The sequence below is a fragment of the Hesperophylax consimilis genome, chromosome 11 (assembly GCF_061612785.1).
Source record: "Hesperophylax consimilis isolate HC1 chromosome 11, BYU_Hcon_1.0, whole genome shotgun sequence".
Taxonomy (NCBI): Eukaryota; Metazoa; Arthropoda; class Insecta; order Trichoptera; family Limnephilidae; genus Hesperophylax; species Hesperophylax consimilis.
Window position 1 is genome coordinate 20,244,181 of NC_142846.1, and position 576,716 is coordinate 20,820,896.

Sequence of the window (576,716 nt, forward strand, 5' to 3'; positions counted from 1 at the left end):
ACCTCAATAAGCGACTCCGGGGAAAACCATTCAATGTTAGCAAGGTAGTTTTAACCCAACTGTACCCTGCAGGAAATCGAATCGCACAAGCAAAGAAGAATGACATAATGTCACTATTAAAGTATGTTCCACCGATTCATCACCCATTTTTTGAAGCATTGCGTACAAAAGAAGAATCAGGAAATGCAAGTGATGAAGATGTTGATGGCCTAGAACTTGCTTCAGACGACGAGTTTTTCGAAGAATGAACTTAGTTCACTTAATGTATGCAATGGAAGAGATTAGTCACATAATATAACCAGCCAGAGTGCACTAACTTTGAACTAACTTACCGAAGTATTCAACCAGAGTGAACTAACTTTTTTAAATGATTTTTAATTGATATGTTAAATATGCTGGAATAATAAATATATGTTCAAAACTCAATCTAAGCCTTTATCTTAAATTTAGGTCACAATTTAGTTCCATAGTGATGGTGGTATTTACACAGCATTACCAAACGCAAAACCATCGTTTTCTCAAATGTAAGTTTTTTGACTTAGTTCTATATGGTTTAAGACGATCCATGTTATATTGCAACGAATTTAACGGTGGATAAACATTTAAAATAAAATACGCACAGTATTAAGGTAAGTTGACCCCATATACGCACCGCACCAAAACACCTGGACAACTTACAATCCATACATTTTCTATGAAAATAGAGGCTTTAGGAACACACTTGTCACACGCACTCCTATGCTCCCCACGCAACGCCGATCTGGGTCAGCCAGATTAGCATTGGTTAAAGGTGTAGGAGATGACCGTCACACCTCCCAACGCGTGTGACTAGTGTGTTTTTAGATCTTGCATATGTAACGCGTCAGTTGATTGTATTGCAGTTGATTTGAAATTTGCTTGTGCATTTACGAAAATTAAATTTAAAAAGAAGTTGTCAAATTTCACTTTCAGAATCACAAGACTTGACAAAGCTGAACAGTGTAAGTGCGTCTTCAAAGGGAAACACATAATCTAAAAAATAAATATCAAATCAACTAATGCCATGTACATAAGAACTAGAAACACACCTGTCACACATATTGGAAGGCGTTTCCTTACATAATTTGTGTTGCGTAAGTAGGATAAGTGTGCATGTCGGCCTAGGAATGTAGCACCTCATGCGTTACATACTTGGGCCCAGTGTGTCCTTACCTTTATGTAATACACAAGGTTTTAGTATAGATAAGCCTTTAAGGCAAACAAATAAATACACATACATTGGATTTGTTAGAATCACCTACGAGTAAATAAATACTTATCACATCCATTGCTGCGTGCTCCAACGGAGAAAAATTCAAAATTGCCATGGACAAATATTTAACACTGCATTGGTAGAACCCTAATATAAATAAGATTAACAATCATTACTTTAAACAAAACACAGCCCTGTAGTTGCTAAACGACTGAAGTAATACCATCGGGAAAGAATACATAGATTGGCCTAGCCTGTTTAAGAGTCCTGCTGTCACAATAGTTTTGATCCCAGAGAAAAAATACCATTCTATAAATATTGTATATGTGGTGAAATAGGCAAAATAAACAGAAAAAATCGCACTTTACGGGTTTAAGAGCCTCAACTTTTGGACTCAGAGCCAATACTCTTACCGCTCTCGTAGCAGTTAATCTAATATTTATTTTGCAATTTCCCTTACAACAGAATTTGCCAAATGCATTTCTTACAAAACAATTTTCAGTCAACAGAAAAAAGCACATATTTTTGCACAGAAAAAATTAACCATGCAAATGAATTTCAATTACTATTTGTTACAAATCAAACGTGCATCATCCAGTAAAGTCAGCACTCTTAACTGACACATCGTGGGGGAAATCGAATAATATACAGACCCTACTACACTGACTGTTTTCAGTATCAAAGGCCAAACTATGTACTCAACACCAACGATTAATATGACAATATATTATTACACTCAGGAAGCTTCTTCCCTTAACCATAACATTACCTAATGAGGGGGAATTTCACCACCTCTGAGTAAACTTGAGTACGTACTCGTCAAGTAGCTTTAATCTTAGGATTAACAATCCTGCAAAATCCGATGTTTACTTGAAGAGTAGTGTTACTCAACGGTGGAGAAACATATAATTTGCAGCTTACTCAGAAGTGGTGAAATGCTTCCTTAAGATTAAGATAGCCTTAGTTAATTAATTATAGTCCTTTTGGTGGTCCGCTGGCGGCGTCCTTTTGCTGGGAGTCTCCCGCGGGCTTGGCAGGCACCTCCGGTGGATCCATCTTGGGTAGAATGGCCTCCTTCTGCTTCTCGATGGCTTCCTGAATGGCCTTGTGCTTTTCCGCCTCCTTCAAAAGATTTTCATTGGCCTAAAAATTTGTTCAACATTTCTAACTCATGTGCTTGTCGGATCGATCATTATTACCATAGATAATAGAAACAGACTGTCGTTGAGCTACTCGCAGTAGCGGAGTCAATGGAAGTTATTTAGGTGAGTAAGTACTAAGTAAAGATGTTGGCGACACTTTTATGTGGGCGGTTTAATACTAATAATGGTCCGACTCCCTTGTTTCTATTACCTGTGATTATTATAGACGTGTAGGTTATTGATTTTTTTTAAATGGTTTAATATTCAAAGAGCACAAGGAATTTGGAGGGAGTTGAATGAATTCATGAATTAGGAATCCTTTAGACATTCAAAATGGGTCTAGTTTCGAGGTTGCAAGATTCCCAGATGTGTTTAAATGAGGGAAATAAATAAAAAAAAAATGTATAAAAGAATACATTTTCAATAATTTATATATGTAGTGTCAATAATTTTAAAACACCATAATATGTATTTGGAAAACAATGCAAGTACGAAGGTTGATGTTATAGCTCAGTGATTAGAGCAGAATCACGGATAATTGAAGATCCAAAATTCAAGTGGCAGTTGCAGTAATAATCATTTTTCTCGCATGTTTTTCTACTTTCTACAATTAGATAACTCGTCGAAACGTCGGATAAAAACAAAAACATTGGGTCGGGGCCACAACATTTTTTGTTTTCCATCGGCCACGGAAAACAAAAATATTATGGCCTGCCCCCTATGTTTCATGTTTGCACAAACATTTGGTTATTGTGGTAATACATATTGTCGTTGGAGACCCGCCTTTAAACGAACCGTCAAATTCATTTGAAGAAATTTGATTGTGAAGAACAAATTTCAAAGATGAAGTGGTAGCTTCGTGTCGCCATAGAATGAAATTTTTTAGTACCACTTTAATTATACATAATTATAATTTTTTAGTACTGTTTGAATAAATTTCTAGAATAGTATGCCAAGCTGTAAGTGGCATTATTGGGAGGGGATTAATTTAGTATTAAAGTTTAATTAAAACATGATTTTTTTTTGTATATAAACCTCAACTTTGGACCAGAAAGCAAACTTAAACTTATCTTTATGAAATAATAATGTTCAGATCAATCACACATCGCTAATACTCTCAGTCTTATTGGCGGATTAACTCGTCATTCATCTTTTGAATAAAATTATGTCAACTTTTAAATAGTGGGAATTGGAATGAAAAATCTGCTAACTAACCATCAGGCCTTTTCACCGCAGGGGTAAGCAGAGAGGGAAAACCGCCACACACAGATTGTCTCATACTAATTCTTTTATTATTCAGGCTCCTTACATGACTCAACTCAAGTATTTATTCACATGACTGTGCGATGTCCTCCTCAGGAGTCTCATCTTCTACCATTTACTTTTGCATCATATATTCCTTACACACCTTTCTGCATTCATTTGCTCCACAAGTCCAAACAACCTAAGCGTTCCTTTCTTAATCCCGTTTACTACATTACTTAGCATTCTTTCCGAATCTCTACATTTGTAACACAGTCAAACACGGCAATTCACTGCCAATTATTACTCATTTCTACAGCATTCAGTCTACATCAGGTTGGTACCAGCACTCCATTGTGGACTGCTAGCAGTGATTCCATTCTTACCAAAATATTTGTAACAATCTAGCACCTATTTATTTTTTTGACGAACTACCGATTTTTGTCTCCAATCTACCGAATTTTTCAACTCACATCTATCAATTTTCATTTTCACAGCATGGCAACTGCTAACCTCGCTTCTTTGGAGAAAAATCTGCAATATTACAGAAGCACCAACCTTATTTATTAGCGCACTCGATGCATCTCCTGAACTATCCGTAACCTCCTTCTGCTTCTTGGACTCCTTGGCTATCTTCTCTTGCTCCATGTTCTTCTGCAGGGCCTTCTGTATTTTGTTCTCTACATCAATGACCTCTTCCTTGTCCAGCAGCTCTATGAGCTCACCAACTTGCTCTTGGGACAGGTTCACATTCTCTGTTCCAATTGCTTCGATAATCTGAAAAAGATGAAAGGTGGTAATAGTTAGACATCGGATTATATGGATTTACATATTTAAACCTTTTTGGTCGTTAGTGCAAATTTTATTCTATTTTTCATTGTGAATGTATATTCAGCCATTTTATTCTTCAAAATATAAGCTCTTCAAATTAGCAATGGTTGACATTCTAGCTTTTCTGTGTTCTGTCTGAAACATAACCTGTTTAAAACCTGTTAATAAAGAAAATTAAAAAAAAAAGAAAAGATTTTTACTACAGATGGCAGTGTTTTTGAGCATTGTTAATGCATATTTAAATATTGATTTTGCTATTTTGATAATGCTTATATTCCAATGTCTAACAATAAATCATATTCAATACAAAACATCACACACACAACAGTAAACTAAACCAGTCACGAATTATTTCTGTCCACAAAATATTTAAAATAAAAAACACACTATTCCTGTGCCATTGTGTTCCAGTGTAAAAGTTGTGAATCTGCTCATTTCTCTTGCTCTGCTCTTTGTGTCCTCAACAATAAAATATAAGCCCGAAGTTTTAATAACAAATAATAATAACTTTACTTAAATTCAATATTTAATATTATTGTTACACCAAAGGCAGGTGACCAGCATTTCCGCACTACTGATACCTACTCATTACTACTTGTAAGTGAACTAATCAGGGGAGTTCAACCTACTATTAATTTTTATTTACCTAAATCCGAACTTATCATGGATGCGCAGACATACATATCCCTTGCACAAGATGCCATCAATGCACTAACTAATATTGTGATGGATTCCAATAACAAATTTACAAAGGAGCATATTGCCAAAATTATACCCAAAACTAATAATATCCTAGGGTCCATAGGCCCAATGGCTGCAAGAATGGCTACCCTAGAAGGCGAATTATCAGTGTACAAAAATATTCCTCCTGCTGTAACCACTACTAATTTGCAAACAAATAACATCTTTGATATTATTGCTGAGATGAATGATCAAAATTTAAGGGAAAAAAATATTATGATATGTAACTTCCCTAAAAGCGAAGCAATAACCCAGACTGATATTATGAAAGACGACACTACCAACATAAAAAAAATCATTTTCGACCTGGACAACTCTATCAATTCTCTTGACCTGAAAGTTTACAGAATCGGGAAAAGGGATACTAATAAACCGAGGGGTGTAAAAGTCGAGTTCCCTGAGTCTAAATGGCCGAAAATCCTACTCGGCAAAAAACACTCGCTGAAGAATAACATCTGCATGTACCCTGACCAATCAGTTGCTCAAAGGAACTATCTAAATAATTTACGAATCGAACTAAAAAATAGGCAATCATTGGGTGAGCAAGACATTACAATCAAGTACATCAATAATCACATCCAAAAAACTTACCCACAAACTAATAATATATTATCAAAATGAAAGAGGACTGAGAACGAAACTTCAAGAACTAAAATGTACATTACCAACGATGAATTACGAAATTTATGCCCTTACTGAAACATGGCTAAATGCTGGCATAAACGATCAAGAACTGGGGTTTTTAGATCATTTCATTTACAGAAACGACAGATATCAAAGTTCCAGCAATAAAACAAGAGGTGGCGGCGTACTATTGTCAGTATCAATAAAATGAATTCGAAGTATCAACAAAATGAATTTGAAGAAACTGAAATGCCTTCACAAACATCTTGAACAAGTGTTTGTAATGGTTTCCTTAAAAAATGAAAAACTTATAATCGGTTGCACATATATACCACCATCCTCTGGCCTGCAAACATATAAGGAGCACCACCTTGAAATTGAAAATATGCGAAGAAAATTTCCTGATGCTACATTTATTCTGATGGGTGACTACAACCTCCCAAATATTGTATGGGACATTGAGAACATCGCGTCCTCGAGTCCGGACAACATCAATCATGCCTCCCATGAAAATATAGAAATGTCGAACTTTTTAAATCTGCATCAGAAAAACCATGTATACAACATCAATTCTCGTCTTCTCGATCTTGTCTTTACAAATTCTTCTAGTGTTAATGTGTATGCCTCTGATGAAATGATTCTTCCATTCGATAAATACCACCCCCCTCTAATAATCAATTACCTCAATACTTATGTTAAGATAATTGACCCCACGATTGTCAAGCGTAATTTTGAAAAAGCAGATTACCCAAAGATTATAGAATTTTTATCTACTTATAATTGGGCTTATGATCTCACTTGTAAAAGTTCAAGTTTAAATGAGGCCTTAGAATACTTTTACAATGTAATTTATCAAGCAATCGATAGATTTGTACCCCTACAAAAATATTACACTTCTAAATTCCCTAAATGGTTCGATTCTGAACTAATTAATCTAACGTACGATAAAAAAATTGCCCACAAACGTTATAAAATAAATAGAACGCTAGATAATTATATCGCATTCTCCATTCTGCGTAAAGATTGTACTAGGAAATCGAAAGTATGTTTAAAAAAATACACCAACAATGTTGAAAATTCTATTTTAACAAATATTAATAAATTTTGGAATTACGCTAAAGGCCCGAACAAACCGCCGCGATCAAAGCGCGTCCCCGATCCCGTGCACGGTGGCGATCAGATGTCGTGTATGAACTTGTAGCAACGTGTTCACATCGAAGCGTTCTCTGATTGGCCGCGGCGTCCTGTGCAGCGTCTGGACGCGCGATCGCTCGCGTCCGCGATCAGTTGCTGCTTGCAGGATCTGCACGCTGCACGCAACGTAATTATCTCTGAGTTTGTGGTATTTCTCATGAAATACAAACACCGTCGGATACAAATACAGAGAGAATGATCAACGAAATTAGCAAGCATCGTTTACTTTATGACACTTCACATCCAGAATATAAAAATAATAGAAAGAAGTATCAAGTTTGGAAAGAGATAGGAGAATTATTGGGATTAAGTGGAAACTGAGATTTCTCTTAAAATACCGTAAAATGTATGGTCCCTTGGTAATTTTAATAACATAGAATATGCAAGGAATTGTTTTCTGTAAAAAATACCCTTAAAATGTTGATATTTTTATAAAATAGATAATTCGAAATATTGTACAAAATATTTGAAAATTGCCCATATATTAAGTATAAATAAATATAATATTCTGACACAATCATACCGTGCATTACTATCTTCATCATCTGCAATAGCCGCTAGAAGTAATAATTCTTCTTCAGATTCGTCTCCAAACATGATTATGATTATTTAAATGATTCCCGCTCCGAGCTATACCTGCCACACAACCGACACGAACGTACGAGTGCCACGGACGCCAGCTGATCGCTAGTTGATCGCTAGTTTGGTGTGAACGGTTCTGCACGCACACATGACGCTCACCGTGCACGCCATCGCGGACGCAAAATGATCGCGGCGGTTTGGTCTTGCCTTAACTCCTTTCGGAAAAATAACTCTAACTTTCCCGGTACAATGTTTTACAGGAAAAAAGTGGGTCATGACAAAAACGATATTGTAAATTTATTTGCAGATTTCTTCAAGAGTGTATATATGTTGAAGACAATGACAACATATTATCTGATAAACCCCAATTTACCGAAAGCTCACTCAACTTGCATAACATCCATGTGGTAGTAAATGATGTTGTGACTTTTATCAAACAGCTGGAAACCAGGTCGAATTCGGGGCCAGATATGATTCCTCCAATATTACTTAAAAACTGTATTCATGTTCTAGCTCTTCCTATTACTATAATTTTCAATTTATCCTTATCTAGAGGTTGTTTTTCTGAAATTTGGAAAAGTAGCTTTATAACACCTATTTTTAAAAAAGGAGATAAATGTCAAATTGAAAATTATAGACCCATATGTATTATGTCATCACTACCTAAACTTTTAGAAAAAATCATATTAAGTAAAATCATGCATCAAATTAAACCAATTATATCAACATTTCAACATGGTTTTATGCCAGACAGATCTACGTCATCTAACTTATTGCTTTACGAAAGTTTTATTTCTAATGCACTGTCCAAGGGTCTTCATGTTGATACAATTTATACTGACTTTAGCAAAGCCTTTGATACTGTTTCTCATCGCATTTTAATGGAAAAATTAGAACACTTGGGAATAAGCGGCAACTTTCTCGAATGGCTTAGAAGTTACTTATCATACAGAAAATTATCTGTAAAAATTACCTCCACAACTTCTTACACTTTTTTGCCTTAAGTGGGGTCCCCCAAGGTTCCCACTTAGGACCAATTCTTTTCCTACTATTTATTAACCCAATAGGCGCCCAAGCAATATACTCTGTCAACTACGACACGCCAAGCTATTTCAGTCTTTTTTAAGTTCTCAATTAAATTAATCTTCTGATCTGACGGCCGGCATAGTCCAGTGGTAACGCATTGGACTGCCATTCCGAAGGTCGCGGGTTCGAACCCGGCGTGCGCAAATAAATTTTATTTGATTAATTTGTGTTATTTCACAATTAATTAATTAAAATAATATATAGTATATTTGCGGCACGTTCCAGAGTGGAAGATACTACCAGTATCGCCCTGGTGTAAGACCACCATTCAGAATTGAAACGTTGCTCCAAATGGCTTTAGCCGTGTTTAGTGACTAGATCTGAATAGCCAGGTACTTCCCCACCTTCCTCTTTCCCTTCACCACTTACCTTCAGCCTCACAACATCCCCCAATTGGGGATGCCATAGTCTCACTGGCTCCAGACGGGAGCAGTTGGGACTCTTGTGAGGTATTCACTATAAAAAAAAAAAAAAAAATAAAAAAAAATCTTTATGGCATTCCCATTGCCATTGAGGGCTTTGTTTATACTAGATGCTCATTACTGATATCTTTGGTACATACTTGATAAGATATTTGAATCCTCGAGTGTGTCCCGTAATGTATTTTCGACATAAATATGTAATAAACACCGACAGAATAATTGAGTGCGGTGAACCGGCCATAGTGCTGACTCACTAACACAAATAAACAAAGAGATATAAGATAAACACTCACATGTCATTATGGATTGTATCGAGTCGGCAACGATTCTCCAACTTTTTTCACATTTTATATTTGATATTACTACTACTACTTGCACTAAATTGTACTACATTTTATTTACACAATGTTTTAAAGATTTAAAATTAATATTCTTTTTTCTCGTGGAATATTGTTGAGCATGGCCAAACACATAACGGTACGTTACATTCGCCACACATGTACTTCGTCGCTTTTCTTGTTTTTGGTCTAAGTTTAGTGTTAGAGCAAACATAACAGTTTTTATAAGGTTTTTGGGTTTTTTCCTTTGCGGGTATAGGTATCGGCATGTTTTACTAGCATTTTGGCAGATAACCGTAATGGCACATCTTGTGACGTACATGGACCAACTTCAGGGTGCGATGTAGTATGATATTTTTCTAATAATTGTCTTATCACATATAATTGGAAATCAGGAAAAGTAATGTTTTTGGAAGTAACGGTTTTGTGCATAATGTACGAATTCAGTAAAAATAAATCGATTAAATGAGGCCCCTAGAAACAAAGACGGAAGTGTCCACTTTGTTAAATTGTTGGAAATCTAAAAAAAACGTTTAATCAGTCCGTTATTCATCAATATGCAAGGAAATTTTAATAAAATGATAGTAAACCGGTTTAAGAATACTATTTTAAATCATCTATGTATCTAAATGGCCCAGTTTCTTTAAAAAATGAATTTTTTTGATGGACATTCCGTTTTTGTTTCAATCATTTTGACCATCTTGCTTGGACACTTGCTGTTTTGTTTGACAAACAGTTGGAAACTGCCGGTTTTGATGTAAATGACAATTTCAACAGACAGATGTTGCAGTCAATGTAAGAAAACTATATTTTTAGGAAGATTTTTTTTATTGAAAAAGTTGCAGTTGAGTTCCTCTTGAAGATATTATTGAAAGTTGATAGGTCACTTCTATCTTAGAAATTTTCATAAATTCTGGATAACAGAAAATAGATTTAAAAAAAGGTAAAATAGATTTAATAAAAGGTAAAAATAGATTTAAAGAAAAGTTAACTAAATTATAAAATAATACAAAAATTAACTAAATCATTAATAAGTCTGACACGATTTCTGCCGATTCCTCATTACATTCTATGTGAACATAATCATCTTCTTCTTCTTGTTTTTCTTTCTTTCTAAAAATGTCATATTTTGACATTTGCCTACAACATGATGGCGGTTTACTTTTTTTTCTTGGCGATGTTTGCCTTCCATTTAGGCGGTTGTTTGACACGTTTTCTCACTGATTCCGGTGGCAATATATCGGGGAAAGTTTCCATTCTTGGAATATTTGACGTCCACTAACAATAAATGGTTATTTCCACAAAAAATAACAACTTTTCACTACACGATTCACTGACGCTTCCGCACGAGTTTGTATGAATTCAAGTACGGCCGCCATTATGAATAAAGGATCCTGATTGGCTATTTGAAAAACTGCCGCTTTTGTTTCGGAAGGAGGTGGACACTGCCGTATTTGTTACAACAACAAAACTTTAAAGCCAAAATACTATGGTTTAATAACAATTATATTAAAAACAGATATATTCTCGAGATAGAATGAACTTTTCTCTATAAAACTGCATATTCAACTCATTTTTGACGTTTGGTGGACACTTCCGTCTTTGTTTCTAGGGGCCTCAAATGAAAGAAAACTTTTTTGTACCACTTAATTGATTTTCTAAGTGAATTTACACTAGTTATCATCATATCCGCTTTATCTACTAAGCCCATGTTTTTATAATAATCGTGAATACAATTTGGCTTCGAAACTACTTCTCCAGTTCTAAAATTTATTTTCCCAGTAGGAGAAACTTTATCATCATGAAGCGTCGTTAACATGTGAATTTCTCTTTTGTCGTGCCATTTTAATGCCATCAGTGAATCGGAATACTGAGAAGTAATTTCCCCTTTCTTCAATTTATTGAATTTTGGCATGTTTTTACGGTTTTTTCGCACTGTTCCACATGCGTTAGTTTGGTGGTCATGCAAAAATTTTAATAATATTGGACTAGTGTACCAATTATCTACATATAATTTGTGGCCTTTACCGAGGTAGTCATTTAACATAGTGGTGACAACAGCTCCTGAAGCCCCAAGAAATTGATTTGTCAGTGACATCCGTCCCATCTCCACAATAAATAATTATATCTAAAATATAACCTGTCTTCGAGTCGCACAAAATAAACATTTTTATTCCAAAACGATGGCGTTTGGATGGAATATATTGTTTAAACTTAAGACGTCCTTTGAACTCTATAATACTCTCGTCAATTCAAAGATTTTCGTATGGCATCATTGTTTCTTTGAACATTTTTCGAGTGTGATTGACCAGAAGTTTAATTTTATTTAATTTGTCACCAGCAATTTGAGAATCAGGGTCTGACATATGCAGCATACTCAGCAATATCTGGTAACGATTTCTTGCCATCTTCTTGCCAAATATATTACTTGTCAGAAGGGGATCTTTCGACCAGTGCTCTTCTATCGTGTGGTGCTTATTTCTGGTCATTAGCATTGTCACTGCAATAAATATGTAGAGTTCATTAACTGATGTATCTTTCCACCTGCGAAGCCGTGAATGTTCAGAAATAACTTTATTTCTAATAGTCGCTTGATAATATTTGTTTGTCTCCTTGACAATATCGGCCATTATATTTGTATTTAGAAAGTGTTCAAAAAAATTTATTTCCGGGGAATTTTCTGATAATAATGGGGTCGCGATTATTCCAGATGGAAAATCATTAAATTGATGGATGATTGGTTTAAAATTTCCGGAATTCACAGTCCAATTTCCTGACGAAGTTCTTTGGGTAACTTCAGTCTCCATAGGCTCATCTTCATTGTCACTAAGTTGCGTTATAATATCTGAATCATCATCACTTTCCTCAATTTCAGAGTCAATATCGAGGACGAATTCTCTTATCTCTTCTTCATTGAGATCGCGTCTTGACATATTTAGGGATATTAAAAATAAAGTTTCAAAAATGATTGTATAAAAGTACACACGAAAAGAAATATCGAACTAAATTTAAAAAAAAATACGCAAACTAAATTCTCAATTCGGGAATAAAAACTCAAGTCCACATTTCCGCCGAATATTAAAAAAACTTTTAGAACCACACCACAGAGAACGTAATAATAACCACGTGACATCCACACACACGACGCTGCGATGGCGGGAGAATCAAACGACTGCATCAAGAAATCTGTTGACCTTTTTTGGATGCTGCTTTTCGTAGTATAAAAAATTAAAATTATCATATTTTACCAGAGATGTCGCAAAGAAACAGTTCATAATATTTTACAAAATAATATTTAGCCCCATCTACCGTTAGAACTTAGAAATATCATCTTCGAAACATTCATACTGGCGATTTACGTGATACGGCGTAAATGGCAGTTGTGGCACGGATCGTTCGTACGCCGATACGCGTAAATGGCAGCGATTGGGTTAATGACATTTCACTAATTTTCGATAATATTCACTTTCTTCTATTCGCCGACGATCTAAAGATGTTTAAATCGATCGGTAATTCTTCTGATTGTTTAACTCTACAAATGAACTTAAATAAACTTTATGAATGGTGCATCGTAAACAAATTACATCTTAATATCAACAAATGCCAAACGATCAGTTTCCATAGATCTAAAACACCTTTATTATTTGACTACTCAATTAACAATGCCAATCTAAAAAGAGTCTTTGAATTCAATGACCTTGGAGTTATCTTTGACTCCAAATTACGCTTCTTGAATCACATTAATAGCATTACCAGTAAGGGATTACAAATGCTTGGATTTATTCTCAGAATCGCTAGACTTTAATAACATAAAAACTATAAAATTACTATACACGTCTCTGGTTAGAAGTCAGGTTGAATACAATTCAACCAATTGGTGTCCTCATTTCAACTCTCATTGTTTACAAATTGAAAAAATTCAAAATAAATTTTTACGTTTTATTAATTTCAAAATTGGTATTCCTATTATTGAAATCAATTATGTCAATTTACGCAGTAAACTTAAGGTTAAACGCAATGCTCGTTGTATTCTACGTGTTCACAGATGGCGTTAATTAATTAATTTTGTTTAAATACGCTTTTGCAAGGTATTGCTTTACAATATTAAGACAAATCATTTGTTTGCGCCCGTATATACGCAATATGAATATGAATCAATAGTTTTGTTCGTTTAAAGACTTAATTCTTTCGAGAAAGGCACACAAATACAATATTTTACCGATGATTCAATCCAATATTGTATTTGTATGCCTTTCTCGATAGAGTTGAGTTTTTATATGGACAAAACTATTTATTCATATTCATTTTGCGTATATGAGGGCGCAAACAAATAATTTGTCTTAATACTGTAAAGCAATTCCTTGCAAAAGCGTATTTAAACAAAATTAATTAATTAACGCCATCTGTGAACACGTAGAATACAACGAGCGTTGCGTTTAACCTTAACTTATCGAAATTATCTGAAAGGCGAAAAATATTTGATCTCCTTTTATTATATAAAATTGTTCATTCAAGGTTGGACTGCCCTGACACTATAAATTTGCTATCTTTACATATATCTCCAAAATATACTAGACGGAATATTTTATTCTACAACAATAACTTCGCTACGAATTCTGTGTTAGAAAGAATACATAGGTTGGGCAATGAACTAAGTGATGTCGCTGACATATTTAATTTAAACTTCAATACATTTAAAGCCAAATTAGTCCACCACTTTTTAAATGTAAATAATGTATGAGAAATCAAAATATTTTATTTCGATTTTCTATTGTTTGTTTTATACTGTTGTTAAAAATTAAATTTGTAATTGTTATGTACTTAAAAGCCCAATAGGGCGTCAATAAATAAATAATAATTTATCAACATTATATGTATAACATTGTTCAGAGATTCAATCACCTCAAGGATCGAATAAGGTAGCCTTTTAAAAAAAAAGTGTATTTTTGTTTGACTCTTAGGACATTCTTCCACAGGAATGTGCAAGTACCCGATACCTGACGATTCAAGTATCTTGGTAACTATCGCAGTACATCCGCGCGGAGGCACACAATGCCAACATTTTGTAAACTCGTTGCCGACGCCAGTCTCCCGTGACCAGGAGGGCGGGATTGTTCTAACTCGTGTTGTCGAGACTTTAAACAGTGCGTCATTTGTAGACATTTTGTAGCAATTCATGCGCTTTAGATCAATGCTAGGAATAAAACAGTTAACTAAGAATGGTACAACTGTTTGGTTGTGAGAAAGGTTATGAAAGCATTCTAGTTTTGCAGTTTGGAGAATTGAATAATGATTTGTGATGATGCGGGTGTCATGATTTCATGATATGGTAATTCCAAGAATATGGATCCAGCGGTAAAGCTAACACAATTATTATACGTAACACTTCAAGGGCACTTTACAAAGATTACAAAGAATTTATAGAAATTTAACAGATAGTACTAATCTCTCTAATAATTAACTTTTAATTCCTACTAGAAATCTATAAAAACTACTAAAAAGATAATCTCTAGAAGTGTGAACTATACTGATTTGAAAGCATTGACTTGAATACAAAGGCAAATTTATACTAATTGAACTAAAAATACAGCAGTTTCTAGATGCAAAGCGAAATATCGATTAGAAAAGAATATATGATGCGAAAGATGAAATATCAAACTGGTATTATTATTAGTGTCTGTCGTTTCTGTATGCGACGGCCCACTGGCGGGCGAGCATCTTACAAAAATCCATGTGAATAATTGTATTTATTGAAATAATAAGTGATTTTTGAGCACATATGAATGGAAAGAAATTCCATCATGTTTGGTTTTTGCACGAGAATGATTCTCCTCACAAAAGCACAGGAAAGAATTTTTTCTCACGAAAAAGAGCCTAGAGCGACGTGTTTGCGGCAGCTTGTCTGCCGAACTTATGTGCGACACTAAACGCAGTGACACTGGACCTACTTCAGTGAAACCACGAGCATTGATTCAGTAATCTATCTTCTCTTTCAATTCATCTTAGTTTGAAAGAATACTAATGTCGCCAATGCATTTATGACCTTCCAACTCTTAGGCCCCAAAAATGCCAATAAAATTGATCTATTTAAGAAATAATTTGAGTATTCCAGCAATTTTAATTTGACCGACTTTAACCACTCGGGAACATTAGAACGTCAAAAGACGTAAATATGATAATAGCGGTCAAGACGTATATTAGTACGTCTTTTCACGTAAACGCGCGAGATTTTACAAAAATCGATTTATTTCCATCACTAGTATACGGATTGCCATGATTTAAAAAACAGAGTATCGATAATGAATAACGCTACGCGTCTGCATTCAAGAATATCTATGGAATGTAGAGGTGAATTATCTGAGTCGATTGAATCTGTCATCTTGTTCGTTCATAATTTATTGCGTTTTTAAATAATTTATTAAAAATATTTTAGTTTGGACGGTTAATATTTTGAGGTGACTAATAGTTTTTAATTATATTTCTTCAATATATAAAGTGTTATTTCTTTATGATACTCAGAAAAAAGTACATTTTTCACAGCTTTGAAATAATGGTCAGCGATTTTTACATATTTTTGACGTTTTCAGAAAATGTATATTTAGACACGCAAATATTTACGTATAACAAAACAATACGATAGTGAATTTCATAATCTTTCCAAAACATTTTTTAGAATGAGGCTACGTTTCCCAAAACGTGAGTTATGAAGCTTTTAACAAAACTCCTGAATAACACAAAAATTTTCGCGTTTTGACAGTTCGCAAAGGAACACAAAGTAAATAAAAGTCCTTTTCTGAGAGGTTAAAGTTAAAATAGACAATTCACGCCATGATATTATCTGAAACTGATAAAAATGTCTGGGGTTTAATCAAATTGATCACATGATTAACAACCCACGTCTTATTTCATGTTAGGAAACAATCCTAAACCCGCGATGGAGTGCTGGGACCAACCCCAATTTTTGGCAGTGAGGCATGAAACTAACAGAGGAAGTATGAAATTAATACCCAACCACGGTTTCTCTTGCGCGTCTTGAGGGACAATAAAGTCAGGTGTTTGACTTTGTTAGTGTAGAGCGAGACAGTTATATACAGTAGAACCCCGTTAATTCGAACCCCGATAATTCGAAAAAACGCGTAATTCGAAATTTTCGCAAAAAAAATTTCCGCTGAAAAATTTTTTCATACAAAATTTTTTTAAATTCGAAATTCGTTAATTCGTAATTCGAAATTTATTTTTGTCCGCGCACGAAAATTTGTTCGTGTAATTCGAAAAAATTTGATTTTTGCGAAAATAAATCATAATATTTCGTAAATCTGAATCTAAAAGTCAGCCGTGGCGGTAAAACGCCGAAAAATGTATTTTTACGTGGTTATACATCGTCCTAATTAGTATTATTATTTTGTAAATCTGAATCGATTTACACTGGAATGTCATATTTTTTCAAATTTATTTCGAATATCCGAGTTTAAAGGGCCGAGAAAATACATTTTACGCGGATATATGTAGTAGTTTTACGAGTTTACGCCAAATATCTGCATTTAAAGGGTCGGCCGCGACGAAACTCGGCCGCGTAATTTCGATTTACGCGTAAATATATCGTATTTTTACTAACTTTACTTCGAATATCCGCGTTGAAAAAATACGGCGCGACGGAAATCGGCCGAAAATTTTCGATCCATGCCGAAATATTTGAAATAAATTCAAATTCAGATATTTGAAATAAAGGGCCGGCCGCGACTGAAAATTACCGCGAAATCTTGATTTACGCGGAAATATATCGTATTTTTACGAATATCTCAATTTAAAGGGTAGGCCGCGACCAAAATCGGCAGCGAAATCTCGATTTACGCGTAAATATATAGCATTTTTATGAATTTATTTCGAATATCTGAATTTGAAGAGCCGGCCGCGACGGAATACGGCCGCGAATCCTCGTTTTACGCGGAAATATATCGTATTTTTACGAATTCAAATTTAGATATTTGAAATAAAGGGCCGGCCGCGACAGAAAATTACCGCGAAATCTCGATTTACGCGGAAATATATCGTATTTTTACGAATATCTCAATTTAAAGGGTAGGCCGCGACCGAAATCGGCAGCGAAATCTCGATTTACGCGTAAATATATAGCATTTTTACGAATTTATTGCGAATATCAGAATTTACAGGGCCGGCCGCTACGGTAATCGACCGCGAAAATAAAGAAATAATTGGTATTAATACGAATTTACAACTAAAATACCACACGGATTTGAAGAGGCGGCCGAGAAAATCGTATTTCGGCGTTTTTTTTTTTTTTTGTTTTTCATAAAATTTCGAATTACGTGGGAATTCGTTAATTCGAAATTTGATTTTTGATGTCCGCTGGATTTCGAATTAACGAGGTTCTACTGTAATACTAGTGTAAAAGCCCATGCATTAGCTTCATCTCTCTCTCTCACATCCCAGCTCGCAACTAGTTAACACAGATCAGTAATTTAATTATATTAATAATCCTGAAGAATTACAGTGGCATTGTCATATGTTTTTATTTACATACTTTTACAATTAACCAAAGTTAACCCTTTGAACGCGTTAATTTGCTCCGTTTTATCCATACCCGTACGCGGTACATATTTTCAAATACCTATGCACGCAATTAAATGTCAAATTATAGCATTCTGGCATGATTTATTGGACTATATAGACAGAACAGATTATTCTCCACAGAATGAAAACAAATCCACGTGTGTCAACACTCTTAGATGTTTATAAAAACAAAAACATAAAATTTCATACAAAGACGTACCATATCTTTTGAATGTGGTCCCGCCATTCACTCGGCTTGTGTGTACTTAGGCCACTGCATTGATAGACACAAGTGGGACACCATGATCACTTATCATTTTTAGTTATGAAAAGTTGTGAATGACATACTAGTACTAACGCCATCCGTTGACAAAAATGTAAACTAAAGGACTAAAAGGCGCGAAGAGGCGCACTTGACTATCGATCTTTTTTTATGAAATACAATTTTATTTTTGAGAAATTCTTGTAGATGTCAGCATCGTGATAGTTCTACGAATGTCCAAGTGAGCAAGAAATACATTTATGACGAAAGAGCGCTGGAATATCGGCCGTCAAAGTTTCCGTATCAACAGTTGATACGGCCGCGTGCAAAGAGTTAAGTACCTGAAGGTCCACAGTACGCATTGCTTAATTACTTGCGTAATTCAGGGTATTACTGTACTCACTTTAATATTATGTTAAAAATAATCAACATAACAAAACAAGATTAATTAAAGACAAAAAATATTTTTTCCTTTCAAAATAATTGAAAACAACATGCTTCGTGATAACTGATAACAATGAAAGACACACAAATAGATAGATACAATCTAAACACTATTTTCAATAGAGACAATATAGTGTTTAGTGACCAGATCCGAATGGTCAGTTACTTCCCAACCTTCCTCTTCCCCATCTAATTTCCCTCCACACTCCCTTCATTCCCTCGCTTGAGGGTGCTGCATTCCCACAGGCTCCGAGCAGTTGAAACTCTCGTACTGTATTCAAAAAAACAATAAAAAATATTTTGTAATGCCTGCTTGTGTTAAAGACAGTATATTATATTCATACCTTTAAGACATCATCAACCTTGAGTTGGCCATCAAAATCGTCATCCAATCTGCCAAGGATGTGTTGAATTTGGTCCATTTTCGAGTCGTTGGGTACGTTTCGTATCTTCTTTATCGCAGTCATCAACTCCTCGATGTGCACCAGTTCATCTTCACTGGCTTTGGCCTTTTCTGGTGCCAATTCTTCCATCTGCTTTACTTTCTCCTTCTCCAGGTTTGTGAGAACTGTGTCCAATTTGCCGATCATAGAATTGACTTTGTTGTACAACCTACAAATTAAAAGTCATAAAAGTTATTTTCATTATCTTGTTCATTTGTCGCAACAAAAACTCTTTGGCTGGCACTGTTTTATTTTTTATGTTACACCTCACAAGAGCACCCCTGTCTGGCGACATAGTTCCCCAGTAAAAACAGGGGAAGTATGGCGGCGTGTTGTAATGCGGGTTAAAGTAGGAGCCGTAGAAAGGATTTATCAATGTGGGTCTTGAAGAGGCCCGGAACACGTATCACTGTGTATGGTTGGTTCCAGCACTGTTGTCGAGATCTAAAAAGAAACACTTTTTTTCAGATTTCTCATCCAAAAATTTTAACTTCTCTACATAGAAGGCGGTCTGTGGCAGAACGAAGCCTTATATTATAAAATGCATTCAAAATGGTTGAGTTAAATTCTAACTAGTTTCTAATCTTAATATATAAAAAATTCAAAGTTTGTTGTTATTAATGCCAGGTGTTTAGAGATGTTTAAATGGTAGAAGAGGTCGGGATTCCCGAAAAATACTTAACTCAATATCTCTGCACCGTAATGAGATAGAGAGTGGAATTAAAGTCAATGTAATGTAGTTTTTTAACAGTAATATTGTGGTATACAGTAGTGAATGCGGAAGAAGTCGGATACGCTTGAGAAAGACATTAGCAATAGTGAAGCATTGCGGGGTTCACTAGAAGGAGGAAATACAGATGCCGGGAGCTCGTTCCACATATGAGCCGATTACACTAAAACGAGTCGAAGAAACAACACGTTCTTATGAAGCCTATACACGGTGTCCGGAAACTCGTAGTACAAGCGGGAAACTGGAGAATCTACACCACATGGGGAACCCAAAAAAACATAAAGTTTTTTGATTTGAGCATTTTCAAAAAAAAAAAAAAACCAAAAAAAATATTTTTCGGCTATTTTAGGGTTAAAGTTTTTTCTGGTGTTTAGGGTTGAATAACAGATGTTTTAACCCTGCAGAGCAGAAATATTTTATGATTACACCGGGTTAAGTGAAGGGTGATTTCAAAATAATGCTTCAAATCCGAGTTTCTTCATTTGTTTTACTTTCAAATAGTTTTAATTAGTTGGGTACTTTGATCTTCAGTAATAATTTATAAGAATTTGATTAAAAAAAAAAAAAATAAATTAAAAAAAAATCAACTTCAAACTCGATTTACTCGATAACGAAAGCTCAAATAAAAAAAAATATACTACAAAATCGACTCCAAATGTGATGTAGATTCACCAGTTTCCCGCTAGTACTACGAGTTTCCGGACACCCTGTATAACTATGAATGGGTGTTCTACTTGTATCCGTCGAGTTTTTAGCATGTGTACCAGTGCACTGAGGATCAATGCAGCTAGCTCCTTAGAGCAGGCTCTATTAAAATATCTGTAGAAGAGACTCAGCATGCCTACATTGCGTCTGTGCGTTAGAGATGGCAATCGGTCTGTTAACAATGGGTTGTCAATCATACATACCGCCCTCCTTTGCACAGAATCAAGTAGGTTTATATAATATTTTGGGGCTCCAGCCCAGAGGTGGCTCCCAAATTCAATTGTACTTGTGCATGATTAGCAGCTGGTCACTATTGGAGAATCTGCTAGACCATAAAATTTTCCGAGCTTTACTTTCTGGAATGTCAACAATAGTTTTTCCACCTTGCTATGACATTTTCATTACAAGCTTTGAAATAATGTATTTATGTAATTAAAAATGTGATAGAAAAAGAAAAGGTGAAGCCCGGAAGTAAAACGAGTTATTTTATTGAAAAGATTACATGTTTTAAAATAAAAGGCAAATGACATCTTAGAATAAACCAGAAAATAATCTTTACTGATTAACCTTTGAAAATGTTTATGTACTTGTTCAGCCTTCATTATCAGTTAAACTTGATAATGATGCAAGAATTTTATGTCATAATATTTATTTATAAATATTTTTATTAACTATTAATTATTACATAAACACAAGAATATTTTACAGTTTCCATTGATAAAAAAGGGCTAGAAAATATAACTGTACATTTAATAACCCAACATATATGGTTGAGTTCAACAGCTCGGCTGTGGAACAATTTGCCTCTGTGTTTCCACCCTCTTACAACATGGGTTGTGGGAGGGAGGTGCACATGCTCACTCCGTTCTCTTCTCAAAAAGACCCTACAGACAGCATTCGAAAAGAAGACCTCGAAGGAAATCATTTTTCTCAGGGTCTCCCGTGCGAAGAACGATTTACAGAAATCTGAATCTAATCAGTGTATAATTCAGATCTATATATTTATAATATCTGATATTGTTGTAATAGCAAATAAATATTTGACTACGAATAACCTCGATGACCCCAGTGGAACAATGAAAATATTTGTAAGTTATACCTTCTAGCTCCCGTGGTTTCCTTAAGTTTCAATTGGTCAGCCTTACTCATTTCCTTCATTTCCTGAACATCTTCCTGGTAGTCGGCCATCTCTTCTTTCAGATCAGCAATTTCTTCCTTCTCAAGGAGAAGTTTCTTCTTGTTCTTACCTAAAATGAATATCAAATTTTATTTCGACATTGCTTATTTTGAATAGAAGAAAGCCGACTGAAGAGGCTTCTATTTAATAAACCTGCAGGACAAAGGAGTGTTGGGACACCTGTACTTGGGCGGCATGATGGTGTGGAGGTCATTAAATCATTTATTTTTATCATAGTCTCCATAAAACAGTTGTACATCAATATATTACAGAGACAAACTAGCGCCAAAACACTCCAAGTGTTGTAGTCAAAGATGAAAGTATAAATTCAATATATTATTTCTAAATTATTGTATTTTCAAACAAATCATTAAATCAACATTTAAACATACTTCTTAATCTAAATAAACCTAAAGTGAGTCCTATTCAGTTTTTCACAATTTATATATAATTGAAAATGTAACTGATTTTATAGATCTAAAGCAAGTAACTGGGTTGGCAAATGCGTCAGCTCAATTCATCGGTTTCCCACCCAGGCATCGTGGATTCAATTCCTCTGCTAGCGAAGTCCTCCATCACTGCATAAGCAAAATTTTCTAAATAAATTGATGGTAGTAGTAGGAATTAAAGTAAGTTAAAAAAGTACAGTAGTCAATGCAGAGTGTAATGCAAAAAAAATGTTAAATTAACTTCAGGTTTAAAAAATAAAGCACATTTTATACTCACCATTTTCATGACTACATGTTCACTTGTATATATTTGTGCAACTTGTTTGACAATGCAGATGGTTATGACAACATTCTCAAAGGGTAAACTTGTTAAAGGGTTTGTGACATTAGCAATAATGTTGTAATGTTATTATCATATTTTTATATTAATTTCATCCCAATTTACATAAGGTTACAAAAACTACCAGGCAAGTGTCAAAAAAATATTCATTTAATTGCCACCTATGACAACCATAGGAGTTGTGATTTTATCTTTCCGTTCCTCCAGTCTCTCAGTTCCTTCAGAAAGGAATCTGAAAAACTCCAGTGAATCCAAGTAGATGGAACTCTTGTACAATAACACATAAAAATAAAAACTCAACAAATACTACAAATTAAAAAAAAAAACTGGTACAATGGTAGACCAAACCAAAGTACAGTGGTAGACCAGAAGTTATTCTTTCAAGGAAAAATGGTCAACTAATTAAAAATAACAAACCTAGTTTATCCAAAGCATCTTCGATAATTTCGATGTCCTTGACTGATATTCCTTCTTCCTTTTTAATCTCCTTCTTGGGCTTGTCAGCATCTGCAGAAATGACAGGTGCCTTGTCGACCATTTCTGGAGTAGAGTCGGCGCTAACAATGGGAGCCTTGTCCTGGGCAGCCTCTTCTTGCTGAAGGCGAATAGTCTCCTCGCGTTGTTCTTGCCGTTCCTCCTGGATCTTACGCTCTTCTTCTTTGATGGCTTCGATTTTAGCCTGAAAAGTTTCAGGAACATTGTTGGATTATCTAGTTTCATAGTGCTTTTAAAAGGGCGCCGAGTCCCATTTTAAAGTTTGATCCAATGCTCTGGATGATCCCATATATCAAGTAAAGGGATATATTCTTTCGTGTGGTTTGTGTAGAGAAAAAGCAATATTTTCAGATTGAAAAACTATTTTTTTTATTTAAAAATTTTAAACCCATTAGGCAGGAAGCGAAGTTCAAAGGTTAGAAGATATAAAAAGGTTAAATAGCTCCCCAGGCCTCTGCCGTATTTTGACAGTAGGTCGAAGTATTTCCACTTGGAATATTTCTGAATGTATCCGAAAACTAAAAACTGCTTTTAAAAGGTGATAAAATACGCTTTAAAATTGAGTTTTTATGTATTAAAATATAATTTTTGATATATTAATCTATAATTTTTTATATATCAAAAATTTTTGTACATCAAAAATTAACAATTTTAATGTAAACATAAGAACAAATTTGAACAAAAAAATATATTTTGTTATTTGTTTTTGTAACATTATTGTCTCCTCACCAGGGGGGTTATAACTAAGTTCGAAAATTATAACGTCATGATTGTGACGTCATATGATTGCCTAACTATATCCACCAATGAATAACTCATTTTTCATGGGTGTATAGTATAATAAGTAGGCTCCGAATGAGAATTATACTGTCTATATATTGGCATATCTATGGTTTTTTAGGACTAATTTGTTTCATACAAAAAGCCCGAGGATATCGATCTAGCGAGTGGTTTATTTATGCACTTCACTTTTTTGTCAAAAATTAAAAAATAATTAATAAAAAAATCACAATGTTTCGTAATTTTTTTTCAAATTGCGTTCAGAACCTAGGGTTTCATAAAGGTCCACATTTTAATTCTTCTGTGGTTAACTTCTAGATTTTAATATAAAGCATGGTGTTTTCTCTTTCTAATGCCGTTAGATCACATTTCCTACCATGACGGTAAGAGAGATACGAGATTTCTATGAGATCATATGAGATGTTCCCAGAAGCAAACAAATTATTATCGAAGAAAGCAAACACTTTGTGGCTTGACATTATACAAAATGAAACAAACACTTAGTTTTATACCACTTTAATTTCGAGTTACTAGTTACGAGTAGTTACGAGTCGACTAATATAACTCGAAATTAAAGTGGTTTAAAACTAAGTGTTTGTTTCATTTTGAAAACAAATTATTCTGAAGGGTTTTTGATTACACAAATAAAATTTTGTCTGAGAAAAGATCATTTAGGTTTCAGTGTTATTTAAAAAAATGACATAGGTTTGAAAAACAAATTGTCAATAGAATATTTTAAAAAACTAACCTTATTATCGACAGTTCCTTCCTTCTCAGAGATGGCAGCTTTCTGTGACACAATAATGTTTTCGGGAAGAATAGAAATACTGGCTTTCAGTTTGTCGGATGTGGGCACATTCTCGGGGATCATGAGGGCACTAGACAGAAGCAGGAGGGAAGGGGGCACCTTCTCATTCAGAGACAAGTGAAGCCAGGTCTCCAACTGAGAGCGCAGTCGATCTTCTGGCATACCGTATGCCCTCATTCCTCTGGCCCTGCACGCCTGCTGCAGCTCAGAAAGAGACAGGCTTGGAACTCCTTCCTTGGCTATCATCTTGTCATCTGCTGCCAGACTTCTCAGCTTCATCCGCAAGTTAAACCTCAAGATGTTACTAGTTCCAATTGTATTCACTTCCAGTACTCGACACAATGCTACAAGCTGGGGTCTGTTCAGAGAATCCAAAGTTATCTCATCTTCAAACAGTTTACCGAAACGTAAGATATCTTCGTTACTTGGCTGCTCTCCAGTAGATCTAATCTTGATGAAAAATTCGGAGAACTCTTTGGCCAACTCAGATGAGTGATTTTTTGATTGTGGAGCCATCTGATCCAGAGTTTTTTGCAAGAATTTAGCCATTTCTAACTTGACCTTTAAACTTTGCCTCATTTTATCTTCCTTTTCTGTGTTCGTTTCGAATGTTGATGGCAACATACCAGGGAAGAACTTAACAAACACTGGTAACAGGAATTCCATAAAAGGAACAATTATAAATACTGAAAAAGGAATTAATCTAAATACATCGCCTGTGGTTCGAACCAAAAGTTTGTGTTCTCGTCTGGTAAGTGTCTTTCCATTCAAAATTCTACCTAGGAGTTTCCTCGAAACATTTATATCAATAAATAATAATCGGAAACCATGATAGTAGTGTAGAAGTTCATCAACAATCTTTTGTTTCAGGGTTTTCTTGACAGGTACCTTCTTTACGCCTGTCTCTTCTTCTATTGCATCAGTTTCTTTTTTCTTTTTCAAAGTTTGTACGGTTTCTTCCACTTTAGAAGATGGTTTAAGTGGTTCACTTTCGAAATAAACATTGCTGACAGAAAAATGTCTAGTGAAAACAAGTCCACCGTTGGGAGGTGTCAGCGCCTTCCAGTTATTGTCAACAATAGAATGATCTAAACTAGCATATCTTGAAGATATTCTCCCCAAAGATGCTGGATAAATGTTCGATTTGGAGACTAGGCAAGGCAATGCATGTCCCTGGAGTTTCCACTGATTACAGTAGCAGGAATCTGTGATATAATAAATAAACCCATCAATTCACAAAAAAATTATATTATAGTATTACGGTAAGTGACATCACAAACCAAACTATTATTAATGCTTATATTTCCCAATTTTCGATTATATAAACAAAGAGAACACTGATGAAAGCATGTTGAAATGTCAAAATATTTTTGAAAATGAGAATTCATGATTACTCACAATTGGTCTTCAGGAGGCAATTAGTCTTCTGAACGATCAAATTTTGGGTTGTGAATAGACGATACATTTTGTAAACAATTGTCGGCAAAACATAAATGACACAGAATCACGAACTCGCAAAATCGTAACCTCAAGTAATATTTTCCCAAATTTTATCTATGTCACAAAATGTGAAGTTGATGAAGTAAACCGATGATACCATACCTTATAATGATTGTACAATGTTATGTTAAAATATTAGTTCTTACCTACCAGATTTAAAAAAATATATAGGTCCAGATCAGTCCGGTAGTGATGGGCAGGATCGAAACATTAACATTATCGAAATATAAAAAGAATCGAATGATAAATCGATTTAATCGCTCGGGGTTTCATGAGGGGGGGATCCAATAACAATTTGAAAAATCTATTTTTCGTTTTATTACGTATTCCATTCCTTGTCTCATCAAATACTCAACAATACAAAAAAATCATAAGCCTATAACTGCATTAACAACCCAAAAATAACATAGTAATATTTCATTGTGCACCACTTTGCATACAAATCAGTTCAAAAGTAGTCATACAAGATGGCTGTCAGGTAATTTCTCCTCACCTTAGATTTGGCTTCAATGCCATTGATACAAATCGCATTAATGCTCTTTCCAGGGATTTTAGGTCCGAGTAGACAAGGTATGGTACATTGGTTTGGGAAAGTTTTGATAGGTAAGTACTGCATTTGCAAAAAATGGGCAAAAGTAGTGTTTTCATACTAGCTATGATGTTTATTGTTTAATTGCAGATATCAACACAGTAATATTATAATGATAATGGCTACGAATTTGAATGCGTTTCATAAGACGTTGTATTTATAGTATTTTATTTTTATTTTTTATTATATTAATATAGATTATATGGGTTACATTAATACATACATATTTTGCAAAATATAATATTGAGGTTCATAATTGGTCATGTATACCTTATCAGAAAAGAGGAGCTCTTGTGCCTGATAAGGGAGCCACGATTCTTACTTAGATTCAATGTTATAATATTATGTTATGTGTATTTTTTTTTTAATATAAGTTTTTTTGGAAAAAAAGTTTGATTTTATTTATTTGTTCTTGTTGGTTCGTAATACAGCGCAATTCGGAAGGGAGATTATTGTAGTTTTTTATGGCTTGGTAAATATAGTGGTTTTGCATTTGAGTTGTCTTATAGATTGGCGTAATAAATTGATTTCCATTTCTCAGGAGTTTGTAAAATTTTTGATATTCTGTGTTATTATTTTCTTTACACATTTTTATAATGGAAGTTTGCTTAAATATATCATCAATATTTGGTACTGGAAACAATTTAAAAAGCAATTTTGTTGGGAAAGTAGAGTTATTTTTAAGTATTACCTTTATAATATTTTTTTGCGAGACTTTTACTGAGTGTAGGTTGTTTTTATAAGATCCTCCCCAACCTATGATTCCGTAAATAAGCAGGGAGTGGACAAGAGCATAATATACATTTTTTAGTATTTTCACATTTAAAATATTTCTTAACCTAACAAAATATTAAAATATTTCTTATATATATATATATATAAGAAATATTTGTTTTTTTTGTTTCTTTATAAAGCCATTATTTGTGTCTTATGGACACAACAAGCCCATGTGTTATCCACGGTTTGATTTTACGAAATTTTGCTGTATTTCCTTTTGAAATAATTTTTTTTGAATCATTTATAAAGTTTGTTAATCTATTTTCAAATATTTTACAGCACTCGTTGACGTTATCACTTCGGAGAATATCTAACCATAATTCAGATGACAATTTATTTTTCAAAGATTCGATATTAACAACAGATATTTCTCTCTTATTATTAGCAGTTTGTCCGCAATGTTGGTTTATCGCCTGAGGTATTATTGAATTGTAATGTAGCAAAGTCATGTAATGGTCGGTAATTGAGGTTTTTATAATTCCCGAGTTTAAATTATTTATATCCTTGATATTCTGGAGGAGGCCCACCACTTCCCCGCCCTGTTTTAGGTACTGATGGTACCCCTTCAGAGCTCTCGCAAGGACGCTAATTTTTTTTGATATAGCGAGTCTACATTTAAAATTTCAAAACAAGACCTCCAAAATGTCCATGCATACAATGTTATTCGCAGTATGCAAGTGCTGCGTATTAGTAACTTGTTAGTAAGATCTATTCTATTTTGTTAGTTTAAAAAAATCATATGTACAAAGTATCAACAAATCAAATAATAATTCACAGCCACCTGCAACATTGGTAAAGTGTGCGCCTCTTTGTGTGGTGGGGGGTGTCGTCGCCCGCTCACAGGCAGACCTAGGGAGAGAAAACAGGTCATTGGATAGGTTTCACGGGGACCAGGTTCCGCGCCCTTGAGCCAGGAAACCGGTTGTGCCTCGACGAAAAGTGTGAGTTGGGGTTGGGAAAAATCCCGAAGACCATGAGGAGAAAGCGTCGGAGTACCTGGAAGCAGGGCGGAAGGTCACCAATCGACGTTCAGCCCATCCTCAGTCCAGTTCCTGTCCCCAGGGAGGCGCAGCGAGCAGACGACGACACTAGTCCCTCATCGTGATTTGGTCATCCAAGATGTGTATACACGGACGAGGTCTTATGCCACCCCAGAGTTGGGGTAAACCGGGACAGAACAAAAAGAAAACAGTTCAGTACTGCTACTAGCAAGCACGTCACTCTGTGAAACATAGAAACAGAAAAAAAGAAAAGAAAGAAAATTGCAAAGAAATTTATAATAATCCGGTTTTGTACATGTCGACCTAGAAGAGAGATGGATCAATAAAGCATAAGAACAATAACTATATACATGAGAAAATTTACAACATCCAATAAAATACTACGCAAATATATACAGGAAGATTGAAACAATAACTATATACATGAAAAAGAAAGAGAAAAAAAAATTACAGCCAGCGACATATAAAATGAGGTAATCTCGTCGTCCGTTAAGGCCAGGAGCAACACCTGGCATTATAAAGCTATTGAGTTTAATCTAATTCTCGACTCTAAGATCAGACCATCTCTCAACCGAGATCTTTGTGTACTTCCTCAGACACTCGAAATTCACCTTATTCGAAACGAGATCCGAATTACAAACCGGTCTCGTTGGTACATTTAAACCAGCCAATAATTCATCTCTTGCATCCGTCATTATCTCACAGTGCCACAGAATGTGCTCGGCTGTTTGGTCAGAATTGCCACAAGCGCAGTTTGGATGTGGTGACAAGGAGAGTCTATGTAATCTCCCTCTGAACTCTCCGTGTCCTGAGAGTAGTTGTGTCATATGGTGATCCAAATTGATGTGAGCCCCTTCCATCCTGATCTTAACTGATGGGAAGAAGGAGAAAGTCCATCTTCCCATATTCGATCTATCCACCGAGTTTGCCACTCCTTGAGTGATAACTCACGCATTTGTTTAAGTAGATCAGGTAGAGTCCCGGCTCTACCCGGCGTAAGAGTTATACCAAGATGGGTGGCAGGAAGTCCCCTGGTCATCTTCTTTTTAGTTAAAACCTCCCTGATCTCTAGATCGATTGGTAATATGCCGGCCAAAACAGGCAAAGCGTCCGAAGCTACGGTTCTATAAGCGCCGGAGAGCGCCAACAAGGGGGTTCGCTGACCCCTCTTGAGTGCCGAGAGTATGAGTGAATTCCCCAGACGGTGCTCCCACACAGAGGCAGCATATGAGACTTGAGCCACCTATACTCCCTTGTAAAGTAGTCGCAGCGCAGGGGAACGCAAACCCCACTCGACTGTTGAGATTCTTCTCAACTTCAAGAAAAAGGCCTGGGCCTTGTTGGAGACCTCTTTAACATGTGTTAAAAAACTGGACGATCGATCCAGCGTTACACCAAGATATTTAACGGATTCACCAAATCGAATGGTGGAGACTCCCATTTTGATGGATGGGTTTCTTGCTCTACTGAGGTAACCCTTCATTAAGAGTCCCACGGTCTTTTGGGGGGCGAAGTTCATCTTATTTCTCTCTCCCCAGCTGAGTGTTACTCGTAAACCTTCTTCAGCCTTCCCTTCCACTTTCCTTCTGCTGTCCCCCGAGACCAAATACAATTTGTCATCAGCGTAGTCCACCGATGTGCATCCTTCAGGCAAGGGAAACCTGGAGGAATCATCAAAGTTAATGTTCCAATATTTAGGTGCCAAAATGGAGCCTTGTGGGCATCCCTTGTCCACCTTACGGACTATTTTTTGATCTCAAAAAGTGATTTCAATTGTCCTTTCATTTAGATAGTCACAGTTAATTTTGAAAAGATTAGCTGGACATCCTCTATTTTTAACTTTGGTGAGCAACATCGGCCACCACGCATGATCGAAGGTACCAGTGATATCTAAAAAGATTCCAATGACATACCTCTTGGGACAGACCTTCACCCACTCAAGCGCATATATGATGGCGTGCTCCGTAGATTTCCCAGGGACGAAGCCAAATCGCCGCTCAGACGCCGGAGATAGAGTTTGCTGCAGTCTATTACTAATCAAAGCCTCTAAAATTTTGCTTAAAACAGGTAACAATGTTATTGGACGAAAAGCCTTTACATCCGTCTTTGGTTTGTCGTTTCCCTTTGGGATTATCTTGAGCACGCCTCTCTTCCATTCTGTGGGGAAAATTCCTCTACGCAAGCATGTCTCCATAACCTGGAACAACTCTTCCTTGGCATGGATCCAGACATTCTTCGCTATTATTCCATTAAGCCGATCGTGCCCTGGTGCCTTCTTTGGACCTAAACCCTTAATTATAACATCAATTTCAGCTTTGGTTACAGTTAATATGCTATCCTCCTGGGCAAGGATTCTAGGTGGGAGCCGTGACAGAGCTCTTATCTGTTTATGGTGGTCGTTTTCCCCGGTGACTGAATCTAGCGGAACTAATTTACCCAGAAAAGTGTTAAGAGTGGTAGTCACATCAGTACTCTCAGAGTTCCCATTGAGATTATCCGATATAATACTAGCCAAATACCGGTCAGATCCTTTCCCCGTTTTTTCAATAGCGCTGTGGATTTCCCACGGGTTGGAGTTACCCACTTGGTTTACCCAATTATGCCATGCAGTTCGTTTTGCTGAGAGGATTCACATTTTCACAAATATTCTTGATATTTGTGAAAATGTGATCAATGCATGATGGACGTTGCCCATTGACGTTTCTGGTGTAAGAGTTTATACACGACACATAATTCAATTCCGCCATCATATTTAAGTAATTATCTTTATCGTTCGATGTATAATCGTGCGATATATTTAAATTAATGTCACCTAAAACTATTGTATTCGCGTTTCTGTAGTTTAATAACACATGTCTTAATTCTTCTATAAACAAACAGACAGTAGACGAGTGCGTTCTGTATAGAGAGATAATATCAATTTTTTATCAACACTTCATTTGTACATGTAAGCAGTTTGTTCCATTCACATTAATTTCTTCCTCGCACAATATGTCACAATTATTTTGTACGAACATAACGATTCCACTGTTTTTGTTAATTCGGTTTGTAGTAGATACATAGGTATATCCCGGTATATAGTACGCCACTTCGCCACTTGAATGTGTTTCCGTTAACACAATGCAAGCGGGCTTCCTGAGATCATTATTTACTGTTGTCAAAAATTCATCCATGTTTCGTTCCAAACTTCTTATATTCATGTGTAGAATTAAAGGACTGAGATTGAGGTCGTTTTGGTGGGTACGATATTCTTGATAGCTGTTATATGTTTTTTCGTCAGTATTTTTTTCGTCTAGTGCGTTATATAAAAAATTTGTCATTTTTCTTCGAAGTCTATTCTGTCTCTTGCTACTTTGAGCATTTTATTTTTGTAGGGACATAAGTTGCTGAAAGCTGTGTGGTCTGTTTTATTTTTCTCGCCATATTTCTTATTTTGCGATGTGCAATTTGCACAAACCGGTGTTTTTTCTCTTTCAGGGCATTTAGCAAAAGTATGATCACCCGTGCAATGCGGGCACACCGATGGATTCATTCGATTTAGGCATCTGGAGGCTGTGTGCATGAATTTGCAGCAGTGGTAGCACTGGGTTAAAGGATCACAATCCACTATGTTAACCCTTTGGTACTGAATATTTATCTTTTCTAATGATAGCAAATTTTTTCGTGTTGTACCGCTGGTTTCCACGATATAGTTCGAGAATTTGTTTTTTTCTTCATCTTCTTGATCCCGAGTACCACGTTGGTATTTCTTAGAATGTTTGTATTTTATTTCAGTAATCAAATTTATTTTATTTTCTTCGTTTTTCGTTACAATGTCTTGAATCCCTTCGTTTTGTGTGAGTATCCCATTTACTATTTCCTCTTCCGTCAAGATCGATTTGAGTCCTTTCAAAATTAATTTGGGTTTTGTCTTTTTTATTTCATTTATTTCTAGGTTATAATTGAGTTTTTTAATTTCCTCCGTAAGAGTGTTGGTATATTCTTTTTTTGGGCAGGATATGATTACTTGCTCTTTATTTGTTTTTCTTAATCCATTTATTCCAATTTTAAGTTGGTCTAGTTTGATGTCTTTCTGTATCTTATCACATATTTCTGCAGCTTTTGTTGTTTTTTTAGTTGATGATATTATTATAGAGAACCTCTCTTCTTTTGAAATTTCTTTTTTATTTGCTGCTAGAACTTGCGCGTAAGATGGTATTTTATTGTTTTTTTCTACGACTTTTTATATTTTCTTCGTAAGTTCTTCGTGATTTTCAATAATTTTTTTTTGTAGTTTGATTATTTCTTTTTGGTGTTTAATTTTTTCAGTTTTAAAAAGCTCTTCTTATATATAAACATTTTGTTCTAGGTTCGTTTTTGCTTTCGAATCTTTGACTGTTGTAATTTTTTTGTATTTCAGTTTTTATATTATCAATGGCCGTGTCCATAATGTGTTAAATCGCTGCGCTTGGTGCAAATCGCTCGGCGCTCGGCACTCGGCAGCACTTGCAATTTTTGCGACAGTACTTTACTTCGCTGCGCGTGACCGTTCACGTTGATTATAGAACTAATACGTATAGTATATTTATTAAAATTGAATAAATAATACAAATAAGTTTCGTACCTGCTGCCAATTATAAGTAAATACTATGCTTGAATATTCTTACTAAGCGTTTGGAATCTCCCCACATTTCATATTATTCCGTGAATTAATTCTTCAACAGAATACCGAATAAAATATTATATTTATAAATCCCCCCCACGACAAAAATCTGCCACTGACCGCAGTTACTGCTCCTGCTGAACTCCGAGCAATTAAATCGATTAAAATATTTAGATCACGTAAATGTTTCGATCCTGCCTACCGCAACATCGAATCGAAATTCTAAATTTAAACATAAAGTTTACCGTGACTATCGTGAGTGGTTTCTTTATGTTTATGACTATATCCAACTATATCTATGCAAAGAACTGTCACTGCATGTCAGTGTCACGACGTCACGACTGTCACCACTGTCACCACGATTGAAAAAAATAATAATATGGTTTGAAAATATTTATAGAATTTAGAACGTAATGTGAACATCTACGCCAAGCTCGTGGTTTCCTGGAGAAATCTAGGGCATGCATTGTAGTTTGCCCCATAAGCCAAATTATTAATTTTATTAATAGAAATACTGTAATTATCAACTCTGCCAAATTAATTCCGAGTATTTTTCAGGTTTTCCTGTTTATAATGAGTAGTGAATTCTATTTTCGTCCATGACCGAGATACAAAACAGGGTAATTATTTACCTACGACTACCGTTTGAGAAAATATTCCGTACATGTTAGGTTAGGTTGGATTAGGTAGAATTAAATCACAAACCAGTCTATACAAACCTAGCGTAGCCCACAAACTACTTGAAAACTGGGATATAACTCTAAAGGGGACGCGAGCAGGCGTTATTAAAGGGGCAATTTTTTGTAGTAGTAAAAACGGTAGTCGTAGGTAAATATTTACCCAAAACAGTTTGCAATGCTTTTGTGCATGTTTACTTAAACCCCCGACTTAAATTAGAATTTTTTTTATTTATACATATATTATACTTTATACCTTCAGTACAAACATTGCACGAGTAAGTAATAAAAAACAAAAAAGCCGTATACTATTGACAAGCATACGATTTTTACAACTTCCAATGAATCGAAGTCTTCGATAGATCTCCGCCTGATAGATGTCACATTGTTTAGAGAGCCTTTCGACTCGCGGAACTCACATCACGTATCACCGCCCGATAGGCGGGATACGGCCTTAGAGGCGTTCAGGCCTAATCCTGTGGATGGTAGCATCGCACCACCGGCCGGTCGACCGAGTGCGTGAACCAAATCTCCAAAACTGCCGTTCCTCTCGTACTGAGCAGTATTACTATCGCAATGATCGGTCATCAGTAGGCTAAAACTAACCTGTCTCACGACGGTCTAATTTAAGCGGAATTCAACAAGTTTACTCTATTACAATACAATTTTTCACTTTGTAACTTAACCTCACTTCTAAGGGATTGTATTGGTTGACTTTGATGTTTTGAAATAGTAAAGATTAAGATTTGCATGATTTTGAAAGTAGTTCAGGGAATGGCACCTGTCTACATTTTGGAACTTATCTAATTAAAAACTTGCTTTTATGTCTGCAAATCTTGATGCTAAACCGGAAATGGAACTGTCGAGTAGTTAAATTTTTATTATTGTAATTGAATTTATTCATGATTCAATTGCTAGTAAAATTTCAGAATCGCTGGACACGCTTAATAGGAATACGAAAATATTTTTAAAAAAATGTCAAAACACATGAAATTTTGACAATTAGACTGATAAAAAAGTGGAAGTTTGCATCTTTTACCATCTCCTCTGACATAAATAGTTTTCTTTTGTAATAATTAAGTTTAATGGTAGTGTTATTTCAAAACAATATTCATATTGTGTGTCCAACTACTCCTAAAGATTACCCAATTGCAAAACCACGCTTCTCTTTTTAGCAATGACTATTAGAATAAAGCGCGCTTGAGGGGAAATGTCACAAATTCGCGATATTAATTAATTTATTGGACAATTTGTATAGCGCCGCTTTTCTGAGACCTCAGGGGCGCTTGATATATATAAATGTATTATAAAAAAATATTAATATATGTATATATGAAACCACGGACGTATATAAGGGGGGGGTCTTGGGGGTCCGGACCCCCCCCATTGCACCGCGCCGATTGTAGAATACGATAGTTTCTTAAGTCCGCCACAGTGCGGGGAGCGGGGGAATGGGCAGTGCCCCCGCCGCGGCGCGCCGCCGCCGCCCGCGTTTCGGCCGCGCGCACCTTACCAAGCTAGAATCTAGTTTAGTCTATTTTGTCTCTTCGCGTTGCGCAGTTGTCAGTTGTTTTAATACAGAAAGAAGTGTCGCATTTAAAAAGTATGAAACGATCAAATCAGGTATCTCTTTTGAGTTTTTTTTCTAAGAAAGAGAGACCAAATCCCAATGAACTTTTATCAAAAGACAATGTGGAATCCTGTCATATTGAAGAAGTAGGAATAAATAGAGCGGGGCCATCCACAGATACTGATGACGATGAAGTGAAGAAAGGTAAGTCTCTTGTTTATTTTATTAGGAAGGAACCCAGTTACTAGAATTTTAAAAACTTTTATCCTGCTCTTATTTTTATTCCCAGAGAATTTCTGTAAGCAAATGTTTTGCCGTGAGCATAAAATATTTGACAAATGGTAATTTCAGTGTATATGCGACGTGTACCTAAGTGTTATAAAATCATTTCGCCTTTTAACAGAAAGAAATACAATTATATTTAACTAACAACTAACTGGTGCCCGCGACATTGTTCGCGTAGACTTAATTTTTAGTTGAAAATTCTTATTCTTAACATAACTTTTTAGTTTATGAACCGATTGGAATGAAACATAGACTAAAATGTTAAACAAAACCGCATACAAATCAATTAAGCCGTTTCTGAGATTAGCGTGGTCAAACGCACAGACAAACAGACAAAAATTTTAATAACTATTTTATTGACCTCAGTAACATAATTATAGTGCGTATGAATTGTTTTTTTTTTTGTAAATATTTATGTACTTACAGAAACGGAACGCTTACGATTTAATTATAGTATGGATTAGAGTATTAGAGTCACAAATTATTATTATTATTCTTACAATTAAATATGACCAAAAAGCTGTTTGAAGATGGGTATGTGCTGTTGTTTTGTTTTAGTCAAATATGTCTTTGTTACAGCCAGGATGGATTTGTGTTCGGCTACGTCCGCAGCCGCAGCCAGGACGGGTTATGATATTGCGCTCTACGTATTTCATCCTCCAAGCAATGACGAGGAAAAGCTGAGAGCATTAAAAGAGCTTTGGACCCCTCCGGATACATTTAAATTTCCAGTCACTATCACTGGTAAAAAGAAACTTTCTTTTCAACGCCATTGGACTACCAGGTACTCATGGCTTGTATATTCAAACGTCATGCAGGGAGCACTTTGCAAAGTATGTGTTTTATTTGGAAAAAAGCATGGCGGTCGTGGTCAGCAAGAACTTGGAGCCTTGGTTAGTAAGCCATTTACTTACTGGAAGAAAGCTTTAGAGAGCTTTGATCACCATGCAGATACTAAGTATCATAAATTTGCTGTTGATCAGGCAGCAAATTTTGCAAGGATCATGGAAGGAAAAACGTTTGATGTTATAGAGTGCATGAATGCAGAAAACAGTAAAATTGCCGAAGAGAACAGAAAAAGATTGAAAGCCATTGTTGAAACAATTATTCTTTGTGGAAGGCAAGAAATAGCACTAAGAGGAAGTCGTGATTTTGGAGAAATTGGGATAAATGAACCCGAACATAATGATGGTAGTTTTAGAGCACCTCTTCGTTTTCGTGCGCGATCTGGCGATGAAGCACTTAAAAATCATTTACTAACACAAAACATTCACAGTAGAGCCATGTATACGTCACCAGGAATTCAAAATCAAGTGATTGAACTATGTGGTAGTGCTATTCAAGCGCAAGTACTTAATAGGGTCAAAGAGGCTGGTTTTTTTACTGTACTTGCTGATGAAACACAAGACATATCACGGCGAGAACAATTAGCGTTATGTTTACGATACGTACACTGCTCATCTGGGAAATCGGTTATACGGGAAGATTTTTTAGAATTCATCCACGTAGAAGATGTTTCAGCTCAAGCTTTGGCAACGACTATTATATCACATCTCTTATCATATAATTTGGATATGGATAAATGGATTGGTCAAGGCTATGATGGCGCTGCAGTGATGAGCGGCCGGTTACGGGGCGTAAGAACAATAATCGCAGAACAATACCCGAGAGCGCAATTCGTACACTGTGTTGCTCATGTTCTCAACTTAGTTTTAGCGCATTCATGTGAGATACCAATAATACGTAACTGTATCGGAACCATTAAGAGCGTAATAAACTTTTTTCGCCTATCACCGCTTCGCGACGGACTTTTGAAGAAAATTGCGGATCAAATTAATTCATCTCATTCAACGCTTATCTCTCTTTGTGAGACACGATGGACCGAGAAACACGTGGCTGTCGAAAGATTTGCAGAAATGGTTCCCGTTATATGCGAAACACTTGGGGCACTTCAAGATGCTGCTAGTAGCGACGTCGCTACTCAAGCATACCATCTTCAAATCGCTATGGATAACAGCCAGTTTATTGTTTCTTTAGTTATACTGAGAAAAGTTTTTTCATATACAGCAAACCTTAACAAAGCAATGCAGAAAGTCAATGTCGATTTGACCAACATTTGCGAATATACAAAAAATGTAAAAACGACTTTACTAAATGTTCGGAACGAAAGTCAGTTCGCAATTCTTTTTGAGCAAGCACAGCAGATGAGTTCAAGCGATATAGTAATGCCAAGAATAACTGGAAGGCAAACCCTGCGCAATAATATTGCAGCAGAAACTGCCGAAATATACTACCGACGAAATGTGTTTTACCCTTTCATTGATCATGTTATTACAGAACTCGACGCTCGTTTTAAACCACATGAATCGACGATCGAAGGAATTCAAATGCTGCTACCTGAAAAAACCAGTAATGACTCCAGGATAAAAGAAAATCTTAACAAGATTACACAAACATTTCTGAGTGGGGAAAATAAAGGCACAATATTTCTGAGTGAATATGAGATATGGCACAATCACTGGAAATCTGTAGCACAAAAACCTGCAACTGTGATCGACACCATCGATAACTGCGATGATCAGTTTTTCCCTTTAATAAAAAAGCTTCTAATTATTTTAGCCACACTCCCAGTGTCCACTGCAACCCCTGAAAGATCTTTCTCTACATTAAAGAGGTTAAAAACTTACCTAAGAAATAAAATGGGCGACGAAAGACTTACTGGTCTGGCTTTAATGAGCGTACACCGAGATCTGGCGGTGCAATTTGATTCCGAAGAAATTATTAATCAGTTAGCAATTAAACGTAAAAGACTAAATGTATTACTTTAAAGTAGTGTCCGACCGAACTTTCGGTTTCGGTTTCGGCCTAGTTTCGGCCAAAAAACGAGTTTCGGCTTAGTTTCGGTTTCGGCCGCCATCCAGCCGAAACTACGGCCGAAACCGAAACTGAATTCGGGAGATTTCGTCCTGCGGTCGGACATGTTCGGTGCACTGAACTGCGAGCCACGAAAACACTTTTTATTTTCATTATATTCAAATAAGTATTATTGCATTAAACATATTTTGTCATTGTAGGTAGGATGGTACTTTTTAATTTTAATTATATTGTAGTTCATTAAAAAGAGTGCCATACAAAATGACCAGAGTTTAGAGGAAATTATTTTGTTCTTAAAATGAAAGAGTATTTTTTGTTTAGTGTAGGTAGGTACCTAAAGAAATTAGTGCACCTAAAAAAGTAATTTTGTTTTCTACCTTTTATTTTATGTTATTCGTTAATAATGTTCACACAGGTAATACCGAGATACTGTTTATTTTTTTATATTATTTACGAAGAATTTATAACTTATTTAAAAAAGCACAACCATTTATTTGAAATAAGGAATGATAATTTTTAATTAATAGTAGTTGTAAAACAATGAATCTCGTGTCAGTTTTTTTTGTTTGAGAGAAAACTACATTTATTTTCATGTATAACTTGAATTTACAATATTTTGTTAGTGTTACTGTAGGTAGGTAGGTAATTTTTAATTTTAATTATATTGTAGTTCATTAAAAAGAGTGTCATAATAATACGACCAAAGTTTAAAAGAAATTATTTTGTTCTTAAGATGAAAGCTCTTCATTTAGCTTGAGAGAAAACGCTTATTTTTTTCATGCATTAAGTATTATTTGCATTAAAAATATTTTGTTATTGTAGGTAGGATGATACTTTTTGATTTTAATTTTATAATTGTAGTTCATTAAAAAGAGTGCCTTACAATATGACCAAAGTTTAGAATAAATTATTTGGTTATGTGATTAAATAAAAGGTGTTTCAATTATAAAACAAATTATTTGTTCTTAAGATGAAAGAGTATTTTTGTTTAGTGTACCTTAACAAATTAGGTATAAAAAAAAGTTATTTTGTTTTCCACCTTTTATTTTATGTTATTTCTTTTTTTATGTTATAAACGAAGCGATTTTATTTAAATAAGGAGCGATAATTATGTTATGTTTATTTTTAGTTCAAATATCAGAGACTGAATGATTTATATACATAATATTTAAAAATAAAGGCTGATTGATTAAGACTGACTATTTTTTTCACGAAAACATGACCTTATATATTTTTTTTTAATTTGCGGACCCCCCCCTTATCAAAGCTATATATACGTCCGTGTATGAAACCTGCTTTCCAACTAAATCACGCACACAAAAGATGACAACGGGCCTGAGGGAAATTATTTTCCTCAGGGCCTCCTTCCTGTGTGGAGTTAATATTAATAAAAAATCATGTATTTGAAATATGTAGATGTTATATGAGAGGTGGGTGTAGGTACCGCCACCCCGGAAGCCATTTATTGGATAACCAAAATCTCTGCCATTTGTCACCCTGTTTGGTGACTTAGCAGGAGTGCCTGGGTTCATGGGGGTGAGGTTTGTCTAGATCTTTGCGGTAGATGCATCTCACCACCTACTGTGTGGCAGGCCGGACCGGGAGATATAGGCAGATTCCTACCTAACCCTCCTACCTTTTTCCTTCCCGGAACTTTCTCCCCTTCCCATCCTTAAAAAGACAGTTCACACAGCATCCCCAAAGATGATATAGGCCCTGAGGGAAATTATTTTCTTCAGAGCCTCCTGTGACCAGCTAATTTAAAAAAAAACTAATGACAACAGAATAAACTTTTATTAAATTACATAATATATTTAAGGGTGGTAATAAATTAAATAAACACCGTTACATCAACTTAGTTGTATTTTTTTTTATAAAATAGATACATACATACATCTTAAAACATAGTTCAAACACACATTTACATTGATTTAACAATAAAATTTCATTTTAATCCTTGCAGTACAATAATATTTATGGTCTAAATATTGGAATAGAATATTATTTTCAGTAAACAAATTGAAATCAATCGCACAGTCATAATTATTTACATAACATTGTATGCAATAATATTACATAGTAAATTTTATTTAAAATACTAAATCAACACATACTGAATAAATATTGATTTTGGACGTTGAATTAGTATTGTATTGCAAGGAGTTAGTAATAACTAACAATAAGCATTTATCAGTTATCAATTAGGGTAATATTATACTCAAAAACGTAAGGGGTGAAATCAGAGAGAATATCAAAGCATACTCAAGTTAAATATTATGCTGCAATCAGGGTGTAACGCTGGGAAGATAGTTGCTTATAATAATCGTTGGAAACATGGGAAATATCACTGAAACTTTTATTTGGTATGTAATTAATCATTCAAATTCAATCATTTTAAAACATGCACTCAATCATCCAGATAATTAAAAAAGGGTTTAAAAAATCACATTCCACCTGGAGTTCCCCATAATATTGCGGAGCGATCGTTTCTCTTAACCCATCCCATCCAAAGTTGAATGAATTTTGTTGATATAGTAAAAGTTACATAAATTTTTGTTTTTGTATTTATTTTTGAACATAAGTTCTCTTTATTAATTTGTAAAAATTAATTTAAAAAAAGATCGCAATGCATACTATTATTTACGTAAAAATAAATATTTTGATGAGCGGCATAAATTATGGAGGCTCGGAGGGAATGGATTAACATTATTTTTGACCTATTAGTAACATTAGTTACTACCTTCTGTTTTAACCAGACAATGCTCATCTTTTCTCAAAAAGCACCCTTTACGACCGCATTCGCGACTTGTTTGTGGAGAAAAAAGTAATGGTGGTATTATTTAAATAAATATTAATTGGAATTTTTTTTTTAAAATGTTGATCGATTTGCAAATAGTGTTAAAAGTAATTGCAGAGAACTTTCGTTTGGGGGAAGTGTATTGCCCCTCTCCGGTGCGGAAAGGTTAGTCCCAAAAAGCTTACCGCTACTCAATTTAGAAATCGTTGGTACATATATTTAGCATGCGGCAGAACGACATATGCATACAGCAGAACGACATATGCATACAGCAGACCGACATGTGCATACAGCAGAACGACATATGCATACAGCAGAACGACATATGCATACAGCAGACCGACATATGCATACAGCAGACCGACATATGCATACAGCAGAACGACATATGCATACAGCAGAACGACATATGCATACAGCAGACCGAAATTTGCATGGTTGTGGCAAGTCCATCCCCATTGCTTAGATTTATTTACTAAAACAAGGGCAGATAAAAGAATCAATGCTCTAAGAGCGTGAGCACACAGAGAGCGGTCAGGAGTTCCGAGTTCCGCGTTCGGCGTTCATTAGAATGTACTGATACTATAACAACAACGCACACAGCGGGCAGTCAGACCGCGGCGGTCAAAACGGAACGCCGCGTTCTAAGAGTTCTTTTGCCGCCGAGGCAGAGAACGCCAGAACTCTGCGATGTTTGAGGTTACAAACACAGAAAAGTTAATTGAATTGGTTAGGGAAAGGAGTTTGTTATACGATTTAAGTGATGTAAATTATAAAAAACGCGAAAAAAAAGTCGAAGCTTGGTTTGAAATTGCTACTAGTAAATTTAAATTTTAAGTAAATTTTATTATTAGTAAATTCGCCTTGTTCTTCTCGCGTTGTGTTGATTGGGTGCACCCAATACTTTCTTTTCTTTTTAGAAGCTGTTAAGCTCCACAAGAGCAATATATTTTCACGGATGATGAACTTTCTAGTGACATGTTGCATATGCAAAGACCCAAACGAAACTAGAACGCGAGAATTTGAACGCCGCTTGTGTGTGTTGGAACTCTTGAGCGGTCAACGGTCACTAGAACGCAGAACTCTGACCGCTCTCTGTGTGCTCACGCCCTTAAGGCATTTTAATAAAGTATTACAAACTTAATTAACATATTTACAATACATATACCGATTTTTATTTCCCGATGGATAAGCCATTTTTGAAGTGTCACATGGTCACACCCTTTAAAATAAACATAAATAGTTTTGATTGGATAAATAAGTGGGTTAATTGAGCACACCCCTTTAATTTTTGAGTAAAATGGTGTCAATTTTATTTTTATGTTCATGTCTTTAAAAACAATGTATGATTTTTGATATGTGGTATTTTTTCTACTATAGTTGATAAAATGAATAGACAGAGCCATTCAAAGAAGGGAATATAGATTATTATGATCAGTAGGTAAAATCTGTCTAATGTTGTATTTCATGAAAAAAATAAGTGAAACAACTTAGGTATTTATATATGAGCAGAAATTAGATTTTTAAACGTGATTGGAATAAAATAATTTAAGTAATATTATTTTGAAGCGCAGTTATTAAATGAGAATTTACAATTATTTTTCTACCCACACCAAAAATCATTAACATATTATATTATAATGAACCAAAATATAAAATTCCTGGAATGGTATTCTTTTTAAATTAGTAATTACACACATTGATACAACACCCATTTAGTAGTCACTCTTCGTACTGCAATGTTCTTATTTTACACTAAAAAGGGAATCTCATAACAACAGGAATTACAACAGTTAACACATATATTTTTCCAATAATTTCTGCATTTCGTACATTAAACTGTAGTGCAATATTATTAATTATTTAAAATAATTTTTTTGTAAAAAAACACACAAAGCCATAAACGGTCAAGCTTCGACAAAACTTATTTATTAACACCACAAAAAGGTTAAAATGCTTACAATGGTTTATTTTCAATCTAGGTTTAAAATAAGGTCTGAAATATGTAAGAAACATTACGTAAGTACTGAATTATGATTTCTAATTACATACTTTATTGTAAATCACAATTGTCCGAGGACATGGGCATCAATAACTTTATATTTAAGCTCTTTTTAAGTGAGTTTTCTTAAAAAAATGAATCATATTTTAAAGTCATTGATAGAGCGAAAATATGTGGAGGGCGATGTTTTATTTTCACTATTGTTTAAAACTTTTGTGAAAGTTTGCGACATGTTCTTATATAAAGAGTGTTTTTAAAAGCCCTATAGAACTAGAAATTTACTTTTATCATATGAATGAATCAAATAAAACAAAATATATTAAAAAGATTAAAACATGGCTTTATTAACATTTGGAAATGATTTCTGACATAAAAGTTGCATCTAAGCAATAAATGCCAGTTATAAAACTCGCAATAGTCTTGTTTCTTTTATGATGCTTTATTTTTAATTGAGTTCTGGTACGAACAATAATAATTGTTGTTCATTGTTGCTTATTTTATAATTCGTTTATGATTTTACAGTTTAACCATTATTTAATTTATGAAGTTCTTTTTTACTCAACATATAAATAATAAAATACTATGTAAATAATGATGTGATTGGTAAAACTCACATTAATCGATTTAAAATTGGATCTTTGGTGAAAATATAAGTTTTTGCGAGAAGAAACTTAAAGATTTGAAGAGAAGTTGAGGAAAGAAAATAATCTATAATTTTGAAGATCATAAGACATCATTTACTTAATCTACTCATTGGGATTCTTTAATACTATTTTGAGTAAACCAAAATATATTTATTTTATTCTATGAATAAATTAAAATTATTGTTTATAAATATATTATATACACATAGTGAACAACAAAGTGTAACGTAAGATCCGCTCATTATTTGAGGGGTTATATAGATTTCCATTTAGATAACATTTGTAAAGAAAAATACAAATAGCAATCTCTAATACATTGATAATATTATTATAATCGTTACATATTTTTGAATTGGGTATGTTTTCAGGGAGAAAATATTTTATTTGAAAACTGTTTTATGAAGGTATACATAACAATCATGCAATATTATTTATCTATACACTGAAAATACAAGACATTTTGCCTTTATAATTTATTTTGGCATTGAAACTATTTAATATGCACCATATTTTTTCATACAATCTCATAAGATATTTAAATATTGAATACTTTGATGCCACACATAATGGAAGTAAAATATGACATGTATTACAGATTACAGATAGTCCTAAGGAACCGCAGAAGGAACATAATGGTTAGGAAGTTTAAGTGTGAAGACATGACTCTAGGATAATTGTCACAGGCGACAGAATTATTTGTAATACTAAGGATCTTGCATGGGTTGGTTGCGTTAAACTTAAGTTTTTTATAGGGCATAGTGAATTTACATAAACCTACACATTTAAGAGTATAGAAGCACTAGAATCTAGAAAGTATGATGAAGACTAAAATTAAAGAGAAAAACAGTTTTTAAGCTACACACCAATTGAATATTTTAACCATTCATGTCTATAAAGGGAAAATAAAGAAAGACAGCCACAATGGTAAGAGTTAGACTCCAGAGGGTTAGTAGAGAAACAGTAAATCAATATGTGACAATAGTTGAAAAGAAATTCAGTATTTGGCAGATTGGTAAAAAATAATTTGATAAAAATTACAAAAACAAGTTCATAATCGGATGTTTCGTATTTGTAATAAAAAACTTGAATACAACAGTCACAAATTTGACTTAGTCAATCCTCGTTTTCATCTGTGTACTTCACTCTAAACTCTATCAAACTCCAGCCCTTCAACAACATACATCCCTTTAACATGTCAATAATTAAACAATCTCGGTATAAAAAGTTTTATTTACAATTCATCATCTTTAACTTGGGAGAATGCATTCATTCATCCATGATAAATATGTAAGGCTACCGCTGAGAGCTCCTTTGTAACCTCTCCCTCTTTCTCATAAACGACCAGGTAATGGGACATACCTACGATCCGATTTCATCCGTCCTAGCCGAAGGAAACATTTCAGAAGACTCTGCCATCTGACCATCCTTTCCTTAAGCCACGCCCATTATCTGATCCTTTTTGGTAAGTCTCCTCAAGTTAAGATGAATAAAATTTGATCATTTGTATGACGAAGCTCTCAGCGACAGGACACTTTTTTTTTTTTTTTCTTGTTTTCTTTTTTTTTGGGTATGGATCCCGGCTTGGATGACGCTGTCACAACGATCTCAGATTAATATTTCCGTATTGGAATGGACGTGAGAAGTGGATGCAGGTTCCTTATCTGCCGGCGCTATCATCCCTCAGGACCAGGGAGGCAGGGGGCGCACGCCGACAGGGGAGCGTCAGAAGGAGCTGTCGAACACCGTCATGGATCTGGAGATATCCTCGTCATTGTTACAACAATCCAGGAACTCTTCTAACGTCACCACGCCATCTTTGTTGACATCCATTTTCTATACAACAATAACATTAAAAGTGTGATTATAATTCTTTTGACCGAGCGGATGGATTGGATGAAAAATCTAAGAAAAGGACTCGCAGTGAAATTCTAAGGTAAGGTAAGGAACTGATTCCTCTGAAATATTATATCAGCCACTGTAGACGGTCATCTCTACTGAAATCAAGGGTTTTAATTTCTCATATTTAGGGGGTGCAAAGCGATAATGGATTCTGGTGATACCACAAAAGCTTTTATTTATATAAATATAATACAATATTTGAAAGAATCTCTCAATTAGATGTGGCCAGCTTTCTGAAAACAGGAGGAATTCAAATATTGTCAGGTCATTCGTAACTCAGGAATATTAGTCTTTCTATAAAAGTAAAACTAAATTACCTGGAATATCCTCTCCACCTTTTCCTTGACCGTATCATCATCGACAGAGGGTTCAGCCAGTTTTCCCATCAGATCGTAAATAGCTGACACTATATCGGTCATTTCTTCTCTAGTTATGTAGCCATCTCCGTTTATATCATACAGCGAGAATGTCCAACGTAGTTTCTCTTCCAAGGATCCCCGAGAAAGGATTGATAGGCCGGATACGAATTCCTGTAACAGTTCAGAAAGTGAAACTTTAACCCTCACTCAAGAATAACATTTGGCTGTCATCAGTTGTTTTGTTTTGCTCTATCTAAAATTAATTTTTTACCATCATTTTTGTTTTCTGGCAAAAAAAAAGTGTATTGTGTTGTGCCTTGAGGTTTCTTCTCCCTCCTGATCTTCCAGGAGTCACTTTTCGCTGCTGATTTCCAGATATTTATAACCTTTTTTTACTTCTGTCATTTTCCATACTATTATTGTAGTTGTTTACTGTTGAGAATAATGGAGGAAGATTTCCCTCCTGGACCCCCTACAAAGCCCCCAGATCCCTCTCCAGACCCCCCAGACGGGGAAAATGGAGAAATTTCTGACAGTGATTCTGTCATTTTGACTTCTACCAAAAAAGGGAAATTTACTCCTTCTTCCCCAATAAAACTTGACTCTCCTTCGACTTCACAATCCCCACCAGCACTTTCTCAACTTCCTCCAACAAACTTTTATTCTCCTCATTCCCGTGGCCCATTCATAGTATACGCCCAAAAAACTGAGCAAGGAAAAACCATCCACCCTCTTGAATTTGGCAAATTCCTATCAAATAGCAAGAACTTTTCAATCAAGCCTGGAGGTGTAAAAGCCGAGGGTCGCTTCCGAATCTCCGTCGAATTCCTCTCAGGGTCAGCTGCCAACAGTTTCATCAAAAATATCTTCATTTCATCTAATTCAAAGTTCAAGGCATATATCCCTACTTTCAATGTCACTCGCATGGGCCTGGTCAGAGGTATCTCGACCGATCTGTCCATCGAAGAAATTCTGTCTTCACTTTCAACCCCCCAACACATTGGCAATCCCATAAAAGCCAGGAGGCTAAATTACAAGGACTCCTCTGAGGGTATAATTTCCTGGAAGCCCTCCCAATCTGTAGTTATCACCTTTGAAGGTCAATCTCTTCCCTCCCATATATATTTATTCTTCAACTCATTACCAGTTGAAATGTATACTTATCCCACCACTCAATGTTTCAATTGCTGCCGTTTTGGTCATACCAAAGCTGCATGCAGATCTCAACCCAGATGTTTTAAATGTGGAGAAAACCACGCAGCTGACCAATGTCCTTCTTCCTCCTCACCCAAATGTTTTAACTGCTCAGGCTCACATACAGCTATCAACACTTCTTGCCCAGAACAATCTCGCCAAAAAAATATAAAAATTTCTATGGCCTCTCAGAACTTGTCTTTTCTGCAGGCTTCTAAACTATTCCCGCCTGTCAAAAAATCATTTGCTGAGGCTTTATCCAGCAACTCCTCATCCAACCCTCTTCCCTCTTCTACAACAACTTCTTCTCGTTCAACTAAATTCACATACAAAAACGATATCTCTAAACCGGCTCCTGGATACGATCAGCAACAACACAACTCACTGCTCTTAAATCCCAATGGTTCACCTCTTTCAAATGCCACAAATGGGTGTGCAAATAATTATAATCCGTCCTCAATGAACTCTCTAAAACTTTCTGAAAAACTCTCCCAAGACAATTCTTCATTTATCCAAACTCTCATTATGCTTCTAATTGACCTTATTTCTTCTCAAACTAATCTACCGTCCAACGCTGCTACTATTATTTCCACATTAAAATCATTTATTCAAAATGACTCTTCAAGATTTCAAAATACTTCAGTGGAATAGCCGAAGTGCTATTTCTAACAAATCTGATCTCCTTAACCTATTAAATTCCAACTTTATTTCTTTGGCTGCTATCTCGGAGACTTGGTTTACTCCATCCACCCACTTTAATGTGGGAGGGTATTCCTGTCTCCGCGACGACCGCCCGGAAGGTTCGGGCGGCGGTGCTGCCCTTTTTATTAAGAAATCCATATCATTTTCCCCAATAAATAATATCAAACCCCCCAATGCTGACTTCCAAATGGTTGCAGCTAAAATAAAGGACACATCCTTTATTTCAGTCTATCTTCCCCCAACAGCCCACTTCAATAAACAAATTTGGTTGCAAATTGTAAGTCAACTAAGCCCTCCTTTCTTTATATTAGGCGATTTTAATGCCCATTCCCCCGTCTGGGGTTCTGCTTTCTCCGACCGAGATGGTCGAAGTGTGATGGATTTCCTAGATCAATCCAACCTTTTCCTTTTGAATGACGGATCTCCTACTAGGATCTCTCGCCCCAGCACAAACCCCAGTGCAGTGGATCTCTCGATATGTTCTACTAGTCTGGGTTCTCTCTCCTCTTGGGTGGTGTCCCCCGACCCTTGCTCCAGTGATCATTTCCCGATCACCATTACTTATCAAACTTCTTTCCAATCGGACAAATCTCATATTTCGACAAAGATTAAAACTAAACACACCAAATGGGATGAATTTAACTCTCATATGGACAAGTTCCTACTAAATTTACCCGACACCAATACATTTTCCGTCAAAGATGACTATAATAACTTCAAATCAATGCTCATAACTGCAATAAATAAATCAAATCCTCCCCCTAAAACTAAATCTCTTTTAAAAAAACTCCCTCCAACTCCCTGGTGGGATGAGGAATGTTCCAAAGTAGTAAGAATTCGGAAAGCTAAATCTCTTTCCTATCGTTACAATATGACTATGGAGAACTATCTTATATACAAAAACGCTGAATCCAATGCCAAAAGGGTATTGAGGTCAAAAAAAAGATCTGGGTGGTACAACTTCTGCAGTTCAGTATCTCCGAACACTCCAATTTCGGAAGTTTGGTCTATGATCCGAAGATTTCGATCCTCCTTCAGTTCACCATCTCCTCGAGCGTCTCATTCTAAATGGATAGATGAATTCTTGGACAAAATTGCCCCCCCTTCTGTACCTAACTTAGATGAAATAACGCCTATCTATAATACTCCTATGTCTAACCATTGGCTAGACTCTCCATTCACCTTAATTGAGCTAAAAAATTGTTTATCAATAGTCAAGGACTCATCTCCAGGCAGAGATGGTATACCTTACAGCATAATCAAAAATAGTAATGATAATGTTCTAAACCACTTCTTAAGCATCTTAAACAAAATCTTCCAGACTGGTATAATGCCTGATGACTGGAGTTGTCAAATAATCATCCCTATTTTAAAAACAAACAAATCACCAAATTCTGGATCCAACTACAGGCCGATCGCTCTTTCATCCACCCTCAGTAAACTTTATGAAAAATTAATTAAAAACCGATTAGAATTTTTTGTCGAGAGTAAACAGCTTCTCTCTCCATCTCAATTTGGATTTAGGAAAAAAAAATCCACTCAAGATAACCTTGCCATCATCAGCACTGATATTAATTTATCAATTTCTAAACAGGAAGTTTGTCTTGCCGTCTTTATAGATATAGAAGGCGCCTTTGACAATGTTTCCATCCCAATCCTGAAAAAAAAACTTCTAGGCCTTGGCCTTCCCCCCATGTTTGTCCAATCTATTATTAATCTATTTCTAGATAGAAAAATTTTCATTGAACTTCCAGATATTTCTCCTCAAAGTAGGTCTGTTTGGAAGGGTTTACCACAAGGCGATGTATTGTCCCCCTTACTGTATAATATATACACATATGATATGCATGTCACTATTCCCCCACAAGTAAAAGTTATTGAGTTCGCAGATGACATAGCTTTCTTCTTATCATCCAAAATCATCCCTCTCGCCGTCAAATATCTTAATGAAGCCATGAATGCCCTTTGCACATGGCTCACCTTAAATGGTTTTGAACTTTCAATCCAAAAGACTCAGTGTGTCACCTTCTCAAACCGCCATAAAAATCCCCCCGTTCAAATTTTATTTAAAAATTCTCCAATCCCCAACGCTTCTGAAGTAAAATTTTTGGGAGTAACATTTGATAGGAAACTTAAATGGTCTTCCCATATTAATAATTTAGTTACTAAATGCGAAAAAAATTTAAATATCATCAGATCCTTATCTGGCGTTTGGTGGGGAGCTCACCCTACTTGCATTAAGTTGCTTTACAACGCACTTATTCGAAGCCATCTCGATTATGCCTGCCCACTTTTTAGTACTGCCTCAAAAAATGTACTTGATAAATTAGACAAAATTCAATCTAAATCTTTGCGAATTATAACTGGAGCGATGCAATCGTCACCCATCAATTCCCTTCAAGTAGAATGTTCTGATCCTCCTCTTTATTTAAGGCGTCAACTCTTTGCTGACAAATTTGTTCTTAAATGTTTAAATTCTAAATGTCATCAGGTTATCCCCAGCGTCTCGTTGTTCATTGACTCAACCCATTCATCTACAATCAGAGCTTCAACTAAACCTATTCCTGACATCTGTAAAAATTTTAAGTCTCTCTCAGAGCTTCACATCATCCAAAATGATCTACTTCCCTTATACAAATTAAAATATAGTCACGTCACCCTATCCCCAACAATATTAGAAGGGATCGGAATCCTTAAAAGTCATTCCAATCTCCCGGCCCGAACTGTCAATAATATTTTCAATGACATTATTTCATCTAAATGGCCCAACTTTTCTCTTTTATTTACTGATGGATCCAAATCTCCCGACTCTCCTAACTGTGGTATAGGTATTAACGTTTACCACAATAATTCTAATGACAGAATATTTCATTCAATTTCAAATCAATTTTCAATATTTTCAGCCGAGTGCATTGCAATAATAGAATCTCTCAAATATATAATCAAAAATAATTTCGAACATTCCCTCGTTCTCTCTGACTCTCTCAGTTCCCTCCAAAAACTTAAATCCAGTCCTCTTCTTCATCCTGATGATCACTTTGTATGCCTTATTCGAGAGATGATAGCCTCCATTCAAAGCTCTGGTAAAACTGTAACTCTGATTTGGATTCCTGGACATGTTGGTATCATGGGTAATGATATTGCGGATGCCTTGGCAAAACAAGGAGCGTCCAACCCTGTTGTTACCCTCGTAAACCACATTCCCCTATCTGACATTTTTTCCATCATCAAAGATAGATCCCGCAATGTTTGGGCAGAGTATTGGCACATTGCTAGTCAATCCAAGGGAGCCTGCTATGCCTCAATACAAAGAACTATTCCATCAAAACCGTGGTTTCAGCAATTCCCTCATTTTTCCAAAAAAGAAATTTCTTCACTCATTCGAATGAGGATCGGACATTGTTCCGTTCCTTCCCATCTTTTTAAAATTCACGTTGTTGACTCCCCAGATTGTACATTCTGTGGTCTAGAAGTGGGAACTTTAGATCACATATTTTTTGGTTGTCCCTCTCTAAACAAATATCCTCTCTTCTATCAAGCCTTATCTAAAATTGCCTCCCCTCCATTCAACATCTCATCTCTTCTAAGTCTGAACTCGACTCCAATTTTCATTATAATTTTGAAATTTGCCCATTTAAATAAAATTAATATTTAAATTCACCTTTCATTTCTCAATAATTTTAAATGATGGCCAAGAACACCCTTGAAGGGTGAAAGCCAGAAATAATGTTAATAATAATAATAACCCTCACTCAAGTGCCGCCATAGAGATGGCATCATAAATAAACCGCTCACGGCGGCATGCTTGGTTTGCTGTATTACTCGAGTGCCGCCGCTATGGCAGCAAGAAAATGAAGTCTTATTCCTGAATATTTTTAATATATATTTTTTTTTACTTTTCAATATAATTTAACCAAAATCATATTAGTACTACTAAATAGTAATAAGTTACGGAAATTGATCGAGAAACGAGTGATAAGTGATTAAAATCCATTATATCGTTCAGTATCAGAGTGATTCTGCATGTAAATATATATTATATATCTGTGATAGAATTACTTGTGTGTAAAGTCATATATACTGCTGAATGGTATGCTATGTATTCACGCACATTCTTATGCATAAATTCAATTGAGTAAGACAACGTGTGCACCATCACGCTTGAATCGTTTTTGACAGCTGCAGCGCAAAATGAACGAAACGAAAAAGATTCAAGTTTTGTAATTCTACATTCGGCATTTTGCTACCGTGACAAGTTGGTGCATGTAGACGCGTTTCGTTAATTTCATTTGTCATATTGATTCCGCTGTCATTAGTTGGTTGTCCTCTGTTACTGCAAGCAAATTATTGGTCGATCAATTAGTTAGGAGATTATCGAGGAGGTGCTCGATTTGGACGCGCTCCGCTACTCTCTCTACAGAAGACCGACTTATAAATAAATTGCACATTCTACGTTCTGGAAGTAAGAAGGATTGTGCAGTATGTTCTAATAGAAAAATTCAGTATGGAAGAAAAGAAACAATTGTATTGCGAAACCTGCAAAGGTAAACCTGGACTTCACATTGGGGATTGTTATGTAAATTATCCTTTCCCGTAATTCGTGGTACGGTTCGCAAATGTATACGTACCATTACATACCTGTTTTACTAAAAACAATTTTTTTTTTATTTTATAAATTTTTGTAATTCAAATCATATGATTTATTTATATTAAAAATGCTGCGATTTGGCGGTATGCACATACCAAAAATCTTTCGAGTGCGAAGGGTTAATAATGCATGTACATCTCTAAGGGTCTTGGCTTTGCTAGTACAGCCATTTAAAAATTCACAAGAATTAAAAAAAAAATTAAATAGGGCATTGACAGGCTTTACTTTTACTGTTAAAGGCTGACAGATAGAATGGCGTGATAAACTGATAAACACTTATACATTATGTATATATTCATGTATTCCTAATTATGCTGTAGGTACATAATGTTTAGGTGTATTGTTAGTACATAATAAGCTTTAATATTTAGGTGTATTGTTAGCTTTTATATTTATTTGAACATTTTACTAATCTATTGGTTATTTCGCCTTTATTTATTAGTGGTATATTAAGTGGCGCCAAAAGCGCCCATTGGATAATTTTTTTTATTCATTAGTAGCTGACGTGTACCCGGCGTTGCTAGACTTTTCTCTACTTTCAATAAATATATAATATCCATGTATTATATATATATATAAACCTTCCGGCAGAAATTCTCTAAATGATAGTGAAAACCCTATCAAACTCCGTTGCATAGTTAAACATAGAAAAACTAAGTGCACAAACAGACAGATGCGGATAGTGACTTTGTTTTATACTACTTAGAGAAGCAATGGCATATCAGTTTGGTAATCCGACATTGATAAATTTTGTTTGTGGTATTTTTACCCTTGGCACATAGTATTAAAGGATAAATTTATTAAATAAGTAAGTAACAATCAATGGCGGCTGGTGACTTTTGGGTGAACTAGAGTGCTAATATTACAAAAAATAGCATTACAGATGTTGTTGCAGCTGAATACGTATTCTTTTTTATTTCGAAAATTGGTCTGTGTGCGACGCACGGCAAAAATGAAATTTCATGAAAATCTACATACAAAAAATTGAATTTTTGAAAAAATTAATAAATCCTGTTGGACTAAACTACATCATTAATGTAGGATTTTTCAAACTTTGGCACTCTATCACTCTCAAAAGTTACGAGCCGCCACTGGCCACAATACTATCCCTAATAAATTCTGAAAACACATGTAATAAATTGAATTATGTAATGTTCAATGGACATCAATCTTTATCTTTATCTCATGTTATTATAATGCACAAATGATCTGATTTTTATTAATATTGTTACACAATTTACTATCTTCTTTAAGATTTAACAAAATAAAATATATAGTCGTTAAGTTTTTTACGAAAATTTACGGAAAATTTCAAAGAGCGAGTGAAAGTTTATAAAATTACCTCGAAGCTTAGTAAGCCACTGTTGTCTTGGTCCAAAGTATTGAAGACATAATGAGCATACTGGCTGGTGTTGGCTGAAAAGAAGAAAAATATAAATTTAGTCAGATGTTATGAATACCAAATAAAGTATTGAAAGTGGCATCATTTTCATCACAATATAATATATATTATTGCAATCAAAGCGAATATCGTATGAGGGTCATACGTTTTGATTACATATAATCGTAATTTTTCACAAGTGTTCCTTGTGTTTAACAAGCAAAGCTCGTCACAGAAGAGAGATATAATATATGGGCATGGCCTATCTCCAGAGATGTGCAAAATGGGTACCCAAAACCATTTGAAATGCAAAATGGAAATGGGTCAAAACTTTTCCATTTGAAAATGCAAAATGGTTTTTAGAAAAGCATTTCAAATGCAAAATGCAAATTACCTATTTTCAAAATGCAAAATGGTTTCTCAGGTCAAACAATTAAAATAATTATAGAATTTTTAAACAATTTTGTTATTTAATAATGGACAATTAACATAGATTAACTTCATGGCCCCATGTTCAGTATTTGAAACCACAAAAATTTTGCGCGGGACTAATGTTGCTAACGTAAAAACATAGAAACTGCTATCTAACATTTAATATTACAGCTTCATGTTCAGTATTTTTTGTAATGGTATCACTTAATTGCCAGGGCTCCTACCAGGGAGCAACTTGACAAATGTAAATTATCTCTCATAGCGAGGTTGAGCACCGACTGATATTTGGGGCTTATGAAAAAAAGATGAGTGGAGATAGTAGGAAGAATGTTGCAAAAAAGCATTTAAAATGGAAAATGCATTGAGAAAACCATTTAAAATGCAAAATGGTTTTTAGAAAAGCATTTAAAATGCAAAATACCCATTTTGCATTTCCATTTGAAATGGATTTATTTGAAATAAAGCACATCTCTGCCTATCTCACAATATCGCTCGCCATACAATCCCATACGGTCAGTACAGACAGGTAATATAATGTATCTGTGATGACCGTATTTCGTTGTCAAACTATCGCTTCTGTAGAATTTTTTACGTTCAGCTTCCAACTTTTTCTATACAAAGAGTAAATTTTACTGCCATCTAGTGTCGGTTTTCTTGCATACTTTTACAAATTATTTAAAATATTGTATTCTTTATTTTACATAAATCAAAAAAAAAAAAAAATAGGTAATCTAACATATTATTATGTTTATTACTTCACTGCTCTTTTGCTCATACATGATACAAACCTAATAGCCTTTTTAATAAGTAAATTTTTGTATTTTCTCCGATTGGCTTTTCAGTTAGCAGCACATAAAGTTCAATTTTGAAAAATTGAACTGAAAGTATTATTTAATATATACTGCCATGAATGCTGATTTTTTGTACCTACCTTCCCAATAGATTGATGATTGCAGAATATTTATATATTTTATTGTTAGATCAGATTTCAAACTAGATAAACGGCACGTAATCTACTGCAGGTGGCTCAGGGCTGGCCAGCGCTAGTAAAAACCTCAAGGGCATTGTGTTAGGTATTATCAGTGCCTTGGCTCCTAAGTAAGCAATGCCCGGAGCGGTTGCTCCAATTGCGTCTGTATAGGACTGGCCGTGAGGCAACAGAAAATGGTATTATATAAAAAAAAACAATTTTTAGAAGACACAATCATTTATTTTGCTAATTTCAGAATGAACATTTTTCATACGTACAGTATAGAATAATAGTGTTATAGCCCCCACGGTTGTGTAGCACAAAGTTGAAAGAATATTTCTAAGGATGTACAAATGAATTACATCCTGGTGTATGATTAAGTCATATAATTCCATAAAAATACACAGCGATATTTACCACAACACAATAAAGAGCAGTGTGTACTCGCCTCAATCAAAAACAACGTTTGCATTTATTTTTCACGCTGATTTTGAAAGAAACAAAATTGGCCTTTGAAAGTTCGATCAAAATGTATATCACACCATAGAATAGACATTTATTTGCAAAACGATCCATTTAAATTGAATGCTTTCTGTGCATTTTTACCATGAGTAAGTGGCATTGAGCATGTAAGTTGAACAGTATGACCGAAGCGCCTTTAATAATGTTATTGAAAACTGTACAGGTGTTGTCAGTCCAAGAAGAGTAGGTTTGTGTGTGCAGGTACTTCCTTATAATAAAAGGGATAAAATAAAAATAAAATTTAAATCTTATATTTATTCTTACAGATACAATAAATTTATAGTTCAAAATTAAACCACATTTTTCACATCAGAAAAAAGTCCACATTGTCGCTGGAACAAAATTCCCATCTCTCTAGATGAAGAAATCCATTAAACATACCAAAATTATATGAAAAAAATGATTAGGGGACAGAAATTTAAATTTTTCATCAGAACCACATTCTAATTGAATTAGTCCAGCACACTGAGAAATTATAAGTAAGATTACATTTAACGTCGTAACTAAGGTTCAATGTACGGAATGTGGTTCAAATTACATTTTTAGCTAACGATTTAAATAAAATCATGTTCATTCAAAATATTATTGGAAAGGTAAATTTATCCATCCTCAATCAGTTAACACCTTACTGATATTATTTATCTGGGAATGATATTTACATTAAAATAAAAGATGAAGAACAATTATTATCCAAACGCTACTGATAAATTATTAGAATTTAGGGGTGGTGAAGTCAGTTGCCTCCTGTCTGTTGCTGGTAAACTTCTATGGTGTCGGCTTCCTCCATCTCTAGGGAGGTTGGAGTGTCGTTCTCGTTGATGGGCTGGCCGTCGAATCGAAATCTCACCACTTGCATGGAGAGTCCCTGGAACAATTCAACAAATTTATAAATATGACAAATCATACCAAAAGATTGCTTAATAATGTACTTGTAACTATTCAAATTAGTAATAAAAGATTGCTGAAATAAGTTTCTTGAAATGCAATTTGTGCATTCTTTTTGTACAGGAAAATTAATAGAACAAAAGAAATTTACTAAATGTTAATAAAATGCAATTGCTGTTGGCAATTCAACTAGCTAATATTAAATGAATACTACAGACAATTGTTTGAAAACAGCATTTCTAAACAAATATAGCCATATAAGCAATAATATTATTCCTTGAAATGTGACGAGTCATCATAACCTCAAAAAGGTACGAGTGACTCATGTTCTAGAACAAACTAATATGCAGAACATGAAGTGATACAGAATTTTTTTCAAGTGTTTGATTACAGTGAAAAGAAAAAAACTTAAATATATTATTAATAAATTTACAAGCTCAGAGCCGAAAATATCAAAATTAACCTGTTCGACGTGCCTGAAAAGCTTTTTCATTTCCATATTCTAACTGTGAGGGCCAATGATCAATATTTGATAGAAATGATAATGCACAAACAATGAACTAGGCTAACTTGGTTGTTGACACAAAAGGAAGTATTTATACCGAAGGTTGCAACCTAGGGAGAATGACTCCCAATTATCTAAGTTTTCTTGTAACTGCTTTGTTGACGTAATAATACACTACATAAAATAACAGGAAAGGCTTGCCTACTACTGACATAGATGAGATGTAGATATTCGTCGCTGGTGGGTTCTGCATCTTCCAATAAGGCATTAATGCATATTGAATCTCTGAACTGAGACAGGGAAATGATAATCGTATGAATTGATTTAGTAATCATTTAAGGATAATAAATACAGATGTTGCTTCAATATGTAAGCTAACTAAGTAACTGTATCAAGAAAATGTAAATTTTTCTTGTAAATGATATTATACAGGGTGTATCGGCACTAACCCGACAAACTTTAACCAGCTATTCCTTAGCACATTTGGAGTAAAAAATGTTATGGGCACTTTGCTGTCCGGTAGCATTTTTTTTTCAATTAAAAACAAAAAAAATTAAAATTTCCACACTACATCACTGTCATTGGCATTGCGTTTCGTGTTAAACAGCTGTTATAAGCAAGTGTGTCAAAAAGCGTCTTCGCTCTTTCGCACACACTAAATAATAATAGTTAAAAATGAGACGAATGGTGCCGTGCTATTTCGTTGTGACTGTAAACGTGCGCCAATATAGGTACACACGTGCATTATTCAACGGAATTCGAATAAAATATTTGCCAGATGGGTTTTCAAACTTTATCAAAGGATAAAACAGTGGTGACATGTGGTGAAAATATGAATAATAAATTTTTTATTAAAAAAAAACGTTACCGGACAGCAAAGTGCACATAAGATTTTTTACTCCAAATATGCTAAGGAATAGCTGGTTAAAGTTTGTCGGGTACGTGCCGATACACCCTGTATATCGGGATATGATGATGAATGATTTAGAATTGGATAGTAAAATGTATAATTACCGCTCGGTCACAATACGCATTCATCAGCTTCCGGAGGGGTGTATGTTTTTTGATCTTGAATTGGACTATGGCATTGTCTTGACCAAGTACTTTGAGATTGATGTGCTCACTTTCTCCCTGGAAAAAATAAGGTAAACATGGTTATTAATTAACACAAGAAGCACAATTTAACGTCACAAACCTTCATTGTAACATCTACCGGTAGAAAGCTGAGATTACATAGATGAACGGTCAATTGTCTCGGAGAAAATTAGCAATATTTACGAAATACTTGACAAAGTATTTAGACATTTTGTGATGCACAACGGATTTTAGGAGTTACACGATGGAGAACGGTACTCAGCCTATTGTTATGATGCCACATCTTGACGAAGTCCGGAGGACATGGATCGCAGTTGAATACAATCAGAACTATTTAGTAACAATATTTGAGAAAATTACGGTAATTTATAATGTTTTATAGTCTAACAATCATTATACTTTTGCTGTAGGATGAATACGTTCTTCACAAATGCGCATTTTCTAGGACAACGCTATTATACAGCAAACGGTTGGGAGTTAGCCGGCGACGCCGCATTGAAAAAGTGATTTTGCTTACCTTTTTCTCGTCAGACATGGTGATAGGAGGTTTTGTAGATATTTGTAACACAATTAGCGCAGTTTAAACTGCTGGATAGTTGGCACAACACGTAAATCCAATTGACAGAACAGCGTACGGGGCGGCGTGCTAATGGCTTCTCTCCCGTTTTGGCGGCTTGAAACGGAAACAGTTATGCCAACCACCGTTGGGTAAGCACTGCGAGAACTTAACAAAGAAAAATTGCGCGCGCAACAAAGGTTCCTAACCGAATTTTGCATTATAAATTGAAAAAAAGCTGTATTTTTGCTACCTTTATCCTCAACGGGTAAAAATATTTAGATAATATTATTCTTACACCCAACAGTCCCGTTCACATTGTGTTACAAATCGCCAATTAGACAAAAAAACATAATTTTCAGTACTGTCATAGACAACTAAAACAAAATTTCAGTGTGTGGAGCGTTTTACCGTCCTCGAGCAGAGCGGTTCAGACGTTTCGATTTTAGATGATCAACTTTTATTGAACGACAAGATTTCTAACTAAAAACTTGATCAACTTTGTTGAAAGAAGATTCATAATTGTCAATATGCTTTTAAGTGTCGAGTTGATCAACTAAAATTGAAACGTCAGAACCCGCTAGCAGGGATCGAAAATTGAACAAGTTATGTACTATCATAGACATAAAATATTAGTTCTTGGCGTGGAGCGATTTATGTGCTCGGCACCGAAAACTGATATAAAAATATCTTCTAAAATACTAGAGCGCCTTATTATAGACATTTCATTATCATATATTTCTAATCAGTGCTTTTTTTCCATTTAACGCGGTGGAACGGCGTTCCGGCACCTTTTTTCACGGTTTTATTTCAAAATCAATTAAACGAAAAAATATTTGCGCTTAAGTAATTACAATAATAATTCGTTAAAATGATAAAATAAGGTACAGGTGGAAGCCATTTTGAATGTTGGCGTGTTAGTGTTAGTGAAGTAACCGTATAGGTTAAATAGCAAACCTGCGTATGTAACTTGCTTCAAACGTATGTCTTTGAGTATTATGATTTTGACAGTTTGACGTTTATCGCATGGCGGCATCTGCGTATATTGTTATTTACGTTTGTTTAGTCAGTTTGTGTTACGATTACGTGTTGTGCAACTATTTTATATATTATTTAGTGCAACCCCTATAGTTTAAATATGAAAAATATTTCCTGTTACTTCTCAAAAGCTTAAAACAGTAACAGAAACGATGACAGAAGATATGGATATATCGGTAGGTACATGTAGATGTCCCTGAATCATCTCGAGCTGATCTCGGGGATCAAGGTCGAACTCAAAACGATTGGCCATACTGCTGGTCATTAGATCAAAAAAACGATTTTTGCTCAAAAAACGAATGGTTGAACGTACACAAAATGAAACTTGGCTGCACAATTTGCAGAAACGTTGGAACTCTTGGAACTGAAACAAAAAAAGAATGGGCCAATAATGAAATTACGTATTCTGGGAAAGAGAGGAAGCTACAATTGGGGTCACTTCGAAAAAAATTTTTGGATCACAGAGGATCTATTGAACACAAAGCAGCGTTAAAAATCATTTCTGAAGCCAAAAATAAGCGGATTGAAAATACTTTTTTAAAATATTTATCTCGCGAAAAAGTAATAACAGCAAACATTTTTCGAACTGCATATAAAGTAGCTAAGGAAAATCAATCATTCAATATGTTTGAAAGTGAAATTAATCTCCAAGAACTAAATGGGATCGAAATGGGTCAAATTCTCCATTCCACTAACGCATATATTAACATTGTAAATCTTATATGTGATGAAATGAGAAAAAATGTTTTCAAAGAAATTGTTCAATCAAAAAATATAATTTCTTTGATAATTGATGAGTCTACCACCATAAGCCAAAAAACTACCCTCATTGTGTATGTTCGATGCTATGTCGAAAGTGTTGGAATGAATTCACCAATTAATTTGTTTTTGGATTTGATTGAACTTAAAGACGTAACGGCAAAAGGAATATTTGAATCATTACTCCAATCTCTTGATTTATATGGGATGACAGAAGAATATTTAAAAAAAATATTTAGTTTCGGTTGCATGCGACGGCACTGCTGTGATGTTAGGTTCTAAAAATGGAGTGAAAAAATTGCTGACAGAAAATTTTTCTTCAATTATAGTTTGGCATTGTGCTAATCACAGATTAGAATTATCAGTAAGTGATGTTGTAAAGAAAATTTTAGGGATCAATAGATTCAAATCATTTATTGATAAACTTTATGTTTTATACCATGTGTCGCCGAAAAATAATAGAGAGTTGCATTTATGTGCAGAATCACTAGGCGTTGAGGTACTGAAAATCGTTTGAAGTACCCGATGGGTGGCATCTAGTTTTCGTTCAGTTTCGGCTGTGTGGAATAATTATGAATCCCTTGTGCGTCATTTTGAAGAAGCGATGAATGACCCTACAAGAGATAAAAATGACAAGTGTACTTACAGTGGCTTAAAGAACAAAATAACATCAACAGCATTTTTATTGGATTTCATTGATGTGCGACGCTCTCCAAGAATTGTCGTAACTTAGTTTGGACCTACAAAATTGCAATGTGAACCTTTACATTGCAAATCGAAAAATAAATGAACTCGTTCAAGTTTTTGAAGAAAGAAAACAGAATTTCGGACCCTATTTTAAATGTGCTGCAGCTGCTATAAGCAATCTCCATTTTCGTGGAGTTTTACTTCACGAAAAAGTTTCTAAAAATGATCCTCCTATTGATCCGAAAATATTTTATTCCACGTTGAAAACGTCAATTGAAAAAAGGCTGCTAGATAATAAAGATGTCGAGTTTGCACTTTGGGCTCGCGTACTTGACCAAAAATATTGGCCTGAAGACATTGATAATCGGTTGACATTTGGAGAGATGGAAATTAGAAACATTTCGATCAGGCTAAAACTAGATGAACGAGAAATGATTCGTGGATTTCGCGAATACATTCTCGAAAAGACATATTCTGAAAAACTCTTGCGTTTGGTATATGCTCTGAATTCTATTCCCATTTCTTCAAGTGAATGTGAACGGGGGTTTTCGCAAATTTATCTTATTATTACCCCAACAAGAGCTTCGAAAACAGTTTCGGCACTATTGTTCATCAAACTCGTGGGACCACCCTTGACACTTTTCGATCCTTCAAAATATGTTGATAGGTGGTTACTTAAAGGAAGACATTCGGTCTTAGACTCTAACACTAAGGACGGGTTGTTTCGGAGAATTTGAACAATTCATCAAATTTCAACGTTCATTTTCGGGTTCTGTGAAAGTCCTATTCAAGTTCTGTTACTATATCATTGTAGGCCAGTTGCTCGACAAAACTGAAATAAAAACAGAACTTGAAAAAATCTTTCAATGAACGTTGAAATTTGATGAATAGTTCTAATTCTCCGAAACAACCCGTCCTAAGAAAAGGAATCGAGATGATGTATCAGACGAGAATTGGAAAAAACTTTGGAAATCACTCTAAAATTTTATTCAAGTTCATAAATAAATACATTACATATGTATTTACAATTATATTTTAAATTTAGTCTTATTTGTAAAATATATTTCAAATATAATGTATGTATTTTATTGTTTCTGTAGCTTAGTCTTGACTAAAATAAAAAAAAAAAATCGTAAAAATCAACCTTTTTTTTGTTTGCTTCGTGGCATAGCTCCTTTAAATTTCATTTAAGTGACATTTGAATATAATTTTATTTAGTAAAAAGCTTGACATGAAGTGAGTTCCAGCACCTTTTTTTTTTTTAAAAAAGCCCTGTTTCTAATTATAAATTTCGATACCATTGATAAATAATTTTCATAAATGTTCGATCAATGTTTTGATACGATTATCCATTTTCGAATCCGATTTCAATTGTACACAAAGTCAATAAGTGCAGTGGGGGCATCATTGTCGTTATTTCCCCTTTTTGACGATCTGTACGATGGGCATGATTTGTATATAATTTTGAATAATGTGGCACCTCAAACATCGTCTGGTTATACTATTAAAACGCGTTATGTCTTCTCTGGTCCTCACCTGATTGAGCAACTTCCCGGCATTGTTGTATTTCCCCATGGTTATTCGCGAGTACCTGCCTACCCACCTAGTTACCTACTTATTAATTTATCGACTACACTGACATCTATCTAAGTGCAAACCCAAGATTCGTAGAAAATTTATTTAACAAGGTTGGCTTATGGGTTGGCTCATACGGGCACTTAACGGAAAAAAACGCATCGCCGCAAGCTGGTGATGTAGATCGCAGTCCAGTTGGAGTGCGAAAGGAACGATTCTTTCACACAAATGCAAAGGTCCATATGTATTTTAACAGTAACAATATGGTGTACAGTAGTGAAAGGTAGAAAAAATCGGGGACGCCTGAGGAAGACGTGGCGCGATCAAGGGAAACGAATACTTATGTATGGTAACAAATATATATATATATATATATATATATAACAAATAGAGTAAAGACGCTATTTACCGGGTAGTTGCCCAATTCCGGGTACCCCTTTATGTCGAAACTGGTGCCAACTACGCGAACTAATCGACCGGTAAAACAGAGATCTTACCATCCGCCATCATAAGGCGAAGATCGACAGCCGTCACTCGCACGTTCATTTAAGTGGCAGGCATCAAAATCTGATAAATAGTTGGTAAAGGTTACGATTCCGCTTCACGGTAAATATGGAATGTTTACTTTGAATTAATACTTGAATTTAGTTATATTATTACTAAAAGTTACTATAAATGTTGGGGAACCTTTAATAACGCCTGCTCGCGTCCCCTTTAGAGTTATATCCCAGTTTTCAAGTAGTTTGTGGGCTACGCTAGGTTTGTATAGACTGGTTTGTGATTTAATTCTAATACGATATTATGAATATAATCCAACTCTTGATATGAACATAGTCGCCGTCGGCTGCGACTATAACGGCGCCGCATACTAATTGACATATCGCGTAAGTGACTTAATAAACGAAATTAAAATTAAAAGTGCGTATTTTTCCGTCTCCCCCGACATAATAAAACATGTTTTGAATTAATAAAGCTAAATCCATTTATTTGAAAGTGAAATATTGCGTATTAAGAGTGAAGCGGAATAAGAGAAAAATAATAAATAGTTTATCAAGGCAGTTTTAACACGGCATATTTTGATAACAAGGGTAAGTGTTTTTAAGAGTTATTATTATTTTTCTTTTAACCTATGTAGTTAAGTTCACACGACATTCATTCTTTGGACATTTCATCGCTCTGTTACGTTTCTGTCATCATCTACTTATATTACTTATGTAAAATTAGGTGTATGTAATGACCGAAGAGAAGGGTGTAAAGAGGATGTATGACGTGGAAGGGAATGGTAGACGGGGAGGCCCGAGGAAGAGTGTGAAATTCTGTGCGATCCAAGTGAAATAAATACTTAAAAAAAACCTTTTCGATTCTTAACAATAATGTGTACCTGTTATGTATTTCCACCAGATACACTAGAATTCAAAACCTAAAAGCTTTACTCCAAGCCGTTCACAACCCCGAGCAACGACGGGTAGGTACTTAAATTTAACTGGGTATTTCCACGCACTTAAATAGGTTTATATATACTACTACATACTTTGAATACATCACGATAACATACGTTTAACGACTGTTGAATTTGGCGGCCACCTCTGGTGTGGAGCCCCAATTTACTCGAAAAAAACTATTGACGAACCGACGGCTTATTTGACAGATTCCCCTGTTTTAACAAACGGTTAGCATTATTTATAGCAAAGCCGTCAGGTGGGAATTCTGTACTTACTTGTTCTACCGGTATTTAAATGGAAGATGCTCCGAGGAACTAGTATCATTTATACCTTCGGCACCGGTGCATGGTCGGGAAACACGACTAATGCGCGCCCATTATTTATACATGGTTGACATTATTTATCTCATGAGAACTGGTCGTTTATAAGACTCGTTTTTAGTTCAATAGTCTTTTCAAGACCCATTTTCATTTTCAAAAAGTTTCGCCGCACAGCATCCCCAAAGATGACATAGGCCCTGAGAAATTTATTTTCCTCGGGGCCTCCTTTGTGGAGTTTATGTTAAAAAATACTTGTGTCTTTATCCATATTAAAATTAGGCTTATTTCGGTAAAATTATTTTATATTATAGAAAAATGGTATTATTCCATTTAACTGTGATGTAAAGAGTTTGGGCTATTTCGGTTTGGGGAGGGGAAGGAAATGGGGAAGATTAAGGTGGAAAAGTTCCTGACCATTTACATATGGTCACCAAATATGGCTAAAGTCATTTCAAGCAATGATTTGAATGATAGTCTTTCACGACTTTCACTAAGGCGATGCTGAGCTGATGCTGATCTCCCACCATGTGCGAGTCTTTGTATAAATACAATTATTCTCAACACTTTCCAACACATAACGCTGTTTACTAAATGAGACTTTCAATTTGAAAATATGAATGTCTTCAAAGGCAATATAAACAAGGCGCCAATAAATAACCACGATTCTACATCATCAAAGCATAAGTAGCTGTGCATATTCCTGGGATTTTCCCTTTTATTCCGAACATTAGTTTTAATATAATAAGTAGCATAATATTTATTTATTTAAACGCCATAAAATGGCCTGAACATTAGACAGAGCATTGGTGCGATTTTGTATGAATGGCTTTGAAGCTAAATCTAGGTTGAGGGGAAATTGCCTGCCAGCCATCTTGTATAACACACTTTTGAAATGATCAGTTTGCAAAGTAGCGCATAATGAACTATTATAATTTTATTTTTGTATTGTTAATGTAGTTGCAACGCCTTATGATTTTTTAAAGTATTTGATGAGACAAGTAATGGGAAGAGCATTAAAAAAATTAAGTAGGTTGTGGCATTTTTCAAACATCTTCCTTCTCACCCCGCGGCTTCAAATTGTTCTCAAATAGTTCCGTACAGGGCTCTTTAGGTCATGTCTTTTAGGAATGGTTATCGACGGCTTCAAATTTAATTATCTCCGAGAATTAGCGGATAGGTAATTGCCCAACAGGCAATATTTTACTTACATTTTTGTGGTTCCCAAAAAACAAAAATAAATACAAAAAAACAATGTTTTAATCTCTTGGGCAATTTTGGTAGATATTCTTCACAGAAAACAAACAGCCGTGTATTTTTTAAAGAAATAATCGTATATTCCAGCCTGTTATAGTCTCATAAAAGAAATGCTCTTTGATTTTGTATTACGGTGAGAAATATGATTTAAACAGTATTATAAAGAGAGAATACCGCGCTCAGTTAGCATTAAAAAAAATAGCAAAAATACACCCAAATTTTTTAAAATAATTAGAATAGAAAAAAGTATCTAAAGTGATGATACATTTTTTAATACCTTTGTCTAATATTTTTTTGTTTCGTGTAAATTGGTAATTACAGTTTAAATGGTAAAAACCACCGGTAACCGACTTTAAAAACTTTATCTTTATTTACGTTCAACATTTTAATATTTTTTATTGCATACATCAATTTGTCATACTAAAATCTGAAAGTTTATTTTGAAATACATTGAAAACAGTGAATTTTTGCACAGTGAAACAAGACATAAAATGTATTTGTAAGTATTTTCCGCGCAATCTGCTTTCTGACAGTTCTCATAATATAAAAACGTCGGATCATCAACAAAGGTCGTGCAATAGTTAGTCAACTCACCAAAATTAAAATTAAAATGATATATTCCCATTATCATTAACAATAACAAAACGAATAGCAACCTGATTTAATTCTGTCAAATAATTTTGCTTCCAACTTATCAAAAAAATATGTATCTTGGAAAATATACCTATTGTTAAAATAATTTATTTTTTTTAAACTAGCCTGAATCGACAAAAAATATCCATAGTAAGACAGGCACAGTAAAAAATATGTGTAAATATGTGTGTAGATAGATATACATAATAATAATGAAGATGATAATTCATCAGGTTTGTATGATTTTTTAATTCATACAAGGGTAGCCGGAAAACCCCCATGGTGTGGTCATACTATTTATGTATAAGTGAACAATAAATTTTGGTATCGCTTACTGCTGAGCAGAGATGTGCTTTATTTCAAATAAATCCATTTAAAATGGAAATGCAAAATGCAAAATAGGTATTTTCCATTTTGCATTTTAAATGCTTTTCTAAAAACCATTTGCATTTTGCATTTTAAATGCTTTTCTCAATGCATTTTCCATTTTAAATGCCTTTTTCCAACATTCTTCCTACTATCTCCACTCATCTTTTTTTCATAAGCCCCAAATATCAGTCGGTCCTCAACCTCGCCATGAGAAATAATTTACATTTGTCAAGTTGCTCCTTGGTAGGGGCCCTGGCAATTGAGTGATACTGATTCAAATACTGAACATGGGGCCATGACGCTGTAATATTAAATATTAGATAGCAGTTTCTATGTTTTTAAGTTGGCAACATTAGTCCCGCGCAAATTTTTTGTGGTTTCATAATCTGTAGTCGTGGTGTTTTTGGATTTACCATCATGTAATATGTTTGTTCTACATTGATGTCCATTATTAAATGACATAATTGTTTAAAAATTTTATAATTATTTTAATTGTTTGACCTGAAAAACCATTTTGCATTTTCAATGCATTTTGAAAATAGGTATTTTGCATTTGAAATGCTTTTCTAAAAACTATTTTGCATTTTGCATTTTCAAATGCAATAGTTTTGAACCATTTCCATTTTGCATTTCAAATGGTTTTGGGTACCCATTTTGCACATCTCTGCTGCTGAGTATATGTAATATGAGTATATGTTTTGCATTAACTTCATAAATAAAGTCATCAAATTATAAACGTAATAATAACTCTTTTAAAATGATCTTTTAGACTTGTTCGTTTCTTTTTGTTTCGTGCTCTGTGTCCCTAGAGAAGCTTGTACAATGTACATGAAAGGAGAATCAGAAAACTCAAAGCCAGGTGTATGAAAATAGCAATAACCACAACTAACCCCTAGTGCCCCATTGTGTCTTAGGTCATTAGAGTTGTGGAAGTATTTAAATTTCACTCCAAGTGTCTCACCGCACTGCGGAACACTGCTTCTTTCGTTGTCTATGGTGGGAGTGGACCTACAAAACCGACATTATTATTCAGCCTCTTAGGATTAAAAGTAACAAAAAAATTAAAGTATTTGTCTACTTTCACTCTTGACTACTTACTTTATTTAGATTTTATACATATGTATCACTTTTCAAAAATGTGTTGACCGCTCATCTTGAAAACAGCTACCACCGAGTCACTTGGATCATCAAGGCCGAGGCGCTCAGATGAAGCCGAATCATACAAGGTACTTAACCGCTCGAGTGGAGCACGCTTGCTACCGAGCCACCTCGGTCGTCTAGCCTGAGGAGCATATTTTAAACCATATCCTAGGGAATTTACCACTCGAGTTTAGCAGACTTGCCTAAGAACCATTTCGGTCTTGCAAAAGAGGTCTCAGGGATTTCGCCCAGGTCGAGGCGCACAGTTTGAGCAGCAGTGGGATGGTCAGATGCTCTGTAGGGAACCCGCTTGCACAGCGCGGGTGTAAACTGTGCGCCCTAAAGTTACAGAACTTAATATCTCGCATAAATGGACCCAGGGACTTTCGAGTTTAGCAGACCTGCTAAACTCGTGTGATTCACTTCACTTCACGATTGTCTGTGGTTGTTGTACGAGTATGTATATTAAGAATGTGTCTGATGAATTTGAATTCGAGCAATGTATGAAAACTTCAACATTTTTTTTAAATTACAGAGGGCGGCACTTCCGTTTACAATAATATAAAAATGTGCAGAGTAAAACATAAAAATACTATCAGATAATATATTATTGAAATAATAATAAATACCTATGATTTTAGACGCAGGGTTTCTCGAACACCAAATCACGAGAATAGCGACGGGTTTTAATGGCAGTATCCAGTACCTATCCCCAAAGCGTTAGAGATAATGACTTGAAAATATGAATGTTTCAGTGAGATCGAGAGGCCTCGCGGATCTCGTCGCCGGCAAATAATGGCGCGGCGAATTTAACGCTCCACCCAAAACTTTAGCGAAACTTGGAAATGAAGGCGATTATTCCAATCAAACTCGAATTACCCATTGATTCATCATCTCATTCATTCGCACAAATGCCGATATCTGGATGAAATATTATATAGATTTATAGATATCTATTGAAGGTAAGCAGGTACCCACTTGGTTATCTACCTAATAAGTTTCCTTCAGAAGGAGAGTTGGTACTTGCCTAGTCGCCACTTGTACCACCAGGGGTGTGCCTTGAAAAACTTGTAACTAATAATGTCAAATATTTTTATAAGCAATAATTGTTCGCCTGAAACACTCATCCACATTGAAAAATCTCCTGATAAAAAATACATGACGCCAACGGGACTCGAACCCGTGTCCATTCGATTTCCGGTCGAAAGCTCTGACCACTGAGCTATGGAGGCTTATCTCTTACCCGCGAAATTATTCAATATATGCTAGTGTTTCATTCAACAATTACTGCTTGTTACATTTTTTTCACCTGAGAACAACCAAATTTATTTAAAAAAAAAAAAAAACCGATTTTATGTCCGGGTTAAATTTTCCCCATAGGAAAAACTAAACCCTTCCACACGCTTTTCCACAAATGATCATCTAGTCAATCAACATTATGCAAGTGCATTATATAAGCAAAATAAATACAAAACAATACAAGAACAACACGTCAACCCACCAGAGATCAAATGGGAAAATAATTCACCGACTCCAGATATTTTCATATCAGAGGGTTCGGCTCTGTAGAACTACTAACAGGGCCTATAAATCCTACTGATCCCTCAACATAAATATTTAAAAAATCTTTCGTTATCCTACATGTATTCAAAATGATCGACTTTTGCATCTTTATAAATAAATTTTTTGATAGATCTAATACGCCTAAATTTTTAATGAGAGAGCTAGGTATAATGCCAGTAGCCGATATAACGAATGGTAATCGTTTTATAGTCTGAGAATGCCAAATTCTTTTAATCTCATTTTTAATAAATCATTATTATTAATATATAGTGTTACTTATAGTATTTCGAATGCCTGTTCGTTTTTCCAACTTCATGTATTTTAATTTAACGTAATATCGTATACCTTCGATGATTTTTACCCACTCTAGTAAATTTCATATAACCTACAAAAATTATATAAATTTCAATTATTGTTAAGTACTAGCTGAAGTTTTCGGCGTTGCCCGGGCTGAGTAATATGTTAAACTTAAAGGAATTTTCCTCTTATTTTGAACGTCTAGTGTGCAAAATTTCATCCGGAAGTATCAAAATTCTGCTAAGGGAAGGGAAAAAGAGATGGCGGTGGTTTTCGGTGTCCCATGCAGACAGTCACCTTCCTCTGGTTTTGAAGGTCAAGTGTGAAAAATTTAGATGAATAGAGGAATTAAAAAGAATAAAAATTTAGATTTGTATAATGTCAAAATCTATTTTTTACACCCATATAGATAGATAGAAGAAGAAAATATTTTTCTCAAAAATATTTACGGTAGGTTCAAGAATTCGAAAGAAATTAACTTTTAGCATAGATATTTCTTCATTTAATTGAAAGTAAGAAACGGAGAAGAAAACTGCATTATTCCTCAAATTGAATTGTAATAGCGTCGCCATTTGCGAGGAAAATAGAAAATAAATTGAAGGCAGAATGCTGGCGCCCTCTAATGGCGGGAAAGTAAATACAAGCCATTTCTTCTGGAGAACGTGTTTTGAATCACCTTTAAAACAAAAATATTTTTTAATAAACAAGTCAACAATAAAATATGGCGCCGAATCAAAATATTTTTTTCTCACGGGAAACCTTGTAGGTGTTATAAAACGCTTTCGATGAAATCACAGACTTTGTATACGCTATGTAGGTGTTTAAATACTAGAACATCCAATTCCACTTAGTTCACCGAATTTAATGATACAGTCAATACAAACTAATTTATTAGATTTTTATACACGTAGTGTCACTAAACAAATTATTTAATTATTGTGCTATGACACCACGTTTCCACTTGCATTTAAACAAGTACCCACTGCACATGTACGAAGACGGAATATCTATGTGTGCGCGTGCCTTACCCATGCGTATATGGTCGCAATATCTTGTGTCACGATAATGCAGACTTGAGAGCCGTGTTTGCTTTGGTAGTAGAAAATACTTAATAATATGTGTTCACAAAGCAAAGGCAGGTCGTGGTGATCGACAGCCATATAACATATTCAAAATCAGAAAAGTACAGTACTTACTGTCGTATTCAAATGGAAACGTAGTGGGCACGTATACACTGCATATGCGTACTTTCCACCAACGTGTCTACTGAAAGTTCGAAGTACAAAATCAATTCAGATTCAATGTGAAGCAGTATTCTCAGAAAACAGAAAACATCTCTTTAAAGCCACATTAAATTCTTTTCATTATTCACGAGCATGAAATTAAAGCGATACATTTCAATACAATATCTGACTTTATGACTCTTCTGAAAACAGCATAAAATTGACAACCGTTGTGAGATCATAAAGATAGGTTTTCTATCATTCTTGGTACAAATATTTTAATACTGTTGTACTCGTAAAGTTAGTTCCTTTCTTTTTCAAAATATCAAAATTCGTTTCAGTAGCTTCGAGTTGGTTGTCTTTTTAAGGCTAATCAAACCAAAGCTTGTTCAAAGTAGTGAATATTATAAATGTTAACTGTAAAACTAAGGATAATAAACAAACGGAAGTGGGGGCTTGTACAAAGGAATGGAAACTATGGAAAACAACAAGTGCTATATCAACAAACAGAAGCAGAATAATTTCAGATTCGATAAACAACAACAAAACAGGGCAATTCAAACTAGTCGCAGACTTAAATAACACTTTTATTTATGTTTCAAAACTGATCACAATATCCAGACAAAGTCAAAACAAAATGAAGTAATGAAGGTTTTTTCAATTTAAAGCCTTCGTGCTATCGTGCCAGTGGCGAATCATGAGCTCTTTTACAATATTAAAGATTTTCAAGAATACAATAATAGAAACAACTATTGTTCAATATTAAGTTTGCATTTTCTAAATGTAATAAATATTATTTTAACAATTATTTTATAAGCAATAATTATTAGCCTGAAACACTCATCCACATTGAAAAATCTCCTGATAAAAGATACAAGTCCCGTTGGCGTCATGTATCTTTTATCATGAGATTTTTCAATGTGGATGAGTGTTTCAGGCTAATAATTATTGCTTATAAAATAATTGTTACCCTTTGTGCTATGCATAAAAAATCTTGTCTTAAACATTAGTTTACCAAAAAAATAATAATTAATATTTGACAAGTTCTAGTATCTTCACCAAAAAATGTAGATAATTTGTCTCGACGCCATTTAGTGAGAGAGTTAGCACTTACAATGCCTTTCTCATATAAAATAAAGTTATATAAAGAACACAATTTTAAACTTTTTTCCACTTGTTTTTATTTGACCGTGACCGGTTTTTCAATGTGGATGAGTGTTTCAGGCTAATAATTATTGCTTATAAAATAATTGTTACCCTTTGTGCTATGCATAAAAAATCTTGTCTTAAACATTAGTTTACCAAAAAAATAATAATAAATATTGTTTTCGTTGGAAAAATACAAAAAGTCTAACTTTGTTTTGAAAAAAGTCATTGTAAAAACGTAACTGTTGCGTTGAAAAGCATATAAAGCAAAATATGAGGTATATCCTCTCAAAATATAAAGGTTCTCAGAAATCCGAATTAGAAACAGAAACAAAGGTTTCAATTGAGTCTTCGTTGTCAGGACTGTATTTATCGCCTTTTGAACAATTATACCCGGTTAATGTTCAAAGAGTGGTTAAAGTAAAATCAATTTACAATTCCTCTAAAGTCTTCATTGCGCCTTAAAAAGTTGATTACAGAAGTGATTATCCACGATCTCATAAAATTAATGAGGTTAAACGCTGGTTCCGCCGTCATTGCTTACCTCATTTGAAAATTGTATCGGTAGCGAAAAACGTTAAACTGGGTTATGTGTTTTCGAATCGAACGTGTGCAAAAGCCTACAAAAGTATACGACTTTTAAAAGCAATAAATACTACGATAAAACAATGAATTACTTTACTGTAGCCGCCTCATTTCACAGGCAGGAGAGTAATATTATGGGTTTTCATTTACGGATGTCAGTAAACCCTACATTTCTGGAATTCCTCTTTCTTAGTTTATGACCTTCAGAATCTTCGTCAAACATGGGATATCGTTTCCGGAGTTCGTTATATCCTGGATATAAACTACGCTGCCTGTCATAACGCTCCGGTAACGGTTAACCTACGCAAAGTAATGAAACCTTCTGTTTATTTTTTGAGCCAGTAATTGAGGGAGGTTCTATGTGGAGTAGGAATTTGAAAATAGAATGAAGATTATTGCACACACATCAGTTCGGCATCGGATTGGCACCATCTCGCCTCATTTCACTAGCTTGTCCGAGGCGAGGCGATGCCGTAACGATGCTGATTAGTGTACGCTGCAGTATGGAGTTTCATACAAAGAATTCTGAACGGCTCGAGCTGAGGCGATGCTGATCTGGTGCCGGGATGATAGAAAGTCAATAATTGTACTAAATCAAATAGCAGACGTTCCTAGTACACATTCATTGATTCCAACTTGTGCACGCTGGGATTTGAGCCCGCGACCTCCAGATTATTAAGCATATAAAATAATTACAGAATTTAACCTATGATTATATATTTATAAGTAATATTACGTTTTTTAGGATTTCGAAACGACTTGATTTATTTTTTATTTAATTAATCTATTTCTGTTACTTTTTTTTGCTATTTGTTTTTGGGGTGTTATGCCGTGTTGCGCAAACTCCTTCTTTAGCCAACATCTGGACATGAATTGAGGTAACACATCTGCCCTGATGATGGACACTGCAATGCTGTCCGAAACGTTGGCTAAAGAAGGAGTTAGGGCAACTCGGCATAACACCCCAAAAATACTTTTAGCCGTGAAAATCTTAAATCATATCTGTTACTTTTAGTCACGGGAAAGGGTAAAGAGTAAAGATACTATTGAGGGAATCTGTTGTACCGTATTCGTTATTTATTTTAGTCAGGCCTATAACTAACTAAGATTTAGAGGAAAAGTGAGGGTGGACATAATAAATAGTCAGGGGACTGCAAATGAGAAAGAAACCTGTAACATATTTTCATATAATTTTGTACAATCTGTCATAGTCGATCTTTGCTATCCTCTACTAATTATTAATATTACATATATTTCGTTACTAAACTCACTAAGCCCACCAAAATGTATCGCATTTCCAAGATAAAGCTTTTATAGTTTATTTTTATAGGAAAACTCGTAAATTTTGTTCGAGTGTCCGTCGTTACTGGGGATAAAAGCTAAGGATATACATACAAGGAAATGACATAATAAATTATCCCAGAGTTCTGTCGATGATAGATTGCCGAGACTGAGCCATAATTTATTGAATTTATCCATCTTTATTCGATAAGATATAGATATAAGATACACATATTATGTTAGAAATTTATTATCAGACATTCTAAGGTTGCCAAAACGTATTAGAGAGTGTTCTGGTAAGACAATTTGGCTAGTCCTGATTAATTAACTTCAAGACGGTACCAGTCTAATAAAGCATGACGGCTTGTATTAAAGAGGGTACGGAAAATCAAGAACATTTTGGTTGATCACGAAGTATTTCCGCAAAAGTATCCGAAGTTCCTATTACCTACCTCTCACATTTCCAAAGGATTTTATACATTTGTACCTACATCTATAAAAAAATAAAAAATACTAGGACCATGTGTTTGTCACTACTGTTGAATTATATTGTAATAATTTAAAAAAAATTACAGATTTTAACAGATTTCACTCTCTAAAATTTTGTGGTAGAACTCTGCTTTACCTAATTTGAATCATCATTACTGGACTTTTCTGCTGAACTTGCACCGCTCATTTTAATTAGATTTGTAATAATATAATCAACACCAAAATTATTCAAACTAATACAGGGTGTTAGGGACTTAATTGTCTTACTATAAACAGTGATTCCTGACATTATTTGAAGTAAAATATGCAACAGAATTTTTTTTATGTTTTTTGTTGTTCAATGAAAATTTCAATTACAATTGACGAAATGTGTAAGAATTTTAAAAATTATCTTTTTGAAAAAAAATTGAAAATCTTTGAATAAAGAAATCATAAAAGTCACCGGTGACCAAAATTTATTTAACATTTTTTACCCCCAATAATGTCAGGAATCACTGGTTGAAGTCAAGAACGTCCATTAACACCCTGTATATAATATATACATTGGTATACATTACCTAAAGAATAAATATTTACACTATTTCATCCATTTGTTTAAAGTTGTAATTTAAAAATTTTGACCTTCTTAACCTTTTACATTTAAGACTTTACTGTAATATTGGGATGGCGAAATAATAGGCAATAAACACGATGTATCATCTCGGGTGACAGGTGATGACGAAGCGAGACTGGACAAACTTGAACGCTCTTATATACTTTCATTATTGTCCCTTAAGGAAGGCGATACATTACGCTACACGCATCATGGCTTGGCCTATTTCAGCATATCGCTCGCCATACAGTAACCTTGGGAATGTATGCCGAGCGATATGCTGAAATAGGCCAAGCCGCGAAAATATAACGTGCTTATAGCATGGTCTGTCACAGGTTTAATGATGCCTCTCATACAAGATACAACTAGTCATCCCCACGTTCGTTACAGTAGGCACTGAATATATTTAATTTTGAATGACGAAGGTAGCTGTCGGTGAAGTACCAATTTAAAAACTTTGAACGGAAAAGTTATATTGAATTTTTTGTAGATTTCGCCAACCCCAAATAAAAACGTTTCTGTAATACACCCCAGATGCCCCAGAAATTAGGAATGTTATTTACAGCCCTCCGTCACAAAGTATCGATTCCAGAGATTGAAACATTGAGAAGTATTTCACTGTATCGGGAAGTCTTCACAAAATTATATGACGAACTTAATCACTTCTTATTGGATGGAAACTTTTTACTTTCTTACAAATTTAAACTTTGGAGATCCACCAAAAATGTATGTCCATTCGCAGGCAGCGACAATTGAGGGTAGTATTTAATTAACATAATAATATAATTAGACACGTTTCTTAGTTATTCCTGAGAAAGTGTAGACAAAATATGTTTTATTGTGATTGCCGCACACGAATCCCAACTGCCTAGAGCTTGTAGGACTAAGGCACACAACCCTAAGTGAAGTACTTGGTTATGCTGGTGAGAATATTCTTTGAATGGAGTATTTTAAATATTTTGTACCAACTAATCTGGATTAACATTGGTTTCTAGAGGAGACGTGTGTGGATTGCATTATTTGCCAATCCATATTATATGCTGTGCGCCTCGTGGGGTTATCGCCTAAAACTACTAAATACTTATTTTTGAGCAAATGCAATTTTAAAGCTTGACTTTCATTCTGAAACCAGGGCTACAGGCATAATATGTATATATTTAATTTAAAAAATAACACTTTAGTACAGCTTCTCACGCAAACATTGCAATTAACTAATTTGATTTTAAAGTCCAATAAAGATTTGTCAAATATTAAAAAAAAACACAGGCTGTTGTGGTAATTAAATTTACCATGTTTTCGGTGAAACTATGAATGAAATTAGGTTTTTTCATTGAATGAGTATTAAAACTGCACAATTACAACCGTTTTGCCGTACACATTTTAAGATGATAATGAAGCAATTAAGAGTACAACAAAAAAATGGTAAGCGCTCTTCCAATATTTTTCTCGTCTAATAAAGAAGATAATGGAGCTAGGAAATTTTTCCACAACGATCAATAGTAAAAAACCCAGTATGCAGTTGGAGGGGCCTACACTTATTTCAAGCATAGATATAGATTTTACAGTATATTATACCACCACAAAAACCGCTAAAATCATAGCTAACTCCAAATACCTACAATGTGGAGTCACGAGATTTTTGCAGTAACAGAAATAAAATGCTTAAAACTCAACATCGTTAAATCGGCATTTAAAAATCGGAAACAAAGTAAAAAGGACGACAAGGAAAGCTAAACGGGATTTTCAACTTTCGATGCAAATTGTTTTTTGAGCTTCAAAAAATCCACAACTTTTAATAGAAATAACATTTTGAGCTTCAAAAACTCCCCAAAGTTTACTAGAAATACCATTGTGAGCTTTCAAAACTCCACAACTTTTAATAGAAACAACATTTTTTGCTTCAAAAACTCCACAACTTTTAATAGAAATAACATTTTGAGCTTTCAAAACTCCACAACTTTTAATAGAAACAACATTTTGTGCTTCAAAAACTTCCCAACTTTTAATGGAAATAAAATTTGAAGCATCAAAAAATAAAAGTAGAAACCACACTTTACAACACTAACCAGAATGAAACTATGAACATACCCAAATTATTGAAAACAGTTTTTGAAAATAAGAACTATAAATACTTTTCAATAAGCTTTATAATTTTTCTTCCTCCAGCAACAAAGAAAACGGATAGTGCAAATGATTAAAAAAAAAACTAACAAAGAAGAGGAATTAAATAACATTGTCAAAAAAGATCGCACTAGTTTAAAACAATCAGTATTTAGTTTAGTGATTTTCAGGGCCAAAAGAATTAGTGATTTATTTTTTTTCCATCTTCAGGACAGATGAGTAATCGATAACACATCTGCCTTAATGATGGACACTGTAATGCTGTCCGAGACGTTAGCTATAGAAGGAGGTATCGCAACACGGCATAATATCTCAAAAATTAGTCACTATAAATCGTATTTAATTAAAACCTAGTTCGCCTCAGCACAGGCACAGCCTCTAGTGAGGAGAATATAGAAAAACTTTATGAATTATATTTTAACCTTATAATTTATCAAGTAAATCAAATGGTATTGAAATCAAATTTTATAATTTCATAAAATTGTTGCGTTGTTAAAAAAGATAATGCAGAAAATTATACGTAAAAAGCCCACTGTTCCATTGTTTTTTATTTGGACACACAAACAGATTTCCTGCCAAGATGCTGCTGCCAAGCTGCCCTCGTGTTAAAATGTTTAACCAACCCTGCCTTAGTGCAATATGCTTTCAAAAACTTTACAACCTAAAAATGAAGAAATTTTTAATTTATAGGGTCTTTTGCACATCGCCATTAGAGGCCCGAAGAGAAAATTACCAATCATAATACTTCACCCACCTATCTGTTAAGCTAATGGAACACCTAATATTATTCATAGAAGCTACTCGAGGTTGCATTTAATGCCTCATGTTTAATTCCGTAGCTGGTATTTACATTTTGCTGTTTGGAACATTTCTATAATATTTTGTTACCGAGACAAAGACATTAAGCCAAGAATTATATTCTATTCAACTTGTTTTCAGTGGTGATTGAATGAAGTTTAGGAAAAAAAAATCGCTCGAAATGCCGTGTCCCCCGTTGGAGATATCATTAAAAACTTCAGTCAGAAATGTTTTCTGCGGATTTTAGGAAGAAAAAATAAGGTAACTTTTTGTCTTTTTATTGTTCAATAATACCATCCGTTTTGGAACTTTACGAAAATAGAGATTTATAAGATTACAAATTTTTCTTTTTACTCTCAAATGAAGCGAATTTTTCATCCAACTAACAAAAAGAAATCAGCATTTGATCACATAATGTAGCTGCTCTGACCATTATGAGCACATTTAGGCCCAGTTATTTTGCAGAAATACAAACGTCATCAAATGGCCACTCAGAGCCATTTCGTTTCATTTGAAAGGTCTCCGATTCTAGGTGGGTTTCAGCTTTTTTAAACTAACTTAACGTAGCTTAAAAACACTATATTTGTCCTTTTCTGCTTAGTACGATTTGTTCGAAAGCTGAAACGAACTTATAATCGGCATTTAACGAGAATTTTTTCAACTGTCAAAAAGACAAAACGGCGCTATATGGTCATTAGATGCCAATGTTATATTTGAATTTCTCAGAAACAACACGTTCTTAGTATTATTAGATTGCATTATTCTATAAAATACGTAGTCAGGTTTAACGTTTTGTATTACACCGATAATAATTTAAATAATATTTAAATTACCACTCACTCTTTCAACAATGTAAAATGATAAGCGGTACTTTGTTTTGCATTTTCCTCGCTGATGTGTCTATGGTTATAATAGGTTATAAGTTATAATTCAACCATTCCACATAATGTCTGCGGTAATGTCCTTATTTATTCTGTTTTCATAATACTCGCGCACGGCCTGTTTATACAATGTTAAATTAATTCACATAATTATTTTCGAAGGCAGGGAGATCCCTCATCTCGGATATTCCGTTATGTGTTTGTTCCTGCCAAATTCTTTAGTTTCATTCCGAAATATGTACAATCTAATTTTACATTTAATGGTATGGAGAACATAAATATGAGCCGTAGAAACGCTTCATTCTCACATGGAAAATATCAACCGTGCGCTGAACAAGGGTGCCGAAGGGATCTATGAAGCTACTTCACATTGAAATACCGGTAGAACAAGCTCAGTATTCCCACAAAATCTGTGCTCCAAATACTGCAAAGAGAATCTATCAAACGGACAGTCCGTTTCTGTAAAAGGCAAGTGTATGCTTTATGATTGACTGAGTTGAACTTGACCGTTAGCATTTCATCTGTCTGTAAATTTGTTTGTACGTTCCGTTTCGAAAATCTGCTGCATCTACTTTATTATTTAAGCAAACCTTAATTTGACTAAATAACCAACTTACCTTATGGTACGTACCTGACTGAAGAAAGTTTGAAAAAAGAATTTTTGTTGAGATAGTGACGTATCTTTGGACAAATTGTATAATTCTTTGTTTGAAAAAAGAATAATATTAGGTACATAAAATAAATGGTTTATTATTAAGTAGGTTGGTATTTAAGGTAGTACCTACTTACAAATCTTATGATTTGTGGGGAAAATTTTGCATGATTTATTAAATAAGAGAAAATTAGAAACATACTTTATTGGACCCGATGTTTACTAACTGTTCAGAGAACAACTGGTTTGTTGGGTAGGTAAAATACTTAAAAAAAAATCGTTAGTGCGACGGGCATAAGTCACTATATAAGCTTGTTTTCGTGAAATCACAAATAAGGAAGAGAATAAAAGAAAATATTATTTCAATATTCCGGCGTCAGGGGGCAGGAACCTGGTGCTTTCGAATAAGCTCAGGCTAATATCATAAACAAAATTACACTAAATGCGGCCATTTATTTGTTTGTCGGAAGCCGGAAGGCATGCTGTTTGACAAACAAAACGCCGAAAACAAAATCTATTGGATTCTTGGATGAAAAAATACAACCTATGTTTATTTTTCGATATTCTCGTTTGCCGGTAAAACAATATTACTCTCCCAGAATTGAAATTGTAATCATTATTGCTTTGTGTAAGTTAAATATATTTTGTTAATGACAAGGCTATTAAAAAATAAGGAAAAGGACGTATTCGTTGTTAGTTCTTAAAACATTATAATAGATTTTTGGTTGGATTTGTAGAAAGATTGAGATTAAAATCACGAGAAAGATTTTTGCGTTGTATATTTAACCTTTGAGGTTCAAGTCATATTTTAAATGGTTTTGATTTTAATAGCGAAACTTCAAAGATAAATTAAATAACAAAATTAACTTTTATGTTGCTTTTGTAAATAATAATAATATGACCTTTTGTTTTCAGTTCGGGGAAATAATTAAAACAAGAATCAGAGAACATTTTTATACCTGAAAGCTTTTAAAGAATGTCTGACTTTTGTTTGGATTACTAGTTTAAATCCAATAAAATAATAAAGGTTTACTGGTTTGCACTGAAATTGCGGTCTATCGTACAGTACATGTACGTAATACTCGGATTCAGAACCGATTTGAATTCTGCCTGTATTAATTTCATATTCCATTATATTTTCATGAAAAAAAGCTACAAACAGTTATGTCAAAAATCGTTTTGCACAAGTGGAGTGATTTGGTGTTATATGACCTATATTTAGTTGGTTAGATTATAACTCGATAGTAGTAAATTAAGGAATAAGGTACCGATTTTCAGTATGTTAAACGTTAAACAATAGTTCGAGCATACACGATATAAGTACACTAGCGAGCTTGGATAATGTGTGCTTTTTTACATTGGAAACTTGATCTTTAACTGGAAAACTTCAACACAAATACAAATAGGAAAGCAATCACAAGCAGTAGACACCATAATCAATCAGACAATTGTTTGCGACGAACACATTGATCGTAATAACATCATCCATCACTTCAAAAGGGATAGTACAAATAATAATGGATAATTTTTATTTGTATAGCTGCAAATGAAATAATACAGAATATTAATTAAAACGCCCCTTACTCGCTCTTGATTGATTGTGTTTTAAACTCATGCCCGTTTGGGAATAATGTATTGAATTGATATAATGTAAACAGAGAATATTCCACACTTTAAATTAATTGATCCCGTGAGCAATTGAATTGTATAATTTGATGTTAAATGTAGCAATTCAAAGTAAGAGTTAGAACTTGAGTTTCGATTGCGGTGTTTGTGTAACGGAAACATTACAGGTAACTACGAAATTACTCAGATGCAAATTAGGATATCAAAGTAAGTTGTTTCGAGATTTCACCATTTTGGAGAGAATAAGAAGTATTTGCTCGGGATTTATCGGTGGGTAACGTCTGCACAGACTGTCTCATCTTACTTTCCGTGCCAATAGTTTTGTCGATATGGAGGGTTATATTATTTGCTGTACAGAATCGAATAGAACTGGATATTGACATCGACATATTTCCTGTCGTACGGGAGAGGTTTGACAAAGAAATATTTCTGATTTCAGTAAGAATGTCGCCTTCCTTTGCACTTCACTTCACAGTGTATTATTATTCTATTTGTAAAATACGTAAAAGTGTAAAACAGTAAGAGTTATTTGAAAAAAATAATAATCTATGTGTACATCACTTTTGAGTTTAAAGCAAGCTTTATTTAACAATACTACAACTAATTGATGCATGTGTCCGAATAATTGGAATAAAAACTTAAATAAATAAATGCATGGCATAAATTAAATTTATTTTCACAAGGTTACAAATAATCAACAATTAACCAAACAAATAAAGAGATTTTGCATTTTTTCTTGCCGATATTTTTGTAATCTCTTCAAATTCATTGAGTTTATCCAAATTCATTATGAATCCATCTTTCCCACCGCCGAACAGGGCGATGGGTTGAGAGAGTCCAGCTGGAAAAATCACCAGAGCATCAGCCAAGACCCGGACAGTCTTCACTCCACAAACCCAGTCATCCCTGCGAACCACTTGGGATGACCTATGAGAGAGATGATGCTTATAATATATAGCAAATATACGAGAGGCGGCGCGGTTCCAGCCTACAAATTAATGTCAAGGATGATAATTAAATAAAAACCTAAGGCACTAATCTCTAGATTACTACCCAACCCTCATTCATTTTACCTTCTCAGAACTTTATCTCCTTCCTTTACTTAAAAAAGACCCTCCACACAGCATCCCAGTTCAATGTAGCTTTGTTCATCACATTTCCACGAAGAAGCTCTCGGGCTACAAAGTTCTCTCCAGGCGCAAAGCGAAGTCTCTACTTAAATAAGTATATGTATAAATATATTCATACAAGAAAATATGATCTTTCTTTTATGGGAAGCACGGAACGTGCTTGTATTCTGCGAAAATTAAAATGAATTTGAACAGGCGTACAGTATACAGAGTTCAAGTGTACGTGTTATGTAGGTGTGTATGAAATGTACCTAATTACTGGCGTAGTTTGGTTTATTTTAAGAGGTAACTATTTAAATAAGTTAGGTATATAACGATATAATAATCTACATATACTTTGTACCCTTAGTAGATTTAAAAAAAAGTTTAAATTATTGATATTTAATATACTCAATATTTATCACGCAAATCCCAATGATAGGTTATTGTTTCATAGTGCTTTCACACAAACGAATCGTTGGAAACCAGCAAACAAAATATTATTTGATATTTAACAAAAAATCAGTATTTAACACGTAAATCCCAATGACATGTCATCGATGAAATATTAACACTATTACCAGCAAACAAAATATTAATGTTTTGATATTTAACAAAAAATCAGTATTTAACACGTAAATCCCAATGACATGTCGTCGTTGAAATATTAACATTATTACCAGCAAACAAAATATTAATGTTTTGATATTTAACAAAAAATCAGTATTTAACACGTAAATCCCAATGACATCTCATCGTTGAAATATTAACATTATTACCAGCAAACAAAATATTAATGTTTTGATATTTAACAAAAAATCGGTATTTAACACATAAATCTCAATGACATGTCATCGTTGAAATGTTAACATTATTACCAGCAAACAAAATATTATTGTTTTGATATTTAACAAAATATCAGTATTTAACACGTAAATCCCAATATCGTTGAAATGTTAAAATTATTACCAGCAAACATAATATTATTGTTTTGTTTCTAATTAAAATGATAGGTAGGTACCTTTATTTCGTGTGTTTAGTTTGTATGGACCCTCCGAAAAGTTTTGTTATTTTAATATTCACGAAACAAAGAATTAAACATAAAATGTGTTTTGGAATAAAACGAGAAGAGATATTATATTTCTTACGTAAAACTAGTGGTTTCAAACCCAAGTTTAATGTTTTTTTTCTTGAATAAATAAAAACTACGGTAAAAACAATACAGCGTCTTGTTTATTTTTCCAAAACTGCAAAGCTAATAATAAATAAATGTTTATTTAATGAGACATATAAGATATAATGAGGAATTCAAATGATTTATGTATGTGAAAGCCTTAATAGGCGTGAAATAAATAAATAAAAAATAAAATAATATATCAAATTATTGGTAACCCGAGAATATTTGCCCGCATTTAAAAAATAAAATGAATAAATTTATAGATATATTTTTTACAGTAACTTCCCACAGGATGTCATCTTTGGAGATGCTGTGTGAAAGGTCTTTTTAAGGAAAGTAAGGAGAGAAAGTCCTGGGAAGGAAAAATTCAGGAGTGACGTACGTTTGGGGATTAAATCCGTGGGTCAGCGTGTCCAGGAGTGACGTACGTATGAATCCATATGACATCCATATGAATTCAGGAGGGGCGGATAAAAATCTGTGGGTCAGCGTGTCCAGGATTGACGTACGTATGAATCCATATGACGTCCATATGAATTCAGGAGGGGCGGATAAAAATCTGTGGGTCAGCGTGTCCAGGATTGACGTACGTATGAATCCATATGACGTCCATATGAATTCAGGAGGGGCGGATAGAAATCCGTGGGTCAGCGTGTCCAGGAGTGACATACGTATGAAACCATATGAAGTCCATATGAATTCAGGAGGGGCAAATAGAAATCCGTGGATCAGCGTTCCCAGGAGTGAAGTACATATAAATCCATATGACGTGCATATTAGTTAAGGAGAAGTGGATAGAAATCCGTGGGTCAGCGTGTCCAGGAGTGACGTTGTTATGAAAATAGTTAATTTAAACATAACAATTGTAATCAGGTACTGATTATCACTTCAATTATTGTCTATGGGTTTTTTTTGACGGCCACATATGAGCGCAACATAGGAGGAAAGGAATTATTCTTGCGGGTTTTGGCACTTACCCACAGGGCCCAGTTGGGCTCGGACTCTGTGGGAATGTCAAAGTGCCAAGTTGATAACGATTGTGAATTTTAAAAGTCGAGCGGAGCAAATGCTCGAATAATTTGATCCAGGCATCCGATCCTGAAACGCGGATTATTGCGTTCATGTGCAACATCGCGAGTAAATACGATTAATGCGCAATTTAAATCTGAACCCGGGACAGTGAAACGCGGTCAATGGACGGGGTGCGAGATTCCGTTTCAAGAGTAATCCTCAAAAAAGGGCGGCAATCCTCACTCGCTTCGCGCGTAATACCTGACAGGAGCAGGCAGTAATCGACAATTTATCGGATGGATATCATATTATTATATATTATACATATCATATATATGTTTTAATTTGGTAGGCGGGAGTCGAGCTGACGTCAACTGTGTACGACTATTGAGTCTGGAAAACTCCAGATTCGACGTAATGTGGGTGCGCGTCAATCTTGCCAGTACGGCAAGATTCTACGCATGTCTATACCGCTCACCGAACCATAACGAATCAGACACTTCCGAACTCTTCAAACATTTGAGCGATACTATTGATGATCTCTTGCCCCGCTACCCTTCGGCCGAGTTTATTGTTCTGGGGGACTTCAATGTTCATAACGAACCATGGTTAAAGTTCTCAGGCCCAACGGACTTGGCTGGCCGACAGGCGGAATCCTTTGCCATTTGCTACGGATTAGAGCAACTAGTTCAGGAGCTTACAAGGGTTCCTGATGTCCAGACTCACCGCTCTAATCTGTTAGACCTATTTTTAACTACTGTGCCACACGGTTATAAAATTGACGTCGCAGCGCCTCTGGGATCATCTGACCACTGCCTAGTGATGACATCAATCCCCGTTAACCTCAGATCAACCAATGAGAGGCTGAGGAGAAAAGTGTGGCACTATAGGTCAGCAGATTGGTTCGGTATGCGGGCCCATTTCAACGCTTTTCCGTGGTCAGCTGTTTGTTTTCGGACTTCGGACCCTTCAAGATGTGCCCAGGAGATTGGTGAAGTCTTCGAATCGGCAATGGATGGCTTCATACAATCGACTACTAAAGAAACTGGTGTGGGCTCAAAGCCGTGGTTCAGTCGACAATGCTCCGAAGCAGTTCGACGAAAAAACGCGGCTTACCGAGCCTACAACACATCTCAAACGCCCGAAAGCAGATCAGCATACAACAAATCGGCAAAGGAATGCAAGAAAATCATTAATAGGTCAAAATTCGAACACGACCTGCAGATCAGCAAAAAGCTGGCTGCCTGCCCGCATGGCAGCAGAGCATTTTGGTCGCTTGCGGGCTCAATAGGTCGGAATTTTTGCAAACCCAGCTTGCCACCTCTTACCAGACCTGACGGCTCACTAGCAAATACCGCCACCGAAAAGGCTTATTATTAGGCAAATACCGCCACTGTTTGCGGAAAACTCGACCCTCGATGACGGGGGTGCTGTTCCGCCGTCGGTTCCTCACTGCGGCTTCTTTATGAAAAAGCTGAGGATCCGGCATCGGGATGTACTCCACGTTATACGGGGGCTCGATGTTAACAAAGCTAGTGGACCTGATGGAATACCTGCCCTGGTATTGCAGAGATGTGCTGCGGAAATAGTTCCAGTTTTGACAAAGCTCTTCAAAATGTCCCTGAAGTGTGGCACTGTGCCCTCTGGTTGGAAAAAAGCGGTCATTCACCCTATTCCCAAGAAAGGTGACCGCTCCAACCCAGCCAACTACCACCCCATAGCGATCACATCAGTTCTGTCCAAAGTGATGGAACGTGTGATCAACGACAAACTGCTCACATACCTCGAGAAGAACAAAATTATCAACGATCGTCAATACGGATTCCGGCTGAACCGCTCGTGCGGTGATCTTCTCGCGTATGTGACGCATGTTTGGGGGCGGTGCCTGAAACGTCACGGTGAGACTCAAACGGTCGCACTAGACATATCCAAGGCCTTTGACCGGGTCTGGCACCGAGGACTTGTCAACAAATTGCCTTCTTACGGACTTCCCGCATCCCTGTGTACGTGGATTGCTGACTTTTTAAGGGATAGGTCGAATCAGGCGGTTGCTGACGGTTTCACCTCTTCCTTACACTCCATAAATGCTGGCGTCCCACAGGGATCGGTTCTGTCTCCGACTTTGTTTTTGTTGCACATCAATGACCTTTTGACATGTGCACCAATTCATTGTTACGTGGATGACAGTACAGTTCATGATAGCTTTTTGTTTGACAAGCCCCCAAAGGGCACACAAACTCCAACGGCTCGGAGGGCTTTGAAGCAGAGAATGGACGGTTATCTCGAGAGTATTTCCTCCTGGGGTAAAAATAATCTCGTAGAATTTATTGTTTCAAAGACCCAATCCTGTCTGATTACGTCTAAAAGGGATCCAAATGACAATCTTGTCTCCTTCAACGGAAGAAATCTTCCGAACAGGCCTTCCATTGATATGCTTGGTGTAACTATAAGTGACCAGCTCAGGTACGGGGGCTCCATTGAAGCCAGAGTAAAGTTGGCCTCTCAGAAGCTGGGCGTACTGTACAGGGCCCGCAGAAACTTTAATAGTACACAACTGCTGACCCTGTACAAATCGCAAGTGCGCCCTACTCTCGAATTTGGTAGCCATCTCTGGTCCGGAGCCCCTAAATACCTGAAAAAAACCCTTGACTCTGTGCAAAAACGGGCGGTCCGTTTGATAGATTCCTCAATCTTAACAAGCGGACTGCAATCTTTAGAGCACAGGTGTTGGGGACGGAAACGCACCGTCGCAACGCGGAATAATAGGATTTGAAAGGTTCGGAATGCCGACTTACCCTTTTCTTTTCTTCCATGGTTTTCAATCCTTCTTTGCGCTGGTTCACAACAATTCACAAATTTCACAATGCGCGAGCTCACGATGGCTTTGATTTTCGACACGGTCGATAAAGGGGGCTCCGTAATCAAACGATGTTGACAGGACGAATATTTTAACTCAACTAACGTCGGCATAGGAGAGGAGAGGAGGGGAGAGGTCGATAGGCCACAATAATTTTACAAAGGATATAAAGGTAGGTAGCACGATGCTAGGTGCCAACATTTCCGCCCACCTAATTTGAACGAATTAATAATTATGATACAAAATTTAATAAAAGGTAAATTTAAATATATACATAGGTAAATTGTTCATTCAAGTTGTATCCGTAATGCCTCGCAGAAAACAATTAAAAAAAAAATAACTTTTACTAAATTAAGTATAACTTTTCGAAGAATGGTTCCTGGACAATAACAAAAATTTTGGTTTTGAAAAATATTTAAAATTGCTAATAACTCCTTTGGTCTAGAATCTGAGTAAGAAACAAAACGAGAATTAGAGTATAGACATCTAAACAACAACAAAAAAAATATACATAGATCCCAATGGTAAATAAAATAAAAATAAAACACAACAAAACTGGAAAATGAAAACGTATTCTATTTTAGATGTATATCTTAAGATTTATCACTAATAATACTTTTATTCCTCCGGTAACGGGCAAAGCTTTATCACTGGTCGAACCAAGGAACCAGTTTGAGTTTTAACAGTAGCTACCCTAACTATTCCATCCTTACCGGGATGAACGTGGATAATTCGTCCTAATACCCACTTCATCGGTGGAAAACGATCGTCCTTTATTAACACTAATTGACCTAATTTAATGTTTGGATTAATTTTGCACCACTTTGATCGTTGTTGAAGCGTATTTAAATATTCTGAATGCCAACGTTTCCAGAAATGTTGCGACATCTTTTGGAGATGTTGCCACCTACTTAAACGATTAGACGTGGTGTCAAGAAAGTCATATTCAGGCAAACCTAGTAGGAATCCACCGATTAAAAAGTGGCCCGGGGTGAGTCCATTCACATCCTCGGGGTCTGAGCTCATTGAACACAAAGGGCGGGAGTTGAGGATGGCCTCAATTCTAGTGAGAACTGTCGCAAATTCTTCATAAGTTAGAACGGTCTCACCTATCACCCGTTTTAAATGGTATTTTACAGATTTTATCCCTGCCTCAAATAAGCCTCCGAAATGAGGACTTGCTGGAGGGTTAAAAGACCAAATAATGCCGCTCTGAATTAGATGATTAGATATAACATCACGCTGTGATGCCAAGAATTTATTTATACCGAGTAGGTACCGATTTGCACCGACGAAATTGGTTCCGTTATCGCTTATGATTTCAGAACATAACCCTTGACGATCTGTAAACCGGCTAAGGGCTGCAATAAATGCTTCAGAAGATAAATCAGACACGATCTCTAAATGAACTGCTTTCGTCGCCATACATACAAATAGACATAAATAACCCTTTGACGTTTTTGCTCCCCTACGTTTGTGATCTTTCAAGGTGAAAGGTCCTCCGAAATCTACACCAACTCGAGAAAAAGCACGGCTTTGTTGCACTCGAGAGGGAGGTAAATCACCCATTAGGGGAGGTAGCACCGACGATTTCATTTTATAGCAGACAATGCATTTCGACAGTTGTGAGCAAATTTTATTCCGTGCAGCCACTATCCAAAATTTACGCTGAATAGTGAATTGAAGGCTTCGTTGCCCAACATGAAGATATAGTTTGTGATAATAATCTATAATTAAATAAGCTAAATGACAGATTTTCGGAAGTAAGATCGGAAATTTACTTTCATATGACAAATTTGAATACTTGAGTCGACCGCCCACCCTGATAATACCGTGGCTATCAAGAAACGGTTTCAAGTTTTGAATTTGCGTCGAACATGGACTGCCATTTCGCATATTACGTATATCAACAGAAAAATACGTTTTCTGTTCAATGCGTACGATTTTCATAAGCGAATCATTTAATTCGCGAGAACTTAGATAAGTCGAGTTTGAATTTCCACTACCAGGACGTTTCTGACAATTATTTACGAAACGCATTATCCAAGCGACGACGCGTTGCAATTTATAAAATGAAGAATATTTAATAATAATCGAATTAGGTACTATTTGAGATGATACAAACGTTTTAAGGTTGCATGTTTTGAGTTCTGGTATTTCTCCGTCAGATTGATTGTACACAGCTGAACAAGGCCAGAGTGCTATTGGTTGGTGAAGCCATTTTGGTCCCGTAAACCACAAAGGGTGTGATATAATGTCTGCTGGGAAAAGCTCTCTTGAACCAGAATCGGCACAATTTTCCTCCGAGACAACATGCTTCCAAACAGCATTTGGTGTATTTTCCAGTATTTGTACAACCCTATTAGCGACAAATGTTTTCAATTAATATGGCGGCGTTTTTAGCCACGCTAGTACAATAGTCGAATCTGTAAATAGAAAAACGTTTTCTATTTGTTCGGCAAACTTTACAAATGACATAATATACTTTACAAGTTTTGTGAGAAGAACGGCCCCACATAATTCTAGTCGTGGAATTGACAGGGTTTTCAAAGGAGCGACCTTCGATTTTCCCATTAAGATGTGAGTGGTATTGCTACTACGCTCTAATAAATATACTACTGCAGAATAACCCAATTGTGAAGCGTCACAGAAACCTACGAGGAAAAGACGACTTGTCATCACCGTGTTGTAATATCTAGGAATATTCAATGTTCGAAGTAATGAAAGTTGACTTTCAAATTTACTCCACGTATTAAGAATATGTGGTGGAACATCACGATCGTCCCAATCGACACCTAACTTCCATAGTTCCTGTAATAGACATTTTGCGAAAAATGTCACTGGGGTGATGATCCCAAGTGGGTCGAATAAACGAGCTACCGTTGATAAAATTGTTCTTTTTGTGCATATCTTATTTGAAGGTAGATCGACCTTGTAGATAAAATTATCAGTCGTTGGACTCCACTGAATGCCTAATATTTTAACATTTTGATCAGTTCCGGCGTAATCAAAAGAATGACCATCTTGCTGGTGCTCTTGCGAAACGTGATCCAAAAGTGACGGTGTATTAGATTGCCATTTACTAAGTTCTAATTTCCCAAGATTTAACAATCCAATGATATCTTGTTTTAGTCTGAGGGCTGTGCTAATCGTTTCTGTCCCTGTTACCAAATCATCTACATAAAAATCATCGCATAGAACCTTGGCAGCGTCAGGATACTTTGATCCTTCATCTTGTGCTAGCTGGCGAAGGGTACGAATGGCCAAGAATGGTGAACTAGACAACCCGTACGTTACAGTTTGTAACTCGAAATCAATAACCGGTTCATTCTGAGATTCTCTCCACAAAATATTTTGGAATTTACGCTGAGATGGAATAATTAATATTTGCCTATACATCTTACAAATATCAGCTGTAAATACATACTTATGAAAACGAAAATTTAAAATCATACGTGGAATTTCAGTTTGCAATTTTGGACCGTTCAATAATAAGTCATTTAGAGATAAGTTATTTGGTTGTATCTCGTTATATCTTCGCATCTCACTAATCCTGGGCATTAGTGAGATGCGAAGACTAGGAGAAAAGATTGAGGAACGCATTGACTATATACTATTCCACAAAGGTGAAACAGCCGGCCAAAAAGGTGTAGGATTCATAATCAAACGGTCAATGAAACAATACATACAAGAACTAATTGGAATCTCTGATCGAATAGCCATTCTTAACATTGACATACCGGGATACCAAAAAGTATGGTCAATTATACAAATTTATGCTCCAACAGAACAAGCAACGAAAACAGAATTCAAACTTTTCTATAAAGAACTAACACAGACAATAACAAGGTATCAAAACAACCATATTATTCTAATGGGCGACATTAATGCTCAAGTCGGGGAGAAGCAATGCAAGGAAGAATATGTCTTGGGAAAGTTCGGTCAAGGTAGAAGAAGTCCACAAGGTGAGTTTCTGGTTGAATTCTTATTACAACACAACCTAACGCTCTTGAACAGTTTATATATGAAAAACCAAAAGAATAAGTGGACATGGATCTCCCCCGACGGCAACACCAAAAACGAAATTGACTACATAACATCAAACTATCCAAAAGCCTTCACGGATACGTCGGTTCTAACTAAATTCAACTTCAATACAGATCATCGAATGGTCAGAAGCAACATAAGAATAGAATTACCAAAGAAATCTAGAAAACATTTCGCTTCACTCACTACAAAACACCACAGCGATGAAAACTTAAAGGTAATAACACAATCTCTAATTAGATCAGCCGCAGAATTAACTACGAGTAACATTGATACTCATACAAAATATGGAAAGCTAGTAAATCTACTAACTAAATTAAAAGCTGAGACTAGCAATAGAAACAAGTACAAGCTAAGTGACACAACGCTGCAACTTATAAAAGAAAGAAAAAATCTACTTACAAAACATCCTAAAAAAGAGAACATAAAAACTATAACCAAACTAAGTAAGGAAATCAGAGAGAACATCAGGAAAGATAGGAAGACCAAGAGGCTGCAAACATTAGAAAAGCATATAGTGAAAACAGGAGGAGTGAAAAAAGCGCTTAAAGAATTGAAGGAATCAAATAAGGAATGGATACCAAAACTAAACAAAAAGGGGACTACTTCTTCAAATAGAAATAACATCAACGAAATAGCCACAAAATTTTACCAGGACCTCTATTCAAGCCCAGACGACAAACAAAAATACGATCAGAAGACAAACGTCATTAAAGAGCAGAAAAACGTTATAACCGAACCAAAAATACTTTCCAGAGAAGTAGAAAAAGCCATATTCAGTCAGAAGATGGAAAAAGCTCCAGGCCCAGACAAAGTGACAAACGAACTTCTTAAAGGCACCTTAAAAGAACTACTACCAATACTCACTTCAATATTCAACGAAATACTAACAACTGGTCTAATCCCTCCACAATGGAAAACATCAAACATTATTCTTATATTTAAAAAAGGACAAAATTAAGATATAGGGAACTACAGACCTATAAGTTTGATGTCAAATATCTACAAAGTATTTTCCAAGGTTATCCTGGAAAGAATAAGTAAAAAGTTAGACGAAAACCAACCACGGGAGCAAGCCGGCTTCAGACAAAAATACTCTACCCTGGACCACATACACACAGTGAAACAAATAGTAGAAAAATATAACGAGTATAACAAGAAAATATACATGGCATTCATCGATTACTCCAAAGCTTTCGACAGCATAAAACACACAGCTTTATGGGATAGTCTTAAACAGCAAGGGATACCTTTAATATACATCAATATTATAAAAAACATATACCTGAATTGCGAAGCGAGGATCCAACTAGAAACCTTGGGGAAAAAGTTCAAGATCAAGAGAGGAGTAAGACAAGGAGACCCTCTATCACCAAAATTATTCTCGGCTGCTCTAGAAAGTATCTTCCGCAAACTAGATTGGGAAAAATATGGTATCAACGTGCAAGGTGCAAAACTGAACCACCTAAGATTTGCAGACGACATAGTCCTATTCGAGGAAAACCCAACGCACCTAAATAAAATGATAGAATCACTAAACGAGGAAAGTGTGAAAGTCGGCTTATGCATGAACAAAGACAAAACAAAATTACTTACAAACTCTGATCTAGTAACTATAAAAATTGACAACCAACCACTCGAATATGTGTCAGAGTACATCTATCTTGGACAAATAATATCACACAAAGATCAAACCACTAAAGAAATCGAGCGAAGAGTAGCAAATGGATGGAAGAAATACTGGTCTTTGAAAGAAGTCTTGAAATCCAAGGAACTAAGTATGCAAATAAAAAGGAAAGTCTTCAACACGTGTATAATTCCAGTCATCACCTATGGATGCGAAACTTAGGCACTCACCAAACGCCACAGAGAAAAGTTGGAACGCTGCCAGAGAGCCATGGAGAGAAGTTTGACAGGAATAAGAAAACAGGAAAGAGTGAGATGTAGCAAAATAAGGGAGATAACTAATGTTGCCGATATAGTTACCCGAATAGACCAACAAAAATGGAGATGGACAGGTCATATGATCCGAGACCCACAAGAGAAATGGTGTAAAAATGTCACTGACTGGTATCCCAGAGATGGCAAGAGAAGTAGAGGACGTCAACACATGAGATGGGAAGACGACCTAAAACTCACGGCTGGACATCAATGGAGAAGAGTAGCGCGTGACAGGTCCCAATGGAAATTGTTAGAGGAGGCCTATGCCAAGAGGCAAACTGAGCTTCGGGATATATTATAACAAACAAAATATTTCTAATATTAATGTACCTAACAGAAGTTCAGAATAAAAGGCTTATTATTATTATTATTATTTGGTTGGGTTTTTGCCGACCCATCAAAAACCACACGTAGTTTTGTAGTTTTACTGTCAGGATTCAAAACACAATGATGAGGTAAATAGAATGCATCTAAATTCCGAGGTACCCGTGTCATGTGTTCCAGACCCTCATATTCTTGTATAAAATTTCCATAATTAATTGCTAACATGGGATCCCTTTTAAAACGAATTTCTAGTTTGTTCAATCGCGATTCCGCAAGTTTTAAGGAATTTTGAGAAGGCATAATTTCAGATTTTGTTAATAATGGTACAACATATCTACCATCACATTCTCGATAGTGATTCGAAGCGTAGATTGTTTCGGCTAATTCGTCGTCCGGATTACTCGTCACAATTGAAGGTGTTTCTTCAATTTCCCAAAATTTTCTAAGAGTATTGCTTAACGAATTTGTTTCAACAAATAAAGACGAAGGCGTTTGAAATGACGAATTTTCCATCTTCCCTATTATAATGTAACCGAATACACTGTTTACAGCACATGGAGAGCCGCGAATTATTTCATGGCCACTATTAAATATATCCAAGTATACGTCAGCTCCTAACAAAAGGTCTATTTTGCCCGACATGTAATATGATTCATCAGCTAATTTTAAATTTTTAAATTGTGACGTTCCACTCGATGGTAAATCATATGACGGATGATTAGAAGTGATTTCTGTAATCACGACAGTTTGACATTGAAGAATAGGCCCTTTTTTATTTCGAGGTTTTATAAAACATTTTGTTTTTCCATGACAAGAATTTATACTAGAATTTCCTAAACCGTTCAGTGAAATACGATGTTTTTTAATTGACAAAGCCAAGAGCTGAGCACATCTTTCCGTAATCAGAGAGACTTGACTCCCACAATCCACGACGGCGCGGATAGGTATATAATCATTATATTGATTTCGGACCTCAAGTTGTACAGTTCAGCCTAACAAAACGGTAGAAACGCTCGGAATCGTTGTTGCGGCCAGGGTTGCACTTGAATTATTAAATTCATTTTCGCCCGATGGTTCGGCGGCAATGTGCAACATTGAATGGTGTTTTTTATTACAAACCTGGCATGTGAATTTTGATACACAATCTTTTACACGGTGTTGTTTCAAACAATTGAAACAACGGTTCAAAGTTTTTATTTTGACCCTCCTTTAATGGGGACTTAAAGATGTAAAAGATGCACATTTGTAAATAAAATGTGCACCTTTACATAATGGACAATGAAGGTTATTATCATTCTTATTGGCAGATAACAACGTTTTAAACGAACCTTTTTTTCTCTTATGTAGTATGTGGAGATAACATTTCTAAAATACGCGTTTGATTTATCAGAAACTCGAAAATTGAATCCAATTATGGAATCTCTTCACCGGGCAATTTGGATTCAAATTGACGTTTAGTTGTCAGATCCATCGATCGTATCATAATATGACCAACAAATTTATCAAAGATATTTTCTATCTTCATCGCCTTTATAGCGGCGCAATTCTCTTGAACCGTACTGAGTAACCGCGCTATACCTGACGCAGACCCGTTTTGTAATATTTTGAAATTAAGAATTTCATCAACATAATGCGTGAAAAGAATTCTAGAATTTTGGTATTGATTTACCAGAATATTCCAGGCAATGTCATAATTCTCTTCGATAAGAGGCAATGATTGTATAAGTGCCAGTGCCGGCCCTGTAATTACTGATAAAAGATAATGGTATTTTTCTACATTAGTATATGCATTGCTGTCATGTATAAGACTTTTAAATAATGAATGAAATGAGCACCAACTTTTAATGCTACTATCAAAAGTGGGCAGCTTTATCACTGGTGCACGAATCACCGAATTACTTGCCGTTTTAGGAATTGAATTTTGATTATTACTAGTGATAACGCTTTTCATTTGCATGATCTCGAAATACATTGAATCAACATTATTCGCAATGTTTCCTAGTTCTGACATTTCTGTAATCTTGTCTAATGACAGTAATTGTTCCTCAATCTCGTTTTGAAATGATTCAAATTCTTGTAACCAATCTTTTAACTTTTCACATCTAGCAAGAAACGTATCTTTTTTCTTACTATCATCATAAGTGCTCGCTATGAGCTCTTGCGTGATACGAATACGAGATACTATTCGCTCACGTCGGGATTGCAACAAAAGTACTTTTTTCTCAGCCATTGTATTGAGAAATTAATCTGCACAAAAATGCCGAGTACAACAATTTATTTTAAATGTTAGCAAATTTGTCACCAGTTAAGTATTTTTTACTACCTACAGGCAATTTTCGCTAACAGCACGGCTGACGCGAATTTTACACATAGATCAACTTTTATGAACAATTTAACCTTGAAATAATTAAATTAACCACAATTTTTTCAATTAAAATAAATTATCAGGCTCGAATGACCAATGTTGGGGACGGAAACGCACCGTCGCAACGCGGAATAATAGGATTTGAAAGGTTCGGAATGCCGACTTACCCTTTTTTATTCTTCCACGGTTTTCAATCCTTCTTTGCGCTGGTTCACAACAATTCACAAATTTCACAATGCGCGAGCTCACGATGGCTTTGATTTTCGACACGGTCGATAAAGGGGGCTCCGTAATCAAACGATGTTGACAGGACGAATATTTTAACTCAACTAATGTCGGCATAGGAGAGGAGAGGAGGGGAGAGGTCGATAGGCCACAATAATTTTACAAAGGATATAAAGGTAGGTAGCACGATGCTAGGTGCCAATAACAGGCGTCAGGTAGGTATGCTGTCCTTGTTCTATCGGTATTACAATGGAAGATGCTCTGAGGAACTAGCGTCATTGATCCCTTCGGCACCGGTGCATAGTCGGGATACACGCCAAACGCGCGCCCAACATTTGGACACGGTTGACATTTGTCACATGAGAACGGATCGCTTCTACGATTCGTTCTTAAGTTCAATAGCTCGGCTGTGGAACGAACTGCCGGCCTCTGTGTTTCCTCCCTCCTACAACATGGGACTCTTCAAGACCCATGTTCACTCCTTCCTCTCCACAAAAAGACCCTCCACACAGCATCCCCAAAGATGACAAAGGCCTTTAGGGAAATTATTTTCTTCAGGGCCTCCTGTGTGGAGTTAATATATAAAAAAAAGAAATATATATTTGCGAGCGGAATCGCCTATTTCCCGCCTTACCACACACGCCTTGCGGTCTTCGCGAATACTCGGACGGATGGTAACCGGAGGCCATTGCAGAGGAACTGATAGTCCCTGGGCTGGGACTGAGCGAGAGACGGAGCTGGCGGGCTGCTCGCCCGCGCTGAAGCAGTCGCGGACCCTTGAAGGAAGGCGTCTCCATCCATCCACAGCATAGCTAGTTAGATAGGGTTTTGGTATACGGTCTGTGATGGGGGGGTAAGTTTTATATAATATCTTTTCTGTAAAAACCACTTATGAATGAAATAGAGGTTATTGGTCCTATTTAAGAAAATGGCTTTCATTAATACTCATCAGATCTGCTTGCGAATAAGCACCCTATGCCCATCCCTGAGGGAGGGTTTCATGTGTCTACCACAGCGCTCGGCATACTTTGTCACTCAAAGTTTGGCGTCCTAAGTTTCCTACGGAAACAAAGCTGACCACTGTGTTGGTTGTAAATCACTATGTAAGTACCCACGTATCAACTTACGTATGAATCCATCCCTTCCACTGGGGTGCAATACGTTAGATCGAGAGAGCCCACCCTGTGAGGTCAAAGGGTCTCCCTAAATCGGCCTCTCCCGATCCGGCTCGCCACGTAGTCGGTCGGCAGATGCATCCGCCATCAAGACCTATACAAACCTCACCGGCATTAATACGGGACCCCCCGCTAAGTCCCATAACGTTGCGAATCACTTATTCTATATCAGAAGTATTGGTTACCCGGTGAATGGTTTCCGGGGCAGCGGTACCTTTACACGCTTTCCAAATTGAATTAACAGTCAGATTTGAAGTTATATTAGCAAACTAAGTCTTTTCCATTTTTTAACATAATTGGTAGATGCAAAGTAATATCTACGTAATGAAAATTATAAGCAATATTTTAATGGTCGGAATAGAACAAGTTGTTAATAATACTAATGATTTTATGTTACATCCCATTTAAAGCATGAATTTAGTAGAATTTCTGTATTATTATTAAGTATTTGTGTTAATTAGGCGATAATTCACTCGTAATGAGCATTGAACCATTTCGAAAGCGAACGGTAATTAGAGTAAGTAGATTTACAGTAGGTACATAACTAGAAATTAATAGTAATGTCTTCTTTCAGAATGATTTTAATCCTGTCCCCAATCTAATTAATCAACTGACGAGAGAGATAATTGGGAGAAAGGGCAAGTTAGCCCTCAAAAAGGTACATTTTATTTTATTGACTTATTATTAAAAACTTTTGTCAGCTGTAATTTGTTAATGTTTTAAATTAATTATATTTCATTTGCCCTCTAAAACGATTGCCTTAAATTAATTTTTTAATTTTAAAATCATAGATATGTGATAATAATGATCACAATACCCTAATATACCTTGTATTTTTAAAACTGTTCCAATTACAAGAAAAAAAACTCAATAAGAACCTTAAATAAGATTTAAATTTAATTTAAGTTGGATATCATATTAAAAAATACTCATTCCTTAGTTGTGACTCTGTAATTCCGGTTCGATGAACTGCAGAAATTTGATTTGATTCGATATTCAAAATTGGAACTGGTTAAAATAATTACTTAATAATTCCATTCTTGAAATCTATCTTTTATTTAAATTTTTATCAGGTGTTAGATTTTTCAAGTTTATTAACGGTGTTCATTTGATCTGATTGGTCAGTTTCTGATTGCTAAATTGTCAATGTTTGTTTTTGAAAGGCAATGATTCCGAGGCTAAAATTTTTGTTGTAAATACTTTCAGCTTCACAAATCCTACAATTATAATATTGATTTTCAGAGGTCTGCGCTAGCATGATATAATGATGTAATACATATTTATGATATGGTGCAAAGTAACGAGACACAGATTGTCTCCTGCCCGATATTTATTGGACAAATTTAATATAATAGGTTCGTGATACTGGGTCTTTGATCTTCACGAAAATTCACGGGAAAATAATAGGAAAATTGAACCAAACGCGCCAACCACCGATGTAGGAAGGTCGTCAAAACGTCACTTTTTAAGAGAAGTCATTACATAAAATTGTGTTATCTCCCGTTACGTTCGCCAGTGAGTAAAAGTTTATTGTTGCCAGGGTTGAATATGAAGAAAACTCGGTGAAAGTATTTGAAATAGTACCTAAACTATTCTCACACCGCGTGCAATAAAGATGCTATTTTCGCTGAAGGTTGGCTAGGTACTAGGTAGGTTGGTAAAATTGTCCCACGGACAATAATTTAGGTGTGTTTGAGTGGCTTATTTATGGGTGTGTTCATAGAATGTCCCCCAAAAATCTACCGAGCAAGGAATTAAGTATGAGCTGGAATAGGTGAGGGTTTGTAATAAGAAGTATGAAATTAATCTTATTATATACTAGCTGTACTGTCTAGCTAGTCTGTCTATCCAGATAGAGCAACAATGCGAAGCGCTGTTTTTTTTAAACGTGTTTGTCCAAAATATACTGCTGTTTTTAAAAAAAAGTTTTTACCTGTCACAGGTGACATCTATATAAAATAGGTATATAAAAATGCACGCGTATTTAAATGGAATGTTGTGTCAAAATTTCAACGCAATCGGAGAAGAACTTTCGGAGATTTAAGATTTTGAACAAACGAACATTTACATTTTTATTTACTGAGTATTAGATCATGCATGGTAGCCGATGATAAACACTAAATTAAAAGATCGAAATTTCCCTCCGAAAGTCTTTAAAATATTTTCGGATTATCTAAACGATTGATTTTTAATAGTGAATTACAGAATGAAATGTCTCCATTTTTCGAAGACTTGATATGGGCTGTCCACAGGGCTCGATTGATGGCCCATACCTGTTGTTACGTAATACAGTCTCCCTATTGTTAAATAGGGCATGGTTGCCCCAACTTCCCCTCACCGCGTGTGTCGAACACGCCGCCAGATGGTCAAAATACGTGACCGGCACAGACCACACGCAGCGCCGCGGCCACAAGCTAATCGCCTCGCCGCGCTCCGACAGTCTAGCTCCGACCTCGGCCTTGACCGCATGGTCGCTCGCGGAAACGATCTACCCGCCAATGACTTGCATAAATTACGCAATAACGAACGCGATCTCGTAACAGTTTCCAAACTAGAGGCATTTCGCTAATCGACTTACAATCATGTTTACTATTACGGCTCGAGCTAACTCAATGGAGTCCCGTTCCCGTGTAAAACCCCGAGTGCATATCTCTGCCTCAACTGTCCCGCCGCCTGTGAGCGCGGGAACGTCTGGCTCAACATGATGCCCTATACCACTCCTCAAGACGAATCGTAAGCTTTCAACCTATCCCCTTTTCTTGTGTTCAATTCTCGTAAATTCATGTAGAATCCACGCTTGATCCGGTCGTCATAAATTAGTAGAGAGAGTTAGTAGGGAGATCTATGTCAACCTGTATTTCTCGAGACATTTAATATACCTTGTGCCTTACTACCCATGTGTTATTATTATGTGATAAACCTACCCTTTGACCTCCTAACCGATGGACGAGCCTGATGACCAAAGAAGCTGCCCGCCCCTGATAGTACACGAGTCGCCTGCTCTACCATTTTATCTGAGCTTAGCCAATTTAATAACCAGGTTCGATTCCCGGTTTAACCATATGTTAGCACTGGCGCAACGTGGGTTTTTTTTGGTAATTAATCGTCCATCGGGAGGTCAAATTGGAAATAATCTTGTACTCCTTCACTCTGTTTTCATGCCTTGTTTTGTATTAACCTTTGAATAACAATGTTTTCTTCCAATAAATCATAGCTGTTCTACAAACCATAGCGTCAAATCTAAAACAACTGTGTCACATTAAAGCCATTCGGTGTTAAATTACAAGTTTTACGAATCGTCACTCGACAAATTTTAAGTACCGGTATTCTATCACAAAGTGCGCAATCAACGTGTACTTCTTTTCGGACATCTCAAACATCACATAGTGATCCAAAACCACAATGGTTTACTTTCCAAGTGCAACTATTAGAGAGAATGAGCCACAATAAAAATACAATTCAACAGTTTCAAATCTTGTTCATGATACAAAATAAATTCCTTGTTAGTGGAGCCATAAGCCAGCATCGTTCTGCAAAATACATAGACAAGGAAAACTAACGCCCTTCTGTCATTTGATAATTCCGCTTTATATGTAATAAAGGTGGGTAGAGTATCCTTTTTGAAAGAAAAGTCTTGAAAGCCGACTTACCCTTTACATATAATTGAGATTCGCGATTGACGTAAACCCGGACTCTCGGCGCTTCTCCGCAATGGCCTGTCGATTGTCCAAGGGAAAGGGAATTTTACGAGTAAATAACCAAACACTGGTTCTGCTTAAATTCAGACAATTTGTCACGAATCACAAACAAACCCTCCAATAATTGTTGAAAAAACAAACAATACTCTCTCGAAATCTGCACTTTGAATTTTTGTTTTTTTCGGAAGAAATTTTTTTCAAAAATTTTCTTCACTAGGACTTTGAATTTTTTTCGGAAATTTTTTTCAAAACGCACAATCTCAGGGACTTTTCCACTAAAATTGCAAGGAAACCCCTGGCCGTTTTGTTTTCACAAATCAAAGACTTGGAAATTTTTTTCAAAAATTTTCTTCACTCATCTAGGACTTTGAAATTTTTCGGAAATTTTTTTCAAAACACACAATCTCAGGGACTTTTCCACTAAAATTGCAAGGAAACCCCTGGCCGTTTTGTTTTCACAAATCAAAGACTTGGAAATTTTTTTTCAAAAATTTTCTTCACTCATCTAGGACTTTGAAATTTTTCGGAAATTTTTTTCAAAACACACAATCTCAGGGACTTTTCCATCAAAAACACAAGGAAACCGCTGGCCATTTTTTTTCCATAATTGAAACTTTGAAAATTTTTAAGAAATTTTCCAAAAAAACGCACATCTCAGGGACTTTTCCATCAAAAACACAAGGAAACCGCTGGCCATTTTTTTTCCATAATTGAAACTTTGAAAATTTTTCGGAAATTTTTCAAAAACGCACAATCTTAGGGACTTTTCCATCAAAAACACAAGGAAACCGCTGGCCATTTTTTTTTCCATAATTGGAACCTTGGAAATTTTTCGGAAATTTTTCAAAAACGCACAATCTCAGGGACTTTTCCATCAAAAACACAAGGAAACCGCTGGCCATTTTTTTTTCCATACTGGGACTTTGAAAAATTTCACAAAATTCTCCACCAACCATCACAAGCAAACCCCTGGTATTTTTTTTTGAAAAACAACCAGCCACACACTCAGACAATTCTTTTTCTTCTCACAAAGTCTAAATCAACTTCCACAAAATGAATCCTCGAAACAACACCTTAGGCATAATAGCCAACATCTGCTCTCAAAGTACTCAAAGCTTAGAAAAGGAATTAAAAGACAGGAATATTTCTCCTTTCAACAAAACCAAAAACGTCCTGATTAAGTACGCAACATTCTACAACAGGAAATATATTAGGAGACTGCAATTTCAACCCGGCAGCACAACAATTGCTGACACAAACAGACACAATCTACGCAGGAAACATGTCACCTTTAAGGAAAACGACACAGTTTGGAGACGCAACAACACACTCTCACAAGGTGCTTTGTACTTCTCTGCAAAACTGGCTCCTCGCTTTGTTAAAGCAAAAGTGCTGAGAAAAATCTCAGATGTAGTGTATACCCTATCGGACGCCTCTGGTAAACACATCGGTAACTACCACGTGAAAGATATTGTCAAACTAGGAAGCGTGGACACATTGGACATCACCTTCACTAGGTCACACACACATAGCTAACAAACTTTTGGCTCTACCTTTGTCCCACGAGATTTGGCCCTCGTGCAGACAAACAGCATGTCTTATCGCGTTAGTTTCATATAAAAACTCGCATTTCGACCTCTGCAAGGTAACCTTCTCATTTTTTCTAAAAACACAGAAGTGTCAACTGTGGCTTTTAATCATTTCCCACCCATACATGTACTACTATGCTCTTTTGTATAAACCTTTTGTTATTTCTGTTTCTTTGTCACACCTCACCGTGTATTGTATATAAATTGTACTCATATTTTGTACGTATTCTTCTCTGGAACTGATCATTCTAGTCAAGAGACTTTTCTGCTTCCCAAACGATTGATGCTCCCGGAGTCATGACCCTGGACATTAGTTGTTAGTCGTCACCATTCTGACACTTACGACACTAAATATAACTATTTTTTGTCATAACTACCACAAAAGTCACGTACAACATTGTATGTAAATGTTTTTTTAACTCCCTCATGTTCTCTGTTATTCACATTGTTTTTCACATTGTTCTTTCACATTTGTTCGTCACATTTGTTCCAATGGGTTCCATCGTACTTATAACAATGACCCTTTGCAACATACACCCAATTGAGGTGAATTTTTCTACCCCTGTAACTTGTAATCATAATGCGTGTGTAAATTCCAGTTTGGTATCGTCATTTGATTCAAGTTTACATAGGTGTAACAAATAAAAGTTACAATTACCTTTTTTTTAAAGTTTTTTCAGTTTTGTCTAAAAAATTGAATGGCGCTCAACATTCCCATTTGCTCTAATTTGTTGTTTTTTCAGAATTTGATATTGACACGTCAATTCTGAAAAAAGGTTGTTGTAAAGGAGAACAAACGCCGTTTTGTCCTCCTCATCAATAACAATGTATCATACATAACACCTTTCGGTCACATTGAGTATGTAAAATCTTAAGATCTCAACTTTCTGACCCCAATTCGTTATATTATGTACTATATTTTGACTTAAATGACATTAATTTGCCTTGTCAAATACACCGAGCCAGGTCACTTATATTAAGTCATCCTGTGTCTCTAGCAGTGGCGGCCAGCTAATATGTGCTCCCGAGCGCCGAACAACCAACAAGATTTCCGACATGGCTAATCACAATACGAAACTCGGTTCGATTATAATATCTCATTCAAAAGGTACCTACTTATTAAGCGCGCTTAACTTGCAGACCGACTTTGACTTGTGCCTATGTTCGTAGCAGTTCGTTTTCGATTGCGATCCAAAATTTAACTGCTTTGTCGCATATTCTGTGGAACAGTCGAAAGCGTGGGTCCATACCATTACATACTATTCTTTGCAAATAATACCATATCAAGAACGGCGTTCGGAGTTTTACCACCACATCAGAAGGAACGGATTATTCAGTAGAAAGTTAAACTAAAACGCGTATGTTTGATATTATTGTCGATATCGTTGTTTCAATTTACCATCTGCTATTTTTCAGCGAATGTTACGCTTCTTCGATACAAGCATTCAGGATAAAACTTGTCATTAAGAGATGAGTGATGGTCAGATTACTTATTATCAGTTCAGTCAGTACTCGCCGTTGCCAGGCATTGTCTCTTGAATTTAAAACTTTTCTTACTCTGAGAAAGTTTTGTAGTTTAATTGCAGGTTATATCGATCTTGTATATCAATTGTTAATAAGGCATATCAATTGCATGTTATACTAATTTATGATTACTTTTGTGTTTGTTCAACGTATAAATTAAGAATGAGTTTGAATGTGGAATACATTAAGAATAATAGGTCGAGTTTTGAAAACAAAGTGATAATAAAAAAATGCCGGTCCACCTAAAACCTGAACTGATAATAAAATAAGAGTGCAAATCTGGATCGAAGAAGTTTACTCGATCATTTAACAAAACAATGTATAACAAAGCTTGTAGCTCTGTGCATGTGATCAATTGAATAGTTTATTTTGTTTTACGTGTTTAATTTACGATGTTGATTCAGTTTGGACAATCAGCGGTGTTACTGATGTAACTCACCTTTCTGAAAAAACCAAAAAACATAATTCTTATCATTTACATTTACAAAAAGTTTTGAGCTTAAAGGTTTTAGGAAAAGTTGACATCAGAATGCAATTGGATTCAGGCTACCGTGCCTAAGGTAAACACCATAATGAGCTATTTAATAAAAATCGATACAGGTCAAATTTCCCAGAACATGATTTCAATGTGACGCTTAAAACGTATGACTTCCTAAATAAAGTTCAGTACCTAAAAGGTAAACTCTGTGCAATTTACGCCCGCGACAATTTTTCAAAAGCTAACGGCGCTTTATCAATTTTACAACTTTTTTATAGTACTTGTTTATTAGAAGACTTTCCCGAGACTGTGAAATTACTAAAACTTTTGTGCACCATTCGTGACCTTTGGAATGACCTCAGTTGAAAGCTAAAGATGTTTCTCAACGTTAAAAAGAATAAAATCTTTTAACACGTTGAGCCAGGAGGACAGACTGAACGCACTATCAGTGTTAAGCATTGATAGAGGTCTTTGCTAAACAAAATGAACAGAGAATAGAACTTCTTTATAAATAGGTATGTACCTTTATTTAATTTATTTTATGACTTAATGTTGTAATCCGGTGAACCCCCACATATTTTGACCACCGGCCGCCACTGGTCTCTAGGTGCCTCTTGTATCAATTTGTATCATAAAGTTCACAACATTCGTGTTTGTGGCAATTTTGGCAACACCAAGTGTGTTCCCCGTTTTGTGTTTGGTCATTTTAAGTAAGTAAAACCCTAAAAGGTCTTAAATAAACCACTACAAACCTTTTTTGTAAGCAAAGAGTAAGTAAAACCAATTAGGTCTCTTTTGCTATATGTGTGTCTTGTTTAAGACATCCTTATAGGCATATGTTTTGTATTATTGCCAACTTAAAGCATAAACCCAACCAAGGGTTATGCCGTCTCAACATATTGTAAGCAAAGAGTTAGTAAAACCAAATAGGTCTCTTCTGCTATACTGTGTGTCTTGTGTAAGACATCCTTAGGCATATGTCTTGTATTATTGCCAACTAAACGCATAAACCCAACCAAAGGTTATGCCATCGTCATTTTTGATAATACCAATAGCCACTACTTTATTGTTTTTGACATTGTGTATGTATCTTTTTTCCGGTATTGAAATGGTACTTTTTTATTATTGAACGTTGATATGTTATTTTCATGATACATGAGAATGTTACAATATCCACCATGAGACGAGGGATCGTTATAAAATCTAACACTATACATGAGAATGTTATAATATCTACCGTGATACGAGAAGTTCGTTATAATTACTTTTTTACTGGCTCACATACACTGTGGCCAAAGAGATAATTTGTTCCATAAATGGTTATAAATATCTATGTTGTACCGTCCTTTCAATACTAGGGTTCTTTCGTAATTCGTTCAATTTCTACATGAGACGTGGAAACGTTATAATATTTACCATGATTCCTGCGAACGATACAATATCTTGTTGTTGTTTTCTTTAAATAAGTTGACACTATGTACTTGTTCTACCAGACGTAGATCATTTTACCCTGACTTGTCGCCCTTAATTGGGACCCTTTTGTATTACTCATGACACTGAGGGAAATGTCCTTCACTGTAGTGAGAATTTTTTGTTCTCTTCAAACAAACATGAAGCTGTGCATTCAGCAATTTTTTTACGCTAACTGATACCTGTGGACTTCTTGTCAAGCGGACCCAAGAACCATCCACTATCCATTGACCATGGACTAGCCATCAGCTTCACTGTTGGTTATGAGGTATCGTGTCGTGGGAGTTAATTGAGACAGTGACACAAAACCACCTAACTCGTTGTCTGGGAGACGAATAAGAAAAACTCCCAGGTTTGTGAAGCTTGAGCAAGGGTCTGTCATGTTCTCACAAACTGTAGAAGATTAAAAACGACCCCTAATCTTTCACCAAATACACGTGAAAGATTAGATTGTTATTACTGTGTATTTTCCTTCACCTTTTCATCAAATTCATGTATATGTGTAAAGAGTTAGGAAATTTGCTGGTTGATATATTTCGTTCTCACATGGAGATCGAATTGAGAATTAGCTCAGTCACTATCAATTTTCGCTGCTCAAACCCTCCATCCTTCACCCTTCCATCAAACTCATGTATATTTGTAAAGAGCTAAGAAATCTGCTGGTTGACCACATTTCGTTCTCTGAAAAAGATCGAACGGAGAATCAGCTCCATCACCAGCAGACCTTCTCGCTCAACGCCATTTTTTCCTCATCCCTCATTATTCTTGAGGTTAATTTCATGAATCTGGAAGGTGTACCCTACGCACATAGCGTATCGTCTGTCTTTAAGACAATCTTTATCCATGAAATCTGTTTCAAAAACTTCCTCTTCACCCCATTCCTAGGTAATCAACACATTTCTTGTAATTTTGAAAGTCGTAAGTTGTTATCGCTCAAGCGCTAACACCGGCCATGGAAGGCCAACTTCTTTCAGAAACTTGGTGTTACTACGGCACAACCACCTACCTGTACCTTGTAAATCAAATAGGTAACCTCACGCCAGTCGTGATAGTTTTTTTGTCTCCCCAATCTCGGGACACTCATGGTATAGTCAGCATAATAGATCTCTCTCTACTCTCTCCTCTCTAACCAACAACGTTTTTTGTCTTTTTGTCTTTTCTCTTGAACACAATTTGTTTCTCTCCAAACGTTTTTTCATCATTGGTCTACCAGGCAGGTAAACTTCAAGAATTTTGACTATAATAATAACCTGTCCCCGGATTAAAAAGAAGACCAGCAGCCCTCCTCATCACCTGCAAGCTGAGCTTCACTTCTTTGCCGCCTTCACTTCCATCACTCACTTCTCTCCAATCTCTGCGTACCAAAAAACACCCGACCGCACCCAAATTAGGTGTGAGTCGTGCGTGCAGTAGCAAATCAAGTTGTCTCATCATTCAAACCACATTCAAAAGAACCAACCTCAGAGCATGCCAGCTCAAGGTTAGTTATGTTCCTGCAATCAACTACCTGCCGTTTGTACAAATCAACCATTTGCCGTTGTGCAACCAACCACTTGCCGTTGTGCAATCAACTATTTGCCGTTGTGCAATCAACCACTTGCCATTGTGCAATCAACTACCTGCCGGTTGTACAAATCAACCACTTGCCATTGTGCAATCAACTACCTACCGTTTGTACAAATCAACTACTTGCCATTTGTACAGATCAACTACTTGCCGTCGTACAATCAACTACGGGCCATTGTACAAATCAACCACTTGCCGATGCGCAAACTCAACATAATAGCCATCACACGCATCAATCATCAATCAACTTACTGGTATTACTCCATGTCTTTACCAACTTCATTTCACCTTGACAACCACTGCCCCACCACATCAGCATAATGGAATTCACGCTGGTACAACATCAGAACCCGGACACTTCCGGCCCTCAGCATCACCATCTCTCAACCACAACCAAGAAGCACAGTTCAATTTCTATGGCCCTAGTGATACTTGAGTGCAATCTCAAATGGGTCAAGTTACAGTGAAAGTGTAACTTAAATAACTTCAGTGAAATTACGTCTACTTGGTACTCAACGAACACTACGCTCTTCAAACTTAGCTTACAGACCAATGAAATTTTAGAGTCAGGTTGTTGTCTTTTCATCACTGCATAACCTTGTATGTTTGTCTTTTCATCACTGCATAACCTTGTATGTTTGTCTTTTCATCACTGCATAACCTTGTATGTTTGTCTTTTCATCACTGCATAACCTTGTATGTTTGTCTTTTCATCACTGCATAACCTTGTATGTTTGTCTTTTCATCACTGCATAACCTTGTATGTTTGTCTTTTCATCACTGCATAACCTTGTATGTTTGTCTTTTCATCACTGCATAACCTTGTATGTTGTCTTTTCACCATTGCATAACCATGTACTCTTTCTTCTTTGTTTTTTTGTAAATCAACTTTTTTTCTCTCTCTACTCACCTCACGACAAGATGAAGAGGATTTTTAGCGCCTAAAGCTTCATTACCACGTCGCCTTTTACTGGCGGAGGGGGAATGTGTTACGTAATACAGTCTCCCTATTGTTAAATAGGGCATGGTTGCCCCAACTTCCCCTCACCGCGTGTGTCGAACACGCCGCCAGATGGTCAAAATACGTGACCGGCACAGACCACACGCAGCGCCGCGGCCACAAGCTAATCGCCTCGCCGCGCTCCGACAGTCTAGCTCCGACCTCGGCCTTGACCGCATGGTCGCTCGCGGAAACGATCTACCCGCCAATGACTTGCATAAATTACGCAATAACGAACGCGATCTCGTAACAGTTTCCAAACTAGAGGCATTTCGCTAATCGACTTACAATCATGTTTACTATTACGGCTCGAGCTAACTCAATGGAGTCCCGTTCCCGTGTAAAACCCCGAGTGCATATCTCTGCCTCAACTGTCCCGCCGCCTGTGAGCGCGGGAACGTCTGGCTCAACATGATGCCCCATACCACTCCTCAAGACGAATCGTAAGCTTTCAACCTATCCCCTTTTCTTGTGTTCAATTCTCGTAAATTCATGTAGAATCCACGCTTGATCCGGTCGTCATAAATTAGTAGAGAGAGTTAGTAGGGAGATCTATGTCAACCTGTATTTCTCGAGACATTTAATATACCTTGTGCCTTACTACCCATGTGTTATTATTATGTGATAAACCTACCCTTTGACCTCCTAACCGATGGACGAGCCTGATGACCAAAGAAGCTGCCCGCCCCTGATAGTACACGAGTCGCCTGCTCTACCATTTTATCTGAGCTTAGCCAATTTAATAACCAGGTTCGATTCCCGGTTTAACCATATGTTAGCACTGTGGAACACCCTTTTAGACGATTCCTCTAGGCTATCCTTGCCTTTAGGATGTATGCACGGTTGACTACATAGACGATATATTGTATTTGGTCTCTGGGGATAGAAGAAAAGAAGTTGAGGGCAAAGCAGAAGAAGTTTTGCATCTGATCTTAGAATGGGGCAAGATAAACAGATTGAACATGTCCCCCAAATGACCATGGGACTTCTAATGAAGGGTTTCCTCAGTAGAATGCAAAATATTTAAGCGTTATCTTAGATGGGTCTTCTTCTTTCCTCGCGGACGTGTTTCTAGTAGGGTCCAGGTCCTGTTTTATTTTTTTAACTGAGAAAGCTGTCAAGGACAGAGTGGAGACTATAATCTACAGCATTTTGCATCCTATACACGTTGCGCAAGTATCATATTCTGCCTCTGTGTACATAATAATTTGATCCACTTGACACGCAAACTGGGCCAAAAGACTCCCCTGCTAGCGTTCTTTGGTGCATAGAGGACTGCTGCTTCAGATGCGTTTGTAGTTCTAGCTGGCATTTTTCCTATTGACTTGGAAATTAGGGAGGTTTTGACCAAAAAATTGACGAGAGGTAGTACACTGTCTGGGAGTTCAACTTACATCAGGCGAATTGGTGTCTCTTCCTGGCTTACTGAAAGTGATGCGTAACAGTACGCTAAATGAACGGCAGAATCATTGTGATGGTCAAAAATGGGAAGATAGACCTCGTCTTTCTTTCCATCAGTTAGAAATAGAATGAAAAGGGCGTACATTAAAGATGCCGAGTTCAGAGATCGGCTACATAGCTTGAGTAAGCGGCAAAATAAGACCAGCTTGGAATGCTGATATAATGTCTAGCAAAGAGAATTTTGAATGTTTAAAAAAGTTTGTGCAAATTTGTTGCTGATTAGAGTAAATTTAACCTTTGTTTCAGGTACCAAATGTATTGCTACTGACACTCCTTAGTTTTTATGATAAGATGGCCTCCATGGTCGAGGGGTAAGGTTCTCGACTAGCATATAACAAACAAACAGTACGTAATGTTAGAATATTCACATAATATATTCTAAGCCTAGGGATTCATTTTGCAATATCTATGGTGGTAACGCCACCGACTGCAAAGTTACCCGTGAAGATGAACTGGTAAACAGCACGCAAAGGGTAGGCAAAAGGTTAGGTAGTATTGTCCGTGTACGCGAAGCGAGCGCTGTTTCGTAAACTACGGTTAAATTTGTAGATGTTGGCGGGTAAATGTTTAATGGCCGCGTTGAGAGTTTCAAATAATAGGCGAGTAATACAACCCCGTTCTTGTGTATTGGTTCTGTTATCACCTGGGAAATGGAGACAGCTGAAAACAAGAAGAGTTCAACAAATGTACATGCATGTATTATAGATTACTTTCATTTGGAGGTATTTGTTTGTATCATCCGGCATTCTGGAAATTCGTTCTCATGCGAGAAGTGTGAGATGGCGAATAATTACGGAAGAAGTTAACATGATGAACAATCTTTGCCGATGACTCACAACGACGAGCTGGGGTCTTATATACAAAATATTACGTGCAACAGCGGAATCCAAAATAGATAAATACCTAAATAAATAAAAGGTAATAATGGAACTAACGGGAGATGCGTTGTAAGCCATCGCAGTCGATTATTTTATTTCTAACATTGTCAATTCGAACTCTTTCTTTCTAGACAATAGAGCAGAATTCAGAAAGAACGTACGTCCTTCAGTTTCTACGGATATTTTGTAGGAAACATTGGACATTCTAATATTTTCTGTCTCTCTGTCGAAAGATGTGAGAAGGAGATAATTTAAAAAGAATTTAGTATGATATAAATAATTCATTGTCGATGAATTGCTACTGACGTGGACTATACTATTAAGATTATTTTTATAATAAAAAACGCACGTTAATAACGCTAATTGATAGTAGTGTAAAAGTTATTCAAATTTCTAGTTGATATGTGAAATATCAGTGGTAAACAAAAATAGTTCAAACATCAATTCTTCACAACAAGCAATCAAAAATAAACAGCTGACAGTGCAAAACGACTTACAATAAAGATAAATGAATACTAATGAAGTTGCATGATGGAAAGTCCTCGCTTGTTGGTAGTGGCTAGAATATAATTCAGAGAATGAGCAGGTAACTGAAATATTATTTTCAGTTTTATTGTATAAAAACAGATCAAAAGGTTTTCGTGATGTTATTTAATTGAATAAACTCGAATGGAATCCCTGGACGTGTCCAAAATCAAACTCATTGTGGAATCATATTTTTACATTTTCACGATTTCCCGCGCAAAAACCCTTTAGGGTATTTTAATAGCAATATATTATAAATCTTTTTTCAATTGAAAACATCCGTTAGAAAAAATAATCTGCTTCCTGGAAGAGTAATCCCACAACAGTTCGTCCACGTTAAAATTTTCGAGAAAATAAAAAATTTATACAAAAAAATAAATTCGAAAAATGATCTCGGGAGATGTTAACTAATGTTACCTCCAATAATAGATAAAACAATGGTTAAAATCACATTCATTTAGAAAATGAAAATAATTTCAGATGAATCAAAATCTTTCCCCGAGTTTTAAATTTATATAATTTTGAGTCTTATACATACATATTTATTTAACAAGCGTGTTAACATTTATTTATTAATTAACGCCCCTTTTCGGGGCTTTTATATGTAAATATTAAGAAATATACATTATTTATTGTACATAACTGAATCGCTTCATTAACTACATTTTATATTTGTTTAAAGATAAATTGAAGATGTTCACTGACTTGGTATAATTTTTTCCCTCCATTAGTATTCTGTGCAAAAAGAAATAAGTATTATGGCAGTTAGTTCCAGAATTTCTGCAATTAAATAAATCCTCACTTCTAGTATTACGTTGTTATAACACGACATGAACACAATATGACTTTGAATCTAATATATACATATTTATTTAACAAGAGTGTAAACACGACATGAACACAATTTGATAAAAAGTTCGATCAATCCGATGTCAATGTTTCGTGTAAAGGGCTCTTTCTCTTTCATATTTTATCTCGTTAGCAGTTGAAGTATTCAATATCATATTATTTGTACTTTTCTGAATCTTCAAATGCTCTTATTATTCAGAAAAAAACTGAACCATCTCAACAAAGAGAGATGCTCGAGAAATAATGAAACAAAATAAATAATTGACATCTGTCTTCAGTCGAGTTTTTTGGGAACGAGGTTGATTTCATCAGAGGAAGGGACGGTTTGGTATTGATAAATCATTCTGATTTATTTGTAAGAGATATAAATAAACTACAACAATGATTATCGTTTTTTGTATAACTTTAACTTTAAAAGAGTTGATTAAACAGCGAATTTTAATATCATTGATTATTTCAAATTTCGTTTACTGATTTGTTTTATAAGGCCATTGTTTTGAATTTAAATAGAGTTATCTCAATTTGTAACAAGACTCACAATTTGTACGGGAACACTGAAAGCAATCATCCAATTCATTTGTTATTCATAACGTAACACACGCTCATTTGCAAGTTTTTAACAATGCTTTTCGATTTCACGGTAAAAAAACTTAGATGCAAAAATCCAGATATGAGTATCGAGTGAAATAAAAATCAGATTTAATTTGTTCATCGGATTCACGATGAAAAATAAGTGTAAAAAATAAATTAAAACGCCTAGAAAGTTTTTGTCCTGGAAAAAGTAAATTTAAATAACATTATTTCACCCAAACAAAACTGAGAAATTATTCACATCTTTCCTTATTGCTTAACAGAAGCATTAGATCACAACTTAAACCATGAACATAACTTAAACCATACCATAATACGGACATGTGTCTAGTGTGGTAGTCGAAAAGCATGTAAAAAACTGTATTCAAATATATTTTTATGAAAAAAAAAGTTATTTCGTTTATAACAAAAATTCTATTCAATTATTTAGTGGTATTTTTAGTTTCATTTTGTACAATTTATACTTCAAAAAGATAAAGAATACCTTAAATTCAAGTAAAATTTGTGTTGACATGGTGCAACTTTAAGTCACAGTTGTAAATATCTATGACAATAAGTCACTAGATAACAGTCTAAGATTTAATTCAATAGTTATTATGAATCCTAGTTGTAAGCCAGTTATTTTTATTATTAAATACATACATTTGTACAGCATCCTTAAGGTGATTTTGATAAACCAGCCAAATATTATTATTATTTTCTCCCTCTAACACAAGTTCTTCCGTTCCTCAATCCATCTATCTATTACCCAATTATTTGTCCGTGTTTGACAGGGGGAGTACATACTACATCAGTGATATTACAAAAATTGTTTAAACCAGTCTGTTAAAAAAGCCTATGCCGTGAACATACAAAGTGCTCGGATTATTACGGAAACTTTGCAGTGATTACCCCGACCTTGTCCCTCGGGGCCGTAATACTGATTTGCAACAAGACATATATCAGAAGACCAGAAATAAGTCAATATCCCTTCCCAAATCTAAATTTTGATCAGCTAACCCCAATAGTTGTATCAATTTGACAAGTTGTAATTATTGATTGCAGTCCACTTTTTAACAGAACCACAAATTGATTCGCAGACAATATTTGCGACTGCAATTTGAAACATCACAGAAATGTGATCCAAAAAATATTATAATAGCCACGCACAGTATTTGCCTGTTTTAACTCGACCGTTTTGTATTTCGTCTGTCTTTAAATTTGTTTGTACGTTTCCGTTTCAAGATGGTGGCCGTATTGGATACTGCCGCCAGAGTTCACTTATGTGTAGATTGTTCAGCGAGCTATCAAATTGGAATAATTATATTTATCTTATAATCTGCCCGAAGAAAGAAAAAAAAGAATTGTCATTGTGATAATGACGTTCTTTGGAAAAATTACATAATTCCTTATATGAAATAAAAAATAATCTTACATAAAGTAGATAGGTATGTAAGTGCCTACTAAATCTTATTATTTCAGAGGAAATTTTGATTTTGATTTATTAAATAAGAGAACATTAGAACAAATTTTTTTCGATGCGATATCTTCTACTGTTCACAGAACTACTAGTTATAACTGTTCCAATGTATCAAAAACTTAAAAAAATAAATTATTAGCAACGAAAGTTATGATAAAAATATTTTTAATGTGATAGAAAAGGATAGAGTATTAATTTTTAACTACATCTGTTTTAATTTCACTTTTGTTTTCGGTAATGAATGAATGAAAATTTTGGAAGCAAAAATTAATCCACTTCCGACATTTGATTGTTATTGATTACAATGCATTTTTAATACAGCAGTTAATATACGCAATAAATGTCTTATCCAATCGGGATTTGGATCGGTTAATAGAGTTGTCGACTCCAGTTCGTGGGTAGGAATTTTGAATCTTCAGTCAAACCATTTTTAAAGGACAAACCATTTTACGGGTTGATTTTATTCAAAATATTACGAAAATTAAGAAAAAATAGGCTTTATTTAACATTCGCTATTATAGATTTTTGGAATTTTTTTAGGAAACGGCTTTTCACTCCAAAGTTCCGCCGAAGTTCATATTGCATTAATCATCAGAAAGTTCCAAAGCTTTGATCGTAAAACAAAAAAACTGGGTCATGGAGGTTAAAAGTTTTTTTACGGCCCCTTTCTTCTCAATATAATAATCTCCTTCTTCCCTTTGTAATACAATAGCGAGCAATTCAGAATTGAATTACTTGTAAAATTAGATTAACGTTTAAAAAATGGCTAAGCTAAATCGATCAAACTTAACACAAGCCGATCAATAATTATGTATCTCTCAATCCTTACTGACAATAAGCCATATTTGAGATGTTTGAAGTAAGTTAACTCATGTCATATTTATTTGTTTTATTTATAAATTTTAAGATTGATCCTAATTATACGATTTAATACATTTTCAAAAATATGTCTTCGTGACTATTTTAAATTTGATTTTAGTTTAATATCTTCGTGAACATTAAAAAAAACTTTATTAAGGTGATAATATTCTTCATGAAATATGTTTTAAATATACAGACTGCATTATGCACTACAATTTTTAAATTGAAATGTTTCTAATTGTAAAATGTCTAAAAACAGATAAACCGACTGTTTGCGTACTTGGGGTGACGCTACTAAAGGTATTGACACATGTAAAAAACATTTTTTGATTGAACTTTTTACAAATTTGCATACACTTTTTAAATTATCGTATCTATTAGTTATTTTCGATGAAAACTTCGATGGAATCGGATCGTTGCTTGGGAAGACAAAAACACCGTATTTTTTATCGCAAAAGGATTTAAAAATGAACGATACATTTAAAATATTTTTTAATTATTTTTTAGTTCTGTTTTATACTTTATTTTATTTAAAGAATAGAAAACAAACCGATTTCCCTATTCTAACTGATGTCAAGTGGATAAAGTGCCTGGTTTGTGATAAAATGTGATCGAAACGTTGCAAAAATGATAACCGAGTACAATGCCAGGAATAATAAACCCGGTGGGGATACTAGCAGCATGCTCCCAGGGGCGCATTGCCGCGCTTTATTCCTCGGAAGGTTGTATGAACCGCGCGATTAGAATGTGAGCGAAGATATAAAATTCAGCCTCCTCCTTTGGCTGAATGTGGTTTCAGCTTTACCAGCTGGGAGAATTTTCAGCTACAAAATCAGTCGAGGCTTTTGGCAATGGGGATGAACACGTTTTCAATGAAAATGCGCTTGTAAATTTCCATGATGTGGCATGTTGTAGAATGTTTTGTCAAATTCAAGGAATTAATATTGAAGAAAAGTAATATTTATTATTAACAAATATAAAGTACTTTTTAAGTATTTGTTTTTTAAACATAAACAAATTTACCGCAGCGATTTTTTTGAAAAGCTTCGTAAAAGTAAATGTCAAAATATGTTATGTCAAATGACCCAACGTCAGTCGGGAGTTATTTTTTAAAGCGGATTTGAATATTTCCATTTTTTCCCATGTGATGCTCGGAAGAGCGATGTTTTTTGTCAAAGTGGAAAATCCAACGAAGTGCCGTAAAAATATATAAGTTTGTAAAAAATTTTACGGCCAGATTAAAACAAGGGTTTGTGAAGATAAAATTTTCATCACGTATAATTATGTGACGTAGAAAAATGTCACTCACCTTTTTACGTATGATACAATATGATACATATATCGAGAGCACGAAGTATATTAAGCTCAGGATTTGTAGATCAAGCCGATACTGTTTTCAGTCAGAGGGGAGAGGATTTCATATACTTGATTAATGAAAGTATAAAACAAGAACAAAAGCTTCTGACATCTATCGATATATTTAGCATTTAAACCAGGGAAAGAGAAAAGAAAGAAATTTATAAACGCGTGTTCTTCGGGTTACAGGTAGCATTTTCTTCCAGGCGTGTTCTTCTTGATTGAAGGTAACGTCCATCCCTGTCCGTGTCCGGGAAGTAAGCGGCAATCTGTTTCCGATATTTTCTCAGCCATCTGCGTACCTATGAGCGTGATGATGATAGCGTGGCTCTAGGCATATTCCCAGGACTTATTTTTGACTCCAATTGCACACTAAACAAAAGAGAGCCTGCACCAACAATGGCAGCCATTTTCTGATACTGGTGTAAGGCAAATGCTCGAGATCACACCGTCAATGGGAGGATCAGCGAACTCATTGGAAACTCCTCTAATTACACTTACTAGGTAGAAAATAACACACTACTTTTGAACTGCATCCATATTCAAGGCAAAATCAGGTTTCAGTGTCGCAGAAAGCAATCGCAATGACCAACACACAAATCTATGCCGCTCGCCTTCCTGCCTTTGCTCTTCCAGCTTCTGCTTCCACTCTCTCTGCTTGCGCCACGCTCACCTTGCCAAAGCACAAAAATAAGGCCACATATTTTTGAGGTTACTACGTTACAATAAATTTGCGAAAATTTATACCAACTACCTTCTTAAAATGAAAATTTGTTAAGGCAATTCTCAACACTGGATTCGCATTCCTTTAACTATCTATTATATAATCGAGCGGTCCGGGTTTCTCCAGTACTCCAACATTGCAAAACATCATCTATCTATATATATAAAAATTTCGAACTCATCCGAAACGACTTGACCGATTTTTATGATTTTTTAAATGTATATTTGTTAGGTATGAGAATAGGTTGTTAAGTATATTTCATGCCGTTAGGTGATTAGGGTGTCCATATCCAGAAAAAAATTTCTACTTTTTTTGATAAAATATTTTTTTAGTATTTTTTTTATTTGGCATTAAAAAATACCTTTAATTCCAAATTTTCACCCTCCTACCTCCACCCTCCCATTTTTTAATCGAAATTTTAGTATTTTTGTATGAAAAAATTTAACCGTCGTTCAAATTCAAAACAAAACGAAATTATTTATGTAGTTGAATGACAGATGGCGCTACGTCCGCCTCATCGAACTTTCATCCACACATGCACAAGTCATTCACGAGAAGCGTCGCATCATTCGGACAATTGACATTTCATTCGGCATTTATTATGTATCACAACGCAGTGCATTCATTATTTTTTATTTAACAACCAAAATATTGATAAGAAATAATTTATATGGCAAAACAACGTTTGCCGGGTCAGCTAGTTATTCTATATAATGGTAGTAGAGGGATTTAAAATATTGTCGGGTAGTTCGGTAGTGCTGTTTCATTTTTAAAAATCACGGTTGGAGACCTTCTTTAAAGAAAAAAGTGTTATATATATAACACTTTTTTATATATATATATATATATATATATATATATATATATATATATATATATAATGTGAACAGAAATGAAGAAAAATAAGAAGTACCCATTTTGTATTAGTGACAATACGATATAAAGACAAAATCTATTTATTTTATTTTTACAATTTTTTTGTTTTTACATTTCTTTTTTGTTTTCAGATAATGTACCACCATGTAATAAGCCAGTAAAAAACGGTTTATGTGGCCTAACTGTATTTATATTGAGTGAAGATAAAACATGAATTATTTGGAAACATCTAAACATTGGGTATACGAACCAAATATGAAAAATCTTGTTTAAACGTGTTCATGTACCCATATAAGTTGCACTGTGTAAGAGATTCCTTTTTTATTTCCCGGAGGTAAACGATGTTTCTTTTTAATTTATATTAGAATGTCTTTGACAACATCGTTAACAAGAATTCTATTACATGAACTGGAAAACATTTTGTTACACTATCGGAAAATGTCACATGAAAGGCGAAAGAGATTTTAAAAAGATATAAAAACGTAAATATTAATTTAGAAATTATTGGTACAGAAAGTATTAGTATTTTTAAAATATTTTTATGTATTAAATTATAATAAAATGTAAATCACGGCAAATGATTTTTTTAACAATAAAGCAGTATTATTGATAAAAGAAAATAACCAGTAACTTCTTTCAAGTTAAATTAAAATATTGATGTAATTCGTGGATTCGAAGGTAATTCTGTTATTTTATAATTTAACTGTTTTGTTCTGTTGTTATGTTTTCTAAAATAGCAAAAGCTCTTAAATGGTGAGACCGATTTTTTCTGTTTTTCCATCTCTTATATTTTTTTAACTTTAATTAACGAAATAACTTTCAGTTTGCTATATTTATTTTATAGTAGCTACTAGTAAATTAATAAAAAAAGAGAATTTTACATCCATTGAATTTTCACTTTGTAATTTATTATTCCAACGTTCAACTTTATTGTTTGTCTTACTCGCGCATAATATAATTGTTCGATATGTGAAGCTGAAAGTAATATAATTTTTATGTATATACATAAAAATTTACTTATATTTTACTTTACTTATATTTTTTCTTTACTTTACTTTATTTTAATTTACTTATATTGATCATTGCCTAGCCACAAAAAAGACCATTTTCTGTGCAATACTTAAACTTTAAAATCCATTAATGATTCAGATTTAGATCTGTCAAATATTGTAACAAAAGAAATGTACATTTCGAATAAAGTTTTTTTTTATTAAAAATAAAATAATGTACCTACTTTATCGGTTGTCTGACATGATGATGTATATCATCTCAAAATCAGTAGAAAATGAAAAGTGCGTTGATCAGGAATACAATCTCAAAACACACATTCACCCACGCACCGACATCCGAAATTAGTATGTTTAATTATTGAAATAAATAACGGATAATTTTATGTATGTTATCATATATAGTATGTTTATTAGGATCCATCAATGTGATCCTAATAAAAATACTTTTATATAATGTACCTACCAACATTGTCTTTTCGTTCAAATGGATTTTTCTTCATCACAAAAGCTTGGACGAATAATTTTTTGAAGCGTAGAAGAAATTTCTAACGAGTGGATATTGAAAGAGCTGGTCGGACCAGCTTTTAAATGGCAGCATTTCTTTTTCGAAGAAAGAATTCCAGTATAATGAAACGTTGCACTTTTGTTTCATTTGTTACAATTTCCGGACAATAGATGGCTCTGGCCGAATCTTTTTTATAGGGATGCTGATATTTAGATGAATTTATACAATTTCGAAAAGCGGGTTGACGTTATAATTATTTCAATTCTTTCCAGATTGGAAGATGTAGGTACTCTCAGTATTACCCAGGTGGGAGATCACTGATCACAATAAAAAAAATCGGTGTGAAATAGTTTTAGCCATGTCAACTGATCATTTCTACTATCTTTATTTATAGTACGGCTCATGAATGCCAATATGTCATCCCCAAATGCGTTTTTTTAAGAGGCTAAGGTTAGTGGGGAGGGGATGGATATGGAGAAAAGAAAGGGAAGTATTCAGATCTTGTCTTCAAACACGACTAAAGCAATTTCAAGCAGAGTTTATATTCTGAATGGTGGTTTTTCATCAGGACGATACATAAGTATCTACCAATCTGGTACATGTGGCAAATGTAATACCTATATATTATATTTAATGAATTCATCTCCTTCTTTTCCATAAAACCCTACACATAGGGTGCCCAAAGATGATATAGGTCCTTTTTTTCTCAGGGCCTCTTGTATGGAGCTAATATAAAAAACTTTGTACTTCAATAGAGGCATATTAATTTGAAAAAAACGTCAGCTAACATAGCATAAGAGTTACCAATGGCGTGTAATCTATTCATAAAAGAATTTTATCCTGAAACATTAGATTATTAATTAATAAAATAATAAAAAATCATCAAATAAAATGTACTTGCTTAACCACTCAACTACAGAGGCCGTTCTTGACATATTTAGGTAATTAGTAATAAAATAATGTAAGTGATTAAAAAGTTTTAAGTCTTTTCGCACCTTCTAACCTCTGTGAATGTTTTACCTACATATTGGTAAAAAATTGTAAGACTTCCCAAAGCAATTTCTCTTATCGGTAAACATTGTCTAAGTTGATTTCTCTCATGACCGAATATTTTAAGAAAAAAATAATAACCGGTATCAAAAACAAAGCCACAATTTTCCCTGCATTAAATTACTTTCACTTTTGCGAGTTTCAAAAGCTCGAGTTAAAATAAATCCCCAACTTATTTTGAAGCTCTGCACCAAAAGATATTAATTTACAATCCTACATTGAAAAAAGGGCAGAGGATTGAAATGAAACCTTTTAACAAACGATCCTTGTGAGTATTTGAAGTAAATGGTTTTAGTAAAGGCGTACGCGTGCTAGAGAAAGATAAGAGAAGGTTTGTGCACAGCGTTTTCAGAAGGGTTGGCAGAGCTGATTCAAGAATGCCTTCTCAGGGTGCTAGAGATTAATAATAAAACATTATTATTTGACGTATTAACCCACTAAATATTATGAAGTGGACCGTTTGTGGATTTAAAAAACATCTAAATTAGTTTATTGAGAATAACATTTTGTCAACAATGCACGGCGAAAACTTACTGACATAAAATATTGAAATTTTATTGAAAATCTGGTCGAATTATTCGTATTTCCATTAAGAATGGAAATGACTGCAGGCCTTCAACGAATAAATTAACAGGTTTTCTAACAGACGGTCGTTAAAACACAAAAATGTTATTTGGATGACTGAATATGTGTTCATAAAAATTCTAACATTTCGTCATTATATTTATCAAGAAAAAACACCTGCTTGAGCATATGATATATTCTAAATAGACTAATATTTTATTGGGAAATGGATTGCAATCATATTTAACAGGATTTCAATAAATCAGCCCTGCTAATTTTTCTCCGTGAGGAGAAACATTTTAGATCCTTGGGAAACATGTCCCACATTTCATTTTTAATAATGTCAATGGTATAAACTTGTGTTCTTTAAATGGTAGAAGTGGCATAAAGTATTCAATGCGCATACTCTATAATAGACCACCAATTCTCACACCAACAAACACACACACACACACACACACACTTATACACTACAAACCGAGATAATGAAATTCCAGTCAATTTTTTTAATGAAAGTTCACTATTGAACTTAAATACGTCACATGTACCTTGATTTTATCGGTTAACAGTAAGTTTCCAAATCCTAATTTAAATATTTAATAAGTTTTCTATAAAACATGGATTATTTTGAAATCATTTTTACACCGCAATGGTAAATCGAGTGCGAGTCTGATTACAGTGCAAATTATCCCAAAATTGTCCACATTCTAACTGCACGCAGTTATGTCAGAATCCGCCAACCAATCGCAGGGCGTTTAAGTGTCTTACGGTTTTAATAGTTTTTAAATGACGATTTATTAATTCTACATATAATTTTGCATGATAAAACTATAACATACACAATATCAGCGTTTTTGATCTATATGAACGTATATTTTTTAAGCCGTAATATTTTTCACCCATCTTCCTAACTCTATCTATATCTATACTCTAACCTATACTCAATGTACATGATACAAATCATCGCCGTAGATGTCAAGGGAGCCAAGCTAGAAATTTGGCAAAAATGAGTTAAGACGAGACAATACTCTAAAATAAACCCACCATCTTAACGACGTAAGTGAAACAGCCATGCACAAGAACGTATTGGACAGACCTGCGATTGAATTTGCCCCATCAAATCTCTAAAATAAAGTGGGAATCTGAACGACATAAGTGATGAACTCGTGTAAAAACAATATTCGGCGCGCGGCCAGGCGTAATGGATGGACCTACGGTCGACTTTGCTCTAGCAGGCCTAGGAACGACGATCTTTCCGTGGGGTTTATTTCAATTATTTCTGATGAAGGTATTACTAAAATCTCAAATGTTTCTAGAGGAATCCATCGGGAAGTTAATAACGAAGTCTTCGTCTAAAAAGAAAATCTGATACATACCGCTAATTTTAAAGTTTTATATAATTTTCAAACCGTTTTACAAATAATGTCGATATATTCAAGAAACAAGAGTAGAAGGTACCACAATTCAAAAAATAAATCTTATGAACGAATTTACTGAATTGCCTTTAGCTATATTTAGTAACAATACATGATCAGCCACGTACCTCTTAACCATCGAATTCTCCAGATCAATCCCCTCCCTTTTTTTCAGTCTCAAAGCATGCCTCAAATGTAAAAAAAGTAAAAACATCTTATAAACACCCAGCCGAATTCATTCCTTAAAATTATTATGTTTAAATTATATTATGTTAAATGTACACTATACTATGTTGAAATTTGAGAGATACTAATTTTATATTTTTATAAAATATGATTCATTATATCTCATGCACCGGTGAAATGAAATGAAATGTAAGCAACATTTATTTCGAGATGTTTTATATCAGGCATTTAAAAATGTTAATAACACATTTTTATCATTTACTTACTTAATTTAAACTAATTATTCTTATCTCTGTACTTTTCGTTCTTTGTTTAAGCTTTTAAACTATATATTTTTTCTTTCTATATTTTGCTATCACTGTAGAAACAGTTTTTTTCTTATATTAACTAGCACTCGTTTACTAAAATACAAACACAAGCTCACTTTAGTAAATAATATAATAATGAACAGAATTGTACAAAATCTTGTAATATAGGTAAACAAAAATGAACACTACATAATAAAAAAAAAAAATAATCTCGAATTGAAGATTCTGGCGAATTCGAGCAGTAGAAATATTTGTGCGATATCACAGAAAACAATGAATTCTGATAATCCTTTACTAACCATAATTATATTTAAGTTGATGATTTCTAGGTAACGTAATATCGTAAATTAATATTTTGGTTTGGGTCATGTCTGGGCTTTCACCGACAGAAGCCCAGCAGATACCGACGTTACTCAACATAGCTTAACCCAATCGCAATCATTGACGTCAGTAAGGGATTAATGCCACATTTTACTGCCCCGTATATGTATATACAGCCTCCCCAGCCGTGCTGTTAACACGTTCAAGGGCCCAGTGAAAACATCTACGTATACGTGACACAGACATTTTAACTGCGAAGGGTGAAACGAATCGACGTAACCGTTTATTTAACTATGTTCCATACGTCAACTGTGAAGAATTTCTGAGGCTCAAAAATCAACATATTAAAAACAGAATTGGAGGTTCAGCTTATGGAAAGAATTTTTTTTTTTTTTTTTTCTTAATTTTTTATGTGAGTAGGTACCGCACAGGAGTCTTAACTGCTCCCAACTGTTTGGAGCCAGTGAGACTATGGCATCCATAAGAGGAAGGAGATGGCGACGAGGAAAGTTGAAAACTACCTAGCTATTCAGATCTGGTCACCAAACACGGCTAAAGCCATTTCAAGCAAAGTTTCGATTCGGAATGATCTTCTTTGTTAGGTCTAATCAATAAAAACGTTGCTACAAAAATATATGACATGAAGTTTTAATTAATTCTCTGTGAAATAACTAAAATTATTAAAATATGAATTATTTGCGTTCACCGGAATTTGAACCAGTAACCTCCAGATGTTTGGCCAAGGGTCGTAACCACTCAACCAGGGAGGCCATATTTTATTATATTTAAGCTTTGCGTTGAAAATAAAATAACAGAGAACCTTCAAGGGACACTAAACCAATAATAATTAGGTGTTAGAAATTATTTGATTACTTTACTAAATTGTTTTCTTTCTTCTCTGCCATTTTTACACAAATTCGCAATTTTCGCATTTTGACTTACGAACAAAATATTAAACTATGAAACAATTTTTTTGTAGTTTTGAAATGTGGATAAAATACGCCCGCGTTCCTGGAAGGGTTAAGAAATAAATTCCTGAATTTGAAGTTTTTAAGAATTTTCTTTCTTCACAAAAAATGTACATGCGCTATAGTTAACAATTTTACAATGAGCAATGAGAGACAGTTAAAGCGTTAGGCAAATCTTTTCAATCGTCCCTTATTCCCGTAATTCTAGGGAATGTATTCTAAAATAAACATTTTTTTATTTCTCATCGATAATAGTATTTGTAATGGTCGAAAAAAATCCATTTTTTCTTGATAAAAACTGGTACATATCTTGGGGAGGTAATTATTTCATCACTTGTACCTACGTGGTAAGACGTTGTTAAAGTTTTATAGGGCCCATGCCAAGAGACCACGTGATAAGCCGTGAATTTTTAAAATTCGGGATGGGAACTTTTCTCTGAGAGAAAGTTGCAAGTTGAGTTATTTATAGCCATTGTTGAGCTGGTCATAAAATATTGAAATGTGTATTCACAAAATATTTCAACTCTGCATTGTGGGTTTTCTAGATTTATTGTCAGTATTTCCCTGATGATAGACCATCATCCAGAAATGAAATTTCGCTTGAAAAGATGTTTTGTGACCAGATACTTTCCTATAGCCAGGTAGGTACTTTCCAAATATTATTCCATTCAGCTTCACAAACTCCTCAATTAGCAGTGCCATAGTCCCACTGGGTCTGGGGTAGTTGGGTCTCTTGAAAGGTATTCACATAAATATCTTTTAACTGAAGTGTAATAAGAGGTTAGGTTTTGTATTGGATCTACCACGAAGCGAAGAACCAATGAATTTCATTGCTCAATCAATTTTTTTGTTATTTCGATTAACGTAGAGAGAAAAGAAAAAAAATGCAAAAAAAACGTAAGTGTACTGAGTTTTGTTTTATTATTTTTTACTAAATAAACATAACGCGATTTACGGTATTTGTCGGTCTATGTAGTGGATATATAAACATGTCTATGTCTATGTAGTGGATATATATAAACATGTCTATGTCTATGTAGTGGATAAATATAAACATACTAAAATTATAATATTTCAATTACGCACTGGAACTGAAACAAATCAAGTAATTAGGTATGTAAAAAAATAAATTCTAAAAACTGTTTATAATAATTACATAATGCCAAGAGAATTCAATAACAGTATGCGTTAATTAAAAAAAAGTCAAAAGTTTACAAGTTCATACAAATGTTCACTTACCTAATTTGGGTCCGTTAATTCTGCCATCATTGACATTGAGTTCAACATCAAAGGAGTCCACTAAACGTCGCTTAAAAATCTAACTTTATTCTTTTTCTCTTTATTGACCCACCATTATTATCGTACTCAAATGAAATTCAATTCGTAGCAGAAGTTCAACAGTCTAACGACTTAAATTCACTAGGCGGAAATATTAAATTGAGTTTGATCAAAGCGTTTAGATTATAAAGCAGGTGTTCTTAAAGGTAGAAAGTTTTTTACTATTGAAAAATGTTGATTGTTCTTTTAAAAAAATGTTGAATAATTACAAAAATGAATCAAACAGAATATAAACATTTTTAACAATATGACCAAAATATATATTTTCTAATATATTATTTCGGATCTAACTGGTTTCCTAACTGGTTTTTTGAAAAAAAAATTTACTTTAATTAAATTTAAAAAATAAATTAAATGGAGTTCTACGAATTAAACACAAAAACAATAAATAAATGGTTTCGCATTGTTAAGGGCAGGTCCGAAATGAAGTAGATTTTATTACACGGTGTAGGTAAAAAATACCTATCTTAAGGGAATTTAGTTTTTACATCTTATGATCTTCAAAAGTTTTGGAATGTTAACAATGCATTATGTATTTAAAAATTGACCTAGATGCTAAAAATACCTCAGCAAGCGTTTTAAGTCGCCACTTTGTAGATTTCCATAATGGAACAAAACCGGACCGGTCCCAAGTAAATAAGTGAATCAAAGTTTTGAAGCTTTTCAAACATTACGTAAAAATGAATTTCCGAAGCGAATTAAAGATTTCAAAATGAGAAATAACACTAAATTTTGTAAAGCGAATAAAAAATTTGTGCATTTTGTTAGAAAAAGAAGAATTAAGCCCTAAAATTTGTACCTATACATGTTAAAACAAAAAAAAAACATGGTGAAAATAATACAAGACAAAGTACATTGAAATAAATAAGCATCATTATACTAAAATATGGTATGTAATAAGGGTTGGAAAGTAACGGAACACAGTAGAGGTTGTAGGCATTTATTATTTGTAGGGTGGGAACAACATGTCAGTCCGGTGAGATGGATTCCTTTTAAACGTCCAGGGAATAAGAAATATGAAGAGAATATTCATATTTTCAATTGGACCTTATAAATAATGAGGAATTTTTCCTCCTGCGGTAATCGCCCTGAGATCCTGTGCGATATTTGTTACTCAGCTTCTTTTTACTCTGAACTCCTGTGCCTTTGAGCTGAGATACATTTTAAGAGACCTTTTCAAATTTAGAATGATTTCATACTATGTTTTAAACGTCAGCTGAAAAGAGTTAGAGCTCTATATTTTCAAACTTGTATACTTATTTAATTATATTTTAAGGGTCTTTCATAGAAACCTGAAAGGAATGGACATTTTAACGTGAGAGCTGTTCTGCTTCCCAAGGTGAAATCACTGACAGACTTTCGTATAGATAGCCAGCCATAAATAAAAGGTAAGTTTGAATAAATAATCATTTTTAAATACACCAATCGTATAAAAATTTCATAAATAACTACTGTACCAAGCAGAACGCTCCAAGTCACATTTGATTTAAAAATAATTGGTGGAAAAATTAATTATTGACATCATTTTTTTGTTAAGAATGTTGAAAGAATTAATCAACCCAATAATTATTGTACTATAAACATATTTAAGTGTTCGAGGTTAATTTTCTTTTCGTACTAAAGTTTTAAAGCCCGAGTGCTCCCAGGAAAAAATAAAAACTCTTTTCAAGTTTTTAATAATGCTATACGTTTGATACTAATAATGTTCGGCACATTATACAACTAGTTTCTTGGAGACAGTGTTTATTAAAATACTCAAGTATTATTTTAAACTCGACTCATGAATTCAAAATCATGTAAACTAAATCAGCTGCCTGCTATCTATGTATCTAATAAAATAAAATATAAAATACAACAACAACAATACGGAGAGTGCACACGCATTATTTTTATCCTAACAAAATCATCTAAAGCAGTCATAAAAAGTATTAAATTTAAAGAGTTTCACCTAATTATATTAAATTAACACTGGCTTAAAGTTTACTAATTGTCAGAAAAGTATATAGTGCATTAAAAGTGTTTAAAACAAGGATTAGTGTAATCAAGTGACAGTTGCTATAAGCCCCCCGCGCCCGCATCTACACCGCCCGCGCCGCCAGCGGTAGTACTTACACGCCCTACCAAAAATCCAGGGGTTCACAACTGTTTAAAAAAAAAAAAAGAAAAATAAAAATAAAAATAACAATGGCTCTGAGTGATAAAGCTTCGCAGTACATTACCAAAGTAAATGCGATAATCAGTGGATTGATCTCAATCGTTCATGAGCCTAGCAATAAATTCTCTAAGGAAAATATCGTAAAAATAATACCAAAAACAACCGAACTTATGGCTACGATTGCAGAATTGGTAGTCGATTTTGGAGTAATGCAAGGAGAATTAAATTCAATGAAAAATAATACGCAACTCAGCAGGACCAACCCGATTGACATTAATATGGGTGATATTGTCACCGAAATGGAAGATAGGGCCATCAGATCTAACAACGTCATATTATATAACGTTCCCGAGAGCTTGTCTGATGAAAAGGCAGTCATCATTACGGAAGATAGAGATAAAGTTTCTTCGGCTATAAAAGCTATCGACCCGTCATTAGATCTAATCAACGTCAAAGTATTCCGACTGGGTGCCAAGAAAATTGCCAACAAAAATCGTCCAATTAAATTGGAATTTACAAACAATATCGCACCGAGAACTCTCCTACGTAATAGCACCAAATTTAAAGACGGAATCAAAGCAAGTAATGACTTAACCATCCTCCAAAGGAATCAATTGGTGGAGCTTAGAAAGCAGTTATTGTTCCGTCAAGAGAATGGTGAACCAAACCTTACCATAAAGTACATAAACTCCAAACCAACTATTGTTACAACCCTTCCAAAAAACGACACAATGTAAACAAACTGAAGTGCTATTACCAAAATGTCAGAGGCATGAAAACTAAACTTAAGGACTTTAAAATACATGCCCCAACACTGCCACATGACATCCTCATTCTTACGGAAACCTGGCTGGAACCATCCATCAACTCTGCTGAGCTTGGTCTACCCCACCATCATATTTACCGGTCTGACAGAAGTCAACAAACCAGCGCTAAATCTAGAGGCGGTGGCGTCATGATAGCTGTCAACAAGATACATCCTTCAAAACTTCTGAAAACCAAAAATTCTAATGTGGAACAAGTTTACATTTTACTAAACGGCAAAAATCAAAAAAATATCATAGGCAGTGTTTATATTCCGCCATCATCAGATATAAGTGTATACAAAAGTCATTTCGAGGATATTGAACAACTGTCGTTTAAATTTCCAAATAGTAAAATCACTATCATCGGTGATTACAATTTACCAAAAATCAACTGGGGTACCCGCGACAATTCTACATTATCTCAAAACTCTAGCTTAACTGACACAGAAAAAGAAATAGTTGAATTATGTGATTTCCTTAACCTAGTTCAATTAAACAATGTAAAAAATGACAATAATAGATTACTAGATCTTGTTCTTTGTACCGACTTGTCAACTGCGGTTGGAAAGTCACTCGATTCAGTTCTTCCCCCTGATTCTCATCACCCACCTTTAGATATTACTGTATTGTGTAACCCTATAAAATGCCAAATTAAAAACCAGACACAATATCCTAACTTTAATAAAGCCAATTATGTTGCAATACGCGATTATCTATATAACACTGACTGGTCTATACTAGAAGGAGGTAATCTCGATGAGAATATTAAAGCCTTTTACGATCATCTATATAAAACCATAGAAAACTTTGTCCCAATTAGTTATAAACTATCTTCAAATTTCCCTCGCTGGTTTAGCAAGGACCTCATTAACATAGTAATTGAGAAGAAAAAAGCGCATAAAATTTACAAAGAAACAACAAATCTTTCTGATTTTATAATTTTCAGCAAGCTGCGAAAAGATTGTAATAAATTATCAAACATTTGTTATAATAATTACATTAAGAATGTGGAATTTTCGATTGGTAACAATGTAAAATATTTTTTCAACTATTGTAAAGCTCAAAATAACAACAACCTTGGCATACCTGAAACTATGCACTATAAACTGAAAACTTCCTGTAAAATCAAAGATATTGTCAATTTGTTTGCAGATTTTTTCAAGGATGTATATGAAACAGATATCCCTGATGAAGACATTCCAAACTTTGAGTCCGATATAAATTTACAACTATCTCAGATACATATTGAGATTAAAGAAATTGCAGCATGTATCAAACTACTGGAACCTAAATCGTGCTCAGGGCCAGATAAAATTCCCCCCGTATTTCTAAAAAACTGTGGGAGTAGTGTCTCTTACCCTCTGTACCTACTATTTAATCAATCACTTTTAACAGGCAAGTTCCCACAAATATGGAAAAATAGCTTTCTCACTCCTATATTCAAAAGCGGAGACAAGTCTTTAGTTGAAAATTACAGACCAATATGCATACAATCGTCAATACCAAAAATTTTTGAAAAGTTAATTCTCCAAAAAATATGTTCTTGCATAAAATTTAATATCTCATCATTTCAACATGGTTTTATCTCTGGACGATCTACCTTAACTAACCTTACACTGTATGAACATTTTATCTCTGGTGCTCTTGCTAATAGAGAACAAGTTGATTCAATTTACACGGATTTTAGTAAAGCCTTTGATAAGGTTTGCATTAAAATTCTTATAAATAAATTGTCTAAATTAGGAATAAGTGGTAATTTATTATGTTGGATTAAGAATTATTTATCAAAACGTGTACTAACTGTCTGTATTAAAGAACACTTATCTTACGAATTTGAAGCCACTAGTGGTGTGCCTCAGGGTTCGCACCTTGGTCCAATATTGTTTATACTATTCATAAACGATGTCACTTCCATATTCACTGATGTTAACATATTATTATTTGCCGATGACATGAAAATATATAAAATCATAAAAAATATATACGACTGCTTGTCCCTCCAATCCAATTTTATAAAATTCGTAGAATGGTGTACCATTAACAAACTTACACTTAATATAAAAAAATGTCAAATCATGAGTTTCTTTAGAATTAAAAACCCTATCAAATATAGTTACTCTTTTAACAATCACAGTTTATTGTCAGTACCTGTAATAAGGGACCTTGGAATAACCTTCGACTCTAAACTACTATTTACCAATCACATTGATATAATAACGGGTAAAGCAATGAAAATTCTGGGCTTCATTGTAAGAATTTGTAAAGATTTTAAAAATATCCAAACATTTAAAATACTATATACAACTCTGGTTAGGAGTCATTTAGAATACAATTCCCCCATATGGAACCCTTTCTACAAAAGCCATGAAAACTCCATTGAAAGAATCCAACGCAAATTTCTCAGATCAATTAATTTCAAATTAGGTATTCCTGCGGTTGACATAAACTATGAATCTTTATTACAAAAAATGAGACTCTTATCGTTAAAAGATAGAAGAATACTCAATGATCTTATTTTCTTATTTAAAATAAACAATAACTGGTTTGACTCCCCTGAATTGGTCTCATTAATAAATTACCATGTACCTAGTAGACCGACTCGACTCAAAACACCTTTTCACTGTGACAATACTATGACGAACGCAGAACAAAACTCAACCATCAATCGCTTGCATATTTTAGGCAATGAATATGCTAATATTGATCACGCTGCCGGTAATCTGTCTTCATACAAAAGATGCGTTAAACTAAATTTGTTTGCTAGTACCACGTAAATACATCATGTAAACATAATATGCCTACCAGTACTTCTAAAACTATTAATGCACTTGAAATCATAAGTACTTGTAAAATTTATCATATCGGTTAACATAATCCAGGATTTATTACTTTTATATTTAAATCATTGTCGGTACCTTGAGATAGGTATCTTATTGGTACATTTTATTGTTTTATTTCAATCTTTAAATTTTTATTTTTATTTATACTTTTTCCTAATAAATTATGGTTTGTACTTTAATACTTTATATTTTAAACTATTCACTTTACAATTTACTTTTATACATTATAGTTTTTATACACTACTTATTACCTTACTTTTTACCTATTTTCTTAAATTTTACTAACATTATACTGTTATTCTTCATGTTGTTGTACTATTATAAGTATGTCAATTATGTTAATGGCACGTGTTGTGCCGTATATGTGTAAATAAATAAATAAATAAATAAAAAAGTATCTAAATTCATCATTTTAGAAAATACATTTCGTTGTTTTACATATTCATTTGATTGAATAAATATATTTGGTTGTCTAAATAACAAAATATTGAATGATGAATTAAATTGTATTGATTTCGACGAATTCGAAATAGTTTTCATTAAATTATTAAAATGTTTGGTGAGGAGCAGGTGTTTCAATTATGCCTTTCACTGGTCTATTAACATTAATTGTGGAAATATTTTATTTTAATATTTGTTTTTGAGTGCTTGTTAAATAAGCAGGCATTTTTATTGAAAGTTTTCCCTCGGGATTGGAGTTAGCAACTATCAAAATAAATACCATTTCATTACTAGATTTACAGAAACAAAACAGAGTAAATTTGTTTTATTGTCGGCGAGGTAAAAATAATAATTGACAAACCAAACACATTAGTTTGATTGAGGCATTAGTTTCTCATAAAGCGAATTATACGGGAGTTTGCTTTGTAATTTTGAGATGGCCGAAGAGTTTCATCGTAACCCCTTTCTTTTTTTCGTAAACTACTTACATATAAAATATTACAATACCCTAAAATTTATTGATATTTTCCCCTGTAACATTAAAACGTATAAATCAGATTAACCTTACCATGTAATAAAATCAAAAGTTTAATTTAATATATATATATATTCTAATTTTCAGGTTCTATAAATTAGGCACACTATGGCAAACGATCGGTCAAAAGGATTTTGCAAATTCGGCATAATATGCCACAAATCGCTCGAGTATATATATATATTTAACTGTATGTTTTCTGAGTAAACATAGATAAAACAAAATGGTAACCAGGTCAAACAAAACCATAAAAAATCAAAACATGATAAAAAAGAGGTAAGTTTGGTTTATGTTAGGTTCGATTAGTTTAGTTTTATTTTTCTTCCTTAATCTTCATTCTTCTTCCAAATTTTGGTTTGTCATGGAATCATATCAAATATCAGACTACAGTAGCAGGACCATCATACTCGTAGACTCAAGAGTTTGAAGAGTTCAGAAAACTGATTTTACAAAAAAAAAAAATTGGCATGTGGAAGATCTACGTATAGATGACCTTGCTTCATTGTGTCCTTTTTATTTCTCATAAATGACATATTTAATTTGAATCATATTATATACGAGTAACAACGGATCTCTAGACTCAAAAGCTCCAGGAGTTCAGAAAAACTGAATTTACTCGCAAAATGAAAATGAATATAAAGAAGAAATGAGCGTAGATGACCTGGCTCTATTGTTACCTGTTAATTCTCATAATATAGAAACTTTGTATCATTTTATAAACCGGTAACTACTAAACTACTTGCCCATAATTTTCGTAGGAGTTCAGAAAAACTGAATTTTAGACACGAAATAAAAATAAAAATTGGTACTAACCTCCCTGCGGGAAGAACTGAGCGTAGATGACCTTGAAGGTGTCCTCGCGCACCACGCCCGTGGGACACTCGGCCTTAAAGCCGCGATAGATGCGCTTAATCTCCGCCTCCGTGAAGCGCGTGGAGCGGCATAGAGACCCCAGCGAGTCGGGCCGGTAGCGGGCGGGGGTCTCGCCCAATTCTTCTTCTTCCGAATCTGGAATTCAAAGAAATACACGTAAAAGATTTGTCAATTTAATTAATATAGGGTGGGTTATAAAGACAGGCAATTTTAAATATAAAGCGGTGCGTGGCCGTGGGTAGTAGTTATTGGTAGCTTAGTTCATGGAAATTCAGTTGCTGCAGTCATAAGAAACTTTAAAATAAGGTTATGTGTTAGCTGAGATATGAAATTTAAGTTTAAAAATCGAATAGTCTCAATCATTTCCAATTTTGAAAATGGACGTAAAAATAATTTTCTGCTAAAAATATGATTATTTTTTTTAATGTAATAAAGACAAACATTCCCAGGTTACGAATAACCGGACAGTATTTGAAAATCTTCTACTTCCACCACTAAGCGAAAAATGTTGCTTGTGTAGTGATGAAGGACTGGAGAAGCCGCGGAATTGAACACCCGACATCTGCGTGGGACCCAAACGCGATGCCCACTCAGCCACTGATAGGTATATTATAGGTATAAATTAAATTTATGCTAAAATGGTACAGATATCAAAGTCGCCCTACACCAAGAGGGGTGACTTTTATCATCAGGACACTGTAATACTGCCAGAAACGTTGGCTAAAGAAGGAGGTAGCGCAACACGGCATAATAAATACCCAAAAATAAATCACCATAATTTATAATGCTGCTAATATTTGTAAATGTTCATAAAACGAGGAGGAACGGTTTTTAATAAATAATTTACAGAAAGAATATAAATATGTATTTGTATTATTGTTATTTGGTTGTACTCTCTTCTCTACAGCCCAACTGATGTCCGTAGAGTGTGCAAGTTATTATTGTCCGGTTAATGTAGTTTTAAGTTTTTTACATAGATGACGGTACTTGCACCATCTGATAGAGATAGCATGTCGGTTGTACCCGAATGGTTACGAGTGCAGCCGATGCTAGCCGATTCCTATCTAGGGAGCTCATTTATAGTTGCGTCCCATGAGCCTCTGATAGAATGGACGTACGTCCTGCTAGAGATTCATGGTAATTATCTTGACAAACCAAAGAAATTATTGAATACTTCTGATCTCAAGTGTATTTCAAAAAATAAGAAAATTTAACAGTACACCAGTACATTACAATAATGTAATGAATTTCTTTAATCTTTAATCTAACACAATATATTAAAAAAACTTTCTTTGCGGAGTTTCTGTATGACAGTAATGTAAATTTTGACTTTATTTCACCGAATAAACATTAAATTTAAATGAAGATTTTTTAAATGTTGAAATACGTTTGTATCTGGTATTAGATGTTCCATGAAAAATAAGTGTTACTAAACATTTTGCATATTATTACTAAGTGCCCTTTACGTAGCGCAAAGGCAAAAATAAGTAAATGCCTGAATAACGGTACTGTATTAACATCCTTCAAGGAACTGTTTGCTTCATCCCTTTAATGGCCGCTGATCTGTTTATCCATTTAGAAAGGCAAAAGAAAATCTCGCGAACCTTCATCATTTGATTAGCAGCATCCACTTAGCGGGAGTTGAAACAGGAGCAAAAAGAGACCCTGAGCTCAGGCGATTAAATACTTTCACTGGGATTACGCCTGCTTTATACTTTCACAATGACAGGTAAATTATTCATCAGTTTAATGAGGCAATAACCTTTTTAGTAATACAAAAAAATACACAATGTTTTAATGTGAGCTCCGTAGAGTTACAACTTCTCCCAATCATTTGGAGCCAGTGAGATTATGGCATCCCCAATTGGTGTATGTTTTGAGGTTGAAGGTAGTGGGGAAAGGAGATAGATGGGGGATTACCTGGCTGTTCAGACGTGGTCACAAAAATTTCTTTCTTTTTTCTTCAATGGTGGTCTATTAACAGGGCGAGACTGAGAAAATCTTCCACTCTGGAAAGTATCGCACAAACGCTACATAATTATTTTTAATGTACAAATTGTGGAATAACACAAATTAATACAATTAAATTTACATGAGCACGCGGGGAATTTGAGAACGCGACCTCCGGATTTCTCAGCAAAGGATCGTAACCATTCAACCACGGAGGCGTCAAAAACTTAAAAAAATATATCATTTTTATTTTTACTATAAAATTTTTGTTTATTTTCTCTCAAACAGTGAGCTCTGCCGTCGTGAAATTTGCTCAGGTTTTTTTAATCTTAAATTTATACGTGAATTAATTTTTTTTCCAGCACGAAACGTCATTCCGATCATCAGTAATTTAGCTTTCACATACTTCCAAAATGTAGGGGCACCATATTGTTTGTTAAAATCAATTGCTAAATAAATAAATTGTATTTTCCTCATTCCAAAAAGAGAAAAGAGTCAGTACCAACCTGGTGAGAGACTACCGAAAAGAAATGTTGCTATGAACGGTTTATTTCAAGTTTTTTAAACGAATCCCATTTTTTGGCTCACTTTCTCTAGCCTCATAAGATTTTCCAAAATGGGGTTGCCACAGTTAAAATTAGAACGAAAGTAAAGTCAAGCAATGCTATTTAATTAACGCCAATTTCCATTGCAATTCATTACTGAAATTATATTGTCAACTAGGATCATCAAACATACTAATTTCGGTTGTGGGTCTGTCTGTGAGAGTGATTGAAATTCTGGTTCTATGAACTGGAATTGATTGTGTCAAGAATGGGATATTTTCACAAACTATGAATACCGTCAAAAATGTGTGGAAGATTCTTAGTTTATTTTTCGGACTAATTATCGTTCTAGAAATATGTAATTTTTAGATCATTCACAATTATTGATTTCAAAAAGTCTAAGACAGCACATTCCGAAACGGTTCCAACTAGCTACAACATCATTATGACACAGAAAACGCCAACGTCTGATTGGACGGCTGTCACCAACGTCACCTAGCTTGACGTCAACACCGCCGAATTCACGGATAAAAACGAAGATGTCGTTTTCGGAAAATCCAAAAATGCACATTTTAAATAGCAATTATGAAAATTCCAAGTAAAAAAGACAAGCGATAAAGTGCCTACTCATAATGCAATATTTAAATTTGGGAGGCATGGGTACCGCCGCCCTGGAAACCATTTAATTTTTAATTTTTTTATGTGGTACAATATTTCAAAGTTTTCCAGTAATGTTGGCCTCACTGGGTGGTTTGCCCGTGTTGAGGCCTTCATTTTATAATATGAAAATATAATCTACATAATACATTCAAAGAGAAAACAATACATTTAAAATATAATCTTGTGTGTTTGTGAGTGATGTGTGTTTATATTGGTTTTGTGTGTTACGTGTAGGTTTTATTTTTATTTTATGCTATGACATTTTGGTAATATTGTCTATTTTGTTCTTTAATCTATTTTGTAATTTTGTGTGTGAATTAATTTTTATTTTCCTCAATTTTAATTTCAAGTTTTACACTGTTGAAAGCTTTTATAGCATGGTATTGGTAGTGTCTTTGTCCAAAGCTTGAATTTACTGTCGGAGTTTTTATGTTTTCTTTGTACGCTTGTCTAACTGGTCTGTTAGTGTTATTTTGTGTATATTGAAATTTTTTTTTTTTCAAAATGTAGTTTAGTAGTGTTTTAACGTATAATTGGCGTATATCTAGTACGTCACAGCTTTTGAATATTTGGTCTGTAGCAGTCAGTCTATGTTTTTTTAGTATTACCTTTAAGATCGTTTTCTGTGCGGTTTCTATGTAATTGATAGCCGAGTTTATTGTTCCTCCCAAGCAATAATTCCATATTCTATTATTGATTGGCAACGTTCAAAATATATTGTTTTCAATTGTTTTATTTTATATATGTTTCTTATGTTTAGGAAAATGTGTATTGTTTTGAGAAGTTTTTTATTTAATGGATAACCAACACCTCTACCATAGGTCATCCAAAGTGGTTCGCTATTTTTGGTGGCTTAAAAGTGATGCCCGGGTTCACAGGGTGAGGTTTGTCTACGTTTTACCTAAAGCGTGGCGGGTCGGATCGGGAGAAACTGGTGTAGGAGACCTTTTAATCCTCCAACCGGACTCTCTGTCGACCTATCGCCTTGCACCGCAGTGGGAGGGATGGATTCTTACGTCCCTCACTCCTGGACACATTGAGCACTAAATTCCTCCCCACCTCTGATCATCTTTTCATTTTCTGAACTTCCTCTCCTTTTCTTTTCCTAAAAAGACCCTGAAAGATGTCATATATGCTCTAGTGTAGAGCTAATGTAAAAAAATATTTCTTAGTTAGAAATTTAAAGATATTCAATATTTTAAAATTGTCTTTATTTTGTATAAATTTATTAGGTTTAATATAAACAAGTAACGTCAGATTTCACGATTAATATAGGATCTGGGGTTTTTTCATTTTCAAGAAAGCTTTATTTACTAACTACCTAGATTTACCAAAATAATATCCACTGATTTTTCAGGTCCAGGTCTGTGCCAGTATAATAATAGTTGTATCTATTGAAGTATTAACATTTGCAATTAAAACATAATATGCCATTCAAATGCATTTCGATGCCTCATCGAAAATGCAACTCACATTTAGAGCAAAAGCGCATTACCGAACGTGCCAGTTTTCAAGTATCCGTTAAATGCATTGTTTCATTTCAAGTTCATTAACTTTACGTTTTTTGTTTCCTTGTAAGTGCAGTTGTTAGGGGGTAGATTTTAATAGGCGCCCTATCTAAATCGGAATAATAACAGTTTTTATTTCATATTGTATTTAAGCGGTGAAATCTGATAGTTAAATTTTTCTTTAACATAAATAATCATTTGATACAACTCGAAGATATATAACTTGTTCAAAAGTGGGATTGATAAATCAGTTGGAAAACAATAAAAGTTTATGTTACCTATTGGGTTCCATGATAACTCAACACAGTGACAATTCATCACACTTTTAAAAAGTGATATAAAGAAACGATGAAAAAAAAAAATTAACCTAACCTAACCTAACCTACTTAACCCAATTAATAAAGTTTTCGTTTCATCACTTTCCATGACTTTATATAACTTTTTAAAGATGTGATGAATTATCATTGTGATGATTTATCCGGTAACCAACAAAAATATGTATGAATACGTAAAATTAAATTTATTAAAGTGTAATTTAATTTATTAGCCATTAGGTGTACTTATATATTTTCATTTTTTTATTGATATATTAGCAGTATTTGTTTTGTAAAATATTATTTATTAATGTGACCCTTAATTTAGTTAAAGAGCGTTTTAATTTAACTTACCCGTGCAATTAATATTTATATTATATTTTAATTTATTTATTATTTCATATAATATATTTCATTAATAACTCAATTTATGAATGCTTAAATATAATATAATTTAATTCATTTAGTAATAAGTATAATATAATTTACTTACAATTAAATATGTTATAAATAAGAACAATTTAATTTATTTATTACTAAGTAAAATATAATTTATTTATAATCAAATTAAACTGTAATTAGGTAAAATAATTTATTTATTGTTAAGTATAATATGATTTTTTTAACCTTACATAGTTCTTCTCACTAGGCCCTGAGAAAAAACAATTACCTCAGGCCTTATGTCATCTTTGGGGATGCTGTGTGGAGGGGATTTATAGGGAAAGAAAGGAAAAAGCTATGAGAGGTGGGTAGGAATCTGGGGGTCAATGTGGCCAGGAGTGACGGGATCATGTCATCTTTGGGGATGCTGAATGGAGGGTCTTTATAGGGAAAGGAAGAAAAAAGGTGCGAGGGGTAGGTAGAAATCTGTAAGTTAATGTGTCCAGGAGTGACGGACGTGTGAATTCATCCTTTCCATTACGGTGCAAGGCGACGGGTCGAGAGAAGGTCCGGCTGGAGAGGTCAAAAGGTCTCCCTCAACCAGTTTCTCCTGATTCGACTCACCGAAAATCCATACTCCCCCAAGACCTACATAAACCTCACCCTATGAACTCTGGCAACCCTGATAAGCCACCAAATTTAGCGAACCACGTGGAGTCTCCTTTGGCAGGGGTGTTGGTTATCCAATAAACGGTTCTTTCCGGTTGCCTCCCAAATTGAATTAATCTATTATTAAATATAATTTGGTTTATTTATAATAAAAATAAAATAAAATTTGTGAAGCAATCTTCACCGATTGTAAATAGAGAAAATAATCATTTTTAATTTATTTAATCTCCCAATCTCCCCACGCACTCATTAAATCTCAACGTGACATTATTATTCTACAGCTATCATAATTTCCTTGTGTACCGTAGTTATCTACAATGACTTCTACGACTATAATAAGATTCATTATGATAATGAAAATAATAACTCCATCATACTAAATATTTTAGTAGGCTTTGTTCCCCTACGGCGTTTTAATCTCTGAACGATAATGGTTTCTCGACACAAAACGTAATATTGTAATAATAAAGGGCTTATTTCAGCGTAATTCAATATCTAGTCTACCCCCTTATTGGTTCGGAGGCATTATACTAATCAGATACGCTTTATATTCCGAATAATACAGCGTAAATAGAACCTTAGCATAGAAACGGTAAAAAAATATTGATGGGGGCGATTTTGGTCGTTAGATAAATGGTTTTGATTCCGAACAATACTGGAGAATTTGTAGACAATAGGCTATAAAGTAATTTTGAAACAATAATTAATATTGCATTGTTACATATTTTTACCAAAATGTGTAAGCGTATAAGATACTATATCAAACTTGAAATTGAAAATATGAATGGAGGAAAACTATGTTATTTTTTTATCTTTTTTTTTACATAAGCTCTACATAGGAGGCCATGTGGAAAATAATTTCCCTCCGGGTCTATGTCATCTTTGCGTATGTTGTGGAGAGGATCATTTTATGGAAAGGAAGGAGAGGAAGTTCTGGGAAGGAAAAATGTATGAGGGGTAGGTAGGAATCTAGGGATCAATGTGTCCAGTCCCTCCCACTACGGTGCAAAATGATAGGTCGAGAGTCCGGCTGGAGAGGTCAAAAGGTCTCTCCTGCTCCTGCCTGCATCCGCCGCCGATGCCTAGACAAACCTCACCCCATGAATCGGGGCACCCCTGTTAATTCTCCAAACGTATCGAACCACTTGGGTGACCTGTGGCAGAGGTGTTGGTTGTACAATAAATGGAACTCGGGGCGGCGGTACTCATACCCGCCTCCCAAATTGAAATCTGTCAAAATTATCTTCGCTTATGTTGAGGTGGATTTCATTAATATTTTCGCACCGATGTTAAATCATACTAAAGATTCGAAATATTATTATGTTTAGTGACCAGTACAGAAAAGCTTGGTACTTCTCAACATCCCTCTTTTCTATTAACCTCGCCTCATCACTTCATTTAACCTCACAAGTTTCCTCAAATTGGAAATTCCACAGTCTCACTGGCTCCGGGCATTATATACCCTTCTGCAGTAATAACATTAAAATAATGCAATTTGTATTTTTTATGAATTTCAACAAATAAATTTTTGAGGTTAATAATAGTGATATTTGGATGATTTTTATAGCGCCGTTTTTGTGCAAAATCACGTTACGGGCGCTCCGTAACTTTATAAAAGTACTAAGCGATTTTCTGCTAGTTCAAGTAACGCGTATTCAGTTTATTTATTGGAATTTCTAGGTCGTGTGAAATTCATACAATTAATTATACAAAAATAGAGATTTTCATCAAAATCACAAGATTAAAATTCTTGCAACGTAAGAGTGCAACAAATTCTTCAGGTATAGATAGATAGTATAAAATTCATGAAAAATATTTTATATACAATTAATTTAACTTATTTCTTTCTAAGCTTTCAGGCCTATGCTGGACAGAGTGAGTGCTACTAAGTCAAACGAGTAATATATAATTAATTGTGATGACGACTCCACAGTTGTATATTCTTAAAGGTGTAGTCATTTCATAGCTTCTTAATGTTTCAATTTTGCCAGTACTTGGTGCCTATGGGGTAATAATGTATTGGATGCTTTTAGTCTAATTCACTTTCACGAGATCGATAGAACAGATTAAACCCTAAACGGAACTGATATTGATATTAGAGGTCGAACATTTCAGACAGTGATCTTTTGACTTATTTTACTTCAAAATCGGTGAAAACGCTTTTATTATGCAGTAATAAAAATTTTCCTTTTCCTTAAAATTCAGTGTTTTTTTTTAAATTATTGGAAAACTAGTTTTTCCATTCCTTTTACGTATTTAAACAAAAAAGGAACATATGATGGGGCTTTCGCGTTCTTTTTTTAAAGATTGTTAAATAGGTGTTTTCAAACTGTATAGCTCACAATGGATCTAAAATTGAAATTTCAAAAAAACCTGCTGTTTAAATGATCAGAGCTCACCGTTAGAGAGTTTTTTTTTCTATTTCAGAATCAACAAACATTAAAAAAATCGAACAACTTCACAATGTATAATTTAATCGAACAACTAAACAATGTATAATATAATAGAAAAACTTCACAATACACAATCGAACGAATACAGACAAGGATGGCACCACGATCCACTATGTATTCTGTAATGGAACGGACGTATTGGCTCGGCATAGAGTGAAAAGATGTAAGGCGCTGTTATAACGTTTCCAAGACCGCTGAAAATTGTGACAACAGGCTTGCAGGATTCAAGAGCTATGTAAATGCCACACATTACCCATTATAATGCTCGTATGTATGTATATAAGGCTTTGTTTTTATTTGTTTAAGATTATTAAACAAATAAAATATAATTTTGTTTATTTATTAATAAATATCAAAATATTTAGTTTGTGTTACATGTGAATTATACACAGTCAATAGATAAAAAAAGGGTTTCTTCTCCAGAAACAAGAATTAAATTTTTCATTAGTTTTTGTATGAGTAAATCAGTAAATGGATATACAGCCAGTAATACACAAAAAATAGGTTTTCTTCTGCACAAACAAGAATGAATATTTTTCATCAGTTTTTGCATGAATCGGTATGTAGTCTATCTGCGAATGAGAGAAGTAAAAAATATTGTAATTCAAGTATAAGACGTTTTAAAAGCAGTTTTACCACATTTTATAAGACTACCGTGGAAAAAAACATATTACTTGAATTCTTAAGTAATATAAAACCAAGAAAATTACTAAAACGGTAATGTAAATGGCTTCCATGCCCGCAACTTATTCATGGCAAATGGTTTTACACAAATAAAGCCGGAGAAATATTCATTTGAACAGAAATGGTAAGCATAGTTAAATGGAAATGCAAAGAAGATGAAATATGGTATCTCAAATGCTCGCAAAGCCAAGTTATTCAGTAGAATCTGATATATTCAGATTTACGATTGCCAACCGGAAGAAACTGGTGCGCATCTCTTTGAGATGCTGTGCTCCTGGTATAAACATGATAAATATCCGGCAATACATCCCACAAACGGGGAGATAAATCTCGGCAAAGTTCTTTACCTGCTCACCATCTATTTGTCGTGGAATCATTCTTGTTTGTGTTGCAAACTGCAGCCGGATGCTGGAAAATGCATCTCCACGAGAAAGATATTGAAAATATCGAAAAATTTGGTAGATGCTCTCGACGTTGTAAGATGCACCAGCGTTAAGTGGAAACTCCGGGTGGAATTGATTTTTTATTGTGCGGTACAAATCTAAAGTAAACTTTTTCAATATTCAATTCTGTGCTTTATTTGGCATTAGTTTAACCATCCGGCCAAGCCTGATTTTTAACAAACTATTCAATTGAAAAAAATATGTATTTCGCAAGTTGAAAAGATGCATCAAAGCTCCAAAACTTGTGAAGCAATTGACAGTTTATATAATCTGGAATTTTTAGATAGAAAAGGCAGTGCACATAGTATTAGGACGTCTGTCTTTTTGCGAATTTTGAAAAAAAAAATATAAACACTTGTATACGTATATTTTTTAACAAAGTCGATAATTTAATAATTAGTGATTTTAAGAGTTTGTGAATTATTGTGAATTAGCAAAATTAAGAGTTAATGTTTATAATTTCTAGGTAAATACAAACATTTAAAATCAATATTTTCGTCTCAAAGCCTAATTTCCATAGTGAACAATAGAGTTTTAAAACATCACTTTTAGTGTAAGTAAGATAAGATCCCACATTTTACATAGGTACCATATTATTATTAAATTCTTAAATTAGGTGAAACAGGATATGAATAGTGTATTTTAATTATGATCCCTAAGAATTTTTGGAATATTTTTTTAGTTTTAATTGGATGGATAGATTACTTTGCCAGTGTCTGATAAAACATTTGGTGATGATACCATTTGATACAATATTACCCAAAAGCTATAAACGATGCATTTTACCAGGTCACATAAAATTGTTTAATATATCAACGGTACTTTTACAACCAATTAGGTAATATTATGTAATCTGTAATTTTGGAATACTATGAACACGTGCACAATTGTTCCATACAGGAGGTCCTGCGGAAAATAATTTCCCTGATGGCCTATCTATAGAGATGCTGTGTCGAGGGTCTCTTAAAGTAAATATAGGAGTGTAAGTTCAGGGAAGGAAACATGTATGAAGGGTGGATAGGAATACGACGAGGATAGTATCGTATGAATGGATCCATAGAGAGCCCAGCTGTAGAGGTTAAAATGTCTCTCTCAACCAGTGTCTCCGGATCCAGCCATCCATGCAGAAGGTGGGTTGACGCATCCGCCGCGAAGACCTAGACAAACCTCAACTCATGATCCCGGGCACCCCTGCTAAGACACCAAACGCATCGAACCACTTGAGATGTGGTTATCCAATAAATGGTTCCCGGGGCGGCAGTACCCACATCCTTCTCCCAAATTGAAAAAAAAGATACGTACAATGATTAGTATTTTTTCACTTTAATAACATTTAAAACGTCATATGAACATTACTAAAGGTGATTTTTCACAAAAACGGCGTAATTCAAATTATCCAGTTTCCTGCAAGGGTTGGCAGAGAAGGCAGAAGGCCCCCTGTCTAGGCACATATATGTCTACTCTGAGACAGAAGACTTGTTTCCGAAATGACTTTTATTTTAAAAATTATTAATGGAATTATAGACATCCCTGATTTACCTTCAACATACCAACTAGAACTACGCGATCGATAATTCTTTTTAGTTGCAACAACAATATCAGGACTCATATAGATTCTCGCTTGTACCTAGATTGCAGGCAATACATTCGAAAAATTGTAGATGTGTTCAACTCCAAGGAATATATCAAATGAATGCAAATTTTACTTCCTGACTACTAAATTATTACGTAAACATCACATGTTTATAAAAACCCGTCTGGTCGTACCTATAAATAAATAAATACTTTTTGGTACATTAACAAAAATACATCATATTGTACACACCATTTTGTTATTCTGTCTCTTGACATGACGCAAATCTAAAATTGATTGATTCACTTGAGTGTAGCACTACTTCTTCCACCATAACCTTTCGCTTACTTAAAAATCAAGACTATCAAAATGTCATACTATCATCATTTGCTAAGAAAATGTTTAAATTATACAATTTCGATAAATAACGTGAAACCACATTTCTCTAACATGAAAATTCGTCTAAGAATATAGTTTTTGTACGGCTTTCAATTAATTCAGTGGACTTTCAGAAATTAAACAAAATTAAGATAACGTCAAAGATATGGTAACAAGTCGTTTTATGGTCTTAGATAAAATACCCCAAAACATTAACTCACGAAGTCCACGCTTCCCCTAATTTTCGTAAAAATACAAATCGGTACTACGCACGCCCTTTGCTGTTCGTATGCGCTGCGTTAAAAAATTTTTTCCTACTGTCCTGCTTTGCTGTAACGTAAAACCAGATACATTGAAACGAAAAACCTGCTATGCTGAAATGAAAAACCAGCTTCACTGAAACGAAAAGCTAGCATTGCTGACTCCATCCCTTACACGTCAGGTACACGATAGAATAAAAATGTTCAAACAAGAGGCACCTCATAAATAACGCGAACGCACTACATTAAACAATGCCTGAGGACTTATTTGGAACTGAGTGGTGTCTACAGATAACGGTTTAAAATAAATGGGTTTTTTTACTGATTTGTCGTTAAAAAAATAATTAGTTAAAAACGTGCGCTGGTGAGTATGTAATAGAAGCGGAATACTTAAAAAATCCGTTAATTAACGTATAAAGAAATCAGCTTATAAAACAGACTGTGCAGTTTGAAGATCTGACGAAGTTTCGTAATTGAAACTCGAGCACTATGGGCCGTACCACCGTCCTGTTGAAACCAGATCTATTTCTTCTGTCTCGACCTCGCATGGATCTGGTTCACATTTCTTAGAGTCAGGAGGCTTTAAATCTTGGAAAATCATAATCTTATAGTGATGGAATGATATGTTTTGATTCTAAATCCTCCTCAGTGAACGGTGAGAAATGCCCAATGCAATTGCATGCTTCCGGGCAGAGCACCAAGGCACCTATCATATAGTATATATAATCTTTTGATAGCTTCTCTCAGTCTCGTTAAATTTTCGGTGTTCTTACCGTTGTGGGTCTTCCTAAATTCCTAATTATTAGTGTGGAATCGACGGTATCAAGACGCATAAGATTGAAGGGCGTTGGAAGGCATTGCTGGATGGCGACGGAAGAACGGCCATTTTCAAGAAACGTGCGACGTAACGACTAAAAACTGCACGACCCTCCCGACAAAATGAGACCCCTATCAAGGTCCTACTCCCACCACACGGAATATACCGGACCTACAGAACTGCACTCCCTGTACGTGCAATGTGCGTATTATTTTATGCTCTTCCAGCCTTTTCGTTTATATTTTATCGTTTCTTTACATGATATCATTGTTAATATTTCAATTTTTAACCTCACGAAGACTAGCATGTATTGAGGTAATTATTTTATAAAATAATAAATTGAAAGCACAACATTTATACATCAATAGTTCTTAAAAATAATGGGTACCTACTAAGCTGAAAGAAGCCACAAACTAATCTAATATGTTATATTATAAAAAGATCTCCGTGTTTCCCTACCCGCCTAATTTTCTTCACAACCTGCAACTGTTACTCACCGGTGGTTATGGTGGTAGATAGCTTTTGGTGTCACATCAAAAGTAAGAGAGTTTAGTGGGGGTGGCTGAGCGGTGGGGAGTAGATGACGAAAATGTGCTTTGTTATGGGAAGGCCGCGAATGATTCAGATTATTTCAAAATGGGCGAGCCGACCGTGTCGGTGATTCTGAAAGGTTCCAGAGAGTTCTAGAAGGTTCTATAATGATTCAAACTGAGTAGCGCAGTGTGTCGATAAGTCTAGAAGGTTCCATAAAGTTCCTTGAAAGTTCTGGAAGGAGCCACACCAATACGTTGCTGGGTACAGCTAGTTCATTATAAAGCTGGCTCTACACTCGCGCGCGAAGTCGCGCCGTGAATTTACGCCGTGAATATACGCCGCGATCCGCGCGTGAACTGTGTCCATCCACACTCGCAAAGCTTCAGTCTTGTTCGCCGCAAACCCTTTGTCGCGGGACAAAAAACGAGGAATGGCGCGAAGCGCGAATGCGAAGATTGCGAAGGGGTGAACAAGATCCACACTCGTGTTTCGCGGCCTTCGCGGCCGTTCGCGCCGCGAGTGTAGAGCGCGCTTAAACATGTAAACATGTAAACATGTAGGGTGACTTTTAAATTGAACAAAAAATATATGTATAGGACATATCATATAGCCGTGAAAAGTTTGTGTAATGAAACAAACAACTTGTATTCTTGTAGAGAAAAGTTTTAGAGGAAGAACGATTGGTCGGTAGAAATTTCAGGTTCATAATATCCTTTTGTTTTTGTTTTATTGGAATATACATGTGTTCCCCAGCGAATATAAACGAGGAGTAGTTATATTATCGTAGTCTTAACTGCACAAAATATGAAATAATTTAGAGACGGGTGGAAGACAAGGGCGGGGAATCAATTAAGTTAAAAATAATAGCAAAGGTTTTTTTTAAAAAAGACCTGAGGATCCAAAGTTAGCGTAGTGATCGTAGTTAATTGAATTTTGTGGTATTTAGACTGAATGTTGTAGAAATGATATATTCGAGTCGTTTGTGTGGTAAAACCAAGTGTGATCATGTGAGAAATGTGGATATTTGCAAAGAACGCAATGTAAGATTTCGAAAGCTTAGATTGTTAAGGCGATGCACTACGTCGTTTAATATTTTAAATTGAGCCGCTATCAATAACAACCCTTGCGTAGTTGGCGATAAGGTTTAAATTCCCGCTTAACACCATCCGCCTGTTTTGATTTATGCAAGAAAAAAACATGGCCAAAAAGTGCCTTTTATTTTATTTTGTGGATGTTCAGGCATAAATATTTAATTTTTTTCGATCATTTTATAAATAACTTAATGTGCCACACTATACAATTAAATCATAACCGAAAATAGGTTTGTAAGTAGGAGATTTTGAACTTTAAAGCAGTTTTCATAGGCCTTTACATTATTTTTTTCTGGGCTTATAAAAGGACTTATCTAAAAAATACTCGATTATTTCAAAGGCCAAGATGTATTCTACTCGCAGTATTTAATTAAAGCATATAAAAAATTTCTAGGCGACCAAATTTTCAAACCAAAAACACATGATTTTGCATTACTACGTATGGCATCGCCTTAAGGCATATAGAGCGAATGAACTAAGAAAGGGGTGTAAAGAGAATATGTGAAGCGAATGTGAATGGTAGACACGACATGATCAAGCGAACCAGGTAGGAATACGAAGCAAGGAGTGTGTGCCAAGACCGAGTTGTTTGGCGGTCCACCCTCTCTGCCTTCCCCTTCGGGGAAACGGCGCAATGGTTAGTTAGTAAGTGATGTTTTTTTATTATTTAACATTTTTTTCTGGATGAATAAGTTTTTTGATTTGGCATTCATCGACGTTAAAAGCGTTATAAGCTATGTGTTAACATAACGCGCATTTCCGAATGGGGAACAATCCCCGAGGGTACTTTCATCGAATCCCGCCAATGCCTGGATTGGGGGCCGCTGAAACAGAATTGAAAATTTTATCCATCGTTTAATCAGCGCACCAGATCACAGATAAAATATTTCCACCATAACGCCTAATTTATCAGAGAAAAAAGTAATTTCCGTTGACAGATTGTCGTTTTTCTCGTTCGTTAAACAGCAATATTATTTTACATGCCAAAGAATCACGGAAAGATATTCCAGAAATGTGCTTTTATAATTTATTTAGTTTTTAAGATTTGAATAACTGGTGGAACTGTATACAATTATAAAAATCACCTATATTCCATTTCATCCCGGAATCGAATAGTTACTAAAAAGGATCAGACAGGATTTATAGCTGTTTCATACATCGTAATTTAAACATTTATTATAAACCGTTATATTTAACGATAACTCATTTTTACTACCTAACTTCGCGCTAGATATTTTCCAAAAAATAATTAAGTACTTATTCAAAGCGAGTTTACGCAACAAGAAAAAAAATTAAAACATATTCTTAATGCTACTGAGACAGATCATAGATTTTAACAACATAAATCTTTGTCTTTGTAAAATAATGAAAAAAAACATGATTTTTCGCCAGTTTAATGGATATTCAAAGATAAGCCTTAAAGAAATTACGACGAAATACAACTTCCAGACAAAAAAGTGCAAATTTCCTAAGCCCAGAAACCACATTTTTTGCGTCTTCATAAAAAACAGATATGGCGCTTGAAATTATTTTTTTTTAAATAAATGCAACTCAACACAGAATAAATAGACTCTGGAACCTAAAACGACCCGTTCTCATGCGGAATTAATGGAAACCATCAAAAAAGCGTTTTCAATGCGTTTCTCGGTTGTAAACCATTGCGGAAAGGAACAATGATGCTCGTTCTTTAGAACAATTCAATTTAAATATCAGCATATAAAAAACCCACCTAAACATCGACATATTAGATTCGAATTCGATTTGAAAATAAAAACCTGAGATAGACCGACGAAATATTTATTGTTAATACCTAAATAAATTGTGTTTGAACCACAGACATAGGAATTAATAGACGAGAAGATAAAGGCGAGGGGTAAAATCAACTGTTGAAGAACGAAGGGAGTGAAGATGACTGTGATTCGTCAATAAATCAATCTGACAGTAAATAGGCATCTCGCATTATAATATCACCATTTACTTCTTAAAAGTAAAATCTGCTTTGAATGAATAGACATTTTTACATGGGAGCGCAAATTACTCGCCACGTTATGAACAAATTTGCGAAGTCCAAATTCGGCAAAGTAAGGCAGCTTCTATATTCAGAGTCGTAGTTAGTTTCAGAGTATTTAGTTAAGACACTTTTATAAATGTTCATAATTTACTTCCCAGCAACCAACCAGCTTTGTGTTTCGCGTCCAGACGTTTCTCGATGTGATAGTAACAACTGATTCATATTATACGATGTGAATATGCTTAAAATAAAATAAAATAATGCTTATATATGGAATGTAATACGACAATTGGGTTTATTCTCTTTTTTCGCATCTATTTTTACCAGTTTTCATAGTACAAGTAAACATTTTGCCGTGTTATTTCGTAAAATGAACCGATGATGCCTCGACCATAGTTCGCACAAGAATGATGACGTCACGTTTTCAAATATCACTTGAGGCCGTACGCGAGCGCAGCCGGCTCAATGGAACCGGTATGGGGAGTGGGGATAATACGCTTTTAATCACTTAGGGCAGGTCTACCTAATATTCATATGTCTATGGTTTGAACCGTTACATCCTAAAACAACTTTACGATATGGCAGACTTTTTATTAAATAAGTATCAAAGTATCTGGTTAAAATAGACACACGTCTTTATTATGAATATGAAGAACACCTGACTTCCACTCGCCCAGCCCTACACAAACAAGTAAATATAACGAGGTGAACTCTAATCCGACGTGAGAGATCTCCGTTCCTTTCACGAATCTGGCACGTAGTTCTCAGGCCGTTGTTTGCCCGGGCTACGGTTTACGGAAATATTAATGGTTAATAATTATTGTTGTTATTTACGGAGGAAACTTCTACTTTAACCCCCGGATTGTAGGATCTAAGTATCGGAAGGATGTGTGGATCAGTGAATAGTCGGTACTGAGTTTAATTATCTTAGCCTTATAGCAGAAATCTGCTTGTGCATCTAACTAAAACTTTCACGTGGTAAACTCTGGAATAATTTCAGTTCAAGTTTTAACAACTGAAGCGGCAATAATTTTATCGAACGGCAATTAGCATGCTGAAATTTGCACAGTTTTTTCTATCTGGTATGTTGAGGACAATCTACTAAGAGATTTGTAGAAGGATATTTATTACTTAAGCAATAGGTACCTGCGGAAGAAATCAGTTTGTTTGTTTCATTTAAAACTCTCGATATGTAAGTTCATGTGTTATATCGATTGCACCGTTTTTTGTGAGATCGGGCATCATGTAAATAAAAACATAATACCGAAGTCAGAAACACAGCTATATTGGAGATATAGACCTTAAAAATATCCATTAACTGTGAAAACATAGTATTGTAAGACAAAAGTTGTAGAAAAGTGTTAAGAGACATAATATAATTTGCTACTAATTAAATATTAACTTACTAAACTTAATGCCGAAGTTACGCTGCTCTGAAATATTACACATATTTTTAAATAAATAATAGATTCGTTAGAAAAAGGTTTTCAAAAACTCGTGTGATGCTATATAGTAACTACAAATATAATTTAAGATTGAAAACTTATGGACAAGTTAAAAAATTGTAAAAAAATCTCATATTACGTTTAAATTTAATTCTATTTCGAAAAGAAAAAAATCAAGGTAAATCTTTTCGTAAAAAAAAACTAAAATGAAAAAAACATGTATATCAAAGGAATATTTGCAAAAGATTTTCTGCAAATGAAAGGATGCTAGAAATCTCAACATACGTAAGCATATAGTTGCTTTTAGTCCAACGAGATATTCCCAAGTAATCGCTACTAAAAATACAACATCTTATCCCATCTCGCGATACGACATCCAAAATGGTTGGAGTCGCTTAAAAAGGTAAAAAAATATATACGGCAAAACACTACGCTTTTATAGCACAATGGTTCAAATCGCAAATTTAGCTGGCACAAAAAGGGAACAAAATCGAAATACTTATATTATATTATGTTTGATGATGATTTTGAAAAACATATATATCAAGCAATACCAAGGATCTTTTACACCTTTTCAGCAATATTTTTTTTTTGTTTTAAAAAAAAGCTCCTAAAATATATATATTTTTACAATTATATTATTATTTTTTGAAAAAAATTAATAATAATATAGATATCACTAGGTTTTTTACATTAAAATTTAACGCAATCATGATCAATATTTTCAAATAATATCTTTGTGTGCTGTAAAAAGCAAACTTTTGTAAAAACGGTAATTTTTATTTTTATTTTGCACCATAGGTGTTGCGTTTGTGATGCAATGAATCGGTAAATTTAAAATATTTATGAAAAAAACTGTGTTTTGAAATTTAAGTATTTGTTCGTGCAAAGCTATTGATTTAAATTTAGTTTTTCGAACAAACCCTCTATCACAGTGATTTCCATGTTTTGATTAGACTTACATAGGTGTTTGGAAGTAGCTTGTTGCGGGGCTACCATTTTTGGCCAAGCAGTGTTTTGTTTAATATGTAAGAATATATGATTTTTGAGTATTCTTCTGTCAATACGTATACGATTTGATTAATTACAAAGTCGTATTTTGGCCATATAGTCTTGAAATCTGGACCTTTGTGCACAAGACAGAAATGGATTCCGTATTACAGAACTAAGATAGGTAAGCATTGAGAGTAAAATCTACATTACCAAAGGAGCGTCATGAGATAAAAGCGTTTCTTAGCATAGGTGAAAAGGAAATTTCTGTATCGCTGTGAGATGAAGCCATTGACATTTAGTTCTGGGAATCAGCCCGAGATTGGTTCTGTCCCAATACCGGGAGACTATCTGAATAATACATTATTTGATCGACAAATGGAAAGTGTGCTGCTTACTCAGTGTTGAATCAAGAAACGATAAAACGCAATGCTGCAGTTCAAATATAAGCTATTTAACTTCACTAGATAAACGTGATTGGATTCATAAAAAGGAATTTTGTGGAAAAAATAATTTTGACGAACGATAATACTATGAGGTATCGATCCTTTGCTACGAATCCGGAGGTTTCGATTACAAATACCCGTGGGCGCAGGAAATTTTTATTTGATTAACTTGTGTTGCTTTCAAATCAATGCATTGTAAAATAATTTATAGCGTATTTTCCGGTGTGGTAAAAACATTCAGTATCGCTCCGGTAAAATACTACCATTCAAAATCGAAACTTTGCTTCAAATGGCTTGAGCCATGTTTTGGTGATCAGATTTGGATAGCCAGGTACTTCCCCACCTTCCTAATCATCATTTACATCCCCACCCGACTACCTGCATCCTCACAACATATCCTAATTGGGTGATATCATAGTCTCACTGGCTCCAGATGTTGGGACTCTTATGCGGTACTTATAAAAAAAATGTAAAACGTGCCTTCAGATATACCGTAATAATATTTATAAAAACCAAATTTTTAAGCCTCCGTCACATTTTCAGTTTCTGTTTTCGTCTTGCCATAATATTTTCATATTACATTCTTATTGCCTACACAAAAGTATGTACGTACCAACATGCATAATATTTATGGATATAAACTGTTTCTTGTTCTTGTATTATTATTATTTGCTCCGTTTTCATTATTTTGCATGTTTACCAAATTTTAGTATTTCCTTTAAAGAACCTTTTGCGTATTATATTAGCAAAACATAAGTGACAACAACTCTCTTGGATCTTTAGTATCTGTATGTTGCATAGTTCAACAAATTTAATAATATTGTACTTTTACAGGAAGCAATGTGATGAGATATAATTATAATTTGTATAATTATATTTTCTTTTAAGACCATTTTTTTTAATATAACCGAAACTAGTTTCATACTATTTTATCAAGTAAAGTTGTTTTATATATTAAAAATAAATCTGTTAAAATAAAAATAAAAGTTGTTGTAATGTAAACACTTGTGTTATGTGGAAGTAATTTTAAGTAATTCCTGAACAAATTTTCGTGACAAAAATGAATTCTTATCTTAGTGTAAATTTTGATACTGTTGTACTTTTTATATTACCGTAGGTACTTTATCGCTTTTCTAAATTCTTCACAATTGCAGTTCTAATTTTGAAAATGACATAATTAAGCGGATCCGAGTTCATTGAACAAGAGTTATACAGCCAGACAGACATAACGCAATTAGTACTTTTTTATTATTATTCATGACTAAACCATCTAAACGTTCCCTTAAGCGTGTTAATTACGTTTAGATTCTTATTTATTTGTAATGCAAAGTGTTTAATATTAAAATACTTTTAGGATTATTCCAACAATCCGGTTCCTATGTAAACTAAATTGCCCTTTTCCTTGTTTTTGTTCCATTCCCTAAAGATCTTCTTACCTTCGAAGAAAGCAAGCAAGAAAATTTGAAAAATAGAAACTCAAAGCAAGTTTCATTTGTTTTTGTGTTCGAATTTTGTCGTTATTGCATATAGTTGCACATTTGACCCCTCGTAATAACTAGTATAATATATACTCACGGAACATTCAAGACCAAACCAGAACTTCCGAATGAAGCAAGATTCTTCACAAGGTTTGGGCCTACTTTTCTCACTCTAATTTTCCTTGTGATAAACACGATCGTTTGATCTTATTTACTCGTTAAAATTACAGTCCATTCTTCTAGTACCAACAGTGGGTACACAACACATAGGGTATTTAGAATATTATTTAAAATTATTAAAAAATATTATTGAAGTGAAACTTCTTTACCCGCGTCATGCAATTTCGAGTACCGGAGTAAAACCAACTCATGACCGAAACGAAAATGCGGGACCGATTAAAGTTCATTTGATCTAGTCAAAGTTTTGAAGTAAAATATAAATGCTTCTTAGCTCATCTCGACAACTGGCGTTGGTGGTGTAATGGTCAGCGTAGTTGCTTTCCAAGCAGTTGATCCGAGTTCGATTCTCGGCCATCGCACATAATTTTTTTGTTTTTAACGCCTTTTTTTTTTTCAATGGTTGACCATAATATCAATCCACTAAGTAATATTTTAGGCCTGTAGCATACTTGAAAAGTTAAAGAATGATATAAAATTTTTTATGATGTTAACGATAAAAAAATAAAAAAAAACATAAAATTACCATAAAAAATGGGCCAACGGCACGCGGTGTTCCCAAGCGGTCACCCATCCAAGTACTGACCGCGCCCAATGTTGCTTAACTTCGGTGATCGGACGAGAACCGGTGTGTTCAACATGGTATGGTCGTTGGCAAACGCTAAACAATATTAATTTCTATTCTACCTGCCAATAAATATATGAAAATTAGTATAAAAAAGCCCTAATAATACTGAAAACATTAGCAAGGTGTGTGCGACGTTGATAAAAATAATCATTACATACGCGCTTGAAAAAGATCGTAATTACATCCATAACTTTGCAGGAATTTTTTTTTTCAATGGTTGACCATAATATCAATCCACTAAGTAATATTTTAGGCCTGTAGCATACTTGAAAAGTTAAAGAATTTTATGATATTATTAATGATAGTAACGATAAAAAAATAAAAAAAAACATGAAATTACCATAAAAAATGGGCCAACGGCACGCGGTGTTCCCAAGCGGTCACCCATCCAAGTACTGACCGCGCCCAATGTTGCTTAACTTCGGTGATCGGACGAGAACCGGTGTGTTCAACATGGTATGGTCGTTGGCAAACGCTAAACAATATTAATTTCTACTCTACCTGCCAATAAATATATGAAAATTAGTATAAAAAAGCCCTAATAATACTGAAAACATTAGCAAGGTGTGTGCGACGTTGATAAAAATAATCATTACATACGCGCTTGAAAAAGATCGTAATTACATCCATAACTTTGCAGGAATTTTTTTTTTCAATGGTTGACCATAATATCAATCCACTAAGTAATATTTTAGGCCTGTAGCATACTTGAAAAGTTAAAGAATTTTATGATATTATTAATGATAGTAACGATAAAAAAATAAAAAAAAGTGGGTGTGTCAAGCCTACGCAAGACAGAAGTGAAACTTCTAGTATTCTTCTCTCTTATTATTAGGGCTTTTTTATACTAATTTTCATATATTTATTGGCAGGTAGAGTAGAAATTAATATTGTTTAGCGTTTGCCAACGACCATACCATGTTGAACACACCGGTTCTCGTCCGATCACCGAAGTTAAGCAACATTGGGCGCGGTCAGTACTTGGATGGGTGACCGCTTGGGAACACCGCGTGCCGTTGGCCCATTTTTTATGGTAATTTCATGTTTTTTTTTATTTTTTTATCGTTACTATCATTAATAATATCATAAAATTCTTTAACTTTTCAAGTATGCTACAGGCCTAAAATATTACTTAGTGGATTGATATTATGGTCAACCATTGAAAAAAAAAATTCCTGCAAAGTTATGGATGTAATTACGATCTTTTTCAAGCGCGTATGTAATGATTATTTTTATCAACGTCGCACACACCTTGCTAATGTTTTCAGTATTATTAGGGCTTTTTTATACTAATTTTCATATATTTATTGGCAGGTAGAGTAGAAATTAATATTGTTTAGCGTTTGCCAACGACCATACCATGTTGAACACACCGGTTCTCGTCCGATCACCGAAGTTAAGCAACATTGGGCGCGGTCAGTACTTGGATGGGTGACCGCTTGGGAACACCGCGTGCCGTTGGCCCATTTTTTATGGTAATTTCATGTTTTTTTTTATTTTTTTATCGTTACTATCATTAATAATATCATAAAATTCTTTAACTTTTCAAGTATGCTACAGGCCTAAAATATTACTTAGTGGATTGATATTATGGTCAACCATTGAAAAAAAAAATTCCTGCAAAGTTATGGATGTAATTACGATCTTTTTCAAGCGCGTATGTAATGATTATTTTTATCAACGTCGCACACACCTTGCTAATGTTTTCAGTATTATTAGGGCTTTTTTATACTAATTTTCATATATTTATTGGCAGGTAGAATAGAAATTAATATTGTTTAGCGTTTGCCAACGACCATACCATGTTGAACACACCGGTTCTCGTCCGATCACCGAAGTTAAGCAACATTGGGCGCGGTCAGTACTTGGATGGGTGACCGCTTGGGAACACCGCGTGCCGTTGGCCCATTTTTTATGGTAATTTTATGTTTTTTTTTATTTTTTTATCGTTAACATCATAAAAAATTTTATATCATTCTTTAACTTTTCAAGTATGCTACAGGCCTAAAATATTACTTAGTGGATTGATATTATGGTCAACCATTGAAAAAAAAAAAGGCGTTAAAAACAAAAAAATTATGTGCGATGGCCGAGAATCGAACTCGGATCAACTGCTTGGAAAGCAACTACGCTGACCATTACACCACCAACGCCAGTTGTCGAGATGAGCTAAGAAGCATTTATATTTTACTTCAAAACTTTGACTAGATCAAATGAACTTTAATCGGTCCCGCATTTTCGTTTCGGTCATGAGTTGGTTTTACTCCGGTACTCGAAATTGCATGACGCGGGTAAAGAAGTTTCACTTCAAAAAAACATGAAATTACCATAAAAAATGGGCCAACGGCACGCGGTGTTCCCAAGCGGTCACCCATCCAAGTACTGACCGCGCCCAATGTTGCTTAACTTCGGTGATCGGACGAGAACCGGTGTGTTCAACATGGTATGGTCGTTGGCAAACGCTAAACAATATTAATTTCTACTCTACCTGCCAATAAATATATGAAAATTAGTATAAAAAAGCCCTAATAATAAGAGAGAAGAATACTAGAAGTTTCACTTCTGTCTTGCGTAGGCTTGACACACCCACTTTTTTTTTACATTCGCAGACCCCTAAAAGATTATGGAATAGTTTGAGTTCTTAACAATTTAGTCTGAAATTTGAAAATCCGAGTTCCACCGAGAACTAGAGTTACAGAAACAGACAGATACACACACCGAAATTAGTGTTTATGATTATTACATCCCCAAACCATCGAAGCATTCCTTTTTAAGCTTATTAATTACGTTGCAAGGCTATGCATTCTTTACGGATCTATAATTTTATAATTCGGCCATACACACTCTTCATTTCAGTAGCATTCGGTCCATTTTCATCCATCTTCATGTCAAATCCATGCCTCACTACTAAACTCTTCTTTTAATGTTTTTAAAGTAAAAATATAATCTTTGAATAAATTTTCTAGATAAAAGTACAACGCTGCTGTAAAAAAATCACGGCAATTAATGTAGGCAGATTTGTTTTAAGCATCAAAAAACTTGTTCTTTTCCCCATGTAAATTTTGGTACCGTTAAAGATTTTTACATCTGTAATTAAAGAGATGAGCTCAAAGTGAAAATTGATGGCTAATATAAAATTAGATTATTGAATAATTTCGGATTAGATTGATGGAAGATCGGGGGAAAAAGAAAATTAATTGGGCGTGCTGTTTGCTTGTTAAATTGGCTGAAATATTATTCAGTTTTTGAAGCAGCCAATGAAAGGGAAAGACGGGAAAACATAATTGAAGTTGTTTATTTTAATTAGCAATTTTAGTTCGAGATAAATTTAAGAGGCCTCTAATGATTAGATTGGCAGACTGCCTGTTACTGGAATATTTTAATTTAAAAAGATAAAGATTTCGACATAACCTTTACTTTATGGTGAGAATTAATATATATTTATATGTAAAAAAACAATTTGAGTAGTTTATAAGAATTATAAAAAGCCTCCTTAAAAATGCGATTGATAGTTTAAATATGGTCAGCCATTAGTAATTCGATTCCAACGCCTCTCTCTTTCAACAAATATTCAATTTCAGAGCACATTTTCTTTTCACGAAAAAACCGAGCATCATGTGTTGGAAAAAACCCTTTTACATTAATTTAGGGTTCTTATAACCGTTTCAGCTTGCTATTCAAGATAAGTGATGCGAGTAAAATCGTTACTTTTTCCCTTACTGCATTCAAATGTGCAGAAATGTACGGTTCATTCCTTTTGCCATTCTGGTCTCAGAAATGATATGGGTGGAACTTACATTTACATATCGCCGCAGAATGACAACCATATATTTTTTATTGCCTGTATTATGGGACGTCGTAATTTCCGCAGCTGAATACTGAAATGTGTACGTTTTGAAGTAAAGTGACAACAACATTCTAACGAGTTTCCTACACTTTCTTCTTTTCCCGTTTCGACTCAGACGAGGATTTACGAGGACACTATCTTTGTCATTTTAAAATAATTGTATTCCTCGGCAGCAAGAAAAATATATTTCACTTAATATTTTTTTATTCTAATGGGTACCACCAAAAACAAGTTTTAATTTTTTAAAGATACTATCCACCGCATTTAAGTATTGGGAATTTTTCATCTTTTCACCGAATTTTTATTTATTTGTCAATATGTGCTAGATGTGAAAGTAGAAATCTTCAATATCTTTGTCTCACCACGAGGAGCATGGAGCAACACATGTAAGATAACCCAACTGATAACACAGGAGAAAATAGATGAAACACCCATATATTATTATATTATTAGTAGGTACGACTGAGATGTTTTGGGCTCCATCTCGAAGAGTAAAGATTATCACAGTGATAGGAATCCTTCGATAGAAGACAGGTACCAGAATAAATATACGTAGGATTTAGCAGACTATAGCAGTGGTTGCGTTATAAGCGTGAACATTTTAACCATGTTCGACTGTATTCAAAACAAAAAATAAAATTTGAGTTATACCATAAAAAAATAATGAATGCATCTCATCTATGGAAAAACCAAGTTTTCCCAATCACTTTTCCTAAATAGATTTCGATCATTTAAGTACAAAGCAAACTTTATATCATCCTGCAAAGTTTAAGTCCAATCCTTGCAAACGCCCTGACATTATCTGTCCTAAATCCGTTCATACTAAACCCGATCCACGGAACGAGCCTTCGTCTGCGGAATATCTCGGGTTACTCCGGGAAGCCTCTCAAACTTGAAGATCCAAAAGCTCTCACAGTGTGTACAAACGAGAAGAGATTACTGATGCGAGAGTATTAAATGCAACCATTATGTGATGTATGAACCCAGTACTTAGAGCTTTCTATAATATAAGATCCTCACATTGTTCGATGGAGTATTTCTTGGTTTGAAACGCCATTCTGCGAGACATTTTCGAATTATTGGAAGTATTTGTTTGAAAGACATTTGTCTCAACTGAGATATAAATGCTTACTTCCGATAAGAACGTTGTGACTTAAAGAATATATATATACCGTAGAAACTAAGAAACTTTAATATGAAGTAATGTTTTCAAGTGACTAAACCTATTGTATAGATTTATAAAAATGAATAAGAATAATATGCTCTTCACGAAATAGTGAAAGCAATTGAAAGCAAAAAAAAATATTTTACAAGTAATAATTATTAGCCTGAAACACTCATCCACATTGAAAAATTTACTGATAAAAGATACATGACGCCAACGGGACTTGAACCCGTGTCCTTTCGATATCCAGTCGACAACTCTGACCACTGAGCTATGGCGGCTTATCTCTTATCCGCGAAATAAATCAATATATACTAGTGCTTCATTCAACAATTACTGCTTGTTACATTTTTTTCACCTGAAACAACCAACTTTATTTCATATGAGAAAGGCATTGTAAGTGCTAACTCTCTCACTAAATGGCGTCGAGACAAATTATCTACATTTTTTGGTGAAGATACTAGAACTTGTCAAATATTAATTATTATTTTTTTTTGGTAAACTAATGTTTAAGACAAGATTTTTTTATGCATAGCACAGAGGGTAACAAATATTTTGCAAAAAAAATTGTATTATGCAATTTATTTACATTAATTAATTCTGGTGAATTCGTAAACATAATACACTTTTTCAGACCGGCACCTACGGGTGTAAGTTTTCTTTTATAGATTAATAAAAACAGTACGTTTAAAATATTTTACGTAAAATGTTATTCAGCTATAAAATTAGCACTAAGCACCAGATTGTATTTTTCTAGACGGTGAATTAGTAACTTCCGGAGATATTCATCTAGAAATATCTGAGATTTTTTATAATATTTTTATCGAAATTAATTAATAAAACCCGCGGTAAGATCAATTTTCTAGGTCTGCTAGGGAAAATTCGATTGTAGGTCCGTCCAATACTCCGGGCCGCGAGCTGAATATTTTTGTAGATGCCTTCTTCACTTACGTCGTAAAGATTCCCATTTTATTTTAGGGTATTGTGTCGTCTCCCCCCACTTTCACTTAAAATATTCTCCTAACATTTCTTTCTTTATCCATCCACTCTACGTATCCCAACAACTAAGAATTTCTATCTTAGAATTATCCGCTTCACATAATGCCATGTGAATAGTTACATCGGCCTTGCATTCTTTTAGGATTTCTTAATGTTACAAAAAACATGTTTAGTACAGTGAAAAGTGCATATGAAGCACAACGAAGATGGTGGCCTTTACTATCGCAATATCCGTTCTAAAATGTCAAATGGAAGATAAATGGAATTCAAGCATCATCCAAAGGTTGGTGAAAAAAGTGATGATCCACAAAGAGAATAATTGGCTTCAATGGATGTAGAGAATAACTTCAATGGACGAAAATCGCTAGAATCAGCATCATCGATTTCTTTTACCATTCACATTCTCCTTACATTCCTTACTTCTTTCGTCTGCTCTACATACTGGAGAGGAGTATATTGCTCCTGAACAAACTCCCTTCGTATATGGACATATTTTGCGTCAGTGAGGAGAGATTCAAAATGGATTCATTGATTCTTAAAAGAGCCTCCCCTTATTGACCCGATTTCCATCAATACACGATTTTTTTTCATTGTAATTTGGCAAATGTGTATTAAACTTATTTGTTTGTAATGCATATAAGTTATTAAATATAAAAAATAATATCTTTTACTAGTACAGAGTTCTGAAAAATTCCGCGATAGTCTAATTTTTTTACAATTCACTTTCAAATTTTAACAATTAAAAATATTTTATCACAGGTATGCACTTTATCGCTTAGTTAAATTTTGTACACAATCAGTTACAATATTGAAAATGACACTTAAATTCAAAGCAAATCCTAGTTCATTGAACCAGAGTTTCAGAGACAGACAGAAATTTTGATTATTACTTGCCAAAACCATCCAAGTGTCCCTTTCTAAAGCCGTCGTCCTACTGGGTCAGTGTCAGTAAGCAGTCGACATTAGCTGAAGATCCTGCGCAGAAAATACCCACATTGGATGCACGGTGTCTTCGGCTAACGTCGATTGCTTACCGATACAAACCAAGTGGGACAACCAGCTTATTGGTACTAATTACTTTAACATCAGCCTTGCATTCTTTATGGACCTCCACATTTGTAATGCATTGCATTCTTTCAATTTTCATAAGTCCTCACGTCAATTTCATGCCCCAACCTTATTTTAATGTTCTGGTCTTTCCGTCTCTCGTGAACATATTCCCTAACACATAAACTTTTCAAGTTGTTCAGGGAATTTAAGTAGGTAGGTATTTTTATTTAGACGAAGATGTTAAGATAACTAAAATATCGTTCCTAAGCCGTATTTCAAGTGACACTAAACTCCCAACTTGTATCAGTAAATTCCTTATTACATGACCCGTGAAATTTATAAAACAATCCCAGAACAATTTTTCTCAACTTAAATAGGGTGGTTCAGTGAAGAAAGTCGTAGATAAAGTTAATGGTCCAACTCTCAATGGAGCCGCGGCGTTTAAGTGGCTGAAACTTGAATTATTTTAATATTTTATCTATTGCCATCTAAAGACCCACAAACTTTGTGAAATGTGAAATTAAACGTAATAATTTCAGTTTTTGGTAATGTGAAACATTCCTAAGATGTAATGCATGAAATTATTTAAGTTTAAAGAAGTTAATTTTTTAAAAATTGGAACTACTTATAATAATTAGACAAGCGGTAAAGTAGTTACCAGAATAATTTTATTGATTGATAATTCCTAATTCAAAATGGGTATTTGTTTTGTTTAAATGTTTGGAGCCAGTGATACTATGGCATCCCCAATTGGATATGATGTGAGAGAGTATCTTCCACTCTTGTGACGGAATTATAGGAACAATATATTGATAACGAATTAATTGTGAAATAATACACATTAAATAAATACAATTTATCTGCGCACGGCTGGATTTGAATCCCCAACCTCTGAATTACGGCCTACGCTGTGGAGGCCATTTATATATATTTATGTTCTTATGATAGCGAGAAGAATCTCAAATATCTACACTATCTTATATTTAGAAATTGATGCATAAACTCTATTGACCTTTACACTTTTTTTAGTTAGCGTCTGGAAAGTATTGTTTATTGCGTACTCCCAGCAATCTATTAATTCAACACTCCATGGAGATAGCGACTTCATAGATCACCCGATAAGCTGAGAAAAATGTACCTAGAGAGTCCATAGATTTGAAGATTATTAGAAAGTATGACTTAACGACCTCTATTAAAAACTTAATTAAGTCTAAACGACGACTGAAAAATTTTGTAAATGTGAGGGGTGGAATGTCTTACGTGTATTTATTTAGTGCTGAGGTTAAAATGAATGAATTTTGGTTTGTGTAGCGCTAAGTAAACATTTTTTAAAATAAATTTATCAGGATGATGATAACATTACCATGGAAATAAAATACATTAACTACACAACGGAAAAATAATATCTTATGCTGAAGTCACTCTCATAATAATTAAAGGTACACTGGAACACTATCAAAAACCTAGCAAATACTAATATGAATTTATTGAAAAACGTTTTTAATTTTTTTTTCTCACTTTTATCATTAATTTAAATCGAAACCAGGATTAAAAATTATAATTCACCAAAGTATATGTAACAGAACTAATTGCAATCAAAATGTTTTGTACTTATTCCAGCTTTCAAATGAAATATTTTGTGTATATATAGATCAACATTTTAAATAAATAAAACACACATTATTTGTAAAATTATCAAAGGAATCAGGAAATGCATTTATATATTTCTTAAATTTAAAGACCTAAAAAGAGTGTACCGTGATATTGTTCAATCTATATTACAATATGGTGTTACTGGCTGGGGAGGAACATATGATAGTATTTTAAATGCACTTAAAATAATTCAAAGGTTAATAATTAAGGTTATCCTGACAAAACCGTCTACATATTCTAGTGAAATCTTTTTTTAAATATTCAATGGACCTAAAATGGACAGAATGTAAAAAATGTTCAATAATACAGATTTTTAAAGAAAAACAATTAACTTACAATAATTAAATGTCAGCAAGATATCAAAATGACATTGAAATTAAAAAAAAATGATTACCAAGCCTTTTCAAAATACCTACATCAATAAAGGAATAATTTATTTAAAAAAACTTTTTTTTTAATCTTTAAATTTTCGAAAACTTCCATCTTAATATCTAAAATTATTGTAAGAGTCCACATTCAATACAAAAAAATCTTCTTTTCCCGTCATCGATAAATCTTGCATTTTGATTTTCTTATTTATTTTCTTGTTTTCTATAATATTATTACGCTAGCGTCTGGACGGTCTAGGCCAAGGCTGCCCAACCTTTTTAACAGTTGGGCCAAATTGACGATTTTGAATCACTGGCGGGCCACTGAATACCTGACGGTTCCTATTTCCATGGGGGCGGGGGGGGTTGTTAGAGAATTTCTATGAAACATAATTCCCCACAAAAAAAAATCAAAATGAGTGCTCCCCACAAAATATTTGAAATCCACGGGGGGTGGGTTGTTACGGAACTTCGCTGAGAAAAAAATTCCGCGCACCCAAAAACATCATATGTGATTCCCCACAACAATTTTTTGAATTCCCTGGAGGGGGGGGGGGGGGTTGCTACAAAATTCCATTTCGGACGCAAAAAATATTATATCAAAAACCGGTGTATTTTTGTTTGAGTTCAACAGGTTGGATTTTTTCGTCGCTGATTCTCGTTCTGAGTAGCCTAAATAGCGATAAATCGCCTTCGTTGGCAACACTGGTGACCGCGCGCAAGCTGCAATGTTTGTTTTACCGCGGGCCCGCGACACTTTTTCAAAATGGCGGGTTTTTTATAATTCGTTCGGGCCAGTCGGGCCACTTATAATTCGTTCGCGGGCCACATTGTGGCCCGCGGGCCTGGGGTTGGGCAGCCTTGGTCTAGGCCCTCTGATTGGTCGAATTGAAATCGTGTGTTTCGGGTGAATTCCGCATAGGGGGTCTGCAGGCAAAAAAATACCACTCTGCCCCTCAATTTTAAGCAACCGTAAGGTTCATTTCGGTTTGCAGGCGACCGGATCCAAAAAATAAGACTTTAAAATTAAGACCCGATTTCATACTGAAATAAGATCGCCACATGTAATACGAGATTTCTTCAAAAACATCGTTTCTGCTCTTATAATTTTTGGATAATATCGATGAAAATATGTTTTAGAAAGTTCATAACCCATTGGATAAATTAAATTACAATGAAAATTATCCACAATTACGTGATTATGTTTGACGTTTATAAAAAATCACGCGTGCTTTGAATATGGCCGATACGGACGGCGGCTATAGATGGTCGACAGAGTGCACCTCTGGCGGTATAAGAACGAACCAAATGACTGGCGCGAATATTTAAATATGCAGCTCACAATACACATAGTTATGCAAAATTACTTGACCATTAACAAGCGTTTAATAAAAAGATTATTCCAGAGAAGCTTATCACTTTGTGATGGCATTATTTATTTTATTAAAACACAAATAACATTTTTTTCATTTGTTTCATGAACGAAGTTCACCTCATCAGGAGTATACACTGAAGTCAAAAATTTAATTAGATTACAATTGGAAAGAAGAAGTGGAAAGAGGGGGGGGGGTAAGAGTGGGCGGAGTTTATCAGAATTAAGAATTACCCCTCCCCGCTCCTTCCACTTATTCTTTCCAATTGTAATCTATATTTAATTTTTGATTTCGGTGTATACTTACTCCTGATGAGGTGAACTTCGTTCATGAAACATGTAGATATTGGTTGTACTCGTATATAATAAAGTGATGTTAAAAAATTTAATCGAATAACATTATTTTATCTATTTCCATTGTATATCAATGCATATGTATACAATAAAATGTAAAAATTATATTTATTTATTTATTGGACAATTTGCATAGCGCTCCTTTTGTAAGATATCACCTCAAGGGCGCTATATTGTAATAATCTACCTTACATACATTTTTACTCTCCTGATGAAGGTGTATATATAATTTAAATTTAAACTTTATACGATACAGTAACAGTTGTAGGTAAAGAATTACCATCAGTTGGAGTAAAATTAACACTTTTTAACTAAACCCACTGCTACCCTCCTTTTATTCATAAACACGGGTACAATTAATAGATATGTAAAAAAACTATTATTTCAGTCAAATTTGTTATAACCATCTTTAATTGTTGTGACAAACTATACGGTATTGATTCAAATTATAGAAATTGACGGTTGTAACACATATTTAAGCACTGCAAGTCTCCTATGAGCATATTATATAAGATACGATAACAGTTAATATCAGTTGTAGACATATAGTCAATAGTGTTTCATTTGAAATAATCCATCACAAATACGTAAAATTTCATTTATTCAAACAACTTTCATTCTTATTATGCCTAAATTAGGCATTTTATTATTCATTAACTCCTTTCTGTTCCGTGTTTTCACAATATATACTCACCCTCCCTCTGTCAATGACCTAATATCTACCTATTAAATGTAACTGTTATTAGTATCACTTAAACTGGGCGGGGTTTTTAACTGCTAGTTATTATAAGTGTACTATATTTTATTACTTAAAACACAAAAGCCTTCTCTTTCTGTGGTGTAGAAGAGATTTAATTATTTTTTCTATAATATAATGAAAGATGATAAAAAAAACATTGAAGCAGAAGATCAAATCAAAACCTCTCAAGCGGCAAGCTCTAGGGGTTTCAAATCGAAACATCTTTTTCGTCATAAGCATTTAGTAAAAAACAAAACATCATATCATTTGCTTCAATTTTTCAATAAGAAAAGTTTTAAAACTCGGTTGAAGCCAAGTATGCCTTTATATTTTAGAATAATATATCTATATATGCTACTGAAACTTTTAAATAGGAATGGTATCATATCAATCGGGTATGTTAGGTTACCTCTAGTTGAATCTAATGAAAATCAATTTTATATTTATTTTATTTTCCTACTAGCCTTATATAAAAAAATTACTTTAATGTTTGTTAGAAAAAAGTTATTATAAACCGTCCTATAAAACCATACTATAAAGATCAATAAAACGTAGTGGTGTAGAATATAATATGCTCGTCTAGTACAATAAAGTTCATCATTAAATGTCGGTAAAAAATAATAATTTACGAGTAGCTTTACGACATTAATTCAAGGAGATCATAAAACAATAAATATACGTTTAAATAAGAAAACTCAATTGGCTTTATGAAAAGAAGATTTCATTGCCAGATAAGAGCTTACTTTCGGCTTCCTTATTTTTTTACGTTAATTCTATTCAAACAGTTTTGCAAGTGAAATTCCGAATTGCCATCGAAAAACAGAAAGTCAGTTGCAGACTATTCCTGCATTTGCAAGTTTAATTTGTCGGGTAAACTTTCGAAGGTTTTAGAACCATTTGAATTTAAGCTGTTGTTTTGTTTTGGAAAGAATGTTTGAGGACAATCTTTTTTAATTAATGAAAACGCTTCGCTTTAAAAAAACTTGACCTAATTATATCCGAATGACACCTACCTACTTTTTAATACTCCTTTTGTCTGCGATCTTCCAATTAAAAACATATTATTTCGTTGTTCCTTAATGATTTGGTAATGTGAAAAAAAACTAAAAACCGCAAGTAGTACTGAAAAGTATCAACATTCATAGTTCAAATACCGTTTTAAGTAGAAAACTTCTCGATAAGTGCATCATATGAAACGAAGAGTAAATAATTTGAAGGGGACATAAGTTTTAGCGTGTACATATTATTTTATGTTTATTATAAATAAATACCAGTTTCTTTTAAGCCCCCCTCGTGTTGATATTAACATTTACATTCATAAAAGACTGGAAAAAAATATTTTACCGATTTTTATCTCTATCCAATATTCGAGTGCAAGAGGAATACCCGATACTTATTGAGACATCGTGTATCAAAATGTAAATTTAGAAAATTTTCAAGGTTTTGTCACATAATGGTTTTTATACTCATGGTAAAAACCACTGTTTTTTTATACCATTACAGTGCATTAGCATTAATTATTTTTTAAACCTTAAAAAATTATATTTTAACACATTCATTGCCAGAGTAAAGAGAAGGTAGTATTATGTCAGCATAAAACTACCCTACCCAAAGCTCACAGATAACCGATACCACTTTAGCATTTAACTATACAGATAGCACTTTCAGTTACTCACTATAAACAGACGAAAATGCATTAAAAAAGTGGTACTTTATGTGATCTGCATTTTTCAATAGACGTATGAGATAAATATTATACTGAACGCTTTCTCATTAAATGAGCTTCAGGGACATAATATACAAACACACATACACAAAAATTGTGTTTCGTTATGAAATTTTATGAACAATACAGGCTGAATATTTTAATATAAAATATAGGAAAAATGCAAAAAATAAGTACATTTTTTTTTTAAAAAACTGATGCTATTTGTCTTGTCATTTTCTTTTCTTGTTTTGTTGTCTTATAAACATACTTATAAAGTGAGGTATATTTTTCTAACGCCAGGTGTATTGGTACCACAACAATATTTTTTACTACATTTGCCAGCTGTCTCGCCTTTGGAGAACAATCTATGTACATACATATATGAAGAAAAGTGTGTCGATGTGGGTTTTTTTATTTTGTTTCTTATGTGTACGAATCTAGAGATTTTTCCGAAATTGATTAAATCTTGCACACTCGACCTTCAAAACACAAAAAGGTCACTTTTTGAAATAGATTTCTAAAAACCACCCCTATCTCCTTTTTCCATCTCTCGAAGCAATATTTGGATATTTACTAATGAAATTTTGCACACTTGACGTTCAAAGTGAAAATTAATTCTCTATAATATTATGCTTTCAAAAAAACACAGGGGCGTTATCCAGCTAATAAAAAATAAGCAAAAAAGCTATTATTTGAACCGGTAAACCTTTTTATCAAAAGGATCCTCGTTTATTGGTCAAGCTTGGATTAACTTGGTAGGTCTAAATTACTTCATCTGAACAGAAGGGATAAGTATGAAATTTACGTTTTAAAATTTTAAAACATTACTAAAGACCGCGTTAGAAAATTTGGTGTTCGAAAAAATTTTGATTTAAAAGGTTTCAATTTGTACGCCTCATTTCTTTGAAAGCCCATTCCGGAAAATGTCTTCCTTTAATGCCTTAATGAAAAGATCCATTACTTTAATAAAAAAAGAAAAACACTTAATGTATTTAAACCAAGATAATCTTGTAAAAATGTTTTGGTGATCTTCTAAAAAGTAAGACTTTATGCACGAGGTTGTACGTTCGAATCCCAGGTTCCTCAGATTCCCCATTCTTTAAATGTTTGATAAAACGACTTAATTTTCGAAATTTCGACAATTTCCGAAAACTACACCAATTTATTTAGTTTTGCGGACAATTTCTAGTACAACAATGGAACTTTATATTTGATTTATTTAGGAAACAAACAGTTACATTAAAGAATAAAAAAAAACTATTATATTTTCTAGACCAATAGTGTTTCATTGAGCAGCTAGATAATATTTTTAGCTATATAATATTTTTACCAATTGAAATTTTTTAAAGTAATACGCAAAACTATAACCAAGTATAGAAATATATTTTTTGCAAGATTATACTATACAAAACAATAAAAAAACTACGAATAATGACAGTATAATTTTAACAGAATAGAAGTATACAAAAAGAAACTATGGATTCATCAAACGAGAGTGTATACAAATTTTTCATAAATGACGCACCGATTTGCCACAAGAATACAATTAATGAATGAAAAAAACATAGGTTCTACACCTGGGACAAAAGGTAACGGCATTTTATTTATTTAAATATGTATAAGAGCTATTTCCAGCATTCTTTCATAGAACAAACACAAATAGATCTTACATCTGTTCTCTAAGAAACATTGAAATAAAGAAAGGTTAGCAAACAATTACCATGTAAACCAAATTTGTAACATCATATATTCGAACAACACAGCTGTGAATGTTTACAATGTCAAAATGCATTTTAAGCGGAGAAGCTTTAAGCTCTTAGCTCAATAATAATATGCGAACCGACGTTTTCCAGATATAAACAATGTGTTGTGGGTTTATAAACGGCTGGCGAAATATATTAACACTTCTAAATATGTGCGAATTGCTTTATAATATCCCCTTCCGTATAACAGTAGGAACATTGCGAATTCATTCAGTGAACTGTTTTTTTAAGCAATGAACGGAGAAAGCGTCTTCTTCTTATATTTTGAAAAGGTTGGGTGATGCAGGTACTGTTATGTATCCAAAACTCTGTACTTCCACATTTGTTTGCCCATCAAGTGATGGCATTTTTCTATATTGATTAAATAATGTAAGTATCTGGACGAAGCCAAGTAGTAAAAAGGGATACGGACAGTGAATCAGTTTCCATCATCAGAACAAATATGATGACACGGTAACGCCGTCCGAAGCATTGGCTAAAGAAAGAGGAAGCGCAACATGGCATAATAACTCAAAGAATAATACATTTGGCCGCGATAATCTCTAATCTCATAATCATTTTACAAGATATTTCCAAGGGATTACTTAAACGCTAGCTAGTATTTTTATGGTGTTATATACCTATTTTATAAAACGCTGTACAAATAACCATTAAAATAGTGTGTTATGACACTACGTTATCCCAACCTATATAATTCTTGGTATAATGTGTTGTGTTCCCGTGAATCTGACTAACTTAAGAGCGGTGTTATTTGGGTATGGTTTCTCAAAAGTTATTCTGCGAATTTAAAATAGAACGTCCACATAAGTTCTGGTGTCATAAAATTGTTACAATTGATAAATTGAGCGTTGGTACCGTCACTGAGTTATTATTATCTATTTGAAGAACCGTATTGCAGTATTTAGAAGATGTCAGGTAAGAATGGTATCTTTGTTCTACCGCTATTTGTATGGAACAGGTTCCGAGGAATCAGTGTTGTGCCCCACATTTGTACAAGTTGAAATTCGTTGAACATTCTCCTAAGACTTTTTCTTGTATTCAACAGCTCGGTTGTGGAATGATTTGCCAGACTCTATGCTTCCTTCCTCTTACTACATGAGTATCTTCAAGACCCAGGTTTACTCCTACATTTTCTCTAAAAGACTTCAAGATATTCCCAAAGATCACGCCCTGAGGGAAATCATTTGTGAGCAAAGACAAAATTTTCCAAAATAGCTATTATTGAATGTATTGGTAGATTTATGCATAGCCTTGTACGATAGGATGTAATTAAGTTACTTTATATAATATTATCAAATAATAATAAACCCGAAAGAGTTCTTCGTCCATTTGAGTAGCAAGCTTGTTAAAGGCTGATGTACCTATATAATGTTGGGCTATAAGGCTGTTGGGGTTTGGGGAATTAACTTGAGTTAGGGTGCGGTCTTTAAAAAAGGGTTTACGAATTTGACCCGGTGCGTCGTATACAAGAGTTTTTCAAAGGTTGATCGATATTTTGACCCTTTCAAAATGCTGAAGTGCGTAAGAAAAAAAGTAATTCCAAACTTCATTTTATATAAGTAAGTAACTACGGCGTTTCAACTTTTCTATTTACTTAGTTACGTTTTTATTTTATTCATGTTTTAATTTTAAACCAGTTTTAAATGTATGAAAAACCTTACAGTAAAAATAATATTAACTTATTTAGAAGAATACGTGTTTGTGTGTCCCTTAGTGAGTAATGGCGCAGTGAAATTTGAATAGCTTTCTTTAGGTCTCAGCAAATATTTACAGCTCTCAAGGTGATTTTCACAATGGTTTTATTAACAGTAATTTTGAAATCTACACCCAATATTAAAAAATTACAAATACTCCACATTGTTTGTTTAATGTTCTTATCAATGGTAATAATAATTATTATTTCATTAGAGAAAGAGATTTATTTAAATGAGCGTAGAGTTAGAAAGTAGCCACAAGAAACAGCTTTATTTATGATGCGAAAAAAAAACTCAATTACATTACATTTTGGTGAAAAATTAACTTGTGCAACTATTGGTAGCTTCATTTCAACGTCACATTGCGTAAATTATTTGATTGATATCACGAATACATATTTGTACACTGAAAATGTATTTAAAATTAATGGAACACATCAAAATTTAGTTTTTCTATTTTAGTTTTTGTGCAACGTAACCAATGTAGCCAGAATTCGAATTCAACCCATAAAGTGCGTTCCCAATGCATCACAAATAGTTGCAATTAGTGTTGAATTATTTTAATGAACCGTCCGCATCACGCGGGTAGGGGTGCATACCACACAAAAGCGAATTGTTTTTTATTTCTTTATATTTCATGCAGAAAGGGGTCGAAAAGAGTATCAATAATGTTGAACTGTTTCTATACTCTAGTACTCTAGTGTAACTATTAAATAAAATACGGAAAATTATTCACAATCAAGCTGTATATAATCGCAAAATGCATAATTAATTGTACTAATAATATTATTCACATATTCACAAATGTTTTTTATAAACATTTGTGAATACAAGAAATCACGACAGAATAACGAAGAACAAAATAAAATAATAACGAATTCTTATTATTAATAAACAATAAAACAAAAATGAAATAAAATCCATCCATATAAATGTAGCGATGCTTCGAGGTTTATCTAGAACACTCAGACGCAATGCAAAGCGGTCGGCGTTTCTACGTTCCTACCTACGGCTTACGAGTACTTGCCACTGAGCGTCAATACGTTGCAAATTTGGCTAGGTACATTTCGCGCATTCGCTAGAAGGGTCTAGACAATCATCTAGGCATAATTTCAGCGCCATCGAAACTAGCAGAAGTATCCAGACTGAGCGAGTTATCTCCAGTTTACCAGCGGTCTCGCGTAGTTACCACCGCCATCGGCTGGACTATATAAATAGGTCCGACGCAGCGAGCAGTCAGTCAGTCAGCCAACAATCTACCGGTCTCGCGAGTGACAACCAGTACGCCTCGCGCCCCGCGCAGGACGATACACCCGGCTTTGCACGGTTCATCCATGGACTGTAACGGGATCATCACAGCACCCCGGCCCCAGTATTCCTGGCCAGCGCTACATCGGATCATCACAGCGCGCTGGTTTCAGCACATCTGACCAGCGTTACATCCACGCACCTAGACCCCGCGGCATCCTCACCAGGTCCACCGCACCTTCGGCTTCCCTGTTCAGCACTGGAGTATCCGAAAGTCCCGTGGTCTTCACCAGTACCTGACACGTCCACGAGTCCGGTCACCAGCAGCGGCGTCGACTCAAAGGCCCGCACTTTGACCAACACTTCACCGCCTACATCCGGAGTCTTCATCATCGGTCCTGAAGTCATCTCATATAGCGCATCCTATATAAAAACACTGTGACCTTCACAACCTCTTTCATTTCGTGTCTGCTCACCGGATCCCCAAATAAATAAAAATGTAAACATTCGTTTGTTAAAAATCTTAATTTTCCGAAAGTTCTTCACCGATTGCTTTGAAATTTCAATACAACCATTACATTAAAATACACGTATGTTTTTTTTTATATACAAAATTATATGGATGTTATCTGTGATAGGTACACACTTGCTTTTTTGTCACCTGTGACAGGTAAAAACATTCTTTTTGTCACCGGTGACAGGTAAAAAAACATTACTTTTGTCACCTGTGACAGGTTAAAACAAATCTTTTTTAAAACAGCGTCATCTATAGGACGTAGAAACAACACGCGCCATTTATTTTATAGTAAAGAAACAAAAATTATTTTAAGTAATAAAAATAAATAATCTTTATGAAGAATCATGTATACGAGACCCCTAAATAAACATTAAGAAAAAAGCAATCACTATTTGATTTGAAAAACTGTGGTTTTGGTCCATATAGGTATTTACATTGAAAATAAATTGTTTTCATTTTTATTACCTTTACCATTATTGTGGAACGCAAAAATACGAGATAGTGAAATAATTATGCAGGGAAAAAGAAACTCCTGAGTTATCCAAATTGTTAATTTGGAAAAATCTTAAGTCTGATAGGGATTTATTTTGGGGTAGTATCCGGTGTTGCGCTACCTCCTTCTTTAGCCAACGTTTCGGATAGCATAATACCCGTTAAATATTTTAGAAGAGAAATTTCATATCGAAAATCGTATAAAAAATCAAGTGCGGGCATAAAAATAAACTCACATCTTGTGATATCTTCACACTTACAATAGAGACAATTGCGCAAAAATAAACCGAGAAAATAATGTATTAACGAAGAAACCGAGTTTCAAAATGCTCGAATATCGTCGACAATAAAACACTTTCAATTATTATTATTATCTGCAGAACTGTGTGGGGAAGGACGGAGAGAAAGAAGACAAGATCTCCGATTAGGTCAGGGGATGCGTCCGAAGAAGAGATGAGTCGAAAGGGATGAAACGTGCTCACAACGACCCCCTGCAGATTATCAAAGTGAAGTATCGGAACGTTCTAGAAAGACTTTGAAGAAGAACAGCGCACAAAAGAAGGAGAATAGGATGTAACAAAGGAACCAATATACATTTCAGCATCATCATTATCATAATGAAGATTGTCGGTTATCGATGAGCGAGAAATATAAAAATATTCTTTACGGTGTAAATTGAAACACTGATTAGACGAGCCTCTAATATTGTCAGGTAATATATCAGGTTTTAAATTAAATATTCCGAATTTATCAAAATTTTGGATTTTGTGTTTGTTTTGTTGATTTATTTGATGGTCTCCGTAGTGGAGGGGTAAGGCTCTCGACTCGCAAGCCGCAGGTCGGGGGTTCAAATCCTGGCGTGCGCAAGTCATTTTTATTTCATCAATTTGTGTTTTTTCACAATTAACTCATATGAAATAATATATAGTATATTATATTCTAGAGTGGAAATCACTCCCAGTATCGCCCTGGTGTAAAACTACCATTTAGAAGTGAAACGTTGCTTGTAATCGGTTTGGCCTATTTGGCGACTAGATCTGAATATCCAGGATCTTCCCCACTTTCCTCTTCCCCATTCTCACCGCCTCTACCCCCACAGCATACAAAACTGCATTTTATGAAATACAAATTATCTATTAGTTAACAATTTAATATTTTTAATTATCTTGATTTTGTCCGAAACTAGAAGATTTTTAATTCAAACAAAGTTAATTGAATCTTAAATTTTCTTTTATGTATGCAATAAAAAAACAGTTTATTTAAAAACAAGTTCTGCTGTGTAGTTATTATTTCGCGTAACAGCTGTTTCGCCTTCTAAAGGCATTACCAAACTGTGTTGAGGCCGCTTACAGATCATACATTTATTTAGACAAGCGTACAAAGAAAACATAAAAACTCCGACAGTAAATTCAAGCTTTGGACAAAGACACACCAATACCATGCAATAAAAGCTTTCAACAGTTTAAAACTTGAAATTAAAATTGAGGAAAATAAAAATAAATTCACAAACAAAATTACAAAATGGATTAAAGAACAAAAAAGACAATATTACCAAAATTTCATAGCATAAAATAAAAACAAAACCTACACGTAACACACAAAACCAATATAAACACACATCACTCACAAACACACAAGATTATTTTAAATAAACTATTTTTTAATTTTAAATATATTATTATGTATTATGTATTTTTAATTTTAAATTTATAATTTTTCTCTTTAAATGTATTATGTAGTTTATATTTTCGTATTATAAAATGAAGGCCTCAGCACGGGCAAGCCACTCAGTGAGGCCTACATTACTGGAAAACTTGAATTGTAAAAAATATTGTACCTAATAATAATAATTATTATTTCAATATTGGTACTTACAATGAAAAACAAATTTATTTTATTTTTACCACCTATGCCATTTTTAATTTCCGAGAAAGATATTGGAAATTATTAGCGGTATAATATTCACCTTTTTAGGTGTCAAGTAATTTAGGGAAAGTTTAATGGGTAATAATTAATAACCATCATAAAAAAAATCATTAATTTCCGATATTTTACTAATGGCAGAGATAAAACAAAGAAAATCTTTTTTTTTCATTTGAAGTGTCCACATTGAAATGATGTAAGTATGTCATCTGTAAGTATCCTCAAAGTTTGATAATGCCTTCATAATGCGAAACAGCTGTCACGCGTACTAATAATCACACAGCCTGCTGTGTGATTATTACCTTGTTTTGAAAAATAAAGTGTTTTTTGTAAATTGAATAATAAAGTTACATAAAAGAATAACTTTATTAAAATGGACCTCTTTAAATTAATCTTGATAACAATGAATAAGTTTACAAACTCTTTTAACTCGACAATTTTTAAATAATGCGTTATCTTCATTGGTATTAACAATTATTGAAGAAGTCAAATAAACCATATGCCTTCTTTGAAATTATTTTTAATGTGCGTATTTAAAGAAAGTAATTATTGACCAATAACAGAAACAAGTAATAATTAAAAACAAGTAGCTTTACCAGCTCGTTCGCCCGAGTTTCAGAACTCCGTATTAGATTTTTATTTCTCATTGAATAAGTTTGAAAATAGAACAAAAAATTTGGCATTTTGTTTTATTTTACTAAAGCGAAAAGTTTATTCCAAAGCTATATGGCACATGGTGGACTTTAACAGCTGACAATATTTTCGTTTACCCACAAATCCTGAAAGTACATATTTCACTATGCTAGATCTCACAGGTCAACCTTTGGAACATCATACCCTTTCCGAGGGGCTAGATGTGTCAAAAATGAGTGTTTCAACCGTAAGCGATTCTGTTATTTTTAATGCATTTTTGCAAGGTTTAAATTGCATATCAAAAAATTCCAGCGCTAAATTCCAATGCCCCCCGCCCACGATCGGTTTGTCGGTGAGAAAAATTCTTGTCACTGGTGCACGAACGGTTCTCCAGAGGTTTGCTGTGTAGATAAACAGATTTCCGTTTTATTAATATAACGGTTTAATATTAACACAACCAGCAGAGCAGGGTATTTATAAGACAAGGATTGACAGTGATGATTTACTCGGATTTATATAGTTCCTCGTAGCAACTGAGGATCTAAGATACCACCCACTTCGATTTTCAACATCTTGATTGGATGATATTACATCGAGCGGAAATTACAATTGGCCAAAGCAATCAATGCTGTCAGTCTACTGTATAATTCTTGTACGAGTAGGAATGGACCTAGGTGCTGCAATTAGAAATAACTACGACGTAAAGAGGAAGTATGTAATTAGCAAACATCAGAGTATTTCTCTATCATTTAAAACGTAGCATCATTCTTAACAATCTCGTTACACTTGGCAGTAAAATATTTCATGGTTTGTGAGAAAACTTGCGAGATGCTTCCTTTAATATTATGGAGATTAGTTCTTTAAGCAGTTTTCTTTCTCCTTTGAAGATGTATCTTGAAAATGCATTTCCTTAATTCATCTTAGAATAAATTCGTTTGGAGCCCGAAGGAAATCTCATCCTTGCTTAAAAACTTGCTGCTGGGTAAAGTTTTAATTTTTTTTTTTTTAAAGAAAGACAAACATTTCCGGGTTACTAATAACTTGACAATAATCTAAAAAAATCCTACTGCTACCGATTGCTACCGGCTATTCCGTCGTCTCTCAATCTCAGGGTTCGCAAGTTCAGGCCAAAACACTTACAGATTATATTGATTTACCATTTATTGGCAGTAAAGTTATGCACATTATTACGAAATTATCTTAAACCTATTGCATGGAACAATTGTGTGCTGGAAGTTACTGGCTCTGTATAATTATGTTAGTTACCATATATTTAAAGCGCTTACGGCTTTGAACCGATGTGGGACGTTCTGGTTAGTCATCAGGTCTCCATAGCGTGGTTCTAACTTTCCAAAGGGAGTGTAAATCTCCATTCGGCCTCGCCGCTATATGTGGGTGATCACCCACACAGCGGACAGCGGCACGTCTTGTGACTACCAGCACCTGTCTCTCGGGCTCTCCAAACTGTCGAAGTGCAGTCCCACCGACCTGTGTGTTCCCATTTCCCCTCCCGTCCGTTTCCCCTTCTCTTATTTCTCCCTCGTCCGTACTTTTCATTCCTTTTATGGGCTTGATTTTTGCGTTAGCGCTTATCCCCCCTACATCGTCGATTGCATCATATAAGGTGATTCTTCTGTTTGCATATGACCATGGCATGTTTTACACTATATTGCTGCGTGATCGATGTGGTGGTGTGTCTTCTGTATGATTTGTATTCGTGGAGATGCTTGATTAACGGAGAATATTTATTTATTTATTTATTTACGCCCTAATGGGCTTTTACAAAATTAGTTAACAAGAAATACAGTTGTGTTACGTAGTTTACAATAAATTATGATTTTTGATTAAATTAAGGTAAATTTAAATTAATAGTATGGATTACGGAAAGCTAAATATGTATTAAGGAACATATACATATAAAAACAAAAGTGTATTCACTACGGAGTTGTGAATTTATACATCTCAGTAAAATGATTAAAAAGATTTCGTTTTATAACTAATATGGAATCTTTAAGCATGTCTACAATATTTCCAAATTTATTACCAAAATGATGTAGTCTATTTATAGGTGTATGAGTTTCATAGTTGGTTTTAAAATTGTCACAGAAAAATGTAGCACTTTGCCTCGTATTTCTAGTCAGTACGTAAAATTTTATTTTAAAATTTTAATAAATAATTATTAGGCAACTCCTAACACTATATATGGATGATCTGAACGTTTACCTCTTTCACACTTCTTAATTTCATGTGTACAACTTGTAGTTACTTATCACAGTTTCCATTTCAGTTAGCCGGAATCCCTTTCTAATAAAGAATTTGAATAAAAAAATAATTAAGTTTTTTATGCAGTTGTATAAATATTTGTATTTGAACAAAGAAAGCAATTGCGTTGATTCTCCTAGTATCCTCGTTCATATCGATTTTCAAAGGATTTAAAATAAAATTTGTAACTATGTGTTGGGTAGGTTAAAAGTTTTCCTTTGGACCCTGTGGATCAATTCCCTACGCAATGTTAGCCCTCAGGCAACTGGTTTACTAATTTAGATTTTCAAATAAATATTTTTTTATAATTAACGGTGCATTCGATATTAATGGTGCTTACATTAATTTTACGTATTGAACAATCAAAAAGTTAATATAATTAATAAAAGTTGGACAGTTCTTAGAAAATTGAAAAGAAATTTCAGATATATGAAACCAAAACGCTAGTTGTCTAAGCAGAAATTCTTTGAATTTTAGACCCAGCGTCCATGAAATAATGTTACCATTTTTTTCTTCTTATTTAATAAATCAATACCAAAATTCATTTGAAATCATAAGATTTCTAAGTAGGTACTTAAATACTTACCTACTTAAGAAATTTGTTAATCATGAATATTTCACGTATTTAAAAAAAATAAGGAATTACACAATTTGTCCAAACGAATGTTCGTTCAATTCGAATTCTCAATAAAAATGATTTTTTAAAACTTTCTTCAGGCCGGTAGGTAAATGATATTGATTATTATAATTTTGCATCTTGTATTCAATTACGCAACCACGATCATTGTGAACTCTGGCGGGATAAAAAAATAGTATCCAAAAAACCACCGTCTTGATTCGGAACCGGAACGTAAAAATAAAATTTACAGATAGATGAAATGCCAAATGTTCGAGATAAAAAAGGTAAATATTCGAAAGGCGCTTACCGTTCAGCCACGATTTTTTACGTAGGTTCCAAATTTCGGTACTTAAGTATGAGCTAGAAAATAAGCACTAAATTTAATACTCAAATTTCGTACAAACTAATATCAATTAAGAACGGTGAGTCGAGATCCAGCGTCAATCTTGGTCTATAATTACACCTGCGTCTGAGAGGAGCGGATGTAAAAGTGGGGTCACGATGCAGTTTGCAGCTAAATTAAGCCGAGATGGAAATAAAGCCAGGTTTGACTGTGCACTGGGAAATGCAGGGGTGCGAAATCCTTGAAATGCATTTCCGTCATAACTCGACATTGCTCCGATGTGAAGTAAGTATTCAGGTATTCAGGATGAACACAACTCACGCCACTGGATCAGATTAAATAAAATGCTTTGTTTGCAATGGAAATTATTTTTTTGCTGCTTTTGGTTCCGGTGAAAATATTTAGTTTAAAATTCTGTTATTTAAATTTTTCACGCAATTGAATTTATACCTACCTTAATACAAGTAGCTTTTTAACTTGGTACTGATTTAACTTTTGGAACACCAGACCCCTTTTGAGAGGAATAAAAAATGAACTCTAAAATATTTTAAGTGCAAGCAATTCTGTTAAATTTTTTATGCACTTTCTCATGGTATACTGGTTTAAATCGCAAATCAAAAAAATACTGCTAGGGCGAAATTCCATTGCCAGCAACGCATGAATGGTTTGTCGGTGGGAAAAAAATTCTTGTCAATGGTGCAAGAACGGTTTTTCATAGTTTTTAAATATATCTATTTGAATTTAACTTTTGGTTTCGTGATTGAATGTAAATTAACCCGCTTCCCGACATCAGATCGAGCTGAGACTCGGCAAATAGACTCATTGTCGATGACAATGGATTCTATCAACCTTTTATGGCCATCATGCACACACGCGTATTTTTAAACTTGTAATTTTTTTCTCAAGGTCACGGTCACCCTACAATCAATATAAAAAATAAGCATTATTATTATCAATAAACGTACTGCTTTTGGTTATCGGTACAAGGGTGCACGATTAAAAATTATATTCCTAGTGCGTAAAATTATTCAAGCTCAATTGACTTCTAATTTTTAAAGGAACTGATAAGTATAAATCATATTTGACAAGCGGTAAATTGGGTACAACAATTATGTAATTAACTAACGATTATTTATTAGGTTTATATGTTTGACATATGTCACTTTGATGATTCTTCAAGAATACTTACATTCCAAGTTTAAAATTCTTTCAGCTTTACAAATTCAACAATTATTCACGATTTCTCACGGATCTGTGCAAGTTTATAGTAAAAACGGAGAAAAAATATAAGAAAAACAGATGAATTCAATTGTTAATATTGCAAAATTATGAAAAAAATTAAAATTAATAAGATGAAAATGAATCAGTTATTTTTCCATTGTAATACAATGCATACAATCTTATTTGATATTCGATGCAGTAAAATATTAATGACGTGTTCCGGTATCATAAAAATGACACAGATTTTACAATATTCAATTTCTGAATATTATAAATTTTCCATTTCGCTAGACGCATACATTATTCAAACCAGAAAAATACCGGGTATTGAACTACCTTTAACAAAAGTAGTTCAATGTAATATAAAAACACGGTTTTCGTAATATTCGCAATATAAATTCGATTTATTTTACACAATGGCTGTCTGTTAAAAACACCATATTGCCATTACAATTTTACGCCTGACGACAGATGACGGGATTTCATGGTTTTTGCACATAATATCGTCATTATATTGACAACATCGTATTATCGTCATCCCCTCCAAATTCAGGAATACATTTTAGCATCATCATGTAATATTTTTTCTAGCCACACAATAAAAAAATCATTTTATGTGTTTGCAGTCATAATCATTCTTTTGCTTTTAGTTTCCAAAGAAAAAGTGTGTTATAAACTCTATCTCCACAAAGGAGTTTTTGAGGAAAATAATTTGCCGAAGAGTCCATGTCATCTTTGTTATACTGTGTGGAGGGTTTTTGATAAGAAGAAGGAGTGAACATGGGTCTTGAAAGAAAGAGGGAGGAAAAACAGAAAACGGCAAATCGATCCACAGCCGAGCTGTTGAAATCAATAACGAGTCGTAAAAACGATTTCATATGTCAAATATGCCCAACTTATTTCCCGACTGATTTATTGAAAATCTCTTCAAATTATTAAACATCCTGTTGAAAACGGCACTGCAAGCCGCTTCCTGACACAGTGTTAGTAAATTCGTAATAATATCAGAACTATGATAATATGTCATGACAAAATGCAAAAACGTTGGGACTTTTATTAACACATGTACGGACACCATGACAAAACATTGGTATTTTACCAGAGTACCTATGAATTCATTTGTCAATGGCCTACGATCCCACTTTTAACAGGAATACGAATAATTTAAAAAGATTTTTTTAAAATCAGCCATATTTTTTATCAGGATTTTTTTTCCGCACATTCCGTTCATTCCTTAAAGCAAGAATTGTATGCCAAGAGTTGTGGGACTTTGCCTATCCTTTTGGGAACCGGCGTGATTGTTAGGTAGATGACATAAAGTCCTTATAAAGCTTAGGTATAATCGAAACTGGTATGCTACATACAAGTAAGTACACTAAACTACACTAATCCACACTAATACACTACAGTAATTAGTAGGTGCAGTACTACAGTAATCCACTAAAAGTAATACTGTATTAATTATTTATTTTTAGCGATAAGTCGGTATTATTTGAATATATGTGATGATTTGTTATCAATATTACCGAATGAATACTCTGATTTTTTTAATACATTAACATTGTCTAAGTTGAATTAAAATATTATTAAGAGTCAACGTTGTTTAAGGCTGACTCAAATGATTTGAATTATTTATAATAATTATTGAAGAAGGCCATAATACTTTAAAATCTAAACGAAACATGAAACAGAAAATACAAAAGGTAACGACTGCAACTGGGAATCGAACCCAGGATCTCTGTCTTACCGGGACAACGCTTTTAACTACTCAGCCATTGAGAAAATTTTATGTGATGATGCAAGTATAAAAAAAAGTGTTACAATTTATGTCATTCATTTAATTGTTTGTTTATTTAATGGCAGACAGAATATTCCCTTTACAGCTCTGTTCAGCTGAATTAAACAAACATTATTATTATAGTACATGGTTTTTGTACATATACTAAGATAAATTTTCATACAAAGAAAGAGCCAAACACTGGAAATACTTTAGGATATTATTTGTAGTTCTTGGATTGAAATGACGGAAAATAATCAGGTCTCAATGGCTGGAGTGGTTAAAAGAGTTGCTATGATAAATTTGTATTTGTTTTGTTTTGTTCTGTTTCATGTTTTCTTTAGATTTATTTATTTATTATCTTCTCCTTCGATAATTAAATTTTACACTGATTTTTATAAATTTTGAAAGATATTTCAATAAATTGAATACTAACAATATATATCCAACACAGTTTATATCAATTGTTTGTCCGCAACTGCATTTGGATCGAACAATCATTTTCCGGTAAATTTGTGATATTGTGCTCGTTATTTACGGAATGGAGTTGATTTAAAGCGTAATTTGAAATGCTAATTTCGGAAGCCATTACGGAGAGGCCTACGTAGATTTCACTTCATTTTGCGGATTTCGCGTGGTTACGGTTGACAAAAATATGACGTAATTCATTTCACGGAAAATCCATGTTTTTCAGGGGATTACTTTTTTATAGATATTGCAATCAGAGATAACACTAGTACTTCCGTGAACAGCAGATATCGGGTATTTTTCTCAAAATTTTTCTCTTATTTAAAAAATCAAAACAAAATTTCCTCTGAAATCATGATTTTGTAAGTAGGTACTTAAATACTTACCTACTTACTTGTGTAAACCATACATTTAATGAAACTTTTTTTCTTCTTTTAAATGAGTATGTAATTAAACAATTTGTCCAAAGTAACGTCAATCTATCAATGACAGTTTATTTTTCAAACTTTCTTCAGGCAATTAGGTAGGTACCATAATATATTTATAAGGTGCTACTAAAAAAGTTTAAATAAGCACGATTATTTCACATTTGAAAAACTATTTTTTACCGATCCAAACGGTCGAAATCTTGAAAAGGAAATTTACAGATAGACGAAATGCCATACAGTCGAGTTAAAACAGGACTTCGCTACGTTCAATCAATAAAAATTGTACTCACACAGATGCATTGCTTGCATGCAGACAGCATGTTTCAAACATTTCTTCAAGAGTAATTTTGGAATAAATAATAAACCCAGAGATTTCGCTATTTTCAGTAAAATACGAAATCTTCCCCTATCATTTGCTTCATCTAAAAAGCTTTTAATTTGAATTTAATTTCATTGTAAAGCATAAAAAAGTAAACATATCTACAGGCAAATCATTTTTAAGAGCGCACACTTGAATGTATTTGTGCACACCGATAGTGAACAAAATTGTTTCAAAATTTAGAACAGCTGGCCGCAGATACACATATGCTAGTGACTCGCTCGAAAGCATGCCAATAGGGGTATTCAGCGAGCTAGTGGCATGTGTAGTGTCTCTACCCGTACTCGCATGCTAGTAGCTCGCATGCCATTCATACGCTCGTCGTTTGATTTTTGTCAGTGGCACCAGGTATGTGGGAGGAGGAGCGGGGGGGGGGGAAATCCAAGGATATTATGACCGATTTGTTTCATACAAAAAGCCCGAAGATCTCGAAGAACTCGATTGGTAGATCTTATCGATCTATCGATCGAGTGAGTGGTTTATTTACGGCCAGTAGATAGCAGAGTGAATACGTGCGTGTACTTTGTTGCTTCTTTGGAAGTTGATATTTTCGCGAACAAAATGGCTCGGTAGGGCGATGAAAAAACTCTGAACTTTATTATGCTCTATCGCAGCTACCATTTCTCGTGGAATAGAGGTTAGCCGCTTTACAAAGAAATAAATTGAAATTCGTTTCTTCTGGGACCTCCATCTCAGCCAGCCAAGCACACGAAACAAGGTATGAATAGTTAGGGAGTAGTAGTTCACATGTCAGCTACTCGACAAAAGCATGCCTTTTCACTGACATGTGCAAGGAGAAAAATTAGTATTGCTAATTTATAAAAACTTTTAGGTAAACCGTTTCGAAACGGGATTGCAGACCGTTTCTTGATAATCTATTTGTAAATTCCGAATATCCCAAATATCCAAAAAGCTGCTTTTGTTTTAATATTATACAATGACGAAATGAGAAAATATATGAATTTTTATGAACACGTGTTCCGACATCGTGATAATGCATTCGTAGTTTACTAAAAGTTTATAGTGAAATTTATAGATTCATTCGTTAAGGATCTGCAATCCCGTTTTCAACTGGAATACAAATAATTTAAAGAGATTCTTTAAAAGCAATATTTAAATTAGCAATATTCAGTATTAGTCATTTTTCTTCGTGTGTGTCCGCGGCTTTATTCCAGAGTAGTTCAACGATAGATATTTTATCAGAATGAAAAAGAAATATAAAAAAAATGCAAAAATATTAAATATCAATTGTTTGCAATGACTGCATGAAGCGTTAATAATCACTATATACTGTTTGTGAACTGGCAAATATATCAGAGATGCAGTAGACACTTTGGCGACGCTGGAAGCCACATAAAGGCCGCTGCCTGTTTTACCGACGTCTATTTTCAAATAAATTCGCTGGCAATGTGACGGCCAATTTGCCGAGAACAGTAGTGCAGATATATATTATAGCACACTCAATACAGACGTTTGTTACTGGGTGTCATAAGATTAGGTTTATATATTTGACATGATGGCAGCTTGGTGAGAGTTCTGACTTTTGCCTGAGAAGTTGCCAATGAAGAAGAACGATAAAGAATAACACATGAAATGCTATGCTAAGCGTACTTCTTGGTCCGAGAATTTGGCCACTCTTTGCTTACATTTGCTTAATAATCTGATACAAAAAAATTGTTTCATCATCTTTTTGAAATTTTTATTTCGATATATAATCTATAAATATAACATCAACGCTAAATGGGCTAGAACCTAAATGTATTAAATCAGTAATCACATAGGTTTCTATTCAAATCTACATTTAGTACTATTCAGCGGGATATAGTAATATAAATGCGTAGAAGATATAGTTTTATATTTTAAATAGCCATCCACCAGGATGTAGCAAAACAGACAGTGAAGTTTTGTTTTTTGACATTTGAAAGGTTCCCGTTAAATGCCGATTTAATGTTTGTTTCAGCTTTTAAACAAATTGTGGTCAGCAGAATAGGATAACTATCCTATTTTTATTACATCAGCTTATTACAATGTGATAAAAAGCCGAAACGCACCTAAATTCGTTGTTTAACAGGGACATTTGTCAAAACCAAATTGCAATGTCTGTTTTGCTGCACCCTCTATTACATAAAAATCGACGTTTATTACGATCTTCAATTATTCCGTCGATACATAGACATGTATCATAATCGTTTTCAAAAGGATACTTATAAATTTGTACCCAAACCTACCCAACATCCTACCAACATACCCCAATTGGGGATATCATAGACCCACATGGTTCAGATGCTTGTGAGACGTCGTTTCTCTTCTGTGAAATTGCATTAAAAAATATAATAAAAACGCCTTATGTGTGAGATGATCACAATTGTTCAATATGACGCTTATCTCTGACAAATTAAACTTGCTCTTTAGGAATATAACATACAATTGCTAGGTGTCAGTATTTCTGATACAGATGGACAAACTGATTTTTTTCACCAAAAATAGTTTATCTATTAGATTTTGGTTGAGGTTCGTGAGCGGCCTTTACATCGTGAAAATGCTTGATTAATAATCAATGTAGTATTACCACGGCAGTTGCGGTGAACTTTGAACGATGTAAACTTTAACCCCTAAATAAGCGTCCGTGGTTAGTTAACCAAAATGTGCGGCTAAGGGCGCAACACATCAGGATTTAGTAAATAGCCCCCGGCCGCCCGGTCCGAACTTTACGGTTAAGCTGGTGGGGGAAGGATTACAAGGGAAAGGTTTATCTATAAACGAATTTATTCTTAATTCTGATTTGTCTCGACTCTTTTCATGATCACAAACAAACTCCTCGTTTAGTTTAGTAATTAACTACTTCACTACACATTTTTTTTGTATTTGAATTAATAACGATTTTTGATCCAATATAATTTTTTTACGTATGTGATGTTAAAATATAGTTTACCGCACCTAGTTCCAGAATGGAATATGAGAACTGCCTGGAACCAAGAATCTGGAATTCCTGATTTCAGGCAGATGGGACTTTTGTGAAAAAAATGTGGTATAATATTTTCTCATTTAGGTATAAAGTGCTTTTATTAGATATTTATCTAATTTATAATCGTATAATTCACGAAAAATGATTCTTGGAAAACAAACATAATAATCATACAAACAACGCATTTTGATAGCCAACGAGATACTAGGGTAGAAAAGGAGTTTAATAGATTTAGACTCCAGAAAGATTTTTTTAAGATCCATTGCACTTTATAGAAAAGTTCCAGGTGATTTGGTCTGGTAAAATGCTCTAGATCCAAGCAGAACGACTCCTGACCATACAAAAATTTTAGCGGCGATTCCAAGTGGAAGATGTTTAGATAATGGCCAAAAAAAAAACTAGTGGGAAGCAAATATTAAAGCTGATTTGAAGTGATCTTGTGAAATATTGAACAGTTAAAACGAACACAAATAGCTAGGCGTATTGTCTCATTTTGTAAAACTAAAACGGATGTTTAAAATCTGAAAAGTAAAGCAGTATTGTCTGAATCAGATAAATAAATGTTGATATATTACGATAGCTCGAAGAGTACCATGTTGCTTAAGAGTTTGTTGTTGTCCGAAGAATAACGAAAAGCACAGAGTCTCTATGAATGGTGTCGGCCGGCAGCCGTGAAGAGTGCGATGTTGCTTAAGAGTACCATATTGTTGTCCGAAAAATAATGAAAAGCACAGAGTCTCTATGAATGGTTTCGGCCGGCAGCCGTGAAGAGTGTGATGTTGCTTAAGAGTACCATGTTGTTGTCCGAAGAATAACGAAAAGCACAGAGTCTCTATGAATGCTGTCGGCTGGCAGCCGTGAAGAGTGCCATTTTGCTTAAGAGTACCATGTTGTTGTTCGAAAAATAACGAAAAGCACAGAGTCTCTATGAATGGTGTCGGCCGGCAGCCGTGAAGAGTGCCATGTTGCTTAAGAGTACCATGTTGTTGTCCGAAGAATAACGAAAAGCACAGAGTCTCTATGAATGCTGTCGGCTGGCAGCCGTGAAGAGTGCCATTTTGCTTAAGAGTACCATGTTGTTGTCCGAAGAATAACGAAAAGCACAGAGTATCTATGAATGCTGTCGGCTGGCAGCCGTGAAGAGTGCCATGTTGCTTAAGAGTACCATGTTGTTGTCCGAAGAATGACGAAAAGCACAGAGTCTCTATGAATGCTGTCGGCTGGCAGCCGTGAAGAGTGCCATGTTGCTTAAGAGTAACATGTTGTTGTCCAAAGAATAACGAAAAGCACAGAGTCTCTATGAATGCTGTCGGCTGGCAGCCGTGAAGAGTGCCATGTTGCTTAAGAGTACCATGTTGTTGTCCGAAGAATGACGAAAAATACAGAGTCTCTCTGAAAGCTGTCGGCTGGCAACCTTTAATTGAGCTAATTATTTACAGTACTCGCTTCAACTGCAGATATATTTATGGAAATAAAGTTACGAGGTGAAAGAAGATACGTTATCGTAAGAATTCCAGAGAGAAAATAAAGTACTACTTTCGTGACGCCAAAGCTTTCATTATAAAATGTTTTACTGCTTTAGGTAAAAATAGTGCCTATTATGTTAAGCGGTTGAACAGTGATACAACAAAAACAGGGATAGTGGAATGGGTTTTTGTTGTATCGCGCTGGCAGAGACAGAGTATCAACAAAGTGATTAATTAACGTATCCTTTAAATCAGCTTCGGTGGTGCTTTAAAACCATATAACTTCGTTGCCAAGACAAGCGTTGAGTGAATTATAAAGTAACAAGTTAATAAATGATGGCAGTTACTAATTAGATTCTTACACGCCCGTTCATCGTTGGTGTGGTAAAACTGGCCTCATGCCTGGTTTAAAACCATTTTAGCCATATAACCATGGTAATAAGTCAAGTTTTTCACTGTTTTGACTTTACGCGCCACGAAATATTTACACGATATTTTTTAGTAAGGCTATTTATGTTTAAGTCATTTTCGTGAGTTGATTATGGTATGCCAGAAAAATATTCATAAAAAATATATTTAGATAAGGGTATGGATGAAGTCAGTTTTTGTGATTTTTGTAAATATATTATGTTCTTTGAAAGGCTATTTTAAAAAATCACAATATTTCTAAAGCACGATAGAAAACAATTGCGCTGAGTATACAGTTCGATTAGTTTTTGGTTTCCTTCGCGTTACTATCATTTATGTCTCTTTCTCGTAAAGGATACTTTCAGGCTTACCAACGCTAAAGTGTGTGGATACACAACATTGTGCTAACATGCCAAGAAAATAAGTGATGTGTATATAATTTCATAACAAACATGATAATATGTATAAAGTGTCCATTGAATTCAACAACTCTACAACACAAGGGCATCACATTACTAAAACACTAATTTAGTAATTAATGAATGAAATTAATGTCTATATCAAACGTGAAAGCCTGATATTATACATTCAATAAAATATATAATGTAAAATGCTAGTTGGACACCTGCGAGTTTAATGACCCCATTTTTCAAAAGAAAATCTTAATATTGACAAATTGTTACCAGACAATACAAAAAACCCTGACAGTAAACCAAAATATAATTGTATTGTCTAAATGAACACCTGCGCTGAAAACTGAGTTTTTGCAAGCTGAAGATGACGTCACGAACAGGTGTTGGAGCAGCAGCAGGCACTACGTGATCATGTTCTGAAACTTGACTCACCGTTTCCGATTCTCAACTGAAAGCTGAATTTCCTTCACACAGCCACTTGAACAACTGAATAAAATAAAAATGTTATGTACTCAGAAACGAAATAAAAAGAGGATAGAGTGGTGTTAAAAATAACTAAATACCAAATAATTTGAATAATTGGTCACGTCAACATCTAGACAAACGGTCCAAATGGAATGAAGGGATCGCGTAAGTTTTTTACGCTTTCTTACCTTTTCCTTTTTGTAATAATACGATTTGTGAAAAAAAATCACTTTGCTTAGAAATTGGTACAAAATATCCAACGACGCAACGGTTATAATATGACATAAAATTTATAAAAATGTGTTGACATAAATTGACCGTAATAAAATTTATCGTAAAACTCACTGAAAAGGGTGTGTTTAATGGCGATGCCGATGACGTAGTAAATGTTCACAGGTTTTGGTTATTTTATTTTGATGCTCCCTCGATGGACCAATAACAAATTCTTAAGGGTTAATCTCGCTTACCGACATATTAATAAGACGCATCGCTAATAAAATCCCAAAATTATCTACTAAAAAGCAATCCAAAATATATGTAGTGCATAAATACGAGTAGGTATTTACTGAAATTTATAACATAATTTTACGGTTTTGTAAAACTAAAGTTTTTGTAGTATTCTTAAATTGTGATTTATATAAAAGAAATCCAAATTAAATGAAATATAACTAGAAAATCTGAAATCATATCCAATTAATAACTACATGTTAGGCTCAGTTGTTTCGCAGGAATTTCACGTGTGACAGAGTCATCAAATGGCCATTCACGAATTTTGTTTTTTTGATATTTGAAAGGTTCTCATTAAGTCCATTTAAACTCTTGAAAAAATAATGATCAGCAGAAGAGAACAACTATTATATTGTAAAGATTATCAGCTCATTACAATTTGCTAGGAAGCTGAGAGGCACCTAGAATTGGCGTTTAACGGGGGCCTTTCAAATGTCAAAAAACAAAATGGCGCTGAAAGACCATTTGATGAAAGTGTTACATTTGAAAAATTGGGCCTGAGTCCACAAAATCTTAGCTTGAGGAATTATCAGAAAAATAATTCAAATTTAAAAAATATCGTCTTGGAAGTTTTTGAACGTATCATACCCAAAAAATTAAGTTGATCCATGATAATCATTGAAACCCGTCTATCTAAACCTAGTTCACATCATCACAAGATCTCTTATTAAAAAAATTAAGTTTCATTTAACAAAGGTTTTACCGACAACTCAACAACTAACAACAACTCAATGAAAAATCAACACAATTTTGAAAGGTCGTATAACGTGATGACAAGTGGTAAAAAAACTGGGTTAAATAGGTCACGTTACATTACACTTTTAATGATACGCTAGAAAAAAACCCCTTAAAATGGACACCACTCAAGTGGTGGCACTACTGCAATTAGAGTTGCAACAGTGTGATGTTGCTCGGCAACTAAACTTAAGCCGTTTTCCGATTTTTGTGTATTTCTAAGATAGTATTGCGAACTGCATGTACTCTAGGTACAAGCGAGTATCTAAATGACTCGTCCTGATATTGTTGTTGCAATTAAAAATAATTTTTGATAGAGTGTTTCTAGTTGGTATTTGAAAAATAATGAATTAAATAATAATAATTAATTCTTTATTCCATTCATCAGAATTTCTGTTTGAAGAATTAAAAGTCAGAAATTTTCTTCTAACATGCAACATTACATTTATTTTAAATAAAACTGCACCATTTAAAATTAATAGAAAACTGAGACGAACATCAATTCTCCTAATTGCAAAATGTAAAAAAAAAACAATGGGGCAATTCAACAATAAATATTTTGGAGAAAAGTTTTTTTATACATTACCAGAAAGTATCAGAAACATAAATAAAAACAAAGATTTTAAATTTGAATTGAAAAAACACACTGAAAATATATACTGAATACGATTCTGTTATGAATACATTACACATCACTGGTAACTCGCTAATTAAGTCACCTGTAAATTGATAATCATTTGTATTATTTATGGTTTGTATTTTTGGTAATTATTAATAATATACATTCTTACCTATCATTCCTATCCTACCTTTTGTACTAATATTCCTTATAATTTATTCTTTATACTAACATAAATTTGTATAAAACCTTACACCTTATACCTTATATTATGCTTTTAATTTATATTTTGTACTGTGTACTTAATATTTTATACTTTTTGCTTAATACTTTGTATTTTATAGTTTATAATTTATACTTTATGCTTTATGTATTATTATTAATGCTGTATATTTTACACCGTATACTTTTCAACTTTATATTTATGTTAATGGTACATGTTGTTCCGTTTATATTTCGATAAAAAAATATCAAGTTTTTTAGTTTCTTATTTATTTCTTTCAATAAATTTGTTCTTTTATTTGTACTTGTGTATTATTTTTCTGATTAACTTTTAAAATGTTATATTTTTCATTTTTTCCATATTGTAATATGATTGTCAAAAAGTTTTATACATGTAAATCGCACTTGTGCCGTTAACTTAACAAATAAATAAAGAAATAAACATCCCATATACACAAAAGCCAATTTTTGTTATAGTGGTACATCTTATATATAACATTATGTGAAATGATTACTATGTACATTGAACATATTAAAAAAATTAATACCTACAGTGTACTAGACTTTTACACACAAAGAGGCGAGCAAGAAGGGGAGGAGAAGAAGATGGAGGAAAAGGAAAGAAATATCGGTAGTTAGTCGAGTTCTCTGTTTTGATTCTGAATGGTGGTCTTTCAACAGAAAAGGCGCATGTTTTGACACTAGAACAAAGTACAATTTTTCGATGGTAATTGAATTAGTTTAAAAAAACCATATAAATTAATTCCTCCTAATTTACACTTTGCTGGGTTTCAACCTCTTGGCCCAGAGCCAAAGATTTTGCTGTGGCTATGGAACTTGACGGTGCCGCTTGGTAAGAGAGGTATTGCCTAAAACGATTAGAGTGATTAGATCACGGACCTAGGGGTCGCTGTGGGACAGCAAATAATTAATGTTTTGAGAATTTTATTACAATCGCAATTAAAAGTATCTCGGAATCTTCCGTACTCAATAAAAGTATCCGGGAATGCCTCGTTCGCAATACAAGTATATGGAAATACCTCGTTCTCAATAAAAGTGTATAGGAATACCCATTACACAATAAAGTATCTGGAAATTTCCCGTACTCAATACAAGTATCTGGGAATACTCCGTACGCAATAATAGTATCTGGGAATATCCCGTACCCAATAAAATTCCACGTTAAATTTATCAATGGTTGTGTCCACTGAGCCGCTCTCAACGAAAAAATAATAATTAAACAGTCAAAATGGCAAAATAAGGTGTATGAAATCAATTGTGATACTTTATAAATGGGAGAGGCTAGATTAAAAACCACCCTCCAAAGACTTAGGTTACCTTAATTGAACTCAAAGACTTCAATTGGATTTTTTTTTTTTTTTTTTTTTTTTTTTTTTTTTTTTTTTTTTTTTTTATATATTAAACAATTACAAATTAAACTTAAACTACAAATTAAACTTAATAACAATAAATAAACTTCAATTGGAAATTGCTTGCCACGACGTCGATTAGATACGGAAACTTTGATCTAAGTTTAATGACACTATCTCGACGCATCAAAGATCCATTAGATGAAATCAATTACTTTGATAGATTTCGTCAATTTCCGCTAATCACTATTATTTAGATTCATCAAACTAATCTGGCTCACTGAGTGGTTCTACTATTATTGCTTAAGGCTTTTAGACAAGTCGGTGATATTATTTGACAGCTTTTGATTAATCTCTGCGGATAAATTTTCATTATTAATTTATATTAAAGCTCTCGTGACATTGTGTAAGCCTTCAGAATATTCTAAAAATAGTAGAATAACTTTAAGGAAACCTTTACTAAACATATAAACTATGTGACTTGCGTGATACGAAGATAATTTTTTAATATTTATTTATTTAACTAGTCCGTCCAATAAAAAAAATTAAAAAATGAACAATTTCGGATGTGCAAAGTTTTTTTTTCAAATGTAAAAGATTTTCACCCGTCAAGTGTGCTTTAGGCCATCATTATGGAAAGAGAGAAGATGTATTAAAATTGACTAATTTCAAAATTACATGGAAGATTGGAGTCAAATTCAGACTTGAGATGTAGAAATGCAGAAATGAGATGTTGAATGGAGGGGAGGAAAATTAAGATAAGGCTCGATAGAAGAGAGGATATTCGTTTAGAGAGGGAAAGCAAAAAATTAAAAATTCCCACTTTCAAAACACAGAATGCTGTTGAGTTTGTTAAAGTATTCGAAAAAAAGTTTCTTTTGGAGTACCGGTCAAATCAGCTGGCAAATCGGAGTCCTCCATGCACAAGCAACATATCCGTTTGTAATTATTTTTTTATTTATTTATCTGAGTATTGCACAAAAGTCATAACTGCTCTCAACCATCTGGAGACAGAAAGACTACGGCAACCCTAATTGGGTTATGTTGTGAGTCTGATGTAGTGGTGAGGAGAAAGAGTGCGGAAGAGGAAGGTGGGGAAGTACCTGGCTATTAAGGTCTAGCCTAACTAGTCTACTTTAGAGTACAGGCGTAGAGTAGGAATGATGGCTTTGTTCTACCTGTATTTCAATGGAAGGTGCTCCGAGGAGGTAGCGTCATTGATGCCGTCGGCACCTGTACACAGTCAGGAAACACGCCAAACGCGCCCAAAATTTATAAATAGTTTTTTAAATTTTTATTTCTTGCCAGAGAAATCTCGATTAGTTACAAAACTCATTGTTGGACGAGAGGAACTTACAATACATAAATGGGAGTTAAAATGTATAAGTTTACATTGGTATTTTGATATCAAAATTATAAGTTTCACATACGAAACAGTACAAAAATATCATAATTATAAGTTTCACATACAAAACAGTACATAAATTGAAAAAGGGAGGTTAAGTAGAACAAACAAGGAAACAGATAGGGATATACAAATAAGCACAGAGCCAGGGTTGGAATTTAGAAGAAGATTCTTACCCACTAATAGGTACATTGGTAAAAATAGATTATGCTCGATTACAAATACAGGAGATAAAAAAGGAGAGAGAAAGAAACAAAACAAAGTACAACACGACAAGAATTACCAATTTTTATGTGCCTTACTTAGAATTTTTGGATTATGCTGACTGTTTTTATAAGTATCTGGAAGAGAGTTATAGAGTGTGTAGGTAATAAAAAAAGAGATTTTATTCCATATTTCGTAGTATGTGCTAGAGGAATGAGGATTTTATTGTTTTTCGAGTACTGTGGTTGTGGATATCTTGATTGTAAAGTAGCTTGATGTTAGTGTGGGTTGAATGTTGAGTATTTTTTAGGATGGTGGTCGTGATTTCATGTTTGGGAAGGACTGTGATTTGAAGGATACCGGAAATTGAATAGATGACCTTTACATGTGTGTCCCATGTAAGACCAAAAACATTTATGAGAGCTCCGTTTTGGACCACCTGCAGGTCAGATCGGCTGTGGAACAATTTGCCGGCCTCTGTGTTTCCTCCCTCCTAAAACATGGGCCTATTTTTTATTTTTTATTTTTTTATTTATTTCTATATAATTTTTACAGTGTTCACATAATTATTTATATTTGTACATGATACATTTCAAACTTATAACTATAATATGTTGTGTGTAAGGTAGGTTTGAGAAGGTGAAACTGTATGCGATTAATATTGTATGTTTCGTGAACACCTCACTAGGAGAACCTGTGCTGAGGTGTTTACGTGGTTATGTATAGGTGTGACAAGTATTTATGTGTTTTAGAAGAAATTTTTTATTTTTTACAAGTTTTAATTTTAATTATTATTATTATTTTATTTTTTTTGGTTTTTGTAAATTGAATATTCATACAATTTTGATAGTTTTTGTAAATTGAATATTCATGATGTATATGTAAAAAAAATATATTAATATATATATATATATATATTAAGTGCATATATTTGTATTGTAAGTGTGAGTATAGTTGGTAAAATCTCGAAAAACGTGTTTATTTATTATACACTTTTTATGGTTTAGTTATGTTTGGTTAGGAGTTATTATGTTTTGAAAAAATAAAATATCTTGGTTTTTGATCCAGGCTGTGATGTGTTTTTTGTGAATTTTTGCGGATGTATTTGCAGTTAGTAGTTGCTTCAGAGTAATGGGCATACAATTAAACAGTTTAGTAGCGTAGTATTTAAGTGTCTTTGTCCGTGTGTGGTGTGTGTTATAGGTATTTTTAGTGTTTTATTTGTTATTTTATTCAAAAACAACTTTCACTCCTTTCTTTCACAAAAATACCCTCCACACAGCACCCCCAAAGATGAAATAGGCTATAATGGAAATCATATACCTCAGGGCCTCCTGTTTGGAGTTAATCTAAAAAAACATTAAGCCTCAAAAGCCATTTCAAGAAACGTTTAGATTATTGTTGAATGATGGCCACCAGGGCAATGCTGACAGTATTTACCATTAGGAACGTTCTACAAGTGTACTTTTATTTTAATTTTAAATAATATTGTAAGTTTATTTATTAGGTTATTGTAGACTATTGTTAGCCCGGGAATGTTTGTTTTTCTTTTAAAAAAATCCTAATTATTACTTTGCACAGTATTCCTAAGATATCGTCTGTATGGAAGAAATAAAAAAAACAGCAAAGTTTGTTGAATTTTTTTTTTATCGCTCCATCAGTTTATTTTATCATCTACGCATATTTTTTTATTTATATAGAGCGACTGAAGTTTATCCTGAGATTAGTTTGACCGATACAATGGATTTTTGATGATAGATGGCTGTCATTCAATCACTATTATTATAACTCCTGTCATATTTACAAGGTTTTCATTAAAACTTTCAAGCGTTCAGCACTTAGCCTATGAAAATATCATGTCCTTTGCGAAGAAGACGTTGTGAAGTTAATTTGAATATGTAGCTTAGTATTTTGATCCATTCAAATAAAAACAAATAAAAAATAACATCAAATCTACGTAATGCAATAATAATATTTGGAAGATTTGTATATCGTCGTTTTAGTGAAAAATCATCTCAAGGCCACTGAGGTATGTTTTATTTTAGTATTGTATTATTTTTACCTCTTCGTTTACGATTTATGAATAAAAATTGATTCAATAAGATGCCACCATTTATAATAAACAAGTTTGTGTCGAAATTTTATTTAAAACCGTAAGTTTTATTATTTTTTTCGTAGTTAAATTCATAGAACAGAGAAGAAATGCCTTCCATATAGATTTGAATGAAAACCAATAATAATAATGATTGGATTATTTGTATAGCGCCGTTTTCGTGAGAAAATCTCCTCAAGGGCGCTTAACAACTTAATTCATGAATTTAATCTATTCCCATCACTTAGACTTATAACATACCTTTTGGTTATATATTTAGACTTGCTAGTTTGGCCCTTTTAAGGTCTAGTCTTACTAGTTTACTTTAGAACTCAGGGATAGGGTGGATATGCTGTTCTTGTTCTACCGCTATTTCAATGAAAGACGCTCCAAGAAACTCGCGTCATTGATTTCTTCGGGACCGGATCACAGTCGGAAAACACCCTAAATGAGCGCCCAACATTTATACATAGTTGACATTTGTCACACGAGAACGGGTCGTTTCTACGACCGTTTAGATAGAACATTTTGGTTTGAGCCCATTTCTCTCTTACATGTATCTACGTAATATCTAATGATGTGTCAAGCATAAAATAGTTAATCTAAAATATTGATGGGCCAATGGAGCAACGTTGTGGGGTTTGGGAAAGAAGGGGCAGAACTGAACTGAAAGAAATACTGTAGCTTGCTTCATACAGGGTATCCGGGGGTTATGTCCGCTGTGATGTTTCGGGATGATCCTCCATGATATTACAAAAAAATCCAACGTTTTAAGGTAGTTTTTATGCGATAAAGTTAATTTTTTTGTATGGGAACATAAATATTCTTCAATGGAAAAAATATCTTCTTTACTTCCAATTATTGGGTGAAGTACGAGTATATATCCCCATTTTCCCCAGTATTTTTGCCGTGAAACGAACTTAATTTTTTGCGCAAGGTGTTGTAGCATTTGGTTTATGTTATTTTTATGAAATTAGTTTTCACTCGTCCAATGAATTTCAAATCAACGAAGTTATACTAAATACGTTTATTACGTGGGCATTCCCAAATAATTTTATTTGGATGGAAAAATGAATAAGTACCTATGTGACCAGTAATGTTTTGGACACATTTTAATGATTGCTGTTGACTAAATTAGGCGAACTTATCAAAAAGCCGCGGCAGCATAGGCAAATTATTTCTCCAGAACAGCATGGTTTTGTAACTGGCCGATCAACTACAGCAAATCTTCTATTGTATGAGCACTGTATTTGTGAAGCTTTCACGTCTCCACAAGTAGATTCAATATATACTGACCTTTCAAAAGCCTTTGACAAAGTAAATATTAACATTGTTCTCGCGAAACTAAACGCCTTTGGTATATTTGGATCATTCCTAAAATGGCTGAAAAGTTATCTCTGCAACTTTGAATTCATGGTAAAATTGAATAATAAAGTTTCGTATAAAATTAAAGTAACATCAAGAGTACCTCAAGGCACTCATTTAGGCCCATTTCTTTTTATTATATTTATAAAATATTTATCTTTGTACTTCAATAATGTTAAATTAATTCTATTTGCAGATGACCTGAAGCTTTTAAAGATTACAAAATGCCTAATTGATGCACTAATCCTTCAGCAAAATATACATAGACTTGCTTGATGGTGTGAAATAAATAAATTATTCATAAACGTGAAAAAATGTTTTCACGTGAGTTTTTACTGTTCTTAGAATCTACGTTGTATTCAATTAATATTATCGAAATTGTATTAGTACCATTCATCAAAGACCTCGCAGTTATTTTCGGCAGGAAACTTAACTTTGATCGCCATTGCAAAACAATTTCCAGTAAGGTCATGCAAATTCTAGGTTTCGTAATACGTAATGCAAGGACTTTTCATGAAATTTTTTTGTCTTTATTCATAAAATATATTTGAATACAGTTTTTTACATGCTTTTCGACTACCACGCTGGACACATGTCCGTATTATGGTAGTCGAAATTTGTGTATAATTATATAAATGCAATATATGATTCATTTGTTAATATATTATTTTGTGAAATGCAATGTATTTGTAAAATAGGTTATACTCTAACTGAAAATAAGAAAGAGATGAAAATAAAGATAAATTATTTAATTATTTAGAAATTTAAAACAGAATTAAAATGAAAAAGAGAATAATAAAGCACATGAACTTAATTTAATGATGTCAGGCATTTTTTAAAATAGTTCCTTCCCTTCATAAATAACCAATTCTGAATATATAATATTAGGTAGATTGAATCTTGCAAAAATAATAATAAGGTAGGATACAAATAAAAATAATAGATAATGTTAGGGAAAATAGAAATAAAAATAAGAATTATCGCATCAGCGTAATATAAAGTTTTTGTTGAAAGTTAATTTAGAGATAAAATTTTTACTGGAGAAATATGAAAAAATAAGAACAGTTTTAAGATGTAAGGCATTCTTTATAATATTTCCTTCTCTGAGCCAATAATCAGTTCTGTACACAAATAGCATAACGATCATCAGTTTTTGATTAAATTATTAATATCAATACTCAGTAAGTTGGACATTTTAGGCGCTATATAAGAGAACTGTCGCTGGGCGAAGGCTGTTTTTGTTGGAGGAATTTTACATTTTTGGTGGAATGAATAGCGGGTGCAAATATTTTGTTGAGTTTTGAGTGTTAAATCATTTTTCCTGACGTGTATGAGAATTGTCTTAACGTATAATTGTCTAATGTCTACGATTACGAATTTTTTAAAAAGTGGGTGTGAAGGGTGAGATGGGTGACATTTTAATATAATCCTTAGTAGCAGTTTTTGAATTAAGATCATGGGATAAATAATTGAAGCTGCACAGCCTCCCCATCCCACGATACCGTATGTAGCTATTGATTGGAAAAGTGCAAAATATATTCATCTCATTGTTTGAAGGTTCAGGATTGATCTGAGAGAGAGAAATATATAGCTCAATTTGCGGAGTCTTTTTGTTGCGAAACTGACATGATCCTCCCAACGCAGTTGATCATCTATAACAACCCCTAGATATTTAATTTGGTCGGATTTTTTTAGGTTGGTACATGAAAAATTATTGAGGGAAGGCGTAGGGGTAATATCGTTCTGTGGGCATGAGTGAATGATAAGATTAGGACAGTTTTGAGGAGGAGTGACTTTGCGTATGAAGAAAAGTAAGTATTTTGTTTTGTCAATATTAAGAGTCAGAAGGTTGTCGTCTAACCTAACCTAACCTAACCAATATTTTACTTTATTTAGGCTCTTATTTGCTTTTTCCATAGTTGAGTTCCAATTTTCAGCTTCAAAGATGATTACCGTATCATCAGCAAAATAATATTACTTTCATTGGATCAATAAAAGTAATATTCCGCTCCCTTGTGAATCACAGCTAGAATATGAATTTCATGTGTGATTTCCAATGCATATCTGTAACATACACCGCTTGGAGAAAGTACAAAGGAAGTTTTTTAGATATGTTCAATACAAATTGAGACAACCTGTGATTAATATCTGCTACAAAACATTAATTTCTAATCTAAAACTACCTATACTTTCTACCCGGAGAACTATAAATGATATTATTATACTTTTCAAATTACTGAATATCTTAATAGACTGTCCTCAAATTTTAAGTGTTATTAATATTCGTGTTCCTGTTGAATCAACTCGATTTCACTATCTTTTCCACTCTTCAAACCATAGCATCCACTATTCATATCATTCCCCACTAGCGCGATTTAGCGAACTTCCAATACATATACATACCTTTTAGATATATTTAAAACTTCTCCATCCTACATCAAGGCAAAAATAATTGGTTGTTCGAGTAACTGATATGTTTCTGTATTTTGTTTGCAAAATATAGATAACAAGTGTCTGTATTATGTTTGTAAAATGACAAGTATTTATTGTATTATATGTTATTTCTGTATAATGTTTGTAAAATTTTGAAATGTATTATGTTTGCAGAATGACAAGTATTTATTGTATGACGTTTTGTAATTTTTCGTCATATATTATGTTTATAAAAGCCTATTGGCATTAAAAAAGTAGTAAAGTATTATACATAGACCTGAAGTGATCCAACGGGAGACATTTTCATAACATATAAGTCAAAAATTTGCAGGAAATGTACTACTGCTGAAAGAACCGTATTTACTGTAAGGCAGTACTGAAGAAATATTTATTACAAATCACTAAAAAAAATTATACCACGTAAATTCTAAGAAAACTCGAATGCCACAAGGAACCCACTCTATTACTCCCACGGATGAAATTTATGACCTTTAAATTTTCTTCTGTACTCATAATACTGTGGTGTGCAGTCGACAAAGGTTAAAAGGCTGTACGTGCCTAAAAAACTCACGCCAAAAAGGAAATATTAAAATACTTCTTTAATTCATTTGAATATTATTTTTGTCGTAATTGTTAAAACGCATTTTCGAACCGTAATAAATAAAATTGAAAATAATTAAAGCTGTATTTCTTCGGAGATGTTCTGTTTACACGTCGTCAAACTGACAATTGCACACATTAATGATTGATTCATATCGGTTAGTATCTAAAGAAGACGGCTGAGTATCTGATTGATAAATGCGTCGGTTTCTAACCCAGGCGTCGATTCGTGAGTTCAATTTCTCTGATAGTTAAGTCCTCCATCAAAAGTTATTTTATTTTCTCATTATATTTAAGTAATTTCAAAATTATCACTTAATATATTTTCAAAAATTATTACAACGGTTTTATATTCACAACCAAATACCAAAATATATATATGTATTTTTTTTTGGGAAAATAGTTTAGAATCCAGATGAATTCTATACTTATATTCTTATATTATTTACGTAGTGTACGTGAGTCTGAAGAGTGAGATAGATCACGCAAGAGTGAGAGATCAATGTGTGTGCACGAAATATGAAAAATATGCAAGGAAAAAATGTATGGCTGTTCTGGGATTACGCGTTAAAGGTTGTGCGTGTTTCTTATATGTTAAGTAACACGTGTCAATCGGGTTCATTTTATAAATAAATCATAAACTGGAGCTGGATTTGTTAATCGACCATGGCATGGAGGATATAAAAAACTTATGTACATTATTAACTACCTGTGTTATAACTTAGAAAAAAGCAGTGCACGCCACTGGCACTATCTCGTTGATGGTTAAAATTACAAGCGTTTTCGTTTACTTGCTACTAAATTAAAGCACAAAACAAGTTAACAGTTAATAATCGAATTTAAGTTTTGTAGTAATTAATCAGTGAAAACCATAATAACCTTTATATGTAGGCACTAAATATTAATGGTTATGAAGTCTATGAAAACAGAGTAACGGGTTTTTCGATTGAGATTTATGTACATAGAGTTATGAGGTTATTTCAGAACACGTAAAGTGAAAAGAATTTTGTATGTTTCACAAGGAGCCGCTGGGAGAATAATACCTCGCTTAATTCATTTCAGGAAATATAATAAATGAAGAAAAAGGAAAATTTTGTTTTTCGGAAAGTGAGAACTCCCCGGGGAACTAAATCGTTCCCTTCCCCTAATTGCTGCCAACAAGTCAGAAAAACAATATAGAAATTTATCAGTCTTGCTTTAATTATTATAGCAAAGAAAGGCCGAGGTATAAATCATTCTTAGTCTGAAACAGTATATATTTAGCTCTTGAATAAAAAAAGAATTTACTGGATATTATTTATGTAATCTTCTGACAAAGCTTTACTTAATTGCTGGTAGTTATTCCCGGATTTTAGCGATTCTCAATACCTATTTTTTTGACAGAACATTAATAAAAACTGCGAACACTGAGGAGTTAATTGGCTGATTAAAAGGTCCATAGTTCACGATGGAAATAACGTGGCGAGCTGAAGATTAGCGTTGTTGACCAGTAATTTCCAACCAAAAAGCTGTGGAAATTTCAAGATGTTCGTGAGTTTCTCTGTTTCATTCTTACAAAATGCATCTCTATAGTTGCGTAAGATGCATCCAGATCAGTCTCCTGTGAAAGTATAAACATGTGATTATGATTGCAAGATACGTATAAAATAAATTTTTATAATTTTACTATTTTATATACGATATAAATAACAAACCAGTGCTTAAAATACTTGTACCAAAATATGACAATAAATACGGCAGTGAAACCAGAAATATGACCTCCCCTAAAATATTCAACATTTTACCAAATAATATCGAAAATTGCTAATAACCTACTAAAAGCCGATACAAGCTGAAAACGTGGCACCTAAGTAGAGATACTTTGTATTAGGCGTTTATATCAATGTGTAGTTGTTATTCAAAATAGCTTATGGATTTAGCATAATGATATTAGTATTAATAAAATAAATACGGAATTGATGGTGGCTTGTCCAATTACAAGATATCCAATGTCCTCTGCGTGCGAACTGTACCTAAATTTCTCTAATAAATAATAAACAGTGTTTATCTAAGTAACCTTATAGGTACTCGAAAGTATGGTCCTGTATCTGCCTATTTAGAAAATAAATATATACGTAAATTCTAATACAGTATCAAATTCATTGGTCAAATGAATTGTACATATAGTTTTGTATAAGTGATCGACGAACTAGTGGATGCAATTTGTTAGCCATAAGTTGCTAATAGTTTGTCCAGTCTATAGTTAGTAATAAGATAGATTAATGTAGGGTTCCATGATAACTCAACACAGTGACAATTCAACACACCTTTAAAAAGTGGTATAAAGTCATTAGAAACGATGATTTTTTTTAAACCTAACCTAACATACTTAGCCCATCAACGGTAACCCAGTTGATAAAGTTTTTGTTTCTTCACTTTCCATGACTTTATACAACCTTTTTAAAGTTGTGATATATTATCATTTTGATCATTTATCCGGTCACCGGATTATATATTATTATGTATTTGTACAGCGCACTTAAGGTGACTTTTTTACAGAAACGGCGCTATATAAATAATCCAAATATTTTACATATTAATTTCATTAGATATTTCAATAATATTAATAATCGTAACATAATCTGTACTTGAATTTTAAGGGTCCAACGCAACACCGTTGAATGTCACATAATATATTTTGTGATTAACAATATTATTCCATAGCTTACTTTCCAGAGCAACTTTGTATAGTTCAAAAATATTCAATGTAGTTCACAGCGCTGAGAATTTATTTTCTAAAAGCACATATGGCTAGAATGCAGAGTGTCACAAATAAATGAGTGTCAAACATCGGTTTTGAATATTAAAATTGAGAATCATCGTTCCTGAATGTGCGCCAGTGTAAACAATGATCGTTCCTGAATGTGCGCCAGTCCAAACAATGGTGGTTCTTGAATAGTAAAATGGAAAAACAACGTTTCGTTATGTGGACAATCATTTAGAATTAGAAACTTCAGTGACAGTATGCACTATGTACATGTATACGTTGTAAAAAAGATATAGTTAATTTACTCAACACCCGTGTATCTTTCTTAAAAATTTCAAATGTAGATATCTCAAAATCACTTACCATGGACATTCAACGGTTTTGCAATGTACTCTTCATTTATATTGTAATTAAACATCCTGTTGTCAAACTGCTGAATTGCAGTTCAACCCCTCAGGCCTCTAGCATATTGACAGTTATATTTCTTAAAGACGCTGCCAGAAGGTCGAAAAATTTGTGTGTATTTCCGATTTGCAAATAAAATTTTATTTTTGGAAATAAACATAGGTACAATTTTTAAAATATTAATTTTTTTAATGCAAAAATTAAACATGGCTCCCTTTACGTTTTTTCGTCTAAACACTAAATTTACTTATAACAACAAAAATACATATTTTATTATATCGCACTTGTAAACATTACAGACACCTAATTTTTTGATCGATTTCTATAAAATAATTAATAAAAATTCACGAAGTTTCAAATTTTTTCTCAAATTGCAGTTGGAAACTTTGGTTTCATAGAGGTGTTCAGTGTAATTATTCTTGGGTACAGTCCAGGTTTGAATATACAGCGTTGTGTTTCTGTTTCAAACATCGTTTAGATCCATTTTCTAACCATGGCAGACCATGAGCTGTTGCCAATAGCGAACAAATTCTCTCTATGGGTAAAAACCTGTTTGTTCGCAAAACCGAACAAATTAGCCCGAAGGGTTAACAGGATAGTATTTTTGAAAACAATTAAAAAACAACATTCAGATTTCAAAGACTTGTAGTGAATTACCAAATAACACATACATTTTCCGTTGTAAATGTTTAAACAATGTTCGAAAAAATATGCCACCAAAAATTTTCCATTTCAAACACATGACCAATTAATTGTTCGTGTAATTATTTTTATTTCGAATTGCCGTATAAAACGTTGGCAATAAAATATTTTTTTTACAGAAAACTTAAAAGGCTTGTTAATTTTATCTACAGCTAAAGACAGCCCGCTGCAAGGAGAACCATAAAATTGGAATACCCCGTAATTTGGTATTTATGAAGGTTATAAAATTTCTTCGCACGTACGAGTTTGGAAAACAGCGCTTAAAGGTCAAGTTGTTCTCAACGCGGGGTTAAAAATAAACTCAAAATTTTAGATATCCCAACATTGTAAACACGATAACTTTAAAACGCCATTACTAAAAGCAAGTTTATAATGAAAAAACATCTAGAATTTATATCGGTGTTGTAGAAAAACAAATTACTGAGAGGAAAACAAAGAACAAAGGGAAATCTTTCTTATTTTAGGATTGCATTAAATTTTATGTTGTGAAATTATTTTAACAATCTTTTTTAGAATTCATTTTTTTAATAAGCTCTAAAATAATGGAAAAGAGATATTAACGTGCTGCTGTTCTAAGATGTTAGCTTGCCCTTTTGTTTGAAATGTAGACAACTTAAAAGGTAAAAATTCTCTCACGCGTGAATCGTTTCAACATTAAAATTTGTTTCCGATCCTATGAAAAATAACTTATTTACACAATACAGGTGTACTTATTTGCCTACTTTACTTTTCTAGAATTATCTTTAATATTCTGGAATCGTTTTTTGAACTATTAATTTAATTTAAATAAGCATAACGTCGATTTTTAAACACAGAATTTAAAAAAATATTTTAACGACGGTTTGTTTCATAGAATTTGAACAATTCGTCAAATATCAAAGTTGATTTTCAAGTTATGTGAAGGTTCTATTCAAATTATTTTGTGATTTCAGCTTTGTAAAGCTACTGTCAAATTATAATATAATAATAGAACTTGAATAGAACCTTCACAGAACTTGAAAATCAACTTTAAGATTTGATGAATTGTTTAAATTCCGTGAAACAAGATTGCTGAGTTTCGCGAACGTTTTCACGTTGTTTGCGACCATCACCCATTCTAGGCCGACATTTCTCCTTAAATCATCAGCACCATTGCATTTGAGGACAAATTTTCTTATTTTTCCTTAAATAATAACTTTAATTTAATATTTTTCATGTCCCATAAATCATTTAAAAACTCACTTTAAAGAATATTCCAGAGTATAACATGGTAACTAAATTAAATTATGATTAAAAATGGTTTGAACTAATTGTGCTTAGAGGAAATTTCTTCAAGACAACTGTATTTCTAAGTTAAAGAATTCCAAAAATCTTATTATTTTCCCTAAGGTTTTTGAAAATTATCTCTTTTGGCGATAGGATTACTTCCATCCTGCCTATCGGAACCATCCGCGCTTAAAAATCTTGTTTGGCGAATTGATGTTTCTTGCATGGCACCAAAGGTCTGCAGGTTATATATACATCCAAAAAATGTTTAGTGTCCTGTTAATATACGTTTTTCTGACACGGCAGGTAGTTTGTATTGTAGTTCAGTATTGGCCATGGAGTGTTTATCGGTTTTGTTTGTTTGTTATTGTGAGGAGTCTAGATTTAAAATGTCTTTGGAGACCTAAATAGTGTCATTTGGTTAGCGCACTATTGCAACTTGAATAAATCCTTACAGTGCTTAACTATATATATATACATTATGTTTAAAATATAAGTACTTATGTTGTTTAAAAATATTGATAGTAAAAGAATTACTCAATTCATTACATTTACTTATTTTTATTTGGCTTTATTTCTTGTATTTATACTTGTTTGAAGATTTTTAAATGTAGTCAAAACGCGCAATGCTTCTAATAGAATAGCCCCGAGCGCAAAGGATGGAATGCTGTGTTTATTGTACAGACATTTCGATGAGAGGTGCTACGAAGAGCTACCACCATTGACCGCAATTGGAATTCTGTGTACAGTCGGAAGACAAGTCAAACTCGTTTTCAATATTCGAAGGCGAATAACATTGCACTTAATTTTCTAAAATATTTCCACAAAGCAATCTCAAATAAGTCTATGAAATATATATGTGAATCCTTCAAGATTGTGTAGATTGTGGTTAGGTGTGTGCTTATGTATTTAGAAGTGATACCGTGTTATACCAAAACCTCTTAGATTACAAGGCCGGGACACTCATTCAAAGCAGCCTCCTAACTTGGTATTTTATAAAGAAGTTTCGTTTTGATTTTTCTTTCAATTTATTGTTATTTATCAAAATATATTGAAATGTTTTAGACAATTAAAAAAAAACTAAATAATAATACGTTATTTGGAGGTTCTCATACAAGTTAGGAGGCTGATTTGATTCAGGGTCCCGGCATTGTGATTTAGGAGGTTTTGGTTTTACGCGTAAATGTTGCTTCAGGGTAGCCTTTTAATGCTGGATACCAAGAAATATTAAGCTTATCTTTTATAAAAGTAAAATGGAGTTCTACAAATTAAACTTGAAAACAATAAATACATTAAACGTAGCCGGACGACGGGGCTAAGCTCAATAGTTCTTGGTATCAACGCAAACTTAATCACAATCTACATATTTGCTCTGATGATGGTCAATGTAACGTTATTCGAAGCTTTGACTAAAGAAGGAGGAAGAACAACATGGTATAATAACCCAACATTAATCATGATAGACAATATTATATACTTTATATCTTGTTTTAAAATCCATAAACATATGACCGTGTCAAAGCTTGGCATTATGAGAAAATTCCCTGTAATGTGAATTTGTAGGTAGGTTAAAAAACCATCGTGAGCGATAAAAATGCTATCTACATTCTATTTCAAAATTAAGGAAGACAATTCGCTAATCCGATTTTGAAAAAAACCTCATTCTGTACAAGAAAGAAACACAAAAGTTGGATAGTGAATTCTCAACAGCCGAGTCTGATAATAAATGGTATTGAAAAATCTGTAAACGTGTATTAAGTGAAGGACTTAATACTCATTGGCTCAACAGATGTCTGAAATGGCTCTTTAGTATATGAGACAGACAAACATTTTGAGATCACAATGTTAGTTCTCTCCCATTTCACAAACAAAGCCCTTTCAAAATTCATTGCTAAGGCCCAAGCTACATCGGTTTAGAATTAATTGGAAAGCTAAGTTTAATTGTAAGAAAACTCTAACCAAACCTCGTTAATTATACTAATCTGGCGATTTACAAGTGCTACCCACGATGTTCAATCAAATAGATCCGATGAAATTTGTGGAACATTATTTTCAGTATAAAATGTTATTCTACAAATCATCAATCCTAAAATTTTTTATTAGAAATGTGATGATTTAAAAAAAATGTTAGCATTATTGCGAAGATTATAAATTTTTTTTATTTTTTATTTTTCAATAGAAAAAAGATTTTTCCACCTTTCTAATTACACCCTGAATTAATTTTCAGTATTCTTATGAAACAAAATAATATTTAGAATCATGTATTTGGATAAAAGAGAAAATTTTCCCAATCTTAAGTCAGCATTTTCTTATTAAAACATTGCGAGAACTCTCTTATTAATATTTTTCATTTGAAAATAACATGAAATTTTGTTGTAGGAGAGGACCTGATCGCTTTCAAATTCGTAATAAGATATTTAACTCACCTAGATCTAATGCTATTGTGGTGCATGCACAAGTAAAAGGTTTAATGCAATTATTATGTTAAAATTGTTATCTGGACGGACCTTTAGACTGCACTCTGTGCATTACCATTCTGTAGTCGGAGCAAACTAAGCATTCGTTTTATTTGGCATTGTGTAGGTGATCTTTTTGGTGTGCGGGCTATGAAACTATTGAAAGGAAATCGTTTGCGCATTGTCGTCGCCGGATAAATGTCCCAGATTAAGAGGAACGAGATAGCTGCACTAAGATTAGAGGAAATGAGATCACGCTGTTTTAAGTAAGTTTCTATGACTTCAAGCGGGTAATGGAAAATGGAAATTTGAGGACTTGAGCGAACGTAAAGTTCTCATATCCCATTGAATTAATCAAACTGTTTTCGTGGTTTTATTTTCAGTTTTTAAGGGGCATAGGATATTTTCTTAACTACGAAAAAGAATATATATATTTTTTTAAATTTAAAATAAAATAACTTACTTTGTTACCACACCACTATTTAATCAATATACTAGACGTGTTTCAAAACCAATGGTTTTTTCGTCAGACAAACAAGTTTAGACGTATAGTCAATTCGCAATTATTTAAGAAAAAAACCGATTGTTTATTCCAAAAAAATCTTTAGAACTATTTGCTTTTTTGACATTTTCTTGAAATACAGTTTTACAGTTTTTCTACAATTTCTGGTTCAATGCATCTACTTTCTGTCATTTCCATCATTCGCCACGGAATTTTGAAAAAATCTATATTTTAAGCTTGTGCTACACGATGATATTTAATTTTTGTTTTTCAAACATCTGCCCTGATGACGGACACTCAAACGTTGTCCAAAACGGCATAACACCCCCAAAACAAATAAAAAAAATACTTTTGACCGTGAAAATCTTAAATCACATTTGATGATATTTAAGTTTATCATGTTCCAAGTGTTCGGTAAAAAATGTTAAAAAATTAATTTGAACCTTAGCCAAAGTTGGGTACTAGTAAATAGGTAATAAAATTGAGATTTATTGCCAAAGCGGTAAAACGTGGTTAACATCGATGTGAGTTTCAAATAATTTATTAAAACTTTTATATTTTCAAAAATGTTTATCATATTTACTAACTTAAACATCATTTATTGCTATTTTATTATTAACAACCCATCTTACAAAAAAAGCGTTTAAAGTATAACAAAGGGGGATCATAAAATCCAAATGATGGATACATCAATTTTATTAGAACAGAATATAATAATTTAAAAAGGACAAAATAAAAATTCTGGAAATAATTTCAACAATACGCAGAGAGCTTAAAACAAAAATACTCAAGTGAGAGAAATACCCAAACATATACAAAGAGAGAATTCGCGCTTTTATTGTCCTTATTTAAAACGTTTCCTTTATTTTATTTATTTTTTACACGAGTGATGGGTAGGGGCAGAACATTTTTACGACATCATGCACCCCCCGGGATCACACAATGAGACCCTTTGACTAGAACCTTATTCATGAGATCTGCATAAATAAAATGACCTTGAAACCATGCACCTACAAGTGGGGATAAAAAAATAATATTTTGAACCTTTTACAAAGAGCATTGTCATTATATTTGTCGTACCTTGTTACATAAATATGGTGTTTATGAGTGCTTCGAATTTATGTTCACTCGAAGATCTACGCTTCTTTAGATATGAGGGTTCCAAAATGTTTTTAATAAACCATGTAAGTTTTCAGAAAATGAAACGCCATCTGTTTTGCATTTTTTTCTGAGAAAAATATCGTTTTTTTAATATTTTGTAGAAATACATTTTCACTTATAACATGATTTTTACGTATAATTTTTTATATTACATACTATTTCGACAGTATAAAAAAGAATTGAAAGCATAAATGTAAAAAAGCAAAGAACAAAAAACAATATATAAAGCATAAATCACAAGTATGCATTACCATTTTTCTACTTTTTTTGTAATTATATAACGTATTTTTAAAAATTTATTTTTTATTTTTATTTTTATTGCCAACTTATGAACTTTTATTTCTATAATTTTAAATGTTTTTCTGAATTATTACTATCACGAGTGAGGTTTTGTTGTTGTTTTCTACAATTCTGTGTTGAACTGAAATTTATTTATGATATCTTGTCTTAATATAAAATCTTCAATTACAGCAGAATACAATAAGTAATTTTTTAATATTTGTAATTTTCTTACAAATTTCATTCATTTTCTATTATGTTGTCTAATTATACGTAAAGTCACAAGAAGGAAATCCATAATTGGTTCCATTTCGGCTCCACTAGACATGTGAAAACTTATGAAATGTAAACGGTCGATTTCCCCAATATAAATAAATAATACTTACCCTTTATCGGTTAAGAATATTGAGCATTTTAAGCTTCTTAAATATTTTGTCTAAGACATTAAAGTAAAGAAAAAAAGAAAGTGTTCGTTTAACTTCAAGATTATCACAGTAAACAGCAATTAAAATAATACTTTCCAATAAACAAAGTTACTATTTTGCATTCCCTGGATATGTTCCATTTAGGGAAGTAAGCCCAAAATAGTTTCCAAATCCAATTTAAGTGTTTTCTACTCGCTTAGATCTAAAGAGATTTTTTCACAAACTCTCGACGTTATTAAAAAAGTAAAGTTTTCCTAAAGTCATTACAGTTATTGAGAGTATAATAATTCTTAATTTAAATCTCACTATTCATAGCGCGACAAACAAACAGTACATTGCTAAGGACTGTGAACTTTGAAATGTGCCAGTCGAAACATTCTCGAATGTTCGCTCTAAAGTACTGGACACCTGGCGCAGCCGAGCTAATTCTTCTCATGGACAGTTAAAATTGGTACACCCAATACCGTCCTGATTCTGCATATTATGCATAGTTTATATTGGTACACACAGTACCCAGTACTGATTTTCCACAATACATATAGTGGTTTATATTGATACACCGGGTCGAACGGTGATTTTCATTGTGTATAGTGGTTTATATGACACACGGTACAAGGGTGATTTTCCATATCAGTAGTTTCGATTGGCACATACAATACAATATATATTGGCAAATTCTGCATTTGTGAACAATTTATATTGATGTGCATTGCACCCAGCGCTAGTTTTGTGCGTATATAGATTGTACTGGTGCCCACTGTACCCGTATGTAAATACGCATGCAAACTGAATTTCTAATAGTTTTGTTGGAACTTTGCACCATCTCCGAATGTTATATTATGCTATCTATTTTAATTATTTCTTTTACTTTTAGAAATCTGTCTCGCCCAAGTCTTTCATTTTGAACAAGAGTGTGCGTTTGTGTGGTCGTGATAAATCGCAGAACTATTAAAAAAATGTATTGTGAAAAAAAGTCAAAATAATAAAATATGTAGGTAGGTACATAAAAATAAAACACAAAAATTTCGCTTGGAATGCAACCATGCTGACTACATACACATTACACCATAAAATATAGTAGAAAGTGCAGCATAAATTTCACAATATGTACTTAAAATACAACATCACAACCCAAATAATATCATAAACTATATTAATTTCGGTTGTCTGTGAGTTAGTTATATCGGAGTGAATTATTCCTGCGTTAAACTTTTCACGTTCAATGAACTATAATGTGATTTCAATTTAATTTATCGTTTTCAACACTGGAACTGATTGTGGAATAGCTTAGACTAGCGATAAAGTACGTATCTACAAGGGTAGGGTAGGTATAGCCTTTTGTAAGATTTATTTTAATAAATTAATTTATAATTCTTTTAGTTTTCATTTGAAAAGTAAATTTCACATTGTATCTCTAATTATTTGTCGAGAAATTAAAACAAATACAGTATTACGATAGTTGATAATACTTGTTTTTAAAATTCAGTGACCCTGAGGCAAATATATTTTAGCTTCACAAATCCTACAACCATAAAGTCCCGTGATTTTCATTACTGGGTCTGCGCTAATTATTTTAAAAAATAATTTTATTATTATATATATATTATATATAAGCTAATGTTCATAAGACAAGGTTTTTATGCATAGCACAAAGGATAATAAATTATTAAAAGCAATAATGCAAATATAATTCGTAGTAATTGTTGATTGAAGTACTAGTAATTGAATGATTTGGCGTGTTGGAAATAAGCCGACGTGGCTCAGTGGTCCAGAGCATCTAACCGGACATCAGAAGGCGCGGGTTCAATTCCCGTCGGCGGCATTTATTTTTACGCGGGAGATATTTTCAATTTGCATTGATATTATAGGCGACTAATTATTGCTTATAATAATTTATTTATAAAATATTAATTGTAGGTATTTAGTTTTTTCTGCTGGTTATAAAAGGACGTAATTAAAAGGAAATCATTCTATTTTTTGGCTGTACTTTATTTATCTTTTGTTAGTTAGTTATTCATTCCTTGAAATATTTTTTTCCGTACTCTTTAACCGCGATTGTAGAGAAATGCGAAAATCCCTTTATTTCCAAAGGTAAAATTGTAATGCATTGGCTTTATGATTCACATAATGCGTGTTGACAGCTTAATCCATCAGTCACTATACTTATATACAATGAAACACTGCACTTTAAATGAAATCATTACAGATTATTGTTCGATGAAATGTGTGGTTAAACACAACGTGCAAAAGCTTTAAATAATGAATGGCCTTAATGTAAATATGCGTTTGAAAAATAGAACCACTGAAAATTCATTGACGGAAATCATATGGAATGTAGAATCACAAATAATGAAGACTGCAGTCCATTTTTTCATTTTTTAAAAATCATTTTTAAAAAACATGAATCATTCTAACGCAAATACCTGTATATGTTATAGTTGGTTTTAATAGTTAAAATAATTTTCAAAGATGAAATTTTCGGGTTCTCTAAAAAACGTAACAAATCTATGGATTTGATCCGTGACGTCACTGATTACCAGCCTCAAAAAGTCTATGGTTTTCTTTCAACTGGCGGGATGGGTAATACGGGAGTCGGGGTCTTTTTATTCTTAAGATTACCGGCTTTTGGCATCGAAAAATACCAGGGAAAATTTTAGAAACTCATCACTAATGTTATTACTGTATCATGTCATCACTAATGCATTTATGACCGCGCCTGAAAAACAATTTACGTGTTTAAAAAACTACATTAAAATATTGTTATCGGTTCAAATGTGAATATGGACCAGATTTACCAATGCATACGTATTAAAATACACACAAGAGATGGGGAGATTTGAAAATTTCCCACTACTTCCTTTGCTTCCAAAATGTTTTTTTTTTTAAATTAGCACTTTTTTTTATTTTTGGATTTTCTTTGTCATACAGGCTTTAAAAATCGACTTTTTCTGAAAATTTACGAGAGCGAAACGAAATATAATGCGTTCTCATAATTATTGTAAACATTATTTGTCAATATGGTTGGATAATTAAGAAAAGCCAAGAATTCCAGCATTTCCCAACAAAAAACTTATTCTTGAAAAATCTCAGAAATTCCCTTCAATTTAAGGATTCTCCACAAATTGGCGACCTCGATGTGAATTTGGATGGCCATAGATGTATTACTCAATAGACTGGTTGTAATCAATCAGCAGTTCGGCCGTACACACCAAACGGTGTGTTTTAATGAGATGGTGTTTTATTCGTTTTTATAAGACTATTTATAAATTCTACACACATTAAAACTTATATATTCAGAATCAACGTTTGTTGACTTATTGGATGCATGAGAATAATTGAGGGAGGGATTTTTTTAATGTTAAACGCCAGAGTTCCCTTGAAGAATTACGTAGTCCTAATTATAATATGTTATAAACCTATTGATTTTACATAGTTTTATTTTAAAAACGCCCATTAAAATTAAAATGCAATAAGGAACAGCAGTGAACTGTGAGTGTAATACTTTTATTGAAAGCTGTAATATTTTTCATTGCTGTTCCTTATTGCATTTTCCGAAAGTCTGCAGTTCGTTTCAGATCATCAGCACACCCCATCTTTGGGAAACGACTGCTCCTCTTTCCAAATAAAGGAAGCTCTCCGCTAATATTCCCAACGTTCATCTGTCAATTTTTTTTTTCAATCAGTGTTTTATTTAAAGCTTTGACGTTATTTTCTGTCTCCTGACTAGTTAATTTCATCATTTTATAAAAAAAATATTTTACACTTTGTATACATTCTTACTGAATTAAAACAATAATATTATTTGTGAATATCAAATAACCACATAACTCAAATATACAACTATAATTATGAGTAACTGCGTGAAATCTTGTAAATCGGATAAATAAACATTGAGATCGAATCTGAAATGATAATGAAACGAAACTGAAATGGAACTTAAGTGAAACTAAAAAGAAACTGAAACGAAACTGAAAAGCAACGAAAATGAAACCAAAATGAACCCCAATTGACAATTAAAAGAAAATGGAACGAAAGTTCAATTGACAAGAAAAATATTCTTAGTAAGAAAATTATTTTGGAACACCGTGTTCAATTACGTGCTATCAAACAGAATGAGATTTCTGGCAGCACTATAGGAGATACAACATATAGTATTAGATCCGCCAGATAAGTTTGTCGAGAGATAAAATCTAAGTATATATATGGTTTGGACTTAGGACCTATAAGCTCGGCTTTGGCAGGTATAATTTGTGTTTCATCGATGTATCAACTACTGCTTTTGTTGTTTTAAATATACACCAAGTTTCACGCTCGTATAGTGAAACTTCAGAGAGCAATGAAAAATGAAAATAATTTTAAAAAATTGCTGCTTGAAATGGTTGCCATAGTTGTCGTAGTTGTTGACAAGATCTGAATAGCCACATACATACCAACCTTCCACTTCACCACCTTCAACCTCACGAGGTCGTCTCCCATAGCGAAATTTCATTAAATTGAAAGAAAACAATAAGTTTGTTTGTAACCACTATTTTTTTTAATACCGACAGGTTTCGTTTAACACAAGCATCATCAGGATATAAAATTAAACTGATGTTTTCAGTTTATTTTATTTCATTACAATTTCTTTTAATTTTGGCAGAAATCATTAAAAAAACAAAAAATAAGTATAAGGATGTATTACCATTTCTATGGATTCAAATATAGTTTCACTCTGTTAAAATATTCTTCAACAATTTTAAAATACATTTACATATAGTTGGGATGGTAATATCGGATGGCAATGCTTTTTCTGCCATTCATGTAGGACCATGTAGGAAGGTAGGAAGTGTGTTAATTAGAGCATGCTGAGGGGAGAACTTTTAGAATTTTAGAAAAAATACATGCAACAGACAGACACCACGGCAGTACTACAGCATTGTCATTCGAATTATGAATGTTACTTATGAAAGTACGGAGCGGAAGTTCTGGAAAGGAAAAAGGTATGAGGGGTGGGAAGGAATCTGGAGGTCAGTGTGTCAAGGAGTGACGGACGTATAAATGCACCCCTCCAACTGCGCTGCAAAGCGATGGGTCAAAAAGCCTTCCTCCACCAGTCTCGCGATCCGGCCCGTCATTCCGCAGGTCGGCAGACGCATCTATCGACTCAGAAAACCTCCCTCCATGAACCCAAGCACCCCTGCTAAGTCACCAAACGTAGCGAACCACTTGGGGTGACCTTTAGAAGAGGTATTGGTTATTTAATAAAGGGATCCCGAGGCGGCGGTATTCATACCCGCCTCCCAAATTGAAAATAAAATTTAAAGTTAAATATGTCTACTGCTTTGTTTACTGTCTATCGTGTGGTATCTTGAAAAAGTCGTGATGACGACTACTGCTGAAGTTTTTAGACAAGTATGTATACAAACCACCAAAGCGTCCTTTTCTTGATCTTGGATAACACGTTTACGTCGGAAATCCTCTTAAATTGTAATGTGGTCAATATCAATGCTTTGTATCAAAGCGTATTAAGCTTCAGGGGATTTAACGTCATTTCCGTTCAGTCTAGTTTTGTCATTACTTCCCTATTTTCATTCTTTACTGCTATTCATCAGGGTTGGTATCAAGCCTTTATTTTGGACTGCTGGCGCTACTTCCTCGACAACTTTTCGATAGTGCCTAACGCATTCAATTATCCATCAATATATTTAATGCATTCAACCTCGTATCAATCAACCAGCATTTCCGTCTCTAGCAAACATACTTTCCAAATGCAAACTCATCCACTTGCCACTTAATGTTGAATATTTTAGTGATTTAGGGATATAAAAACAATTTTAATCCTACGAGTTCGACACACAGCTCTTTCTCGTACATATTTTATATTTGTATCTTCAGTATCAATTTTATACATAAAACCCTTACTGTAGAAATTGCTCACGAAGTTTTATGATTTCATCTGCATCACGTACAATATTGCTCGAGCACTACACGTAGTGGGGATTCACTCAGTAATGAACAGATTATTTTGAACATGAATAAATGCAAACAATGTATCACAAAAGCATTTATACAATTTCTTGGTTTTAGATGCTTGAGGATTCTGAAAGAAACATGAATATATCTTCTTCTTCAATGCTATATCATTGATGGGTACAACCTCCGAAAGTTAAAGAAAAGTTGTTCTAATAAAAATTAAAAGGAAATCAATTACAAAGATGTATCGCGATTCCATAATAAATAAACACGTACGTTTGTTTATGTTTGTGGTATCTGTTAAGATAACTACTAAAAAAGCTTATTGATCTCGGAAATAGCAATTTAAATTCTATAGAAATAAACAAATTTAATCAAAGTTTACTGAGATATATCGATGTGTATAATTTTAGAAAAGTTAAGTAAATTCTATTTATTAGAAAAATCGTGGAGGTGAAATAATATATCAACGCATGTATAAAGCCTAGTCCTAGTAGTATTTTGATTATTGAGAAATCACTATTTAGATTAATCTGTGCAACAAATCGGTTTAAATTATGAATACCAAAAATATGCTTTGGATAAATTAAAACTTTTCCCATCGGTTTGTTTGGGTAGATTTGAAATAAAATTGTTAATGACTTTATAAAGGTAATTTATAATGCGTAAACATCTAAATAATGTGATTTTTTATAATGAATGCAGGAACGCATATAAGAAACAGCATGGAAATAATATTGTATGAATAATAATTTCATTGACAGTTTCCCTTGATTATATTTTTTATTTTTTATAAAATAATTCACAAAATAAATAAAAACCCATTTTTCCTTGAAATCGAGCGTTTTTAGAATTCGTTTGCCAAAGAATTTTTATGCCAATTACCTATAGTCGTTGCGGTATAAGGCACACTAAGTATATACATTTTTTTGGCTGGTGGCTTCGTCTTAAACACTAACTTAAAAATCCTATCTAAAATAATTTTAGGTGGGTCTTCTAAACATTTCCATTATTTTGTACTATTTTTCTTATTTCCGTTGCAATTGTATTCAAATAATCAATCAGAATACTTATTTACTTACAAATTTCATTATTTTCAATTATGTTATTTTCTGTCTTCATGTTTCTTCATTACGCAATATATTTTTAGTTTTTCACACGTATTTTTTTTTTACTATGACTTTAACTCGGTTTTTTTTTATATTAACTCCACACAGGAGGCCCTGAAGAAAATAATTTCCCTCAGGGTCTATGTCATCTTTGGGGATGCTGTGTGGGGGGTCTTTTTGTGGAGAGGAAGGAGTGAACATGGGTCTTGAAGAGTCCCATGTTGTAAGAGGGAGGAAACACAGAGGCCGGCAGTTCGTTCCACAGCCGAGCTGTTGAACTTAAGAACGAATCGTAGAAGCGACCCGTTCTCATGTGACAAGTGTCAACTGTGTACAAATGTTGGGCGCGCGTTTGGCGTGTATCCCGACTACGCACCGGTGCCGAAGGGATCAATGACGCTAGTTCCTCACGTATAATAATATTTACGTATACTACTCTTAGTTTTAGGTATATAAGTACTATATTGCTACGTAAAAGCCACATTTATAATTAGATAAAATAATAAAACGCCTCCGATATAGTGAGCTATGTAGTCATGAAACTTTTACAGCATTTTGAGATTAAACTAATTTTGATCTCGCACCAGTTCCATCAGGACCTTTTCGATTTAAAATATCTATTATAATGACAAAAAATGAACAGACTGCTTAATTGTGATGCATATATATTTATTTATTAATTGTAAAAGAGTATAACATATTTCTGCAGAACAGTAGCATGGGCAAAACCGAGTGGTAAAACCGTTGCATTATAATTTTGGTCATATGAAAACAGTAAATCGAATATTGAACGATATTTTTTATATGACACTTTTTTAAAATTCAGATCATGCAGTTTCGGAAATGTTGAAAGAATTTCAGAATATTACGATCGCTGCTAAGTGATGGATGACCTGCGAATTGGAGTTTGAAGCAACTGAGTTTGAAATTCATTCATCATACAAAGGAGATAATAGTCCACAAAATCCACAGATAGAATAGAGTGAAGTGGCTGATTATGGAATCTGACACGAAATGCGTATACTGAATTTAATACGAATACACTAAACAGAAAACCAATATTTATTATCTTTGTTCCAGTGTAAACTGTTATGATTAAAACTTATCCTGTTATCATTAGGCATATTTATTATTGTAGCTTATTGTATCTGAACTTGATTATTAATTTATGAGTTTAAATGACGTAGGAAATTGGTATTCAAAGTATTTGCACTCAACTTCAAATGGCGTGGAAACATGGTATTCAAGGTATTTGCAGTCTACTACAAATAACGAGGAAAGTTGGTATTCGAGGTGTTTACACTCTACTTCAATTCAGGTGGGAAGTTGATATTCAAGGTATTTGCACTCTACTACAAATTACGTGGGAAGTTGGTGTTAAAGGTATTGGCACTCTACTACAAATGACGAGGAAAGTTAGTATTCGAGGTATTTGCACTTTACTACAACTCGCGTGGGATGTTGGCATTCAAGGTATTTGCACCCTAGTAATTTCATTAATTCATTAATTACATAAAATCATATCGTAATTTTACTGGTTTTGTTTGCTCATTTATAATACAAGCCTAACAGCCCTTTTAATTTATGGTTAACATTCACTGCTCTGTCTATAATAGAATGGAAAGGGAAAACAATAGTTTCTAATTTATTATTTTTTACTCCGATTTTTCGCTCATAGGTTTATAAAAATCTTATAATGGATTCTAATTATATATGACGATACTTAACACTTATTTATAAGAGTAATTGCAAACAACCAATTATTTTTCTTAGTTATCGAAATCTAGTCTAAACATCAAAATGTATATCTAGTCAGTGATTTCAATTAAATCTACTCAGTGACTTTAATCTAGACCGTGATTTCATCGCATGCTTCATCACTAGATTCAACACAACATCGTCAGTTTCAACAGTGATTTTATCGCGTGCTTTTCCTCGCCGTACATTTTACTTGCAAATATCACTGTGCATATATCCAATATACATGCATTCATTATTTGGTCTTATATGTAACTTATAATTTTTCTACATCAAATGTAGAATAAATAAATAAAAAAGTCTAAAAAATAAATTTGACATAAATTCTGATTTATCGTCAATATTTTCATAACATTTGTAGAATTGCGGTCTGAACTACATTTGGCCAAGTCATTAAAAAATAATTTTGAAAAATTGGATATTTAAAAAAAAATCTATTTGCAAACTTTCTTTATTATTTTCACTATTTAAATCACAAAGTGAATTTCTACAATTTTAATAAGGCAATCTACCACAATTTTTACAAAACAGTTTTTATATGTATTTTTATAATGACTTCAGAATGCGAAACAGCTGTCACGTGCAATAATAATTACATATCAGAACTTACAGAAGTATATAAGAAAACTGTTCTGTTAACCGTTAACAAAGAAAGCCTCTTACCGTCTCTCTTCGCAGAAGTTATATATACAACATACGGATTTTTTATTATTTTCAAACGTGAAATTCGTAGTAAGAAACTCATGCTAACTACAAAACCTGAGAAGGAGAATCATAATAATAATTATTATGGACTAACATACGATATAATCATTTTGTTGCATGACATTAAAAAGATAATTTCTGAATAATTAAAACCATATTTAGTGCGCCATGCAACAAACGGAAGTTCTATATAACAACATAATTCTTTGTTTTAAAGATGTTAAGTAACATATTATTAAATCCAAGTTATATAGAACATACGAACATTCGTAGTAAGTAACTCTTGCTAACCACAAAACCTGAGAAGGAGAATCATGATAATAATTATTATGGACTTACATACGATATAATAATTTTGCTGGATGACATAAAAACGATAATTTCTGAATAATTAAAACCATATTTAGTTCGCCATGCAACCTGATGCTACTCCGAAGAATTATTTCGCTTAGATTGATTATTCGAAAACCATGTATAGTATTAATATTCATTGGGATAAAATTAACTGATTATAAAATAATATTTTCACTGAGCTAAATTTATGAAAGCAAATTCCATTTCAATCTGTTTTCAACTATTGGTCCATGGAGGAAAATTAATATATTCATTTGAATATTTTTGTGCCTAGCTTTGATGCCGGTAGACACAATGGATTCTATTAACCAAATGTATGCAAATTAGAGGGTAATTTAAAATTCAAAAAAACCCCGAGAGATGAGAATGAGCTTCATTTGGAAACAATGATTTTATTGAGCAGTTATTTAAATTTAAATGGAGATGTTACCGAACTGGAATTAAAAACAAAATTTATGCATCGCAAGGGGTTTTAGAAGAGTGTATAGAATAAGTTTAACAGATAAGTACTAGGGTTCATTAATATGTGGTCTGAAAATCTCCGCATAAGCGTTACAAAAGAAAAATAAGATAGTTTGAAAGTTTAGTTATGTGAATACGAATGTAAGAGGGAGTGCGCTAATAAAAAAGGGTGATAATTAATAGGCGTACGCAAAAATAATATTTAATAAAGCATTACTTATTTAAAATAAGGCAAATATTCCCAACAAAACCTTAAATAGCGTTTTAGAAAACACCGTGATTTTTTCATACCCATATGTTAAATAACAGAATCAGATATTTGTTATATACCTATATGTTGAATAACAGAATCAGATATATGTTAAATAACAGAATCATATGTTTCTAACGTACCTACGTGTTAAATAACAGAATCAGATATTTGTTACATACCTGTATGTTAAATGACAGAATTGGATATATGTTACATACCTATATGTTAAATAACATAATAAAGTTCACTAACTTGAAGTGTTCAAGGGAAAATTGTAATACATTGGCATAAATTCGGAATGCGGAGTATTAACTATTATCTTCAAATTTTTGATTATTAACACGTTAAACGCCATGTAGGTCACCGGTGACCTCATAACGAAAATCGTATTTTTTCTCCGATAACGCCATGACGGTCACCGGTGACCGCAGTTAATTTTCTTGATTTTCATGGATAATTTTGGTAAAAAAAAGGAATACGTTTTGATTGTCGCCGATGCGATTTGAGTATTTCTTTTTTCAAATTTAAAATGGTAATGTTTCTTCATTTCCACAGTGGCGTTCAACGTGTTGAACACCAAGATTTTGAATAAGCAAATAAATAGTTGGTATATTATACATTGTTCTTGAACGGAAGATGATTTCAGTATTGCCCCGCACCTTTCAGAATCGAAAAGTAACTGTAAATGACTTTAGTGACCAGTTTTGAATAGCCAGATACGTCCTGACTCTTAAAATCTTCTCGCCCCCCGCATACTTCATTCAATTGCCATATCTATATAACACACTTATACACATATTAACTTTTTCTTCTATTAGAAACTGTTCTATTATTGTAACATTAGTTTTTCAACAATGTCATTATTACTAACTTACATATAGGTATTTTACTTACTAATGATGTATTATGTATTCTGTAATTTTTTTGATGAAATAAAAAATTTAAATTTAAGGGAAGTTACAATTTTTTCCACAGCTAAGTACCTACAGTTACAATTTTTGTTCGCCATCACGAAAAAAAGATTATACCGAAGTCCTTCTTTATGCCATTTACTTAAAAAAATTATAAATAGTTCTTATTTGTGAATATTGATGTAATAATTTGTATTATCCCTATACCTCGCCAGGAAGCGGACGAATACTAAGACGATTTTACTAGAATCTCCAGTTTGAAAGAACTGTTCAAAGAAAGAAGTTTGCTGTTAATAAAATTCAAAACTATCATTAAACATTTTATTAATCTTGTTAAAACTCCAAGCGTTTTAGTTATTTTTAGCTAGGACTAGTTTAGTAATATAGAGCTTTTAACCTTCTTAGTAGAGTCGTTCGGTGTGTACCGTTAATGTACCCTCGCTGAGGTGGAACATTAGCGATGCATTAAAGCTCTGATTGCTTTACTCAGCGCAAACTGCGACCTACAAATATTGAGAATTGATCTTTGATTTGCGGGGGACTTTCACCCTTACAGTAAACGGCGTTAAAACTTTATAGCAGATAAAGCAGCGCATCGACAATGTTCACGGAATTAGGACTAAATGAATTTGCCGGTTTGATGAGTGCCACTCCTGAGTGAGCGCTGGGCCCAAGCTCACTCAAGACCACGCCCTGCATAGCTGTCCTTAGTTGTTAATTTATTCTTCTTTATCTATTTTTGCATTTTTCACATATCTATTACAGAAAAAATATGTATATCTATATGGGACGTGTGGGATTGCACTAACCTCCCCACATCCTGGAATAAAAATAATTTTTATTAACGATATCTGTAACTCGAAGGAAACGGGTATCATAAACAATAATCAAGCATAGCTTCTGTTAAAAATAATCATTAGGTTATGAATATTCTTTACGAACAACGTCTAATTTTTTATCGAAAAAACCAGAGGCCATTGTTGAATACGTAATTATTATCGAATTTCTTAAGTTTTTCGGATAGGACCAAAGTAGCTCTTTATTATATTTGTTTTTTGTTTACTTTTTTATGATTTCTTTTTTCCACTTTTCCCTCAAATGAATTTATTAGATGTTGAACTTCGGTCAATATTGCGGGTATTCACCGGTATAAAATATTTAAAAAAATACTACCAACTGTATTTTTCAATAAATGCATTTCGTATCAATTGAATTTCCAACTAACTTATCATAAAAAAATGGATATATTATAATTATGTAGCTTTCGTAAATATTTAGATTCCAGTATAACCAGAATATACAATCTGTCCGCCATATCCCCTTTGCAGTTTGTAGCTAAATTGATATAAACACGAGCTTTCGGCCGTTGCTTAATTAGTATACAGTTGAGCACCCTGTCACATGCAAAACAAGATAACAACGAGTACTAATGAATTTCGAATATTTATAAATATTTCGGTGCCAAATAATATGATCGACCATACACGAATAGAAAGGTCGCAGTACGTCCATAGCTAGATCTAAATTATTCGCCTTCAACCAATGCGTGTAATGTCGGTACTTGTTATCTAACGACGACCTCTTCAGAGCATTTAATATCGTTTAGTGTTCGTTTAAACTAATTTATTACAAGCAGTCACACCAGGAAGGATCTTCTGGTCACTTTTGATAGCCAGACCGATATAGATAATGCAATAAATTGAATCTTGAAATACGCTGGCAACACTATGAATTGACATTTTTAAACATCAGACGGTTACGTAAATGTTAAATAAACCAAATAAATTGACATCGTCGAATCAAAATAATAACTTAAATAAACATTGCCAGTCCACACGCACCTTTTGACACAAATGGGGACATAATTAGTTTATGAGATCTTTAGTCATAATTAAAAACTTTTGTTTTTTCAGGCTGGAACGAAATAAATTATAAATTGATCAGGTCTAATATGAATTAATTAAGTCTATGGGTCGTGTATTTCAATTCTAAGAGCTTTGTTTGTTCACTTATTTTTGCATAATAACCTAGTTATTATGCAAAAATAACGACACTATCCAAAAAATTATGCATATTGACAGCTATTCCGACACATTGGAGGCCGCGCTAAAAATTTACCGATGGTCGAATTTGTATTCTGACCGTGCTCGCAAATATCGCTAACTGATCATAGATATCGTATTGACATTATATTGTATGTACATGGCTTTACCGATCGTCCGTGCTAGACCTCCTGATAAGACATAAAAGTGCTTATACAAGTATCAAATGAAATTCTCAAATGTTATTAGTTTTGATACACTATTTCCCATATGTTATTTATTATTTGCTATATATTTTAAAATATAAATAAATAAACTTCAAATAAATCTTTTTTCAAAATTTGGATACATAAAGAGATTTTTAAATATTAATTTATCGAAATGAAATTTCTGTCCTTAAATATAAGGACTTATCATAAAATATTGTAGGTGTAAGTGGTATTGCTAGACAGATTAAATAAACCTCGAAACGCATCGAATCAATCACATGTTAAAGTATCTTTTGTTTGTTTTGTTTCGTTTTTCTTACTCTTTTATTATTTATTATTTTGGCAATTATATTTTTTTCATGAGCCATGACATTAATATTGTTTTGCATTTAATTTTTAAAATTATAAGGTCTTTCCCGGAATAACCTTTTTTTTAGAAAGCACAAATTTATGAAATGTTTATATTGTATTGTATTAGAGGTCGGAGACTTAAGGTAAATTCCCCAAAATAGGGTAACAATAAAAATATACAGTTGAAGTCGCAATGAACATGGTAAATAAATTAAATAAGCGAGTCGAGATAAAAATTATACACTTAATTTATTGTGAAATAAATTCATCAAAACGAGATGATATTTCGCAAACAGAGCACAAAGTATGTGAATATACGACTCCAATTCACGACGACACAACGATTGAAATAGCTTGCCACGACGACAAAAATGCTAATAATTACTGACTTGCGACAATTTAAAGTGCAACACCTTCTTCTTTCCAATGTGGGTAAGGCTGTTTTTTAAGGAAGGAAATGGATTGTAGGTATGATAGTATATGATGGGAAAAATGGTAGGTATTATCCCAAACTGTTTCAATACAAAGACCTCTGCTTACATTCTGTTAATAATAATAACATAAAAATAAATGCACACAAACATACTAAACAACGTAGTAAATCTTTAAATAACCAAAAAACGCAAAATATTAATAAATAATTTGAAACGTGAGATTAACGTCAACGAATCAAGGTGTTTGTTCGATAACGTGTGAAGTCACGTCGCCGCGCACTTAATACGATTCCCGAGTTGAGAGACGGCACAGTCTGAAGCCGCAGCGAACTGTGACAAAGCCGTACCATTAAATCAAAGGCGGCAAACGTCTTCATTTGCATCGGGAGCCTTCGAAGCTTTCAAAGCTTTTGCTAACAATTTCCGCAAACACGACGCTAGCTTTTACTTTAATTGTCCCAGTTTGGGGGGCGCAGTTCACGAGACGCCCATGTTCGGTACACAGTACATACGAAAGTGTTTATTTGAGAATATTCAAATTAAATGTAGATTTCGATTTTAATCTCGAATGCCAACGAACAGTCGGTATGCGCTTTACGTTTGAGACGAGGTGATAAATCGTGTATTTCGAAGTTGGTGGAAATAATGCAAATGTAGAAATGTACGGTAAAGGGGTTGTGATATTTTAATTTTGGTGTTTGTAGAACTATCAATTCTGTTATTTAAATTTATTTAATTATTCAAATAATCTCCGATAAATTTGCCAAATTGGTTATATGAGAAATAATGAGTGTATTTAAGTTGATTCGACGAAAACCTTCTGCGAATCCACACAGTTTGGCTATTTTAAAGTATTCATTTTAATTATTTCAATATTATTACTGAACACTCTAACGATTATAAGTGCAAATCGTATATACTGATTAATGTTTTCTATTTATGTCTCGTACGGTATAGCTAGGTGATTTGGAAAAGATAATCAAGAAGTAGAGATAAGAGAAGATTATCTGTGACAGTTTCACTTAATAAAACTTTTTGCTTGCTTATAAAATTATTTACAAAATAAATAAAAACCAGTTTTGTGCTTGAAATCGAACGTTTCTAGACTCCGTTTGTCAAGCGATTTTAATGCCTATTACCAACAATATAAGGTATACCAAGAATGTACATATTCTTGACTTGTAGCTTCCTCTTAAAAATGCATAATCTATTATCGCAGGGCATAGTGTACTAATAAACAATCAACACTTTAACTTCAATTTTAAATCATAAAACTCATATTTTCGCTTTTTTTTGTATTTATTATTTTGGTGTTTAATTCGTAGAACTCCATTAATTTTTTTTAAATAAATTTAAAATAAACCAAATTTAATAATGTTATAATAATTATTAAGTTATGCAAGTATTTCTGTTATTTTTACAGTTTATAATGTGACAGCTGTTTCGGCTTTTTAGGCCATTATCAAACTGTCCACAACTGTACAACTGTCAACTGTACAGTTTGATAATGGCCTCAAAAGCCGAAACAGCTATCACATTAAAAACTGTAAAAATAACAGAAATACTTGCAGAACTTAATAATTATTATAACATTATTAAATTTGATTTATTTTAAATTTATTTAAAAAAATCATATTTTCGCATTGAAAAACATTTCAAGTTTGCAAAGTAGGCAAACATTATTAAAAAACGATAAAAAACAAGATAGATTCACATAATGCGTAGGCGTTTTTAATACAACTCAAGGTAGGAGACTTTCACCAAGTTTCATTTGGGTTGAATAAAATAAACTTTTTATCGTAAAAAACTGTTTTCTTGTACTTTGATGTTTTCATATAGCCATAAAACTGTTTTTTGTTGTTGTTTGCCAATGTCATCAAAATAATTTTATATTTTTTATGCAATTCAAGATTATTATTACAGGTTATTCATGAGATTTTATGTAAAAACTTCCCTTATAAATATTAAATAAACAATTTCCAAAGTCGTAAAAAGGAACATTTGTCCAGGTCGAGAATCAACCGATGAGAAAGGGAGGTGGATTTCTATTTATGGATATTGGAGATTTACGGCGTTATCAAAAATAATAAAATGCAAGCATTTGTACTCATACTGTTGATTTCTGATCTAAAAGCCATTTCGTCCAACCAGAAACATCTTTCAAATGAACATATCACAAATGTGATAAAAAACTATTAAATTTATAAATTTTTCATTGTTTTTCATTGTTTCTTTGCATTGTATCTTTTTTACGCTAGAATTTTGAACCTCACTAGGACAAGCCTGTATTGAGGTTAATAATTTTACAAAATAATAAAAATAACACAATGATTATATATTGAGAGAAATATATTGTTAAATTAGTGTTTCTCTGAATTGAGTACCTAAATGGTACCCACTAAGCTAATTCCAGCCAATTCATTACAGTAGAATGTAGTAAACATGTAGGGTGACCATGATATACTTTGATATTTGATTGTAAGAAAACATAATTAAATATAACATTGTTTGTTGTGATTTAGAATGACACAAGTTTTTGGAACATTCAACGATTTTAAAAATTCGATTGTATTATTTAATATTTTATCTATAACTGTTATTTACTGGTATAACTAAAAGATTTATCATGCATATAAATTTTTTGATAAAACTGCCAACGCCCTGCTTAATAAGCTTTCAAACTGATTATTTCAATTACTTAAGTTAAATTAGGTACCGCTTGGTGGGTAGTTTTTTTTCTTATAATTTTAAGATACCTGACATGTTAAAACATGAAAATACAAAATGTAAGATGCTTATTAACATTCAATAATGGATGTAATTAAATAATATAAATATCTTAACATTTTGTGTAGTCGCTATCAACTCGCCAACTATATAAACAATAAGGATTCGACAAAATAGATATCGTATATTGACTGATTAATATTTGTGTGCTGGGTGTTGTTCGATTTTCTCATTCGCACGACTATACCAAGATAAGATATACGCCACTTGCTCAACCGGATAACACGCGAATTGATGTTTTTGTTATCGACACATGCTAAGAATACGACCAAACTTGGTGAAGAAAAATCGTAGGATTTCCAATATGATGACGTCACATGATTGATTGCCCGATAGACCTGATCAAACATGACTCTAGCCGGAAAAACAATTTCCAAGTTTCTTTGATGAGGAATTTAATATCCCCAACGTAAACATGCGTCGGTCGCATTATGGCGAAAAAACAACAAGTTCTTAAACAATAGTACACCCTAGGCGTAAACCCTTCGTAAACCTAATCTTTTGGCGTCTTATCAGAAACAACCCTCGTGGACAAACATCCCCCATGGCATGACAAATAGTGGTATTGATGATCGATGAAAACCATCACAATTTATCCCACGGACTGACGTAAAAACTCTGAATGTTGTGAAATGATTCTGGTAGGTAAGGAAATGAATTACGCAATCAATTATTTATTCATAGCGTATAAAATACTAACTTTACTACCCAGCTATAAAGACAGTCAGTACTCGTTTTCCCGTGGAGTTATTTTATTGACCTTTTGGAAAAAAAAACAAATCAAAATCAGAACAAGAGGACGTTTTTTATTATATTTTGACAGATTTATAAATTTCAGAGCTCCATAGCTTATAGGGGTGAAAACTTTGCTGGCAAAAAAAATGTAAACGCAGATAATTTAATGTCAAACGCTGTGCAAATTTCATTATGTCAGAGCTCACCGTTTTATTGTTTTAAAAAAAATCCTGTTTATTAGGATATTTTCGGGAGAATCTAAAATCTGAAATATAAAAATGAACACACCATTAATGAGTGAGTTTTTCTGATAACTTTGTTGAGGTAGTGGAATAAGATAAAAATTCAAAAGATATCTCCGCTTCTACAGTTAAGTTATAGAATTTGTCACGTATTGATGACATGGTAAGAGTTTTGCCATTCTCCTAAAACCACCCTTATAAAACAAAGCCCCATGTTATAAAACAGCGCACTTTTGGATTTGGAGGATAAATATTAAATACATTCTTTTTCCTCACCAACGGATATAAACAAAGTATTTCCTCAACACATTTGCCAGCTCAGAGCAACTGCAATGATTATTTATATACGTTTATAACGATAACCGTTGTTTTGTTATTTTAAAAATTATAAAAATTATCTATTTTGAATACCATAAATTTATGCTTAGCAGAATAGGCATTAAATATGCCGCATGATACATTTTGCTGACTATTAAATAAGGTTCGTGTGATGTTAAAGTAAAAAAGCAGGAATCATAATTTTTTGTTTTAAATAGGAACATGAAAATTTCGTGTGAAGTCAGGTAGTAAAAGCAGTATTTTATAATATCATACGTCACTGGTCACAAAAGATACTTTCAACAATTCATCGCAAGTTTATCTTGACGTATATGTTATTTTGCCTTTATTTTTACGCACATGAAAGAATTTATTTTTAAATGAACATTAAAATATCTGAGTTAACTATCGCAAAGTACAAAAATCCAATTGACCTGTATTTTTTGGCTAAAACGTATATTCCAAAACCATTTGAAAAACAATATTTATCATCTGTGGACCCCTAGTGAACAGGTGTGATAAAGATATGATACCAGTAGTTCTCGAACAGGAGATTGTACGTCCGAAAAATTATGTTTAATTTTCTCTTATTTAATAAATCAGTACTGTTCTATCTCCGGGGTTTTCTAAGAAACTCACTTAATCAATAAAACTCCGGTTTCAACGAAACAACTGAACTTTTATTGTGATAGATTAACAATGACTCTGATATCTTATTTAGCAGGCAGTTGGCATAATATTGACCTTGAACTTGAGGTTCTCACCTTATTTATTAAAATTATTGACAGCTAACGCCATCTATGGATAATCTAATAGTCTAATCTGTAGGTGAGCTCATACACTAATGGATTTTTTTAAGTATTCTTCAGGTAGGTAGTTACGATAATATTGAATATTATTCCGATTTGACAGCTCGTAAAAGGATCCACATTCAAGCTAACTCTAGCAAGATAAAAATACTGTTGGGAAGTGAGTTAGCTATGAGTTTCACTCATAGCTAACTCACTTCTTGAGATGCACTCATAGAGGACAGTGCAAAGAGCTTGCTTGGAAGTCCGTAAGATGGCAGCTAGTAGTCATAGTCGCTAGGGCCAGTAAGGCTGCTTCCAGACAAACTTGGCGTTTACAGATCTCATTTAGCCAGCTCCTAGTTAGGTCGACTATCGTGTCACTATTGTAATTCGCAAAGTATTGAATAAATCTCTAATATAACACAAAGAACATATTCTTTAAAATCTCCTTCCACGACGAGTTGGACAACTCTTTGTAGGAACACAACAAATATAGTATCCAACACCGCCATAATCTAGAAACGGAAACGGAACGTACAAAAAAATACAGACAGATCAAATAAAAAACGTTCTAATTAAAACAAGCCAAAGCCACGCTCAGTTGATTATGGGGACGTTTTGAAGAAATGTAAGAAGTATTAAATAAGAAAAGTAATGTCGAATTCTCTAGGAAACTGTTTTACTGTCATTAACACCTCTAAATAACGAAGAGTTTATTTTCTAAAAGCAGTAAGCACGAGCACACGTCGAAGCTCTGCAAAACAAATATTTACGAGTTGCTGGAAACTGGGGGTGAATTGTCGGTAATGGTTTGGCCGTCGCAAACACCGAACCAGAATCCTACCCAACATACAAGAGGGGAAATAGCTGCAGTGAAATGTTCGAGTACTGTCCAACATCGCTTTCTTGCTTTCGAGACGTTTTATTTTGCGGTGGGTAAAAATTTCACAGTAAACTTTAAATGAATTTTCGAGGAATCGAACACTTTTGGTGCGACATTAAATATAAAATACAACATTTTAACATGGATTTCAGTTGGGTTTCGCTTTGAATCGAGCTTTATCAATGCTTAGCGTTAATTGTGTGATATAAAAGATTTTAATTTAACTCTTAATCTAGACTGCCTAAGTTACAGAGCTATTTCGGTAACCCAAAAATGTGCTTTTAAAAAAACTAAAAAAGTTTTAATAAAAGTTATTTTAACTCAAGTTAGTTGACTAAAAGTTATTTTAACATTATGCTGAAGTACCCAGCGACGCCCGGGATATATCTACTTTTAAAGGGTGGGAAAAGGGGAAGGGGTGGTTTATTGAAATCTCACGTAGAAAACTTAATCTTGTTTTGAAGGTCAATTGTGCAAAATTTCATCAATCTCGAAATAAAATGATAAATTTAAAAAAAAACAAACTGACAGATAATTTTCTTTATCTATATCGGATTCCACGATCATACCGCAAACTGTTGTGGTATATGATAATCTAATAATAAACTTCTAATTAAGTTTTTAAACGAAGAAATTGAAATTCATTTATTCATTTCTTTACGCCTTATGGGGCTTTTACATAACGGTAATAAATTAAATTGAAAACAACAGAACAGAAAATCACCCTAACATTAAAAAATCCTTTAAATTTACTAGGAGTAAAAAAAATTAATTACTCGTTATTTACACTAATTAATTTATAATAAATATTTACAAAAAAAAGGATTGTATAATAAAATTACATTATTGTAATCGTAGCTTTTTTACTTTTGCGAGTCATAATGCACGTGTTCGGACTTCCTCTGAGTCAAACATGCCAAGTAACATCAATTATTCTCTTGGAAACATGTTCCAATTGATATCTTATAAATGATAAACAGAACAGTGTTAGTTAAAAATTAGTATAATTTATTTTAAAAGAACAATAAAACAGCTGACCAAGCGCAAAGAAATAATAATAAAAATAAAGGCGTGTTTATACGAATGCTTTGTAAAAAGCACAAAAATAAGAAATTTATCATAATTGTTTAAAGCATATTGGATCAGTTTTTGTAAAGTGTTTCAAGAATAATCACCCCTAAAAGTTTCGCGGTATGAGCCTGTATTTAAGATACACGCAATAAATTATTAATACCAAAAGAATTTTCAGAGCGAAAATGTTTAAGCTTTTCTATCATAGGTATATCATACTGTGTTTGTATGTTGGAAGCTATCACATCTAAACTATAGTAAATGGATAGATAATGGTAGATATGTTTAAGTTAAATATTTACATTTCCTAATCCACATTATGTGATAACCTAACAAAAGACAATCTGCCTAATGAAATGAAAACATCCACAGATTTTCACAACGAACCGTTTCTGTTGTTTTCTAGTTTCCTGTTATCACGACACGACGGCGATGGTTCATTACGCCTTGTTTTCCTTTGTGAATCATCTTTATAATGAACCTGCAAATCGACACACAAAGCCAGGTTTATTATATTTATTAAGAGGCTTAGGTCCCTTGGGAGCCTTTCGTGGAGCTCGTTTAGCATTGCACGAAAAATTAGGGAATGTTTTGAAATTTGAGTATTCCTGATTTTAAGGGTTTTTTTAAGCAGGTTGATTAAGATCGGTGGGAATGAATTTTTAACGCGTTATTTTTAATTTTTTTTAAATTATACAAAAGTCTTAACTCCTCCCAACTTTATGGAACCAGTGAGACTATGGCATCCCTAATTGGGGTATATTGTTAAGATGAAGGTAGTGGGCAGGGGAAAGAGACTTTTAAATCTGAATGATGGTATTACATCAGGGCAATACTGAAAGTATTTTCTAATCTGGAACGTGCCGCAAATAAGGGTGAGAACTAGAGCGGCCACCAAAGCAAAAAATGACACCGGTCAATTTGAAACCGCATCTTTTAAAACCGCACTCCGGGATTTGAATCCATGATCTCAGGCTTGCTAGTCGAGAGCCTTACTTCTTGACCATGAAGGTTCTTGAATTTATGAATTAGATTTAGAATTAGAAATTATGCGATTTTTTATTTTTTTAACTGAGGTGGTGTAATTATTATTATGTATTTATGTGATCCGCTATATCACTTTAAATTAAACACCAATAATATCATTTTATTGCTCAAATTTTAAACTAAAACTAAAAACAAACCCTGCCTTAGTCATTGTAAATGTAGTAACAATTAATTTATTTTCTACCTATGTAAAAACAAATGAATAGCCCGAAAATTGGTGAAAATACGAGTTTATGAATTAATAAGTTAGCATATAAAAAATCATCCCGCAAAAAAAGTTTTTTCCATATTACATCTATTTTTATTAAAAGATAAGTTTAAAAAAAAGTTTTTGGTTTACTGAGGATTGAAATTTTCTCCCAGGAGACTGGCTATTATTTGATATGAACTTTTAAAACTAAAACAAAAACAACATATATACATGTGATAAATATGTATTTTGGTTTGATTGAGGATTGAACCCTTGTCCCCAGGGACTGGAGTCAACAACGCTAACATCTAAGCCAAATTCTATTTCGATAGTACTGTCATTTATTTCATATATTAATTGCTGTAATGTTTTATACACGGTGTCCGGAAGCTCGTAGTACAAGCGGGAAACTGGAGAATCTACACCACATGGGGAACCCAAAAAAACATAAAGTTTTTTTTTTGAGCATTTTCACAAAAAAAAAAAAAACCAAAAAAAAATATTTTTCGGCTATTTTAGGGTTAAAGTTTTTTCTGGTGTTTAGGGTTGAACAACAGATGTTTTAACCCTGAAGAGCAGAAATATTTTATGATTACACCGGATTAAATGAAGGGTGATTTCAATATAATGCTTCAAATCCGAGTTTCTTCATTTGTTTTACTTTCAAATAGTTTTAATTAGTTGGGTACTTTGATCTTCAGTAATAATTTATAAGAATTTGATTAAAAAAAAAAAAAATCAACTTCTAACTCGATTTACTCGATAACGAAAGCTCAAATCAAAAAAAAATATACTACAAAATCGACTCCAAATGTGATGTAGATTCACCAGTTTCCCGCTTGTACTACGAGTTTCCGGACACCCTGTATATTAAATACAATGTCATCCAATTACCGGAAAATTGCGTGTGCGCATGAGTGTGCGCACGCGTGTGTGCCTGAGTGACATGTTGTTAATAGAATGCATTGTCTTCGACGACTAGTCTATCTGTCGAATTTAAGCTCGATCGGATATCAGAAAATAGGTTAATTTCCACTTCATTCATCCAATAATTAAGAGGCAAGAAAAAAAAATCAAAATTCATATTTAAAAAATTACCAAACGCGCACATATTGATTGATTTTATGGTGCCTAATATATAGGTAAATATTTATATTGAACAATTAAAATATAAATTAAGCTCTTACAACAAGAAAATCATGTTGCTCAAACTTCAAAGTCACGTTAAAATTATGTGCACAGCTTGCATTATGAAAATGAAAGTTGATTGGATCATAAACAAACATCTATATAAATATTTTTAATCGTATCATTTATCTGCAGTAGTTCTTATCTATCACAATCTCAACGATATCATAGTAAGAAATATAGTACAGTTGAAGTAAATTGACACATTTATTATCTGGCCCATTAGCTCAGTTGGTTAGAGCGTCGTGCTAATAACGCGAAGGTCGCGGGTTCGATCCCCTCATGGGCCAATTTTTTTCCCACTTATGTGTTTTTTGTTAATTTTATTTTAAATAAAATATCGTTTCAACAGTCTCGATCACGAATATATCAAACTTCTATCACGTAACGCGTTTCCTAACTAAACGGAACGGAAATAAACGTAAGCGATATAAACAGTTAAGATAAATATTTGTTGTGGTAAAAACTGGTAAAGTCAGCACATAGTAATGATTTTTAAAACAGTAAATAGTACTGATTTATAACTCGAGCAAAATTACAAAACATAACCAGTGTGACCGGTCGGTGGCTGAGTTGACATCACTTTTGGGTTCCATCCAGGCGTAGTGTGTTCAATTTCTCGGCCGGCTAAGTCTTCCATCACAACACAAGCAACGTTTTCCGCTTACTATGGTGTTGGTAGAAGATTTTCAAATATATTCAGGTTATTTGTAACCCGAATTTATTAAAAAAAAATAATAAAGCACGATTTACATTTGTATCAATATAGATACCTCACGAAATTAAATAGTGCGACATATAAAAAAAATATGAAATAAAATGATTTCAATAAAAATGAATTAAAAGAAATCATAGAAAAAAATGTATATTCACTACTTTCAGAAAAGTAAATATTGGAATCGTGGAGGAGAGTTTGATCAACAAAGATAATAATGTATTTAGATACTGAGTTTTATCAATTTCGTACATAAATACATTTACGGAACAACATTATTTATCTAGTCTATTCAGTCAATGGGCAATCGAGATGTTAATAAAATAGCTCTAAACCTAGACAAACGTTACAAAATAGACAGTTTATTTTGTTAAGACAATACTGTCTTACTGTCTTTATGTTATTGTTTTTGATTATTGAAAATCGTTTATTAGTTTAATATTTTTAAATCGGAGCTGCCGAAGCCCTACTAGCTCTGGGAAAATTAGACTCAACACATACAAATAAACACAAAAATCTGCTTCTGCTCAACATGTTTTATAAATCTAAAATATGGTAGCAGTGAAGACCGGTGGGATATAAGAGACAGGAATAACAAACTTTAGACAGACAAATCTCTTCCTATCCTCACTCTCTAAGGCCTCAAATAATTATCCAAGAAATAACCTCACTAGCTCCGAGCATTTGTGATGTAACATACAAAACCCAAGACCGACCAGAGGTCAGGTGTCACGTGATCAAGTCAGTGCCACCGAGTAACGACAGTTTGTAAAAGGATGCGATTTTTGTTGACGTTCGTTGTTACTACTGATTTGTGTGATTGCTTAGCATATTAAATAAACAGAAGCGATTATTTAATTTATTTTGGTTTCAACTAAATTAAATTTTAAAATATATATTTTACAATAAATTGACCAATTTTTAAATGGTTTTTATTAATTAAAAAAATGAAGTTTATTTTGCGACAGCACTGACATCGTAATATGGCGGTCGTGCACCCTGACTTATACTCTAGTCGGCCATGTAAAAACTTCACCTCTGTTCAACAAGTTTCCATGCACATGGAAAATATTTTCCAACAAATAAATAATCATCTAGAATACCAAAGGGGCAGGGAGAACAGAAGGCGGACGAGTAAGGAGGAAAAGTATCATTTACCTTGGCCGGCACGTAACATGCTCGTCCCAAGTTCCCGGCAGTTGCAAACTCGTAATGGCCTCTCAAGTCGTATTATTATTTGTTTACTTTGAGAGTGGATTTCTCCTCTCGACTGGAAAGCGTGCGTGGCCGGAGATTTAGATCGGCATGATTCATCCCAAGCAGAATGGACCGGATGTTTCAAACGAGCATGGCTACTTGAGGAATAAACTTAATAATAAATGTACCTTAGAGCTGAAGATATTTTCAGTATCACCCTGGTGTGAGAACACAATTCAGAATTGAAACGTTACTTAAAATGGCTTGAGCCGTGTTAGGTGAACAGATTTAAATATCCAGGTACTTCCTCAACTTCCTCTGCCCCACAACATACCCCTATTGGGGATACCATAGTATCACTAGCTGCCGTTCATCGAAGATTTAATATTGCATAAAAAAATAAGAAAACGTTTTTACAGAGACACTGTTACTAAATGTTTTAGTTTTCGGAATAATTTAATGAGCAAACTTCAAATTGTAATATTTCTAAGATAAAAATTTGGAACAGAAAAATTCAAAAAAGATACTGTCGCATCTCGGAATTGAACTCTGATAAGAATCTTGAAATCATACATAAAGATAGCAGCTAACAAAAACATGCATTAAGAAAATGAAGATAATGTTGTTAGTTCATAGTCGAATACAGTTAAATATGATCGAAGGAAATAGGGTCGAATTAGCTTAGTGGTTAGAGCCTTGCCCCGGCACGGCTAAGGTCCTGGGTTCAATTCCTAAATGCGACCGTTACCTTTCTTTATGATTGTTCCAAAAATCTGGTTTGTGAGTCGCTAATATTGACTTCAATGAATAAATGATTACTGAACATAACACACATTACACTTATCAAAATAGAAAATTGCATTTATTCAAAGGCTTTAATTTTTTAATCCATTTGAAAAAAAAAAATATTGATTACATGTTAACTGCATATGGAAAAAAATTGACAAATTGATAATTGACAATTGACAAAAAAAGCATACAAAAAAACATTGAACATGTTATTTATTGTTTTTAAGTTTAATTTGTAGAACTCCATTTTAATTTATTTTATCAAACTGGCATTATCAAAAGGCCTTCAGAGGGAGAAACAGCTGTCACGCGTAATAATAATTACACAGCAGAACTTGTTTAAAAATAAACTGTTTTTATAAACCCAATAACAATATATACAGTAATACGCAGTTTCTTTGTTTTATTTGGTCGCTTAAAATTAGGCGAAAATCGACCACTCGAACTTAAAGTCGCATAGGACACTAGGTTCGTTTTCGTGTGCTTGAAAAAAGTTGCCTTTCTTTTGTTTCAGGCTTCAAGCGAAAGTAGACCGAGACGCCTCTCTGTTTGCATAGAATTCGAGTTCAATTTTGCGTGTAAAAACGTGAAACAGCAGTCAGTTTTTTTATTTGGAAACTCTACGGCTGGAAAATTAGAGGAACTCTGTCGACAGAAACTGGAAACGTTCGAGGCGCGCCATGCTCAAGTACCGAGGTTCACTCTCCCGCCGCCAGGACTGCCCCACTATGGCAAAAAAACGATTTGCAACAGAGCTTCCAAATCTGGGAATCGTACCACGTGGTCTGCCAATTTTGCAGAAATCACGAGTGTTGCCACGCGCGCGGTTTCGAAACGGCCAAATTTTGGTGCATTTTCGCAACGTTTCGTTTTCATCGATCGGGATGATCTGCAAAACATTTTCTCCTTCACCGTTTATGTTTTTATTCAACATCGAACGCACCCCGAACGCGAAATCATAAAAAAAAAATTTCTTGCGCCTTTTTGGTCGAAAATTTTGCGTTTTTCGCATTACTCGAACGTAAATTAAAAACACGATTGATTTTTATCGAGCGTCGGGTCTGAATTGATCGGGTATCGTTGATTTTTTTTTTAAATTTCACGAAAGATGTTTTTAAATTTCCCCATTTTTAGGGTAATAGGTTTAATTAATGTCTAAATGTTTTTCTTTTCATAGTGGTATCATCGGTAGTCACGTGGCCATTTTTTTTTCTCAAAATGGCGTCCTCTTTTAACTAAATAACCGCATTTTTTACGCGTCTGTTTGTTTTCTGTGTGTTTCAAAATATTGGAAAGTCCGTCGAAATGGATATCGATAATGGATAATAGATGAGTTGAGATTATTCTCAAGTTCCGTGTGTCTTTGACAAGTTGCCCAATTGGAAATCGAATTTGCACTCATGAACGCGACGAAGAAAACAATGGTGCCTATCTGCAAGCTTTGATCGAAAATGAACTTAAAGTGAGTTTTACCCATAATATAACGTAATAATTTATATTAATAAATGATTATACAAATGCCTAACTGTCATTTGTAGGGTTCTGAAACGTCTAGGCTGTCGAAATATCGTCTCTAACAACGCTTCGACTAGACGTTCTGGACAAAGGACAGCGCAGAATTCTAGCATCTTCTCAAGGTGAATATTATCATGTTATAATTAATTAATTAATGTCATTATTATAACGTAAATAAAAGCCTAACTTTCATCTATTGAAACATCTCTACTGTCAATGTAAAACATCTCTATTGCAATTGACAATGGAGGACATATCCACCAATGATAAAAGAGAAAGCGTTCACTTTTTGCCTAGAATCATGCCGGATATATTCGCAGACACAACGGTTCCTTTAATCTTTACGTGCGCCAGTTTTCAGTATGACATAACTATAACATCTTGCTTTATTCACATTCAAACATTTCATAACACACTACATTTTTACCCATTAGTTTCGGGGAAAAAGCAACGTTTTGACACGCAGTCCGCTTCATTTACACGCAAGCATATGTATATAATTATAAAATTAGGCAGATGCCTCTCGCATTACTTTCGGGCAAAAAGCAAAAGTGTTGAAACACATTCTTTTTAATCTATTGATTTCTTCACGTGGTAAAATACATACAGTGTGACTTGAACTAATCATTAAATTTGTCAAAACCCATCACTATTTGGGGAAACGAAATGAAATATAGTAGATTCATTAAAAAGAAAACTAACGTCCCTTTCTTAATGATATTCTAAATTATATTTTAATGTTATTACATTCGTTATTTGCAGGATTCTACTGTATGGATACTTTCACGGGACGTTGTGTTCAAGTGGATTTTAAAATCTAAAAAAATGGCGTCTACGCTTTTCCAAATTCGGTTAAAAATACACCTAGGCGATTTCATCGATGGTTTTTGGGAGCGTTTCTTGGACAGGTATGTACACGTATGATAATTGGGAACTTTTCTGAATGTTTTAGCGGCAGTGTTATAAATGATTATTAGTATTATGACATAAGACGACTGCATATTACGTGTAGTTTGTTCTGGCTGCTATTTGACATACATTTTAAAACTTTGACAATTGCCATTATCGTCGAGTCTGTAAATTTTGCAATATATATTAATAAAATGATACAAAATGCCTAACTGTTATTAAAATGTCATTTGCAGGGTTTTGAAAACGTCTTTGCAGTCTGCGCTTTTCAGTATTCGAGAAAGCCGAGTAATGACAGCCGGCGTTACGTTACTTACATACGTTACTGGCGTTGCTTCAGAAATATCGTCAAGTCGTGATGACCGTGCATCGCTTTGACTCGACGTTCTGTACAAAGGACAGCGCAGAATCCTCAATGCACTTTCTCAAGGTGAATATTATCATGTTCATACTATTATTATAACGTAAATAAAAGCCTATCTTTCATCTATTGAAACATCTCTACTGTCTGCTTATTGCAATTGACAATGGAGGAAATCTCCACCGGGCGTCGTGGAACTTCAGAAATATCTAAAAATATAAGTTTGAAATTAAAGTTGTCAGCCGGCTTTAAGCGTTTCTTGAACAGGTATACAATGGCACAAGTATGATGGTTGGGAATTATCAGATAATGTTTTACAAGAAAGTCACGTGAAATGATAAAAGAGAAAGCGTTCATTTTTTGCCTACAATCATGCCGGATATATTCGCAGACACAACGGTTCCTTTAATCTTTACGTGCGCCAGTTTTCAGTATGACATAACTATAACATCTTGCTTTATTCACATTCAAATATTTCATAACACACCACATTTTTACCCATTAGTTTCGGGGAAAAAGCAACGTTTTGACACGCAGTCCGCTTCATTTACACGCAAGCATATGTATTTAATTATCAGAGTTGTGCCGTTTAGAAAGCCTCATGCTATTTATAGGAAAGGAACGAAACAACCGCAAATGGCTCGAAACGCCGTTTGCAGTTGTTGCGTTCCTTTTCTGGTTCGGTTCGGAGCTTATAATCACAGGGGCCCAACTACAAAAACTGGTGTTTTGAGTTAAGCTGGGTTTTGGTAATGCCATTATAATATTTATTAGTGACACGAAGCGGACCTTAAAGTTACAAAGTTTGTTTGCATAATTCTATTAGATAGTAAGTTACATCAGGCGTTTCAATTATTGACTATCATTGTAACATTTGAAAGTCAACACAATGCAATAAGATTAAAATACAAGACGCGTTGGACGCCATTGTAATATTTAAAATTCATAGCTATAAAATTCATGTTGAGCGTCAAATTGTATTATCATACAAAAGTTAAAACGCTATTAACACTTGAGACAAGAAAACATGAGGCGACTCTTTAATTATAATATTCAAATAACATATCTCAAGATCGTGCACTGTGTTCGTAGATGGCTAATAAACCCCGATGTTTAAATATATATGTTTAAACATAGGGTACAAGTAATATCTATTACAAAATGTATGTAATTAGTTCTGGCCCGCTATTTGATATTACATTTGAAACTTTGACAATCGCCATTAACGCTGATTCTGTAAATTTTGCACAATTCTTCTGATCATTTGTCTCTTATTGCAGATTTTTTTGTTGTACCAAGTTAAAAACATTAAAATACTATATATTAATAAATGAATTAACAATATGCATAATTTTTTTCGTTTGCAGGATGTCTAAAGCTTTCTCTACTGTCTGCGTTTTCAAGTCCTCGAGAATGAATGAACTTCAGCCGGCGTTACTTTGAACTGGAACTAATTTCACAATCCTCTCTATGTCTTTCCAAAGGCGTGATGAAAATGATGACACTTCAACGCTTTGATATTTTAAAGTTACTAATCATCCATGAATGGTATAATTATGGAACTAATTACATAACTAGCTTGCCAGTTAATATATCTACTTAAATCGGAAACGATCAAGGTTTTTAATTGGACGGCCAATTTGTTCATTTAAAATTTGTTCACAGACCACCATAGGGGGGTCGGTCAGGTACCTACAGCTATTTGATTTAAATGAAAGCATTTACTTTATTTACATTCGAACATCAAATCGTAAATATGAAATTTGGCACAAACATCTTGCTTCATTCACATTCAAACATTACACCACGCACCACATTTTTACCCATTACTTTCGGGCAAAAAGCAAAAGTGTTGAAACACATTCTTTGCTTCTCCATTTTTATCAGAGTTGTGCCGTTTAGAAAGCCTCATGCTATGTACACGAGCTGAACTTCGATTTATAGGAAAGGAAAGAAACAACCGCAAATGGCTCGAAACGCCGTTTCTTTCCTGGCTCGGTTCGCAAATCGGGAGCTTACGTATTTAAACAACCTACAAATAATACAGAATAGACGTTTTAATCATGGAATGGAACATTACCAACTCCTCAAAGTTGCGTACCATCATGAAATAGTTTCACCGTCAAGTACGATTTGCCAAGATGTTATTAGCGCACTTTACGGACATTCTCATTCTGTAGCGATTCAAATTTATTCAGTGACAGAGCGATACTGTGTCCCAAAAATGTAGATGCACGTAAAATTAACGAAAAAGTCTTGCTTATGAAATGACAATTTAAATCGCAGGGTCAAACTTTTAATCAGATTGGTGTTTATTTACCAGAACCCGTCTTTACGCATGGGCAATTGTATGTAGCTTGCTCCAGAGTCATAACAATAAATTCATTAAAAATTCAAATAGTCGACGGAAGTCCTCAAGGTGTAAATCAGGCCAGAGTTTCAACCCAAAACATTGTTTACAGGTAAATTTTAGATTAGGTATTGTCGTTTTATATCTATTTAAACCAGTAAATTTAATCTATTTAAGACTAATCTTCCCATTTTAAATTTATTCGCAGGGTTAAATACATACAGTGTGACTTGAACTTATCATTTGATGATAACGCAAACCTAAATTTGTCACTATTTGAGGGAACTGTTGATTTTTATCATTAGGAAAATTTAGTTTCAGATTAAATAGATTCCCAAAAGCATTTTAACTATTTTTATATTCTGTTTAAACTTTAAAAAGTAAAACAAGTTCAAACTCAAAATACTTATATCGAATCAGATTTAAAAAAAATAAATACACTTTAATGAAATTAAAACGTTGTTTGATTTTTACTTATTTCCAAAATCTGTTATTTTATTTTATTTATTTCATTCAAAAAACAGTGTTTTACATAAAAAGCATACTCTGCACATCTCACTAGGGCATTTCAATCGGTAGCTTGACATAGGTAAATAGGTTTGCTCAGCTAGATCAGTGAGCTAAATTAAAATGTATTTATGTAAGGTAAGTTTTTAGATTCTCACGGCCAAAAGCATTTTTGTTGTTTGTTTTTGGGGTGTTATGCCGTGTTGCGCTAACTCCTTCTTTAGCCGACGTTTCGGACAGCGTCGGCTAAAGAAGGAGTTAGCGCAACACGACATAACACCCCAAAAACAAACAACAAAAAAGTATTTATGTAAGTTCAAGTAGTTGTAGGTAGTAAACAATTATATTTTTAACGTCTTACTTTTAAGTAAAGAGAGTGAAATGTGTATATTTTTTTTCTACGGTTTATACTGTGGATTCCAAATTGTCGAGGCATATTCCAGTGTACTTCTGACTCATACAAAAGTTAAAACGCTTTTAACACGCGAGGCAACAAAACACAAGTGTCTTAGCGCGTTGTTCAGTTCAAAGTTTTTACAGCTTTAAAACCACTATTCCATATTATATGTATTGTGAGAAGTGTGCATTAACCCAAAGACGTCACAATTCAAGTGTTGTGTAAATCAGACGTTAAATTTGTCAAATCTAACATGTTTTGCATATTCTTTGTAAACAACAAACTATATCTGTACATTTATATTGAATGTTTTGTTACCCAATAAAAAAATATTTTAAGCATTTATGTTATAACGTGTTTCTTTCCACCACCATTTTCAATATGCATTTCATTATAGGTAAAGACTTCCATTATAGGGGTCGATGTATAAAATGTTTAAGACTTATAAAAGAAAATATACGCTACGTTAACGATATGTAGACAAATCACATCCTGATTGTTTCATTTTTAATTAAATGTATTCATGTCATAACTATGAATATGTTGAATGTGAGGTGTAATCGGATAAACTGTTTTTAATTGAACTGTTAGCAAATAAATTAAGCTGCAAAAAAAACATTCATCAGCTCAAATGTAAACAGAGACGGCAGTGGCTCAAATGTCAAATGTCATACTAAAACCACAGATAAATTATAGATAGATAGATGGATGCTTTGGAACAACCAGTTTTTATTACAAATATTTAAGGCTAATCAAACTTAAAAACGTATTCCAATAAATTGGGTCCACATACAATGATAAAGATTTTTCATTTAATAATCAAAAATAACATAGGTAATGCTTCATTCACATTCTGATTTTTTTTAAAAGGAATATTTTTTTTGCGTTATAAATATTAAGTAGGTTGAAGTAACGATTTTTTTTTTTTATTAAAGGTTTTTGCATTTCGCGATTAATAATAATCATTTAATTTAGGGTGGCGGTCATGAGAACCGTCGCCCCGGGAGCCATTCATACATAGCATGATCCCTTTATTTTTTTAACCAGTAGGTAACATATTTCGTTTTGCATATATATATTTTTTTTTATTAAATTAATGATAATTCTTATAAAGCCATTTCTGCGAAAAATTAGCTCGGTGACGCTGTAATCTACCAGGAGCACAGACGTTTGGGAAAGTAATTTACTATTAAAAACGGTTTATTCAATTGTTTTTTTTTTTTTAAATAACCTTTTTTCAGTTAAAAGTTTTTACATATGGGTACTGTCACCCCGTACTGAAAAAATGATCAGTATATTTCTTTCTTTAATTTTGTAGTCCCACACTCTTCGTCTCATCTACACCCAAACATCAAATGGCTTAGTACATTTACCCATTAGTTGCCTGCAACGGGCAAAAAGCTAATTTTAGGCACATACATTCAAACATACATACATTTGAATAAATTTGTGGTCACACATTCATTGCTTCATTCACATGCAAACATACATATTACATTTTTAAAAGTTTTTGAATTTTGCGTGTTTTTGAGGTAAGATTAGGTTAGAACATGGAAAAAGGTATTAGATTTAAATCACAAACCAGTTTATACAAACCTAGCGTAGCCCACAAACTACTTGAAAACTGGGATATAACTCTAAAGGGGACGCGAGCAGGCGTTATTAAAGGGGCAAATTTTTGCTACAGAAAATAACATGGAAAATAGGTATTAGAATTAAAACACAAACCAGTCTATACAAACCTAGCGGAGCCCACAAACTACTTGAAAACTGGGATATAACTCTAAAGGGGACGCAAGCAGGCGTTATTTAAGGGGCAATTTATGTTACAGAAAATATGTATTAGAATTAAATCACAAACCAGTCTATACAAACCTAGCGTAGCCCACATACTATTTGAAAACTGGGATGTAACTCTTAAGGGGACGCGAGCAGGCGTTATTTAAGGGGCAATATATGTTACTTAAAAATCTGCAGTCCCACACCCTCGCCTCATCTCCATTCAAATACTACACCGCGCGATTAATTTTTACCCATCAGTTGCCTGCAACGGGCAAAAAGCTAGTATTATTGAATATATAAAAAATAAAAAATTAAATTGAACATGTTATTTTATTTAGCCATTGACACAAACGGTTACAGTGATATGATGACAGAGCATTCTCAAATTTATAACTACAATATCATATGTGTACATATTTTTTTACATTTAACTTATTTGTGTTTTGTACAAATTAATTGACACATATTACTTATAGTCTTAATCAGTTGTCAACAATAATAGGAAGGTGGAGAAAAAAATATTTAAAACGACGATTTCAAATAATCGTACACATTATATAATCTCAGGCCGCCTCAGAACGTGAAATCCTAGAGAGGAGGTCTGTGCATACTATAACTGCATTCTTATAGTTAAATGATCATGATTATGGTTTATACTTACGTATTTCTTAACATGCTATATACATATAACTTATTGTAATTTTAACACTACTGGTTCGGTGCCAATCACTCCTTTGAGCGGACCAATCATATATAATTTTAATGGAAACAGAAGCTCCCGACAGAGAATGTGTTAAGCCATGATCATTTAAAAACTTTTTTAAAATAGAAAATATTAAATAAAAACAAATTTTTAATTGAAAAAAAGAGCCTTCTGGGAAATCGTAAAACTGCTAGAGATCAGGCTAACGCTCCCTGATGCATTAAACCTATTTGCTTTTCACAGCCACGGGGCAACTTTGCCTGTTCGTTAGAACGGGCAATTACTAGATGGAACAAATCCTCATTATTGTGTACAATCCTACCTTCATCTTAGAATTATTGATTTGCTAAGCAACTGCAAAGTGGACTTACGATTATATAAGATTAAATATTTTTACAAAGTTAGTTCTTTTCTGAGATTGGTTAACGCTAGACCGTCGGCCTTTAGTTAATAGGTTCATAATGAATAGGCCCATTGAAAATGGTATTTATTTTCGAACAAAAGACGTTAACGATAAAATTCACCACCGATAATTATTTTCACTTAGTTTCTAACAAGGAATTATACTGTAATCATTAAAGCATCCTGGTGGTGAATTAGTCTGCAAAAACGCAACACTCTCACTGGTTTTAGATCTCTTTGATAACCAAATCTGAATCATAATACTAATTTTCCTATCTTGTCCCTGTCTTATTTTGCTCTGCAATATTAATCAATCGTGGGTGCTTTAATCTCAATCGATCTGGGCAGCGATACTGTAATCTATAATTCATATTAAACGACCATTACAGGTTTTGTTTAAAAAAATGTCGTCCCGAATCATTTGAAGATGTGAGCTAATTTACAATAAATAATTAAAAGAAACAGCATAATACTTTAAGTATATATAAACAGTTTCAATAAAAAAAACTTAAAACATAACAGAAGTGATAAATTACGGAAGTGGTAAAGAACGGAATGAGGTTTAACTAATTAAAGCAACTGTGCAAAAAACACAGCCATAAAAACATCACGTGTGTTATCTACCAAATAACGCGGTGAATATTTTATGGGAAAAACACGTAAATCAAAAAAACCACGTGGTTACGCACAGATTATATGCTGTAAAATATCAGCAAGAAACGCATGAATATGTGATTCAAAGGGTGTTTCCCTGGTACAATAACGTACACGTATATATGAATGAGAGAGGTGACTGTCGAACCCTGCAAAAACCATATTACTCGGGAAAAATATTAGATGGAAATTTTCTATTTTTATATTTTTTCCGTCATATTTCTTTGCTGTATTCAAAGAATAACGATATTTAACGTTGGAAGCGTAACAGTTGAAACGGAAATGATATTTAACAAATGCGCTAGCATATTAGAGGTGGGTTATTTCACGAAGGAAAAGCGAGTTTTCTTTTTATCCGGTTATAAGCGTTTCATGATCGCCGCGTGAAATTCAAAGGAAATGACTAGTTTATTCAGATTAATGGGAGCAGATCGGCTCTGTGCAGCTTAAAAAATCGACGATACCTAAGGTTTTTTAAACATAATTAAGTGAAATCTGGTATCTTATTTGAGTTAAGAAAATCACAAAACTTGACGTTGTAATTAAAAACTTACAAGAATTTTATAAAATTTAAGTTATATTTAAAGCACTTGCACCATTGTTTTTTTCCGGAAAAATGGTATGTAGTGTTGGATAAACAGGAAGAATATTTTCGTGGTGTCAATTTCGTTATTGACGAAAAGAGATATATGTTATATAAATTGTCTATTATAATTTTCTGAAAAAACCACTTAAATCCCCTATAATGAACTGCACTCTATCCCAATAGCATTTTTATTAAAATATGCTTATTTGAAGACCTTTTTCTGTAATAAGGTATAAATAAAACGCAATGACAGAATGAGTAATGGGTTCAGATCAGTGGTAAAAGTAGGTACCTAATTACGTTTGTTCAGCGATGTATAATACCAATGCGTTCAATAATTATTGTGTTGTTTTCAATTACATATTCATAGATGCTTTTGTGTGAATGAAATCGTCATAACGAATATTTCAACATTTAATGCTCTATAACAAATTAGAAAGAAGAAACGTCTGAAGTGAATAAGTCAAGAATTTCGCTTGTTGTTTTACAGACGGCGACGTACAAAGTGTGTATTTTGACTTGGCTAATTAATGTCAAAGATGAACAAGGAACAGAGTTGCAAATGCGGCTTCTTGTGTCGCAAAGTGATTGACATGTTTTAATGCTGTGTTTTGACTTGCCTCATAAGATGAAAAGCTCTTATGATATCTAGTAAATTGTATTAGATGTGCAGACAAATAACACTATTCAAGAAGTAGCTAATGATTGCCGTAGAATGGTTACTAAATCAAGTCATATACATTTCAAATAATCTTAAATTGTTTCTCAACTTCCAATGTGCACTTTATGTAGACTTAAGTTTTATGTTCAGTGATTCACGTAGATATTAATAAAAAACTATTTTTGTAAGATATCCAACTAATGATATGCATCTAAACAGTCAGGTTGATCTTAATATTTGTCATCATCCCTTTGCATTTTTATCCTTTATACAATTTAGTTGTAGGTATACATTTATAATATTGTTATTATTGCTATTGTGTATTGCTTTTATTGATTGCTGCTGTGTTGAAATTTTACAATACATTACGTTTTGAATTTTAGCTGGTTATGAGTATATCAGTGAACTTTAAATATTTGAAATTATTAGTAATTAGTATATCAGTTAACTTTAAATTTTTGAAATTTAGATGGTTATAAGTATATCAGTTAACTTTAAATTTTTATTTATTTGTGTTCTTACATCTTCTATTATTTTTTATTTATTATTTACAATATTGTATTTTTTGTAAATCTCTCAAGCCACGGGTACAGAACCCTTAGTTTTTTTTTAAATATTTTTTTATTTTTATTATAATTTTAAGTGAAAATCTGTTATTGGATTTTATCTTTATTATTTAGTTTATTCTTTTATATGTAAATAATCTGTTGATTTTCCCAAATAAATAAAATAAAAAAAAAATTAATAAAATATTAGACAGAGTTCATTAAACTATAGTGGACAGAGGTCAGTGAACTATAGTGGACAGGGATCTCTGAATTATATTGAACGGATTTCACCGAATTATTTTGGTCAACTCGAAACGTAATTTCGAACAGTCAAAAAGTAAAGTATTATGCTACCATTAGTGATTCAAAATCACAAATTCAAAAATGTATTTGAAAAATTTGTTTGTGTTCATTTCTGTCAAATTGTTCATGAGAAAAACGACTTGACTCAAGAGGAATGCTCCCTTTTATCGACTCAAGTGTATTGATTATTGATAAAAAAATAATTGTAATTGTTGACTCACCCAATGCAAACTTAACGCCCGTCCATGCTGATCGCACGTAGTTGAAGAAGCGTCTATAGAGGGGGCGCGGGCGGCGGCGCAAGATGCTCCGGGGCTCCTGCTCGTCCCCCGAGCCCTGCTCCGCGAGCCCCCCCGCCTCGGAGTCCTGCGCGGACGTGCTGGCCGCCCCGGACGCCCCGCCCACGGCCTGCAGGCCGCGGGACCCCCCCGCCCTGGCCTCCCTGCCCTCCGGGGCCTCGCAGCCGCCCTGGCCGAGCCCGCGCGAGCTGCAGGCGCGGCTGGCCTCGGCCGCGGGGTGGCGAGCCACGATTGCAGTTTTGGATCCCCTCACGCTCAACGGGTGATTTCACTGTACGACTGTTTAGGTCACCCTATCACTGAGCAGTTCACCCTAGTATCATGTTCACAGAGCCAAAGAAAGGACTCTTTGATACCGATCTTCAAAATTTTACTGGATAATCGTTAAAAACACACTTTCACAAAGCTGGACAGCATTACATTGGTTTCATTTTCACATACCTATGTAAACATAGGAATTATCCTGAATATTTTTCGTGCAAACCCTTACTGGGCGGTTAATTTAACTATGCCATTTTAAGAGTTGCTAAATATCACCATTAAAGTCTCCTTTTCACTAAATAGGATAATATTCATATTCGCAGATCGCAAAAAAACGCGTCGATGGTATAGATTATAGTTGTAAGTTTATCTTCAACTTTTCACTAAACGTTATGATAAAACAAATTACCTTTTAAAATCAATAAACATAATAGTGAGCCTGCAAAAAAATCACCGGCTCAATTAGCAGAATAGCATTGCACTAATTTCACGTTCACAGGTACAAATAAAACTCTTTGACAGTGAAGATTGCAGTAATAGGTGGAAAAATCACATTACTCTAAATGGGTTAAATTCCCAGTTGTATATTTTTGTCTGAAAATCTTGCAAGAGAAAATCGACAATTTACAGATATTCATGTTATTACACCGGCGATATTTTCATATCTCTCTTTTTTATGTCAGTCTATTGCCTATATACCATTTCTTCATACTCATACAACATTTCTTGTGTAGTCCCCATTAATAAAATCATTAAAGTGTTCCTCTTATACAAAAAATAAATTGTAATGTAATTTCACAGTTAAACTTATTTTTCTTGTCTTCTGGTTGCCGCAGATTTCATCATATTTCACCAAAATTTTATGATTTATGTAGTTCTTTTCTCGTAAATCTCAAATTCAGTCTTTTGTAAAATTATTTTTTGATCTATCAATCCTCCCGAAGGTTTGATTTTTTTAATGAATAATTGTTTGAACTTGGAGGGTTTCATTAATTCATGGAAATATATATTCAAACGCCATTAGTTTTAAATAATGTTGATATCTTTGGTATTTTGTTACCGTGATTGAAGAAACTTTCCATAAAAGTATTATAAATTTTTATGTAAGAGTTTGTTATCTTGCTGATATTCAAAGTATTATAATTAAGAAGTTGAATTGTACGCAGAACTGATATAATACTAAACAGCGTTAAAACAAACATATAATTATATCATTCGCAGTTTATTGCAGGTGAACTCGCGTTTACTGTATTTTTCTTCACATTTTGCGCAGATTCTAAACATTGAGCACTAAATATTTACGAAAACACTGTTAACGTCGTTCATCATTCAGTTAAGAATATGATTTCACGTAAATATAGATTACGATACACTTTTTTAATCATTTTTCACGAACAAAATGTTTCTGATGTCCTACTTTCAATAAATTGAAATATTAAAAAAAATGACTTTTTCACAAATCTATTGAAAAAGTCAAACTATTAGACAAACAACAAAATAACAAGAAATATATTCCTTAAATTAAATATAAACCATGTTATGTTTGCAAGAGGAAACTGTGTGAGAAATATCACAATTTTAATAGCATAACTTATTTATTTAATGGACAGTTGTTTAGTTAGCAGAACTTCAAAACAGAACCAATATTAATTACTGAACGATATTTGCAAAGCTGTCCTGTTAACTGTTCATTAATAAATTAATTACAGTCTAAAATACATCTTTCTATGCGAACTTCTTTGACACACGTTGATAACATGAGATAATATGTTAAATATCAACGTGTTTTATGAAAACATAAACTATTGCAAGTGAATACGATTCTAAAAACAAAACCATGTGAATAAAATTGAAATTGTGAATAAAAATGAATAATTTAAGTTATTTCAAAGAATGAAACCAAATAAAAAGCACTGTTTTTCAGTTTTTTTTAACAAAGATAACGTACGATTGAGTCCCCAAAAAATGAGATAACAAATTCTTGCTTCACTTTAATAGCGTTTGGAAACTTTATTTGCAACTTTAGCTGCTGTCCATAGCGAGCATACTGTGAAACACATGACAGAGATGACACAAAAAAAGATTCTCACATGGACACGACGAACTTCCCACAGAGATGCAATTAATAACTTGAACATCCAACACTTTTACTTCTGCCGTACGAACTGAGCGAGAATGTTTATGTGGTCACATAAAATGACTGTTCACTCGGTCTATTGTGAGCCCCGCCTGGCCGAGAACAGTTGATAATGCAGCTCGGTGTTCTTTCTGCATTGTCTTCAGCTCGTGCTGATGCAGCGGCGACTATCGCCGTAATGTGCATCAGTCTCTATCTCACCGGTTGTTGCTCGGCAGCAGCTATTTCAGCCGGTAAATATTCGCGTAGCGATCATTGATTGATCCACGCGCTATTTCCATACGGTTTATTGCACAACCTGCCGGCGAATGTTATTGGCCGATAAACTTTATAGCTTTTTAATCGTTTGATTATCATATTCTTTTATCGAAAGATCGTTTATTATAACGTAAAACGTACAGCCGTTTTGCGCTATTTTTGATTAAAATAATCGAAAAAGTAATAAACCAATAAGGTTTCATTCGATTTAAGGATGTTCATGGCGAAGTTATTAGAGCCTCTTTTCATTGAATTATTTCATCGTCTTGTAAAAATTTTCATCGATGACATTATTAAATATAGCTTGATAAAGCCAAGTTCATTTATAGGAATAAGATGCGATCCCTGAGGGTTTAAAAGCTTCTTATTCAATTTTTAGCCACGGGAAGAAGTTATAATGCTGAATTATTGATGCAGCGTGCTTCGGGAAATTTTTGCTAGTTTTTGTTCGGCTGCCATCGGATGTCATTCGTTAATACTCGAATGAAGCGCTAGGTCGTCCAATTATCTGAAACCAAATAAAAAATGTTATTAGAAAATATATTTTTAATAGGCTCCAAAGGAAATCCAATCTGAATGCAATATTTTGTAAGCCATGTTCTATTTATGATCTTTTTTCTTCCTATATTATGACATTTTATCATCAACAGTGAATAGAAATAACTTTCTATCAATTTATGTTTGTAAATATTTAAACTGACCTAAAATTAGAAGTTATCAATGATAGTCTAATTAATTTCATCAGACTGTTTCGATCACTTTCAATGTTTTGCTTACTTGCAAACAGCTTTGAAATCATATATGATGATTTGATCATTTTAACTTTAAAGTAAAAGGTTTTTAAATTTAATAATACTTGTTTGTAAATGATTAGTGTGAACATTTAAAAAAAGTGTACATGCTTAAATTTTTTTTGAATACCTACATTTTTTACAAGTTTTTCAGAAGAATTGATTATTGAAACAAATACACAACAACTCAACAAAAACAAAATGTAATCAATTTTACAGGCGAAACAAGACTAACAGGAGTTTGTTCTAGGTTCACCTTTTGATTAATTCCGACGAATTCGTAACGACAAATAAATATAGAGATAAAAATATAGAGCGATACCTACGGATGTAATTATTTATATTTAATAGTAATAAAAACAGTACCTTACTTTTAAATATTTTATATAAAACGGTTTGAAATAAGTATTTCAATTATAAAATTTGCGGTAAGCACCAGATTTTATTTTTCTGCGATGAATTCGTAACTTCCCGAGGGATAACTTGAGAAACATCTGTTATTTTAGTAATACGTTAATCAGAAATAATTGAAATAAACCCCATGGAAAGATCGGCCCGCACGGACGTCGTTCAAGACTATTTTCTAGGGCAAATCAAATCAAATTTCAGTGATATATGGACATCAAAAACAAAAATTAAATATGCAATTTTGTAGAAATCTATTTAAATTATTAAGTTTCTTTATTTTAGACCGTTATCATAATTCAATTATTTTTTTGTTTAAATAATAATATATTTAAAAAGAAAAAAAACTTCTACTGTTAAATAATCTTTAGGTGAAACACATGTTTTGCCTTCCGAACGCATTATTTCGGAAGGCGAAACAGCTGTCACAGGTAAATTTTTTTTTTTTTTGTACATATTATTTATTTATGTTATAGCTGTAAATCACGCCATTTTGGGTACGTACTGGACTACTTACATCAGGATTTTTTTTTAACATTTTCAGCTCGGTTCTAAGTGAAGTGGCAAGCTTGAACTCGGCCTCAAGGTGAAAATAACTTTAAGGTAGCACTCGAACGTTACGAAACTCGTGGTACAAGCGGTTTAAATCATTTGGAGCTGGTTCTATGCTTCAACGCACCTCAAACAAAAATTACAGTATAACAAAACCGTCGATACCGATTTTTTTAAAAATTGACCTAAAAAATTCCTAATTCGAATATATTAACTTGAAAATGATAGGTGAAATCAAAAAAAGTTATCCTGCAAAACCAACACGAAATTTAATGTGGATTCACCAGTAACACCGTGTATTATATTACGTATATTTACATACAGGGTGTCCAGGGGTACAGTGCACACATTTCAGGAGGTGACATATTTTCAGGTACAAAAGTTAAATTGTTTTTTTGGGAAAAAAATATTCTTCTATGGAAAAATTCTTTTGTAAGGGAAGGAAAACAGGAAAGATTTTTTTTTACTTATACCATTATGGTTATTTAACGGATATTTAGAGGTAACAAATATGTAACCAACGATAGGATGTGGGATTTAAGATTATTTGGAATCTGTTATATTCTGCAGATGTATGTACCACGAGGTTACGACCACCATTGTAAATTGTAAACTATATCACTATCTATTTATTACTATCTATGATGGTTTATAATTTATTTAATTTTGTCCACGTTAAAACGAGACATGTTACACAGTGACACTGTGCAAAATTTAAAAGAGACCAACGACACCAACCATCGCCCGTGTAACTAGCCAGTCGGTCTGTGACGTTACGTTGGGTGGTGCACCTATAACCACGCCCATAACCGACATTTTTTTGACGGATTGTCTCATCTTAATAATATTCAAAAAATTATTATTTATGAACGGGGATATTTTTAAGAAATATTTTTTTGTCTAAGAATTTCAGACTAATCTAGGTAGCAACATATTCTAAATTATAGTGACCTACCGAAGTTTCAGTTTTGGTTTCCGCAAGTATCGGCCAATAAAAAGGGTTTCGGCCGAAACTTCGGCCCAGCTGAAACCTGGGATCTGTGATATTTCTTGTGGTATTTTGGATCACGTTCAGTTTTACTGGGGTGCGCGTGAATGCTTCTAGAATAACTTAAAAAATATTTTAAAATCAGTTATTATAACTTTTCATTTAAAAATATTGTTTATTTTATTCAAAGTTTATCGTTCATTTTTTCATTTCAGTTATTGTAATGCTATTGTATACATAACATAAGTAAGTACCTACTATTGAATACTAGACTGATTTGTTCACTAAAGTTAGTACACGGTTTTCCAATAAGAGGTGTTATTTTGATATTCAATCGTAAAAGATCAATGGTTTCGTTGCTGGTGTGGCACGTAGCGCCGTTTAATTGAAAGTAAACGTTATCCATATCAATACCATCTAATTTCGGCCACAAAAAATTATTAATCATCTCTCGATAGCGCAATCCATACACGTTAACTGTTGCTCCAGCCTTATTTTCGAAAAAGTAAGGTCCAATGACTCCGCCGGACCATAGACCGCACCAAATAGTCACACGTTGAAAATAGAGAAGCTTTTTAACAATAACTCTTGGGTTTTTTGAGCCCCAGATGTGACAATTTTGCTTGTTGACGAAACCACCGAGGTGGAAATGGGCCTCATCACTCAAGATGATTTGCATTTGATTCACTCAAGTGAATTTTAATAATTTCAATGCGTTGTTGAAACGTGTATCGTTCCATTTTTATAAATGGCGTAGTTTTTAATTGTCAAATGTCAAAAATAACAGCTTCAAAAGTAACATCTACCGAAATAGCGGGCTATTTAAAATAACACCTCTTATTGGAAAACCCTGTAGTTCAAAGATCTTTTACGAACCAAAAAGCCCAAAAAGTAAATTAATTCACTAATTAATATGATGTCTATTATTTCAATGCACATCTTATTTAACATTAACATTAGTGAATTTTTACAAGTTTAACAATGAAAACGCCTAATTTTGGGGTAAATGGGGTTTTTACTTATAAAAAAAATTCTGTTTCAGCTAAAACCAAAGCAGAAGCCGAAATTCGTTTTCGGTTTCAAACACCTAGAGTATTCAAAACTTGAAAGTTATTTTTACTAACTTGTAAGTGATTGAATAAAAGTTTCATATTGTGCGTCCTTGCCAAAGCCGCTCAAATATTTATAAGCAAAATTTCCTTCACTGAAGTGAAACTTTCGTATGTTATTTAGTATTTAGTTATTCATGAAATTAATCTGTATCTGACGCCATTAAATATAGTCTACTGTAATAGAGCCGACGGCCAAAGATTAATGACTCTCGGTGTCCACGGAAACTTTCACAAGAACAACTCGCAGCTTTCGCTACTAAATATAATTTAACATAGCTACCGGCTGTTCATTATGAAACACATCTCTTTGGCTTTATTGTGTACATAATCGGTCACATGTTTAATTACTTTGAAACATCATTGCACATTTCGGATGTTGAAAGATCGGGGATTCACTTCATTATACTCATATGGCGGATACATTTTCAAGATGCAATTTGCAGGAAAAGAGATACTAAAGGCACTTGAGGATGAAGTTATCAGTGCAATCTAAGTGACTTATTAGATATTATTATTTATGGTGGCACGTGTTGGACTATTGTTTCTCGTCTTTACAACTATTTATAATGAAGAATCAGATGAAAGTGAAGATGTTTGATTCTGAAGAAAAGATTTGTCGTGCACTGTATTTGGTGAACCAAAACAGTTTTATTAAATGAAAAAATACACTTTGTAAAACACCACTTTTATTTTGAATTAATGTTAACAGCCAACCAGGTTTCGCGTAGCTCAAGCTTCGTCAGGGCTTATTATATCAACTAAAGTTATTTTCATACAGACACATATATATATAGAAGAAAATAAAACAATGAGTGAAAGAGATAGAAATAAAATACACGAGTGAAAGAGATAGAAATAAAAGAGCAGACACCTTATTAGTGCTAGAACGAGAAAGGATGTAAACTGATTACAGGATGGGTAGGAAGGGAGGGGGAAGGGAGGAAACAGTTTTATCAGAGGTTAACGGAATAAATTAAATATTGGACTATCAGTTAAATTGATTTGATTGTTGATGATATTTGATTTATTATTGACGGATTTTTTTAATTTCGGGGGCTTCTAAATTGTTTAACTTAATTCTAATTCCATTTTTATGTAATATTGTAGTCCCAGAGGTTTTATCAAATGAATGGTTAGTTTCTAGTAGATGATTCGCAAATTCTGAAAAAGCATTATTATTTAAACACCTCAGGTGTTCTTTTAACAGAAAACATAAAAGAATTTATGTTAGGTTAGGTTAGGTAAGGTTGATATAATAAGCCCTGACGAAGCTTGAACTAAGCGAAACCTGGTTGGCTGTTAATATTAATTAAAAATAAAAGTGGTGTTTTACAAAGTGTATTTTTTCATTTAATATGTAATGTCACATCACAAAGTGTTTGCTTCCTTCGACAAAACAGTTTTAGTACAACATGGATCCGACATATTGTACTTAAACTTCGCTTTGTACGGTGCTCTGAAAACGTTAAAAATAGTTTTTTTTTTTAATTTAAGGTTAACCGCGTCACCTGAAGATGTTATCGCCGATCAATAATTGGTTTTGGTTTTTTCTCAAAATCCCTATTTGTTTCATTGAACATATAGGTATTTAAAATTCTAAAAACAAAAAATTATTCCACCTTCACCCATCACAGTAACTACATACTCGAGATGCGTCTTTGTGTTACGGATATAATCTATTACACGTAGTAAATATTTCTCCATACGTATGTCAAAAATCGTTTTTTGTTGTTATTTTTTTGTGTTTCTGACCGATCGCATTGAGAGCATGAAGCGTGCGACAGACCATGCAATAAACGCGCTATATTTGCGCGGCTTGGCACATTTCAGTTTATCGTTTGCCATACATTCCCGTTGGTGGTGTATGGCGAGCGATACTCATAAATATGCCAAGTAATGATGCGTATAACGTAATGTGACGCTATACGTATTGCACTTGATTGTAGTACATGCAGCACATGTTATAGCCAACTAATAATTAACTATACTAGTTAGGCGCTGCTAGATAAGTGAGTTGTATTTTTGATTCACCCAAAACAAATGGTTAATGTTTTCGTATAAAAATATTGGCAATTTTTGTATTTTCAATAAAATACGTAAATTATTTGGGTTATACGGATTCGCCGTGGCATCATAGCGCTTTACGTAGCATAACTATTTAGTTGCAAGTAATGCTTTATGACGCTGTGAACACAAATTTATTGCAGCATAATACGCTTCGATGGTTCGTTAGCTTCACAGATATTGATGGCTTTTCTGGCTATCGAGATAAGCGACTGGTGTCCGTTAGTCACAATCACCATTAATGGTCACTATAAAGTCGTTTGGAACCCACTAATATTTATACTGCTTTTACTACCCGCTCGTGGTTCAAGAATTCAAGACATCATGGTCTCAGTATGAGTAAAACTCTACTTTGAAAAATGCATTTTTCGCACTTAAATGGATATTTGAAAACTTATAGATTATGATGGAAATTACGTTACTAACTTGAAAAGCTCCATAAGCGTTTACCTAGAACAGTGGTCGGCAAACTTATTGGTCAAAGAGCCAAATATGTATATTACAACGATTAAAAAAAAATCTGATAGCCAAATCTGTTTTTTAATTTAGTAAACTTTTATTATAATTTTAGACATTCATTAAGTTACGGGTACACTGAATAAAACTTGATTTCACACTTAATACAGGTTTATTCGTTGATAAACAATAATATGAAAGTAAGGTATCCATAAATTTAAATCATGACAATGACTGACAAACGCTTAATGCGAACAATTTCCTTGCATATCCTTGGAAAATTTCAGTAAGTCAGGTGTGTAAAGTGTGTTGTTGTTTATAATTTTAGGCATGATTCCAGGTTCTCATCAATAAGACGAATTCTCAGTTTACTCTTGATAAAGTTCGTGTTTGAAAAAGATTGTTCACATGCATATGTATAACCAAACAGGGAAAGAACAGCAAACGCGAGTTTTTTCAGCTTTTTTTTATTTTTTTATTTATTTTTTTATTTTTTATAGTGAATACCTCACAAGAGTCCCAACTGCTCCCGTCTGGAGCCAGTGAGACTATGGCATCCCCAATCGGGGAATGTTGTGAGGCTGAAGGTAAGTGGGGAAGGGAAAGAGGAAGGTGGGGAAGTACCTGGCTATTCAGATCTAGTCACTAAACACGGCTAAAGCCATTTGGAGCAACGTTTCAATTCTGAATGGTGGTCTTACACCAGGGCGATACTGGTAGTATCTTCCACTCTGAGCTGATCGTAAGAGTCAGGAATACTATTCCAGACTTGAAAATGATCACGTCTTCCTTCTCCAGGTCTTTCAAAGCAGACCACTTGTTGTGAACCAAGAACACATTTTTTCTTCTCCAATATTTCCAAATCAACAAAAAGAGTTAGTTTTTTTAAATCCTGCAATTGTATTTCAAAGTTCAAATTTCAAAGTAAATGCCAAAACGAGAAAATTTCATCTCAGTTATCGTAGCCTTAAGAGGATTTTTGACGAATGCTAAGGTCGCTCTGATTTTTTATACTCCTGAAACCTGCTGATACCTGCTGCCCGTGGATATTTGTGCCAGAGCCGCATTCAAGGGGCCAAAGAGCCGCATGCGGCTCCGGAGCCGCACTTTGCCGACCACTGACCATGAAAATTCGTCGTTAGCTTGCAAAGCTCTGCAAGATACCTAGAAATTTCGTTGTTAGCTTGAAAAGCTCTGAAAACGTTTATCTAGAAATTTATTTTTTATTTTTCGAAATAACTTTATTGAGTAAAACCTCAAATTATAATATCTAATTATTGAAGACAATATAAGCGATTTCTAAACGAAAATCTGAAACAGAAAATACGTATATCTAAAAAAAAAGACGCTGTCTAGATTGCATTTAGTTCGGGTTCATACATAAAGATAGTTGCCAATAAAAAATGTGTGGTGAATAAATGAAGACAATGTTGGTAGTTCTTATTCGAAGTATGATACAGTTAAAAGTTACCGAGGGGGATAGGGTCCCATTAGTTTAGTGGTTGAGCGGTGTCCCGGCAAGACAAGGGTCCTGGGTTCGAGTCCTAGATGTGACCGTATTTTATTCTGATTTTTCTGTTTCAGATTTTCGTTTAGAAATCGCTAATATTGTCTTCAATAATTAAATATTAGAAATTTCTGTGTTAGCTTGCAAAGCTCTGGAAGCGTTTACCTAGAAATTTAGTTGTTAGCTTTCAAAGCTCTGTAAGCTTTTACCTAGAAAATTCGTTGTTAACTTGAAAAGCTCTGCAAACGTTTACTAGAAATTTCTTTGTAAGCTTGCAAAGCTCTAGAAGCGTTTACCTAGAAATTTCGTTGTTAGCTTTCAAAGCTCTGCAAGCGTTTATCTAAAAATTCTACAAGTTTAGAGCTCTTTACTTCATGACTCCGGAGCTTAGAGTTAAATTTAGTATACTTTTACTCCAAAATCCAACAAGAGACAAAAAAATCACAAAATTCAGATTAATTTGAACACTTCGGCCTGAGTTCTAGCAGTTCTTTTGCTAGATCTATTGATCTGGTGAAAAAATCATGCCGGTGGTATTTGACATTTACCTAATCATCTCACAGTCCACATCATAGCAGCTGTTGTGTTGGACACCATTTACTAATAGTTTTAAATTAATACGTTGTAAAAAAGAACAAATTAAAAACAATAAATTGCTATAAGTTATTATAAATTGATGTTAACAATGTCTTCGCCATGAGCGCCATTCTCATTAGAGATGAACATCCGTTTTAGCGCTGCGAAGCTGTGCTTTTAACAGCCTTTATTAAATTAGAATATCTCCGAGTTGGGTGTTAAAATGCGCCCATTCCGACGTGACGTTCGGACATGCCATTTTCCTCCCCCATTAGCCACGTGATAAATATTTAATTAACCGCTGAAGCCTTAACGAGCCTGTGATCTTATTAGACATTATCTCTTTACCACCCCATCCACTGCACGGGGTCGCCTGTCACAGCTCGTTCAATATAATGGTCTCGAGACAAAAGCCTTTTCAAAACCTATCCACCGATCTTCATTATAAATTGTTATAGCCGCACACTTTGAAAAGAAACAATGAAAGTTAATATTAACGAAGTGACAGGGAAAGAGATTAAAGCGATTCAAACTAATTTAATTATTGTGAAACACATTGAGCTATTATTTAAGGCCAACGGAAACTTCAAATGTTTGTGCTTCAGAAACACATGTGTGGTATTATTACTAATGAACTAATTTATATAATGGTCTCATGTTACATGCATATATTATAAAGGTACTACAAAGACCCCGATAAGAACAATATCACCGAGAGTCGAACAATGTTTTGTTAGATTAATGTAATTTTCTCCTTACTATATGGTGAATTATTTAAAAGCACTCTTACACCAGACATATAATTACTTTAATGAACCAAGTATAAATGATTTTGGATTAAATAGTTTATATAATATGAAATTTCGAATCTGGTATATTTATGGATACGCATAACAACTGTATAGACTTCCAACATGTTTGTAGGTATTCCTTCAGAAAACGAAGTATGATTTATTTATGATAAACATATTTAATTAAGAAAATAATAAAATTGCCAACAAAAAACATTTTGAACGGGGAAAGAAGTGCAGGTAAATATAAAGTGATGAATTAATAATATATTGAAACACATGAAAAAATCCGGCACAGCTTATTTACTGTGTAAAAATACGAAAGCGTTGTGTGAAATGAGAATATGAAACAAGCTCACAACAAGTCCAATTTATATATCACGAGATTTGAGCACTTTGTGTTGTGGCTTTTATTAAAACTCAGCTGGGTCTCGTAACTTGCAATCTGCATACGGATCGCGTTGTAATTATTTTCTGGGTGAAATATTCTTTCACGGGGTGATGCCGGTAAAAAAATGTTCTTTAGAAACGTCCAAATTTGAAAAATTAGTGTGTAGCTTCTCTCCGTCTATTTAATTAAAAATATAAATATTTTTGGTATGGATTTTGCCAGGAGCTAGAAATAGGGATGTAGCATCGTCAATATGGATATGGTTGTGAGGATAGAAGACGGTCGAGGTGAAGAAATTAAGGTAAAGGAATTGAGAAAAATGTCCTGTTTGTCGGATCTGGTTGTTAATTATTAAACAACATTTGAGATATTATTTTCACATTTTCCCTGGGTTTCGGGACAAGGATCTTAGCACTCTGCCACGGAAGACAGCAAATTACTTTCGCCCCATAACATTCCGCAATAATTGAAGTTCCACCGAGTCTGGACAGTATGACACTATGAAATAGATACAGGTAAATCAATTAAACTGATTTTGTGCCATAAACGCGTTTAAGCGCTCTTCGTTGCCGTGTATGGAGGACACTTTTTAATGCAGGTATTTGTGCACACCGATAATATCGAAAATTGTAACGAATTAGAACATCGTTATAATAACATCGATACTCAATAAATATCGGTACTACAGCTGTCAGCATAGATAAGAGCGAAACGTGATCCATGGCTTTAGTCTCGGACGAGCGGTTTCAAAAGAAGATGGGCGCGTGGATTCTCTGAGAGTAAGCCAAATGGCGACCTACAGTTCTAACTTTTACTTGAATTTCCTTTTTATATACTACTTCAATTTTGGCATTATGTTAAAAAATGAAATGCTTCCCCATAAAATGGTTAATGTTAAAATATCCCCCAGTATGATAAAAAATGATTTATTTTTTTCTTGCCCAATACATATAACAATATGGTATAATCGGTTGGGGAGGGACTTTCAAAACTAACCTTTCGCCTGTAGAAAAGGTTCAGAGGTTAATTTTGAAAGTCATCCTAAGAAAACCATCGACATTTCCAACCACACAGCTGTTTAACTCTTTTAGGGTTCTTAGCTTAAACAAAATTTTCAAATAGTTGTACACAAAATAGTTTCAACACTGTTACAAATTCATAAAGACCATTTCAATTCAACAATTTCTACAAAAATAAGTAATTGATCAAGATCATGTGGTAAAATAAAAATCCCTTAATGTAAAACAAGTGCTGGTCAACACCATCATACTTATCAAGGCATAAAATTGTTTAATGCCCTTCCGGATAAAATTATAACCGAAAAAAATGAAACTTTAAAATCACAAATCAAACCACTTTTAGATAAACCCAACAGTAATCAAAAGTTTTAATTTCATTGGATACATTTTTCACGTAATTGATTATGAATGTAAGGATAATTGATTAATGATTATTCAAAAAATATAAACAAAATATAATATTTAAAAAAAAAGCTTTATATTTTTTTGTTTACTGATCGTCTAAGGTAATTTTATGAGCTTCCAAATGTGCGTTTATTGTTGTTTCATTTTATTAAGTACCCATTTCATACAATATTGCCAGCTCGGTCTTTGAACAATTTACAACCAGTTATGTACCTACCTTCTAATATTTCTTCCCTAAAAAGTACTTTTAAAAAAAAATTTATATCTTATGTTTTCTAAGTTTAATAACTATTATATTATTTTAGTTATATTTTTTAAGTTTTACTAAATTTCTTATTTTCTTTATTAAATTGTGTTTATCACCTAGTTTTATAACTATTTATTAATTTTTAGCTACATAAATTAATGAAATTTTACAACTTATAAACAACAATGATGCCACACCCCAACTCAAACACGATAAATAATTTCTCAATTGAGTTGGGCAGTTCCGTTAAAAAAATATATCATTTTTTCAAAAAAGTAGTTAAGTAGTTAACTAGACTGAAATACCCGCTAATAGTTCCCTCTTATCCCGCAAATGAAAAAGATACTGGGGCATAGCTACGCGTGACGTTTATTAGTACTGCTTACATTTAGACTCGCGATTTAATTCGACAAATATTATTTTTACGTTTTGTGTTGTATCAATTAAATGAAATTATTTTTTGATCAACCCATATATTATAAAATGATTTAAAATTGTAATCTATTTGAAAATGATTAACCCATAATGCATGAATTTGGGTAGTTAATAAGAGATGGACTACATTATAATACTTATTTCCTGAAAATCCTACGTTTTAAGTTTTCCTGAAAATTGAAAAGTAATTACACAAAGCATTTTAATTTGGAGATTATTCCTCGCCTCGAAAAACATCTATTTATCATTGAAACAAGCGTCAAAACAAGAGAGAAAATAGACAGGAATAGTTGTTGATAAAAAATATTTTTTGTGAAATCAGTTAATCTTCTCTCTGTATTCATTAGCCCAATTGAATATATGCCATAAATATGAGAGAATATTGCATTAGTACTTTTACCTCCATATTCACCCTTACAATGAAAAGCTCGGAGGAACTGGCAGGTGAAGTAAGCTAAGCAGCATTGTATACCTATAAGTACCTCCTTATAAATATAATGTTCGTATAGTGTCGATACGTACAAACAATTAAATATATAATTTATTAATTGATTTTCCAATACCTGGATCGCAATGCTGTCAAAAAACTAAGATAATACATTAATTTGTCCACATTTATTTGCGTTTTATGGCGTGTAGTGTAAACTATTCCATAGAGCAGCAATAGCTTGATCAAATGCACCTAAAAATGTATGTAAAGGAAATATATATGTAAATAACTATACGAATCTATGAATAGTTTTTTTTATGCTTTTGAGAAACTGTATTACGCATTCTGGTCAGTAAATATGCAGAAAATGCTAGTGAGGGAGCAATAAAGGTATTACTAGATGTAATGAAAGGGGGGGGGGGTTCATTTAAAAGCACACGACTCCCTCTAACCACCCTTCGAGAGGCAAACCTCTCCCCTGCAGGAATTTATATTATTTAGTTGTACTCTTGGAGTGAGAGGAAATGACCACCTCGATCTATTAGTGGGCAAACCTCTCCCCGTCAGGGATGAATATAATTCAGTTGTACTCTTAGAGTGAGAGGAAATGACCACCTCGATCTATTAGTGGGCAAACCTCTCCCCGTCAGGGATGAATATAATTCAGTTGTACTCTTGGAGTGAGAGGGAATGACCACCTTGCGATCTATTAGTGGGCAAACCTCTCCCCGTCAGGGATGAATATAATTAGGTTGTACTCTTGGAGTAAGAGGAAATGACCACCTCGATCTATTAGTGGGCAAACTTCTCCCCGTCAGGGATGAATATAATTCAGTTGTATTCTTGGAGTGAGAGGAAATGACCACCTCGATCTATTAGTGGGCAAACCTCTCCCCGTCAGGGATGAATATAATTCAGCTGTAAACCTGGATCAGAGGTAATGACAACCTCGATCTAAAATCTCTATCCGTCAGGAATGAATTTAAATAAGATAATATGGTCATTCAATATTCCATATTAACATTGGCTAGGTTTTTATTTAATGTATTAATTTAATATTATGAATTAACGCAGTACTACCATGTTGAATTCAAAAAATTGTTTTCAGCTCAGATACAATGAAATATAAATGACACTATTTATTTAAAGACCCATTTTTTCAAGAACTCCACCAATTTTAATGATGATTTAATGACTATATATGCTCACTGATATTTATATTAAGATATTTTTTTTATTGTTTAAAGAATCCTAATACATAATTCCAAGTTAGTAAAATGTTATTATAACGATAATAATTTTACAAGACAACAATAATCTATAATATTTCTTAAAAATATTCCACATTAAAGAGCTTTGCATTTTTGAAATTTATGTATTTACGAGGAAAGAGATTGTAATTATGTATACCCTAATGGCCTATGCTTCTTTTGCCACTCAGTCTTTAGTTTGTCAATATGTAGGCCCAGGTATTTTCTATGTGCTGTTTAAAGGTTAAATGTTTGTCGATATGTAGGCCCAGGTATTTTCTATGTGCTGTTTAAAGGTCACATGTTTGTCAATATGTAGGCCTAGGTATTTTCTATGTGCTATTTAAAGGTCAAATGTTTGTCAATATGCAGGCCTAGGTATTTTCTATGTGCTGTTTAAAGTTTAGATATTTGTCAATATGTAGGCCTAGGTATTTTCTATGTGCTGTTTAAAGGTCAGATGTTTGTCAATATGTAGGCCTAGGTATTTTCTATGTGCTGTTTAAAGGTCAGATGTTTGTCAATATGTAGGCCTGGGTATTTTCTATGTGCTGTCAGATGTTTGTCAATATTTAGGCCTAGGTATTTTCTATGTGCTGTTTAAAGGTCAGATGTTTGTCAATATGTAGGCCTAGGTATTTTCTATGTGCTATTTAAAGGTCAGATGTTTGTCAATATGTAGGCCTAAGTATTTTCTATGTGCTGTTTAAAGGTCAGATGTTTGTCAATATGTAGGCCTAGGTGTTTTCTATGTGCTGTTTAAAGGTCAGATGTTTGTCAATATGTAGGCCTAGGTATTTTCTATGTGCTGTTTAAAGGTCAGATGTTTGTCAATATGTAGGTCTAGGTATTTTCTATGTAATGTTTAAAGGTCAGATGTTTGTCAATATGTAGGCCTAGATATTTTTCACTATCTAGAATGTGGAGTTTTCTTTCTTCTCTTTGTAATCATTTATGCGACGTAATTATTATTTTTTATTATGAATGATGGTATCTCACTAGCGCGAAACTGAGAGTATTTAACACTATTAATGTTAGATATTCTCATACCTAACACTATTAATGTTAGATAATCTAGATTATTCACTTATTTGAGTATTTTTACTATGGAAAGTTAACATTATTTCTTTTTCCATTACGTAGCATTATCTGACGGTTAATTTCATCAAAGACAGGTGTGAAACAAAAACGACGAATAATTTTAATCCGGCTCCTTTATTGCCCTTGAATAAAATGCAATTTCTACAAAAGGCATCCCTCCACTGCCGCCATTGCTGAGTTGATTTTCGATTACTTTCCAAGAGAAACGAATTAAATTCAACGTTTTGTTGTTTGTCGTCTCTCAGCAATTAAAGGCTTCGATGAGGCAAACCGTTAAATAAATAAAGCCCCCAACGAACGAAGGGTGAAAAGACTAAAGAAATGGTTAAACTTAAGAGTAGGATTGAATTAGTTTATGAAGAATTGTTAAAGCTGTTAAATAGACCATGCCTTAATTATGTTGTTTGTTGACATTTATAAATAGGCGGCTAAAACAGAAACCAGATTAATTACATTAAATGGTAGCCAGAAGTTTGTTTTGGGTGCTTAATATTATCCTTTCAGCATGAGTTTAGCTAATAGATTTTTCATACCACGCAGTTTCCAAGGAATTACGCAGTTATAACAAGCGATGTGAATTGATAAGGTAATTGAATATTTATAAGACAGATACGTTTATTTATGGGAATATTAGTACAACTATTACTACTTCTGTCAAACGTTTAAAGAAAGCATGTTTATCCATGAAACGATTGAAATTTGAAAATGATTAATTTATTTATTAAATGTTTATTCAATTAAAATCAGGAGGCATTTGTGTGGTTAAACCACATACGACCGATTTACGAATGAAACACATATCTGAAAACAGCGTAAGGTGTGTAAGCGTAATAAAGGTTGTCTTAAAAGCGCATCGCCTCGCGAATCGATCGTAAACTTTGATCGTTAAAATCTCAAATCTTGAATTTACAAAACAAAGGTATTTCCAACTCTTCTGTAGGGCGTAATAATTCAAATACTTTCAGTATATTCTTAATTAACAAACTCCATCTCGATCCGACACCACGTGTATAAGTTCCCAAGGTATTTATAAATCAAAGACTAAACTATAAGAGTTCAACGAATGAGAAACTGAATTAAATTTGATTCAAATGCAAATTCCATTCAACATAATCGCATTAGGCGGAAAGAGGAGATACAATTCCTAGAAACTAACACAATCGTAAATATTAAGCAGGTTCACCAACTCAAATTTATTCGTGAGTCGGGTTTGGTAAGACTATTATTGTGCTAGAGAGGGATTATTCAAGTACTTGATGAATTTCTGGAAGATTTATTTAATTAATTGTTAAGGCAATAATTTAATTTGTCTCCAGATTTTGGACGTATTAACTGCTTTCATATCAAAGCAGTGATTTAGTACGAACTGAATGTAGGGTGATTGAATGAACATTATATTCAGTACATTCAAATTTATTCTTACAATGAGATATGCACTTGCATATGGGGGTGATTCTACATGATTTTAGAAGTAAAACTTTTTATCGAAATTCCAATGTTCTTAGGAAGTTTTGAGGTTAAAAAATTGTTTTTTTTTTAATGAAAAAAAGATATATTCTTTTATAGAAAAATATGTTTGTACCGGAAACTAAACATCAGAATTTCCAAAGAAATGTTTTTTTTTAAATCTATTTACCTCTACCAACATATAGAATCACCTCCCGAAGTTAGCGCACGTTACCCCCGGGCACCCTGTATATAGTGTATATACCGATGTAAACTTACAATAAATATGTAAATGTGAAGTTTGAAAGAATCTTTTAGTCATGTGATTAATTTCTGGGTTATTTTGTCGTATTGCGCTTCCTCCTTCTTTAGCCAACGATTCAGACAACGTTACAGTGTCCATCATCAGGCATATGTATAGACGTGTAGATTATGGTGAAGTGTGTGGTACATATGTAAACGTGATCCGTGTTGCGCGTTCAGTTTTAGAGTAGCCGTCAAGTACTGGATACTAAGAAGTGCAACAAGGCATAATAACGCAAAAAATAATCAGTATGATACTTTTGGCTGTGAAAATCGCAAATCATATTCAATCTGTGGTTTAGAAAAAATCTAACTATTTCATATTTCTGTCAATATTTTTTTAAAAATGATTCTAATCAATTACAATGTAGATGGAAGTCCAAATCAAAATAGACACATGAGTAGAACATTCAAAATTTTATGCATAGAATATAATTGGTAGTTAATTGGTGGTTTTTAAAACCTAAAAGTAACAATTTTCCGAGCCCTTTTTCATAAAACAATAAATTAACATTGAGATTGTTCACAAGTTGATGCCACCAATAAATGAAATTTTACGGCCGTATAATGTCGTAAGTTTTGTCGATATCAAAAAACAACGCTCTTTCTAAATTCACGAGAAAAAACAAGTGTTGGAAAAAGTTCCGTTGTAATCTAACTTTGGTAATTTGTTGTATGAGCCAGATTCCCAAAGATAGAAAAACTTTTCCTTCGATTTTCCATTCAACCCTTCAGATTTATTGAACAAGGAATGTTCGCCCGTCTAAAGATCGGAAGCTTAAAGTGTATCCGTCTCACCCGATTTAAAATAGTGTCTACCCTGGACCAAACTTCTTAAGCGCTCCGAATAACGATTTTTTACGTTTGTTATTTTTTTTATTTTTTTTTTAATATTTTTATTTATTTTATAAAATACAGTATAATGTTTAAATTTACATAGTAAGAACATATTTCAATAAAAATTAACATGTTTACCTTTACAAGAGTCTAAAACTCGTGTGTAAAGGGAAAATAATAAAAACTTAACATACATATGTAAATAGAAGAAAAAAAGAATCATAAAAACATATAAAGTGAAGAGATTTTAGTTTTTTTATATAATAATTTATAAAATAATTTAGTGAGATATCATCGTCATTCTAATTCGTTAAATTATTTATTGTAGTGAAGTTAATTTTATTTTTAAATTTATTAAAATCCGGTTCTAATCTCATCTCAGTCGTTAATTTATTAAACCATACCACTCCAGTGTACGTGTAATAGTGTTGTGCAAAACTGGTATGCATTAATGGAGTCCATAAGCGACCCATTGTATTTTGCCTATTGCTCTCGACACGAACCATGGCATGGTGTGACTTCTTATACAGATCTTTGTGGATTTGAAGTAGCGTATTTTTCGTATATGTATTTTTTAGTGATGGGACTTGAAAATCTTGGAAAAGTTGTAAGGTTGGGTAGTCTGGTGGTTTTTTTATTAAAATTTTTATTAACAGCCTTTGAGTGATTTCCAGCGGTAAAAGTGATGATTTGTAAGCTCCCCCCCACGCAACGATACCATACTGTATTATTGAATGGGCTAGAGCGTAGTAAATATTTTTAAGAATTTTTAAGTTAAGTATATTTCTTAGACTAATAAATATGTAAATGAGTTTTCTTAATCTATTTATGATATTGTTTATATGAGTTTTCCACTTAAGTTGACTATCTATTATTACACCTAAATATTTAATTTCATTTTTATTTCCTATGGATAAACAGTCATTATTTTGGCAAGTAGATTTTTTTGATATGCATTTTTTTGAATGTATTTTAATATTTAATGTAATAAAAGGGTTTATTTTGTTTATACTAAAAATTATATAATATGTTTTTTCAATATTTAATGTTAATAAGTTTTTATCAAACCATTCTTTTAACGTATTGATATCATTGTTAGCAATTATTTCAAGTTCATTCAATGAATTCGCTTGAAATATAATTGCAGTATCATCTGCATATGAAATGAGTTTTCCTGTTAATGGTAATTTAAAGATATTATTAACATATAATATGAATAGAAGAGGGCCCAATATGGAGCCTTGTGGTATTCCAAAGTCACTTGTGTCCGGTTCACTGAGAGTGTTATTTATTTTTACATATTGACTTCTAGAGTTCAGGAAACTTTCTATCCACATTTTGGCATTATCTATAATTCCTATTTTGTTAAGCTTGTAGAGTAATTTTTTGTGACTTATGCTGTCGAAGGCTTTCTTTAGGTCTATGAATATTGCAAGAGATTTTTAGCCTTTGTCTAGTGCTTGATGTATTTTTGTTGTTAAATCTATGATTGCGTCCTGTGTGCTTATTTTTTCGCGAAATCCAAATTGTTGGTCACTCAATATATTATTAGTTTCAATAAATTTTAGCAGTTGCTTTTTTGCTACCTTTTCAAAATTTTTTGAGATATTTGATAATACTGATATAGGTCGGTAGTTATTAATTTCTTTAGTATCACCTGATTTAAAAATTGGTGAAATAATAGTTTTTTTGTAAATAGATGGAAAGATTCCTTTTTTAAGACTATTATTTATGATATGTGTAATAGGTTTTTTCAAAAAGTTAAGATTTTTTTTCAGAATTTCAACGGTTATCCCATCAAAACCTGGTGCGGACTCAGTTTTTAGGTTTTGTATTATAACAACAGTTTCTTGTTCGGTTATCGTTTCGAATGTTTTTACCGTTTTATTTAATGAAGCTACTGGAATTCCTGATGTGGTGGTATTATCTATGTTGTTAGTAATTTCGTTTGCGAGATTTTTTCCGACATTTGAAAAAAAATTATTGAAAGCATTCGCACATAGTTTTGGGTTATCAGAAACTTGCATAATATTATTGTTAATGTGCAGCTTTAAAATGTCACTTGTCTTTCTTTTTTTATCAATTATTTCATTTATTGTTTTCCAAATTTTTTTACCACTGTTACCTGAATTTAACATCTTTTGTTTGTAGAATTCTTCTTTGGTCATTTTAATTAGTGCCGTTAGTTTATTTCTGTATTTTTTAAAGTGTAAAATAATCGAATTATTTAGTGGGAATTTTTTTGTAAGTTTAAATAATTTTTCTTTTTCTCTAATGGAAACCACTAGACCATGGGTAATCCATGGTTTAATTTTTTTGAATTTTTTTTTATATATTTTTTTGTGTATTTCACAGCTTGAATCTTTTATATGCTTTTGTAAGGTGTCATGAAATTTTAAAGCACTATTATTTACATCTTCTGTGCAGAATATAGATTCCCATGTTTCGTGAGACAGTTTTTCATGAAGTATTTGTTGGTTTATCGATATTTTAGGCATGTTAGATTTATTACTATTATTAATGTTTTGTTTTTCTATGTTAAGGTTAAGAATACATGTATGATGGTCCGTTATGTTGTTTCTCCATATTATTGTTTGAAGATTATCAATGTAGTTGGAATTACACCATATGTGATCAATACACGATGGTATTTGATTATTAAATTCTCTAGTATATTTATTAATACAGGGTTTAAAATTTAAAGCGGTCATCATGTTAATATAATTGTCCTTTTCAATAGTGTGATTATTTTCAGCAATGTTAATATTAATATCGCCAATTAGAAAATTATTTGTACATTTATTATTTAAAATAATATTATTCAATTCTCCAATAAAAGTGGATATAACAGCAGAGTGTGTCCTGTATATTGATATTATTTGTATAGGTAGTTTATTATTAATGCTCAGTCTTATAATAATACAGTTTGCATTAGTCATATTCGTTTCAGTAAAGAGTACGTCTTTAAATATCGTCTTCGTGTATATAACAATACCACTATTTTTGTTAATATAATGTGAGCTCTGAAAGTAGTTGTAATTGGGGAGAGTTGGGATGATTGAGTTGGTGTTTAAATGTGCTTCAGTCAGTATGATTATGTCAGGATATTTGTTTAATAAATTTAGGTTTACTAGAAAATGATCAAAATTTTTCTTTATAGATCGTATGTTTAGATGCATTACGGTAAATGAATCTGGAGTCGTTTGAAGTATTGTGTTACAGTCATTAGAGTTGTCACAAATTAGATTTTTTACGTAAATTTTTTTTTCCAGATGTTGAATAATGTAGTCATCCATTTCTAGTTTTAGCAAAAGGATTAAATAATATATAAGCGTTTGATGCATTTTTGTTCAGTGAAGCGAAGGAATATATTTTAAAAATATTATGATATTGGTAATCGTATTGTATATAGTTTTTAAACGGTTGTGAAATGTTTTCTTTAAACACATTTAAAGTTTTGAAGAATTTAAACGATATTATAATTTGTAGTATACAATGAGAGTTTTTCGTAAATGGAAATAAATTGATATGTAAATTATTGGGAATTAATATACAGAATTTTATATAAAGTACTGAAGGTATATTATAGTTTTTATAATACAATCTAACTAGTAAATTAGTTTTATAATATAGTCAGAATTCTATTTTTTCCAAAGCTATTTTAAGCATTCTTTGATAATATGGGCAAGCTTTATTATTTGCTAGGTGATTTGTTGGTATTTTTAGATTGAATCTTTCATTTGTTGTGGCACAATTTTTACATTTTGGAGAAGTTTCCTTTTTTTCACAGTCCTTGTAGGAGTGGTCTCCTGCACAGTGCATACACGACATTTTATTTGTTACCTTTTGTAGGCATCTGCTTGATGTGTGCCCAAATTTAAGGCAAAAATAGCATTGTACGACAGGATTTGTGTCTTCCACGTATATTCGCTGATACCCCAGGTTGATTTTTCCTTCTTTTATTATTTCTTTTCTGACTTTGTTGTTGATTTCGACAATGTAGCTAACATTGTCATTAAATTTATTTTTTATTATTTTTTTAATTTCAAATAGGGTACTTCTGTTTAGACCTTGAGTTATTATTTTTATGCCTTCATTCTGGTTGATTATGTCCTCAACAAAGTCCTCTTTATTGTAGTCATTGGAAATTCCCTTGAAGATCATTGTAGGTTGTTTTTTCTTTATTTCTTCTGCATTTGCTTCCCTGACTTCGTTATTTATCATACTTGATAGTTTGTCTACATCTTTTTTTTTGGGACACTTTATGACGAGTCTTTTTGATGAAATCTGTTTTATAGCGTTGATACGAACACCTAATTTTCCCGGCTTGACCTTTTCTTGTATTTTTTTTTCAGAGTTTCACTTGTTTCACCGCTGTTTTTTGGTGTGATAAGAATGCAGAATTCATTTATTTGCTCCGAGTTTTTTTTATATATTGTTGGCTTCAGCGTCATCTTACTGCTTATAGGTTCTGTTGGGATTTGTTTTTTTATTTCAGTATATTCAATTCCGAAGTGTCCTATAAGGAATAATAATTGTTGGGCTTTCCCGGAAATAAAATTTATTTGATCCTTGTTATATTTTTTCTTTTCATCTTGAACAACACTTATCAGTTCATCAATAACTGTCTTAGCTTCATTTAAGTATTTATGAGAGGTTGACATGATTTAGATTTAGTTGATATCTGAATTTATGTTCGGTAGTGCACCAGCTTCCCCTTTTCGTGATAGCGACCGCCTAAGTAACGTGCCCGTAAGCAGGTATATACTGTGTGTTATGTTTACACAATACACATTTATGCGCAAACTGAGACGTTAGAACTGTCGATGAATGTCACAATAATAATATGCAGGTATTTTTCACAATTTTGAACTGTTTGTTTGTTTTAACGGTTTATTTTAATTGAATGTTACAAAAAAAACACTTGAGATTACGTCTGGCACTTTCTCCTAAAGATTTTTATAATTTTCACTTCACTTAGATATGTTTATCGCTTGATAATTTGATTTTTTTTGTAACCGCTGAACACAAACATCCGCGTGGCTCAACGATTGACAATATTATCTTTCAAGATATGGCATATCATAATTGTCACCGTGTCTGAACGTTGAAAGACCCTAAAGATGCCAAAAATACTAATAAACTGGATCATTTAATATTGTGAAGTGTCCTAGTTTTAAAGTGGGTTTCATAATTAAGCCATTTGAATGCTTGGCTTGGGTTTTAAGTATAAGAGGATTCTTAATTATGTTTAAAAGAGTCCGTAGAATTAAGAATCGAGTTAAGGAGATTGACTGGATATTAAACCGAATTTGGGACCATTTACTGTCCAGGCATCTGCTCGAGCCATCGCGTCAATAGACCTGCATTTGAGTAAACAATTACACTACAGTATTAAAAACTAACCAATCTGAAAGTTTTTTCGGATACGAACTGAAATGGGATTCTTAATTTTCTGGAATATGAATTGAAAACACAAACAATTAAATACTTATAATTATTACTATTTAAGGTTTTTATAACCCACTAATTCCATTAAATCTGAAAATTTTATGAAAGCAATATTAGACTAAGAAACTAAGGTGTTGACAGAAGAATCGTAATTCATGGATTTCAGATGAATACGTTTGTTTGTTTGCACATGTACAAAAGGTAAACATCAGCTTAAATGAATTGCTTATTTTACAGACATTGTCAAAGCATTCAGCGTCTTGCTAATCTTATGAACTTATTCGCTTAGCGCAAGACAAAAAAAACTTTTTCGGGATATTAATCTGAAATTCTTATCGTCACTCAGAACAACAAAACTGAACAAAAATGGCACTTCATTGAAACACGGACAATCAAATAAAACTAATCATAAAGCTTTTCAGAAATAACTACCGAGTAAAATGCCTTCCCATTGTTGACAAATTGGATTGAACGCGACTATGAACACGAAGTAAACGGATGTGCCGAGTTAGGGGAGAACAATCCGCCGGTCTATTGTTGGCGCAGAGCCTCCAAAAAACCTCCCTTCCCCTAAACTGCGTAAAAATATACTGCCCTGTCAGCGGGTCAAGAGCAATTACTCAAATCCCGGGATAATACAACTCTGGAAGAACGTTTGTTACCATCAAACTTTTATGTTGAAAGTAGTTCTCCGGAACACAGAACTTTTTTTAATAAATTTATCTGTCTCATAGGACCACACGTATTGGAACTTCCAATTTGGAAGTGAGCCTAAGATATACAGTCGGATAGACCCATAACGTGACTTGAAGATAACTATGTACCTAGCTTTATCATTTAGCCACCTAGAAGTGTAAGTGTTTATGGTTACATTGTCATATTTAAATTTAGTGAAATGTAAAAACTAAATGATGGAGCGTGAATTTTTTCAAGTGTGAAGAGTGTTTGGAACTCGTATTTTCTGTAAAAAACTAGTCTCCTTTCAATTATTTAATGTTGAACGCGGATAGTAAAAAGGGATTTGGTATTATTTGACCTTTAGTGTTCAATACAAAGTTATTGTAGTAACTAAAAAAATGTACATGTTCGTCCAAACATGTATCTAAATCACAAATATTAAAAATTGAAATTAAATGAAAAACACGAAGAGAAATATATATTTGATGATTTATTATTCATTCTTTGGGATGCAGGTTTATCTGTGAGATACGTATAGCGGTAAGATTTTTGTAAGGCAAATCGTGTTTTGACCTTCTCTTCGCTGTTAAAATGAGTTAATAAACCTTTGTCTTTTGTTGTACTAATTGGTTTCATAAATTTTGTTACACACAAGTTATAAAATTAGGTGAACTAAATGATACGTTTACCCTGGCGAAGTTTCTTTTTGGTTTTTGACTTTTTTTCGAAACTTGTCGATTATTTTTATTAAAATAAAAAGCGTTGGTTAAAAGTTATGGTTTCATTAAATTAAAATGACGTCACCACTTAAATTTGCGATTATTAAAGAAGAAATTAAATAAAACGATTTCCGAAAATAAAATCAAAAAGTATGATTGTTGTCTCTTTATTTTTTTCACCACCCGACCGTTGACTGTCAGTGAGCGGCAAAAGAAATAATTTGGAGCCGTTTTAATCTTCACAGATCAGCAGGACCAAAAGGTCGTCTAGAATAGAGGAGGCACGTGACAGGACGTTTGTTGAATATGAGTCATTGAGCAAAATATATGAAAATCTATAATTTATTATCTTGCCTATTTAATAAAGGGTTTCTTTACGATTATTTAGTTGTAATTTTATGAAGATATGATCTTCAATTATTGGTTTACTCGATATTTAGCGTTTTAAAAAATGGCATTTGAAGTCATTCAAATTATCCCGGGTGTTGTAAGATTTCGAACCACACATTCTAACAACATTGGTAGCACGATGTCAACAAATTGTTATTGTAATAGTTCTTTTTCATCTAATTTCAAGGAACATCGCTGAGAGCCCAACACAAAATAGTTAAAAAAAGTGTTGTGTTTTACATTTTTTCAAGATTACACCAGAAAAAAGTGAGCTGACATCGTGAAAGAATATTCTAGAACGATTTGAGGGACTTATTTTTCGGATGGTGGGGATGTCAGAGGAATATATCTACGTCTACGAGTCAGACTGTGTAATTCGTCAAATCTCGCCGGGGAATAAATGGAGCGGGAATTCGTTAACCACGTTTTCGGTGATCTGCATCGCACCGCATTCACACATCGCCGACTCTTTAAGGCCTATGTTTCATGTGGACATAATGGTTGTGAGAGCACCTCAGCCTTACGGAAAACCAGGGCTTAAAATTTATTGAGAACAGATGCTGTCCCTCAGTGAGGTAATGTATGAGTAAGGCATTTCAAACGTCAGCCGATTGCCATTCAAGTTCACGCCCATCTTCTGGAGAAAGAGGTATCCGGAGGAGCCTTTCTCCTTTCATCCAGAAAGGCTTCAACCGGCATGCAAGGCAAGATACGACATGATTGTGCCAAGCTATTGCACTATTTTGCACTGCCTTCTTGTATTCCTTCAGTATTGCAATCTCTAGCCTGATATTTGGCGGGGTTAATTTGCAAACACAGGGAGCCAAAGGAGAGGAATAGATTTTAATGTCCCGGCTATGGTTCGCATTTCGCCATTAAGCTGAACGTTGAACATGGTATTGTGGAATGGAATTAAAACGCCTGAAGACAGGAGACGAATGACCTGAGACCAGATCCAGTTGAAATCATTTGTTGAGTAATTTTTTTATTCATTTATTTAAATATTTATTCACAAAAAAATAATATTACACAATTAACAGAAAACACAGTAAAAATTTCATCTGATTTTAAACATAAGATGTACCACCATAATAAAGCTAGGCTTGTGTGTATGGGGGACATGTCATTTTGTTCGTTATTTTTTCCTTGCTATAATTTCTTAAAACTAAATTAGATCATAGATATTTGCTTTCATAAACACGATGGTTACTTATTGAAGAAATGTAAGATTTGGTTTTGTCCCTATTTTCCTTGAAAAAATATCCTAATATAAAAAAAGACGCTTGTTTTTGTACCCGGTGTTTTATCTCAACAATAAAAAAAACTAAAACGTAAAAGCCACCCCTGTGGGTGTATTATTATCTCACATATTCTCACGTATAATATTAATTTGTAAAACTATACATTTACTTTTCGAGTCATTTTGTTTCTATATGACGATGCGAGTGCTCCAGAGGAGGCCCAATTTGCCAGTCCTCCCCGCGCTATAAATATCCTTCTCCCCTTTCGCCATTTTTCCCCGTGAAAGTTTCCCGCCAAATGGACTGGCGGCAGATATCACGGCAGCCTTCATATCCGGTGGTCGGAAAGGGAAGCCTCGAATGACGGTCGGAACATTCGAGAACGTTCAAATTCAAACTGAAATTTGATGTCGGGTAGTTCGAATATAGAGATGATTGGAAAGGCAAAGTATTTTTCTGTACAGAATTTGTTTCCTATTCTCGAACAAATATATATTAAAGGAGTCAAACAAAAGAAGCCAGTAAAATATTATTTCTCTTTCTAAAATAAAGGCACTCTGAACACACTTAATTTTTGGAAGGTATTAAAGTTTTAAAAGTTACCAGGCTATATGGAAAATAGCTTACGCATTCTTTTAAAAAAATATGCAGTAGTTTATAACCCTGTTGCAAACAAGTAAAAAAAAATTCTCATTGGACACATATATCTACTTATAATAAATACACCGAACAAACCATTGTACATTTTTTTATTGATATTTAATTGAAGTTCTGTAGCTCATGATGGACTTTGCGAGTATAATGTATTTGCGCCGATCTACAAATTTCTGACTGCCAGATCTCTGAAAATTACACTAATCAAGAATGCACCGTTTTTCAGTTTATTTTATTACTTTAAGCCCTTTTGTAAGATACGCTAAGATGGAAGTCGTAGTAAATGTTCATAATTAAATTTAAGAAGTGCGAACTTCCTTAAAAAATGTTACTGAAATAAAAATTAATTTACTGAAAGGGGAGTTGGGGCCAAAAAGGAGTTAAGGAGTAAAGCGTTTTAGTGCCCATTTAACGAATAAATGATTTGTACATAAAAAAATAAACCATTAAAGAATAAGCGTTTTACGAGATAAAGAGAGATTTATAAGAAATTTTAAATCGCTCAACACAACAGCTCTCACCATAATCAAATAGCGTTATGCCGCCTGGAAAATATTTATTGGGGAATTATTTAATTTCAACAAAGAAAAACGCTTCCGCAAGGCGAATTCAGGCAGTTTTTTCCAACAATGCGCCATATGTATGAGTCACGGCCACTTCGGCAGTTAAGCCAGCCGTTTCTTTTAATATCCAAAGAGGATTTGGAAAAAAATATCAGGTGGCTTCGAAACAGTGGCTTAACTACGCGTATCAAGACTCCAGGGCCAACTCCTTTCACTTCCACCGTATTTTACCATACAACATTACTAATATTAGGAATATCTAAGACTCATTCGCTTTGAGTTGTTGAGACTCCTGTGAGGTAATACCAGAAATTAATAACTGTTGTTTATGAAAGAATAGCCAGATTTTGACATTCTAAAATGTTTATTATTTAAAGTTATAAATTTATTTATTAGGATTTTTTTAATCTAATGTTTCTGGCTTTCTCTCTTCAAGGGTAGTTTGAACAAATTAACATTTACATTTATATAACAATTTATATAAATTGTTAATTTTTTAAGAATTTGAATATATTTCTATATGACGTTTTAATGGATTAAAATATTTTATATTACTTTCTTCTAATTGTATTCATCAAAACTATATAAATATATAAAGGAATATTAATTTTTAATCCATGTAAATGGAATAACACCGTGAATTGGTTTTAAAATTTGGTGGTTTCAAAAATTGACATTTTTAATATATTTCACACGAAATAAAACTATCCGAGAAATGCGTAAGTAACGCGTGGTTCTGTTTTTTTTTTACATTACTCCATTTAAGTTCCGCCACTGCTACTAGAGATGTATGTAGTAAAAAAAATCCTTGCTCCAAGAAATATAATAGAAATTTTCACGTTTCCGAAAAGGGTTAGTATTCCTTTTCATTCGGCGGATTTTATATTCAACCGTGTGTCGTATGGTGAATTTCATCTGGCTCCGTGTTTATTCTTCTCCAAAAGAGAGATGTATCAATTCCTATAGTGGAGATGAAATTTGGAGGCTGCGGACAGGAGGCCTCTTTTCTACGGTATCATATTTCAAATTTACATTTCGTTACACAAATTCACGGCCGAAACGTGATGACGGTGGTAAAGCGTACCTACGAGTATACGTTCGTTTCGCCAGAATATCTTTTCACTCACGGAAACACGAGTTTGTGTAGTAGTGTTGTGATAAAATTATGACTATTGATATGAACAAGTATATCCAGATGACCTACTAAGGTGGGTAACTAATTAAGATATTCTACGTCGAATTGTAAAAAAATATCAAACTTTCTTTAAAAACCCCATTGTTCTAGTCATTATACGATGAGATTAAAAATACAAGAATACGCAACTGATAATTCAGGGAAAGATTTATGAAAGATGAACTTAAGGAATACCGTTCACTTCATTCATTCGGAACCCACATTACACGTACCACTACAATTCCGCTGATTTTTTACCGACTGCAATCCAACAGTGTGAATATTGATGATCGTTAACCTTGGATAACAAAGAACATCCAAATAATGTGGAGATTAACTCCAAAGTACAGTAAAGTAGTTTTAAAAACATAATTGAAACTATTAGATATTGAAGACAATATTAGTGATTTCTAAACGAAAATCTGAAACAGAAAAATCAGAAAAGGAAACGGTCACATCTGGGACTCGAACCCAGGACCCTTGTCTTTCCGGGACAGTGCTCTACCAACTGAGCTGATGGGACCCTATTCCCCTCGGCCACTTTTAACTGTATCATACTTCGAATAAGAACTACTAACATTGTCTTCATTTTTTCACCGCACATTTTTACTGGCAACTATCTTTATGTATTCAATGGATTCAACCCGAACTAAATGCAATCCAGACAGCGTCTTTTTAGATAAACCTATCTTATTTTTTTTATTTTAAATGTGCGACATCTGTTGACTTTTCTGCAAGTCTAGAATGAATATTTATTTTTCGGAATAACTTTATTGAGTAAAACCACAAATTGTAATATTAAATATTGAAGACAATATTAGTGATTTCTAAACGAAAATCTTAAACAGAAAAATCAGAAAAGGAAACGGTCACATCTGGGACTCGAACCCAGGACCCTTGTTTTTCCGAGACCGTGCTCTACCAACTGAGCTAATGGGACCCTATTCCCCTCGGTCACTTTTAACTGTATCATACTTCGAATAAGAACTACTAACATTGTCTTCTTTTTTTCACCGCAAATTTTTATTGGCAACTATCTTTATGTATGATCGCAATATTCAACCCGAACTAAATGCAATCCAGACAGCGTCTTTTTATATAAACCTATCTTATTTTTTTTTTTTAATGTACAATTTGAGGTTTTACTCAATAAATTTATTCCGAAAAATACATAAAAAAAAGAAACTATTAGATTTGCAGCATCTGCTATTTCAGAGCGAAATATGGTTTCGTTATACTATTGCGAGAGTTATTCAGAAATGGAACATTAATTTAGTTTCACCAACTGCATTTTTTTACTAGATCTGAATACACAGTTACTTTTCAATCTCCCTCTTTTCCCTTTATTTCCCCTCTCTATTTTTTGAGGATATAAAAATACTCCAAATAGTATTGCTGTACTTAGCTTTACTGTAAGCGGGCAGCTTCTTCTAAAACAAAATCTAAAATTCTTTACTAAAAAAATCTGAGTCTTTATTCATTTTAAATAAGCATAATAATACACTGATGTGATGCCATACTTTTATTACTAAAGCTTCTTATGCCAAATCTGATGTAATGCCATACTTGTTATTAAAGCTTCTTATGCCAAATCTGATGTATTGCCATACTTATTATTAAAGCTTCTTATGCCAAAATTTGAATCGCCAAATGAATGCATACAAAATTTAAAAGCTAGCTTTATATTTTGCAACAATATTTTAACAGTATATGGCTCAGGCTTCTCGCGTGTACGTTTAGTTAGCATATTCATGCTTGTGATTGTAGGCAGGAAACGCGCATTCGACGAATAAAAATGTATGGAACTGACTAGTAAACACTTCGGATCTTATTCGAGGTAAGACGGAAGCTCAACGGAAAAGCTCATACGATGCAAGTCTAAAGGATTTTCAAAGGGCTTTTAAGCTTTGTGTTCGAGAACTGTACTCGATGTAGTATCTATGATAACCTATATAACCCATACATCTCTACAACCCTTTGGACACTCTTTTTAAAGTACAATTTTATTTTGCATTGGTTAATTTTATAATCCATCCCTAACAATTGTTTTTTATAGATAAGCAGCAAAATGTAAAACTTTATTCTGCAGATAAATGCATGGATATAGTGAAGTGGTTATGAATAAAACAGGTATATAAAGTAATTTATAGAGAGCTTTAACTATCACGTGCAAGGGGTTTTAAGTATCAAAAACTGTAAGGTATATACAATTTACGATGAAAAATAATACTATTCCATGAATCGCAATATCCTTAATAATAATAAAATAATAATATTTGGATGATTTGTTTAGCGCCGTTTTTGTGAAAAATCAACTCAATAGCGTATTATAAATATATATTTTTTTAATATAAACTCCACACAGGAGGCCCTGAAGAAAATAATTTCCCTCAGAGCCTATGTCATCTTTGGGGATGCTGTGTGGAGGGTCTTTTTGTGGAGAGGAAGGAGTGAACATGGGTCTTGAAGAGTTCCATGTTGTAGGAGGGAGGAAACACAGAGGCCGGCAGTTCGTTCCACAGCCGAGCTGTTGAACTTAAGAACGAATCGTAGAAGCAACCCGTTCTCATGTGACAAATGTCAACCGTGTACAAATGTTGGGCGCGCGTTTGGCGTGTATACCGACTACGCACCGGTGCCGAAGGGATCAATGACGCTAGTTCCTCAGAGCATCTTCCATTGTAATACCGATAGAACAAGGAAAGCATACCTACCTGACGCCTGTGCTCTAAAGATTGCAGTCCGTTTGTTAAGATTGGGGAATCTATCAAACGGACCGCCCGTTTTTGCACAGAGTCAATGGTTTTTTTCAGGTATTTAGGGGCTCTGGACCAGAGATGGCTGCCAAATTCGACAGTAGGGCGCACTTAAAATATATAAATATATAATTATTTATCTATCTATCTTATTACTAACTATAGACTTGACAAACTATTATCAAATTATGGCTAACAGATTTCATCCACCGGTTCGTCGATCACTAATACAAAACTATATGTACCTATGATGCATTTGATCAACGAACGGGATGCTTCTAATAGACATATTATATTACAATTTATTTTCATTCTGTACGGACAGATAATATAGATACTGAATCATACTTACCTGGAAGGTCACTTGAGATTATCACTATTCATTGTCTATTAGAGAAATTTATATATAGTTCGCACGTAAAGGACATACTTGGAAATACTGTTATAAATCCTGGAATTTATTTTAGTAATACATATTTATGTCCGTTAATGAGCGTGTTTAGGAGAGGAAAAGCAACTCTTATATTATGTATATATATTTATTTTAATAATAACCATTTAGAGAATTTATAAATTATGATTATTGTTAAAAATGTACGAACCATTAGCAAAGTTCACCACCAGTTACTTTACAGGCTCCTGCCTAGCACCTAGCGGTCAGAGGTAAAACTAGGACTAACAGATAAAACAGATTTTTTGACTTATCAATTGGCTTTCTTTGACAGTGTTTGTTTACAATTAGCTTGTCAATGTGTTTTACTTGATTAGATTATAAAAACCCTCGCCGACTGGATTCCTTCTTCTTCTCTCCTATAAAATAGTAACAAGCAGTCATTATGGTCTACAGACCATTAGTAAAAGTGTTTTGTCCGGGTCGGGAATAATTTAACTCTTTGTAACATTAAATAATGTGAAATGCAGTTTTGTGCAGTAAAAACAAAAAAAACATGCGTCTGTTATTGAAGACTTCATCAAGCCCAAACAAATCTTAACAACTTGTTAATCAAACGTGTGTCGTCAGGACGTTTGGTCATTATTGTAGTTACGTCACACCGGTAGCTTCGTTCGTCTTCCGCCAACCGCAGAGCAGAGTTTCAACATGTTCTTTTGGATCCTCGCTCGATTTGGACAGAAAGCCGATCAAATTCCGTCTTCTCAACATGTGAGAAGATACGCTGTAAAACGCAGTAATCATTACGAGTGATGTTCGTCGTGTTGTGCAGAGATGAATGTTAACATAATCCGTGTTTTAAAGGAGTCATCAATCGACTTCAGTCTTTTCAACACGTGAAAAGAATTACCGCCGTAAATGTGAAAAACGCAGTTCAATACTACGTATTGAGAGAGTTCCAACTTCAGTACCTACTGATCTTAAGAGGAAGCTACAACCAAAAATGTGAATATTCTTGGTATATCTTATACTGTAGGTAATAGGCATTAAAATCGCTTGACAAACGGAGTCTAGAAACCTTCGATTTGAAGCACAAAACTGGTTTTTCTTTATTTTGTAAATAATTTTATAAGAAAGCAAAAAAGTTGATGAAATAAAACTGTCACAGATAATCATCGCTATAATACTGCGTTTTTAAAAAGTTGTTTCCTTTATGCGTTCATACATTTCTGTTGAAAAAATATGTTTTTTAGTAGTTTACATTTATATTTTTTATTGAGTAATTTATTTATTTATTTGTATTCTACTCAAACGAAACGATACGAAAACCTTCAATATATCTAAAGAATATTTTTATGTATTCATAATAGACACCAATTCATTATAAAGATTGATCAAAATAGTGATTTCGCATTAAGCTTCGCCTTAAGACGCCGAGAGAAAATACTGTTAAAACGTAATCATTTCCAATAAGGGACCGCCGTATGTGTGTGCATTGATTCATTTATTAAAGTGACTTGTGAATCATTTTTTAATCGAAAATTATCACAGTGCGTGCCTCACTTGATATCAACATACCAATCTACAAGACCAATCAAACATGGTAAGTGCAAATCTTGCGTTGTTACTCTGTGTGTTGGTTTGGGGCCACGGGATCCTACCGGAATTACAAGTGTCCCCAGACAGTTGTGCTATTGAAGGGTGTAAGGAAGTAAAGGAGATGGCAACGACGAAGGCAGGGAGGTACCTGACTATTCAGATATGATTATTTGGGTCATTTGGTCACTGGTTCATTCCATGCAATGTTTCAATTCTAAACTGTTTTTAACCCGGACGATACTAAGAGTATGTACCACTTTGGAACGTGCTGCAAGTATACTATATATTAATTAAATATGAAATAGCACTATTTAATTAAATAAAATTTCCTTGCGTACGCCCGGATTGGAACCGCGATCTTCGGATCCTTAGTACGGAGTCTTACCCCTCGACCACGGATGTCATCCATTATGTTAATTTTTCAAGCACATAATCTTTACAAGCATTTGTACAAGTATTAATTACGGCCTTCATTATTTGAAATTTTTATTGTAAAATAAAAATAAATGTTAACATAAAATATTACGGAGAGTTTGAAGGGACACCTTCCGGGAAGGACGATATCCGGAAAGAATTTTAATGCATGGCGTTTAAATATATGGAGAATATTTTAGTGAAATAAAAAATTAAAAAACGACAAGATAATAAATGATAATAAAAAAAGATGGAATATATTCAAATTCAAATGGATACCTATCGTAAATATACTGTAGGTAAGCTTTTAGAGAATAGATATAAAATCAACATTACGGTAAGTGAGAACGAAAAAAAAAATTTCAATGTTTACTTAAAACCTAACCTCTATAATAGCTATACTCCATAAAATATAATCTCGTAAAAATTAACTTTCGTGAAAATTATACCTTATATCTAATTTATTTCATCTTTTCTTCCTGCGTTATTCGTAATACAACACTGTTATACTAATGTTTACTTTCATGTTCCTGAAATTAGAACAAGGTTCATTATATGTATTATTTTAACAATTTTACTACGGTTTCAGGATACAATTTTCTAGGCCTCTATCGAAATATAAATCTGTACGATTAAACATTTCAGCAGTGTTCATTTTAACGAGATCACTTCGTAGCATGTTTTATTTTTATTCCTTCTTTATTTTTTATAATAAATTTGTACTAGTGTGTATTCTTTTTTCTTGTTAACTTTACATGTTAAATTATAATTAAATGAACCCGGGAATTATAGATTAATTAATAAATAAAAAAAGATTTTCAATAAGGCAGATGTGGTAAGTCGACAACAAAATGTAGATGAATTTCAATAATAAGTTAAAGCATTACAGAATAATGTGATGACAATTGTCAACACATGTTTCAAGCTCATATAAAATTTCATTTCACAGATTATATTGGAATTAGATGTGTCCAAACAAAGTCCGTTTTATCATCGGTATATCCCATATATCAAACAATAGACACATGAAATTGAACGAGCAACGCGGCTAGCAAAATGGTTTCCCCATACTTGAGGGCAAGTTTATACAGTATATATAATCAATACGTAGAAGATGGTGAAATTTTTGTTGTGCGATCGCCTCGAAGCCTGTATTTATTACCCGTACAAAATAGGGTTTAAGGAGGTTCAGATCCCCCAGATACTGTTTTGAGTTTTATAACCCTATCGATACAAATCTGTCCCGAATAAAAAGCGATGTGTATATGTTGGGTTGAAAACCTAAGGTGGAATAGATTCCTTCGAATTTGCATTTGGTAAAAAGTTTTCAATGGTCCCCCCTAGACTATTTTTTAGAAGTAAAAAATAGACGTATTTGTTAAAGGCCTCCATTACCTTAATATTAAAAAAACTTGTACTTTTTGCATCGATTTCTGAAGATCTGTAAACGAGAATTGTACATATATTTTTATAAATACGTCGTTTGTATTTGTATGTCGCTTGGAGATACTGAAATTTTATTATGGCATTTGACTTAGGGAATGTTGTGAGTTTGAAGGAAGGCTGGAAAATACCTTGCTATGCAGATCTAAACACAGGGCTTAGACTAACATTCTGACTAAAATAGGATTCATCATCCCGGATAAATTCACGCGACGCCATTAACACATGCTTCTGATTCTTCCCAGGTGTAGAACTAGCTTACCAATGCTGATGCCCCTGGGAAGACTAACGATTTTAATTAACTGCCTCCATCGAAGTGTCTTATTTATCCAATGAAATGTGGATATTTTCCGAATTTAAAACGAATTTAAGTACGAAGTAATATTTAACTTTTGACTATGTATGTATTAAAATGAATATCAACAACGTATTAAACTTTAAAATTTGTGTTCATTTTAGTCTAATTAACGTATTTTTTTAAAAATTACATAAGCTTCACATAGAAAACCCCAAGGAAAAAATTTTCCTCAGGGCTTATATCATTTTTGGGGATGCCGTGTGGATGGTCTTTAAGGGAAAGAAAGGAGAGAAAGAAAAAAGGTATCAGAGGTGGATAGGAATCTGGGCGTATGAATCCAACCCTCCCACTGCGGTGCAAGGCGATGGGCCGAGAGAGAGTCCGGATGGAAAGGTCAAAAGGTCTCCCTGTACCAACCTCTCACAAATCCAACCCGCCAAATGCAATCGCGGGCAATACGTAGAAAAACCTCACCCTATGAAGCCGCACCCCCGCTTAGTCACCAAACGTAGCGGACCACTTGGGGTGACCTATAGCAGGGGTGATGGTTATCCACTAAATGTTTCACGGGACGGCAGAACCCATACCCGCCTCCTAAATTGAAACATTGTATTAGTAGAAAATTGTCGATTAAATGTTTGCATTTATTGCATAAACTGTTTTGACGATGTAACGTTTCTATGAATGATTTAAACGTTTCGATAATCCTGATAATATTTGAATATTATGAAAAGTACTCTAATCAGAATGACCTTGCATTATCAATGTTGAAAATACCTAGGTAGGGTACTATGAGAAAAGGCCATCTGCCAACATTGGAGATAATATTTTCTAACCTCTGAAACTATTATAATTCTTTTACATATTTACGAAAAAATTCTAACCGAAGTAAAAATACGCGATAAAGAAAACGTGAAATGCATGACATGGATAACCGCAAATAATGAAAATTTATCTCAGCTAAGCCGTAGAAAAATTTTCATAGTAAACTGAAAACATTGATTTATTAATTTGACGAAATGTTTTCTTAAAATATTTTTGTTCTGAATAGGAATAACATATTCATGTTATATCAGAAATACTACATTATTCATAAGTCAAAATAAGAGAGCTTTGAAATTTCAAGAAAACTAATCTATTATTCAATAAAATTTTGGGATGTTATTAAACCATGCAAGAGTGATTTTTACATTAATTATTGTTTATCGTGTATAAATTAAAGAACTTCTGAAATTCTAAGAAAACAAAATGAATATTTACGAAGAGAATGGAAGGCAAAATCAATGTTTACCCTCATTATCATCTCAAATAAATTAACCATAAAATTATTTTATCATCAGGGGTAGGCTGAGAAAATGCGTAGCCACACAACTGTCTTGGTAAACGCTCCTTGCTGCGTTCGTCCACCAAACGTCTCATACCAAACTTGAATGATCTTGCGACGTTTCACTTGACTTCACCACAATACAAATAATACGAGTCATATACTTTCTTGAAAATTTATATCATTCAACATAATAATTTCGTTTTTGGGTCTGTCTGTTGGTGACTGTAACTCTATTTCAATGAACTCGGATTTATTTTGAATTTAAGTGTCATTTTCAAAATTGAAACTGATGTGTCAAGAATTCAGAAAAAGGGTTAAAGTACCTACAGTAAACAATAATATCGTGTTCATTAGAAAGTTATTTTAATTTGGTATTTGAAACGTACATTTTGGCTTATTTTTTTGGGTTAATCTTATAATTTTCAAGAAAGCGTTATTTCATAATTAATAAATTTACATAATATCCAGTGATTTTTCATAAGTCAGCAATAATTGACAAATAAACGTAGACGTTAAACTACTTGAACGATTTTTAAAGAAATATTAACATTTTATACATATTCTTAATTATTTTCATCTTGTATGATTGGGTGCCACGAGATAACAAAAACAAGAGCTTCTCGGTCCTACCAGATAAATTGGTTTTTAAATTTAAAATAAGAAAAGTTCTTTGCCGACCGATACATATATTATATAACGGAACACAAAGTTGAGAAGTAATTTGATCCTACGCCATGGGAGGGCGTTTCTCATGCAAAGTGTCCCGCCCCGTTCGACCAAATTAATTGAAACGATTTTTCTTCCTGCTCAACCGGTACAAGGCAGTGTCCTTGATTAAAAAAAAACTAGCTGGTTTTGATACTTCTGATAAGCAGGATTGGTATGTACCAACAAATTTGAGAGAAACTAGAACGCTTTAAAATAAACATCTACCATGTCAAAAAAAAGGTTTATTATTTTTATTTTTACATTAGCTCCACACAGAAGGCCTCAAGGAAAAAAAAATCCACCAGGGCCTATGTCATCGTTAGGGATGCTATGTTGAGGGTCTTATTCAAGAAAGGATCGAGAAGAAATTCTAGGAAGGAAAATGGTATGAGAGGTGGGTAGGAATCTGGGGGGTCAATGTGTCCAGGAGTGAAGGATATATGAATCCATCCCTTCCACTGCGGTGCAATGCTGAGATGTCAAAAGGTTTCACTGGCCACTGGCACACCACGCAGCAGGTGGGCAAAGGCATTCTCTGCCAACACCTAGACAAATTTTACCCCACGAACCCGGGCACTGCTAAGTCACCCAAAATAAGAAACCACTTGATGTTACCCATGACAGGAGTGTTGGTTATCCAATAATGGTTTCCCGGGGCGGCGGTACCTAAACCCGCCTCCCAAAATCATCGAATTAAATGCTTGTTTCAAGTTTATGATTGTCATTTGGAGGTTTGTGGTTACAGAATATGTCCAACATTGTTGGTACATGACAATTAAACATATTTTTTTGGATTGAGTAAAATTGTTGACATTTCATTGCTTTCTATGATGTATCCCGCAAGTATCATGACAGCCCTAACCTGGTGAGTATGTTAAACTATCACAAAATAATACAACTCGAGACTCTATGCTCAATTTCATGTAGTTGCTTTTCGCAGTAATTTTATATACTCGTATATACCTACAATTCTTGTTCACAGATATTGCATCTAGTTAGGAACGATAAATGAATGCGATGAGAAACTTGCTCGGTCGACGCATTTAATATTAATAATATTACTTCCTTTAAAAATAAAATTCACACGCAAAAATATAGGGTGTGCGGGGGTAAAGTGTACAAACGTCAATAGATGATTCTACGTCGAAACTAATTAATAAAAACGTTTGTAACCGAAAAAAGATACTTTTATTTTTTACTTGTACTATCAAGTATAACCACCTCCCGAAGTTTGAGCACTTTACCCCCGGACACCCTGTACAGTAATACTTAACTGTATTACTTTTTTTTACTTGTACTATCACGTATAACCACCTCCCGAAGTTTGAACAGTTTACCCCCGGACACCCTGTATAATAATACTTAACTGTAGTACTATTTTTACTTGTAATATCACGTACAACAACCTCCCGAAGCTTGAGAACTTTACCCCCGGACACACTGTATAGTAATACTTAACTGTATTACTATTTTTTACTTGTACTATCTCATATAACCACCTTCCGAAGTTTGAGCACTTTACCCTCGGTCATCCTGTATAGTAATACTTAACTGTATTACTATTTTTTACTTGTACTATCATGTATAACCACCTCCTGAAGTTTGAGCACTTTACCCCCCGACACCTTGTATAGTAATACTTATCTGTATTATTTATTTTAATTTAAAATCTTTATAACATAATATAATGTTTTCGCAAAAATTATTTTTTCTCATGTATTTATTTGGACCAGCAAACTCGGTACATGCGATAATTATTATTTATTGTATACTTAATACAAAATTTACGTATTTTATTCTATGAATGTAAAACCCCAATAGGCGGCTAAATAATTCAATAAATCTTTAACCATGCAAGTGATTTGTGACATATACAAACATACATACTGTTACGTAATACAAGTTACCCTATAAAAACGATGCACACTAGCCCCAATTTCCCCTCACTAGTTGCGACACACGCGACCAGATGGTCGAAATACGTGATCGACTTGGACCACCCACACTGCTCGCGGTCAACACGGGCGGCCCTAAGCGCGCTTCGGCAGTGCAAATCCGACCTTGGTCTTAGCAACACGGTCGCTCACGATGGCGAAAACCCCTCGCGGGCATGGCTTGCATGATTACGCAATAACGGACGCGATCTCGTTCCAGTTTAACTAGATACATTTCGCCATCAAACTAGCAGTCATGTTTATTATCTCGGTTCGAACTAAACTCAATGGAGTCCCGTTCTCGTGTAAAATCCCGAGTGCATATTACCACACCATCAGTACCGCTGCTTTTTAAGCGCGGGAAACCTGGGTCAACATGATGTACCACATCTCAAGGCGAATCGTAAGCTTTCAACCTTCCCCTTTTCTTGTGTTCAATTCTCGTAAATTCATGTAGAATCCACGCTTTATCTGGTCGTCACAAATTAGTAGAGAGAGTTAGTAGGGAGATCTATGTCAACCTGTATTTCTCGAGACAATTAATATACCTTGTGCCTTACTACCCATGTGTTATTATTGTGTGATAAACCTACCCATTTGACCTCCTAACCGATGGACGAGCCTGATGACCAAAGAAGCTGCCCGCCCCTGATAGTACACGAGCCTCATCTCTCTACCATTTTATCTGAGCTTAGCCAATTTAATAACCAGGGTCGATTCCCGGTTTAACCATATCTTAGCACTGGCGCAAAAACGTGGGTTTTTTTTGGTAATTAATCGTCCATCGGGAGGTCAAATTGAAAAAAATCTTGTACTCCTTCACTCTGTTTTCATGCCTTGTTTTGTATTAACCTTTGAATAACAATGTTTTCTTCCAATAAATCTTAGCTGTTCTACAAACCATCGCGTCAAATTTAAAACAACCGTGTCACATTAAAACCATTCGGTGTCAAATTACAAGTTTTACGAATCGTCACTCGACAAAATTTTAAGTATTGGTATTCCATCACAAGGTGCGCAACCAACATTTACTTCTTTTCGGACATCTCAAACATCACATAGTGATCCAAAACCACAATGGTTTACTTTCCAAGTGCAACTATTAGAGAGAATGAACTACAATAATCTACAATTCAACAGTTTCAAATCTTGTACATGATACAAAATAAATTCCTTGTTAGTGGAGCCATAAGCCAGCATCGTTCTGCAAAATACATAGACAAGGAAAACTAACGCCCTTCTGTCATTTGATAATTCCGCTTTATATGTAATAAAGGTGGGTAGAGTATCCTTTTTGAAAGAAAAGTCTTGAAAGCCGACTTACCCTTTACATATAATTGAGATTCGCGATTGACGTAAACCCGGACCCTCGGCGCTTCTCCGCAATGGCCTGTCGATTGTCCAAGGGAAAGGGAATCTTTACGAGTAAATAACCAAACACTGGTTCTGCTTAAATTCAGACAATATGTCTCGAATCACAAACAACCCTCCAATTAATTGTTGAAAGAAACAAACAATACTCTCTCGAAATCTGCACTTTGAAATTTTTTTTTCGGAAGAAATTTTTTTCAAAAATTTTCTTCACTCATCTAGGACTTTGAACTTTTTCGGAAATTTTTTTCAAAACGCACAATCTCAGGGACTTTTCCACTAAAATTGCAAGGAGACCCCTGGCCGTTTTTTTCTCAAATCAAAGACTTGGAAATTTTTTTCAAAAAATTTTCTTCACTCATCTAGGACTTTGAACTTTTTCGGAAATTTTTTTCAAAACGCACAATCTCAGGGACTTTTCCACTAAAATTGCAAGGAGACCCCTGGCCGTTTTTTTCTCAAATCAAAGACTTGGAAATTTTTTTCAAAAAATTTTCTTCACTCATCTAGGACTTTGAAATTTTTCGGAAATTTTTCAAAACGCACAATCTCAGGGACTTTTCCACTAAAATTGCAAGGAGACCCCTGGCCGTTTTTTTTCTCAAATCAAAGACTTGGAAATTTTTTTTTTCAAAAATTTCCTTCACTCATCTAGGACTTTGAAATTTTTCGGAAATTTTTCAAAAACGCACAATCTCGGGGACTTTTCCATCAAAAACACAAGGAAACCGCTGGCCATTTTTTTTTCCATAATTGGAACTTTGAAATTTTTCGGAAATTTTTCAAAAACGCACAATCTCAGGGACTTTTCCATCAAAAACACAAGGAAACCGCTGGCCATTTTTTTTTTCCCATAATTGGAACTTTGAAAATTTTTCGGAAATTTTTCAAAAGCGCACTATCTCAGGGATTTTTCCATCAAAAACACAAGGAAACCGCTGGCCATTTTTTTTTCCATAATTGGAACTTTGAAAATTTTTCGGAAATTTTTCAAAAGCGCACTATCTCAGGGATTTTTCCATCAAAAACACAAGGAAACCGCTGGCCATTTTTTTTCCATACTAGGACTTTGAAAAATTTCACAAAATTCTTCACCAACCATCACAAGCAAACCCCTGGTATTTTTTTTGAAAAACAACCAGCCACACACTCAGACAATTCTTTTTTCTTCTCACAAAGTCTAAATCAACTTCCACAAAATGAATCCTCGAAACAACACCTTAGGCATAATAGCCAACATCTGCTCTCAAAGTACTCAAAGCTTAGAAAAGGAATTAAAAGACAGGAATATTTCTCCTTTCAACAAAACCAAAAACGTCCTGATTAAGTACGCAGCATTTCACAACAGGAAATACATAAAAGGGCTGCAATTTCAACCCGGCAGTATAATTTCTGAGACAAACAGACACAATCTACGCAGGAAACATGTCACCTTTAAGGAAAACGACACAGTTTGGAGACGCAACAACACACTTTCACAAGGTGCTTTGTACTTCTCTGCAAAACTAGCTCCTCGCTTTGTTAAAGCAAAAGTGCTGAGAAAAATCTCAGATGTAGTGTATACCCTATCAGACGCCTCTGGTAAACACATCGGTAACTACCATGTGAAAGATATTGTCAAACTAGGAAGCGTGGACACAATAGACACCACCTTCACTAGGTCACACACACATAGCTAACAAACTTTTGGCTCTACCTTTGTCCCACGAGATTTGGCCCTCGTGCAGACAAACAGCATGTCTTATCGCGTTAGTTTCATATAAAAACTCGCATTTCGACCTCTGCAAGGTAACCTTCTCATTTTTTCTAAAAACACAGAAGTGTCAACTGTGGCTTTTAATCATTTCTCACCCATACATGTACTACTATGCTCTTTTGTATAAACCTTTTGTTATTTTTGTTTCTTTGTCACACCTCACCGTGTAATGTATATAAATTGTACTCATATTTTGTACGTATTCTTCTCTGGAACTGATCATTCCAGTCAAGAGATTTTTTCCACCTCCAAAACGATTGATGCTCCCGGAGTCATGACCCTGGACATCAGTTGTTAGTCGTCACCATTCTGACACTTACGACACTAAGTATATAACTATTTTTTGTCTTAACTACCACAAAAAGTCACGTACAACATTATATGTAAATGTTTTCTTAATTCTCTCATGTTCTTTGTTTTTCACATTGTTTTTTCACATTGTTCTTTCACATTTGTTCGTCACATTTGTTCCATTGGGCTCCATCGTACATTAAACAATGACCCCTTGCAACATACACCCAATTGAGGTGAATTTTCTACCCCTGTAACTTGTAATCATAATGCGTGTGTAAATTCCAGTTTGGTATCGTCATTTGATTCATGTTTACAAAGGTGTAACAAATAAAAGTTACAATTACCTTTTTTTAAAGTTTTTTCAGTTTTGTCTAAAAAATTGAATGGCGCTCAATATTCCCATTTGCTCTAATTTGTTGTTTTTTCAGAATTTGATATTGACACGTCAATTCTGAAAAAGGTTGTTGTAAAGAAGAACAAACGCCGCTTTGTCCTCCTCATCAATAACAATAACACCTTTCGGTCACATTGAGTATGTAAAATCTTAAGATCTCAACTTTCTGACCCCAATTTGTTATATTATGTACTATATTTTGACTTAAATGACATTAATTTGCCTTGTCAAATACACCGAGCCAGGTCACTTATATTAAGTCATCCTGTGTCTCTAGGTGCCTCTTGTATCTACTTGTAACATAAAGTTCACAACATTCGTGTTTGTGGCAATTGTGGCAACACCAAGTGTGTTCCCCGTTTTGTGTTTGGTCATTTTAAGTAAGTAAAACCCTAAAAGGTCTTAAATAAACCACTACAAACCTTTTTGTAAGCAAAGAGTGAGTAAAACCGAGTAGGTCTCTTTTGCTATATGTATGTCTTGTCTAAGACATCCTTATAGGCATATGTTTTGTATTATTGCCAACTTAAAGCATAAACCCAACCAAAGGTTATGCCATCTCAACATTTTGTAAGCAAAGAGTTAGTAAAACCAAATAGGTCTCTTCTGCTATACTGTGTGTCTCGCGTAAGACATCTTTAGGCATATGTCTCGTATTATTGCCAACTAAACGCATAAACCCAACCAAAGGTTATGCCATCGTCTTTTTGATAATACCAATAGCCACTACTTGATTGTTTTTGACATTGTGTATGTATCTTTTTTCCGGTATTGAAATGGTACTTTTTTATTATTGAACGTTGATATGTTATTTTCATGATACATGAGAATGTTACAATATCCACCATGAGACGAGGGATCGTTATAAAATCTAACGCTATACATGAGAATGTTATAATATCTACCGTGATACGAGAAGTTCGTTATAATTACTTTTTTACTGGCTTACATATACTGTGGCCAAAGAGATAATTTGTTCCATAAATGGTTATAAATATCTATGTTGTACCGTCCTTTCAATACTAGGGTTCTTTCGTAATTCGTTCAATTTCTACATGAGACGTGGAAACGTTATAATATTTACCATGATTCGTGCGAACGATACAATATCTTGTTGTTGTTTTCTTTAAATAAGTTGACACTATGTACTTGTTCTACCAGACGTAGATCATTTTACCCTGACTTGTCGCCCTTAATTGGGACCCTTTTGTATTACTCATGACACTGAGGGAAATGTCCTTCACTGTAGTGAGAAATTTTTTTGTTCTCTTCAAACAAACATGAAGCTGTGCATTCAGCAATTTTTTACGCTAACTGATACCTGTGGACTTCTTGTCAAGCGGACCCAAGAACCATCCACTATCCATTGACCATGGACTAGCCATCAGCTTCACTGTTGGTTATGAGGTATCGTGTCGTGGGAGTTAATTGAGACAGTGACACAAAACCACCTAACTCGTTGTCTGGGAGACGAATAAGAAAAACTCCCAGGTTTGTGAAGCTTGAGCAAGGGTCTGTCATGTTCTCACAAACTGTAGAAGATTAAAAACGACCCCTGATCTTTCACCAAATACACGTGAAAGATTAGATTGTTATTACTGTGTATTCTCCTTCACCTTTTCATTAAATTCATGTATATTTGTAAAGAGTTAGGAAATTTGCTGGTTGATATATTTCGTCCTCACATAGAGATCGAATTGAGAATTAGCTCAGTCACCATCAATTTTCGCTACTCAAACCCTCCATCCTTCACCCTTCCATCAAACTCATGTATATTTGTAAAGAGCTAAGAAATCTGCTGGTTGACCACATTTCGTTCTCTGAAAGAGATCGAACGGAGAATTAGCTCCATCACCAGCAGACCTTCTCGCTCAACGCCATTTTTTCCTCATCCCTCATTATTCTTGAGGTTGATTTCATGAATCTGGAAGGTGTACCCTACGCACATAGCGTATCGTCTGTCTTTAAGACAATCTTTATCCATGAAATTTGCTTCAAATATTTCCTTTTCACCCCATTCCTAGGTAATCAACACATTTCTTGTAATTTTGAAAGTCGTAAGTTGTTATCGCTCAAGCGCTAACACCGGCCATGGAAGGCCAACTTCTTTCAGAAACTTGGTGTTACTACGGCACAACCACCTACCTACCTTGTAAATCAAATAGGTAACCTCACGCTAGACGTGATAGTTTTTGTCTCCCCAATCTCGGGATACTCATGGTATAGTCAGCACATTAGATCTCTCTCTACTCTCTCCTCTCTAACCAACAACGTTTTTATCTTTTTGTCTTTTCTCTTGAACACAATTTGTTTCTCTCCAAACGTTTTTTTTCATCATTGGTCTACCAGGCAGGTAAACTTCAAGAATTTTGACTATAATAATAACCTGTCCCCGGATTAAAAAGAAGACCAGCAGCCCTCCTCATCACCTGCAAGCTGAGCTTCACTTCTTTGCCGCCTTCACTTCCATCACTCACTTCTCTCCAATCTCTGCGTACCAAAAACACCCGACCGCACCCAAATTAGGTGTGAGTCGTGCGTGCAGTAGCAAATCAAGTTGTCTCATCATTCAAACCACATTCAAAAGAACCAACCTCAGAGCATGCCAGCTCAAGGTTAGTTATGTTCCTGCAATCAACCACTTGCCATTGTGCAATCAACTACCCGCCGTTTGTACAAATCAACCATTTGCCGTTGTGCAACCAACCACTTGCCGTTGTGCAATCAACTATTTGCCGTTGTGCAATCAACCACTTGCCATTGTGCAATCAACTACCTGCCGTTTGTACAAATCAACCATTTGCCGTTGTGCAACCAACCACTTGCCGTTGTGCAATCAACTATTTGCCGTTGTGCAATCAACCACTTGCCATTGTGCAATCAACTACCTGCCGGTTGTACAAATCAACCACTTGCCATTGTGCAATCAACTACCTACCATTGTACAAATCAACTACTTGCCATTTGTACAGATCAACTACTTGCCGTCGTACAATCAACTACGGGCCATTGTACAAATCAACCACTTGCCGATGCGCAAACTCAACATAATAGCCATCACACGCATCAATCATCAATCAACTTACTGGTATTACTCCATGTCTTTACCAACTTCACTTCACCTTGACAACCACTGCCCCACCACATCAGCATAATGGAATTCACGCTGGTACAACATCAGAACCCGGACACTTCTGGCCCTCAGCATCACCATCTCTCAACCACAACCAAGAAGCACAGTTCAATTTCTATGGCCCTAGTGATACTTGAGTGCAATCTCAAATGGGTCAAGTTACAGTGAAAGTGTAACTTAAATAACTTCAGTGAAATTACGTCTACTTGGTACTCAACGAACACTACGCTCTTCAAACTTAGCTTACAGACCAATGAAATTTTAGAGTCAGGTTGTTGTCTTTTCATCACTGCATAACCTTGTATGTTTGTCTTTTCATCACTGCATAAACTTGTATGTTGTCTTTTCATCACTGCATAACCTTGTATGTTGTTCTTGTCATCACTGCATAACCTTGTATGTTTGTCTTTTCATCACTGCATAACTTGTATGTTGTTCTTGTCATCTCTGCATAACCTTGTATGTTGTTCTTGTCATCACTGCATAACTTGTATGTTGTTCTTGTCATCTCTGCATAACTTGTATGTTGTTCTTGTCATCTCTGCATAACCTTGTATGTTGTTCTTGCCATCACTGCATAACCTTGTATGTTTGTCTTTTCATCACTGCATAACCTTGTATGTTGTCTTTTCATCATTGCATAACCATATTTTTTTTTTCTCTCTTTGTTTTTTTTTGCAAATCAACACTGTTTTTTTTCTCTCTCTACTCACCTCACGACAAGATGAAGAGGATTTTTAGTGCCTAAAGCTTCATTACCACGTCGCCTTTTACTGGCGGAGGGGGAATGTGTTACGTAATACAAGTTACCCTATAAAAACGATGCACACTAGCCCCAATTTCCCCTCACTAGTTGCGACACACGCGACCAGATGGTCGAAATACGTGATCGACTTGGACCACCCACACTGCTCGCGGTCAACACGGGCGGCCCTAAGCGCGCTTCGGCAGTGCAAATCCGACCTTGGTCTTAGCAACACGGTCGCTCACGATGGCGAAAACCCCTCGCGGGCATGGCTTGCATGATTACGCAATAACGGACGCGATCTCGTTCCAGTTTAACTAGATACATTTCGCCATCAAACTAGCAGTCATGTTTATTATCTCGGTTCGAACTAAACTCAATGGAGTCCCGTTCTCGTGTAAAATCCCGAGTGCATATTACCACACCATCAGTACCGCTGCTTTTTAAGCGCGGGAAACCTGGGTCAACATGATGTACCACATCTCAAGGCGAATCGTAAGCTTTCAACCTTCCCCTTTTCTTGTGTTCAATTCTCGTAAATTCATGTAGAATCCACGCTTTATCTGGTCGTCACAAATTAGTAGAGAGAGTTAGTAGGGAGATCTATGTCAACCTGTATTTCTCGAGACAATTAATATACCTTGTGCCTTACTACCCATGTGTTATTATTGTGTGATAAACCTACCCATTTGACCTCCTAACCGATGGACGAGCCTGATGACCAAAGAAGCTGCCCGCCCCTGATAGTACACGAGCCTCATCTCTCTACCATTTTATCTGAGCTTAGCCAATTTAATAACCAGGGTCGATTCCCGGTTTAACCAATACTTAGCAATACATACATTTACCATACTATTTAATTAATACCATTCCTCAAAATATTAATAAGGAAACATGAACATGCTTACTGCGATAAGTAATCCACCTAGATTTCACCGTTTATACAATATTTTAAGGTTCTATAAATTTGACACATTATTGCAAGCGATCGCTCACAACGTTTTTGTAAACTTTGTTGTAATAATATGTTTGCTATTTGAAATAAATTACTAGGCCGTTAACGTCACAAGGAGTAATGAATATACATGAAATAATGCTCCGAAGCAACACAAAGAAGGTTTGGTCCCGTCAGCAAGCGAAAGAAAAGAAGGAAAAACTGTTTATCATACATTGATGGTAAAAGTAACTTGAATTATTATGGATTTGGTTTCTTTACCAGTTCCCTAATATTCGTTGTGGCACATCCACCGTAGCGCTTTCATCGCCGGGATCTGTTCAACTTTCGGAGGCACAAAACACCCCCAACCGACACAGTTTCTTATCATCCCTAACCACAAATTATAAAACGGTTAGCATTTGTTATTTTAGATAGGCACAGGCGGTGCACAAGGTACGGAAACGGAGGCTGTATTTACATAATTCAAGGAAATTAAAGCTTATTTGGTATTCCGGCTAATTAAGCCAAAAACGCAGTCGGTACCTACCACATTTTAGTTCCTCGAATGATTCTTCATCTTTTTTCAGTCAGAGTCAGAGGGGAACATCTAGGTTAGTGAGCCAGTTTAGGGTCTCAGGCGTCGCTCTGTAGACCTCATCAATCCCGCCGGGGAACAAATGTAGCGGGCATGTTTGTTGGTCTGCACCGCACTGCATTCACATGCCGCCTACTCTTTAAGGCCCCGCCTGTTCATCATATGGGCACATCTGCTGTGGGTCGACCTTATCCTATTGATGGCGGACCAGGGTTTACGAAGCAGTGAGAATCCAGGCTGTTTCTCAGTGGGGTCTTCCACGAGATGGAGATCACTCGCGCTTTTTTGCAGCACAATACCTGAACAATATTCGAAAAATAATTTGTAGCCGTACTGACTGAAATATAATTATTACTGATTTTTATACTAAAAATCGCTCACGATGTTATTATCTCTACGAAATGATAACCTCATAAACTAGCCTTATCAATGTTGCAATATTTCAAGACATATTTTTTCCTTAAAACAAACAAACAGTGTTGATTTTAAAATGTTTCTAGCGGAATATTACTATATAATACAACATTTTTATGTGGTATTTACATATTATTATTTTACAGTATATTTTTGGAATGTTCCAGAGTGGAAGATACTCTCAGTGTCGCCCTGGTGTAACAACACCATTCAGAATTGAAATGTTGCTTGAAGTAGCTTTAGCCGTGTTTGTTGACCAGATTTGAATAACGAGTTACTTCTCCACCTTCCTCTTCCCCATCTCCATCATCTCCCCACTACCTTCAGCCTCACACCATACCATGATTGGGGATGCCGAGAACACCAGAGCGACATTGAGAGTATCTTCCGCTCCATTAAATCTATCGTTCGTTATTCCCAAAACATCTTAATCCAAAAGTATCTTTAAGCTTTGCATTAATCGATAAAAATTAAGTACAGAGAAAAATCCTGAAATTCTCGTGACCCCAGAGGTAAAAGTTCAAAATTTTTGCTCCTGCAAATTATCAGATACAGAGAATGTGATTAAAAAACATTCTTATTAATTAAGTTCCTGTCAATGTTGTAAGTAAAACACAATACTAACGAATTATGAGGTCTACGTGCCATTTGCAACATTCAATTCTCATGCATTATTCCGTATAATTTATAAAATCACGCTGTTTTTCCGGGGGTGGTGATTTATAAAAGTCGCACTTTCAGCTGACAACTAATGAGGCAGTGTTGTGTGCAGACCAACTAGCGCTGGGGTAGTTCCACACTAACAAGGGTAGGTATTACCATGTAAATAACCCTGCATACAAATTCGGTGAGAATGGCACAGGCAAGAAGGACTACATCAACATTGTAGACTGGTGTTTATTTATGGTGTCCTTTTAAGCTGGTCCAAAAATAAACTAAGGCTATTTTGTTTTATACAAGGTTGGAATATTTGAAAATTACAATACGTTTTTGAATTGACAGATTATTTATAAATGTTTTTGTGCCCATATTTATCAATTACTGTAGTTTTGTATATTATTATTGAGCGTAATGTCGTAAATGCCTTGACCTAAGAAGGTTTTGTTTCAATCTATAACGTTACAAATTAGTACCTAAGCAAGACTGTTTAGTTTTTTGAGTAGGCCAAAGCGTTGAATTTCCATCCAGGCGTCACGAGTTAAATCTTCTTTTTTTTTTGAGGCTACTGACTCACATAATATTGTCATTTTTTGCCTCATCGTTCTTAAAATTACCATATTTATTTACAGTTTTATAATGTCTAGTATTCTTTAAAATTTATCCTCAAATCCTCTGCTAGCTTAAGTCCCCAATCAAGTAACTTTTTACTCTTATGATGATAGTAAAAGAATTCATGTTTATTTGTATCTTAGGAATGTTTTCTCATTCTTTTTAATACCAAAAAATATGTAAAAAAATAATTTTTTTATAATAATCAATAATATGCAACAAAAAGTATATTAAAAAAAAAATCTTTTACATACAAATATTCATGGTCATAAAACCACATTCGGGCAAAGAAATTATATTTATTTTGCGACGAAACTTCATAAAACTTTATCCAACACACTGATGACAACATTAACAAAGCCAATAAAATGCTGGGATTTATAATTCGCATAGCAAAACCCTTCCACAACATAAACACTCTATATTCCCTTTACACCTCATATATTCGCCCGCACCTGGAACACTGTACACCGATCTGGACTCCTTTATACCAAGCCCATATCGAAAGAATTCAAAAAAAAAATTTAAACACATAAATTATAAACTAAACTTACACTTCTCAAATTATACCGAATCCATTAAATTTCATAATTTTAACTCCCTCCAAACACGACGTCTAATTTTTTATCAAATCTTATTATTTAAAATCCTTAATAATGGTCTGGACTCACCAGAACTTACCAATTTAATAAATCTTCATATTCCGTCTAGATCATCCATACATCAAGATGTCCCTGAAGTGTGGCACTGTGCCCTCTGGTTGGAAAAAAGCGGTCATTCACCCTATTCCCAAGAAAGGTGACCGCTCCAACCCGGCCAACTACCGCCCCATAGCGATCACATCAGTTCTGTCCAAAGTGATGGAACGTGTGATCAACGACAAACTGCTCACATACCTCGAGAAGAACAAAATTATCAACGACCGTCAATACGAATTCCGGCGGAACCGCTCGTGCGGTGATCTTCTCGCGTATGTGACGCATGTTTGGGGGCGGTGCCTGGAACGTCACGGTGAGACCCAAACGGTCGCACTAGATATATCCAAGGCCTTTGACCGGGTCTGGCACCGAGGACTTGTCAACAAATTGCCTTCTTACGGACTTCCCGCATCCCTGTGTACGTGGATTGCTGACTTTTTAAGGGATTGGTCGATTCAGGCGGTTGCTGACGGTTTCACCTCTTCCTCGAACTCCATAAATGCTGGCGTCCCACAGGGATCGGTTCTGTCTCCGACTTTGATTTTGTTGCACATCAATGACCTTTTGACATGTGCACCGATTCATTGCTACGCGGATGACAGTACAGTTTGTTTTTTGTTTGACAAGCCCCCAAAGGGCACACAAACTCCAACGGCTCGGAGGGCTTTGAAGCAGAGAATGGACGGTTATCTCTAGAGTATTTCCTCCTGGGGCAAAAATAATCTCATCGAATTTAATGTTTCGAAGACCCAATCCTGTCTGATTACGTCTAAAAGGGATCCAAATGATAATATAGTCTCCTTCAACGGAAGCAATCTTCCGAACAGGCCTTCCATTGATATGCTTGGTATAACTATAAGTGACCAGCTCAGGTACGGGGGCTCAATCGAAGCCAGAGTAAAGTTGGCCTCTCAGAAGCTGGGCGTACTGTACAGGGCCCGCAGATACTTTAATAATACACAACTGCTGACCCTGTACAAATCGCAAGTGCGCCCTACTGTCGAATTTGGCAGCCATCTCTGGTCCGGAGCCCCTAAATACCTGAAAAAAACCCTAGACTCTGTGCAAAAACGGGCGGTCCGTTTGATAGATTCCCCAATCTTAACAAACGGACTGCAATCTTTAGAGCACAGGCATCAGGTAGGTATGCTGTCCTTGTTTTATCGGTATTACAATGGAAGATGCTCTAAAGAACTATCGTCATTGATCCCTTCGGCACCGGTGCGTAGTCGGGATACACGCCAAACGCGCGCCCAACATTTGTACACAGTTGACACTTGTCACATGAGAACGGGTCGCTTCTACGATTTGATCTTAAGTTCAACAGCTCGGCTGTGGAACGAACTGCCGGCTTCTGTGTTTCCTCCCTCCTACAACATGGGACTCTTCAAGACCCATGTTCACTCCTTCCTCTCCACAAAAAGACCCTCCACACAGCATCCCCAAAGATGACATAGGCCCTGAGGGAAATTATTTTCTTCAGGGCCTCCTGTGTGGAGTTAATATAAAAAAAAGATCAACCCGACAATCTGATTTATTTTATCTACCCTCTTGTAGAACAAACATTCGAAAAAATTCCCCAATTCCTCGTATATGTGCACAATATAATACAAAATTTTAAAACATTGACATTTTTGGTAATAACCTAAAGAAATATCGATATGAAGGAATGCGTATGATCGATTATTAATATAAGAGTATGGAATGTATCGGGAGCATTTCCTATCCTCTTCCTATTTTCCCCTTCCTCTCCCTTTCCTAGCACCAAATTAATTTTAAGATACTAAAACTTCATTTTTAATGCACTTTAACATAAGAAACTTCTGTGGCTTGACTTCAGTTAACTTGTATATTTATATTATATAAAAGCTGTTTGTTTCTTACATAATAAATAAATAAATAATATCCTTCCCCCCGATATGAAGAGAATAGAAAATTTGAATGATTACAAATCAAGAATAAAAATCTAGGTGAAAGAGATTAATGAAAAAACTCTGAACCAAAACATTAAAAACGACATAGAAAACTAATAAAACAGAAATGAATAACTTTAGTCCGCATCAGCACAGGTCACATGTATAATATGTATTATATGCATATGCATATATATATATATATATATATATATATATATATATAATACCATATAAGATGGATCTCCTTAGCCTGAGGACAAATTAAAATATTATTTACACTTACATACATATACGTCAAGAGTATACATTGTGGCCGCGATGGTTCAATGTTTAGAGCAGCTACCCGGAAAGTGAAAGATAAGTCTTGAAAACCCAGTCGCGGAAATACCATGGATCTCAAGTAAAAGGGTACATTTCAAATTATTTCATGATTTCATGCTCAGATGGAATTAAATATCGATCAAATGCTATTTTTTTTATCTTTATTAATGTAGAATATTGGCACAACTTTTTCTTAACCGATTGCGGGTATGTGAAAAGGGAGTAAGAAAGAGAAATGTGATGTTATGTTTGAGAATCAAAAAGGAAATAATTCGATGTTTAAGTTTTTACCCAAATCAAATGCTAAAAAATTGAAAAAGAAAATTGCTTGTCAGATGAATCTCTGGTTCCTTTTACATTTGACCTGCAGCAGCAGCATGTTGATTATTGAAATTTCATTTACATTTTCTAATTAAGATCAAAATACGAGTACAAGGTATACATTGTGGTTCAACATTTGGATAAAAGGATATATCTGAGTACGATTTTTTTTTAAAAATTGATATAACACCAACATTAAAAACGTATCCTTGGAAAGGTGATTGAATTTCCAAGATTCTTTTGAAGTACATAAGTCGATAGTGTCGGAACGTTTTTCTCAGAAAAATTACCAAATTTTGTTTTTGTTCGCTTTAACTGACATATACGCTTTTACTTAAGAGCCACGGATTCCTTTGCTTACTGTGGTTTTCTAGTACGTACATTTTTTATAAATTTTTTTAATACTTACTTATAAAGACAAATATTTGTTTTTTCTAGAAAACTTATCATTTTACGTTTTAATTTATGTATTTGGAGGTTTACAGTAAATTTTTATGATAAAAAGTTCATAGTTAATATGTCGATTACGTACGTCCTGTAATGATCTGCCCTTTCTACTTCAAACTTTTCCTTCTCTTCTTTCTACGATAAATTTTCCTTAAGTCCCATAGGTAACTTTTCCATAAGGCTTTGGTTATGTATATATCCGGGGTAGGAATGTCCTCCCTTCCGTCTTTCAAGCCTTTGTCCCTCTCCTTATTACACACCCCTTCAAGTGTGTACATCCTAGTTTGTCTACGTGACGTACGACCTTGAACGTACTCATTTCACGTGACGGTTCAGTATAAAAAGGCTTCACCAAACGTTGTGTTGTTTTTTTTTGTTTCTCGGTATAGAAACCTAGTTATCTATGTATGTGTGGTATCCCTCGGTTCTTTTGAGATAGAGTGAGTTGAATCCATTACCACTGTGTTTTAAAGCCATTTCATAAACCTTATCTTCTAAGTCGCCTGCTCCCCCAACTAGCTACGCGATTCTATCTATCGTAGGGTAATGTGAACATAATAAAGTGTTAGATTTTATATATGTGATATACATACGATAAATTTATGGTGTTAGTTGTCGGCGCCATCCATGTATATATTTTGGGAGGGGAAGGAGAGGAAAGGAAATGAATTTTTTTCAAGTTGAGATTGGCTCCTCCTCTTTACCAAACAAAACCGATGGATGATAATTTGAGCAAGGCGATCGATATCTGCGTGTCTGGATATCACAACCGGCCGGGTCTCCCCTTGTTCAAAATCGGCAACCGTCACGCCAGAATAAAGAAAACCAGGTCTCATCACCAATTTCAGAATTGCCCCAACCTCATACACCTCCAGGATAATCTACTTTACTGAGTGTAGAAGGGGAAAGCCATGACATCCCTTGTCACGAATCTAGTCGCGAAAATGTGACACGTAAGGTCCTAAGTTACGTGCCACCTCTAGAAAACGTTGTAACTCCCTCGTCGTCGGGGATTTACATCCCTTTCTAGGTCAATAACATAGATAACACACGACGATCTTGTCGACATTTAGCCTGTTTTTTAGCAATAGGTTGTGTGCCTACCCATTCAGCCAATTATCATGTGAGATATATGTAAGGTCTACTCGAAATGCCAAATTTAGGATGAGGACTGTCTGTATTTTAATATTTGGTTCCAGTATTTATTTTATGAGGTTACTAGCACCCTCGTGTATTAGGTATGGGTAACTTCTATTGAATACCTATCCTCTCAGGTAGGTATAAACGGATAATTGGTTTGATTTTTGCATTTAATTTAAAGAGGCTGCCTACCTCTCGAAAGGTACCTGTTGAGAAAAGTTCTTCGGTTGGTAGTTTTATTTCGGAGATTACCATCTCCCTCTTTTGACTCTAGATTTGTTTTTGTGCATCCCAATTCGTAACTTAGAAAGTCAAACAATAGATGAAAAGTATTAAATTAGAAAGTCAAATAACAGAAGAAAAGTATTCATTTTGTTCTGTCTGGTTGCATCCGATCGCTTTCTATTCGGGCGGTCATACGCTAGCAAAACTTCCCCTTTGACTGACTGTACCTGCGTCTTGTCCTATATATGAAAGGGTCATTGGCCCGTCTCCCTTTTTCAACTGATAGGTAGTCTGATTGACACATTCCCTTTCTGAAACATTATTTGTGCTGCAGGGGTTGTAAACTTGGATGCTGTATCCGTCCTTTAAAAGGACTTCTGTTATATAATAAATAATATTAAAAACTCACCCTGTTAGTCACCTCCAAATCCTAGTGTGAAACTTACCTGGTTACACACTACATAGCTAAATCAGTTTAATTTTCGGTCACCTCCCTATCGGCTTCTTTCCTCCTTTTAGCGAAATCCTTGCAACTTGTTCAAGTTTGGTCCCCTCCCTACGCCTATAAAAGGGTAATTAAATAATTCTGTAAATACAATTGTACCCCCCTAATCTAATCTCTGTCAGGATTCGAACCCGAGTTTATGATTTGTTTGATCCTCTGGTTTTCGGTCTCCGTGGATAGAATGCCATCTCGCGAAATCAATTTCTCCCTAGCCCGATTAAAAACTTCCTGCCTTTAAATACGTTCACTCTGTTTTAAAACGCAATCATTATTATTATTATTTTCATGTTTTTAAAACAAGTAATTTAGTTTGAACTACATATTTACGAAATCACGTTTAATTTAACACATTTTATATTATAATCGCGATCGCCCAACTCTTAGCGCCCTTGGGGTGATTTTTCACAAAACGGCGCTCTACAAATTATCCAATTGTTATTATTGTCATTATTATTAATTGTTTTCTCACTGAGTCCAACCACTTTCACTTTACACAAACACCGGTTCAATAATATTTCACTTTAATTCAATATACAAAAAAGCTTTCTAACACCATTTGAATTCACTAATCAACTGTAATTTCACACAACACTTCCGCGTTCAAGAACAGACTCCCCTCCGATCTCTCCCTTCCCGTGGGAACATGTGTTTCTTCAAGCCCGCCTGTCAATAAATCTTATCTGTTAGCCCAAACAAAAAATTTTTGGAGTACATTCATTTCGTTTATTTATGTGATTGTTCAAACCATCACAGTCCTTAAAATGTCTTGTTAATTTCGTAGGTGTTTAAATTTTTAAATCAATATGTACACGAAGCTCACAAATTGTAATTGACTATAAATTCAATTTTTAAAAGTTAAGAGCACATGGTTTTCTAATGACTTATCGACCCAAAATATTTAATAAATTATATTTATATATTAGGAAAGTATCATTAAAAATTTCCATGGTTAGAAATTTGAGATGAAAATCATTGGATATATGTTGTGATTGTGCTAGTAAATGGTCACTTATTTGCTGAATTAATGTTGTTGGCTTCTGTATGAAAAAGCGTAGTATGCCTGGTACACCTCATTGAAACATTTAAGCCAATGGGAGATAACAATTCAAGACTATCTATTCTATTATTTAGCAGATTACATTGAAACAATATATCTCACAATGAACGTCTTTTTTGTAAAGTTAACATGTTATTTGTAGTTTCTTGTATTTCTTGAGTAAATGTTTCGAAAATTTATTTCGTATGCTTTCTATTTTTTTTTTAATTTTTTTTTTTTTTTTAATATAATTTTTTTTATTAATAATTTTCTTTTGTTACATGCATAAAAATATAATTACAAAAATAGTATTACAAAAACAAGTATTACATTATTAAAATTATTATAGTATTACAAAAAGCATTTCATTCACAGGTAAAGAAGGTACTATAAAAAATAAAAAAGTAGCTTTAAGATAAGAAAAATAAAATGATACAATTAAATAAAAAAATATAATAGAATAGTATGCATATATACCAAAAAAAATCCCACATAGGCATCGCCAGTTCGTGGGTGTACTTTTTTTGTTTAGTGCAGTTTATAAAACAAATAATTCCGTTTTTACAAAATTATAATTAAAAAAAGGTTAAAAAATAGAAAAATTAAGGATTTGTGAATTTACAAAAGGTAGGATGTTATAGCAGGTAAGTATTTGTGTCAATGGTAGTGATCCAAGTCTTTATTACATTTTTGTATATGCTGTAAGACGATATATTTTTAGATCTAATTTCTATAGTCTGATAGAGTGCATTATAGATTTTTGAGGCTATGAAAAAAGCATGTCCCTGCGCAAGCCTAGTTTTGCATAGTGGAACCTCATATATGCATTATTTACTCTACTGCTAGAACGATTTTCGTTTTTTGTAAAATGTACATTTCGTGAAAATATATATTTCAGACATTGCATAAAGTAAATTTTTCTTATATCTAAGAGTTGAGCTTCTTGAAATAATTGTAAGGAGGGGTAGGTAACATCTTTTTGCAACATTATTTTTAGTATTAATTTTTGAGCTATTTCTAGCGGCTTACTGTGGTTATTATAGATACCCCCCCATCCAATTATTCTATAAGATATTGATGATTGCACCAATGCATGATAAACCAGTTTCATTCTTTTGATATCAACTATGTTATTTAATCGTTTAAAAATGAAAGTTAAATACCTAAGTTTATTTACAAGCTTTTCTACGTGATTTGTCCATTTTAGTTGGCTGTCTATAGTAATTCCTAGGTATTTAACTGTGTTCCCCGAATTCATTTCTACACAGTTAGAACACGAAACAGGGTTGCAAGTATTGTTATGAAACCTTGAGGTGGTGCCTCCCCCGGCATCATGAGCGGGCCTAGGGAATGTTTGCGCGAGCCCGGTCCCCTTCCGTCCTGCCTCCGGTGACCTGAGGCTCACTTCATTCCCTAGGGTCTTTGGGAGTATCTCCCCCCCCCTCCCCCCATTTACATTTCTTCGAGGGTACTCTCGGAAAACTGGCTAAGGGACGCGGGTGCTTGGGATCGTTGTGGCCAGGCCGCTTGCCACGCTCATTCTTGCCGGGACTGCCCCGTGATAGTGGGGTAAACTGCCCTCGATACGCGGCTTGTATATTTTTATGTTACTAACAATCATGCATGCAGGGACATTGGAGGGTCTAGAATCGTTTTAAAATAAATTTTGCTTCTTTTTACAAAAAAATTAGAGTCCTGACGTGTGCGGCTAAGGAGGTTAAACAATCAGTTTCCTCACACAGCCGTCGGAAAAGGGTGGGTCCCCTCCAATGTTATGAAACCTTATTTATTTATTTATTTATTTACGGACAAATAGTCCATTAACAACATATTAATTACACGAATAAGTTTTATAAACAGAGATGAAAGTGAAAGGAGAGCATATATAAATGAGGAGCGAAGACAATAACAATGACAATAGTAAAATAAAAGTAAGAATGGGAGATAATAATAAGTCAAAGCATGAAGATGGTTCAAAGGGCATTAGAAATTAGACATTGCGTATTGACTGTCGAAAGTCATTTAGGCATATACCACAAAATTCAATGCTTTGACTTGACAGTGAGTTGACAAGTCTCGACATTCTGGACAAAGGAGAATGGTATCCATAATTGGTAGAATGTTGATTGACGAACAGCAATTCATTATTTCGGAGTCTACGGGAAGGGATGTTGAATTGGATAAGTTGCAACAAAGCAGGTGAGTCTGTAATACCATTGATAATCTTAAATATGCAAATCAGATCAGTGTCCCTTCTACGTTTCTCCAAAGAAGAAATGTTTAAAGTTTGTTCAACTTCATCATATGAGTACTCTCCTCTTTCAAGACCCAACCTCCAAGCGATTCCTCGTAGGAAGCGATGTTGTACGGATTCTATGTGACAAATGTGGACAGCATAGAAAGGAGACCAAATAACACTAGCAATAACACACACTTATATTTAGGTGAGTTAAGGGTGCCGTCCTTTTGGTATTATAAAATGGAATATAAATAGTTTTTTCACAGTTCAGGGTTAGAAGGTTTTGGTTTAGCCATTCTTTGACAATGGATGTGCACTTATTTGCATTTTCAGAGACTTCTTTCCAAGATTTACCATCGACTATGATTGCAGTATCATCAGCATACGAGAATAGTTTTCCCGGAATACTGATATTACACAGATCATTGATATAGATTAGGAACAATAACGGACCGATAACTGTTCCTTGTGGAATCCCATGTCTCACAGATTCTGGTTTACTAATAATATCACCAATTTTTGTACATTGTCTGCGATCAAGTAAATAATTTGTTAAAAGTGACAGACAATAATTTTTAATTCCTATATTATTGAGTTTTCTAATCAGTTTATTATGATTAACTGTATCAAACGCTTTTTTCAGGTCTAAAAAGATTGTTAAACTTTTCATATTTAAGTCGAGATTGGTGTATATATTTTTTGGTAGATTAAATAAAGCATCATCTGTAATAAGACCTGTTCTGAAACCATATTGATTTGTGGACAAAAGTGCATTTGATTCTAAAAACTCTAGTACTTGTATGTTGATAATTTTTTCTTATATATTTGCTAGTTGGGATATTAGCGATATTGGTCTGTAATTGTCTAGTTTAGAGATTGATCCAGATTTATGTATTGGTACAATATTGGAGAGTTTAAATGCGTCTGGGAAAACGTTTTTTTCAAAGCAGGAATTAAAAATGTGTTGCAAGGGCTTCGAAATGTATTGTTTAGTAGACTTGATAGCGATGGCGCTCAATTCATCTGGACCATTGGCTGTATTTGTGTTAAGATTGTCAATGTGTTTTTTTATTATATAGATTCGGTAACACGTTTAAATTGAGATAATTTAGGACAATTTTCAGAGTGTTCGTCCATTTGAGTGGGTTGATGTATATGGTTTTGAAATGCGGGGTTGTTATTTATTATATCTTAGGCAACATTTGTAAAAAAATCATTGAATTTATTTGCAATATTTCTTATATCCGTTATGACTATTTTATCATCTGTAACAATTTTTTCAGGGAATATTTTTACTTTATGTTTTCTATTTGTTATTTCATTTATGACTTGCCAGGTTTTTTTAGAATCATTATCAGCTTTTTGTAATTGTTTAACATAGTACTCATGTTTACATTTTTTTATAAGAATATTGAAAAAATTTCTGTAAGTGATGTATTGCTGTCGTAAATTTCCATTAGGTGGAATATTTTTTGCCATACAATAGTTCTCATGATTTTTGTAAATTTTGTACAGTTTATTCCTGTGTTGGCTTGCAATTATCAATCCACGCGTGATCCATGGTTTTATTTTTTTATGTTTTCTTCTAGGTGTTGATGTTGGTTCAAGACTATTCTTGATATTATCATTTAATATTGAATAGAAGGTGTTTAGTCATTGATTTGGGTCATCATTGGATAAAACTGTGTTTCAATTTTCTTTTTTTAGAAAACTGTTTAGGGTTTGATAGTTAATTTTATTTTTTCCCACTTGTTGTTCTTTAGTTGGATGGTGATATTTTAAGGTACTATGGCCGTAAAAAGTTGGGAAATGATCGGTAATATCAATTTTTAGGACAACTGATCTAGGTATATAATTTTTATTGGTTTTGAGAAATATATATGATCAAGACAAGAACCGTATCTTGTAGGGCTATTTATATAAGATAGATATCCTTCGCTATATATAACATTAAGATATTCATTTGCAATTGGGCTAAGGATAGAATGTTCTGTGTTAATATTTATATCCCCTACTATAAACGAGAAATCTGATTGGTTGCAGTTATTTTTTTTAATGTAATATTTTAATTCTGTGATAAAAGATTTAAAATCTAAGGAAGGGGAGCGATAAACAGCAATTATAGAATATTTTTTATTGCTTAGCGTGAATGATAAATGTATGGCATTTGAAAACTTAAATTTAGGGATATTTACTATTACATCAGTTATTTTATGTGCACTATAGAATATCGTTAGACCGTCATGCGTAGTATGTTTAGAGGGAAGTGAGATATGGAGTAAGGGATAAATTCACGCATTTGCGTTTCCGTAAGTATAATCACATTTGGTTGAAACCCTAGAGAATTGAGGAAGATACAAAATTCATCAAAATGTTTATAAATACTGCGGATATTTAAATTTATTATGTTGAAGTCAGTAATTCCTTCACTTATGTAGTTTTTTAGTTCTGTAGTATCTTCACATACCTTTGTGTCTATTAACGTATAATCGTCAGTGGGATCCATTTTCACAAGGTATAAAAATTCTTCCTTCTTGTCCAGTATTTATGCTTATTGCAGTGGTATGTCGTTTGCATCTTTTATACGTATTATAGGGGAGTCGTCGCTCTTTCTAAGTAAGATTTGTCCGTCCTTCGTCCATACATATTTGTATCCAAATGCTTTTGTCGACTAGGCTAACCATAGGAGCTGTTTATTTGCTGGCGTTAGTTTTTCATTGATGTAGATTTTCTGTGTTGACTCCGAGTACTTCATTTCTTGAGGGGTAAGAATTCCTTTATTTTTTTTGTTGTTTAATTACCTTATCCTTTGTTTCTTTTGAATTGAATTGAATAGAAATGGTCTTCTTGGCCGGATTGTTGTAGTAGCTTACCAAGGAATTGTTTTTTAATAAGTCGCTGCAGTCTAGGGCCAACATCAGTAGTTCGATGGGTTTTCGTACATTATCATTTTTCTCCACTTCAATTCCTTGTATTTCGATAGAATTTTCAAGCGCGCCCTGTTGGATATGGTTTACAGTTAATTTAAGATTTTTAACCTCTTTTTGCAATTCCTCAATTTTCGCTTCATTTTTTTTTTGGTAATCATTTGTTTTTTTTATTTCCTTCTCAAAATCATCAATTTTGCTTGAGCAGAATTCTACGCTTTTAACTAAGTCTTGTATTTCATTTTTTATTTCCAAAAATAGTTTATTTATGTCTTTCTTTATAAAATTTTTAAGTTGAAGGTCGATTCTATCGCTCATTGTTTGTAATAATTGTTCTTTGAAGCTTTCAAATTTTTGATCCATTTCACTTTTTGGGGGCATTTTTTAAAGATGGTTTTGTATTTGAGTTTAGTTATTTTAAATAGACAGATATTTCTTGTATGCGAGGTTTCTTGATTTTATTGGAATAATAAAAATAAATATGTTTCGCAATTTGTTTGAAACAATTTATGTATTTAGTTCCATCTGTTGACGAATAGCGAAACGCATTAATTTATTTTTTGTTTAATTCCTGCACGTTTTTCTGCCCTCTATGGTCAAGTAGCGATAACTGTGCAATGTGTAGTTGTGGCGTTCAAATTTATTTATTTTCGTTTAAAATTTGTTAATTTTGTTCAAATTTAAAGTAATTTTCACTTCTGTATACCGCACCACTGCGCAACTGTAACTTATTACGCTTAGTAGACTTTTTAATGCTTTATTTCACTGTTTTAATGTATGTAGACAGTTCGGCATAGGCAATACAAAAATTAAATTTACTGAAATTTCGTTGCTTCAACTTGTCATTTGACAACTTCTTCAACTCTGCAGCTACTTAATGCTGATTGAATAAACTTTTTATACTGATTAAATAAACTTTTTTCACTCAATTTCGCTATTTTAATACGGAGCAAAACACTACTCGACAACTGTCATTGACAAACCATAGACATCATCGACATATTAAATCTATGCATTATTGTGAAAGCATTTTCCAGTCGACTTCTGACCAATGAACAGAAAAATATTTGTAGTTTACTTTTTTTTTAAAGAAATACAAACTTTCCCGGGTTTTGAATAACCTGACAATATTTTAAAATCTCCTACTACCACCACAGTAAGCGGAAAATGTTGCTTGTGTTGTATGGAGGCCTTAGCTAGCCGAGGAATTGAACACACGACGCCTGGATGGGACCCAAACGCGATTTCAACTCAGCCACTGATCGAGTGCCTTAACATTTAAAAAAACTTTACTTCTACGATGTTGATATAATTTGTTCGATGTTCTTTTCAAAAATTAATTTTGTGTCTATGTAAACACCTAGATCTTTATATATAGACATACATTGTATAAGTTTATCGTTCAAGTTGTAAAGTAAACGTAATTGAGTGACACTAAGATATGTTTAAGGATAATAAATTTGATTCACAGTATGCGCATAAATGATTGATCAAGATTGCTTTGTAATTCCGTACAATTGGATAAAAATTGTACAGGTTTAAAATGTATCATGTCATCCGCATATAACACGAACTAACTATTTTGAAAGCATACATAAATGTTATTTATGTAAATATTAAATATGAGTGGTCCGAGTCTGCGACCCTGGATCACACCGGAGACGATTTCCATCACGCATGATTCGAAACCATTAACAATCGTGATTTAGTTCCACATACTAACATATGATGCCATCCATCTATGGAGGTGTCCATGAATTCCTAGAACTAACAACTTCTATGAAAGAATATAATGATTAACACGGTCAAACGCTTTAGAGTAATCAGTGTAAACAGCGTCTACTTGGCGTCGTATTTCCATTTGACCGTGAAGAAAATTTGTAAAGAATGCAAGATTTGAAGTTGTAGAGCGAGTTTTCATGAAGCCACGTTGATTATTTAAGAGTATAGGTGAGATGGCAGAATATAATTGATCATAAATAATTGTTACCAATAATTTACTTAGAATCTTAATATTTACATAGAATACAGCGCGCGCCGTTGAGGTAATTTTTCACAAAAACGGCACTATACAAGTAATCCAATTATTATTATTATTAATCAGTAATTTGGATATAGGTCGATAGTTTGAGACGTACTTTTTTCTGCCATTTTTAAAGATTGGGGTAATCAAGGTTGTTTTCCACTTGTCAAGAAATGTTCCTTCAGTTAGCGATAGTTTGAAAATAGCAAATACGGGGGATGTCAATTGTTTACCACAACAATTTATAAAGATCCCTGGAAGTTGATCATTTCCTGGTCCCTTCTTAATTTCAAAAGACTTGAGGCATTCAAATGTGATGTCTTCATTGATTTCGATTGAGTTAATTATGCTATTTGAGTTAGGACAGTCATTGGCAATGCTTGTGTGAGCAGGTCGAACATTCGAGAATACACTTCGAAAATACTCCAAAATATATTGGCTACGCCTATACTGTCGTTAGCATTTTTTTCACCGTAAATCATATGATCCGGGATGGTAGGAGATTATCTTTGAGAGTTGAGACATGGGACCATATTTTGCTGTATACCGGATTCCAGCGTAGCTATGAATATTATCTTTGGGAATAGTTCACGGAAATTCTTAAAATAATGGTCCCTGATAGGACAATGCGATAGCTAAACCAATTCACTATTGACCCTTGTCGCACCGATGTCAATAGAATATAGGTCAACTTATTCTGAATTTCGAACATGCACTTAAAAATAACCCATCCACATCCCTTACCCACGATGGAATTCTCGAAATCAAATTAGAATCTGTCGTCATTTACTCTGTGAACCAATAAAGCCAGCTAGTGCCTAAAATTATTTAATTTTAATTAGAAAACTTCACTTAATTGCGACACGCCTATGCAGAATACCTAAGCCAACCTTTGTTTAAAGGTTTTGTGCACCCTACACAGTGAGTTTGTAGAGAAATGCATTTACGTAAATTTACAGAAAACATATATCTGTAAAACTTTTTAGTATTTGGAAAGTTGGTTGTTTATTATTCGACACTCTGAAAAGTGTTTCAGGGAAAAATATTCTATATTTTTATTTTAAATACAAATCGAATTTAAATTAAACTGACAATTTACATTCAAAGACGGAATAAGTGTTTCATTAGAATGAATTGGAAAATAATAATCAAAGAATATTCTGGCAGAGAGCGATTTATTAATGTTGAAGGAAGCGAGCAAAATTATGATATTTCTGAAGATGTAAGGACATGCTAATGAACTCGTCCAAAGGGTTGTGATAATAGGGATACCAGGCAAAGGGGTAATATTTCTTGGAAACAGTAATTTATTATTTGGTAGTTTAACAAGCGGGAAAACCTAAGAGAGGTTGGCTGCTCCTAAGCAAAGACAACTCTTTTACTTTTAATTGTGATATAAATAAGCTTTTCCTAAACATACAACCTCATACCTTTTTAGCAAAAAATTGCAGGGACTTGACAAAAGCATTTCGAAACATGTAGAAACGGATTTCTATCTCTCTTTTTTACGTATGTTGTGTTTCATTTTTTTGTTTGCTGATATTATTATACTGTCCCGATAAAGCTTAGTTACTAGTGACATCGTTAGGCAAAGATATATTTCTTTAAATTTTGATTATGATAAAACTCCAATTGGGGATGTTGTAATCTTCCTAGCTTCAGGCGGTTGGGAGCACTTGGGACTCTTGGACGATATTCACAGAAAAAAACGTTTTGAATTGTGACATAATTAAATATTGTGGGCATAACTTTACATACTATCATCATCGTCAACTTTATTTTTGCGCATTAAAAAGTTTTGTAGGTAAAATATATTTTTCCATTTTTTTATTATTTATTGCTACAGCAGGTACGAAAAAAGGCAAAAATTTTATTTACCTACTTCATCAAATTTTCTACGTATTTTAACATAACAACCCAAATTTTACCAACATACATTTCCGTCTACGCACTCCAGTAAAATAAGAAAACCTTTGAAAAATTCTTAAAACATTTTCATTGAATAAATAATGATTCAATCATAATAAGAGCTTAAGGCTGCTTGCACAAGGGATTCAAACAAGATCCCAGAAATTTAATTTAATGCATCAATTTGGTATTTTATTTCATCTGTTCTGTTTCATTACATTACAAATAACTGAGCGTAACATTCCTCACCATTAAAAAATATTGAATTGGAAGGGTTGTTTGAGCCTACTTTGGGTTTCTTATCCCCACGGAACATTGGAACCCCACGCAATGATAATTTTTAACCAATTATTTTAATTTGATTTCGTGGGAGCTAATTTTGCACTATTAAACTTTACGGTTGAAATAAAAATTTATGCATCGAAATAGGTCAAAGGGCAAATACATTCGATTTTTATTTTGCGGAAAGAAATAATACTTATAGGGGGGTGGAGTGGCTACCCCTCGTATCATGTTAGTTGATATCATTGCACACGTGTTACGTAGGTATACCATGTTGAAAACAATCCATTTGAAAGTGGGAACATCAAAATTGAATATTACTTCATAATTATTCACGTTAAATCCCTGTCTTTTCAGGTGATTGTAATAATAGCTATTTAGAAACGTTATTTTGTACACATGAAATTTTTGGCATTAAAATGTTATTTTTAAATTGCTTGCTTAAAATTAAGTACTCCATCGAACACACTTACCGCATAGTCGGATTTCACTCCTTACAGCTCAGAACTGAATGGGTGTGTGGATAGCTGATATATAAATATAACACTGCACAGATAACACACATGTTGCTACCCGTTTTTCGGACTTTTGCGATCCTAAATATAGAGTTCAGCTATTTTGGCGCTAATGATATGTCCCCTAATGACTACCTAAGACAGTGTTATCATAGATTATTCTATCACCCTGCCTGCAGGACCAACCTGCCAATGATTCTTACGGTAAGGAGGAGTATATAATTGTTTCTGAATAAAATCTCTTCTGATGTCAACGTATTTTGTGACGGTGAGGAGAGATTCAACAGGAAACTCTTATCGATTCTACAAATATTGACAAGATTTCCACCACTGCAGAAATATTTATGTTATTATTCATTTAAATATATTATTGTTTATTTACTGAGATATCGTCCTTTGTAATAAAAGTTTATCTATGTTGTGGAAGACGCTTTTCAAGTGTAATTACATTCAGCAATAACGCAATATTTTAAAATAATAGTAAAAAATTACGTATTCTAATATCAAAATATTAAATAACATAGGAAGCACAGGAGCACTATTTGAACACAAAATATGAAAATAACACAGGAGTAGCACTATTTGAACACAAAATATGAAATAACACAGGTATGGCACTATTTGAACAAATAATATGAAATAAGGCAGGAGTAGCACTATTTGAACACAACATATGAAATAACATAGGAGTAGCACAATTTCGACACCACAAACGAAATTTATTGAGGGTAACTTCAAGACTTTAAAATATTTATAGGTAAACAATTTTGAATTAAATATGTAATTTAAGGGATTATTTGGTAATTTAAGAAGTTTAAACAGTAAATAAGGGGTAAATTGATTTTTTTCAGTCGAAGACTAAAATAAAACGTAATTGTAAAAAGCATTCACTTTGTGGCTCATCATAATTTATAATAAAAACACATAAATTTGTTTTTGACCACGATAGTTTTATTTTCACTCTACCGGTTTCGGAAGATCCCTTCCTTCGTCAGGAGAATATTTAAAACTGATCTACTTCACAAAATATTGACACATAAATACAAAAATGTTAAGTGTTTGAGGGAGATGTGGACAAAGTGGAAGGGGTAATTACGGGAATTCCATAACCAAATTAATCTGTCTTATAGTCCTATTCTTGACATATTTCCAGTTAACCGCTCTGTTCTTCCTGGAATTCCCGTAATTACCCCTTCCACTTTGTCCACATCTCCCTCAAACACTTAACATTTTTGTATTTATGTGTCAATATTTTGTGAAGTAGATCAGTTTTAAATATTCTCCTGACGAAGGAAGGGATCTTCCGAAACCGGTAGAGTGAAAATAAAACTATCGTGGTCTAAAACAAATTTATGTGTTTTTATTATAAACTAAAATAAAAATTTAACACAAATAATTTAAGCTTAAAAATGGTATCTATAATGCAAGACTAATAAACGATTTGATAATAAAAAAATATGAAAGCAATTATTTATACAATTTCACCACTTTTAAATATTTTTTTAGGGAAACTAGGTTTATTTTATAATGAAATTAGTGCAACGTGATAAGATACTGGCGATAATGATGTTTATAATACCGAAGTTAAACGCAAGTAACATCGATATGGTTTTCATCTTTTCATAATAAAATTATCGGAAACTTCGTTTTTACAAAACTAATTACCAAAAATTATTCAGAAATAATTTTTCAAAGTGATTTAAAAATAGACAAATTTGTAACATCCTTCTTTTTCAGTTTAAATTTTTAATTTATCTTTCAATTCTTATTACTTGGTGATTGTGGGCCGACAAATTAATATAACTTAAAATAGACCGATACGGCCGATATAATTCATTTCTAATGAAAACCCATTAGCAAAGTTTCTAACGGAGGCATTAATAATTCACGCTGTCTAATTTATTTTTCATTTAGCGCACGACACGTTTTTCATAGAAGTGTAATTAAGGAAACAGAATATTGGAGAAGGTTTCTTGGGAAGAGGCTTTCCAAATACATTAAAGTAAAGTCCTATTAAAAAGCTAGCACGATTGCCAAAGAAATAAATAAATCATGTGTTTTTTTTAAACTAACAAAAAAAACTAACCGCTAAGCAGGTTTTCCCGGCGGGTAGGCAGAGATACACAACTCTTTTGAAAAATATATTTCTATTTTTATTTATTTTACGCCTATTAAGGCTTTTACATACATATATAACAATATTTAAGAAATAATACTCGTAAATAGTGTATGAAATGACGGTTTAAAACACACATATAAAAAAAAATATTGTTGAATTTGATCCGCACAGTATGTAGGTACAAAATTTAAATATAAAAAATCCAAAATATTTTTTTCTTTCAGCCGACAAAATACTGTAATCCTGTCAATTTAAATAGCTTTATCAAAATATTCCCTACTTGACTAAAAAAAACTTCAATAAGGTATGCTTATATAATGAAATTGATGTTCTAAATATATCAACAACATCGGTGTATTTGTTTCCTAGCTGTCGAATCCGTCGCATAGGAGTGTGATATTGGGACGTTGATATAGAATTGCTACAATAATATGGTAGGTACTGTCTTGTAACCGACCTGCTTGGAGTATGAATAAATTAGGGGTGTCAAACATTGAATTAATGATTTTATACAAACAGGTTAAATTGGAAATGATTCTACTCTCAGATAATTTTATTAAATTTAATGAACAAAGTATGTAATCGTAACTTAGGCATTCTCTAGTAATGCCCATTTTAAAATTTACATATATTAAAAATTTATTTTTGATTCTTTCAATGCAATTCGCATGTGAATAAACCTCATAATTTGGGGACCAAACCGTGGAATTGTATTCTACATGACTCCTTACTAGTGACATATATAATGTTTTTACAGTATTGACATTATTGAAATCACTACATACCCTTAAAATAAATCCCAACATTTTAAAAGCTTTATTGGTTATTATTTATATACGCTTGATAAAGTTAAGTTTCGTGTCAAACCAAATACCTAAGTCATTAATTTCCGAGACAGATACTAACGAAATATTGTTAATGGAATAATTAAAAAATATTGGATTCTTTATTTTGATTTATTTTTAATAAATTTTTACACTGACAAAAAATGTAAGGGATCCCAAATAATCATAAATCACAAATGCTGTTTTTGTTATTAAATGTATATTTATTTGGTAGACCCTTTTGATGAAAGTTAAAAAAAATTTTTCGCATGTTTTTAATTTTTTTTTTATTTTTTTTTATTTATTATTAATACATTTTTTTTACAATATTTTATATTTCAATTTAGTAATGTTGGCCTCACTGGGTTGTTTACCCGTGCTGAGGCCCCCATGTTATAATTTAAGAATTTATACATTTAAAAAAAATAAAAGAAAATAAAAACAACATTAAAATAAAGATAAATTTAAAATAAAAAATAAAGATTAAAAATTAAAATATAATTATAACACTAAAAGAAAAATATCAAAAGAGAATGTAAATCGGCATTTATAATGATATATGTGTTTGTGTGTGTTGTGTGTTTTATATTTTTTTTTTGTGTTGCGTGTATATGTTTTATTCTTTTATGTTATAGTATTTTGGTAATAATGTCTTTTTGTTCTTTAATCCATTTTTTTATTTTGTGTTTGAATTTATTTTTATTTTCCTCAATGATTATTAATGATTTATTTTATTTATTTCTTGCTAAAGCAATCCCGATGAGTTACAAAACTCACTGTAGGATGGGAGGAACTTACAATACATAGGTGGGAGTTAATAGGTACAAATTTACATTGGTATTTGGATATCAATATTATAAGTTCCACATACGGAACAGAATAAAAATAGAAAAATATAATATTTTTACAAATGAAACTCTTACTACCGAAATTCTATAAACTTAATATTATTTACTTATTTAAATTTACTGAACTTGTGAAAAATTACAGTTTTCACCAAGCAAACAACAATAATAACTGAAATTTCATGTAAAAGTTAACACAAATGGTAACTTCAAGTTAATTCATAATTATGATAATAATCAATTAAGATATATTATTTGCACGATTGAAGACATATCATTTAAGCAAGTTAATAATTTATTTTATATTATAGAATAAGATTTAGACGCTTTAACTCATTGTATGTGTTTTTTTAAAAAAATGACATTAAACCCACACAGAAGGCCCTAATGGTCTTTATCGTCTTTGGGGATTCTGTGTGGACGGTCTTTAAAAAAAAAGGAAGGAGACACCTGAACACAATTTACCCGATGAACCCGGGCACCCCTGCTAAACACTGGTAGTTGTTGTTGCTATAGTTGTGGTGACGGTTGTTGTGGAAGTGATTTTCGTGGTATTTTGATGGGAGTGATTTTTGAGGTGGTTGTTTAATGGGTTTTGGTGGTTGCCATGGTGGTTGTTGTGGTGGTTGTTGTGGTGGTATTTGTGGTTGTTGATCCTCTTATTATTGTTATTCTGACTCTTGACATGACAAGGTTCAAGCATTTAATTCATTTGGTCGTGCCTCGGGCGTACCCGACTTCTTCTTTCATTAATTTAGGCTGCATTTATTTTCCTTGTATTCTCTCCAACCCCAGACTATTCTGGCGTCCCTTTATTAATTTTAAAACCATTACGCTTACATCAGCCCTGCACTCTTTTTGGATCTCTTCATTTTTAAGACGGTCATACAAAATTTTTTCACTTCAAAAATAGTCTATACAGTCACTATATTTACTTAATCTTTAGTATATCTACTTAACTGATGTTCCCAGAATTATGTATTATTTTAATTGCCTGAAATTTTCAATGAATATTATTAAAAGACGAATATTAAAGAATATTCACGGCACAGCGGTAAATAACTTGTAATTTTAACATTTTTTTAATTAGGTTCAGAGAAAAGATAATCTGAACGATGTAAAAAAAGGTACCTTGATTGAAAGGTTGATGATTTTTTTAACGAGTACCTAATTCGAAAATGAAAATTGCGAAAGAGAGTATGAGATTGCGATTGACCTACAAATTTTAATGAGATACTATACCTGTATCATCATACTATACAATTACTCTACGTAAATAACTTTATTTCTGCGAAAGCTAAAAAAATCATTGGCATAACTGAGGCAGGTATATCTGTTCTGACGTAGGCAAGGTTGTGCTGAAACCAGTTGAATAAAGTATTTAATAATATTTTATATTGTAAAAAAAATTTCAACGTTAAAAGTATTAATTTTGCTCTTTTTTAGTCTGGCTTATAAAAAATATGATAAATACTTTGTGATAGTTCGAGCTACAAAACGTAGATGGCTCTACTATAGATAGATCTGTCGTAGTATGATAATATTGTAGTTGAGTCACACGAGGCTATAAACTCGTTTTTTGGGCATGGCCTATATCATCAAATCGCTCTCCATACAATCCCATGCAGATATAACCCAATGAACAGATAAAATGTTATACGTGTGAGCTTGACTTTGATGATGTTTCGTGATCTGCTAGCCGAGTGATATTTGAAAATGATGTTACCCCTCTCATACTAACAGATGAATTAGGGAGCTGCCAAAGTTACGCGGCTGTCAGCTGTCAAGGTATCAGATCCCGTACAAAACCCCTTAAAAAATGATGACCGATGAAAACAGCTTAGTGTGATATTACAATATGTAATCGGTATAGACCACGCTAAAAAAAGATTAAAACATATAGCGACGACTGACACAGGGATAATATAGGGTCCCCCTCCACGTAGGGTACGGGAAACAGCGAGGTTTCCAGAATCAGAGAGATTTCGACAGCATAATATAGAGGACTTTAGGCTCCAGGCTGTCCTAAACACTAATTCCTCCTTATAATAGATTTGAGTCTAAATAAAAGGTAAGTTGTTAAGTTATGATGTGTTATTATTTCAAGAATTCATAAACAACACTCTCATTGTAGATTTATGAGATAAGTGGTTATTTTATCTTTTGAGCAAGGCCACCATTTTAGTCGTCCGCACCTTCTAAAAAGTAGTTTCATCATTGCCGATCTTTCTAGTGTCTTTTTCACATTATTCTCAGTTCAGTAGTATTTTTCCCTACAGCTTGCAAAGTCCATTTCAAAATTGGTTCTGCCACTAATAATATGCACTATTTATAACATTTCTATTCTCCCACTGTTCTTCTACTATTACGTTTTATGTATGACACTCTTAATATAATAAAACACTTCCAAAAAAACTAAATACCATGACACCAACAAAACTTAAAAGATTCTCTTATTTTTAAGTATCGAATACTTGAATTAACAAGTACTTCTCCCAACACTTTACTACCACTAAAACTTATTCTGATTTTTAATTGAACAGCTCTCAATTTACATTGTGGATATTTATTGACATTGAAAGTCTCCTAAAGTGAGAGATTCGGAGTGCCACTGACTTGTATGAAAGAGTCCTCTTTCATTTCTGTTCTTTTGTGTCGTTCCCTCTTATAAGAAAGAGTCCAGCTGAATGGCAAATTGACTCATCATCGAGCTGAGTGACTCGACGTCAATCGAAAAACCGATGGAATTACTTTATCCAAAAAATATACTCGAATATGAAAGATAAATTTCCTTTGTTGAAAAAGTTTGGATGCATTTTTCAAAAGAATTCACGCGTTGGAGACAAATGCTATTATTTGAAGTTATTCATGCATTGGTGATTTGATAGCACGGTTTTTTTGTTGTTAACTAACAAATTCTCAATAGTACACAACTTTCACCACGCTATGGAGTTTTATCTTATATTGTATACATTCGCGTTTTTGCCACGTAATTTATTGTATTACTTTTTATATTTTTACTATCATTAAATTACTTTTCTTCATGCAGTATATTCAATACATGTACAAAAGTAAATAAAAATTATGGTCGTAAAAGTTAACAACGAGTTAAGTAGTTATAACCATATGCAGTTTTCACCTCATTATAAACCTCAAACGGAGGTTTTTCCTTCCAAACGAGATACTGACCTTGAACCGGTCTCGTTGCGGAGGAGAAGAGTCAGGCTACACGTAAGTGTAGCCAACATTTCAAAAATAAAATTCATTCGGTCGTGAGAGCCACAGTACACTTACTTTATGGATACGCCTCGTACATAAAATATGATAAAAGTTAATAGTCAGATTATTTTACATTTACAGAACATATTACTAGAGATAAATATCTTAAGTTAAATGAGTGGGCATTTAAAAATGGCAGTAAATTTTTGAACATTATTTTGATCTCATTAATCCTGATCGTAATATATTATGAGAATTGCAGAATATCATCAAGTGCTTATTACGAATAAAATGTGAAATGCTTCCAAACTTGGAGGAATAATATGTACAAAGCTTCCAAAGGTTATAAACGAGTCGATAAATTAAACGAGTACTCTGTTAAATGATGGCATGTTTGATTACTTTGTTAATCCAACAGTAGGAAGCTAGTTCAACCCTAATATTTACTATTTCTTCGTGTTAAAACATTTTTAAAACCTTTAATATATCTGTACTTAAAATAAACTGAAAGTGTAGAGTAACCTGTAAGGTGACGCGTTTGCTTGCATCTCTCACAGGTCTGAGAAAATAAAATGGTTCCCCTCTCTGCCGAATCAAAACCTGTGATCCCAAAAAATGATTATAATGCCCTACACCCAAGACAGAGTATCACAGTGTATTATACTCACCAGCAGCTTTGGTTAATCATATCATAATGTGTTGATTTAAGTGGGGCCCGCACTCTGATGATTTGAAGATAGATTTTCATCACATTCCAAGTCACATTACAAACATTAATCACGGCAATACAAGAACACGGCAATCGACAGTTGCACTGATTATGTTTTTCCACAGCGTTTACGTCGAATTGTATTAGTAGTTACTGATACAAAATAACTTATTTGTATATTGAGCGTTTAACAGCGATCACATAGGGCTATCACGTTGCGTTAGTTCAAGAAGTACTTGAAGGCTTACGCAGGCTGCGATACTAATAATAATGTTATTTTTTTATCTTGGCTCTGTGATTGGAGAGAAAAGAACAAACCCTGAATAAGAAACTAGAATTTAGATTCTGCGTTGGTAAGACTTAACTTTTCTGCGCAGGGTCTTGTTATTTCAGTGGGCACTTTTCGGCAGTCAATGTACGACTGATGTTGTAGTTTATTAAAAGCATTATCAAATACTCCTGATTCCAAAAATATGGTCACGTGGTTTGCCTCCAGCTCGTAGAAATGATACCCATATTTCATGGTAGGGCAAGTCTATCAATGTAGATGACTATGCTTCAAACCATCAGTGATTGACGCTAGTTGAACTGAATTCTAAAGAGTAAAGATAAAACTTAAGGTAGATTTCCTCCGGTAGGAGCGGGCACAAAACGAAGAACCTTAAATCGTGTTTGTTGTAGGTAATAGAATATAATAAACGGAAAAACTCATTACTTGTAGAATTAAAAAAAATATATATATTACTTGTAAAAATATTACTTGTAAAATATTTTTACGAGAATTTTTCAGTGAAGCGAAATGTATTCGTCCTACACATATAAATGCCTTGTCGTGTTCTTAACTTGCACGAAGAATTCCATTTTTAATGCATTTTTTATAACAATTTTAAATGCTTTTCTGCTTCTGACGTTCGTGAAAGAATTACGCTTTATAGTGCCACCTGTATTTGATAACACGGAAAATTTGTTAAAATCACACGTACTACTCGTATTCTCGTGATTGCCTATAATTAGGCGTTCTTTTAATGCTGAAGTATTGCGTACATGAATTCCGAATACGCGTTTATCACATAAATCGTCGGGAATCACGAGAGTCGTAAAAAATAATCTGTAAAATCGGCACGTTAAGTGCGAACCCTTTTACAGTTATTGTACGGACATCTAAAGCAGAAGGTAATAAATAATATCACTGCTACCCTCTGACCCGTTTAAAAAAGTTACAACAAAGATGAAATCGTGGTTTCATAGACCGGGAACGGGAAAATTTCCTAGTTGGACAGGCAAAGCTTTTTTATATGTAATTTGTACTTTATTTTTTATCTATCCATAATAAATAAAAAAAAATAAAATGAAGAACTTTGAAGTAATCATTCACAACATTTTTTTTTTCAATAATGCACCTCAAAACCTAGTGATGGCAGTAATCTTAATTTTAACTCAATGTCTGCTACAATCTCATTTTCTTTAACCACAGAGATTTTGTGCAAATTTTTTTTTTAATTTTTCTTACATCCTCCTTTTTTATACAAAAATTCACATTTTTGGTGAGCGAAAATTTCTTGCGCTTTATTACTAATGATGACTCATTGTTATTTCTCGCAAATAATAATTACCAGAAAATAAAATTTACTGTAGAAATCTCCATTATTAGTACAGCTTGATCAAACTATGCCTATTTCGTTGCCACTGTCCTTTGTGATAGGGTTTCAAACTAACTTAATGATTCAGTATTACAATAATCAATAAGGTGTGTTTAAATCATAGACATATGAATATTAGTAGACCTGCCCTAAGTGATTAAAAGCGTATTATCCCCACTCCCCATACCGGTTCCATTGGAGCCGGCTGTGCTCGCGTATGGCCTCAAGTGAAATTTGAAAACGTGACGTCATCATTCTTGTGCGAACTATGGTCGAGGCATCATCGGTTCATTTTACGAAATAACACTGCAAAATGTTGACTTGTGATATGAAAACTTGTAAAAATAGATGTGAAAAAGAGAATAAACCCAATTGTCGTATTACATTCCATAAGTAAGCATTATTTTACTTTATTTTAAGCTTATTCACACCGTATTATATGGATCAGTTTTAGAAACATATACTATCACATCACAATGTAGCGATTCTCAAGTGTGCTCATCGTTGTTTACTGGGATAAGTAAATTATGAAACATTTGTAAAAGTGTCTTAACTAAATACTCTGAAACTAACTACGACTCTGAAAATAGAAGCTGCCTTACTTTGCCGAATTCGGACTTCGCAAATTAGTTCATAACGTGGCGAGTAATTTGCGCTCCCATGTAAAAATGTCTATTCATTCAAAAGCAGATTTTACTTTTAAGAACTAAATGGTGATATTATAATGCGAGATGCCTATTTACTGTCAGATTGATTTATTGACGAATCACAGTCAGCCTTACCCCCTTCTTTCTTCAACAGTTGATTTTACCCCTCGCCATTATCTTCTCGTCTATTAATTCCTATGTCTGTGGTTTAAATCAAAATGCTGCAAATATTGCAAATTTTCACTTTCACACAAAGTTTTACCTTAGAGATGTCATAAACTATAAGGTCATCTTGTGAAAATGGTTAATTCTACCATTGATGTATTAATAATAGATTGAAGTCCTTTTCTATTATGTAAGATCCGAGGCCTATTACAAGAAAACAAAACCTTCAAAGAAAATCAAACGTCTACAATTGAAAACGGCTTTGTCGGAAACCTTTCTGGCTTAGCCAGAATTACAGGGAAACTTTTGCAACAAACTCAGTTTCTCTGCCAGTTACAAAACAAAGCTCGGAAATGAAGGCTCTTATTTAGGTAATTAACTCACTGGTTCTAGGAATTAATTAAAGCCCGTTATTATACATTCTGCAAAAAAATATACCACGCTCTTGGTATGAATAATACATAAAGTCGAATAATTAAATAGGGTAAAACATTGTTTTTGGGAAAATTTTGCAGAGGTAATTGAGTATTTTTTCAAATTTATTAAAAACATTTTCATAAGGTGTACTCATTGCCAGAGGTAGATTTATTAACCATGACTTACGATACTAAGCCAGAATGGTAGATCCCCAAATCGTGTTTGGGGATCAAATTTAAAGTATCTAGTTACTTCCTTTTCTCACTTCTACTAACTAAAGCTCCATAAAATTATTCTCACTGGCTCTGGACAATATGAAGCATTTGAGACTTTTGTGCGGAATTCATATAAAAAAACAATAATTGAAGAAGAAGTAACACGAATAAATTTAAAATAAATATGAAATAGAAAATATAAAGGTAACGGTTGCACTGGGTATCGAACAGAGTATCCCAAGACCTATGTCTTACCGAGACAACACTCAACCACTGAGTTACTGAACCTTATTTTCGGTCGTTTAAAAAAAATTTACCGAAAAGAACATGTGATAACTCTATTAAAAAAATGCACTACTCAATTTTAAAGAAACATATGAGTACCTTGATGAACAACATACCTACACTACAAGGAAGAAATCCTCAAATCTACTAAACATTCCAAAATTAAATACATCTTTCGGCCAGAAAAACCACTATTACCTAGCTATAAAATTATATAATTTTTTTATTTAATTGCTGGCAACCCGGGCGTTTATTGCAATAACATCAAGATTACAAACATGAAAGTAACTCGCCTCACTAGAAGATTTCTGTTCTGAGGCGGGTAATAATGCCCTTCTTATTGAAATTAAAAACACCATGGATATAGAAATTTTTTAAAAAGACATCAAATTATGGCTAACTAAATATGAAGATGAAAAAATCATTAAATTTATGAAGTAACCCCAATGAAATCTACAGACAACAAACATAAATACTTTTCGCTTAATTTATTTTATATTTTGTGGGAACCAACAAATTAGAACATTAGGAAATCATGATCAACACACATACAACAACATACAGTCCGCCTCAGAACAGGAATACCTAGTGAGGAGGAGTGAGAACAAACTACATCAATATATTTTTATTTTACTTAATATTGTATCTTTTTTACTTCACTTTATATGCCGTTAAATAAAAAAAAAATAATAATATGTTCGAAATTTACTAAAAAAAAATATTAGGAAACCTGTTAATTAATTCATTAAAGGCCTGCAATGACGGTTACCAATAATTTGAAGAGATTCCTAATAAATTTGTTTCCTAATAAAGTACTCATTTTTTTCCGTGTGACGCCGAACGTCCGGAAACTACCAAATTCGGTCCCCGCGTACTGCTACTCGCGTGAGATTGGTGGGAAAACAGATATTATTAATATAAATAATGGCTTTATATAACTAATAATGGGTGTTTAAAACTACTTAAAATGTACGCAACTGTGTAAGCAATTAATACTTGACACTTCACATTATTAAGCTGATGGTAGGCACTGGAAAATCCATTTTCAGAATCTGTAGAGTAAATTTAAATGGGTTAAAATTGCACATTTATATTCACGTCTGAATGTTTGGAGGCATAGGGACTCGAAAAGGGCGTTGGAACACATCACCGCGATTGGCCGGGGCGTCGACAAAAGATAAATAGGGCTTTTGTCTGCCGTGGGAAATGCATTACTTGGCGGAACTTTCATGTAAAAGAACAATTGTACAATAATGTACTCTCGCATGTACCTACCACATGGATGGAAATGTTTCAATAGGAACAATGACATATTTCGAGAACGAATTCATCACAGAAAAAAGCTGGCATAACATTTATTTTTATGAAAAGCTTTATTTAACTCTCTGATTATTTACGTTTATGCTTCGTTTAGAATACAATAAGAATTCCGTGTGGAATTTTTCGCTTATTCAGTTTGTGTTTTATTTAATATTTTCATTATCATCAATTATCAACAAACTTGCATTAGAAAAGGCAAACGATTTTTGTTTTACCGCGACAAGAAGTTCAGCGCTATTACGGTTCTTATTTGTAAACACATTTGTCCCACCAGCCGTCCATTAAAACATATATTAGCAAATTTTTTGAAAGTTGAAAGTATCTATGATGCAAAATCGTGCTAATAAAGATATTAAAAAAATTATCAACATTTTTTTAAATAGCATACATTCCTTTGAATTGTACAATGACGTATCTAACAACTTACAAAAACCATTCATGTTTGTAGGGTGTGCAGAGAGGACATTATTTATAGGCGAAAAGTTAAAATGAACTAAGTGAAATAATTGTCAACTGATATAGTCAGGTTTCAACTGCGATATCGTTTGCAAAATAGAACTTGGGACGGAAAATATTACGGTGTAATAATGATTGACATAGTGGTTGACGGAAGCAAGGAAGAGGCGGAATAAATCGAAACCTAAACCAACGTTTAGACTTCTGGGGGCCTACTCTGTATCTTTCGGGCTAACAAACCAGTAGATTTGTGGCTTAAACTTTCCTTGCCGGTGCTATCAACTGAGTGAAAATTGGCTCTTATTAATAAAATATCTGTCTAAATATACTAAACACAGAGTTCAGATTCTAGGCATTCCTCAGCATTAAATTTGTGTATTGCATTAAATAGCATATAAATATTTACGGATTATGTAGCACCGGAGGACGAGGAATTTTTGAAAACCATAAGGGAAGGTTTAATATGGGTTTGTGACGTGCCTAAACTGGCGGCAGGAATGTTTCGAAAGATACAGAGTAGGCCCCCTGGTTTTCAACGCGGCAGCTTTAGTTTGTTAGATCATTGCGTCATCACAAAAGCACTGGAAAACGCTATAACTAGCATAGGTGTCCAATATGATGCAGTGTGGTCTGATTACTTGCTAATGATAATAAATCTCGACCTTCAAATTTTACCAGCCTTTGTGAAATCGTGTAGTGATAATATGACTGATACTTCTAGATAAAATCAGAAATCTTATATTGAAATAATAAAATATACTGAAACAATTACCAACGAACTTCTAAACATGATTCAAGATTTCGACCAATCAGAACTTGATAAAAAATCAACCGCAAATTCACATATAAATGAAATAAATTCCATTCAAAAGAATGTTGTAGACGCACAACCAAAGATATTAGAAGAACGAGATGTGCTATGAGCAGTTCTTACTGTGTGGAATTGTTTTGCCGAGTGTCGCCGGTTTTGTTCACCAATACTACTGCACACCTTCGCTTGCGCTAAGGTATCCGCACTAATACATAGAACAGATTTCTGTGCGTACACGTCCCGATACCGTTCAAAGTACCCTAATTAGGTAGTACTCCGCCTACGGTCCGACGGCCAACATAGCATATCTCGTTCTTCTAATATCTTTGCGCACAACGAAGTGATGCTTCTACCACATTTAATAACACGAATCGAAAAAATAGAAATATCCCGAGAAGGAATAATATGGTTGTAGCTAAATATGCAGAATCGAGACGCGTTTTTCATGGCTCTAGGCCAGAAAACCACTCTGGTCAGGTTGCCGCAGACAAGAAGAAGTACCGATCGATTTTCAAAGTAGAACTGAAAAAAATGTCAACAATTCTTTGTTTGAATTTCTCTAAATTCAAAAGCGAATGGACGGTATTGTCGCTTCACTAATGAACAAAAATTTTCATACATTTTGGCAAAAAACCTCCTCAAAATTGAAAACTAAAATATAAACTACTCTCTGTGTCAATGGAGTAAGAGGAAAGGAAAATATTGCTAATGAATTGCCTAACTTCCTCTATATGGAGGGTGAAGAAGTAGTAGAAAATCTCTGAATGTAAATTTTAGTTTGAAAACCGAAGGTAATATTACCGTTACCAGTACTATTACTCCGCGTATGGTAGAAAGATCTGTAAGAAAATTAGATACAAGAAAAGCCACAGGATACAAGACAGGACCCGAAAGCTCTTGAGCACATTAAGTATGCTGGGCCAGCGGTTCACATTATCCTAACAAAACTATTTTCAAATATTGTCCGTTATAGGTAAATCCAGAATGAAATGACGAAGAGGGCAATTATTCCCATAATTAAATCAACAAAACTTGATCCATTCGTGATCAATAACTTCTGACAAATTTCACTCTCAACCGTCATGGCAAGATTATTTAAAAAAAATTATCGACCATCTAAAGATATATATGGCAATATATTCCTTAAAATAAATCATCAGCTATTATAAACTAAGGAAAATGCCAATCTATACCTGCTTTCTAGATCTAAGCAAAGCATTTGATCGTATTTGTCACAATGAACTCTGGGAAAAACTAATGACAAAGGCCAGGAGGAAGCATGTCTCCAGCACTCAATATATACACTGATGAACTAATTCAAAAGCTTTACATAAAAATAGGTTGCCATGTTCAAAGAGTATGTGTAAATAATATTAATTATAAATTATAACATTCTCCCATCCGACTCCAGTACAAAATGCATAGCTGGTTGAAAAAATGCGATGACTTTTTGAGACGTCAGGGATCACGTTCATAGATTTCATGCGTTTTTTGGACACCCAAAAAATTGAAAATTATTTTATCTATTAAAACTAACTATAGAAAAAAAAAATTACAGTGAAAATGATATTTGGTTCATTTAAATAGTTTCTTTTTTTCTGAAAAATCACCTCAAGGGCGCAATATACGGGTATTTTAGTAAGATAATTAAAAAATATATAATGAAGTTGCTCATTGTAATAGGTGAAATAAAACTAATATACTAAAATAACCACCCATTAGAAAATTAAATCTAATTATGGTATTTATCGTTAACTTAAGTACATTTCTTCGCTTCGCCGAATACGCATGGAAAATATTTAATAAAATGTTTATGTAAGCTTTGTAACCAAACGCGAACCGAGACAATGTTCTATTAACTTAACAAAGTTATTTGTTAAATGTCAACATTAAGGTATCTAATTTGTATTTTGTCTCCAAATAATAGTTTATCCCGTGAAAAGAAGGATTCGGTTGAATTTTTGGGACGACAAAGCAACCATTCTTAATATGCCACCATTAATCTCATGAGGATTAGGCAAATATGGTGAAGATATTATTATAACGAGAAGCTTTTCTTACGAAATTTTCACAAATTTTCGGACAATTCTTAAATGACGACGCATTTATTTTAAAATTGTTCAACGTTCTTCCAAAAAGATGTTCAGCGGATGTTGTAAACTTACGAGAATAATATATATTAAAATGCCTGCCAATGACGGAAAAAAGGTTATGTATGAAATTCAAAGTCTTTCGCATGGAAAATAAGCTACGAACGTAAGCCTACGCGCAAATATTTCGATCAAATATATATTTTATTTTTATTTTTCGTGTAATTATTATATTCCACTGTGCTAAGATAGGTATTATTTTAGCAAACATTAGTAAGTACCTATGTGGGTAAGTAATTTATTAATATTCGTTAAAATAACATTGAAAACGCGATAAAAATATGTAACAGAATAAAACAACGAAAATAACATAAAACAACGGTCGGAAGTGGGACTCAAATTTTCTAGCCCCATAAAATTCGGTAATTTTCATCAATATAATTTCTATTTAAGATTTACAAACATTATCATCTTTTTATCGTTAGTCCCAGTTGCAACCGTAACCTTTTTATTTTCCGTATCTTTTATGTGTTTGGTATTTTCACTGATAGTTGTTAATATTATTTTCTTCAATGATGGAGTTATGTTTGTCTGACAAAAAATGTCACTAACATAATATATTAAGGTATCGGTGGAAGGAAATACACATTTCTTAATGCTCTAATTTATACTCTAAGGTATTAATCTAAAAAAATTGAAACAAATTTTGGAGAACATAAATTTTAATTTGAAGTGCAAAGTTGAAGTTTTTTCACCCAAAAACTATATATGTTTAAATATTGAAGACAATATTTGTGATTTCTAAACGAAAATCTGAAACAGAAAAATCAGAAAAGGAAACGGTCACATCTGGGTTCGTGTCCCAGATGTAACCGTTTCCTTTTCTGATTTTTCTGTTTCAGATTTTCGTTTAGAAATCACTAATATTGTCTTCAATATTTAAATATTACAATTTGAGGTTTTACTCAATAAAGTTATTCCGAAAAATAAAATATATATGTTTAATTTTGTAAATGATAAGTTCTTAATAATTCTGAGTACAGTCGCCATCTATGGATTGTTTGAATAATTGATTGTTAGAAATGGTGTGAATCTGCACTAACGTTCTAGAGCTCTAACCATGTCGATAAACAGTTGCTTCTTTTTCATTGTGTATGTCCTAATCTGTCAATAGTGTCAATGTTTTAGTATTTTAACCTATAAAGGGACTGTTACCAGTGAAAAGGTGTTCTTTCCTTCATAAATTTATTACAGTAAACAGTGTTTACCTGTACAAGGGTCGGGCCCGTTATCAATAAATTGTTATTGCCAACGTTGATATTATAAAAAGCATGATTTGTGATTCAAAATAAAAAAGTTTAAATACGCTAAGTGTTTCCAGTAAAGTCCATAAACCAGAAAAATATAAATATGTATTGATTATAGCTCACAGAAGTTTTATAAGAACGACGAATTATTTTCTATTAAATGTATAGTAAATTTTGTTTTCGAGTACTTAAATCAGATTGCAAATGTTTTAATTAATCGAAATCCTAGCACCCCAGCAATAAATCCAAATGAAGAAAGTTTTCACGTGGTTGTTCACTACATTATTCTGAGCCAATTCATCGGGGAGGATCACGGGAACAAATGCGACAATGTATGCTAAATTTGTTTGGATTGTTACTAAAATAGTGTGAGCCAGGGAGTGCCAATATTTTTTTAATATCATCTTTAGAAAATGTTACGCATTCAGATATGTCTTTCTCAAAAATTATAATCATTTTCAATGTGAATTTTTATGAAATATTACTGAAAAAGCCCAACCCTTAACGATAAAAAAAATGCTTTTAAGTTTCTTTTCCACATTTGTATTAAAAAACTAATTTATTATAAATACATGCAAATATTTAAATAAAGCTGATATCTGATAGTAAAAAGTAACAAAAGGTATTTATTAAAGTAGTTATTACAATTATTTCAAAACGCATTAGCTCGTGATGGTAAAAAATACATATTTTAGATGTAACACTTTGATTTTGTATTCACAATTTAATTTTATAACAAAACAGCATTTGCTTTCAACACTAACCGAATGTTGTTTTTTCTAATAATGTAATATCAACATGTAACTCATTTTCATATATTTATACTTTTCGATAAATACTGCCATAAAAGCATTACAATGATGGTATAGTTCCAGATGAAAATTATTTTCACGGTCTCGTGTGGGAAATTAAATCTTTAAAATAATATTTAACATAAATTGTCCCAAGCAATTACATAACGACATTACACAGGCGTGAAGTTCACATGACAATATTTAACTAGCAATTATACGACTTCTCTGGTTTCTACTACATATTATGGACAACTAGGGAGGAAGTAAACATAAAAAACCACTAGTGCAAAGCCATAGCACACGTTTTAGGGAAACAAAGGTCTGTAAGGTCGGATCTGCCTACACACTTTATAACTCTCTTCCAGATATGTATAAAAACAGCCAGCATAATCCAAAATATTTTTTTAAAACATATAAAAACAAAAATATGTAATAACTGTCGTGTTTTGCTTATTTCTCTCTCCTTTTCTATCCCCTGTATTTGTGATCGAGCATAATCAATTTTTACCAATACATTAGTGGGTAAGTACCTTCTTCTAAATTCCTACCTTGGCTCTGTGCTTATGTGTATATCACTGTCTGTTTCCTAGTTTGTTTCTTCTTGTTTGTTTTACTTAACCTGATTTTTTCTATTTTCAAACTGTTTTGTATGCGAAACATATTGGATGATATTTTTCTATTTTTGTACTGTTTCGTATGTGAAATTTATAATTTCGATATCAAAATACTAATGTAAAATTGTAATGTAACTCCCACTTATGTATTTTAAGTTCGTCCTACAATGAGTTTTGTAACTCATCGGGATTGCTCGAGCAAGATATAAAAATAAAAAAAATTCAAAAAAATACCACTAATATCTAATAAGTATGAAAGCCGAACATTGTAAAATTGTAAACCAGTTATTAATAAACTAAAAAAAAACTTTGCTCTTGAGAAAAATCAGAAATCTAGCACTAAAAATGTGAAAAGATGAACAATAAAAAAATCTTGTTCCTATAATTTATGTTAATTACACAGTGTAAAACAATAGCCATTACTTTTATTACGCAGACAATTGTTTCTACTGGTGTTGAAACAGTACAAATAATATTTTTACTTTTCTATTATTATAATATGTATCATTCTGCTTATTAATTAAGACAAAAATGCCATGTGGCTGCTTAACTGGACCAACCTTTTTTACGAAACCGGTATTAACAATAATGTATTATTATTAAATAGAGTAAAAAAATGAAATATTACAAAGCCAAAATGAAAAATAAAGAATCGGTGTTTCGTATGGTTTCAGGACGAAATTACACGTGGCGAGAATTATAGCTACTTAAATTACACCTACTAGAATTACAGACGTCATAAAACCTAACCTAAATAAAGCTAAAAAAACCTGTTTTTTTGTTCAATGCAAAATTTATTTAGTTCACACATAAACACTTATTAATTTGAACCATTAAAAAGCGTTTTTTTTACATTCGTAATTCCGGTAGGTGTAATTCTCTCTATGTGTAATTTCGTCCTGACACCATACGAAAGACCGATTTTTTTTTTCACTTAAAGCGTGTAGGTTGCAAATCCTAAATTTATAACTCCTGATTAGAGTCGTCCGTGCACAGTGAAAATTGCACGAGAAAAGTGTTGCTCGTCGTTGCCAGTGCCATGGCTGAACTGTGTGGGATTTGTTTCACTGGAGCGACTCTCCCCGGCAAAGTTGTGGGGCATTATTTGAACAGTAGAAACACAATTAGGAAATGTCAAACGTACCTTTGAAGCCAGCGCGGGGAAACATTACACAAATGAAACATACGGTTATTACACGAATGAATATTCTGTTGTTTGCCTATAAAAAAGATATAAGGGACATATTGGATATTGTACGAAAGCGTATTGAAAACATTTTTTTTGTTAATCATTTTTTTTAGGACAGTTGCGAAGCCAGCTTTATAAGGCGAACCGAAATCAGTAAATACAGGTGCAGACCCCTGAAAAATCAGGGAATATTATAATTGCAGGATATATGAAGCCGAAAGTTGATGTATAGAACATATCAGAACTAAGAACAAGGACAATTTATGTACCAAAAAAAAAATTCACGAAAATGTACTCATTTATAAGTAGGTACTTTATGGCTTGCTTGAATTATTGGCGTATCATTTCTAATAATGACGATTAAAATAAATTTCTGTTTTATATTATTTTTTATCATATTTTCATTCTTCATACAATCGGTTCCAATTTTCGGTTTAAATGACATTTTGCAAATCTGAGTTCCAGAGTTCATTGAAATAGAATTACGCAGGACGGACGCACAACCAAAGTGAGTATTTTTGAAACTGACTTTAAAAATAATAGTTAAAAAAGCCTGAGAGAGCCAATCTTTTCATATCCAATCAAGTAACTTTCCACATTTAATGACCTTCATTGATAAGAAGTTAAAATCCTTAAAAAAATATGTATGGGAACTAAAAATAATTTTAGTGTGTCACTTTAAATGTGACACACTGTGAAAAAAAAGTTGACAAAGTGGATACAGTTTTTTTCGAATTCAAATAATATTTTTGATCAACATGGGTTCATACGGTAAGCGATCATTCAAATATTCCAATACAGGATAATTTGAATGATAACATCATACATAACTTAGAGTGTTACTTCGATCATCTCTCAGATCAAAGGGCTGCTATAAAATACACGTCAGCTAAAGCAAATCCTTGTTCCCATTTCGCACGGTTGGTGACAAACGAGCTAGTGTCGAGTACGACCTGCCACGTGTTAAAGGATAATGGCCGTCTGTATTATTTTGACTCGTGGGTCGGAAGGATGGTAATATTTTGATAGTATAACATATAATATTTTACATGTAGGTATATGAAATATTAATAATTTTGTATCGCATCACATACAAAAACTTTACTGAAATGGCAATAATTGTTATCCATCAAGTCACGCGGTAAAGCTAGAAATAACTTTTGATATTTGGAAAGATTTTTAAACTTATTTTATATGTGATTGTTACAGCTTATTATAGCCATATAGCTGACTGGTACAATTATTCCTTAAATCATTGGGATTAGTTCACTGGGATGTAGAATGATTTTTTTACAATTATATGAATTTTCCTATCTTCGTTGTTGTGTGGTATTTCATAGCTGAATTTAAAATGATTTGGTTGGTAACGTCACTGAAATGATTTAACACATTATCATTTGGTAAGCATGAACGCAAAACCCATGAAATCAAGAGTAAGTATGTGCGCGGTCGAATAAGGAATAGAATGTTATATTGACATTTAATAAGTGCGTATCTTACTCAGTGGTTAAAACATGGTTGATGGCTTAAACTTTTACAAGATTCATGGAAGTGCGACAATAATTAATCGACGGTACATGATGTGGTGAATCGGACTGAATTGATTATGAATCTCCCATGTTTAACTACCGCCTGAGAATATCTTATCTGGAATACAAGCATCTTGTGTAGTTTTTTTAATAAACTACGCCACGAGTATGTTTAAGATATTCACAAGGCCTCCGTGTATCGTGTTTCGTGTTATATCGCAAGAACTGTTCAGACATGAAATTCGTATTTAATTAATAAGATAAACTTCACGGGTAGACAACATACATAATGTAATATATTCATATCGTACATAATTATTGTAATGTGCTTCCATTAAGTTTGCTCATCAGAAATCACGCTAGGTTTCGTGTGGGAGTGAGTGGCTTCTACTTGTTTGTCCTGTAAACATGAACCGATTTTATATCTAACTAGGGCAGACATAGATTAATATAATTTAGAGGAAGAAAATTATAAAATATTAAATAATTCGGTGGGTGCCTACTTTATCGCTTGTCTTAATTATTCTTCGCAAAATCAGATGATATTTTGAAAATTACATTTAAATTTAAGCAAATTAGAGTTCATAGAAGATAGGTAGACTGGCTCGTGACTTTTCGGTGACCAAGAGTGGTAAGATTTAAAAACTTTCTAGCTGACCTCATGTATTTTGCAAAAAAACATTTACATTCTAAAAAATACAACTTGTACGCCTATACACGAGTGCTCTTTGAAAATCAAAGAACTTCAATTCTTCATTTATTGACAACATAAAATTAGGAATAACTAACTGCCAACCTCCTGTAATTGGCTATAAAAAGTCGAGTCAGCAAAAATGTAACATTTTTAAGTTGAAGTTGCAATGACATTTGTGTTGCGTAGCGAAGTTACTCTGAACATATTAAAAATAGGCTACATAAACTTTTTTAAAGGTCTAAACTCAACAACTATCAGACATATGTTGGATACGAGAATATTAGAAAATATAAACAACATTGACTTCTATAGAGACCATGAAATTCGTTTTTAGAATTGTTACATAATATTTATATGTATTCCGATAAAAATCTAATGAACTGACGTGTATGAGTATGATGTATAAAATCTTGTAGTATCTAGTTATCCGTAAAATTACCCAAAGTGAAGGATGAATAGTCAATCAACTTATAAATAGCTTCTTAACCTACATATACGCAGTTTATTTATAAAAAGGGCTGTTCCGAGTACCTTACGGAGGAGAGGTTCTAAATTGGGTTGCAAAATTGGGCCATCAATAGACATAAGTAGGTAAAAATCAGGGTAGGTATTGGGATTGGTGAAATTCTGTATGGAGCACGTTACGTGTTTCAGGATAGATCACGTTAGGCATTCAATAGCCTAGAATAAAGGTTTTGGGGATTTGGAAGTAGAAATAATTTAATTGTTTAAAATATTCGTAAGAACTTGTCTACACAATTGACTTGACTCAGGGTGTGAGACACTCCACCAAGATTATTATTTTTAGTGGTAATTTTGTGATTGGTTAAGATTTAAAAAAGATTTTTTTTTTCACATGTACATTTTTTACTTGATTTTCATTTATTTGCTACCGGTTTTGACACATCCCTGTCATTTACTAGCAATCTTAAAACTAATATAAGAATTATGCAAGTAGAGAATGATTAGATTTTATTAAGTGAGGTTAGTAGGAGTTAGTAGGACTGTATTAGGTGAGGGTAGTGAATGTGATGCACAGTATGTAAGTATCGATTCCCCTTGGCCTGGAGACCTATCGGTTTTCAGCCCTTTAAATAACATGTGGTCAACGAATGCCCGCTTCATTCATTCCCCGGCGGGATTGACGAGGTTCACATGGTGACGCTTAAGGCCCTAGAATGGCTCGCAGACTTAGATGTCCCCCTCTGACCCCCCCACCATACGAAAGAAGAAGACAGTATGTAAGTATGTATACTACTGGAAATTTTAAAACTAGAATCAGGGAACATGAACTCCGTTTATGAAATAATAAGTATTCCGAGTTTGCTAATCATTTAATAGAGAAAGGCCATAGCTTCTACAAATAAATCAAGTTTGAAGAGTCAAATATTATTACACATTTGTTTTGTGAGCTTTTGAAACCATAGCAATTAACAAAAAGTAGTTTAAAAATTAATTTAGGTAAACAAATAATGACAATGTTCACCTGTTAAATTGACTCCTCCCACCTTTCCCCTCATCCACAAAATCACCCCTACCACTACCCATAACAAATAAGATCTAATAATTCTGTACTTGCATAATTTTAAGACGGATGTGTTGAAACGGGTAGCAAATAAATAAAATTCAAGTAAAGTGAAATAAAACTTTTGAAAACAAAATGTCAAGAAATTGTTACATAGTTAACGCACAAACATTACAAAACATTTACAATTTAAAGAAAGAGTTTTCTTACAAGAATTTTTAATATATTTTTGTGAACACACATATCGACAGACTTCGTTTTTACAAATCATGACATTAACAAAAAATCTCTACACGACACTAACAGCATGAAGTCAACATTTTTTTTACTGAACGATGCTTATAAAGTGAGTAGGTAATTAAATCACAAAAATGGTGCTTTAAACCTGTAATGTAGACATTGTAAAATAAGCTAGAAAAAAATCATCAGTTACAAAATAAAAACTGTGTTTATCACCGAATTACCGACGAGCTTAGAATTGAGAAGTTAAATGGATATTTCAAAGCTCCATAGTTAACTGAGTTAAATAAACAAAAAAATAAGATAGACCTTTGCTAAAATTCACGACACCATACATAAACGTTCGAGAAAATATATAAGATATTGGCGAGAATCAAACCCATACGATTTGAACTGCAATTACCTTTTATTGGTGAGACAAAACTAATCACTTTCGGGTAGCTTCTTATTTGAAAAAAAAAATTTAATTCGTCAAAATTTTCCTTTATCCACCCTGCCCCGTCTACTGGCTGACTCCCCCCCCCCCAGTGAACGGATATGTAGGTTTGTTTTATCCCCCAAGGTCAGGCGAAGAATTTTCATGGTCACGAATTCAAGTCCACTTGAAACTCCAGACACGACCTTTTCCGGATGTCGGCCAGAGCTAGCTGTGTATTATTGAATGTGACCGTGCCTTGAAAACTTCGAAAAATGTTAAATTTCAAGAGAATCACCTCTTTATGAGTATTTGACAAAGCACGAGGGCGGTTCAAAGTTAAAACGAAAGGATTAGTGACATGAACTCAGATTAGTTAATATTATTACCGAGCTTGAATTTAAAGTTACAATAAAATTTTGTACTTGATGATGGTGATTAGAAGTTATATAGCCAAATATTATAAATTTTGTTTATCAATAATAAGAAATAAATTGATTATATTCCCGGTTTCGCTAGGGGTATACATTATTATAATGGTTATAAAATTAAATAATAAATACCAAGTCAGTGGACATATTCAATTTATCTTTAAACAAACATAAAATGTTGTTAATGAAGCAATTCAGTTATGTATAATAAATAATGAATATATCTTACCAAAAGGAATTTATATTTCTTCATATGTAACAGCCATATATAAATAAAGCTATTAGTGAATAAGTATGACGTAAATACAATTTTAACCATTTGTTTGCTACGAAGTATTACGAAGGACGTTCGTAAATGTTAATGTATCGTTGAACCCCTGAAACATTTTTTTCTATCCTCGGACAATTTAAAATGTATCGATACTTCTTAAATCTCTTATACGAAATATTAAAGGCATTCGGAAAATATGTTTTAAGTATATCTATTGACATATATCATCACAAAGTACGAGCATGAATGATCGTACAAATAAAAGTCACGTTGGGTGGAGGTTAAGATTATGTTTTAGGTTAACATTACAGTTTATACAGCGCCCCTGAAGTGAATTTTCTAAAAATCGACTTAATAAAAATTATCCCAAATATTTTTATTTCGATCCAGTTAAGTATCCAGTATAAAAACATATTGTGTATTTTAAAATCTTACCCACGTTCCCTTCTTGAAACTCAGAAGTATATCTGAAAAAAAAGAAAAAAATCTGTATAAGCAAGATATAAACACTATTATTAGATTATTGGATTTAATAAAATTAAACATTGTTTTTTTGTTATCTTGAACAACCTTTAAATTTAAGGAGTTGTGAAGTTTAAAAAGTCATAAACATAACAAATACAAGATTTTTTTTAGTAATGGTACCTACATGTTTGAAATTTGGAAAAAAAAGTTTTTTTTTATATCCGTTATTACAGCATTCTAACGTTCCTCGGAACAATAATGAGTTTTAATTGAAGCGTCGTTTTTCAGAAAGTGCAATGAGTTAAAATTTATTTCCAGTCAGTCCTCACGCAATTTGTTTTTAACATAAAATAGGCACCTCAAAAATACAAATCTTGGCACTGCTACTTAGTGTGTTTGAAATTTCTTTTTTCGACAAGTAAGGTTGCCGTAAAAAAGAGATAGTAATTTAGAAAACAATGGACCATCTAGTATAGAAGTGCTGCCTAAAAAGAGCAAAAAAGGTATTTATTACTATATCTGCTATTTGAAGGAATACCTTAGAATTTTATAATCTTCTCAGGCCAAAATGTTTTTGTCTTGGTATTGTTCTTTTTTCCAAAATGGTAAAACATTTTAATATCCACTTCCGTAGTCATTTTACCATCGCTATCTGATGGTTTTATCATATTATTTGCAAGTAGTACGAGTGGTACAAAAATATTCCACTTCATAAATGTTTATTCGGCGCTTGCGTCGCTCAGTACCGTAAATGGCGCGAAATTTTGGCGCGCTAATGGAAAGCGCGGGAAAAACTTATCCCTTTACGCACCCTTATGCTCGCGGCCTAAAGGGTGAACATTGAAAAAGCAGAGCCTTATTCAGGGGCACATGTCTGAAAACACAGTTCAGCTTCATGCCTATTTATTCAGAAAAAAACTTTCAAATTCCAATTTATATGATGGGGATAATGTGATGACCATCATGTTAACATTGTATATTTTACAAATGAACTTTTATTTTAAGTTTTGCCATTCAAAGCATGAATAACCTTCAGAAATTTCATATTCTACTTAAAACCAATGTTCGATAAAAATAACTGAAATTATGTTAATATTACCCGAATTATAATAAAATAACTAGATAACCATCATGCAGTTTCCCCGCAGGGGTAAAAGAGTATGGACCGCCAAACCACTCGGCCTTGTCACACACTCTTTGTTTCGTTCACATTCATACATCGCCTCATACACATTAATAATAGTAATCATCATATTTAATCGACAAAATATTTATTTATTACAATAAAGCGTATTAAGAAAACCGGTTAGGGATCAATTTTATTATTTGTTATTTTTATTTAATACAATAACTTTCCTTACTTTAAAACAGAATTTAATAACATTGACCTCATTGAGCGCTATACCCGTGCTAAGGCCCCTATTTTAAAATCTAATAAAATTCAACTAAAAAATATTAAATTAGATATAACTGAGATGAAATATAATAAACGCAGTAATGAACAACAAAAAAAATCGGAAATATTATGATGTACGGTTGCATATAATGAAATGTGCTTTGCGATAGTTTGTGTATAACGCGTATATGTTTTATAATTTAACGTCGTAAAATTTTGGCAATTTTGCCTTTTTTTTCTTTAATACACTTTTCAATTTTGCATCCGAAATGTTTTTTGTTTCTCAAATTTTTGGTATCTTGTGAAATTTTTTTACGATATTTAAATTTGTGGCTTTATGATAAGTGTTATTTTTTACATACATAATCTTTAATAACAAAATGAGTTAATTTATCGTTTTTAAGCTTCACGACGTGAAATTAAATGAAGAATTAAGGCGTAGATTTTAGAAACCAATTGCCTGAAAAACCAACATTGTGATTCGCTTTAAAAAAGTGTTTTTTTTTTAAGACAAAAAGAAATATCAAGTGTTTCTGGCATAATTAATAAAAACGGGAATGAGAAATACAATATACTTTTAAAGGTTTTTATTGTATTTCTCTTTCCATTTGGAAGACTTCCAGGCTGTTTTGGAAATAATCTTGAAGCGAATAATAAGATTTTAATGTAATTAATGCAACTGGTAAAAAAATAAATTCTTTGCACATTGCTTTCGAATTGAGTTTACGGAAAAGCTACAAACCTTCAAAATTTCCTTGCACGCTACTGCCTTTAGGTAACTCATACCCAACTCTAAGAGAGAAAAATTAGAGTGCCAGCATACAAACAATGATGTAAAGGATTCACATGTTCCAAGGATAAGGGTGACATTTGGAGGGACAATAATGATGTCAGTCGAAGGTCATCGACAAAACGCGTGCTGAAAATAAATAAAGTGAGAATTTATTCAGAAAAGCCTTAACCCCGACCAGGTCCACAGGTTTGAAGGGTGCTAAGGGTTGCGGATTAAGGAAGTGTGTTTTTGAAATGAATGTTCTCCCGGTAGAAGCTTCTGGGGCAAACTTAAGCCTCAAACTGGAGAATCCAAAGGTCTCATTTCGGTTAGAAATATGATCGGGGATCAGTGTATTAATTCTGAGTTTAGATGTAAGACTTAAGTGGGTAAAAAAGGAAAAAAAAATATAAAAAATAAAGTAGTCAGTTAAAGTGAAAATTATTTTAGATATTTTATTTTTAAAATAATGATGGTCTTTAATTCCAATTTCTTGGATGCATAAATGAAAAAAATTGTTGTAATTTATTTTTTATATTTATTTATTATTTTAGAAATCCTAACAGTTAATTTAATAATTCAGCTTCAAACAAATGAACAAACAATAATTTGGATACAACAGAAAAGCCCCCAAAAGAGAAGAACAGAAAATTAGATTGTTGGCAATTACTGAGCAGAACGGAACCTTTAATTATCCCATAAAAGAAGCAATAAAGAAGAATATAATGTATAATTTACCACAAAGTAAGATGCTTGTTTTGTATTAATTGAAAAGAGTAAAGAAAGTAAGCGAAAACCTTAAGTATACAACCGAAAATGTAATAATTTACAATTTTTTACAATTTACAATGCGACATCGTTATTGATTATCCGAGGTTTTTGTACAGTGTAAAAATATTTTAATATTACTGTTATATACGGTTATTTCCCCCCCTATGGTGATTAGCGACATGATGTATATCTGTTTTCACTGTCTGGTTTCTCTGTAAGAGTAGGTAGATGAGAAGAATCTTCAAGAAAGACAATTCCAACTCTAAACATTGAACCACCCGATGATTTGTTTTGCTCGATCATGCTATTGTCTTTTGGGCTTCCCCAACTACATTTTCGACCTACTTATGCATCATTTTTTTTAAACTGTAATTTCTTCAATAATCTTCCACCAAGGTTTGCATTTGAAATGTTTTGTTTTATGCTAAAGTTCTATATAATTGATTTATCGGTTCTTGGTGCTTCCGGACTTCAGAATCATTCCCTAGTGTTTAATTTATTTTCTTGTCATCTTGAAATTTTCCTTACATCATCCATCAGCTTAATATGTTAATGTTAATTCTTTCTTAGCATCCTCATATTTCAAGTAAAATTATTAAAGGTGAATTTTTATGGCGCGTTTTTTAGAGAATAAACCCTAAGAGACTCTTGATTTTTATATTTTTGACACTTAATTAATCATAAGTTTTAATTCACTTAAAACTCTCAAAACAATAAAAAAATGACTATTTTAATTTTATTGATTTCACCAAAGCAAGCACTCCACAAAATTGCAACTTGTTGACAAATCCATCATAATTCCAGGTTTCCAGGAAATTTATTTATTCATTAAAAAAATCGTAAGTTACTCATCTCACTATGGCATTCATGTGTCGAGATGTGCAGTTTTACAATGATAGTAAAAAATATAATGTAATATAAACTTAATTTAATATTAAAAAATAAACCTGCAAAATCATTGCCTAAATAAACACTTCAGTTATACAAATTAAGATTACAGCTGGATTTACATTTATGGCGGGAAAAAATCTACTGTAACATATATTTATAAGTATTACAAAGTACCTGTGGTGGCTTAGCAGCCACAAATCATGATATGACCGTACTAAAAATGACAAGAAGGATTATATGAATAATTATTAACAAAAAAAATAGGAAATAAATGAAAATAGGTTAATAATAACAGGTACGTAATAATAATAAATTATTTATTATTATTAAATGATAATATTCAGAAAATAACTATTAGTAAGTAAGTAAACATTATGGTGATAAGTAAGTTAAATAGATATTATTAAGTAAAGAATTACAAAATTTGAGGGCCTCCGTTGTCGAGTGGTAATGTTCCCGACTAGCGACCTGGAGGTCACGGTTCAAATCATCGCGTGCGCAAGTAAATTTTATTTTGGTTAATTTGTGTTATTTTACAAGTTATTCTAAAAATAATAAATAGGATGTTTGCCTCACGATCCAGAGTAAAAGATACTCTCAGTATCACCCTGGTGTAAGACCACCATTCATAATTGAAATATTTCTTGAAATGGCTTTGACCTATTTGGTGACCATATCTATATAGCCAGGTACTTCCCCACCTTTCTCTTCCCCATCTCCTTCCCATCACCACAATATTCGGCCTCACAACACAACCCCAAATGGGGATGCCATACTCTCACTGGCTCCAGACGGTTTGGAGTGGTTGGGACACTTTCACATAAAAAAAGATAAATACCTTAATTAATTAATTAGAAGAAATATTCAAAAACTTCAATGTTTACAATGTACAGAAACTATATTCAAAAAATATTTTATTTAAACTGAAAAAAAACATATCCGAATACTCCACTGCCCAACATAAATACACAACCAGGGCAAAAAGCGAAAATATCCTGATTACTCCCAGTTTGAACACATCCTTTGGACAGAGAAATAATAAATTCCATGCTATAAAATTGTTCAATGCTCTACCAAATGAAACCAAAAAAATAAACGAAATGAGTATATTTAAAACAAAAGTCAAAACATGGCTTAGAGATCAAAGTAATAATCAACTTACAAACATTATGAAGACAATGTAAAGACAATTCAAAACTAAATACAAAAATTTAAGAAAAACTACAGGCCGCCTCAGAACAGGAAACCCTAGTGAGGAGGACTGTGAAAAAAATACAAAAAATATACTTATATTATACTTTAAACCTACATAATGTACAAATTTTGCTATTGATATTAATAAAAAAAAAAAAAATTATTTAATTAATGTTTATAAATAAGTAAAGAAGGTAAATATTATGATGATAAATAAATTAACTAGATAATATAAATTAAACAATAGTAAGATACTAGTAAGTTAATTAAGCATATAATAATAAATAAGTAAGGTACGTGATGGCAAGAAAATGACGATAATATCGAATACAGGGTTTCCACATAATCAGTGATGGAAATTTATAATTCAAGACACATCTTATTGGAGATTATTCCCGTCTGTTGTTGTCGGTATTCATTTGATCGTGTTCTCGGAAGGCTGCAATAATTTGGTTCACTCAGGTGGCTATCTCGAGTGATCCATTGTCTCAGCTGGGGTAAGTGTATACATTATACACCCCTTCACTGAGAGGAATGAGACCTCTAATAAAGCCTTTGAATTATACGGGCAAGCCGATGAAAGAACTATATCATTCAATAATAAATAAAGAATAGGTAATTATGGTATAAAATTAGAGACCGGAATTAGTTGTATACGTACTAGTGAAAACTGTTGTAAGTAAAGTAAAAAAGTAAAAATGGTATTTTAAGTTTAATGAATAAATAAAAAATCACAATTGTAAATGAACTGTAGTCTATCAAAATCCTTCTAATAGTTGTCTATTAAAGTAGACTAAGAATGTTAAATGAATGAGAGAGGCAAAACTATAAGTTTTTAAGCGATGTCACTGGCGCTTAATCTAAAAAAGATACCTGGATTATTGCTACTTTTTAAACTGATTCTCCTTCCTGAAAACATATTTAAACGCCTGTAAACCATTGAATATCTTAAAGCCTTTGAAGTATAAGGTTTAACATGTGGTTGCCTTTTTAGATTTTGAAGAGTAGAATTCCGACATCTTCTCGTAGGGCAAGCGTGTGTCTTCTTGATCTGATGGCATAAATTGTTTCTTTAATTCGGGAGACGGGTTTGGGTAACGCCGCCCTGGGAACCATTTATTGATAACCAACACCTTTGCCATACATTTCTGGTGCCCGGGTTCATCGGGTGAGGTGTGTTCAAAATGCCCCAGCTCACCAACTGCGTGGCGTGCCAAATCGGGAGAGACTTGTTTGGGGAGACCATACCAATTAAGACTATACTAAGTGAGACTATACTATATAAGACTCTAACCATCGGCTTGCGCCGCAGTGAGAGGAATATTTATTTTATTTATTTATTTAACGCCCAGAGGGATTTTACATGTAGGTGGTACAATTTTGATGACAGAAAATTTTGAAACATAAGAAAGAAATGATAAAAATAAAATTACATCAAAAAATAATATATTCAAGAAACAAAAATAAAAACAACAAGAACATAAATTTTAAAAAAATACAGCGATTTGACTGGTTTATAAAACTTCCATTTAGGAATAGGGTTGAAATAATTTTTTTACGTGATCCACAAAATTCGCTACAAAAGTTAATATTAAATATATCGACATCACCTAAGTATTGGTTTTCCATAGTGTGAAACCGTTGTATTGGGGAGTTTGCAATGTAATTGGGCTTAGGTGTGTTGCAGTGGAATGGTTCCATGATAACTCAACACAGTGACAATTCAACACACTTTTAAAAAGTGATATAAAATCATTAGAGACGATGAAATTTTATTTTTAAACCTAACCTAACCTAACCTAACCTAACTTGCTTAACCCAGTTAATCACTTTCCATGACTTTATATAACTTTTAAAGATGTGATGAATTATCATTTGATGAGTTATCCGGTCACCCAGTGGAATAATGTATTATGTCGTGTTGTTATTGTAGGTATTCGTAAGTTTATGAGTTGCAGAAGTTCACAAGAGTCGAATTTAGAGTTTAGAATTTTGTATAATTATGAATATTGTAATAAAAAAGTTAAGTCGTTTATTTTACGCCTGTCTTCCAATGTGTTTATTTTTAGTGTATTTAATAAGAAGTTAAGTTAAGAGTATTGTAAGTCTTCTAGTGGGATAATATATTCATATGTCCTACCCATGCATACCCTTTACCTTTCCAGACCTTCCTCTCCTTCCTTTCCTTAAAAAAGACCTTACGCAAAACATCCCGAAAGGTGACATAGGCCCTGAGGGAAATTATTTTCCTCAGGGCCTCCTATGTGAGGTTAATGTAAAAAAGATATATAGGAGGTTGGCTAGCACTAGGGTAATCTTCACCCTGCAAGCTGCAGCCCGAAACACCTTTGCGGCACGGCACTTGAACCGGTCATGTAGAAAAGAACAATGAAGTGCGGCTTCTCCCAGTGCTACTTGCTCTTTGCGGGATAGCACTTGGACCGGTCATGTAGAAAAGAGCAATGAAGTGAAATTTTTTTTTTTAAATGTTCCTTGTTTTTGAAACAAGCGATTTGAAAAAAATCAATTCGCTAAAATCAAGCCTTTTATAAAAACGGGAAAGACCAAACCTATTTTTGTGTACAATTTAAAAATACAAAGAAACTCACGAACTTCAGGTCATAATATCTGTTAAATTTCTCACAGTAAGTGGACTCTGTGTTGTATTTTATAGTTTAAAGATGGAATCGTCAAATACTGTAGGGTTAGACGTCGTAAAAATAAGTAAATATACTTAACAGTTTCTTTGTGTAAAAATACTTATACCGTAATAAAAAGATTTTTCGTTGTGACGAGAAACTAAGCTCAGACATAAATGAAATAATACTTTTAAAAAAAATTAATAAGGAATTTTACAAAAAAAAAATTATGAAAATCGCAGATCGGACATTTTCATTTTTTTTTTTTTTAAACTATATTAAACTATATAATTATTTTTTTTTAAACTATATTACTATTTTTTTTTTAAACTATTTATTTTTTTTAAACTTCCGATTTAGTTGTCCGGGTTAAGTCTTCCCCAAAGGAAAAACTTAACCCTTCCACTCACTTTTCCACAAATGATCAGCTAGTCAATCAACACTATGTAAGTGCATTATATAAGTAAAATAAATACAAAACAATACAAGAACAACAACACGTCAAATCACCAGATATCAAATGGGAAAAAAAATTCACCGTCTCCAGATATTTTCATATCAGAGGGTTCGGCTCGGTAGAACTTCTAACAGGGCCTATAAATCCTACTGATCCCTCAACATAAATATTTAAAAAATCTTTTGTTATCCTACATGTATTCAAAATGACCGACTTTTGCATCTTTATATATAAATTTTTTGATTTTTATTATTATTATTTTTTTTTATTTTAAACTTCCGATTTAGTTGTCCGGGTTAAGTCTTCCCCAAAGGAAAAACTTAACCCTTCCACTCACTTTTCCACAAATGATCAGCTAGTCAATCAACACTATGTAAGTGCATTATATAAGTAAAATAAATACAAAACAATACAAGAACAACAACACGTCAAATCACCAGATATCAAATGGGAAAAAAAATTCACCGTCTCCAGATATTTTCATATCAGAGGGTTCGGCTCGGTAGAACTTCTAACAGGGCCTATAAATCCTACTGATCCCTCAACATAAATATTTAAAAAATCTTTTGTTATCCTACATGTATTCAAAATGACCGACTTTTGCATCTTTATATATAAATTTTTTGATAGATCTAATACGCCTAAATTTTTAATTAGAGAGCTAGGTATAATGCCAGTAGCCGAAATAACGAATGGTAATATTTTTATACTCTGAGAATGCCAAATTCTTTTTATTTCATTTCCTGAAATAAAAAGAATTTAATATTATTATTAATTTTTTTTTTTTTTTTTAAACTTCCGATTTAGTTGTCCGGGTTAAGTCTTCCCCAAAGGAAAAACTTAACCCTTCCACTCACTTTTCCACAAATGATCAGCTAGTCAATCAACACTATGTAAGTGCATTATATAAGTAAAATAAATACAAAACAATACAAGAACAACAACACGTCAAATCACCAGATATCAAATGGGAAAAAAAATTCACCGTCTCCAGATATTTTCATATCAGAGGGTTCGGCTCGGTAGAACTTCTAACAGGGCCTATAAATCCTATTGATCCCTCAACATAAATATTTAAAAAATCTTTTGTTATCCTACATGTATTCAAAATGACCGACTTTTGCATCTTTATATATAAATTTTTTGATAGATCTAATACGCCTAAATTTTTAATTAGAGAGCTAGGTATAATGCCAGTAGCCGAAATAACGAATGGTAATATTTTTATAGTCTGAGAATGCCAAATTCTTTTTATTTCATTTCCTAAATCTGTGTATTTTCTTATTTTTTCACTAACAGATTTTTGAATATTACAGGAATTTGGAATAGCAACATCAATGATATAAGTTATTTTTTTAATTTTGTCATGTAAAACTATATCGGGTCTATTATGACTAATCGCTCGGTCTGTTAGTATAGTTTTATCATAATATATTTTATAAAATTCGTTTTCTAAAAATGAATTTGGTTCGTATTCATAATATGGTACTACATTACGGCAGTCAATCAAGTTATGTTTAATTACCAAATTTTGGTGAATTATTTTTAAAACTTGATTGTGCCTAAATGTATACTCGGACGGTGCTAATATAGAACATCCCGATATAATATGTTCTATAGTTTCCGGAAAAGCCAAACATTTTCTACACAAATAATCAATTTGATTTGTATCTTTGATTATATGCTTTCTATAATTTTTAGTATTAATGACTCTATCCTGAATTGCAAGCATAAATCCTTCTATTTCTGCGCTCAACTCTCCAATACTCAACCATTTGTTTGACTTAATTTTGTCAACATACGTTTGGTTGAGATAATTGAAGTGTTTTGCGTGTAAAATTTTATTTCACCAGGAATCTAATAATTCCTGGTTAGGATTTATAAAAATGTTGGCATTCTCATCGTATAAATTTAAAGGTGTAATATTTCTATCTGCCTTGCAAATTATTTTGTGCATTTCTGAGCTATGAGCTTTCCTATGGAAAAAAGTTCTTAGCATTTCTACCTGATTATGTTTCAAAGAAGTTATTTTGACTATACCTCTACCTCCTAAATTTCTAGGTAAATTAACTCGTTCTATAGCTGAATTTGGATGATGGTAATTAAACTTTGTTAGCGTAGTTCTAATTAATCTTTCTAAGTTATCTAAATCTGTATTAGACCATTTAATTATGCCAAATGAGTACGTTAATAGAGGTATTGCCCAAGTATTTATTGCTTTTACTAAAATTTTAGCAGATAGATTGCATTTAAAAATTTTCCTTATCCTAGTTTGAAATTTAATCCTAATATCATTTTTTATACTACTATGGTCTAATCTATTTGATTGTGGGTATCCTAAATACTTATAAACCTCATCCCTTTTCATACTAGTAATTTGGAAATTTCTAAATATACTCTCGTCCCCATCTACAATTTTGCCTTTCTCTATATGGATCGTTCTACATTTATCTAAACCAAATGTCATTTTGATATCATCTGAAAAGTTTTTAACTACCTCGATCATTTTCTCTAAATTTTGTTCAGAATTCGAAAATAATTTTATATCATCCATAAATAATAAATGCGAAATTGTACTACTCTCCCTTGTATAACCCTTAACTTTTATTCCAAACTTGCTTTTAATTAACATTTTAGATAGAGGATTCAATGCTAAGCAAAACCAAAGAGGACTCAATGAGTCTCCTTGAAAAATCCCTCTTTTAATTGAAATGCCCGGTATTACTATTTTCTTACCTTTTAAATTGATAAGTAAATTGGTATTCCAAAAGGACATAATATTTTCCAAAAAGCTAATAATAATGGGGTTAATTTTATATATTTTTAATACTTTGATCAGCCACGAGTGCGGGACACTATCGAAAGCCTTTTGGTAGTCTATATAGCAAGTATGTAAATTACGTTTTCGAGTTTGAATCTGTTTTAGAATTACAGAATCGATAACTAATTGTTCTTTACATCCCATATGTTTTCTGCGACAACCTTTTTGTTGTTCAGATAAAATATTTTTTTCATCTAAATGAGTATATATTAAATCTGTTAAACAAGAGGTTAAAATTTTGTATATTGTCGGTAAACATGTAATGGGTCTGTACTGAGAAGGATTATTCATATTTTCGCTTTTGGGTAACATATAAGTAATACCCTTAGTTAGAAAATTTGGAAAATTTTGAGGTTGACTGACAAATTTTGAAAGATTTTTTGCCAAAAGAGGATGTAAAGTAGTCAGACGTTTGTACCAAAAATTATGTATCCAATCGCAACCCGTGGCTTTCCAATTATGAGTATTTTTAATAATTTTGGTTAACAATTCAACCGATATATTAGAAAAACTCATTTGTTCAATACCTGAAAAATTGAGTTCTTCATTTTCTATCCATGGAGTTGACTCGTATATTATTATTATTATTTATTTTATTATTATTATTATCATTTATTATAATTTATTAATTAATTATAATTTATTATCAAATTCTTCTGATTTTAGAGATTTTTTGAAGCTACTGAAAGCTGTGTTTTAGAGATATTAATTTTAAAGTATGGATCTATACAATAAAGATAAGATGTTTCACTATCCTCTCGTTAGCTGCCAATAGTACTATCCACAGGGACGCCCGTTTTTTCGATTGACAATTTATTTATTTACCTAGTCCGAGCTTACTATTGGATAGCGACTATATTTACATAGTCCGAGTTGACTATTGGATACTGTCTAACCGATGAATAGTGACTATATTTATATAGTCCAAGTTTACTATTGGATACTGTCTAACCGATGAATAGTGACTATATTTACATTGTCCGAGTTGACTATTGGATACTGTCTAACCGATGAATTTCGACTATATTTACATAGTCCGAGTTGACTATTGGATACTGTCTAACCGATGAATTTTGACTATATTTACATAGTCTTAGTTGACTATTGGATACTGTCTAACCGATGAATTGTGACTATATTTCGTATAAGTTAGCTGACTCTTCCACCTATTGCTAGTATTTATTTATTATGTTTAATAGTTATTTTAAAAGCTAATTGATGCTAAAATACCCCCTGAAAAAAATACTAATATACATTTCAAGGATAAAAATTATCACTTTAAAATGCCCTAAATGCATTCTTTGCTGACTATAAAATAGTGAAAAAATTGTCACTACTATACTTACAAATAATCACTCTACACTCGTAAACACTTGTGCTACTAACGCTAACCCGACGTCGCTTAACAGAAAAAGCCTTTAGAGTCTTCTACAGGCGCATGCTCGTAGATACGGTCAACCCTGCCGAGATATGTCGGAGATAACCCTCTACGGCGACATTGTGCCCGCAATGGGGGCGCCTTACTACGTGTATGGAATTATCGCAGACTACGTGACGTAGGGACTGTGTTTAATAGCAGATCATATTTCATGATAACATAATAATTTGACCAAAGATGACTTTAGACTAATTATTTGACCTTAGTCTTCACTTAGGACGAAGGATAATTGAATTTTTATTCAGGTTTTAATTTTCATGTTTATTTGTTGAAAACTGGTTTATTTGTTCATATCCAAAGCAAACAGAATATTACACAACGATGTATATTTTTTAAGTACGTGTTAGTTTTTCGATGAGATAATTGTAATTAAGTTCACGTATTATGATTGACAAATTTATTTTTTGAATCAATTAGCGAATCACTACGCAGTGTCTTGCAATGCTCTATGAATATGGATATGCTCAATGGAATATTCGTTTGTAATTTCTTAATATTAAATATTTTGGCAGCCTTAAAAAGGTCAATTTGTATTTAAACATCTTTGGTTTGTCAGTCCGTCACTCCTGGACACACTGATTCCTAGATTTCTACCCAACCTTTAGAACTTTCTCTCCTTAATTTTATTAAAAAAGACCCTCCACACAGCATCCCAAAAGTTGAGGAAAATTATTTTCCTCAACGCCTCCTGTATGGGGTTGATATAAAAAATGTATTGAAACTACAAATGGCCACTTCCATATGCAAAAATCAATAATGTAAAGTTGTATAATTGGCAAATGACTTTTTTAAACTTCGCGGAAAATAGAAAGTTGTCTTCTGATTTTCGTAGAAAGTTATTGCCATACAGCCTAAAATGAACTAAAAAACACACTCCAAACACTGATATTCGTACAAAATAAAGCAATAATCATTCTAAAAGACCCCCCGTGCTGCATTTTTTCTTTGGTAAAGCAGTGATCTAGCCCGAGTTGGATCATATTTTTTAGACAATGAAAACGGTTTTTATTTTCCTTTGACAAGTATACTTAATGTCAGACCTTTCTTCTATTCTTCTGATACGAGACGTCTTCGTAATCCCCATTGTACATCACATCATAAACAACACATTAACTGACGTCGCTTTGTCTTTTCGCAACCGTGACAGCGGGAAGTTGATTTTACGGAAACTTAAAAATCTAACAAGTGAGAAAAAGGTTCAGATCTACTGAATTAAAATTTCCTTCGAGTTTTTCGCAAGGCGCAAAATTTAATATGTTGGTTTTTATTACGCTGTGGAACCTGGGGTTTTATAAGCCAAGATTGGCATACTTAATAAATGTTTTATTTTTTTATTTAAGCAAGATAGAAATTGAATATTCAATAAACTTTATCGTAATAAAGTTTTTAATGTTTGGATGCTTATCGAATAAGTATATTTATGTGTATATTGGTAACGATGGCCCGAAAAATATCAAATTAAATAATATATTTATAACGAAAAGTTTTAAAATCCAAACAAAAATATTTTTAAGATTTAATTAAGGCATCGATTCGATGTGTGTTTTATCATATTATAGATATGTACTCAGTTATTATCTTGCTCTGCCTAATTCTCAGTTATATGGAAAATTGTTTTGTTACTAACTAACTAACTAACCATGACGCCGTTGCGCAGGGATAGGCAGAGAGGACGGACCGCCAAACAACTCGGTCTTGGCACACACTTCTTGCCTCATTCACATTCATACATACTCTTCTATTATTCTAACTCTTGACATGGCCCGACTACAGTATCTGTTTAACTTGATAGTGCCATGTCTTCCTCGGGCATCCCCGACTGCTACTGTTCACGTTTTGTTTATTGTTTATTATATTTGTTTGTCTAGAAAAAGACATGTAAACTTAAAATAATATTGAAATTTGAAACCTACCAATTTTTACTGACTAAATAAGTATTAATAAGTATCTGTTTTGTCTTATTCAGTCACAACCATAGGGTGACCTCACTGACAATGACAGGAGGAATATCGTGAATAATTATTAAGAAACATAAAAAGTGGTAAAATAAAACTACTGACAGGTGAGTAATAATAATACGCATATTAAAGTATACGAAAAATATACAAATTGAGAACCTAATAACAAGAAAATTATTATTAGTAAATAATAATACGTAAATAAATTAGGTTGATAATAATAGATAAGTTAAATAGATAAAAATAAATGCATCTGATAGTATTAATACTCTTGCGTCTGGACGATGTAGGCCCTCTGATTGGTCAAATTTAAATTGTCTGTTTCGGTTAAATTCCGCTAACTTGAAAATTAAGACAGGATTTTATACTAAAATAGGATCGCCTCATAATAATACGAGATTTCTTCAAAAGCATCGTTTCTGCTCACATAATTTTTGGATAATATCGAAGAAAATATGTTTTAAAAAGTTCATAATCCATTGGATTAATTACATTACAATGAAAATTATCCACAGTTACGTGATTATGTTTGACGTTTATAAAAAAATCACGCGTTCCTTCAATGGCCGATACGCACGGCTATAGATGGCCGACAGAGCGCTCCTCTGGCGGTTTAAAAACGAACCAAATGAATGGCGCGAATATTTAAATATGCAACTCACAATATTTGACTACTTACAATTAACAAGCGTTTACTAAGAAGATTTCTCCTGGAAGCTTATCACTTTGTAATGGCATTTTTCATTATTATTTATATTTTTTTGTTTATTAATTATAACTGATTTTATATTGACATGTTTTCTAATTTCTAAAATTTCAAAATTATTTATTTGCGGTGCTTTATATCCTGAGTGAAGTATTTTAAATAAGACCTGAATTTTTTATCGAAAGTGTGATCATTATTCAAAAGATGATTTGCAAACTCAGATTCACTATTTCCATTTAGAGCCCTGCAATATTCTTTAGTTCTGACTTCAAAGTTTCTATTGGTTCTACCTTTGTAAAAGAAATTACAACCATCCCAATTGAGTTTTTAAACTCCTGATTTTTTTGTTTGAATTTTGTCTTTATTATTAAGAATATATTTCTTCAGGATTGTTTTTATATATAATTTTAGAAGTATCGTTATCCACAAACAGAATTCTAGGCCATTGTTTATTTATATCTTTAGAAAGACCGTTTGAAGAGAATATGTTTATTTTTTTTATTTAGTTTTTCAACTATCAATTTATTAGAATAACCGTTATTAAATGCTATTTGTCTTGTGAATATATTGTTTTATGGTTATATGCTATTTGTTTTTTTCAGGTCTTAAAATACTTCACTATAAATAATTTTGAAATTTTAGAAATGAGGAAACATGTTAATATAAAAGCAGATATAATCAACAAGAATTTTTTTATAAACTGTCTTTTAAATATTTTCCCACTCAACTGGTCTTTCCCGTCTAACGATATTGTAACTCCTAATTATTATAAACCCAGCCTACTTTTACCCCTCCCCCCTCCTTCCACTTCTTCTTTCCCAATTGCAATCTATATTTAATTTTTGACTTCGGTGTATACACAATAAAATGTAAACATTATATTTATTCATTTATTGGACAATTTGCATAGCGCCGCTTTTGTGAGATATCACCTCAGGGGCGCTATATTGTAATAATCTCCTTTTATATATAGATTTTTACTCTCCTGATGATGTTGTATATATAATCTAACTTTAAACTTTATTAGATACAGTAACAGTTGTAGGTAAAGAATTACCACCAGTTGGAGTAAAATTAACACCTTTTAATTAAACCGACTGCTAATCTCATCGCACAATTCCCCTCCTTTTATTCATAAACACGGGTACAATTAATCAATATGTAATAATCTATTATTTAAGTCAACTTTGTTATAACTATCTTTAATTGTGACAAACTAAACGATATTGATTCAACTTATAGACATTGACGGTTGTAACACATATTTAAGCCCTGCAAGTCTCCTATGAGCTAATTATATTAGGTACCTAAGATAAGAGTTAATATCAGTTGTAGACATGTAGTCAATGATAGTGTTTAATTTGAAATAATCCATCTGAAATACGTAAAATTTCATTTATTCAAACAACTGTCATTCTTATTATGCGTAAATTTAGCATGTTATTATTAATTAACTCCTTCCTGTTCCGTGTTTTAACAATATATATACTCACCCTCTCTCTGTGAATGTCATAATATCTATCTATTAAATGTAACTGTTGTTAATATCACTTAAAATGGGCGAAGCCCAAGTAAGAGCCCACCATAACCAGCAGTAAAAACCCGCGGAGCGGGTTTTTAACTGCTAGTTATGTATATAATATTAAATAAATAAAACACCCAAGTGTAAGTAAATATGCATAATATCAAATATAGGGTTTCTATACTAAAATATTGAGATATTTTAATAAACCGGGTTAAAACTCTTTTATAAAAGTGGGCAATTTGAATTTCAAAAATTCAAAAGCTGTAAAAGAAGTTTGAATGGAAAAACGTGGGACATCATATCTCCTTAAATCAAGTAAAAACATCAAAGAAGTAAGAAAAAGTACGGCGCTGAAACTTTTTTTAGATATCCTTTAATAATAATAAAAGTTCCTGCTGCGAAGATCCCTGAAAAATAATGTTTGAATAAATTACACAGCTTAAAAGACGAAACTCATTTCACACGTAGTCTGAAATTTATATTTCACGAATAAACTAAACTAAGGTTTATTAAGCAAAGCCGGTGAGGCGCTCTAATATTCTGATTTGTTGGAAATACAGCGAAAACTTTCAAATTATGCTATTCTCCTCCTATGTAAGAACTTTATATTTTTACACCACAGGGTACATGAAAACATTTCCCAACGTGCAACAATGTAATATTTCGTAAAATATTGTTCTAATTATTATTCTTATATTTAAATTACATTTGGATGTGGAAGCTCTTGTGATTTTGCCTCCGATGTCACGAGTTATAATCCCGACGATTGCAAACAATTATGACGGAAATAAAACACATTTAATAGTATATTAAAGTATAAGTGGATAAACAGGTCTTTAAAACACGAGCGATTTTTCGAGCACGACGGCGTAGCCGAGTGCTCGAAATAAAGCAAGTGTTTTAAAGACCAGTTATCCACGAATACTTTACGCTATTTTTTTATTGGTACACTTTGAAAACATAAATATTGATATTATTATTAAAAATTTGGAAATAAGAACTATTAATGAATTCGTGATGTGACATCACAATATCTTGTTGTCGTGGAAATGAAAAACACAAACATTAATTTGCAATCTGTCACATAAGATTAATAGTTGGATTTATAGTTAAAAGTTGACAATATTTAGACTTCACATTTTGTTGATTTGTTGATGTTGCCATGGTAACTTTAAAAAAGCGCGTTCCATAAAGTTCGATTTAAACACGCTAGAGCGTACTATAAATGAGTAAAAAAGGGCACCAATAAAAAAAAAAATTATAGCGTATTTGCAAATTGCATCGTTCTGGAGTGGATATATTTAGAATAATTCGCTGGTAAGAGTCTACACTTTATCACAGATCCGAATATCCAGTTAATTCGAAACATCCCTTTCCCACAATTTTCTTTCAGTTCTTGAATAAATCCAAAAAATTGTATTCAATTTAATTTCATCCCACTCTTGGGAGTTCGCCCTCCTGCGCTGTATCTCTTAAAAGTATTTGTCGTACCGATATATAATTATACAATTCCCTCAATATTCATGGAATATAAAGAAATGTAAACGGTGCAAAATGAAAAAGAAAATTAAGTACTGAACTCGCAGCAATTAGACTTTTATAATGCAGCGGAGCTTTTATTTATAAGGTCATTCTTCATTTTGACACTCGTATTAAACACACTCCCCCCACGACATGTGTGCATAAATAATCTTTTATATTCCCTTTGCTAAAGCGTCCCTCTATTAATTATTTAAGTCACACATTAATAACGTATTCTCTGCATTATTATAGTAGTGAGGCTTCTACTACGTCACTTAATTTGATAATTTTTTACAGATTTTTGTTAAGATGTTAAAGCAGTTTCTTTATTAAGTGAAAATATTTTTTTTAAGGATCAAATTAATTACGAAGGACGCGAAAACAAAACGACTTTTTGTGAAATATGTATTATATTCGATAATAATTTTACCGTAAACCTAATTTTGTATGATCCTTGTAAATATTAAATACTACTAGTTCTTGTTCGAGAACTTTCGACTTATTTCTAAACATTTCTAACATCTAAATTTCTTTAACACTGAATTTGAACTGAAGGGTTTACCGCTTGCTGATTGTTGATGAAGATGATTTTTGAATCAAGAAATCATTCAAAAGCGAAAAAAACAGGTTTTCAATAGTGGTTTTTCAACGAGAATGTGAAAATAAAGTTTTTGAAATCGTGTTCGCGTAATATTATGATGTAGTGTCAGTAATGTGTTCACCCAATTTTGAATATTGCAAATTTTGGAATACTTAAAAAAACATATTAATATATCTTTTGTTTTCTTTGTGAAAATGTTATGTGACGAATAATTGAATTATTATTAATACTACGTATTTAATATATAGTGGAGCTGAAATGCTTTGCTTTTTCTAATATCTTTCTCGGCGTCTCCGACTTCTTCTACTATTATATAATACAATGTAACTGTTATAAAACTACATTACATCGAATTTAATTCGACTCCGTATCTCATTCCGGTGCAGAAATATTTCTTCAAGTATTGCTGGGGTGTCCTCGACTTCTACGATTCATACTTCTCCAAGCACTTCGGGCACTAATAAGTACAAACTTCGAAATTTTCAGCGATATCGGTAGACAATTTTTCGAGTATTGCAAGCGCAATACTCAAAAAAATTAATTAACTAATTTTCGAGTATTGCGAGTCTGAATTTTTATATGTTAAGATTGTAAACGTCCCGTTAATAATAAAATAATGGTCACTGTCACCTACCAATATAATAATGATCAAGTTACGTTGTATGTTTCTCTAAAGCTTTCGACAAAGTAAACCACTCAATCCTTATGGCCAAACTATATGCTATCGGTATTAGAAACCCCTTGCTATCATTCTTTAATTCTTATTTAATCAATAGAAAACAAAGAGTTAAATTAAACAACTTTGTGTCTACTATTATTGAAGTAACGTCCGGCGTACCTCAAGGAGCACATCTAGCACCGCTTCTTTTTAACTTGTTTATAAACGACATTATTAGTATTTTTTCTCATACACGCTTTTGGCTTTTTGCGGACGACAATAAGATTCTAAAGATAATAAAAAATCACGATGACTGCCTTCTTTTCCAATCGAATATCGACTCTTTCAATGAATGGTGTAAACTTAATTGCTTGAAACTAAATGTCGATAAATGCAAAATTATGTCCGTCTATAGATCAAAAAAACCGATTGTCTTCGAATACAAACTTAATAATATTTGCTTAACAACTGTTACATCTATTAAAGACCTTGGTGTCTCTCTTGATAGCAAGCTTTCTTTTCGGGATCACATAACTGCAATCGTTAATAAATCGCTCAAACTACTTGGTTTCATCACTAGAATCACTTCGGACTTCAAAAACGTAAATACCCTTAGAACTCTTTACTGCTCCTTGGTTCGCCCCCATTTTGAATATGCTTGTGTTATTTGGTCTCCTTTTTATGCTGTCCAAATTCGACGCATTGAATCTGTTCAACATCGGTTCTTAAAAGGGATTGCTAGGAGGCTAGGTTTAGAAAAAGGCAAATACTCATATGATGAAATTGAACGAACTCTAAACCTCTCTCCTTTGGAAGTCCGTTGGGAAAGAAATGACCTCATTTGCTTCTTCAAAATTATAAATGGTATTATTGATTCACCTACGCTACTGCAACTCATTCCCTTCAATATCCCCTCGCAAAGACTCAGAAATAATGAACTGCTCTTCCTCAACCATCATTCGACAAATAATGGATATTATTCACCATTGTCCAGAATGTGTAGACTGGTCAACTCATGTCAAAACCTTAACTTTTTTGGGATATGTCTAAATGATTTTTGCCAGTCGCTAAACAAGTGACGGAATATTAAGTGTCCTGTGGTCCTGACCCACGGCGTATTCTTGACTTGATTCGAATTGTCACTTTATTTTCTAATATTATATCTACCATATGTCTTTGCTTTCATGTACCTTTGTCTACTCCGATATTTTTCATTTTACGTTATTCGTGTTATTATTTTGTTATTTGGACGATGTCCGTTAATAAATAAATAAATAAATGTTCCATTGAAATTTTCCCTGATGACATAGATACCAGCTGTTCTTAGAAATACTCTATAGTTCTTTAACCTGAACGAGTATTGACTAAAATATTGCTTATCTATCGATATGTAAATCAGTAATATGTAAAATTTGTCGTACCTGGAGTTGATTATTCTGAAACGACAGCTCGTAACGATCATACGAACTCTGGCGGAGTAAAACGGTACTATCCAACACGGCTACTTTCTTGACATGATTAACTGCAAAATTTCCAGATGATGTTCGAGTTAAAACAGAACTTCCCTACGCTCAGTCAATTATTCCGAATTTTTTTTTAGTTTTAAATTTATGATGTGAGTCGGTTTATAGTAGTTGATGCAAATGTATTGGTTAAAACAAAAGGAATTGGTGAAAACAAAGTAGTGTGTCTGATCTTTCAATTTGAGTGGAGGGTATGGGCCCCACCGCCCGGGAAACATTTATTGGATAACCAACACCCCTGCCATAAGTGATGATGAGAGTGCTATGTGGTTCGCTACTCTTGGTAACTTGGCAGGGGTGCCTGGGTTCACGAGGGTAGGTTATACACACGTCCCATATAGATATTTTTGTACGATAGATATGTGAAAATGCAAAAATAGATTAAAAAAAATTAGCAATTAAGGAAAAAATTGTAGGGCGTGGAGCGTGGTCGTGTTTTTTTTTAACAGTATTGTTGCATTTGAAAAATCTGCGTGCAATCATATTAGACTCTATGCTTAGGCTTTTCCTTTGTCGTTCGATATCGCCATCGTCTGGATTAATAATGTGCCCAAGTATTTTACGTCCGTACATGTATTTATTCTTGTTTCGTTAAGGTGTACGCGGAGCATCTTGCTTGTATCTGGATTTTTTCCGTGGTGGAACGCAATCAATTCCGTCTTCTTTGGGTTGTATATCATATTGCGTTGTTTTCCATATTCTTCACAAATATTTAATTTCTTGATCAATGGAGCTAGGAGGATCATGTCGCTTGCGTAGGTTATGTGGTTTATGCGTACATTGTTATTACGACAGCCCGCCCTGATGTCCAGGCGACTTGACAACTCATCCATGTATACATTAAACAGGATGAGGGACAAACACCCTCCTTGCCTTACTCCCGACCACAAGTATATCGGCTGGGAGTATGTATTTGACCACCGTACGATATTTTCCTGCTGGGAGTGCCGTCGAGATAGTGCGTCTATATATATGGTAGGTATATTCCTAGCTTTCAATTTCTCCCATAATGTTTTATGACAGACCCTGTCGAAGGCCTTACTTACGTCTAAGAAGCACCCGTATGGTAGTTTTTCGTTTCTTGTAGAATTTTGTTATTCGCTTTGCAGTGTAAATTGTCATATTAGAGGATAATCTACATTTAAAGCCCATCTGGTATTGCCCTTTCAAATAATTTTGCAGTTATAGTTGCTAAGAATATTGGCCGGTAATTGCTGGAGTTCGTCATGTCAGGCTGTCTCGATTTCAAGATTAGAGTTCATAATTGTTTTCGACATTGCACCCGGTAGATGGTTGTGTATAAGGATTGCGTTGAACAGTATGTTTAGTAGTTTAGATATGTATCTACCTCCGTATCTTATGTGTTCAATACTTAGACTATCATGTCCCAGAGATTTACCAGCATGTTATGGTCTTTATTGTATTACTTTAGTTATTTCCATCATATTCCATGATATCAGGGATAGTCTGTACTTCATTACCGGAAATATCTGAAGGTTCTTCTAAAAGTCTTGGCAATTTCATCCGTGTTTGTGAACCCATCAATTTGGCTGGCGATTCGAGTTTTTGGTTTGATCAGGATATTGCTTTTCTACCAGAATTGGGCAAACTGCTTTCTGTCAAGTGATTTCACGATATCATTCATTTTTGTTTGTACAGAAGAGTTTTGGCAGTGTTTAACTGTCGTTAACTCCTTCCTTTTCCGTTTTTTTATCCGCAATGGGAACAAGTAATGTTCTTCATTTTGAATCCACTCCTTCAACTCGATCTGGAATTCTCGTAGTGTTTCTTAACTTTTTGATTCTTCTAGCAATGTCACGATGTGTTTTTGGTTTGCTTTAATCATTCTTCCGATAAAATACACTATCGGCAGCCTTACTTAAGGCTTCTACGATGTCTGTATAGATACTGTTCATTTTTTGTATATGGTTGAATTTTTCACATATAGAATCTGAATTACAAATCGATTCGGAGTGCCTTAGATAGATTACACTAAGTAATTCTTCTGCCGCAGACGTATCTTAATTGATTTTATTATTGTTATTTCTTTTCTATATTATGTTATTAGGCTTTTACGGAGCATTAAAAATAGTTCCAGGTCAATTTTCAGCAGCGATTACGCAAGATATCGGCTGGTGATCGGACCAGTCCGTATAATAGTGTATTTTCACACTATCTATTTTGTTCTTAATATACAGTGATCGAGCCAGGAAGTGGTATTAAATATATGTATCTTTTGGTAGTCTTTCAATAGAGATACAACTGTAATTATTTTCGGTGTAGAAATTGAGAGTTCTTTCCCCAATATGGTGGATGGGTGAGCGTTGAAATCTCGCATACCAATGGTTTCAGAGTGTTCGTTATCTTAAATGATCGAATGTATTTTGGAAAGGTGATGTCGGTAAGGTTATCCGCATGACATACCGGCATGTAGACAGTCAGTTTGCTTATTGTCCCCCCGATGGTGATTATTTGAATACCAGCGTTGTGGTCATCTCCACACGGTATTAATGAAGCATGCAACTCTTTCCTCCAAAGTACTGTGACTCCTCTGTAGGGTCGGCCCCGTGCGGTTCATTTTCTAAATTTAAAGCAGAGGTACCCCATCCCTGTAAGTTCGGATGAATTTTGGATAGATTCGATGTTTCGTATTACATCGTAGATATCGCACATATCTAAAATGAAGTTGACGTTTCTTTTAAAAATTTTGCAGTTTACCAAATTATCTTAATTTTATTCTTTTCCATTGTATTTCTTTTTCAATAAATTTACGGAAAACAGTACCAAAGTGTCAGTCGGCCAAAATTCTTTGTTCATGTAGGTTTTAAAATTTGTATTCGGTATAGTCAACTTGAAAGATCGAAACAGCGTGGGATTTCATTGTATTATTTTTTTATACTTGTAGGTCACTTCCTTTTATTTTACTATTGATAAAGTTTCGAATATTGTCTTCAGTTACGCTATTGCCGAACCTTGATATTATCGAAGCGTTGTTTTCAATTCAACTATTTTGAAGAAGTTCTCAATCGCTGTTCCAGTTGCCATAATCTTTCTGGATAGTTTTCTTGTAACTGTTTTATAACCTTCCGTATTAAAATTAGTTGTATCTGGTTTACATGTACTTTTGTGAGATTGTGTGAGTGTACCTTTAGCTGATTCATGCATACCCAGGTGATGTACCTGTGATGTCTGTAGTATGAATCGTTTCTATTGTGTGAGAGAGCTAGCTGCTATTCCACGATTGAGGGAAATGCCTGACGGGTGAGGCGGCTGATGCGAAGGGTGGAGCCGACGGGGTTATCACATTATTTCAGTGTGCATTGTCCGAATGTGATCCATTCCTTTTGACATATCAGCCGGACTCTCTCTCGACCCCTTGCATTACACCGCAGTAGAAGGGATGGATTCATACGTTATCACTGGACACACCGACCCCCAGATTCCTACCCACCCCTCATACCCTTTTTATTTCCAGAACTTCTCCTTCCTTTCCCTAAAAGATGACATAGGCCCTGAGGAATTTATATCCTTAGATCCTCCTGTGTGGAGCTACAGTATAAAAATCAGTATATTTTATCGAACATTCAAAAATACATGTTCTGTTCATAACAGAACAGAAGCGTAAAAAATCACACGATATCAAATTCAAAAGCGCATCCTTCCAAAACCAACTAAAACATGCAACGATCATCCCAATTTATAAGAGTGGCGTTTAAACAAATATTGGAAATTTGAGCCCCATTTCATTTGCTCCGACTCATACTTCAAATAATATTTGTCTAAGCTCAAACATTGACATTTTTCGGATTCACTGCCCAAATTCAAACGTGGCATAGTGTCAATAATATCAACTGTTAATATGTATAAATGTATGTAGTATGAATGTACATATACACACACTCATACACACCTATACACTACCTGGTAATTAAGGAATATAAATAACATTTACGAAAAATTACAAGGAAATATATCATAGGTACACAACATTAAATATTTAATTCCTGTAAATTGTATTATTGCTGTAACTGATGTACCATTTTTTTTAATAATATTAAATAAGTAAATAAATAACAAGTCTGAAAAGGACATTTAAATTATTGTGATTTGAAATTTTATATTATGGGCAAAAAATATTTTAAAAAAATATTTTTTATTTTTATTTATATTTTTCACGGGTCTGCAGTAGATTAAGTGATAAAAGCTTAAGTAAATTAAAGTTAGTTTGTTTAATTTGTTTAGATTGATTTATTCTGTCGCCATCTGCCTTTGTGTGCAGATTCCTCGTACTGGGTGCAGTGAAATATTATACTCCTTTGCAAAAGAACCACAGCACTTATCTCTGGCAAAGACGAATTGTCAACCCAAGTGTTTATCCACGAAGGTGTTTTCGTATGCAAACACTTGCGGTTTGAAAGTGCTCCCCAACGGTTCAAAATTTTTCCAAAGACCGTGGCGCTAACAACTGAAGGGTACATTTCCTTGAATTGGGATTTTTTTTGGTTTGACGGTGATCATATGTGTATTTATTGCTCAATTCTTTTTAAATCCTCAAGTAAATCGGCAGAACAACAATAAATCTTGCCAGGGAGGCGTTACCCTGATCGTAAAAGTAGTTGTCAATAATATGTTATTACAATCAAATATATGTTTGTGGAAAAGTCTCGTAACTTGTACTACTACCTATGCCTGCTTCGAATTATTTTATTTGTTATTATTTCCAGTGTCTGTTTCAGTGCCGGCAACCCGGGAGTTTATTTTGCTTTGATTTTTTTTTATTACAAAGTTTCTTTACCTACCTCACTAGACAAAGTCTGTTCTGAGGCGCGTAATTGAATTATTATTTTATACTCTCTGGCTTCGAAGGCCTCATTAAAAATGCTATGTAGATAATGTTCATCATTAAATTTATCATTATAGGTAATATTAAAATGAAATTCTGATTATTATTTTTATTTTTTTATTTTTTTTAAATTTTTATTTGATTTTATATTGGTGCATTACATACTGTCCATGCTGTACTGATACAATTCATAAATATTTAAATCGAAATCTATTCGTGAATAAATGAATAAATAATGAAATAAGATTTAAGATTTTCACGGCCAAAATTATTTTTGTTATTTGTTTTTGGGGTGTTATGCCGTGTTGCGCTAACTCCTTCTTTAGCCAACGTTTCGGACAGCATTGCAGTGTCCATCATCAGGGCAGATGTGTTATTTGAAACGTTGGCTAAAGAAGGAGTTAGCGCAACACGGCATAACACCCCAAAAACAAAAACAAAAAAATAATGATATTATAAATTTCTTGATGATTGATGTATGATAATGAATTGTGTCATTCTAAATTAAATCAAATAAACTCAAATTCTTGAGACACAATGATAGTAATAAGTCTGGAGCAATAAGTCTAGAGCGATAAGTCTGGAGCGATAAGTCTGGAGTCAAAGAGACTATGGCATCCCTAATTGGGTATGTTGTGTGGCTAAAAGTAGTGGGGAGGGGAAGGAGATAGAGAAGAAGAAGGTAGGGAAGTATCTGGCTATTCCGATCTGGTCACCAAACACAGCTAAAACCATTTCAATCAACGTTTCAATGTTTTCAGTCAATCAAATGTAACAATAATCGCAGTGACAACAGTTCGTGTTTACACTTTGCTCTTGCAAAAAAACTAAAAAAACCTCCGAATTCGTGTGCAAACAGTATTTATATGGAAAATTTAAGTGCCAAAAAAGTTTATTTGATAAAACAGTAATAAAATAATACTATTCTAGCGGATTCTAAACATTTTTATCGAAAGTTTTAAAACAACCTAAGATTGTGTGTTTGTTCTTATTGAAATGTCCATCCCACCGATGCCTGATGAATGCTGCCATCGGCGTAAAAAAAGAATGCTGGACATGATGACGTCCCCATTACAAAAAAAGGCCCCGGGAATGATTTCTCCAGTGGTTGAAGATGAGGAATCTGACGGAGCATCGGACTATTCCGACGTGTCTGAAAATGTGAGTGAAATCCCAGTGTCCTCAGTCCAGATACTGAACAACACTGAAGCAAGTCTTAGAGCACTCCAAGATGTCCTTGCTGAAAAGCAGTCAAGAGTCTCAAAGGACCAACAACTGCGGATAAGCGCATATGTATCCGCTGTATTCAGATCAGTTTCACAGCTGTTATTGGAACGAGAGGGCTTCAAAGCTGATCTGGCAACAGTCAATGCTAAATTAATAGTGGCAAAGGGAGAGATCGCGATTGAAAAAGCAGAAAACCAACACAGGTTAGAAAAAATATTGCAGTTGGAGTCGGATCTAGGACCAGTGATGCGTAGAGTAGCCGATACCACGGAAGCAAGCCTATCGTTTGCCGATATTGTGAAAAATGGCCCACAGAAGATTATACCATCAATCAACCGCTCAGGACTTAACGTTGGTACCCCAAAACCTGCTGTATGCATCTTCCCAAAGCTGGATTCTACAAAAGATAGCGACGATACGAAACTGCTACTTAAAGACACGTTACGACCATCAGAACTTGGAATCCGACGGGCATTAGGAGTATCCGAAACAAAGGCGTTGTAATCCATACTGCAACACAAGAAGATCAGGATAAAATTCTGAAAACCCCATGTCTAGCAAACTCGGACACTCTAAGCGCTCGATTACCAACAAAACGGCTTCCAAGGGTGATCTTCTTCAACGTTCTTCGTGACCTAACGGACGAGTGCTTCCTGAAAAATGCCTTAGCAGGAGCCCAGGACAAAGCAGGCCTAGATTTCGCAGTAAAAAGTTGCAAGCTAAGTCACCTTGCTGGCGCTCGAACTGGATCAACTTGCCACCGGGTCTTCGAGGTTCCTGCCCACATTCGTCACGTGCTGGTGGAGCAGGGGAAAGTCTTTGTGGACTGGAATGTGTGCCGTGTTCGTGACTTCATTGGACTTACAGTGTGCTCCAAGTGCCAAATGATCGGACATTCCTTCAAGTTTTGCAAGGACCAGCAAAGATGTGGACACTGCGCAGGCGAAGGTCACGCCCGGATAAACTTCCCAAAAGCCGCCGCCGAGCCTGTCTGCGCCACCTGTACAAGATTTGGGAAGCCCGCTGCACATCCGACTGGAGACAAGGACTCCTGCCCGGCCTACAAGGCTGCCCTTGCCAAGGACTTTGCAACTATTGATTATGGCGTCTAATTACATTGAAGAAGATGACGAGGTAGATTAAGAAAATACTCATAATTTCTGTGATTGGCTAATGTTTCATAGCAACTACAATATGGAAAATATTAATATTGTTCAGTTGAATGTTAGATCGATTTATAAATACTGGGATACTTTGAATGTCTACTTAAATACATGTTGGAAGCATATTCATGTGTTAATGTTATGTGAAACGGCTATAACACCGAATCTTGTCTGTCTGTATAATATTCCTGGATTTAATTGTTACAACTATTGCCGAACTAAAAAATCTGGAGGAGGTATATTGCTATATGTTCGAAATGAATTCACATTTCAACAGAAAACAATAGAAACAAATCATTTTGAATGTGTGCTTGGCTCTATGACACTTCCAAACAAGAGTATTTTAAACATCATAGCAATATACCGCCCCCCCAACTCTAGCCAACCACAATTTCTTAATGAAATATCTGCCATTCTGCATACTATAAGCCCCAAAGAAAATGTTTTACTTATAGGAGATATTAATCTAGACTTGTTAAATTGTCAAAACCCTATTATTATGGCATATGAAAATATAATGTCGGATAATTATTTAATCAAATGTATTTGTGACGTAACTAGAGAAGCAGTTTTAGCAGGAAAAGTTACTCGTACTTGTTTAGACCACATATTTGTCCGATTTAACAGTGGATGTAAACAAAGCGATTCTCTTTCCTCATGTGTATGTAATAATATTACTATAGCGGATCACTTTTTAACTGCAGTTGATATTAAATATAGTGCAAGGAAAGAAGCCCCAGAACACGGGGAAAGAATTTCGTTTTTATCGCAAAACAAAATCGACAAAAACATTCATAATTTTAAGTGGCACTCCTTGCTTGAGGAACAAGATTGCAATATACTATATAGTAAAATTAAAAACAACTTTAAGAATTTGTATGAACACAGTAAAATCGTTATGAATTATAAACACAAAAAAGACCTCTGTCAATAAAACCTTGGATAACTTCTTATATCTTAGAAAACATAAAAAAAAGATTCATTGTACAGAAGGTGGAAGAATTTTCCTAGCAATCAATTCTTTGAATTGGAATATAAAACTTTCAGAAATAAGGTGACAAAAGAAATTATTAAATGTAAGTCTACCTTTTTTAACAATAAATTCAAAAATTATTTTGGAAATACAAAAAAAACTTGGGATGAAATAAATAAATTATTAGGACGCAAGTCCAAAAGTAGTTGTGACGAAATAATCTCGAAATATATGTTAAATACGAATAATGAAGAAACCGTAGCAGATAAGTTTGTTGAATATTTTACAAATAGTGTTAGCTCTATGATACATAAATGTGATTATTTAGCATCGACCGTCAGGCCGAATGAAGTGCAACATAGTATGTACCTACCCAGAGCTACCTGCCAAGAAATCAATATTATTGTTAGCAAATTAAACAATTCAAAGTCACCAGGGATTGACAACATTCGAATGTTTGACATTAAGACACATATTAATATTTTAGGGCCTGTTATAACACACTTTATCAATTTAATTTTATCGCAAGCAGTAATATCAGTAGTAATACCCTAGTAATACCTGAACTAAAAAGTAGCATCATTAGGCCAATTTACAAAGGGGGCAAACATACAGATATTCAAAATTATAGGCCAATAAGCATATTGCCAGCCCTAGAAAAAATACTTGAAAAATACATTTTCATAAAACTTAATAAATATCTAGAATCTTTCTCTTTGTTGGATCCCAACCAATATGGATTTCAAAAGAAAAAAAAGTACGGAAATGCTGCTTCAGGAATTTTCAAATCACATAAATTATGAATTAAATCTAAAAAAACAAGTGTTGGTTTTATTCATAGATAACTCTAAGGCATTTGATACCATTGATACAAATAAACTATTAGAAACACTGGAGGCAATAGGAATTAGAGGAAAGCTGCTAGTTTTATTAAAAAATTTACTAACTGATCGACAAATTAGAGTAAAAATTCTTTAAAAATTTAGCAAAAGAAAATATATCTCAACAGGTGTTGCACAGGGGTCAATTCTAGGGCCAACCCTTTATATTATTTATGTCTCAATTATGAGAAAATTGTTTTCATTCGTTAAACATTTTGTATATGCAGACGATACGGCGCTCGTAATATCGCACGAAGATCTGGTTACTGCAATGAACCTTATGCAACATGATTTTATTGCCCTACTGAAATGGTTGCATGATGCAGGCCTCTTTATAAACGCCAAAAAAACTAAAATTATGCACATCAGATCTCCACACGCCAGATGTAATGTAATTCCTTCATTATATACACACACATTTGACTGCATACATAAAAATGTTGCACAGCCCTGTTCATGTGAAACCATTGATTTTTTCAAAAGTAATGTATATTTGGGTGTTACTATTGACTGCTACATGAAATGGGATGTACACATTGCTAATGTTTGTAAACGTCTACGAGCTATTGTGGGTAGGATTTATAAAAAAAAATATTTCGTGCCTATAAGTACTTTAAAGTTAATCTACTTATCTCTGGCTGAATCCACTATACGTTATGGAATTACTTCTTGGGGACATTCTTGTAAAACTAATATAAGCTATATACAAACATTACAAAACTCCATTATAAAATTGTTAATCCATAAATATGACAATCAACACAGAAGTAACATTAAATTAATATACAAGTCCCTGAATGTTTTACCTGTCAGAGGATTATTGTTTTATAATATTGTAAGTCAAAATGTTATATTGTCTGATTCATTGTATAGGGAAAGAGTTTGCCATAAACATAACACAAGATTCACTCAAAATGAAGGACTGGTAGTTCCAAAATGTACTAATAAATATGGTGAAAGAACTTTAAACTATATAGTACCCAAAATTTTTAACCTATTACCAATGACAATTAAAAATAATAACATGTATACTGCTAATGTTAAATATAATATAAGGAAATGGTTATTGGATAATAATGATCTATACTGATGCCCCTGAAATGGAATTCATATTCTTAGAAAATGGAAAAACAATTATTTTGTAATACCTGACTACCTACCTCTATTTATGAAACTATTGATGTACTTGTTGATAATACTAATTTGTTCATACATTTATTTTTACTTGCTTATTATATAAGGCTTTTATGTTGCTATTTAAACTTTTCTGCAATGTAACCAATTTATGTAATTATGTACCGTTCAAATTGTATCTTATGAGTGTATAAATGTTGTCTCTATGTCCCTGCTGACAAACTACATAAGTAGTTTAGCGGGTTTAAATGTGAATAAATAAAAAATAAATAAAAAAAATTCTGAATGTCAGTCTTAAACCAGAGCGATTCTGAGAGTATATTTCACTCTGTAACTTGCCGCAATGAATAAATTGTGAAATAACAAAAAAATTATCAAATTAAATTTACTTGCACGCCAGGATTTATACCCGCAACCTCCAGATTGCTAGTCGAGAGCCTCACCCCTCGACCACGGAGGCCGTCATATTCAAATATGAGATTAGGTATTAAAATAATTGAAACTTTTAATTAATTAATTTAGTGAGCTTATTCCATACCATAAAATCTGTTTACTATTATTTGGTCTGAAGCAGAAAAAATCATGAAGGGCGGGCTCAGACAGTTTGGTTATTGTACAATATCACCTGCTTACAACGTTATTTACATCACGAGCGATTGAGCTATAAAATATCTAAATTATTATAAGCAATAATTGGTCGCCTGAACTATCCATTCAAATTGAAAATATCTCCTGAAAAAAAATAAATGCCGCCGACGGGAATTGAACCCGCAACTTCTGATATCCGGTCAGATGATCTGGACCACTGAGATACGTTTGCTTATTTCCAACCCGCCAAATAATTCAATTTGTACTAGTACTTCAATCAACAATTACTGCTTACTATATTTTTTCACTTGTAAACAGTCAACTTTATTTTTGTAGGAAAGGCTGTGATGACATAAGACAGCATTTGCAAAAATGCGAGCGTCTTCTGATAGGGTGATGACTTTTGCGCCACTTTGTTTAATAAATATCTATCTCACTGCATACTGTTTTAAAATAATTATCGATTGCTCAAAAAAAAAAAAAACAAACTTGGACGAAGCCAGGTAGTAAAAGGAGTAAATTACAAAAATTAATTTGCACAAGTGAATATTTTCTTTGTGAACTGTATATAATCCTTACTTTTTTTAAGTAATAAGCTTTTACTTGCGGATAAAATAGGAAATATATGGTTTTTGCATATGAAAAAGATTTTAAAAACATGTTCATGTTTCTTGAAAATCCATGTATATTTTCCCATGCCTCCATTAGCTGATCGGATTCTGACGAAATAACATTTACCAGGCTTAATTCCGGGCTTTCCATTATCTTCCACCATCCCTAAACCACGCGTCTTAAATAATAAATCTCCTTACAATTGGATACATCGAGCCAGATAACAAAGGGTTATCTTTTGTCTTTGTCGACCATGCTCGGACGTGTGACTATTTTATGATATCATCAAGTTACCTAACCAACCCTCACTTAATCATACCCACAGGCGGAATAGAGCCTTAAATTTAAGTTATCAAGTTAAAGTTTCAATCACATTTCTATTCATATATATATATATTATACGCACACCGCATAAGATTTAAGGCTGAGTTATAAAATCATATTTGAATCACCCCCCACCTAGGATTTTTCATATCTTTCCGTCTCATTTTTTAATGCTTCCTGTTGCCCCTGTGGCAGCAACCGTTTTCCTGAATCTCTTCAGTGATTTCTATCGCACATTTTGGGAATCGATTCATTCATGAAATATTTTAAAGAACTTAAAGCAATGTTGTCTTTCTTGTTTCTACAAACTTAATTAATAATTATTTAATTTTACATCATTTCGCGTAAAATTCCTAAAAAATACAATATCCGTGCAAACATTTTTGCGAGAAAAAAAATCGTAATCCCCTAGTTGAAAATTGATACTTCAAAGTTTCGTTAATTCCTTGCATGAATATTCCACAATAAGTATAAATTTGGGTTTATGCAGATTTATGACTAATTATGGACTTTTTAGAATATAAAGAAATAAGCTGGTGAAAAATTGCCCTCTATAATAATTCCACTTAAAACTTCTCCTCGTTAGTGAACCTGCGAGAGGGATTAATTCCAAAAGAAAATCCGAATATCTCTTTTAAATTTTCCATCTAAAAAACTTTAATCCCATCCTTGGAAAAATGTTTAAATTGGAATTCATTTTTTATTTCCATTTTCCGGAAATGTTAAACGGTCTTTTTTGATATTACAGCTTATGTTTATTGTTTTACTCCGTCGTATTATTCGGGTAAGTTTAAAAATCATTTACAATAAAGCAGTTAGTTTAGAGATGAAGAAACAAACATAATTCAAACAGTTTTTAATAATGTCTAGAATTCCGATGATAGAGAAAATATTTTTATTTTAACCAGTGCACATAACATATTCACATAATATTTACGAGGCATTATATACCATTAAAAGGATTTTCTCCTTTCATTGGAATAGGTTCTATCAAACCCATTTTTAACTTAACGTATAAATCACGAGTATAAAAATAAGGAAATTTCATAAAGGAAAGATTTGTGAAATCAGGTGGAAGTGAAAAAGTCATGAAAGTGACGCCGTTAAATTGATGCGGAACATTCAGAAGGAAAGCAAATTTTTCCTTATTTATCCAGGCCTAGTTGGATTTTTCTACGTCGAGAGATTAAGATTCCAGAAAGGGTGAAATAGAATATGTGAAATATGAGCTTTTGGGAACTTTTACGGAAATATTTAAAGAATTTTTACCCAGAATAAGTATAGATTTGATTGATTGTTGATAATGATAAACAATTTTGTTGCAACATTAAAACAAGAGTACTTTGGTACAAAAGATAAACATGATGCAGTAGAAATGAGATTCTTGTTCTACTTAAGGATAAAGAATCATCCTTAATCATAAAATAAACAACTTAACATTATTAACCGAAACAACGGACAAAAAAGAGTAAATAATTTTAAGGTTATGTACAAATCGTAGAACAACTCGCCCATTTGGAGTCAATATGTGCTTAAACTATCCAAATGAGAAAGGGATGCATTTGTGGTTTGGACGTGTAAAGCGCAAAGTTTGAGAAAAGAGTGACAGTCGTGGATGGAAGAAGAGATAGGAGGTGTCCCTATACGAAAATATTATCATTTATTTATTATTCATCCCAACTTAACATAGTTTATTTACAGAGATATTGTCTCCTCCACGCTAGGAGTTCACCTGTATTGTGGAGGAAACTTTTTAATAGTAATATAAGAGTTATAATAAGAGCGCTATAACTTCAAAGTCGATTCGTTTTTTTGTACGACGGCTTATATGTGCAACGAGCTATCAGCATCTGTTTTTCCTCCTTCATATAATCCGGGCTTTTTCAAGACCCACATTGAAAAATCCCTTCCTATGGCCCCTACACTAACCCGCCTCGCAACGCTGCCGATCCGGTGGCGATGTGGCTCCCCTGCCTTTACTCAGTACAAACAGGGGAGTTGTTGTGAGGCGTCACATAAAAAACACAATAAAATTTCGATATTATTTATTAAAGGAAAAATGGTTCAGTATAACAATTATTCAAAAACTTAATATTGAAAATGTGAAATTATTTAAAACTTTTAAACAAAATAATTTTTCTACTCTTGTCAAGAGTAAATTGATTTGTTCCAGTAGAAGAGATAAACATATAAAAAACAAATCAAAATATAATACATGAAGCAAAACGCTATATAGATAACAAATACAAGATAAATTCAAACCATTTGAACCAGTCACACAAGGGATATAACAAAACTGTTTACAATCATGACTACGCGGCTTCAGCAATAAGCGTGTGTCTTTCAACGACTGGTTCGAACGTACTTAAAATGATATCTTCAAGAAATAATATCTTATAAAAAACACAAATGACAATCTAATCGGCTAATGCACCTACACCATTAAAACACTTAATGGTATTTTTTTAATTTGCTGTCTATATTAATAAGGAAATGAGATACTCACTTTGAAAAGCAGAACAAAGCAGATTTTTATCTTTTGTGTCTTTTATTTTAAGAATCTTGACGAATGATGTTGAGTTACTATGAAAAATGCTCTGTTAAAATCCTTCTCATCCTAAAAAGTCTTTTGAATTGAATGCAATGCTTCTTTGCTAAAATAGAGAAAATTAAACAATTCAGAAAGAAATGAGAAGAAGTACGGAGAGATTGAAAAAGAGTTTGAAACAATGCACGAACTACTCCACAATAACATTCTTGTGGAATGAGTTATTCATTTAAATGGAAAGTTTTTAAATGAATAGATTTTTTTTAAATTTTGCACTAAATATGAAGATAAATAGCAAACAAGTTTTCAATATCCTTTATCGAAATGAAATCGAATCTTTAAAGTTTCGCTAATTAAACTAAATTTATTGCAGAAAGTTTCGTAAACTGTGAATTATTGAAATAAAAGTTTTTTCACAGTAATATTATGCACACTTTTTTTAATATTTATTTATATACAGAAACTCTTTTGTTATAGAACAATAAAATATTTGAAAGCTATGAAATAAATGATTTAAAAAGAATTAAACTGACATTTTAAAGCATCATAGATTTTTACGGAAGTGAAATTACATATTGAAAAAAATTCCGTAGATTTAAACGTTACAGACAGAAAAAAAAAATCTGTGGAAGTTGCAAGTTGCAAGTTGCAAGTTCGAGAATTTTTGTTTATTCTTTCTCGGATTACAGATCTTCAATTTAAAAGTGTTTATTTTGTAATGATAATTCTATATTCAAGTCATATATTTTTTATTAAATACATGACTCATGGGATTTCAATGGAATAAAAATAAAATATTTTAATTTGTTATAATCAGATCCGCATAAATAAGGTTTTTTGTGTTCCTATTTTACTTTTTTGACCTAACGACACTATTAAAACGATCAGATTATTATTATGGTGATTCTAAAATTTATGATGTTGATCTCAAAATTTATTACGATACAAGAAACTAATTTCCGCAGCTTATTGACGATTTCAATCTAAACGGAGTCGGGACTTGCGGTTGATTGATCGTTGATCCTATCTGGAGAAAGCTCCTTAAAGTCATCAATATTCTGGAGAATCATCCCGAATTGAAGTCCGGAGTACTGAGCCCTGAGTGATAGATCACCACGGGTTATCGCTTTGCTGTACAAAAATTCTCGTATTAACATTTTTTACAGAATCCTACGAAAGACATATAACGCATTGCAAATTGCAAGGACATGATTATCTAGAGAAATGGAGTAAGATTGGAATGAGATCACTTATGGAAGACTTGATGATTTTATTTATTTTATTTTTATTTCTATTAGGTACAATATTTTTTACAATTCAAGTTTTCCAGTAATGTAGGCCTCACTGGATGGCTTATTTATATTATTTTTTAAACGTTTATTTATTTATTTACCTCTTAGATAATATCGTTACTAGATGATGACGTGAATTTATTTGGATGACGTGAATTTATTTACGTCTTGATGTAGCCAAAATAATGTCGCGAAATTCTTTGATGACGACAATTGTAAGTTTTTGCCGAAGAAATATAATCATTCCTACAGCTTAGTATGTAACCATTATTATGATTGGAAAAGTAATTTTCAGCATTTCTGGATATTTGGAATTACACCAATAACCAATCTACTTCCTAAAAATCACCAACACTCGTAAATATTAACCCATATTAATTGTTAATATTTATAATTAATATGGGTTAGTTTTTGCCGAAGAAATAAAGTCATTCCTACAGCTTAGTATTAAACCATTATTATGATTGGAAAAGTAATTTTTTAGCATTTCTGGATATTTGGAATTACGCCAATAACCAACCTACTTCCTAGAAATCACCAACACTCGTAAATATTAACCCATATTAATTGTTCATTAATGAAAATACATACATTTTCCATTAAAGTGGGTTAGCATTTTTATAGTTTTGCTCCATAAAAGCAAACGAATGAAAAGCAAAGTAAAAAAATATATATTGGTAAATACCAAAAAGGCAATAATGAAATCTTACACAGTGAGATTGGATACATAAATATATCACCAACGTATTTTTACGTTTCACCCAAAATAAATATACGTAAATGATGGCCATAGAAACAGAAACCTCCAAAAGCTCAAACACCTACGTCCTACATGTGGTCGAGAGTCAAAAGGGAAAAGGGTAACTTAGGTGATAAGTCTGGCTTAACAAGGAGATTTAATGTTTTTGCAGATTGATGTTATCAACCTTTACACCCGGCGATAGAGTTGAGAGAAAAGGTCAAAACCTCTGAGGCTATTTATTTCTTTTAAATGTTGGTATTTTATAACTGGTCGTGGAACTGGATAATAAGTTTTGGAGAAAATAGAGGAATGTTGCCGAAAAAAACACATTTTAAAGCGCTATAAAGTCTTAAATATCTTTTATTAAAAGTTCTACTAAAGAAAGTAATAAAATTAATTACTAAAGAGAAAACTGCTGTATTAATATTAATACCGATGCAGTTGAAAGGCGAATAAACTACTGTGCCCTTTGGAAAATGGACTTAAGTAATGGTACATAAATAATAAATAACATATTTCAAGTCAAATATTGGTTTACGACAGTCAATCGACAACCTATCTTAACGAACGGATTGAAATATTTAGAGAAAGATGCTCCGAGGAACTTCAGCACCAGCGCATAGCCACGTGAACTTGCACACGCGCGCCCAACATTTGTATCCGATAAACATTGGTGACAAAAGAACGGGTCTTTTTTACGGCTCGTTCTTGAGTTCAACAGCTCGGAACGATTTGCCGGCCTCTGCGTTTCCTCCCTCTAACAACATGGGAGGTTCACCCTTTATCTCCTCAAAAAGACCCTCCACACATCATCCCCAAAGATGACATTAAGAGAAATTATTTTCCTCGAGGCATGGAGTTAGTGTTAAAAAAATCTAAATATTTAGAGAATAATACATTAATTTTAAAATATTTTATATTTTAGCATTCTAGTTATAAAGAGAGTAAGTTAAAATCATAATTATACCTTCCTACTTCTGTTCATCAAGAGTTGTACTTGTTGTATACACTCCTAAATTGTCACCTTGTCGTGGAGCCAAATTATTACTTTAATAAATAATTTTATATCAAATGCTTCCATTATTTTTCTTGTAAAATACACAATTATATAGACTTGAAATTTCACATAAAATCGCTATTGCAAAATTTTGCGTGCAATTCGGATCGTTTTAAAATAATAAACATTTTAGAAGTAAGTCTTTTATCCCAAAACCACATTAAAACATGAATCCAAGCTACAAACAACGCAAGTAATAGTCTAGAACGGAATAAAGTGCTCCTGTTATATCCTCTGATATCTTAGATTCTACAACCTCGTTTAGAAGTAACCAAATCGTATATATTTTCAGAACAAATCGCTTCGCCAACACCGCTAGTAGCAAAGTTCAACCGTAACTTGATTAATACATGCTTAATAGAGAAACATCAAAAGTTAAAGTAGGTCCATTCGGAGTTTTTATTATTATTTTTTTTATATTAACTCCACAAGAAAATAATTTCCCTCAGGGCCTATGTCATCTTTGGGAATGCTGTGTGAAGGGTCTTTTTGTGGAGAGGAAGGAGTGAACATGGGTCTTGAAGAGTCCCATGTTGTAGCAGGGAGGAAACACAGAGGCCGGCAGTTCGTTCCACAGCCGAGCTGTTGAACTTATGAACGAATCGTAGAAGCGAATAGAATAGAATAAATAGAATCGAATAAATCAAATAAATAGAATCGTAGTTACTCGTTATGTTACCCACTGTATTAGTAGATTAATATACCAAAACCAATTTTAAAAGCTTAGACAGTTTTTACCTTTGACGAAAGTGAAAATAGAAAACAAAGAGAGAAAGAAACAACTCTGTCACTGTTTTGTTAAGGTATGTTTATGCTATACCAATGTTATGTTTATGTTATGTTATGTTTATGGTATGTTTATGATAAGTTATGTTCATGTTATGTGTATGTTATGTTATGATATGTTTATGTTATGTTCATGGTATGTTTGTGTTATGTTTATCTTTATGTTTTAGAATCACATTTTTTTACTCCCATTTGCTGCATTTGTTTATAAGATTGCCAATTTCATAGTTCTGTTTAAAAAACCGCTACTAATTTTGGATAAATCTCTTGTTAAATAATGAAAAACGCTCACTAATATTGTACACAGGTTCCAATTTATTTATATATATATATATATATATATATATAAATATATAATATATTTTTTTTTGTATAAAAATTACATACAATGTTATTTATACCCGCTAAGCTACTGCAAGTAGTTTGTCAGCAGGAGATTAGTTGCACATATAATAATAGTACAATACATAAATGAAATAATCATCAACGCTTAATAATTTTGATGATAATTTTGTGATTACCTACTGTTACCAGCTCTGTACCGTTTATGTTAAGTATGTTATGTTATGTTTATGTTAGGTTAATTTATGTTGCGTTATGTTATGTTTATGTGATTTGTTGTATTTGTTAATAAGAAAACAATGTTAATTGTGTATGGCCAAGATCACCCCTAATGGGCGAAAGTCAAAATAAAGAACAATAAAATAAAAATTAAACTCTGTCACATTATTCTTGTTTTTTAAAAATGAAATTTGCAGGAAATAAGAAAGAAAATAATTTCTACTCCTAAAATAAAGTCTCCCGCTAAAAGTAAATAGAATTTGAAAACTGATAACAAAGCCGTTACAATATGGCCTAATGGGTTATTAAAAAAGAAACTGGCATTCCAGAATGAGTTCAAAATCTGACAATAAAAGGAACGATATAATTTTCACAATTTTCGCCACTTTTGGCATTCGTAGAAATTTCCAGCGAAATTTTGCTGAGAGCCGTTGTGAAAACGAACTCAATTATTTACTGACCGTTAAATAAAATGTCGTTCGTAAAAAGCGGTGACTAATTGGCGATGTTTTAGTGGATTAAATAGCTCCAATTCCATAGTAATTTAATGCAAATGTATTTGTATATCTGTAGATGATTTATTCAAGATTAAATTAACTGTCGAGTGCTTTAGTGCTTTTGAATGTCTTGGATATCAAAGCTTTATATAAGACACATAGTTTGGATGATTCGTTATTTATTTATTTATTTATTTCACGCCTATTAAGGCTTTTACATACATATATATAAAAAATATTTACGAAATTATACATGAAAATAGTGCAGGAAATGAATATTTAAAACAATTGCAGAAAAATAAATATAAAGTCAAAATATCACTGAACTTGATCTACACAACAAGCAGGCACAAAACATAAAAAATCCAAAATATATTTTTCTGTTTCAGTTGACAAAATTATTATGTGTTAGTCAAATCAAATTAAATACCTTTATTAAATTATTCCACTACTTGATGAAAAAAACTTCAATAGGGTATGCTTATATATTGAAATTGATGTACTAAATATATCAACAATATCGTAGTATTTGTTTCCTAGCTGTTGTATCCGTCGCATAGGAGTGTGATATTGGGACGTTGACATAGAATTGCTACAATAATATGGTAGGTACTGTCTTGTAACCGACCTGCTTGGAGTATGAAAAGAGATTACACAATACACAAGCAAATGCTTTCAATGGAAGAGTAGTAAAAAGACCCAAGATGTAAAATGAATTATGTACCATGTAAACATATTATTAAAAATAAAAAATAATTGTTAAAAAAAAAAAAAAATTACATATGATAAATCAGGGGTATCAAACATTGAATTAATAATTTTATACAAACAGGTTAAATCGGAAATAATTCTGCGATCAGATAATTTTATTAAATTTAATGAACAAAGTACGTTATCGTAATTTAGGTTTTCTCTAAGAAATAAAAAAATAGGAAAGAATTACGGACACTTTAAATGATTGCATTGAAATGTTATATTTTGATTGACACGTTTTAAAGGAATACTTCGATGCATATGATCATACGACCAGGAAGTTTTTCCTGACTTGATCTGTCTTGATAATTTAGTACAAAAATAATAAAAATTATGTTGAATGTCTACAAAGCGTAATTTTGTATTAACGCGTGAGTTAATTAATAATTAATGTTGTATTAATTCTAATTATTTCCTCCTCCCCATCTCTTTCCCCTCCCCAGTACCCTTCAGCCTCACAACATACCCCAGTTGGGGATGCTATAGTCTTACTGGCTCCAGACGGTTGGGAGCAGTTGGGACTCTTGTGCGGTATGAGACAGTGAGTACTGAGACAGTGAGCTCTGGGAATGTGACATTTGCACAGCCTTTTCTGTTGAGAATTTTTAGGCTCAATAAATACTTTAAAAAATAACGTTTCAATTCTAAATTGTGGAATTTTACCAGAGCGCTACTTAGAGTATCCTTCACTCTGGAACACGCCGTAAATATATTATATATTATTATTTTTAATTTAATTGATTAATTAACAACAAAAAATAATAAAATAAAGCTTACAGAGCGGTACGTTGTAATTTAAACCCGCGACCTACGGATTCATAGTTAAGAGCCTTACTTCTCGACCAAGTAGCCCGTAAAAAGAGAAGATGTTACAATATTCTACTGTTCTCTAAATAAACCCACAATTCTAATATGTGTGCAATTATCTTTCAAAGGCAGTCTAAAAAAGTTCGTTATTTCTCTTCATTGTAAGTTATTTCTCTTCATTTGGTATTGAATGGGTAATTTCCAAGTAACTGTTTACCCCTATTCCCTGTTACGTTCCATCTTACCGGCAATGTTCCGTATCTCAGGGCGGGGGCGGTGGAGATGAAGGGCGGGGATCCCACAGAAACGCCCTAGGCGGCTCGCTGTTTACTCTCCCGGCTAATTTCCAACAAGAGAAAACTTTGTCCAATGTATCACGAGTCACGAGATGCTTCTATCCCATGTACATCAGAGATTTATCAGGGGAAGAAGATTCAGCAGAAGTATGCACGTATAAGATATAAAAGATTCACGATTGTCTAAAGCCAGTGGGACTAAGTCGTCTCGTAATTGGGGAAGGTTGAAAGATTGAAAGATGAGAAGAGAGATGTGAAAGAAGAGGGTTTGTTTAGGATAGTAATAAAAATATGTATACTTTTTACTCGCTATTCAAGCAAGTGAGTTTGATTTACGACTTTCTTCGTTGACTTCTGACTAATGGTAGTTCTGCGAACAGCAGACCTTGCATCGAAAAAAGTATGTTTCCAATTATTTTATCTAATTTAATAGTTCAAATCCATGAATTTAGATAAAGATTTGTAAGTAGGAACTTACAAACCAAAGATATTAGAAGAACGAGATATGCTATGTTGGCCGCCGGACCGTAGGCGGAGTACTACCTAATTAGGGTACTTTGAATACTATCGGGACGTGTACGCACAGAAATCTGTTCTATGTATTAGTGCGGATACCTTAGCGTAAGCGAAGGTGTACAGTAGTATTGGTGAACAAAACCGGCGACACTGGGAAAAACAATTCCACACAGTATGAACTGCTCATAGCACATCTCGTTCTTCTAATATCTTTGTTACAAACCTACCTACTTAATCATAAACCATTACATTTGTGTTAAATTTTTTAAATTTCATATTAGCATTTATACAATTTGTCCTAAGAAACGTCACTATCTCAATAACAATTCCTTTTTTTAAACACTTTTCAGGCAGGTAGGCACCATAATATTGAAAAACGTGAAAAAGAAAGTGCAAATAACCACACGATTTCACATTTGAAAAAAAAATCTTTATAGAAACACTAAAACGACCACCATCTTGAACTGGAAACGCAAAGTAATAATTTCACAGGTAGACCAAATACAAGACTCAGTCAATAAAAATAATATTCCAGAATTCTCTCCAATTTAGTATTGGTCGTAAAAAGGATGATTTATTGCCATATGACAAAATGTTATTATTTAAATAAGGTTTTGAGAATGGCTCCAATGAAGAATGGCATTCAGCTAACACAACCATATCTTGTTTTCCAAGTAAATTTATGTTCCTAAAGATAGTTGGTAGTTGACTGATACAGATGCAAAATTCAAACTAAATTATTTTTTGCATAAGATAACCTAACCAAAACCACCAGAGAGAGCGTACTTGAGGATCAGTCAAATCGGACATAAAAATAAACTAGAGAAACTTGATTAGGTAACCCCTCCTTTAAGGAACGGGTCACTGCTAGCTACGAGTATATAAATATGTAAGTACTTCCATCAACATAAAATACATCCCACCCGAAAATCATACAAACAATCCTGTAATACTCTATTGATCCTGCACGATATTTTTTTTCTCTCTAACATGTATGTTATTTAATTCCATAATAATGTTTACGATGTAACTGTACAGGGTGTTAAGGGAAGTATTTGACTTATTTTAACCAGTGATTTCTGACATTATTTGTAGTGTAAAATGTGAATGAAATTTCGGAATCCTTTGATATTATTGATTTTTATTCAATTCAAAACATTAAAAAAAATCTCTCGGTATTGGACAGTTAGGAGTTAGTTCGAGGTGAGAACTATGTCGGTAACTAGACCGTGTGATCAGTGACAACATGAGAAAGAATTTTTTTTGCTTGGTTTTGAAAAATATAAATAAAAAAAAAATAAAAAAAAGTCATTGGAATACAAAATTTCTTTTACTTTTTTACTCGAAATAACGTCAGAAATCACAAATTAAAGTAAGTCAAGTGGTCCTTTAACAACCAGTACATTCCTTTAAAAAAAAACTAATTCAAACAGAAATCAAACTAAATGTATACTATTTCACAAAATTATGCTTTTAATATTATTATTATTATTTTATTATTTATGTCTATTCTTGAATACACATTTTACAAATGATTACAGTGGTTTATATTGTAGTACAGAGAAAAAAGTACAGAAAAAAGGTATAAAAAATAAAGAACATAGGTTGATATAGGTAAAACTGTGTGTGGGTGATATTGTATGTTATGTGAACACCTCACTAGGAGAACCTGTGCTGAGGTGTTTACGTGTTTGTGATTAAGTGTGACAGGTATTTATGTGTTGTAGTAGAAAGTTATTTTTTTTGTTCACAGACATATATTGAAACATGAAAACACACATTTATATTTGCGTGTATGTATTTTTGGATAATTCTTGAAGAACTTGTATAATATTTAATTTTACTTATCATATTTTGGTTATGTTTGGTTTGGAATTATAATCTTTTGAATAAAGTGAATATCTTGATTTTTTATCCAGGCTACGATATGTTTTTTGAGAAAGTTTGTAGATGTATTTGTAGTCATTAGTTGTTTCAAAGTAATGGACATACTGTTAAAAAATTTGGTTGCGTAGTATTGAAAGTGTCTTTGTCCGTGTGTGGTGTGTGTTATCGGAATGTTCAGTGTTTTATTTGTTGATGACCTGGTTTTTATTATGGCTTTTGGTTGATTTGTAATATGAAGATTATTATGGATGAGATGTAGGAGAGCAGTTTTGGCGTAAAGTTGTCTTATTGACATGACGTCTAGAGTTTTGAAGATTTTGTTTGAGTCTGTGTAGAATGGTACTTGCAGTATGAGTTTTATTATTGCCTTTTAAATATTATATTGATATATTTATTAAACTGATAGTTTTTCCAAATGTACACTCCTCTTCCATACAAAATCAAATGCTTTTAATTTAAGAGCAGAATAAAACGTAATACACTTAATAACCCACTGTAAAACTAAATACTATGTTATGTACAAAAGTTTTATAAATAATTAAACTTAAGCGATAAATGTTGATTGTGCAATATTAAGTCTTAGCAACCAGGGAATTGAACACGCGACGCCTGTGTGGGATTATTTTATCTTTTGACAAGTTCTCTACAGTTCTTTTCTAATATTACTACACCGCAGTGAGATAAGTAGTTGTTTTAAGAAGAAGCATCTTTATTATGCCGACAAGTTCATTAACGTATTCGACTTACGCGTAATGACATTAAACTCGTAAAGCCGAGCGCGTGAGAATTTACATTATGTTTTTACTACATGTCAAAGACGAAAAGCCCACATTTTAAAGAGAGTAGCGGTTAACAGACAAACGATATTAAATTTATATCAACTAAGGAAATTATTTCATTCTTTTTTGTTTTCTGGCAAAATAAAAGTGTAGTGTGTTGTGCCTTGAGGTTTCTTCTCCCTCCTGATCTTCCAGGAGTCACTTTTCGCTGCTGATTTCCAGATATTTATAACCTTTTTTTACTTCTGTCATTTTCCATACTATTATTGTAGTTGTTTACTGTTGTGAATAATGGAGGAAGATTTCCCTCCTGGACCCCCTACAAAGCCCCCAGATCCCTCTCCAGACCCCCCAGACGGGGAAAATGGAGAAATTTCTGACAGTGATTCTGTCATTTTGACTTCTACCAAAAAAAGGAAATTTACTCCTTCTTCCCCAATAAAACTTGACTCTCCTTCGACTTCACAATCCCCACCAGCACTTTCTCAACTTCCTCCAACAAACTTTTATTCTCCTCATTCCCGTGGCCCATTCATAGTATACGCCCAAAAAACTGAGCAAGGAAAAACCATCCACCCTCTTGAATTTGGCAAATTCCTATCAAATAGCAAGAACCTTTCAATCAAGCCTGGAGGTGTAAAAGCCGAGGGTCGCTTCCGAATCTCCGTCGAATTCCTCTCAGGGTCAGCTGCCAACAGTTTCATCAAAAATATCTTCATTTCATCTAATTCAAAGTTCAAGGCATATATCCCTACTTTCAATGTCACTCGCATGGGCCTGGTCAGAGGTATCTCGACCGACCTGTCCATCGAAGAAATTCTGTCTTCACTTTCAACCCCCCAACACATTGGCAATCCCATAAAAGCCAGGAGGCTAAATTACAAGGACTCCTCTGAGGGTATAATTTCCTGGAAGCCTTCCCAATCTGTAGTTATCACCTTTGAAGGTCAATCTCTTCCCTCCCATATATATTTATTCTTCAACTCATTACCAGTTGAAATGTATACTTATCCCACCACTCAATGTTTCAATTGCTGCCGTTTTGGTCATACCAAAGCTGCATGCAGATCTCAACCCAGATGTTTTAAATGTGGAGAAAACCACACAGCTGACCAATGTCCTTCTTCCTCCTCACCCAAATGTTTCAACTGCTCAGGCTCACATACAGCTATCAACACTTCTTGCCCAGAACAATCTCGCCAAAAAAATATAAAAATTTCTATGGCCTCTCAGAACTTGTCTTTTCTGCAGGCTTCTAAACTATTCCCGCCTGTCAAAAAATCATTTGCTGAGGCTTTATCCAGCAACTCCTCATCCAACCCTCTTCCCTCTTCTACAACAACTTCTTCTCGTTCAACTAAATTCACATACAAAAACGATATCTCTAAACCGGCTCCTGGATACGATCAGCAACAACACAACTCACTGCTCTTAAATCCCAATGGTTCACCTCTTTCAAATGCCACAAATGGGTGTGCAAATAATTATAATCCGTCCTCAATGAACTCTCTAAAACTTTCTGAAAAACTCTCCCAAGACAATTCTTCATTTATCCAAACTCTCATTATGCTTCTAATTGACCTTATTTCTTCTCAAACTAATCTACCGTCCAACGCTGCTACTATTATTTCCACATTAAAATCATTTATTCAAAATGACTCTTCAAGATTTCAAAATACTTCAGTGGAATAGCCGAAGTGCTATTTCTAACAAATCTGATCTCCTTAACCTATTAAATTCCAACTTTATTTCTTTGGCTGCTATCTCGGAGACTTGGTTTACTCCATCCACCCACTTTAATGTGGGAGGGTATTCCTGTCTCCGCGATGACCGCCCGGAAGGTTCGGGCGGCGGTGCTGCCCTTTTTATTAAGAAATCCATATCATTTTCCCCAATAAATAATATCAAACCCCCCAATGCTGACTTCCAAATGGTTGCAGCTAAAATAAAGGACACATCCTTTATTTCAGTCTATCTTCCCCCAACAGCCCACTTCAATAAACAAATTTGGTTGCAAATTGTAAGTCAACTAAGCCCTCCTTTCTTTATATTAGGCGATTTTAATGCCCATTCCCCCGTCTGGGGTTCTGCTTTCTCCGACCGAGATGGTGGAAGTGTGATGGATTTCCTAGATCAATCCAACCTTTTCCTTTTGAATGACGGATCTCCTACTAGGATCTCTCGCCCCAGCACAAACCCCAGTGCAGTGGATCTCTCGATATGTTCTACTAGTCTGGGTTCTCTCTCCTCTTGGGTGGTGTCCCCCGACCCTTGCTCCAGTGATCATTTCCCGATCACCATTACTTATCAAACTTCTATCCAATCGGACAAGTCTCATATTTCGACAAAGATTAAAACGAAACACACCAAATGGGATGAATTTAACTCTCATATGGACAAGTTCCTACTAAATATACCCGACACCAATATATTTTCCGTCAAAGATGACTATAATAACTTCAAATCAATGCTCATAACTGCAATAAACAAATCAAATCCTCCCCCTAAAACTAAATCTCTTTTAAAAAAACTCCCTCCAACTCCCTGGTGGGATGAGGAATGTTCCAAAGTAGTAAGAATTCGGAAAGCTAAATCTCTTTCCTATCGTTACAATATGACTATGGAGAACTATCTTATATACAAAAACGCTGAATCCAATGCCAAAAGGGTATTGAGGTCAAAAAAAAGATCTGGGTGGTACAACTTCTGCAGTTCAGTATCTCCGAACACTCCAATTTCGGAAGTTTGGTCTATGATCCGAAGATTTCGATCCTCCTTCAGTTCACCATCTCCTCGAGCGTCTCATTCTAAATGGATAGATGAATTCTTGGACAAAATTGCCCCCCCTTCTGTACCTAACTTAGATGAAATAACGCCTATCTATAATACTCCTATGTCTAATCATTGGCTAGACTCTCCATTCACCTTAATTGAGCTAAAAAATTGTTTATCAATAGTCAAGGACTCATCTCCAGGCAGAGATGGTATACCTTACAGCATAATCAAAAATAGTAATGATAATGTTCTAAACCACTTCTTAAGCATCTTAAACAAAATCTTCCAGACTGGTATAATGCCTGATGACTGGAGTTGTCAAATAATCATCCCTATTTTAAAAACAAACAAATCACCAAATTCTGGATCCAACTACAGGCCGATCGCTCTTTCATCCACCCTCAGTAAACTTTATGAAAAATTAATTAAAAACCGATTAGAATTTTTTGTCGAGAGTAAACAGCTTCTCTCTCCATCTCAATTTGGATTTAGGAAAAAAAAATCCACTCAAGATAACCTTGCCATCATCAGCACTGATATTAATTTATCAATTTCTAAACAGGAAGTTTGTCTTGCCGTCTTTATAGATATAGAAGGCGCCTTTGACAATGTTTCCATCCCAATCCTGAAAAAAAAACTTCTAGGCCTTGGCCTTCCCCCCATGTTTGTCCAATCTATTATTAATCTATTTCTAGATAGAAAAATTTTCATTGAACTTCCAGATATTTCTCCTCAAAGTAGGTCTGTTTGGAAGGGTTTACCACAAGGCGATGTATTGTCCCCCTTACTGTATAATATATATACATATGATATGCATGTCACTATTCCCCCACAAGTAAAAGTTATTGAGTTCGCAGATGACATAGCTTTCTTCTTATCATCCAAAATCATCCCTCTCGCCGTCAAATATCTTAACGAAGCCATGAATGCCCTTTGCACATGGCTCACCTTAAATGGTTTTGAACTTTCAATCCAAAAGACTCAGTGTGTCACCTTCTCAAACCGCCATAAAAACCCCCCCGTTCAAATTTTATTTAAAAATTCTCCAATCCCCAACGCTTCTGAAGTAAAATTTTTGGGAGTAACATTTGATAGGAAACTTAAATGGTCTTTCCATATTAATAATTTAGTTACTAAATGCGAAAAAAATTTAAATATCATCAGATCCTTATCTGGCGTTTGGTGGGGAGCTCACCCTACTTGCATTAAGTTGCTTTACAACGCACTTATTCGAAGCCATCTTGACTATGCCTGCCCACTTTTTAGTACTGCCTCAAAAAATGTACTTGATAAATTAGACAAAATTCAATCTAAATCTTTGCGAATTATAACTGGAGCGATGCAATCGTCACCCATCAATTCCCTTCAAGTAGAATGTTCTGATCCTCCTCTTTATTTAAGGCGTCAACTATTTGCTGACAAATTTGTTCTTAAATGTTTAAATTCTAAATGTCATCAGGTTATCCCCAGCGTCTCGTTGTTCATTGACTCAAACCATTCATCTACAATCAGAGCTTCAACTAAACCTCTTCCTGACATCTGTAAAAATTTTAAGTCTCTCTCAGAGCTTCACATCATCCAAAATGATCTACTTCCCTTATACAAATTAAAATATAGTCACGTCACCCTATCCCCAACAATAATAGAAGGGATCGGAATCCTTAAAAGTCATTCCAATCTCCCGGCCCGAACTGTCAATAATATTTTCAATGACATTATTTCATCTAAATGGCCCAACTTTTCTCTTTTATTTACTGATGGATCCAAATCTCCCGACTCTCCTAACTGTGGTATAGGTATTAACGTTTACCACAATAATTCTAATGACAGAATATTTCATTCAATTTCAAATCAATTTTCAATATTTTCAGCCGAGTGCATTGCAATAATAGAATCTCTCAAATATATAATCAAAAATAATTTCGAACATTCCCTCGTTCTCTCTGACTCTCTCAGTTCCCTCCAAAAACTTAAATCCAGTCCTCTTCTTCATCCTGATGATCACTTTGTATGCCTTATTCGAGAGATGATAGCCTCCATTCAAAGCTCTGGTAAAACTGTAACTCTGATTTGGATTCCTGGACATGTTGGTATCATGGGTAATGATATTGCGGATGCCTTGGCAAAATAAGGAGCGTCCAACCCTGTTGTTACCCTCGTAAACCACATTCCCCTATCTGACATTTTTTCCATCATCAAAGATAGATCCCGCAATGTTTGGGCAGAGTATTGGCACATTGCTAGTCAATCCAAGGGAGCCTGCTATGCCTCAATACAAAGGACTATTCCATCAAAACCGTGGTTTCAGCAATTCCCTCATTTTTCCAAAAAAGAAATTTCTTCACTCATTCGAATGAGGATCGGACATTGTTCCGTTCCTTCCCATCTTTTTAAAATTCACGTTGTTGACTCCCCAGATTGTACATTCTGTGGTCTAGAAGTGGGAACTTTAGATCACATATTTTTTGGTTGTCCCTCTCTAAACAAATATCCTCTCTTCTATCAAGCTTTATCTAAAATTGCCTCCCCTCCATTCAACATCTCATCTCTTCTAAGTCTGAACTCGACTCCAATTTTCATTATAATTTTGAAATTTGCCCATTTAAATAAAATTAATATTTAAATTCACCTTTCATTTCTCAATAATTTTAAATGATGGCCAAGAACACCCTTGAAGGGTGAAAGCCAGAAATAATGTTAAAAAAAAAAAAAAAGGAAATTATTCCGTTAAACGATATTTATACAATAAACGACAGCTGTTTGGAGATAAAATTCAATGACGTGGTAAAATAAATTAGAGTGCGTTTTATGTTTAACGATGTTTTATGAAAAAATATGACAAAAAAAAAAAAATACAGTGAAGGTAAAAAAATTAAGTTAATTTGCCAAGACTTCAAAAAGCCATTCTAACATTATGTCATTATAACATTTCCTATTGCAGTAAGTTGTGAAGCTGAAGGGATTGGAGGAGGAAAGGATGTGGTCTTTTACCGAGGCAATACTGGGAATACCATTTTTATTTATTTTTATTTGGTACATTATTTTGTTACAATTTATGTTTTCCAGTAATGTAGGCTTCACTGGGTGGCTTGCCCGTGCTGAGGCCTTCATTTTATAATATGAAAATCTAATCTACATATTACATTTAAAGAGAAGATAGTAAATTTGAAAAGAAAATAATAAATTTAAAATTAAAAATACATTTAAAATTAAAAAATAATCTTGTGTGTTTGTGTTGGTTTTGTGTATTACGTGTAGGTTTTATTTTTATTTTATGCTATGACATTTTGGTAATATTGTCTTTTTTGTTCTTTAATCTATTTTGTAATTTTGTCTGTGAATTTATTTTTATTTTCCTCAATTTTAATTTCAAATTTTACACTGTTGAAAGCTTTTATAGCATGGTATTGGTAGTGTCTTTGTCCAAAGCTTGAATTTACTGTCGTAGTTTTTATGTTTTCTTTGTACGCTTGTTTAACTGGTCTGTTAGTGTTATTTTGTGTATGTTGAAATTTATTTTTTTTTGTCAAAAATGTAGTTTAGTAGTGTTTTAATGTATAATTGGCGTATATCTAGTACGTCACAGCTGTTGAATATTTGGTCTGTATCAGCCACTATGTTTTTTTAGTATTACCTTTAAGATCGTTTTCTGTGCGGTTTCTATGTAATTGATAGCTGAGTTTGTTGCTCCTCCCCAAGCAATAATTCTATATTCTATTATTGACTGGCAAAGTGCAAAATATATTGTTTTCAATTGTTTTATTTTATATATGTTTCTTATGTTTAAGAAAATGTGTATTGTTTTGAGAAGTTTATTTGTGATTTGTTTGATGTGAGGTATCCATAAAAATAATATCCAAAAACATAACATTATGAGGAAGCGGCAAAGCGCGGCCTTTTTCATGCAAAACATAAATTTGGATTTTAGGATAAAATACCTAACCAAACTACATAATTATATTTTTAATCAAAACGTAGCAATTAGTAATATTATAAAATATACAGAATTAAAAAAGTGAGGTTTTCATGATTTCAGAGGCAACTCAAATTATTTATTCTATTTTTCATTTTATTAAAACAGTAGGTAAGGTAAGGTTATTTTAATTAAAACACACAAATAAATAAAGTAGCACATATCCGTATTAGATATTTCCTAAACCTTTTGATTAAAAAAAATATTTCAGTTTGATTAAGTATTTTGTCCTCAAATCCAAATTTCAGTTTTGCGTTAAGAGGGACGCTCCACCGTTCCCCTTATGTAATTACTAATCGATCGGAAGTATAGAGAAAGGGAGGGCTAATTCATATAAAAAAATTGTTCGACGAACTATTAATTACAGGTATTAATTACCTGAAAAATCTGATTTGAAGTTGAAACTAAGTAGAGAAACAGTGCTGAAAAGGTGAAAGTCACTTTTATATAAATGCTAGTGATCAGGTAGAAATATAGTAATTGATTAGAGTAGGATAACCAAATAATTGTAATAATATCCGGAAACTCAAGCGAAAAGGCGAGAAGGAAGGGAGGTTGAATATATATGAATTATTTAAAGAAAAATATATTTTTTGACAACAAATGTCGAAATCGTGGAGTCATGGTTTTGGTGGATTCAGTTAATAATATCAGTGTATGAATGTACATAGGGTATAACTTATAAGTTCTAATTAAGGTTTTTTCAATATTTCTATCAGACCAGATGGAAACAACCATTTTCCTGGAAACAAAATATTTTTCTTACACTCTCCGAAGCCAAACACATTATATCTGACAAAGTCAAAAGCGAATTCACAAATTCTTATCCCTCTAATCTCTGCTAGTCAATGTTCTGTCAGCTTTCAAAAAACGTATTTCATATTTGGCACAGGATAAAGTTGAATTATGCGAGGAACAAACTTTCTTATTCCAAAATCATACTTGTTGCTTGTCCGAGGAAGAAGTTTCTCAATAAATTAAGATGGAATCTTTTATTTTCCAGTGGAGTGTAGTATAGTTATTAGGGGTAACATTGTAATTGTTGATGTGTATTCCACGAAAAGTAAGTCATCTTGGGGGAAGCTGTGGGGAAGTCAGTTTTAAGAGGAGGAAGGCTGTGTAAGTCTGCAAGTCATTCCACTGCCAGGCTGTTGAATACAAGTAAGAAGAGTAAAAACGAAGAAATTATCAACTGTGTGCAACTAATGTAACTAACTGTGTGTAACTTACTAGATATTTTCAACGTCTTGTGAAGAAATCAGTCGTGTGCATTTGGGCCGGCTGGTCTTGAAGAGGTAACACCAGAAGATTTGGAGCAGAAGACTAGGCTAGGTGAGGCAGTTGGAGGCAGGAGTCACTTGTAGAAATAAAAACACTTGTTTTTGATGGTAAAGTTGAACTGATTTAATTATTTTAATGTCGCTGCTTATATTCTATAAGATTGACTCACAGCCGACATTTGGCTGTTGACCGAAAAAGGATGGGGATTTTACCCGCGCCACATACGCGTATATAAGCCACCGTAAAACGTTGTATATTCATTTTGCCGGTGGATTAGCTGAAGGTAGACGCTTGAATTTGAGACCTTGCAAAGATTTTGCAAGCTCGCCTGTATTAAAATTAGATTAATTAGATTTTTAGTTTGTCAAGATACAACAAAAAATAAGAAATTTTTGTAAAATAAAATTGTAAAAATGATCTTGAAGCGATCAAATTTGTAAAATGGTTATGGCAGTATTTTTCGCAGGTCCCCCGTAACATAGCGCTCCGAAAGAGGAAAGATTCATTATGCTACAAGGTTCCTGGATTTTGTAGAGGCAAATATGTAAAATAATTATAAAAAAATGGTTACATTAAATCTTTAAAAATAGGCATCTTAAATATCTCCTCAGCGGTAGCATATTTTTATTTGACTACCGCTGAGGAGATGTACAAGTTAAAACATGTATTAGTAACATTTTGTAAATTATAATTTGTTAGTAAAATTTGTATACAGAAAATTCTGAACATCGTACCGCTCGGCCGGGGTACGTGCGCGATTTGGTATCGATGCTTTTCGGGGTCAGAATTTTTGTTATTTATTTAGTTAGATTGCTTTATCTGATAGAGACTAGATTACCCTTTCGCTACTTATAACACGATTTGTTATTTGAAATATCGAGATCAGTGTCAAGAACGTTTTCTCAACCGTTGCTGGTCTCGAAATAAACGTAATAACATTGTTTTAGATTGCCTGAGGGAGCCGTTGTATTTTTCAGAAAGTGTATCCTTTACGGCAATTCATAATGTTCTCCTCAGAGCGCCATAACATTTAAAGTTTTGCTTTGGAATGTGGAGTATCCCTGGAGATACGGGAAATCTTGTTACGCATTCTTCCACACATAAAAAATAGGTACCAACTATAAAAAGTTAAGACGAGAGGGTATTTCCATTTTTTAAAAATTCTTTTTAAGTTAAACCGATCTTTACAATAGTGGCGCGAAAAATGAATTTTTGATTTTGGGTATTTTTGGCATCCAGTATAAATATTTGAGGCAAACTGGAATGACTTAATTTCTTTTTAATGTCAAAAATACGTATTTCCGCATGATAGAAAAAAGATATAAATACTTTTATAAAATATGTGTCATATATGACCCTACAACGCTGGAGGGGTTAAACTACGCTACACAAGCGTTATTATTATTAAGTACACAAGTTTGGTAACATGTTACATTTCTACAAAAATTATAGTTTTCTATGAAATATGATGAATAAAAGTTTTCCGTTTCTGTTACCACTCATATTGCATCTGGGGGTAGTTTAAGTTGATATTTTGCAGCAGGTGTTCCGTAATAAAAAGTTGGTGGTGGTTTTGAAACTTTTCCTGAACACTTCTTAATGACTTTGATGCCACGTGCACGTTGAACTCAGAACTGAAAGAGAATATTATTCAGTTCATCACTGGAGTGAAGAACCTACTCTGTGTTGGCAAAACAAAAAAAAAGATCCCGTTGTAAAGTATTACTTTTAAATAGTTTGACGTTGCGCTTGTGAAGTACTTTTTATATCAACGACTTTACTCGATGGTTTTTGTAATATAAAAATGTTATCGAAATAATGCTGGGTATATTTCCACTTTCCTACCTATTATATTTCTTATAAACCATAGATTCAAAGTATGCAACTACAATAATCGTCTGTAATTATAAAAACGAACATGGAAAATGAAAATATTAGTATTAGAAAAAAAGTAAGTGATCCCCAGATAAATAGCTAGTTGTTCAATACAGTATGTTTTCTAATTTTCTCTCATTTAATATACTTCCTCTGTAGTTATTAGAGTAGTTACCTTCTTAAATATATACTATCAAATGTTTGTTTTATAATTCTAATAGAGAATTATGTAATTTACTAAAAGAAACGTCTGTACATCATTAAAAGTTATTTCTTCAAACTTTCTTCAGGCAGGAGTAGGTACCATAATATCTATTTAAATGCGTATAAGACAGTCCAAATAAATACGACGATTTCAGATTTAAAAAAAGAATGTTCAATTTATTTATTTTATTAAATTTGTAATTTTTTAACGACTTTACAGATAAGGGTCTATTTTGTTCGTATAACACAGGGACATCCCTAGCATGGCGGATGAATTATCACAAATATGTATAACTGTTCAACAAGTTCTTATAATAAAATAAAAAATAAAAATAAAAAATGTTATAATTGTACCGTTTATACAATGTATTTGCAGTGAAAAAACTCTTGTAAGAACGTTGAAGGAAATTAAAAACATTAATGAACCATAGTAAAAGTTAGCCGACTAAAAGTTAGCTATTTAGTAAAAAATGCTTGCTTGAATAATAACGTGGATGCAGAAACAGCAAATTCAAATACAAACGAAATGCAAAATGGTCGAGTAAAAACAGTCCTTCGCTACGCTCAGTCAATTACTATTTATTGTGTGTGCCCCCCGGGCTACAAGTACTACTAAGTTTTCTTTTTAGATCTCCTTTCTCTGTGCTGGGGCAGATAAAGATTCATTTTTGGCCATTGCTAGCTAGTTGATTTCAATTTAGTTCGTACTGTCAATTAATTACATTTTATCTCAAGATTGTTCATAAATCACTGTTTTCTGGGATGTGGAAAGGGTTGTGCAATCCCATAGATTTATTCCAAAGTAAATACTTTTACATTTGTATATTATCATTGTTGTAGGTACTATATATAGAAGCAATACTGATAATATACAAATAATTCAATAGGCTGCTGCATTTGAACAAAGTTCGAGACCTACGAGACATTAATCAGCAAAAGGACCTGGCTTTGCTTACCCCGTGTTCAATAATAATGTCGCAAACCGCCCAATGGCAGTTATAATATTACTTGGTATTTGCTATCCGGGTACCAGGAGGGCAGAAAGCGGCAGTAGTATTTCACCGTTTTTACTGGTTCTAAGCAACCGTCTGGCTTTGATAATTGCCAACGTGATTCGGCCAATTGCCGCATTATATTATTCAGGGTTGCTCGGCTCGGTTGGACTCTCACTTTGGTTTTGCCCTGAGGTGTAAGCAGGGCTGGCTAAAGGACTAAACCATATAATTAATTACATTAATTACGTAATTTCAGGCCTGTCCGTTGTTTTAAATTAAGCTTTTAGTAATTAAACGCACTTGTAGTACATACTTTGTTTGGAAACATAAGTACGTAGCGTTTGGTTTTACAGATTTTGAAATAGGTTGATCGTTATAAAGATATGTTTCATGTGAATGTGAGTAATTTGTATTGTATTCGAAGGCGCGCGATTCGAGACGGAATGACTCACATCTATGCACGAGCATCGCCGAGGATTGCCGAATTGCCCTCGACCGCCACACCTGCACAGTTTCGCCCAGAACCGTGCATCTACATATTCGCCCACAGAAACACACTGAATTCAGCTTGTCTCAATACTACTGCCGTTCGAGTGTTTCTCATTTATCTTTATATTGTTTAGCTTGGGGCATAGATTCTGGAAACGGCAACGTATTCTCGCGGCAGCATATTCGTAAATATATCTGCTCTTTAATTTACAGATGGAACGTATTCGACTACAATTTCTTTATCATTCACTTTCTCGCTGATAAAATGGAAGAGTACGTCTATGTGCTTCGTTTTTTTCTGAAATACTGGATGTCTGACTAATTAAATTGGACTTCGGTTATAAACGTAAAGCGTTGTTTCTTCATCACAAGGACATCCGATCTCAGATGTCCACGTACTCGGCTTCCGTCGTATTTAGCGTTACCAGTCTTTGCCGCTATGACGACCATGTTACGGTCCCGTTTGCGAGACAGAAAACGTATTCTGCTGTCGACATTCACATTTCTACCTCCCCGGCGTAGTCAGCATCCGAGAAACCAGTTCTGTTTAGCTTCGCTACCCTCGCTACCGTTGCTATGATATTCAATACCGTAATCAGTCGTACCTTTATAAAGCTAATATTCTCTTTACCGCTTGCCAATGTGACGAGTTGTGTTCGTTTAAATACTTACTTACTGCATTTATTACGAAGACCGGGGACCCTACTGCTTCGCGTACAGTACATTTATCGTTTTTCCATTGTTTTCAACGGATCCGCCGGAACGCTAACCGTTTTCGCGTCCGCCATTCCGAATTTTCCAATTATTTTCTGCGTGTACGCGCTCCGATGAATCGTCAGTTTACCTCTCTCTTTCCCTTTTGATTTGCAAGCCGACAAAGACATTTAAGTTCTCGACTACTATTTTAAACGTTTCGCTTAGTCGTTGAATAATTTCCCTAAGATTTTATACATTGATCGAGTCGACTAGCCCATCATCGACGAATAGCGCCAGATGTACTTTGTCGCTTTTAAACTTTCCATTAAACATACAATTATCTGATTCACACTACAACGAGTTGAATTCACTCAAAAACTTGGTGAATCGTTGATTCCAACATCTTGGAGGTTGTTTGAGAGAGAAACGTAAAGAGACCTCTCGAGCTTGCACGGGACTTTCCGTTTATCTTCTTTCAGCTTCAATCCTTCCGGAACTTTCATGAAGATTGATTCTTCCAGTTTGCCATATAGGTATGCAGTTTGAACGTCAAATTGTGGGTTATTTGTCGCTTCTTCGTACGTTAGTGGGACTAAGTACTCGGCCATATTTGAATTGTGTTGATACCTTATAGGAGTTTAAATCAGTGCTTCATCTCGCATAATTCTTCGACCTTCACGGTCTTGTTCGATCACGTTCTCTCGTGTCTCGTTCTCTTGTTCCTCGGGTCGTGAAAGAATTGTTTCGTATTCCTCCTCCTTCTTCTTTTCGTATTCTTTGTTTGTTTCCGTCATTGGCGCCCCGATTTTCTCGTTGAATACGACATTTAGAACTACACAGACCTTTTTCTTTTCAGGATCATACACCCGATAATTTGTCGATTCTTCCGTATATCCGACAAATATCTTTTGGCTCGCTCGGACGCCAAATTTCCGCGTGAATTGTTTGGGAGTGTGCACATACCCACGCGTCTAATCCAAAGATTCGAAGATGTTTCAGGTTTGGAGCTTTTCCAATTCATGCTTTGTACGGCGTTACTGCACCACTCGTATACACGGTTTGGCTATGAACGTATACCACACAATTCACTGCTTCCGCCCAAAGGGTTAATGGACGATTCTTCGTGATTATCATTGTACCAGCACTTTCGACAATCATCCGATTGTCGCGTTTGGCTTTGCCATTTTGCTCCGGATTATATAGCTCTGTTGTTTCTCGCTTTATTCCGCATTTTTTGAGGTATTTTACATTAGGTCATTGCAAAATTCTCGGCCATTATCAGAGCGAAGAGTTTTCATTTTTGTTCCGAACTTATTCTCGATCATCTTCTTAAAGATCTTGAATTTTTCTTACAACTCGGATTTCGTTTTTATGAAGTAAACATGTCTATAGCCGGTTGCTTCATCTTGAAATGCCAACAAATATCTCGATCCTCCGACAGAATTCGTCGACATCAGCCCACATACATCCGAATGCATTTTCTCGCCCGGCTTTATTTTCTTATTTCTCTCCAGTTTCTTGTTAAAGGGCAGCCTGTGCGATCGTCCAAATTTGGCATCAGTTCATAAGTTCACAGAAAACGTCACCTTTCTCCGAAAATGTCACTCCACTCAGGAAACTTTTTTCTACTAATTCACGAATCGCTCGTTTCACGATGTGTTCCATATCGCTCGTGCCACACAGTTAAATTTGTTGTAGTCTTATCTGTGGTTCCTTGTGCTTCGCGACCTTAAAGAACATGCAATACAAGTCATTTATTTGTTTCAGCACTTCACATTGAGCACTTCAACGTTGCGGTCGACGATAACCCGAATATTTTCGCAACGCACTCCGAGTCCATTCTTTGTACACACGCCGACGTTAAGTTTTTTTTTATCAATTTTGGAACGTGTGGCACTTTTTAAATTCTTGCCACACTCCATCAATAATTTTTTTAATTCGCATCGTGACTTCACCAGCAACCTTGCATATCTGATTGTCACCAAAGCAATACTGTAGCGACCTTACTAACCGGCTTGTAGTCAGTCAGTCAGTAACATCAGTAGGTTAGATGCTTCGATGCAAGGCTGTCGATCAGCCAGACCTTTCTTTGATCAATTTCTTTGATTTACGCGACTCTCCGTCCACGGTATAAGCGCGCTTCCCACACTTTTCGAGTCCGATGCAATCGAGTTACCTGTCACTCCTAAAAACGCGCAATCATGTGATTTTACGCTGTCTTCACGTGGCTACCGACACTGACCCGCGATATATCCTATGCCTTGGCATTTATAACACTGCACTTCCTTCATGTTTTTATTTTTATTTTCAGCACTTTTTGTTCCTCGCCCATGAAAATTTTTGGCTATTGCAGCCAGCGCTTCCGACGCTGCTTTTTTGCCGCTGAGCCTCGTATCCTCTCTTATTAGCCGTTTCTGGAGATTGTCAAGAGTTTGTGGCGCAGGGTCTACGCTGCCCCACGCCACCTGCAGCGCACTAAGCTTCGTGGTGAGATTCGCAAGTAATTTTGCCACTATCGTAGCGTCCGATACATTTTTGCCATATTCATCACCCTGGCCACATGCTGAACCGCCGTGTCTGCTTTGCTCATTCGACAAGCGTGAAATCTTTGTAGCAGACCCAGCTTATTTGACGCAATTTTCTGCTCGTGAATGAGCACAATTTATCCCACAGCTCTTTTGCAGAGATGCACGACAGCACAGACACACTTGTTGAGCTTCGTCAAAATGTGACAGAATTATGAATTTTGCCATTGCGTCATCTTTCACATTTTTCTTCAGCGCAGCCGCATGTCCATCACCAGCAGAAAGCTTTGCTCTTGTGCCATCGATGACATTGAGAACTTCGTTCATCACAAATAGTGCATTCACTTGAGCTTTCCAGTCCTGAAAATTTGTTGCATCGAAAGGCTTCACACCCTTTATCGAGATGCCGACCGACATCGCAAATTCGATTCATACCTTGCACGTTTCCAAAGAATTAACCCCGACACTGAAAAAATGGCTGACTTCCGTTCCGCACAACGTGAGACTTGCCGAATAATTTCACTCGTGTTCTCTTAATTTCCACAGTTAGCCGTTAACTGCGCCCATTACCTGTTTCAGCAGGATTAGGAAAACGGAGTGGATAATAATTTTATTTTTATGAATCGTGTTACTTTACATGTGAGTAATTTTTATGCGATTCACGAGCGCGATTCGAGACGGAATGACTCACATCAAAGCACGAGCATTGCCGAGGATTGCCAAATTGCGCTTGACCTCCACACCTGCACAGTTTCGCACAGAACGTGCATCCACACATTCGCTCACAGAAACACGCTGAACTCTTTGTTCAAGTTTGCCTTAATAGGATATAATTGTCTATTGTACCGTTGAAATCCGGACTTAACAAGAAACGGCTTCAGAAGATCAGTATTGATTAAATCTTATCTTCTTTCGTTATACCCCTATTCACCTATCCTAATCTTATAGACTAAGCTCTAACTACAACTCTATTAATTTGTTATTAAGATAACTTTTATATAATCTCTATAAAAGCTATTTAAGGTTTTTTCCATCGAAGTAAAAATTCTCCTGGAAGCGGTGACAGCGAAAAAGTGAATACATTTAGTGGTTAAAACAAAACGATTTTTTAATGTACCCCTTCTAGGATGTAGCTGTTTTTCAGGAACATTGGCAGGTTTAGAACAGGTAAATTAAAAAAAAAAATAATATTTTGTGTAAATGTTTGCTGCATACCGTTCCGCAAACCAATGGTGAGAGACGTCATTGCAATACCAGTTAACCAAAAGTGTGAACATGATTACGGCATACTTTCGCTTATTTTTCATTTTCACGCCGAGTACATAAATAACAGTCATATTTACATGAAGTCTCCGAAAATGGTGTATTTCGCAATTCCCCTGGCCGTAGCCATCCCTGTTTGTGAAATTGTGGGACACAGATGCCTTCATGTCCTCGGGCCTTTGGCTGCGAACTTCGCCCACCGACAAGTCGCTTGCTTCCCTTGTAGGTATCTTCCTAAAGGTCAGACCCCCTACAGCGCTACCAGATTTGCATATTTATTGACGTTGAAGTATGGCCCTGATAAGACCAGTAAAAGGTCTAGAAATCATCTGACACCAACAGACAAATAATAAAAAAAATGTCTACTTGAAAAGTAGGTTGAGAAAGATAAGGTATCACAATGTAATCAAAGTTTTATTTGCTTCACTAAAGCGTGTCTGTGCTGGCGAAAACTGATATTTTTTACTTAATTCCGTTGAAAGATTTTTTCAGTATCGCCCTCGTGAAAGACTACCATTTAGAATTGGCAAGTTAATTGAAATGATTTTAGCCGTGTTTAGTGACCAGAATTTTGGCTCTAGATAGTCGGGAGCAGCTTAGACCCTTGTGCGGTAATCAAGAATATATTACTCGAATATTGATTGAAAAATCAATTTAATTCTCCTGTAGGAGTCGAATGCCTTATGTTAATTGATGACATCATCCAATTGGTGTAAATCACACTTCTAGATATTATCTATTCAGTGGGCGGCTGAATAAAATAAAATTGAATGACTTTCGTGGTGTAACAATTCATACGCATAGTTTAAAAAACGTGAGAAATGGTGATGACACACGCAATTTTTTAATTTCGCTTGGAAAATGGTTACAGCAAAACTTAAAATTTTATGGTGACATATGAGTTAATTTTATTTTTTGACATTATAATTATTACTAAACCGAAAAATTTTACCACTTAGTGGTATCTGTGAAATGAACATAAAATTATTGAGCAATAATTAATGTAATCGAGGAGTTTTTGTAATAAATCGTGAAAAAAAATGTGTAATATAACTCTACCACCACAATACTAATATATTTTTCTAACTTTTTTACGTGATTACCGCACAAGAGTCCCAATTGATCCCAACCGTCTGGAGCCAGTGAGACTACGGCATCCCCAATTGGGGTATGTTGTGGGTCTGAAGGTAGCTAGGAGGGGAATGAGAAGGGGGAGAGGAAGGTCGGGGAGTGCCTGATCTGGATACCAAATACAGCTAAAGTCATTTCAGGCGATACTGAGAGTATCTTCCACCCTGTAATGTGCCGCAATTATACTATGCATTATTAAAATGAATACATTACGAAATAACACAAATTCATCAAATAACACTTACTTTTACACACCGGGATTTGAACCCGCGACCTTCGGCTTGTTAGTCTAGAGTTAGAGCCTTATTTCTCGACAACTAAGGACGTAAAAGATATATCAATATTCTAATTTCTAATACTTTTTGATAAAACATAAAACTTTTCTAAATTGGTCGGCTAAGACGTTCATCATACAAAATTAGAAGACAGATTTTTTTAATTAATATTATTATTAAGTTCCACAAGTATTGTGCTATTATGACTGCTGTTTCGACATTCAAAGCCATTACCAAAACTGGCACTGAACGCTTTGAAATAATATAACAACTGAAATAATTTTATTTACTTATAAAAAATGGAGTTCTATGAATTAAATACAAAAATAATGAACGACAAATAAAAAAAATATATATTTGTATTATGTCGAGCGTCGCGTGTTCGATTCCTCGGCTGGCTAAGTCCTCCATCACAACACAAGCAACATTTTCGGCTTTCTGTGGTGGTAGTAGGAGATTTTCAAACATTGTTGGGTTATTCGTAACCTGGGAATGTTTGTCTTTCTTTTTAAAAAAAAAAAAAAAAATGTTGGCAGAGTTGCACTGAGAAGGACCGTTAAGTCACATATTTTATAAAACATGCAGACAAATCAATAAACCTTAATTTCTTTCACACGATAAACAAAATAAGAGAACTTTTAAGCGATTTTCATTTAAATATTCTAGCACACTCCTGCTGAAAATTAAAAAGTACAAACACACGTGGTGTGGTATTCGCTATTCAGTATGAAAGCGAATTCAATTATTACTTTATCATTAATAATATCCAGGAGAGCCGCGTTTATCTTAAGGTTTACATCGAAATTGCTAAATTGATAAGAAATAATGAATGGAAGGATCCGGGATAAATGCGAAAGGTTATACGTATTATTAATCAAAGGAACAGGAAGTTTGCGGAGAATCTTTGTATGTATTATCTCGCAATATTTGATAAATATTATTAATTTATAAGATTATCTATATAATTAATTATAATTAATAATTATATATTATAATTAATATTATAATTAATTTATAAGATAATATCTTACCTATTAACGGAGATAAAGTGTTTTTATTTCATTCTTTGATTTTGGCCAAGCAGTACCCTCTCGGGAATTCTGATTTGGACAACGCCCACCGTAAAAAAATTTTCACACGTCCCACCTGTACAGAGGTAAGTACATTGTCGTTCAAAAGAACGCATTGAGCGGGTTTAAAATTCACATCAGAATATGGCATTAATTATTTAATTTTATTAGATTTTACGTCCAGACGGGCTTTTACATGCATTTTAAAACAGTATATGTCTAGTAAGCTGTCGAAAATTATACAAAAAAAAATTAAACCTAATGAATATAAAATAATATTAGTGAAAAACGTTTAACAGCAACATAACATATTATAGAGACTAGAACAATACTACATATAAGACAAATCACTAAAACTACATTACCAACGCTACTCTTATTTGTAGGATTCAACAAAGTGCTGGTATGGACAACGCTAAATTCTATAAATGGAGTCAATAAATATATCTATACTTATTGCCCAGATCATGCATCCTATTGGTCAGTGATTGTGTCTGATAGTTGGTAATGTATGTATTGCAGTCGGCATATGGAACTTAATAGTGGCAACGATGGCAGGACTGTCAATTAAGTTGTTAATGACTATGTGTAACACAACCAGGTCTGACAATTCTACTGTCAGACAATGTTATTAGATGCAATTCATTCACCAAACTGCAACCTGCTTCCACTGTGCGCCCTAAAGTTATAGTTACGGAATTCAATAATTCGTTGGTGTGAAAGCAGTGCGAAAAAATACATTATTATTCATAATTAAGTGAAAATACATAATTAATGTGATCATTTGGAATTCTGAGCTTGAAGTTTATGTACTGAAATTTGTGAAAAAACTTTTTCTATATTGTTAGAGTGAACTTTATATAAAAGGGACCAAATAGATGAATTATATTCCACTTGACTTCTGAGTAATGAAATGAAGAGGTTTCTCATACAATCAAAGGACTGAAAATCAGTCAAAATTCTGCAAAGGAAGCCAAGGATCTTTAATACCTTATTAGTTATATAGTTGATATGTGCAATGAATGTCAAATTTTCATCGAATATGAAATATATTCATTATCGTTATTCACATTATGTTCATTATTGTTATAAAAAAAAAAGTTTTTTATGCTACAGTAATTCACAAGAAAACAATTCGTTTATTTTTGGATAAATGATTTTTTTGAGGCATCATAAGGATGCACTATTCCTGTATAAAGTAGTTAACAATAATATTCAATGCCCAGAGTTGCTAAACAAGATTCCATTCAATGTACCTGCGCGTTCAACACGCCCTTGTGTCCTGTTCAGGGTTGATCAAAGCAAAACGAACTCTAAGCAGAATTCTTGCCTGAACAGACTATGTAATAATTACAATAGCGTATTATCCAAGGTTGATATTTTCAGTTCCAAACTTACCAAATACAAGAGGTCCATAAAAGAATATTTCTCTGATGGTTTGTGAATAATTGTATGTGTCTATTATTTATATCTCTATTATGATTTGATTTATACCTACAACCTCTCTCCATGGCTATAAATGTATTGTTTTGTAAATTTTTCGTTTTATGTAATATTTTTTTTGTGTAATTTATTTAAATAAATTATTCCATATTATGCTGTCTCAGTTAAAGTCACAAAGAGGAAATTCATAATTGGTTTTATTTTACTATATAATTCTTATGTACAAACTGATTAAATGTAAACTGTCGATTTCCCGAAGATGAATAAATAAATAAATAATAAATCACAAAGAACGTTCTCATATTTTTTCAAACAAGAAAAAATCACATTTGTCCTTTCTCATTAGAAAAAGGGTGTTCATTTTTTCCTTATTAATACCAAAATAATGTTATGGCAAAAACTTGATAAAAAGAACATGAATTATTTTATTTTGATACGGAAGTTTAAGTAGTATAAATATATGTAAATGGACCAACATACTTATGCCAACATGAAAGATTTCCTACCATTATTACGTTATAAAACCGCGTATTGTTGAAAAAATAACGTGTTCGTAACATTCACCATAAGTTTAAAAAATTTAAAAAAAAACACTCCGGTGACAAATTCTCCATTTGCAAAATTTCCTGAGCAAGGTCTTTGTGTTAGCCGATATTATTTTTAAAGGGAAATATTTTCGCTTGAATCTGTATTCAGTGAAATTATCGCAAGGCCGCCCGCCCTCAGTAATGCGCTTCCAGGAGTAGCTTTATCATTAATATTAAAACATCTTCGCAACTATTTCATATATAAAAGGAGAACGTAGGAATTTTTTCGTTTGATGTTAAATGAATGTTTTTTGTTCGTTATAAAAGTTCAAAAATTCAGTCTCGTTTCTTATTTTGATCCCCGGTTAAGGTTAATTTTTACAATCGGTATCAAAACTTAGGCACATTTGTTACAATATTGCGCTCTTTCAATGTGTATTTCACCCCTCTTGTTCATACGATGAGGATATTAAAGGGGAAACAGGACAAAAAATCTTAAAGCTGAAACTTATTTTCTGAATCAGCAAAGACCCTCAAATGGGGATCTCAAGTGTCACGAAAATTATACAGTTTTTGCTGTGTACAACAAGAAACATAAAAATATCGTTTGACCTACTATTTGATGACTATTTAAACATATTCAATGTAAATGTTATTTCACTTTTCATTCATATAAAATACCACCATTCAGAATTGAATATGGAAATATCTTTAGACGATTTGGGTGATCAGATCTGAATAGCAAGTTAGTCATACTCCTCATATCCATTCCCACTTCATTCTTCCCCACATCCGCCCTCGCGTCACCCCTTCAATTTCTCAATATTTCCCGATTGGGATACCACGATCTAACAAATATTTTCTTCAATATTGAAAAATCGCTTTGCGGCGTCGTTTTAATTTAAATAACTTTATGAACACCGCTATTTAATAAAAAAGACCGTTATATTTCAAAAACCACGGTTTCTTCATCAGGAGTTAAATGCTTTTTCTGACCAAGAACGGGTTGTTTCGGAGAATTTGAACAATTCTTCAAATTTCAATGTTAATTTTAAAGTTCTGTGAAAGAGTTATTATTTCAGTTCTGTCAAGCAACTAGCCTATAATGATATAATAATAGAACTTGAATAAGACTTTCACAGAACTCGAAAATGAATGTTGAAATTGTTCAAATTCTCCGAAACAACTCGTCCTTAATAGTGATCATTCAATTTATTTATTATATTTATAATAACCAATATTTATAGAGCAAAATAATATAACATAATATCGTTATTCATTTTTGTAAACTCCTTATAGATTTTGGTGATGCATGTGTTTATGTTTATAGAATTTTTAAAAAGTAAGATTCCACTACACAGCATCCCCAGAGATCCCTAAGGGAAATTATTTTCCTCAGGGCCTCACGTGCAGAGTAATGTAAGAAAATATGTGCACGTTAATTTCATTATGGCCGGTATTTCAGTACAAACCATGAGTTATATCAATGTGATTTTTGACGTTTAGTTTTGGTGTAGCTGTCAATAACCGGATATCAAGGAATATAAAACTTAGCCTTGTCGTCTCTACTAGTATAAATGGGGTTTTGTGGTTTAAATTACGACCGTAATTAAAGACGACATATTATTTGTTCCATATTATATGTTTATCTATTAGATAAAAATAGTTCAATACTCGGAATGAAAGTCGGATAGTCCGTATGTCTGCAAATTACAGATAATGTGAATAATTTATAAGATTTGTGTCCAATTACATTATTAAGTAGAAGTTAATTTATTATGAAATAGAAAGCTTGAAACAAAACCATCAGTCATGCTCGTAAGACGGAAGACGCACGAAGCAGCCTTCTCCAGTGTTAATAATATACATTCCCTGAACGTGATAACCCGGTTTCCTCACAGGATGCTGCGAGCTTCTGTAAGGAGCAACAATCAACCATCTTCGTGCATCTCACCGGGTGCGGGTATCTAACCCGTGTAGATAATTCAAATGTCTGTACACTGTGCACTGTTCATATTATAACGTATCAAGTTAATAACGTTGCGTTAATATGAATAAATCTCACTAATATGAACTCAGTAGTAAACTAGTAAAGTTTACATATAATATTAACTTTTTAAAGATAAATTTAAGGTAAAGTTGTTAAAACCTTCGACTGCAAATGCATAGGTCGCGGGTTCACATTCAGAATCTAGTTTAATTTAATTTTTTCAATAAAAAAAACAACAAAGTTAATTTGTGGCACGTTCTTAAGTGGTACCTATATATCTCAATATCACCGTGATGAAAGACCACCATTGAAATGATTTTAGCTGTATTTGGTGATCAGATATGAATAGTTAATTACTTTCCCTCCCTTCTCTCACCATTATCTTCATCCCTACAACATACAATAACCCATTACCACTGGGATGCCATAATAATGCTAGTGGGTAAAAACATTTTTGTGAAAAACAAAGTACGACGGAAAAGCAAACATTACAAATCACGTTAACACTACACGAAGACACAACGTTACGTAAAATCAAGCCTACATAATGTATACTACGCAAGTACCAAATAAATTACACTTAAAATTGCAATTCGTTCTGCATGACCTACAGCATTTATATTTCCAGACTATTCAATTGAAATATATTCAAATTATTATAGATATGATTTTAGCACGTAAACATGAATCGGTTTACCTTTGGTTTACTTTGGATGGCATTGTTCAATAAGCTTTTGAGAATTCAACATTGCGTTTATAAGAAAAAAACATAATGGATGTCGATTTTAGCTTCTGAAAAGGTTAGAGACAAAGGAACAATAAATGTATTCCCATTCGATTCCACACAATCGATAAACGGAAAAACGATTTAAATTTCAATTCTTATTGTTGGTGAGATTCAAAAAATAAGTTATATAAAATAGAATGGGAAATTATATTCTAGTTTAATCAAAAGGACATGTTTGACCTTAATGTATTTCCAGAAAATATTGTATTGTCATAGGACTTATTAATGAAGAAGTTCTTGTTTTGCTTGATTTGTTTCAGAAAGGTTTCAAGAGCAATATAACGGTGGCAAAATTTAGGATCTCAAGGTTACATAGTTCGCCCAAGGGCCAGATTTTCCAGGACACTGGTCAAGCCTACCCTATTGAACATAATAGGAAACTGGTGTGTGGCCGAAATAGATAAGTTTCAGATTCTAAATAGGTTCATGTTTAAAATGGCCCGAAGCCCTTTCATGATTTTCAATCCAGAGCATTTTAATCAGATGTAACACCTATAAATTCAATACCTTTGTTTTCAGAAGGTTAATTAATATTTTGAAATCGCTTTTTGTAATTTGCGATCATGCGCCGCTAAACTTAATAGCTTCAATGACAAACTTTTCAACAATAATTTATATTATAAAAAATCAGTTTGATTTCTAAAATTGAAGGATTGAAAAAATATATTAAGGTGAATATTTGATTATTCATTATATAGATTTCTTTAGAAAGAGAATTGAAAATAAAAAGCAGGTACCGCTAAAGACTTTTTTGTTTTCAATATAAATAACTGTCACCGAATAAATATTAGGAAATAAAATAATGCAATTGAAGAAAAACCACTATCATACGGCATTCAAATATATATCACACTTAAAAGACGAGAAACTGTGGAGATTTTAGATTTCGAAAAACAAAATTTGTCGGGAACCCAAAATAATCTCCATTTTAAAGGATTTAAGATTTTTAATGAACTACCGATAGATATTATGGAATCTAAAAGCCTTGCTGCTTTTCGTAGGTTATGCCTAAATACTATGAAGAATAAGTTTAAGATATACTGTAAACTGTCCTTAATGTCATTATAACAAAATAAAAACATACCAATAAATAATAATTTTAAAGCAAACGTGGCTTGACATTATGTAAATGAAATTTTCTAGTATATTTTAGTTTATATTTCCATTGTGTTGAAGAAGGTTGAGTGTAATCGAAACCGGTCAACCTACTCGTCAAATAAAGTGGTTAAAAACAAAGTTTTTTTTTCATTTATGATATTATTTTAGAAAATAGGAAATATTACGAGAGATTCAAGTCATTAGATGTTTTATGACACGAACATTCACAAATCGTGTACTTCCTAGATTCAATACGATGCCAATGCGTATCAAATTGCGCTACTGAACTAAAAAAAATCTGGAAAAGTGGAAAGTGGAATAAGAACTTTTATTTATTTGCAAAAACAGTATAAACCAGTACATTGCAATATCGGTAATTAACAATTAAAAAAAGTGAATAACAAACACATTTACAAGTGGGACAAAAAAAAGTTTCAAATGTAGGTTTACAATGTTAAGTCTAGAATAATAATATTTCATGTTTAAATACGTTGTATTGATGTTCTTTCGAAACAGCTATACATTAGTATCTGTTGATTTTATGCTTGTAATCCTAAGTATAAAATATGTCGAGATGAGTGCGTTTGTATATGTTGTGTGCATTTAAATGCGTGTAAATCTATTCAATTTGGGAGGCGGGTGCGGGTACCACCGGCCCGGAAACAAGTTATTGGATTACTAACATGCGTTTGCTGCCTTAGCAGGGGTGTCCAGGTTCAGGTTTGCCCTACCAAATGCGTGATCGAGAGAGACTGATTGAAGGAGACCTTATGAACTGTCCAGCAGGACTCTCAGAGGGTCGCCTTGCACCGTAGTGAGAGGGATGGGTTCATACATCCGTCACTCCTATAAAAAATGACCCCTGAAAAAAAAAAAAAAAAAACTAAACCCAACCAACATACCTTTTTCCTTCCCAAAACTTCCTCCGTTTCCATTGCTAAAAGACCCTCCACACGGCATTCCCAAAGATAACAGAGGTCCTGAACGGAATCATTTTCCTCAGGGCCTGTGTCTAAACTAAAGTAAAATAAAACTGTACGTCTCTGTATTTTATGTCTTTGTATTGTAGTAATGTTAGCTCTATTTACTATTTCAAGATTTCTCATTATGTTTGTGCTTTAGTGTTATGCTGCTTTGTTAAGTAAATAAACAATAATTCACATGGGAGTCACTTTCTGGGATCAGGGGTCGAAGTTTCGCAGATTTGTTTAACCCTTTAGCATATTTATACTTTGCCAAAGGAACTGATTTTTTATTTGATTGTTCGGCGGTTGAGGTAGTGGTTGTGGTGTTGGTTATTGTGGTGGCTGTTGTGGAGGTTGTTTTGAATGTTTAAAAATAAGGTATTAATAATTAATTAACTATGCCTAAAAAAACAAATTATTTAAGCCGTAGAATATAAGATCATACAGCACCAGTATGTATTTCAAATTGGTTGATGAAAAAACGGTGTGTTCATATTTGTAAGTATACACGCAGTAATTTCAGCGTAGGAACTGTGTATTTATTTAAATAAACAGGAATACTGTGTCTTTAGCAACCAAGAGAGGTAAAATTGCGATAACATTAAATACAATTTTTTTTTTTTGGTGAATCATTAAAAACTCGATACTTAATAACTTCCCATACTCAACTTATTTTTGCTAATTTTATTAATTACTGTGTTTTTAGTTATGATGGCAGAATAATTGTTATTGTAACATTGACCTGCTGAAAAACGGCTTTGAAAGATTACCGGTTATTTTTATAATTGAGAAAAAAAATCAAATTTTTAAAATTAAACATGTGATGTTTTGGACATCCACAAAAATAAACGATAAATAATAAAATAACGTGCTCTAAAAATTTTTTGTTTAAACAACGACGGAAGATTTATTGACAGACAGGCCTTGAGTAAACAGATTCCCACGGGAAAGGAGAGACCGGAGGACAGTCGAGTTTGGAACTTGGGTGGATTGACAGTCCCGAGAAAGGGATACAAATCAGAAGTGTTGTTTGAAATTGCAGTTAATTATTGAATTCAAATGGTATTAGAGAATATTGCGGAATATTGAATTAAAGTGAAAGATTATTGATCCGGTGTTTGTGTGAAGTGAAAGTGATTCGACTCAGTGGGAAAACAATTAATAATAATGACAATAATAAAAATTGGATAATTTGTAGAGCGCCGTTTTGTAAAAACCCACCTCAGGGGCGCCAGGTGTTGTGCAATCGCGATTGTGTTATAAAGTTGTGTTGATTTAAACGTGATTTCGTATACAGTTCGAACTAGATTGCTTGTCTTAAAAACATGAAAATAATAAAAATATTGATTGCGTTTTAAAATAGAGTGAATGTACTTAAAGGCAGGAAGTGTTTAATCGGGCTAAGTTATTGATTTGGCGAGATGGCATTCTATCCACGGAGACCGAAACCCAGAGAATCAAATAGATTATTAACTGTGGGTTCGAATCCTAACAGATTAGGGAGGTACAATTTTATTTACAGGAATATTTAATTACCCTTTTATAAGCGTAGGGAGGAGGTCGAAAATTAAAGTGATTTAGCTATATAGTGTAACCAGGTAAGCTTCACGCTGAGAATGAGAGGTGCCTAACTGGGTGAGTTTTTATATTATTTATTAAATTCCAGAGGACCCCCTTTAAAAGACGGATACAACTAAGTTTACGACACCTGCCGCCCAAATAATGTTATCATTAAAAGGAATACCCTAGACGGATTGTCAATCAGCTGTGAGTGAGAGACAGGCCAATGACTTTTCATATATAGGCCGAGAGGCGCGGAGTACAGTCAGTCAAAGGGGAAGTTTTGCTAGCGTATGCCGTCCCAAATTGAAAGCGTTCGGATGCAACCAGACGGAACAAAATGAAAACTTTTCTTCTGTTATTTGACTTTTCTAATTTAATACTTTTCATCTATTGTTTGACTTTCTAAGTTACGAATTGGGATGCACGAAAACAAATCTAAAGTCGAAAGAGGGAGATGGTAATCTCCGAAATAAAACTACCAACCGAACAACTTTTCTCAACAGGTATCTTTCGAGAGGTAGGCAGCCTCTTTAAATTAAATGCAAAACATCAAACCAATTATCCGTTTATACCTTACCTGAGAGGATAGGTATTCAGTAGGAGTTACCCATACCTAATACACGAGGATGCTAGTAACCTCATAAAATAAATACTGGAACCAAATATTAAAATACAGACAGTCCTCATCCCAAATTTGGCATATCGAGTAGACCTTACATATATCTCACATGATAATTGGCTGAATGGGTAGGCACACAACCTATCGTTAATAAGCGGGCAAAATGTCGACAAGATCGTCGTGTGTTATATATGTATTGACCTAGAAAGGGATGTAAATCCCCGACGACGTGGGAGTTACAATGTTTTCTAGAGGTGGCTCGTAACTTAGGACCTTACGTGTCACACTTTCGCGACTAGATTCGTGATAAAGGGATGTTATGGTTTTCCCCTTCTACACTCAGTAAAGTAGTTTATCCTGGAGGTGTTTGAGATTGGGGCAATTCTGAAATTGGTGAAGAGACCTGGTTTTCTTTATTCTGGCGTGAAGGTTGCCGATTTGGAACAAGGGGAGACCCGGCCGGTTGTGATATCCAGACACGCAGATATCGATCGCCTTGCTCAAATTATCATCCATCAGTTTTGTTTGGTAAGCGGAGGAGCCAATCTTAACTTGAAAAAAATTCATTTCCTTTCCTCTCCTTCCCCTCCCAAAATATATACATGGATGGCGCCGACAACTAACACCATAAATTTATCGTATGTATATCACATATATAAAATCTAACACTTTATTAATTCACATTACCCTACGATAGGTAGAATCGAGTAGCTAGGGGGGGGGTGAGCAGGCGACTTAGAAGATAAGGTTTATGAAATGGTTTTGAAAAACAGCGGTAATGGATTCAACTCACTCTATCTCAAAAGAACCAAGGGATACCACACAAAACATAAATAACTAGGCTTCTAAACCGAGAAACAAAAAACCAACACAACGTTCGGTGAAGCCTTTTTATACTGAACCGTCACGTGAAATGAGTACGTTCAAGGTCGTACGTCACGTAGACAAACTAGGATGTACACACTTGAAGGGGTGTGTAATAAAGAAAAGACGGCAGGGAGGACCTTCCTACCCCGGATATATATATAACCAAAGCCTTATGGAAAAGTTACCTACGGGACTTAAGGAAAATGTATCGTAGAAAGAAGAGAAGGAAAAGTTTGAAGTAGAAAGGGCAGATCATTACATCTGGTGCCGTGACCAGGAGATAGATATACAAGCTGGTTTGAATTCATTACTGTTGTTGGAAAAAAAAAAAATGGATTTCATAAACCTTATTAATTCACATTAACAGCAAAAGAAATGGTACCTATCGTCAAAAATGATAACAGAGACATCGTACTTCAAAGGCAAAATAGAATAAACAGACAGACCCGGAAAACATTGAATTCATTGTGACGACAAAAAACATCTATAATGTTCATAAACAACGAAGCCAAAGGATAAACAAACATCGAAATCGGATTAATTATAACACAAGAATAAGATAGCTGGGACAAATCTAAAATAAACATTGCATTCAGATATCGTGAAGTATATGGCATATTTTATACCGTTGATATTTGAATAAATGTAAACAATTATTGTTTATTCCAGATCTAAAAGGCAGAGAATGTTTAAGACATAAATAATAAAAGACAGACAAAACCATCGGATCACCGCCGAGGACACAAAATAAAAACAAATCAACATGAAAATAAATAACACTCGAACATAATACAAATAACGTATTGAGGTGAAACAACACTGTTTAAACAAATAACTCAGAGTTTAAAAATAAACAAGTGTGACATGACATATTGAATTTCTACCCATAGAGAGACAAAAACACTTGAAAAAGCTGAGGGCGGAAAAAACTCACCAGTAGAACAAGCCGATAATCACGGGAACCAAAAAAATAAACAGATGCTAGGTTAGAAACGAAGAACAGGGGCGCTCAACATTTTGGAAGAATTAAAATAAAATTTAAAATAAAACTAAAAAATAAATACAGAGGTATTCGAGAAACGTAAATTACCTATAGTTATTTCTAATCCCATCGACTAACACGAGGAAGCGAGATTACCCGTTGGGCTTAGAACTAAAGGGAGGCTGTGATGTTTTGGACATCCACAAAAATAAACGATAAATAATAAAATAACGTGCTCTAAAATTTTTTTGTTTAAACAACGACGGAAGATTTATTGACAGACAGGCCTTGAGTAAACAGATTCCCACGGGAAAGGAGAGACCGGAGGACAGTCGAGTTTGGAACTTGGGTGGATTGACAGTCCCGAGAAAGGGATACAAATCAGAAGTGTTGTTTGAAATTGCAGTTAATTATTGAATTCAAATGGTATTAGAGAATATTGCGGAATATTGAATTAAAGTGAAAGATTATTGATCCGGTGTTTGTGTGAAGTGAAAGTGATTCGACTCAGTGGGAAAACAATTAATAATAATGACAATAATAAAAATTGGATAATTTGTAGAGCACCGTTTTGTAAAAACCCACCTCAGGGGCGCCAGGTGTTGTGCAATCGCGATTGTGTTATAAAGTTGTGTTGATTTAAACGTGATTTCGTATACAGTTCGAACTAGATTGCTTGTCTTAAAAACATGAAAATAATAAAAATATTGATTGCGTTTTAAAATAGAGTGAATGTACTTAAAGGCAGGAAGTGTTTAATCGGGCTAAGTTATTGATTTGGCGAGATGGCATTCTATCCACGGAGACCGAAACCCAGAGAATCAAATAGATTATTAACTGTGGGTTCGAATCCTAACAGATTAGGGAGGTACAATTTTATTTACAGGAATATTTAATTACCCTTTTATAAGCGTAGGGAGGAGGTCGAAAATTAAAGTGATTTAGCTATATAGTGTAACCAGGTAAGCTTCACGCTGAGAATGAGAGGTGCCTAACTGGGTGAGTTTTTATATTATTTATTAAATTCCAGAGGACCCCCTTTAAAAGACGGATACAACTAAGTTTACGACACCTGCCGCCCAAATAATGTTATCATTAAAAGGAATACCCTAGACGGATTGTCAATCAGCTGTGAGTGAGAGACAGGCCAATGACTTTTCATATATAGGCCGAGAGGCGCGGAGTACAGTCAGTCAAAGGGGAAGTTTTGCTAGCGTATGCCGTCCCAAATTGAAAGCGTTCGGATGCAACCAGACGGAACAAAATGAAAACTTTTCTTCTGTTATTTGACTTTTCTAATTTAATACTTTTCATCTATTGTTTGACTTTCTAAGTTACGAATTGGGATGCACGAAAACAAATCTAAAGTCGAAAGAGGGAGATGGTAATCTCCGAAATAAAACTACCAACCGAACAACTTTTCTCAACAGGTATCTTTCGAGAGGTAGGCAGCCTCTTTAAATTAAATGCAAAACATCAAACCAATTATCCGTTTATACCTTACCTGAGAGGATAGGTATTCAGTAGGAGTTACCCATACCTAATACACGAGGATGCTAGTAACCTCATAAAATAAATACTGGAACCAAATATTAAAATACAGACAGTCCTCATCCCAAATTTGGCATATCGAGTAGACCTTACATATATCTCACATGATAATTGGCTGAATGGGTAGGCACACAACCTATCGTTAATAAGCGGGCAAAATGTCGACAAGATCGTCGTGTGTTATATATGTATTGACCTAGAAAGGGATGTAAATCCCCGACGACGTGGGAGTTACAATGTTTTCTAGAGGTGGCTCGTAACTTAGGACCTTACGTGTCACACTTTCGCGACTAGATTCGTGATAAAGGGATGTTATGGTTTTCCCCTTCTACACTCAGTAAAGTAGTTTATCCTGGAGGTGTTTGAGATTGGGGCAATTCTGAAATTGGTGAAGAGACCTGGTTTTCTTTATTCTGGCGTGAAGGTTGCCGATTTGGAACAAGGGGAGACCCGGCCGGTTGTGATATCCAGACACGCAGATATCGATCGCCTTGCTCAAATTATCATCCATCAGTTTTGTTTGGTAAGCGGAGGAGCCAATCTTAACTTGAAAAAAATTCATTTCCTTTCCTCTCCTTCCCCTCCCAAAATATATACATGGATGGCGCCGACAACTAACACCATAAATTTATCGTATGTATATCACATATATAAAATCTAACACTTTATTAATTCACATTACCCTACGATAGGTAGAATCGAGTAGCTAGGGGGGGGTGAGCAGGCGACTTAGAAGATAAGGTTTATGAAATGGTTTTGAAAAACAGCGGTAATGGATTCAACTCACTCTATCTCAAAAGAACCAAGGGATACCACACAAAACATAAATAACTAGGCTTCTAAACCGAGAAACAAAAAACCAACACAACGTTCGGTGAAGCCTTTTTATACTGAACCGTCACGTGAAATGAGTACGTTCAAGGTCGTACGTCACGTAGACAAACTAGGATGTACACACTTGAAGGGGTGTGTAATAAAGAAAAGACGGCAGGGAGGACCTTCCTACCCCGGATATATATATAACCAAAGCCTTATGGAAAAGTTACCTACGGGACTTAAGGAAAATGTATCGTAGAAAGAAGAGAAGGAAAAGTTTGAAGTAGAAAGGGCAGATCATTACAAACATTATCAAAATCATTTGAACAATACACATGATCGCACTGCATTCAATAATGTCAGCAATGTTCTGTCTCCAAAATATCAGTCCATACAAACTTTGACAAGGGTGGCTGAACATATCGGAATGGATATATAAATAATTCATTGTGAGCGTCCCGACCCTACTCGGGTCCAGTAGGCCTACAGAATCCAACCATCTAGAACCAGGTGGAGCAGGAACCCAGCTTTGCAAGGAGATGGGATGAAAAATACCAGTATTCAACGTATGGTTTTAGATTTAATTGAGTGGACTGATTTCGCATTTGATTTATCAGAAATTGCACGTTTCACCGGGCACCGCTGGATGTCTTCTGGAAATAATGAATTGAATTTCGATTCAAAACAAATCTGTCGAATTGTGTGATGAATATGAATAAATAATGTATTCATTATAAGACATTACCTTCTTTGCAGGAATATATTTTTAAGCTATTTGTATTGTTTACACTGAACACGTTACTAATTATTAAATTTACGTTATTATTAAAATTATTAAAAAAAAAACAGTTTATGTCAAAGAATTTATATATAAAAATGCAAAAATCAGTCATTTTAAATACATGTAGGATTACGAAAGATTTTTTAAATATTTTCATTGAGGGATCATTAGGATTTATAGGTTCAGTTAGAAGTTCTACCGAGCCGAATCCTTTGATATGAAGTTATCTGGAGTCGGTGAATTATTTTCCCATTTGATCTCTGGTTAGTTGACGTGTTGTTCTTGTATTGTTTTGTATTTATTTTGCTTATAAATGCACTTGCGTAATGTAGATTGACTAGATTACATTTGTAGAAAAGTGTGTGGAAGGGTTTAGTTTTTCCTGTGGGGAAGATTTAACCCGGACATAAAGTCAGGAAAAAAATGTAAGAAAAACTTTAAAATTATAGGAGAGTTCTACAAATTAAACTCGATAACAATAAATAAAATTGGAAAACATAACTCTCGGGTTACATAAAATACCCTACCAATATTTCATTTCTCCCTATTCTCATTTTAAAAATACAAAATTATTGGTGTTCATTGATGGAGGATTTAGATTACAAAAGATGCGATTCCAGTTATTTGAATCACTCGACTAAAAACCGGTCCTTCTATGTTTAATATGATGTAGTTTTATATTCATCAGTTTCCAGAAGTTCAAAATGTATTTTTTATATAGTATGTTCATCAGAATGGGTTTCAGAAACAATATTAAGAGGGCATACCGCAGGGCCAACCCTGAGCCAAATGGCACCTGGCACTAGAAAAACATCAGGGCGCTGTATTAGGTGTTAGGTATTATCTGCGCGTTGTCAACTTGGCAAGTCGCGGCACTCGAAGCGAGTTGCTACAGCTATTTTGTCGTATTTGCTACCGAATTAAAATAAGAGGATTTTATTTTACTTCAAAATGAGCGATAAAAAACTATTTTTCAATATAGAAACCGCCAATCAATAACTGAACATTTTTTATTTGATAAGAAATATGATCCAGAAAAATATTAACCCAATCACAGTTACGCAAAAAGAGTTTTTTTTTTTATTTCTTCTTTTCCATTTCCTCAAGATAAGAAAAATCACGCCCTACTACTTACCGTTTACCTTCTTAAGTCTGTTTTCGTGTTGGGTTTCTTGAACGAAAAACGAAGTAGCTGGGAAAGACGATGTCCTTGTTTAAGGGTGGTTCGATTGGCCCATAATCCTTACATGTGGTTAAATAACCACAAGGAAGCAGTTCCTTTCATCTAAAAATATTATGATGCTAAAAGTTAATAAAACAAAAGTTGTTCCTTTCTAATATATTAAGGTTTACTTATTTTAGTAAATATGTTTGCAACTGAGTAATGATAAGAATAAAATAAAAATAATAAAAAAACCTGTTTGCTGAAATTGAAAGCTAAATGAACATATATAAAATTAGTATAATATTATAATGATATGCTAAATTTAAACATGCATACAAGAAAAAAATTATGAAACAAAACACCCGTAATATATTTTTTTATCATGTTCATTGCCATACTAACTTGGACGAAATAAAAGAGATTCACCAATAATCAAAGTAAAATATTCAATTGAGCTAATCTTAAAGTCTTACTTATAAAGATTCCCTAATACGCCGCTGCAGCGCAGGTATAGCTATGCGGTCAGGAGGGCTGTATACTAGTGTATACTGCTTTGGTTAAAATATTTACTAATAATAATATTCGTGCAAGATTTTTATAGACTGGCACCACTTTCTTCCAATCCTGAAAAACACAGTAATTTTTGAATTTCGCGTTTAGTTGATAACTTCACGATTATTCAGGTAATATTTGCTATTGTCGTTGCCCCGGTCTGCTTTGAATTTCTTCGAAATTTGGCCAATTTGATTATGCGTTCCGTATTTGCTTTGGTAAATCGATATTTCGATTTAAAATATTCCTCTGAAAGTGCTGCCAATGGGTATTACTGCTTTTTTCATTTTAATTGCACGATTAATATATTGAATATTTATCAAATCAACAAGACTTTTAACAATGTCCATGATCTACGTCTTAATACCATAGTAATACGTCCCTAATCCTGGGGTCGGGCAGTTTAAAAATATGTCAGCAACTAATACTGTGGTATTACGGCCGGTATACGTAGTACGATTATGTGTAAAGTTTCCTACTAACCTGTGCTTATCCCTACATATTATATATTACGAGATGGACGGATTATGTCTACATATATACATCTTGTGACAGCGTGTTGATAGAATCTCAAGTTGGGAAGAGAATTTATTCTTGAGAAGGATATTTTAAGTGATATGGGATATTGGATAGGATTCCACTTTGCTCTTTGTTGGAAAAATTTTTCAAACCTTATGATAAGAATATATTAATTAATGGTAGATTTTCCCTTCATATTTTTGTAAGAAGAAAAAATAATCACTGTGATTTTTACTATCCTTATCCCGTTCAAATAAGATATCATAAATGATTATTATTCTAGATTCGAGACCAAGGGCGAAAAATAATAGATGCATGATTTTAACACCGATATTTGTAGAGTGATTATTAATGATAGAGAGATTTGGTAATATTTTTTGTTATTTGTAATTTTCGGGTGATTAAACGCAGGTTAATCACGAATTGTTTATTATTTTTTTCCGAAAATTTTACTAATGTAAAGGTAACTTAGAGTATTAGTGCTCAATTTTTTAGATAAAATTACAAAATTTCAATCTGGAAATGTCAATTTGTGAAAAAGTTGTTCAAACATCTTCTTAAAATTTTTCTCTTATTTAAAAATTTTAAATAACAAAAAAATAACGCTGTTCAATTTTGCAGAGTAAAAACTGAAGTTAAAACTCTCGACAGAAAATGCTGTATAAATTTCACAATGCCGGAGCTCACTGTCTGAGATTTTTAAAAATGGGATAGACCCAATAGATCATCAGATGTTATGCTTTATACATGGGTGTTATCAAATCATACCGTAGGTGGATTCATTTGTGTTGTGTGAATACCGCACAAGAGTACTAACTGCTCTCAACCGTCTGTAGCCAGTGAGGCTATGGCATCCCCAAATGGGGTTTGTTTTAAGGCTGTAGTGGGAAGGGGAAGGAGATGCTGAAGAAGCCGGTGATCTAGAACCTGGCTGTTCAAATCTGGTCACAAAACACGGCTAAAGCCATTTCAAGCAACGTTTCAATTCTGAATGGGGTCTTACACCAGGGCAATACTGAGAGTTTCTTCCACTCAGGAACGTGCTGCAAATATACTATGTAATTATAAATTTAAATAACACAAATTCATCAATTTAAATTAACTTGATTTGAACTTGCGACCTTTAGATTGCTAGTCGAGAGCCTTACCCCTTGACGGCGGAGGTTTCACATGAAATAATTGAATAAATAATTTTATAATCTTTCTATAATTAATTTTGCTAGTCACAATTCACGAAAGAGGGTGTATTTTCAAACCCTAATGAACGTATAATACCAAAGTTTTTCAACTCTCATTTCCATCAGGCGCCATACTTTCTCCATCCATTTAATGTATGTTGCTGTACTGAAAAAAGCAACCAACACAAAACTTAAAGTTTGAAGCGTTTGTGTGCCAAACAAACTTATTAATAAAATCAAACTTTTCCAATATGTGGAGGCTTGTTTCTTCTGTAAACTGATTCCCCCCCCCCGAACAGAGCGGAATTTCGCTCTCAAATCGTGCTCTGGTTAAGAGCACAAATGTAAGGAGAAAAGTGCCATCATGAATAAAAAAATACTCCAATTGTGTAGAACCACGCAAATTTTCCTTTCGTAAAACCCTTATGTCAATTGCTTGATTTCAGGTTGCCTGTGTGTGACCATGACCGTCTTTTGATATGCGGATAAATTACCACTTAAAAAAATCATTTGTGAAAATTATTGGAAATATTTTATGTTATTCTACTAATACCAATGCTTTAAAATAGTGATGATCATCATTTTTAGCTGGAAGCCCAATTAATACATTTTTAATTTGTTTGCGGGTCGCAGAGAGTAGGGTATACGCAGACATGGTAAACATTGCAGCAGGCGATGTTGCCACCCTATTTTTGTTTCTCCATAATTTTATATCTCCACGGCCAAACCACTATAATAATGGCATCCTCAATTTGGGCTGTCTTCAAGTTGTGAAGCGGAAGGTAGTGGGAAAGCGAAGGATATGGGAGAGCGGAAGGTTGGAAATAATCGTTCTTATTCATGCATACTTTTATTCTGTACTTGAATACTACGGCTTTTGACTTTGTTGTATTTCGAATACTTTAATTTTCTTTATTGACATGATTTTTTTGTAAATAAGTTTTTTTTCATGATTATCGACAACCAGACCAAGCACATGCTCGTATTATGTTATAATGATTATGGTATGTCTTCTTAGGACTCCCATTTCTGTTCTATCCTTCTTAACTCATCCTCTGTCGTGCTATATGTTTAAACAAAAAAACCGTCAATGTCTTAAGCTATTTCAAGACGTCTATATTGCATAGATTCCATTTAAAAAAATTAAATCCACGAGGAGGCCCTGAGAAAATTAATTTCCTTCAGGGTCTACAATAATCATCTTCAGGGGTGCTGTACGGAAGGATTTTTTGAGGAAAGGAAGTAATGAACCTGGATCTTGAAGAGACCTATGCTCACAGAAACAATTTTGGTAAATCATTCCACAGCCAATCTGTTGGACTCGAGAGAACGAATCGTAAAAACGACCAGAAAAGACAACAAATGTCAACTATGTACAAGTACTAGTCAAGCTTTTGGCGTTTTTCCCGACTATACAAGGGTTTCTAAGGCTTCAATGGCGCTACTTCATTGGAACATTTTTGATTAAAATACTGGTAAAACAAGGACAGAGTTCGCCCGACGTCTGTGCTGTAAAGAGTGCAATTTGTTATGATAGAGGAATTCATCAAACGAGCCGCCAGTTTCTGCACGTTTTCAAGTCAAATGTTTTACCAGTAATTTTGGGGTTCCATTCTAGAGGTGGCTGCCAACTTAAATCCTCGGGCTCACTTTTCTGTTAACCTCATTTAAAATATGATTGCGAGTGCTTTGACAGCATCTGCGCATCATGGATCATTTCCAATGTATTTATAGCCCAGTCAATGAAGGGAAAAAAAGACCCAATGTCGGAACCAATTCCCCGGAAGCTTTTTCACAGATGTTAGAAGACCTTTAGACATGTATTTTTACAAAAGTCCCCGACTTTCCCCCTTGTGCTTCCTTCCCCGCCCCCTCTTGAATATATTTTTCAAAGCCTTTCGGAATACGCTAATATCTCCTTAATGGTTTTATTAAATCAAATAATTTATTTTTTGTTTAGTTTCTGATAAGTTATTCTAAAAAATTGTATTCTTTCATTTTTGCGAGAAAAGCTATACAATCTCTACAATTTATTAGTAAAGGAAAAATATCAGTTTTTAAAATAGTATTTCAGAATATATTTGCACATAACTTTTTTCTGAGCCTGTAAACGACAAAAATAAATCAATAAAACTTGTAGACAATATTTTTAGCTATAAAATAATGTATATAATGATGGGTTTTAATTTATAATAAGGCACGTAGGCTGTTAATAAGGAGCACGGCGCGCGGCGGCTCGAACGCGCAGCGGTTCGCGGCGCAGCGAGAAATTACAAAAACCTAAGGAAAGTAATGATTAATTCATGTGTTTGCTTTTTTTATAGCAAATTCATTTAACGTTGAAGAGTTTTATTGTTATTTACCAGTTTTAATTCGGAGGGGGGGGGGGGGGGGGGGGGAGAATATAAATATTTTCCCCTGCCCAATGAAGCGCTTTCATTATCCACCAACCGCCGTGCCCCGGTCTGGCTAATCAGTCATATTATGTTGTATGATTGTTTGTTACTTATTATTTAAATAAAGTTATGTGAAATAAGCCAAAAATACCGACAACAGCGTGAGACTACTCTTTCACAACATTAAAATATTGCAGACCTTATGTTATGGTGAAGTTCTAAAAAATCTTTTGTGGAAATTCTCACTTGTTTTATCATATGCACCTATCAACAATGAAATACCGAAACAACAAATCACTTAAAACAGTGCATAGATCTAAAATGGTTTACTTTCAAACAAGCTTCTTAAAATATACCTCAAAAAATATTATAATGACAAAACGGTTTGTAAATTATATTATATACCTATCAATATTATCTATGACAACATTAGGCAAATATTAAAATAATTTTCTAGTCAAGAGAGTCTTCCATTTGTTCGTCATACTGATGTGTGTTCAGAAATGATAATTCGTTACGGTTGTAGCACATGGCAGAGCAGGTAAATCCAGATTTTCTGCAGCCACAGTAATTTCCACATCCAGACTTGCAGGAACAGGACACCAGAGAAAGAAGGTCATCAGGAGCAAATGGTTTTAAAAATTTCTTCTTTCCACAATTTTCATTTACATTTTCATACCTCCATCCCCAGTTTATAGGGTTTAGTTTTGTTTCCTAACCAAAACTGTACTTGCAAATAAACTCTCAACAAATGTTGATGACACGATTCTGAAGTCGGTGGTAGTTTTGCCAAGTCAAATTTAGATTTAAAAGCTGATTTTGTCGTTAGTCTGGTAAACTTATAGTATCGAGCTTCGTTTCAATTAGAGTAGCTACCAAGACCATAAATGGCGAGAGCAAATTTTTCTCCATTTTGCAACAAGTTCTCTTCAGTTGCATCTTTTTCCAGAAATGCCTCAGCTGCGCGTTTTGCCTCGGGATTGTTTTTCATCATGTCAACAGCTTTTATCTTTCCTAACCCATATAAAGATGGGGTCGAATCACAGCCCGTAATGGCATGGGTAAATAGCATGTGTTTTCGAATATCTTTATGTAACATTATAGGTTTCTCTATGATGTAGAAAGTTCTGGAAGGGGCCTTTCCACCAACATCTTTACAGAAAAAAACGAATTTTCCTTCAGGAGCAAGTAATACCAAAAGATCACTATCCGTGCCAACAACAATCACTTTTGAGAAGAAGTTGAGTTGTTCGATGCCGGTTAGTACAATGTCAATATCGGCATCACCTGCGGCCGTGACTGTTTTCAAACCAGATTCACTAAATTCATGACACAGTGCTTCAATCATTATTTTTGTTGTTTTTCTTATTAGATAAGAAAGCTTCTTTTTTAGTCAAACAACTTGTAGTGAAGTTTAATTCAATATCGCACGATGAGTTGTTAGCCAACCTTTGTCTTTGCTCTTCATATTTTACAGTCGGTTCTTCAGGATATCCATCGAAAACGACAATAGAATGTTTGCTAAATTTAGTATGGACGAAACGTGAGTATGATTTAATGATGTCTCCGTAAGTAGTTTAAGTTTGCCAAACAACAGAGTGTAGGAGGTATCCCCCATCGATGACTATTGCAGCATTTTCCAAATCAACTTCGTCATGAATATTTTCGCTAAATGGAGACTTCATCAAAAATAGAAGGGGTCTTGAAGCCAATTCATATCCTAAGTAGGTCTAAAGATTGCTAGGAATATCACTAATGCACAGTATTCTGTTAAATAGCTGCTGGGGTTTACTGCAACTTGTCTCGTCCTAACAGTTGCGGATTTGAATCTTGCTGGGTAGTCACCATGTCTTTCCTTTTCAGTCGTATACATCCTTTCATTTTTTGCATAGCTGCCAGGCGTTATCACAATTGACACTATTATCTGAAATAAACCCTGAAGATAAAGACACCAGCTCTCCCGAGAGCTTGGTGAACGAGCTGTGCTGTCTTAGCCATGATGTATATTTTCCTATATCTAGTTCATCCCTTTTCTTCCGTGATTCGAGCAGCTCAACATGCTGTTCAGTAAAATTAAATTCTAAACCGATGAATTCTTCAATGCTCTCTTGCAATTTCACGCAGTAAGTGGTTCCAAGTTTCCACTTTGATTCCTGTCAGTGATTCTGCGCCCAAGTGTCAAACCTCCTACTGACTTCATTGGTCGCGTGAGACACTATTCGATGTCTCATGTCTCATGTAAAGTACCCATTTTCAGTGAATTGCTTATATTCTTCTTTAGTTATTCTTGATTCGAGTTGCAACATACTTTGAACGTACATATGTGCTGATTTTGCGTATGGTAAATGTCCTGCCGGGTGAAAAAATGGAAGCATATCAACAATAGTATTTAGTTAGTCATTTGTCATTCTACCGTGGTAGTGTGTAGACGTGTTTATAGAAAGACAATACAATATTAGAGAATTGTCACATTTATCTAAGTTTTGCCGGGAGCGAGGTATTCCGCGAGGGGGTCACAAGCTTAACCCATTATGGACGTGCTGTCGATAATAGAAAACATAAAATTAGAAATTTCAAATATTTCTACGGTAAAGGACTCGAAAGCTAAAAATAATCTGGAATTAAATATAAAACTATTAGAAGAAAAATGGACTCAGGAAAAAATATCTTTTCAAAACGAGATTGTTTGTCTCCAGTCAAAACTAATTGAAAAATTAGAAAAAAAAATCGAGAATACGAGCAATTTTGAAAAAAAAACATACGCAAGTTGTCTCAAAGTAATCCCGGAATCCAAATTCTCATTGATCATCAAAGGTGAAGATTCGAACATGACATTGGATGCTATTAAAGAACAAATCGTAAAGAAAATTAAAATAGCAAACTTGGGTATCGCAGTGAACGGAATACGAAAAGCCTCGCAAAATAAATTAATTATATCTTGTCCTTCAAAAGAACATGCAGAGAAATTGACAGATGAAATCAATAAAACCCTTAAAAAAAACATGGTTGCGGAGGAATTAAGAAAGAAAAATCCAAAAATATTCATAAGAAATCTTCAAGTAGATTTAACTGAAGAGGACATAATTGAGGCAATAAAAACACAAAACGATGGAATAAAAGATATCATAAATAGCGATACTAAAAACACGATTAAACTAATAAAAATGTTTAAACCAAAAAACCAAAATGGACTCACTAATTATATATTGAAACCAGCGGAGCAGTAAGGTCATACCTCATGGAAAAGGAAAAAAATAACATTGGTTTTAGCAGAGTACGAGTGGAAGATGCCAGCCCCTTGACGCAATGCTACCACTGTCTCAAATTTGGTCACACTGCATTAAAATGTTTTAATAAGGACAAACGTGCGACGTGTTTACATTGCGCAAAAGATCACGAATGGAAGGAATGCCCTAACAAAAACACTGAAGAAAAATGTAGTAACTGTGCACATCAGAACACCTTATTCAAGATGACCCTAAATACCAATCACAAAGCTAATAATACTAATTGTTCTTACTACAAAAAGATGATGCATATCGCTCAAAGTCGTATAGACTATGATTAGGTATGTATTATAATTCTAAAAAACAATTACAATGCTAATCACAATTTTTTCATTTTTTAACTTCATATTATCACTTTCATTTATGCATCGTAATGTATATAATTTATTGAGACATAAATATTTCATATCCTTGCCGAAAAATTTTGCCATTTATGTTACAATGCATTATCCCATTGCCACAGTGTTAAACGCTTGTATACTGAAATCTATGATTATATTGATGTTCGCGCACTCTTCGTGTATTCGTATGTGTAGAAAAAGTTCAATATGTAATTATTGGTGCCAATTAGTAAACCTACCTTGTTCTGTACAAAACTATAATCTAATCTGGAACATATCAGAAATACTTACTGCTATATTGTTATGTATCTATCGTATATATATTTATAAATCCCAATACATGCTTATATATTATTGCTGCCAATTAAAATATTATTCTATATGGGTGACTTGAACTGTGATTTTGATACAGCAGAAATAGATTATGAACGCACGTCAATTTTTGAAAACTGGGCTACAAAAAAACATGTGTTAGGAAATAATAAAATAACTGCCCTCAACTTAAATATACGATCTTTATCTAAATATTGGGACACTTTACTATTAATTGTTTCTAGCTCTTTGAGAAACATCGACTTAATTTCGCTATGCGAAACGTCTATTAATGAAAATAATATAAATCTTTATAAATTACCGGGATTTAATACGTACCATTTTTGTCGAACAAAAAGATCGGGTGGCGGTATTATTGTGTACGTGAAAGATCACCTTACATTTGAAAACATAAATATTATGACTAATAATTTTGAATGCGTTTACGGAACCATTTCAGTAAACAAACATATTCGCTTACATCTTTTAGCAATATATAGACCGCCTAATACAAAAAAAAAATTATTTCTTGATGAGCTGGAGACAATATTGGGAAATATTGATATAAAAGAATCCGTATTGGTTCTAGGTGATACGAATATTAACTTATTAAATTTACACGAACCCATAACTATGCAATATGAAAACCTCATGTCTCATTTTGGAATGACCAGATGTATAAATGATGTGACTAGAGAAGCGATATTGACTAACTATGTAACGGCTTCATGTTTAGACCATATCTATGTAAGAGTGAAGGAGACGACCGAAATCAGTTCATGCGTATGCGATTCAATAATAGCTGACCACTACCTAACTGCAGCTAGTATTAACTTCTGTTACTATGATAAATGTACCGTCGACAAATCGCACCAAGAGTATTACACTGCACTATCGGACAAAAGGATTGATTTATTGATCGAAATCACCGATTGGAATGCAATATTAAAATTGTCTGAACCAAACATTATTTATGCAGAATTAAAATCGATTTTTAAAAATATTTATGAAAAAAGTACCTTTACAAAATTAAAAACAAAAAAATTTCGAAATAACCAAAAAACTTGGATGAATGACAGTCTCGCTGAAAGTATTCTAATACGAGATGCCATGTGGAAAAAGTGGAAAAACACGCCTAATAATAAAAAATATGAAATCGCTTTCAAAAAATATAGAAATAAACTTAATAAACAAATATTAAACACAAAAAAGGCATACTATAATAACAAATTTTAATCACTGTTTCAAGGACATTAAAAAAACATGGAATGAAATTAATACAATTTTGGGTAGGAAAAATAAATCTGGTTGCGATGAAGTATTATCTAAATATTTCCTTAAGTCACAATCTTCTGATGCAGTGGCAGAAAATTTTGCTAACTTTTTTGATGAAGGAGTTAATAAGTTGTTACATGAATGTGACTTCCGTCTAATCACTTGCAAGAATCCCTACCGCATTCAATGTACTTACCTAGAGCTAATGCTAAGCAAATTGAATATATTATCGGAGGTATGAAAAATTCAAAGTCACCGGGCATAGATCTAATTCGTATGTTTGATTTAAAAAAACATGTCAAATTACTTAGCCCTGTTATTGCTCACCTTATCAACAGAATAATCGATACCAGCCTCATCCCCGATGAATTAAAAAATAGCATTGTAAGACCTATTTTCAAAAATGGAGATCACTCCGAAATTAACAATTACAGGCCAATTTCTATTCTCCCGGCACTAGAAAAAATTTTAGAAAAATATATTTCGATAAATATTTGAATAATTTGAATATTATAGATGAATGCCAGTACGGGTTCCAGAAAAAAAAAAGTTGTGATAAATTGCTGGAAAAATTTTCTGATTTTATAAATTCTCAACTTAATTCTAAAAAACATGTACTGGTGCTTTTTATTGACTACTCAAAAGCTTTTGACACTCTCAGCCATATACAATTAATCAAGGTTCTTGAAAACATTGGAATCCGGGGTAAACTCCTCTCATTTTTTAAAAACTACTTAACTAATAGAAAAATGAACGTAAAGATTTTAAATGATATGAGTAAAGGAAGACTTATTAAATCAGGAGTACCGCAAGGATCAATTTTAGGTCCAAAATTGTACATTATATATGTTATTGTTATGTCAAAACTCTTTAAAACGGCCTTTAGATTCATTTTTGCTGACGATACTGCACTTGTAGTATCCAATGAAAATCCTATCATAGCTATTCAACAATTGCAAAGTGACTTTAACGAGCTACTTAAATGGGCTCATGATGTTGGTTTAATTATTAATGTTAAAAAAAAAACAAAATGTATGTATGTAAAATCACCAAGCCTGGGAATATGGAATATACCCAAAATAATTGCTCATAATTCTGAATGTATTCATAGAAAAATTGAAAATATTTGCCACTGTGAAACAATTGACTTTACTAATAAATATACTTATCTGGGACTAATAGTAGACAATAAATTTAAATGGGATAAACAAGTGGCTAAAATCTGTAACCAGCTCCGATCTTTTGCAAGTAATTTTTATAAACTGAAATTTGTTTTGCCTCATTGTACTCTTAAAATAATTTATTTTTCTATGGTCGAATCCATACTCAGATATGGCATACGAACTTGGGGGCACTTAAGCAATATTTATATTAAATATATAAAAAAATTACAAATTGCTATGGTAAAAAAAATTGTACCACCGAATATCTACAGACAAAGAAGTAATCTAAAACTACTGTATGGTTCTGAGGGCCTACTTCCAATAAAGGGTCTTCTTTGGTACATTATTATAATGGATAATGAGGGAGATAGCAAATATAAAAAGCAACCGGTGCTTAATCACACAACAAGATTCACTGAAAATAAGGGCCTCATTATTCCAAGAGTAACAAATAAGCATGGAAGCCGAACGCTTAAATATTTAATACCAGAGATTTTCAATAAATTTAATAATTTTTTTAAACCTCAGAATAATGAGAGACCCTGCCCCAAAAACACTAAGCGTTGGCTAATAAGCGACGAATCAATGTATCTCTGAACTTTATTATTGATGTATTCCTGAACATCTCAACGTACCTGCCTAAATAATTTGTATATAGGTAGGTACTTTGATATATATTATTTTGTGATATTGTTTATTGTATAATTTTGTGTCATACATGTATTAAAAATTAAAAATGTTTATATATATTATTTGTAGAACCTACAGACAAGCCGTCATGTGTGACAGCTTTGTGGGACTGCATAAAACTTGTTTCTTTAAAAATTTATAATGAATAAAAAAAAAAAAAAAAAAAAAGGTGCATTTTCCGATTACCGGACTTCTCTGCAAATATAAATCTAAGCATGAGGTCGATACAATGTAGAAGTTAAAGCCACAACTTGGCAGTACTACTCGATGATTCCTTAATCCTGTCTTCACTTGCTTCAGTATATGGAATCGTCTCTTTTAGATTGTCTTAACCTCCTCCATATATTTTTTCCACGTAACTAAATCTTGATACATATTTTCTATTTGTCTTAATTTCCCATCAATATCTCGGTATTCTTCTCTCATTACGTGGACAAGAGACGCTGCTGTTGTGTAGGCTCTGTTTGCCCGAGAATATTCATGTCCATGGAGCGTGTGGGTTACTGTTGAGGACGCGTAAACTGATTCCCATAAATTTCCCACATACATTTATTTAAATAATAAGTAACAAACAATCATACAACATAATATGACTGTTTAGCCAGACCGGGGCACGGCGATTGGTGGATAATGAAAGCGCTTCATTGGGCAGGGGAAAATATTTATATTCCCCCCCTCCCCTCCGAATTAAAACTGGTAAATAACAATAAAACTCTTCAACGTTAAATGAATTTGTTATAAAAAAAGCAAACACATGAATTAATCATTACTTTCCTTAGGTTTTTGTAATTTCTCGCTGCGCCGCGAACCGCTGCGCCGCGAACCGCTGCGCCGCGAACCGCTGCGCCGCGAACCGCTGCGCCGCGAACCGCTGCGCCGCGAACCGCTGCGCCGCGAACCGCTGCGCCGCGAACCGCTGCGCCGCGAACCGCTGCGCCGCGAACCGCTGCGCCGCGAACCGCTGCGCGTTCGAGCCGCCGCGCGCCGTGCTCCTTATTAACAGCCTACGTGCCTTATTATAAATTAAAACCCATCATTATATACATTATTTTATAGCTAAAAATATTGTCTACAAGTTTTATTGATTTATTTTTTGTCGTTTACAGGCTCAGAAAAAAGTTATGTGCAAATATATTCTGAAATACTATTTTAAAAACTGATATTTTTCGTTTACTAATAAATTGTAGAGATTGTAAAGCTTTTCTCGCAAAAATGAAAGAATACAATTTTTGAGAATAATTTATTAGAAACTAAACAAAAAATAAATAATCTGATTTAATAAAACCACTAAGGAGATTGTTCCGTAACGCCAATTGCTTTTGACAGGCCGTGTACTAACCAATCGTATCGTCAGAATTTGAACTGTGTAGTTTAAGTTCGCACAAGTCAGCTAAAACGACGGAAAGCCGTGAGCCGAGCCACTTGCACAAAAACGGTTCGTCCTGTCACATATCGATCCCCGGTTGTGTTATCGGAATAATCATAATACGTATTTATTATCGCAATTTAATCTAAAATAACGAGTGATAACGAACGACAATCCCGTTCCAGTGTTGACAGATGAGGCTTATGCAGATTTCACCATCATTTCACCGGTAAGTTGATTGTGAAGTAACTTTACGCATTGTGTTTCCGCATTCGCCTGTCAAAGCCATATAATTAATTTATACTTTATCTGTGTGGAATAGCCCTGTAAAGGGCGGCTATTCCAATCCCTGTTCGTTCTTCGAACATTTTTGGTGCCGAAATCAGGGAACTTTAAGATTATTATCTATCTATGCCAAAACGGATAATGCTGTGGAATGTTTCTTAAATTTTGAATAATAATCAATTTGAACAGTAATTAGGTAGGTACCTAGCTCTTGAGTATTTACGACCTACCGCGCATATAATTGTAATAGATTATATTATTATTATTTATTTTCGTTTCGTTTTTGGGTACGTTTCCAATCGTGTTTATTCAACATGGCCCCAGCAATTCAAATATTGCGCCGGAAACAGACATTAGCGAATAATAGATTACTCAAGACACATGAAATAGCAAAAAGCGCTTTGCACGATGCAACTAAGTGCAACTTACTGTTAGCGCATTATACTACTCTGGAAAAGATAATTCTTGAATTTGAAACGTCTCACGCGGAAATATTAGCTTTAGATGACACAAACGAAATTGATGAGGATAAAATTCGCGAAACCTTTGACGAGATGTATTATCAAATTGTCGAAATTTACCAGGAGTTAACCAGTCAGCCTCTCGATTGTAAGACCGCGAATGCGTGCACAAACGTTAAATTACCAAAAATAAACATTCCAATATTTTCTGGAAATGTCAAGCAATGGCCCGAATTTTACGACATGTTTAACGCTCTGATTCATGAAAACAAATCTTTATCCAACATCGAACGCATGCAGTATTTGTTCTCATGTTTATCTGGAGAAGCTTTAGGGTTAATTCGGACATTTCCAGTACAAGGAGCTCACTACGTTGAAGCATATCAAAGATTAATCGCGCGCTATCGTAGCGCGCGTGAACTCGCATTTACGTGTTGGCGGGAAATGCTAAATTTAAATTTTCCGCCCAACGATCCTTTTGAATTCCGTCGCGTGTTCGATGTATTTAATGAGGATTTAACAATTTTAAAAGAATTGGATCTCCCAACAGATAATTGGGACTTCGTGCTTTGTTATTTAATTCTGTCGAAATTAGATTCACCTACAAGATGCGCATTCGAACAACTTCAGTCTCCTACCAAGCTGCCTTCATATTTGAAACTCAAAGATTTTCTTTATAACAAGTGCGAAGCTCTTGTACGAGACTTACATTTTTCGACTCGCGATAGCAGTACTATTGACAAACCTCTTGAACGGAACTTTAATCAGGCTGCCAAAAAACTCACTTCAGCGCTTCTTTGCGATCTTAAGAAAGGACAGCCTAAAACAAATAGGTCCTCGAACTCCACCACTTATCTGAAATGCTCCTGTTGCGGGGAAGACCACTTCATTTCCAAGTGCAAGGTATTTGCACTCAAGTCAGTTCAGGATCGCGTACAGTTTGTTTAATCACACCGTTGGTGTTTCAATTGTCTTCATTCTTCTCATTATCTTAAAGATTGTAAATCTTTGTTTACATGTCAAAAATGTCAGCAAAAACATCATACTTTGCTTCATCGAGACGAAAACGCTTCTTTGGAAGATCAGCATCAACACTCCACGACGTCTACGGACCAGGAGACGTCTTCCGACTCTAAAATTCAGGTCCTCACCAACTTAGGAGACAAGTCCATAGTACTATTGTCAACCGCCAATGTTGGCATTCGCGATTCATCCGGCCGTTTCCAAACCTTTCGCGCATTGATCGATTCGGGCAGTCAAGCTCACTTCATCACTGATCGTGCTGCGGAGCTCGTAGGCATCCCTCGTCAAGCCAGTTCTCAGAGAGTTAGCGGCTTAGGCCAATCTTCCGCAACCACGTCGGGAGTCATTCAATTAGAGATCGGTGTTAAGGGACGGGTTCTCTTCAACATCAAGGCACTTACGCTGCCTAGTATCTGCGGCAACATGCCAACTGTTCGTCTAGATAAGTCATCGTGGCATCAGTTGAGAAACTTGCCTCTTGCCGATCCTGACTGTCACAAACCGGGACCGATTGATCTTCTTCTGGGTGCTGAGGTTTTCTCTTCTCTTCTGAGACCTGGTAATGTGAATGGTGGTCCACGTCAGCCATCAGCTTTCAATTCTGTATTTGGTTGGCTTCTTCTAGGTTCAGTTGGTTCGAACACTGCTCATGAAACGAATTCTTTCATCGTTACTAACGAAGACCGGCTCCACGAAGAGGTCCAGCCACTGTGGGAGTTAGACACCATTCCCCAGTCTTCACACCTCACTCCTGAGGAACAACTTTGTGAACAAATGTACTACACTGACCACTCACGGGACACTTCGGGAAGATACATCGTATCCTTGCCTTTCCGAGAAAGGGGAAGGGATATCTCTTTTCCAGGGTCGCGTGAGATCGCTTTACGTAGATTCCATTCCCTCGAGCGCGAACTCATAGCAAATCCAACCTTACGTGAACAATATTCTGCTTTCATGACTGATTATTTACACAGTGGTCCCATGACTCGTGTTCCTGGAAAAGATTTGAACAAGGGAAAGTATCACATACCTCATCATTGCACTCTTCGTCCAAGCAGCGCTAGCACTAAGTTAAGAGTGGTTTTCGACGCCTCAGCGACGGATGTGAACGGATCCTCGTTAAATGATACCTTGCTTATCGGTCCAAAGCTTCAAAAGAACCTGCTGGAGCTTTTGCTAAAATTCCGTATACCATCGGTAGTGTTTACTGTTGATGTACGACAAATGTATCGCCAAATATTGGTTCAAGAACCAGATCGTGCTTTCCAAAGAATATTTTGGCGTTTTCATTCGTCGGAACCCATCCAAGAGTACCAACTAAACACTGTAACCTATGGTGTCTCCTCTGCCCCATTTTTAGCCTGTCGTACTGTCAAACAGTTGACCAAATATGAAGGTTATGATTTACTGCTAGCGCGTCGTGTGCTAACTTCGGATATTTACATAGATGACATCGTCACCGGTTGTAACAGCTTGGAACAAGCTCAACAAACGAAAACCGAAGTTATCGAGCTGTTCAAACGAGGTCAATTCGAATTGCTGAAGTGGGCTAGTAACAAACCAGAATTACTCGCCAATCTGCCTCCGGAATACTGCCTCAATGACTTGGTGTCCATGGATGTTGATAACTCTCACATTCTCAAGGTATCGGGATTAAAGTGGGAGCCACGACATGATACATTTTCATTCGAAGTCCTGTGCCTCGATCGCGAGTGCACTAAACGCACTATCCTCAGTGAAGTCGCTCGGGTTTTTGACCCTCTCGTTTTTCTATGCCCTTTGACGTTTTTCGCCAAATCCCTAGTACCAAAGTTGTGGGTTCTAAAGGTTGGGTGGGATGACACCCCCCCTGTTAAAATTGTTCGTCAATGGGATCGTTATACTAAACAATTACCGCTCTTGAAGTCGTTCAAAATCCCTCGATGGGTGTCATTCCCTCACATGGAGTCGTGTCAACTTCATGGCTTCTCAGATAGTTCGGAACTTGGATATGGCGCGGTAGTTTACTTGCGAATCATGGATGTTAACGATAAAGTCCAAATATATTTGGTTTGCGCCAAGTCTCGAGTCACCCCCACAAAAAAGATTTCATTGCCTCGCCTTGAACTGTGTGCGGCAGTTCTTCTAGCAGATCTATTAAAATTCGTCAAAGATTTATACGTACCATTGCTTCCGATCTCCAATACCTTTGCGTGGTCGGACTCAACCATCGTGCTCGCCTGGTTACGTTCTCTTTCGTGTCGCTGGAAGACTTTCGTGGCTAACCGTGTCAGTCACATTCAAGATGCCCTCGAAGGGACTTCCTGGCATCACGTGTCATCTGGAGATAATCCAGCGGATGTCGCTTCTCGTGGTCAATCTTCAGCCGATCTGATCGATAACACGTTATGGTGGGCGGGGCCTTCGTGGCTGATCCAGTCATCCGATTCTTGGCCGTTGTTCGATGGCAATTTCGACGAAATTGAACTTCATTCTGAGGAGTTCGATCTTTATTTGTCCAACAGGACGAAAATCTGGTGGACCTATTACTAGTTAAATTTTCTTCGATTCGGAAGATCCAACGCATTCTCGGTTACTGTCTTAGATTCATATACAACCTACAGAATAAAGAATCTCGTCGTTTGTATCTACCATTAAACCGTGCCGAAATTCACACTTCACTTTTGACAGTAGTTAAACGCACTCAACATGTACATTTTAATGATGATATCACACGCTTGAAAGAGGGCAACCTTATGTCGAAATAAATGCGGAAGCTTAATCCCTTCATTGACGACCACGGTGTGCTCAGGGTGGGTGGCAGGTTATCTCAATCTGGGCTCGAATTCGAGTATAAACATCCTGCCCTATTTCCTCGCGAATCTAAGCTTACTTCTCTTGTGATAGACGCTCTACATCGAGAACATTGTCATCCAGGCCCCGACGGCGTTGTTCGTATCGCTACGGTTCGTACATCAAATGGTTCTCTTCTCACGAGACCATTAACCAAATTATGTCCATTGCCTAGTCAATGTGACTAATCATCTTCGCTTCCGCGGCGCATTCTTTCTTATCATTTTCATTATTATTATTAATATATATTTTTTTCTTTTCTTCTCCCTTTTCACTGTTTCTTCGTTCACGCAACGTTCCACAGCATTGCCCGTTTTGTTTCTAAATTTTCTTTAAAATACACGTTGTTGTATTTTGGTGGGCGGAATGTTCCGTAACGCCAATTGCTTTTGACAGGGCGTGTACTAACCAATCGTATCGTCAGAATTTGAACTGTGTAGTTTAAGTTCGCACAAGTCAGCTAAAACGACGGAAAGCCGTGAGCCGAGCCACTTGCACAAAAACGGTTCGTCCTGTCACATATCGATCCCCGGTTGTGTTATCGGAATAATCATAATACGTATTTATTATCGCAATTTAATCTAAAATAACGAGTGATAACGAACGACAATCCCGTTCCAGTGTTGACAGATGAGGCTTATGCAGATTTCACCATCATTTCACCGGTAAGTTGATTGTGAAGTAACTTTACGCATTGTGTTTCCGCATTCGCCTGTCAAAGCCATATAATTAATTTATACTTTATCTGTGTGGAATAGCCCTGTAAAGGGCGGCTATTCCAACCCCTGTTCGTTCTTCGAACAGAGATATTAGCGTATTCCGAAAGGCTTTGAAAAACATATTCAAGAGGGGGTGGGGAAGGAAGCACAAGGAGGAAAGTCGGGGACTTTTGTAAAAATACATGTCTAAAGGTATTCTAACATCTGTGAAAAATTCAGCTTCCGGGGAATTAGTTCCGACACAAAACCTTCATTGACTGGGCTATTAGTAGTTTTTAGTTCTTTTCCGCCAATGATTTATTGGATCAAGGCATTATCTTTAGTGGTTATCATGTAAAACACTTGTCTGCTGATAACACCATTAATCATATCGAATTGAGAATCTAAAGGAAAACCAGTAAATGATAAATAACCTTGATAAGTCTGCAGTTTGCACTTTACGCTTTGCACAGTTTCGATACTACGTGTAAGTACCTTCCCAGTAAGCTCCCAGCTGAAAATTTAATCTCCGTGATTGATTAACTGGTACCATTTGTGATAACTGCTATGCAAGAGATTTCTCGGAGCACTTTAGCAAAAAGCTCTGATTAAAATGTCCAGTAAATCTTTTAAACAGATTTATTTTTTGTATTATATATTACGAGGACATTCTTGAAGCCCGTTTTTTTTCAAACATTTGATGTTAAATTTCAATTCTAGGCCAGTTTCTGATTATTTTTTTTATATTTTATGTAATTGATCAGCTGTTATGATTAGCCGTCACGATGTTATGAATGTCAGCTGATCACAAGTTGTTCAAAAGTTGAAATGCACCGATTATCGACGTATGAAGTAGACCTTTTAAATATTGAAGATTTCAAGTTCATCAAATGTAACGAGATGAAACAAGCAAGCAAACAGCCATCAAACAATGTAGTCGAGAGTTTATTGATCAAGCACTGATGTAAAAAGGAAAAAAATATTAAATACAGGAAAATACCATTGGTAACGTATTGCACACATTTGTAATCTGATACAGAGGGTTTACCTACACAAATATGTTATGGTTATTGATTTGTGCGCTGTATAGGTACTTGACGGTGTAGTCGGTCGAACCCTTCTCGATAATATTGGCTTATTGAGATTATAGTACGCGCCTTGTTTACACAGTTAATTCACTTCAACTAACATGTATTACACTTGACAGCATGCAGTTTATATAGTTGCAATGTAAGTGGTTTGTTAAAGCTCTCTTATAGGAGAAGTACTCTGATTGCACGGGGGTAGAGATGATAGTAGTTCTTTCCAATGGTCAAAAGAGGGTTGTATTTCTCATAGACAATTGTTTTATTAAATCGAGTTCTATTTGCAACTGACAGAAATTTAACGTGTTTTCTCGAGTGTTCGTGATCTCCATTTTCACCCACAGTCCCAGTTTATTCTCAATCAGTCACACACTCGTAATCTCCCATGTTGCTTCAAATCTGTGTTAGAACTACCCTAACTATAGGTTAATGCTGAAATAATTACAGATTTTTTCCTTCTTATTTTTGCTATTACTTTTACCACATCAAAAAATCCTCTCCCTCACCGTTGAAGCTAAATATTTAACAAAGAAAATCAATTCAAAATAGCTCGTTGCCACAGGCTAAGTACTAGACAATGTTTCAAGCGAGTTCAAAATCGTCCGTTTCCGAAATAACATTTATCATCTTGCAACGATTTACGACATTCATATTAGTATTAAAATAATATCGAAAATCAATTTTCAATGAGTGTTTGTATGACGCAGCCCAAGAAAAAGAGTCTACCTCTAAACAAGACTTAATTGCATTACTCAATTGCTTATTAATTCATCTTTAGTAATTCACTTCCATGGTAGAATAATTCGGAACATTAAAAGCTTATTAAGCTTCTTGATGAATATCCATGTCTTCTTTATTAATTAATCCCTAGTAATTCCCCTCCACGGTAGAATCAATTCTAACAATAATAAAAAATGGGCAGATTGCTTAGAAGCATATGAAACATGTTAAGTCAGCTGAAATAATAATTAACATAATATTTATGATTATTCCGCAATAAGAAACTTGTACTATTTCATCTAAACGTTGCTATTCTTCACTCATTCTACCACTCCTATATTTAGTTTATCTTTCACTTCACTATTCTCTCAACTACTTCAGTTTAACGATAGCCCGTGAACTTATTGTAGAAACCACCTGAGGTGCACTTAAGAGAATTGGATAGATCTCAATCACGGAGAAATGCATCGGTTGTCACTTCTACTGCAGCTGGAATCCTGGTATCCAGTGATACGGAAAATGTTCTTCAGATAATGGTGCGGTAGATTTACGTTACTGATGTACATTTGAGAGATGGTTAATGGGATTATAGTAGAGCACTTGGTGGAATCAAATAGTGTGTATTTGAAGAAGGTGAAAAATAAATTCAGCTACAAAACCAACATACAGAGTAAATAACGCAAGATTTCTACACTTAACAGGTTTGATTATTCGTCTCTATATGTTGATGTGTCCAGTGAGTTCTAATTATTGTTCTATATTAATGTTCATAATGGAGACTATTAATGTTCGATAATGAATAATCACAAGTCACTTTATAAACACGAATGAATGCACACACTCGTTCCTTTGTTGCAAATTAAATGTTTTAACGGTGGCATCTCTCGGCGGTAGATATAAGTATGTACTGATTTCGGATCTTTTTAATACATCGCCATCGTACTGGAATGCGTTTAAAGCATAAAGCTGCTGCCACACGCAAAGCTCACATCAAAAGTTAATGTACAGCGCATCATCTTTTCTACCGACACACGACGCTATCAAATATTTCTTCCTATGGTAGGAGAGGGGGTCAGTTGAATTCGAGAGCGGCCGAGGAACATAATTTCATCTGTCAAAGTGACAACTTTACTTACTGACAGCTTGAGCACGTTTTCGAAATGGATGATACTTGTCGCCTATTGCTGGATCTGTTGGACAGCTCATCCTCAGATGATGATGCCGCCAACTATATAATTATAAATGCTATTTATAAACTTTTTAGATTTTAAACAATCTGCGCGTAAATAGCGCATTTTCACATAACCTGACATAACCTCTCCGTCGAATCGGGAAATTCGCAGTTCGCACGCCGATCGACGAAAGCGACATATAATAAATTATTATAAAATAAGCTCAAGTCGATTTCCAAAAATGTCGAAGGCAAAGGCGGCAAGGACCAACACCAGGGCAGGGAACGAGAAGAGAGCACGAGAGCTGACGAGAGCAATCAACAAACGAACAAACTAGAAGCTTCTCTATGTAGGTATCAGGCCGTCCAACTTTATCAAAAAACCGAATGATATAACCATATAAACATACTGAGTTAAAAATATGATTAATTTTGAAAGTTCAAATTCAAATATTGATTATATTTATATTTTAAATATATGTTAAGTATGTTTGGCAAATAAAGTTTTTTTTTATGTTTCTAAATTTACTAGCACACATGACGATATGAGCTAACATAATAAATAAGAAATGCATTATTAGGCTGCTTATGTCATGGCTGTCAAAGGGAACACGGAACTTAGTCGGTAGCTCCGCAATTAAAATGACCCCCTCTCCTTTTTACGGCGGAGAGGGGGACGCATAACTTTTCAAATATCGCGTCGGGAGCGGTTACGTAAAATAAATTCGGTTAGCGAAGTTCAGAACCACACTTATAGCGCGTTATCTTTTTACGTGTGTCGGGTCTGTATGGGATTGTATGGCGAGCGCTATTGTGCTTTATATTATCTGTTGATGTGAGCTTTGCGTGTGGCAGCACCATAACTCTATTCACGTATAGAGGCAACGGAATTTTTCGGATGACTAGATCATTTAATGCTAGCTGCGTTCTGTTGCACAAAAATCAAGCGTAGAATCAACAGTACTATTGAAACCCTTTTCTATGATTGGCGGAAACGAAGCTTGTAATGTGACATAACCACAAAAATGACAAAGGTTGTGATGGCATCAAAAAAAAAACATTATTATTTTTTGGTGTTATGTTTATTAAAATTTTATTTTTATTTGCACTCAATAGAGGCAAAAAACGGAAAATTGTTTTTCTGAGATAGAGATATTAGATGAGATAGATGGTAACAGGATAGAACAGAAAAATGACAAAACAAAATACTATATTCATAGTAATCGATTGGGATAAGTTGGTTTAATTTTATAACTTTTCATCACCTTTCTTAACTAACTTACTAACTAGCCATCACGCCGTTTCCACCACTTTTTGCTTTATTCACCTGCATGCAGCGTCTCGTTTATATTTTTCTGATGCTTGTCATGACCCGACTCAATTATCTGGTTCACTTGATCATGCCATGTCTTCCTTGGGCGTTCCCGATTTCTTCTACCATTTGCATTTAATACATGGTTTTACAAGCATATGCCTCAGGGATCTTATTTCTACAACATTCAGTCTACTTTCATCTTTTCACTGCCAGTTCCATGCCTCACTGCCATACATCAGGATAGGTACCAGCACTTCATTGTGGACTTCTAGCTTCGCTTTTTTGGACAATTGTTTGTTAGTGCTAACCGTGATCGCTCCTCCATTAATAAAGGTACCTGCATTTACCCTAATTTCAATATTTTCATCTGCTTTCCTATTTTTCGCAAACCTTTCTTGAATGTTCTACTTTGTCGAAGGGACCTTTTTTTACCATTACCATGTATTATAAACATAAGAGTGGGTTCTAAGAACACTTCATTTAATATAACCAAATTGTCTGATTGCATAAAAAATTGTTAACGTAATTTTTTGTTAGTTCCATAATAAGATCAAAATATGACTGATTTATTAATGATTTTTTCAGTTACGGTAGAGGCCAGCTTGCTTCAACATCAAATTCCACTATTTAATAAGACACGTATAAAACTGCAGATTGCAGAAGTGTTAATTCAGATTTTTACACAAACCAAAAAACATTTCAGCCACACGATCTCTTTCATTAAAGGCGAGAGTGCTTTCCACGCTTGCATCCCTAATAGGAGTAAGAGGTCCATTATTAGAACTGATAGATGCGGCTGCCGAGAGGCGCCGGAATATAATGCAATAATAAAGGCATATTCACCATCACTTCTGGATTACCACGAGGTTCTGAAACACTGGAATTTTATATGCTTTTTAAAATCACTATACTAATTACTCTCTGGAAAAAAAATCAATCTCATAATCCGTTTCACCGGCAATAGTTTCCGCATGTAGTTATTGGTGACCGGATAAATCATCACAATGATAATTCGTCACATCTTTAAAAAGTTATATAATGTCATGGAAAATGATGAAACTAAAACTTTATTAACTGGGTTAAGTAGGTTAGGTTAGGTGAGGTTAAATTTTTTTTTTTTCATCGTTTCTAATTACTTTATATCACTTTTTAAAAGTGTGTTGAATTGTCACTGTGTTGAGTTATCATGGTTTCCTTTGTGGTAAAGTGTTCATTTTTGTTACTTTTCGTTGTTTCACTTTACAAAAAAGCGTGTAATTGTTTTTTGGTTAATTATCGAATGCATAGTAATTAGAAGGGGAGAAAAATTTCCAAAAAACGAATAAAAAAATGAAATCATTGTAACAAAACATCTCTGGAGCGACTGCGGGTTTAGCATAATTAAATTAATTAAATTACAATCTATCCCATATTAATGAACTGATTTTATCAGATTTCAACAAACACATTTTCACTGTCAACGTTCTCGTCACCATTTTAAACATCAAACAAAATAATAATGCGTTGTTAAATTCGTAATTTTGTCCACACTGCGTCCATTTGAATTCTAAGCAAATAATATAAACAAACTGTGCTTTACATTTTATTTGGTGGCCGTTAAACAGTTAAGTACCACCAGTTTGTTTTATCTGCTCTGACCAGCGTTCATATTTGAAATGTCCAGTAGTAATTTAGAAGTTTGTTTGAGCGTGCCCTCGGTACGAGCGTGTGATTTTTTTAATAAGCACTAAACAGGAGCAAGAGTAAATGTTGTATGTTTTTGGAGATAAATTATGGCGCTAAATAAACATTACATTTGAAATGACATTTGGAGTATCCTTCCAGATGACTACACACTATCCAGACTTTTACACAAAGTTTTTTGTTTGTTTGAATGCTGTTTTTTTCCGACGTTTTTTAACCGACCGTGACCTAACGACTGATTGGCTTTGCACACACTACTCAAGACGGGTAAGCAACGAGCCCAATAAGAGTAAAACATAATTTTACCACCCTAAAACATAGCGTATATCTAAAAGAGACCTCTCTTAATAATAATAATTGATTCTATTTTTATGCAATATCTTTACTTTACAAAATCAAACAAATATTATTTGTAATGGCTGACAGAAATTTAAGCCGCGATGGAGGTTGCGGATGAGCGCGATCAGAGCCTACTTGTCGACCGGAAACAAAATGGCGTAGCGTCTCTGTCAGATCATTTCCGGCCGGTTCAGATTTATGTGTTGCCAGGTAGGAGATTCATTTGAAGTGAAATAAGAACCCCCGTTTTTATTTATATCAGACCTTCTTACCGAAGAGCAAATCAATATTTTACGTGCTCCAAAATTTTTTATGCTGTCATAATATGGACCAAAATACCATTTTATTTTTAATATTACTCAACAGTATATTTAGCGATCACTAATAATCAAACGCGTTATGATAAATAGTTTTTTTAATTGAATTAGTACTATTTTTACATTATTCACCAAAAATAATGTAACATAATTTACAGAAGTATAGTAATTATTTCACCTAATTTTCTACAAAGGACGAACCATCATAATAAAACTAAGCTTGTGTGTATGGGGGATGTGTCATTTTGTTTGTTATTTTTTATGTAATATGCCAAAGTATTCAGTTTATATTTTCCATGCGTGTTTTTAACGTGAAGTTTAAAAATGTCGGATACTTTCTGATATAAATTTTTAAAAATAACTATAAAAGATATTTTATTTGAAAATCTCCTATATTTATATTTAAATTTTTATTTTTTTATTACACAAAAAAAGTGGAAAAAATGGTTAGTGGAAAAAAGTGGAACAAGTTGCTTTAATATATGAAAATAAATGAATATTTCAAAGCCCATGATGAAAATAAAGTGGCGAACTTAAAAAAGTTGTGTTGTTCAAACGGATGCTGAAAAGTGTTGTGTAAGTTTTATGACACCAGAGCTCACTACTACATTTTTGGTTTCAGAAAACTGTTTTCTGCTTTTCAGTGCAGCCGATTTAGTGAGAAATGTAGCGTAAGCGGTAAGAGTAAGAGGCGGGAGATTTTTATTTTTACATACAACACCGTACAGAAGGTTATAAGGAAAATAATTTTCCTCAGAGATTAAGTCATCTTCGGGGATGCTGCGTGTAGGGTCTTTAAAAGGAGATGAAGTTCTGGGAAAATGTATGAGGGGTGGGTAGACACTTACGGATCAATGTGTTCAGAAGTGTCGTATAAATATATCTCTCCCGCTGCGGCGCAAAGCGATGGGTCGAAATACCAGTTGGAGAGGTCAAAGGGTCTACCCAAACCAGCATCTCCAGATCTGACACGCCACGCAGGTGGCGGGCTGGCGCATCCTGAACACACCTCACTCGATGAACTCGGGCACCCTTGCTAAATCACAAAACGTAGCCAACCATTTGGGGGTGACCTATGGCAGAGGTGTTGGTTATCCAATAAATGATTCCCGGGGAGGCGGTACTCAAATCCACCTCCAAAAATGAGATTAGGGATGTCTAGCAATTGTTTGAGCATGATTGTTAAAAATAATTAATTATGATAACTAATAACAAATGCCAATGTAATACCCAAGATCTACTCGTTCTTTGTATTCGCAATGACCCGTAATAAAACTGACACTTTTTTTGATCATTTGTACAAGAAAGCGCTATTTTTCGTTGAAAATTTTAAGGCGATATGAAGTGGAGTTCTTAGTGTAACAGTAAAAGTGTTGAGATAAGAAACTTCACAGAGAACGAATTAAGCGCCTTTGTCAGGAAAGATTACGATGTTCACTGATCTAGATGTTTCAATAGAGCGTTCATAGCTTTTCCCGTTTCAATAAAAAATGTTTTTTTTATAATCTAAATGTAGCTGAGAACAATAATTGTTTGACGTACCAGAGAAATAAGTTTAATTATAGTTTTTTTGTTAACAGTTCGTGTTTTCTTCATGTGCTACATCTGTGGCGAGATATAGTGATCGGTTTTTTCAAAGTGTTAACAATGTTTAATATTTTTAAATGCAGACAAGTCATAAATTACTTACAAGACAAATATTTTTCAATTTCCATGTTTTTATATCCCGTGATAACTAGAATTATTTATGTATTTATTACTTGCCTTAGTGGGCTTTTACACAATATTTTACATTTTTTTTGTATCACTGACCATAATACTTAAAAAATAAAAACTATTTATGAAAATATAAACATAAATGAAAAAAAGTGGGCAAAAAAGGATAGAATACTTTGGTAAAAATGTGAACATATAATAGTATAAATACAATAATTTAAGATCACGCCGACGCATATCGCCCTTCACATAAACAAAACCAAAATTGATTTACTCTGTAACTCACCGGTTCTGAGGTAATTTTGCACAAAAACGGCGCTATACAAATCCTCCAAATATTATTATTATTATTTATAGCAAATAAAATAGTAGAAATAAGATTTGCATCTGTAAAAATAAAAGTAATGTAATAAACAGCATTTACGTTGATTAGTTTTAAGGCGAAATCTCAGTTCAGAAGTAATATATAAAGTAGAATTTTGTAAAAAATATTCAATTAATATATTAACCTCTAGTATGCCAAGAAACTCACCACGGATTTCTGATGTTTTGACACATCGTGTGTCGGCAAATCCACCGTGGATTTGCTAGTACGTTCTCGCACTTGCCTCGATTTACGGTATTTTGAAATTCTGTTAGCACAAAATTCTAACAAAAAAATTCTGCATATTATTCTAGCTTATCGTTTTGTCACTGGCAAATATTTTTTCTTCTGTTTAAAAGCGCATCGCACAATTCCGTATCAATAATTGTTATTTAAAAAAGTCGTAGTTCTGTATTCATTTGCAGGAAAGCCTCGTAATTTGACTTATTTTTGCTGTGAGGAACGCTTATTTGACAGGAAAAATATGATACAGCTCAAGAATATTTCTACATTAAACTGTATTGTTTATGAGATTAGAAAGATAAAAAGTAACTATCTCAAAGAAACTATGCAAGATGAATATTTACATTTTTTATAAATAAGTAAACACAGTATCTGCTAAGACGGTAAAATTTACAACATAATTTTGCAAAAAGTAGTAACTTATTACGAAAACAAGGACGATTGCCATTTTACCACAGACTGTGGAGTCGTCATCCGAAGAATGAATCGAAGAAAATAGTCCATATGAAAAACTTTAATTTGTTTGTTTTTGTATTTTTTATAACACAGAGCAGCTAAAATTACACTTCTTATGCAACGTTACGTGGTGTGTTATCATGTTTTGTGGCCAATTAAATTATAATTAATAATATTTATTAATTAAAATATAACGAAAGAATATGTAACAAATAGTATATGTAAGTGAAAATGAATTAGACATTTACAAACTTGGATGCATAATAGGCAAAAAAAAAAATTACTATATGAATCATTATTTTCATGAATTTGTATTTAATATACAATACATATTGTATGGTTTATTTTTTTACGTGTTTTTTTTACATTTTCTTCTTGAGATCAACGAATTAATCGTTATGATTATACACGTAGTAGGTGAATCCCCAGTACCTTATTAATTACATAAATTATATACATATTTACTTACATGGAATAAGAACCCAAATCAAAGGCTGTCATAGAGCAACTTTTTGATATGAAGTAATAAATAACGTTTAATGTCAACAAGTATTAATAATACCAAAATGTCTGATCACATTGGCAGATAGAATTTTAACCTTTGAAAAGGTTAGGCTTCTTCAATTTATGTTATGAACTTGATTAAGTTCACACAAGCATTAACAATAATTAACTAACTTCTATTAACTCTTCAACTAATCCCATAAGTCTACTTATTGAAAATTTACTATGTACACTTTCACCACTTAGGTAAAACAACTTCATAAAAGCAGGTTATGTACTAAGTAAACATTCACCACACTAGTTAATAAAAACATGCAATGTACTAACTAAGTACACTTTCATCACACTGGTTAATAAAAAAGGTAATGTACTAATTTAGTACAATTTCAACACACTTGTTAATAAAAACAGGCAATATTAATTGAAGTTTCATATTACAGACTGGATGTTCAAAACTAAAGTAATAAAAGTTGAGGTGTCCATCTCTTTAATTTATCTGGCAGTTCATTAGCGGAATTGTCAGCTACATCATTTTTAATCACTGCGTCGGAATTATTTACATAGATGGCGCCACTTTTATCGACCCGTCATATATGGCGCCTTAATGCTTTTTTTATTATTTGTAGCTAATATCGCAGATTTGTTAATGTACGAACGTGCATGATGGTGACGAAAAGAAATTATGTAACATTATCTGACAAAATTGCAAGTTGAAATCAAATATGAGGATGCCTCAGACCAGTATTTTCCTGGACGGATAAATCAGAGATGTAGAGAGGGGCCATTTCATTGATGGATTTAAACACCATCCAACACAATTTGTACTGGATTCTTCCAGGGCACATTTCAGAACACCTGGATTCTTTCAAGGTGTTCTGAAATGTGCGAGTATTTGGAGACCCCGGTTGTGAGTCGTGGTGCTGCATTAAACATCGATTGAACTTTGTCAGTTTGATATTTTGGAAGGCTGGCATAATGCCGTTGCAGTAATCGAGACGTGAGACTACGTTGAGTTGATAAGTAGTATTGTAGCCTCTGTAGGAGGGTTACATCGAACAGACTTGAGTCGTCTTAGGTGAAAAAGTAAACATGAAATCTATGCTCACACTGATTTTTTATTACAAAACTAGCTCAGACCCGTGAGAAATCACAGAATGTTATAATAATTGCAGGATTTGTAAAAATAGGACTTTAAAAAAATGCCCTGCCGAGAATCGAACACCGATCAACTAAGTAAGTGTACTTAGTAAATTGCATGCTTGGAATAAATGGCTAAAGTTAGAACGGTGGCATAAATGCATTACATGTGTTTGAAATAATAAGAATGAAGTATTTTTGAGTTTTTGATGCAAAATTAAGTACATCACCTCCGAGATTATACGGTTTGAATTTGTAACTGTTCTCAGAGAAATGTAATTCGTTTCTCAGATTCTCGTAAATTTTCGTGACAAGAGCGTGAATCACGGTGTATATCGTCATGATATTTCTTTCGTGCTTTTTTCGTGTAGGTAGTTGAAAAATGTTTGTATATATGTACCTATTTTTAATTTGTAACTGCCTCAGTGATAAAATAAAAATATATTCTCACTATGATTTCCACCAACTACAAATATGGGCAACTGAACGATGGTGACATTGATTGATGGCATGATAGTATGGACAATGGCCATTCAAGCCTTTGGTTTTTATATTATTTTGAAGCGTTCAGTTCGAGTGTATTGATTAATTAACTGCAATATCGTATTCATTCCCTGGCAAATTGAGCTAACAAACAGGCAGAGGCGGTTTAAAAATTAATAAATCATTTGATAAAGATTTATAAATTGGTGATTTTATATAACCAATGTTCTGCTTTTATGCTTTATATTCTTATATTTCTATCAAATTAAATTAAAACTACCTTATTGTTTTGTAAAATAATATTTCCTTGAAAACCCGGAATACCTGAGAACCACGTCTGCTGAATAAACTCCCCTTCAAAGAGACAGATTGAATAATGCAACTGCCTTTGAATTACGATGAGAATAAACATTATCTTTTGACCTCCTGAAAGCTCCCAACCAGTATGGAGGCTGTGGGTCGGGGCTGTCACGCGATCGCGGAGAGCTTTCGTTCTAGAAACACTCGTGTAATCGGACGTCGAATGGGATGCAGTATAAATATTTAAGTTTTCTCTTAGTTTTCTTGTGGCTTATAATATTAAAAAGTAAACTGAAAAAATATGATACTTATTAAAATGGTTTAAGGTTAGAGTGGGTCATATAAGAAATCAGAATAATATGTATATGATCCGTAGTTCATGTACGAATGTACTTTACATCTTATCTGCCTACTGTTGCAAAAAAACGTTACGTGCTTGCCGTATTCTACAGATACCTCATGATAATATCTGGGAAAATAATAAAAAAGCAAACAATAATACTGACCTACGTCCCCAAAACGGTTTTCTAAATAATATGATCATTTTATACGAATTTTAAAATAAATTACTTTTTTTTACTGATTAATGTAAAAAATATGAGCCCAGCTTTTGAAGCCAAATTTCAAAAGTCTTAGAATTGATTACATTGGAGAAAATTGTCAGTTTAAATAAAGGTGACCAATCACTACTATATTTGTTACTCGATAACATTTTTTCAGTTTTATCACAAGGAAGTGAATAGTGGCATAGATATTTTTCAACACGGAAAATTTATTAATTATTATCTAAAGTAAAAACTTTGTGATATTAAAAGAAGTTAGGTTAATACATTACAATTACGTTTTTGATTCATAATTCTGTTTTTTTTTTAAATTAAAGCTTTTAGTATCTTCTTCGTCACTGACTGTAACAAACTTGAAAAACTTGTGAAACAAAAAATTGTTTCAGAAGAATTGGTGTTTTATTGCTATTGTAAAATATTAATTTAATTCAATACTTCTGTAATAATAAATTCAATATTTCTGTAAAATGAACCAATTATCGGCATTTCCTCTAACTACTATTTTAAGAACTCCCCTAGAGGATGAGAGCCAAATGCGAAAAAGGAAAATGTTGCATAAAATTTAGTAAGTCTTTCGTGTTAACCATAACTCAACAACAATTCATTTGCGAAATAAGCTGATGATATTTTTATAATTTTTTACAATTTTTTACATTTTTTACAATTATTGTAAACTGGTCCTAATATATTTTTCATCTTGTATTTTATATATTGGCTAAGTTTTACATTTCACACTATTATTCAAAACATATCTAGTTATATCATCCCGGGCTGCTCCCAACACCTGCTCATAAACTACCCACATTACCAGATGGCATGTAAGTACATTGTATATGTGCAGGTTGTTCGTTGATGGCATGTAAGATGTGAGTGGCATCTGTGAGTGACAACCCTTCCGTTGAAGCGGGACGATTACTAAATCTCAGTCTGTTCTCGGCTAATTGAGTTTACTCTGACTTGTCTCGCATTGGATTTGAATTGAGTACCGGGATGAGTCGATGGTGTGGTTAGAATTAGCATTTAATTGTATTGGCAGAAAGGATGTCACAAACAAACATATACCATGAATTTATATAATTACCGAAAAATATAAATCATTAAAGAAGATTATGCAACAGAAGATTATGATAACTCTCCTGCATTTAAAAATTTGTTGTGTTTTTTACTAATAGACTTTAGAGATACAATTCGAAATTTCGGCAGCATAAGAAATACAGTAATTTCTCCGACTCGTTTTAATGTATACTAGCTGACGCATACCCGGCGTTCCTCGACTTTTCTCTTCTTTCTATAAATATAATGCATTTATTATATATACCTTCAGGAATAAATTCTCTAAAAGATAGTGAAAACCCAATGAAAATCCGTTGCTTAGTTCAGAAGAACTAAGCGCACAAACAGACAGATGCGGATAGCAACTTTATTTTAGTATAATAAATACGTATATGTATATGTATATGACCGGTCAGTGGTTGAGTGGGCATAGCGCTTGGGTCTCACCCGAGCGTCGCGTGTTCGATTCCTCGGCTGGCTAAGTCCTCCATCACAACACAAGCAACATTTTCGGCTTTCTGTGGTGGTAGTAGGAGATTTTCAAACATTGTTGGGTTATTCGTGACCCGGGAATGTTTGTCTTTCTTTTAAATTTAAAAAAAAAAATATATATATATAAATATAGAAAAGAAGTGCATGATGCACCGAAACGAGCTATAAGCATTCACCCTTTCTCCCTCATTTAATCCAAATCACGTTAAAACTTCTTCCTAACCTGTCTCAATTAGGATCACTATATTTTTTAATCACTTGATCACTATATCACAGTTTCACTATCATTTAGAAATTTTCTTCTGGAAGTTTTATGTATATTATACATGCATATTAAATATGTAGAAAGTAGAGACAAGTCGATGTTTGAAATTAAGTCTTAAATAAAATATTTTCGGGCGCTTCCATTGCTAACGGTGGCTAAACCTTACCAGATACATCAAAATAATATACTAAAGAAATTTTTATCTTAAAAACGCCCACAGAAAAGTTGAACATAGTATAAGTCTATCTCCTAAGAATAACCCCCCGCAACGCCAAGTACACGTCAACTAGTAGTACTACAGATTTATTAGTTTTACGGGTAAACGAGTGTGTACTATATATAAACAGCAAAATTTTTAAATAATCCAATAATAATTGCTGCTTCGAAACGATAATAAAACCGAGGGAGAAAATTTATGCCCTTGTTTTATAATTCATTAATAACGGAGTTCAGAGACAGAGGGCACTAAAGTTACAGCGGTTGTTCCACGTTGAAAAGGCAAGTTGGTGAGAAAAATAAACACACTTTCTTGGTTTAATCAGTGTTTTTGACTACAAAAGATTAAAGGTTGAGCAGAAAAGACAGATTTATAATAAGTACACACCAGTTTTACTGCCGGGCTGTGCGATGGAAGCAATTAATACATAAAAATACCAATAATAAAATATTCGAATATTGTATTCAGATTATACAAGTTCTCCTTAATTTGCATGTCAAAATGTCAAAACAAAAAGGTTTATAATTTCAGAATGCAAAATAAAATACATTATACCGATGCAGCATAAATGGTAATAATATCGAACGGGGGAGGGTCTATGTTAAACGTCTGTATAAAATATTCTTGAATATCTTTAGTAAATTATATTGCATATTGCCTGAGAACTATGTAAATTAAATTTCACCCCAACGTGTGAGGCAAAGCAATGATGAACAAATTGTCACTAAGCATTCTATTCAGAAAAAAGTGTGTCTCAGTATTTCCGGTATTTATATTATTCTGTGTGTAAAACTGATATTAAATAATATTGTCTAATAAACAGTGAAAGTAATATTTCTATTTTTAATAATGACAATTTTTGGTGAAATTCTATTATATTGACACACTTTAAAACTTTTTCCACTATTATTATTATTTTTCTAATTATTTTACCGTTACCGGTTTTGGAAATGGGAAAATTCGGTTCTGGTAAAATATAATAAATAAAATATTTGTATACCATCCCTGTGAGCCCCCCCTAGCGTAAGGAATAATTGTACCAGTCTGAAAATGGCTCTAATAAGCTAAAACCGATAACGGTCAAAAGATAAAATAAGTGGAAAGTTTAAATTTATTTCAATATATCAGTGAAAGTAATAACCAAATAAATGCGCTGTAATTTCCTGCAAAAACAACAGCATTTTTTAAAAACTCCAAGAAAAAAAAATGTTTTAAAAGTAGAGAATTAACTTTAACAGTATATAAACCGACTGAAGTGTTCTTGAAAACACATCCACCACTATGTCTTTTTGATAATGAGATTTCTAAAAATTATAGGATATAATCTATGTAAAATAAAATTGATCGGTGTAATTGCTTTTCTGATCACTTTGAACGAATTTTGATCGAATTCAGCGCTACAGACTACACTCTCTGAAAGTCTGACAATTTTCTGATTTTTCTTCTGCACAAAATTATGCACAGTTAAGTTTTTTGATTCACATAATTTATAATATTAACAAAAAACGCCCTCAAACAGCGCTTTACAAATCATCCAAATAATTTATTACTAAATAATCTAAAGCATAACGATAAACAATATTTTCTTCATTAAATCTGACAACACTAATACTGGATATTTCTCCCCTCTACCGAGAACATTAAGAAATTATAACAAACTGCTCTAATACTGAATTAAATATTTTAATTCCTCGATTTCAGATTAAAGAGTTTTTATATTTATTAATCATATCAAGCACATAGGAAATATTAATTTCAAAAAATAAACACACTGTTGGAAAATTGTTATGTAGGAAGTCGAATGTTCGGCAAACAATTACGAGTACATGCATTTTTCTAAGCAAATGTAACTTAAACTTATTGTCTAGTAGTCGTATGATTCATCCTTCACATTTCTAGGTTCCAAAGAGAACATTTAAGACAGAAGCCGGAGCAACAAAGGGGGCTAGCATCAAAGTGCATCTCATCTGGCGGATCGTTGAGGTTTTCGAAATTCTCCTCGGAGACCCCTCCGCAAGCTAAAGCTCTCAAAGCTCTGAAACAACAACACTGATCCGCAACATGGTCTTCCCGTGGGTTAGCCCTCCCCCTCTCTCTTTGTACTACCTAAAGTGCCTAGTCACGCGATGAACCAAAAGTAAATGTATAATCTTCAAGTCTCACTAACGGGTAAGACTAACTCCTTTAAACGGCTGAGATAATATTAATTATTGGATCTGAGATGAGATTAATTAATTTCGGTTTAAATTTGAACTAGTCACAAAATTGTGTTAAAATATTCAATATTAATTAATTTATCAATGTTTTAAAAAAAGTTCTTAATTACAATACTATTTAAATGAGGCTATTACGATGTGTTTTTTAATTTTATTTTTTAGTTTTTTTAATTTTTCAAATTTTATTAAAAAAATATACCTTACCATGTGATGTCCAAAAGTTTTCAAATGAAATACACTTGTTTTATAGAAAGTCAAACATTGCCGTGTTAGAAATAACCTAAAAATATTTGAATTTCTCCTACTTTCATCACAATAAGCGAATTTTTTTGCTTTTGTTATGATGGAGAATTTACACAGTGAAGGATTAAATCCGCTAAACCTGGATGGGAATGGATAAAATGTGTTACCTTTTTTATGGATGGTAGGGATATTCTCAGCGTGGGAAGGAAAAAGGTTTTCTGGGAAACAATTATTTACTTCTGGGTAGATTTGCGATTATTATTTAATTCTTTGTGACTGTACAAAAGGCACTATAATTTCTTTTCTCTGACACCTTGTTCACCGCCATAAATTTTCATTACTACTTTTCTGACTTCGCTGTTGAAATAAGATTATACTAAAAATACTGCTTTTCAATGGTCTGGTCTGTCTGAAGTCCTGTTACAAGTTGAACGTAAACAGATCGATAAAACCAGGTTAAGAGGGTGAAAAGAGTTACTTCTTTTTGCTAAAAATGAGTAGAGATATTTTTTATTATTTATTTATTCACGCCGTGAAGGCTTTAACAAGTATACAATATTTAAGGTAAGCTGATCAGGAGTACAATATTGTGTGTATATTACATAGCTTGATAGGCCGAGTAAGGACAATATAAGCAGGTATGATACAAGTCATCATCGAGAGTTGTTTTAAATTCAAGTAATAGTTATTCAATAAATAACTATTACTATTATTATTCATTATACCTAGCTCTCTCATTAAAAATTTAGGCCTATTAGATCTATCAAAAAATTTATATATAAAGATGCATAAGTCGGTCATTTTGAATACATGTAGGATAACGAAAGATTTTTTAAATATTTATGTTGAGGGATCAGTAGGATTTATAGGCCCTGTTAGGAGTTCTACCGAGCCGAACCCTCTGATATGAAAATATCTGGAGTCGGTGAATTATTAGATCTCTGGTGAGTTGACGTGTTGTTTTTGTATTGTTTTGTATTTATTTTGCTTAGATAATGCACTTGCATAATTTTGATTGACTAGATGATCATTTGTGTCTTGATCACAAGTGTGTGGAAGGGTTTAGTTTTTCCTGTGGGGAAAATTTAACCCGGACATAAAATTGGAAGTTTATATATTACAATAAGATAGGTACTTGAGGTACTATGAAAGTAGTAGCGAAACAATAGGTACTAATTTTGGTGATGTAAGTAAAATAAATATGAAATGTTTTTTTTAAGCTTGTTAGTATTTAGCTAACCTTTATAATGCCAGAATGTGTATTATACAGAACATAGCTTAGCATTAGTATCAGAATAAACATGAACGGTTTTATTGAACATAAAAAAAATATATAAAGATAAAGTGTGCATGCAAGAAAAATGAAATTTGGTAGATTAGTTACCAATATTGTTAAATATTTATTTTTAGTTTGGTAACTGAATGGTGGTGGCAAACATCGATTGAACTATTTTTATTACTTAGTCTGTGGAGCCTTTGAATTGGAGAATTTTAGAAGTAATTATTAGGAGACTTTGGAACATTATAGAAAGCGGTCTGTCTTGCCATAAGCGTGAGTACTCGTAAAGTAATCAGGTTTGTTAAATCCATGACGTCTATTCTGCCATTCGCTATTTTGAAAAGACAAACTAAATCAGTCATTGTGCACCTTGAAGATAAATTGGCCAAATTTAGTCCATTAAAAAGGTGTAATTATGATCTTCGACTGGAATCCCTAATTAATAATCAATAAATTCTCAGAAATTTATGGTGTACTCTTTCGATTTTTAGCTGGTAAATCTTATACATTGGAGCCCAGATTGCCGAATTATATTCGAGATTGCTTCCAGTGAATAGTAATTTTAATTAAAAAATAATTAATTTAAAATCTTTTACCGTCCCTAAAATAAACCTCAAACATCTTTTTTAAAATTTTTTTTTATTGTTATTAAGTTTAATTTGTAGAACTCCATTTTATTTTTTTTATATATACAATAATATTATTATTGGGTTTATAAAAACAGTTTATTTTTAAACAAGTTCTGCTGTGTAATTATTATTACGCGTGACAGCTGTTTCTCTCTGTTTAAAAAAAAAAAAACCTCAAACATTTCATGGCCTTGTTAGACCAGATATAAGTACGTAATAGCGCCTCTTATTATATAGCTCTATGGTTTCATCAACACTCAATACAAGTTTTCAGTTTTAGAATAAGTTCAGAATTTTATTTTAAAGCTAACATATTCTTCACTTCTGACAGAATAAGTGTGAGAGGTAACGGAAGTTTTCTCCCTATCAAAACGATGTTAAATCATTGTGAGATTATAACGATTTCGCTAACACAATCATAATATTATATAATATTTCAGCATCCCTAATTCGAAGCGAAAACCGCCAGAGTTTATAGGTGCCACAATCCAAATTTCCGTCGGATAAGTTTGAATGTTATCTCCTCTCGCATGGAAGGGAGGCTGCGGATGGAGTAACTTGTGTAGCGAGCTGCTGGCACCTGTTGCCATGGATACTAGAGGTCTCTAGCTGGGTAGGTGTCGGGAGCGAAGTAGGTACCTACGCTCTCGAATTCTGGCGTTTATCCCCCGATGTGAAGTAGGGTGGCGTGGAGTCAAAACGTTACCATGATATTTGGTTTGAATGGCATTATTAAAGATCAGCGGAGTATTTTGTTATTCACACACAGTTAAAGTATGTCAACAATGTAATTTTGCCTCAATATTTTCCGCCTTTTCTTACTCTTATGAAGAGTAAACATTTATTTTTTTCATATAGAGAATTGAGTTTTTTTTATCAATTTATTATCTGAACTTTTGTTAAAAACAATAAAATTATAAGTGATAATATCTTCTTAACTAATTGTGATAAACAATCACGTTGACTTAATTATTTATTTATATAAGAGTATTTTTTATGATAAACGTACAAGAGTTTCAACCGGAGCCCGGAGCTGGTAGGACTTGGGGATGGCATCACCAATTATTATTGAATTTATGTATGCCGGGAAGAGAATGAGATGGAGAAAAGAAAGGTTACGAAGGGTGTTTGGTTTTTAGATCTGGTGACTTAATATAGCTAAAGCCATTTTTTGTAACTTTTATATTATTACTTTTAGTCATTACGCAAGTAATATTTTATACTGATGTGGTAAAAGTCGTAAATTCCATCAAAACCTTGTTCTTGTCTTGACTTGACATTATCTTTATTGTTTATGTGCCCTATTTTTGTCAGCAGTAATTTTTTTAACTATACTATACTGTAACATTTCTTCTTGTATTAAATTCCTGTAATATGTAATGTTTTTAAATCGGACATGGTCCGTTATTAAATAAATAGATAATGGTTATGGTCATAAACTCGACATTTAGAGAAACACTTTTCATTTATATGTTTTTACGACAGATATTAATTGATTATTAACAAACAAAACAAAGTTTTATTCCTTCTTTTATGTGAATACCGCACAAGAGTCCCAACTGCTCTCTACGGTCTGGATCCAATGAGACTATGACATCTCCAATTGGGGTATTTGAGAGGGGAAGGAAACGGAGAAATGGAAGGTGGGGGAGTACCTGGCTATTCAGATCTGGTCATCAAACATGGAAATTCAGAATGGTGGTCTTGCACCAGGTCGATACTGAGAGTATCTTCTACTCTGGATTCTGGAACATGCCGCAAGTATATTAAAATTATTTTTAAATGAATAAATTGTGAAATAACACAATTTCATCAAATTGAATTTACTTGCGCACGCCGGGATTCGAACCCCTCAACCTTTGAATTACTAATCGAGAGCCTTACTCGTCAACTACTTAAATATAAAAGAAAACAATAATTCATGAACTAATATTGATCTAACAATATGTCTTATCCAACGTTTTTAAAGAGGAATACCGTTTTTTTTGGTGGATAGAAGAATTTTTACTGTGTGCATGGATGTTATTATTTTAAGTTTTCAAGGAAAACATAAAACAAAAAAGACTTTTTGCAGGATTGACAGTTAGTCATGGCGCTCTCAGACTGCAAACCTTGATTTTATCATTGTACTGAACTGTGTAGAAAATATTTTATAGCTTTCGTAAGGGACACAAAACGAAATAAGAAATAAAGGTTTAACGGCCTAAGTGGTTAAGGGGTGAGCTCTCGACTAGCTAGATGTCGCGGGGTTCAAACGCCGGGGTGCGCAAGTAAATTTAATTTGCGATATATTACAATTTTTTTTTTTTCTAAATTAAATATACAAACACATTACAGTCATTAACAAATATAGATACTTCGAAGCTAATTGCGAAAAAAAAATATTTTTTTTAACGAAACCCATCTTAATTTAAAAATTAAAACTGGTGTTTGTATTGGGGAGTGGCGTCATTATGATTTATAAGGTGTAACATGTCATTAATTGAGGTACAAAATAATAAACAAATAGTTTCAAAAGCCCCCGATAAACTGCAAGTAAATTTCTACAACCAGAAAACGAGAGATATGGTCTTATCTTTCAAAAATACAGCCAAAATACTTAACCCAAAATCACCTATTTATCTTAGTGAGGTGCTTACGCTTTATTATAAGGAATTGCTGTGGAAAGCAAAACAAAAGGCTAAAGAAACAAAATTCGAATTTGTGTGGTTTAAAGCCAATAAATTACTTGTTCGTAAGGGTCCAGGGGAAAAAATCATTCAAATCAAACATGAAAGTGACATTAAAAAAATGGTATTGTAGATTTTTAATTCTAGAAAAAACCCTTATCGTAATGGATATTATTAAAAATGGACTGTATTACCAATTATAGGATGTCAAATCCTAAATTCGGTAAAAATGTACTACAAACACACTCATCCTCTCTTCAAATCTAACAGCAAAATATTAAATCAATTTCCAAGAATTTTGACGAATTCTTGCTACAAGCTACAACTTGATAATATTGGAACCTCTTTTCATATAATTATTCTTACTGAATGCTGGATACCAAAAAATTATGCTCCTAAAATTTTGAAAGGGTATGATCACTACAGCACTTCAATACATACTAAACAAAATGATGGAGTTGTTGTCTATACCAGAACTGACCTGATTGGTTTATCTGTCAAGGAAATCCAAGTCAGCGGTGCAAACTGTTTGCAAATAACTCTCAATAATGACACATGTATCTTAGCAATATACCGTTCTCCATCCTCTTATAATATTTCACCATTCCTAAAATCAATTAATAACTGTTTAATTGAATTATGTAATATTAAAAATTGTATTATTGCTGGTGACCTCAACATAAATATTCTGCCCACAAACGAACATTCTCAGTGCCAAGAATACTTAAATACGCTCAAATACCATGGATTCCAAAGCACCATAAACACTCCCACACGTGCTACATTAGACTCCATTTCATGCATTGACCACATCATGGTCAAATTCAACTGCCCAGTTATATCTATTGTATATGAATCTACACTTACCGACCACTACACCACTATTCTTTTCATACAAACATGCAATAGAAAAGACAAACATAAAAACACAACAAATAAGAAAAAAATCATTCAAATCAATTATGATTGTGTTCGTCAATCTCTGATGAGTAAATCGTGGTCAGAATTACTTAACACCACAAATCCAGAAGACGCCTGGACATAATTTATCAATTACTTACAGACTACCATTAACGAACATACAAACATAATTATAAAACATATACCAAATAATATTTTACCAATTAAGCCATGGATTAACCACACTATTATTAAATCTATCCGTAACCGTAACAAACTCCACAAAAACGTTATTAACAATCCTTATGATATACAACTTCGAAACTTTTATAAAAGATATAGAAACATTTGTACCCAAATAATAAGAAAGGCTAAAGAGATATATTACAAACAGAAAATAGAAAACTGTAATAATGATCCTAAAAAACTTTGGAAAACACTTAAAGAAGCCACTCACTCTCAACCTAATCCTACGAATGACTTAAAACAACTAAAAGTAAATGATAAAATATTTAGTTTTTCTAGTAATCCCGATATTATTGTTAATCATCCAAATAAATACTTCTCAAAAATAGGTGAACAACTCGCAAAAAATATCGATGTAAACCATACCAACTCCAATTCACTAAGCTGTAATACAAATTTGCCCAACAACTTGCATTTTAGTCTAAAACAAATTTCAAATGAAAATACTAGATTGATCATAAACTCATTAAAAAACTCGTCTTCAACTGGCTTGGACGATATATCAAATATTGCCTTAAAAAAACTTGTATCAGAAATAACCACTCCCTTAACATATCTTATTAACCTAAGCATCCTAAAAGGCCGATTCCCTGACAAACTAAAACACGGAATCATAATCCCAATACATAAAGGAGGCTCTAGAGCGGACATAACTAACTATCGTCCAATTACATTACTAAATTCACTATCTAAAGTCTTTGAAAAAACTATTAATAATCAACTAATCGAATACCTTGAACAAAATAACATACTATCACTCAACCAGTTTGGATTCAGGAAAAATAAAGGCACCTCCGAAGCCCTGGCAACAGTTACCGATTTTCTAAATGAAAACTTAGACAAGGGATCAAAATGCATATCAATATTCTTAGACCTGTGCAAAGCATTCGATACTATCTCTCACTCTAAACTTTTACAAAAACTATCTAACATTGGTATAAATGGTGATGAACTTACTATTATTAGCGATTACCTGTCAAACCGAAAGCAAAGTGTGAAAATCAACAACTGCAATAGCAATCAATTACCAATTAGCTACGGCGTGCCTCAAGGAAGTGTTTTAGGTCCTACCCTGTTCTTAATATACATAAATGAATTATGTAATCTTCAACTAGATGCCAAAATTGTAAGTTTCGCTGATGATACGATTCTCCTCTTCAAATCAAGCAATTGGAATGATGTATACATAAAAGCTAACAGGGGCATAACTGTGGTTAAAAGATGGTTAAACAATAATACACTAACAATGAATGTGACCAAAACTAAATACATCGAATTTAGTATTAATCTTTCCTTAAGAAACCCAGAAAATCAAATTAAAATATGTGCTTGCAACCTGACAAATACGATAATATGTGATTGCCCTTATTTAGAACAGGTAACTAAAATTAAATACTTAGGTATTATTTTTGACAGCAATTTAAAGTGGAAACAACATATAACCACTATAGCAAACAAACTTAGAAAATTTATTTACTTTTTTAGACAAACTCGCAACTTTCTCAACCTAAGCCAGCTCAAAACAATCTACTATGCACTTTGTCAATCTTTAATAGAATATGGTATCATAGCATGGGGAGGAGCAAACGATGCCGCCATTGATCCAATATCTAAAGCTCAGAAACTTATAATAAAGATTATCCTCAAACTACCAATCACAAGCAGTTCGGATGAAATCTTTAGGATAATCTGTGTTATGGACATTAGGCAACTTTATGCTAAAAACATACTAACATACCTCTTCAAACACAAAACTACTTTTGACAATATCCAAACTTCTCGTGATACTAGAACCAAAGGAAATAATTTCTTACAAATCCCTTTCGCTAAAACAACTTTTGGCCAGAGAAATTTTAGATATTTTGCAACAAGGCTATATAATGCTCTCCCACTAGCCATTAGACTGAACGAATTTTTTTTGAAATATAAAACAGACATCAAGTCTTGGATCATCAGCCAAGACAGATCCATGATCAAAAATTTTATAAAAATCCCTACATAAGTATGTACTCCAACTAGATGCTGATTAACAAATTTATCATTTATTATTATTATTTATTATTTTGTATCTTTTTCACAATGTCATTTAATTTAATGAAATATTTTATGTATCAAAAAATATGTAAACATTAATTCATGTATCAAATACGTCTGTCTCGACACAGGTTTATCCTAGTGAGACAGACTTCGAAAAAAAAAACCTGTAAAAAAACTTTATATTGATAATAAAAAAAAAAAAATAAAAAAAAAAAAAAAAAAAAAAAAAAACCTAGACGAAAAATTTACGTAAAATAATCTGTCGCTGACAAATCTGTACAATACAGAAACTAAATATAATAAACTTAAAATAATAAACTTCGGTGGATGAAATATCAGTTTTGTATTAAATAATTAAATGTTTATATTATATTATATTAATTTAAAATATTATATATTATACTGGCGGCATTTTCCAGAGTGGAAGATACCCTTAGGACGGGTTGTTTCGGAGAATTTGAATAATTCATCAAATTTCAACGTTCATTTTCGGGTTCTGTGAAAGACTTATTCAAGTTCTGTTATTATATAATATTAGGCTAGTTGCTTGACAAAACTGAAATAAAAACAGAACTTGAAAAAATCTTTCACAGAACTTGAAAATAATAATAATAATAAGTGTTTGTGTAACAAATAGATATAATGATATCCTCACTGGGATCTCCCGTGCTGAGGATTTCATTTACATATTATGTATAATTTAATTATAAGAAAATTAATATTATATCAAAGTTACAAAAAAAATTAATTATGAACAAATATCATTCAATATATATATATTTTATTTTTTTTAATAATTTTAAAATAAGTAAGATGTTTTTTTATATATATATATGAAGTGTTTTTTGGTAAAGTTATATATATGAAATGTTTTTTGGTATAGTTCAGTTGATTCTGTTTTAGTCTGTGTTTGATTTCAGTAAATTTTCTATTTCAGATCTTCCTATGTTAAGTATCCAGTTTTTTATTTCAGATTTAAATGTTAAAGTGTTGAGGTTTTTGAGTGTAAGTGGTATTTTGTTGTAGAGTTTAATACTATGATATAAGAAGCTTTTTTGCCCAAAAGTTGTATTAGTAATTATTTGTTGGATTAGTTTTTGATCATGAGATCTAGTGTTTCTATTTTACGTGTTTGTTGTTATTTCTTGTGTTTTGTGCTTATGAATGTAAATGAGTATAGTTTTAGAATATAGTTGTTTAAGTGACATGATGTTAAGATTGGTGAAGATTTCGTTAGTGCTAGTTCTTACAGGAACTTTCAGTATAATTTTCATTGTGGCTTTTTGAGATTTAATAAGTGGATTTAGTATGTTTTTATTTGCACTGCCCCATCCGATGATACCGTATTCTAACAGTGATTGGCAGAGAGCCATGTAGATTTTGATTAAGTTTTTTTCAATGAGCACATTCCTGATAGTTTTGAAAAAATAACTTAGTTTTTTAATTTTATTATCTAAATAGCTAATGTGATTGGTCCATTTTAAATTTCCATCTATTTTTAGACCTAGATACGTTATATGGTCAACGTTTTCTAATGAGGGACAATTACAATGCTCATTTTCAAATTTCAATTTTCAAGTTAAGATTTTCTTCAGAGTTTTTTGTATTTTTTATTTTGAAAGTGATGAATTTGGTTTTATTAGCATTTAGTGTAAGTGAATAGTAGTCTAGCCATTTTTTAATCCTGTTTAGTGTGTCTTCTGCTTTCTTAAATGTTTCTGTCCAATTATTCCCATTTATAAGTAGAACAGTATCATCCGCAAAACTGATGATTTCTCCGTCACATTCTATGTGGCATAGATCATTAATGTAAATTAGGAACAGAATCGGACCCAGAATACTTCCTTGAGGCACCCCGCATTTGACATCAATACACTCACTGGTTATGTTGTTAAGTTTCACAGTTTGCTTTCTATTTCCCATGTAGCTTTTAAAGAATATCAGTTCATTATCAGTGATCCCTATGTTAACTAGTTTTCAAAAAGATGTGAGTGATTTATTGTGTCGAAGGCTTTAGAAAGGTCGAGAAATACTCCAATGCATTTTTTATGTGAATCTAGAGAATTTTTAATATATTCAATTACTAAAGCTATGGCGTTGGATGTTCCTAGATTTTTTCTGAAACCAAATTGTTTTGGTGATAATAGTTTATTTGATTCTAGGTAATCGATGAGTTGAGTTTTAACTGTTATTTCTAAGATTTTAGATAATGTGTTTAGAATTGTGATTGGTCTGTAGTTATTGATATCTGTACGATTTCCTGATTTAAAGATTGGTGTAATAGTCCCTATTTTGAGTTGTGATGGAAATCTGCTTTCCGTAATAGATTTGTTCATTAGAAAGAGTATCGGTTCGGTAATTTCATCTTGTATAAATTTTAATATTTTCATTGTGATTTCATCACTACCAGATGAAGATGTTGGTTTGAATTTAGAAAGTATTAGTATCAGTTCTTGTTTAGTGATTTGTTTTAGAACAAATTTAAACCTTTGTGGATTTGGGTGTTTGTTTATTTTTGGGTTATAGTGTTGGGGTTTGGTTATTTTATTCGCTAAGTTCGAGCCTATGTTTGCAAAAAAGTTGTTTGTGTAGTTAATTAGTTGATGTGCGTTTTTGTTGAGCGAGAGTGTACCGTTCTCTGTGTTGATTTCTTCCAATGGGTTTGCTTTGTTTTGATTTGTGTAGGTGATTTCTTTAATTATTTGCCAGAGAAATTTTGGATTATTATTGGATTGATGAATTTTAGATCTGTAGTAATTTTGTTTGGCCGATTTAGTAAGATTGGAGCAGATGTTTCTATAATTTTTGTAAAATACTTTTAGGGAAAGGTCGTATGGATAGTTTTTTACTTGCTGATGGATCTTGTCTCTTTTTCTTATACATTTTAGTAGGCCAGGTGTGATCCATGCTTTTTTGATAATTTTATTGTGTGAATATGTGTAAGTTTTTACTGAGGTGTGGTTATGTATTTTTAATTGCAATAGTTTAATAAATAATTTCCAAGTATCTTCAAGGTCTTCAGTTTTATATATTAATTCCCAGGATTCAGTTTTTAGTGAATTTTTTAGTTCGTTGTAGTCTATAACAAGTCTTTACCCCGTTAAATTTTGAGTCGATGGTCGATTTTCTTTTGCATGGATGTTAAAAATTAAAGTGTAGTGATCAGTGATAGTGGATTGATGTATGATTGTGGAGTATTTTTTATTTGTTTTTGTCATGATGTGGTCAATGCAGGTTTGCGAGGGGATTGATTTATTAATTTTGTGATCCACTCTTGTTGGTTCCCTTACAGCGGCAGTCATCCCGTGGGAGAGGAGTAGTAATTGGTATTCCTGTGTTTGTGGATGTTGCCTTCCGGTATCCAATATGTTAATGTTGATGTCCCCTATGATGAACAAGTTCCTGATGTTTCGTTCTTGAAGTAGAATGGAGTCTAGTGATTCAAGAAATGGTGACAAATTTGTAGATGAAGGGGATCTGTAGATAGAAAAGATGCATGTATCTTGATCGAGTTTTACTTTCAAACAGTTTGCGTCTTGTAGTTCGATTTCCTCTATTTTGCATTCCATCTTATTTTTACAATATACAATTACTCCATCGTTTTGATGTTTGTGAAGTTTAGTATTGAAGACTTTGTAGTTGTTGATGTTTTTATGCACATATGTTGAGGAATTTATCCAACATTCTGTAAGGATTAATAAGTCAGGTTCTAAATATAATTCATTTATTAGCACAGTGAAATCTTCGAAGTTTTTGTTAATACTTCGAATGTTTTGATGAATTATGTTTGATTTAATTAATGAACGTTGAAATTTGATGAATTGTTCGAATTCTCCGAAACAACCCGTCCTTAGTATCGCCCCGGTGTAAGAATTATTCAGAATTGAAACGGTGCTTAAAGTGGCTTTGGCCGTGTTTGGAGACCAGATCTGAATAGCCAGGTACTTTCCCACCTTCCTCTTTCCCATTTAATTCCCCTATTCACTAACTTCAGCCTCACAATATACCCTAATCGGGATGATATAATATGTCTCATTGGCTCCATACGGTTGGGAGCATTTGCGACACTTGTGGGGTTTCACTTAAAAAAGGGTATTTAAGTTAGTAACGAAGAATGGGAAAAATACTTTATTTTATTTTCATGCCTCGTGAATAAGGAATTATTAACATCATTTGAAATTGAATATAATTTGAACGAATAAACTAAAATAATTGTTTTCCTAGCAAATTTACCTGTTTTGTTCAAAGTAATACAATTCTTTCGAAACGAGATTTTCTTACACGTTTCAAAAGTTACAAGTATAATATCTTTTTTTTCTAAATTAGAACAGAATAAGAAATTAATGTAATGAAAAATTTATACAAGTAAGTCACATTTCAACGTAAAATTTAAAAAATGAGGTAACGGGAAGACGGCTTCTTGTGTATTTAAAAAATGATTAACAAATCAGAAAATCGATTTTAGTTAAACGGCCTCTTGTCATAACAAAATTGAACAAATGAGAAAATAGGTAACAGTAAAAGCCCCCTTGTCATACTGTGTATTAAGAAAAAAAAACAAAAGAGAAAATATATGATAGTAAAACAGCCCCTTTGTCATAAAAATAAACAAATGAGAAAGTTGAGATCAAACGGCATCTTGTCATAAAAATAAACAAATGAGAAAATAGAGGTCAAAGGACATCTTGTCAAAAGAATAAACAAATGAGAAAATAGAGATCAAACGGCTTCTTGTCATAAAAATAAAGAAATGAGAAAATAGAGATCCAACGGCCTATTGTCATAAAAATAAACAAATGAGAAAATACAGATCAAACAGCCTCTTGTCATAAAAATAAACAAATGAGAAAATAGAGAGTAAACCACCTCTTGCTAAACCCACGATTTTTAGCGGTTAATCAAAAACTGTACATTAATTAAGTAAATGACGTTGAAAGCTAAGAATAGTTACATTATACTTGAAATTCTAGAAATAATACAGTGTGCCATATTCACGAAGTCGTCTATCACTGTTTCATGTTTTTTTTCTTGCTTCATACAACCTTATTTTTTTATTCATAGTTATAAAAACTAGGCTGACGAATAGATTATTTAAAAGTTTTGTAAAACATAAAATATAGAACTAGCTGAAGTGCCAGGGTTTTTTGAAATCTTAAGTAAACAATGACCTTTCACTTGTTTTGAAGGTCGAAATTTCATAAATCTCCAAATAAAACTTTAGATTTGTATAAAAATCAAATCCACGCCGACCGCCCGCCACCGACACACTTCTTTATTTAAATAGATTTTGTTTTAAAGTAATCTTTATAACAATATCTAAACATGTGTTTCATTTCACGAATATTTTATAAATTTTTTGATATTTGCGGTATTTAATCAGAAAGAAAGTTACCCAAGATCGCAACATAAGAAAAAGCTCAAAGAAAAAATACCACGAATATTGTCTTGGGTGTAATTCCGGCGTAATTGAATCAAAAGTATAATTTGGTTTGAAATTATTTAACATTGCTTTGCGCCCACCATTCCGCAAATCGCACAGCAAGTCACCCAGTAATATTCCCCTACAACGTTCCGCGAAAGGATTTTGAAAAGTATACGGCGTAAAACGGAAAAGGACTATTATTATAGTCGGTGAATACGGGAGTCAATTTATTTTCCGCGGAACACAACGAAATCCGGGCACATTCGCTTTATCTTTACACCGCGCTTCGAATGTATTCGTAAATACGGTATTTTGGTGGTTGGACACAAAATAAGATTGGTCCCAAAATCATGAACGCATTTTCTTAAAGCAAAACATTTACTTTTATCGTTTAAAGGAACGGAACTCAAGTGAAACGTAATTTTAAATTTAAAAAATGAATGCCTATCAGCTCTGGAGGAAGCAGACAAAAATAATGGTAGTAAGGCTGTCATCTTGCAGAATGAAAATGAAAATAAATAAATGCTAATTCTTAAATTGAAATATGAGATCGTTGAAAATATAATTATTGAATAATTTTCAATTAACTCTGTGAGGTCTGCCTTGTCTGTCTTAAAATTTTTGTACACTCTCCATTGCACTTTTTTTTAGATTCAAATTCTTACGTAAAAATAATTTAATTTTGATTGTTATGAATTGTGATAAATGAACTTTACTAAACTCATTGGGAATAATGCATTATAAATATTTATGTCATTATTTTTTTAATATATACTATCACTTAAAATAAATAAAAAGGTTACAGTGCTGAAGTTTTGGGTTCAATTCCCAGGTGCGACCGTTACTTTTTTATTGTCTGTGTCTTTTTTTAAAAATGTTTTGTGAATTTTTTTTGAACTATCATCTTCTTCAATGATTAAATGCAAACATTTAATTACACTGGTCAACACATTTTTTGTTCCTTTAACGAAAGTAGCCAAATCTGACAGGAAATTTCACGCTGATTTCAGATATGTGATTAGTTTTTTTCTATCACGTCAGGTTTTTATGGGTTTTAAGTTTTACTAAAATGTGTATTAATTCATATTTATTCGTGAGTTATAATTGATTTTTTGATTTTTTGACCATCCATTCCACTTGGTCATGCTGCAAACATGAAAGAGAACTATGACAACATGAAACTGCTGTTAACAAAAAATAAATTTGTAAAATACGAATGGAAAATATGTGGTGATCTCAAAATAATAGGGCTCCTACTAGGACTGCAAGCGGGATACACAAAGTATTGTGGTTTTCTGTGCGAGTGGACAGCAGAGACAGGAAAAACCATTATGCTAAGAAGGACTGGCCTACTAGAAAGCACCTTAAACCTGGCACGAAGAATGTTCAACATGCTCCCTTAGTAAAATCTAAAGTTATCTTACTTACACCCTTACACGTTAAATTGGGTTTGATGAAAATTTTTGTAAAAGGATGGAAATGGCATGATTTACTTAAAGTAAAACGTTCCTAAGATCAGCGACGGAAAAATTAAAAAAGAAATATTCGTGGGACCACAAATAAGGGAGGTCTTGACTGATCTGAATTTTATAACAGTGTTGAGACCAGTCGAGCTAGCCGCTTGGTCAGCCTTCAATTTTCAGCCTTCGAATGTTGTCATTGTGTCTGAAATGCTCATGGCCTATAAAAATATGGGATGTAACGTCACTAAAAATACACTTCCTTCACTCTCATTTGAATTTTTTCCCAGAAAATATGGAAGATGTCAGTGACGAGCACGGCGAACGATTTCACAAGGACATTGCGGCTGTGGAAAAGCGATACCAAGGAAAGTGGAGTCCATCTATGCTAGCAGACTATTGCTGGACCCTGCAGAGAGACTCTCAAGATACTCAAAAGCGCAAATCAGGAGCAAAAAAAATTAAATTGAATTAGTTCTGAAATTTTGTTAAGTAAGTACCCGTCATACTATGGAAGAATTATGTGAAAAAACTTTGTTAAATAATAAAAAAACCTGACCTATTAAAAAAAAAATTGTGTCATTTCGTGTTTATGGATACTAAATACATATAAAAAAATTAGCTATGCTTAAGGGACTGCACTTAAAAAAATAAATGTCGACCAGTGTTATTTGAAATAGGTCTTAACCTTAAACTTAAACATGTACATATATGCTTCAGAAAAACAATTTTTAAATCCTTTTTATTTAATCCGTTTTTCTATTTAATATTTCATAAAGATTTGTTTTATCATCGTCTTCAATGATTAATTGCGTATTAAATTTTTTAAAACAGATCTCAAGAAAATGGTTAAAAATGTACCCAACTGTTAAGAAGACGCATTTAAAATGGTTATATACGTTTTCACGAATATGAATTTAAAAATCTTTTGGACAGTTTAAGGTAGGCGTTGTAAAAATAAATATATATTTCAGATTTTCCTATTTTCGAAATTTCCTACAAAATTCACATTTGGAAGGAACGCTATATTTCGAATTTGGAGATTTAGTTGTTGCTTTAAAACATACCCCCTTTATCCTAAAACAACAAGGTTAAGTTCTCTATTTAATTTTTCGAAGAAACAATCTTCATTAAGTTTATGACTTTGTGATGTCATTATTTATTTATTAAAAATTCAAATAACTTGGTTGACATCACTTTTATTTATATACACCTTCGAGGTTTATATATTATTTATTTATAATTAATTTTTAACTTTAGTGTACATTTAATCCTGATGATGTGAAAATCGTTCACGAAACATGTAGAAGGTGTATAAATAAAAGTTATGAAAAGTTATTTGTATTTTTAAATTCTTCAATTCAGACCAAATAACTCCCGAATTCTAATTTCCATGTAACAAGAAACCGTGTACCATCCCGAGACGCAAATCAAATTTTGTTTCCAAGAATTTGGCGGTCAAAGAAAATATTTCCCGGAAATATTGTTCATAACTCTCATCTGGAAACATCCACACAAATACAGGTGATAATTTATTAAGCCGAAATTGAAATGCTCTGAGGTTTCTTATCAAAATTGTTGAGTAAACTTAGAAATTATTTTGGACTAAAGGTTAACATTTTTAGCTTAGCAACTCTAATTTGTAATTTAATTCTTTAGTTCTTTGATAAATTTCAATCTGGTCTGGAATTATAAATGTTCAACTGAATTCAGAATACGGATTTTTGTATGGTACATTTGATTTGACTTAAAAGTAAGTACCTACTCTGACTTATGAAATAAATACTTTCTGTATAGATAAATGAGTGCTCAATAATATAAGGTATTAAGAACATTCAATATGTACATCGGCGAATAGAGTTGGTGGTTAACTCTCTGTGTGCGGAGGGGTTGGGCATATTCCCAGCATCCCTTCTCAGATGACAAAGCTGTTCCAGATAACGTGAAATATCACCCAAACCCTCCGCAGCACGTACAAGGAGATAGCTTTAATTATCAAGAAATGTGTTACTTGAAAATATTCATTTGCCAAATTAAAGAATATTTCCACCCGATGAATACCCATTCCCCACCTTATGTTTCGTAACTTTCGTTATGATATTTATCTTCACAGTACTGTAGTTGTATTATATTTATCACTAAAAAATAATTAAACTTAATAACACACGTAAGCAGTGATATTTCAGTTCAGTTTTACAAGACATATTTTGGGAAAGTTGAAATGTGAAAATGTAAAAACATCAAACGATCACAAAGACTGCTCTATCAAATTTCAAACTATGTAAATAATATTTTAAATGATGAAGAAGATAAGAAACTTACAAAGTAGATAACTCTTAAAATTTATAATTTTTATATTTTTTATAATTGTTATACATTCTCCATCATTTTTATAGTCATCTAAAGTAGTGCCTATTATTTTCTAAGGTTATTTAAGGTATCTATATAATACATAAAATATTACATGTTCTGTACCAATTTTTAAGATTTACAAGTTAGACGGTAAGGTTTATTCCATAAGTTATAAAAAATAAATTACTTTATTTCTGTAACTAGTATATTATAATATAATCCGTTAAAAATGTTGCAGTTTTCGCTTACTTAACTTTACTTGTAAATAGAACGGTCAGTGACTGAGTTGGCATCGCGTTTAGAGTCCCACCTAGTCATAGTGTGTTCAATTCCTCGGCTGGCAAAGTCCTGCATCACAACAAAACCAACATTTTCTGCTGACTGTGGTGGTAATAGGAGATTTTCAAATATTGTCAAATTATTCGAAACTTAGGAATGTTTCTCCTCTTAAAAAAATAAATAATTGCATTTCTGTAAAGATAAGGCTAGTTCAGAGCATACATGCTGTAAGGCAGTGAATGCCCGAAATAATGAAGGATTTAAAACAAATTCAAATAAAATAATTGAATAAATTGGCTTTTTTTATTTTTAGTACGCTTTTTTTGTGGTGTGCATAGATTTACAGACATGCTGCACACTTCTGGCAATCATTAATTGGGCAATAAGTTCGCGACTACCCAGAAAACGTAATAATTTTCAAGCAAATGTACTTAAAAATCCATTCTGATATAAAATCCATCATAAACATTCCGGAGTTTAATGATCCTCTATGCTATCCATTAGTACGTAATGCCTTTCGGAGTGAATTAATCATAATTAAACGTACTTTATATGGACTTTTCTACACGGCCTCTATTTGGGTGGCCTAGTTAACACCGGGCAAGGGTTGGTAAGTACTAAGTACCACCATTCGATATCCCCAGGGAGATGTAATATCCACAAATAAACATTGTTCCTTAAATAGTTGTGTTTCTGCTGATGAAATTACTCCTGAGATGGGAGACGCAACCTTAAAACACTCGGCTAGCTAGAACTTTGTGGACTCTGTGTAGAAAACTAAAAAACTTTTCGATGGTGATAATTTCAAGTGATTTCTTCTTACCTTTTTAAGTGGCGGAAAATGTCAATCAGTTGTCCAATTATATATATTTTTTAAATTTTTTATCTTTTATTTTGGAAAATACTATCTCATGATTGTTATATACAGCTGTCTTATAGTAACATAAAACTATTTTTTTTTTATATAGGTGCACGCACTTTGATTAAACCAGGAACTATATAATATTCCTTTTACACAAAACTTATGCTTCAAATGTCACTTACTGTCATGTTTTATAATATTCCATTTACACAAAACTGATGCTTCGAATGTCACTTACTGTCATGTTTTATAATATTCCTTTTACACAAAACTGATGCTTCGAATGTCACTTACTGTCATGTTTTATAATATTCCTTTTTCACAAAACTGATGCTTCGAATGTCACTTACTGTTATGTTTTATAATATTAAAAATACAGGGTAACAGCGTAATGAGTAAGAAAAATTAAGAAAATAGAGTAGAACATAGATGGTTTAGGCATGTACAAAGAATGAACGGAGAAAGGAGTGTAAGCAGAATATGTGACGCAAATGTGAATGGTAGAAAGAGTCAGGGACGCCCGAGAAGACAAGGCATGATAAAGTGAATCAGATACTTGAGTCAGGCCATGTCAAGAGTCAGAATAAAAGAATAATATGTATGTGACGATGTACGCGTGTTTGCCAAGACTGAGTTGTTTGGCGGTCCATCCTCTCTGCCTGAGCTTTCGTGAAAACGGAGTGATGGTTTGTTAATTATTAAATAAATTTGTTAGTTATTTATCTATTTATTTATTTATTACACGCCCTAATGGGCTTTTACACACTACAAAGTTTAATAGTTGAGTATCACAGTTATTATAAATTCTACAAAATTAAAACAATAAAGGAAACATAATACAACGAAAAAAGAAAAAAATATTAAATGTTACAACAAAAACAAATAATAAAATAAGATACATTAGTAAAAATGATAAAAAGTCTCACATAAATAGATATTTTAAATAAAAATAAAAATATGTATATTGCTGAAATTATAGATGTCTATTTGTGTCTCGATATATAAAAGAATTGAAAAAAACAATATTTTGATTGATTATTTTTAAGATGAAATATATCTCCCAGATCAGAATATTTATTTCCGAGACTGTGAAGTCTTGGAATCGGGGAATTTTGATAAGACAGTGTCCTGGTGTTGTAAAAATAAAAGGGTAGTAAATTTCGGCAAGATCTTTTGGGTATGTGGATGCTGATTAATTGGAGTAACTCAGGACAGTCAATTTTGTAATGAAGTATTTTATGTAATACTATTAAATCTGTGTTTATTCTTCTTTCAGAAAGTTTTAATATGGACAATTTATCTATTAAGTAGTTATAATCAATGTTTTCTACAGGAATATGCAATTTATAGTTTATATACTTCAGGAACTTATAGTTTATATACTTCGGAATGAATATTGTAAAAGGGAGACCATAACGTAAAATTATACTCTAGTTGGCATCTAACAAGGGTTTTGTACAACATGATGCCTAAATTATTGAAGCCTTTTGAAACTCTCAAAATAAATCCAAGAGTCTTAAGAGCCTTATTGATAATGTTATTAATATGATACACAAAAGTTAGTTTGCTATCGAACAATATACCTAGGTCAATAATTTCACTGACGCAATTTAAGTTTTTATCATTTAATGTATATTGAAAAAATATTGGATTATTTATTCTGTAAAAATTAATGATCTGACATTTCTTTATGTTCAATGCAAGTTTGTTGATAGAGCACCATCCAAAAAGATTTCTCAAATTAGTTTGTAATATAATGCAATCATTTATGTTATTAATCTCTTTATAAAGTTTAAAATCATCAGCAAAAAGTAATACTTTTATGTTAATAAATATATCAACAATGTCATTTATGAATATAATAAACAAAATGGGCCCTAAATGAGAGTCTTGTGGCATTCCACTTGTGGCTATAAATGTGTAAGAATTTGTGCAATTTATTTTCACACTAAGACTTCTTTTGGACAAATAACTAATAAACCAATTTAATAAACTACCATAAACTCCAAGTGTGGCTAATTTATTAATTAATATTTTGTGACACACCTTATCAAAGGCCTTGCTAAAGTCAGTGTATATTGAGTTATGATGTAGGAAGGATTTTTTTCTGTTAAATGCATATAATATTTTGTATTCAAGTTTTAGTAAGAACGTCTTTATTCTTGTATATTCCTCCCGCGAACAAAAGTTTTCTTATCCTCTTAAAAAGCATCTCCACTTGAGTTTCATGTTTTTCTTCTTCGTTTCAATTCATAAGATTCGTACTTAAATTTTCAATCCCGTGCATCACTCCTTTGTTTAAAACCTTTCAACAGAGTTGGATAATTGAGATCGTCTACTAAGCAAGTGCCGTACAAGCAGAACAGTAAAATATTTTTCTTATTATTCGAAAAAACCATGTGGTAACATTATCTATCAGATTACAATATACATTTCTAAAATTGTTACTTTGTGGAGAAATTATTTTGTGAAACTGTGATTAACGTAACGACCAATACTTTTCACGATTGTTACTGCCACATTTTACTCAAACAAGTGTTCTATTAATACACTAACGCAGACCCATGAAATATCATGAAATAGTCTGAATTATTGACAAATCAGTTCCAATTTAGAAAATGCCAATCAGTTTCAATTTGACATAAACACTCCTTGTCTCATTCACATTCATGCATCGTCTCACACATACTTTTCTGTTATTCATGGCATGGCGCGACTCAAGTATCTGGTTCACTTGATCGTGTCATATTTTCTTCGGCAGTCCCTAATACTCTCTACGTGCTCAAACCATCTATGCGTTTCTTTCTTAATCTTAATCATTACGCTTACATCGGCCTTGCCTTCTTTGCGAATTTTCACAATTCTCTCAAGGGCTCTCATTTCTACAGCATTGTCTACATGTCTTATGGTAAAACCATCACTCAATTATTTTGTATCAAATACAACAACCATGAATAATATTAATGTTGAACACATACAATTTACGATATTAAATACAATAAACCGACAATATCTAATAAAGAAGACGTATTATTACATATTATAAAACAAAATATATGAGTGGTTAACTAGCCACCAAATTAATATTTTTAAGTATTCAAATTAATTAATGAACAATGCATATCTCTTAATCTCTTAAACTCCGACAGTAAATTCAAGCTTTGGACAAAGACACTACCAATACCATGCCATAAAAGCTTTCAACAGTGTAAAGCTTGAAATTAAAATTGAGGAAAATAAAAATAAATTCACACACAAAATTAAAAAATGGATTAAAGAACAAAAAATACAATATTACAAAAATTTCATAGCATAAAAGAAAAACACACAAAACCAATATAAACACACATCACTCACAAACACATAAGATTATATTTTAAATGTATTATTTTCTCTTTAAATGTATGATGTAGATAATATTTTCATATTATAAAATGAAGGCCTCAGCACGGGCAAGCCACCCAGTGAGGCCAACATTACTGGAAAACTTTAAATGTAAAAAATATTTTTACCAAATAAAATAAAATAAAATAAATAAATCCTCTATATTATTTTATTAAAATTAAACATGCATAAGGTGGGTACCGAAAAAAACAATAAACACATGGATATGTTTTATATATATAAATACATTGCTCGAGAAATATTTAGATAGATGTAAAAAGTAGAACGCAACCTTCTAAGGAGATTTTCTCGCAGAAATAAGGACCAATTACCTGATGGTGCGTAATATAATTCCCCTTTAGTCCCCGTACCAGTTTCGCGGTCGGTTTAGTAGCCGAGATATGTTTTGTCCAAAAAGTATTTAAACTTAATGACCTTGCATGTAATTACATTTATATTTAAATGCGGTGCAGACTCTTGGCTAACAGGCTTTAATAATAAAAAAATATGAAATTTTAACATCGTAATCAGGACACCCTTAATTTAGGTCGTTTGTGTGGTAAAAAAGTAATAAAAGTAATGAAAATTTTGATACGATTTACGATACGAGGTAGTTTTTTTTTAATGTTGTTTTAATTCAACTGTAACCTGCGACCGCATCATATTAAAAAGTTTTAAAGTAATCATAGTCAATCAATTCTTTTTTTGTATCCATTGTTTACATATTATATCGGTTTTAATTTAATTTGATAATACTAAAGGTAGTAAGAAGATACGAGAAAACGATTCAAAATAAGACAACAGCGTCCCGTTAACGCAATTCTCGCTATGCCTTAGTAACAATGTTATGTTATAATTATTTATTCTCACATACACGTTGTCCGGTATTAGTAAAAGCGGGAGACGCACATAGAGAACAAATCACAAAAAACCTTTTTAAATCTCTAAAATTCGATTTTTTTTAAAGTTTGTTTTTCTACTGCGAGTTTCCAGACACCGTGTATATTACTAATAAATTGTCTATCATTGAAATAATTTTTCGAACTGTATGTAATTAACAATAAAATTAGGCAAATATTCTAATAATAGTTTTATTTAAATGCTTTACTCTCTGTCTTTACTAGAACTAAGCTTTGGAATAATTTAAAATTATATGTTTCTTACTATGTTAAATGAAAGCCATACGAAGATAATTCAGGAGATATGACGATTTAATCTGCGGCCAATAATCTGAGTTGTTGTATTATATCTACGTACAAATATAAAATTTCCATTAAGCTACAGAAACTTAATGTACTTAGCCAATTAACTTTTAGGGCCGATGTAAAAAGAGACTTTACCCAAAATATTGAATAAATTCTTTGTGTTTGTATCCTCATGGTTTTAAATTAGAAAGCAGCCCAGATAAAATTTAATGACTTTCTCTTGATTTTAATTAATCATCCTTTTGCAAAGATTTCACTTATTTGAAATGTTATTCAGCTAAATTGTTATTTAACGAAAAGTCCCCGGATTTCAGGTAACTTTGGAATTTCATTAATTTATAATTCATTTTGCAAAATTGAATTTGATATTTTGGTTTGACAAGCAAAGCATTTGAAATTGTTAGGTTAGTCGGATATTTTTTAGCCAAGAAGGATGGATTTTTTTGACGTTCTAAATAATAATATAATAGACATATTATTTGACTTAAAGATTGTGTTGAATGTTAGTTTAATAGTTATATCGTTGTGATGTAAATTTTCATAGGCTTAAAAACACGATTTTAAAATTTCTTTCAATTTTCTGAAAGAAAGAAATACTTCATAGTTGGTGTTATTTGAGTAAATCTTTAGTTTTGTGTTGTTTAAAATTTTGTATTTATCTTTTTCCCGTTTGTCCCTTCATCCGTTTATTCAGAATATTCCCCTAAGAATGGTAAATTAAGGTACTGCCGTTCCAAATGGGGTAATTACGAACCTTGTCGAACACTGGGAAATCAAGGCTACTGTCCGGGGCTGTCAAAAAATAGCTAGATTGTGATAATATTAGTTGAATATACAATTACTTTTAAAAAGTTATAATTGTAAAATTATCATGTAGTTATATATTAATATATTTATCTTCGTCAGTCAATAAATAGTTTCAACTTGTAAAAACATTATGGAGAATACCTACATATTGTTCACTTGTTGTAACATGTCATTAATGTTTCAAATTGATTGTTTAATAAAAGATATTTATTTTTTACCCCCCATTCCGTAACATACAGTTACATTAAGTTTAAACATTCGTCATTAAGAAGCTGCAATTTGATATTTATTAGATATCTAAATATTATGAATTTCAAAGCCAAGTAAAGTTATCGATTGTGCTTTGTTAAAACCCTTTAAGTCACATTTTTGTAAATATTACTTTTCAGTGGTTTAATTATTCATCAGAGTACAACATTGTTAAGTAGTTTTTGTGTGTATTTTTTTTTGTTTATTTTGAGAATACCACAGAAAAAATTACTCAACCTTCAAATTTCTCTCAATTAGTAGTAGAATTGCAATTTTTACATAAAAATTTTAAATACAAATTTGACGATTATTTTATTTTAAACTAATTTTGTGAATTTGTAAATATTGTTTTTTATAGTCTCTTGTAAAATTAAATGGTAGATCGTGGCTTGAAGGGTTTTACCAAACCACAGTCGCTATCTAAGTACAAACATATAAAACAAACAAAATATAGTTAAATGTTGATAAATTAATAAAGTTCTTGACGATTTGTAAATAAGTCAGTGTTTTAATATTTAGATTTATATAATAAGTCAGAGCTATTCGAGATGTTAATTTTTCATTTAATCAGGGTAAAGCGTGAATTATACTGGATACTTAATCGATGTTTTCTGCCCTCCGCGACGCAACAATTAGTAATAATTAGTTTGCACATTTGCACAGATGTATAATTAATTATTCATGTTATTCGTGCAGTTGACTTTGAGCGGCTTGTCAGTGTTGGCTTACCGGCTACTTTCGGTTAGTTTACCTGTTTACCGTGAGGTGACAGTGGGAGCAAGTGAAGGGGGTTGTTTGATTTGCGGCCACCCCACCTTCTTTACCACCCTTCCACCCCCTCTGCTCCACTATCCCGCCCGGGGTGGCGTGGCTTCCTTTGACCGGATACGGCTCTGTCATTTGGTAAACGGGGACCGAATTATTGGAAATTTGCAGGAAATAATTTTCTTCCAAGACCAGCAAAGTTCGGCGGCTCAATACGTTTGACCAGTAAATATAAATGACAGCACATTAAATATTTGATGCAGTTGTCAGAATCATAATGCGGCATCATCACAATCATTAGGCGCCTCATCACAGTGAATTTGGGTAACCAGTTATTTTATTAGAATTATCCCTTCTTGTCATTTGCGGTATGCGTCAGCCATGCCAAGTTTCCATCATGAATGTTTATTAAAATGAAATTAGTTACATATTGTAATGTTTTCCCCGTCCCCCCTATTTTCTTACTAACGGATTAATGTTTTCGTCACGTTTGTTTTGCATCTTCTCGCGGTTTATCAACCCTTCAATCTTAACGAATTAATATGTCACGTTGTGTCAATTTTTTGTTTCGACAGGGATTAATTCATTGAAGGATCCTTTTAATTGGTTGTGGTAACTTTGGTTCTTTTTAGATGAGGCGTGTTACATTCTGTATGGTTTGAAAATAAGACAATGACCGACTACCCTGATTTTAACTACCTTTTCCTACCTTGTTTGCTCGCCAAACGTTTCCGGTTGCTGCAGTTGATAATGTGCTAATATAATGAGACAATTAATTACAAATTAAGTACATAAAATTCACTATAGACAATTCAATTCAAGATGCACAAGATTCTAAGTTAATGATTTGACTATGGATTGTTAGTTTTGTGAGTTATTTCTATGAGTAGGTATTTTCGGGAATAGCTAGAGACAAAACATGTGTTGCTTTCGATTGGTCTCCGTCCAAATCCCACCCATCAACGTGACCAGCTCGAGAGCAGCCAAGTTGATGGTCCAATCCCAACACCTCCAGAAATGAATTGAATATCGCTCAGCGACAGATGAGATAATGACATGTTTTGCCTCCTGCCGGAGGGTGATGAAGGTGGAATGTGGGTCCTTGGTGGTAGCTGTTGATGTTGATGTTGATGATGAATGATGAAGATTCATCTTATACCGTTAGGTACAAGGAGCTGCTCTGGTCCGGTGGCATGATAGCCTGGTGTCAGGAACCATTTGGGTCACGTGGGTAGCGCGAGGTTTAGGTCGCGTCAACCTCCCCCAAATCGATGATGAGTTGAGCTTCGCCAGCATGCCGAAAATTAGGAGTCCACTCTACTAACCTCAAACATAAACATATACTGAAGTGGTTTGCATCAGCAACGTCAGGAGTTCGGGAGTCCCGTGAACACCCCTCTGGTTTACGCTCGTAAGGATAATGATGAATTCAGCTTCAGTTTGTTCGACTTCGCCTCTGCAGTCACGCCACTCCAAATAGCCCCTGGCTCCAGTCTATACAGCTTCCTGTTCCAGTAGAGGTAATGACACATATTTATCATATGTACAATACAGAACATACTTCAAGTCTTTCGTCCACACTCAAAATAGTCATGTCAATATTTAATTTGGATGAGGGCGTCCATCCGACATAACGAATGTTTCCTAGACGGGAGATTTTACCCCACTTCAAAGTCATGGTCATTCGCTCTATCGTTTGTTACCCTCCGTTCGCTTCAAATATCAAAGAATGGTAGAAATTGATATCCTCGACTTCCGGCGCTAAGGATCAGGGATACTGGAATCATCAGGTCGTGAATCTGAAATCATCCGATCTCCGTCAGCTCAAACGGTTTCAGTCGGAGTCAATTTCCAACCTAATTCTGGATGACTTCTCCTCCTATAGTGGGGTAAGTACTTATTGGATTTGACAGGAAGGACGTCAGAAATCGCCGAGACAACTTCATATTCGTCACGATCCCTTCGTTCTGTCAGCGAGAAAATCCTCCTCACACGCCAGCCAAGAATAGCATAGCCCTTATCCGCTTTGTTCCTTCGTCTACCAGCTAACTCAAGTAGGAAAGCCCACTAGCAATTTTCGTTCCCTTCGATCTGAACTCAGTGAAAGCGTCCTCTCACCAGCTGAAAATACTCGAAACAGAGGTCTATTCCGGGTGACTATCTAAGGCTGGTCCGCCAACACCTTCGACAGAAACCGGTGCTTTTACGGGAATAACTCAACCACACCAATAGCAGGGGAAGAAGCCGGCGCTGCTATACTAAAATAGACGTTATATCGGTATCCAGGGTTATCGACTTTGCTAACACAAGAGTCCCTATTAGGCAAGCCAAATTACAAATTTCGTTCCCTTCGCTTTTGTCGCTTTGGTAAGATAGGACAGCCTACGGAAAATTCGTATACTTCGTCCCCGTCAAACCTATGAAAAATTAAAATCTCGCTTGATAGAATAGGAATGCCAGACAGATGCACTCTCTCGGCGACTAGCCTCGATCCGCTGCGTTATTCCGATTCAAAAATGAATTTAAAGAGTGATGTTTGAATAAGTTATATTTAATTAAATATATTTTATGAATTCCGTATAACCTAATCGTTAAATATTATTACTGGAGAATTATTAAATCATCTTAAATTGCAGAAAACAAAATTGTCTAGCTCATAAACAATGTCTATTGTTGAATGATCTTAAGCGGCTTCAGGGTAACCGCTCTTAGTCCTTTTGTAATCGCCAAGACCCGGTCACTTCAATGCATTAGGTGATTTATGGCCTCCCTTGCTAACAGGTCCGGACCTATAGTGCTCAAGTTAAATACCCTTACTTCAAAATACAATTGGATTATTCGGTTTACATTAAGGAAATAAGTGTTAATAATTAGATTATAATAGACTTACCGATACATCTTAGTGTCAACAATCCAAATAATTAAAAAAAAACAAACACAGTCACATGCAGAAAACTCATGCTGTTAGAAAACCGCACCTTCTACACTAAATGATTTTAGCCGTGTTCGCGTCCCGACGATTAATTCTTGTTGACGCGCTTCCTAGTTTTACTAACTCGACTATCTTAAAACGCTGACCGATCCTGATTATTCCTGACCGTCTCCCAGACCTTGAAACTCTGACCCCCTTGACTGTATTTCCCGCCTCCCAACGTTTTCAAACTGACTATCTTGAACCGCTTTTTCTAACCACCGACTATCGACTTCCTTCTTCCGTTCTTCAACGCTAACTGTCTCGACCGTCTCATTAACCACGACTATCGACTTCCTCCTTCCGATCTTCAACGCTAACTGTCCCGACCGTCTCCCCGCGCTTTCAAATCCAGACTCCCAAAAACTGACTACCCGCCCGCGCTCCTTAACCACGACTATCGACTTGCTTCTTCCGACCTTCAACGCTGACTGCCTTGACCGTCTCCCCGCGCTTTCAAATCCAGACTCCCCCTCCCCAAACCAACCCCCCAAATCACCATATGCGATTTCTAATTTATGTTCTTTTGAATTCTGAATGCTTTTTGTTTTCAAAAGACAGAAATGCACTAAAGGAACACATCAATTATGGCCCTAGAACCTGTCACATTAATTTTAAATCGTTTCAAAACCAATAAATTGTTACTTCTCCAGTAGAATGTCTAATTCTTCGTTCAAAGGATGAAACTTGACTACCCCCAGTCCAGTGGCGTGTTGGCCCACCAGCATTTTAGCTCGGCTTACTATTATCAACCACCATCACGGAGGTCTCTGCCGATACAGTGCATGTTCCTTTTTTTTTCTCTACCCTAATAAATCTAAACACTTGTTTTAAAATCAGTTGTCCAACATCTGGTAATCTCCTATGTCGTGAGACCAACTGAAAAATTCCTTTCCCACCATAATAAATCAATACTTAAAAAAAATGTCCCAGGGCAAGTTCATCACAGACTCCCTTCTGGAAAAATAATAGTGGGAGTAGATACGGAGATAAGCTATTGTCAGCTATTATTGTTCCATCAACTTAGCAGCAGAACACGTTTGAACTCGCCAATAATACATTTTTTTTTCAAACCTTCCTAGGTTTCACTTGCTCCCCACTGCCCTGTTCTTGTTGCTAAAATTGTTAAAACTCCTAATCCCTTTTACCTTTTATTTATTTATTTTTTTTTTTATATATATTTTTTTTCTACGAAAGATTTCCCAATCCGCCCCTGTCTCGCTCGACGTTCTTATTTTTTTTTTTTTTCTTGGCCGCACGCTATCAGTTAAACCTCTGGTAGGTCCGTTATGGGGCCCTCGCTACCTTTTTTGTGTTAGCGCCGTTGTTAATTGTTTTATGACTGAGCATACAGTAACCGAAATCTTGAGAGTTATTTCGCATTTTTAAGCGTTGGGTATTTTGTTTAGATTTTTTTTTCTATTAATTCTTTTCGTTTTTTTTTTTTTTTTTTTTGCTGACCGTGCTCGATCTTTGCAAAACATTGTAATCACAATAACTATCGCGTCTGGAGTGCATGTTTGCACATACTCCCAATGGAACACAAGGCCACACCTGGGTAATTACAATATGTGCAAGAATGTATATAAATTTTTTTTTTTCTTTTTGGGTGCGCACCCGCCCGCGCTAACCCGATGGCTTTCTACCTTTTGACCAAAGCCTCTCGTACAATGTTTTAACAAAGATCGTGCCACAATCTCGCGAGTATAATTTAGTGTTCAGCGGTCGCCAGTCACGCGTGCCCTCATGGCTATTTGTAACCCTTGTGTGTTTTTTTTTCGTTATTTTTATTTTCATATTTTTTCTCTGTCAATATTAGTTTGAATTCGCTGTTCTCTAACGACCGGTGTACAACTTGGCAAAAAATAAGACAATTGAAATATCTGTTGCTTAACTAACACATTGAAACTGTTAACATTCATTTATCGTTGACTTAAGAAAGACTTAAAATTAATGTTTTTTTTTTTTCTTTAATGACAAACTAGTGCCTACAAAACAAAGTATTTTATTTTTCTCTAGCATCTTTTCCAAATAATTACTGCTTATCAGCATTTCTTAAGATAATCATAATTACAACAACATTTATTCTCAAGTGCATTTATGAAAGGCTTTCAATAAAGAGTCTCGCCTATTTGTTCTAACGGAACATCCTGCCTTATATAACCTTGCACAATAAAATCTTAACCTTGTGTAAACTGCCCTTACTTTGTTAAATCCAATTTTTTTCTTAAAGGAAACACAATTATTAATACTACTACCGTCCTACTGTCATAAACTATCAAAGCCATTACTCTGCCCTTTTGACTCCTAACTGATCCATTCATACGCTCTCCCCTTTCTTTCTCTTAGTCGCACTTGTCCCCGCTAGTCTGTGTCTCGCCTTTGTTAACGTAATACCTCGCTAGATGTATGGCACTGTAATTACCCCTAATCTTCCTAGTTTTTGGGTCTACCAGTGTATAAGTATTGCTATAGGGGGTGGCCCCGATGACGTAAGGCCCCTCAAATAACAATGAGAATTTTTTTGTCTTCTTTTTCAAAAGGTCCGACTGTGTGAAACGCCTCAGCTTTACTATTGCACCGATCTCATAAACGGCTAATCTCTTCTTCATGTTAAAGTAATGTTGCCTTTTCGTAGCATTAGCTTGCAGATTCTCGTAGGCCTTCGCTTTTACTTTTGCTAAATCTACGATAGGTACCACACTATTGTCCAAATACTTATCCAGACTGTACCTAGGCCCATTTCCAAATACTATCTCATTCGGAGAAAACCCTGTGCTACAATGTATGCTGTTATTATAAGTATCTTCAATATTGGGCAACAGCGTCGTCCATCTGGTGTGTTTGTCGTGACAATAGATTCTAAATATACGCCCTAATTCTTTGTTGACGCGTTCGGTTATGTTGGGCCCCGGGTTTTGCACCGAGGAATGCAGTATTCTAATACCTAACCTACTTAAACAAAGGTTCCACTTTTTTGAAGTAAACTGTGTACCGTTATCCGTCAAGATGGCCGTTGCCTTAATAACCTGCAGGAACTTTTCCAGACACCTTAAAACTGTTGTTGTGTTCGCAACCCTTAAACTAAACAAATTTATATATCTGCTGAAAGAGTCTTGAATGACGAATATATACTTAACTCCAAGTAAACTTCGAGGTAGTGGCCCGTAGAGGTCTGCCATTATCAGCTCGCCTACTTCTCGGGTGATGATCGACTTTCCCGGTCCCACTGTCGGCCTTATCTCTTGTTTCGACAGCTGACAGAGTTCACACTCCCGCACTAATATTTTCGCCTGCTTACTCATTCCTGGCCAGAAGTACCTGTCTTTTAAAGCAGCTATGGTTTTATATCCGCCTCCGTGGCCGATTTCCAGGTGTACGTATCTAATTAGCTCACTCGCCATCTCTTGTGGGACTGCAAGTACACTCCGCTGTTCTCCGCTGAGATAGTACAATACTCCGTTCTTCAAATTATAATTCTTGCCGTATTTACTCAGGCTCCTACTCGGTGTTCCCTGTAGCCCCTTGTCTACAAACTCTCGCACCTTTATCAAAAATTCATCTCTTCCCTGTAGCACACCTATGTTACGCAACCCCTCTTTAAGCTTTCCTTTGTCTCTGACGATAAATGCCGCTATATCTGGGCACTCCGTTCTATCCTCTTGCACTTCCAAAGCATCGTGCGAATATCGAGATAATATGTCCGGGCCTATGTTATCCTTCCCTTTTACGTATTCTACTTTGAAATCGAACTGGTTTAGGTACAGAATCCACCTAGTTATCCTACCGCTATACATTTTCCAACTTTTCAGGAATGACAAAGCCTGGTGATCCGTTCTAATGATCAACCTGACGCCGCGCAGGTACGTTTCAAACTTATGTAAACAGTATATGATGGCAAATAATTCTTGTTCGGAAACGGTCCACCTCAGTTCTGGCCCCGTTAACCCCTTACTAACGAACCCTATAACGTGGTGGTTGCTATCTTCATCTAATTGGTAGAGCTCTCCGCCAATTGCGTATCCAGAGCTGTCTGTTTGCAAATAGTAGGTATTCTGCGGATTATGATGGTGTAAAATAACCGAAGATAAAAATAACTCTTTTACATTGTCGAACACCCGCTGTTCCTTGTCCGTCCAACGCCATGGTTGATTTTTTTGTAATAAACTGCATAATCCCTTTGTCGCCTCCCCGTACATTTTCACGAATCGCCGGTAGTAGTTGCACAAGCCTAAAAATGCCCGAACTTGTTTAACTTTTTTTGGCACAGGAAATTTTTGTATCGCCTCCACCTTTTCCGGATCCATCTGGATACCAAAGGGAGTAATAATGTGACCTAACATATGGATTTCCGTGTATAAAAACTGGCATTTCATCAGTCGACATGTCATGTTAGCATCCTTCAGCCTCTTCAAAACCGCGTCTATGTGCCCTAAATGTTCGTCAAGTCCACCGCAGGTAAATACTACTAGGTCGTCTAAATAATTTGCGCAAAATTCGCGGACGCCCGGGCCCAAAATAAGGTCCATCGCTCGGCTAAAACTACCGACAGATGTTTTCAACCCTTGTGGCAGTACTCTGTACACGAATGATTTACCATTGTAAACAAACCCTGTGAACTTGCGACTTTCTTTACTGAGGGGGATTTGAAAATAAGCATTATTTAAATCTAGCGTTGTTATATGCTTTACGCCGTGAAATCTCTGTATGATCTCTGAAGTTAGAGGCGGCTTCTCCACTTCGGACTGCATTCGCGTATTAAGCTCCCTCGCATCTAGCAAAATTCTAACGGTACCGTCCTTTTTTAATGTAAATGTGAGTGGGCTCGAAAACTGTGTCGCTTCTCGGCTAATTATATTCAGGCTCTCCAACTCAGCAATCTTAGCATCTACCTTATCCCTATACGCGAATGGCACTGGATAAGAACGTTTCACGAACGGCGTCTCATCTATCATTCTAATTACATGGGTGTATGCATTCGTAAGGCCCGGGTTTTCAACAAACACTTCCCGATTTTTTAACAATACTTCCGCAAGTTTATCCTTAATAGCTACCTCTAGTTCCAGTTCACCTACAAAGTCGTTGATCTTAGCCGACACTCCCTGTATCATATCTGCTTCGTTGTCAACATCGATGGTGTGCACATGGCACCTGTGCTCGCCCCTGCCGGGATATTGATTGATATTATCTGCTTGCGGCTCAGTACGGATTATTCCTGATAACCTTAATTCCACTTCAAATGTGCCTAATTCCGATGACAGTACCAAACTACGTTTCCGTCCACACTTTAATTCTGCGCTATAATCGTCAAGCCAATTAATTCCTAAAATTATAGATTTTATTAGCTTCGGAACTATAAGACAAGGGGTATTAAACAATGCGTCACCGAAACGTAAAGGAATTAGTACTAAGCTAGATATGCGTTGACTCTTCTGACCTACGGCACCCCGTAGCTGCATAGCCGTCACCGGTATTACGGGATATCGTCTATGGTCGCGCAGTTTACATTGCCACAATTCTTCCGCCACGCACGTTATCTGGCTACCGCTATCTATTAGGCACCACACCTTAATCCCGTCAACGTCGGCTTCCACTTCGGGTAGTTGGGACAAGGTACTACCCCTTTCTACTTCATCGTACACCCCTTCCTCAAAAATCGTGTTAAAACCCGCGTATCTCTTTCCTTTCTCACGCTCTCCTACCTCACACTCGTTCCAAATGTCGCTCACATGTTGTAGTCTTTTCACACATGAGCCGACGTCCATACCCACATACTCCCTTTTCCAAGCTCTGCCTCTCAATGTCTCGCCTTCTTTTATTCTCCTCGCTTTTACAGGCTCAACCCTTCCATTCTCTCCCTTCCCTAACCCTTTTCCTAAATTCCAATTTTGTCGTAACATTATCCTTAAACCTATGTTTGTTCTCGCCTCCGGTGCCCCGCTCTCTGCTGGTTGAGTCGATGTCCTCAGGGCATCGGATCCGACTCGACGGCGTTTCCCGCGTGCTCAGCTTCTATCGGCTCCTGCTCTGCGTTGGGGCCCTCAGATGTCCTGCTATTGGCGTTCATTCCAGCCGGCCGGCGTTTTGAACTTTCCCTTACGAAAGTGTTTATATTCCCCCTCTGGAATCGGCGCCTTTCGTGTACTCGCTCCTTTTCCCTCGGTTCCTCTCTCCGTCCTCCCTTCTGGATGTTGCCGGCGATGGGCGGACTAACCATATTGTCCATCTTCCTCAGGAACTCGGCAGCGTCAAGTTCATCTCCCTGTTCTCGAGAGAACCACAACGCTTGCGTTTCCTTCGGGTAATGCCTCATAATTTCATTGATTACCCCGGCCGGGGAATCAGTTATTTTTAAGGCCTTCGCCAGCTCCCAGTATCCGGCAAAGTGCGTAAGCATCGTCTTGTCACCGTTTGGGTCCCAAGCCGCATCTGACAACTTCCGTTTGAGTTTATTCTGGCACACTTCTCCCCAATAATTGGCGAGGAAATCTCTCTCAAAATCTTCGATCGTCTTCCATCTGCCACTATAAATCTTCATCCAGCTCTTAGCGTCTCCCTTTAGGCTTTCCTTTGCCACCATCACTTTATCCGTCCTCTTAGTCTTCCGAATGTATTCCCGCAGGTCCTCCAGGAAAGAGATAGGGTTCTGGCTCCCCCCTTTAAAGGATGGCTTCTCCTGCGCAGGAAGTAATTCCACAACCTGTCGCATGTTCCCGGATCCTAGGAGCACTTCCGCCTCGCTCTCTTCCCGTCTTATCACCCGTATTTCTAGTTGTCTTTCAATAGTTTGCACCTTTTCTACTAACGGCCCTAGCGCGTCCTGGATAATCCTCGTCACCTGGCTCAAATTCACCGGTATCGGCATCTCTCCAACCGTCTCCACTGCGGCAGCGACTTCCTCCCTCGCTGAAGGCCGCCCACGTCCTTTGGCCTTACGTGCTGACCCTTCCATCTTTAACTGTTACTGACACTAGTTGACACTTTAAATCCACAAAGAACACACTATGTTAGATTTCTATTTTGGGATTTTATATTTTTTTTTCTTATTATTATTATTTTTTTTTTTCACTTTCAATTTATTTTTATATATTTTTTTATTTTATTTAATCGATTCTACTTCCGTAATTGGGATTCTGAAACTGACTTATTTTAAAACATTGTTAACATTCAAATACCAGCATCCTGTCCGTTGACCCACTTATAAATGGTCAAGTTCATAATAAGTTACGTAATAAGCTATTATTTGGTTTTGTCCCCCCCGGGAAGAGGCTCCGGTCTAGTAGTACAATACATCTTTGTTTAGATTTTACAACCGCCTTAACTTCCTCACCGTACGTATTATTGACTTTAAAATGTTTTGTTTAAATTGCACTCTCCCTTCAAAGTTGAACTTCAAAAAAACTGTTATAATAAGTGATTTTTTTGTTGTTTTTTCTCTCCCCAAAGTAAAACGGGTATGTGCCTAGCATGGTGGTCGAAAAAATCCTAAATGCATTTAATAAATAATTTCAATGAATAAGGAAACATAAAAAAAAAGTTTTATCTGTTAATTCAGTCCTTATCGGAGGTTGGACATCAGCCTCTAGAATGAACTGGGTTTGTGTCTACTACTTGAAGAAACTATTTTCTCCCTCCACAATGTAATACCTTTAATAGCTATGTCTTATCGGAGGTTGGATGACAATACAAAATTTTGTTTTACAATTTTATTTAAAATTTAAATAATCTAATTTATTCCCTACTGATAAATTCACGGATATTTTTATTACGGATATTTAGCATTTAAAGCAAATAAACTAATGCGCTGGTGTTTGGTCTACTACTGAAGGAACTATTTTCTCCCTCCACAATGTAATACCTTTACTCACTGTGTCCTATCGGAGGTTGGATAACATCATAAAATTTCGTTCGTATATTTTTATTTGGAATTTAAATAAATTAATTTTTACCCTACTGATAAATTCACGTATATCTCAACTATTACTGTAGAAATTCACTACCTTTCGCAGTTTTGTATTTAAACCACTGAACTATTAGCCCTGGCTTTTTATATATTTTTTTCATTGTCTTGAACCAAACAGAATGTAAAACATTTTAAAACCTCACCTCCTGGTCCAACGGCATCACTGTAATGTTTTCCCCGTCCCCCCTATTTTCTTACTAACGGATTAATGTTTTCGTCACGTTTGTTTTGCATCTTCTCGCGGTTTATCAACCCTTCAATCTTAACGAATTAATATGTCACGTTGTGTCAATTTTTTGTTTCGACAGGGATTAATTCATTGAAGGATCCTTTTAATTGGTTGTGGTAACTTTGGTTCTTTTTAGATGAGGCGTGTTACATTCTGTATGGTTTGAAAATAAGACAATGACCGACTACCCTGATTTTAACTACCTTTTCCTACCTTGTTTGCTCGCCAAACGTTTCCGGTTGCTGCAGTTGATAATGTGCTAATATAATGAGACAATTAATTACAAATTAAGTACATAAAATTCACTATAGACAATTCAATTCAAGATGCACAAGATTCTAAGTTAATGATTTGACTATGGATTGTTAGTTTTGTGAGTTATTTCTATGAGTAGGTATTTTCGGGAATAGCTAGAGACAAAACATGTGTTGCTTTCGATTGGTCTCCGTCCAAATCCCACCCATCAACGTGACCAGCTCGAGAGCAGCCAAGTTGATGGTCCAATCCCAACACCTCCAGAAATGAATTGAATATCGCTCAGCGACAGATGAGATAATGACATGTTTTGCCTCCTGCCGGAGGGTGATGAAGGTGGGATGTGGGTCCTTGGTGGTAGCTGTTGATGTTGATGTTGATGATGAATGATGAAGATTCATCTTATACCGTTAGGTACAAGGAGCTGCTCTGGTCCGGTGGCATGATAGCCTGGTGTCAGGAACCATTTGGGTCACGTGGGTAGCGCGAGGTTTAGGTCGCGTCAACCTCCCCCAAATCGATGATGAGTTGAGCTTCGCCAGCATGCCGAAAATTAGGAGTCCACTCTACTAACCTCAAACATAAACATATACTGAAGTGGTTTGCATCAGCAACGTCAGGAGTTCGGGAGTCCCGTGAACACCCCTCTGGTTTACGCTCGTAAGGATAATGATGAATTCAGCTTCAGTTTGTTCGACTTCGCCTCTGCAGTCACGCCACTCCAAATAGCCCCTGGCTCCAGTCTATACAGCTTCCCGTTCCAGTAGAGGTAATGACACATATTTATCATATGTACAATACAGAACATACTTCAAGTCTTTCGTCCACACTCAAAATAGTCATGTCAATATTTAATTTGGATGAGGGCGTCCATCCGACATAACGAATGTTTCCTAGACGGGAGATTTTACCCCACTTCAAAGTCATGGTCATTCGCTCTATCGTTTGTTACCCTCCGTTCGCTTCAAATATCAAAGAATGGTAGAAATTGATATCCTCGACTTCCGGCGCTAAGGATCAGGGATACTGGAATCATCAGGTCGTGAATCTGAAATCATCCGATCTCCGTCAGCTCAAACGGTTTCAGTCGGAGTCAATTTCCAACCTAATTCTGGATGACTTCTCCTCCTATAGTGGGGTAAGTACTTATTGGATTTGACAGGAAGGACGTCAGAAATCGCCGAGACAACTTCATATTCGTCACGATCCCTTCGTTCTGTCAGCGAGAAAATCCTCCTCACACGCCAGCCAAGAATAGCATAGCCCTTATCCGCTTTGTTCCTTCGTCTACCAGCTAACTCAAGTAGGAAAGCCCACTAGCAATTTTCGTTCCCTTCGATCTGAACTCAGTGAAAGCGTCCTCTCACCAGCTGAAAATACTCGAAACAGAGGTCTATTCCGGGTGACTATCTAAGGCTGGTCCGCCAACACCTTCGACAGAAACCGGTGCTTTTACGGGAATAACTCAACCACACCAATAGCAGGGGAAGAAGCCGGCGCTGCTATACTAAAATAGACGTTATATCGGTATCCAGGGTTATCGACTTTGCTAACACAAGAGTCCCTATTAGGCAAGCCAAATTACAAATTTCGTTCCCTTCGCTTTTGTCGCTTTGGTAAGATAGGACAGCCTACGGAAAATTCGTATACTTCGTCCCCGTCAAACCTATGAAAAATTAAAATCTCGCTTGATAGAATAGGAATGCCAGACAGATGCACTCTCTCGGCGACTAGCCTCGATCCGCTGCGTTATTCCGATTCAAAAATGAATTTAAAGAGTGATGTTTGAATAAGTTATATTTAATTAAATATATTTTATGAATTCCGTATAACCTAATCGTTAAATATTATTACTGGAGAATTATTAAATCATCTTAAATTGCAGAAAACAAAATTGTCTAGCTCATAAACAATGTCTATTGTTGAATGATCTTAAGCGGCTTCAGGGTAACCGCTCTTAGTCCTTTTGTAATCGCCAAGACCCGGTCACTTCAATGCATTAGGTGATTTATGGCCTCCCTTGCTAACAGGTCCGGACCTATAGTGCTCAAGTTAAATACCCTTACTTCAAAATACAATTGGATTATTCGGTTTACATTAAGGAAATAAGTGTTAATAATTAGATTATAATAGACTTACCGATACATCTTAGTGTCAACAATCCAAATAATTAAAAAAAAACAAACACAGTCACATGCAGAAAACTCATGCTGTTAGAAAACCGCACCTTCTACACTAAATGATTTTAGCCGTGTTCGCGTCCCGACGATTAATTCTTGTTGACGCGCTTCCTAGTTTTACTAACTCGACTATCTTAAAACGCTGACCGATCCTGATTATTCCTGACCGTCTCCCAGACCTTGAAACTCTGACCCCCTTGACTGTATTTCCCGCCTCCCAACGTTTTCAAACTGACTATCTTGAACCGCTTTTTCTAACCACCGACTATCGACTTCCTTCTTCCGTTCTTCAACGCTAACTGTCTCGACCGTCTCATTAACCACGACTATCGACTTCCTCCTTCCGACCTTCAACGCTAACTGTCTTGACCGTCTCCCCGCGCTTTCAAATCCAGACTCCCCCTCCCCAAACCAACCCCCCAAATCACCATATGCGATTTCTAATTTATGTTCTTTTGAATTCTGAATGCTTTTTGTTTTCAAAAGACAGAAATGCACTAAAGGAACACATCAATTATGGCCCTAGAACCTGTCACATTAATTTTAAATCGTTTCAAAACCAATAAATTGTTACTTCTCCAGTAGAATGTCTAATTCTTCGTTCAAAGGATGAAACTTGACTACCCCCAGTCCAGTGGCGTGTTGGCCCACCAGCATTTTAGCTCGGCTTACTATTATCAACCACCATCACGGAGGTCTCTGCCGATACAGTGCATGTTCCTTTTTTTTTCTCTACCCTAATAAATCTAAACACTTGTTTTAAAATCAGTTGTCCAACATCTGGTAATCTCCTATGTCGTGAGACCAACTGAAAAATTCCTTTCCCACCATAATAAATCAATACTTAAAAAAAATGTCCCAGGGCAAGTTCATCACAATATGTAATAAAGTTAAAAACTAAATAGGGTATTTAAGATTACAAAATCAAACGTCACAATTTAAAAAAATAAAAATTACACATAACTTCTTTTAAATTTTTTTATATATTTTCTTCTTATTTTTTAATAGTCGGTATTTCATGAAAGATCTTCACCGCTCTGCACAGTACTTGCACTTGTTTCTTGTTTTATTCTTTTAGAGTAATTATGTCTGTGTTAAGATTAGAAATCTCAATTTAGCTACGTACTGAAGTTTAAGTACTGAAATTTATAAAAGTGTGTATAAATATGTACATATATAAATTTCATTTATGTATATTTAATTTTATTTGTGAGTTCGACGGCGTTAAAGTCAGTAGTCAGTCAGGAGCAATCTTATCACCCAGTGAAGTTTTGTATGTCAAAATGACCTTGTAGCCAGTTGGAACCGTTTCGGAAAGCGCGGTTTTAGATCGTTTCGAAATAAATAATGATGAATGAAAATTACAAATTCTTAGTACGGTGATCGTAATCAGAAAAATAAACCTTAAATCCCCCACATATTTTTAACGGTAAGTATTCATAGTTTGTAAAGATACTACTATTGGTTATTTTGTATCTTATGATTTATAATGCCCTTTTATTGGAAGCGTTTTCTTGTAGATAGTGGTATGTATATGCATATAATGGTATGTATATGCATATTAGAATATATACATATTATATTTAATTATACATAATTGTCTGCTAAATTGTAATTGCCACCCCTTGGAAAGTGTAGATTGTATCATGTATCTAGGTGTAAAGATTGATACATTTTTAAGATGGAATGACTATATCGATATGTCAACAAAGAATATCAGGAGATTTACATTTATTTTTAAAGAACTGTGACACATATTTGACAAAGCGAAATTAAAAACTGTCTATTTTGCCTTAGTCCAATCTCAACTTTCTTATAACATAGTATGCTGGGGATAATGTCTAAAGTCCAATGTTGAACAACTAAATATTACTCGAAAATTGATCCTTAAAGTAATGTACAAAAAAAATTCTGTTATCCATCCAACCCACTTTAAAAGGAATCTATTGTTATGTGTATAAAACAGCTATATATCACTCAAATACTTTGTCGATTTTTTATCAATATTAAATTTGCTGAAAGAACACAACAAATGCGGACAACTAGAATTAGCTCTGCGTTGAACTTTGTGACTGTACACACTCAAACTTCTTTTGGTCAAAGAAATTATTTATATTAGGCACCACTTATGTTTAATATTCTTCCAAATAATATTAAGTCTACCAATTCCTTAGTTAAATTTTAAAAGTTAATTAAGATTTTTGTATTGACAGACGATTGTCTTAATATTTTTTCATCCTTGTCCTTTCTTAAATAATAAGATTTTATATAAGTCCCATTTACTAAAAACTGAATGTCACCCTATCTGTCTTTATTACCTAATTTGCTTCTTCTTTTGAATACTTATTAAAGATTAGTTATGGTTCAAATATTGTTACAATATACTGTCAAATTACCCATATGGTAACACATCTAATACTTATTTTTTCTTTAATTTTGAAATATTTTGTGTTTGTATGTAGAATTACTTTATGTTTGTGATTTTTCTTATGTTTGCTTCACTCAAATGTAAATTGTTAACCTCGATACAGGCTCAGTCCTAGTGAGGTTGATTTTTATGAGAAAAAAAGTGTTTTATGTATAGTGAGATGCAATAAATAAATAAATAAATTAGTTTTCTCAATATTGACAAGAAAACGATTCCAATGGAAGGGCAGTACAAATCGTTTAGTATTCATGGTTTGTGAAAATACTACTATTGGTTATTTTGTATCTTATGATTCGTAGTGCCCTTCCATTGGAAGCGTTTTCTTGTAGATAGTGGTATGTATATGCATATTATGGTATGTATATGCATATAAGTTCTCTCAATATTTATAATAATAATAATAATAATACTTGGATGACTTGTATAGCGCCGTTTTTGTGCAAAAAACACCTCAAGGGCGCTGTACAAACTTATAATACATTTCTACAGTGATCTATGTTATTACTTAACTATTTATGGAAAAAATATACAGTGCAATACTTACCTGGTAGGTCACTTGAGATAAACACTTAATTTACATTTTCTAATTGTTTATTGGCGAAATTTAGATACAGGATTTAGGACTTAATTGAAAAATTGAATATAACTGGACTTTCTCTTAGGAATGGTATATTTAATTTAAGGGTACGACAGCTTAAAAAGGTAAATTTTTAGTTTAGACCTGAATTCTGTTTGACTTGTTATGGATCTTAGTTCCGGAGGGAGTTTATTCCAACCCTTCGGCCCAGATACTCCGAAAGAGCGATCACCAAACTTAGTATTTGGCTTGCGCTTAGGTTCTATCAGTCTGCCTCTAGTACTAATACTATAAGTCCGCAGTCTGTCTATATTTTTGGAGATAAAATATTGTAACTCTAAGCCATCGATATGCAATATTCATAGAATCATCCATTGATTCATTACAAATTCTATACGAAGTCGGGTAGAAAACACATACAGTTCACAAATATAAGTGCAAAGTACCTAATGTATTTATTTAATGTATTTTGTGAAACTAGTTTTATACCAAGTTTAACTATGATGCCCTGAAACTTGTGAAAACTTCCACATTCTCTGTCTAATAAACTCGCAGCATCTGCCCCTCCGGCGAGCTCGCATCAACTATTTCATAACGCACACTGTATAATACATTCCACGCCTTTGTGGCCCGTTTGACCGCGCCATTATGTCGGGTCATACTTCCAGGGGGTACAAGATAATAGCAGGATTTGTACTGAAAAAGGAAATGTGGAAATATGTTTTCATTTTTATTGTGACCTTTTTGATAAGCCAAAACTATACAAATTGAAAGGTTCTTTAAATGTAACTTTGTTGAATGAATTCAATCACTTCAGTAGTTTAAAAAGAATAAAACAGTAAATTAAATTACCGGTACAGTGTCCTTAAAGCTCCCACAGGTAAAATAATTTAACAACATTGATTATGTTTTTCAAAAAACTTTTATTTTATAGCGATATAGTAGGTACCAAAATAATTTTATTCATTAAAAAATCTGTATTTAAAATGTGTATTTCTTTGATTTCTTATGATTCTTTGTGATGTGATATTATAATTTAAAACAAAACGGTAAAATTGTTCACTTATGTTTTAATTTTTATGCCTGTATTTGTGACCGGCTTCGCTAATACCGTAGCTTTTTCATGGCAATATTAACAGTTAAGAATTAACATTAAAAGTAATGTATTCAAAGTAAATGTTTTATTTTAAATTATAAATTATATTTGTAGCCTAAAAGCCTCCGTGGTTGAAGGTAAGGGCTCTCGACTATCAGGTGCGAAAGTAATTTTTTAAAATATACTTAAAATTACTTCACAATTTACTAAATAAAAATAGCATATAGTATATTTTCGGCACGTTCCAGAGTAGAAGACGCTATCAGTATCGACCTGCTGTAAGACAATCATTCAAACGTCGTTTGAAATGACTTTAGCCGTGTTTGGTGACCAGGTTTGAATAGCCAAATACTTCCTCAACTTCCCCTTTCCCATACCTTTCCCTTACCCACTACTTTCAGCTTCAGAACATACCCCAATTGGTGAAACCAGAGTCTCACTGGCTACAGACGGTTAGGAGCATTTGGAACTCTTGAACGGTATTCACATAAACAAAGTCAACATAGACTATTTACATATATACTTTAGGTATGTTTAAATATTGGCTGAAATTCTTGGTAGCTATGTACGTATTATTGTTGCAATTGGAGTTATTGGAACAGGGTGAAAAGTATAATATTGAATGCGATAGAAATGAGAGCCCTTAGGCGTCTGGTTAGTAAAACCTGGGATGACTGAATAAGAAGATTCAAAAAACGATACCAAAGTCAGCGTTATCAATAAAATTTAAGAAAGGGAGGCTTACATATTTTTGACACGTACAGTGGATGGACGAAGAATGTAATGTTACAAGAATATTTAACCGCAAATAAATTATAGAAGCAAAGAGGGTATGCACTTTGCAGGCACGATCTAGAAATGCAAATACCCTAGGCGGGTCATATATTATAACGTTGGAAAAATAAAACTTATTTTAATTAAAATACGCCAACACACGTGAAATTTACGCCAGTAGGGTTGTGCTACGTTCTAACCTTGAGTAGTGATACTACGTTAAATAATAAAGTTACAAGTATATTTACGTAATATTTGAACAGTTTTATTTTTGACATTCAGCAGAAAAACTTGATCATGCATGTAGAGAGTAGGTATCGCTTAATACAGATTCCTTACTCTGGCAAAGAATGAAATCAACTCAGACATACAGACAGATATTGAATAACTATCAGACAAAAGCAAATAATATTTTTTCATATTTTGTTTAATAACTAAACAGTTTACAATAAATAATAATATTTGCTAACAATAATGATTAATAAAAATTAGTTTTCACAATTTATTTTTGATGTTACTCTTTTATGGAAGCAGACGCTTGTGTTTAAAAGAGATGCTGAGTATCGAGATGAATATTATTTATGTAAGAATTCTTAATAATAATTTAAGGAGTTAAGAACATTAAAAATATAAATGTATATCAACAATGTACAATTTAACGATTTATAAGGTTACATTATTTAATTGACGAATTTCGTTATTTAGATTTTTTTTACATTGAAATGTTCTTTGATCGCTTTGAGTAGGGTTTTGTCGTCTTCGATTTTTCTGATATTATCAGGTAGGTTATTAAAGTATTTTTTGCCTAGAAATGTGTAATGATGTTGTGCAAATGAGGTGTTACATGTTTGTATTGGAAGTATATGTTTATGGAAATATATGTTATATCAAGACAACATACAAAAAAATGATACGTATTCTAATACGATACCTTTTCTCACTTTGTTTTTTGGACATTTTAACAATTATTAAATAATCACAACAATGAAACACGTAAATGATATTCCAATTAACCTATAAGTTCCAATACAGACTTTCCTAGAATGTCCAAATTCTGAGTCATCTATAATGTTGTGTTGTGAGTTATAAAATCGAATTTTAATAAGTGAATTACTCAATGAAGTACGAAGAATCCTCATTAATTTCTTTGTGTAAGATTTTTAGGTTTGGGTCAACTAGGTTTATTGGAAATTGACCTGAAACATCAAACATTAGGGAAAGAAGAAAGTATGCAGTAGTTACTATACTCGTATATCCTAAAAAAATAATTTGAGGAATCTATTTACGAATGCATATTTTTACAGCCAACATCAATCAATCAAAGACGCCATCACGAATAATCTTAAGTGGTCACTTCTTCTAAGTCAATTTCTTTTGATTGGTTTCGTTAGCAGAGTTTCAATTCAATTGTGAATAGTGAACGTGAATTGAAGAGATAATATTTAAAAAAAACGATTAGCTTTTAATTAATTTAGCTTTCAAGAGAAAATTAAGAAATTTTACGATATCTTAACTTATTAAGATTGAGGTTTTTGATTTCAGAAAAATGTCTAAAGAACTGTAATTTTCGAAAATAATTTCGTCTTTTTGAAAAGAGCTTAATTTTTGTATCCACTTTTCAACAAGGGCCATTTAATATGATGAGAACTGGTAAATTTTTAAACAAAAACGGAGATATTTGCATTATTTGTTCCTTTTTCTGCACAATAATTATTACCAACAAATTGATTGGAGAAAACCAAATTAAAACGTAATTTTATTTTGCGAACACAGAACTGTTGTTATTTTGCTAAAACTTTCGTACTGAGTTCAAAATTAATAAAATTATTGACTTTTGTTTTCATAACGAGTGTCTAATGTGCGGTGTGTTAAAACGAACTTTTATAATATACGGTTTTAGTATTCTTGTCCAAAGTTTGGCAAAAGCAAAGCCGTAACTTTGAATAAATATGCGTATATCCAATCCCTAAGCTATTTCACTCGCGAACGAATAAAATTAAATCGGACTAAATTGGGGAATTTTTTAGAGAATGTTTCCGAAATGGTTCAATAATACACCATATTTTTGTTATCGCCACAGATTGAATAAAAAGCCCAATATTTTCTAACACAAAAATGCGTTTATCAGGATTAATAAATATATTATTGTATCTACCTTCCCATGGTAACAGATTTTTCAGACTTGACGGAAAACAAATACTATAAATAATAATTTGTCACCAAATATTGTGTGATATTGTTTACAACTACTCTACTCAACTAAATACACTTTAAAGGATCTAAGCCTATTTTTCCTCCTGGGAAATTGGAAACATTTTCAACCGCTATATTTCATTACTCGTTTACGTTAAGAGATCTCGAGAAATATGAAGCAACTCCCGGGAGATCGTCTGCAATTTGATTAAAGTTATCTTCTCGGGGATGTGGGTCAACAGATCTCAGTTTGACTTTTTATGCCTCGGCATCTTAACTTGGAAATTCAAGACTTAACTGGTTTCTCTAGAATACCAGGAGGTGAGATTTGAAAGGTGTTTTCAACGGGAAAGAAATTCTCACCAGCTGAATTATGGAAATAAGTTTGAGAGTTGTAAACAGCAGAGTGCTGTGAAACGAATTTATGACGAAAGCTGAAGTTTAATTATTGCAGCAATTTTTACTATCAAATCCAATAAATAAGACAAACGGTGGTTGATTATTAAGGCGAATGTAAAGAATGTTTAGAAAACTCAATCCTTAGAGCAGTCAGAAGTTAGTGGAAGTTCCCGAGTTAAAATTTCTGTAGCGGCAGTATCCATAGTGCATTCATAATTTTACTAGTACCAGCGAGAGATCGTACGTGACGTCATCGTTCTAGTATCTTCTGTATTTTTCGTTTTCAAACAAGACGCTTGAGAAGGAAGAGGATGAACGTCGATGGCATCGAAAACCCATTCTAAAAGCCTGCACCATTATTACGAGTATAACACGAGAAAAAAACATTTCAATCTAAATATTTACGTGTGTATTCATTATTAAACATGTTTTTCACTGGGTACATAATATAGATGCTCGTAAGTAAAGAATCTTTTAATTTCATACATAATTTAAAAAAAGGTGTACAGGAATTGGGCTAAATTTCTTTTTGATTGTATGGCACCGGATAATTAACCATGTGATCTATTGGGTAAGTATTCGGGTATTAAAAATCCATTATTAGGGGTGATCAAATACGTTAAACATATCAAATATACTTTCCAAATAATAATAGAATTATTTTATATTAATAATTATAAATGTATGCTGGGGTAGTGCAATGCAATACATTCCACATTTGAAATAATAAAAGGGGTGAAAGGGATAAATGTTTTTTTTTTTTTTTTTTAATTTATGAAGTAAGAAAATCTGCCAAATAAAAGGTAAACATTTGGATTCTGCAGTGATTCTTAATCATAATACAAAATTTTGTTTTCTAATTATTTCAGACAATTATTAAAATAGATCAACCTCCGAGGAAATATATATATAAGATCAACTTATATAAGACTTTATAGGACTTTCCAGACAATTTCTTAAGAATAGATTAATTAGATGAGTGCTTATTAAAATTTAAAAATCGAACGTGAATTAATGAAAGAATATTGAAATAATGATTCTCTCTCAATTCATTTGGTTTTTGAGAGAAAATCAAAGACTTTTACGAATGTTTTCTTTTTTAGGACTGATATTTAGATAAAAAAAAACAGAAAACTTATTTGGAATAAAGATAGATTTTTTTTAGTTAAGATTATTATATATATTATTATTATTATTTTGTTTCTTACCCTGCACAGAAAAAACTTTTTGATGATTATTTTGTTTTGCGAACACTTTCGAACTGTACTTATAAGTCTAATAAAAAAAATTGCCTTTGTTTTGTATATAATATATAAGCGACATCTAAAATAATAGTAATTCAGGATTCAGAGCAGTACTTTTTTATTTAGTAGTTAAAATTTTAACGTTTCTCCGGTTTTGCAATTGACTTTGCTGACATTGTTACAGTCAGATAAAAAAATAACATATAACATTTTGATGAAAAATTTATTTAAATAAAATCTAGTCCGCCTGAGTACAGGAATTTCTAGAAAGAAGGACGGAGAAAAACGAGAGAAAGAGTTTTTCACCACGATTTTTTTTCTTAATCAAAATATTTTTACAATAAGAAATGGTGCTTAGTTTTAATTTAAAAAAAAATTAAACAAAGTTTATGGTAGTTCATTTCGAAGCAAAAATAATGATTTCCCTCCAAATATTATGCTATTTGGAGTTGTAATACTTTCATATTGTACGAAACACGTTTTCATGAAAACGTTTCAATGTAGCAATCGTTTAACGGTCCTCCGCATTGAAGAGCTTATTCTTTATACAAATTGCACAATCTGAAATGTATTAAAAATCTACGCTATAAATGGTGAAAATCCAAAATGCAGTTAATAACCAAACTGACTGACGGAATTGCAAATGGTGGAAATTACAAATGAAGACAATTACACCTGCTGAAATTACACAAGAGAATAAACCCAACCTAACTTAAATTTTGTTTTCCTTTTTCAAATAATTAGAACTCACTTAAACTCCATAAAATTCAAAAGTATTAAAACACATATTTATAATGTGTGTAATTGCAGGGTGTGATTCTCGACACGTGTAATTTCATCAATATGTAATTCTATAACGTGTAATTCACGCCTGTGTAATTTCTTTCTGATAACAACATAAATACAGTTTAATACAGTCTTTCCAACTTTAATTTCCAATTTATTATAGCTTAATACCTGATAATCATTATTAAACTATATTTAAATGAGATATGAAGCCAAAAATAAGGTCACTTGAAGGTACCTTGGAGTGACTACCAACGCTCCCAACTGTAAAATAAAACAATCAAATCCGATCTACGCGCGCATCGCTTATCGCGTTCTAATAGTATAACATTTTTTGGTGGATATTAGTACGTAACAGCGCCTCTAATTGTATAGATTATAGATCTATGCTCATAATAAATTCACGCAGTCGTCGCCATTGTGTATATTTAATATTATTATCTATTGAAATTCAAATCGCGCAATATGTATTTCTATAAGACTTTGTTATCCAGTGAAGAGGGCGGCAGTATTAGGACGACCATATTTTGACCATATTATATTTTCATTTACGATTTACAAAAGTTTGTAAACCATTATGAGATAGAAAAAATAGTATTTATTATATTGTTATAAAGTAGTTATATATATAGTTTTCTTATAATCCAAAAATGTACAGTTAAAGGGAGCTTACCTTGGCCAGTTAACAACCCCTAACGACTTGCGAAGGGTTGAACTTCTCTGCCCCGTGGAAGGTCCTACACCGTATCCTGAAACGAGATGATAATTATATTCAAATTTTACATGGAAAGTTTGGCGATTGGATAAGGCTCACATTTAATGCGTTTATACTCCGGGAATTTTCGGATTCAGAGTGAATATAGATGGCGCATTAATACAAGTTTAGGCTCATCTGAATTTATTTTACGGACAAATCACGTGCAAGTGATTTAGAAACCAATAGAAATAATGTTTCAGATCTGATAATTATAGTTCTAACAGTCCAAATTTCCGAATAAATGTGTTGCTATTTTGAAAGCCGAAAATCAACAACGGGTAAAAATAGGTATTCATTGGCAGTTAAAAATATTGAGCTAAACGAAACCAATTCCGCAAATACAACACATACGAATAACTTTCGTATCTTGCACTGTACATATATATGTAACAAAACCACAACATACAAAAAAAAACACAAACAGTACAGTGTAAGTAAACGGTGGGTAATTCAATAATATTTATATGGGTGTATTTCTTAACTTATGTTAGTGAAAGTTCAGTCTTGTTTGCACGGATAAACAGATGTGATATAAATGTGTACCATCAAATAAAAATATTGATGTACCCCGTGATGGCTTCAAACAATATGTGAATGAACTGAGAGACACCAGTAATCATAGTTTTCCATTGAGAGAATTATTGAAATCCGCCTCACTAAAAGTAAGTGTAAAATTAACACATAGTTAAATTGGTTTGCGGGAATATTGGCACACCTTTAAGTGTGTCTCACGGCATGCACTCACGTGGTGCACCAGAGTCGAAATAAAGGGTGTTTCAATAAGAGCCCAATAAAAAATTATTTTCTGTAGCAAAGTATTGAATTATGATGTATACATTTGGGAATTAGTATGAAACAACACATCTGGTAATTTGCCGCCACGGCTTCGCTGGCACATGCATACTTATGGCGGTACTTCGTTGACAGTTTGAGTTGAGTGTTTAATTTCGGACTTCAATGCTTCTGTGGTCGCGGGTTTGTTGACATAGCCCTATGACTTCAGATAACCCCACAGCTAAAAATCCAATGGTGTTAAATCGCAAGAGCATGGCGTGATGTTTTGTTCTGAACGATCCCTACAAGCTCGTGTTGTATGTTTCACATGACTAACCGCACCAGTACTTTCGAATTTTTCGATTATTCTTTTCACAGTCGAATTAGGAACATTATTTTGACCGAATATTGGACGCACTTTACGAATCGTGGCAATCAAAATTTCACCATTTTGATAATAATGTTTAACAATCAGGACACGTTATTCTATCGTGTAATGCTCCATATTCTCCCTCCCATCTGTCTCCTGTTGATCTGTCATGTCATAATCATATGCTTAGGTATATCATTTTCATAATTACTTTTGTTGTTATTTAATTCATTATCCTTATTACTTGTTATCTACTTAAAGCATATTTTATTATTTACAAAATTTATGGACGGATTATTGTTTACTAACTATTATTACGTTCTTGATTTGCTTTAGATATTTAATTTAGTTATATTAAATTACTTACTATTATTTAAGCAAATAAATTAAATGTGAATACCGTACAACTACTCCCAACCGTCTGAAGACAGTGAGACCCATCCCCAATGTATATTAGTATATTGTGGGACTCAAAGTAGTGGTGATGCAAAGGAAATTGGAAAGAAGGTAGGGGAGTACCTGGCTATTCAGATCTGGTTACCAAACAACGCAAAATCCATTTCAAGCAAAGTTTCAATTCTGAATGGTATTCTTACACCAAGGCTATACTGAGAACTTAGTATATAAGTATCTTCCACTCTGGAACGTGCCGCAAATATACTGTATATTATTTTTAATTAATAAATTTAGAAATAACAAAAATTTATCGAAAAAATAAATTTAAGCACGCCGGGATTTGAGCCCGCAACCTTCGAAATTATAATAGCCTTATAATAGCCTCACCCCTTGACTAAGAAGTCTTATTTATTAGTATTCACTTATAATTACTTACCTGTTAGTATTTATTTTTATTTTTTAATAAAAATTAAATAATTATTCATATTATCTCTCTTGTCACTGTCAGTTTGGTTACTCTTTGATTAATACTTATTTGGTCAGTGGGATGTTGCATATCTTTAAACGTTCTGCCCATCTGTAATTTTAGTTTGAATAATTGTAGTGTTTATTTTTGTAATAATTTTGTAGGTTTATATTTTCAATATCATATTAAGTTTACAAATATTTTTCTGAATAAATATATATGTAAACTTTTTGTTTACTTTAATTGTAAAGCTGCACATCTCAACAAAATAATTCCCTAGTGAGATGATCGACTTGATGTTTATATTGTAATATACTATTTTTTTTAATAAATAAATGTGGTATACCTGCTTGTTGTCTGATGAATACCTAAATAATAATTCGCTCTTATGGTCTTGACATATATCGCAGTAAAATATTTGATTTACTCGGTAATTCTCTATTTTGCTTTAGGATCCACGAATGTTTGCAAATGATTAAAAAAATAACGCTAAGCAAAAATAAATAATATATAAATTTCGCGGTAAGTAAAAATTATACGACACACTTATTCTATTACCAGTGAATAAAGCAGGTTCACATCAAAGCAATAAATGAACCGCATTCAGGGGATTCTTATCCCTCTTTGTTCATCCCGCCTGCCGCACTAAAACAAACACATAAACCGTTTGTGGCCACTGGAATATATTAATTTCATCAAATATTTGTCATGCACCACTTCCTGGAGGTGTTAAGTTGACGCAAATTTTAACCACCGTCAATTTACAATTAACCCGAAGGCGTGAACAACCCTGCGTGACCTCCTCACAAACAATAGTTTAGCTTTAGGGAATCCGGGTTTAAAATGAGAGCAAGCGCACTTGCTGGAATATTAAAGTGTGGAACAAAGCGCAGCTAGCAATTAAAAATTCCACATTTGCGCTCAGAATTCCCACTGAATTAGACATGCAATCATTAACGTTTTACCGAGCTTTGCACTCAAACCTACAGATGTCTCTACTTGTCAGTTTATCTGGGGCACTAACCCACTCTTTCTTCATAAAGCTGCTGCCACACGCAAAGCTCACATCAAAAGTTAATGTACAGCGCATCATCTTTTCACACGACGCTATCAAATATTTCTTCCTATGGCAGGAGAGGGGGTCAGTTGAATTCGAGAGCGGCCGAGGAACATAATTTCATCTGTCAAAGTGACAACTTTACTTACTGACAGCTTGAGCGCGTTTTCGAAATGGATGATACTTGTCGCCTATTGCTGGATCTGTTGGACAGCTCATCCTCAGATGATGATGCCGCCAACTATATAATTATAAATGCTATTTATAAACTTTTTAGATTTTAAACAATCTGCGCGTAAATAGCGCATTTTCACATAACCTGACATAACCTCTCCGTCGAATCAGGAAATTCGCAGTTCGCACGCCGATCGACGAAAGCGACATATAATAAATTATTGTAAAATAAGCTCACGTCGATTTCCAAAAATGTCGAAGGCAAAGGCGGCAAGGACCAACACCAGGGCAGGGAACGAGAAGAGAGCACGAGAGCTGACGAGAGCAAACCAGATTACCCAGGAAAACAATTGAAAACAATCAACAAACGAACAAACTAGAAGCTTCTCTATGTAGGTATCAGGCCGTCCAACTTTATCAAAAAACCGAATGATATTACCATATAAACATACTGAGATTAAAAATATGATTAATTTTGAAAGGGCGAAAATTTCTTTACTTCAAATTCAAATATTGATTATATTTATATTTTAAATATATGTTAAGTATGTTTGCCAAATAAAGTTTTTTTTATGTTTCTAAATTTACTAGCACACATGACGATATGAGCTAACATAATAAATAAGAAATGCATTATTAGGCTGCTTATGTCATGGCTGTCAAAGGGAACACGGAACTTAGTTGGTAGCTCCGTAATTAAAATGACCCCCTCTCCTTTTTACGGCGGAGAGGGGGACGCATAACTTTTCAAATATCGCGTCGGGAGCGGTTACGTAAAATAAATTCGGTTAGCGAAGTTCAGAACCACACTTATAGCGCGTTATCTTTTTACTTGTATCGGGTCTGTATGGGATTGTATGGCGAGCGCTATTGTGCTTTATATTATCTGTTGTTGTGAGCTTTGCGTGTGGCAGCAACTTGATGTGCATAATAAATCCTTGCAAAATTTTTAATTTATGCTCACTTTTGTTCCCGGTACTAAGCTATCTGTCTACATGAAATAAGTCAGGCGCGAAAGGATGATTTCCTCCCTTTTCTGGCTTTTTCAACATTTCATACATTTTTCACGCATACCACCTTATTTTGCGAATGAATGTATTATGACGCAAGAGAAATTGGGATAAGAAATTAATGAAATGCGCTGTTTATTTAATATGAATTTTTACGAACAAAAAAAATCATTCTCCGTAATTACATTTGTTTTCTTCATATTAAAGTATACCACTTTTTCATAGGAAATAAAGAGGTATAGAGGTAGGTATAGTGTTGTCGGGTATTTTTGCCAGAAGTAAGTTAATTTTTTAAACTTTATAGAACTGGAGACTAGGAGTGGAAAGGACAAAAGTAAATTACTTCTACGAACTTTCTAATCAGTGGCAGCAGCGTTATCCCACTTAACCCCAAAAAGCATAAGAAATAATAAGTTTGTAAATGATCACGGAAATTGGATTCAACTAATTTTTATAAGTAACCGGACGGCAATCAATCAAGTTTTATTTCTTAATGGTTTAAAAATGTAACGAGATTAAAGCATCAGATAAGAGATGGTAACAAATGAGAACTCTCATTCTTTTATTAGGCGAATGATTTGTATGATTAATGATGATTGTTTTACTGGCGAAAAAATAACTCGCGAAGTTTTAGCTGAATAATTATGGGTAATCAAGCGTTCTTAAATTAATCAAGTCAAATAAAATGCAGGAAGAAGTACTTAACCAAGACTTTCCAATTATACTTTTACGGACCCAAACTAGATTTAAAAAAAAAATGATAAAACAACCCGAGAACGAGAAAAAACCACCAACAGCATAACTAAATATTATTTTCAATATATTTTATTTGTTGAGATTCCTCAAACAGCAAATAAACAAAAACACATGTTCAGCTTTTTTTAATGACCAATGTTACTCAAAATACTTTTTTGTATATACTTAGGTACTGCAAAAAACATTTCAAATAGCAAAACTCTGAAAACCTCATTTTAATCATTAATTAGGTAGATTTTGGAAATACTAACTTAATTTGGGAGGCGAGCGTGGGTACCGCCGCCCCGGGAACCATTTATTGGATAACCAACACCCCTGGTCGCCCTGAGTGGATCGCTACGTTTTGTGACTTCATGGTCCATATTCATGGGTTTTTTTTTTCCTCAGGGCCTCCTGTGAGGAGATAATGTAAAAAAATCCCCTTCTTCGTCGTATGGTTGCGGATAGTTGGCGAAGGTAGAAGTGGGATGGTGTGGTTATTCAGCAATAAGACGGCATCGGGAGTCGCTTGGTTGGGAACTGATGAAGCGGACATCCTTCCACGATGTGTTCTGTTGTATAAGTATGTCCACTTTCACGCAATTCAGAATCCTTTAGGTCCCATTTATAAATTGTATATGAACAACGGGTGTGACTGCACCGGGTGCGGTTTAATTAGGTCCACGGACATATTCCGTTGGAGAGAAAACCCTGGCAATTTAATAGTTGAGTCCACAGCATGGTGCTTTATACACTTATCTTAATATATATACAAATTTAGCCTGCGTATGTTTATGATCGCCAAACTCTAAATTTTAAAGTTTGTTCTTATTAGTGCCGGTAGTGTTTAGAGAATGGTTTAAACGGTAGAACAAGTGCGGGACGCCCGAGAAATACCGGAATGAGATACTGAGTCGAATTATAGTCGATGTAATGTAGCTTTTAGCAGTTACATTGTGGTGTACAATAGTGAATATCTAGTTTAACTATATTTTCAATCGAAATAGGGCAATGTATACTACATTTTATTTATTTTTTTAAATAAATTGCAATGAGTAAGCATTAAGCAGAATCTAATAATCTTATATTTTCTCCCCACCTAGAGTGCCCTTTTCACAGTTACAATACTTACTAAACCTCCATCAAATTTTTTTTTGGAATACCTAGATATAACCTTTCTTCCCAGGAAGCGTAGTACTTAAATGTATGCATGTGTGTACGTAATTGCCATTAAGTTGCATTATCACCGATAACAAGTATATCTGACGAGTTTCAACTGGTTCGAATTTCGGAAATTGGATTCATTTTCGCTTCCGAGATTTGCATTCAATCATTCCCGAAAGCAAAAGTGAAATTCAAATAAATGTATTTGTAAAAATACTTTTGGGCTCAAAAGTGATTTTGCCTTGACAACATAAAAACAATTTAATACCTATAATCATTTCGTATCTATTTATGTAAAATATATGTATATTTCTAAACATATATTTTGATAAAGTATTTACTAAACACGTGTTTCAAATTTTAATTAACGCGTATAACTTAATTATCATATTTCACGTTCTGTTCTGTAATATAATAGTAGAGTAGGGTGAATAATATAATAGCTGACTTGGAGTCTACCGAGCAACTTGGTCTACCACAGAGTTTCCCAAACTCATTTCGCTAACCCCAGAAAGATATTTTTCAAAACCCGTAGCATGCTTATAAAACTAAAAAGGTTAAGTACGTTCGTAAATTAAAAAAAATGGATTTGCACATAGTTTCAGAATTCTCTCAGTACCTATTGCTAATTTGAGAGGCCACGGTTCAAAATATTGTGCTTAAAATTGCGTTAGCTTTGTTAAAGCTACTACGACCATTAAAAAAATTGATTTCGCTCTCCAAGCGGTGAGTGAAGATTACTGAAGAAGATTGAAAGGAAGAAATGTAATAATGATAAAGGAAGCGCACTAGGATTTATTAAATTAAAATTAATAAGCTTAAGCGACTGCAGTAAAAATACTTATTAAAACACGACATATTTATTATAGATTAAAAATCTATCTACATCTGAGTGAAGTAGCATTTAAAAAACATTTATTTTTATTTTTTATTTTCGGAGCATTCTTTGCATTTTTTTTCTATCGAGAGAAATTTATATAATTACTTTTCAACTCGGCATCTGAACAGAGATTATCTTAAAAACTAGATTTGAAGACCTTAAAAGTGTGCGAGAGAAGTATCTAATATATGATGGTAGAAGTTCAGAACGCGGGATACCTACTTTTATAGATAACAAAATTTTATCCTTTACATTCTCTCCAGGCGAAAAAAATACTGGGAAATTGCTTTCAATCTTGCCTTAAAAAGCGTTAATAGTTCGATTCATTTTGTAAATTTCCTTGAAAATTAAACACCCATGTTTCGTTCTAGCCAATCCTATACAGACTTTTAAGATGAAATATTATACTCGTCCATAGTCCCCTTTTGTGATAGTTCACCACTCGTGGAAAGTCCTCCTGTTGATATTGCACAATTTGGCAATCACTGGTCTAGGTAATACTATTAAGAGATAGTATGGGATATACCTGTAGTTTGCTCAACTACTAGTAGTCCTGTACTCGTTTGTCTATGTAAGTTTCAAACACGAGACATATTCCACTGATAACAAACAACATCTCCAACTATCTGCTACTAGCATCTGAGGCTATTGTTAATAACACAGTCGAATACTGATTGCTTTTATACTAATTAACTAGATTTTGTACCCACGTACTGTTATACGTATTAACAATTAATGTGTCAATCTGAATAAAACTAGAGATTTGTGATTGGATAACACGAGTACTTGTTTTACTTGTTGTAGGTACTTCTATATCTAGGTATTTTTAAATAGAATACCAAAACCCACGTTAATCAAATATTTTATTCAAAAACCAGTTAAATTACTTTTATTTTATAATACTGTAGAAGGAATCGAAGAATAACATTAAAATTGACTATTATATAAAATACATAGACATATTGAAATAACACAGAAGGCCTATGTTCCACTCATAAGTACAAAAGTAATGAACGTTTTTGATCAGAGGCATAAATAATTACTAGTATGGTTGAACACAATGATATTTTTTCCATCGATAATCGATATCCAAAAATGCAACCTTGGTACAGAATTCGTTTGACTTAATGGAATATATAACTGAAAATTACATTTCATTTTGGAGAATCGTCCCGCGAGAATAAATAAAATTAGTTTAACAAATCGTTACGACATTATAAATTTATTTTTACCCACCTACTATTTCTTGAAACAGCGTTTTTTTAGTATTTAACATTACGTCCTCTTTTTTGACTGAGACTTTTGGTAAGTTTAATCCCATGCGCCTGTGTTTTTCATTATGTTTCCTCCTTAATGGAAAATGTATTTGAATATATTATTTTTGATTTATTTATTTATTCTCATTTGTAAGAAAAAACAGCCTATATGTACAAACATCTTTACGTATGATGTTAATTAATGTTAAGTCAAAAAAGTTTCGTATGCTAAAAGTTAATTAGTAGGTAAAGATGAGAGGAGGAGGAATATAGGATAAGGGTAGGAGATGCTTCCGATACATTCCATACGCACGTGTGTGATGCATATAGAGACAAAGTAAAACACTTAAAACGCCTAAAATCCTAAAATCAAGTTTTTTTTTTTTTTTTTTTTTTTTTTTCTTTTTTATGAAATATTAATGTGTACAGTTTTTACATGCTTTTCGACTACCACACTAGACACACGCCCGTATTATGGTAGTCGAAATTTATATACATAGGTTTATATAATTATATAAATGTAATATTTGATAACTTGTTAATCTAAGTATTTTTTTTCTTACATGCAATGTATGTGTATAATAGGTGACACTTTTACTGGTTCCCAGTTCAGTAGATTGCTCAAGTGTACATCAACCGTATTTTAAACTGTTGATATTAATGAGATAAAATGAACACAATCAGCAAATAAATAGGTTACTTTACTTGTTAAAATAATGAAAATAAAGTAGAAATTATGAAAATGAACTTGTTGAAATAATGAAAATAAAGATTAATTAATTAATTATTAAACTTTTTCCTTTACAGAATTGAATGAAAAACAAAAATGACTAATAAAGAAAATGAGCTTAATTTAATGATGGCAGGCATTCCTTGAAAAAGTTCCTTCCCTTTATAAATAACCAATTTTGAACACTTATGACATACAAATTGTGAGTTTTTGATTTTCTGATATCAATACTCAGCGAGTTGAATATTTTGGGAGCAATATAAGAAAACTGCCGCTGGGCGAAAGCTGTTTTCGTTTGGGGAATTTTACATTTTAGGTGTGACGAGTAACGGGTGTTAATTTTTTGTTGTGTTTTATTCACCAAGTCATTTTTCCGTATGTATATGAGAATGGTCTTAACATATAATTGTCGAATATCTAATATTCTGAGTTTTCTAAAAAGTGGTTCTGATGGGTTTGTTGGCTTACATTTGAATATTATCCTTAGTAACAGTTTTTGAATTAAAACCATGGGATGAAGAATCGTTTTTGCACAACCTCCCCATCCCACTATACCATATGTAGTAATTGATTGAAAAAGTGCAAAGTATACACATCTTAGTGTTTGTAGGTTAAGGATAGATCTGAGAGAGTAGAAAATGTAGCATAATTTGCGAAGCCTTTTTGTTGTAGAATTTATATGGGCCTCCCATCGCAGTTGATTGTCTATAATGACCCCCAAGTACTTAATTTCGTTTGATATTATAAGGTTATCGCATGAACAATTTTTGTGAGGTGATGTAGCCATGTTGAAGTTCTGTGAACATGAATGTATGGTAAGTTTATGATAGTTTTGAGGGAGATTAGGTTTGCGTATGGAAAAAAGTAAGTATTTAGTTTTCTCAATATTTAGAGTGAGGAGGTTGGAATCTAACCAGTGTTTTATTTCATTTATACCATGATTTGCTTTTTCAAATGTTGAATTCAAATTTTCATCTGCAAATATGATAACCGTATCATCGGCAAAAGATATTATAGTGCCACCAGTATCCAAATTGCATAACGAGTTAATGTATATTAGAAACAGAAGTGGGCCCAACACACTGCCTTGGGGTACGCCATATGTGATTGGCAAACTTGTACTTCATACTCTTTAGCGGAGTTAATAATAGTTGACTGGGACCTATTTGTTAGATAGCTCTCAAACCATTTAAGAGGAACACCTTTTATTCCTATCTGTGAGAGTTTTTTCAAAAGTATGCGGTGAGATACAGTGTCAAAGGCTTTAGCCAGATCCAAGAATACAAGTTAAGAAACTTGAAATCTATTTATTTTTATTATGTTTCATTCGTGAGCTTCCGGATTTTACAACGTAATATTAGAAGTCAGTATTTATTTCAGTGCAGATATTCTGGGACTAACTACCATTTGTATTCCTCTTTGTCCAGAATACTTATGGAGGGAAACAATCATACCAAGTCAGTGGACATCTTCAAGTTATTTTTAAACACACAAAAAGTTATTAATAGAGCAATACAGTTATGTACAATAAATAATGTATATTTCTTAATATTCATATGTAAAAGCCCCGAAAATGGCGTTAATTAATAAATAAAAGTTTTTTTTTTTAAGTTTATTGAAAATAAACTTTAAAAATGGTATTATTTATTGCAAGTGATTTACTTTTTATTATCATGATAGCTGTTTCGGCATTCAAAGCCATTATAAAATTGTGGTTGCTGGTTATGCCCCCTTGACACGACTTACTGATATGCTTTTATTCTATTTTTTATTTGTACGCTGTCTAAAATATTTTCAGTATAACCCGATTTACTCAGAAAATTGATTATTTTTAACTGATAGTATTTTCTTTGTTTGTTGTCCCACTTTAAAGATGGCTTGTTTATCGTAATGTTTTAAACTGATGTGAATACTATTGAAACCTATTCTTTATTACCTAGTTTTGAAGGAACATTAAATAATTATTATCAAAACCCATTTTTAAAAATGCCATCTTCATACCACTTCAGATTTAGAACATTTAACGTATAAACTCTTTTTTTATAAACATTTTTAAAAGCAATAAGCGTGACATTGACTTAAAATTGTTGACGTACTTTGAAACATAAAATATTGAAAGACAAAAAAATACCTTGAACCCATAAAAACTTTTATTCGAATAGTTCCAACCCCATAAGCCGTCAGTTAAAGGCATAAGTTTTTTTATAATTTGTTTTCGAATTCAAAATAAAAGGTCTATAAAGTAAAGTTCAGTAGAATCCTTTTAGCGAAAGAAAGGAGTTAACTTATGAAAGCATTGTTTAGGTAAACAAACAACAAAAAACCTTTCTGAAAATAGATCAACAAAGGAATAATAGTCGGATCGTTACAAATTTCAAAGAATGCTAAGTGATTTACAAAACCATAGCTTCGTAAATCTTGAACAACACAATTACTTCATAGGCGAATAAGCTAGAAAGAATGTTCCAAGATAATACTGTTAATTTTGAATTTGGCATATAAAACGAAAAAAATTACGTATTTAATTTGGTCCCAATGGCAGAGCGGTTAGAGGCGTTGTCCCGGTAAGACATAGATACTGGGTGCGATTTCCAGGTAAGACCGTAAGGTTTTATTTTTCTGTGTTTTGTGCTGTTTCATTTTTCGTTACAATTCTGCTAGTATTATCTAAATAAAATTAGTTTAACAAATCGTCGCGACATTATAAATTTATTTTTACCCACCTACTATTTCTTGAAACAGCGTTTTTTTAGTATTTAACATTACGTCCTCTTTTTTGACTGAGACTTTTGGTAAGTTTAATCCCATGCGCCTGTGTTTTTCATTATGTTTTCTCCTTAATGGAAAATGTATTTGAATTTATTATTTTTGATTTATTTATTTATTCTCATTTGTAAGAAAAAACAGCCTATATGTACAAACATCTTTACGTATGATGTTAATTAATGTTAAGTTCTTCTTCGATGATAGTAATAATGTGTTTGTTACAAGTAAAGTAAATTTACGTTTCGCTAAAAATACCCCTTTAAACACGCAAATACTTGAATACAACAAAGCTAAAACTAAAACTTGTGATTTTCAAAAACCAAATTTTTCAAAACCCTTGAAACATTTACGAAATAGAACGAAAGATATTAAAAATGTATTATTTGGTTAATTTAGAAATTATTTTGGGTAAGGTCAGCTAAAAAAGTTAATAATTAAGCAAAAATGGGAAAATATTTAATAAAACACAACTCGTTTGAAATAAAGCAAAAATCTCTAAACAAATGCTTTAATTATAAAGATAAAAAGTGATTTTTTTTAAACCTATAACATATTAAATAACAGAACAAAACGTGTTTTTAATAAATTTCGGAGCTTACTTTGCGATTTTTCTCTATCGGGGGAATTTCATATAATTAACGTTTCGGCAAAACAAATGTATGGATATTATCTTGAAAAACAACATATATTTTTTGGAACTTATAAACTTAAAGATTTAAAGAGAAACTTGTTATAAATCGGTGGAAATTTGGAATTCGGGGGGCTTAAGGAACCGAAACAACATAAAATCTTTGAAATCTCATTTTTCTGTCTAAATTCCCTTAAAACGGTAAAAAATAAATTTATTGTTAGTCTTTAGTGTTATAACAACAAACTTTACAAACGATTGTAACTTTAAGATATTTTGTTTATATTTGTGAATTAGTCAAGAGTCAGTCAACCTTTGAAAGGTGGATGACACATAATAAAAGTAAGTACTTAGGCATACAATTACCCATATTCCAAGGGATGTCACCAATGGTGACCGGATAACTCATCAAAATGATAATTCATCACATCTTTTAAAAGTTATATAAAGTCATGGAAAGTGATGAAACAAAAACTTTATTAACTGGGTTAATAGGTTAGGTTAGGTTTAATTATTTTTTTTATCGTCTTTTGATTTCATATCACTTTTTAAAAGTGTGTTGAATTATCATTGTGTTGATTAATGATGGAACCGTCACCAATATACGGTGAATTCGCAAAAAATGCAAAGTAAAATATTATCCGACAAGATTTGTGATTTTCAATGCCAAAAGTATTATAATGATTATTTTTGCCGTGCTGCGCTTCCTCGTTATTTAGCCAGCGTTTCGAACAGCGTTAGAGTGTCTATCATCAGAGTATCGTGTTGATGTATTTTTTTTATATTTCGGTGTAATATTTGTAAACAAAAATATGTTTTCGGCCTTTCGTTTTGGTGCAGACCTCAAGTATCGGATTCCACAATCTGCACAACGACCCCTACGTTTGATAATACAACGCTGTACGAAATGTTAGCTAAAGAATAAGGAAAAAAACACGGCATGATCAGCCCAAAAATTAATCACGATAAAATATTATTCACTTTATCAATAACACCATGTTACGTAAGTTTTGTTTTAACTAAAAAAATCAATTATAAAAAAATTTGCTTTTTAATATATTACATTTATTTTTATTAATAGATGCATTTAAATATATTTTATAGATTTTTTTGGTTTGACTGGGGATTGAACCTTCCTCCCATGGGAATGAAGTCAATCGTACTAATAACTGAATCAAATATCGATTGAGTAGAACCGACATTTATTTCGTATTTGACATCCTCGGTGATCGAGGAGTAAGGTTCTCGACTAGCAAGCCAGAGGTCGCGGGATCAGCTCCTGGCGTGCGCAAGTAAATTTTATTTGATTCATTTGAGTTATTTTATAAATAACTTATTTAAAATAATATAAGTGTACTCGCGGCACATTCCAGAGTAGAAGATACTCTCAGTATTGCCCTGGTGTAAGACCACCATTCAGAATTGAAACGTAGCTTGATATGGCTTTGGCCGTGTTTGGTGACCAGATCTGAATAGTCAGGTACTTTCCCACCTTCCTCTTTCTCGTCTCCTTCTTTTCCGGGGATGCCATGACGTTTGTGCGGTTTTACATTAAAACATATTTATTACTGTAATGTAGAAATCCGTATATGTCCGCGTTTGTATGCGTGATTGATTTCATTCACGTAAACAAAAAGGAAATTCAAACAGACGTATTTAAAAAGCAGTATCGAACGAGTGCAACATCTACCGTACGATGCAAGATGTTTGGGTTCTCTAGATAGAGAAGTGCTTTTTCCATGTTCACGGAAGAGCGAGCAGCCAGCTTTGCGGCACTACCAAGAAATACCAAGGGTGACAGAAATTAGGGGATGTACACTATAAACAGAGATTACAGAACTCCCTCATAGTGGAATCTCACCTTATAAATTAATAATACATATAAGAGTATATATTGTTGGCTTTATATATTTATGTAGAACTACAATTTTCATCATAATATAAGTACTGTCTCCTAGGTATTATCAAGAATACTAATTTCGGTTGTGGGTTTATCTATACGTGATTTTAACTCTGGTTCATTGAACTCGGATTTGTTTGGAATTTATGCAGTGAATCAACACAGAATTGTGATGGAGAGTAAATAATTGGCTATCAATGTTATCATGACGTTAAGAAAAATCGCTTAAATATTTAATATGGGAGACGATTGAAAATTTCAAAGTTGACTTATGTTCAGTACAAGCATTACAGCGTATAGAAACATTAACAATTTACCAACTCACACAATATAAAAAAGTTACGTCATGTAACCGATGTTAGTAGCAACATATCGTGCTTTACAGTGTCACATTCGACACGCTGAAAACTTTCCATTTCCCGACTTTATTTGTCATAAAACACTCAGCTTATGAGGACTATTGCCCTGACGCGACGGAGGGTATGAAACTGCCTTCACGCATCGCATGCCGCGAGATAAATCAGTCCAGCATCTGTTACCAGGGGCCAGGACCCCATTTAGTTTCTGTGTATTGTATATCTGTGTTTCTGAATTACACTTTCAATTGTAGCGTGAATATCACCACGCCAATTTTAAACAAACTGACTTGCAAATGCGTTTGTCAGCACCCAAATTACGTTGAAAAATACATTCGGAACATGTTGATTTGCGCATGACAGTTTTCAATTTTTCACGCTCATGTTACTTTTATAACAACTGTCACCAATCATGCTGAAAAACGTAGGTTTATTATATGAAGGGTCAATGTAAATGACATAACAACATAAATCATGAAATGCGTACAAAACTAGTACAATAGTATCTTCACCATTGTCATTTTTTAATAAAAAACATTTTTGTTCATCAACGGAAAAAGGATGTCAAAAAATAAACTGATGAGTCGTAGACTTGTAAAACCCGCTCTGGAATTTTTCGAAAATCAGTAGATGTCACAAAAAACTGTTTGGAACACTTTGAATATCAAAAAGTTAAACCTTTTATAAAAAAAATCACTCGTAATTTTACTTTTTTTTTGATTTTTAACGAAAAATAGTTATATTTTTATTTTAATGCAACTAATGTGAATTTATCTGAACCAGAAATCTATAGATAAGGTTTTGCAAGTCGATGACTCAAATATATCCGTGCAATTATTTATATTTTAAGTTTTTTTTCAATGATTTTGACATGTTAAATAAAAGAAATAAAAAATGATTTCTGAGTTCTCACTGCGAGATTCTATTCTTAGGGGTACTAGGTTTTTGATAAAGAGTTTTCAGCGACATCTATTTTTCAACTTCTTGGTTTGGGTAATGTATTCTCAGTAACTTCTACAACGATATTTTTAATTACTTTTTTTCTAATAATCGTCTAGCAAAAAATTGGAGGGCATATTTTTTGATTGAATTTGTTTGATACCGGGCTGTAGTTCGTCATATGACTTTAAACCTAAAAGTTCAGAGTTTCGAAAGATAACGCGAATATAACGCTTAATAACGCTTTAAATAACATAATCGTGATTTAAAGATATTAAAATAATTGTGAATACCGCTATTATCATTTTGAATTGTGTATTAGACAACTTACGTATGAAAATCTTCTTTTGCATTTGGAAAAGTTAAATAGAAATTAAATGCATAGATTCATTTTTTAAAAAAATGTGTACATTTCCATAATAGATAGGTACAAAAATGAATTGGGAAGGCCGCAGTACTGATTGTTTGATAACCTCGGAGCCTTTAGAACAATGACATCCTCGATTATTTTTCACGGTATCCACAATTGGGGTAGAGGTATATGTGTGGGTGAAGGGAGTGACACATGAATAATTACATTCACAAACACAAGGAAAAAATTTAAAAGGTCAAAAGCGCAAACTAATAAATGCTTTCGATTTTTATTTTTTGACAATTTCCAACAGTATTAAAACACATCAGCTTAACCGGCTAAGTTTAGCCCTTCATCATTGCACAGGTAAAATTCTTTTGCTTACATATCGCATATCCTGTGTCCTCAATAGTTGGGGCCTTAGTCCGGGGCATCACTGGCCTAAGTGGAAGGCCCTGACCGTGACGACGCGTTAGGTCTGTATATGGGACCAAACTTGTTTTGTTCTAGTTTTATGATTATGTGAGGTGTTTTCCTTTTATTTTTTTGTCTATATTTCAAACATGTGAGCTAAAATATACAAGTTTAGTGTATTTCTCAGATGAATTAACATCACCGCTGTCTACACGCAGTACTTCGTACCCAGTACTTATTAGTCCATCTGAAAGAAAGAATTACGCGATGTTGTAAACTTTTTAAGACAACTGCATATATCTCGTAAGAAACACTTAAAAAAAAGTAATAATAAAAAAATGGTAAGTACGATGTTGACAATATTTTATTAACATGACAAAAATATGCTTGCTAAGTGAACTTCTTGTGAAGTTCTTCATTTGTTAAAACAAAATTATGTATTCATAAGAAGCATGAATTGAAATAAATTGAATAAAAGTTTTAGCAGGTTGAAACTACGATAAACGTAAAAAACTTTATTTAATTCTGTGGATTATTATAATGGACATGTGCCAGAAGTAAACATTTATTAACTCCTTCAACTTTGTGAGATGTTGTATTATTCCACGGAAATGCGAGACGCAAAACAATATTGTTCTTGAGGAAAAGGAAACATTGAAAATATTCCCGAAAAGGATGTCGAGGTTATACCGAAAATCAAATAGGTTTCTCAAAATGTCACAAAAGTTGAAAAGAGTGATTCGTTTGCGGAGGAAACATGAATTTCTTTGACATGACTTTTTATAAGAACTGTAGGCCACGACTCACCGAACGTTTATTTTTTCTTTTTCTTGGGATAAGAAAACCGCTCTCAGTTGAAGAAAAACATTTTATGCCAAGATTTCGGTTTTTACACGGAAACCGAAACGCGGATAAAGTAACCATGCTGGTTTGTATTATTGTTATTCTTTGATGTTGGTGGATTTATTAAGTGACGGAAGCGAAAAATGGTAAAATTTTTTGCAGGGAAAATGCAAAGATTTTTATAACAGGCCGAATTTAATTATTTTTTTCAGCACCGAAGCTAATGATGGCATATTGTGTTCTGATGTAATTAATTTCACACATTTTGCGGAAAATTTTATAAACACACGATTTATTTTGATATTCCCAAAAATTAATACAATTTGAGAGGTGGGTATGGGTACCACCGCCCCGGGAATCATTTATTGGAAAACCCCTGCCACAGGTCACCCCAAGAGGTTAGTTACGTTTGGTGACTTAGCAAGGGTGCCCGGGTTTATGGGATGAGGTTTTGGCGGCGGATGCGTTTGGGATGGATCAGGAGAGACTGTTTTCGGAAGACCCCTTGACCTCTCCAGCCGGACTCTCTCTCTCGACCCATCGCTTTGAACCGCAGTGGGAGGGATGGATTCACACGTCCGTCACTCTTGGAAACGTTGACCCCCAGATTCCTACCACCCACCCCTCACCTTTTCCTCCCCAGAACTTTCTCTTATTCCTTTCCTTTTATGGGTATTTTTTTTCTAAGGGCCTCCTGTGTGGAGCTTATGTAAACGAAATCAAAATCGTAATAAAACTGTTATAATCTAGGTGGCATAGCATTCTACTTATTTGTTCTTAGCTTGGAAGGCTATGGCTCGTAGCCCAGCGTAAGCAATAAATTTATAAAATAGTTTTAAAAAATCCGTAGAAAGTAATAACTTTGTGTTTTGACGTAATAATAAATGAAATGAAACAATAACGTTGTATATGTAGGTACATAACGTTACAGATACAATCGGTATGGCCTCCGTGGTCGAGGGGTAAGGACTAGTTAGCCGAAGGTCGCGGGTTCAAATCCCGGCGAGAGCAAGTAAATTTATTTGATTAAGTTGTGTTATTTCGCAATTTATTTACTTAAAATAATATATAGTATACAGGAATCACATTCGAGAGTGGAAAAAACTCTCGAAATCGCTCTAGTGTGACCACCATTCAGAATTGAAACGTTGCATGAAATGACTTAAGGCACGTTTGGTAACCAGATCTGCATTGCCAGATACTCCACTACCTTCCGCCTTAAAACGTACGACGAATGACGAAGTACCACATTTCAGGATCGAAATGCGTATAATAACAATGTTTAATGACCGTATTTAGATGGTTGAGTACATCCAAACCTTATTTTTTTTCCGCCCACTTTATAATGGTTCTATTAGCTTCGGCCAATTGGAACAATCGTACGGTCGAAAATCACAAACAAAAAGTATGATTTTGATTGGACACAGCCAACATCATACAAAAATATCTTTAAATAAATATCCGTATCATTCGGATATTGTTTCAAGCATTTCAGTCGAGTTCCTTGATGATTCATATTGTAAGGCAGCAGGGACAATAAACCAAGTAAATTTCTTGATATAGCGCACTCCAGAGTAAATTTATGAGACAGCCAATAAATTTGCAACTTTTGTTGGACATTGCGCCGACACTAACTATCAATTTCGCTCCCATGAGATTGGCTTAGAGTAAAATCTATTAAAATTTTGATAAAAAAATAGAACTTTTTTTTATTCATTTTGGAAACCTTACTATTATAAACTTATTTGTAGTTTGTAGATCAAACATCAAAATCCTTTTTTCGTAATATTCTTGACGTGATATGAGTTTTATACTGACGGACATTATAAAATCAACATAGGGGTGGTGTCTTGAAAGAAGAAAAATAAGGAACTGACAAGAACAATAAATCAGAATCACGATATACATGGACACGGGACGAGAAATGCAAAAAAAATTAGATTGCAATCAAGGAAAAAAAACTAAGCCCACCGAAATCTTGTACATAGTAAAATACAAAAAGAAATGAACTCCGATTGAAAATTAATTTAATTTAAAAAAAAAAATAAGAAAATGTTTCTGCAACGATCATTAACGTTAAGTTTGCAGGATTTTTGAGCCTTCTCAAGTTTGTAATATTGAATATACTTAAATTTTGAATAATACATATTAATTAATAATGTTTGGTGGTTTATATAAAAAAAATAAAATTGATAAGCTCTTCGGAAATTTTTGGAAGAATAAAAAGGTAAAAAATAAAAATGAGCCATAATGTACCTGTACACCAATTTCGAAGGTAAATTAAAATCTTAGCACCTAAGCACACGTAAAGCACGCCGGGAGGCTCCCATTATGTTTTTTAAATGACCAGTAATGGTTACCAAACTTAACAGTTATAGGGCAAACTTTCGATTTGTGCAGGATTTGCATTTGTATACTATCATAGTACCTGCAGGCTTTACACAATGCGCCCAGCTTCCGAGAAGCTAACAACTTAACTTTGGCCTCAATGGAGCTCCAGAGTATGAGCTGTTCACATATATTGTGGTTACACCGAGCATATCAATGGAAGGCTAAGAGGTAAGATTTCTTTCGTTGAAGGAGAAAACTTATCGTCTCGATCCCTTTTGAACTCAATTGGGTTTTTGAAACATTATATTTGACGAGGATATTCTTACCCAAGAGGATACTCTATCGAGGAAACCATATTTTTTCAGGCAAAATTTGGCGGTGACATAGTCAGATAGACTTTGGGCAGATAGTGTGATATCAATATCAAAAAAAAAACATTAAAGATATTCAAGTTCTACAATTGTTATATCAAATAAGTTAATATGTTTATATCCCTTGGTTTTTTAATATTTTTGTAACATTGATTCAATAAATTCACATCTTCTTCTTTATTTGTTTTTTATTCAATTGGATATTGAATCTTGTTGTAAAACCCGAGGCCTCAAGAGATTAACCCATCATTTATCATCTATCTAATGACTATTTGCCAAAAAATATACTTAAAAGATTTACGACTGTTCTGAAATGGTAAATCCCATCAAGTCATTTGTTGAAATTGTGAATTACGAGCTGAGAAAAGTTTGGGACAATTTTTCACTGGACGAGTATTTTTTTGTCCAAAGGCCTGAAAACGGTTAAGATTTTCAGAGTAAAAAAAGGGTGCGAAAGTGCGGAAATTTTAAGTCAATTGTTAAAAGTTTGGGCCATTTATTTTCAGAACTATAAGAAAAGTAGTAGACAGTGTAAAACAAATATCTAGATGGGACGAGTTGGATATTTTCTGTGAGATTTCCCCAAAGACATGACGTCTGTGAAGATGTCAACTTGAGAAAGAAAAATATGTATTTTTTATGTTTTTCTGTTGAAAATCTTTATCGTTCTGACAAAGATTTGAAATTTCGTTTGAAACTTGTCACCAAAGGTTATCGATGATGCTGTAAAGTTTTGTCAACCGATCTACCCGTTACGTGCACACTACACGTAGAAATCAGAATAATTATTGCATACGGTAAGTGGGTGTCGCCAAATGCTTTGCATGGCAAGGTCACTTGTTTCTTAGTTCCGAAATAAAGAAAAAATATTGTAGCAAAGCAAATCATTGGCTGGGGAGCATCAGGAAGATCAATTCTAGATCCGCTTATGAAGGCCCAGAAATCAATAATTAAAGTCATAATGCGCAAACCACATAGGTCCTCCAGCGATGAGCTTTTTAAACAATTTAATGTACTTGATGTTCGTCAAAACTGTATAAAAATGGTGACTATCCATGTACATAAAAATCTAGATAATATTAGTAAAATTGACCATAAACATATCACAAGAAGCCACACTAAAAATGACCTTATGATCCCAACGAGCAATACGGCAAAGTATCAAAAGACACACACATACTTGGGACCTAAACTGTACAACAAAATCCCCCCTGAATTAAACATAAAATTTTGTAAAATTTCTTACATAGGCCCAATAATAACTAAATGGTTGATTGGACTGGGTAGAGGAGAATCTAAAAAAATGTTAAAAAAACGTCATATGATAAATAGACATAGACTAATCACACACTATATGTATCTTCCACTATTTTAATTATTGCTCATACACAATTGAAACATACACAACAGCTCAAGTTCGAATCTATCATAAGATTGTAACTATTAAACATCACAAATTATAACATTAATAAGATATATTATAGACAAGGACAAATCAAACACTTACTTTCACATATTTTGGATCCTTGGAACGGGCAATTTGCCTAGTTAGGAACCAATAATTTCGACCTGATAAGGTACAATAATCTATAATCACTAAAAATATTTTAATTATATCTTGAATCACATTGTACTGTGTGTAAATCTAAAGGAATAAATAAAAAAAAAATAAAAATAAAAAATTACTTTGCCAATTTGGGCGGAACTTTGAACGTGCCATAACCAAATGGTATCAGGGTGTATTTACACAATTTTATGTGTGATGAAAAAACAAACAAAAATTAAATAAATTATAACTACTAAACCAAGTGTACCTATCTTTTGTTTTTGGCTTTATTTGGATGGAACGATTTCGGTGTATAAAAAAAATCATAATCAAATTGATATTCAACTAGAAATCGATCGATGGTTCAAAAAAAAAGTAACCCGTGAAAAAGTTAAGATGATTTTGAACATGGGGTAATTTATTATCCCGGCCGTCGCCTTTTATTGGCACAATGCACCACTAACACAATCACCAGGAACCAGATTACATAGAGATGAATGATGGAATTGCCGAACGTCACAGCGGTGCTGCCAAGGTCTGTTATCTATGTAAGAATATTGTGTCAGCGCTCTATTAGCAGCAGACACATACCTGGACTGATGACGAACCTCGTGCTGGCACTGTTGGTGAATGCGGTGCACTCTTTCGCTGCAGCAGCTGGTCCAGTTTCCTCGCCACCTAGGATTCTTGCTGCAGAGTCTCCATCTTCTATCTTCGTATCACCTGTTCCTGTATTCATCACCTGTTCATGTACTTCATTTTATTTAACTTAATTTCACTTATTTTTGTAATATTTATATTTTTGTAATACCTGCATCGACTGTAAAGCGCCCCTGAGCTGATATCTCACAAAAGCGGCGCTATACAAATTTTCCAATAAATAAATAAATGACAAACGTACCCAGATACTTAATGCATACAGCGGACGTGAAGGTTCGTGCATGTGATTTTTTTCCTAATAAATAATCTTTGGTGATTGAATGGTTATTGATACATGTTGATTTCTCAAATTATTTTCCGTTACACACAAATTAAAACCATTGGTTTGTATGGAAATGAATCTTTTTGCACAATCCAAAAACGAGTGCATTTTGCAGTTAAGACTTTGACAATAAAGAAAATATCAATATTTTTTTTTACTGAACCAACGCATAGAAATATATTTTTATAGCATGCTGTATGTGAATATAAAATGACATATATGTAAAAATTTTACCGATAAATGACTAAATCCTATCCTGGCTTCGTGAGTTAAATTCCTCGGCTGGCTAAGTCCTCCATCACGGCACAAGCAACATTTTCCTCTTGATGAGTGGTGGTAATAAGAGATTTAAAATTATTGTGAGGATATCCGTAACCCGGAAATGTGTGTCTTAGTTTAAAAAAAAGTCAACACCAGTGTCAAGTAATATGTAGTTTTTTTTGCAATTGAAGAATATTAATATTTTGCATTTGAATATATATTTCACCATAGTTATAAGTTGCTTTGTAGCTTCATACGGCGTCCTTGCAAAAATAACCTCATACAAATTAGCCAAGAAGTATTACCTTTCAGTCACGAAAATTATTATGTTTATTACCTTTCAGTCACGAAAACATTGAATGTGGCAAAGGTAATTTATTGTTAATTAATCAAGAGACGAAAGTAGCATATATAAAAGTAACCATAATATTTTCGGTTCAGAGTTAGGGGAGGGGCTAGTAATTAATGAGGTTGTTTGGCCACGGCACATATCAACATATTATTCAAGCTGAAAAGATAAATGGATGCTTTCGAACGGAGAAAATAATGTTTACCTACCTTAAAAGATATTATTATTATGGCCTATATTTAAAACAACCTTACCAAAGGTCACATGATTAGAAATGGCTTACAAATAGCACGCCTTTCATTTAAATAAACGACGTAGGATCACTATTTAAAATGTTATAAATGCATTTGTTTACGAACGCCACTCTTTTTGTCCATGATTTTCTGGATGGGGCCACTGGGTCTGCGGACTCTCCATTTGGAAAGGGAACAAAATAAGTTTAAAAAAAATAGAGTTAGGAAGTTACAATTATTTTTCGATTCAGCGTAGCGAAGTTGAGTTTTACCTGGGACTTTTTCGACTTAGGACTCGGGCGATGATTTGGAATTTCTTCTGACTATAAATTTGTTTGTTGCGTTCCGATTCTTGATAAAGATGGTGGCCGTTTTAATCATTCGTACGACGTAAAAGCTGAATGACACGATCGAAAAACTGATTTCTCTGCATATAAGTAGCTATTCAGGGGAAAATACTTAGTGGATTGTATACGACTTTTATAGAAATATATGTATAATATGTTTAAATACATATAAACATATTATTTGTTAAGATGGTACATTAATTAGGAAAATAGAAGCAGCTGAAGAAAATTAAAAAGAAGTCACCGCACGGGCTTAGTAAATATAATTTTTTTAAATGTGAAAACATTTTTATTGGACCTATCAATGGAGGAATATATTTCCTCTCAGGATATGTCTACTAAAAAATCTAATGATTTCAGGGAAAATTTTGTTTTTGATTTAAAATAAGAGAAAATTATAAACAAACCCTTTTGGACGCGGGGTAAATACAAAAGTAGTAGCATGTATACAAGAAAAAATTACTTAGCTTAAGCCATAAGTTAACCATAATGTTGATCAAAATCAATAATGGTCTATTTCTAAAGTCAGGTCTCCAGCGAACAAAAAACAAAACAAACAAAAACATTAGGGCGGGCCGCAACGTTGTGTTTTCCATGACTGATGGAAAACAAAAAAAACTTTGTGGCCCGGACCTGTGTTTGTTTTTGTCCGATGTTTTGAAAACGTTTTGTAGCTGAATTTAGCTCGAATGAAGTAAAAATGCAGGAGATCGCCAAAATGATAATATGTCTACATTAGCTGTACCCCGCCACGCGTTGTTTTGGTCGGTTCAGTAGTTAGTTCAGTAGATACAAAATTAACGAAGCATTAAAAAAGTGGTTTCGATAAAAAAAACTATTCGATGGTAAAATATTTTGATTTTAGTCTCAAAAGATGATCTTTCTTTGTAAATAAAAGTCATTCATTTATTTACAATAGCTCTAAAAATTCAAGTCATAATAAAGAAAAATCCCAGATAATATATTATGCATTTTAAGCAACCTTCATTTCATTTAACATAAAACAAAAAAAAAGTCATCAGCGGAATTAAAATATGCAAAATTTTAATTTGAAATAACCACCATATTTTATTGAACTAGATAAGTAGCTTGATTGAGATTTATTTTTAAGCTCAACGCGTTATTAAGTAGTTGTGGAAATCTCGCATCTAGAGATAATATAAAGATAATCGTATTCGGAGCTTGCCAAAACAGTGCGTGACATTTACTCGGCGTCTGGCAAGTAGATATTGAATTGTTTATTCGCAGCTAACGAAGTGCTTGTCACCTGATATTCTCGTAAAGGTGAAATAAATTATCATTATAAACGCGCCTAATAGGTAAATGAATCTTGATAAGGCGTCCGCCTAATTTTGATAAACTTAAAGCTCGCTTCCACAACGTGCAATTATTCAAGTTTAATTATCTGTTCCAGTTTAAATTTAAATTTTGTTGTATTAAATTAAATTGTTTTTATTTATTTATGAATTTTATGATAGATAACGTTATGAATCTCAGTAATTTAAAATAACATTTGAAAAAAAAACTGATCAAAAATGTGTTAATAAACCTTGAAGCTCGCGAACGGTGGGGTAATGAATTGTTGAATTTGCATAGTTTTTTTCTGTAAAGAACATCTAGATGAAACTAGTTAATTGTTTTTTTTCCATCATGAGCAAGAGAGCTTTAAAACATCAATTTAATAAATACGAAAAAACGCACTTTCGCTCAACTTTAAAAAATATTCATTATAATTATATTATTGAAAATCGTGCGAATCTTAGTACTATCTGCTCTCTGAATATTGACAATGTTTGTGTTAAATATATATATATATATATATATATATATATAAAAGATTTTATAGAATCGGATTATTTTTCCAGTACTGTAAAATTTTAAATGCCAGTAATTCAAACTAACCATCGTACCAATATAAGTAAACCTCATCAATTGATTCCCTAGTAATGACCTCATCATACAATCGAGATCGTTTCAGAAATGTAGTTCCTGCCAAACATCAGTTAGATTTACAAGTTAGTTGACTGAATCTATTTACATTGCCAATGGTGGTTGATTGGTTTCTCTTCGCCAAATCGACTATCCACCCCATTAAATACATGCACTGGTTTCAACCGTGCTTTGGTACATACAAGATGAGGTTTATGTTTGCAACAGGATGAAGTGAGGAGTTTGTTCACTGTCCAAATATGTCAGAAGTTCCATCATCTTTGCCTTTCCCCGAGATGAAATAGTGAGATGTTTAAGCTACATCATTGATCAAATGGAAAGCTGTGCTTGTTTTTATTCATTTAGTTTTAAGGTGTTACATAATATAGACAGGAGTAATCACTAACCTACGTAGTTATCAATGTCCTAATACAAAAAAAATCAATAGCATAATTTCGTAATTTATTTTCATTACTTCCTACATCGATGACTTTTGGTTTAAAGTTTTTTTTCTGAAAGAGGATCTTATTTAATTTCTTTTCTCCACCTCATGTGTCTGTTTGTGCAGTGGGTTTTCAATTTTTCTTAGAATAATCCATATGGCTGAAATGGTAGAATGTCTTTAACCATATTATCTTTAACCATCGCGCGCTTGAGGTGATTTTCTCACGAAAACGGCGCAATAAAAATTATCCAATCATTATAATAAAATCCGGCGCGGCGTCTTGAAATTAGCAAACATTTTCAGAATTTAAAATGTCAATGTAGCTATTTTCTGTTCACAACATCATTTACATCATGAACTTTGGAGGCTTGAAATAATCTTACTGTTTGAAAAAAGATAAGACGTCACTGATTGTTCATAATTTTTTGAAGAATATGGGAATTCAAAGAAAGCCGGGCATTAACAACAATATTACTAGAAAAGTGATCAATTTTAACGTTTAGTGAAAAATATTCAAAAGTTGCAATGCTACGCAAAACCTGAAATGCTGAAACCAATATTCACGGTTAAATTAAATTTTTACGAGCAAATTATAATCCCGCTGAAATATGACAGAAGTTAATTAAACCTGTCAGTAATAAAAACACGCCCGAACGTTAAGGAACACCCTCTTTCTGTTGGGGTTTTAGTTGGGCGGAATATAGAAATAATTAACAGGTAAACCACTGCGATCATAAATTTATCGCTGTTCTGCAGAATTAAGCTAGCCAACACAATTATGAATAATGGGTTTATTGGTTTAAAATATTTTTTAAATTTCAAATAAGGAATTATACTAATTTTCCAAAGAAACGTCATTATCTCAATAAAGATACATTTTTCAAAGTTTCAGGCAGGTAGCTACCATACTATCGATTATTCCAATATGACTGCTTGATGAAGAATCCACGCTCATGCGAACTCTTGCGTAATAAAAAGGCAATATCCAACACGGCCCCTACCTTAAACTGTTAAACAAATTTAAAGACATATGAAGTGCCGTTATAGTGTAATTGAATAGTATAATGTGATTTTGTTATTTTTTAACTCTGCAAAATTTGACAACTGAACAAAAATCTGTGATCGAAAAATAAGGTTTTTATGCTATTCAGAATAAAACTTGTCCTATTTTAGATAAATCGATTTTTCTGCAGAATGACGTGGTAAGCTTCATTTGGTATTTTCTGTGGAAATCGGTGCTCAAACTGGAGCATATTTTATGAACTGACTGATTTTCAGTAAAGAAAAACGGTTTCACTTCTTCATAATATAACCAGTAAAAAAAATTAAAATATTGCAATATAGGTAACCACCTAAAATATTGACAATCTTTACAAAAGCACCAGTGGATTTCGGCTGTCAGCTTACAAATAGCCAATTTTATTATATTTAAATGTATACAAAAAACTTTGTAAAGTGCACTAACTTCGAGAGGTAGGAGTAAAACACTTATTTTTTCCCGTACAAAAAGACACACATATTAAAAATCTTTGGTGTGAGGTACAAACTTACATGATAAATTCGCCGTGAATTTGCCGAGAACGAGGTGGCGACGTTGTGATCGACCCGTATCCATTGAAACCACATGTAAACAATAACATTATACCGAGAGTTTTACGTTTACAATTATGCTACAATATCGTGTTTTAAACCTATTCAAAATAAGAATTGCTCCATAATTAATAAAATGTATTTTCATTTTCAACGATACAACTATTTAACTAATCACTTTGATAATGTCATGGCTTTTGACTTATTTAGTGAAATTTCAAAATGTTCTCTTCACTTCTGTATTTACATCATGTTGCCGGTAAACTTAATGAATGTCTGCCCTCTCTTTGTAGGTGGAGCCAGGCATTATTACAGTTATTAAGATTACGCACAAATAAACACAATATAAAAGTAAAAGTCTTTGGAGAAAACACGCACTGAATGAAGACATTTTTTTTCAAGAAAGCACACTAAGTTAAAGACACCCTACATTAAGAAATTTTGATTACTTACTCCTAATACAATAATATAAGTGAAGAAATGTTTACATTTTACCTAGGGGTTTTCAATGTTAAAGACTGGGCACCAGTTGGAGACGTCACACGTCACGTCCAAGAATTTGTTGCGATTTTGGGAGGTACGAAAAATTAAAACTAACTATAACAATAAAAAAATATAAAAGGGGACGTAGTTCCTCATTCAGTAACACACTATAAAACTAATTAGTATTTGTCATGGGCCAATCATAACGTTAAGCCATGATGTATACAAATAATGTTCCGGTTCTAGTATTACTGCCAAAGGCACAATGGTCCAGTGGCACAATGCTGCCGGAGTACCGCTGTAATAGCCAGGGCTCGTGAACGGCCGTGTAATTACGGCTAGGCGCCATTGTCTCGCCGAAATGTTCCGTCTTTTCTTGAATGGATTACTCGATAAGACGGACGCAGTCGTGATATTTACAACTTGTTTTAACACCCTCGGTGCTTTGATTTGATTCGCTTGATACTTTTTTGACAGAAACCCGTATTGAGAAATTATATGTATTAGAGATCTATAAGATAGTGAGTGCGCCTAAGTAAAACATGTTGAAAGTATGACCAGCACATGCGCGGGGGCTCCATAAAAGCCTGGGTCTAGTAAGCCTTTCAGAAGTTGGGTGCAAAGCAGTAGTGCACAACTGCTGATTCTGTTTGCAGTTACTTAGTGCAGTATTGAGTTTGGCAGCCGCCTCGGACTTCTAGATGTCTAGATAATTATCTAGACATCTAGAAGTCCCATTATAATTGGAGAAAACCATTTATTGTGTACAAAAACGGGTAAACGAATACTTAAGGTCCGCACACGGTTGATATTATCTGGCATGATAAGGGGTCGTTTTAAGTACTCGATATCTTACTCGGATGTGGCAAGGATTGCTGGCTTTTGTGTTACATCCCTTCTAAAACCTTAGATCTGTTTTTAGTTAAATTATACAATTTTCATTACTTCTCATTGTAACTGCACTTTCATCAAGGCAAAATCTATCGTCTTCATGTTTTGAAATCAAATAAACCCATTGAAATTGGTTTAAAATTCTAAAGAAATTCGGAAATAAGAGCAGCGAGTAAAAATAAGGGTGGGAGAAATGTTGTTGTATATTTAAAGTAAATTAATTCCAATAATTTTACCGTTCCTCAATTATGACAAAGCATAATTTAAATTATGCAGTAAAACCAGTACAACTTAAAATCTACAGGTATGAAGTTTATTTTTATTTTTTATTTTGGGGAAATCAACAAACACGAAGATGAGGACTCATCATGTAACACCTGTACAAAAATCTCAAGTGCGCCTCGAATCAGAAATATCTGTTGAGAATGACTGTAAATAAAGAACTTTACTTTGTATTTTTCAAGTAGTCAGTCATTGATTAAAAAAAATTGTTAAATTTTGTGGTAAAAAAAACCTCTCTAAACACGACAAAAGGTTTTCTAATACGAAAGCCTCAAACGAAATTCCACGAGAGAGGACCCTCGAAATGATTCATTGAAATTTAACGAGTTAGTATTTCACCAGATAGGGAATGGAATTGCAATGAGCTTCACACACTTAGTTGGAGGACAATCTAGAAAATACCATTTCCATCAGCTAATTGAGACGTTTATCAGTTCAATCACATAATTATATCTCTTGGAGCAGAAATTATCTCCGTCTCTGGGGAACTGATAGCATCTGTAAATTATGTTAGAAAGGGGTGAAGATTCCGGTATTGAACCGATTAAAAAGTGCAGTAAATTTAAAGTGCTCAAAAACAAGATTTAAAAAGAAAACTCAAAACCCTCGAGAAAGTTTCGTACGTTCTAAACTGATCTTTGATCGCTATGAAATAACACCCCTATTCATTTGTGATTATGATACAGCGATCTACATTGAATTATAAACTGCTCTTTGATCACTATGAAATAACACCCCTATTAGTTTGTGATTGTGATACAGTGATCCACATTGAATTATAAACTGATCTTTGATCACTATGAAATAACACCTCTATTCATTTGTGATTATGATACAGTGATCCACATCGAATTATAAACTGATCTTTGATCACTATGAAATAACACCCCTGTTCATTTGTGATTATGATACAGTGATCCACATTGAATTATTAACTGATCTTTGATCACTATGAAATAACACACCTATTCATTTGTGATTGTGATAAAGTGATCCACATTGAATTATAAACTGATCTTTGATCACTATGAAATAACACCTCTATTCATTTGTGATTGTTATACAGTGATCCACATTGAATTATAAACTGATCTTTGATCACTATGAAATAACACCTCTATTCATTTGTGATTATGATACAGTAATCCACATTGAATTATTAACTGATCTTTGATCACTATGAAATAACACACCTATTCATTTGTGATTATGATACAGTGATCTACATTGAATTATTTTTCCTAAATATTCAAATCAATAAATTAGTGCGATTGAATTTTGTATGCATGGAAATACGATACAAATGGGTTAAAAGCTGAGGATTTTACTGCTTTGGAACAGAGGTCGTATTATGTTGTCCTTGGGACTTATTTGATTATATCTATAGTTTATATTCTAACATTGTAACTCGCTTGCTGAGTGCTGACGTGTAAGCATTGCTGCCAGAATGTTTTTCGAAAGTCGAATTCGGCAAAGGTAAACTGATACCTAAAAGAAAGTTTAGGATCAAATTTAAATTTAGACATTCTATCGCTGCTTCAGAAAAAACACCAGAACATAAAATACCACTCTCACTCAAAAACCTCAACATTATAACATTTAAATCTCAAATAAAAAGCTTTATATTAATATAGGGAGATCTGAAATAGAAAATATACTGATATCAAACACAAACTAAAACCGAATCTATTAAACTGAACTATACACAAAAACACTATCTTACTTATTTTAAATTATTTAAAAAAATAAATTATACTACATGATATATGTTTATAATTAAATTTATATGTTACTTTGTTGTAATATTAATTTCTTATAATTTCTTAAATTATAATATGTAAATGAAATCCTCAGCACGGGAGATCCCAGTGAGGATATCATTATCTCTATATGTTACTAATAAAAGAAGACAATAAATCATTATTATTATTATTTAATATGATAAAATATAGAACAAATACATACCTCATACAAGAGTGCCAATGTCTTTCTTATCTATATTTAAAATAATAAATAATTATTTTTAGTTTAATTTATAGAACCCTATTTCAATTTTAAGATTTTCTGTTATGTATCTATTCAATAGACACGTTGAAATAGCATCAAATAAAGCGTTGAAAATGTTTGGTTTTGTATTAAAAATATTCGGCCAATCAAAAAATATTTATCACGTCATAAGTTAGGAGTCAAATCAAGTACAACAGTATGGACTTAAGTTAAGATATTCATTTACTCATGATAATTTGAAAAAATTCAAAATTTTAAAGATTTATTAACTTCAGACTGGGTTATAAGGCAATATGTCAATTATAAAATTAAGAAAGGCATATATATTAAAATAGGAACGTAGAATAGTTAATGACTGGTTTATATAAAATCATTTAATCATTGACTCATAGCTCTGAACTATTTTACTCTTATTCCACATAACCAATATCTACCGTTATATCTACCAAACTAATATCTACCAAACCAATATCTATCAAATCAATATCTACCAAACTAATATCTACCAAACCAATATCTACCAAATCAATATCTACCAAACCAATATCTACCAAACCAATATCTACCAAATCAATATCTACCAAATCAATATCTACCAAACTAATATCTACCAAACCAATATCTACCAAATCAATATCTACCAAACTAATATCTACCAAACCAATATCTACCAAATCAATATCTACCAAACTAATATCTACCAAACCAATATCTACCAAATCAATATCTACCAAACCAATATCTACCAAACCAATATCTACCAAATCAATATCTACCAAACTAATATCTACCAAACCAATATCCACCAAATCAATATCTACCAAACTAATATCTACCAAACCAATATCTACCAAATCAATATCTACCAAACCAATATCTACCAAACCAATATCTACCAAATCAATATCTACCAAACTAATATCTACCAAACCAATATCTACCAAATCAATATCTACCAAACTAATATCTACCAAACCAATATCTACCAAATCAATATCTACCAAACCAATATCTACCAAATCAATATCTACCAAACTATTATCTACCAAACCAATATCTACCAAATCAATATCTACCAAACTAATATCTACCAAACCAATATCTACCAAATCAATATCTACCAAACCAATATCTACCAAACCAATATCTACCAAATCAATATCTACCAAACTAATATCTACCAAACCAATATCTACCAAATCAATATCTACCAAACTAATATCTACCAAACCAATATCTACCAAATCAATATCTACCAAACCAATATCTACCAAATCAATATCTACCAAACTAATATCTACCAAACCAATATCTACCAAACCAATATCTACCAAACCAATATCTACCAAACCAATATCTACCAAACCAATATCTACCGTTATATTACGACAAATCCAACACGGAATCACAATAATCGTACTCCTATTTGCCGTATACAGAATTTGGGTATTGTATTAGATTGTTTGTGAATATAATGATGTTATTGACATACTTAACGTATCAATCACTTGACATAAACAGTCTTTAGAATTTGAAAAAGTACAAAAAATCTAATAAAATAAACGGCCTAGCTCGGCCTCAACTTATTCCATTTATTCATTATATTGTGTATTCCCAACGTATAATTAATCCATCTTGCATTGTGGAGTATTTTGTTTTAGTAATGTTATTCTCTTTGTGATAAAAAAATCATGAACATGTCCCAGCTAGGCGTTAAATTCAAAATAAATTAAAATATATTGTTTTTCAATTTATAAAAAACAGTTTATTTATGAACAAGTTCTGCAAAATAATTATAATTACGCGTGACAGCTGTTTCACCATCTGAAAGCAATATCAAACAATTTGACAATGCGTTCCTTAGGTGAAACAGCTTTCATGCGTAACAATTATTTCACAACTGAACTTTTTTTATAAATAAACTGTTTTTATACATCAAATTATTATATTATTTAAATAAGTAAAAAGTAAAACCAAAATATAAACAAGATTTCTACACTTTTTCAAATTTTAAAATATCATCATATATAATCATCCAGAATTGGAGAAATCACCGATTCGAACCAATTGCGATAGAATCTGATGCAAAATGACATTATTAGATCTGGCATCTAGTTACTAGACGTACTCGGAGATTACAGGCGGAATACCTGAACGCAGACCAATATCCGAGGAGTACTGTAGTATGAAATAATATAACTTGGTTTTGCACATAACAGTTGCAGCCCGTTGTTTTACAAAAGCAGTTTTCATAACAAGGGCATATTGAGTAAATCCATTCACCCGAACTTAATTATTTTTATATCGGGATGTAGCGCAGGTATACAAATGTTGCTTTGAATATTATTATAAACCAGTGAATTGATAATTGCATGTTAAAAAAATTAAATTCTCACTTTACTTGCCAAGATTAACCATAAGAAATATAAACAGAAGAAAAATCTGATATTTAAAAAAAAATTATATATGGATATTTTATTTCACAACCGATATTATTATTTTTGGTTTTTTTTGTAAATAAAATATCAGAGAAGTTTGTTACGGAATTTAATTTTGAAAAAACAATGTGTCGCTTAAATATCGAAATGATTAAAATGGAAAATTTGTGCGACATGCATGCACAGAATGAACGAAAACATTATTTTGAACTTGAACTTTGTTCCATAAATTAAATTTCGGATCAGACAGATTTCACCATGCTTCAGGTATCTTCTGACTGGAACATAAGTACTTCCTCTTTCTTGCCTTCCTCTTTCTTTCCTTCGTTCACTTCCTTACTTTATCAAGCCTCAAATCAAACATGTCACAGTTCCAACTGAACGTAGTTGGATCTCTTGTGCTTTTCAACAAGAGAAAACACATAATCGTATATTATAGACCTTTGTAGCGGTGTCCTTGTGAAAAATCACTGATAATTTGTCAATGATCTTGTTAACCTCTACTTTGAATATTTTTAATATTCGAAAAGTTTTACTGTAGACTTGGAGATTTCCATTTTTACTATATTAAACAATATTATATTTTCATTTTCTGACATTTACCTTTCTGAAATCTAATAACAAGCACGAAAATGCTGTATTTATTTATTTTTCATAGCCTACATAAAACAGTTATACGTCCACCGATGTATTAATGAGAAGATTGCAAATTATAAAAAGCATTGCATTTCTGTGAATACTAAGCATATACTCTGTTGGGATACCCATTGAAATATCACGAGCATCAAAATAATACGGTACGTCTTATATAATACTTATGCTATATAAAATTATTTTAACATTGTGACATATTTTTTGGTAAATGATGTAACATTACTTTTTTTCATATACGTAAAAAAATGTACATTTCTTTTTCAGTTTTTTTGTGAACTGTTTTCCATAGAGATCATCGATTTATCTCTATGAACCTGACGTTAAGTACAATCAAAGTGCTTTGTCAACCCGTGATGCGTAAAAACCCCAGAAAAATCTGGGGTTTTTACGCAAAAAATCGAATGATTATGGCAGCGATTTGTATAAAACCAATATTCATTTATTCACCTTGTCAGTCATCATGCGCGGTTATTAACGGTAAGATGAAGAGCAAATGATGATTTAAGCAGTAAAATAAGTTTAACACGTGGAGAATTTTGGATTACGTTTTACAAATGATGGCGTTACACGAGAAGTTGCATTAAAACAAATAACTGATTTGAAGAATTTATTTGTCCGATTGAAATACGTTATTCATATTTATTTATTCTTTCCATGTCCTCAGTTCTGTTAAGGTGAGCTTATTAAGAGCAAGGTGGCTTTGATTAAAGAACAAATCCGATCTTTATAAAATTTAAAAAACTTCCACGAAACTGGATGTCTTATGTAAGGCTAGCAGATTATTCAATAGTAACCAGATGCTAACTCTATACAAATCTCAAGTATGCCAAAAATTTAATTTGGGAGTCATTTCTGGGCTGGATCCCCACAATACTTGATAAACCTACTTAAAGGAGGGCGGTCCGTCTGATTGACAATCCGTTGTTAACAGACCAATTGCCCTCTAATACACAGACGCAATATAGGCATGCTGAGTCTATTGTACAGGTATTTTGATGGAGCTTGCTCTAAGGAGATATAAGAGCGGAACTTCCGACCACAGTTGATGTTGCTTTCATGAGAACCGGCTGCTTCTTCCTCTCATTTTTGTGTAAGTCTGCTCGTATGTGGAACGAGCTACCGGAATCTGTGTTCCTACTTTATGTTATCCAGGCCTCTTCAAGACCCACATTAATAAATCTCTTCCTCTGCTACTTACCTTAACCCGCCTCACAACGCTGCTTTACCTGATGGCAACATAGTTCTCCTGTCTTTACACTGGGTGTTCTTGTAAGGTGTCACATATATATATATATTTTAAATTAACGCCTCTCTTTGATCTATTTACCAACTCGTTTCACAGAATTTTAACAATTCATCAAATTCGAACGTTAACTTTCGGGTTCTATGAAAGCCCTATTCAAATTTTGTTCTAATATCATTATATGCTAGTTGTTTGAAAGAACTAAAATAATAACAGAACCTGAAAAGATTTTTCACAGAACTTAAAAAGTAACTTTTAAATTTGAAGAAATGTTCAAATTCTCTGAAACAACCCGTCCTAACATCCCTAACGTCCTAACGTCTTCTAAAAATCGCGGTGAAAATTTTATTCAATCATTGAATGATCGTGTATCTGAAAACTTACTGATGTAGAAACTAACATAAAATAGTTCATGGAAAGATATATACATTGTTTATACAGAAAGAGAGGGTTGTTTATTTGTTGTATAAAATTTCTCATTGAGTTTCAGAATATTTCCAAGGTATTTTAATGGAAAATTGAGTCAATTGAGGATGAGATGACTTTGTTACACGTGATTTTTTCCAAAACAACTAGCCCTATATATGTGCTATATAATTTTTCTTTTTGGAGGTATCACAGAAACAAATATCATTTTAAGAAACTAGATAAAGCTAGTTTTTAGATTTTTGAAACGTACTTTGATATTTATAAATTGGAATATTTTAATTTTAAACATGAAAAAGTTGAAAAAAAATATACGTAGACAATGCAAAACTATGAAAACACATTCCATTTATTTACGAAATCTGAAAGAAAACTGTCACTTCACTTTTTGTCTCGATTATATAGTAAAAAAAAATATTACAATGATTTCCAGAGAATAACAACAACATAAAAAGTAGTTTTGAATACAATGTTGGTGCAATATTAACGTTGATTTCTATGATTCATATAAACCTACACCTACATAAAACATTTATTTTATTGAATTCACGCTGTAAGCTCTTACAATATGTGTGAAATAATATCACTTTTTCTAAATGCGAATTTTACATATCAGTCTGCTAAAATGCGACGTTGCCATATAAAGGTATTTTTTATTGGAACCAACTCGAATCTAAATTTTTACAGTCTTTATACGATTTGTAACAAAAGCACTGTTTAACGGTTGTGAAGTATTTTTTTTAGAAAAGCTAAAAAAAGTCAAATTTAAAATAGTCTCGAAATTACTAGCGATCTTTCCAGACAATGCTGAGAGTATCGTTAATTTTCTAAATATGTTAAACACACATTTTATCAAATGTTTTTAAAATGAATAACTCGTTATTTTTCACTTCCACGAGGTCTTAACCTGCGAGACCTTCCGGTGCTAAGAATCTCACTATTTTGCAACAGAGGTCATAATTTTTGGCTAAAATAAACATTTTAATACCGTTGCGCCATTTTTTTACAGGAGTAGACAAATGAGCTTGCCTTTTTTAATGCAAAAATAAAATACTAAGTACGAACGCACATTTAAAATGCTTTCAACCCTAAACGTAATCCTAAGTGAGTGGATATAAAAGTAAGATTTATTTGACAGCTGCTGGATTAATTCTTTCCCGGGTTTCTACCCTCATCATTAAATTAAATGTTTCATACGTGTTTTTAGCCATCGCGTTCATGCCATATTCAAAGGTGATAAATGATCGCATCATCTCATGCAGACGACATCTAAATAAATTCACGTTTAATTGAGTTCAGTTTTTATTTTTTAAAGGGATTTCAAAAACCGTTTCAACCAATAAAAGCATTTTCTGTGTATTGGGAAGTAAGAGCTTCATAGATGCACGCACAGAGGGCAGTGTTTAGAGCTTGCGTGGAAGTCCGCAAGATGGAGCCTGTGGCCAGTAGTCGCCAGGGCTAGTGGGAAGGCTCCCAGAGAAACTTAATGTTTCAGATTCCAATTAGCCAGCTTCTAGTTTGGTCGACTATCGAGTCACCATTATAATACGCGGAGTAATAATAAATCCTTGATTAATCTTAAAGAACCTATTATTTATAAACTCCTTCCAAGACGAGTTGGAGACCTGTTTGTACGAACACAACAACCTTGTGTGTAAATTAGCAAAATATATGTTAAGGTTATATGTTACTTGGTCGTAATATAAATTGAGTTGTATTTTAAAAGTACACAACAAAACAAAGTGTTACAGTCAACGCGTAAATTTTTGCTCCACACAAATTAATAATTATATTAAAATTAAGAACTTAAAGTAGTGTTTTTCACCCACTAGTACTTTACCATAGTCAAAATTTAACATTGTGTACCAACATTTGCAGCTGCCTAATCGGTAATTCTATATTATTTATATAAAATTTCAACTGTCAACGGATTCCATTAGACACACACATACAAAGCCGATTAGAGGTTTCGAAGAGTACAAGTGAAACGCCCACCCACTTCTTGCCATAGACAACGCATGAACAGGGTTGCCACTGCATCTTATACAAATGATTAATATACAAAATCCAATTGCAAGATGAGTACCACTGATGCACTGTCATATATCAACAAGGCTAAGGAGGAAATGAGTGCTTTGTATAGTAATATTTCTGATCCGGCACTAAAACTAACTAAAGATCAGATGACTAAATTACTCAACAAAATTTCCAACCTGTGGAACCTTTCAAAAATGTGGTTAAAAAAGGTGGTTACTAAAAAAAATCATAGCTTTGTATTTGGGCTTAGATATCAACCCTTGCTCAACGCTAAGGAATCGAATCGAATCGAATAACAACCCCAAGGTGATATAAGCTATTGACGATTTCAAGTAGTAGGAAAGGAATTATTCAAATATATATTCCACCACTTCAATATCATTTTTTTTAATTAGTACAAATTAGTATAAATTAATTATTCGGTAGGTATATATTTACTATAAATTACTTTATTGCTTCATATTAATTGTTCTCTTTTCTATTTAAAACAATCTGGAACTGATTGGTCTATGATTCAGACTGATCTATTTAGATGAGATACGAAGCAAAAAAATGTTATTATTTTTTTTAATGATAAACTAACGTTTATAAGACAAGGTTTTATGCATTGCATAAAGGATAACAAATTAAAAAATAATAATAATATTTGACAAGTCAAAAATCATATGTCTCGACGCCATCTAGTGAGAAATTTAGCACTAACAAAGCCTTTCCTACAAAAATAAAGTTGGTTGTTTACAGGTGAAAAAATATAATAAGCAGTAATTGTTAATTGAGGTACTAGTACATATTGAATCATTTGGCGGGTTGGAAATAAGCCGACATAGTTCAGTGGATACAGAGCACCTGACCGGACATCAGAAGTATTCAGAAGGCGCGGGTTCAATTCCCGTTGGCGGCATTTATTTTTAGTCGGGAGATATTTTCAATTTGTATTAGTATTTCAGATGACTAATTATTGCTTATGATTATTTAAAAAAAAGTGGTTCAACTTTTTAACCTCCAACTAGTTCAATTTGACATCTAAAGCTCTAACACCGAAAGACTGGAAACTACCAAATCCGGTCCCTGCTACTAGGGCGATTACAGTGATACATGTTTTGACGAGATATTAAAATGTAATAGCGCCTCCATAACTATCCCGTGATTTTTCACGGGTCTCAAGCAGGGTAATTCAAGCAAGCCAAAGTAGGTACCTACTTTATATATTTATATAAAATATTTTATTTTATTTAACCATTTTAATTGACATTTTCAAAATGGGAATTAAGACTCTCTCTAAGAGATCTCGTGATTTTTCACGGGTTTGCGATAGTAGTTGTCACATAAATATTATGTGACTAGTGCAGTTCTTGCCTATTTGGATATTTTGTCTATGGTGTTTTTTTTTTTGGAGATTGGCAATTTTTTTGGGGAAGACAAATTGGTTTTTGTTTATAGTCACTTCCTCCCGGACAGCGATGGGCTGGCTGTTCGTGAATTAGTCACTCACCATGGAGGTGTTTTAATTACAGTAAATCATGTGAATCCAAGTTGTTTTTATCTTTAAAAAGAGCGCGGGGTGTTTTTTCGTAACACGAATAGTTTGTGTACGGTTTTATTTTTAGTGAATGTTATGTGAATCCCACTTTTTTCCGGTGTTGGCAGTTGGCCATTTTGTGGAAATTGTTTTTTGGACATGAAATTGTAAAGTGATTGGTCCTGGTTGGTGCTAGAAGATTATGCCTTTTTGACCCCGCGTCGCGAAGTCACGGATTGCTGATGGTTCTTCCAAAATCCGTAAGTCTTGGAGACTGGTTGGGCCACGTGCTTTTCGGATGTAGATTCTTGAGACAGCCTGAGGCTGGAGACGCTCCTTTGAGGTGTAGCGCCCTTCTTCCCAAATAGAAGGAAGACCTAGGCTCAAAGGATTCCGCGCCGTCCCCAGTTGATGAGGTCGGAAGTCCCGTCCCGGGTCCGTTCCTCTCTACCAGAATCAAGTTTTCGTTCGTCATCCGGTCTTTTCCTACAATATTCGGCTTCGTTTAGTTAGCTTAGTGTATTCAGGAGTCCATCTGGTATGTTTATGTTTTGTATTCTTAATATTACCTTGGTATAAATTTAATCCTAACCTTTCATTGGTATAAATTTGCACTCCCATGTTTTGTTTTTTTTTATTGTTACAATAGAGTTTTATAAAGTTCATCTTCTTTTATTTACTGATTTCCTACCTACTAGACAGAAAACTAGTCCCATAATCCTGAGCTGTGGTCTCTGCTCTGCCGTATAAATTCCACTACATTAATCCTGATTATGTTACCTTTGCATAGTTAAAAAATATAAACTGTGTCTATGTGTAACCCCAGTTAAATGACCTCTAGAACTGGCATTTACTTTGATTTTCAAAATTGGAAGTGGTAGGATAAGTGGGTACCAAAATTATGTTATCAATTTTACATTCTTGCCAATTACTGTAGTTTTCAAGTATGAGGTTAATATTTTATTACAAATAGCTTCACAAATCCTAGAATATAGTATCCTTTGGTTTATCGCTGGTCTACTAATTAATAACATTGAATTACTGTATTCAAAATTCGCCTGGTTTTTGAAATCGGCGTATACTTTTTCTCAAGGGAATCGATGTCGTGCATAAGCTTCGAGTAAGTTCCATGTGGTTACTTATTTATGCATCAATTTTTGCTTTTGATATTAGATTTGGTCACGATATATTCGATTATTATATAATGTGCTTTAATTTTTCGATGGTTGGGCTAGGTCAATATTCGTACTTTGATTTGCTTGTTTGACTAAATGCCATGAAGCAGTAGTTTTGATAACGATTCCCTATGAAATTAGAGGAAAAATAATAAATACTCGTACTAGCGTTGTTCCGACTTCTAGCTTGATCAGAGAGATATGTATAGAGTTTTCAGTTTGTTAATGGTTGACATAAAAAAACACCACTCGACAGGAGTACAGGGTATGAAGAACTTAAAATCTTGGATAATTATAATTAAAACGATCTCTTTAGCTGTAAAAAATGCCTCGATCGCAAAATAAAATTTTGTTGCGGAAAATGAATTTACGATTCTAGTGGAAAAAAGCCGTTAACCTCTCTGTGGACCCATTTAGAAATTAATTTACTGATTTTATACATATTTCAACTAAAGCAGATCTGTGAAAAATAAAAAATGTTTGGTAATGTCAGCCTCGCTGGTTACCATTTTACAATTTTTCGAGTAGTATGTATATTTAATTATTCAAGTATTTTTTAAATATTGCATTTTTCGTTCTTCCATCTACATCTTAATTTCGTTTGCAAAATGTTTTTTGTTTTCCTCATTGTTGTATTGAGTGTAAGAGTATTGAATGCTTTTATTGTGATTTTTGACGGAGTTCTTATGTTTTGTTTGTACACTCGTTCAACTCGTCTATCAAAGTTAGTTTGTGGTTGATGAAATTTAGTTATTTTGGTCAAAAATTTCTTTTAGTAGTGTTTTTTAGGTATATTTGGCGTATATCCAGTACGTTAAACTTGTTGAATATTTGTTCAGTGTCAATCATTCTACGTTACTCGGCTACAGGATGGTAAAATAAAAGTGCATTTTATTGAAGAAAAATATACATTAATTTATCAATAATATCGACAAGTTCAGCGTCAGTAATCCAATTGATGTATAACAACCATTAATGCTTGATTTTTCTGCATTGACCATCGACATTTTTAAGGTCACTTACAGACAAATATCTTTTAACATCTGTCATAAAATAGTAAGTCTGCCCCAATGACACTTTATACTTCCACATACCTCAAATTCGTAATCTTTTCCGAAATATGTTGGTGCATAACCGTTTTAAAGAGAACGTGAATAAATAAATAAAATTTACACATTGGCACTCGTGTGCGAATAATTTAAATGGCTTAGCGAGATTATCAGCGATGAGTTCCGCATCCTTTACTGTCGAGATGATTTTTAGATCGCTGATTTTATTATTTTTTCAATTATTTTACAAATGTAACTAAGTGTAGTGAATGAATTACAATACCCTATTATTAATTTACAACACCTCTATTAGATACTAGGTACATTTGAAAAGTGAAATGCACTGCTGGCAATTTCAGTCACGTGCCGCGTCTAGTAACATACATAATATAGCTTCCCTTCATGAATAAACCCAAGTAAATTGAAGAGCCCTAGACGGGTTTTAAACCCGCAACCTCCGAGTTCAGAGTACAGCAACTGAACACGCTGCTACAAAATTTGACAAATTTAGATTCCCAATAAAGGAACGCAAAAATGAATTTAATCACCCATTAATATTTTGATTATCTAGCAATAACGTTTTTAAGTCATTAACATTCTATATTAAATAAAGCGTGTACGTCATCAAATTAATGCATTTGTTTATAAGATAGGATGGTGCTTTATTAGTTGAAGAATGAATTCAATCTAGGCCGAGATGGAAACAGTTAACATCCCGGTGGAGCTTTTGTTGAAAGATGTTTGGATTACATTCGCATGATGGTTAAAGGACCGAATTTCCGTCTCTTATTTGTCATTTTAAACAACGGACCATGGGATCCAAAAAGTTCAGTACTTACGAGTAATCTCAAATTTTGTAAGAATTATTATAGCAGCTTTAGGAACCTTGTTATTCCCGGAAGTCACGAAGGCAAGCAAATTGAAGCTTATTTGTCTTAGACAGATTTGGTAACCATTTTCAAACACGAGGAATGCCTGAAACCAACATTTGTTTATAATGGAAGTTTTTAAAGATTAAAAAAACTAAACATTTATTCCTTTTTTTATTTTATATTATAGAAACAGTACATGATTTACAGAGATGAAACAAAATACAGGAATAAAATACTTCATGTTGGGTACCTATGATATGTTTCCCTGTAATGTGTGCTAAGTGGTATTTTTATTTCTTAATTACCGGGTGACATGTGTAGTATATAGGTGTGTGTGTGTGTGTGTGTGTAATGTAAGGGTGAGTGTTTGTGTGTGTGTCTCTGTATGTATGCGCATTGAACAGTTTAAATTATTGACATGATGCCATGTTTGAATTTGGGCAGTGAATCCGAAAAAATGTTAGTGTTTAGACAAATATTATTTAGAGTATGAAGAGCTCGTTTGAATATATCTTGAAAATAAAATAAAAAATCTTTGTTTTCCTATTGAAATGCCTGATCCGTTAATCTACAGCGTCTTTGTCATCTCCATTGATCTCGACGGACACAAGAGTCGATAGTTGAAATTGGCTTCATGAGAACGGATTGGTTCTTCGACTGGTTTTTGTATAAGTCGGCTCGTATGTGGAACAAGCTACCGGCATTTGTTTTTCCTCCTTATAATAATCCTCTTCAAGAGCTGCATTACAGCACCTATGGTGGCGATAGAGTTCCCCTTTCGTTACACTGGACAGAAAGTGGCCCTCACAACAAATCCTAGTATAAGTTCAATTGAAAATTTGTACTAAATAGACAATACTAATAAGACCACCGATGTTACCAATTTACATAAGGCACATCTACAACATTCTTTCTTCTTTTTATCAGTGATTGCAACCAAAAGTTGTAGTAACAGTTACAATATTAGGCATTAATATCTCGAATTTTTAGCATGTCGTAAAATTATTTTTTTTAACATCCTGTGACGCCATGGTTTTTAAAGCACACAGATGTAATGTAGCAACTGAATCCTAAATGTATAAACAACCAACCTCCAACTTACCATCTCAAATTACAATAAATAAACAATCAAGATGATGGATGAATCCCAGTGAGGCAAAAAGTACATTACATTGCGGCGGAAAGCAAATTGTTAAAGTTTTCAACTTTTACACTGAATTTCTGATTTAGTCCATGGAAGAGACAACTATCTCATTTGTTCACTTCGCTTTGACATTCAAATGCTCCTGATTATATCTTATAGAAGAAGACACTCGGGAAAGATGAAAAATGTTGCTTTGTTATTATTATTTTCAAGAATAACGCAGATAAACAGAAAAAAATGTACAACAAAGAGATATCGCACTATCTTAATGGAGGCACACAAAGTATAAAATCATTGAAGAAGAAAACAATACTAATAAATCTAAAAGTAACATTTGGCAGAATACGAAACTGAAAATAATAAGGTAACGGTCTCAACTGGGAATCGAACCCAGGATCTCTGTCTTAACGGGTCAACGCCTTAACCAACTCGCTTATTTGTTGATAATTGATCCTGGATTCGATTCCCAATTGAGAGCGCTACTTTTTTTATGTGTCTTGTTCTGTTTCATGTTTCGTTTAGATTAATTAGTGTTACTTTAGTTTTAAATGATATATTATGAGGTATAATCTTCAAAAATTATTAAAAAAATTAACACTTATAAATAATATTTTATTTTCTCGGGTAAGAAATAAGCCCCCATAGCTCAGTGGTCAGAGCTTTCGACCGGAAATCGAATGGACACGGGTTCGAGTCCCGTTGGCGTCATGTATTTTTTATCAGGAGATTTTTTCAATGTGGATGAGTGTTTCAGGCGAACAATTATTGCTTATAAAAATAATTGTTATCCTTTGTGCTATGCATAAATAAAATCTTGTCTTTTAAACATTAATTTATCAAAAAAATAATAATTAATATTTGACAAGTCCAAGTATTTCACCTAAAAAATGTATACAATTTGTATCAACGCCATCTAGTGAGAGATTTTGCACTTACAATGCCTTTCTCATATAAAAATAAAGTTGGTTGTTCTCAGGTGAAAAAATGTAAAAAGCAGTAATTGTTGAATGAAACACTAGCATATATTGAATATTTTCTCGGGTAAGAAATAAGCCCCCATAGCTCAGTGGTCAGAGCTTTCGACCGGAAATCGAATGGACACGGGTTCGAGTCCCGTTGGCGTCATGTATTTTTTATCAGGAGATTTTTTCAATGTGGATGAGTGTTTCAGGCGAACAATTATTGCTTATAAAAATAATTGTTATCCTTTGTGCTATGCATAAATAAAATCTTGTCTTTAAAACATTAATTTATCAAAAAAATAATAATTCATTTAAGATGTGTTAAATTAATTTTAAACGACCTTAAACTGTTTACAATTTTTAAAAAGCCAACAATTTAACGATAAAGACTTTTTCAACGAGAATATTAATGTACTGAAAAGTGAGTTAGTTGTTAGTTGGTACCTGCCGTTACAATCTTACTGCATTAATCCAATTCCTATCGGACTATTGAATACCTAATGTTTTTTTGGCTTTTCTATTATTTAGTCCAATGGTTAAAAAATATTCCCTTACCGTATGTTACCGTAAACAGCAAAATCTTTATTGGGTACAGCAAATAAATTTATTTAAAAAATACCTCTCAACTTATAAAAACAATGTTCTCAGACAATTTAATATACTGGTAATCAACCGTACAAAAAAAAACATCACATTAAAAAAAAAAAACAAAATGTGTGTTATCATTTGATCCAAAAACATTTGTTTTAAAGACAAACATTCCCGTGTTACCAATAACCTGAAAATATTTTTAAAAAAATCCTAATGTAACTACAGTAAGCGGAAAATATTGCTTATGTTTTAATGCAGGATTTAGCCAGCTGAGGAATTGAACACACTACCCAAACGCGATGTCAACGCAGCCACCGACCGGTCATTAATATATTATTCCTAAAGACCGTTTTTGTAAAACTAAAGTCGTTAATGCCTTGGCTTAAATGGGTTTAATATTACACAACTGATCGTTTATCCTTGTTTCTTCACTGGAAAGTAATTTCATTTGTCAGCCAAATAATACCCTTGCAGACCACAATTGCTTCCTTTCTGGTTTCTGGTACAACGCCCGGGGCTCGTAACTTTTAATGTAACACTTATCGGGCAGATTCTCAGTTCGGTCGCAAAGAGCTTATTTTCAATTTACACAATATCAAGATCAAATAGCTCCAGAATTTGGGGTCATAGCCCCGGTTTTGAGGCCGAAGTGTTTATTTTGGTTTATTCCAGCCCGGACCACCACCCTTTTCCCAAGCGTTTTGAATTATTCATAGTCAGGACCGCATGCACAAAGCGAACATTACGGCTAGGAATGAAAATCAAGCAACATTACAAATACTTTTTTCGCACGGAGCGCTGTGTTTTGGTTAAATTTAACTACATAAATTTCGTGGTATTTGTTATTTCTTTGAAATACGGAATATTCATCACAACGTTATAAGAACAACAAAAATAATTTCAAGGTTTTCACTCAAGAATTATTTATTGACTGTAAAATTTTCAATACAAAAGCTTTTTTTAAGTTTTCAAATTCTACAATTAGGTTCCTCTAAGGAAAGAATCATATTATTTTGGCATTCTTTAAAGTCCTTATTTTGAAAAAAAAATTCCTCACATCGCTTTAAAGCTTAAAATAATGTGGAACTCAGATTTTATTACTTATTAATTTAGATAAAACGAAATTGATATGAACAGTTTAATAGGCTTAGTTGTTATGTTAGGCTTACATTTTTTTAATTAACCGTGAAGATTCAATTTTATTGGAATAACATATTTAAATAACTCTTAAAGGTCTTACCCATCAATGTTATACATCATTGAAGATGAAGATACTACTTATGAATTTAAACGAAAAATGAAACAGAAGAAGACATACAAAAATAAAAAAAGTAACGGTCTCTACTTAGAATCGAACCCAAGATCTCTGTTTTATCCTGTAATCATTCAAAAATATAGCAGCCAAAAATATGGGAAAAATCAAACGAAGACAATATTGTTTAATCTTTATTTGAAATATGAGATGGACAATAATGACTTAAAATAATTAGGTCCCAATGGCCAAGGTGTTAGAGATGTTGTCCCGGTAAGAACGAGATCGTTCAGTTCGATTCCCAATTGAGACCGTCATCTTTTATTTTTATTTTTGTATGTCTTGTTCTGTTTCATGTTTCGTTTACATTTATTAGTATTATCTTCTTCTTCAATGATATAACTGTGGAGTCCATAAAATCAGAGATCGTGATAAATTATTGCTGGGAAGAAAAATTTTGATTCTAGGGGGTAGCTATTAAATAAAAATATTTTCAACTTTATTATTTGATATTATCGATGTACGTACTTTAATCGATTTTTCTAGGGGATGAACAAATGCTCTAAAAAAGAATATAACATTTGATTTGTGCAATTAAAAATATATATATGTCAAAGCCACAAAATTAAAATGGATTGTTTATAAATATTCTAACCTTTAATAGGGTCTAACTTATCGAATTCATGAACATATTCATTTTAGAATTCATGAACGAATTTATTCTTGAAAAAATAAAATACATAAAAGGCAAAGAAAAAACGCATTAGTCAGAAGTTCTTGATTAATTCACGAGGGTTTGCAAACTTTCTCTGGAAGCCAATATACCAGTAATCAACGTGCATTTGGATATCGGCCGAAAGTTTCTCGAAGATCAATAAAACTTTATTTCCGGTCGAAATAAGAAACTTTATCATTGCTCGAACCAATGTTGAAATAAGAAATATATTTTCCAATGAAATGGAAATCAGCCGATTCACATATTATTTCTATTCAAATGGAATATGGAAAAGACACAGTAATAAAAGTAGATTAAAAAAATGAATTAATTCCTTCGTTCATGGTAATGTAATACCACAATTGTCGTGATCGTCATGGTTGGAAAATGATTAACGCGCCTTGCAGATTTATATTTTACAAGCAGAAAACGCATTTAAATTTATTTGTTTTTTACAAAAAATAAACCAAAATACTGGAAAAGTGATAACACAGTATACATAAACCCACTTTTAAAATTTAATGGAGAGTTTATACTACAGGACATGTGGTAGTATCCACTTTTCATCAGAGGCCGTTATGTATTAGTAAGTCTCTGAAGTGATATTTAAATATTAAATAGTAAATTGCTTTTCTATCCACATTTGTTCAATAACCCCACTATCTCCTCCTTCCTCCTACTATTTATTCAATAATCCCGTCATCTCCCCCCTTCCTCCGACTATTTTTTTCAACAACTCCATCATCTCTCCATTCTTTCTACTATTTGTTCAATAACCCCATCGTCTCCCCCTTCTTCCTATTATTTGTTCAATAACACCGTCATCTCCTCCGTCCTTCTACTATTTGTTCAATAAACAAGTCATCTCCCTCTTCCTCCTAACATTTGTTCAATAACCCTGTCTCAACCCTTTCTTCTACTATTTGCTAAATAAACCCGTCATCTCCCCCTTCCTCTTGTTATTTGTTCAATTACCCCGTCATCTCCTCCTTCCTCCTACTATTTGATCAATAACCCTGTCATCTCTCTCCTCCTTATACTATTTATTCAATAACCCCGTCATCTTCCATTCTTTCTACTATTTGTTTAATAACCCCGTCATCTCCCACTTCCTCCTACTATTTTTTCAGTAACCCTTTTGTCCCTCCTTCCTCCCACTATTTGTTAAGTAATCCCATCTTCTCCTTCCTCCTACTATTTGTTCAATTTACTTACTTTACTTATTGAATTTAATGATGAAAATTAATTGAAAATTTTCATCTCAATGAAACACATTCTCGGTAGGATGAACTATTCTACCATTGCATAGACTGAGATATGACAAGAATGCTGAACTATTCCACTAATGCGGCATAATATGGGAAAAGGGTGATGACGTAAGCGACATCCACTACCTATTGGAATATTTGTTTTAGATTCTTCACATTTCCTCAATAGTTTAGAGCAAATACGAAATACGAAATGATATGAATCAGTCTTGACATACAGATTTAATTGAGTTGAGAAGTTGAAGAGTCTAAAGGTCGTCTTTTCGTTTTGTAACCCGATATTGTTAAGTTCAACCGTTGTGGTTTTACTTTGTCTAATAAGTTTTTACGATAAACGTACAAAGGTCGATTTACTTCACGACCTGAATAAGCCATTGATATCATACATTCTAAATTGCTTTACATATATATATATTATATAATATATTCTTTACATATATATATTATTTATCATTTTGCACGGAGTAGGGTTGGTGAGCAGCTGTTAATCTAGATTTTGCGGGTTCATACGAACTAATCGGATCTTCTCGAATTTCATGAGCCGTTTTTCGATTTTTTAAAATGCTTTGAAATTGGAGTTTTAAAGTAATTTTATGAAATGTGTTACATTCGTGAAAAATTCTCTTTTAAAGAAATGCACAGGCGCAGTTCACACCTAGATAAAAGGTTGGCATTACTAGAAGAGATCAAAAAGAAACTACCAGATTCAAAGGTAAACGATATAATTGAATAAATAGTTCTTGCATTTTCGGTGAAGGGTTAGTAATATTACTTGAACCTTGAACGCTCGAGTACATACTGGTCTTGAAGACATATGTACTAACAAACACATACGACAGCCCCCCACTTAATACGTTTTACGAACTCAATAATTTCCCCGGTTATCACAATACCCACGGTGGCTCTAGTGAGGCGTCATATTAAAAACAGCGATGAAAAAAATCTCATCAAGATAAACCAACACTTCTTTACTTAAGTTATTTCGACGAGATAAACAAGTTACCTATGCCAAATAAACGGATAGTGAAGACAACTTGGATAGGCTCTCACCTAAAAAATATCAGACGGTGTAACTAACGATTGTGATGCTATTTTGGTATAAAACGAAAAATTAGCTTTTTTTGCCCCAAGCGACATTGTGATTCCAACCAGACAAAAAAATCATTTTCCATCAATATTTTAAAAGTAAAGTTTTCACAATGATTGCATTATTAATCAGCCATTGGCCCAGCGACAGAAGAGTAACGGGAAAGTTTTCGATTGTTTCGGGCCAGACAGTTCAGACGAGGGGTAGGTATAACTAATTCAATTTTTTCAAGACCTTTCTGATTTTACGTCATCCCTTATTTCGTTGGGGTTGGTTTGTGATAAAAATAGACGTCCGGGTTGAATGAGAAATTTAATCTGTCAATTGAAGACTTTCGTGATATGGTGGGACCATCGATGTATATAGAATGGATGGGATTCGGGTGGATTAGGCTTTTATCCATATTATTTCTTCTAGATACAATCAATAATACCTCTACTTAAACCATAATATACTTAAACCATTGAATGCATTATACCACTAGAAGTGCCTTCCATGTAAATAACCCAACATAGATCTCCATCCTATTTGAAAACACAGTATTTCGTAAACACAATTTAGAATTGTAAATTTAAGCCTCGATTAGGCAGATATTCGTATCCCAAAACACACAAGGCACATCTAGTGTTATTTTAATTCTTACGGATATACTATTTCTTGAAAAAACATGATTTACGTATTATATAACATGATTTATGTATTGTAACTTATTATTTTGACCTTCATACTTCTAAAGCACATTTCTAGGGTGTATCCACGATCACAAAAAAATAATATTTACTTACTTTCCATAATTTGGTCAGACTGTAAGGTACACGGAAAAGTGGAAACGATGAGATTGAAACACTTTTGTTTAGCTGAAAAATAACTCTTTTTCACACTGTAAAAATATTTTGGTTAGAAAAATAATTTTGCTCTTACTCCTATGCCATTAATACATTAAAAAAGAAAGAAAAAACCAATCCATCTTCGAGTGTGTTATCCATCTTACAAAGCATTAAAAATAACAAATCTAAATATCGAGTCAATTTTACTGCACAGCATTATTTAATTTTTTTAAATGGAAATGAAAATGCACAAAAACAGTTTTTTTAAAGCATGGGGAAGCTTCTAAACATATCTGTACAGTTTTTTTTCATATATTCGTGTTATTGTTATATACTTTATTTTTATTGTTTAATAAAAATAAAAATAAATGACTGTGGCTTGACTTCAGTTTCTGTGGCTTGACTTCAGTTAACTTGTATATTTATATCTATCATTGTATATTATATAAAAGCTGTTTGTTTCTTACAAAATAAATAAATGAATAAATAAATAATAAATAAAAAAACAATCTCACGTGGTTAAGAAATTTATTACAGGACTATTATTATTAATTTGCTGAATATTAAAAGAGAAATGTACCGGAATATGCAATGATATATGTATATATATATATATATATATCATTGCATATTCCGGTACATTTCTCTTTTAATATTCAGCAAATTAATAATAATAGTCCTGTAATAAATTTCTTAACCACGTGAGATTGTTTTTTTATTTATTATTTATTTATTCATTTATTTATTTTGTAAGAAACAAATATATATATATATACATTTCATTCGTGATTTATTTTGCATATCTATAGTGAAGTATATCTAAAGTTCACGTGAACAAAAGTTAATGTCGTGTTTTGACAAAGTGTTTTATTTTCATTTGTATTTCAATCTATATTGGGCAAGCTTCCAATATGACTTATTGCGCAGCTAACTCGTTATTTTGTTGAACTCAAACATTTATTGAGTGGGATTTGGCAACATATTAATTTTGTGTTTTGGGTTATATTAAAACATCGTTCGATGGAATTATTTATTCGTCGAATCCTTAAAATACACAAAGGAAATTGCTTTTATCCCACTTCACAATTCAGTGGATCGCTGTCCTAAATTGCCGAAGTAGATGCCGCTGAAAATAACGAAAAATGTACTATTCAAATATCCACGAAAATAGTTTATTTTAACCTCCACAGTTCGTACGTAATGGAAACCAACTATTGGTAGTTTGAAAGGCAAACACAATTCATATTATTTGTATTCATTTCTAGTGTGAAAGACAAATTATATAAATAGAAGTAAATGAGTTTTTTAATGGATATAACCATAAAACAAAATATAGAAAAACTTCTTCCTGAATATTCATTGAGACTTTTTAAAAATTCAATAGTTATCCTGTGTAAAAAAAAGCGTTAATATTACTGTAAAGTTATTTTATACAAGAGGTCAACACTATACAGAGGCGATTGCGCTGATGACAGTGTTGATTAATTTCATTGCAGAGCTGCATCAAACACGTTTGTAATCTGTTAGGGGTGGAATTATTATTAATTACGTGATACCCGCCTTCCCATTTTGACAGTAAGTATGGAAACTTTCGATGCAAACTTTTACGTCGTTTTTCGGGAACATCAATCACTTGAAAAATATGATATGCGAATAAAGTAATTTAAAAATAAAATGACAAAAGTTTTTGAATCCGCCTCTCTGAAGATAATTTCTTGAACAAGCGATATAATAATTTATATCATTTCGATTTTGGAAAATGTTATTATTTGATACTCATCCTGTTTTTCGGTTAAAATAATGAAAGTAAAAAAAAATATTATTACTAAATCTAGGTATTTAAATTTTGATTTTGTTTCACTGATTGAATTGTGCCCAGGAAGGACGGTTCAATCCTCAGTCAATTTTTTTTTTCAAATTTTAAAAGAAATTTCATAATGTTACAGTTGTTTAATAGAAATTCCTTGGGGAAGAGCTTCAATCCTCAGTCAAACCATTTTTTAGTCTTTAAATTTGGCTGCTAGTCGGCCCAAGAGATGGCGCAACTTGATGAAAAATGGAAAAAAAAGATGTATTACCGTAAAAAAAAACAGGGAAAATTTTTTACATGTTGATCATTTTCAACCAAGACTTAGAATGACAAGAGTAAGTAAGCATATTGGTTTTGACCTTTGGCTATAAATTAAGGATGTTATTGGTCTGATTTCCTTTGGCTCCTAGGAAGAACTCGAAAACTCGTGTTGCACAGACCTAAACTAAACATTCATATGTGCAAAGAAAGGAACGGGACACATCGAAAAAAATACACACATATTTGCGTATCCAATTAGTTATCAGTGATTAAAACATAAAAAAATTTAAAAGCAAAACAGTTAGGTGGGTATGTACCTACCATGTGCATACATCTATTATCATCTATTTCTGTTGATGAAATTTGTTATTATTGATATTAAAAAAAAAAAACAACACGCATTTAATTCAAAATAAGAAGCTGTCAATAGTATTCTTTTTATTTACGACTCTAAGTGGATGATTTATTTATGGAATCCAACCAGTGAGTGACTTGATTAACAAACAAACAATACCCTTCGTGTTTAATTCATAAGCAAGTAAGTGTCGTGTGAATATTGCCAGACAAATAAACTAAGGGATTTCCTAGACATATTTTTGGAAGCCAAAGTTTCCTTCCATATTAAATTCTTAAACGAGATGTGCTTTGTTTTTAAATTGCGGGCAACGGCGTGACTATTTTTCTGAAACGTATTCTCTGTATAATATTACAATACACAAAATAATATTTTTTCAGACATTTAACAAAAGCTATTGTAACACAAGCATTTACATAGTGAAGTCTTTGAAACGATAGCAATTTTAAATTTAATGTGTTGGAAGAGACCAAACGTTAAACGTTAAAGTTTTCGCTTTTCATTGTGAAATTTTTATAAAAATATAATTTCCTTTTTTAAGATAAGACTGGCAAGGTGCCCAGCGTGGAAAAAATACGCTAGGTTTGTGTAACATGGTTTGTGATAGAAAAGAAAGTGCCCCCTTCGTAGCGCCTACTCGCGTCAAGGCAAGAAAACATCCCAGTTTTCAAGTAGTTTAGCGGCTACGCTAGGTTTGTGTAACATGGTTTGTGATAGAAAAGAAAGTGCCCCCTTCGTAGCGCCTACTCGCGTCAAGGCAGGAAAACATCTCAGTTTTCAAGTAGTTTAGCGGCTACGCTAGGTTTGTGTAACATGGTTTGTGATAGAAGAGAAAGTGTCCCCTTCGTAGCGCCTACTCGCGTCAAGGCAAGAAAACATCCCAGTTTTCAAGTAGTTTAGCGGCTACGCTAGGTTTGTGTAACATGGTTTGTGATACAAAAGTGAATAAAATGTATCTGAATACTTTACGTAAATGAAATAATGTTAGCAAAATTAAAATATAAAATGCATATTTTTTCGTCTCCCCTGACATAAAAACTCACCTTTCGTGATAATAAACCTAAATCTAACTGTTTGAATATGAAATATTACTGAAATTATAAACATGTTATTTTACGTTATTGATATTATTGCTTACTAGCAACACTTAATTTTATATATCTTTGGTTATTTTTCTATGGATTTATTGTCAAAAAAACGCTTCGACAATGGCGTTGTATATTGTTTGCATCTAAAATTTTTAAGTCGTGTATTTCAGTTTATATTGCTTGCCCCAACCTAATTCTTTCGGATTCGGATTCCCCGGCCCAAAGTTAGTATAAAGATAACTAGTTTTATTGTCAGAAAGCGTTCAAAATGGCCAGTTAAATTGTTTGTGCGTCGAAATTTTAAAGTCGTGTAATTCAGTTAATATTGCTTGCCGCCACCTAATTCTTCCAGATTCGGATTCCCCGGCCCAAAGTTAGTATAAAAATAACTAGTTTTAATTTTTAGGAATTTCACCCATAAACCGAAGCTTACCCCCCAGCGTTAAATAATTTATAATGTTTTTTATCAAAAGATTTTTATTTATTTAATTACTTTTTCCTATTTAATAATATTAAAATATGTTCTCAAAAGTTCTTAAGTCAATAAATAATTGTAAAATTAAGAATTCAATGTCATTAATAATAAAAATTAAAATTTGTCTTGTAATGTTTTGATTAAAAACATAATACATATACACACCCGTCGTAGTTGGGGCCAGTCTGCCAGATTCTGGGTGCACTCAAAATATGAATATTAAATTATATTTACAATAATTTATTTCACAGTTGTGGTTAAGTTATACGCCATGTGTGAGGAACTATGCTGTATTTAATAATCCGCGGTCTTCAGTATTTTAAACATCCGTCCGTTCCATCCGAGGTGTCAACTTACACCATATTTAATAATCCACGGTCTCCAGTAATTCAAACATCCGTCCGTTCCATCCGAGGTGTCAACTTAAAACAGATTTAATTATACCACGGTCTCCAGTAATTAAAACATCTGTCCAAGGGAACGATTATTCAAATTCATTAATTCACTTAAAAATGTCGCTAGTTGTGACATGTTTTTGTATTAAGGTAAACCAACTAGGTATATTCATAATATCAAATATTCTGTAAAAAACATTTTATTCATCATTGCTCACATCTCCAGACAAACATATGTCTCTTTACTCTGAATATCTATTCTTATTTATAAATCGAGAGAGGTATTTTTTGATATATTGCTTTACGTAAAAATACTTTTTTAGTGTATTGAGTATCGAGTGGTAAAATATAACTGGCGAGACAAATGATGAACACCTACTCGATTCTACAATATAAAATTGGATGTCTTTTGCGGTCTGTAAAGATAAATTTGATTTTTATCGTAATAACATGCAAATTGTTTTATCATATTGGTATACTCAAGGTTATGTATTCATGCATTGGATGACATTAGGACAACATATGAATAAATTCAAAGTTTATTGGTTAGGTATTCAATGACAACAAACATTTTTTTTATCTACCACGATAATTTATCAAAAACTCTTTATGTGTAGACTAATACATTCAGAAAATTATCTTCATTAAAAAAAACTGCCGTGTAATGATGTAAGTAATTACGGTACAGAAATACGGTTTCAGTGCAAACTTCACTTTTGAATTACGTCGTAAATATACACCGAGTATATATATTTTTAATATGGTGACCGGATAACTCTTCAAAATGTTAATTCAACAAAATCATAAAAAGCGCTATAAATTTATGAAAAGTGATGAAATAAAAATTAGGTTAAATATATTACATATGTAACTATTTAACCTAGTTTTTGTTTCATCGCTTTTCATAACTTTGTAGCACTTTTATAGGAGTTTTGGATTATCATTTTGATGAGTTATCCGGTCACCATTTAATATTCAGTTAATAACAGTTAACAGTTAACAAACAAAGCTAATAATGATTTGAATATGACAAAATACAAACATGTCCATCTTGCAACGATTAATTTCAATTCAATTACATTATTTAGCAGTAAGTTTTTTTTTATGTCTATATTCAATAATATATTTTTTATGACAAACAGCGTCCCAGCTGCTCCCGACCATCTGGAGCCAGTGAGACTGGCTTCGCCATTTGAGGTATGTTGTGAGGCTGGAGGTAGTCTGGAGAGAAAGGAAATGGGGAAGAGGTAGGTGTGGAAGTACCCGACTTGATTGATTGTCTTACAAAAGGGCGATACTGAGAGTATCTTCCACCCTGGAACGTGTCGCAAGTGTACTATTTATTCTTTTAAATGCGAGTAAAGCTGTTTCAAGCAATATTTCAATTAATTTTGAACATATCCTTAGTCGTTGCGAACTGTTGTTTTTTTTGGCGATCTGCAGTCGTGATTAGCAACGATAACATGTTATCTATAGATAAAACACACCTTGGTCGCTTCTATGACTCGTTCTTGGTTCAACATTCAACAATATGGATTCTATAACGGTTTGTTGGCTTACGTGTTTCATCCCTCTTTCTACATGGATCTCTTCAATACTTCACTCCTTTGTTTCCTAAAAATACCATTTACACAGCATCCCCAAAAATTACATTGGTCCTGAGGGAAATTATTTGAAGAAATTTGTGAAATCACATGTGATGTTTATAAAAACTGTTGTTTTTTAATAAATTGAATAACTTTATTGTAGAATACATAAAAGAAAAACTTGAAATTAAAATGGAGCTCCACAATTTAAAGATGATTAAAGTAAATACATTATTTAAAAAAAAATAAGTCATAACTAAACATTTAAAAGCGTTTATGTTTAATGAACAATGTATATTTTTTCTCAAAATTTGGGTCGTGATCTAAGGTCGTAAAAGGTCAGTAGAAATATTTCCATAGCGGATCTTTCCTCCTGACAAAGAAAAAACTGAGTAACTCGAGTGTCGAGGAATGTAAGATCATAATCATGTTATAGCGGGTGTCATGTTTGACACCAAGGAAAACAACGCCTTTATATTGTAGCCACGTTGCAGAAAATATATTCCTTCACATCTGGGCTGATAATCAAATAACTTTGTTCGATATTTTTCTTACATCAAACATTCATGCATCTACTTAATACCCCAATAAAATATATTGTAAAATAAATTATTTAATTTAAAGAGTATGGCCCTTTAAATATAAATTTAATTACATCCCCAGATAAGCAAACTCTCAGGTAATAGCAAAAATATTATTTCAGAAAATGATGTACCAAGTGCTTGGAACCCAATGCTTCAAATTAGAGGTACTTAATTTAGAATACTTTTGATTGTCGCCCGTATGTTTAGTCATAACTTACTAAGATTGGTGAAGGTATTTGTATCAACTAAGGGTACAACAGTAACATGTATGCACAATGCACATGTACCTAAAAGAGTGACACGGGATTGAATATTTTTTATAAAATAATCCCCAGTAGTGGATGCTCGTGACTGAAATTTCAATTAGTAGTACACCAAAAACTCACTAGCCGCCATTTGTTCCTATTATTTCTCGAGCTTTGGGCAAAGTTTTATGAAAACAGATGTAAGATCTAATTTTCATCATATTTTAACGACAAAAGAGACAAAATTTCATCAAGGAGTATCAAAATTCCACTCAAATGGTTGGAAAAATGGGACGAAGGTGGTTTTTCGAAAAATCATGTAAACGGTGACTTTTATCTTGTATTACAGGTTAAGTGTACAAAATTTCATTAGTTTAGGAAAAAAACTGCAGATTTTCGTGTAAAACAAACCACTCACATACACTTCCTGGAAAGGAGAATATATAGATTGGGTCGAAGCCTAGATATTCCCCAAAATATCAACACAGTTATTGTTTAAAGTCAAACTCCACAGTGATTGGTATTAAAGAATAAAATTACTTTTTAGGTACCTTTTAATAAATATGTAATTAGTTAAAAAGGTTTAGTTTTCTCCTTGACATATGTTTTTTAATCTTGAAGAGTTTCTTTTCTCCCTTTCTGAAACTTTTTTTGCTTTCTTATTGAAACGCTCGTAAATTCTAAACTACATCCCAAGAAATCAGAACCACGATATTTGACTTAAAAAATAATCCCATTGGAATCATTACGATGACAAGTAAACAAAGTTATTCGTTTTAAATTAGTTCGCATCCACTCCTTATAAACTGGCACAGTGCTCCGACGAATCATACGCAAGAGGAATCTCAACAATGAAACAACTGAAAGTTTCAGGAAGTTGGAAGAGGAAGTTGGCTGCGAGAACTTAAAAGCCTGCGATTCTTCTGAGCAACTACAAAATGAAATTAGAAAGACGGAGGCATCAAAATACTCCAATTCGTTTTACGGTACCATTTGCGCAGATATGGAGTTAATGCATGTCATTGGTTGGATGGAATTTCCAATTATCCCGTTGAACTAGCGGGCTGTCATTGAAATTGGCGGGACTGGATAGGTAGCTATGTTCAGAACTAGGGATATACAAAAGAACTATTTGCACACTGTTAGCAACATTCTCATTACACTGATTTTCCTATCTTGTTCTCAACACTGTTTGAATTCCTTAATTATTTCTGCTAGATTCACTCCACACAAACTCTAGAATGTAATCAATAATAAAGGGCTTAACTTCTGAGATTATAATTTCTCATAGATAGTTTAGAAAAATAAGCAGATCAGAAAACAGAAAAAGAAATAATTTCACACCCCTGGGACATCCCTGACCCTGCGGTCTCTGTGATTTATGACTATGGTTGGATGAGTCACATTTGCCCTAAACATTCCAAAGAATTTTAAGTTTTCGTTTCGGATGTGGTACAAAATAATTCCTATGCGCCAAACTAAAGGTCGAAAGACCCGCTCCAAAGATTTTAAATGAAAACCTTTATTGCGACGCACTTTGTAATAAGAACTTTAATCAATTGATTAATATATTCAAGAATGCTGTTGTCATCTGGTTTCCTTTCGACATATTGCCTATTTGTGATTTTAACAAGATTACAGTTTGGAAGTAGGTAAAAGGGAAACCTTTTATAAACGCAATTTAACTTTGGTAGGTTATTCTTAGGTTTCGTAATGAGAAGAGATAAATTAAACCAACGATGTGCGTAGAATTTAGACCTAAAGGTATGTGCACGAAATAAGAAGGTTTTTTATATTAAAAACCTTCGTCTCGAAACAAATAACTTCTCTATTGGTCAAATTATAGTGATCCGGTTTTCATAGGGCATAATTATTTGAAAATGCTTGGTTGATAATTCAGTTGGGTCTTTTGGTATCCGTGTTTCTTTTAAATTAAGCCCATAATTATAGTTCCTGACTCAAAAAGTCTGTGATAATCAAAAAAATTTGAATGTTTTGTTAATTAATGAAATAGAAGTAGAAATAGATTAAAAGAAGAGAAAGAAATACTGGCTATTGAGATATTGTTGTTGTAATTGATCGGAGATAGTAACCCTATTTAAAATTTGGAAACTTATGGAAAAGAGTAGAACTAAAAATGGTAAAGTTGAAAGCGTCAATTAAACCATTTCAGAAACTGAATATTAGTATGTAACTAGGGCTGAAATCAAGTATGTGAGCATATTCATTTTCTGTTAAGGTGTGAAAATTTATCTAGCAATCTTTTGGTTAGATTTTACGATACAGTTTTCTACGAGGCTCACAATTAAAGGCCTCTTGGTTCACACCTTATCGTAAAATAACGTTATTTTATTGCATAAATTAAGCGATGAAAAAATGTACTCCGATCGTAAAAAAATAATTACAATTGAGCTCTCCGCCAAGCCCAATATTATACTCATTCATCCACCACATACTATTTATGTTCTAAATGTTAGTTACAAGGATTTCGGTTTGAATTTTACCGAAATATAAAAAAAAAAAAAAATTTGATTATATAATGTTTTCATGAAAAAGCTATTTTTCAGGTACATTTATCTTATTTCTAAATTTTCGTGATGCACAGTTTATAAAAAGTAATGTATGTACTCAGCAGAATTTTAGTCTGCACAACAATAAAAAAAATATAATATATGAATGCTACAACAAAAAAAAATTTAACAAAAAAATTGATCATTAATGTGTCATTATGGAACCGAATGACCTAAGAGATAAAGTCATATTTATAAGCTTGAATCGTAGAAAAATAAAATGTCTCTATTAGTGATTTGAATTTTTATTTAAGTTAAAAGAAATTTACATTTCACTTTCTTAACTTAAATAAGTAGTTTTCTAATTTTGTTCTTCATGTCGATTTCTACTATGCTTTCTGATAACATCTGTATTGCGGGTGTTGAAAATAATTCCATCCAACGCCAACGCTCATATCGTTGGAGATTTTCAACTTATGAAATCAACCGTTGAAAATAAACCGACGTTATTTTGTTTCTAGTGATATATTTATTTATTGACATTCTTTTATTAGAGCCCGATAATAAACTTTTTCGAAAAAATTTTTTTTGTGTTTTAGTCCTCCGGACTACACCTTATTCTTCACTTTTTATTATTTTTAATAATAATGATAATAATATTTGGCTAATTTATATAGCGCCGTTTTCGTGAAAAATCACCTCAAGGGCGCTGTACAAATATATCTATTAAATATATATCTGATAACAGATATATCTTGTAGGTAGGTACTATCTACATACATTCATATAAAAATTGTAAAAAAAATATGAGTAAATATTTCGACGGTTCAGATTTTTTTCAACGTTATACGTAATAATATAATATTATCCAGGTTTGAAACAAGTTGAGGTATTTAAAAAAAAAATCATTATGCACCAACAATGAAAACCTGTAAAATAAAATATTTATGCAGTTAACCGTTTCGTCATATAATTTACTGAAAAATCTATTCCTTTACCAACACTAACGATTAAAACTTTTAACCAACTTAAAAATATTTTAAAAATGCCATTTTAATTCAATTATTGGAATGATAGGTAAGAATGCACTTCTAATGAAAAACAATAATAATATTTTTATTATTTGTTTTTGGGGTGTTATGCCGTGTTTCGCTAACTCCTTCTTTAGCCAACGTTTCGGACAGCATTGCAGTGTCCATTATCAGGGCAGATGTGTTATTTAAAAATTGTTGCAAATAACACATCTACCCTGATGATGGACATTTCAATGCTGTCCAAAACGTTGGCTAAAGAAGGAGTTAGCGAAACAAGGCATAACACCACAAAAACAAATAACAATAATACTTTTGGCCGTGAAAATCTTAAATCATAATAATAATATTAATAAACTAATAAACAGATAACCAAACTAAGGGAGTAATAATAATTCTATTAAAATGTTGAAAGTTGAAACAATTGAAGACCATTGGGCCCGTTGGAAAATATTAGTAAAATAAAAATAAGTTAAAAAGGCTAAGAGCTATAATTTGCTTGATGCTTGATGCTTGATGCTTGGCACTACTTGTCGGTTGTATGAGATCCAAAACAAATAGCTAGTAGGAACGTACATGACGAAAATAATATTTTGTATATTTATTTACATTTATTAAGTGTAGCTGGCGTTGGAAATATTAGTTATATATATATATAACTGTACGTACATAGCTATTTGAATAATATTCGCATGTAAGTGTTATATTATAATTACAGCAAGAACAAAATAACTTAGTTTGAATATCATATTAATGTATAGGTATTTCTTTAATAAATCTTTGTTAACCTATCTGATCACTGTATCTTTAAAAAAAATCATTTCATGTTTGTATATTTTGTTTATATTGTAATCTAATTTTTATTTTTTTTCTCATGCTCTAAATTATGCATCGTGTTAAAATTATACCACATATACATGTAAAAGCCCCACAGGCGAAAAAAAATAAATAAAATAAAACTAACCGGTTTCAGTTTAACCTGAACTATCATCAGGGTTATATATAAAACATATTGAAACCGGTTGGTATATTAAAGATATGCACAATTATGTGGTATTCAAATAAATTCATTTTATTATTTATTGTTATTAAGTAATGTTAACTCCATTTTATTTTTTTTATTTTTTATATATTCAATAATATTGTTATTGGGTTTATAAAAACAGTTTATTTTTAAACAAGTTTTAACAAGTTCTGTTTGATAATGCCTTCAGAGGGCGAAACAGCTGTCACGCGTAGTAATAATTACACAGCAGAACTCATTTTATTATAAATTTGATAATTAATGTTTACCCACAAAGTATTTACTACATGTGAAAATGTATTATATTATAACTATTGACATATTTTTAATAGCGTTGGACGTTGAAGGAATATAGCTATTATTTTCAACGGGTAGTTATATTTTAACCCAGTACTAATCTGTACATTTACATAAATGATTTTAAATTTATGATAAAATATTTCCTTTCTCAATCAATTAAGACGTTCGTAATATTTGTATTTTAGAAAAAAATAATTATACATTAGATAGCTAAAAGTGAAGCAAAATATTTCACAATATAGACACATTATATTTAAAATATGTAATTTTCTAACAAAAGTAAACTTTGTTCTTGTGCTTTGTTTAGAACTGGATAGAGGGAAGCCTAACAAGACTAATCTGATCACAGTTACCCTTCAGGCAAATTTCTTGTCGGCCAAGAAACCATAGAACATCAGTAGTATAACGTAAATAGAGGGAGAGAATATAAACGATTTTTAAATACGAGTACTTACTTTTAAAATACTGGAATAAGACGCAATTTATATAACGACCATGTGACATATAACCTTAACTTACATACTTTGCTAATTTACACACAGGTCAATCACAGTTCGTGAAAATAATGGATACAAATAATATTACGTTTCATAATACATGTAAGGGGGTATCATATAAATTGAAGCGAGCCAATGAGCCATGATAGATTTGCATACTTGATGATGTTGGTGAATGCCGTTATCTTAGGCCAGGGATGAGCGGACTAGCTCCCAATATCTTACGATGGGGGGAGAACTTAAACAGAAATTGTATTTTTGGAAAATTAATTTGTAAAATGCACTAGTTTTTTACATTTCTTTAAATATGGCAGATCTTCTATCAACCCTTAGGAAGCTAGTGGTAAAATGCCAATCGCCTGGTAGGAGCAATTTTTAAGTTTCAAAATATCATCGAATTGAGGCAAGTGCGGTGAGCTACTAGGAAATCTATCGTGTATGTATTGATACGCTTAGGGTTAAATTCACTTCAAAGTAGTAAAAAGTAGTAGAAATTTGAATTTCAAGATGGACACTGACGATATAGGAATGTAGAATGTAGATGATACATTCTAACCTACAAGAGTACCTTTATTCATACCTACCTAACTATGTACGTTCAGGCATGTATGAATGAAAGATCTTAATATAATAAACAGTTGGCTAATAAAAAAATATATTAACAATAAATATTAATAAAACCGGCTACATGATCCTAAGCTCACCTAAAATAATAATACCGTCGCATAAACCTTTACAAATAGAAGAAAGGACCTGCTAGACAGCAAAAAATACCTTGGCTTACATATTGATAAACATCTGACATTTAAACAACACGTAGAAAAATTAAAAGCAAAAATCATCCCACTAATTGGTGTATTTGGTAGAATTGCCCATCTCATACCAACAGAGGTAAAGAGGGACTTATACTTTAGTTTAATCCAGTCCCATCTAAATTATTTATTAGAAATATGGGGAAACACATACATTACATACCTAAATGATTTACAAACAATAAAGAACAAAGTTATTAAAAAATTCTTCAACTATAACCGGGACACTCAAACAAAAAAACTATATCAGGAAATGAAATTCTTGAAAATAAGAAAATTGTACGAATACAACATATGCCTCCTAATCTACAAAATCCAAAATGGACATATACTCACAAACACAACATTTAAACAAACCTCACAAGTACACGAACATTATACTAGGCAACATAACAAATTGTACACAAATACTGTAAGGACTGAAAGTGGCAAAAGAGGCATTGGCCACGAGGGTGTACAAATATACAATCTCTTTCCAGGTAACCTTTAAACGGAAAGTTTAAATGTATTTAGTAAAAAACTTTTTAATCTTAAGTTATCAAAACAAAATTAGAAAACTACTTGTATGTACTTATGTAAGATAAGAAAGTGAAATGTAAAATTTCTTTTAACATAATAAATAAAACAAATAAAAAAAAACTGAATTATTAAATTCTGTACAAGCAAACCGCCCACAATTGTAGATAGCATATATCAATTAAATTAACCAAGTATGTTATATTCTGCCTTCGCCTTAACTCTGGAGCTATATACAAAAGAGAAAATGAATCGTATTTACGAGAATGTTAATGAGATTCAACATTGTCACGTCCTCTGTTTCTGATCGGGTTGAGTGAAACACTGAATTGCATCAAGCAGCATTAATATTTCATTCGGTAAGGATCATTATTTAGTTGTCATCTAACAAGTTTATACAATTTTCAAATGGCGATATTATCAATTAGTCGAATATCAAACCACTGAAAGAAAGCTGTTTCGCATAACAGTAGTAATTGACGATATCAAAAATTTTATTGAATAGAAAAGGGTTTCTCTGCCACATAGGTCACCGTAAGAGGTTGACCTATATGGCAGAGAAACCCTTTTCTATTCAAAATGTTATTATATAGAAAAGGGTTTCTCTACCATATAGGTCACCGTAAGAGGTTTGTTACATTTAGTGGTTTACCAGGGGTGCAGGGGTTCATCCGGTGAGGTGTGTTCAGGATGTGGCTGCCCACCAGATGTGTGGTGTGCCAGATCGGGAGAGGCTGGTTCGGGGAGACTCACTGTCTCTCGACCCATCGGCTTGCGCCGTAGTGGGAGGGATATATTCAAATGTCCGTCACTCCTGGACACACTACCCTTTACCTTCCCACAATTATCTCTTTTTCCCTACCCGAAAAAAGACCCTCCATACAACATCCCAAAAGATAAGAAGAAAAAGGCCCTGAGGGAAATATTTTTCTTCGTGGCTTCCCGTGTGATGTATAAAAAAAATAGTTCAAATTTATAGCCGCTTGGCGTGTTTTGGATAAACGATTCTTCGATAAAAAAAATACTTTAATAATTTTCTTGAACTCAATAATCATCAAATGATTTCACCTTTGATGTTACAATGTACCCGTACGTAAAAGTTTGTAATAATCTATGTTGATTTCCTTTGTCTTGATATACGAAGCCCTACCATAATACTTGTAAAATATCACTCTTTTGTCATTAACGAACCCCAGTTCCGCTCTGAATGCACTAACAGAAGAAGATAGCTAACCTCCCCCCCCCCGGCCTAAATGAGTCAACGTCGTGCCTTTATGTGAGCTAAACGTGGATTGTCGTAGGTTTGCTGGCACTCAAACATGCTTCTCGTCTTATTTTGCACTGCCATTCTTCATGTAACGCACTACCACGAGCCCGTTTATATTATACTATCACATAACGCTATATTCCCTTTTATATAGAAAACTATAACCTCTTCTTTTCAAAATGTACAATTTTCTTTGTGGAACATAGAAAAATAGGATGGAATACATTACATCGAAGTAGCACCATGTCCTTCATCGATTTCATTACATCTTTTAAAAGAAAGTTATCGTATTTGTTTGACGTCAAGAAAATTCTCTCTCAATTTACATGCTCTGCAATGACTACGTCAACAAAACAATTTTTCTTCAATATTAATTGTTAATTCACTTCGTGGCATCTTTTTAATTATATGAAAATTAGTTATTATTTATAATTGAAGAAGAATATATTACTAATAAATCAAAACGAACCATAAAACAGAATAAGACACGGACAAATAAAAAGGTAACGGTTTTCCTCTGTCTTAACGGTATTTTTTTGTGTTTCTTTTAATCATAAAAATTAAATTTCCTGGTTTGAATCCTAGTTGAGACCGTTATTTTTTTTTTTCTTTATCTTATTCTGTTTCATGTTTAATTTAGTTTTATCAGTATTATTATTAACGTTCAAAGTTATTAAAAAAAATATTCCAGTAAAATTGAAAGTAAATTATCTTCATTTAAAACTATGTTTAGCTGTCATTTTGATTGTCCAACATATTTAAACTGTTCCGTAAGTAAACGAGGCTTGTAGAAAATAGTATTCCATACTTTATTCTTAAACAAGTCAAATTAGTATGGCAAGTAAAAATTTTCCAAAAATAAGACTATTTTCTAAGAAATTCAAAAAAGTGATAGAGGTACGCGTGAGTAAATAAATAATGTTTTTCCCGTTGTATAACTGCTTGTTGGTTTTTCAGATGTAAATAGTTGATCGCGATGGGGGTAGAAGCTTCCTAGGGAGGGGTTGTGACTATGCCGAGCCGTAAAGGGTTGATGAGGTTAATGTCTATCAATTTGATCCAGAAAACGTTTTATCTCGGGATTCAATGCTCCGCTAAAAGGCTGCCATTTCAGCCTGTAATTGATAGTGGAATCCCCTACTCTTATTATTATTCTTAATGTCTGCGAAAATAACACTTTGTGGCAATGGCGGTCAGAGATACTTAGCGGCGTCCATTGTTTTCGGTGAAATTAATTGTGTTACTTTATTTCTTTACATAAAAAGAGGTTCATTAATTTAACAGTCTTTATCCTTAGAACAGGGTCGTAATAAGTAAGTTTATACTACAATAGGTCTCTTGTACGAAAATTATCTCACCGTTATAACAGTGTTTGGCAGGCGGGTTTGGGTCTGAATTTCCTCTCCTTCCTTTCCTTAAAAATAATCCCCAAAGATGACATAGGCCCCGAGGGAAATTATTTTTATCTTGGTCTTCTGAGTGGGGTAATAGTTGTGGTTAACAGTTGAAACCAAATTAATTAATAACTAGTGCTCATGTGCCAACTTATTCAAAATATGTAACGTGTCAAATAAATAAATACAATAAACAAATATCCTCTCTTCTATCATGCCTTATCTAAAATTGCCTCCCCTCCATTCCTCATCTCATCTCTTCTAAGTCTGAACTCGACTCCAATTTTCGTTATAATTTTGAAATTTGCCTATTTGAATAAAATTAATATTTAAATTCACCTTTCATTTCTCAATAATTTAAAATGATGACCAAGAACACCCTTGAAGGGTGAAAGCCAGAAATAATGGGAAAAAAAGGAATACCTACTTGTATCTCCAATTGACAAAAGGAGAATCTATCGAACCAAAATAAACTATTTTTAAAACCCATGGACTTTGTGTGTCCAAAATATATTTTTATTTTATTTTTAAACATTCTAGTTTATTATACAAACAGTTGTTTTGATTTCGATATTTTTTACTAAAATTATTAAAATTTTAGTTGGCAAAAACATTGATAAACCCATAGAGGAAAGAATAAATCCCATTCTGCGAAGGTTTTAATTTATTTTTTTATTCTACTTACCTACGATTTATTTTTATTTTATATTTATTATATAATGATAATCTGATTTAAAAAAAAAAACTGATTTCCACCGTTTCCAAATCAGTATTTAGGCACAGCGACATAGTTCATGTTCTTTCTGTAAAACCAATGATTTTACGATTCAATATTTATAGTGAGTGGGAACATATAGTATTTCATTTGAAATTATATCGAGTTTTTAATGGTGGCATCATTTATTTAAGGCTCTTAGTACCACCCAATGAAGTTTATTGATTGAATTACGTGAAAGGCTCTAGAGCTCTCAATTAACAGAATACCGAACAATGTCATTTGAGGTTCTTCGTAAGCCTGTTGACAAAAATGAGTCAATGACTACAATATAATATTGTCAACTTCTAAGCTGTTTTCAATTTTGCTCGAGTTTACTAAAAACACCTTAAAAACTCACTATATGGCTATTAAAAACTCACTATATGGCTATTAAAAACTCACTATATGGCTATTAAAATATGTTATTAACGTTTTATTTTTTAACAGAAAATCTATTTAATATTTGTATTTTTGATAATTACCCTACTGGAAATACTAAAATAATTATAAACAAATGTAGTAAAATTAAAATTATGTTTGATTTTCAATATAACTTATCAATGGCGCCGTATTTTATTAATTAATAACTTAAGTGTAAAAAACCTTCCTTCCGAAGTCAGTCCGGCCTTCTATACCAATAATAATCTATTTAAATTTTTAATTAATTCAAAAGATAAAGACGACAAACTAAGCCATTCAGGAATTTATAAATTAAATTGTTATAATTGTGTGGCATAAAATATCTGTAAGACTACACGTAATGTCAATATTAGGATTAAAAAGCATCTTCGTTGTCTCAATAATACAAAACGAGCAGACTCAATAATCTAGAAGCATTGGAAATAAAAAAAAGCTGTAAAAACCAAAAGTCCTATTCTCAATAATCAATTAGACATATGAAGTAGTCCAATATTTTGTTTGTTGTCAATAAAACCTTATAAAATGTCCAAGTTCTCCTCATCACCATGTCAGTTGATGCTTTGTTTCTTTGCTTAGTCTACATAATTATCTTTCGGTTTTTCCCATGTCTTTTGTATTTGTGTAAATGTATTTTATGATTTCTCTGTGTTCGTTATATTTATATCATGTTGTCTCCCTCAATTTTTTTTTATATATAAGCTCATACTTTTTACTTCTTGTCTAGTAATAATTTGTACCCTGAAGATGTATGAGTAAAGCGAATCCGGTCGGTTCTAAAAATTGTTAAAAATTCGTGGTTTTAAAACAAAAAGTATTTTATTTTATTAAATATGTCAAACAACAAAGTGATTGCTTTCTACAATAATAAATTAATGTCGTTTTTGCTTTATTTCTTGCGTCTGCATCTGTTGTTGCGATAATTAGACACAATTATTCATTTAAGTGACACCTTCTGGTACCTTTTCCAATGGGATATTGAATAGGCTAAGGGCAATCTTCAGCCCGCAGACTGCAGTACGAAACAATTTAACGGAACTGCAGGTATTGGAAATTTCTTCTTAGTGTTTATGATTATCTATGTTTTCTTAAATTTTGGACAATTAACGAAAAACTTGAAAGAAAATGGTTACTCTGGGGATGTAGAAAGACCTCAAATTACAATATTGTGCTACTACAGGGTTTTCCAATAAGAGGTGTTATTTTAAATAGCCCGCTATTTCGGTAGATGTTACTTTTAAAGCTGTCATTTTTTTACATTTGACAAGTAGAAACTACGTCATTAATAAAAATTGAACGATACACGCTTCAACAACGCATTGAAATTATTAAAACCCACTTGAGTGAATCAAATGCAAATCATTTTGAGTGATTAGGCCCATTTCCACCTCGGTGGCTTCGTCAACAAGCAAAATTGTCGCATCTGGGGCTCGAAAAACCCAAGAGTTATTGTTGAAAAGCCTTTTTATCCTCAACGTGTGACTGTTTGTCGCGGTTTATGGTCCGGCGGAGTCATTGGACCTTACTTTTTTGAAAATGAGGCTGGAGCAACAGTTACGGTGAATGGATTGCGCTATCGAGAGATGATTAATGATTTTTATAGCCGAAATTGGATGGCATTGATCTGGACAACGTGTAATTTCAACAAAACGGTGCTACGTGCCACACAAGCAACGAAACCATTGATCTTTTACGATTAAATATCAAAATAACACCTCTTATTGGAAAACCCTGTATATTTTACTGCAACAACTGCTTATTGTTTCTGCTATGACGCGTGTGTTGTTACGTAGCGTTGAAAATAGGAGAAGTAATAGGAGGGAGTGCGACATTTTTAATTTTTTTTACCGTTGAACTATACTATATTTACCCAAAATAATAAATTGTGACTCAAGAGTAAAAAGCGTTTTCACATGCCATGTGAAAAGGCCATGTTTTTTTACACAGTTGTTTACGGCGTTCAATGGTTTAATTATCCAAACACTAACATTTAACCCGAAAAGGTGGGGAATTTATGCTGGTAATTAATGTTATTGCTCTCGTAA

General features: G+C 33.5%; 3 protein-coding genes, 1 long non-coding RNA gene and 7 other non-coding genes across 12 annotated transcripts; 5 read left to right on the forward strand and 6 right to left on the reverse strand.

Moving 5' to 3' along the window:
- Positions 1-570: 570 nt before the first annotated feature.
- Positions 571-26,200, reverse strand: Letm1 (Leucine zipper and EF-hand containing transmembrane protein 1). 2 transcript variants are annotated; one of them, XM_089637374.1, is made up of 7 exons: positions 26,036-26,200; positions 24,578-25,842; positions 22,972-23,233; positions 21,688-21,835; positions 19,055-19,322; positions 4,174-4,392; positions 571-2,353 (listed from the first exon to the last, which is right to left on the reverse strand). In XM_089637374.1, the coding sequence occupies exons 1-7, from the start codon at positions 26,100-26,102 to the stop codon at positions 2,204-2,206; spliced, it is 2,379 nt and encodes a 792-aa protein (XP_089493500.1). In that variant the 5' UTR covers positions 26,103-26,200; the 3' UTR covers positions 571-2,203. The 2 variants fall into 2 exon arrangements, with proteins under 2 accessions (XP_089493500.1, XP_089493499.1); XM_089637373.1 differs by having other exon boundaries at positions 571-2,374.
- Positions 26,201-44,405: 18,205 nt separating this feature from the next.
- Positions 44,406-250,450, reverse strand: LOC149419898 (A-type potassium channel modulatory protein KCNIP1-like; the record flags this gene model as incomplete). The annotated part of the gene is made up of 5 exons (XM_089637565.1): positions 44,406-45,828; positions 46,212-46,424; positions 54,140-54,213; positions 134,006-134,200; positions 250,105-250,450. Coding segments are annotated over 5 exons (939 nt in total), but the record flags the coding sequence as incomplete, so codon positions are not given.
- Sumo (Small ubiquitin like modifier) lies at positions 55,799-59,272 on the reverse strand. Its single transcript, XM_089637079.1, has 3 exons — positions 59,105-59,272; positions 58,507-58,623; positions 55,799-56,967 (listed from the first exon to the last, which is right to left on the reverse strand). The coding sequence occupies exons 1-3, from the start codon at positions 59,120-59,122 to the stop codon at positions 56,836-56,838; spliced, it is 267 nt and encodes an 88-aa protein (XP_089493205.1). The 5' UTR covers positions 59,123-59,272; the 3' UTR covers positions 55,799-56,835.
- On the reverse strand, positions 155,410-155,528 carry LOC149419900 (5S ribosomal RNA). The gene has a single exon (XR_016302828.1). It is a non-coding gene; the product is annotated as a 5S ribosomal RNA (ribosomal RNA).
- On the reverse strand, positions 155,852-155,970 carry LOC149419901 (5S ribosomal RNA). The gene has a single exon (XR_016302829.1). It is a non-coding gene; the product is annotated as a 5S ribosomal RNA (ribosomal RNA).
- On the forward strand, positions 156,404-156,522 carry LOC149419902 (5S ribosomal RNA). The gene has a single exon (XR_016302830.1). It is a non-coding gene; the product is annotated as a 5S ribosomal RNA (ribosomal RNA).
- Positions 156,846-156,964, forward strand: LOC149419903 (5S ribosomal RNA). The gene has a single exon (XR_016302831.1). It is a non-coding gene; the product is annotated as a 5S ribosomal RNA (ribosomal RNA).
- LOC149419904 (5S ribosomal RNA) lies at positions 157,288-157,406 on the forward strand. Its single transcript, XR_016302833.1, has one exon. It is a non-coding gene; the product is annotated as a 5S ribosomal RNA (ribosomal RNA).
- Positions 157,839-157,957, reverse strand: LOC149419905 (5S ribosomal RNA). The gene has a single exon (XR_016302834.1). It is a non-coding gene; the product is annotated as a 5S ribosomal RNA (ribosomal RNA).
- On the forward strand, positions 235,721-235,794 carry TRNAI-AAU (transfer RNA isoleucine (anticodon AAU)). The gene has a single exon. It is a non-coding gene; the product is annotated as a tRNA-Ile (tRNA).
- On the forward strand, positions 239,403-244,587 carry LOC149419907 (uncharacterized). The gene is made up of 5 exons (XR_016302770.1): positions 239,403-239,667; positions 239,744-239,842; positions 240,483-240,628; positions 240,866-241,059; positions 242,358-244,587. It is a non-coding gene; the product is annotated as an uncharacterized LOC149419907 (long non-coding RNA).
- Positions 250,451-576,716: the final 326,266 nt, after the last annotated feature.

Coding starts and splice junctions, on each gene's coding strand:
- Sumo (XM_089637079.1), bottom strand. Junction 56,968..58,506: donor ATGCGTATTGTGACCGAGCG/GTAATTATACAT, acceptor GAATTGTTCCAG/GGACTCTCCATGCAAGTGGT.
- Letm1 (XM_089637373.1), bottom strand. CDS start 26,102: ATGTATCGTCTATTCACAACCCAAAATTTGATCGTTCAGAAGACTAAT. Junction 21,836..22,971: donor AGATGCTTTGGATAAACTAG/GTTTGTTATTTT, acceptor TATTCATTTTAG/GTAAGAACAAGAAGAAACTT. Junction 4,393..19,054: donor AGGTTGATGATGTCTTAAAG/GTATGAATATAA, acceptor CATCTTTTTCAG/ATTATCGAAGCAATTGGAAC.